At 41.8% G+C, this 576,716-nt stretch overlaps 1 non-coding gene across 1 annotated transcript; it reads right to left on the bottom strand.

Annotated features, from left to right (window-relative positions):
- Positions 1-525,509: 525,509 nt before the first annotated feature.
- LOC126178635 (5S ribosomal RNA) lies at positions 525,510-525,628 on the bottom strand. The gene has a single exon (XR_007536520.1). It is a non-coding gene; the product is annotated as a 5S ribosomal RNA (ribosomal RNA).
- Positions 525,629-576,716: the final 51,088 nt, after the last annotated feature.

Here is a 576,716-nt window from a genome sequence, read left to right as displayed (position 1 = left end):
AGCGCGCAATCCTGCGCAGATCATTCTGCAAATCGATGCCATCTTCTGGCGTTGCACATTCCTTAAAGCCAACCACGTCATCCTCGAATTGTCTTAAGGAGATATTGGCACTTTCTACTACATCTGCTTCTTCTACACCTGAAGATATGCTAGAGATAATTTTCTGAGCATGTGCTTCGATAAGTGCCGATGTGATAAGGAATACCACTCTATCCATGATACGAACCTTGCAGCACTGCACTTACACCAACAGTCATCACTTCGAACATCTGTAAATGGACGTTCAAGCCATATATTTTACCTTCGTTGACCTTCAATGACCTTACTGTTACACAGTACTGGATTGGTCTCGATAGCCGCTATCAGAAAATAAGTAGCAAACTATAGCATCCCATTTAAAAATGCAAGGTTGACCAAAAAAAAAAAAAAAAAAAAAAAAACTGGCCCCCTGTTGTCCCATGCAACTTTTGTACCACAAACCTTTCAACTCCTACCATACTTTCAGAGTTATTCTAGGTGGCAATAGTAAGTGACTCACTCTGTATACTACGAATATTTACAGTAGGAACCATGCGTGTCTATGTTAAACTTATATTTTGCTCATGTTGCTTCAATATTTGTAAAGGCACGGAGTACATGACACTCCGCTTTGACAACCATGTCTATCTTGCGTAACTGGGGACTGACGCTAAGTTTAGTCCCACGGGCGCGGCAAACCTATCGCCACCGCATGGTGGCTAACGTGTTCGCACATTCGCATGTGCATCTGGAATGTCTCGTCAGTCTTCCGGAAGACATCCCTCCTCTACTCACTGAATCACAGGCAATGAAGGTGCTCCCTCAGCTACACCCAGCTAAGTGAAGTTTTCGCATTACTCAAAGCATACGTCGGTGAAACAGCGAGGTTGCACACAGCAACAAACCCCTATCACGGAATTTCACTCGGACGTTTCTCTTCCACAAAATTCCTTACTTCAATGAAACCGTCTAAATGTTCTTTAAGAAAGGCGCAAAACCCCTTAGATTCTACTTAGAATTTTCCTTGAAGAGAATTTGTAGCTCGTTTTTCACAGTCTCATTTCTAGTTCGCCCCGGTCGATCTCGCTATTTGTAATAAAATGGAATATATCTTTAAAATATTTACATAACTGGGTTAGTATTTTAAGTTAAACTTTATATTTTTCCTTAGCGAAATACTCATATTCCTTCCTTGTAACTGGTGACTGAATGGTTAGGTAGGTGTTAAGCCGATTTCGATTTAAGAAATTTCGACTGTAAGAGTTCAGCACTGTTTAAAAATTGGATAATAAGCATTACCTGTTCTACGAAAACAGAATAATCTACAAATAGCTGATAAATAGTTCGCATACATGCTACAATACATGCTAGATGAACTTAAAATGAAGAAGCCTCAGTCGAAGGAGCATTGCGTCTCGACATACTGTTACTATAAAATGGATTGCCACCATCTATGTAACCTGACCTCCGAAATAAATGCGCAACTCAACGTAACAAAGAAATTCCGACCCTACACTGTATTTTCACTTACCTCGTACTCGACAAACGTTGTTGCAGATTTTTCGAAAGCAGCTCGCAGCATACAGCAGCAAAGAAACGTTAAAACCCACGACTGAAAATTCCGTACCATAAAGGGCGATGTCATGAAATATATTTAAGACATTTGTGGCTCGGATCCGCTGCCTGGTGCAAGTCTTTTGAGTAGACGCCGCTTTTGCGACTTGCGCGTCGATAATGATGCAACGATGATATGAACAACATACACAACCAGTCGCGAATACAGAAAATCCCCGACCCGGCCTCAATTTAAACCTCGGCCGCGAGATCGAGAGTCAGCTACGGTAACCACAATACGATGAGGTGGTGACGAAGTGAAACATGCGCGTCCGCACATAATAAACTGAATGAAAAATGGGAATTTGAACTGGTAAGAAATGACTAGCGACTAAATTCAAATGAAACTCTATATTAAATAGAAATGCCAGTAATACTTTAATAATCATCTGATGTTTACAATAGTATTTACATAACATGAGTGTAAGAAATAAAATTAAGCAAGTATTACCTTAGCTTGTTATCAGAGCAGTCCGTACAACAATCCTCTATCGAAACTTCGTTCCTACAAACTCAGTAACACAAAACCGGACTACGCACTTACCTCTATCTCTCAAAAATCCAGAAAAACTGACAAATAATCCCCTTAGCTTCTCCCTCCATAACTGCATCAAAAATATTCCTACTCCAGTTTCATATCACACTTACGAAGAATGTTTCCTGACCATTCTTCAAACTACGTCAGCCACTCATCACTGCTCTACTTCGGATGCGTGTAACCTTGCTAGTGCTTTCAGGCAGACGGGCTGTTGCTACAGCTACACAAAGATATCGTAGCAATAACCATAGCTTTCTCAGCTACATGGTTTTGCTCTGTGTGAGGTATGCAAATAGATATTTAAGTAAGAAACAGAATTTACACAGTGGCTAAAATAATACGCGTAGCTCACATCTTGTGACAGGTAATAATTATTCAAAAAAGCAAAACTACCCAACTTTACTCAAAAGAAAAGCAAGAATTCCTCTACAACATATAATTACTTTCAAACCTAAACATTCGTTCTCCATAGATGTCTAGCAATGTCATTTAGTGGTAAACGGTACACACTGTGAATCTTGTTAGAAAATAATTTTTCTCCTTTTAGATATCATTCATTACACAAGAATTCATTCAAGTACTTAACTTTCGATAAGCTGTTCAGTATTTAGACAAAATATTCACAAATTACAGGAGGTATATTTAAATAGATAACATCAAGTACTTTCCTTACAGATTCTTCGTCAGTTCATTATACACAGCTCAAAAACAACGATTTCCACTTTCTATCACAGATTTGGAATAGCATATAATATGTCATTACACATAAATCATTAGCGACAGTCCGCCTCCATAGCATGCGTTCCCACTTCGCACGCCGGGCGAGGAGGTTCCGCCTGTTCCCGAATCTATCGTAACAGTGCGAGAGTTTCCATGTTTGTCCAACGTCATGTGAGTCGCTGTGATCGTTGCATCGTTGTTAGTCTCTCGGCACCTCGTGTTTGTGATTCCATTTTGACACGGAGTTATCTTGCCGTGATGTCGTCCATGGCTCCCAGGAACATTCCATGCACAAGTACCGTCGAAACGAGCACGCGTCATGTGGAGGCAAGTTCGTTAGAAATTCATGATTGGCTTGTAGATACGATCAACGTCACTTCCGAACAGTTTCACATGGCTTAAATGGATTCTGAATCGCATATGCTGTATGTTAGGTTCGTAGAACAATTCAGGTTGACAGGCTCCTATTGCGGCACGGACAACACATCCCTTTCACTCATCGCGACGGCTATAAAATAGCAAGTTTACTCCGGCGAACGTGGACGTACAATATACGAATGTTAGGATATTTAAAATTCCGCCCGAAATTGATGGCAGTTTTCTCAAGACTGTCCTGCTTCCGTTTGTGTATATACCGGAAGATATGATGGAAACGGTGGTCCAATCAGCATCGTTTACAAGTTTATAGCGGAGTTCGATCCGTGGGCATGATGGTCAAACGGAGCATTCCCTCTCATTTACCGGTGAATGGATACCGGGTACATACAATTTATGCAGGACAAGAAGAGACCTGTTTCATGTGTAATGAGAATTGACACCTCCGTACAAATTGTCCGCGTGGTGTTACGGTAGTAATATCCAATTTTGAACAACTAACTTTAGCGATCTGGCTCCACAAGTGCCAGCCATGTGCGTAAGCAACGTCTCTGAAGGGCAAGCAGAGCCACTGCGTGATGGTCCTAGAGCAGTTTCACCGTTAGTCTCGCGTCGGGACTCGGCCACTGTGGCTTGCGCACTGCTAGCACCTCCACTTCAAAACAAGTGTAGACGGACCCAAGATGGTGAGGAGTCCGATGATTCCTCTTCGCTTCTCCGCTTATAACACTACTGTCCAATACTGCTATACCATAACCTTAAAGTTGGAGTCGGGTCGTGAAATAAAATCTTATTGAAGCAATTATGGTATAAAGCAACAGCGCAGTCTTACCCTCTGAGAGGAATTTTGTTATGTTGACCGTGTTGTACCTAAATGAGGTGGCTTATCGGAATGGAAACTCAGAATTACGTAAATATTTAAACAGTAACAAACAATAATTTGCCTATCCACAGTGTCCAAATGATAATAGCAACGGTCGCCAACCTAATAAGGCATAAGAATGAGTAACATTCTTATTCAAGCAACTAAAAAAAAGTAACTACAATGGGCAATCACAGCCTATACATCGTCACAAGAGAGTGCAATGAACTCTGGAACCTGCATATGTTCACGTTAAAGAAAGAGCTAACAGTAATAAGAGAACATGGCTATTTGCATAATTGTAACAGAAAATGACATACACTTTTGCCTTCAAGGCTTGGTCAACTGAATGGTCTCAATAATATTACTACCAATATTCACTATAGAATCATAAAATAGGCATACCTTTAATATTACTTTTCAAACATTTTCCTATCTGACAAAAAATTGTAAATGTAGTTCACTGCAAAATTATAGACTGATCGTAGGTTAAATCTCTCTCAGCTAAATATCTTTTATTTTGAATGAACATAAATTGAATACACTAACAGATTATTTCTCACTGTCTTTTGGATAAAAAATTACTGTTTTCAAAGATAGTGGTCTTTCTATTAATTGTTACTTATCATGAGCATAAAGGATAAACTGTGGATCCTATTACGCTATTAATATGCACTTTCAATACACAAGAGCAACTCAATATTGCACAGAGTAATTAAAGCTTTCTGTAATTATCTTGGTGCATTTGAACTACTTCAATGGACGGGGACCCTTAATCTTGACCATTGTAGAAGAGCAAACTAAACACTCTTTCATTACATCACTGAAAAAGCACTTAGCAAGCATGAACATATAACTCCCAACCTCTCAACAGTTGCAGTTCTGGACTTTTACTGCATTGAAACACAAAACTGAGATATTTGTAAGATCCTTTCAAAAAATAATATTAAATTTAACACACAATATCGCCATATTAATTTGAATATGCTTTCAATGGAGTACACTCGGTAATCACTTTAGCATGGGAAGGACCCTAAGTGGAAATGTGACAGAGGGATAAAAAATCAAGGTAGGTGTAAGAGTTCAAGTTACCATACATTTGCGCTGAGCTGATCCTCCACTTTACATATTTACAATTCTTGGTTCCTTTCTAGTGATTGTGCAACGTGGTGGCGAATGCATGTTGGAAGGAGGATTTGCAGGTAGAATTGCTGGACTCTGTCATTTCTTGGTGGCGATGATAGATACCAATTTCAGAATAGTACCAGCTCTTTATCTATCCATTCGAGGCATTGGAAAGCGTCAGGAAAAGCCTCTCTCAGAACCAGCACAATATACAACTTTTACATGGGCAGTTCACAGTTTGGTAGCTCGTCCCCGACTGACTCTTTGTTCCACCTTTCTACCCATGCCAACCACATTTGGCGCGCGCTACACAGTTCCGTTCCCGAGGGGAACCACAACAACTTTTACATACAAAATAACTAAGAACCCTATGTGAAAGTCTGGAGTTTACATAACAGCAAACAAACATTTTAAATAAAACAGAACATTTGCATATATTGACATTTCTACAAAAAATTATTTAAACAAAATTCCAAATATACACAGTAAGTTTTGTCTCCCTCCAAATGAGACAAAGAATTTAAATCATAGATACACTACATTGCATAGAATCAAACGATGACATCAAAGTTTTTACAAGGGAAAGAGCGAAAACTTTTGTGCTATTAATGCAATGGAACAATATTTACAATATCTTAATGATAAAAGGTAGAACAGACAAAACAGAAAAATTTGTCATTAGAGCTATGGAGCTCTGGTTTTACACGCTCTACTGAAAAGATATCGATGGAGGAGGCCTCTCCCCTCCCTGAGTCTAGATCGGATAATGACATGTCCGTTGCTATTCAAGAAAGCGTCCAGCACTCCCACCAATCTGACTCTCAAGCCCGAAACCACCTCTTCGGAATCACATGAGGATAAACCTGTTCCGGAGCTTCGTACTGTATCCACGGACTTGCCAGCTGAGTCCCACCCTTCTTCTGCGCCCCTGGAGGGGGAAAGCGTGCCACAAGCCGCTGCTGATGGAACCCCGATCGGTCCAAATGTGCCAGTGGCACATGGGTTAAATATAAAAGACGTACCGTCAGTTTCCGATTCCGCTGATTCCCAGGAGCCGCACCGCCTACCTGTATCCGATTCTGAATTTCCGCAGGATCCCCCCATTTTGTCCCATGCAGCAGTCGTCTTCCTGCACAGCCGCAACAAACTAAGTTTTCAACCGAAGCGCGGGACATCGCGGAAAAAGACAAAAGAGAAGAAGGGTGGAAGAGAGGGATCCACCTGTTTATATTCAGATTCAACCTTTCACTCGACCATGGAATGTTAACGGTCATTTGCAAGTAATCAACTACAGAGTTTTGGTAATCGATAGATGCAGGGCTATAGCTCTCTTACCTTGAATGTGAACAGAATTTGTTCCGAGCTTAGAGTTTCAGCGCTGCGACAATTTACACTGGCATGGACTCTACTAATGTCCGAAGTAGTGGTGGACGGAAATGGCACCATTAATCCTGTAGCGCTGTCCATAAATCCGTAAGAGTGCTAGACGGTGGAGACCTCTTCTGAGCAGCTCATTGTAATGCATCTCAGATATGGCAAACAATGTTCATGTCTGAGCGTACAATAATAAACACATCAATTACGTTGAGACCAGGTACTGAAACAGTTTTGTACCAAGTAAGTTAGCATTTCTTTATTCTTGTTAAATAAATTCTGTGTTAAGACATTGGTAGAGACACCTGTTTCTAATGCAATTGTGCAATGAACTTTTCCCTTCATGGCGTGTATTAAGGTCTTTATTAGGACTTCTATATGACTCTTACACATATTGTGATCCATAGTTAACTCATTTCTGGTGTCAATTCCATCACTGATTATTACAAATTTGGTTTGACTGCCTTTATTGCCACCCCCTCACTCCACCCCATGAAACGACCGTCATTGGAGGAATTAATGAGGTCAGACCTAGGCGAAGCTTGCCTTTTGTAACAATTGATCATCACGAAAGCTTCGAACACGAAACATAGAAAACGCACAATGTAAGATAATTAAACACTCAAATGCAGTCTTGCCATTTGTAACGTACCCTTCCAGTTGTACAGATTTTTCAATGTTGATGTAAATGAGTGAGGAGATTAAATTGAGGAAGTGATGCGTGACTATGGGAACACAATTAAGAATTTTAATGCCAGTAAGGGCTTAGTTTGAAATGAGTCTTTAAAATAATATCGGACTTAATGATAATAAGCGAAGGGAAGTTCTAGCACTGATCTGGTGATCTGCAATTGAAGCTACTGCCATGGCGGCTACTCAGTGGCATCACCATACTAAAACAACAGACTTCAATCACGCTTTCCAACATTTATTGCTGCAAATATACGTTTAGAAAGCAGGTTAGGACAAGGAAATGATTAATGTCTTACGTACTTATCAGTCGTACCTTATTCAATTTGTACGTATTATAAAGTATAAAACAATCAGTGAAACCTCCGTCCGTCTAACGTGCAGAGTCAGGAAGGCCCTTCCTCCCCCCGCCACCCCCGCCACACACAAAAATATCAGTAGCCCATGCTGTGGTTCCAGCAATTCTTCTTTAGACAAAATACAAATGAGAAGATGACGCAGAATACTCTGAAGCTACATATATATCTAATTATGTCATCTTAGGATTTGGAAGCTGTCAATATTTCTCAGAAATTTTTAATTATATTTTCTGATGGGGCTCAGAATCATGCTCCAAAATATACAGCGGTAAGGAAAATACCAGTATGACAAACTGAATTCACATCGTTTTATTATTAAGATTCATTACGAAACACTTTCGCAATCTACCTCGAATAATGGATAGTTTCTGGAGTAGGGTACGAACTACCACAATACAGTACTTTGACGAGAGAATTCGCAATTGGTTCCTGAGATTCTATGGTACCTTCTCTAAGCTGCTCCATAAAAAGTTGATTTTCTAGCCGCTTCAGTTTTGATGACTGTCTCCATCACCGTCGTCAGGGGCAAAGTCTGACCGTCGTGAAAGTAGCGAGGATCCCACTTTTATACCCAGACGACGGCATCTAATTGTCTGGATTACGTCGTTAAGACAACTTGGAAGTGGCACGTATCAAGTTGGTGCCCTCTTGTTCCTAGATTTTTGTATACATTCTGAGTCCAGAGTTACGTGCAGCGCTATCCCACTCATTAGACAAAAATGGCGAGAAGTCTTCCTCTGTGCTTAAGTACATACTTCAGTGCATTGCTAAAGGCATAGCCGGTGTCTTTGCAAGTAGTCTGCTTTCAACCGCTTCCCTGATTACAGTGTCCCAACAGTTCGATGGAGTAGCAAGTGTTGTAGGCCTCCTCAAACAAAATCTGGAGTTCATTTAACAGGATGTATTCATCCACTAATGACACACATCCGAGGGTAGGAACCCCCTATTCTGTTCAGGTATAACGACCCTGGCAGCTTGCAGTTTGGGAATCTCGATACAGAAAAATTTCCAGCTGTCGGTATATACATTATCACCATTTCTGGCAGTCCTAACTGCACATCATCACCTTCGCAGGCAGTTACCATTTCTGCTGCTCCACAGTCTTTGCTGCCATTCCACAGTCCCATCATCGTCTTCGCTGTCAGTCATCACCGTAGCTGTCAGTCCTCACTGCCAGTCATAGTCTTTGTTGCTGGTCTTCGCTATTAGTCATCGCTTTCTAAGCCAGACTTTACCCTCGCCTCTGGTCATCGCTAGTGATTCCCAGCAAACATCTTCGCTGTTACTTTTCATCTCCATCATCCAGTCACAACAATTTTATCGCCGACTCATCACCAAATCTGCTGACAGTATCAGCTCACATTTACGACGTACATGATTATCTACTCGCACCTGTGCTCCATTCCTACCTCCTCTTACTCCTTTACTCCCTACTCGCTGTCCCCTCCTCTTTGCCCACCTTTCCCCGTTACTCAGATGATACCACATGTCTTAACACTCACACACATTACATCTCCAGACTTATGTGACAACTCACATGCAGATGACACCACTTGCAGCTCCAGTGAACCTGCTGGCACCACCAGCACTACCTCCAACACCAAAGCTAGAATTGCACCAGCCAGCAGCGAAATTGCCTCTTATCACTGTTCCATTGCTGTCACTGTGACTCTAGAAGCGGGAACACTAGGCACACATACACTAACATCAACCAATACACACCAACCTCTCATATGTCACAGCAGCGACTGCATCAGCCACATCTCCATCAGACTCTACCCCACCACCTCCAGGTAAGAAAAATAGGAAAAGCCATGGGAAATCCCAACGCACTTGATACCTCACAACTAGGTTTGGGACAGCTTCAAGGAATGCACTTTACTTAACAACAACATTACCATTACAATCTTAAAATTTATTAAAGGAATCAGAATGTTCACCAAAACTTGAACAGGCCTCTGTGCTGGCCAGTCCAATACGGGGAGTTACTGTCGTATAACCACTCCGCCACAGGGCGTGCATTATGAACAGGTGCTCGATCGTGTTGAAAGATGCAGTCGCCATCCCCGAATTGTTCTTCAACAGTGGGAAGAGCAGCACATGAAAACTGGAAGTGCACAGTTCTCAAAAACAAGAAAAGTCACACCAACTGGGCGTGGCTGCAACCAGGTTCATCTTCCAGTTTTATCAACCAAATGAATTACAGTAACAGCCATTAAATGCACTAACTATTTGCAAGCTTAGGTAACCGTTACACAAATGGACAACATTCATCCAAATACAGGAATTGTCACAAACCACACCACTAACTGTTATAACTGGAAGACCATATAGCAATGTATAAACTTTCATAAAAATATCTCTTGAGCAAGAAAATAAACGGTCCATCCAAACAGGTAAACTGGAGACGTATAAAATTTAAGTATGAATGCCCAAAAGTAAATTCCAACCAATCATTAAAAAAAACTTTTAATATATATTAATTGCCCAAATTCACTATATGGTGGAGGTACACTATGTAATCAAAATCATCCCGACATACCCAAAAACATACTTTTTACATGTTAGGTGCATTGTGCTGCCACCTACTGCCAAGTACTCCGCATCAGTAACCTCAGTAGTCTTAGACATTGTGAATGAACAGAACGGAGCGCTCCGCGGAAGTCATGGACTTCGAACGTTGACAGCCGATTGGGTATCACTTGTGTCATGCGTATGTACGCGAGATTTCCATACTCCTAAACATCCATAGGTCCACTGTTTCCGATATGATAGTGAAGTAGAAATGTGAAGGGTCACGTACGGCATAAAAGCGTACAGGCCGACCTCGTCTAGTGACTGACAGAGACCGCTGACAGTAGAAGAGGGTCGTAATGTGTAATAGGCAGACATCTATCCAGACCATCAAACAGGAATTCCAAAATGCTTCAGACCCACTGCAAGTGCTATGACAGTTAGACGGGAGGTGAGAAAACTTGGATATCATGGTCGAGCGTCTGCTCATAAACCACACATCACGCCGGTAGTTACCAAATTACGCCTCACTTGGTGTAAGGAGCGTAAATATTGGACGACTGAACAGTGGAAAAACGTTGGTGGAGTGACGAATCACCGCACACAACGTGGCGATCCGATGGCAGGGTCAGCGTATGGCGAATGCCCAGTGAACGTCATCAGTCAGCGTGTGTAGTGCAAACAGGCGGAGGCCGTGGTGTTGTAGTGTGGTCGTGTTTTTCATGGAGAGGGCCTGCACCCCTTTTTGCTTTGCGTGGCACTATCACAGCATTGGCCTACATTAATGTTTTAAGTACGTTCTTGCTTCCCACTGTTGAAGAGCAATTCGGGGATGGCGACTGCATCTTTCAACACGATCGAGCACCTGTTCATAATGCACGCCCTGTGGCGGAGTGGTTATACGACAGTAACTCCCCGTATTGGACTGGCCAGCACAGAGGCCTTGGCTGAAACCTATAGAACACCTTTCGGATGTTTTGTGACGCCGACTTCGTGCCAGGCCTCACCGTCCGACATCGATACCTCTCCTCATTGCAGTACTCCGTTGAGATTGGGCTGCCACTCCCCAAGAAACTTTCCAGCAGCTGACTGATCGTATGCTTGCGAGATTGCAAGCTGTTATCAAGGCTAAGGATGGGCCAACACCATATTGAACTCCCGCATTACCGATGGTTGGCGCCAAGAACATTTCCAGCCTGGCGTCCGGATACTTTTGATCACATAGTGTACATGCACCTAAAATGTGGACAACAGCAGAAACTTTGATGCAACCCTTAATAAATACAAATTCAAGATAAGCTGGAAGTACAAGCAGTTGAAATGTACTTCCAACTGTTACACACTAGTAGAAACTCTGACACACCCTGTAAAATTTCTAGAGTTGCCCAAAATTCAGAGTAAGTTGAGAGCTACAACGGATGGCGATCATAGCCAGCAAGGAATGAGCAGCCAAATTTCGCAAGTGTAATAGCTATTGACTTGGGATCAAGGTAATGCTCGGCAGTTTATATTGATAAGTAACCGATCTTAAACGTAACACGCCGAGAAGTAGTAAAAAGGGTGCAAAGTTTAAAAGAATAGTTACAGAGATAAAATGAGGAAGAACCTCAGGCTTGGCACACATACCTCAAACACCTGAGCTCAATTCACCACATCGAGCAAACCACTAGTTGCCACTTAATCGGTAAACTTGAACTACCACGACACTGCTAGTTGGGGCGGCAGGCTGCTGGGCAACCCAGACGTCTTGCGAGTATGGAAGCGCCGATGCGCCAAAAAGCAAACATCATTCTGCTCTGGGCACAGGGAACAGGAACGCGTCGTTTGCTGCCCAAGCTACCCTGCCAGTACACATCAAAAGGGGAACAGTAATCTGCGCACATAAGTTTGCACACAAGAATGGCCAATGAGTGAAAGAAAATATGGACTAACGGCACAAGCGGTTACCAATATAGGTTAAATTTAGCGTTCCATAAAATTACCATTATTCAGAAGCGAATATGTTAGCGCCTGCTGATGCAATAACTCAAGCCCACATATGTGGCAAGATTGACTTGCCTCCCACACAGATCATCTTATAATTGATTCCCTTCACGGGACATGACAGGGAATACTGTTACACTTATATACACAATATATGTCCTGGAACGTAAATTATAAATTCCAATTTGCAACACTGACCGATGGATATGCTTTCAGTCACGCGTAGGTGTGTTAATATAATAGGTTCAATTCTGTAAAACATAGACAAGGCCTTACAGTATCAAGTGCTCAAAAATGAGAAAAAAAATTAACTCCACTCAGAAGTGAAGAGCAGTGACTTGCAGGATTACAGGCTCCGTCTTATTGACACGGTCTTATTGACTCCAATCCATTCGGGCTATCGTCGGGGTGCTGTAAACTTTAATCTTGAAGAGTAAACCGGTACGTTGCCGACCAGTTTTCACGCGATGTCCGTAAGTCTTCACACCGCGCGTCACTACCAGACCTTGAGCGAGCCGTCCAGAGGTTCCGCAGACCGATTTAACCTGAACGTGGCTTCTCGAGACCCGGGCGGGACAGCCGGAGTCCCACAAAAGCCACAATTTTCCAGCCACGTGCCCTCCAAACAATTCACTTTCCAGGTCGTGGCAAACCAACAAACAAACACACCGCGACGAATGATTTTAGCTTACACTTACGATCGAATGTCATACCGCAAATAGTAGAGCCACTAAACCTCGGCACTCTACAGTCACTATACTCCCACAGCCTACGCTCAAACGATCGCTGAAAACCAACCGGTACAGATACCCTACTAACTTTGACACCCAGAAACACCCTATCCAGCTCCACAAAGTAGAACCTATAGGGTCCAATTCCATTCCCATCTCCTCAACACATTCTTTCGTCCTGTCATATCCTGATATCCAGTTCCTCAAACTTAAAACACTATCCAAACCCGAGCTTGAAAAACACATACCCCCTCAAAGATTCCATAGTCATCACGTCCTGTGATCCTAATTTTGAAACCCACTTACAACGAAGATTGCCTTCCGTCACCTTTGGTCCCTATTCCTCTCTCCATCAGTTTAGTCCACCATGACTTAGACAACACTAAACCCCCACTGCCCACTGACTCCCACTGCTGTGACCAGGATGGTTGACCATGAGGTTGCATGGGGTACGAGAATAGGAGCTAAATTCCAATCCTAAATGCGAAAAGCCCCTTGAGTTCATTCTCGTCCTACATTCTTCATCCATGCTCTTTATGAAGATCCCTAAACTATAGGTCACCTCTTTCAGAATACAGCCTTAATCTGTCACTGTAAATTCAAAGAAGGACCCCCCCCCGCCCTATTCCAAGCCTACCGCTGCCACAAATGACTCATCTACAATGATCATCTAATTACATACAGCAAAGACCCTCCAACTGAGCCACATTCCAAAGCCACCCACCTGTACCAACACTGTGTCAGCATTCAGTCCCCAGCCATCAGTAACATTTACTCCACTTATTTCTATGAGTGTACAGCAAACGACTTAAGTCGAACCCTCCCATTCTGCCTTATCGCTACACCGCTCCAACCAAACAACTCCCTAGATCCTATCTGTACAGCTGAAGACAACATCCACTTCATTACAGTTGTTCTTCAAGAACCCTGGCTGGCAATGGTGTATCTAATTAAGAATGACACTACGACTTATTCGCCAGAGCACTCCCACTTCCTCTTTTCCTAAATAGACCCCGTCGCCTATTACATTCCCACTCAACCTTGAAATCTCATTCCACCCAACCACATGTTCCAAATATTCCCCTTCTCCACGATTACAAACTCATTTCTCTACCTCATCCTCCATACCCATCCCCCCACCCTCCCCATGATCCAGTCCACCATATAACCATTGCTTTGAGCTAGTCATCAAGCAGAAACGAAAACAGCATCTTTTGAAACACGTCTTCTCTCAGCAGTTTTGGCAAGCAATCCTACCATAGCAGCATCATCGTATTATTTTTCAACACAACTGGGTACCCAGGAGCAGACACTGACTCAGATCACAATATACGAGTGATGAAGAGAACGCTGAAGTTAAAGGCAGTAGCCAGGAAGAATCAATGCGCAAAGAAGTGGGATACGGAAGTACTAAGGAATGACGAGATAGGGTTGAAGTTCTCTAAGGCTATAGATACAGCCATAAGGAATATCTCAGTAGGCAGCACAGTTGAAGAGGAATGGACATCTCTAAAAAGGGCCATCACAGATGTTAAAAGGAGAAACATAGGTACAAACAAGATAACTGCGAAGAAACCATGGGTAACAGAAGTAACATTTCAATTTGTCGATGAATGGAGGAAGTACAATAATGTTCAGGGAAACTCTGGAATACATAAATACAAATCGCTGAAAAATGAAACAAATAGGTAGCAAAATGAAACAAAGACGAAATGGCAGCAGTTAATATGTCAACACATCGACAAAGAATTGATTGTCGGAAGGACAGACTCAGCATACAGGAAAGTCAAAACAACCTTCGGTGACATTAAAAGCAAGGGTAATAACATTAAGGTGGCAACGGGAATTCCACTGTTACGTGGAGAGGAGAGAGCGGATAGGTGGGAAGAATACACTGAAAGTCTCTGTGAGGGGGAAGATTTGTCTGACGTGTTAGAAGAAACTAGAGTCGATTTAGAAGAGCTAGAGGATCCAGTATTAGAATTTAAGAGATCTTTGTAGATTTAAAATCAAATAAGGCAGAAGGCACGGGTAACATTCCATCAGAATTACTACAACAATTGCGGGACGTGGCAACAAAACAGCTAATCACGCTAGTGTGTAGAATGTGTGAGTCTGGCGACATACCATCTGACTTTCGGAAAATCATCATCCACACAATTCCGAAGACGGCAAGAGCTGACAAGTGCGAGAATTACCTCACAATCGGCTTAACAGCTCATGCATTCAACTTGCTTACATGAATAATATACAGAAGAATGGAGAAGAAAATTGAGTAAGCGCTAGATGACGATTAGTTAGGCTTTAGGAAAGGTTAAGGCACGAGAGAGGCAATTCTCACGTTGTGGTTAATAATGGAATCAAGATTACAGGAAAATCAAGACACGTCCATAGGATTTGCCGACCTGAAAAAAGAGCTCGACACTGTAAAATGGTGCAAGACGTTCGAAATTCTGAGGAAAGTAGGGGTAAGCTATAGGAGTGACGGGTCATACACAATATGTACAAGAGCCAAGAGGAAATAATAAGAGGCGACGACAGGAGGCAATGATGGAAATAGAAGGAAGATTCAGGAATGGAATTAAAATTCAAGGTGAAAGGAAATCAGTGATACTATTCGCTGATAACATTGCTATCCTGAGTGAAAGTGAAGAAGAATTACATGTTTTGCAGCACGGAATGGTCAGTCTAATGAGTGCAGTGTAAGGATTGAGATTAAATCGAAGAAAGACGAAGGTAATGAGAGGTAGTAGAAATGAAAACAGCGAGAAACTCAACATCAGGAGTGATGGTCCCAAAGAAGATGAAGTTAAGGAATTCTGCTACCTAGGCAGTTAACTAATCAATGGCGGACGGAGCAAGGAGGGCATCAAATACTGACTAGCAATGGCAAAAAGGCCTTAATTTGAGGAACAAATTTCTGTGAATGTGCGTCTGGAGTACAGCATTGTATGGAAGAGAATCGTAGCATTTGAGATGTGGTGCTACAGACGAATGTTGAATATTAAATGGACTGATGTGGTAAGGAATGAGGAATTTCTGCGCAGAATCGGAGAGGAAAAGAATATGTAGAAAACACTGATAACTAGAAGGGACAGGATGATATGACATCTGCTAAGACATGAGGGAATTACTTCCATGGTACTAGAGGGAGCTGTAGAGGGCAAAAGCTGTAGAGAAAGGCAGAGATTGGAATACATCCAGCAAATGATTGAGGACGTTGGTTGCAAATGCTACTCTGAGATGAAGATGTTGAAGACGTTAGCACAGGAGAGGAATTCGTGCCGGGTCGCATTAAACCAGTCAGAAGACTTACGCAAAAAAAAAAAATTGTTGGGCGTAGCTCTGTTCTGAGCTGGTGGGTGAAGATACATGTCTGAATGTTTCGGTCTCTTTTGCACAGATGGCCCACGTCATCTATCTGATATCCGTTCGACCAACACATCAAGAGAAGATAGCTTCCTGTCCTCCTCTACCTGTTATGTTAAGAGGTATTCTGTTAGAATAGTCGTCAAACCGATGCACTGACTCGCTACTATGTGGTCAAATTACAAATGCATCATCAATATATCAGAAGAATCAGATTGTATGCGCATTGTTGAAACTTCTCCATGAAACTTTTAGTTACGGTTGGTGATAGGAACGTGCCAGTGCTGTTCCATCGGTCATTGTGTAATAGTTTTCGATGTCGAAGAAAGTAATTGGTCGTCAGAGTGAGCCGAAATAACTGCAACACTTCAGGCGGGGAAATGAGCAGCCAATGGTCTTAATGGGTCTTCCACTGCCACTTACAGACAGAGCGACCGCCTTGAGGCTGATCATGACTTCATTCGCACTTGTTCTCTTCCGACTTACGTATCAACAAACGTTTATGAGTTCATCGAATAATGTCTATAGTGGCTGACAATATGTATCAATAATTTACACTGATGGAAAAAATAGCAACTCCGAAGCATAATTAAATAGAGTAATGAAATTTCTAGAATTTAGGTGTTCAAGTAAAGAATTTAAGCGATTGGCATTGCAAGATCACATGTTAATGTAAGCGCAAGCTAAGCCATTGCACATGTGTAGCTCTAGTACATTAATAACCGGTGTAACGGCCATAATGTTGAATTCAAGTAGCACAGCTGCATGCATTGTCTTACGCGAAAGAACTTGCCCCCCTTCTAACAGCCGTGTACCGCAAGTCTCTAGAGGAACAGAAGGTTCCAAATGATTGGAAAAGAGCACAGGTAGTCCCAGTCTTCAAGAAGGGTCGTCGAGCAGATGCGCAAAACTATAGACCTATCTCTCTGACGTCGATCTGTTGTAGAATTTTAGAACATGTCTTTTGCTCGAGTATCATGTCGTTTTTGGAAACTCAGAATCTACTATGTAGGAATCAACATGGATTCCGGAAACAGCGATCGTGTGAAACCCAACTCGCATTATTTGTTCATGAAACCCAGAAAATATTAGATACAGGCTCCCAGGTAGATGCCATTTTCCTTGACTTCCGGAAGGCGTTCGATACAGTTCCGCACTGTCGCCTGATAAACAAAGTAAGAGCCTACGGAATATCAGACCAGCTGTGTGGCTGGATTGAAGAGTTTTTAGCAAACAGAACACAGCATGTTGTTCTCAATGGAGAGACATCTACAGACGTTAAAGTAACCTCTGGCGTGCCACAGGGGAGTGTTATGGGACCATTGCTTTTCACAATATATATAAATGACCTAGTAGATAGTGTCGGAAGTTCCATGCGGCTTTTCGCGGATGATGCTGTAGTATACAGAGAAGTTGCAGCATTAGAAAATTGTAGCGAAATGCAGGAAGATCTGCAGTGGATAGGCACTTGGTGCAGGGAGTGGCAACTGACCCTTAACATAGACAAATGTAATGTATTGCGAATACATAGAAAGAAGGATCCTTTATTGTATGATTATATGATAGCGGAACAAACACTGGTAGCAGTTACTTCTGTAAAATATCTGGGAGTATGCGTGCGGAACGATTTGAAGTGGAATGATCATATAAAATTAATTGTTGGTAAGGCGGGTACCAGGTTGAGATTCATTGGGAGAGTCCTTAGAAAATGTAGTCCATCAACAAAGGAGGTGGCTTACAAAACACTCGTTCGACCTATACTTGAGTATTGCTCATCAGTGTGGGATCCGTACCAGATCGGGTTGACGGAGGAGATAGAGAAGATCCAAAGAAGAGCGGCGCGTTTCGTCACAGGGTTATTTGGTAACCGTGATAGCGTTACGGAGATGTTTAACAAACTCAAGTGGCAGACTCTGCAAGAGAGGCGCTCTGCATCGCGGTGTAGCTTGCTCGCCAGGTTTCGAGAGGGTGCGTTTTGGATGAGGTATCGAATATATTGCTTCCCCCTACTTATACCTCCCGAGGAGATCACGAATGTAAAATTAGAGAGATTAGAGCGCGCACAGAGGCTTTCAGACAGTCGTTCTTCCCGCGAACCATACGCGACTGGAACAGGAAAGGGAGATAATGACAGTGGCACGTAAAGTGCCCTCCGCCACACACCGTTGGGTGGCTTGCGGAGTATAAATGTAGATGTAGATGTAGATGTACAAGCCTACATGTCGACACTTGGGTGTCCGGTAACAACAGATGTATGCGGGCGAGCTTCATCCTGTTTGCAAACACCCCATGGAACGCTGTTCATGAATGGCAGCGCAATGGGTCGAATCACGAGAACGACGTACAAACTCGCAGTGAGAGCGCGTTGGAGAACCACGATGCGGGTCCTCTTGTCATACAAAATCTCATCCCAGGCCACGCGTACGCCTAATGTGTCTTAGCATAGAGACATATTGGTTCCAAGCCCCCAACTGGCCTCCTTCTAACCAACACACGACCGTCACCAGCACCAAGGCAGTAACATCTTTCATCGGGAAACGTAACAGACCTCCACCCAACCCTTTGATGAACTTTTCGCTTGACACTACTGAAGTCGCAGCTGGTGGTGGTTTGGAGTCAGTGGAAAGCACGCTGCAGGGCGTCCGGCTCGGAGAGGTCGTTGGGGTAAACTATTTGTAAGAGTTCACTGTATCACAGTGGTGGCAACAGCAGCTCAAATTGCTGCTGCAGATGCAGTATGATGCACCAGAGCCATACGCCATACACGATTCTCTTCCCTCTCTCTGTAGTGCTATGTAGCCATCCGGAGCTGGGACTTCTTACGACCATACATTCTCATGATCCCCGCTGCCGGCAATCGCGTACAGTGGCTAGATTCCTGCCATGTCTTTCTGCAGTATCGCTGAAGGTTTATGCAGTTTCTCTTAGTCCTGTTACACGTCCTTGTTCAAATTCAGCGAGGTGTTAATAATGGCATCTTTGTTGCCTAAAATACATTCTTGACTAACGTCAACTCACCCAGTCTAATCTCAATGGTAAGTAACACCCACGACCGTTACATAGTGTATTTAAGTCATACATAACTTGCATCCTCATAATGTCGCTACTAGGGGCACTCTTGTACAACTAGCGTGAAATATGAATACACACCATCTTTCAGATGTAGAAACACGCTTAACAACTTTCGTACCCGTTCACAACTCCATCTAAGTACCATTATTTTTTCCCGTCGTTGTAGTAACAATACTTTGCTAGTACGAATGTAGACAGTGAATAGCGTTAACGATCTGTCTCAATCGTGCGCCATCATTGCGGACCTTAGTTAGGTCGTACCACGGGTGGCCTAGGAATTTTGGCCTTGAATTCTTCACAAGTTCATCAGAGAGGCCAGAGTTCTTTAATGATTCAAATGGCTCTAAGCACTATGCGACTTAACATCTGAGGTCATCAGTCCCCTAGAGTTAGAACTAAGTAAACCTAACTAACCCAAGGACATCACACACATTCATGCCCGAGGCAGGATTCGAACCTGCGACCGTAGCAGCCTGGTGGTTCTGGACTGAAGCGCCTAGGACCGTTCGGCCACCACGGCCGGCAGAGTTCTTTAATGCTCCTGAGTAGTGGGGCCAGGAGAATTCTGCCCAAAATCACTCAGCAACTATAAGCACATTTTGATCGGTGTCATATTACAGCTTAGCATGCCATATTGAAGACCAGATGACACTTGGCCAGGAAGGGAAGGTGGGAAGGGGAGTGGTGGGGAAGCGTGAAGCGCGGAGGGAGGGGGGCAGAGGGGAGGTCATCCAATATGCTCCATCCGCCAACCAGCCTCCCCCCCTCCCACAATATTGCTCTCATCCATAAGCAAAGATTAGAGTTCTGTGCACTGCGGTGAAACCACCAGTATGTGGCACACACTGTCTGACTGCCATGTCGTATCGTATCCAAAGAGAAACATTAAAAAAACGTACTCCTGTAATCGAAACGTATAAACACATGGGGGTTATAATTAAACTTAGAGAAGTTTTAAATACATTGCCTGCAATCCACAGAATTTTGTACATTATCAAGAATTTGTCACATTAAATCATGTTCCTCGATTCGTGGTGCGGAATGAGGGGCAGTACTATAGCTGTTGTTTGATCCAGTGTTAGCGAACATCAATCGTACATTGATTTCCTGCTAAAATGCACTATCTTTTTACCATCGTCAGTGGAATACCATACTCCAGCCACACAGAGAAGTAACGAAATTATATTTGAATAGCAGAGTTGTTGTCAGTGTATATTAGAAGATACTCATGTTTCTCTGATATTCATGTAACCGAGATATATGCAATAAATGCAAATGAGATGTGTAAATACATCCAAGGGTGGTTTATTTTCGAACACCCGCACTATATAATTGTGTACATGTCTGTGTTTCCAACAGCGCTAGCCGATACGAGACGGGAACACACTGACTCCAAAATGTTTCGTCCGAACGTAGCTCATTGAATAAAACAATAACAATCATAAAAATGTACCTGGGGGCTGAGGACCTGGCTGTTTAGCTCGAACTACAAATCAGCAACGTCGTCAAAATGTAGCCAGGAAATGAACAATAAGTATTTCCCTAAGCCAGTTAGTATCTATATTTCGAAATAAAATGGCACTTGAGTTCAGACGTGGCTTAATTTGTGAAAAAATAAGTATTATTTAAAATCATGCCCCAACTGATGTCAAACACGGATTTGTCTACTAAGAAAGATTCAAGGTAAGAACCCACATTCATACACGCTCCTCTCCTTTTCTCATGCAGTTGTGTTTCATCCACGGTAGTGAATAGTTCCCTCTCTGTTTTCAAATCCACTGCGCGTATTTGAGTAATAAGGTTCGAAAACATTGTGAAATTATGAAAGAACAGAGAGGAACCTGAAACATTATGTTGTTCCGAAAAGGATAATCTGTTTAAGAAATCAGTGGCAGACCTACCAGTACAGTGAAGCCTATAATATGCAGCATTAATCAGAACAAAGCATACGAAAACGAAGCACGAAGCGATCCTCCTGCAGTTCTATGTGAGAAGGGAAAACGACAGCTACTTAGAGAAGCCAAGAAAAATCCAAAACCGGGTATTCCAGTTCAAATAAACATCGGAAATCCTGTCTCGGCACAGACAATAAGAAATTCCTTTATGAATCTGGGTATGGAAGCTGAACAGCCCACAGAAAATCGTACGTTAATAAAACCAACGAACGAAGGAAGGATACATTGGCAAGAGAACATAAGTCCGATGGGTTTCATTTATGAAAAGAGACTGTGTTTACTAGCAAGAGTCCATCCGAGTTGCATAAGTCAAATGGGCGAGTAACAGCATGGTGTAAAAAGGGCTATAAACTTGAAGGGACAGCCTGTCTGGGGCTGGATAAGGTTTAAATAAGTATCTTAAAAAAAAGCATCTGTCCAGATGCGTCTATAATATGGGTCTTCCTGAGGATTAAATTTACATACAAGGTAATGATTCAAATTGTACTGCTCTAGTTGCAAGGCTATGTCTGTTGTACACTCCGTGCTGCATACCGGCACCACCACAATCGCTAGGTATTAATCTAATAGAGAATTTGTGGACTGTAAATGACATCCAAAGATTGTTCTACTATAAGAATGGCATAAAATTACAATGCAATGAACGGAACCTCGACTGGAATGTGTGCCAATTAGAATGCAAGGGATTATAAAGAATACAGGAGGGAGTACTAAACAGTAACCATAACGTTCTATGTTCATAGCGTCATCCTCAGTACTGCAGGAGAATACTTATTTCGCATCCTAAACTGCCTCTCCTTACACCTGAATGTTTAATTATGTTTATGTAAAGGAAATCTATGTTTCTGTATTGTATTCTTCTTTTCACTGAGTAATATACACGTCCATGTGCCTGCTGTAATTAATTCTGACAATTTTCGGGTACCTATACAACCGTAAGCAAAAGCTCACACATTACATGAATACTTTTTGGAGTATGTGTACTTGCTATGATTGCCAGTCAGAACGTACCGGTCCTGACAGACGACGCACAACACAAGGCAGAGATATTAGTCTCTGAAACTGCAGAACGGTGTGTTTTGCTTTAACACACTCACGAGACGACCAATGACGCTAACGTGTAAATATACTTATCAAAACAAAGGCTGATGTACCACTTCAAACCTAGCTTGACCAGGCTTATAGCTGCAAGAAAAAAAATGCGGCTTGGCGAAAACTACTACTCTAAGCTGGCAAGCAGTTTGACAATATGATTGTATTTAATGATTCAGAAAATGTTGAAGGTAGGGCTATCATAACTATGAGTAGTCACAGTGGGTATTAATAAACCGCTCCAGTGATATTTAGTTCTTTTAGTTTCGTGACACTAAAAACGTGTTTGCAGGTAAACATACACTCCTGGAAATGGAAAAAAGAACACATTGACACCGGTGTGTCAGACCCACCATACTTGCTCCGGACACTGCGAGAGGGCTGTACAAGCAATGATCACACGCACGGCACAGCGGACACACCAGGAACCGCGGTGTTGGCCGTCGAATGGCGCTAGCTGCGCAGCATTTGTGCACCGCCGCCGTCAGTGTCAGCCAGTTTGCCGTGGCATACGGAGCTCCATCGCAGTCTTTAACACTGATAGCATGCCGCAACAGCGTGGACGTGAACCGTATGTGCAGTTGACGGACTTTGAGCGAGGGCGTATAGTGGGCATGCGGGAGGCCGGGTGGACGTACGCCGAATTGCTCAACACGTGGGGCGTGAGGCCTCCACAGTACATCGATGTTGTCGCCAGTGGTCGGCGGAAGGTGCACGTGCCCGTCGACCTGGGACCGGACCGCAGCGACGCACGGATGCACGCCAAGACCGTAGGATCCTACGCAGTGCCGTAGGGGACCGCACCGCCACTTCCCAGCAAATTAGGGACACTGTTGCTCCTGGGGTATCGGCGAGGACCATTCGCAACCGTCTCCATGAAGCTGGGCTACGGTCCCGCACACCGTTAGGCCGTCTTCCGCTCACGCCCCAACATCGTGCAGCCCGCCTCCAGTGGTGTCGCGACAGGCGTGAATGGAGGGACGAATGGAGACGTGTCGTCTTCAGCGATGAGAGTCGCTTCTGCCTTGGTGCCAATGATGGTCGTATGCGTGTTTGGCGCCGTGCAGGTGAGCGCCACAATCAGGACTGCATACGACCGAGGCACACAGGGCCAACACCCGGCATCATGGTGTGGGGAGCGATCTCCTACACTGGCCGTACACCACTGGTGATCCTCGAGGGGACACTGAATAGTGCACGGTACATCCAAACCGTCATCGAACCCATCGTTCTACCATTCCTAGACCGGCAAGGGAACTTGCTGTTCCAACAGGACAATGCACGTCCGCATGTATCCCGTGCCACCCAACGTGCTCTAGAAGGTGTAAGTCAACTACCCTGGCCGGCAAGATCTCCGGATCTGTCCCCCATTGATCATGTTTGGGACTGGATGGAGCGTCGTCTCACGCGGTCTGCACGTCCACCACGAACGCTGGTCCAACTGAGGCGCCAGGTGGAAATGGCATGGCAAGCCGTTCCACAGGACTACATCCAGCATCTCTACGATCGTCTCCATGGGAGAATAGCAGCCTGCATTGCTGCGAAAGGTGGATATACACTGTACTAGTGCCGACATTGTGCATGCTCTGTTGCCTGTGTCTATGTGCCTGTGGTTCTGTCAGTGTGATCATGTGATGTATCTGACCCCAGGAATGTGTCAATAAAGTTTCCCCTTCCTGGGACAATTAATTCACGGTGTTCTTATTTCAATTTCCAGGAGTGTATAAAGAAGACATTTGCGCTCAAAAGCTTGGAAGTTTTTACACAACATTCGTTATCCGTCCGTCCCTTGTTTTAGTTACATGTTCAACTGAAGATGTGGTTTGTAGTGCCACGAAAACCGGTAGTGATCTAAAGTAAAGGACTAAATACAGCTGAAGCCGTTTGTTAATACCGAAGATGAGCATTTAATGATGGTTACTCTTGATGTAAATCACAATACAACCTCAAATCAAAGGCAGTAACAACTCTCCACGAGATCTTCAATCAGAACTATGAGACCAAGGCTCTCAAGAAGGTTTGGAGACTGCATTTCTTATAACCGACTCTTAAACTTACACAAAACGTAGTCGAAAAGACAGACCATATTAGGAATAACATCTCGCATAATTTTATATGGTCGAAGGCTTCACGAAGTTGACAAATCCTATGAATGCCCCTTTATTCCATCATCAAGCAGCACGTCGGAAATTCCAAATTGATCATGCAACTGATCAACTTTTCCATTCTTCTGCGTATTTTTCCTTTAAGTTTTTCTTGTCAGCAGTTTCGATACAAGAACCGAAAGTGCGACAGTTAATCCATTATTATCTTCAGGTTTGTGTGGATGACAGTAAATCCAAAGACACCAGTTTCCACCGTAATTGACTATCGAATCCTCATAGGTGCCGGCAAACGCTCTCTCTGATACTAAGTTGTCTAAATCCTCAATATAACCACCCATTCCTTCATTATATCGGAACGTTCCTCTCCCACATGCAGGTATATGTACTCTTTCCATCCATACATTCATGCACTCTCTCCTCAGAGTGTAACAGCGGCATTCCTCTTGCACTCTTAACGTACAAGTCATGCGTGATACTATTCTTCCATACGCTAAAACTGTCTTTTTGACAGCCATTTCCTTTTTCTGTTTCATCACATTATCACATTTTTTTTTGGCTTCTCTACATTTCCCATTTATTTCATTCCTAACTTATATAGTAATTTTCTGACTATTTTTGTACTTCTTCCTCTCGTCGATCACTTGATGGCTTTGTTCTGTTAACCAAGGTTTAACGGCAGTTACCTTTCTTATATCTACATCCAACTGTCTTACTTTCGTCGTTCCTCTTTTTAGAAATGTCAGTTCGTCTTCAAATGAACTGCAAGCTGTGGTTCAAATGGTTCAAATGGCTCTGAGCACTATGGGACTTAACTTCTGAAGTCATCAGTCTCCTGGAACTTAGAACTACTAAAACCTAACTAACCGAAGGACATCACACATATCCATGCCAGATTCAGGACTCGAACCTGCGACCGTAGCGGTCACGCGGTTCCAGACTGTAGCGTCTAGAACCGCTCGGCCACCCCGGCAGGCCGCAAGCTGTGGGATTCGTTGTCACAGTAGAGAAAGTCGAACACATCTCATAATACCTCAGTACGCTAGTATTCTACTCCTTTCCACATTGATTATTCATGACCGTTCTCTTAAACTTCTCCCCAATCTTCTTTAGAAACTTGCGATCAGAATCTGTATACGCACCAGAGTACAACCTACAAACCTCTATCGCCATCTGTAAGATATTATCCAGCTGCAACCTTTCAGTCACTGCAGACGTTTCCACATATACCTACCTTCTCCTTCTCCTGTAATTTTTAACAGTTTGTTCGCTTTTATTAGCTGCCATTTTTAGCTGCCATTTCTTGCAGAACACATTTAGACTGTCTCCTCTCTTATACTTACTAGCCTACTCTGCCCATATTCTCCCTTAACTTTGTCGTCAGTTCCCTACCCGACTTCAGCTTTCCAATCTCCCATGATTATTAGATCCCAGTTTTTCCTCTTTTTGGTGTTTCACCTATTCTTAGGAGAAACATCTTATACCAGGTGTGGTTTAGGGCTATTTTATTTGGCCGGAATTTAGGGAAATATGGGGTAAAATAGAACTTCAGGTGATAATATTCGTATTTACAACAGGTACCATTCAGTGTATTTTTTTACTCCATGACCGTACCGATTTATGAAACGGGATCTCGCGTAACACTTATTGAATGTAGTCCGTCTAATTTTAGCTTGCTATATTAACTGTGCTATTGCCGTTGTTAAGCGCGAAGAAGGGAAAGTCGTGTTATACCGATAGAATTGGCATGGAAAGTTGATCGATTATACCGTCGTTGAGCCATGCCAGCTTTGCGGCTATCGATATTGTTCAGAGATGCTACCCTTTCGGAGATGGTGAGTGGGTCGCCAGGTGGGGCAGCGGTGAGCGGATCGGCAGGTGGTCGCGAGTGAGCTTTTAGTTGGGAGGGGCAAAGAAGACGGTGCGATCGCCCGAGAAGGGGAGGTAACCCTGTAGGTGAACAGGTGTTTTTGAAAAGCCATGGTACAGACGACAGTTGTAACGGCTGTGTCTTGAGAAGGTCGGCGCAGCCCAGCAATTGGTGTCCCTTAACGGATGACATTTTATTGGGAGATTGTAGTGGCGGCCTGCTTCTCTGATGCTTCTGGACGATTATTTCGCTGGACTGGTAAGGTGACGTGATTCTGTCCATGTGTTTCACTGACCATGCACCTTCAGCCTCCCGTATTCCAAGTGTACCTCACCTGATACCAACTGTTAGCGAGTGATGAGCTATTAAAACCTGTTAGTAATCTATGTGAGGTCGAACTCTAGGCAATTTGTTGCACCATTTTGATCGAACCCTTGTTGCTTGGTGTCTAGTAGCGTCGGAATTCTGCCTTACCATCCCAGCCGTGGGTCTTGTTGTGTATAATGTTTTAAAACCGAGTGTTTAGATTGTTCCAGACAATCTGGTGGATCGTGAATTATATGATGTACCAAGGTGGTGGGTCGGGGTTACACCTTCGGTTTCTCGCTTGTTCCTGATTCTGACGGAATTTAACGTTTCAGACGTGTGTGAAGTACAGAGCGAAAGGAGACATGATGCGTGGGGACGGGACGCGAGAAGGGAAATGCGTTCGTGATGGTCTCCCAGGGTTACAATTTACGGCCATGGGCGCCTCGTACCCATCAACTGGCTTGTGATAAATGGCACACGTAAGTAACGTGGATTCGTTAATGCCAAATGTACTGGCCCTTATCTTCAAAAGTGTTTGCTACTTATAGGAAGGAAATTAAATAAGGCAGTTGTTATACTATATGCCTAGTAGAGCAACAAGAGTCAGGTCACCAATGTTGGATGTCATGTGACAAGAGTAGTCGATTCGAAGTTTCACTAACGTTACGGTAGTCATAATTTTGTGAACAGTGATCAAGAGAGCTACGGAAATGGAAACAACTCAGCTCATTACAACGAGACTGCCACGTCAGAAGAACAAATATAACCACACCATTTATGAAAAAACTGTGTAACATCAGCGTGACCTTATTGTAAAATTGTTATTGTATTGCCATTTAGCCTGAAGAAGTGGTATTCCCTCGAAACATATCTCTAATTAAATAAGTAATACAATAATTAACAAAGTTTGTGACTGGTAGCGGTAATTTACAAAACCTTTACATAATTAAGGTTAATGTTAAGTAAAGAAGATATGTGTAAAAATACAAAACATTTAGATAGGAGCACCCTATTTTAATTCTTGGCTGAAGAGCTCTGACAAAGTTGAGAGAAAGCTTACTGTAATATCCGTGATTGCGATTTTGTGTGTGGAATGTCTGAATTACTGAGACAAAAGAAAAGTGTCCAAAACTTTGAACAGATGATTGTTATATCAAAATGTGGATAATGTCAACTTTTTTGACCACAAATTATGCTCATATATCTAAGGGGTTAGAATTAGAATTAAAAATCTGTGCTTTTATTGCAAAAAATTATACGCCTAATTATACGCCTATTTCATAAGACGATTATTCTGTGGCACTAATGCAGAACTGGTTTCTGGAGTCGAAATATATAGAAGGAAAAAAAAAGAACAAATATTTTACGTCAAGTCACATGATCGCCTTGTAACTAAGGAATTATTTATATGATAAAGGGCAAATACTTTATACCATAATAGATGAAACAATAGATCTGTCTACGGAAAAACATTTGTCTGCCAATATAACATTCTCACTCATTATTAAATTTTCTGAAAAGTTTACAAAAGAACGGAATGCTGATTTTTTTTATGTGATCCATATAACTGACAAAATGGCAAAAGACATCGGACAAAGATCAAAAGATGAATTTACAAATATGAAATACGACTTCTTCGAGTCTTCGGTTACACATCAGATACAGAGCTGTTCGATTCAGCCCTTACTCCAAAAGAAACTTCCATTTCTTGTTGTTGTACGGTGCTCATGCCATTTAATTCACCTTGCCCAGACTACCTAAAAATTTAAAATAAACGTGCATACTTCTATGTGAGTCCGAAGCAGTTTCGAAATTTCCTGAAGATTAATAAACATAAATTACTGTCTGCTATCACATTAAGCTTGTGTCGACTGGATACTATCATTATGACGCCCCAAAATAATTTTGACCAATGCAGTGTTTTGGGAACCCATCAAATACTACTATTCTGTTGTGAACAGTCTTAATAACTCCTTTAAAAATGCGTTATTACTCTTCATAGTTATGTCCTCTCTGAAATCATAATCTGAATACCTTCCCTCAATCAAAATCATCATGGCTTTACATACGGCTGGAGATGGTTCGGAAGATGTTCCAGGTTACTCAATGTCACTTGGTCAGAAAAGAGTACCTGAGCTCTATATCCGATTTAAACAGTATTATAAAACCGGATGTTTCTAGAATGAAATTTTCACTCTACTGCTGAGTGTGCGCTGATATGAAACTTCCTGGCAGATTAAAACTGTGTGCCGGACCGAGACTCGAACTCGGGACCTTTGCCTTTCGCGGGGGGCACTTGCGGGCAAGTGCCCCCCGCGAAAGGCAAAGGTCCCGAGTTCGAGGCTCGGTCCGGCACACAGTTTTAATCAGCCAGGAAGTTTCAAACTGGATGTTGCTAAAACATAATTTCACCTAAATTAAGAACGTATTTATGTTGGACTGGATTCAGAAGCGTACTGGATGGTTAAAAGACAAAAGCACCAGCTGAAGAAATGAACAAATTTTATGCAAGTCGCCAGGAAATATGCGTGGAAATAACATTGTAGTGAAAACAAATGGTTCAAATCGGACGAGAAAGTTATTGATTTATAGAAATACGTAGATCCTACGTTGCATGAAATCCGGAGAAATATGTGAAAGATGTGTTGAGCCATTTTAATTTTTGATGACGAAAAGTAACATCAGGAACCAGTGAGTCAACAGAGACGTCAATCTCATTATAAAGTCAAATATTTTGTTGTTGAATGTGGGAAAGAAATTAAAAAATTACCACACGATATTTATTGGAATAGTGTACTAAGGTATTTCTATACGGCAACCTAAAAGTGGGCATTTAATTTTTACTAGAATTTCCGTCTTCAATTGCTAAGGTAGAAAGATAATTCAGTGTTATCAGCACCTAAAAGCAGACAAAAGAAAAGTTTTAGTAAAGAAACATTTATAGGATGCTAAACTGGGAATATTAGCAAACAATTGTCCAAATTTAGAACCAAATAGTTCCATGCTAAATGCAGCAAAAAGGTGAACGGTTGGAACAAAATTACGTGTTTCTTTGTAGCAATAACATCTTACTGTATTCAGGTTTGTTCCGAAAAGGAATTCAGATGATGGATGTAGGATTATTTGTTGCGGCATCAGTTAATTGACTGCAAAGTTAATGTCTCGTACAGGTTCAAAATACACATCTGTGTTTTTACATGCTACAAAGACCACCGTACTTAAAAAGGAATTTCCGTGCTTTAACATTATGAATAGGTAGGGTTTTCGGATAATTTATTTAGATAAACCCGTCTGAGCAATTTATCACATGGCCCAGTAGCGGTTAAGAGCTATGCGAGCCTCATTAAAGAGTTTTGTGTACTCAACTTTTAATCCAGACACATTGCGAGTCTGCTTAATGTTGTTTCTCTGCCTCCTGTAAAATACCGTCTTGCAACTATGCGTATAACTCCATATATTTTATTTAAATTTTACATGAATAATTTTGAAAATTCAGGTACTTCGATTTCGAACGATTAGGAGTAATAAGTTACGTAAGTGTCTGAAATAGAGTCAGAGAGTCGTATGTGAGGAACCGTTGCAATTTTAACGTATAAAGTTCTGTATGTTTTCAGCGTCTACTTTGTTTTATCCAATTTTAAACAACTACTTAGTTCTTGTACTATTCTTTGATGTACTTTCAATTGTTAAAACAACGTTTCATAAAATTTCACACCGTTTTGTTTCAGGAAAAAGCTGAAACTATATACTTCTGTCCTGCACACGTCAGAGAATGAAACTAGCACTTCTATTTACAAGTTGCGGTGTATATGCAATAGAAAGGAATAATTACACACATGTGTAAAACTGCTCTTTATAAAACGGCTAAGTACTAGCTACGAGACTTTCTAGTTTGTGGCCAGTGCTAAATAGCTACATTTAGAAAACATAAACACATTTCAAAAGATAAAATACATTGTTCACTGAGCTGCTGTGATTTCAGTGACACTGTCTATAAAAATCCCAGTAGTTTAGCATTGGTATTCATCATACCTCAAATCTTCCTGACCGTTTCGAGCAAAAACTATTTAAAAGTGGCTTATTTTGGTTATAAAAATTCAGTAAAAGACGCTTGGGGCAACGTATCTTAACGAAGGAGGAAATTTGGGGCAACATCTCCAAGAATTAAGTTTCAATCTTTTATTCTGATCACTTGCATATATGACCATTTTCGATTGCACCATTTCCACGGAAACACTTAGCACATTCTTTACACCTACAGGAAGAGCAATAAAAACAAAATAATATAAGTATTCTTGCAAGAAATGTAATTTTCATTCGCTCAAGCAAGCTACACATCGCTACGGTTCCCAAACAGTACAGAAAATATCACTGAGTCAAAAGTCAGTTACCTGAAATTGAAAGAGCAAACAAAAAAATGTTCAGATAGTTTCAAATATTCAGCCATTAATATGATGACTATGAGGGTTATAGAAGTAGGTGATAACAAGAAACATGTGAACGACCAACACGCTGATATGAGGATATTATGCACCTCATATCAAATTGTGATTTCACAAAAATTGCTTATTTGTTTCGGATATATACTGTAAGAATTTCTTCCTCCATTACAAAACAGCAGACAGGAAACAGAAATTCTAAATTCTTAATTTAAAGATGAACCTACCTATAAGGAGACTACCGCCCAAATGTTATACAATCGCGTGTACTCACGAATAAGCGGATTCTTTATTAATTCCTCTGGTAAAGAAAGCAAGAATACTGAAAACAAATACATCTCCAAGACCAAACTGAAATTCTCTTTCATTTTCCACTAAGTACATTGCAGACTAGTTCCTATTTATTCTCAGTCTCTTGTGCAGCAAACAATTCTGCGTGATTAGAAAAAAATAGTGTTCACTTCTGTTTACAAAATGGGTAAAAATTGAATCCACGGAACTACCGACAACTATCTGTTCCCTACAGCATATTTTAAGCTCAAACCAGAAGACGTGGTTTGAGGAAAACAAAATCCCTCAATGAATCAGTATGGATTCAAAATAAATTGCTGATGTAAAACACGGCTTGTCTTATTCATAAACCATTTCTCTCAAACAATAATGCCAACAGAACAAGAAAATTTAGCTCTCTTAGAGTTTCGAAAAGCTTTCGGCACTCTATCGTGCACTCGACTTGTAACAGTCAGGATTCGATTATCTGAAGTATTGGTGCTGGTATGTGAGTGGCTCGCAGAATATTTCATTAACAGCAGTACATTAACCAGGATGGAGAATGTTACACTGTGTGTGTCTCACGAAATCACGAGACGACCTCTAATTTCTTAATGTGTTATTTTTTTTGTGTTGCTGCTACTATGGGCTGACAGCTGAAGATCTGTACGAAACACTTCTCCAAGTTATTCTCTTATATAAAAGCCTCTTCATGTCAACATAAGCATTCTAGCATAACTTCAATGGGAACTGCTTAAGATTCTGAAGCAATGGTTTCCATCTACAATTCGTATCCCCTACATTTTCTATCCATTACCAAATTATCGATTCCTTGATGACTCAGGATGTGTCCTATATGCTGTGCTCTTCACTTACCCAAGTTTTACCACAGATTTCATTTATCTCCAGTTAGATTCAGCGTCTCTGTGTTAGTTATTGGATCTATCCGTCAACAGATGTAATTTTCATTCCGTCAAGCAAGCAGCACATCGCTACAGTTCCCAAACAGCACAGAAAATGTCACTGAGTTAAAAGTCAGTTATCTGACATTGAAAGAGCAAACAAAAAACATTTTCAGATAGTTTCAAACATTTAACGATTAATAGCATGGTACCACATTTCAAAATCTTCTGTTCTCTTCTTTTTTGAATTGTTTATCATCCTCATCCTCCAAACAAATACCTTCACTAAACGCTGACAACCCCGCTGTTGAGAGCCCATAAGCAGCACACATTCAGAAAAGACATGCTAATACTTAAATTTACATCTTATGTTAACAAATCTCCCTTTTTAAGAAATTTCTTGCTATACCTGTCATAAATTTATATATTTTGTATATCCGTCATCATTACTATTCTGGTGTATCGTTAACCAAATTCATCTACTACTATTTGTAGGTCACTTTCTAATCTAATTCGCTTATCATCATCCGCTTTAGTTCAACAGTATTCCATTATTCTTATTTCACTGTCGTTGATTATCGTCTTTTAACGTCATTTCAAGACACTACCCATATTGCTGAGCCAGTCTTCCTACACCATTGCCGTAACCAAAACGTTTTTTATTTCTTTTCCCTGAATTTTGATTCCATTTTCAATTATCTTTTAGGTTTTATTTTGTACTTTCTCAAAGTACAGGCTGCATAGCATCGCATCTAGGCCATAACCATCTCTCACACTCATCTCAACGACTGTATTTCTTACGTGTCCTTCGACTTGTAACTGTAATCTGGTACCAGTAAAAGACGTAAGTCACTATTTGCTCCATTTGTTTTGTATATGACACCGCCACAATTCCAAAGATTACATTCCAGACGAGTTTTTCAGTCTTTCTCTAAGACAACAGGTGCTGTAAACGCAGGTTTTCCTTGTTTCCTTGCAAGTTAACAGCGTTCAGTATTACTTCGCTGAACCTGAAAGTATTATCGGTACTGTCAGCTTTTTCATTCTTCTGAAAATAATTCGTGTCAGTATGTACTCAGCACGCCTAATACTTGTCAACACCTGCTCTCTTTGAAGAGTCATTTTTTTCCAGGCCGTTAGAAATATTTCTCCCATCTCATTTGTCTTGCACCCCAGATGGATTAGTTAGTCATGTTTTATTCATTAAAATACATAAAAAATTCTGAGGGAATTTAGTTCAGTGTAGGAGGACTTTTTCGACATCCTTCTTTCATTTTTTGTTATTCTCGTCACAGTATCGTGTCTCCCGATATTATTTAATTACATTTTTTTAACGTTACGTTCATTTCCACATTATAGCCCTCTGATACACTGCTTTCATCTTCGTGCTTTCCCGCCCTTGAATGGGAAGGCTTGCCGACTGCACTCTTGACTTTTATACTTACAGTTGCTTCCCTGAACTCCAAAGACCAGTTTATTTATCCTAAACTTAGCTTCCATCGCTCCCTTCACCATGAACGATCATACAGCTTTAAAATCTTCCTCTAGCCTTTCCTAGGCTGCCATTTTTCATTTTCTGTCAATAGCAGTTCCGTATTCCCATTAACCTGGTACATATTTTTTATTTTTATTTTTATGATTTCTTCTTTCGTTAGTTATTCAATATCTGGATTGTCATCAAGAGATTTCTACTGAGTCTTGTATTTTTGCCTATTAGATCAATTGCATCTCTGAAAGATACTCATTTCTCACTCGTGTTCTATTGTGTTTCATTCCCGAGTTACAAGTTGACTTACCTTCTTCTTCCGCTGTATGTCGAATCTTTAACTACGACTAAATCCTTGATCTGTTTGTATTGCTGTTTTATACCTTTAGACGGTAGTCCTTTCGATGAAGAATTTAGTGGCACTGGAAACTGATTTCGAAAAGAAAACTAACTTACTTGGTTTTTTGCCCTGAATCCATCAGTTACGCGTACAGTGTGCAGTGTATGGAGAAAGAAGTAGATAAATGAATATGTAGGCACATGTCATTTTACGAGGATGACAGATTAATGGTCCACATCAATATCGACAGCCAATGGTGTTTATCTGCAGGTATATTTTGAGTTCGCATGTGAGAACTGAAGTTATCGATGTGAGAAACGTCTATTTTAACCGTATTTCAGTATATACAGGGTATTACGAAACGATACCGTCAAACTTCGAGTGGTTGTAGACGGAGTCTCGAGGAACAAATTGAGGAAAGGAATTCTTGTGCGGAAACTTCATTCAACGACACTAGAGAGAATCAAAGTTATAGGCGACGACGCCTACCGCTAGGCTACCCCTTCGGCAACAAACACGACTTATTTAGCTGATGGAATTAGTCAGTGATCGTGACTGATTGCCACTATCGTCAGTCGAGAAGCAGGAGCTGGTTTCTATGTAGACAGGTCTTGCCTCCTACGAATGATCTAATTGCTGGTGGATGACTGTTTCGGACGCGGGTGTCCATCCGCAGTTTGTTTTCCCCTGTATGACAAAAACAATGGAGATTTCAGAGGATCCCAGGCGAAAAATGAACGGCGTTTGGAAATCCTTATCTGAAATTTCATCCAGCGAGACAACAAGTGATTACATTCATTGGAGAAAAACCCTATCTTCTGTACTGATGATCGTGGTACTGAATAACAAACAAAGTGAGACATACCGCCAGCGATCCATCAGTGTGCACAGTTACGTTTGCTGTCCAAGGGGTTGCCTAATGGTGGGCGCCGACCACTACAATTTGACACTTTGTGGCGTCTTTGGATCACATTTTCGGACATGGGTTCCTATCCTCAGTTTGTTCCTCCAGACACCCTCTACTAAACCTCGAAGTATGTCGTCGTTTGAGGCATTTGTATTAATCGAAGGATCTGTCGTCAGTGTTTACCTCTACAAGTATAACCGTATCTTGCTTGAGTGGTGTAAGGCCAGCCTTTTGCCAGTAGTATTCAACGTAAGAGTATAGCTCCCAGTGATATTGCTTGGCACTGAGGTTTCTCAGTTTTGTTATGGCAGTGTTGTGTGCAGTAAACTCACTCACTCTGTTCTCCACAGTAGGGAAAGACGTTAGTTCCTGGTGTCCGTGGCGTCATCGTCGATCTGCAGCTTTTGCACTGTAGATATCGCATGATTTGTTTGAAGTATCGTTTTGATAGGAGAGTACTACAATTGTGTGCCGGGTCAGTGATGCAAAAGACACATACTCGCTTACTGAATAGAGACCGTTCATGTATACTAAGCCTGATGTGTTTTGTGCAGAACTCAGCGCTGCTGTTAGGTGTTTTAGTTCAGTTTTGTTGCCGTACTTCGTGGTACTTTTCTGTAGACGCTTTCTGATAGACGAAATTGTGAATGGCACTCAGTTTCGATTTTTCTCCATCGTTTCAATTGCTCCGAGATCTTTGGTTTCGCTGTTTTGGAGTGTGTTCACAGTTTGTTGAATATAAAATAGAGAAAAGAGATGCTGTTGTATACAAAGCGACCGAGGCTGGAATTTTGTGGAAGAACCTGGACAATAGACGCTAGGAATTAACAATGAACTTTACGTTGTGGGTCATATACACAATCAACAAGCTCGGAATGAAGTCTGTGTCCTTTGCGTCTGACGCCACATGCTAGTGCTGAGTGCTGCCCACGTTAGTTGTTCCAATATTGTTACATTGTTTTGCTATTATTACGTTGGTGTGGCTTCAGGTCAGTAGCATGCCATGGGTCGCGAATTCTCTCTCTCTATTTCTCTCCCTGTCCTCATTGCTGTAAGTGTCCCTCAGTTCCGTTTTACATTACTGTCGCGTAAAGTTATTACAGATTTTATGCAAGTGTGCTAGTCGGGCTAGATTGTACACTACTGGCCATTAAAATTGCTACACCAAGAAGAAAGGCAGATGATAAACGGGTATTCATTGGACAAATATATTATACCAGAACTGACATGTGATTATATTTTTACGCAATTTGGGTGCATAGATCCTGAGAAATCAGTACCCTGAAGAACCACCTCTGGCCGTAATAACGGCGTTGATACGCCTGGGCATTGAGTCAAACAGAGCTTGGATGGCGTGTACAGGTACAGCTGCCCATGCAGCTTCAACACGATACCACAGTTAATGAAGAGTAGTGACTGTCGTATTGTGACGAGCCAGTTGCTCGGCCACCATTGACCAGACGTTTTCAATTGCTAAGAAATCTTGAGAATGTGCTGGCCAGGGCAGCAGTCGAACATTTTCTGTTTCCAGAAAGGCCCGTACAGGACCTGCAACATGCGGTAGTGCATTATCCTGCTGAAATGTAGGGTTTCGCAGGGATTGACTGAAGGGTAGAGCCACAGGTCGTAACACATCTGAAATGTAACGTCCACTGTTCAAAGTGCCGTCAGTACGAACAAGACGTGAACGAGACGTGTAACCAATGGCACACCCTACCATCACGCCAGGTGATACGACAGTATAGCGATGACGAATGCAGCTTCCAATGTGCGTTCACCGCGATGTCGCCAAACAGGCATGCGACCATCATGATGCTGTAAACAGAAACTGAATTTATCCGGAAAAATGACGTTTTGCCATTCGTGCAGCCAGGTTCGTCGTTGAGTACACCATCGCAGACGTTCCTGTCTGTGATGCAGCGTCAAAGGTAACCACAGCCATGGTCAGCGAGCTGATAGTCGATGCTACTGCAAACGTCGTCGAACTGTTTGCGCAGATGGTTGTTGTCTTGCAAACATCCCCATCTGGGATCGGGACGTAGCTGCGTGATACGTTACAGCCATGCGGATAAGATGCCTGTCATCTCGACTGCTAGTGATACGAGGCCGTTGGGATTCAGCGCGGCGTTCCGTACTACCCTCCTGAACCCTCCGATTCCATATTCTGCTAACAGATATTGGATCTCGACCAACGCGAGCAGCAATGTCGAATTACGATAAACCGCAATCGCGATAGGCTACAATCCGACCTTTATCAGAGTCGGAAACGTGATGGTACGCATTTGTCCTCCTTACACGAGGCATCACAACAACGTTTCACCAGGCAACGCTGTTTGTTTATGAGAAATCGGTTGGAAACATTCCTCATGTCAGCAAGCTGTAGGTGTCGCCACCGGCGCCAACCTTGTGTGAATGCTCTGAAAAGCTAATCATTTGCGTATCACAGCATATTATTGCTGTCTGTTAAATTTCGTGTCCGTAGCACGTCATCTTTGTGGTGTAGCAATTTTAGTGGCCAGTACTGCATTTGCAACTATTTTTGTTAGGACTTGCTCTTCAGGCACCACACACGCAATAAATGTGGAGTATTGGGACCTCAGCGGCACACTCCGTCTTCAGGCCACAAGTGGCCCATCGGGACCATTCGACCGCCGTGTCATCCTCAGATGAGGATGCGGATAGGAGGGCGTGTGGTTAGCACACCGCTCTCGGGACCTCAGCGGCAGTGCCCGTGAAAGTATTACATGCCTGATGCATTCTGATGAAATTTAACTGGATGTGTATTAGCAGTTTGCCACATTCATTGTGAGCAAACAACTGTCTTTTTAATTTGTGAAAAACGCAATCTCAGCGGCTTTCTTTTGCTGGCGGTTGCTAGTGTTGTGTTCATTAAGTTGAAGGTACAAGAAATTTTCTTGCCCCCATAGGACCGCCCCCTAATTCTAACTTAGATGTCGTGAATCACGACTTCTTAGTTGGTTGGTTGTTTTGGGGAAGGAGACCAGACAGCGAGGTCATCGGTCTCATCGGATTAGGGAAGGACGGGGAAGGCAGTCGGCCGTGCCCTTTGAAAGGAACCATCCCGGCATTTGCCTGGAGCGATTTAGGGAAATCACGGAAAACCTAAATCAGGATGGCCGGACGCGGGATTGAACCGTCGTCACGACTCCTTTGTCTAGTTATTAGTTGTAGCGTAAGTGGTATCAATGCAGGTCTAGCGTTGCTAAGCCGGAGTACTTCCAATATATTTATCTCAAGACCAGCTAGTTAAGTTCCTCTGCGTGAGATGTAACTAGTTTGGGCTCATTCTTTGGCGTGTAGAGAGCACAGCGCGTATAACGCTGTACCATTTAGGTGGCGCATAGGACACTAGTAATTGTGTGGTGTTATGTCCCGTGATATTTGGTGATCATAGTTTCATTAACTTCTGTATGTAGCATAAATTGTTATTCTGCCGTAGCTCTCGTCGACGAGAGTAGATTGAATGAAATTGGTATTCACGTGTCCTTGAGTATTATAAGGTAGTAACTTGATATAACAAAAGCCATCTGTTGATACTAGTCAGTAAGTTTGAGTATGTATTATCACATTACTGATGTTAATCTTTTGAGTAAGGGTAGCTTTTGCAGTCAGCTTTAGATATGTTATCTTAAATGAGAATCTGTGGATCTTAGAGAGTGTTTGAATGGTATGGTTCAAATGGCTCTGATCACTATGGGACTTAACTTCTGAGGTCATCAGTCCCCTAGAACACAGAATTACTTAAACCTAACTAACCTAAGGACATCACACAGATCCATGCTCGAGGCAGGATTCGAACCTGCGACCGTAGCAGTCACGCGGTCCGAGACTGTAGAGCCTAGAACCGCTCGGCCACCCCGGCCGGCGTTTTAATGGTATATAATATTCTCAATACTGCAATTATGTAATTTCAAATGCAAAATTCTTCACAATACGTTTGACATGAATTCTGCAATCTTGCGATGTTCATCTTAAATTTTGTGTGTCTTTTATATTTGAAGGCTGATAATGTTCTTATACCGACCGCAGTTACCGGAAGGCGTCGGTGGCCGTTAGTGGAGGATCAGTGATGCTGGACGTCGCCTGACAAGCTGATGAACCCGCAGCCATGACTGAATCGCCGCTGCAGCCACCGAGATCACTGAGGCTGCCGCAAACGACTTTTTTCACTATTCAGTTCACTCTTGTTTGCTACTAAAACCCCAGTCCTTCACTCTCAACCACTAAAAACTTCGTTCAGATAAAAAATCATGGAGTAAGGCAAAAATGATACCTGGCGTTCCCTACGACTCTCTCTTGTTCCTAATCTACATAAACGATTTAGGAGACAACCGTAGCAGCTCCCTTAGGGTATTTGCTCATGATTGTGTCATTTACAGCTTAGTAAAGTCAGCAGAAGATCAAAATCTATTGCAAAATGATTTATATACGGTACTTATCTGGTGCTTAAAGTGACAATTGTCTCTGAGTAAGGAACGGTGTGAGGTCCTAGACATGAGTGACGAAAGAAATCCGTTACATTTCAGTTGCGTCATAAGTCACACAAACTTAAATTCTGTCAGATCAACTAAGTATCTCTCTCCGACCGAACAGGTCTCCAAATTCTCAATGATACTGACCGACCGCCGTGTCATCCTTGGCCTATTGGCGTCACTGCATGAGGATATGGAGGGGTATGTGTTCAGCCCACAGCTCTCCCGGCCGTTGTCAAATTCCGTGACCGGAGACACTACTTCTCAATCAAGTAGCTCTTCAGTTTATTTCACAATAGGTGAGTGTACCCGGCTTGCCAAAGCCCTTAACGTGGGTGATCTGACGGGAACCTTACCACTTTGGTAAGGCCGTTGACCTAACCAAATGCCTAGGAATTACAAATATGAGCAACCTAAATTGCAGTGATTACATAGATAATGTAATAGAGAAGACAAAACAAAGACTTCGTTTTGTGGGGAGGACACTTAGAAGATGCAACATGTCCAGTAAAGAGATTCCTTACGCTACGCTTGTCCGTACTTTCCTGGTGTGTAACTGTGTGGTAAGAAATCCTTAGCTGATGGGACTGACGGAGGATATCGAAGAAGTCCGTTAGAGGGCAGCCCGCTTAGTATTATTGCAAAATAGGGGAGGGAGTGTATCACGGATATGAGGTCCGCCCCTGTAGCTGAGTGGTCAGCGCGATAGAATGTCAAGTCGATGGACCCGGGTCAGATTCCCGGCTGGGTCGGAAATTTTATCCACTCAGGGACTCGTTGTTGTGTTGTCCTAATCATCATCATTTCATCCCCATCGACGCGCAAGTCGCCCAAGTGGCGTCAAAGCGAGAGATTTGCACACGCGAATGGTCTACCCGCCGGGATGTCCTAGCCACACAACGTTTTTTACGGGTATGACAAGGGAGCTGAAGTGGCAGTCATTGAAGTAAGGGCGATATTCGTAGTGGCGAGGTCATGTCACGAGATATCAGTCACCAAATTTCTCTCATAAAATGCTTAAATATTTGGTCCCCAACGAACATATGGAGTAACAATCATCGTATTAAAAGTCAGATAAATTGGAGGCAGTATGGGAATAGTTTACTATCAGTTTTTACCACGTACTGCTCGAGAGCAGAACGGTACAGAAGTAAACTGGAGGTGGTTCGATGAGTCCCCTACCAGATACTTAACTGTGAAATACAGAGTAGTCATGTAGTTACAGATCCAAAAGTTTTCGTCTTGTATTTTAGTTGCTGTTAAGTGAATACTAGGCGCTGACCTCGTTTACTGATAAAATTTGTTTTAGTTACCCTGAGTTTATTTGTCAAACAATCATATGCTCTTTAGAATGTTAGCCATAGGCTTCCCTCTAAGGATTTTGTTAAATTCGTTATCTAATACGTAGAAGTTCTTCAACGTGCTATCATTAGTTGGCATACCCATTTTAATAGAAGATGTGGTCACTTCTTGGGAATCATTTTAATGATTGTGTCATTAATAAAGTGTAATCTCATAAGAAATATATCCCCCCCCCCCCCCCCACAACTTCCAGTCGCTTCAGCTCCTTAGCCTATGCCGTTTCGAAACATGCCTTACCTAGTCTGTTTCAGTTACGTATCAACTGCCTTCAGCAGAAAAGATATCTCCAGAAATTTCTTACAACTGCCACATTAATGTCAGATCCATACGCAATTTTCAACTAACTAATGTGAGTTCGAGTCGTAGTGATTTTCACGACACGTGTTACAACGGAGAATCATTCGAGATTTTACTCTGAAATGGTTTTTTTCCATTCGTTAGATATTATATCGCAGTGTCATCTGATTATCAACTATCTTAGCTCCATGGGAAGATATTTGAGGACATTAGTTAATGTTTATCTCTGTTTCAGCTTTAATCTTTCGTTGTATTTTGAAAATGGTCCACTACCTCGCATTTCGCTATAAGTAGTCGGCTCGTGTTGTTATTCATTTATAAGTCAAGTTTCATTCATAAAAGAATATTTCTACTGCATTAAAAACGGTGACTACTTAAGAACAAGATAATGTTATATTTTAGTGGTGGCTTTCAGGTTATTAACTGGAGACAAGTAGGAGCTTCCTCGCAGAGTGTTGTTGGCGTGCTGGAACGGAGACGCTGGGCAGGTGCAGGAAACTGCCCTCCATGAAAATTTTACCGCTCTGTTAACCCAGATAACATATCGTACTGCTGCGGCCGTGTGGGCGGTACGTAGTATCACTGCTGCAAGGACCACCCTTCAGTAAACCAAGACCTGCGACGAGGGGAACGGAACGACTCCCGCCGGTTGGTGAAATAAATCCGACGCAGAGCGGGGGGCGACGACTGTTCTACCATGGTTTATTCACGGCCAGCTGCTCGTCGCTTGGCTTCCTGCGACCCCTGGGCCAAGCAAGTTTGTCGCATGACCACTGAATTCGTTACAAGTCCGACGTCGTGCAGGACGGCTCACATTTCCTGCGTCACAGTTCTCTCACACACTCGATTGGCCTCTCATGCAACACTTCTCCAGCGGCCAGTAGGCTTTATTCAATGTTTTCTCAAACTTAGCTATGAAGAAAGGCTTCCTTTTCTATTATTCTTTTCGCAGAAAACGAGCGCTATGCTAATTAACAACACTACGATGTATCAGACAATTTCTCGGTGTTAATCACAGAATACGGATGTTGAAACAGTAAGTAACGAAAGTGGACGTTTCGTCCGTGGAGCTTTCGCACGTTACGCGAAATGTTAGATTCCGTGGAAACTGTGGTCAGACTTGTGTTAATTTCCTCACTTAAATTATATTTTTTTCATCTGAAGAGATCTTAACATATCTGCTCGCCAAAAAATTCTTTTTCTGAAAATATGCATCACTATTCATATCAATTAATTTCGTAATATCGATCTTGTACCATGAAATTTAGTAATCAAAATTGTCAACTTAAATAATTAAAAAACGATTTTATAGTAAACATATTATTGTTAGTCGTCAGTCTTCTTGTAAACAAAATTTCTATCTTCGTTTATAATTTTTCTAATTTACTGTCGAATATGAAATCGATTTTTTAAAATAACACGAAGCTACTAATTTTCATATTGTCAAAACATGCAACCTTTGTTAGTAACCATTAAGGCCATAAATCATCGCTTACCTAATTATTTTCAGAAAAGAGGATAGAAATTAAACCAGAAAAACAATATCAGTTGTGGTTAATTTGGACCACATCCTATTCTAGAAGGTTATGAATGCTGTGCTCGTAATAGCACGTCAGATAGCCTCAGAGCTCTTCAGATAACGTTAGAGTTATATCAGATAGCCAAGGAGTGGGTTAGACATCTATTGAGTTTGGTACAAGCTGTTCTCTGATCGATAATGTTCGCTGTGAGCCTCAAGCAAGAAGCCTGGGGTGTATTTGGAAATTGTCAAATTCGTAATAAAAATTTTTGTTAAAGAAAATACAAATAAGAGAAGAAAATGTTTGAAAACACTACAATGTTCCAGCGAATGGTCATTCAAAAGACCCTGGACATAATCTGTTTCATAGGTTACAGAGGAACAAAGGAACCAGCCTTGACACTAAGACCAACTTTGCAAGATCTGTAGTATTTATAGGAAAATATCATGCATTTAATCTTGCCACACAATTTAAGTTTCTCTAAACTCCCCTAAGGTAGTTTATTACAATCTAATATTTGTGTTTCGTAATAAATGGACATACAAGTAAGGCAGCACACTATAACATGTACGCAGTCTAGTTCGACGCCAAAGAGAAGGAAAGATAGGCGTGTTCGCACGTTGTTTGCACAGTTATTATAAACAGTATATTGACAGCTAACATAATGGATTCCATACAGTGTTCAGTTTCACTATAGTTTAAGTCCACGCACCAACCACATTTCCAGCCATTATTCACTAAGGTATAACCACTGCTTACTTTCTCGAAACACTGAACATTAATAAAGTTTCATTTTAGGCCTAACTTCTTCGCTCAGTGCACTGACGAACTGTAACTAAATATCACCTGTACTGCAGACATTTATATGTACAATAGTATATGCTAGTAACATACTTTTTTGTTAAAATATATTCAACGTGAGGAACAAATGAAAATATATATGTCTTAACACGCAACATATTACTTGCTATGTGACAGAAAGCAAGATCATAGAAATATGTAAGGGCAAAAAAGAACAATATTTTGGTTGCTTACTCACGGCAGAGTACTTACCCAAAACACAGCCAGACACGTGATCAGATGCAAAAAGTGAGGATTGAGGTCAAGATGAATATTGCTAACCAAATCTTAAAGGACAGAGCGACAACATACAAGCATAAATACCGTTAGTTATGGTTTACCTGTTTTTGGGATATATTAACACAGATTTCAATATACATTCCATCGCACGAAATACTCCTTAAGTTCGTGTATCAGTCCGTGTGTGTGTGTGTGTGTGTGTGTGTGTGTGTGTGTGTGTGTGTGTGTGTGCGTCAGTGCACGTGCGCACTTGGCTACATAAGTCGGTGCCTAAGAGAGAACAGCATGAACAGGTTTTAGAGTACAAGAGAATTCATTTTTATTTTGAATGAATAATACAATACATACTTAAGGTTCTACAATATTTATTATTTAACTAACAAGCTTCCGTCTGCGTGGGCATCATCAGGTGCAAAGATAAATATTTGTGTCTATTCATTTCATGAAGACAAAGGTATTAAAGTAGGTGCATCCAAGAACAGTTGGATATCAAACATAAGAATGACTAAAGCTTGACCAAAGTTTGAAGTGAAAAGCAGCTTTTCGATAAAAATGTGAAATAATTCTAATTATCTTTTAGAAAATATGTCACTATGAATTAATTAAGTATCTGAAAAATTACAGTTTCTAAGAACTGAAAATAAATTGAGCAACATACGGTACATTTTGGTGATATGTTTGAAGAGCGTGATTGAAAAAGATAATATTGTTTTACAGAAGTATTATATAACAATAGAGATATGTACACAGACTAAAATGGTAAGTGTAACCACTGTGAGTATGCAAAGCATACTGTTGGGCTTGTGAAACCACAGATAGAGAAGTAAAGTAAAATGTGCAGCGTATATGTAGAAGGGGTAAGAGAAAACGGTCTGAGTTCATTTGCAGTGTGTCCAGTAAGCACTGGTTACAAAGTTCCCGTAACTGAGTCCATACTGTATCAAGCTTGGGAAAATTTCCATTGTTTACTATCTTGTATTTTTCAAAACGGATCATCTTCCCTTTGCACACACGGTGTAGAACTTTATGTTTCGGCTTATAACAATGGCGTTCTTTAAGCAAGTAGGCTCACCTTCTCTAAGTCTCCAGTTTGTATTACGTTCCCACAAACTGATGGAAATTGTCTTACTAGACTGGCCTAATTGCCCAACACATAATTTTCCACAACTGTAAGTGATTTTGTACAGCTTACTCTTTTGTGTTTTTCTTCCAGTAGAATACATCCAAAGGTGTTGTAGACACTAAAATGATGTCTGAATTATCCTAGATTCTGAGAGATTGGTTCTAAATACGAACTATGCACAATTTACTGGGATCCTGAGGTGGTATCAGAAGTACAGGGTTAAGAAGACCTGTTGTTTTGGTGTTTGATCTTGTATTGAATCCACAAACGAAAGGGTACAGCTATTGATTGATGATATTTTTAACTGTATTTAATTCACCTTGGAAGCAGGTTTCACTCTTGAGATGGGGCATTAAGCAATTTATAGCTGAATGGAAGGCACTTTCGCGGAGTATAGAGAAATAGTTGGTTTTTCTGTGCCAGTGACTTGGGCTTCTTGTAAATGTTAAAAGCATAATGCAGTCACTGATACCTATTTATAGAGTAAACCCCTCCCCCTAATTCCATGGTGAATTTGATATTGGTGTGACAACATTTGAAATGTTTTAGAAATATTGAAAGTTGTCATGTAGTACAGATTCAAAAGTACAATATATCGTCAACATACATAATTCGATAAGCAAACGTTTGAAAAAATTGGGTAGTCTACCAACGATTCTTTAAAAAAAATTTTAAGTTATTTGAGTTGATCATTTTCCAGTTAGAGGTCTATATGTATCTTACTTCAAGTTACGTATTTGGTTAAGAGAGTGTCAGACAGTTTTGAATTACTGCCATGTCAGCTGAACTTACGAATTTCACTTAATTTATTTTCTTCCTTCAACAACAGTTGTAATGTGATATGTAATTCAGTACGTCAAAGAGTCACACACGTCTTCCACGTTAAATGCGTTTACTTCCCTTTCTATAGAAATAAATCTTCTCTTAGTTTTCTAATATCGAATGATAGTAATTCTCATCTCTGAGAGCCGATTGAGTGACTCTAAATCCATCAAGTTGAAAATTGTTGTTCCCAGAAAATTCAAAGACATACATGTTTATATTTGTGTATGATGGAGGTTTAAAAGCAACGAACGGATTAGATAACAAATATTGTAGAAAATTAATGAAGCTTTATGTGTTTTTCATTCGTAATGTACAAAGGAGCGGTGAAGCAAGCATTAGAACATGTATTCTATCGTGCTGACAAGTTTTGTGTCTCTGTGACGGTGTATTTAGCAGCATCTTTGATAAGATCTGACCAACGATTTTTTTTAATCTCTGATTTTCTCCTGAGCTTTTTTTCCTTACTCTTCGTGACTGTTTCGGTAGTAGTGTTTAGTATTTTCATCGACTTTACTCAGTTTTGGATTAGAGTACCCACAAAAGCATTCACATTTTGTTAAGCGAATAGCTTAAGCTCCACAGAAGTTTGACTAATGATATAATACTTCTGCTGCCGTTCCTGTAAACAGATTGAGAAGTGGTGTAAAACGGAGAGAAATTTACTTACTCACCATAAAAGTTTATAGCAGCTAATTTCATTTTAGTTAATGCGTTATATTGCCGTTATGTTTCGTTATCCTCTTACAACTTGCAAAAGTTCTGTTGTTATTTTCGTAACTCATCAGGCGCTCGTCTGGTCTAATGGCCTTACCAGGTTTTCCTTTCTGTTAATGTTCCAATCTCTCGATGCCTCATTAACTTCCCGCCTCTTTTGGGTAAGTTTGATGTTTTTATGTTCTGTAGTTTTCTATGTTCTGTCTATTGTACTTTTCCTGTGTAATTTATTTTTAATATTTATTCACTATCATGACCTATCATGTTCTATTAATCTCTTCTTTACACATTATTTACGGCCTAAATTTCGTTTGCATACAGTTCCTTGTTATTTTCGTAAAGTTCCAGAATTACATTGCTCAATCGCTTATAACTACATCACAAAGACCATTTTGTTGATGGAGTTGCTCATTACTCCATCAAGAATTCTATAAATTGCTCTGTATATACTGAAGGGCATTTAAGACGTTACCTGCTCCAAGGAACAGGGAAGCGGTAGGGACTGCGATCCATCACAATAAGATTTCAATACAATAAGTACCCTATTTTTCAGAGATCTCCACAAAAGAAATTTGGCACAAATTTTTAAAACAAGTATTCCAATTAACTTCATATAATTTAAACTAAACGCACTGTATTAGCCATAGTGAAAATTAAATAAAAAGATGTTTAAAAGATAAATATTTAGGTTCCCAACTAGGCAATTTCAATTCTCAAAGCAATTTAAAACAAATAGAATAATAAAGTAACGCACTCCAATCGCAGTCTTAAATACTTGGCTACTTGCGAGACTGACAAACAGAGAGGTTCCAAAAGAGATAACGATTCGTACTAAGGGTCTATATAGAGAGGACAGCTAATCAACAAACCAAATAAGTTCGGCTGCGTACAGTTGAGATATTTGTTTGTTACAAGTTACGAAAACCACTAGTGCCAATGGGCCACTTGACTACATTATACAGAAATTAAACTTACACATCCCCCATACACTGGAATACATACAATCCGTCAGACGAACAAGTTAAGGCTCAACAGATTCAGCACGATGCAGCAACACATATGGACTTGAATCCTCTGTGAATATGCGTCCGCAACCAGCAACCAAGTTTAAGCCTTACCTGGCAGAGAAGCTCAGTGGAGTTGGATGACGTTACATAGTAACAACATTCCTCACGGAGCACTACAACCCGATAAACAGGTGTACACAATGTCCACAGTGATGTGTAACGTCTGTACATCCTTCCTCAACAGGCCCAAGACCAAGCAAGAAAGACTTCCCTCTCTCTCCGTATGCCGCTTTGAATTTTCACTTTTTCTCACGTCTCATTGGGCGTCAACAAAGACCATGGAACTCGGTGTAGAAATGCGGTCTTTGTCAGCTCTCATCAGGCGTCTATAGGAGCCGTCGCAAAGCTCATCTCAAATTCATAGTGAAAATAAGAATTAATTGTGTCTAGCAACGCAAAGTTATAGTTTCAGTTGGTGTGTGGTTTATGTGTGGTCCCATTTTAGATTTAGGTAACTGCATCTTTCCAATAATCTCCATCACCTTCACCTTTGGTTTATACTTTCTTAAAGATAACACTAATAATCAGGGCCATTCAGCTCGTCTGCTTTTGTGCTCATTTTCTTAGAGCAGAATGGCAAAGGTGTATACTCTCAATGAAGTCCTGGAAAATTCCTTCTATTCTTTCACCACTTCTTCGGCATTGAGAGTTATAATAAAAAATACACGCATATGGTCAGCTGGCAGCGTGCCTCAGAACGTATCTTCAGTCGTATCGCAGTACTTTCCCGTTATACGGTTTGCTGCTTTGCAGTGTCAATAGCTTATCCCATTTTGTACAGGGTTCAGTTCACCATATCGTTCGTGAAGACGCTGAACGTGTGGTGCCATGACTGTATTTTTGTTTTCATTTTACTAGTATTAGTCTCCAAGCACAGCTGTTCTTTCATTCTTCAGTCATACTGAATATTATTTAGTCAGCAAACTACAGGCAATCTACCTCCAAGCACAACTGTTCTTTCGTTCTTCAGTCATACTGAATATTATTTAGTCAGCAATCTACCAGCAACAAACATCAATCTAATCGTCTGGTAATTATACTAGAGTAAGTCACGTAATAACTTCCTCGGGTGTAATTTAGTACACTTATATAGCATTCCTAAACACAGGTAAAATATGTTTTTAGGTCTGCACTTGTTTGCTGTATGAAAAATATAGCGTGGTGTAGTCTATCTCTTATTCTATATGATACTTTGGTCCATTCGTCATTTCATATATCATCGTTTGTAGTCCTATGTCTACGTGTTAACACTAAACGAAAACTTTTATTCTGCCGGTCGGAGTGGCCGTGCTGTTCTAGACGCTACAGTCAGGAACTGAGCGACCGCATCGGACGCAGGTTCGAATCCTGCCTCGGGCATGGATGTGTGTGATGCCCTTAGGTTAGTTAGGTTTAATTAGTTCTAAGTTCTAGGCGACTGATGACCTCAGAAGTTAAGTCGCATAGTGCTCAGAACCATTTGAACTTTTATTCTGAGTAATTTTGAAACTGAAGTTTCAATCGACATTTTACGTAAATCATGCAATAGTAATTTTACCATTTATGTCTCTGGCATTACGCGTCACTAGATCATATATTTTGTACTCACAAAAAATAAAGAGTTTACAGGCCACTGGGACAGTACTGAAGGAGTCTATTTGTATCAAAAAAATTGTTAAAATGGCTCTGAGCACTATGGGACTTAACTTCTGAGGTCATCAGTCCCTCAGAACTTAGAACTACTTAAAGCTAACAGGTTAGGTTAGGACGTCACACACAGTCATGCCCGAGACCGAATTCGAACCTCCGACCGTAGCGGTCGCGGGGTTCCAGACTGAAGCGACTAGAACCGCTCGGCCACTCCGGCCGGCCTATTTGAGTCCAAGCACAATATAAATTCAACTTCTTTATGAGAAGGAAATGGATTATAAACATAATATTCCAATTGCTGGCTCCTGAACGTTTTTCAATTCTGAATGGACTTGAAATTTCAAGAAGTACACTACATGATCAAAAGTATCCCGACACCTAGCTGAAAAGGACTTACAAGTCATTCAGACTTCAAGTCCATCGGTAATGCTGGAATTCAGTATGGTGTTGGCCCGCCCTTAGCCTTGATGACAGCTTCCATTATTGCAGGCATACGTTCAATCAGTTGCTGGAAGATTTCTTGGGGAATGGCAGCCCATTCTCCACGTAGTGCTGCTCTGAGGAGAGGTATCGATGTCGGTCGGTGAGGCCGGGCACGAAGTAAGCGTTCCAAAACATCCCGAAGGTGTTCTAGAGGTTTCAGGTCAGGACTCTTTGCAGGCCAGTCCATTACAGGGGCCTTATTGTAGTGTAACCACTCCGCCACAGGCCGTGCATTACGAACAGATGCTCGATCGTGTTGAAAGATTTAATCGCCATCCCCGAAATGCTCTTCAACAGTGGGAAGCAAGAAGGTGCTCTAAACATCAGTGTAGGACTGTGTTGTGATAGTGCCACACAAAACAACATGGGGTGCAAGGCCCCTCCATGAAAAACACAACACCGTGACACCACCGCCTCTGAATTTTATTGTTGACACTAAACACGCTGATAGATGACGTTTACCGGGCATTCGCCGTACCCTCATCCTACCGTCGAATCGCCACATTGTGTACCGTGATCCGTCGCTCCACACAACATTTTTCCTTACACCAAGCGAGGCGTCGTTTGTCATTTACCGGCGTGATGTGTGGCTTATGAGGAGTCGCTCGAGCACGAAATCCAAGTTTTCCTACATCCCACCTAACTGTCATAGTACGTTCAGTGGATCCTGATGCAGTTTGGAATACCGGTGTGATGGTCTGGACAGATGTCTGCCTATTACACATTACGACCTCCTCAGATGTTGCCGGTCTCTGTCAGTCGACAGACGAGGTCGGCCTGTACACTTTCGTGCTGTACGTATCCCTCTTCACTTTTCCACTTCACTATCACATCGGTAACAGTGGACCTAGGTATGTTTAGGAGTAAATCTCGCGTACAGACGTGTGACACAAGTGACACGCAATCACCTGACGACGTTCGAAGTCCGTGAGTTCCGCAGAGCGCCCCATTCTGCCCTCACGATGTCTAATGACTACTGAGGTCGCTAATACGGAGTACCTGACAGTCGGTGCCAGCACAGTTCACCTAATGTGAAAAACGTATGTTTTTGGGTGTGTCCGGATACGCTTGATCACATAGTGTGCCATGCAATATCAGATTTACATTTGCCTCAGACACGCGCTGAGGCAATGAAACATAAGAAAAGAACTTCAAAGTTGCTTTTTAGAATGACGCGTGAAATGGCACATAAATTCGGCATTGGCCTACTGATGGAAGAAATAGCTACCCTAAGAGAAAGATAATCCTTTGTTTTTAAAACATTGACACTGTAATTGTTTTTGATGACTGTTTATCATATTCTATTAGTATATGTACAACGTCCACATCCATGTTGAAGGAATCACAGGCCGGCGAAGGAATTTACTTGTAAGGAACGTTTCGTTCTATTACTATTAATGTGACGTGCCTCTTAGTCTGTTAACATTACCAATATTTCTTCGCGTGAATGCGTGGATGAGGAACGAAGGGTCGGGTAGAATTTGGTAGTTGAATAACAATACGTGATATTCCGTTGCTGTAACGGTCCATGTCCACTAGCTTTGGTCATTCTGTTTTTGCTCGTTTGGCGGCTCTACTACGAGTAGCACTATATGTTAGAGGTATGTTGACAGTAAGTAGTGCTGCACCGTTTTCGCCAGTTGGTCATCACGTAATTGGCCTTAACATCATGTCCCGATATCGATTAGTGAAACACACAGAGTGTGTGTGTGTGTGTGTGTGTGTGTGTGTGTGTGTGTGTGAGAGAGAGAGAGAGAGAGAGAGAGAGAGAGAGAGATAGATAGAATTTTCTGTTGTGTGAATGTGAGAATGGTTTACTACTTGTTCGCTACAACAATGAACCGGGTTTTTGGCAAACGCCAGGGATCAGCAGTAATATGCGAAAGTGTGTTTCTGGGAGGACAAATGGACGTTAAGTAATATGCTTATATTTTATTTGCGTACTGGCGGCACGTGGCTGCACAAAAGTCAATAAGTCTTACGACAAATATTGTGAGTAAATGTGGTGCTACAGAAGAATGCTGAAGATTAGATGGGTAGATCACATAACTAATGAGGAAGTATTGAATAGGATTGGGGAGAATAGAAGTTTGTGGCACAACTTGACCAGAAGAAGGGATCGGTTGGTAGGACATGTTCTGAGGCATCAAGGGATCACCAATTTAGTATTGGAGGGTAGCGTGGAGGGTAAAAATCGTAGGGGGAGACCAAGAGATGAGTACACTAAGCAGATTCAGAAGGATGTAGGTTTCAGTAGGTACTGGGAGATGAACAAGCTTGCACAGGATAGAGTAGCATGGAGAGCTGCATCAAACCAGTCTCAGGACTGAAGACCATAACAACAACATTGTGAGGAATCGATGCATAAGCGTAGTCTTCCTTCCGGACTGGTGTTCTTATTTTATGCTTCCTAAAAATAAAGCTGTTGAGTAACATCTGAAACAGAAGATGATATGCGAGGAACTTACACATTGCAGATGAATCAGTTGATGCTTCTCCTCTGCTTTATTGACACTTGTGAGAATATCGTGAGCCAAATAATGTCATTGACTGCCTTTACAAGAGACTATAGGCACTTGTTGTTTATTTAAGGGGGAATCCACAGGTCGCTGACGTGATCTCGTTCTAGATGTAGAGCACAGATTTGCACAGGGTCGGCAGGAACGTCAGCTGAAAGCAGACCACTTATCATTTCTCTATCTAGCGTGGTTCGCGTTGGCGTTTGTGTTTCGAACGACACAGTAACTGGCAGCAACTGACACTTGCGTCGTGACATACCGCCTGTTAGTACACACTCCAGAGCACGTGCTTGCTGTGGGCAAATGTGGGCCCGTAAGCCGCTCAAATTTCACATTACCCGTAGACGTTCAAATACGGTCTCCGCTTTGACTACTACTTTGGTATATAGAGATTCCCACTAGGTCACAAGGGGTGTTCTATGTTATTTTATGATTTTATTGCACCTGATAATGCAGCAAAAAATCCTTCGAAATCGGTCGGGACTATAAATAAAGGACTCACAACTGAAGCGGTCTTTTCTTTTCAGAATACTAAATTTCTGTTTGGGCTCTATAAGGTGAAAGTTTTTCAAAGTTCCGATTAATACTGCTCTTGTTCAGTGTAAGATAAATGCCTATGGTGAATTGGGTGAAATCAGACGGCACAATTTTGTAATGGGCATGTGGCGAGGGCAGAATTTTATTTGACGCAGCGCAGCCAAGGCCACGCAATCGGTCGGACGAGAGGCAGTTTTTGAGTGGACATACAAGCAAGCCAGAATTGTTCATCATGTATGCTACATGTTTGGTTAAACGTGGCTGTTAAGCACGTTACTAAGTAGCAGGAAGTAAAGTACAGTAGATCGCCGCCATAAAAAAATGGCTCTGAGCACTATGCGACTTAACTTCTGAAGTCATCAGTCGCATAGAACTTCCCTACACATGTCACATCACGAAGTGACAAATAGAATACACGTAAACTCGGAGGGTTCTCTCATAATATGTCGCTGGTGTTGATTTTGTCTCAGTTGAAAGGTGGAGACAACGTTAATGGCCGAACGACAAATTTTGTGGTCCCAACGAGATTCGATCAGATGACGGTTAGGGTTCCGAGCATCACCTTAGCCGCTCGACCATCGTTTCTGGCAGGTTAGAAGTTTTGTATAGGTCACACTCTGTGATTGGCTACATGATGGTAATTTTCAAGTACCTTAATGCCACAAATTCCTAGATATATCGATTTATCATTAATTAGCGTACCATTTTCCGGGCCTACTCATGAACGATAGTTACTCTTTCTTTCGGCACATAGTTTTTATGTAAAACTTGGTCCATCGAATGGAGAGAGTTGTCTAGAAGGAAAGATTTTGTGTTAGATTTAAAACTTGCTGAACTACCTGTCAGCTATTTTATGTTGTTATGCAGATGAAAGAAATTTGTTATTGATTACTGAATTTCTTTCTAAGCCACTTACATTTTAATAATGAGTAACAAAGGTCAAATTTTCTTCCGCAAGTGTAGGCATGGACAAAGCTATTATTCTCAAATTGTGTAGGATTACTGTTGGCGTGAAGAGGTACCTGCAAGATGACTCCTCGCGAATGCTACATATTATTCTTACTATTAGCTTTCCTGCCTCCATAATTTTTTTCTAAGCGATCAATTATCCCAGAAAATTATTCGATTAGAATTTATTCGTAGGAAAGGTACAAAATATGTACAAGGCCTTATTGGTAGGGAAGTTACAAATATGTACAGAGGCTGATTCACACCATAACAAGTGTAGCACTCATACAAATAGCTAAAATACCTTAACTTCATTGTTTTAGCAGCTTGGTAGTCTGTTTTACCAAACTCAGGTTTTAAGCAATGTGTACACCCAAAATATTTTATACCTCAGTTACTGATTCCTATATATGTGGTAGATCATTTGTTGGCATGACTCTATCCGCTATACAGATACTTTGGGTAGGTTCATTTTCAGGGAATCACTTCACAATTATGAAAAACGCCATCAACTATTTATTCTGTTGCTTTCTCACTAACGGAATTTATTGCAACACTGGTATCGTCCGCAAGAGCACAAATATTGCTTGATGAATGTGAAGTATAAGATGATACATAGATAAAACGTGTATTAGTAGACACAAAACTGAGTCCTGAAAGGCTTGTATCTTGGTTTATCCCCATTTACTGTGCAGTCGTTAACTGAACTGTTACTTCATCACAACAGTGTAGATCTTTGTCCCCATTAGCTTTATGATGGCAGATGCAGGGGAAACGAACATTCCAAATCAGCGCGGAATGACACAACAGGTTCTCCTCGACTAGCATTTGTCATCATGGTAGGTAGGTTAACTTCTGAAAGATGTGAGCTTCCGAGTTGTTTCTACGGTGCAGAGCGCAGTCAAAGAAGGTCTGAAAGGCGAAGATGGCAGCCCCTGTGACCTGCATCGTGGTCGCCACTCCCTCTCGCTTAGACTAGGAGTAGGGAGTCGGGGATGAGTGGGGGGAAGTGAGAGGGGGAGCAGAGCGCAAAACCCCTCCAAAGGGGCCGCCACCCGCACGCACCTCTCCAACGAGACGCGATTCTCTTTTCAGCTCCTGGAACGGAGCTTTACAGGTGAAAATTACGAAGCTAAAAACCCATCTCTCAGCGGGGCGCGTTTCCGGAGTCCCGTTTCTGTTTATGATACAAGCGGCACAGATCCTGCCGCTGAATGGGATTGGATGAAACCTCCTCGTCCTGGATATTAACTCAAGCCGGAATTTCTGCCGAAATCTCCCTCTTGGCGGTTTTGCGGCACTAAAATCGTTCTTAAAAGCAATTCCGAAACGCGAAAGGAGCAATTTCTACCGAAGGAGACGCTCCTTTTTTCGGTATCACGAACGGGTAATGGAAAGCAAACCGCCCATTCAGTAGGCCACATGCTCGCGCTCTATCTCCTCCCATCATTTAAACGATAGCGGTGGGTGCGGCGGTATCTGAAAGTGAGATTTGAACTGCTTTCGTGATCGCTGTTGGATATTCTCTCTGAACCGGAGAAATGCTGTTAAAAAAGTCGTCTTGCGTAAAAATGAAGAAAATACTTGATTCGCAGTTTTTGGAAGCTGATTCATAGAACTGTCATCGCCCTGGCCAAAGAGCTAAGATCAGAAATTGGGAGATGATATGGAGCTTATAGTGTGAGCATCGTTTAAGATTGAATTGTTCGAAATTACACATCGAAGGGGGTCAAATAGGGGATGAAACGCTTTTAAAATTAAGCCCCTATTAAGGCAATTCTGAAGATACAACTTTGAATATTGGTATTCGATTTCTAAGTCAGAAATAGAAAACAAGTGTTCCACCATTTTTCGATATTCAACCACTATGAGGGTAAAATAATGGGTGAAAACTTTTTGGAAATAAATCGTTATTAAATTCTAACTAAACCCTTTTAAAGCTACGCCTATGAAAATGGTATTTGACTTCTTGGTTAGAATTTAAAAAATACATTTTACAGTGTTTTTGGAAATTCAGTCCCTAAGGGGTTAAAGAAAGGATTAAAATATTTTATTATAAAAGCATTTTTAGACTTAAATCCAAGTATATTGCATTTGGTTTCTTGGTTGGAAAGAAATAGGTTTTTCTGTGTTTTTTGGAAACCCAAGCCCCAAGGAACTGAAATAGGGGTTACAAATTATGAAATTATATCTTCAATTAATACATTTTTACAGCTAAATCTATGAAAATTGGTATTTGTCTTGTAAAGGAATATGCGCGAGGGGATGAAAGTTTCTATGGATATGTCGCTGCAGGGGCTCAGAAGACAGAGTGAAAAGGACCTCTGATTACAGCTACCAGAATCGCTTTTTGGTCATAAGAAAATTCGGAAACAGACCACGTATCTATAGCCTTATATGTTGTTGTTGTTGTCTTCAGTCCTGAGACTGGTTTGATGCAGCTCTCCATGCTACTCTATCCTGTGCAAGCTTCTTCATCTCCCAGTACCTACTGCAACCTACATCCTTCTGAATCTGCTTAGTGTATTCATCTCTTGGTCTCCCTCTGCGATTTTTAGCCTCCACGCTGCCTTCCAATACTAAATTGGTGATCCCTTGATGCCTCAGAACATGTCCTACCAACCGATCCCTTCTTCTGGTCAAGTTGTGCCACAAACTTCTATTCTCCCCAATCCTATTCAATACTTCCTCATTAGTTATGTGATCTACCCATCTAATCTTCAGCATTCTTCTGTAGCACCACATTTCAAAAGCTTCTATTCTCTTCTTGTCCAAACTATTTACCGTCCATGTTTCACTTCCATACATGGCTACACTCCATACAAATACTTTCAGAAATGACTTCCTGACACTTAAATCTATACTCGGTGTTAACAAATTTCTCTTCTTCAGAAACGCTTTCCTTGCCATTGCCAGTCTACATTTAATATCCTCTTTACTTCGACCATCATCAGTTATTTTGCTCCCCAAATAGCAAAACTCCTTTACTACTTTAAGTGTCTCATTTCCTAATCTAATACCCTCAACATCACCCGACTTAATTCGACTACATTCCATTATCCTCGTTTTGCTTTTGTTGATGTTCATCTTATATCCTCCCTTCAAGACACCATCCATTCCGTTCAACTGCTCTTCCAAGTCCTTTGCTGTCTCTGACAGAATTACAATGTCATCGGCGAACCTCAAAGTTTTTATTTCTTCTCCATGGATTTTAATTCCTTCTCCAAATTTTTCTTTTGTTTCCTTTACTGCTTGCTCAATATACAGATTGAATAACATTGGGGAGAGGCTACAACCCTGTCTCACTCCCTTCCCAACCGCTGCTTCCCTCTCATGCCCCTCGACTCTTATAACTGCCATCTGGTTTCTGTACAAATTGTAAATAGCCTTTCGCTCCCTGTATTTTACCCTTGCCACCTTTAGAATGTGGAAGAGAGTATTCCAGTCAACATTGTCAAAAGCTTTCTCTAAGTCTACAAATGCTAGAACCGTAGGTTTGCCTTTCCTTAATCTTTCTTCTAAGATAAGTCGTAAGGTCAGTATTGCCTCACGTGTTCCAGTATTTCTACGGAATCCAAACTGATCTTCCCCGAGGTCGGCTTCTACTAGTTTTTCCATTCGTCTGTAAAGAATTCGTGTTAGTATTTTGCAGCTGTGGCTTATTAAACTGATTGTTCGGTAATTTTCACATCTGTCAACACCTGCTCTCTTTGGGATTGGAATTATTACATTCTTCTTGAAGTCTGAGGGTATTTCGCCTGTTTCATACATCTTGCTCACCAGATGGTAGAGTTTTGTCAGGACTGGCTCTCCCAAGGCCGTCAGTAGATCCAATGGAATGTTGTCTACTCCGGGGGCCTTGTTTCGACTCGGGTCTTTCAGTGCTCTGTCAAACTCTTCACGCAGTATCGTATCTCCCATTTCATCTTCATCTACATCCTCTTCCATTTCCATAATATTGTCCTCAAGTACATCGCCCTTGTATAGACCCTCTATATACTCCTTCCACCTTTCTGCTTTCCCTTCTTTGCTTAGAACTGGGTTTCCATCTGAGCTCTTGATGTTCATACAAGTGGTTCTCTTATCTCCAAAGGTCTCTTTAATTTTCCTGTAGGCAGTATCTATCTTACCCCTAGTGAGATAAGCCTCTACATCCTTACATTTGTCCTCTAGCCATCCCTGCTTAGCCATTCTGCACTTCCTGTCGATCTCATTTTGGAGACGTTTGTATTCCTTTTTGCCTGCTTCATTTACTGCATTTTTATATTTTCTCCTTTCATCAATTAAATTCAATATTTCTTCTGTTACCCAAGGATTTCTACTAACCCTCGTCTTTTTACCTACTTGATCCTCTGCTGCCTTCACTACTTCATCCCTCAAAGCTACCCATTCTTCTTCTACTGCATTTCTTTCCCCCATTCCTGTCAATTGTTCCCATATGCTCTCCCTGAAACTCTGTACAACCTCTGGTTCTTTCAGTTTATCCAGGTCCCATCTCCTTAAATTCCCACCTTTTTGCAGTTTCTTCAGTTTTAATCTACAGGTCATAACCAATAGATTGTGGTCAGAGTCCACATCTGCCCCTGGAAATGTCTTACAATTTAAAACCTGGTTCCTAAATCTCTGTCTTACCATTATATAATCTATCTGATACCTTTTAGTATCTCCAGGGTTCTTCCATGTATACAACATGGCCTTATATAGCATAAAAGAATTAGAACTTGTTGCAATTTGTGAACAACAAAAAAATCTGTTAAGGGTTCTTTGGTTGGTTGGGGGGAGGGGACCAAACAGCGAGGTCATCTGTCCCATCGAATTAGGGAAGGATGGGGAAGGAAATCTGCTGTGCCTTTTTTTAAAGGATATAACCTGGCATTTGCCTGGAGTGATTTAGGAAAATCACGGAAAACCTAAATTAGGATGGCTGGACGCGGGTTCTAACAGTCGTCCTGCGGAATGTGAGTTTACTGTGCTAACCAACGCACCACTTCGGTCGGTCTGTTAAAGGAAAACAATCCCTGCAGCTCACACAGTTACTAAATCGAAGCAGTAATCTAGTAATATAGAAATAGCAATCCTTCCAGCTAAATGAATGATAGAAGGCACTAGCATTCGTTACCAAAGCAGTTCTGCGCTCTGCTCTGCGCCCTGGGTAATCCCAGTCCCATAATGTGTAACCAAACATCATCAACAACTTAAGGCTACAGGACGTTATTCCACAACCGAAAAAAATATAGTACATAAAAGGCGGGAAGTTATATACTGTACAGTAATGGGCTGTGGAGGTAGCATGCAACAAATTATCAGGAAGCACACTACATTCTTGAATAATTATTTTATCAGAATGTCAGCGTAACCTCACTCAGTAAGTAGGAGTAACATTTTCTATGTTCCGTATATAAGAAAAAAATTACATAGCAGATTTCTTATACAAATATTGCATTTAAATTTTGGTTATTTGTAAGAAGAGCCTGTTATGTTTTGTGTGAAAGAATTTGGGCAAGTGACAACATTCTGTTGAACTTAATTACGAATATAGAGAGTGTATTGAACCCAGTAATCGAGAATCTCGACGATTTTTGAGTGTTATCGATATCAATAGCGGCTAGATAATAGTCCCGGGAATTGCAAAACTTTGGAAAACGCTTTAATTTTAAGTTTAAATTTCTTGTGCAATTTCGCAAACCGCTATTTTAATTTTTCACTTATTTCCTTAATTTTGGGGAGTTTTATTAACATTTTATGCTAATTCGCAATTGAAGATGTGTTGACTTCTTCTCCTTTCATCCCCGTTGGCACTACTGGTACGGTTTGACGGAAGACTCCCGTGAATTAAACATAGAACTATTATTGTTATAGAAACGCCTTGTTCTTGGAACGCTTCTGGGGATATTTTATGCGATATAGGCCTTATCACAAACGATAGGATCACAATCCTGCATAAATTACTAGAATTACTTTTCACTGAATCATTGCAGATACTCTACCTGGCGTGGGCGTAGACTGTCAGGTAATGTTTGTGTGCCTGTCGCCTGTAAAAGGCAGAGACATAGTTTTCACAGCGGCTGGGTACTTCATCGTAGCTCAGTCAATAAGAACAAAATGTTTGTAAATTACACATACGAACCTTTCTCGTCAGCCACTCTACTAGTTACTGAAAATCTGATCGAAGTTTCTGTAGTAGTTCCTAAGATTTTTGACAGATTACGAAAGCAATTTAAGTTTGTCATGGCGGAAAATACTTTTTTATATTACGATATTAAACTAACAATTTTCGGTTTCTATCTTTACTTTTACTGTGAAACCTTGCTCCTTGCAAAATCTAATGGTTCCAGGTGAACGGGAAATACCCTACAGGTTTTCATGAGTGAGTTTTTAGGCCGCCAGTCTAGTCGAATTGCTCGGGCAACGGTCATTGATGGTTGGATTGGTCGGTTGGTTGGTCGCGCACTGAGGCACGAGATGACTTGTCCGCCTTGAGCATCGACGCATGTGAGGTCCCCACGTGAGTCCAGTAGGAAGCGCCGTATAGAAAGGGGTAGTGGCTTCGCGGTTCACAAGAGAGCAACAGGAGCGGAACCACGACATCCGGCAGGCCGGGGCGAGCTGCGACGCCGTGCGACGGGAGATCGGCGCGCAAACCTGTGTCCGTTGAAGCGGCTGGCAGCGGACGGTTCGGGAGAGCGTTGGGGTTCTGCGCCAGGTCTTCTCCAGAAATCGCAGTTTATTAGAAGTTAAGTGATTGGAGATATGTTGTTTCATTTACTTGTTAAATTCTACTTGTTTTCTTGGTGAGCTCACCAGCCGCTTGCTTTGGGGTCGCCCCACCATTCTTATCCGTTTGCCCACCCGCGGGCAGGTGGTTATTGTGAATTGGGTGGTCCGTTTTTTACTTGTGGAATTGGGGAGGTTTAGAGCAATCTGCGGTTCGGGTTGTTTAGTAACCCCCCCCCCCCCCCTTGCCATACGTTAATAGCTGCCTCTGTCATGTTTGTCGGATTCGGTGTTAACGAATTTATATAATGAAGATAAGGGCCGAATTCCTGAAATATGTTTTTATCTTGCCTATCATCTTTCGAAGTGCCATATATGTAATGCAGAGCATGTTGTACACTTTACGTAAGTCTGAATTTCATGGGTTTTATTTAAACAGTCATTTGTATAAAGTTTCCACCCTTCCACCATAAGAGCCCTTTTAAAAACAAATTGCACTTTCGATGGCAAATAAGTTCTGATTGTGAGTGTTTGTACTATTTCCATCCCTGTGACGGGGTGCATAGTTAATGTATTTGTGTGAGTTGTTAAAAATTTTAGTTTAAAGTAATCTGGTGTGTTGCAGATTTGCAGCAGTGTAGTTTTTCAGAAGTCGTTGTGAGCGGCCGTGACTACGGCCGTGTTGAAAGGGAGAGGAAGCTTCTCAGCCCGAAGGCACTTACTGTAACAAAAAAAAAAAAAAAAAAAAAAAGAAAGAAATTTATATTCTGTCTCTGAATAATTGTAACTTGATGTTTCGAGGGTGCTTTTCTGCTTATAATTTTAAAACTGTTTTGAAAAAGCTTTAGGAAGAAAATTCACATTTGTTAAATTGTAACCTGGTATTTCAAGGGTGCTTTTCTGCTTATAAATCTTAAATCAGTTTTTGAAAAGGCTTTTATGAATAAAATTTCCATTGGTTGAAATTTAATTGGTTTCCATCAGTTACTTCTTGGCAACTAGTTCCACGCTCACTTAATGTGTTAATGATCTTGATGAATCGCTAGTAAATAAAGTAAATTCTTCAAGAAAAGATTTTGAAAGTAAATTTTCACGCTTCAAAGGGGTCCTAACAGTCAGAGGGGCAAAACGACAATACATTGCACCCATAAAGGTTCCGTTTCTACCGACTGAGGTGTGGACCGGTATTAGAGCGAGAGGTTTATCAGCAAGAATCACAATTCGTCAGGGGCTTTATCGTGACTTAACGAGAGTGCGGCATGTCATTCTCGCCATGGTTGCTATTATTGGTCAGGAAGCCCCGTCTGTAATTTGAATATGGAATTATTGGGCTCAGGAAAGCCATTCTCAACGCCCTGCAGTATCTCAATGGTAACACGTGACTAGCGCCGGAGAGAATAACTTATGGCTTACTAGGTCATGGAGGACTGTATAGTTACACGTCACATACAATGAGTCAGTAAGTGGACACCTTGCCGCAAGACATATATGCACACCGACGTTATGGAAGGCGAACGTGGTGGCGACATCCCTTGATGCAGCAATAAACTGACTTCCGTTGACAATTCAAATGGCTCTGAGCACTGGGACTTAACTGCTGAGGTCATCAGTCCCCTACAACTTAGAAATACTTAAACCTAACTACCCTAAGGACATCATACACATCCATGCCCGAGGCAGCATTCGAACCTGCGACCGTAGCGGTCGCGCAGGTTCCAGACTGTAGCGCCTAGAACCGCTCGGCCACCCCGGCCCCGGCCCGCTGACAGTGAAGCCCCAACGGCAAGAGTGGATACAAGAGCGGCACCACGCCAACGTTTCAGAAGAGGTCCGGTTCTGGGTACGGTATTACGATGGACGCTGCGGGAGGAGCCAAGAAGAACAACTTATGGAGGATTCCATTCGACTACATACGGACTCATGTCCTGGCGTAATGCTACGTGTGGCATTGGGTGCACATTCACCTCTGTTTTCCATCCCGCGTATTTTGTCAGTAGACGTTACATTAGTATTGAGTTAAAGCTGATGGCTGCCCGTCATCTTTGAGATGTCCAAGACATTATCTTCCAATAAGATACAGCGAAACCATATGTTCCGTGTTCTGTCAAAATGGTTCAAATGGCCCTAAGCACTATGGGAGGATAACATCTAAGGTCATCAGTCCCCTAGGCTAACCTAAGGAAATCACACACATCCATGCCCGAGGCAGGATTCGAACCTGCGACCGTAGGAGCAGCGCGGTTCCGGACTGATGTGCCTAGAACCTCTCGGCCACAGCGGCCGGCCGTGTACTGTCTTGACGCACCTCCATGCAGAGACTATTCGATTCCAGACCAGTTTGTTTGCCACATTTCTCGTGCATTAAAATTTTTTGGCCATGGTTTGCCGAGAGACAGGGCTTATCACCACTCTCCTACTACTCAGACTCATAGAGATGAAGTAGCAAGGAATTAAGAAGTCGTTTGTATAATTCAGTCTTAGTTAGTTTCGATCACGTACAAATTCGATTCTGGAAGATGTGAGCTGGACCACAATTTAGTCCTCAGAATCAAGAAACTCTTTGCAGCTACAGTTTGGAGTTGATATCACCTTTTACACTAACTCACTGCTAACAATATTATCCCTAGCAACTCATTATGATGTTAATTATTTATATTCTTAAAGATTTGTGGTTTTAAAAGTTTGGTTTTTGAACCGCGTCATATTTGCATTGAAAAAAAGAATCCCAATTTTCAAAGCTACAAGAAATGTTGTATGATAATGTTGAGTGACGCCGTCTGATATGGAAACAGTTGCCTGTGTTACTATGTAAACCAACTGACGTTCCACAGTAAAGGTACATGGGAATTACGACAAGGATTTCATAACATTTTTTTCTTCAGGGAACGTCTCGTGAGAAGTGAGACAATATGTGAAAATAATATTTTTAGAGACGTAAGTCACAAACATAGTTCATATATTTACTTTCGACAGAGTTACAGGAAGGAGTCGTTTATTTTTAAAATATAATATTATATGTATCTACCATGTGGCTGATATACACTCCTGGAAATGGAAAAAAGAACACATTGACACCGGTGTGTCAGACCCACCATACTTGCTCCGGACACTGCGAAAGGGCTGTACAAGCAATGATCACACGCACGGCACAGCGGACACACCAGGAACCGCGGTGTTGGCCGTCGAATGGCGCTAGCTGCGCAGCATTTGTGCACCGCCGCCGTCAGTGTCAGCCAGTTTGCCGTGGCATACGAAGCTCCATCGCAGTCTTTAACACTGGTAGCATGCCGCGACAGCGTGGACGTGAGCCGTATGTGCAGTTGACGGACTTTGAGCGAGGGCGTATAGTGGGCATGCGGGAGGCCGGGTGGACGTACCGCCGAATTGCTCAACACGTGGGGCGTGAGGTCTCCACAGTACATCGATGTTGTCGCCAGTGGTCGGCGGAAGGTGCACGTGCCCGTCGACCTGGGACCGGACCGCAGCGACGCACGGATGCACGCCAAGACCGTAGGATCCTACGCAGTGCCGTAGGGGACCGCACCGCCACTTCCCAGCAAATTAGGGACACTGTTGCTCCTGGGGTATCGGCGAGGACCATTCGCAACCGTCTCCATGAAGCTGGGCTACGGTCCCGCACACCGTTAGGCCATCTTCCGCTCACGCCCCAACATCGTGCAGCCCGCCTCCAGTGGTGTCGCGACAGGGGTGAATGGAGGGACGAATGGAGACGTGTCGTCTTCAGCGATGAGAGTCGCTTCTGCCTTGGTGCCAATGATGGTCGTATGCGTGTATGGCGCCGTGCAGGTGAGCGCCACAATCAGGACTGCATACGACCGAGGCTCACAGGGCCAACACCCGGCATCATGGTGTGGGGAGCGATCTCCTACACTGGCCGTACACCACTGGTGATCGTCGAGGGGACACTGAGTAGTGCACGGTACATCCAAACCGTCATCGAACCCATCGTTCTACCATTGCTAGACCGGCAAGGGAACTTGCTGTTCCAACAGGACAATGCGCGTCCGCATGTATCCCGTGCCACCCAACGTGCTCTAGAAGGTTTAAGTCAACTACCCTGGCCAGCAAGATCTCCGGATCTGTCCCTCATTGAGCATGTTTGGGACTGGATGAAGCGTCGTCTCACGCGGTCTGCACGTCCAGCACGAACGCTGGTCCAACTGAGGCGCCAGGTGGAAATGGCATGGCAAGCCGTTCCACAGGACTACATCCAGCATCTCTACGATCGTCTCCATGGGAGAATAGCAGCCTGCATTGCTGCGAAAGGTGGATATACACTGTACTAGTGCCGACATTGTGCATGCTCTGTTGCCTGTGTCTATGTGCCTGTGGTTCTGTCAGTGTGATCATGTGATGTATCTGACCCCAGGAATGTGTCAATAAAGTTTCCCCTTCCTGGGACAATGAATTCACGGTGTTCTTATTTCAATTTCCAAGAGTGTATTCCAAACCGGTTGCAAGAAAATTTCGATCAGATTTAGTTATGGACGCAGGAACATGAAAAGTATTTCTGGTGTTTAAAATGTGTTGTACATAACTGGCTGTGTTCATATGGATATACTGGTTATGAAACTTTCTTTAAATATTCAAACAAATAGACTACCAGTTTTCCTGTGTATGAAATTCAGTGTGCCACCTAAACGATCTGCGGACGACATGTAGTTACACGGAGCGACAGTTACGTGATAGGAAACAAGTAATGTTCTTCTTGAAATATTATAAATCCTTTCTGTAGCACCTAAGGAAAAAACTACATAAACTGTTCATAAATCAGTGGAAAGAGTAACGTTTCTTACATTCACCTACCTAAATAAAGGTGAGTTTCACTTTATCATTCAGTAAGGTACAGTGAAACCGCCTTATCTCTACTATTTTAGAAAACAACTTAAAAATAAATTTCAAAATTTGCAGAGTTTTCTGTATCCTGCTACCTTTTAAAACCCATAGCGGATTGTGCGTTACATCGATCGATATTTGTACACTGACAGTAAGATGCTATTTGTGATTTTGAGGGCGGCAGTGTTAGACGACGTTGAGAAAAGTAGACGTGTGGTATCACACGGGGGTACTTCCGTAAGAGCGTGCTAACATGTAACAGGACATAGGGGATGCTCCACTGAACAATATGAGGTAGGGAACTTGGGGTCGGAGAAGTCAACTGAAAGAGGTAATAGGAATACAATCACATTTCTGTGTGTTTTTTAATTTACATTAGTTACAAGAAACTGCAAGTACTATCACTGGCACAATGAAAATACCATTTGTACTGTATCTTACAAAATTTGCTCAAACAGACGGCCATCAACCATATCTCCTATCAGGCCGTCTGAATGGCCCCCTGTACTTGAGGTTGTTGCAAAGATTTCTTCATGATTTGCTGTAGAACGCACCCTTGGCTGTTCATGAGAGGATGTGGATACAAGATGACGGTGCACATTACTGTTTCCGCGGCTTTATGAACAGTTTATGTAGTATTTTGCAAGCAAGACATCAGCGAACAATATTCTGGCGCGCCCTGACACACATCCCTGATGGGTAACGTTTCACAACACAGGCAGCTACAGCTCTGGCAGCTAATTCCATCTCCGTATCGACTGGGGTCTCATACACAAGCGACTACTGATATCCCAGTAGGAACTAATCAAGGCGATTCAGATCAGGTGATCTCTCAGGCCACGGAATGGGACCTCCCCTACCTATCGAGCGACTAGGAAATACAGAACTGAGATGGTTGCAGACATCCATACTAAAGTGAGGCGGTGCACCGTCATCTTGTATTAACATCCTCTCATGAACAACCAAGAGTACGTTCTACAACAACTCAGGAAGAACTCTCTGCAAGAACCTTAAGTACAGGTGGCCATTCAGAAGGCCGGATAGCCGGCCGAAGTGGCCGTGCGGTTAAAGGCGCTGGAGTCTGGAACCGCAAGACCGCTACGGTCGCAGGTTCGAATCCTGCCTCGGGCATGGATGTTTGTGATGTCCTTAGGTTAGTTAGGTTTAACTAGTTCTAAGTTCTAGGGGACTAATGACCTCAGCAGTTGAGTCCCATAGTGCTCAGAGCCATTTGAACCATTTTTTGAGAAGGCCAGATAGGAGATATGGCTCAACTAGACTGTCACCTAGAACTCCAGACCAGATAGTAACAGCAAAACAGACTTAGTGGTGTGAGTCTACTACAGCGTGAAGGTTAAGCTCACCCCACACATGGCCAATCCCGCTGTTCGAATTACCATCACGATCAAATGAAGCCTCGTCAGTAAACAGCACGATTTGGAGGAAATATGGCGGATCAGTCCATTGTTGGAGCGACCACTGATAATAATACGAGATTTGGTGCAAAGTCATTCTCAGGTATTGCATGGAGTCGTTGTGAGTGATATGAGTGTAATTGTTGTTCGTGGAGTAGTTGCCACACGCTAGTACGTGCAGCACCCATTTCACGTGCAATATGACGAGTAATACATTATGTAAAGGGAGACGAAAATCTAATTGTCACGTGGGACTGGAATGCAGTATTGGGGAACGAGTAGAAGAAAAGATTACAGGAGAATATCGGCTCGGTACAAGGACAGAGAGGAGAAAGACTAATTGAGTTGTGCAATAAATTTCAGCTAGTAATTGCGAATACGCTGTCCAAGAATCACAAGAGGAGGAGGTATGATTCGAAAAGTCCAACTAATACAGGAAGATTTGAGTTAGATTACATCATGGTCACACAGAGATTCCCAAATCAGATACAGGATTGTAAGGCGTAGCGAAGAGCAGATATGGACTTCGTGATGAAGAGTAGGCTGAACTTTAAGACATTAGTCAGGAGAAATCAACACGCAAAGAAGTGGGATACTGAAGTACTAAGGGATGACGAGAAATGCTTGAAGTTCTCTAAGGCTACAGATACAGCAGTAAGGAATACCTCATTAGGCAGGACAGTTGAAGAGGAATGAACATCCCTAAAAAGGGCAATCAGAAAAGTGGCAAAGAGTAACATAGGGACAAAGAAGGTAACTGCGAAGAAACAATGGGTAACAGAAAAAATCGATGAAATGAAAGAATGATCCGGGAAACTCAGGAATACAGAAATACAAGTCGCTGAGGAATGAAATAAATAGGACGAGCAGTGAAGCTAAGACTATATGGCTGCATGAAAAATGTGAAGAAACGAAAAAGAAATGATTGTCGGAAGGACAGACTCAGCCTGCAGGAATGTCAAAATAACCTTCGGTGACATTAAAGATAAGGGTGGTAACATAAATAGTGCATCGAGAATTCCCTTGTTAAATTCAGAGGAGAGAGCGGATAGGTGGAAAGGTTACATTCAAGCCTCTATGAGGAAGAAGATTTGTCTGATGTGATATAAGAAGAAACAGGAGTCGATGTAGAAGAGATAGGGGATCCAGTATTACAATCACAATTTAAAAGAGCTTTGGAGGACTTAAGATTAAATAAGACAGAACGGATACATAACATTCCATCATAATTTCTAAAATAATTGGGGGAAGTAGTAACAAAACGACTATTCACGTTGGTGTGTAGAATGTATGAGTCTGGCGACATACCATCTGCCTTCCGGAAAAATATCATCATAAGACTGCAAGAGCTGAGAAGTGCGGGAGCTATTGCACTATCAGCTTAACAGTTTATACATCGAAGTTTCTCACATGAATAATAAACAGAGCAATGGAAAAAAATTGAGGCCCTGCTAGATGACGATCAGTTTGGCTTTAGGAAAGGAAAAGGCAGGAAGAAGGAAATTCTGACTTTGCTATTCATAATGGAAGCAAGACTAAACAACAATCAAGACACGTTCATGTGATACCTCGATCTAAAAAAAGATTTCGACAATGTGAAATTGTGCGAGATATTCGAAATTCAGAGAAAAATAGGGGTAAGCTGTATGGAGAGATTGGTAATATACAATATGTACAAGAACCAAGAGGGAATAATAAGAGTGGACGACCAAGAAAGAAATCATAGATTAAAAATGCTGTAAGACAAGGATGTAGTCATTCGCCCCTACTGTTCAATCTGTACATCGAAGAAGCAGTGATGGAAATAAAAGTAAGCTTCGGGAGTGGAATTAAAGTTAAAGTTGAAAGGATATCAGTGATACGATTCGTTCATTATATTGCTATCCTCAGAAGAAATTTATGATATGCTGAATGGAATGAACAATCTGATGAGTACAGAATATGAACTGACAGTAAATAGAAGAGAGACGAGAAGTAGCAGAAATGAGAACAGTGAGAAACTTAACATCAGGATTCATGGTCACGAAGCAGACGAAGTTAATCAATTCTTCTACCTAGGCGTAAAATAACCAATGGCGGACGGAGCAAGGAGAACATCAAAGGCAGACTAGCAATGGCAAAAAGGGCATCCCTGGCCAAGAGAAGTGTACTAGTATCAAACATAGAACTTAATTTGAAGAAGAAATTTCTAAGATTGTACGTCTTGAGAACAGCATGTATGGTAGTGAAACATGGTCTGTGGGAAAACCGGAACAGAAGAGAATTTAAACATTTAAGATGTGGTGCTACCGACGAATGTTGAAAATTAGGTGGGTAAGGTAAGGAACGAGAAGATTCTGTACAGACTCAAGAGGAAATGAATATGTGGGAAAGACTGATAAGGAGAAGGGACATGATGATAGGACATCTTTAAGACAAAAGGGAATGGTTTCCATGGTACTAGAGGAGGCTGTAGAGTGTAAAGGCTGTACAGCAAGACAAAGCTTGGATTACATCCAGCAAATAACAGAGGACGTAGGTTGCAAATGCTACTCAGAGATGAGGCTGGCACATGAGAGGATTTTGTGGATGGCAGTATCAAACCAGTCAGAAGGCTAGTGACAATATATATATATATATATATATATATATATATATATATATATATATATATATATCAGAAAAATAAAAGACGAATACTTGTAGTGTCATCCGCAGCAACACTTTCCAGTTCCTCCTTTTTAGAATTGGATGTGTGAGTGTTTCGCATGTTGCCAGGTTCCTCGTTTCTCCCTTCCACCGAACTGTGCTTACGCATTATCGATCGAGAGAAAACACTCGTCGTGACGAATGATGCCAGTTAGGAAGTCGTTCCGTCTACACTACTTCAGCATCGAGAGCATTGCAACGTTCTTTCCCATACTTAAGGTGCATGTAGGTGAGTTCTGAGAAACATTACAGGTACTGATCCATCGTGTTGTACTGTTCGTCTCTGAATAGCGGTGAGAAATGAATGGGTTTGTCGTTGATTCACAGCACGTTCTGTCATGTGGCAATGTAAATACGATGCAACAAAACCACCGTATGGACAGGTAAAGTAAACAAAACCAGCATCATGAATTCCTCGTGATTAGGTTCGTCCTCCTTATTTCCTTGCGGGTAATAAAGAATGTACAATTAAATAAACAGCAGAATACGTATAAACTTGTACGCATGTTAGTTGTAAATCAGCTGGAAAGTTAGACAAAGCTGTAGGCAAGATTACTTCCATATCTCCTTCAGCTGGCTTCTCCGACCGCAGGTTCCCTAACTCAAGTAGTTCAGTGGAGCATTTTCTATGTCATGTTACACTTGGCACGCTCTTTTGGAAACACCCTGTATTAGGAGAAGTAACAACTAAATATTGGTTACAAAAAAATAAAAAGAAAGATGCAGCGTGAAGGATTTATCCAAATGGAGCGGGGGTTCGAAGATTTGATAGAAACAGATGATTACGGTTCCCGAAAACAGGCATTGCCTTGCTGAAATGTAAGCTCACGATGGCTGACTTGACAAATGGTTACCGTTTCAGAGAATCAGTATTACTTTGTTGAAATGTAAGCCCATGATGGGGTACAAAAAAAAAAAAAAGCAGAATATCGTCGACTTACCGCTGTCTTGTAAGGCTACAGCGAATGACAACCAAAGTGGTCCTGCTATGAAACGAAAAGGCAGCCCAGACAATGACTCCACATTGTCGGTCGTACAACGGACGACAGTCACGTAGATATCCAACCGCTGTCCAGGGATCTCCAAACACCTCTTCGCTGTTCATCGGGACTCCGTTTAAAGGGAGGAAGACAGTTCTGGATCTGAGCACTATGGGACTTAACATGTCATCAGTCCCTTAGAACTTAGAACTACTTAAACCTAACTAACCTAAGGACATCACACACATCCATGCCCGAGGCAGGATTCGAACCTGCGGCCGTAGCGGTCACGCGGTTTCAGACTGAAGCGCCTAGAACCACACGGCAACACAGGAGGGCCTAAGACAGTTCAGCAACAGTCAATAAGATTGCAGGAAGATGACGTTCTGGAGATGCCCTGTACAGCAGTAGGATACCAACCTCGGTGTAGTCCGCTATATGGCCCGACAACCTTGTGTGATGGTCAGAAGTGACTTTCCTTTTTGTAACCGGACTCCTTTGGCCGTCATCCGCGACACCCTTAGAGCACAGCGGTACGTCGACGATAAATTTATGCCCCGTTTCGTTGCCCTTCATAGGTAGCCATACAAGGCTCCATTTTCAACAAGATAAAGCCTGTCCCCACACGGCGAGAGTTTCTACTGCTTGTCTTCGTGGTTGGCAAAACATACCTTTGCCGGATAGGTCTCGCAGTATCGGAGGTAAACGATTGGAGCATTATGGGTAGGGCCCTCCAACCACCTCGGGTGTTTGACGGTCCAGTCCTGCACGAATTGGACAGATTTAGGCGCGACATTTCTCTGGAGGACATCCACTGACACTACCAGTCACTGCCAAGCCGAGAACGGCTTTCATCCTGTCCAGAGGTGGACCAACATGTTATTTACTTGCTCAATTTGGGGAGCTATTTCTCTAGAACAAATCAACCAGTTTTTTTTTTAAATTATAATCATTTCTTTTGCTGCACATGTGCGTCACGTCTACCAATTTCCGTCCCGTTAGGATGATTCCTTCGAGATGTGTCTTCTTTTTCTTAGAACGTACACTGGAAGTAATCTTTCAAAGGATGACACGAAAACAATAAGACAGTACATCAATCAGAAAACATCAATTATGGAAGATAGCCACTTCATACCTAAGCGGAAGTAAAGACTACCAGGTTCACATAATTTCAAAAGCAGGTTAATCATGTCTGTACCACCAGTAATATACTGTCTTAATCTAACGACCAGGCTGGACAACCATTTCTCCCCCCCAACTCTTTGAAGGCCAAAATAATTCTGCGCTTCCAAGTAACCCTAGAAAAAATCAAGGAGATATGGTTCACCGTTAGTACAGCTAAGGTCATGCGAGCTCCGGAATGCCTTAATCCCATTTTATGGCAGGGCTGTGGGCGGGTGAACGGCGGAACCAATAAAGACAGCCGGGATGTGGCGTGACTTGGGCTGGGGTGAGGGCGTCACGTCTCGCCGCAGGCGGCGCGGCCGGTGGAGGAAACAATAACCTCGCGCCAGTCAGCAGCTGGCAGCCGGCAGGCAGCCGAGCGGCTCGATAACCCGCGTGGGCGGCTGGCGCGGCCGCTAATCCGTCACGGATCCGCCGCACCTGCTGCGCCGGGCCGCGCCGCGGTGTTTACGTGCAAACGTGTTGCCTACGTTACAGGCACACTGCAGAGCCCCATTTCCGCTCAGGTGGCGCACACTCGGTGACGCCCGTTTGTAAAGCCAGCGTCTCGCGCACTGGGTGTTCCCTGAAACGCCTTGCATGGTGCTTCGTAATGAAAGCTATAGGGAACATATGTGGGTTCACAGCGTTGTGATAATCCCAGGGATATGCGTTGCGCAGCTTTGCTAGTCGCCCGCATGTACGTCCACCAGATGGCAGTATGGCTGTTGACAGATTATCTTCTTGTGTATAGCATAAAATATAGATATATGATAGCATAAAATATAGATATATAATTCCATATAATTGGTAATACATTATTAACGACTATTTTTACATTATTATACAAACCAAACAAGAGAAATATAGTAATTTCATCTGTAATTGAAGTATGTTCCTTTGATAAATCTATAGGATAAAATATGTGTGACATTCGTTACACCTGGCTGCTCCTCACAGGTACGGAACCTGAACACTTGCATTCGACGAAATATAGTTATGTGTATGTTTGTAGGGGAAGGCGGGGCAAGATGGGGAAGCTAACTTTAAACCCTTACAAAAGGGACAAAATGAAAAAAGTTCAAATGGGTTTGATTATCATTTGTTTACTTAACCATTGAATTACTATAGAATGCAAAGGAACCTGCAAACGTGTTACGTTTAATTAGAAATATCTCGATTTGAAACATAAACTATCCATCCCCTGTCTTATTCCATATGCGGGGTAAGATGGGGAACTAACACGACTTCATCTCTAAAGCTTAAATATGGACTCGAATAACGAAATCATGTGACGATAAGGTTTCGAAACATGTTTCTGCGAATTGTAGAATCAGCTATTACGTTTTATTTAGGCCTCTTACTTTCACATAGTACACAAGTGTGGACAGCCTCGTCATCATAACTTTCTATCCCTGCACAAGTGCCGTGGGTCCCGCGTCCGCAGCTAATACACCGTATCCAGACTCCTTCGGAGGAGTTATAGCAGTATAAACATTATTCACTCTCTTCCTGGTTGTCATTCGACCTCAGTTTATTATCCCTTGAGCATGAAGGGGTGGTTAAGACGTCAGTAACGTTCGTCACTTTTTCGTTGTCATTATGTTCTCTTGGTGGTATCCCAGGTTTATTAAACGTCTTTGAGAAGGGTTTTCGTTGACATGCAGCACGTTTGGGGACTCCTTTTCGTTTAATTTCTCCAGATAGTTCACTCCTATAAAGAGATTCGGTTAAAGCAACCGGTTTTCCATGCCTGTTAGATGGTTTCCTTGTGGTTTTTTTTATCCACCTTTGGAACAGCTAATACCATTTCAGGGCTGGTAACCTGAAAGTTAGGCGAAACAGAGCCATGATCGTCAGTTGTTAATTGTTCTGGTGTTTTACGTCCTGACAAAATCTCTGGTATTTGGTCTTCCGTTTCTGTAACTTCAGATGTGTGAGCTTTATGAATGTCTGTAGTTGAACAGGGAAGATAATCACTTTCTTGAAACACATTTCTGTTTACAGGCCAAATAGCTGTTTTCGGAAACCCGTTCACTGCTGTGGACATTGTGGCTGAATGAATGACGGCTTTGACGAATAAACTTGACATCTGGTGCAGTGTAACAACTTTTCCAGGATGGGTGCGAAGCCACTATCTTACTTCATCTCCGTAAAATTTACTGCGAGGTTTCATAAATGCCACGTCCAATGGTTTAAAACGGTGTGAGCAGTGTGGTGGCAAACACAGCAAGACAACCCCATTTTCGCGGGCCACATCTATCAGTTCCAAATTCTTGGTGTGCGTTTTGTGGCCGTCCAATATGAGAAGTATTGGTCTTTCCTTTGACGCTCCAGTAAATGCAATAAACTTCTTAAACCAAGTCAAAAATAGTTCTTTCGTCATCCAACCAGTGTCTTTGACTTCTGCCCAGGCACCAGCGGGCAGGCCAGTATCAAACACTTGTTGCATTCGTTTTCGAGGATAAATTAAGATAGGTGGTACGTAGCACCACACCGCTGAAACACAGATTTCTGCAGTCACAGTCTGGCCTCTTTCTGCTGAAGTAACTGCTCCCAACTGCCTGTGCCCTTTCAGAGCAACCACCTTTGTGTGACCTTTTGAATGACTGTTAAACCAGTCTCATCGCAATTGAAAATTCGGTCTCCCGTAAACTTGAATGTGTCTAATTGAGTTTTTAACAAATCGAAAAACCGATCTACAGCAACTCGATTGAACCCCATTGCTCGTGCGATTGATGTGGCCTCTGGTTTTCGTATTGTTAAGGTAGGATTTCGTGCAAGAAACCCATTTAACCAATCTCTTCCAGTAGATTTGGCTGCAGTATTAAATGGATGTTTGATGTTGTTTCGTTCAGCTAGCTGAAAAGCAAGTTCACAAAGTTCTTTAAGTGTTAGGCCAAAATACTGTCCTTCCATCTGTGTTAAGTAGTCTAAGTTCTGCCTCTTGTTCTGGGGTAAACACACCGGTGATTTGTCCTAACCTTTTCAAAACTGTATAGCCAGGATTAGCATGTTTCTATGCCACATGTAGTTCAATCGTTGTCTGTGGCACTTTAACTGTCGAGCAGCCCTGAAAGAACCCATATGACCTTCTATAACAGCATTTACAGCGCCTTCCATTGACTCCAATGACAAATATTGCCTAGACGTTTGTCACCGATACTTGCGAACCATATGAAAAAAAAACCACATGGAAAGTACTATTGAGTCAGATCATTCCTGGCAATCTATATTATATAGTAAATACCATATTTCCAATAGCCAGTTGTTAAAGCATAGCAAGAATACTGACTTTTCACGTTTTGTGTATTTTTATTCACCATATAGCCTAAGGCATACTTTGTAATTAATTAGGAAACGTTGGAATAACGAATACCATTCTATTTACAATTGCATTCAACGTATAATGTACGTGTTCAAAACCCGCAGCGAGGGAAACACATGAGACGATAAGAACGTAATGGTAGGACAAATAGTAGGGGCAAGACGGGGAAGCTCCCCATCTTTCCCCATCTCGTCTTGCCCCCTACCATGCTGTCAGGTTATGTTACGCCTACATAAACACTATTTAGGGAACATTGACTACTGACACAGCAGTTTATTGTTAATAGACGTACTATTCAGTGCTATACACAGTCTGGACAAATGTTCACGAAACACCTGTTTTAGAATCTCGAAAGGTGTAAAACATTGCAAATCAGTATAACAATTGCACGTACCTTGCAAAGCTCACAGAAACCGCCGCGAAACTAAGGTTCAGCAATGTCGACACACTGGGACCTGTGTCTTGATGATGTTGACGTAGCTATTCACAGATGGCAGCACTATAACTGTAGCTTATAGCCCTTCCCCGTCTTACCCCACCTCCTCATCTTGCCCCGCCTTCCCCTACATAGCACTTGTACATTTGACATACCGATGTGTATTACTCTTAATGAAACAACTACAATGCTAAGCGCCTTGTAACACTGATGGATAACATATTGTAAAAATTCAAAGACATAAGATCGGATGATGTCAGCACAGCTCTGTCGAAACCAGTTGCCTAATAAAATTCTTTTTTTAGCGATCTTGGCATTTCGAGTTTTCTTCGATTACTTTATTCTTTCCCACAGTTTTAACCATAAATGTAAGTCAGTTCGACATTCTGCAGCAACAGGAAAAGAAATATTTCCATTCCGAACTATTAATTATGGAGAGTTTTATTTATCAGAAACGATCAGAACGCCGCAAAATTAAAGTTCTACTGCTTTGATCGATACCGCGACACACAGAAGAAACGCTAAGTCTGCTTGAAACTAGGTACAGAAAATACCAGTTAGGTAAACAGCTGAAATGGAGCATGTGGTACGCAGTTACGATTATACACTGATGAGCCAAAGTTTTTCACAACCAGTCAAATAAGAGGTGGACTGATGTTCTGACGATGACCAGGACTGTGGAAAAGACTAAACGTAATCTGAGAAGTAAATTATCGAAGATGGCTAAATGTAATGTAATGGGCCTATACAGCGAAGAACAAGAACTCAATGAAGAAACAAAAAAGAAACAAGGATGATCCGTTGGCTGGAAATATTATGTTCGAACTTACAGTGGGTTGGGCGTTAGTGAAAGGACAAGAGTTGATGTTGGTGTAATGGCGAAGATGTGTTTGAAAATGAGCATAAATTCATACACTCCGAATAATGAAAGAATTACACTACATATTATCGACATACTTTCGGTTGGAACAGCGACAAATAGATAAGAAAAAAGTAGTTGTTTTCGTCTATAGTCGCATTTTTCCTTGCTTTGCCTACTGGCCATCGGTTTCGCTACACAGTACCATCCTCAAGCCGTCCTCTGGTTGGCAGTCGTCATGCTTGCTTCCCAAATAGGTTTTTCAGATACTGCTACTTGAGAAGAAAGCGTGACGACTTCATGATGGCCTGGAAACAGTACTGAAACCGATAGGCAATACGCAAAACAAAGAAGAAAGAGACCTCAGACAAAACAAACAATTTTTAAAAGAATTATACATCTGAAACTAAAATCAAAAGAGAACATTAAAGTCATCGACAGATATGCACCAGAGGAAGTCTGAAAAGCAGACATAATCTAGTTGTACCGTTCTCTGCAGTCTGTGAGGGTAAATGACATAGCCATGAGCGTACCATAATCGTTAAGTATTTTAATGGAAGGGTAGGAAACACGCCTTCAAAAGGGACAGATGGAGAAGATTATAAGAATTCAAATGGAGAATATTTTAGAGACTTCGAAACATTTTATAATGTGAGTATAAGAAATTTATTTTATCTGTATCTAAGAGGACGTAGGTCAATAATTGATTATATTTTCACAAGTTACCAAACCACATCTTTAGTACAAGATACTAGCAACAAAGAGTTACGACCACTACTTGTTGTTGTTGTTGTGGTCTTCAGTCCTGAGACTGGCTTGATGCAGCTCTCCATGCTACTCTATCCTGTGCAAGCTTCTTCATCTCCCAGTATCTACTGCAACCTACATCCTTCTGAATCTGCTTAGTGTATTCATCTCTTGGTCTCCCTCTACGATTTTTACCCTCCACACTGCCCTCCAACGCTAAATTTGTGATCCCTTGATGCCTCAAAACATGTCCTACCAACCGATCCCTTCTTCTAGTCAAGTTGTGCCACAAACTTCTCTTCTCCCCAATCCTATTCAATACCTCCTCATTAGTTACGTGATCTACCCACCTTATCTTCAGCATTCTTCTGTAGCACCACATTTCGAAAGCTTCTATTCTCTTCTTGTCCAAACTAGTTATCGTCCATGTTTCACTTCCATACATGGCTACACTCCATACAAATACTTTCAGAAACGACTTCCTGACACTTAAATCTATACTCGATGTTAACAAATTCCTCTTCTTGAGAAACGCTTTCCTTGCCATTGCCAGTCTACATTTTATATCCTCTCTACTTCGACCATCATCGGTTATTTTACTCCCTAAATAGCAAAACTCCTTTACTACTTTAAGTGTCTCATTTCCTAATGTAATTCCCTCAGCATCACCCGATTTAATTTGACTACATTCCATTATACTCGTTTTGCTTTTGTTGATGTTCATCTTATATCCTCCTTTTAAGACACTGTCCATTCCGTTCAACTGCTCTTCCAAGTCCTTTGCTATCTCTGACAGAATTACAATATCATCGGCGAACCTCAAAGTTTTTACTTCTTCTCTATGAATTTTAATACCAACTCCGAATTTTTCTTTTGTTTCCTTTACTGCTTGCTCAATATACAGATTGAATAACATCGGGGAGAGGCTACAACCCTGTCTTACTCCTTTCCCAACCACTGCTTCCCTTTCATGCCCCTCGACTCTTATAACTGCCATCTGGTTTCTGTACAAACTGTAAATAGCCTTTCGCTCCCTGTATTTTACCCCTGCCACCTTCAGAATTTGAAAGAGAGTATTCCAGTTAACATTGTCAAAAGCTTTCTCTAAGTCTACAAATGCTAGAAACGTAGGTTTGCCTTTTCTTAATCTTTCTTCTAAAATAAGTCGTAAGGTCAGTATTGCCTCACGTGTTCCAACATTTCTACGGAATCCAAACTGATCTTCCCCGAGGTCGGCTTCTACCAGTTTTTCCATTCGTCTGTAAAGAATTCGCGTTAGTATTTTGCAGCTCTGACTTATTAAACTGATAGTTCGGTAATTTTCACATCTGTCAACACCTGCTTTCTTTGGGATTGGAATTATTATATTCTTCTTGAAGTCTGAGGGTATTTCGCCTGTCTCATACATCGTGCTCACCAGATGGTAGAGTTTTGTCATGACTGGCTCTCCCGAGGCCATCAGTAGTTCAAATGGAATGTTGTCTACTCCCGGGGCCTTGTTTCGACTCAGGTCTTGCAGTGCTCTGTCAAACTCTTCACGCAGTATCTTATCTCCCATTTCGTCTTCATCTACATCCTCTTCCATTTCCATAATATTGTCCTCAAGTACATCGCCCTTGTATAAACCCTCTATATACTCCTTCCATCTTTCTGCCTTCCCTTCTTTGCTTAGAACTGGGTTGCCATCTGAGCTCTTGATATTCATACAAGTGGTTCTCTTCTCTCCAAAGGTCTCTTTAATTTTCCTGTAGGCAGTATCTGTCTTACCCCTAGTGAGACAAGCCTCTACATCCTTACATTTGTCCTCTAGCCATCCCTGCTTAGCCATTTTGCACTTCCTGTCGATATCATTTTTGAGACGTTTGTATTCCTTTTTGCCTGCTTCATTTACTGCATTTTTATATTTTCTCCTTCCATCAATTAAATTCAATATTTCTTCTGTTACCCATGGATTTCTATTAGCCCTCGTCTTTTTACCTACTTGATCCTCTGCTGCCTTCACTACTTCATCCCTCAGAGCTACCCATTCTTCTTCTACTGTATTTCTTTCCCCCATTCCTGTCAATTGTTCCCTTATGCTCTCCCTGAAACTCTCTACAACCTCTGGTTCTTTCAGTTTATCCAGGTCCCATCTCCTTAAATTCCCACCTTTTTGCAGTTTCTTCAGTTTCAATCTGCAGTTCATAACCAATAGATTGTGGTCAGAATCCACATCTGCCCCAGGAAATGTCTTACAATTTAAAACCTGGTTCCTAAATCTCTGTCTCACCATTATATAATCTATCTGATACCTTTTAGTATCTCCAGGATTCTTCCAGGTATACAACCTTCTTTTATGATTCTTGAACCAAGTGTTGGCTATGATTAAGTTATGCTCTGTGCAAAATTCTACAAGGCGGCTTCCTCTTTCATTCCTTCCCCCCAATCCATATTCACCTACTATGTTTCCTTCTCTCCCTTTTCCAACTGACGAATTCCAGTCACCCATGACTATTAAATTTTCGTCTCCTTTCACTACCTGAATAATTTCTTTTATCTCGTCATACATTTCATCTATTTCTTCATCATCTGCAGAGGTAGTTGGCATATACACTTGTACTACTGTAGTAGGCATGGGCTTTGTGTCTATCTCGGCCACAATAATGCGTTCACTATGCTGTTTGTAGTAGCTAACCCGCACTCCTATTTTTTTATTCATTATTAAACCTACTCCTGCATTACCCCTATTTGATTTTGTATTTATAACCCTGTAATCACCTGACCAAAAGTCTTGTTCCTCCTGCCACCGAACTTCACTAATTCCCACTATATCTAACTTTAACCTATCCATTTCCCTTTTTAAATTTTCTAACCTACCTGCCCGATTAAGGGATCTGACATTCCACGCTCCGATCCGTAGAACGCCAGTTTTCTTTCTCCTGATAACGACGTCCTCCTGAGTAGTCCCCGCCCGGAGATCCGAATGGGGGACTATTTTACCTCCGGAATATTTTACCCAATAGGACGCCATCATCATTTAATCATACAGTAGAGCTGCATGTCCTCGGGAAAAATTACGGCTGTAGTTTCCCCTTGCTTTCAGCCGTTCGCAGTACCAGCACAGCAAGGCCGTTTTGGTTAATGTTACAAGGCCAGATCAGTCAATCATCCAGACTGTTGCCCCTGCAACTACTGAAAAGGCTGCTGCCCCTCTTCAGGAACCACATGTTTGTCTGGCCTCTCGACAGATACCCCTCCGTTGTGGTTGCACCTACGGTACGGCTATCTGTATCGCTGAGGCACGCAAGCCTCCCCACCAGCGGCAAGGTCCATGGTTCATGGGGGGGGGGGGGGGACCACTACTTGTGGTATGTAAAATAGAAATGCCGCAATACAGTCTTAATTTCAAAACTTATATACCGGCAAAGGAAGTTTTGAATGTTCATAATCTGCAACGTTACAGGATGAGACATTTATACCAACGTAGGATGGATGATGAGCTACAAGATTCAACATTAAACTGAAACATAAATGAAGAATGGAATCAGCTGAATAGACTGTATGGAAGATGAGGAGAAGGTCCCCTGTCTGGAATCAATAACAAGCAATGATGATTAGGAGAAAGGAAGACGCCTATTTCAAAAATCTCAATGTAAGAAATGTACAAGTTCATACTGAATATAAGACTGAAGTGGCATTAGTCAAAAGTGAACCGAGAAGAGTGAATAGGCAGAACTGGAAGACACTACTTACACATTTAGAATGCAAACATCCATGGAACAGAAATAATACATTATGAAATAATAAAAACCATCGTAATGCAGTCTCCTTGCCAGAACTGAGAGATGCAACAGGGTCCCTGAGAAATATAAACCGTCCAGGAGAACACAATGGAACTTAGAAGATCAATAAATATGCGCATGAAAATCTTAAGTTTAGGTTTCTAACATTTATAAATCTCTGCTAAAAGAATGCCATGTACCTAAAAAGGAGACCATAACGACTGCAACAGCTACAGAGCCTAGAAACTGCTGCCGAGTGTGCAGAGTCCTATGTCGAGATACTCTCCGAGAGATCAAGTGCTTTAACAGCAACTTTTCTGTTAGAACAACCGGATGGTTTAACTACAGCATGATCATTTATAGATTATGTTTTCTGTATGAACCAGATAACAGAGATAACATAGAGATCTCCCAACATGTATAGCTTTGCAGGATTACGAAAATACCATCGACCCGGTGGGAAGTTACGGGAAATTTTAGGGTAGTACAGCACTCCTCAACATTTTATAAGGTGAGTTTAGAATTTTTATGAGGATAACAACATCAACATCAAGGTACGCGTGGATCAACCAAGCAGCCAAACTAGGTTGTCCTTCATCGACCACAAGATTTAACATGTATATAAATGAAATTGTTAACAAAGGGCAAAATGAAATGGAACGTACAAGATCTATAGTTTTTTACTCATTGCCTTTTGTAAATGACCAGGTCATACTCGCGGATAAGGAGGTACTTCCTTCTATGAGCAGTATGGTTCTTACATAAAACAGCAAAACAATATACGCTAACCATATTCACCAAAGAAGCTGATGTGATAATGGAGAATAACATACTGGACCAACTGCAGCCACCTTGTGAAGTGTACATTCTTGCTGACATTTTATAGTAATCTTGAAACTCATGTTTAAACGTTGCGACTGGAAGACCATAAATTTACGTGAAGCATTCATCTTTAGATAATGTGGCATTGAGCAGGCACCCTTCAAGAGCGACAGAACTGCAAATTGTGTTACCGTCAGATAGTTACTTTAAACTGACTTTTAAAAACGTTTTTTATCGTATTAATGAATTTTTTATCATATAAATGTGGTACTTTGGCTGCCGTCATTGCTTAGTTGCATTTGATCGCGTGTGTTATTTAAATTGTGAAACATTGAAATATTAATTGAAATGTAATCGGAATTCGTTTTGAATGGAGACAGGTTCTTTGTGAAATAACAGAACATGTTTACCGATAGTGCGCGACCGGAGCACGTTCGTTCAAACTTCTAAATAATCTGCTACCATCTTTTTCACAGCCGTTATTTAGGTATAGTCCCATACTGAATTAACATCTACACGCAAACAGAGGATATATCAGTATTACACAGCTAAAGTTTCGTACTTTATTCGTAAATCTGAATGAAATGGAAATGAAGTCCCATACTTCTTTACAGAGCGTAGGGGAACGATGCGGGAGACTGCACCGCTTTACTAGACAAGCTCCGTCCGTGATGGAGATGAATGATGAAGATGAAGACGACACAACAACACCCAGTTATCTCGAGGCAGGAAAAATCGAACCCGGGACCCCGTGTTTAGGAAGCGAGAACGCTACCGCGAGACCACGAACAGCGGAATAGTCGAGTGTTAAAGATCAGAGAGAGCATTGAAGGATAAATACTGATTATATTTAAAAGGAAACAAGTGATGGGCGCTTAAAAGACAATGGAGTTGAACGTTATTGACCCTCGTTGGCGGCAGTTTTGCAGCACTGTGTCTTTGGCACGCAGTCGCTTGTTGTTATTTGGTATCATCTACATATGCAGTTGTACGCAACGTATTAGCACTCGGTGAAGATAGTGCAATGGAAAAACCTGAAACGCTACATTGGGCTGTAATATCTCTTACGCTTACGATAAAGATACTGAAAAAATGCAAAATAAAACAAAAACTGAAAAGCTACAAAGGTACTTACACACGTTAGGTATGTTTAAGAGGACACCCAGAAAAGACATAGTAACATTTTATAATAGTACGACCGTACATTTTCTGATCTATGGATCCGTTTTATGGACGTTGACGAAGAAACAATTACAGAGAATTGAAGCTGCAGAAATAGAACTTCTAAGACTTTGCCAGGATAAAATTTCATGACAACAATGAGATAAGAGAGGAGCTCCATGTTCTAGGAATATAAGAAAATATCCAACAGTATAGAAATGAATGGCGCGGCCTACAGTGTATGGTTCAAACCCGGATACCACGAACAACTTAAGAGTACGCACCCAACGGTAGCAGCAGAAAAGGAAGACCACGAAGGAGATGCTGCGACTGCCGCGCGGGATTAGCCGAGCGGTCTTAGGCGCTGCAGTCATGGACTATGCGGCCGGTCCCGGAGGAGGTTCAAGTCTTCCCTCGGGCATGGGTGTGTGTGTTTGTCCTTAGGATAATATGGGTTAAGTAGTGTGTAAGCTTAGTGACTGATGACCTTAGCAGTTAAGTCCCATAAGATTTCACACACATTTGAACATTTGATGCTGCGACTCGCTTTTAATTGCTTGATTTCGAAACAGGAAAGCATGTCTAACCCGGAAATGAACGTGATTAGCGCCTTATGACGACTGTCCACCACGAGAATGAATGTCGACCCGTGGCGCTGCGGGTGCATGACGCTCTCAGAACTGTATGTAAGCGGAACAGAGGGAATCATTCCAGCGATGACGTGGGGCCTTGAAAATGAAAATTCACAAAGAACTTTGCTAAGAGCATATTGTTATGGTCCGGCTCCTTGGTTCACATACCTTAGAAACGGCGAGACTGGTCTATTGTTCGCGAGTAACTGGCTTGGTAACTTGTGGAAGTTGGTTAATCGGTTACACCATGATTAGGTGAGAAGATTTTGCACGCCACTCGTTATCCCAAAAGACGGTATATGGAGAGTTGCCCACTCTGTAAAGAAGGATATGCTGTGACCTAAGGGAGATCTGTCGACAAAGCAATAGGCTGCAGCAGGCACATGTGTTTCGGAGCCCACCGTTCAATGCCTAATAACATGGGTCTCCACAGCAGGCGACCAATATCTGTTGATCCTACGATACTGTCAATTACGACTACAGCGGGCGATACTTACAATGTACAAACGGAAACGTAGGGATTGTAGAAAGAAATGGTCAGTTCACTAGAACGGGAATTCGCGTTAAGAATAAAGAAAGTGGTTTGATAAACATCAAGATATGGAGCCAAGCAGTAATACTGCCACCACTGCTGCTATTCTCACTGTTCCAGCACTGTGGTTATAGTTCTTGCAGCTGTGCCTGGTAATACAGCGGTCGCACGATCGAATTCCGGTCGGACCACAGAATTTTCATTCTTCCTTTAACCCAGCCTTCACTTCTCAGCGACGTTAGAAGTCTCCAGGAACGACACGTAACTCGCATTTCACGTTAGATTAGCGTCACGCAAGTCGCCGAAGTGCCAATGACCACAAGAAATTATGAATATTTTCTACAGTTTTAAGATATTCTTCTTCTCTCTTCTTGTCATGCCCTCTTCAGTGCCGTTCTCCTCCATCCTCTGACTCTATTCCTGCTCCTGAATGCAATTCGTCTTCGCAGTCCGGTATTTATTGTAAATTATTCGCTATGGTAGGCCTTCTACGAAGACAGGGATATCGACCCTGAACTGAAGCCAACCAAGCTGGAAAGGCTATCATTTCGGGGTTAGCTTCCTTGAGAGGAGTTGACGACCTGAACAATAGAGCCCCACAAGTTTCGCCGTCATGTCCTCCAGCTTTATCGGAGTTCACAAACCTCTCCGCCTGGCATATAAGGTGCCTTCGACGAGGCGGTACCCTTCGGGAGGTATTTTAAGATATTACTGAATGCAAAGCGAGTTGTTCTCTTGTTATAGCTCAGCAGATTCTTACTATTTGTAAAGTTGTTTACAGGCATTTGCAGACACCCAGTGTAAACTAGCATCTAAAATATACATGCCTCAACATTTAACTTTAACGAATGCAATGGGAAAAAAATTCACTTATGAGAACGACGCGATTGATCATGAGGATGCTTGGTGCCAGAAAGAAAGGTAATTGAACAGTGGAGAGCACAGATTATGAACCACGTGAAAGAAAATTGTCCGTGCCAGCGTATGTATCTGCAGTTTCGATAGTTTGAATACGGAACGTACTTGAATGAGCATTTGTTAGAGCCTATCTGTAGTGACAGTTTGTTGTGCAATTATACTCAGCATCAGTCTGCTGTATGATAACTTACATGGAAACACTGAAAAGCTACATAATACACAATACTAGCAACGGTAGGGAGCAATGGTCTTGCCGCAGTGGTAACACCGGTTCCCATCAGATCACCGATGTTATAGGCTGTCAGGCTGGTCTGGCACTTGGGTGGGTGACCATCCGGTCTGTCGAGCGCTGATGACAAACGGGTTGCACTCAGCAGTTGTGAGGCAACCTAAGGAGCTACTTGATTCAGAAGTAGCGGCTACGGTCTCGTAACCTGACATGCGGCCGGGAGAGCGGTGTGCTGACCACATGCCCCTTAATATCCGCATCCAGCGATGCCCGTGGGCTGAGGATGACACGGCGGCCGGTCTGTACCATTGGGCGTTCCAGAGCCTGCACGGACTTAGTTTAGTAGTTTTAGTAACGCTAATGGATGCGTAAAATATCTTTTTGGTAGTCGTACTGTTAAACAAAACAGAGGTTATAGTATGACCTACTGTAGACCGTGATGTTGCATAAGGATGAGCTTGAGGGCAAAAGAAAAGAAACTTCGGAAAATACAGTAAGAGCGGATTTTCTAATAACTTTCTCATAAAAAATCGGACAATTTCCAGCAAGACTCCATCTAAATGGTCCCGTAGGTATGTGTGTGGATAGTAATAATGATCATGTGTGGCTCAGTGGCGTGGTGCTATTTTCTCCAATGGGCGCCGCTTCGGCGACTTTTGTGGCCTTACCCTACCTCAGTTACCCAATTGCGGAAGAAGGACGTACAGATTAAGGTGTAATCTGAACCACATCTTGTTCTGGGCGATTCCTGACATCGCTGTGAGGCAAATGCTAAATTTAACTGAAAAATCCATGGTCCGACCGAGGGATCCGATCCCACGACTTCTCAGTTACAAAGCAACTGCTTACAACTTTTCTTTTCTTTTCGTTTTAGGAGTGTGGTTCCTGTTTTTGATACGTCTCAGTAGTTCTTTACGGATGTCTCAATACATATTTTAAACTATGGAAATGCAAACATTACTCATTTTTATCTTCATTGCTGAGGGTGGCCAGCACCCTGACCGAAGAGACTGAGCTACCGCGGTAGCTCCCTCCATCTCGCGGCCCGACTTGTTTAATCATCTACAGTTTCTGATGTACGGCATGGCGAGTAACATAATATGTCATGCATATGGCCGTGTTATTGACAGTATTGAATTTTAAACGGTTCAAATGGCTCTGAGCACTATGCGACTTAACTTCTGAGGTCATCAGTCGCCTAGAACTTAGAAGTAATTAAACCTAACTAACCTAAGGACATCACACACTTCCATGCCCGAGGCAGGATTCGAACCTGCGACCGTAGCAGTCCCGCGGTTCCGGACTGAGCGCCTAGAGCCGCGAGACCACCGCGGCCGGCATTGAATTTGAAGCGTGCTTGAGGTTGTCAGACACAGATCGTTAAAAACCGCTCCGTTTGCAAAGCCATTGAACACTAAGGTCAACAATTAACACTGGAATATTAAATATGTACAATCTATACGTTTCTTTCATGATACAAGAGAACAATAGTGTCACGGAGACGAAATGACGTGTTTCCAAGTTAGAGGTGGCGGGGGCTAATATCTAGTACGTGCAATAGCGCCGAAATAATTTATGAATATCCAAGTCCACTTTCGCACTGACTATAACATTGACAAAAAACTGTTTTCAATTAGGATGCCAAAGAAAAGTGAAAAATTTCCCGTACGTAACCGTGATATCGGAAAGGTAATTTCGCTCGATACGTGTACAGACGATTGTAAATACAATGTGTAGCCTACGCCAAAAGCACGCAGGTATATCTACAAAAGTTGCTGCAACATGGAGTGGAAAAGCTCATCGACTAGGAAATTACGACAACATGGTCGACGAGAACCTCGACAGAAGTAACTGGAGGCATTGTAGATTATATTTATCAGGAACTTACCGATGCGATAAAAGGGAAAATATTAAACTGAAGCGTCGTTTTTCCACGTTCATCGTTCAAAATACAGTTCCCTTACCACGATGGAAATTGCGGCAGTTCGTGTGAATTATTTTCACCTTCGCGGAGAGACTGAAACCACTTGCAAGATATACGTCGGAAAAATCAATATATTGGTAGACACTTAGAGGAGTGTACGAACTCGAAACTTTAACAATAGGCCACACAATGACGCTAAACGCCTCTGTTGCAGTGTCTGCCGCTGGAGTTTTCTGATCATCTCCATAACGCTTTCGATCTTGCTAAATGAACTTGTAACGGAACGTGCTGCTCTGCCTTCGATCTTCTCTATTTCCTCCATCAGTTCTGACTGGTACGAATGCTTTGTTGGATTGGACGGCGCCCATATGGAACACCTCCAATTACATAAACACACAGATGGCCGTCCTAAGACAGAGAGACACATAACTCAACATGGTCTTTTTTGGTCTTAAGAAACTCTGGAATGATGTGATTTGATCTAAGAAAGTGACTGTTTAGATTTTATCATATTCTAGTAAACCATTAATCTATACTTGTTAGTTACTGAATTTGCTTATAGGGATTGTTTAGCAGCTACCGTTCGTTTCCTTTTCATCAAAGTAATATAAATAGGCGCAACTGACGATTGATTCTTGTATTAGTGAAAAGAGCTAGTAGTTATTTGCGAGCATGACTCCAGGGATCTTTGAAACCGTATTTGAATATACTTTTCACATCCCCAACCAGTTCTGCAGTACTGTCAACGAAGAGTTTGAAAATGTAATCCAGATAATTAAATTTCCCGTTTCTTCCGCCTTTTATATGTTGATTCTCTGTCGACGTGTTTTCTATGAGATAATATACAGTGTGATCTAAAAGTCTGAAAATTCAGTAATTCACGGAATAATGTAGGTAGAGAGGTAAAAATTTAGAAAAAATGCTTGAAATGACATGGGGTGCTTTAGAAACAAAAAAGTGCACAAATTAACCTCCAGGTGGTGCTTCATATGATATAAAAGCAGCAATTATCATTACAACTGATTTTTGATGAAGATGATGTTCTTTGTAACGTATGTTCAACCTTGTTTAAAAAATGAGATCGATGGGGAGTGCAAAATGGCTAAGGAGGCACGGCTACAGGACAAATGTAAGGATCTAGAGGCTTATCTCATTAGGGGTAAGATAGCTACTGCCTACATGAAAATTACAGAGACCTTTGGTGAAAAGTGTACCACTTTTATGAATATCAAGAGCTCAGATGGAAACCCAGTTCTAAGCAAAGAACGGGAGGCAGAAAGGTGGAAGGAGTATATAGAGGGTCTATACAAGTTCGAGGTACTTGAGGGCAATATTATGGAAATGGAAGAGGATGTAGATGAAGATGAAATGGGAGATATGATACTGCATGGAGAGTTTGAAAGAGTACTGAAAGACCTATGTCGAAACCAGGCCCCGGGAGTAGACAACATTCCATTGGAACTACTAACAGCCTTGGAAGAGCCAGATCTGACAAAACTCTACTATCTGGCGAGAAAAATGTATAAGACAGGCCTAATACATTCAGACTTCGATAAGACTATAATAATTCTAATCCCAAAGAAATCAGGTGTTGACGGATGTGAAAATTACCGAACTGTCAGTTTAAAGTCACATCTGCATAATACAGACACGAATTCTTTACAGACGAATGGAAAAACTGGTAAAAGCAGACCTCGGGGGAGATCAATTTGGATTCCATATAAATGTTGGAACACGTGAGGCAATACTGACCTTACGACTTATCTGACTTATCTTAGAAGAAAGATTAAGAAAGGCAAACTTACGTTTCTAGCGTTTGTAGACTTAGAGAAAGCTTTTGACAATGTTGACTGGATTACTCTCTTTCAAATTCTAAAGGTGGCAGGGGTAAAATACAGGGAGCGAAAAGCTATTTACAATTTGTACAGAAACCAGATGGCAGTTATAAGAGTCAAGGGGCATGAAAGGGAAGCAGTGGTTGGAAAGGGAGTGAGACAGTGTTTTAGCCTCTCCCCGATGTTATTCAATCTGTATAATGAGCAAGCAGTAAAGGAAACAAAAGGAAAATTCGGAGTAGGTATTAAAATCAGTGGAGAAGAAATAAAAACTTTAAGGGTAGCCACTGACATTATAATTCTGTCAGAGACAGCAAAAGACCTGGAAGAACATTTGAACGGAATGGACAGGGTCTTGTAAGGAGGATGTAAGATTAACATCAACAAAAGCAAAACGAGGATAATGGAATGTAGTCGAGTTAACTCGGGTGATGCTGAGGGAATTAGAGTACGGAATGAGACATTTAAAGTAGTAAAGGAATTTTGCTATTTGGGGAGCAAAATAACTGATGATGGTCGAAGTAGAGAGGATATAAAATGTAGACTGGCAATGGCAAGGAAAGCGTTTCTGAAGTAGAGAAATTTGTTAATATCGAGTATAGATTTAAGTGTCAGGAAGCCTTATCTGAGAGTATTTGTATGGTTTGTAGCCATGTATGGATGTGAAACATGGACGATAATTAGTTCGGACGAGAAGAGAATAGAAGCTTTCCAAATGTGGTGCTACAGAAGAATGCTGAAGATTAGATGGGTAGATCACATAACTAACGAGGAGGTATTGAACAGAATTGGAGATAACAGAAGTTTGTGGTACAACTTGACAAGAAAAAGGGATCGGTTGGTAGGACAGTTCTGAGGCATCAAGCGATCACCAATTTAGTATTGGAGGGCTGCGTGGAGGGTAAAAATCGTAGAGGGAGACCAAGAGATGAATAGTCGAAACAAATTCAGAAGGATGTAAGCTGCCGTAGATACTGGGAGATGAAGCAGCTTGCACAGGATAGAGTAGCTGGGAGAGCTGCATCTAACCAGTCTCAAGACTGAAGACCACAACAACAACAACAACAACAACAACAACAACGTCTGCAGTTATTCTTGAACGGTAGCTATAGGCAAGGGACAATGTTGTGAATAGCACTGTACAGCATATCGATAGATATGGTGAGAAGCCGTCTAATATTAACTTTTAGCCTCTCTTAATTAGAGGAAGAAGTTTCTGCGAATGATCCTTGTCACCACAGCATTGTATGGTAGTGAAAGACGGACTGTGGGAAAACCGGAACAGAAGAGATTCGAAACATTTAGCATGTGGTGCTACAGACGACTTCTGAAAGTAGGTGAACCGACAAGGGAAGGAACGGGGAGGTTTTGTGCAGAATCGAAGAGGAAAATAATGTGTGGATGACACTGACAAGGACAAGATGATAAGACATCTGTTAAGAAATCAGGGAATGATTTCAATGGTACTAGATGGAGATATAGAGGGCAAAAAAATGTAGAGGAGACAGAGATCGGAAAACATCCAGCAAATAATTGAGGACGTACTTTGCAAGTGCTACTGTCAGACGGAGGTGTTGGCATGGAAGGGGAATTCGTGGCGAGCCGCATCGAACCAGTCAGAAGACTGATGACTCGGAAAAGAAAAGCTTCCGGGTAAGCCAACAACTAATAATCATACGGACTGACTTCTCGGGATCTGGTGGGCCTAGCATCCCGAAAGTGGTGGCTTTCACACTTCCAGCAATACTGTATGGAGCTCCATCTTGCAAAAGAGTCATATCATCCAGCAGGTGTTTATCCGCCAGGCTAGCGATGATGCTATTCTGCAACATACTGGCGTACCTCTCAGTTGTCTCGCTGACTTTGGAAACCAGCACATCGCATTTCCTCGAAGAAAAAGGATCTAATCACGATTGATGTGATAATTACAAACCACACTGAGACTTGCTCGTCGTACACTTGGGCTTCCATTACCGTTCTAGGATTTTTGGTAGCCCAGTTTCCGAAGTTTTATAGAGAATTGGCATGTGGCGTCACTGCAGGCTAGTGTACAGTGCCATCAGTTGGCCGAATTTAATTTCAATGAAACCCAGATTAATTATAGGTAAGTGTATCACGTTTTACTTCTTTACATATATTATTCCGTGAAATAGCTCATTTTTAAGTGTTAGAGAACTTCAGGGTAACTCTGCAGAAAATATTTACTGCAGTAATAAACTGTGGTTGTATTTCTTCGGTTTTCAAATGGTTCAAATGCCTCTGAGCACTATGGGACTTAACGTCTGAGGCCGTCAGTCCCCTAGAACTTAGAACTTATTAAACCTAACTAACCTGAGGACTTCAGACACATCCATGCCCGAGGGAGGAGTTGTACCTGCGACCGTAGCGGTCGCGCGGTTCCAGACTGTAGCACCTGCTCATCCACCCCGGCCGGCCTACGTTTTTCCTTTTGTTCCTTGACTGTCGATTTGAAATGGGATGATATGCTAAAATTATAGCTGGAATAGATCATAAAATTTCATAATGACATGAAATAAAACAGAATACCACCCATTACGCAGATAAAACCATGAGCCCACCACCCTCCAGATAACACAGGAAAAAAAATGTGAGGACGTTCCTTTTCAGGACGGAGATTTAAAAATTTGTATTCGCCCTGCTCCGTAACATTAATTTATACTTCACCTTAAAATTAATGATATGAGAAAAATTCATAGGCTGAAACATGACAATGAAGGGGAGAATATCTTTCTAATATCACTAGCGTGATTTCAAAGCCCATAACCGGAAGATGGACTTAAAACGTCAATATTATTACGCTGCGTATAGTGGCGTATCCTGTGATGGTTTTATTATTCATTATAGCCGTATAAAGCGGAGCTCACTTGCGCAGACGATTCTATACCACGTGAGACTACACGTTTTGGCAATGTCGGCCCTATGGGAATTATGTGTAATGGCCCAGGTTTCAATATAAAATCACATAAGATTACTACTACTCCTACTTCCTACGCTGTTAGACCTATGGAACTTTTACGTAATTTTAGTGCACTGTCATTTATTTATGAGGGCATCTAATAAGATTTTTAGAATGAATTCACTTTAGCTACAAAGTGACAAGTTACTTGCAATCAGTCCCAGTTTTGTTATGGTATCTAACAAGCTGCTTAAAGAAGGATTTACAACGTGTATAAACGGTGACCTTGTCATCAACCGTAAACTAATCGTAAGGCAATCGATATACGAAGTCATAATGACAAACTGAGCTATGGCCGTTAATTTCGTCTTATCTGATTTGTATTCTTCAGCATCATCAAAGTTTAGTGGCAGTACAGCACATATCGGCTACGAAAGAAGCTATTACGTAACGTAAGACATTCCACCCGAATGTTCTATGTTTCTGAAAATTTTGTAGAAACTCTGAATCGAAAATGTAAAGCAGTTCGAATTTGAATGCTGCGTTTTTTGAATGAAAGTTGAGAAAGCAGAAAAACTAAATTTTTTAATCAGAATAGACAGCGTATGCACAGTAAATTATTTCATTTACTTCAGTGAATTTTATTAAGAAGTAAGAACAGGGCATTTCTACGGACTTTATTGTTTTAATAAGTCCAAAAGAACACCGAACGTTAGTAAGATATCACTAAATTCTTAGCTGTAAAACAGTACAGTTAATTAAGCGCTTTCCTATATCGTTAACGAAACACATGCTCAATGAAATTTCATCACACACAAATAAATAGACACCACAACTTGGATAACAGGAACGTTTGCAGTCAATACAAGTCCTTGAACTTGTTTCACTATGTATTGTTGAAAAAGACACTGTTCTTCACGCTAACTTGTGTATTGACTGATTTGGCTTTCTATCTCCAGACAGCATGGACTTGCTGTGTTGGTACTGCGAATAGGTGAAAGCAAAAGTGAACTACAGCTTAAATTCTTTTTGAGGGCATGCTGTTCCACCCCATGGTTAAATGACGATAGCATCGTTTTAGGAGAAATGTCTGTAGCTAAAGAAGTCCCCATTCGGACTTCTGTACAGGGGAAAAATGAAATCAGCGAATGGCATTGTTTACCCGGAGGCCCCATCCGGGGAAGTTCGGCCGCCAAGTGCTAGTCTTATTTCAGTCGACGCTACATTGGGCTACTTGAGGGCCGCTGATGATGAAATGATGATGAGGAGAACACAACACCCAGCCCATGAGCGCAGAAACTCTTCAGTCCGGCCGGGAATCGAACCTGGGCTCACTTGCACGTAGGCAGGCACGTCACCACCCATGAGGCAGGCGGACTTGGGCAGGGTATACGCACAACGGTGCCATTAGGAGAAACAAAATTGGCATTCTGCTGATCGGAGTATGGAATATTGGATCCCATAACTGGTCAGGTAGATTAGAAAGGCTTAGAAAAGGAAATGCACGAAGTTGAATTTAATAGTGAAGTTGCGTGGCAGAGAACAAGACTTCTGGTCATGTGGTTACAGGCTTGTGCTTCGAAAATCAAACAGATGTAATTCAAAATTATCTCTAGTAATAAAAAGGAGCATAGTGAACGCATATTCGTAGCCAAGACACACACGAAGCCAATACCCGCTACAGCAGTACAAGTTCATATGGCAGGTAGCTCTGAAGGTGACTGAGAGATTGAAAAAATGAATGATGCGATATTATAAATTATTCAGGTAGTTGACGGAGAGAACAATGTTATTGTGATGGGAGCCTAGAACTCGACGGTACGAAAAGGAAGGAAGAGAACAAACACCTAAAGAACTGGACTGAGAAAAAGTGTAAAATGGCTAAGCATGAATCGTTAGAGGACAGATGAGAGGAACGTAAGTTCATAACAAACAAGTTTAGTTAAGGAAAAGATAGATATCGCCCTCAGGAGGATTGGAGAGACATTAGCAGAAAAGAAATGCAGCTGCATGTTATCAAGAGCTGGCCGTGGTGGCCAAGCGGTTAAAGGTGCTACAGTCTGGAACCGCGCGGCCGCTACGGTCGCAGGTTCGAATTCTGCCTCGGGCATGGATGTGTGTGATGTCCTTAGGTTAGTTAGGTTTAAGTAGTTCTAAGTTCTAGGGGACTGATGACCTTAGAAGTTAAGTCCCATAGTGCTCAGAGCCATTTGAACCATTTTTTTGTTATCAAGAGCTCAGATATAAAAGCAGTACTACGCAGAGAAGAAAAAAGTAGAAGGAGTGTATAGAGGGTGTATACAACGGGAATGAACTTGAAGCCTGTATTATAGAAAGGGAAAAATGACGTAGCTGCAGATGAGACAGCAGTTATGATAAAGCCAGAAAAATTCGACAGAACACTGAAACACCTAAGTCGAAACAAGACACCGGGATTAGGTGACATTCATTCAGAACTACTGGTATGTCTGCGAGTGCCAGCCATAACAAAACTATTTCACCTCGCATGCTACGTGTATGAGACAATCGTAATACCTCGAGACTTCTAAAAGAATTAATAATTTTGTTAAAAGGTAAGTGGGGGCCGACAAGTGTGGATATTATCGACTTATTTGATTAATAAGTCATGGTTACAAAATGCTAACACGAATTATTAAAAGAAGAATGCGAAAAATCGTAGAACCCGACTTCGGATGGATCACTTTGGATTCCAGAGGTCTAGTAACACGTAAAGCAATACAGACGGTACGACTTATCATAGAGGATAGGTTAAGAAAAGGCGTTGATATCATTTACAAACGTAGGTATCTTTTACACACAGAGAAGAAGCCTTTGACAATGTAGACTGGAATACACTCTTTGAAATTCTGAAGGTAACAAGAATAAAATATAGGGAGCGAAAGGTTGTATACAACTCGTGGAAAAGCCAGACGGCAATTATTAGAGCAAACAGTAAAGGGAAACAAAGACAAAATGTCGAAGACATTAAAATTCAGTGATAAAAGATAAAAAAATTGAGATTTGCCGATGACATTGTAATTCTGTCAGAGGTACGAGAGGACTTAGAAGAGCAGCTGAACAGAGTGGACAGTGTCTTAAGAGAAGGATAAAACGTGAAAATTGACAACGGAGAAACAAGAGTAATGGTGGGTAGTATAACTAAATCAGGCGATGATGGGGAAATAAGATTAGGATTCGAGACACTGAAGATAGATGACTTTCGTGTTTGGGCAGTAAATTAGCTTATAAGGGCCGGAATAGTGAGGATCTAAAGTGTAGAAATTTGTAGCAAAACTTGACCAATGGAATCAGTTGATGGGACACCCTACACGTCGATGGATAAACTATTTAGTACTGGGGCATTGTGTGTGTATGTTTGGGAGGGGGGGGGGGGAAGGTTGGGCGATTTGTAGAGGAAGCCCAAGAGATAAATCCAGTAAAAAAAGTCAAAAGGATGATGTTTGCTACAGTTATTTGGAGATGAATAGTCATGCACAGAGTAGTGTGGAGAGCTGAATCAAACAAGTCTTTGAACTAAAGCCACAACAATAACTTCAGGTCACACCTGTGTGATCAGTGATAGTGGGATTCGGGTTCAGTTATTTTGTGTCAAGACATCTTGTGTCACTTTGTACAGCTCATATGCTATTTGATGACTACATGAGGAAAAGTGGTTAAGTCCGTTTTATCGATTTTCCACGAGAGAAATTTCAAAATTTGAAACGATTCAATTCTAGTGTTTACTGAAATGCGTTTTTATAATTTATATAGCGCTCTGAAGGACTATTACTTAGTATTCCTTAAATGTATTAAGGAATTTTTAACTTGGGCTCTATACGTTTTTGGGTAAATGCCAATTTTTCAGTTTCCTGGTATAGCCCTCAAATCAGATTGTGAAGCACATAATCTAATATAATACCAATATTGTATATCACTCATTCATATCCTTCATCTATCTTCCACAATACAACTGCATTCAAGTGTGAGTTAAGCCATCCATCATACTGGGTGTTCATGACTAGTTTCAGGAATAATGTTCTTTATTAATTTTCTATTTTCATTTTGAATGAAGTTGAATAAATTATGGTGATTAATAAGTCAACGCCATATAGTAATGTCTTCACTTTTTTATCCTTATTAAATCGCCTTGTATAAGACTTCCAGTAATCATTTGATCTACACTTACAGCACATACAGTAAAAATATAGTTAAAGAAATGTAAGTTCAGTTATTAAGAATAAAACACAGTTTCCTGTACACCAGAGTGTTTATTTTTTACGTTTTGCTTGTAGAAACACATAATACAAAATAGGACTGACATATCTATTCAGTCACTGCCAGAAATGTATGTTTCTAAAGTACTCTTAGGCCTCTGTATCGTAAATCACATTCACTCTCTGTACATCACGACACTTTTATTTGTCAGTGGGTAGCAGTCCTGAAAACATTGGATGTGATCTCCTAGTAGCATGGCATCTCAGTAGCTTCACTATTATAAAACAGGAACTTAAATTTTGATAATGATATGATCTACTTCAATTAAATTATCTGTGATTAAATTCTTTAACAGCTTACCTTCGTAATAGGATCACAGGAACAAAAAATCTCCATCTACAAGTGCTGACACAGCAGAGCCATAGTAACTGATGTCATTCATGGTCCACAGTGAGTGTCGTAATGTGTGATAAACCTTGGATGATGACGTTCTACCTTCATCTCCTTAATAATTCGTGATGGAAGTGGGTCTTTTGGTTGGTATTTTGGTTGCAAGAAATCATTCCACTTATGTATCATTTAGCCATCAGCTTCAGTTACGTCCATGCCGACCTATGGAAGCTTTAGAAGCTCTGTTTTCGTTTTTCGCCTGATTAGGAACACGTCTTTGTCGCCTTCTATGTATGAATATTCTCTAATTGAGAATCTCACATGAATAGATTCAAAACGTCTTGCATGGTGGACAAGGTATTGGATTAACACAAAAGGATGTACTTTTGTTTTGATCCCCAATGAGTCACAGAAGATTTCAAAATTTTTAGCCTATGGATACAGAATTATACTAACGTAATGACGCATCTGCCTAGTAAGCAGGAGACCTGGTTCGAGTCCCGGTCTGACGCAAATTTTCAACTTTCCCAATTGATTTCAATCATTGACCATTCGCATCCAATGTCTGTAATACCTTTGTGCTGTAAAAAAGGAAATTGTTTTAAGTGTAGTTATGTGATCCGGAATAAAATAATTATGTGTCATTTCGATAAAAGAATGTTCCCTATTATATATAGAACATATATCTAACTAACAAACTAACTGAACATAAAATACTACATTACTGTCTCAGAATCAATGTTTGTTAAATAAGTGTTGAGAAATCTGGCGCTTTTACTAGACAGTACAAGTGCTGCTGTATGGGCAGGGAAGATTCCGTTGGCAATCCATACATATCGATTCAGAACTTGTACGCTTTCAGATTGTCCATCGAGATAGTCTTCTAAGATGCAGAATGTGTAAGCTTTCCGGCAATGTTGTTCACAGTGAATCTTGTTTCTTTTAATATTATTTTCAACGTATGATCTTTCCTTTCCACCTGTGGCAAGTGTGAGTCGTGCGTCCAGAGCTTTGAAAGCCAAAGAAAAGTTATCACAAGTATTATATGTATCTCTTCGAAGGAAACCGAACGAGATATTAAATTTTTTATTAAATATTGTGCTATAGGCTTCGTGTGTCTCTTGAATCATTTGAAATATGTTAATAGTTACTTCTTCAGGCAAAAACTATGTCTGTGTTTTATTTATGCAGTAATGGCTGGACCTCCCTTTAAATGACATTATGTGAGTGCAGATATTGAGCTCTGTTCCTGCTGAAAGCTGATGAGCTTGGTTAGACCACTGAAGACATGCTTTCATTTCTTAAGGAATTTCTAATTGTATCTAATCCTCTATTTGAAGTACCATGCAAAGATATATGACCTTCTGAAACAGTCAATTCTGTCATAGCTTTTGGTCTCATTTCTCTTACCTTACAATGAAATGTATAACCACCAAAAGTAGCTGTTGTGTTATCTCTGCGACGACCTCGGCGTGGAAATTTATCAGTAGAGATCACTCCTGGCAGGTGACAACTTTGCCCAATCAAGTTCTTCAGTATCCTGAAATTAGATATGAGTTAAACTTTTCTGCATCAGTTAGCAAATCAGAACAATTCTTCTTACCTTTAGGTAATCTTCTATTTTGTGGCCCAATTCTTAGTTTTTAAAATATTTTCATACTGTCTACCGTAACTCTGTCCTTTACTACGCATACTACTGCTGCTTGATTTGCAATATTCCGTTTGAATTCGAAACAAAGACTGCAACTGGCTACTACACGAAATTCAAATCCACCAACCACAAAGCGAATATTCCAATCTCACGTGTGCTCTGTGTTATCAGAAATTACAAACTTTGACAGTACAAAAGAAATATCAACAATGTAATTGGATTTAGTAGTGCCAACATTGAAAACCAGAAAAAAATTTTCTACAGCTCAGAAATCCAAACCTGCTGGACTTCACTCCATCCATCCGACTTTTGGATGTACTTGACCCATTTCCTCAGTATGTATCATATATTTATCTGGCTCTAAGCCCATTACATTCAACTAACTTGACCCAAGTGAGTTTATATATCACAGACTACACTTTTCTTCTTAATTTTTTTTGAGTAATCAGTCTTCTGAATGGTTTCATGGAGCCCGCAAAGGTTTCCTCTTCATCTCAGAGTAGCACCTGCAACCTACGTTTTAAATTATTTGCTGGATGTATTCCAATTTCCGTCTTCCTCTACAGTTTTTTCCCTCCAAGTCCCTCTTGCACCAAGGAAGTCATTTCCTGATGTCTTAACTAATGTCTTCTCATCCTATCCCTTCCCCTTCTCAGTGGTTTCAACATATTTCTTTGCTCTCCTACTCTGCACAGAACTTCCTCACTCTTTACTAGCAGTCCAGCGAATTTTCAACATGTCAAAGGCTTCGATTTCCGTCTGTTAATGTTTTCCCAAAGTCCATGTTCCACTACCATGCAATACTGTGCTCGAAACTTAAATTCTCAGAAATTTCTTCCTCAAATTAAGGCCTACGTTTGGTACTTTCAGACTTCTCTTGGCCAGGAATACTATTTTTGCTAGTGCTAGTCTGCTTTTGATGTCCTCATTGCTCTATCTGTCATTGGTCATTTAGCTGTCTAGGAAGCGGAATTTTTAGACTTTATCGATTTCGTGACCATCAGTCGTTATGTTGAATGCAATTTTGAAATATGATGACAGGGTTGGAGTCCGTGTCTGTTTTTTGAAAACAAATGTTGATGGTGTTGAGACAGCAACCAGCCACAAATTTATTTTAATTTCCTATTTCCAAAATGTACCATCACCAGTTTCGAATCATTACACGTCATTGTCAGACGGTTTTCATGTGGTGCCTTTCTTTACTGATTAGTTGTCGTGAAATGTCCGCCTGAAGTATCGATTTTCATAGTTTTTTTCCAACTAATGATGTTTGTAGTTTTCACCATATTCTTATCGTTGCACACAAAACTTTGTATCATTGAGCGCTTTAAATTTTCGTCTACTACCGTCTTTCTTCGATTTACTCTCAATCAGTTTTCTGTACTCATTAGATTGTTCATTCCATTCAGCAGATCATATACTTATTCTTCACTTACACCCAGGATAGCATTGTGATCAGCGAACTGTTTTACTGATATCGATTCACCTTGAATATTAATTACACTTCTGAACTTCCTTTTATTTCCATCATTCCTTCTTCGATGTAGGGACTGTGCAGCAGGGGTGAAAAACTACATCCCTGTCTTACACCCTTTTTTCCGTGCGCTTCGTTCTTGTTCGTCCACTCTTATTGATCCCTCTTGGCTGTTGCACATGTTGTCTCCCTGTAGCTTACCCCTATTTTTCTCTGAATTTCGAACATCGTGCACCATTTCACAATGTCAAGCGCTTGTTCCAGGTCGACGTATCTTATTAACGTGTCCTGATATTTATTTAGTCTTGCACCCATTATCAACCGCATCATCAGAATTGCGACTCTCGCTCCTTTATCTTTTCCTAAAGCCAAACTGATCGTCATCTAACACAATCTCAGTTTTCTTTTCCGTTCTTTTGTATATTATTCTTTACTACAACTTGGACGCATGATCTGTTAAACTGATAGTACGGTAATTCTCGCACTTGTCAGCTCTTGCAGTCTTCGGAATTGTGTGGATGATATTTTTTCGAAAGTCTGACGGTATGTCGCCAGACTCGTACATTCTACACACCAACGTGTATAGACGTTTTGTTTCCCCTCCCTTCAATGTTTCTAGAAATTCTGATGGAATGTTATCCATTTCTTTTATATGATCTCAAGTCCCCTAATACTGTCTTAAATTCTAATTCTAATACTCCTGTTTCTTCTTCTGCCACATCAGAAAAATGTTCCCCTTCATAGAGTCGTTCAGTGTACTCTTTCCACCTATGGGTTATTCTTTTTGTATTCAATAGTGTAATTTCCGGTGAAAATTTAATGTTTTCACCCTTGTTTGTAACCTCACCAAAGGTTATTTTGACTTTTCTGTATGCTGAAACTGTACTTCCGACAGTCGTTTCTTTTTCATTTCTTCACATTTTTAATGTAGCCATTTAATCTTAACTTCACTGCACTTCCTTTATATTGCATTCCTCAGCGACTTTCGTTTCTGTGTTCTTGAATTTCCCAGAACATTTCTTGCTTCCTTCTTTCATCGATCAACTGAAGTATTTCTTCCCTTACCCGCGATTACTTCGCAGTTATCTTCTTTTGTACTTATGCCTTTCTTTCCAACATCTGTGATGACCTATTTTAGAGATGTCCATTCGTTTTCAGCTACTCGTTATTTTTATATCTATAACATTATAGCACTCAAGCGTATCTCGTCATTCTTTAGTACTTCCGTATCCCACTTCTTTGCGTTTTGTTTCTTCGTGACAGATCTCTAAAACTTCAACCTACTCTTCAGCACTACTACGTTGTCATCTGTGTCTGTACCTTCTCCTAGATACGATGTACAGTCTAGTATCTGATTTCGGAATCTCTGTCTGATCATGATGTAACCTAACTTCTTCATTCTCTGCCCTACCTTCCTACTCCCGTTTTACCATTCTCTGCTGCTGTTGATATTATTCTACACTCATATGACCAGAAACCCTTGACTCAGCAGAGTGGTGAATAATGCCTATAAATGTAGCTATGAATGGTGTACTTCATGTGCAAGAACCATGTACAGGAAGTGAAACACAGATTACGGTGTACTTGAAAACAACAGGTTTTTAAAATTTCACGAAAAAGTCTTATTATGACTTACAAAATACATTTTTTCTACTGATTGAAACCTGAAGTAAACATATGTATACCTTGAATCTTTGAGAAGAACAAAAAGTAAATGTATGTTTATCTCAAACATTTGGGAAAAAAATAATAATCACAACAACATAATTTAGGATGAAACTATGTGTAATAACAATTCAAAAATCATCAACACCTTCTCCTTACCTATTGCATCGCCGGCACTGAGGAGGATAAGCTGTGATAGCTGGGTGTAAGCGGCAGTGTAGTTACGCTGTACATACATTAAAAAAAGTTTAGCAACACTCAGGTTCCAAGAACTCCTGAAGATAGACGTTGACTGTCGATATTGTATCACAGACATAGTCCCTTTGAGAGATGTCACTAACCCGCCAAAGATGTAAACAGTCATGCATGAGCAGCGCCTATTAGACGGAGGGGATGATCAGTTACATTCATTCCACGAGGAAGGAGGTACACAGCTCGTATTATCTGTAGTTCAACCGTGCTTCAACGGTCAATGCCGTGGTTTAATCGCGTCCGCATTGTTTTTTTGTGCCAGGTAAGGTCTCTCAACAAGGGAAGTGTGCAGGCGTCTCGGAGTGAACCAAAGCGATGTTGTTCGGACATGGAGGAAATATAGACAGTAACAGTCGATGAAATTCCTCGCTCAGATCGCCCAAGAGATGCTGCTGCAGTGGATGACCACTACTTAGGGATTATGGCTCTGAGGAACCCTGACAGCAACGCCAACTTTGTTGAATAATGCTTTTCATGCAGCCACAGGACGTCGTGTTACGACTCAAACTATGCATACTAGGCTGCATGATTCGCAACTTCACTTCCGACGTCCATAGCGAGGTCCGTCTTTGCAACCACGACACCATGCAGCGCGGTACAGATGGGCCCACCAACATGCCGTATGGACCGCTCAGGATTGGCATCACGTTCTTTTCACCCATGAGTGTCGCATATGCATTCAACCAGACAATCATCGGAGACGTGTTTGGAGGCAACCCGGTCTGGCTAAACGCCTTAGACACACTCTCCAGTGAGTGCAGCAAGGTGGAGGTTCAAAACGGTTCAAATGGCTCTGAGCACTACGGGAGTTAACATCTGAGGTCGTCAGTCACCTAGAAGTTAGAACTACTTAAACCTAACTAACCTAAGGATATCACACACATCCATGCCCGAGGCAGCATTCGAACCTGCGACCGTAGCAGTTGTGCGGTTTCAGACTAAACCGCCTAGAACCGCTCGACCTTTGCTGCAGTCGGTGGAGGTTCCCTGATATTTTGTGGTGTCATTATGAGGAGCCGACGCACGCCGCTGGTGGTCATGGAAGGCGCCGTAACGGCTGTACTATACATTAATGCTATCCTTAAACCGATAGTGCAACCATATCGGCAGCATATTAGCGAGCCATTCGTTTTCATGGACGACAATTCGAGCCCCCATCGTACAAATCTTGTGAATGACTTCCTTCAGGATAACGACATCACTCAACTAGAGTGGCTAGCATGTTCTCCAGACATGAACCCTGTCGAATATGCCTGGGATGGACTGAAACGGGCTGCTTACGGACGACGTGACCTACCAACCACTCTGATGGATCTACGCCGATTCGCCGTTGAGGAGTGGGACAATTTGGACCAACAGTGCCTTGATGAACTTTTGGATAGTATATCACTGCGAATGCAGGCATGCATCAATGCTGGAGGACGTGCTGCTGGGGTGTTACAAGTACCGGTGTGTACAGCAATCTGGACCTCCACCTCTGAAGGTTTCGCTGTATGGTGGCACAACATGCAACGTGTAGTTTTCGAAAGCAATAAAAGGGGTGAAATGATGTTTATGTTGATCTCTATTCCTGTTTTCTCTGCAGGTTCCGGAATTCTCAGAACCGAGGTGACGCAAAACTTTTCTTGATGTGTATATATGTATAATACTAATCCACGATGTTACATCAGTTCCTCCAAACGACTATTTTAAATATGAAACTGCTGGATGATAAAATGAATGGTTTTTCATCAAGACGAATGGAATAGCCTTTTCACGTCTCGCGTCTGGTATGTTATTACACTGTGGAGTAGCTATCACTGCGACATAACAGTTTATGAGTGAGAAGACTCACGATAACAACGTACTTTATCGCGAAATGATGGGTGCACGCAGTGGTTTTTTCATGTGCCAATAATGTCGGTGAGGTCAACGTTATTTTTTTATTGTTTTATCTTTCTTTGTGATGTAGTGTGAACACCCTAGAAAGCTGTCGTCAGGAAATTGACGTGAGCAACGCCGTGTTGATGGCAGGTGATGTAATTTCAATAGTTGTTAAACAGGGCACAGTGTGCAAAGGTTTGACAACTTCTTGACTAACGGCGAATCACGCTTTGCAAGTGAGAGAAGGTGACTCCCTCCATATTTTGCTTTAACCACGAGATGTTTAATTAAGATTTCCTGTTTCAGTGCCGACCACATAAAAGCAATCGAATTCATTCCTTTTTGAAGAGTGGTTCTAAAATGATTAATTACTATACCTAGGATGTAGACAGGAGCTGTAACATACGAAGAATAGGGCTGCCATTAAAATAGTCGTATATAATTAGTCGTGTCCGCTCGTATCTGTTATGGTCTGTAGATCGTACGTCTCGTTTGTTTTCTTGCTGGTAGACAGGCGGCGCTTTTCCGGTTTGAAATATTTGAGAGGCGGTTGAGGGGTGCAAGTGACTGTCACCGTGGGACGAGGAGGAAGGAAATTGGTAGGAAGAAACGTGTTTGTCACCCAGTGGCAGTTAGTGGCTTTACCGATTCGCTGTGAGGGAACCGTTGCAAAGGGAACAGATTTGATTATCATTAGCCGATTGCTGTGGTCTGAAAGGGCTCTTTTCTCTTGTCGTCTTGTCGGGCCGTGTTGTGTAACTTAGTATGACGGGGTTAGCGGGCTCTGTTACTGCCCTGACCTGTGTGATTCTTCCCTGAAGTTGAACAAAATTTGTAAACGGTCACTAAACCAAGCAACCATGTTTATAACTCTGATTCTTCCCTGAGTTATGAATTTGTACGTGCGGGGAACTTTCTGTCTGCCGTAGTGTGGCCTGTATTGCGCCTGTCTACCTCTGTTTTCACTTAGTGTCCTGTGCTGGTTTCCTAACGATGTGATGATGGTTTATTTATTGGGTTTTAATAGTGTTTGTCCTAGCAGATGAGGGCTGAGATTATTACTGTCACCATCTGTGTAAGCGGTGGGAATGTGATGGCGGTCACAGGTGATAATGATGCTGTCATGAACATTTATGATTAATGTGCTGTTTTCATAATGTTTTAGATTTCTATGTGGCCAGATCTATTAGCGTAAGAAAATGAAGCGCCTACAGTTGATAGTTGCGGAGACATCACAGTTACAGTAGTCTGCCTAAACCAGTTATTATGAATTAAGTCCAACAAGATGCTTCTTTTTAAGAGATGTTTTTTTAATCACGACAGGCCTGTTTCAGCACTATCTCCAACATCAGGCGATCTGAAAGTTATGGTTTTATTATATACTATTTTCTGGGGCAGACGGTACCCTACTTGTCATATATGAGATTGACAACCATACATTTATGGAATTCTTAACTTACCTATAACAACGTTGGTTAGTCACCTAAGCGTTTTTCTTACGTGGTTTAAAGTTATTTTACGACGTAGCTCTCATAGGCTATATTTGTTGGAAGTTATAGCCTGAATTTTATTTCTTGTGTGTGACAATTTTTTGTTTGACGTGTAACCAACGATGGTTGTCAATCTCATATATGACAAGTAGGCTACCGTCTGCCCTAGAAAATAGTATTTAATAAAACCATTACTTTCATATCGCCTGATGATGGAAATAATGCTGAAACAGGCCTGTCGTGATTAAATAAACATCTCAAAATAGAAGCAGCATTTTGGACTCAATTCATAATGTCTTTACACGACTTATATCGAGCTGCGGGCCCATTGGAAACAAAATTACTGACGCTTACGTCATACAATATAATGGGGAATCTACTGCTTTTTATACACCTGAAAGTGAAAATGGTAGAGCTGATAAAAAGTATTAAAATTAACAAATACTGTATAAGGAAGAAGATCGTTACAAACTACGTCAACACCAAGATCGTTGCTACACCCAAGCTAGTGCCTACCATCATGCACCACGGAGCAAGATTATTGATAAACTAAATCATAAAATGTACCTGAATCAAGATATGTATCTCGCTCATCTTAAGCTTAGTAATAGCATGAACCCACTTATATTTGACTACACAATCAAATTTGTAGATAGAATATCAGATACTGAGAACACACTAGAAACACTGAACGCAATCCGTCAACCTTCTTTCAACACCTACAGATAGAAAAAAAACCAATCAAAATTTTGCATATAAGACCTAAAGGTCACTTACTCAGTATTCTGGAACAGGTGGAAATCTACACACATGCACACAAATATCCACAACAAATACTCAACGAGCAATTAGATGTAAAACATAAACACTACATAGAAAACTTTATTCAAATCATCGATCATGAAAACGGAAAACCAAAGACATAAGTTAAGCCAAACTAATCACACAGACACAGAAAAAAATTAAAAAAATTTTAACTAAGGGAATTCGATAAGTAACTGCTCTGATGTAAACTTATAACATCGTTGGTTAAACGTAAAAAAAAAATTGTCACACACAAATAAATAAAATTCAGGCTATAAGTTCCAGAAAATACAGCGTATGAAAGCTACGTAATAAAATAACTTTAAAAGACGTAAGAAAAACGCTTAGGTGCGCAACCAGCGATGTTTTAGGTAAGTTAAGAATTCCATAAATGTATGGTTGTCTATCTCATGTATGACAAGTAGGCTACCGTCTGCCCTAGAAAATAGTATGTAGTAAAACCATTACTTTCAGATCGCCTGATGATGGCAATAGTGATGAAACAGGCCTGTCGCGATTAAATAAACATCTCAAAAAAAAGAAGCAGCTTTTTGGACTTTACACGACATATATCGAGCTACGGGGCCATTGGAAACAAAATTACACCAGTTACGTTGCCCACTGATGCATCGTAAACATGGCTCATGATCATCCATCAGTCATCAACTAAGGCCGGAAAATGGTGAATTGAAGCACAGAAACTGGTAGCTACACATTAAATAAGATCATAAGGACGGCCGTAGGAATTTTATTTTCTTACAAAAGTGAACGGCCGAGGTCCCCCAGATCGCCAGTCAAAAGTATTGACATATGGAAACTAGGTCTGTTAGTATATCGGGGGCACTGCCAGAGTGGTGTACAACTCTCTGTGTTGACTCCCTTGAATGTTGGAAGGTGACATTCCTTACGTGATTCTTGGAGCGTGGTTGGGTCTGCGGGCCGTCTCGTCTTGGTACCTGACCTTATGTTATCAACAGAATTTCAGCCCGGAAGGGAAGCTCAGACTGTTGTTTAAAATCAATTTAAACTATATTTGTAATTTATTTAAGTTTATATGCTTATTCTTGGTTCTCGCCAGTGTTTAAATTGTACTGTTCTCAAAGTCCTTAGTTTAATCAGTTAATCGAGATTCTAGCACCTTATTCTGGATTGCTAGTTCAACTAGCTGTTTGCTGAAAATTTGTTATAGCACTAATTGACCTATTGTTGTTTCTAGGCATATTTTTGTTTCATGACACGTATTTCATTATCGCCTTGCTGTTGCCTGATGGGATACTTATTGTTTCTGCCGTCAATGCGTGCAATTGGCACTGCATGACAAAGGTGAGCGTACTGCATTTGAGATTCGGCGCTGCCGTTACCCTATGTGAAGCAGCTGTACTCCACGGTGATTGATATTTAAGTTCAGTTCTTTCTTCTCTGGGTCGCTTGCGCCTAAATCTTTCCCGAGTCCTAATATTTTGTCTTTTGACTAGGATTCCTTTTGTATCGTGCCCTTCCTCCATCGAGTCAACCGGCCAATTTGTTGGCTTTTGTGTCGCTTAAATTTGTCATCTCTCTCAAAACATCTCGTTAAATTTTAATTTGTAATCTAAAATCATTCTGTCAGCTTGTTCATTTCCTTTCGTTTAAACTTTTCACCTGTTACTAAATATGTGATAGTCGTTGTTACCTTTTACCTTCAAAAATACTGCTTTAAATTCATGTGGACTGCTTTAAGTCTTGGGTCTGTAATTTAAAACCATTTTGTTAACCTGGTATCATTTTATTATTTCTAATAGATTACTTTGTTGTGTTTCACCATTATTGTCTTATTTAAAAAACGGAATTGTTTAATAAGTGTGAGTCACTTGGCAAATAATGAATGGTGTCATAACTTGGCCCTAGTCTTTCCATGAATTCCTGTTCACTGGCTCGCAGGAGCACACATCAGAACCAGGAACTTCCACACTGCCGAGAGCAGCTATCACAGACGCACAGTTGCAACCAAGAAATCACTAAAGGCAACCATTACACATAAAGGGAAACAGCCCCTGGTGGTAAATTACTACCCAAGTAGTGGCTATAGAGTGGCGGACTACGTGTCAATGGCGTTTAAGCTAAATTTGACTTCTACACTGCAGAGATAAAACAAAGAAATCAGAGGGAGATCAGAGAGATTCTTGCATTCCAGAGCGATCGGTTAGAGAAGCCAAGGTTGCTGTGCCAGGGTAGGGGAATGGGGGGAGGGAGGAGAACTCTTTAGTTTCTTCAAGAATCCCTCTCGAAAGACTATGCCATATTAATACGTTAGAACTTTCTTGCGGGCACAATTACAAGCTTGCCCAACAGCAGATATGTAACGAGTGACAATCGTTGGAATCTTCCTACACGCAATCTAACTACAACGGCAGATGTCGGAACAAGAAGAATAGGGCCAGAGGGCACCATTCCAGAATTTTGTTGATGTCGGAGTGACTGATCATCTGCGAAACGCCGGTGCAAAGAAATAGGTGTCATACAACTGCTGGGAAAAGCAGCGGTCAATTACTAACGCCCGGTCAATTACTAACTATTGACACATAGTCTTCGCCGCTCGAAAGTTTTTCCATGGTGGCTAGAAACCAACTTAGGCAAGAGGGGACGATTTCATTACCGTTCCGCCTTTTTGAAGAAGAAGCAGTGCTTCACAGTTGTAGCGGATTATAATGACAGTCACCATTTAGGAGAAATGATTAATTTTTTCTCATCATATATTAGACTGATCAGTTCAATGTTCAGTAACAATAATTTGTTAACAGTTATAGTATCCAGAACCACCACTCCTGCCGCGTACCTATGGTCAATGCACATTACACAGTATCACGATAAAAAGGGTATTCGAGCAGCATTATTGAAACTACGAAATATTAGAAAACTTTGTGAAATTGTGGCCGGCTGGTGAACATTCATCAATATTATGGACAGGAGCACTTTCCCCTATCATTTATTTTTGAAGATCATTGATTAACATAGCTCTCCAGTGCATTCGAAAATTATCAGAGTTCTATCCATGATGCGTCACAGGTGTCACACGGCATATGAGAGTGCAACACGTTAAATTTAAATGATGTAACAACCGAAGACGTTTCTTCTGGAATATTTTACGGAAGCTCCATCCAAGAGATACTAGGTTTAATAGCTTCTAGTCACGATCGCGAAAGTGGAGGTGCATTTACAAAATAACAGCTCTGCTCGTCACGCAGTTAGTACTTCCTCAAGCGCATTAGCCTGCAGCGAAATACGGACTGAAATGCTAGCCTGCATGAAGTTTGCGCAAAGTATCTCAGAATATGTAATCAAACTAGCTGCCTTCGCAGCAGGAAGTGTTAGTAATTACGGCAGCAACATATCAGAAGGAGAATTCAGGTCACTTCGACTTCCTGGAAGTAGTGGTTTCGATCAGTTGGTAGAAACACCTTCCGTTTCCATATTATCGGATAACGGGGTAACATATGTTGACCCCTACTCCGACCGAGCACGTTTACCAACGTTATCGACCGTATTATAGTATGTCGTGATGGACACGGCTCCGTTGTATTGATATTATTATTCAGAAGGTCTCAATGTTGAGTGAATGACTTGAAGAACTCGTCGGTTAGGTGTGCAAGATTCGGCAGTGTTTGTGAGAAGCTGGATTAACTTTCAAGCCATCCAAGGCCAGATATTTCAAATCGGAGATGCCCATTTCATTTAGGACCGTTAGTATCTACCAATATCTCACTGAAATCGTTTTTATCTCCCTTCTCAGATCCCGATGAATATACCGAGATTTATTGGCGTGGTCAACTTTTTCATGAGTTCACATCTAAATTTTCACAACCATGGGTCTAAGGATAAAGGACAGAAGGCTCGAATCCATTGAATCATGGTAGGCTGCATATGAGGGAACGAAAACAGGAAAGTCATACCAGATTATTCAAAAGCATTCATCAACGGATGCAATGACGTCACGCAAGCCGACGTATTACTTCAGTAGTATCCGCTGGACTGGCGCCCCATGGCATGTGAATCCCATGCTCTGCTGGATATTTATGTCAAATACTCAGTTTATAGCATGGGTGCCTTGAAAAAGCTTGGAGATTCACAACAGGTACTTAGTCTTGACCTCAAAAGACCTAGGCGTACCTGACGAATTGTTTTCCACATTAACATTCTTGTCCAAAATTTGTGACTGTAAGGCGTATATTAGTAGTAGGACAACCAACTAAACCTTACTTTTTAGGAAGGAAAGTAGTTTGTGTCACTCCTAAGAGAGACTGCAGTAGCAACATTGCTGTACCTCTCTATTGCGATACCAATGTATTTAATTATAATAGTTACAGTCGTGTCGTTGTTATCTCGCAGTTTTAAAACTCGAATGATATTTACTGAATATTTTATTGGAACAGAATCTATAAAGAAATTAGGAGCCTCGCCCAGAGATGCAAGGTTTGTAGCATCAGTAAACCACTGCTAAATATTCAGCAAGGGTTGTCGGCATCAGAGATTACTGGATCCCCTACGGGTCATTACCGCGTTCCAGGAAGTATGTGGAGCGTTTCTGTTGGTTGTTCCTGACACACCGACATACTGCTGAGTGATGACAGTCGAAACTTCACACCCTGAACCCTTGTCAGCATCTTGTGTCGCACAACTTAACTTTTAATTTACATTGAGCATACATGTTTTTGATTTAATATATTTTTTGCCTTTATTCTGGTTCCACTGTCATTACCTTTCCATGAAATTATGAAGTATATCTACTAAAACTTATGACCTAAATACCTGATGATGACTCAAATTTTTTTATGAGTCACCCGACAGATTCTAGTCCATAGAGTTACAGCGGGATGATCAATGGGCAGTATGTGGGCTAATGGACACGGCAATGTTTTAGCTGCGCCGGCGGATTTGAATTTCCAGACGGCAGTGTTTATACACTCCAGTGAGCCATGTAGACGACATCAGTGCAGGGACAAGTGCAGCTGCTGTCGAGATTTGGGACCGAGTTTGACTGCACAACCACTGCCAGACTTGCGAGTCCATCGTAGCGCCTGAGGGAGGGGCATCGGATTTGCTTGTGATCAAGCTAGACGAGTCGGCGAATATGATGTGACTCCAACGCGAGTGTCATCTAAATTGCATGATGGGTCTTGTCACCAGTTATTGTGCGCTTAGTAGTTACACTTAAATCCAAGAAAAGTTTCAGACAGTTAACTCATGACAGTTGATGCCGTGGTTTGTTATTATTTAGTATTAGAGATTTCATCCAAGGTTAGTTACTAACACTTAACTCAGAATCTTCATTTTCTGGAAGATTATGGTTTGAAACTTCCTGGCAGATTAAAACTGTGTGACGGACCGAATCTCGAACTGGAGACCTTTGCTCGCAGGCAAGTGCTCTATCAACTGAGCTACGCAAGCACGACTCGCATCCCATCCTCACAGCTTTACTTCCGCCAGTGCCTCGTCTCCTAAGCCAAGACTCCACAATATCCTTTCATTCAGGAGTGCTAGTCTGCATGGTTCGCAGGCGGGCTTCTGCAAAGTTTGGAAGGAAGGAGACGAGGTACTGGTGTAAGTATAGTACTGAGGACGGGCCGTGAGTCGTGCTTGGGTAGCTCAGTTGGTAGAGCAGTTGCCCACGAAAGGCAAAGTTCCCGAGTTCGAGTCTCGGTCCGTCACACAATTGTAATCTACCAGGAAGTTTCATATCAGCGCACACTCCGCTGCAGAGTGAAAATCTCATTTTGGAAACATCGCTTAGGCTGTGGCTAAGCCATGTCTCCACAGTATCCTTTCTTTCAGTAGTGCTGCATGGTTCGCAGGAGAGCTTCTGTAAAGTTTGGAAGGTAGGAGACGAGGTACTGGTGGAAGTATAGTAGTGAGGACGGGTCGTGAGTCGTGCTTGGGTAGCTCAGTTTGTAGAGCACTTGCCCGCGAAAGACAAAGGTCGCGAGTTTGAGTCTCGGTCGGGGACACAGTTTTAATCTGCCAGGAAGTTTCAAATCAGAGCACACTCTGCTGCAGAGTGAAAATCACATTCTGGAGATTATGTCTTGCTGAAAGGAATTTGCATGGATTGTTTTGACTGAGTATGAATCAAGCACTTAAAAATAATACAATAAAATTCATAATTTGAAATTATACTGTTCAACAAGTTTCTGTGAGATAAAACTTTTCTGTTCATTATTTTCAAAGTGTACATTTTTCATCATTTAAACGTCTACAAAAAATTTTTTATACCGTGTAGTCGTTTTTAATAAATATTGTGAAATATAGTGTGCGCAGTTAACCCAGTCCTACCACTCTCAAATCGCTAACTAAGATAAGTGATGCAACTGATAACATGTGGAAGCAGTTGTGTCCAGTGACTGTATTTATTTCTAGTGGTACAGAGTACGACAATCAGTCGCATATTATGCTTATTGCAAAACCAGATTTCAATATATGTATGGTCATCTTTAGCCTGTTAAATGTAAGTTCAGACATGGAAACCACTTACATATACGAACAGTCTGTACAGGACTATTCATGTAAAACGTTCAGTTCACAGTGTGGATATGAGTAATCACAGCGTGAACTCAAGCTTTGACATTAACAGTCCAGCTGGGACTGTGAGTACATATAAGTGGTTTTTATGTTTTGACCTCCATTTACAGCTATGACTATGGCCAGACGCCGACCAAAGTCTGGATTTGCAAGAACCATTATTTGCGACTGATTGCTGTACCCTTTACTATTTGAATTACTTCGTGGACTTCGTTATAGCATCACGTCTGTGATCGCCATTCACTGATTAGTGTATTTCTCCATGTACCGAACGACCAGGTGGAATGCTGAAAAGAAATGAGATATTCTATACAGAATAAAATTTTCGAAGTCTCCTGTTTTTTGTCTGTGCTTGAAACACATTGCTGAGCAATTTACGCTTACCAACAACCGTCAATATTACTGAATCTAAACTGCCTTTATACATAAAGATTAGCAATAGGGAAGTAAATTGGTAATTGCAGTACTACGTTTGATGGTCTCTTACAGTCACTTCCCACCTCAGCATTAATAAATAGGGTGCAAAAACTATGTATCTCGATGTATTTGCGAGCAGAAGAGGAATGTATGTGACTAGCACTGATATAAAGTATAGTCCGATATCCACCATACAGTGCCTTTCGGAATGTGTGTGTGAATCTAGGTGTAAATGTAGAAGTGGTAAAAACTACTCTGGAGTGACGTTGCCCCCTCTAGACCCACCTGAATTTGATAAAGCTAATGGGGTTTAGAGACGGTGTTCAAACTGCCGTCTGATGAATATTGTTCTAGTCGTTGCGAAACATAAGAAACAGTGCTTGTAAGATTAGGCAAAATGGCAGCACAATTGTATTATGTTTCTACAAACTACTTTAACTGGAACAAAAATGATATCGATGAAAGTATAAAGAACTGCTGTGAAAATCGAAAATTCTTTTCATATCTCGACCAAACTTCTTAGTGATCTTATACGGCAGTTTCACAGTGTCTAAATTGTATTAAGCATTACGGTGAACTTCATTACTTTATGAACGAAAAAAAATGATGTGGATAGATTTGACAGAGTCTAGCAAAAAAATTAGGATTGTGTCAGTATATTCGCATTGTGAAGGGGCAGATCAAGATAAGATGGATAGTTCTTATGAGGCACTCAGTGATGTAGTTGTTAGAGTAAAGGACAAGGACAGTGTTCTGCTCATGGGTGATTTTAATGCCAGGATTGGAAATCGAACAGAAGGGTATGAAAAGGTTATGGGTAAATTTGGAGAGGATATGGAGGCCAACAGGAACGGGAAACAACTCTTGGATTTCTGTGCCAGTATGGGCTTAGTAATCACAAACTCCTTTTTTAAACATAAGAACATTCACCAGTATACTTGGGAAGGCAGGGGAACCAGATCTGTCATTGACTATACTGTATAATAACAGACCAGGAATTCAGGAAGGCTGTGAGGGACACACGTGTATTCAGGGGATTCTTTGATGACACTGATCATTATTTAATCTGCAGTGTAATTGGGATTGTGAGGCCGAAAGTGCAGGAGGTCAGGTCCATATGTAGGAGGATAAGAGTGGAGAAACTTCAGGATCAGGAAATCAGGCACAAGTACATAACAGCGATCTCAAAAAGGTACCAGTTAGTTGAATGTAGTCAATTACAGTCATTGGAAAAGGAATGGACAAGGTACAGGGACACAGTACTAGAAGTGGCTAAAGAATGTCTTGGAACAGTAGTGTGTAAAAGTAGGATGAAGCAAACAGCTTGGTGGAATGATACAGTCAAGGCAGCCTGTAAAAGCAAAAAGAAGGCATATCAAAAATGGCTACATACTAGAACCCAGGTCGACAGAGAAAGTTATGTTGAAGAAAGAAACAAAGCCAAACGGATAATTGCAGCATCCAAGAAGAAATCTTGGGAAGACTTTGGAAACAGGTTGGAGACTAGGGGTCAAGCTGCTGGAAAACCATTCTGGAGTGTAATTAGCAGTCTTCGAAAGGGAGGTAAGAAGGAAATGACAAGTATTTTGGACAGGTCAGGAAAACTGCTGGTGAATCCTGTGGATGACTTGGGCAGATGGAGGGAATATTTTGAAGAGTTGCTCAATGTAGGTGAAAATGCGATCAGTAATGTTTCAGATTTCGAGGTAGAATGGGTTAGGAATGATGATGGAAATAGGATCACATTTGAGGAAGTGGAGAAAATGGTCAATAGATTGCAGTGCAATAAAGCGGCTGGGGTGGATGAAATTAAGTCGGAACTCATCAAATACAGTGGAATGTCAGGTCTTAAATGGCTACACAGGATAATTGAAATGGCCTGGGAGTCGGGACAGATTCCATCAGACTGGACAAAAGCAGTAATCACACCAATCTTTAAACATGGAAACAGAAAATATTGTAACAACTACAGAGGTATCTCTTTAATCAGCGTTGTGGGTAAAATCTTCTCAGGTATTGTTGAAAGGAAAGTGCGAGTATTAGTTGAGGACCAATTGGATGAAAATCAGTGTGGGTTTAGGCCTCTTAGAGGTTGTCAGGACCAGATCTTTAGCTTACGGCAAATAATGGAGAAGTGTTATGAGTGGAACAGGGAATTGCATCTATGCTTTATAGATCTAGAAAAGGCATATGACCGGGTTCCTAGGAGGAAGTTATTGTCTGTTCTACAAGATTATGGAATAGAAGGCAAACTTTTGCAAGCAATTAAAGTTCTTTACATGGATAGTCAGGCAGCAGTTAGAGTTGACGGTAAGTTGAGTTCATGGTTCAGAGTAGTTTCAGGGGCAAGACAAGGCTGCAACCTGTCTCCACTGTTGTTCATATTATTTATGGATCATATGGTGAAAACAATAGACTGGCTGGGTGAGATTAAGATATGTGAACACAAAATAAGCAGTCTTGCATATGCGGATGACTTAGTTGTGATGGCAGATTCGATTGAAAGTTTGCAAATTAATATTTCAGAGCTATATCAGAAATGTAAGGACTATGGTATGAAGATTAGCATCTCCAAAACGAAAGTAATGTCAGTGGGAAAGAAATATAAACGGATTGAGTGCCAAATAGGAGGAACAAAGTTAGAACAGGTGGACGGTTTCAAGTACTTAGGATGCATATTCTCACAGGATGGCAACATAGTGAAAGAACTGGAAGCGAGGTGTAGCAAAGCTAATGCAGTGAGCGCTCAGCTACGATCTACTCTCTTCTGCAAGAAGGAAGTCAGTACCAAGACTAAGTTATCTGTGCACCCTTCAATCTTTCGACCAACTTTGTTGTATGGGAGCGAAAGCTGGGTGGATTCAGGTTACCTTATCAACAAGGTTGAGGTTACGGATATGAAAGTAGCTAGGATGATTGCAGGTACTAGTAGATGGGAACAATGGCAGGAGGGTGTCCACAATGAGGAAATCAAAGAAAAACTGGGAATGAACTCTATAGATGTAGCAGTCAGGGCGAACAGGCTTAGATGGTGGGGTCATGTTACACGCATGGGAGAAGTAAGGTTACCCAAGAGACTCATGGATTCAGCAGTAGAGGGTAGGAGGAGTCGGGGCAGACCGAGGAGAAGGTACCTGGATTCGGTTAAGAATGATTTTGAAGTAATAGGTTTCACATCAGAAGAGGCACCAATGTTAGCACTGAATAGGGAATCATGGAGGAATTGTATAAGGGGGGCTGTGCTCCAGACTGAACGCTGAGAGGCATAATCAGTCTTAAATGATGATGATGATTAAATTTCTTGGCAGATCAAGACGAGTGTAGGACCGTTTCCTGTTACAGGAAAATGCTCTACTACTGAAGCACGACTCGTGAGCAGTATTCACAGTTTTACACCGAACAGTGCCTTTCTGTTAGCTTTCTCTACATACATTTTCGTGCATACATTGTTGCGATAGCACTCCTGGTGGAAAGGGTACAGCTGTGAATATTATGAGTCGTTCTTTGATAGCTCGGTCAGTAGAGCATTTTCCCATAACAGACAAAGATTCCACGTTCAATTCCCGTCCGGCAAAGGGTTTCAATCTGCCAGAAAGTATAACATCAGTGCAAACTTTGCTGCATAATGAAAACATTTCTTCTTTTATTTCCGACCATAATTTGCTAATACTAATCTCAGTGGGAAAGAGTAACACTAAATTTTTTTCTTTTGAGTTTGGAGCTGTGCCAGCTACCAAAGCATTAGCTACTCTTTAACTACGAGGATTCGTTGTGTATCGCCTTTACGATTAATGAGATAACGTTTGGCTACTAACATAATCGCGACGCTGTGTCTGATGCCATTAAGAAGAAAATTATGGTTAGTAGCGCTATCTCTTCAGCGCATTGTATGGGCAGTACAGATAATTTTGCTCCAGAATGAGACTACCATAAGTTTACCGTGATGCATCAATACACATTTTCGTCATAGTGTATTATGCTCGTGGTTCTTATGTAACTCAAGTATATTTGAAATACTAGAAACATTACTTGTCAACGACTTATCTCTCAAGCCAGTTTAGTGCAGATACATGTGCTACTACTTACTAACCTGAGCCTTAAACCTCATAAAGCGGAGAACAAGTGTCAAGAAAACATCTTCCGGAAGATGGGAAAGTGTGCTAGCGTTTCCTACCCCAGCCGGGGCTCAGGATCCAGCCGCGTGTTGCACAATAGCGGTAGGGCTACCACCCGTAATATTTCACCGGTTAATCCCTTCTCACTTTTTGCACGCGTGGCCACCCCTTACTCACACTCCGCCGTCGAGCAACGGCAGAAAGGCGCCGGGCGGCATCTGAGCAACACAACGCAACGCGGCGCAGGCGGTCCACCGATACGACTGCAGTGTGTGTGTGTGTGTGTGTGTGTGTACGGGACGGCCTGGCGGTGCGCATGAGGGGTTGTCGCTATCCCAAGGGGCTGAGCAGGCTGCCCGGAACACGTGCGATAAGCTGAGGCGCTGGTGCCGTAAATAATACACGCGCCGCCAGCTAATACGGCGCTGGCTGCTTCGCCTGGTTGCCGCAGCTCAGGGGCGGAAAGAAGGCGGCTCCCAGCGGGCCCGCAGTGCGCACAGCTCTCCATAGGAGCAAAGCCCCACGACGGCTGGGAGATTGGGTGTTGCGCTCAAAATGGCCTTTCTCGCCAGACATCCACTCTGCCTCTGAGAAAGTTATGGTTGTGCATTCGGTGTTCTTGCTTGCAATGCGGGAACTATGTTTTCGCTCTCTGTGAATAATTTTAGTATTCTCATATTAGTATTCTACAAGTAAGGACCTCAAGTAAGGCAGAACGGATGGATAAAACTTGACACGAATTTTTAATACCGTTTGGGGAAGTAGCCACCGAACTATTGAAGTTGGAGTGTAGATTTTCATGAGACTGGCCACGTGCCGTCAGACTTTCGGAAAAATATCATCCATACAATTCCGAAGACAGAAAGAGGTGATAAGTACGAGTGCTATTGAGAAGTTAGCTTAACAGCTCATTAACTGAAATTTCTGATGAGAATTATATCGAAAAGAAAGGAGAAGAGGCTTGAGGGTTCGTCAGCAAACAACCAGCTAGGCTTTAATGAAAAGTAAGGGCACCACAAAGGCCGTTCTGATGTAATTGATAATGTAAGCAGGGTTGAATAAAAATCGAGACGTCGTCATACGATGAGTCGCTCTGGAAAAAGAGTTCGATAATCTGAAATGGTTCAACATTTTCGTAATAGTGACAAGAGGAGTAAGTCACAAGGAAAAGCGGGTAATATACAACATGTACAAGAAACAAGAGGGAACAATAAGCTCGGAAGACGACGAACGAAGTGCTCGTATTAAAAAGGGTGTAAGACGGGGATGCAGTCTCTCGTCCATATTGTTCAATCTATACATCGATGAAGCAGTGACAGGAATAGAACAGATCCCAATTCAAGATGAAACAGCATAAGTGATAAGATTCGCTAATGACACTGTTATTCTTAATGAAAGTGGAGAAGATTTACAATATCTGTTGAATGGAAAGAAAAGTCTAATGAGTACAGAATATGGATTGTGGAGAAACCGGTGAATCACAGAAGTAATGAGAAGTAGCAGAAATGAGGTTAACGAAAAACTTAACATCGAAATTGGTTATAAAGAAGTAGATGAAGCTGGGAGCAAAATAACACAACACGGTGAAGCAAGGAGGAATTAAAAAGCAGACTATCACAATAGAAGTGGGCATATCTAGCCAAGAGAAGTTTACAGCTACCAAACATAGGCCTTGAGAACGAGGTCTTTCGAGCAGCCCTGTTGTATAAGACATTCGTGGCCCACGCCGAGTCGATTCAGGGTAAAACCTCGAGTTGTCGACGATTAACTCCATCGTTAGGAGCAACTAGCTGTCAAACCTGCAGACGTGGTCTCCTGGTACACCCTAAAGACAGCTTCTGATTGGTCGGTAATTACGCCCTGCTGTCGTAGATGGTGTCAACATCTACGCTAGTGACACCACCGCTCTTGCTGTAGGGTAAACATTGTAGCGAATGTCTCTGGCTCTTCTCTGCATCGAGATCCTGTTTCCATGCACCGCTAAGATTATATGTCTAATTACAGAGTTGCTGTATGCATGTTTGTGAGGCTCACGACCAAGTGAATAAAAATTACTAAAAGACTTCTCAAATAGCAAACTGTTACACGTATGAGGTGAAAGTTAAGTTTCACTAGTAAACCACTGAATTTGAAAATGCTACACGGCTAACGGGCTTGGTAATTCACAGCAATCAAAGGTCTGAGTGGTACAAATCATCATTAATTTATACTAAAAATTTCCAGTAATGAAATAAATGCAAAGGTACAACACCGTTGCGGCCAAAATTAACCACAGTAAATTAAAATGGTCCAATGATCTATAAGTCACCAACAGCATGACACACACTTCAGAGTGCGAGCAATAATGAGCATAAAATTTTCCAGTAATGGTCCTTCCATTCGTAGAAGCGATAAGAGCAAAACTACAAGCATCCAGGTTGGCACAGCGAGAGTAAACATAGAAGTGCAAATCCCGTGGATGCCGTACGAGGACGACTGCCCCTGCCCATTCTCCCCTCACAACCCACTGCTGGGCTATTTCAAACTCTGGGCCAGTGATCATCTGTGGAAACTCTAAGTTAAATTCGTGCCACCCATCGGAGGATAACTGAAAGGAGGCACCAAGAACACTGAGATAAAATTAACTGTAGCCGCCATGCGTAAAATTCCCCCACTCATACTCATTCCCGAAGGTCCCCCCCCCCCCCCTCGCAAATGGAAGACGAAAGTGGAAACTCATGAGCCCACTTCACTTTATTTACGTGGACATTAAGGGTTTTGTCCGTGGCATGATTACGAACAAGCAAATGAAAAGGACACAAGACCCTGGAATAGAACAATGCCTTATAAAACGAGGGGATAGTTTCCCTGTGAGTCCATTATGCTGTCGGCCACCAACACAAAAATGTCGGACGAATACCTAATCTCCGACGCTGGCTCGAAAGGGTTATATCCCTTTACTACAGTGTCCCTCCTGACGGCGTTGGGCTAACTTTATTCTTGCTAACCCTATCCCAGTTCTGCTTAATAACGTCAATAGTATTACTCTCGGGAGAAGATCATTAGTGTCCACAAACCAGGCAGTTAATTAATGGGGTAAGTAAACATAATAGCTATCGAATCCGCTTTACAGACCTCATGCTCCGTTGAACTGAAGTTGAAATCAATCAAGGTAAGAAAATCTCCCATTTCGCTTTAACCTTGGCTTTATAAATGATCAAAGAGGTCTTTAAATTCCTATTAATCCTCTCAGAGAAGGAAGGCTGAGAGTAATAGGGAGTGATCGTAATATGCTTAACAGCGTTACTAAAGCAAAACCGCTAGAATTCACTAGAGACAAAGGCCGGTGCAATGCCGCTAATAAGAGCCTTTGGCGCTCCAACTCATGAAGAAATGTTAGTTAAGTGGCGATTCGAAAAGGAAACCATGACGCCTGTGCTCGAAATAAACCAACCAAATCGGGGAAAACCTTCAGCAACTGCCAAAATATTATGATTTCCCGCTGTAGTAGGGGTAAACACCCCCACATAATAAACAAATAATCTATCCATTGGGCTTCGTTCACGTTCAGATTGTAAGATCCCCTTGCTTGAATTTCTGTTAGGCTTACCGATTTGACGCACAAGCTGACTAAATGATAAATATCCTTTTGTAAAGAAGGGTACGTGAGATGGCATCCACCTTAGCAATGGTCTTATAAAGTCCCAGATGGTCATCCAACAATGAACTATGAAAATAATAAAAGACGGAAGACATAAGTTCAATAGGTAAACAAATTTTAGTTTCAGCTAATTCACCGATCTCGCGATGCACTTTTCTAAACAAATAACCGAGAACCCCGCCCACCCCCCAACCAACAGACTCTTCCTAATAGACTCAAACAAGAATGCTCTTCATGTTACTGAGTTACTTCATCAAACATGCTACTAAGCGCATGAGTAACATGACTATCGGAGACTTTAATATGATGGATTCGGAAACCAAAGGCGGATATACGAACGGTCGATCTAGCAATCATACTGGTTTTCTTAGGAGTGCTAAAACTTAAGGCTTGGTTGTCGTTCTCCAAATCAAATTCGCTGTGTTCGAGATAAAATTTAAATTTATCAAGAGCAAATAAGACAATCAGCATCTCACAATCATAAATAGAATATTTCAGCTCAGGACCTACTACAGCTAGAGGCACCTTTCACATGAATCCTCCTGTAAAAGTACAGCGACAACATTGGAAATATCAGTCTGAAGTATAAACCTCTTCCCAAAATCCTGAACAGCCAGTATCGAGGGCTACTAAAGGCAGTTATGATCTCTGACTCTCCATGAAACGAAATTTATCCTCTTATTACGAAGGTTATTAAAGGGTGCAGCAAACTGAGCCAAATTAGGAACAAATTTCCTAAAATAGGTATCAATATCGATGAATCTGGCCACCCCTTTCCTATTCTTCGGGGAAGAAAATTTTCTCACGCGAGACAGAAATCTTCTGTCCAGCGGGAATACATTTTAACGGCTTAAGTGTTAACCCCACAGAACGAAGCCTCAACAAAACCTGCTCAACATGAGAAAGATGTTTGTCTAAGGAGCGACTATAAACAACGATATCATCAAGATAATCATATGTTCAACCACATTTAAGGTACCCAGTACATGATCTAAAAATCGTGAAAGAACAACAGCCTCGGCAACCACGCCAAAGAGTACCCGATTAAATTCATACAGATTCATGTCAGTACAAAATGCAGTAACATGCCTGGACTCCTCACAGCAAGGTACCTGGTAGTAAGCTTGATTCAAATCAAGCACGGTAAAATAGCAACTACCAGAAAACGAAGTGAAACAGTTGTGGAAATCAGGGATGGAACTGACTCCAAAACAATTTTCTCATTAAGAACTCTACTATCGATAACCAGCCTTAATACTCGTCTTGCCCCTTAGGCACCGAAAAAATGGCTAATGCAGACAGAGAAGAAGTTGATGGTCGGATAGCCCCACTCCGCAGTATATCATCATCCTTTTACCTCAATATTCTCATCTTAGGGGTTAAGGACTAGACGCACTAGAATCTCATCGACCAGACGGGCTCTGTATTGAATTTGATTGGTTACACCAATATATTATACGTACATCGGGAAACAAAGACGCTCATTACGACCAGTTTATCATTGAAAATGGTCTGAAACTCTATTCTGTAACTGAATTTTTTTAAAATGTACTTGTGTCTAGAATGATGAGACCAAAACGAAACTTCCTGGCAGATTAAAACTGTGTGCCAGACCGAGACTCGAACTTGGGTTCTTTGCCTTACGCGGTCCGGCACACAGTTTTAATTTGCTAGGAAGTTTCATATCAGCGCACGCTCCACTGCAGAGTGAAAATCTCATTCTGATGGGACGAAAAGGTTTTTTAATCCATGCGTTGCAAAATTTTCTACTGCCCATTGTTCAAAGCAGTATCACGGGCGCTGTGGGACGCTCTCAGACGGAGATGGCCAGCTAACGAAGAAAAGTTGTCGTGCCGTGACACACATTTTCAAAATGATGTATATAGCAGTATGCATGCAAACATATTCGCCAAATAAAGCTGACGAACAACGTGTGCAGGTTGCCGATCCAAAACAGCCAGATTGGCTTTTCTCGCCAAGTTGAACGGCAGAATTGCTCTCCAGGAACAATCTGAGTTAGAGGAAGTGTTGATATATGGTCCTGGAATTACAGACAAAACGTAAGTACCGGAAACACTTTCTTTGGTCACATTTTGGTCGAAATCGGTCAAAATAAAATTAAGGATTTTGAATTCTGAAAATCAAAAATATATATTAACATGTAGTTTTAATGCAAATTGAACTAATAATACACATAAGAGTTGGCCCTAAACTTTAAACCGGTTTTTCTCCAGAGACAGAATGTGACATTTCAACGCATAAGCATTAAGTTCAAATCGGAAAATCAACAAATCAGTACAATACTTCGCGATCTTCAATCACTTGATCAATAGCTAACTCAGAAATTCCACTAAGCAATGACATTTTAGGATTAGGTAATTTAGCAAATGAATCAGAAACTGACCTACCAAATCATTGAGTATCAATATGTCTTCAAACTTGTGACTGCTTACCAGCTGGATTGCTCTTTCCACACTACCCACTTCACTATCCAAGCCCAATAAAGTCATTCAAACAAGCAGTTGCTTAACAGTCTTCTTTTGCTGATCGCTAAGCTGAAGATGGTTCAGATCAGCAAGGCGATTACTCCAACGGAACAAATGCGCCTGAAACCTACGCAACTGCCTTCGGTTGGGTTTATTACCTTCCGAAAACTGAATTTTATGAGACATTTCGTCTATAGCTGCGGGAGCAATAGAAATAGCGGCACCCTGCCCTGCCAATGGTGTCTGGGTAAATTTGAACAGGGTTATTGGATACTGCACATAACCTGGCTGCTAGACACCGTGAAGCCACCTGCAACAGGGGTGTGTCACCCATAACTCATATTCAAGACGCTCGCACTTGATATATAATATGCCCAAACAACCCCTAAGTTCCATGCTCAAATATGGTTCTCTGAAATAAGTGAAAGAGTTTAGTAGAGAATCTTCCAATTCCGAAGGACAAATGGTGCTGCAGGGTTAGACAACTTTCTTGACCTCTCCCCCATTTTTACCTGCTCAGAACGAAACCATACTCTGCTACCACCGAGACCACAAGATATAGGTTCGGATTGGAAAAGAGTCACATGGAAGCGTCGGTCAACATCTCTTGCATCATTTTTCTTTGAATGATCACATTTATTTAGAGTGCACATGATACCACAAATAAAATACAATGATGATAATGAAATGCTTGAGATAGTAGGGCAGAGCGGATTATGTTATGGAAAGGGGCCAAAATAAGTTGCTGTCACTTACACTCAACATACAAACTTTATTCATCAACACACAATATTACAACAAGGATGCAAAAAACACTCAAAACTTTAATCGATCTCCTTTGATTAACTTTAGATGGGCTGAAGGCCACACTCAAAGTCCAAGACACAAGGTCTAAGCAAGAAACTGAAATAAAAGGTTCTTCTGGAGGTTTCACCCAAGAATATTTTCTAAATCTTTAGTCCAAACAGGATGAAGGCTTTACCAGTTTGATTTTAATGGAACCTGGCTGGAGGCCACATATTAAGCAATAAGAAGAGCTTCAATAAAAGGCAGAAGGCCTCACCTTACTACATTTCATGCAGAATTCGGCTGAAGGCCCCACACAAAAGCATAACTATCTTATGCCTTAAGGGCAAGACAAGAACATTAATTGAAGAGATATTGATACTTGGCTGAAGGCCACATGGCCACCAAATAACTAAAACCCAAGCAGGGAAATTACTATGTAACACACAAGGAACGGCGCTCAGAAGTTTCCAAGTGTCGGCCTGAGATTGCAACACGAACTCCCGTTTAGGTGAGACAGGTAGCCTGTCCAACGACTTCTTAATCTGAAGGCAACCCAAACGTCAGACAGCCGACCGACCAATCAACAAAATCAGTTCCGCTCCACGCAACCAGTAAAACGACAACAAGATTTCAATACAACGACACACAGAATATTGGAGACCACAACGACCAACAACTCCTCAGCTGTCGAACTACATGCCGCGCTGGACAGCAACAACACGATTTTAATGGAAACGGTAACAGGGAATAAATTAAGTTAAACTCCACAGGAAGAGGGCTGGAATCTCGGCCGACTTGAATATACACACGTTGTTGTTCCTGGGAATGTCCCAAAAGCGACAACCACGATCAAACGAAGAAATGTAAACAGTTGAGGCTCGACAGTTGGTTAAGTGAGGACTCAACTTTCATGTCCAAGATCGGTGGGCGACGAACTTCGTGGCACCTGCAACAGCACCTCACACTCCAACCGCACGTACACACCACCAGCGGCACCGGCCAGAGTGCACGCGACGAAGACTTCCTTGCTGCTCCATGCCAACCGACCAACTGCCCAGGCCCGGGAACGGTGACAGAACAGAATGTACGTCGACCGATGAGGCGACCAACCAAACGACCAATCAACGGTTGTCCCGCTCCAATCTCCCTCCGTCGGACAGTTCATGCGCGTCGCCAGCAGGCGGCGAACACCGGCTGGCCGCGCCTTACCGGCGCTCCGTCCGCGACTCACTGCTGCCACGTTGCGACTGTACTGCTGGGCCGTCTCCCACTGAAATGACTTCCTTCAGACGGACGACGTCCCGGAGACACTGGCTCGGACCCAACCATGCAGAGGGAACACAACCGACATCTCCGCACAGGAATGAATCGACCCAAATACACGCCGTCGATGAGACGACCGACCGAGCGACCAGCCAACGGTCGTCCCCGGTGGTACTGGCTGTTCGGACCTCACTGGTTCTCCGTTCCCGACTACACTGCTGCTGCATCCCGACCGCCCTCCTCGTCCGTCTCCAGCTGACTGACATGACGACCCGGATATACTATTGGTTTATTCCAGAGATGGTACGGCAGTGCACTTATAAATACGCGCTGCTGCTGCCACTCATGGGCAATTAAGGCAGGAAGTTAGTGACGCCAGTACCGTAATAGATGACAAACAATAAATGGCATGAACACGAGCCATGTACGGCTCAGACAAAATATCTGTTAATATGAGAGACTGTTAAATGAAAATAATCCCTTTTAAATTTAAACAGAGATTGACATGAGTAAATTTTAATTCTTGTTACGCGAAGGAAACACTGCGAGCAACAAATTAAAATATAAATTATAATATAACCTCTATTAGACAATAACTAAGTTAACGTAAAATCTAGCACACCCAAAAAATGGTTCAAAAGGCTCTGAGCACTATGGGATTTAACTGCTGAGGTCATCAGTCCCCTAGAACTTGGAACTACTTAAACCTAACTAACCTAAGGACATCACACACAGCCATGCCCGAGGCAGGATTCTAACCTGCGACCGTAGCGGTCACGCGGTTCCAGACTGTAGCGCCTAGAACCGCCCGGCCATACCGGCCGGCTAAGAAGAGCTGCCAACAAACTACTCATATCCACATAGGTGGGATATAGACTACACAAATACAGATTACATGAACAACAATCCCCACTTTCATAAGCGATCACAGCTATAAGGCCAAGAAAATCCATCATAACGTAAGGCAGCAAATATTACTCCCAAAAATCTACCTGAAGGACGTAGATATTTAATTGCTGGCAAGAGAGCATCAAAGTAAAATAATTGACGTCTCGCCAAACATCAGGTAAACTTTACATAAAAATAGCACAGCCAGGTACTTGCTTGAAACACAGAGAACAAGTAAATTATTAAGCTTATCCCTCCAAGGGGATAGTTAGTCACTAGGTATTACGCGTACAGTGTTTTCTTGAATCACTCCTCAGGTTCGAACACCATCTAGAACCAAATTTCAAAACACACATATTAACAGAAGGAATTCCGCTAAAGATAATTATAAGGTAAAATTATGAGCCTCACACAACGTAGGAAAATGTCAGACTCAGTGAACAGCAAACACGCCATACGGCTCATGGCAAATAAGTAAAACAGGGTAAGGAACTTCATTAAACAGTGAAGCTCAAACAGCAAACTATTATACACATGAGGCGAAAGTAAAGTTTTTCTAGTAATGGAAGTGCTGCACTACTTACGGTCTTGGTAATGCGCAGCAAGTAAAGGTCTCAGTGGTACATTTTATCGCTAACGCAGGGGTAGTCAGCAAGTTACACTCAAAATTTCCACCAATGAAATAAATGCAAAGGTAAATATCTTCAATATTTCGCGGTCCTGTCAGCAAATGTATAAATATTAATTTTAATTTCAATAATCAAGAGCCTCAGTTGCACTGTTTACCTAGAATTTACCTAGGTTTCAGTCGGGATAGCGAACCTTCTTCAGAATAACAGTAACTACCGTTAGTCCATAGTGGACAGTACAGCACTCGTGGCTGCCGCATCGCGGTCGCGAAGTGAGGCCGAGGCAGTTCCAGATAAGTTTTATGGACGATAATTTATGGATTTGTAGTTTTACCTTGACGATGTCCACTATGGACAAATGGTAGTTATCCCGACTGGAACCTAGATAAATTGTAGGTAAACGGTGCAAAAGAGGCCGTTGATTATTAAAATTAAAATGCAACGGTTCAACACGGTTGCTGCCCAGATTAACCACAATAAATTAAAGTTTTCCAATGTACTATAAGGCACCAATAGCAGTGTCAGACATATCAGAGCGAGGAATACTGACCGCAGAATTTTCCAGTAAGTTTCCTTGCATATGCGGAAGCGATGAGGCCAAAACTGCAAGTGTCCCGGGCGGCACAACATGGATAAACAGGGAAGCGCAAATCCACTGAAGGCCACAGCAGGACACCGCTGATACAGCAGTGTGATTGCCACTCCCCTAAAGAGTGACAAGTTGATCTCAACATAAACAGAGCTAATGGCCGAAGGAACCGTTGAGCTCGAAAACACCAAGCGTAATACCCTCACGCTTCACCCATGCTGCCCGTTCTCCCTCACAACCCACTGCCGGCCTATTTCAGACTCTCTGAGCCAGCGATCAGCTATGAAAACAGAAAGTTAAATTCGTGCTGTCTTTCGGACCGATAGTGAAAGAAGAGACCAAGACGACAGAGATAAAATGAACTGGAGACGACGCTGCTCACTCAGCAACTGCAGATATCTCCAGAGCTCTATTTTTAATATGCCGTTGACGTTCTGCATAGCGGCTAGAAACTACGACATACGATTTATCACCAGTTGCATTTTAGCCTCAGCCAAGCCACCCAAATGCAATATTAACAGGGCACACGGAGAGGGGCTTCGTGCTTGACGACGGATATGCCCCGGTTGTTCACAACAGCACTGAATATCACAGCAAAGTGGCACTGTTGGTTGAAGATAGGACGTACAGATGCCTAAAACGGGAACCATCTCTCTCATACAGCATAAAAACGGTTGAGTTCCTGAAGAATTCTAGTGTACCACAGGATGTCATAAAAAATTTTAGAGTGCAAGCTCCTAGACATCATAGGCTGTATGGATTACCTAAAGTCCACAAGGAAGGTATTCCATTGAGGCCAGTTGTCAGCGTTATTGGTTGTCCTACCTACGGCCTGGCCAAATATTTACCTAAATTGATGTGTCCAATAGTTCGCCGCTGTGAACATCACATCAAGAACTCTCAGATGTCAGATGAGGAAATTAACATATTGCAGTTGGCCTAAACGATGTTTTATTTAGTCAGTCTTGATGTGGTCCCACTGTTTACAGACGTAACTGTGGAGAATGCGTTGAAACTGTTAGTAGAGAATTGAGCTCCTGAAACGATGAAGTTGATCCGACGTGTTATGACGACCACCTTCTTTAACTGGGGGAAATTTTATGAAATGAGAGACTGAATGTCTATGGGTTCTCCGTTGTCTCCAGAAATTGTCAACATTTTTGTGGAACGTTTTAAGGGACGTCATTTAAATTCCGCTCACCTTCGTCCATCTTCATTTTATCATTATGTTGACGATACGTTCATGGTCTGACCACTCAACATAGAACCTCTTGAGCACTTCCAGGATCTTATGAACAGAATGCCTCCAAACATCCTGTTCGCCGTCGAGACAAAGTAGGAGAGAAGGCGGGCATTTTTAGATTCTTTGGTACAATGGTTTTCGGATGGATTTCTCGGCCACCATGTCTACCACAAAGTGACGCCCACTTATTTGTATCCTAGGGTTTTCGCCATCAAGTCTACATGCGATTAGCTTTAAATACATTGGTACACAGAGCACCAGGAGAGCTAACATCACTACAATTCCGAAGTTAATCATCTGAAGTACGTGTTTCAAATGGTTCAAAAGGCTCTGAGCACTACGGAACTTAACATCTGAGGTCATCAGTCCCCTAGATCTTAGAACTACCTAAACCTAAATAAACTAAGGACATCACACACAACCATACCCGAGGCATGATTCTAACTTGCGAACGTAGCAGTAGGGCGGTTCCAGACTGAATCGCCTAGAACCGCTCGGCCACATCAGCCGGCGTAAGTGTTTAGAAAAAACGATTAGCGATCAGTGATATGAAAACGTTATCCAAGATAAGGAAATGGGACAATATTAAACTTCCACGTGATGAGCCTCCGACAGCATTCCTTGTCTTCTGCGGCGCAATATGCAGCAAAATAGGCAGAGTTCTGGGAGGACAAGGCATCAGATCTATTTTCCGACCTCCTAAGAGGATGAAGGAGATTTGGTGCCATGTTAAGAACAGTTTCGGCTTCAGGTTTCCTGGAATATACAGTATCGTTTGTGACTGCGAAAGCAGCTACATCGATCAGACCACCCGCACCCGAGCGCTGTGCAGAGCACCAATGGCATATAAAAATTCCAGATCTGGAGAAATCTGCAGTTGCTGAGTACAGCCTCACAAACAAAGATAAAATACTGTTTGAAGAAACAAAAATTTTTGTCCCAGGCTCCCACATATTGGGACTCTAATTAAAAAGGCTGTAGAAATGGTACTGTTCGAGAAATGCTCAGCTATGATTGCGGATATAATCTTAGTGGTGCATGGAAGCGAGTTCTCGATGCTGGGAAGAGCCAGAGATATTTGTTGCAAAGTTTAAACTACGGCGCAAGCGGTGCCACCATAGCGTGGACACTGGCGCCATCTGTGACAGCATGACGTAATAACTGACTAGTCAGAAGCCGTCTTTGGGATATATAAGGTCATCACAGAATCGGTTCTGGCAGTCAGTAGCTCCGACAAAGGCGATGGAGGTAATTGTCGAAAGCTACCCTGAATTGACGCGGAAAGAAGCCCGAGAATGATTTATAAGGCATAGGCCTTAATTTGAGCCAGAAATTTCTGAGAATTTACGTTTTAGAGAGTTACATTATATGACAGTGAATCATGGCCAGTGGGAAAATTGGAAGAGAAGGGAGCTGTAGAGGGCAAAAACAATACGGGAATACACAGACTTAAACACATCCAACGAGTAATTGAGCACATAGGATGCAGTTTCCACTCTGAGATGAACTGATCGAGCAGGAGAGGCCGCAGCCAGTCAGAGCCTGATGATTTATGACCAAAAAAGACAGCGGGGCCAGTGCGCGAGTAGCAGTCGCCCCCCGAGAGCTCCGTACAGATTTCTTTAGTTTGTTTGCAGTTATCCATCCAGAGAGTCGAGAGTCTCGACGGTTTTTTGCCCTTATCGATATCGGCAATGGCGTGATATTACTCGAGGAATTCCAAGATTTTCAAGCATGTATTAATTTTGAGTTTCAAGTTAAAATTTCTATGTGATTTCTCATTCGCTGTTGCATTTATTTATTTTTATTAATCTGGATTTATACTAACATATTTTCCTATCTGGCATTTGGTGAGCCTTTGGCTTCGTCTTCTCTCGTCGCTTTTGCAGTTACTGATATGATTTAACGGAAAACGATACAGACAGCCAAAGGGCTACTGTCGTTACGCAAGTGTGGAATTGTTCTGTGGAAAACTTCAGTGGATATTTTATGGAATATTGGAACTCCTTTCAAACAATGGAAGTCCAGTGGTGCATTAAAGTATGAGTATTACTTTGCTTTGAAACATTACAGATGTAAGTGTCTTAAACACATATAACATTTTAGGAAATGTTTTAAACGGAAGAAGCTGCCGCAGTGTAGAAGTTTGAGGGCCTTACGCCTGTCATCAAAGGACCGTTTTCACAGCGAGAGAATACGTTACTTGATGTTAGCTCAGTAAATTAGCACGAAATACTTCCAAACTGTACACATAGCGCATGTGCTTCAATCGCGTGAACCACTGTTCCTCTTGCTGAAAATCAGATCAAAATCTCTACAGTACATACAGAGGTTTTTGACAGATTATGAATGTGATGTAAGTATGTTATTGATAAAAACTTTTATGTAATGTAATTACAGACTAACAATACTCGGACTGTTTTCCTTTCCTTGTAGTGTAACATGTGAAACTCCATGATTATGAGCTAAAGAGAAGTACCCTGTCGGTTTTGCTGAGTAAGTTTGTGATTATCAGAAAATATCAGTACCTCTTTACTGCACTGACTTAGGACCATAACGTTCTTACACCGGCAAGAGACGGTAGACCCTAGGATGTCATAACAACATGATAACTCTTGATTTTCTGAGAAAAAGAGGTGTTAACGGATAGACAGCAACACAGACGGTCTACGAAGCGACACTATAAGAGTTCCGTTTTTACCGAGATACGGAACACAAAAATAAAAGATCAAATAACTTAAAATTTTGCTGCTTGTCATAACACTCCAGCACTCATGAGGACACTGTGGTATGAAGAAAACACATGATTAAATATGATGGCGGTTTGTGCGTGTAAAAGGCACGAAACTTCGCAGGGTTGTCCTATAGAAGCTGCCACGGCTGTAATTCGTCTTGGCATCGAGTAGAGTTGTGCTTTGATGCTAGAAACTGGTACGTCAGTTCATGCTGTAACACCCAGGTTTCGTCAGTCGTAATGAATAGTCAGTATTTTTCATGACAGGCATGCAGTACTTGCTGCTAAAGTCGACAGTAGAACACTCTCGTCTAGACTAGAGGGAGGTCAAGACAACAGGGATAACGTGCGACGTTACGCTTATTTGTTGAAAGACAAAGTCACGGTGATTCCGAAGGTAGTGTATAGCTACTGGATTAATGTGGCTATTGTTACGAAAATTACTGATTACGCGAGTTGATCGTGTTGTGTACCCAATGACACCGCAAACCTTGTTGCCGAGTGCTGTACCCGTGTGACGATGAGGAATGAAATCCACCATTGCTTGTTTTCTTCGAATCCTGCACAGACTGATACATCCAGCGTGGTGCTGTACAGTGCCGAAAATATGCCCTGAAAAGATGATGCGATGAATGTACCGCGTACAGAATTGTCGGTGGGTGCACCATTGTCCATGTCAAACTCTCTGCTACCGCATCACGGGAAGGTCCGACAACAGTCACAATGTTGACTGTCCATGAGGCCGCCAGACGTTTTCGCAGTGTCCATCTGCATACATGACTTGTTAGAACGAGTCTCTTTCCTAATCCAAAGGGTTGGTGTACGATCCTCCATATCTGGTCAACCCATGTGTGTGTCTTGTCGGATGCTAGATGTGTTACGATGTAGAGATCCCAACTAGCGTTGATTGTTGTCCTCTTGAAGACATACACTGATAAGAGAGAACATTAAGACGCCCTACCTAATAGACGATATGTCCACGTTTGGCACGGATAACAGCGACGACGCGTCGTGGCATGGAAGCAGTGACGACATGGTAGGTCGCTGGAGCGAGATGGCACCACATCTACAGACATAATTCACTTAATTCCCGTGAATTCCGGAGATGGGAGCGATAAGCTCTGCGTTCAGTAACATCCATGATGTGTTCGGTTGGTTCAGATCTGGCGAGATGAGGAGCCAGCACTATCAAGTGGAGTTCGTCACTGTGTTCCTCGAATCACCTCATCACATTTCTGGACTGGTTACATGGCGCATTATCTTGCTGAAAACTTCCACTGCATTGAGGAAACATAATCGTGCTGAACAGGTACTCTGGGTCTGCAACAAGTGTACGATACTTCTTGGCCGTCATGGTTTCTTGCACGAGCTCCACAGGACCTATGGATGTCCACATGAATGTTCCCCAGAGCATAATGGAGCCGCCGCCAGATTGTATAGGCATCAGAGAGTTATTACCATGGAAGACGACGGATTGGCACCATCCCATCCGCATGATGAAGAAGGTATCGGGATTCATCAGACCATGTAACGCTCTGCCACTGTGCCAACGCCCAGTCCCGTTGGTCACGTGCCTAATCCTGTAGTAACTGCCGATGTCGTGGTGTTAACATTGGCTCATGCATCGGTCGTCGGCTGCGGAAGACCATCGCTAAGAGAGTTCGGTCCACTATTTTAGAATTTCAGGAGTACGGCGTTGATCATCTTGAATTATAAATGTGCCCAACTTAATTATAAAATGATACTTATCAAATATGAAGAAACACACTACTTAATGAAGCTTCTTCCTGTGAAATATCCAGCACAATTAGATGTTTGAAATTATTACCTCTAAAACATTAAAGTCCTGTCACTGTTCCTCTGAGTGATGCCTACCTTGAGTCCAGAGTTGGCTTCGACGCCTACGGAGTCCAAGTATTGGAGACAACGGACGAACACTACACCGTGTAGACTCGGCTGTACCTCGAGACGATACACAACTCGGTGCGCCAAAGAAATCTATGTGCCGTAGATCAGTGCTCTGGTATTTGTCGAGGCATCGACCAATCTCTATCCACATACGTGGTGCCCATGGGTTGGCAGCTCCGGCCCCTGGAGGACATCGGCATTGTTCATACTGCCAACTCATACAGCTTTCGTACTGCCAACTCATACAGCTGCTGCGTTACGAGTGTTCTGAGCGCGGCTTGTCAATTGCGGTGCAGTACACTCTGGGGTCGTGACTACCGTCACCACACACTGTTTGTTCACACACTTGTACTCTGTCGAGCATCAGAGTCTGATAGTTCCGCCACAGTTCGTCGCCTGTCCTGTTTTGACAGTCTGCCCAGCCTACGACATCCGACACGTATAATAATGGGTGGCCGCCCACACTCACTACGTCTGGACGTGGTTTCACCTTGGTTTCGCAACGTGCTGAAAGCACTCACCACAGCACTCCTCGAACACCCGACGAGATGTTCGTGCCGAGTCTCTGGGCCGTCATAGTCTACCTTCGGTCAAACTCAGATAGGTCGCACGCTTACCCCACTCCTTACAAAAAAATGGCTCTGACCACTATGGGACTTAACATCTGAGGCCATCAGTCCCATAGAACTTAGAACTAATGAAATCTAACTAACCTAAGGACATCACACACAGCCATGCCCGAGGCAGGATTCGAACCTGCGATCGCAGCGGTCGCGCGGTTCCAGACCGAAGCGCCTAGAACCGCTCGGCCACTCCGGCCGGCCCACTCCTTACAGTGACATCACACACAGCGACACTACATGCGGTGTGCATGTGCCTGATTAGCAGTCAATTCTCGCAGGTGACGCCACTATAGCTTGGACGGGTTTATATCAACGGTAGGTTCAGTGGTCATAATGTCGCTGATGAGTGTAGACTTCACATGCACATGACAGTCGCCGTATCGCGACCAACGTGAGCGACAGTATGAATAGTAGATCGATTTCTCAGTAGGACACGATCCATCCACTGTCGAATTCCGACACTTGCTCCATGAGATTTTTTTCTCCGTGTTCCACAAGGCATAACAAGATCTTCCCACCAACAGCCACACTTAAGACAATTTTTAATAAGAAATCCTCTGCGAATTCTTCCCATTTATGCAGAATGTAGATGTCGTTACCCTTTCGTGTCTCGTAATTTTTATACTGAAATATTATCCCTTGCATAGTCAAAGATGTCTTCTACATTACATCGTGATATTTGTTGGATGTGACCTTCATGATGACGCAGTTTTAATGTTCTAGGCTATTAACAAACACTGTCATTGCAGTACTGACATTACGTCTAATTGCTCAGAAAAGGAAGGTGACTTTAAATGGTAGAAAGGAAGGGGATTGTAAACGGTAGGCAAAATATCTCTCATATGCAGCTTTTGCGTCGTTTCTACATAGGTGTAGAACAATTTCCTTAAGTAGTCCATAGATGAAACTTTTGGACAAGAAGAAAACAGCAGCACTTCAATAACGGTGGCAATGAAACGCTGAAGATTAGGCGCATAGCTCGCATAACAGATGGAGAGGTATTGAATATGAATGGGAAGAACATAAATATACCATACGGCCTTTGTGTGGGTATCAAGAAGTCGTGAAGAGGTGTAGAGGGAGACTAAGGCTTTGTAACGATAGAGCTGTGGAAAGTTTACGTAAATTGTAATTTTCTTCCTTTTGATAATTTTGTAATTTTTAGGTACTTATCTACCTGTTTTTGTTAAATGCAAATTCATTTTCAGGTCTGGGAAACTTACACAGATATCTACTTCTATATGCACGGTGAAATTAATCTTTGAATGCTTGGAGCTTATTGCTTGGGTGCAATTATTAATGTCATTTACCTGTTCTGTGTACAGAAAAATTATATAATTCAGATATCTATTAAAATTTAAAGTTTCTCATTTAAAAGAAGAAATTTGAAGGAGAAAATCCTTATCCAAGTGCTCAATTATAATTTCTACCATGATGTATATAAGGCTGTTTCCCATCGCTAAACATTGTTTATGTTAGTATGCTCGTATATTTTTATTCAAAGTAAAATACGTGAAGCATAAAAGTCATGTGAAGGAGCTCAGTATTTTCAATGATTTCTGCAGTAATGTCTTTTCTCTTGAAGCATATTTGCTTCTGTGTGGTCTCATCATCTGGGATGTTGCTGTATAATTTAGTAACGTCGAGAGAGGGTAAAATTAATTGTTGAGTTATCCATGTGTTATCAGTAACTTCCACAAACATTACTTCTAAAAGAAAGTACCTCAACATTTCGGAAGAGCTTGAAATCTTTGGCAGTAAAAGACAGCATCCCAAACAGGTGCTTAAAGGGCAAGATGATTTCAACCAAAAATTTATTTCGAAATCGTTAAAGAACTTGCTTCCTGATGTTACAGTTCCTAGTGTGGAGTGTCAAAAAAAGAAGTTCAAATATGTGTGAAGTCTTATGGGACTTAACTGCTTAGGCCATCAGTCCCTAAGCTTACACACTACTTAACCTAAAGTATCCTAAGGACAAACACACACACCCATACCCGAGGGAGGACTCGAACCTCCACCGGGACTAGCCGCACAGTCCATGACTGCAGCGTTCTAGACCGCTCGGCTAATCCCTGTTGAGTGTTACTGCGTGTCATTAAGGGCTAGCAAAAGTCAACAGGGCCTAGCGCCACCTACATCTACATCTACACCTATAGACATACTCCGCAAAACCGCCGTATGGTCCGTTGCGGATAATACCCTGTATAACTATTCTACTGGCACACAGGGTGATGGAAAAAAATCTGTCTATTTCGTATGTGTCCTTTTAAGCCATAATGTCTCTAACCTTATCTTCAAGATCCTTCTGCAAAATGTACGCTGACGGCAATAGAATATTCAACAGCCAGTGATACCCATTTTAGTCCCGAACCAGCTCCGTAGCGTTTGCGCGTTGTTCGAATTTACCAGTAACAAATCTAGCAGCCTACTATTGAACTGCTTTGACGTCTTCCCTAAATCCGACCTGGTGCATTGGAAGAGTACTCAATTGCATTGGAAGAGTACTCAATAACATATGCCACCAACGTCCTACATGAGATCTCCGTTACAAATGAGAAAGACTTTCCTAAAATTCTCCCTATAAACCGAAGTCGACCATTCGCTTTACCCACTACAAACCAAACATGTTTATTCCATATTATATTACTTTGCAACGTTACGCTTAGAAATTTAATCGTCTCTACTCTGTCAAACAGCACACTACTAAGGCTGTACTCGAACGTTATGGGTTTTGTTTATCCTATTCAGCAGCGTTAACTAATGTTATTATACATTTTGTGCTCGATGTCATCCATCAGACCAACTAGAAATTTTATCTAAGTCATCTTGTACCTTCCTACAGTCACTCAACGACGACACCTTTCCGTACACCGCAGCATCATGAGTAGACACAAGCAGACTGCTGATAACCCTGACTGCCAGATCATTTATCTATATACAAAGTAACAGCGGTCATATCACACGTGCCTGGGGCGCTCCTGAAGATACCCTCGTCTCTGATGAACAATCACCGTCGAGGACAACATACTGGGTTGTGATGCTTAACAAGTCTTGGAGCCACTCACATACCTCGAAACCTATTCTGTATGCTTGTACCTTCGTCAACAGCTGACAGCGTGGCGTCGTGCCAAATGCTTCACGGAAATCTAGGAATGTTGAATCCTCCTGCTGGGCTTCCTCCATGGTTCACACGACCTCGTACGATAAAAGGGCAAGCTGAATTTCGTACGAGAGGTGCCTCATAAAGCGTGCCGATCTGGGCTTTCCCCTCTCAAAGAAATTTTCAGTTCTTAATCCACGAACTGGGCTCATATTATTCCAGAGTGTGATTCACAGTTCATTAAACTTTGCCCATAAATCTTATGCGTCCATTGTATTGGAAGTAAAAGATGTCAGTTAATTGTATGTAAACGTCGGTTTCCGATGTCGTTGTCACAGTCAATAACTGTCTAGTTAACAATGCGGCCTCCAAACTAGAAGAATCTTATTTACTATGTCAGTTAAAAATGTTGTATACATGGAAGAATCCTGGAGATACTAAAAGGTATCAGATAGATTATATAATGGTGATGATGATGAGCGTTCGGCGTCATTGGCCGGGAGGCCCCTCGCGGGGCAGGTCCGGCCGCCTTGGCGCAGGTCTTATTACATTCGGCGCCACATTGGGCGACCTGCACGCCGGATGGGGATGAAATGATGATGAACACAACACAACACCCAGTCCCTGAGCGGAGAAAATCTCCGACCCAGCCGGGAATCGAACCCGGGCCCGGAGGACGGCAATCCGTCACGCTGACCACTCAGCTACTGGGGCGGACATATAATGGTAAGACAGCGATTTAGGAACCAGATTTTAAATTGTAAGACATTTCCAGGGGCAGATGTGGACTCTGACCACAATCTATTGGTTATGAACTGTAGATTAAAACTGAAGAAGTTGCAAAAAGGTGGGAATTTATGGAGATGGGACCTGGATAAACTGACTAAACCAGAGATTGTACAGAGTTTCAGGGAGAGCATAAGGGAACAATTGACAGGAATGGGGCAAAGAAATACAGTAGAAGACGAATGGGTAGCTCTGAGGAATGAAGTAGTGAAGGCAGCAGAGGATCAAGTAGGTAAAAAGATGAGGGCTAGTAGAAAATGAGATCGACAGGAAGTGCAAAATGGCTAAACAGGGATGGCTAGAGGACAAATGTAAGGATGTAGAGGCTTATCTCACTAGGGGTATGATAGATACAGCCTACAGGAAAATTAAAGAGACCTTTGGAGAAAGGAGAGCTACTTGTATAAATATCAAGAGCTCAGATGGAAACCCAGTTCTAAGCTAAGAGGGGAAAGCAGAAAGGTGGAAGGAGTATATAGAGGGTCTATACAAGGGCGATGTACTTGAGGACAATATTATGGAAATGGAAGAGGATGTAGATGAAGATGAAATGGGAGATATGATACCACGTGAAGAATTTGACAGAGCACTGAAAGACCTGAGTCGAAACAAGGCCCGGGAGTAGTCCACATTTCATCAGAACAACTGACGGCCTTGGGAGAGCCAGTCCTGACAAAACTCTACCATCTGGTGAGAAAGATGTACGAGACAGGCGAAATACCCTCAGACTTCAAGAAGAATATAATAATTCCAATCCCAAAGAAAGCAGGTGTTGACAGATGTGAAAATTACTGAACTATCAGTTTAATAAGCCACAGCTGATAAATACTAATGGAAGAACTGGTAGAAGCCGACCTCGGGGAAGATCAGTTTGGATTCCGTAGAAATGTTGGAACACGTGAGGCAATACTGACCATACGACTTATCTTAGAAGAAAGATTAAGGAAAGGCAAACCTACGTTTCTAGCATTCGTAGACTTAGAGAAAGCTTTTGACAATGTTGACTGGAATACTCTCTTTCAAATTCTAAAGGTGGCAGGGGTAGAATACAGGGAGCCAAAAGCTATTTACAATTCATTCAGAAACCAGATGGCAGTTATAAGAGTCGAGGGGCATGAAAGGGAATCAGAGGTTGGGAAGGGGATGAGACAGGTTTCTACCCTCTCCCCGATGTTATTCAATCTGTATACTGAGCATGCAGTAAAGCAAACAAAAGAAAAATTTGGAATAGGTATTAAAATCCAGGGAGAAGATATAAAAAACTTTGAGGTTCGACGATGACATTGTTATTCTGTCAGAGACAGCAAAGGACTAGGAATAGCAGTGGAACGGAATGGACAGTGTCTTGAAAGGAGGATATAAGATGAACGTCAAAAGAAGTAAACCGAGGATAATGGAATGTAGTCGAATTAAGTCGGGTGATGCTGAGGGAATTAGATTAGGGAATGAGACACTTAAAGTAGTAAAGGAGTTTTGCTATTTAGGGAGCAAAATAACTAACGATGGTCGAAGTAGAGAGGGTATAAAATGTAGAGTGGCAATGGCAAAAAAAGCGTTTCTGAAGAAGAGAAATTTGTTAATATCGAGTATAGATTTAAGTGTCAGGAAGTCGTTTCTGAAAGTATTTGTATGGAGTGTATCCATGTATGGAAGTGAAACATGGACAATAAATAGTTTGGACAAGAAGAGAATAGAAGCTTTCGAAATGTGGTGCTACAGAATAATGTTGAAGATAAGATAGGTAGATCACGTAACTAATGAGGAGGTGTTGAATAGGATTGGGGAGAAGAGACGTTTGTGGCACAACTTGACTAGAAGAAGTGATCGGTTGGTAGGACATGTCCTGAGGCATCAAGGGATCACAAATTTAGCATTGGAGGGCTGCGTGGAGGGTAAAATTCGTAGAGGGAGACCAAGAGATGAATACACTAAGCAGATTCAGAAGGATGTAGGTTGTAGTAGGTACTGGGAGATGAAGGATCTTGCACAGGATAGATTAGCATGAAGAGCTGCATCAAACCAGTCTCAGGACTGAAGACCACAACAACAACAACAACAACATGTCAGTTGATTGTCTAAGTGGGATTCTAACAACTGTCAGTATGCTCTTTCTGACAGAAATACCCTCCTAGACTTGTTGATTATTTTATTGAGCAACAAAAGTCGCAATTGTGACATGGTGGACACCAATCTCTGTCATTATACTGACGCCGTCGATTAGGTCATGGCTAAAATATTTCCATGGCCTATGGGCTGTAGGACTAACTGATCAAGACAATTTTTGAAAATCGTATTCAAAAGAACTTCGCAAGACTGTCTGTCTGTACCTCCTTTACTGAATCCATAGACTTCTCAGTCTGTATTCGGTATGTTAAAGTAGCCCCCAACTGAAATGTGCGTGTGGAACCCTTCGGGTGGACCGGTCGCCTGATGTAAGTCTTTTCAGTTCACGCCACTTCGTTGCCTTGCTGCTGATGGGGGTGAAATGATGATGAAGACAATACAACGCCCAGTCCCTGAGCGGAGAAACTCTCTAATCCGACAGGGAGTGGAACCCAGACACCGCAAGGCATTCTGCCGTTTTCACTAGCCAGCTGAAGGGAGGAGGACAACTCTGACTACTATTGCATGATCTGAGTACTTCCGCGCTCCTGACCTTACACTTTGTGTAAATGACACCAAAACCGTCACAGCGGAACCGAGTGGCCGTTAGAAACATCCAACAATTCTCTTGATTTCGCCTAGACGTGTTATACACGATCAGATGGGTTTCAATCTGTCTTTTCTTTATACGTTCCATGAATCGCAAAATACCTCGGATGTTCTACCTCCGGTTTTAGACACCTCTGTGAGGACGCAGTGCACACAGGGAGAGCGTCGCTATGTGTAAGAACATCCGCTGCACTGAATTGCACAATAAGAACTGTAGAAAAGATTAACTAACATGAAACTACAAGTAATCTGCTCCATCGATCTAAGGTCTTTACACTTCACTATCTTCCCGCTATGAAGTATGCTCTCACTTGTTTTATTAAAATGTTGCTGTATTTTATTTTAATTTATATTCCGTTATTGTTGTAACCAAAATATAAGTTGCGATATGACAAACGGACTGATGTACATGGCATCGGAATTCGTTCAAACTTCTACATTTATTAATTTTAACTACGAGTCATAACAATGTACTCAATTTTAGAATGATTTTTGAACATTTTACTAGATTCTGACCGGTTATAAACTTCCAGGAGACTAACACCTATTTTTAAATGGTTAAATATATATTTTTTTGCTTATTTAGATGCAAGTGATTAATAAAAGTATATGTAAATGAAGTTTCTTTTAATTACTTGCCGCAATTACCTGTGCCCTATGCATGCATCTTTGATGTCTAGGATAGGATCTGCATCATATACATACTGGTTCAAGCATGTATGGGAAATTCGAATCGTGTCACTTTTACAGGTACAAAAATTGGAGTTCTATCGTATTTACATTGTAATATCAGTCTTGTTTTTTATACTCTTGATCTAGTAGATGGTAATGTATTCTTCTTTAACTTCTGCTATGGATTCTGAAGATATATCCTGCATTGACAAAAACCCCGTACTTCTATTGAGAAAACTATGCGATTAGGTCCATTATATAAAAAAGATATTTAAATAATACGAGCGCTCTGTCCAAATGGTCATTTGACGTCAATTTTGCTCAAAATCAGATTTACACAAAATCGAACATAAAAATTATCCTGTTTCGGGAAGAGGTACCGAAATTAAGTGCCTTCAGCGTCATAAAACGTTATAATTACACACTACTGCCAGCAATTCAACTAAAAAGTTAATTAAACGTTACAAATTGGTCTCCAAGGACTTACAGGTCATTTTATGGTACCATAGACAACTACATAAGCGTATTCGGTGCCATTTCTATAAAATCATCTCTTCGAATTTCAGTGCATAATACTTATTTCTAAAATGGAAGTCACTAAACTTGATGACCGCTATCGCAAGGCCTGTACACTAAGTCTTGTTCTTATTGCCTGGAAGCTACACCGAAACAGCTGGTGGACATGCGTTTCCCTGTTTTTTTTGTTTTTTTTTTTTACACATTTCCACTTAAGTTGTTCACGTTAACAATGAAAGTGGATTTTCCTAAACTAATTCCCTTAGACGTAGCCGAATTCATATGATTCATTACTAAATTTCTTGTATGTCTGTGGGTATATAAATTTAATGTTACTGAATAACTAAATTTCATTTTTAGTTCATAGCGGTTTTGCCTGTGCCAATAAGAGAGTAGGACCAGAAAATAAGTTCGGTAAAACTTGCGATTATATCAGATTCAGCTAATATTGTCGCAGCAGAAGCTGAGTAGCACTGTGGTGTAGTGGTTATGATGCTAAACTGTCACAAGGAGGGTCATAAGTTCGAAACTCACCTACACTGTACGATTTAAGTTTCTATATTCGGTTCGAGTACATTCTAGAAGTATCCAAAAATGTCAACTATCATTGTACTGGAGTGTTCTGTAGCTGTATATACACCGTATATATTCTGGCCGCAGGCAGTTCGCTCCGCTCTCTTGTATGTGCAAGTGCTGCATAAACCTTCGTTAACTGAAGTTAGCGTTCGTCCTTCATCTAATTACAACTTCTTTTACGTGACGTTATTCTGGTGGAGACGCAGGATATTGGAACTTGTGATAGCGCACATTATCGACGATGCAGCGGCTCCAATCAAGCCACGGCAGATTCGCCTTTTACTTGGCGAGAAACCAGAGTTCGACCCATATTCAACAAATCGCAGTCTATCGGAGATATAAGAAGAAGAGGACGTTACAATGACAGCAACTGTGTGCCACAACATGACACATGCTTCCGGGTTCTGTGGTGACGATGGCCAAGATCCAAACAAGTGGCTGAAGGTATATGAGCCTATAGCCAAATTTAGCAAATGGGATGACACCGTGTGTTTGGCTAACGTATTTTTCTACTTCGGGAAATGGTATGAGAACAACGAGCAGAAGTACGCAAGCTGGGAAGTATTCCAGGCGGAACTGCGCAAGTATTTCGGCGACACACAACGACACAAGTGCAAGGCTGAAGATAAATCAAAGTGCAGGGCACAGCGTCCAGGAGAAACTATAGCATCCTGCATTAAAGATGTCTTGGAGATGTGTAAAATAGTGGATTCTAGAACGAAGGAGGAAGATAATGTTACACATCTCATGAAGGGTGTAGTCATGACGTCATTCTCAGATGGGACTTTTCGACAGCAGATGACTTCATACAATACTGGCAGTATATCGAGGCAATGCATCAAAAAAGAATTACACGCAAGAAGTTAGAACGGCTTCCGAACGTAGTATCAATGTCTCTGACGGAGGAAGCAACTGATTTCACAAGTGTTCTTCGTCCGATACTGAGAGAGGAAGTTCAGAAGGCACTTGGATTGCACGGCGAGCAAAAAACCGAGATGCTTCAAAAGTTCATAAGGGAGGAATCTCTCGTCCTTCATTTCCCTTTAAAAGGGTGAAAAAGTCGAGACCCAGGCGGAGTTACGTTCCTAAAACGCCGCATGGGGAACTTGTTTGGGCACCAAGAAAGACTGACGTCCGGAGGACCCAGGATAATCAACCAGTATGTGAACAACCGGGACATGTGGTGCGCTACTGTCGAAAAAGGCGGCGGATATTTGAAGACGCCCGCACCAGAAGGCAGCAGACCGATCTTAGTCGACGCCAAGTCCGGGATGACAAAGATGAAGGAAAAGATGTGGGTGGAGGACGACGTAGGTCACCATCGCCACAAGCTAGCCGCTGGAGAGGACGCTCCCCAACACGCCAGTCATGGTCTCCATCGCCGTTTAGAAGCTCCAACCGTTCACGTAGCCGCCGCAACCTGGAAAACTACAGGGTGCAACCTTACTTGGAGGTGAGGCCGCCGAAGAGAAAATTCCTTTGCCATAGGTCACTACAAAAATGATAGAAAACTACGTCGATATCCTTATGGATAGCCGACCAGCCCAAGCTCTTGTGGACTCTGGAGCATCATATTCAGTCATTTCGGAGAAGTACCGTCGCCAGTGCAGAAAACCGTATTCGTCGACAGCAAAACACTTCTACTGAAGGTGGCTAAAGGGAAATATGTAAAACCTACAGGAAGATGTACCACTCTTGTAGGTATAAGTGGCCATACACAGTCCTTAGAATTCATCGTCTTACAAGAGTCTAGTCATGACGTCATTCCCAGATGGGACTTTTCGAAAGCTTCTCATGCAATTATAGATTGTAGTCGCTCGAAGATCATGCTAGACGAGATGAGATACTGTGGACAGGAAGATGCGCAACCGAGTGTGTGGAGACTATGTGTGCTGGACGATCATTCCTGCAATCATCGCTAGAAAGATAAATGTCACGTTTCAGGCCGCGCATCAACCCATGGATCTTGTAGTGGAACGTAAGGGAAGCCTACCAGTGAAGAATAACTTGGTCATCCGAGCCTCTGTCGTCTCGTTTAAGAACGGATTCGGTGAACTGTAGATAGTTAACTGTCGCCGTGAACCGCAAATCCTTCCAAGACGCATGTGCGCAGCAACCGCTGAGCTGTTAACTGAAGAACAGCTGAGCGTCATAGAAACCTCCCGAGTCAGTGGGCGAAATTAACGCTACCACTACGAGACAAGATCTTCTAGATCGACTATCACCAGATCTCACTAAGGAACAACAGAAGAAGCTACTTGCTATTCTTCAAGAGTTCTCTGAATGCTTCAATCCACAGGTAAGAGAAAATTAGACAAATCGACGGTGAAGCATCGTATTGTCACTGCAGACCATCAAACAATAGTTCAGAGAACATACCGTGTGTCAGCAACGAATCGTCGAATAATTCGCGACGAGATAGAGAAAATGATGAAGAATGGCATCATTCAGCCTTCGCAGGGCCCATGGTCGTCACCAGTGATTCGAGTCAGGAAGAAAGATGGCAGTTGGCCCTTTAGTGTTGATTACAGGAAGCTTAATAAAATAACTAAAAAGGACGTTTACCCTCTTATATGAACGGACGATACACTTGATTGTCTGAAGGGGGCTAAGTTTTTCTCACCCCTGGACATGTACTCTGCATACTGGCAGATCGAAGCAGATGAGACTGATCGTGAGAAAACTGCATTGATCACCCCTGAGGGCCTGTATGAGTTTAAGTTAATGCAGTTTGGTTTGTGTGATGTACCAGCAACTTTCGAACGGATGATGGACAATCTTCTAAGTCACCTGAAGTGGACGACGTGTCTATGTTATTTCGATGACATTATAGTGTGCTCAGAGACATTTGATGAACACATAAGAAGACTGAGGGCTTTTCTTGTCTCCAACAAGGCAGATTGAAACTTAATCCAAGAAAATGTCTCTTTGGAGAAAAAGAAATCAAAATACTGGGACACCTTGTGTTTGTTAGTTAGTTAGTTGCATGTTCCATTGATCAATTGCATGGTATGGTAGCCGTTATGATATGGAACGTGTAAAGTGCACAAGAAATGTACATATGAAACAAGATTTTTTAATATATACGTATATATTACAATACAGAGTTAGAGATTAATATTTCTTTTATTTATCCCATTCCTTTAAATGGCACAAAATGTATATACTACATTTATAGGTTTATTTATTCCTATTGAAGATGTCATATATGGTATAGAAGGATTTGTCAAGGAGATATGATTTCAATTTATTTTTGATGCTATTACGGCTGTCTGTCAGATACTTTATTTCATCTGGTAATTTGTCGAAAATTTTTATAGCAGCTTATTTTACCCCTTCCTGTGCTAAAGATAGATTGAGTAAAGGATACTGTAACTCTTTCTTTTTTCTGGTATTACAATCATGAATGTCACTGTTGTTTTTAAACTGGTCCATGTTGTTGAGAACAAATTTCATTAGTGAGTAAATGTACTCTGAGGCTGTTGTAAGAATTCCGATTCTTTTAAAAAGATGCCTACAAGATGTGCGACTATTAACCCCACACAATATTCTAACCACTTCCTTTTGAGCAGTGAATACGTTAGGTCTAATGTTGAAATACCCAAAAATATTCTGTATGACATCAGAGACTAAAAGTATGCAAAGTATTTTGGCTTACTTATTTCTATACCCTCAAAATTGGCAATTATTCTGATTGCAAAAGTTGCTGAACCTAGTCGCTTTAGAAGATCCAAAATATGAATTTTCCAATTAAGATTCTCATCTATATGTACACCCAACAACTCAGTATGCTGTAACCTGTCTACTGACTTCTGTTGATGTGTTTGCAGCAGAAAATTGGATGTAATGTGTTTTTCAAGGTTTAGAGAAAGCCCATCTGCAGGAAACCAATTAATGACTTCTGCAAACACCTTATTTGTATCATTTTCAATAGGAGTTTCTTTTAAAGGATTAATAATGATGCTTGTATCATCAGCAAACAGTGTCAGTTCAGCTACCGGCTCCATATGGGAAGGGAGGTCGTTCACATATATCAAGAACAGAAGGGGATCCATGATTGAACCCTGTGGAACACCTAATGTAATTTCACACCACTTAGATGAAGTGGCAACTTTATTTAAATCACTTGACCCATATGAGGAAACCTTTTGCTTCCTGTTCTGTGGGTATGACTTAAACCACTCATATGCTATTCCATTTATACCATAGAATTTCAATTTCTGTAACGTGTTGTCATGGTTCACACAATCAAATGCTTTGGACAAGTCACAGAAAATTCCTGTTGGTGACATTTTACTATTTAAAGACTCAATTATGTGGACAGTGAAATTGTACATTGCTGTCTCAGTGGAACAGCATTTGTGAAATCTAAACCGTAATTTACTAAGTATCCTATTACTGTTGAGATGGCTAACCACTCTTGAGTACATTATTTTCTAGAAGATTTTTGAAAATGCTGTAAGCAAGGGTAATGGTCGATAATTATTGACTTCAGTGGTGTCTCCTTTTTGGTAGCGAGGCCTCACAATGGCATATTTTAACCTGTCTGGGATAATACCTTCAGTTAGTGATGCATTACATATGTGGCTCAGAACATCAGCTGTAATTGCTCCACATTGTTTTAATATCTTATTGGTGATGATATATAGTCCAACAGAAAATTAGTTTTTCAAATATTTAATAATTTTACTCATTTCACATGAGATTGTTAGGTGAAACTTAATCTGATTAATTTTTTTCAATACGGACTCTTTCATGTTCTGTCAACAGAAGGTGTGCGGTCAGATCCAGAAAAGGTGAGATGTGTAACGGAATTTCAAAAAGTATTAGAGATGTGAGAGGCTTCCTTGGATTATGTTCTTATTACTACAGATTATATACTTATTACTTTTGTATCAAATCTAGGCCACGCCAAGAGTTGTTAAAGGCTGATACCAAATTTATCTCGGGTGTTGCTCAACCAGATTCTTTCGAAGCGCTGCGAGAAGCTCTGACGACTGGCCCTGCACTTGGTCTGTACGATGAGAAAGCACCAACAGAACTACACACTGATGCCAGCGGGTATGGATTGGTGCTGTTCTGATGGAAATTTCTGAAGGAAAAAGAGATGGTTATAGCCTATGCCACTAGGAGACTCCCAAAAGTCGAGAGAACTACTCAACTACAGAAAGAGAATGTCTTGCTGTGATCTTTTCCATGAGCAAATTTCGACAGTCATTCACAGTTGTTACGGACCGTCATTCACTTTGTTGGTTGACAGTTCTTCAGGATCCAACAGGACGACTCGCAACGTCTTCAATAGTATGACATTACGATAGTGTACAAAAGTGGATGAAAACACCAATTTGCCGACTGTCTCTCAAGAAACCTTGTGCAAGACCATCAAGTCTTTAATGAAGATAGTGACTGTCTCGCTGCACTCTAGGATCTCTCTGCTGAGCAGAAGAAGGATGCCAAGATATTTCAAATTATGCTTACCTTAAGTCGGTCAAAAAATGTGAAAGGACAATTTAAGGTAGTTAATAGATTACTTTGCAAGAAAAACTTTCATCCGTTTGGAAAGAGGTGGCTACCAGTGACTCCTAAACACATGGTCTCAGATGTTCTACAGAAATTCCGTGACACACCTGAGGACAGACATTTAGGATTTATTAAGACAGCAAGAGATTTTTCTGTCCAGGTTTATTTAGGAGTGTCCGTCACTATGTGTCGCACTGTCGAGTGTGCCAGAGGAGAAAGGCAGTTCATCAGAAACCACCTGACCGACTCATACCAATTCCACCACATGAAACGCCTTTCCAGCGTGTTGGGATTGACCTCCTCAGACGATTTCCAAAGTCAGCTAGTGGCAATAGATGGATTACTGTTTTCACTGATTATCTGACACACAATGCCATTACAAATGCCGTGAAAAGAGCCGAAGCATCCGAGGTACCCAAATTCATCGTGGAAGACACTTAATTAAAACAAAGTGACCCAAGGTCGTTAGTTACGGATCGAGGGAAATTTTTCAATCGAATCTTGTGACAGAGATAAACCGTCGGTGCAACATTACACATCACATGAAGACTGCCTACCATCCGCAAAGTCACGGGCTAATAAGACCTTGGCCGATATGTTATCAATGCTCGTCAATGTACTACCTTTCGTGACGTTTGCCTACAACACCTCCAAACAAGACACCACAGGATTTACGCCATTTTTCCTGGTGCATGGGCATGAGGCGATGAAGACGATGGATACTGTGTTTCCGTTACATCCTGATGACGTGGAAGACGACTACATCGGTCAGGTGTTAAACAGAGATGAGTAGGCTCGGCAGTTAGCTTGACTCCGCACGCTGCAGGCTCAAGAAAACGATCGCTGAAGGTATAATGCGAGCCACCGCCCTGTTGTCTACCAGCCTGGTGACCTCGTCTGGATCTTCACTCCTGTTGGGAACGTTGGACTCTCGGAGAAGCTCCTCAGGCGCTACTTTGGACCTTATAAGGTAGTAAGACACTTGTCTGGTCTTACTTATGAAGTTGAAGATTTCGACCCCGACGCAAGACGATGAAAGATCAGAGATACGGTCTACGTCCTTCGAATGAAAACCTAAATGGATCGGGGAACCTAGGATAAATTCGAAGCTCCAGCGACAGGCAGCAAGCGGAAAGATGATGAAGAGCGTAGTGGCAACACAAGCTCTAAGGAGATCATTAATCAGTCATCAGGAGCCGGAGTATGCAGGACCGATGACTCATTCCCGCACTAGGACGACGTGACACCGAGACACTGTTTCCTTGAGGAGGGAGCAATGTCGCGCCAGAAGCTGAGTGGTACTGAGGTGCAGTGGGTATGATACTAAATTTTAGCATGGTGGGTCGTGAATTCAAAACACCTAGATTACACGATTTTAATTTCTATATTCGGTTCGATTACATTCTAGAAGTATTCATAAATGTTATGAATCATTGTATTAGAATGCTTTGTAGCTGTATATATATATATATATATATATATAGTACAGGGTGTTTCAAAAATGACCGGTATATTTGAAACGGCAATAAAAACTAAACGAGCAGCGATAGAAATACACCGTTTGTTGCAATATGCTTGGGACAACAGTACATTTTCAGGCAGACAAACTTTCGAAATTACAGTAGTTACAATTTTCAACAACAGATGGCGCTGCGGTCTGGGAAACTCTATAGTACGATATTTTCCACATATCCACCATGCGTAGCAATAGTATGGCGTAGTCTCTGAATGAAATTACCCGAAACCTTTGACAACGTGTCTGGCTGAATGGCTTCACATGCAGATGAGATGTACTGCTTCAGCTGTTCAATTGTTTCTGGAATCTGGCGGTACACCTGGTCTTTCAAGTGTCCCCACAGAAAGAAGTCACAGGGGTTCATGTCTGGCGAATAGGGAGGCCAATCCACGCCGCCTCCTGTATGTTTCGGATAGCCCAAAGCAATCACACGATCATCGAAATATTCATTCAGGAAATTAAAGACGTCGGCCGTGCGATGTGGCCGGGCACCATCTTGCATAAACCACGAGGTGTTCGCAGTGTCGTCTAAGGCAGTTTGTACCGCCACAAATTCACGAAGAATGTCCAGATAGCGTGATGCAGTAATCGTTTCGGATCTGAAAAATGGGCCAATGATTCCTTTGGAAGAAATGGCGGCCCAGACCAGTACTTTTTGAGGATGCAGGGACGATGGGACTGCAACATGGGGCTTTTCAGTTCCCCATATGCGCCAGTTATGTTTATTGACGAAGCCGTCCAGGTAAATATAAGCTTCGTCAGTAAACCAAATGCTGCCCACATGCATATCGCCGTCATCAATCCTGTGCACTATATCGTTAGCGAATGTCTCTCGTGCAGCAATGGTAGTGGCGCTGAGGGGTTGCCGCGTTTGAAGTTTGTATGGATAGAGGTGTAAACTCTGGCGCATGAGACGATACGTGGACGTTGGCGTCATTTGGACCGCAGCTGCAACACGGCGAACGGAAACCCGAGGCCGCTGTTGGATCACCTGCTGCACTAGCTGCGCGTTGCCCTCTGTGGTTGCCGTACGCGGTCGCCCTGCCTTTCCAGCACGTTCATCCGTCACGTTCCCAGTCCGTTGAAATTTTTCAAACAGATCCTTTATTGTATCGCTTTTCGGTCCTTTGGTTACATTAAACCTCCGTTGAAAACTTCGTCTTGTTGCAACAACACTGTGTTCTAGGCGGTGGAATCCAACACCAGAAAAATCCTCTGTTGTAAGGAATAAACCATGTTGTCTACAGCACACTTGCACGTTGTGAACAGCACACGCTTACAGCAGAAAGATGACGTACAGAATGGCGCACCAACAGACTGCGTTGTCTTCTATATCTTTCACATCACTTGCAGCGCCATCTGTTGTTGAAAATTGTAAATACTGTAATTTCGAAAGTTTGTCCGCCTGAAAATGTACTGTTGTCCCAAGCATATTGCAACAAACGGTGTATTTCTATCGCTGCTCGTTTAGTTTTTATTGCCGTTTCAAATACACCGGTCATTTTTTAAACACCCTGTACGTGTTCTGGCTGGAGGCAGTTCGCTCCCCGCTCTTGTTTGTGCAAGTGCTGAAAAACCTTCGTTATGTGAAGCTTGTGTTCGTCATTCATCTAATTACACCTTCTTCTACGTGACAGTATATTGGCATAGAAATATTTCCTACAATACCGACTAAGGTCATCACTTGCGTGCAAGGTGAGTACTACTATTAAAAATACGTCTAACATTCCACTTTTGTTACAGGTTTAGTACATTAAACTGGTTCACTTTGATGGTGGCAGCACTATTTTTGCAGAGGCTAAGATGGTTGCAATGGGTAGACTATCTTGAAGAGCAGCGTCAAACTGTTCATCTGAGTGAAGGCTATAACAACAACACAGCAACATCATCAACAACAACAGTTATTGCTACACCAACTGCTGCTACTACCCTATTTAGATATGTCAGTTTATGAAGGTAACTACTGGAAATCTACCCGTGTACAGAAGCGAAACATTAACGATTAGCAGTTCATACAAGAAGAGCATAGAAGATTTTAGAATATGGCGCTACAAAAGAATGTTGTAAATTTGAATGGTAAGTGGAACAACTAATGAGAAGATAATGACGTGAATTGAGGAAAAAAGAAATTCGCTTGATATCAAGAAGGGATTAATTGATGGGACACATCCTGATGCATCAAGAAAGAAATTTGGTAATGGAAGGAATTGTAGAGATAGAAATTGCTGAGGAAGTCCAAGGATTGAATTTTTAACCAGGTTCAAATTAATGTAGCCCGCTGTTTACTGGCGGCTGGTGCTACAGAAAAATTTGTAAATATGATGTGTAAATCGAATATCTATTGAGGAGATACTGAAGTGAATTGCAGAACAAAGAAACTTAATTGATTAAAAGTAGAGACCAATTAATAAGACACATCAAGACGTATCAAGGAAGCAATTTGAAAACGCAAGGAAGGTAGAGGCTACAAATTGCAGAGGAAGTCCAAGGATGTAGCCCGTTATATACTAGTGTCTAGTGCTACAGAAAAATGTAAATGCGATGGGTAAATTAAATAACTATTGATAAAATAATGTAGTGAATTGGGGAATAAAATAATTTGCTTGATTAAAAGAAAGGATTGATTGACAGAGAACACAATGACCTATCAAAGAATCAATCTGGAAATGGATGGAAGTGTACTGGTTATAAACTGCACAGGTAGTCCAAACTTGAATTTAATAAGCCCGCTGCATGCTGGTTACTTGACAGCTTGATGGCTTCATGTATGTAAACTTCCGCCTGACAATTTCACAATAGCCGCAACTGGCCAGTAATGGAAAACAAACAGTAATTACAGTAGATTTCGGAATTGTTGTCATTTCAGAAGTAAACTACACACTCTGGACGACCTTGCTGCTGATACAGCTGGCACATGCTCTGTTTCTTCTGCGACAGGACCATTACTGTAGGTATTCTGTTTTCAAAGTAAATCAGACGGCAGAAGTGGGTGTAGTGAGACTGACGAATTGTTTAGTTGGGTTTTCCAGTTCTGAAACTTGCATAAGAATGGAGATAAGCCTTTCAAAAACCTTTTCCAGACATGATGTGTTGCAACTATTAGTAAATTCATTATGGGACGCTAAACCCAGACAACAAAAAATGAAAGCCTCGTTCACGTGAAAATGTGATGTTTTTGTTTTCTTCTGACGACGACATTCTCGTTGTTTTCCATGAGTAACAGTCTTTTATCAATAATTTCTTCCCAGAGCCAGTCAAGTAAAGTTGTTTCATAACAGTTTCTTCATGAAACACTGTGGACTTCACAAGTCATCTTTATTCACTGACTGGTTACACCTCAGCATGCTGTATAGGTATTGGCAGCCCCGTGACTGCAGGAATTATGATCCACCGGAGACTGCAGTACTGATAGCGAGAAGCAGTCGACCACTTACGCCAGTAGGTTGGTAGGTGGTCATGCTAATGAAATATTGCATAACCCTCCGGCGGGTGCGCCTACTGTTGTCACACGAGCAGGCGCGCTTTGTAAAACTGAAAATATGGTCATTTGTCAGTAAAAACAAACCTGTTTTAAACAAACTATTATATGTCCTGAAGAAAGCAGTTCATATTCACTGTCTTAAAACATTTATAACAAAAGCTTGTGCTCTTTTAGTTCTTTAAATAACAATGTATCCAATTTTTCTGACATATGTTCACTTTCATAACACTTTTCACACACAATTTCTTTGCGAAGTAATTTGGGCAATGGTCAGAAAAAATAAAAAGTAGCCAATCGCCATCTCCATGTAATTCTTGAAATGGAGTATCAGGCACACATTTTAGCTACAACGTCAACTCCACCTTTTGTCATGTTGTACTAAATTATGTTTGTGTGTTTCTTCATCCACTGTCGCCATGTCATGCACAGCAGACCAAAGTGTGATAGCACAGTTTTTACAAGGAACATATGAAACTAAGGTCTTATCCACCGAAATCCATACATTGCACTTACAATTTCTTTTTTTTTTTTTTTTTTTTTTTTTTTGGAGAAATTCTGGAAGAATTTCACGTCTCTTCTTCGTCATTCTATCAATGCAAGTTTTCTGCAGCAAATATTCATATTGGAGGTAGCTATTGTACCAACTGTAAGCTGTAAGGTTCCAGTCAAAATTTTCTAAAGGCACCATACATCTTTTCACTATGTCCTAGGGGCATTAGATACCCGATATTGTCCTTTGGTTGCATGCCGCAATAAATTTCCATATTACTGAAGTAATATGTTTTTGCATCACAGAGAGATAACATTTTGGTCCCATATTTAACCGACTGGCTGGGTATGTACAAAATCCATCTACTACGGTCTTCGTAGGGGTGAAGCATTTCATCTATCGTGGTGAACTGACAAGGCTGTAAGAACATTGAAAGTTAGCAGTAAAAAGATCCAGTACTGTACGAACTGCAACCATCTTACCAGTTTTTCTTCTGTCATTCCTCGTTCCCTTGTCAACAAACCGCGTACCGCTTAGAAAAAACAGAAACCTATTGTAACTCACTGCCGTCCTAAGCGGTAGCATTCCTGTTCCGTCTGCTGCCCAGAGTTCCAGTACATTAGCATGATGGCATTTCATTCTTCAAAAAAACAAAATATAAAAATTAAAAAAATCCCTAACACAATCATTATTTTGTCACTTTATTACCTCCTTTCGCGAGAATTGATGTGTGTCTCACTGTTTATTTATATAGGTATTTGTATGGTCAATTAATTTCGAAAAAGCCCTAACTTCATCAGTTATACCCATCGCATTTATCTTCGGATCTAGTGGAATTTGCACAATGTTTTTTCTGTTGATTTTTGATGTTTTAGCACACTCGCTTTTACTCCAACGTGAAACTTTGTCTTTTCAATAATGAACCCTTATCAATCTGCTGTCTCTTCGGGATCTTTACCATCATCACCTTCAAGTTCAGATGCATTGCCATGGTCCTATTCAGTGTTTTCATCACTCAAATATACTTTACTTTCCTCCAAATCTGAAAAGTCTGGAGAGACTATAGCATCACTTCGAGGAATTTGCGAACTTCTTCGTCTGATACACCCTTTGAATTGGAACAAAACATCAAATAACTGAAATGAATAAATACACTCAGATGCCTGTGTAACCAAAGTAAAATTTAACATGCATCTATAAAAGCTGAAAAAACAACGAGCAAGTATAGTTAACGTTTTAGCACACTTTCCTCTGGACAGTGGCAGCTGGAACAAGGTCACACCAGCAGGCGCGCGTTGTACTTTTTACAACATATGACACGTCGTTGCTTACAATTCAGAAAACTAACTGAGAAAGCTAACCAAGTGAAATGAAGCAACTTTAACATTGTCGAGAAAACATCGACAATGGTATATATGACAGCAATGGAGCGATAGCTCCAGTTTAAGGCATCGATCAGGCATAAAAACTGCTGCTGTTGTACTTTTTACAACAGCGCGCCTGCTCGAGGGATAATTAAATCCCGACACTAACTCCTCAAGCAAAGCGACCCCAGATAGCTGCTCCGAATCCGAACATATTTTGCACAAGTTGTAAAGAATGTGTCAGATTTAAGTAAAGCTTTAGCTTTGTATTTTGTACTAATTTTGTTATGTAGTGGGGAGTGTTTTACCTTGGTAAACATTTCACTTCCGCCTCTAACCAACTTTGTAATAGAGATTTGTTATATATTCTTACTCCATTTCGAAATGAAAGCATTCAATTTATATGTGTTACAGTCTTCATGTGTTATTACAAAAAATTACTCCAGAAATGTACGGCGTTACACAATGTGGTCATGTAACCAGAAACAAATATTCGAGAAAAAACTTGTCAATAAAGAATTTAATAGCCTGTCTGTCACAATATTATTACACCGAAAATCAGTAAATGAAATCGAGTTAAGCAGAAGTATTATCAAAATCCAGCTACAGGTTAAATACACTTTGAAACAGAAGCTATAAGAAAATAACAAAAGTTCTGCCTCGAAAACTGTAAAAATTATTATTGAATTTGAGCAGCTGTGCTACTAATTGATCGAAATGTCAACTAAGAGTCTGAACATTGCTACTATATATACCACGTACGGTGACAAGCACATTAGTAGCTATAACACAGTAAACCCTGCGAAAAGATAAGTCATTGCTCCTGTACGTGAAACACATACACTGGAGAGCCAAAGAAATTTGTACACCTGCCTAATATCCTGTAGGGCACCCGCGAGCTCGCAGAAGTGCCACCCGCGACATGGCATGGATCCGAATAATGTCAGAAGCTGTGCTGGAGGGAACTGACACCATGAATTCCGTAGAGCGTCCATAAATCCACAAGAGTACGACGGGGTGGAGATCTCTTCTGAACGGCACGTTGCGAGGCATCCCAGATACGCTCAATAATGTTGATGTCTGGGGAGTCTGGCGGCCAGCGGAAGCGTTTAAACACAGAAAAGTGTCCCTGGAGACACTCTGCAGCAACTCTGGACGTGCGGAGTGTCACATTGTCATGCTTTAATTGCTAAAGTCCGTCGCAATCCACAATGGACATGAATGGAAGCATGTGATCAGACAGGATGCTTACGTACACTCTTTGACATACACCTCGACCGGCGACCGGCCGCTGCAGAGGCTAAGACCGCGCCGATCGCGACATGGGACAAATAAACTGGCCAACTCGCTGATTCTCCAGCAATCTGCACAATCTGGCAACACTGTAGACTGCGGCACATCCTGGAGGAAGCCTTAAGAGAAACCATTCGCTGTTTACGCTCGTGGTATAGCGGTACCGTGCGTTATTTCTGTCTACAGTGTCTGTGGATCGAGACTAGCGGGCGCAAAAAAATTTTATAGCCTCTTCCAACTGAATTCTGAAGAAATGAATGTAATGGTAATGCAGATTGAATCTATTTCACTTTCTATCACACCGATAACAAACATTTATCCAGTAACCATTTTGTGGCAGATTTCTTACAGAGTGTCCTCCTCTGGGCTCCGTATGCGGCAAAGCTCCGGGATCCATTTGTTGGCTACCGGCAGCGGCCGTGGCGACAGCAGCGGCGCAGCACTCCCCCGTTCTTTATCGAAAGCACCTGCAACCGCTCATCGCTTGTGATAATTTAAAACGCTTTATTATTATTAAATGTTGCTCTATAGAAGATTTCTACGACTTCCACTCACGCTCGAAAGCAACATAAACCGACACCCTGGTTAGTAGATGGGTACTGTATTAGATTAAAAAATATTCAAATGTGTGTGAAATCTTATGGGACTTAACTGCTAATGTCATCAGTCGCTAAGCTTACTCACTACTTAACCTAAATTATACTAAGGACAAACACACACACCCATGCCCGAGTGAGGACTCGAACCTCCGCTGGGACCGGCCGCACAGTCCATGACTGTGTTACATTAATCGGCAAGAGTTGCGTATGGTCCGAAATTAATTTGACAGACTTAGACGAAATTAAACGACCTCACTACATTCGATGAATTTATAAATGCTTCATACCTCTTTCTTTTCCTTTCAAAGTACATTATTTGTGCAACTTTTGGCCAATATTCGGATGTTTTCGTCAAGCCAGAGTGAGCGCCTGTGGTGTAAAGCTATTACAGTTTTTGTTTCATTCCTTATGGTAAGTCTATGCGATAAACTGTGTGAAAACCTTGCAATGCATGCTCTGTAGCAGTGCAGGAACACTGCACATTTGGAGTTCCACGTATGGACTCAGGAAGTATTTAACGTTGATCAGAAGTGATAGTTAAGGTCATCAGGTTTAAACCAGAAAAAGTTATCGATTTTCAGGTTTCATAGGATGGAAAGGAATTGCTAACGCCGTCGTCAGCAAACGTCTACAGTTAAAGGCTATTGCAAGATTTAAAGAGAGGAACTATATTTATCTACATGGTCACTTCATAAACAACTTCCTGACAGGTTATGCCTATATGACGAACAAAGCTCAGATTCGAATCGTTGAAAGTAGGTTGGAATCATTTCGGAAACTATTTTACAGTGAAGCACCTTGGGATTGCAAATCAGACATTCTTGATATTGACATAATTTACTAAGTCGAAATTGCAAGAAGATTGATGTGTAAAGGCATTCTTTAGATTTAGTAGTTTGCAACTCCATTAGTTAAAATGGAAAATAAAACGATGCGTTCAGTGGCCTTCACCGTGATTTGAACTGCCATTTCACATAGCACCATCATCGCAACGCTTAAGGGAATCGTTCAGCTAACGACACACAGGGGGGGCAACAGCCGGACTATAGTCATTGCGATATTGCCTGAGCCTCAAAACGCAACATTAAACACAAAAACAGGTGTTACTTATGTGAAGAATGCCGTTCTTGGAGTCTAGAAATTAAATATACTTTCTAAGTGTCTCATCTTACAGTGGATTATATCGTATGAGTATTCGACGTGAAAAACGAATTCCAAGTGAATTTAGCGACTTAATGCCGGGCTACACCCGGAAGTAAATGCACTCTCACTGTGTTGACAAATATTTGCTACGACGCTTCCAATTCTCAGCTCTCTTACGAGGCAACTCTTTAGCGAAATGCTTGTCGTGATTGTCCGATACGGTTCTTCAGAGGGGAGACGCGCGCGCACGTTTGGTTTTTATGCAGCGTTCACCCCTAACATTTTCTGACGTCGCCTTGTGGGCTATGTATACATTTTAGGCATTCAATTATCATTAATCCAAAATGAATTAAGTTTCAGCTTCCGGCGTGAAAGAAGGCTGTTGACGCCGACATTATATCATTACAACGCAGGGAAAGCAAAACGGATGATTCAGTGTTTCTCATTCAGCACAAAGCATGTGAGATAATTTTCCGTAACGCTCATAATCATCTCAAAATACAAACGAAGCAAAAATACGTCGAAAGCTCATTTTAATTATGCCACACATATGGACAACGAGGAAATCTGTGACTTGTTTAATGGTTCAAATGGCTCTGAGCTCTATGGGACTTCACACCTGTGGTCATCAGTCCCCTAGAACTTAGAACGACTTAAACCAACTAACCTAAGGACATCACACACATTCATGCCCGAGGCAGGATTCGAACCTGCAACCGTAGCGGTCAAGCGGTTCCCGACTGAAGCGCCTAGAACCGCACGGCCATACCGGCCGGCTGTGACTTTATAAGTTTCCTCCTTGAAATGTGTATGCTCTATTATATACTAAGTAGCCTGATCATGGTTCCCGCGATTTTGTGCTCTTGTTTGGCCCCTAAACGATGAACAGATTCCAAATGCATGTCTCTGCATGAAAGTAGCTGTTCGAACCCTTCCTGAGTTGTTTTTTGTGCATTTGCTTGGAATTGATGATGCAGACCTCTGTGCCCCGCCGCTCGCCCCGTCCCCCCTCCCCATCGAGGGTTAGGTCTCCAAACTAAACCGTCTTTTACCCACTGGCATAATTTATTCAGACAGCATCAGCATAGTGGTATCAAACAAAGCCTTCGTTTAATATCTTGCCTAATGACTGTTGTTTCTTTCTTAATAGTGAACCTTGACAAAGCATTTTAACGTAGTTTATATTTGTGTGTGACAGATAACTGAAAAAAGATATTCTTTTATTTTGTCAGTCTTCCTTTCTCCACTGAGTTGTAAATGGTTCTCTTTATAAAACGCGTAGTAGCGTCACAAGGGCAATTGTCGCAATGGAGTCGCAGTGGAATCGAGAGACTAGGGTGCGTTTGGTTGCACTAATTGAGCATGGCAGCTATTCCTCATCAGAACCTGGAGAAAAGTGTGGAGTACCGGCAATAACAGCTAGACGCTGGTGGAAAGGATACAAGGAAGTGGAAAGGATACAAGGAAAGGGTCTATATAGGACGGAAAAGAGGAAGTGGACGGCTGCGTGTGTTTACCGCAGCAGATGATCAACGTGTTTTGGCGAATATACGTGCTAATCCATTCCTCAGTAGCCGTGCCCTGAAAGAGCTATCTCAGTTTCCCGGCAGCGGAAAGACTGTTACGAGGAGATTGAAAGACGTCGGATTATATTGTCGGAGAGCTGTTATAAAGCAGCAATAAACTGATTATCAGAGAGCTGACCGCATGGCTTTTTCAGCAGAATATATCGACTGACTGGAGTAGAGTAATCTTTTCGGACGATAAAATATTTTATTCCTGTAGCGACGCCCCTGTTCAACTGAGGCACGAAATTTTCTCCATAAAGGTACCAGTTTATGCTATTAGTGACCTTCCATTTGTAGTAGGCACAAAATAATAAATATAAACAGTTCCCTATATCATGATTTTAGTAGTTCATACCTCATCTGATAAATAAATGTGACCTTTGAATTTGTGAATATTTGCATTAACACGCAAATGTTTTTAGCGTTTGGTATACCGCCCACAAGGACAATGCTTCCAGCCATTACATTCTCTCTTCTTAGGCTTCTCTCCACAGTTAATTCTTATACGACTCTGTGATTCGTTTCTATTTCCTTCTACCTTGCTTTGGTTATTTTCCGCTACTTTCAGTACCCTGTGACCTGTAAGCGGACCTTACTTTATTTTTTCAGATCCCATCTTCCACTTCCAAAGAAAAGAGTACTCCACATCATCCCTTTTGCAGTGTGTTTCCATATTTCTATCACTTGTATGTTTACTTCAAAGAATATTATTCGTAAACGTAAATGGTTTGCTATCGCTGTTCTTCGCTTTACTTTTTTTAAGCATCTGTTTCTCTCTCATTCTGGTTCTGAAGTGCAGTACTTTTAATGCCATCAGTTTTTATTGCTGTGTTCATATCTTTATTACTTTTTCTCATTGCCATTACCATTTTTTGTTGTTCTCACATTCCAGTGTTATTCTTTTCTCGATTTTCGGATAATACCTGCAAAATGTTGTTTATTCTGTCTAAATCTGGAACTATTAGGAAATTGTAAACAAATGTGATGCAGCGTATCTTTTCACAATTGAATTTAACTGTTAACATTTCCTGTTCCTTTGCTTGTATTGCTTCTGTAATATATATATATATATATATATATATATATATATATATATATATATATATATATATATATATATATATATGGTGTTAAGGAAAGTGGTATTCCATACTTTGCGAGTCGGTAGTATGGACTAAAAGAAGACAACCTGCATATTGTAGGAGCTACACGCACTTCTTCAGTACAAGAGAAGTGTTTTAAGTAGAACAACAGACGTGTTTCACAGTTGTAAAAGTGAAGAAGTGCTCATTGCTCTTAAGGTATTGATTTCAGACTCTTTTCTCTTGTTTAGTAGATATGTTTGTCTTTCTTCTGTCCATCCTATCAGCTCCCGAAATGTGGATTACTTATTTTTAATGCCCTGTATTCGAAGCAGATATGTAAACAAAGGGCGTCCATACTCATTTACAGACCTTATATTCCTATTTTCTTCCATTTGTATTTGTTATTGAGCTCTAATGTATTCAAAAATTGGTACCAATCAACTAAGTCCAGGCCAGTTTTTTATAAAAGTAAAATTATACCTTCCATTTCGAACCATTCCTTCATCAATGAAGGAATTATTTCTTTATCGGTTCATTTCTTCTGTTTTAACTAGCAGAACATACAAACCTGTAACTGATTTAGCTATTCTTATTTGTTCACTAATAGGCCTGCCCCAATAAATCTATCTATATTTCCTTTTACTAAAATTGTACGATATTCGTATGTTTCTTGGAGGCATGCTGTACTTTTCACTGTTGAATGCCTTGGCTGATTTTTCTTTTAAAGTTAAGCATAAAATAAAATGTACTTTACAGTACTTTACTAACATTACAATCATGAACTATAACATATCCCCCATGGTATACACTCTTTTTCTCCAGGTCACTTCTCGAAACTTAGAATATAATTGCGCAGTAATGTCCACATGTAAAAGTAAAATGTGTTCAACGTTTCGTAAGTGTATTTCCTCACCTACTGGCATGGGTGAATGATAACACATCTGTCAAACAGGAGAGGCGAGGTCTGTATCACCTAATCCCAGGTCGTTCGCGCTCGTTTCTGCCATCCACTTTGACATGGGAAGTGCCTGATGACGGGGATAGGAATCGGAGAGTGAACGTACTGGTGACGTAGTTCGTGGTTCCTGGTGTCTCAACCTAAAGCCGTCCACCGTAGTGTGCTTTCTGTCAGGAAATATCGTCCTCGGAGAGTGGACAGGATGGTTTACTCTTCCTTTGAAATTGTGAGATAGCGGCATCAGCACGTTTCCAAGATAGTACACAGTTGTTCACGAGATTTGTTTCTCGTAAATCTTTTTCTTTATTCCTCCTTTACATTCAATTTTTATATCAGCTGACAACTGCCAGCATTGCCTTGATTAAAAATTATATGACAAAGAAACAAATTGTTTTCATGTTTAATATTCCGTAAGCGCATGCAAATATATGAACTCGGTTACGATTTACCAATTTTATGATCTTAGTCATAACAGGAACGCTGCATACACGAATTGTTCTTGAGCAATGAGCATTACATAAAGATACGTACTTGTAGTGGTGTTTAGTTCTCACTAATATGAAGGGATGATTTATTTCACTAACATTCCTCAATCAGCTGTTTATCTCAACTGCAGGCGTTTACTCCGAGCGCGGGCCTCGTTGACACGAGGTGTGAACAGGCGACGTCAGCGGCCACGGTCTCCTTCAGTAAATGCAACACATTGATCGAACGAGCACTTGTAAAGTCCGTAGAGAATATCTCGCTATAAAACAGATTTCTTTCTTCTATATATCTTTGTCAGTGGAAAGATAGAAATAAGAATTGTATAGTGAAGGCTAGCAATCGTTTTCGAATAAGCGAAACAGATTAGCTTTACAACCAAGCAAGAGAGTCCAACAGTTCGACAGACTGCTGCACTGTATAGAACAACTTACACCCCAACTTATCATTACTAAAGCATAGGAGGACGGCATATTCTGAAAGAAGTCCTACCTGCGTCTTATGACTAACGCCTTAAACTATATTCTGATCCCCGTCCCAGCACCCTCCCCTTGTCAATGTAGGTTTTTGTCAACAGCTATCAGCAAAGGATTTTGCAATGTGGAATTCTCCGAATAATTTATAAACCTGTAGCTTAGACTACACAGCCAATGCAATTGTCGAATTTTTTCACAGTATGGAAATTCATACATTATACCAAAATAATAAACTCATCCAGTTGCTCTGATCAGTTTCCTAAACACAGCAGGTTTGTTCAATAAAAATCAACAGCTCAGATCGAGCGTCTGATAACAGATACCTGATACCCGACGTAGCAAGGTATTCTAGCAATTACATGTGGATAGTAATTCCCGTGCGAATAGGCTGATATTTCTGAAGTACAACGCCTTTGGGCTATCACGAAGTAAATTCGGAGGAATATGGCCAAATTCAGGGCGCTGTGTTGACGGTGCCCACGCTCGATATGATGAGCCTGTTGCTCTTACTGTTAATTTGTTTCTTTCGTTCTGAGGTGTACCACGAAATAAAATTCTCATCCACTAAACGATTTTCGCTTCTATTCGAAAAGCTTCTTGAGTAATCCCGCAGTGAACATTACCTAGAGATGATACTTGTAGTTTTTGAAGTAAAGGCATATGTTTAAGGATAACGAACTGTAGGCGAAGTTAAACCAGATGATACTGAAGGAATTAGGTTATGACATGCGAGAGAGAGACTGGTAGCCATTGTTTGCTATGTGGGAAGCAAGAAACCTGAGAGGCCTTCAGTAGTAAAATGTATGTAAAATTCAATAACAAGAAATGCTTTTTTATGGGGTAAGGATGCTAATATCATATATATCTGACGCTCAGGAAACCTTATCTGAAAGTATACGACATGCTTCCAGCTATTATGTTATGGTAGAGCGTTCTCGTAATCCGAATCACATAAATGGGAATAACAGTCAGAGGGTTATTACTAAATTATAGGCACATGACCACACCACATATCTAAAATTTGGAGAGCAGACTCTCTCGCGATAGATTGGATATCTGGATACTATCATGAAATATTCAGGCTACGAAACCACGTTCTTCATGCTGTCAGCGTGGTCCAGTCTGCAACGTTGTAGACATCATTTGGTAACCCTGTTGCCATAACAATGGTTTGCAGCTGTGGGACTGATTTATCCTGCTAAATTCGCCTGACATTTTCTTGTCATCTGTATGAAATACTGTGAATAATCCCTCTGATGATGTCTTACTGAGTTAGTAATATTTTGTGAATACAAGGTCATTTCATGCAGAATCTATCTCTTGTCTCATCCTTCACACTGTGAGTTATCAGTTATCTACTGCAGCCGCGATTATGCCAATGAGTGAGTTCATGCAGGAATTCCTTGGCATCATAGTTGTAAAGCAGTGACTTTATAAAACGATAGTTGCCTCCGAAAGCAGTGCCAGGTTTGCTGCAAAAGATGTGTCTTATCAATTCCTTTCGGTAAATTTTAAATTAGATGCTACCGGTCACATGTGAGTCCTAGCAAACTGGCAGGAGTTGCCATGATTGTAGACCTCACTAATCTTAAGTCACATCAGAATTATTGATAAAATTAGTGAACAGATTCGAAGCATCTATGAGAGTCACGAATTTTACTTTGTTCATCAACTCGGTCTGAAATAAGAGGGCAAAAATTACAGTGACAATGACCAGGTTTGTTAGTATGCATTATTTGTGGCAGATGTGGAGGTGAAAATGTACGAAAATGCACAACTACACTTTTGCGAACTTGTGTTTTATTTTTGCATCGATATTGTTGTGAACCCACCATCTGCTATCAACGCTTTACATTAGCAACCATTATATCTAATCATTTTGATAGTGCACCTGATAATAGAGATGAGTAGGACACAAGACAGAGCGTAGATAATGTCCGTTTGACGTCAAAAGTGTGTAATATTTTACTTTTTTGAACAGGACAATCATTTGATGTTTAGTTAAAATAAGCTTACGCAGCAAGAGAATTCGCTTTTATTTTTCAATCTGTGGTCTTTTGTCGGTGTGAAGGCCTTCAATTACATCGGCAACTTAGTGCAGCTCCACCGAGGGCTGTCTGGAGTGGGGTGGAGATAGCAATGTGAAAGTGGCGAGCTGTCGAAGGCGATCTTCATATTATTAGTGCAATTGAGACCTCGTATATTCCTGACGACGTTTAGCACCTTTGCGGTCAGTCACCCGATTTCAGACTTCATGTTGAGTAATCCTGCTAAATTGTCATAATATTGTCTTTCTATGTTGATGAGTCATCTGGATAGTCGTCATGTTCAAGTGCCATCTACAACGCAAATTTAATATTACGTTCCTACGAACTAACCTGCAATATGTTTTGTATTTCATATTCAGAACAATCTACATTAACCGTCATCAGAACAATGTCAGGGAGCAGAATGCATCAGTACCTTGGCAGCTACTTGGGGACTTGCTTGAGTCGTGTTCTAAGAAAAGGGTAGTTGCTGGTTCACATTATATTACACCAGCGAGAAGTAGCGAATTTTCCTTTTTCTCTGCAAACTTCCAGAACTAAATTCAGTCAAAGTGCTAAGAAGATATTTGCATTGTGCTAGCTCAACGATCAGCCTATTTTTATAGATTTTTATTTTCAAAGCTATTCTCGTTCTCCATTGCAATAAACTTCATTCATTACTTGCTTGTTCTTGTTACAATTATTATTGTCAATCACACGCAAGAGTTTTCACATCCCTATTTGGTATCGATGCACACGAAGAGTTGCTATGAAAGAAGGGAATAATGAATGTTACGTCATGCAGAGTACACTCATTTACTTCGGCACCTCGTTATCTACGCTTCAGGAGAAGTGAGATGCATGAAGATTTCAATTGGAGGACAGATACGCTGGAACAACTCTGCAACTACTCCTGCTGATTTAACAGTGTTACCAGATAAACTGGTGCTGCGGAATCAAAAATGTAGTACAGACTATGACACAGTAGCATAGAGCTGCTCATTTCGGACCATGACCGTGAATTACTCTTGGGTCACCTGCTGGTTAGAGTGTTGCATCTGTATGGAAGGCTTTGTTTGATGTCTTGTGCTGATGCTGTCTGAATAAATTATGCCAGTAGATAAAAAACGGTTTAGTTAGGAGACCTAACCCTCGAGAGGGTCTGCTTAATGAATTCCAAGCAAATACACAAAAAACAACTCAGGAAGGGTTCGAACAACTACTTTCATGCAGAGACATGCATTTGAAATCTGTTCATCGTTTACGGGCCAAACAAGAAGATAACTTCACGGAAACAATGACCAGGCTACTTACAAGGGAACCTCCCCATCGCACCCCCCGCAGATTTAGTTATAAGTTGGCACAGTGGATAAGCCTTGAAAAACTGAACACAGATCAGTCGAGAAAACAGGAAGACGTTGTGTGGAACTATGAAAAAATAAGCAAAATTTACAAACTGAGTAGTCCATGTGCAACATACCCAACACCAAGGACAACGTGAGCGCAGGAGCGCCGTGGTCCTGTGGTTAGCGTGAGCAGCTGCGGAACGACAGGTCCTTGGTTCAAGTCTTCCCACGAGTGAAATGTTTTCATTCTTTGTTTTCGCAAAGTTATGATCTGTCCGTTCGTTCATTGACGTCTCTGTTCACTGTAATACGTTTAGTGTCTGTGTTTTGCGACCGCACCGCAAAACCGTGCGATTAGTGGACAAAAGGACGTGCCTCTCCAATGGGAACCGAAAACATTTAATCTAAAGGTCATAGGTCAACCGATTCCTCCACAGGAAAACACGTCTGTTATATTCTATTCGACACTGGTGACGGCATGTGCGTCACATGACAGGAATATGTTGTCGACCCACCTAACTTGTACAGTGTCGAATGGGTAAAAAGATTCTTCTATCTTGGCCGATTTAGGTTTTCTTGTGGATGTGATAATCACACCCAAAAAAGTGATGAAAACATAAGAAATTCTCACGTAAACTGCAACAAATGAATGCAACAGTTTCACAGTCGCACAGTTCTCCCTGTGCTCTGTCAAAACATATGTTTTTAACGTTTTCAAATTTTTCCGTTTGTAGACCGTCAAATCCGGCATATGTCCAAGCAAATCTGAACATGTCCTGGAATTTTTGAGAGCGAAGTTGATTATGTGAGTGCCTGAACTTTGATAACTGTCTGAAAATAAAAAATTAAAATTTTTATTCGACTAAAGACTTGAACCATGGACCTCTCACTCGGCAGCTACTCACGCCAACCACAGGACCACAGCGCTCCAAGGCTTGTAGATTCCTGGATTGGTATATGTTGCACATGGACTACACAGTTTGTATATTTTGCTTTTTTTTCGTAGTTCCACACAACTTCTTCCTGTTTTCTCGACTGATCTGTGTTCAGTTTTTCAAAGCCTATCCACTGTGCCAACTTATAACTAAATCTGAGGGGGGTGCGATGGGGAGGTTCCCTTGTTAGTATATAATAGAGTATACACATTTCAAGGAGGAAACGTGTAAGGACACAGACTTCCTCGTTGTCCATATGGGCAGCACGTTTTTCTTCTTAAATCTCAAATGAAATGAATTACATGTGGAATAGAATATTTGTTGACTGCGTCTCTTCTTGCTTCCATCCCTATTAACATATTTATTAAGACTCGTGGTAATCATGACATTATATATGTATGCTGAAAAAGATTGTACGTGGACACATTCGACATGGAGGTGCAAAGTATTTGATATCTTACATTATATTCACTTAAAATAAGCTTTCGATGTATTTTCACTTAGTTTGTATTTTGAGATGATAATGAACGTTACGGATAATTATCTCACATGCTTTGTGCTGAATGAGAAACACTGAATCATCCGTTTTGCTTTCCCTGCGTTGTAATGATATAATGTCGGCGTCAACAGCCTTCTTCCACGACGGAAGCTGAAACTTAATTCATTTTGGATTAATGATAATTGAATGCCTCAAATGTATACATAGCCCACAAGGCGACGTCAGAAACTATCAGGGGAGAACGCCGCATAAAAACCAAACCTGCACGCGCGTCACCCCTCTGAAGAACCGTATCGGACAATCACGACAAGCATTTCGCTAAAGAGTTGCCTCGTAAGAGAGCTGAGAATGGGCAGCGTCGTAGCAAGTATTTGTCAACACAGTGAGAGTGCATTTACTTCCGGGTGTAGCTCGGCATTACGTCGCTAAATTCACTTGGAATTCGTTTTTCACGTCGAATACTCATACGATATAATCCACTGTAAGATGAGACACTTAGAGAGTATACTTAATTTCTGGAGTCCAAGAACGGCATTCTTCACATACGTAACACCTGTTTTTGTGTTTAATGTTGCGTTTTGAGGCTCAGGCAATATCGCAATGACTATAGTCCGGCTGTTGCCGCCAGTGTGTTGTTAGCTCAGCGATTCCCTTATGCGTTGCGATGATGGTGCTATATGAAATGGCAGTTCCAATCTCGGTGAAGGCCCATGAACACAACGTTTTATTTTCCATTTTAACTAATGGAGTTGCAAACTACTAAATCTGAAGAATGCCTTTACACATCAATCTTCTTGCAATTTCGACTTAGTAAATTATGTTAATATCAAGAATATCTGTTTTGCAAATGCCAAGGTGCTTCACTGTAAAATAGTTTCCGAAATGATTCCAACCTACTTTCAACGATTCGAATTTGAGCTTTGTTCGTCATATAGGTCTAACATGTCAGGAGGTTGTTTATGAAGTGACCATGTAGATAAATATAGTTCCTCTCTTTAAATCTTGTAATAGCATTTAACTGTAGACGTTTGCTGACGACGGCGTTAGCAATTCCTTTCCATCCTATGAAACCTGAAAATCGATAACTTTTTCTGGTTTAAACCTGATGACCTTAACTATCACTTCTGATCAACGTTAAATACTTCCTGAGTCCATACGTGGAACTCCAAATGTGCAGTGTTCCTGCACTCCGACAGAGATAATGTATTGCAAGGTTTTCACACAGTTTATCGCATAGACTTACAATAAGGAATGAAACAAAAACTGTAGTAGCTTTACACCACAGACGAAAACATCCGAATATTGGCCAAAAGTTGCACAAATAATGTACTTTGAAAGGAAAAGAAAGAGGTATGAAGCATTTATAAATTCATCGAATGTAGTGAGGTGGTTCAATTTCGTCTAAGTCTGTCAAATTAATTTCGGACCATACGCAACTCTTGCGGATTAATGTAACACAGTCATGGTCTGTGCGGCTGGTCCCGGCGGATGTTCGGGTCCTCTCTCGGGCATGGGAGTGTGTGTGTTTGTCCTTAGGATAATTTAGGTTACGTAGTGTGTAAGCTTAGGGACTGATGACCTTAGCAGCTAAATCCCATAAGATTTCACACACATTTGAATATTTTTGAAGGTAATAAATTTCCCACCTACTAATAATGGCCGGCCGGAGTGGCCGTGCGGTTCTAGGTGCTAGAGTCTGGAACCGAGTGACCGCTATGGTCGCAGTTTCGAATCCTGTCTCGGGCATGGATGTGTATGATATCCTTAGGTTACTTACGTTTAATTAGTTCTAAGTTCTAGGCGACTGATGAACTCAGAAGTTAAGTCGCATAGTGCTCAGAGCCATTTCAACCATTTGAACTAATCAGGGCGACGGTCTTTGTTGCTTTAGAGCGTGAATGGAAAACGTAGAAATCTTCTATCGAGCAACATTGAATAATAATAAAGCGTTTTAAATTATCGAAAGTGATGAGCGGTTGCAGGTGCTTTCGATAAAGAACGGGGGAGTGCTGCGCCGCTGCTGTCGCCACGGCCGCTGCCAGTAGCCAACAAATGGATCCCGGAGCTTTGCCGCATACGGAGCCCAGGGGAGGACACTCTGTAAGAAATCTGCCGCAAACTGGTTACTGGATAAATGTTTGTTATCGGGGTGATAGAAAGTGAAATAGATTCAATCTGCATTACCATTACATTCAGGTCTTCAGCGTTCAGTTGGAGGAGGCTTTAAAATTTTTTTTTGCGCCGGCTAGTTTCGATCCATAGACGTTGTAGATAGAAACAACGCACGGTACCGCTATACCAGACACGTAAACAGCGAATGGTTTCTCTTATATTGGACAAGACTTCCTCCAGGAAGTGCCGCAGTCTACAGTGTTGCCTGATTGTGCAGATTGCCGGACTTTGAGAATCAGCGTGTTGGCGAGTTTATTTGTCCCATATCGCGATCGGCGCGGACTTAGCCTCTGCAGCGGCCGGCCGAGTTTTATGTCAAAGAGTGTACATGTCACCTGTCAGAGTCGGGTCTAGAAGTGTCAGCGTCCCATATCACTCCCACTGCAAACGCCCCACACCATTACACAGCTACCACCAGCTTGAATGGCTCACTGCTGACATGCAGGATCCATAGATTCATGAGGTTGTCTCCATACCCGTTACGTCCATTTGCTTGATATAATTTGAAACGAGACTCCTCGTCCTCCCAGGCAACATGTTTCTAACCATCAACAGTCGAATGTAGGTGTTGACGGGCCGAGGCGAGGCGTAAAGCTTTGTGTCGTGCAGTCATCAACAGTACGCAAGTGGGCCTTCGGCTCCGAAAGCCGTTTTCACGCTGACACTTGTTGATGGCCCAGCACTGAAATTTGAACGAGTCTCTTCAGTCTTCGTTGGTTCCGCTGTTGCAGTATCTTTACCAGGCTGCAGCGATCTCGGAGATTTGGTGTTTTGTCGCAGTCTTGATTCACGGTACACTCGTGAAATGGTCGTACGGGAAAAGCCCCTCTTCATCGCTACCTTCGAGATACTGTCCCATCGCCCGCGGGTCAACAACGACACCACGCTGAAATTCACTTAAATCTTGATAACCTGCCATTTTAGCAGTAGTAACCGATCTAAGATCTGCGCTGGACTCTTGTTGTCTTATATAGGCTTCGTCGACCGGAGCGCCGTATTCTGCCTGTTTACATATTTCTGTACTTGAATACGCATGCGTATAGCACTTTCTTCGTCGCTTCAGTGTATAACACGCAGTTACACTAATAATCAATGTTGTAGATTTTCCGATGTTCGTAGGACACAGGTATCATATCATTTATTGCACCTTCATTTATTACGTAGCCATCGATGCATTCTTTTTGTTTCAGGGTAATTAAGTATTTCATACACATTGTGGCTATAGAAATTCACCCAAAGTTGTTTAAGATTACAACTGCTTTGCATCTATATTAACACTAATTGGGAAATGATGCATTTTTTCATCAAAAATTTGTTTGAAAGTGATCCACGTGAACGACACAATTAAAATTTCAAAAGATGGAAAGTTCACTATTTGGTCCATCAGTGACGAAAGACCTATGAAATACCTTACGCCTTTGGCACATCAAATGGAACAACAGCGTATAGTTTACAGGAAGAATTAGCTACGAAATGTTTCTGCAGAATGTGTAGTGCCCGAAAAGAAATGCGGAAACAAATTTCTTGGAAATTTTGCACAACTTTTCAAATGATACCTACGACATTGTTCGAGGATATCTTGTATCAGATGAGACATAAATTTTATTCCTCAGCAGAAGTGAATCATCAATGTAGGAAAAGGATAGAATTGAATCAGCAGTCATGGCTGAAGGTACTATTGTGTGCCCCTGCACAACATTGAGACTTAAGTATTTTGCATCATATAAGTGGTATTTTCAAAGAACGAATATATAACTGGAAATACTGGGCAAGAACATTAGCAAAGATTATACGAGTAGAGGGTCTCTCCCAGTACTGGCAAAAAACGCTAATTCACGATCAACACTTTCCTAACATCATATCTGGCCACTAGCAGTAAACCAATGATATCATAGCTCTCGGAATCCTGATATAATCGCGTCATTGCCCCATGAAATCCACCCCCACCCCCCCGCCTACTGCCCACCCACACACTGCCACCAGCACCCTAGCTCGTTGAAGTCATCATGCTGGTTGTCGGATGATTGCAAGCCCCCCATCTTTGAGCTTGTGTAATTTGTATGCAGTGCATTTTCCCGCCGCTGTATTCTAGACAAAGTGTGAGTTAATGAAGCCTCTGATTATGATGTCAAGAAAATAACATAACATGTACGACATTTGTAAAATGAATAACGCTGGCGTGAGTGCCATCATTTCTTCGCTGTCTGTACCTATATCTAGGTCTCGTGTGCTCCATGGATGAGACATCTGCATTGAGCAAAAATTAATTTAACCAATTTAACAACTATATTCGTTGTAGACATTTATCAGAGAAAGGTACTCACATCTTTCTACATCAAGACTGGAAACGGTTCGTAATGGAAGAGCGTATGGCTCTAGACGTGAGGAATATTGTTCAATGGATAATTACAAGGCAACAGAATGGGAAGAAGATGCATTATTTGATTGTGTCCACCAACACAGCGGTATGTGTTTGCTGTAGTTGTGTACCCTTTTAAAAAGTCTGTCCACTTTCGCACCACGCAAGAAGTGTTATCAAGGGGAAAAACAGCTACTGCAGTAAGTATTCAGCCATCTATAGTTAAAAATGTTCGTGTAGCGTTATACTTATGGCTTTTGTTACTGTTACAGGACTAGATGAGCTACTACTGGAGAAGGAAATGTTAGTCTTCAAAGCAGCAGCAGCACTGAGCAAGTATGTATAGCAGTCAGGAGGAATATTGTAAAATTTCGGCTATGTATATAAATATACGTGACGAAGAAGTTTTTGTTGTAACCAGTCAATCAATAACAATATACATACTTGCACTTATAAAGATCCTTGCTGATGAACACGTTAATATAGGGCATTTTCACTGATTAATCAAAACTAGACAAAAAGCGCCAGGCTTCTGATGATGTATTAATAATAACAATAACTTGAAATGTGCGGGTCCGAGAGGACGAAATTCACAGCACCCTGTGCGACTACGGTGTTTCTGATTCTGAAGTGCATAATAACCATACAAAGTAATATTCAGTCATAATATGTCATTTCGTCTCAGTAATTGCAGCAGCTGTGACTTCAGCACGCCAGTTCACAGCACACACAAACCACCTAGAATATAAAAGAAGGAAAAGAACTTTGAACCACTCGGTCATAGACATGGATAATTAGCTACAACAGTATTCAAAGATTTATAAGTTCACAATAAGAACCATCCATCGGCATTTAGTAGTTGAATTGGTAGTGCAGGTCAGTGTATTCGTTTTCTTAAAGATCGGAAATAGTATACGTATTTACAGCGATTGATTGATAGTTTATCCACTTGTGAGAGAATGGACCAACAATAAAAGACAACGTAAGTAATAATGCTGATATGGATGAAAAGGAAAGCAGGCAGAGAAAAGCCAACTATGCATAACCAACAACTTTTTTTCCTTTGCAGGCGAAGTGAAGAAACAGCAACAGCAGCCTTCTGATGTGGAAATAATGCTGTTCAGTCAAACCTACCGTTTAAACACCAATGGCTGCATGAGTGTCAGTGTCAGTATGATACCAAATCAGGAGCTCTACCCAGTGGTAGCATTTGGATACTCTAGATTTAGAGATATCGTAGTAATACAGTCTATGGACAATTAGTGTTGAATATGCCATGTGTCAGTACAGATTTCAGACTTGTTCGACAAAACTTTTCTCTCTCTTCCTGTGATACTGGATGATTATTGTACAGTCCCTGCTGGGGACTTCCCGGGACCCGTTAAGATATTTAACTTCCTGACAGGGGTCCCTAAAGTAATCACATGGGGAGGTACACATTGTAAAATTTAGAGCGAGGACATTTTTAAGGATCACCGAGGCTGGTGTAATAGCATACGTTTAAGAGATCCCCTTACCCCTGCATATTGACTCCTAGAAAACAGCTTGCAACAGTCAAACAAGCAGGCTAGAGGACAAATATAAGGCTTATCTCACTAGGGGTAAGATAGATACTGCCTACAGGAAAATTAAAGAGACCTTTGGAGAAAAGAGAACCACTTGTACGAATATCAAGAGCTCAGATGGAAACCCAGTTTTAAGCAAAGAAGGAACACCAGAAAGGTGGAAGGAGTATATAGAGGCGATGTACTTGAGGACAATATTATGGAAATGGAAGAGGATGTAGATGAAGATGAAATGGGAGATACGATACTGTGTGAAGATTTTGACAGAGCACTGAAAGACCTGAGTCAAAACAAGACCCAGGAGTAGACAACATTCCATTAGAACTACTGATGGCCTTGGGAGAGCCAGTCCTGACAAAACTCTATCATCTGGTGAGCAAGATGTATGAGACAGGCGAAATAGCCTCAGACTTCAAGAAGAATATAATAATTCCAATCCCAAAGAAAGCAGGTGTTGACAGATGTGAAAATTACCGAACAATCAGTTTAATAAGCCACAGCTGCAAAATAGTAACGCGAATTCTTTACAGACGAATGGAAAAACTAGTAGAAGCCGACATCGAGGACGATCAGTTGGGATTTCGTAGAAATATTGGAACACGTGAGGCAATACTGACCTTACGACTTATCTTAGAAGAAGGATTAAGGAAAGGCAAACCTACGTTTCTCGCATTTGTGGACTTAGAGAGAGCTTTTGACAATGTTGACTGGAATACTCTCTTTCAAATTCTAAAGGAAGCTGGAGGAAAATACAGGGAGCGAAAGGAAATTTACAATTCATTCAGAATCCAGATTGCAGTTATAAGAGTCGAGGGACATGAAAGGGAAGCAGTGGTTGGGAAGGGGGTGAGACAGGGTTGTAGTCTCCCACTGATGTTATTCAATCTGTATATTGGGCAAGCAGTAAAGGAAACAAAAGAAAAATTCGGAGTAGGTATTAAAATCCATGGAGAAGAAATAAAAACTTTGAAGTTCGCCGATGACATTGTAATTCTGTCAGAGACAGCAAAGGACTTGGAAGAGCAGTTCAACGGAATGGAAAGTGTCTTGAAACAAGGATATAAGATGAACATCAACAAAAGCAAAACGAGGATAATGGAATGCAGTCGAATTAAGTCGGGTGAAGCTGAGGGTATTAGATTAGGAAATGAGAGACTTAAAGTAGTAATGGAGTTTTGCTATTTGGGGAGGAAAATAACTCATAATGGTCGAAGAAGAGAAGATATAAAATATAGACTGGCAATGGCAAGGAAAGCGTTTCTGAAGAAGAGAAATTTGTTAACATCGAGTATAGATTTAAGTGTCAGGAAGTCGTTTCTGAAAGTATTTGTATGGAGTGTAGCCATGTATGGATGTGAAACATGGACGATATATAGTTTGGACAAGAAGAGAATAGAAGCTTTTGAAATGTGGTGCTACAGAAGAATGCTGAAGATTAGATGGGTAGATCATATAACTAATGATGAAGTATTGAATAGAATTAGGGAGAAGAGGAGTATGTGGCACAACTTGAAAAAAAGAAGGGACCGGATGGTAGGACATGTTCTGAGGCATCAAGGGATCACAAATTTAGCATTGGAGGGCAGCGTGGATGGTAAAAATCGTAGAGGGAGACCAAGAGATGAATACACTAAGGAGATTCAGAAGGATGTAGGTTGCAGTAAGTACTGGGAGATGAAGAAGCTTGCACAGGATAGGGTAGCATGGAGAGCTGCATCAAACCAGTCTCACGACTGAAGACCACAACAAAACAACAATAGGAGATTATGGGACTTAAAGGGTTTATATGTTGTTAAAAGAGTAGAATATCATATACTACATTCATTTATTTGGCATACTAAGGTCAGCAGAGGACCAGCTTTGTCACTTCAGCTACAGGAAGTATGTGCTGTGTAATTATCGATGCTATCAATATCTCAATTCAAATATCTGTGGTCACCTATAACTAATGTTTCCCATGATGATTGCTTATAAACAACCAGTATGCACTTCACTGCATCAGTTGAGGTCTAGATGCAATGTCGTACACCACAGCTATAAAAGAAGTTTCATCTGCAGTGAAAGTGAATATTCTTCAGTAGTCCTAAGGAACGGAGTGCTGAGTATCGCACTAACTAACCTGGAGACAAACGATAGAATAGCTAATGTCACTGAGGCAAACAATAAACTGCATCTAGGAAGTGGCTGAGTTGTTGTAGCATCTCTTGACTCCTATGACTTTGATGATTCAAGTGTATATATGAAACGATTTATAAAAGGGTTTGATTTATGTCCAAAGAATAATACATTTACAAGAAAAATAAGAGCAATACAAGAGACAGTGGACTTTAGCTATGGAGGTTCAACAGAGCTGCTACTGTTCTTCTCTGGGGACAGCGGCCATGCATAATATTGTTAAAAGTCACGAGTGAAATCCATCAGTGGACATATTTCCAGTCAATATGATTCATGTTGTGTGTAACATCAAGACAAATGATAGATTAATCCATACCATAATGTATTTTTTCCTAGAGTGGGGCCAGATTATAAAAATGGATGTTCCCAGAAATCCAGTATACCGCCCAGTGACTGTTCACACATTGCACCATCTCGAGCTGAGCACCATGCATCAGAATGGAAGGGTCAATTATTAGAATGAGCTAAGTCCAGTTTTATAAATCTTACAGCACATTAATAATTGTGTTTAAATCTCTTCTTGGTCTTATAGTTATGTAACAATATACCCTTATTTTACAAAATTACAATCCTTGAGAAATATTCTGTAGACATATAACAATATTATAAAATATTTATTCAAATTTGCGTTGTTTTGAGTAAGTGTAACTTACTCACTGAAAGAAGGGGCTTAGTCCATGAATTCATGGTAGCATAAACGTTGGTTATTCCTTCAGTACTTAAAGTACGAATCAAACTATATTTAAAAAGCAGTTATAGATTGCCTGTTGTGACTGTGAGAACTTCAAGTAACAGGAAGGCTGTCATAATATTCTTGTGTTTCTGTCCCACAGAAATTTTTCAAAACCTGAAAATCCACCGATCTCATGAGAGATGGGTAGTTGGTGTGAAAGTGTAAAGTAGAACAGTTTACAATCTGAAACTGTATCATAGTAAAATATCAACAAAATCTGGAGAATATCTTGCATTGCTACCGGTATAAGAAAACTCAGGCAAATCAAATTCTAATCCATTGGATCCTTCAGCTGAATGAGCCGATTTCAGAGCTGCCATCTTCTATGCACCATTAAAAGTCGTCCTGAATTTTACAAGCCTTGCTTGAGGACTGTCTGTGACAGGTACTTTAACTGGATGTGTAGGAAAAGGACACTTCTGCTTGTACAAGGGCATCAGGAAAGCTGTCCATTGTCGAAAAATTCCAGATGTAGCTTCAACAAGATTAAATGATGAAGGCTTTGATCGAGCTTATATTAACACCTCTGTCCAATCTTTGGGAAGTTCTGTATGAGCTTTTTTGTTTATAAGTCCTATGTTCTTATCACATTCTAACTAAAAATGTCCTGAATGAGATTTTCACTCTGCAGCGGAGTGTGCGGTGATATGAAACTTCCTGGCAGATTGAAACTGTGTGTTGGACCGAGACACGAACTCGGGACCTTTGCCTTTCGCGGGCAAGTGCTCTACCATCGGAGCTACCCGAGCATGACTCACGCCCCTTCCTCGCAGCTTTACTTCTGCCAGGCTGTGGCTGAGCCATGTCTCCACAGTATCCTTTCTTGCAGGAGAGCTAGTTCCGCAATGTTAGCAGGAGAGCTTCTGTGAAATTTGGAAGGTAGGAGACGAGGTACTGGCGGAAGTAAAGCTGTGAAGACGGGGCGCGAAACGTGCTTGGGTAGCCCAGACGGTGGAGCACTTCCCCACGAAAGGCAAAGGTCCCGAGTTCGAGTCTCGGTCCAACACACAGTTTTAATCTGCCAGGAAGTTTCATATAAATATCCTCTTTTTCTAAATGTTACTTTTACAGTGACCAATAATTTCTCTGCTGTAACAAAACTGGGCAAAAATCGAATTAATTATTTTTGCCTATTTTGGCCAGAATATGAATCACAAAATATGTCCACTTATTTCACGTCCATCCCAGTGTAATTGTAACAAAATGTATCAATCATTGAGCAGACCTCATCCCTACCACTTTTGGTAACATATTTAGGGAAAAAGAAATATGTACTCTCTGCATTTGATAAACAGTGTATATTGAAGGCATGTATAGAGTACTGCCGTTTATAGTACACAACGTTAATTGTAATGTTAGGCAGAGATTCTTTCCAAAATCTATACATAGGGCTTCTATTTCCAAGGTCTTTCGATTTTCTTCCTTAGACTTTTGCGTCATGCCATTAAATGTGTTCACTTGTAATTTTTAATAATCGTTTAAAGTTTTCACATTCTTCAATTGAGTCTAAATATCTTTTACATCAACTGTTTCAGTGCACATTTGTTTTTCCAGTTCCAGGCATTTCAACTTGTCTGTATAGTCGTCACAAGTACTACACGTATCTGTGCAGGTATATCCAAAGGAAATATTGAAGTTCGTATTAAATATGTATCTATACGTCTGAATATTTATTCACAGATAAGCTTGTGTTTCTTTCCAGCATTCATTGCTCATAAACTACCTTCACCGCCCACAGAATCAGAGTGATGATATATGGATATAAGTCCACGTACTGATATGTTTTCCACACTATCCCAGATATCCAGCAATGATAATGACAGTATGTAGTATGTATGTGTATTTTATATACATTATGAATGATCTGCTGCTGATGTTTCCTGTACACTTAGAAAAAATCCTTGTTTGAACTAATGAGTCGAATATGTAATGAATGCTTAACAAATCTGAAGTTCTGCCTCTATCCCATCCACGTGTAACATAACCACTGGTGCTCTCAAACGAGAGGACTGCAGGACGATGGGTGGAGTTTGGTAAGACAGAGTTTTAGTGAGTATGTGTGTGTGTGTGTGTGTGTGTGTGTGTGTGTGTGTGTGTGTGTGTGTGTGTGTGTGTTATTTCGCACGACTTACAAGCTGCTGTTATATGTGTGTATTTCAGAAATACTTGATAGCATGGAATTTCTGCCTTTGCGACATGTGTTCAGAGGTGGGCTTGCTGCTGAGCCTCGACTTCCACAGGTGGTACCAACAGGAGCAACAGCACCACTACCATTAGTCCCCACATTGATTTGGTCATTGATGTCTATGTTGTCATCATTCATCCCTTCCATAGTTGTAGTATTATGATACGATTGTGAGTAACAACAACATTGCCGCCACTGAAAATGTCCTAGATGCAACTATCGGCGACTGCTTCATCATCAACTCTTCCAGGCTAGTCTGGTTACCATTTGCTGCCTTGTTGTAGCCGCACCACATCCAATCTTGTTAATGAACATTAGGTAAATCATACATCCGTAGTAGACTACTTTGTGGTTGCTGGTGCTTTGAGGGATGACATCGATGGTCACTGCAGGGTACTGAGATCCAGATATGTTCCTTCAAGCATGCTGAGCAGTTTGGAGCCAACTAAAATCATCAACACGTGGTGACATCCGGCCTTTAGGTGCAAGCTGAAACCCTCCCCCTCACCGAAAGAGGGCAGCATCAAAATTTGAAGGAAGGATTGCGTCATATTGCTAGGCATGTCAATTTCAGAGTGTTATAGAGGTTTACTGAGAACACCGTACTGAGGCATTTTTCTAATATTAAGACAAGAGTGGTATCTGATAAGGTGCTCAGCTGTACACTCCATCTTCATGTGTACTCACATGTTTCTGATCCTCTTAATGGGTGGTCCAATTTCACCCCTCTTCTGAGATATACTGATGCTAAGGAAGCATAAAATAATTCCAGAATCTAATTGGAAAAGACGAATTTTTCTTCGCATGATCGCCTGTGCGTTGCAATAGTAATTACCTGAAACGTGCATATTTTAAGAACACATGTGAAACAACTAACCTCTCTGAGCTGTATAATTTCAAAGGCATTTAATTCTCCATCAGAATCCAAAACATGACAAAATTCGAGAGGCAGAACTCTAACTAATTGGTTCATGTTTACAGTTAGGGTATAGATGAGAAATAAAGCAAACCAGGAGTTGTGGAGCGTAAGGTATCTGCACCCTTCTGCTTTTCCAAAGTATTCGGCCAACATCCTAAACGCGCAAGGTTTGTTGTTATTATGTGAATGATTTCATTTTTGTATCTAATGACACCCCTCTTCACTTTCATCTTGAGGTGTGGCGTTATTTTAACAAGATCATCACAAAACGTTAGATTGTTCATTGATTTTGGTCTCCCAGGTCACCAGACCTCACACCTAACTATTTGTATTTGTGTGGTAAGTAAAAGACATAATGTTTGTCCCACTTGTGGCAGCTACTCTTCAACAGGTGAGAAATCTAATTGTCGAAGCTGTCTATTCAATAGTGCTTTTTTTGTTGAGTAAAAATGGAATACCATTTCGGTGTTTCTTGAGCAACACATGGTGTTCGTATTGAGTGTATAGCATAGTATCTGCTTGAACATAAAACTTTGACCCTTATTCTATACAATAAAATACGCAATGTGTTTCTATCTTCCATAGTTTGTCTGCGATAAACAGCTGAAACCTGTTGTTTCTTTTTGATTCACCATGTATTATCTCTTCGATAACGACATTCTGGATGCATGCCATTTGTTTTTATTAGTATGTGCTAAATTACTGTGCTATTCTAATCACCACCCTACAGCATCGTTAGTTACACAAATGGAAGTTTTATGGAAAGTTTCTTTCTCCGGTGAGTTTTACTGAAATATTCACTAGGTCCTCTCTTTGTCTGCTATAACCGAACTCAGGCTGCGTGCTCAAAGCTACTCAGCAGCAGGGAGCTCGACTGTCCATATAGGTCAATGGGGCCTCGCATGGCGACCGGACATTACCTACGCACACGCCCCTTCTCCACTCTTGACTTGCTTCGGCAGATAATCGTAGCTTAAGTGGTCGTTTGTAAGCATATTGCTCAACCTTTGTGCTGTGCCACTTGTTGCTCTTCTTTTATCGAAAAACTGATGTGCTTTTGTGGTTTAATGTTAGTCTTCTGTTGGTAACCACTTTTTCTATGAGAGTACGAGGCGTATCCGTAAAGTTATGTCCGATTAGGCGAGAAATGGAAATCACTGTGAAAATCCGATGGAACTTTGCACAGATGTTTTGGGCAATGTCTTTAATGTACCTGTCGATCGCTTCATGTAGCTCTTTTCAGTTAAGAGTGCAAAGCGATCACGTAGAAATACGTAAAATAACAGTGTCTCCCGCCGAGTATATGATATGGTGAGAGATTTCACCTGAAGCTATGCAGCCCATATAACGTAAATGTCATGCGTTTCTTTCTTCAAGACAATTTTCAACCGCATTCTGCAGGGCCAATGAAGAGTTCCTGCAGCGTTTCGAAGGGAAGTGTTTGATCACCCACAATACAGTCCTTAATTGGCTCCCTCAATTGCTCACCTCTTCTCACATGAACCGCTGGCTACTAAGAAAACATTTTGGCACAAGCAGACCAACCTAGAGAATTGGCGGAAAACACAGTCGGCTGCTTTCTGTGATGAGAGTACTGACGAGGGTACTGGAAAGTTAGTACAACGCCATGACAAATGTCTAAGTCGGAGTGGCGACTATTTAGAGAGGTAGCTGGAAGGTTTGGCTAACTGTTGCGAATAAAATGTTATTGAATATCTGTGTGGTTTTCATTTCGCGACCGATCGGACCTTACTTTCCGAACAGACTCCGTATATGAGAGTATTTGTTTTTTCTAGGAAGAACTCTGATTCTGAGACTATGATATCCACTCTCAATTTGTATACGCGCTTTGATTTCCTTCTCGCCGGCCGATGTGGACGAGCGGTTGTAGGCGCTTCAGTCTGGAATGGATGTGTGTGATGTCCTTAGGTTAGTTAAGTTTACGTAGTTCTAAGTTCTAGGGGACTGATGACCTCAGATGTTAAGCCCCATAGTGCTCAGAGCCATTTGATTTCCTTCTCAGTACACCACAGTGACCACTCGGTGTCTTCATTTTCAGTATTTAAGTAACAGCACCTTCAGTATCAATCACTGACACAATTTCTTTATGTAAATAGGTTGTTATATTAACTTTTTATATGTGGATATAGGGACTTCCTTGTTTTCAGCTACTGTGCCCATTATCCACATGTCATCAGTTTTGTTTCGGGTACTTCTCACTACGTCTGTTATGTTTAATAATGTTGTTACATGTGCTTACTGGGTCTCAATGTTGAGAACCAAGGGGATCCCGTTCAATGGATCTGGTCAGAGTTTTGGCGAAGACCAGTTTCGCAAGCTGTGGGCTGAAGAGCGCTGCTAGTCCCGTATACACCTTTTATGGAGGTACATTTCCCTACCCTTCACTTCCAATACGAATTGGAACCAAAAGAAAGTGATGTGATGAAAGGCATTTAATTCACCACTCATACAATACTGTAATTTTACTAGGTACCTTAAAGTGTGTTTTCACTGCCTGTGTCTTTCAAATTTTTCCAATCCAAGGGGGAAATATTACGCAGGGAACCAAAACTGTGTCTTATTTTCATTTTCATTACATTTCATGATCAGCACGCCGTATATCTGTAACCACTTGTCCTCAGTATGATTGAATGAATGTGGGTGTAATTGCATACGCCTCTGAAAGGAAGGTGAGTAGAACATTCAAAGGAGGATAGTGCCTCCGCTCAGGCGGGTCATTATTTGCGCTAAACAGAGGAGAGGCAGTTTGGATTTTTTACTGCGTGAGTCGATGGTAGAAGACTCGTAAGGCTGGTTTCTGATGAGTACGGCGTGATGCCCCCAAGCTCACTAACAGGGTGATTTTGGTTGGGAGTTAACTAATATTTTTCGAGTTAAGAAGTTTCTGTAATAGTAAACCCATCTAATAGAAGTTTACGTTTTCTCATAAGAAATAATTTCAATCCGTCGAGAGTGTGCAAGAATGGGTGCTGCTCCGGATCCGTTATCGGCCAACCGCGTTCTACGAAGCCGGAATTGATATTCTCGGCTCCCCCTGCGATAAATGTCTTAACACGTGTGGTGATTACTTCTGACTGTACCCATTCCATAGTTCCATTGTGATGTGTGTTCGATTTTTATTTGACTATCTCTTACAGTATCATCGTGAACTCAGAATCTTACAGCGACCACTGTAGAAGAACATTGTGTGTGACATGAAATGGAGATCTTAACTTAAGAAACTGAATCACAAGGACGCTCCAGCTCTAAACCTCTAATTGTGCTGCATGCCGTTTCCATATAACAAGCGGGACTCTGCCTTGGTAAATTCTTCGTTTGCTAGTTGCTCTTTGTGGTTCTCCAGTACCGCAGTTGTTATGACGTACTAACAAGCTCACGTGAATTGTAACGCAAAGTATTCCTGAACAAATGTTATAAGATTTCTTAGACGAGAGTGAGTTCCTGTTTGAGGTTCATTGATAATATTATTCTCATGAAAGTCAAAATCAAACCAACGGTAAACACTGTCGTTCCGGTCCATGTCAAAGGCAGAAGATGATGAGACAGAGCCTTTGAATGGACTGCACAGTTAATTCACTTTTTAGGAACTCATTGGGTATCGTAATGCTGTCATAGAGAAGGAGTAGAAAGCAGAGCTACACCAGAAAATGGTATCGTCATTAAGGTTAAACAAAGTTTCCTGAGTTTTGATATAAATATGGAAGAGCAATAGAAAATACATTGTTCACTTTTCTAGAGCAAACGTATATTTGGAAAGGGCCAGGAGACACAGGTAGATATCAAATAGATTACATCATGCTGACAGAGGGTTCCTGCAATCATATTTCTGATTTCAAAGCACACCTATGAACAGAAATGCACTGAACACATGTAATAATAAGGATATAAGGTACGCCAAAGATTAAGATAATCTTTGGGAAGAGTCAAAGTGTTATAGGGAAGTGGAACATTAAACTACTGAGGAAATCGGAATTTAACGAATCCAAACCCTAACGTCGGAACGCCTTACACTGTAGCATGATACACCATTACAAATCACTCATATCTATTCTTCGACTGTCCAGTGGCATTGCTATTTACAACAACTCATTCGTCGCGTAATACTGACTACTGAAATGTATGGATTCTACATCTATTACACCTACACACCACAAGGCACCAAGGAAGAACCACCTAGGAACATTCACTCTTGTAATTTTAACAATAGTCCACACAGTGATGCAGAACACCTCTCTTGTAGTGTCGGAACTGCAGTTGATTGATCACTTCTAACGTTTTTGTGCTTACTAAATGAACCTGTTAACAGAATGCACTGCTCTTTTTTGGATTTTGTCTATTTCCTGTATCACTCCGATCAGCTACGGATCCCATGCTGACAGGCAAACATTCAAGTATTGGTCGAACGAGTGTCTTGTAAACGCATTTCTGAAATCATGGAACATGGGGTCTACCCGACTGCATGTAACTACTGACTTCTGGGTCTCGTGGACGGACACCATGTTGGTTACTACAGAGCAGATTTTCGGCCCCCAGACGTGTCATAAAACGCGAGCATAAAGCATTCCAAAACTCTACGACTGATCAACGTCAGAGGTATAGATCCACAGTCTGTGTGTCTGTTCGACGAACCTTTTTCTAAACGGGAACGACTTGTCCTTTTTCCCAACCATCAGGAACACTTGACTCCTCCAAAGACCTACGGCACACTCCTGCTAGAAGACGGCAAGTTTTTTCGCATGCGCTATGTAGAATCGTACTGGTATGTAGTCTTCCGTTTGTTCACCGAATTAAGCTGCTTTTGTATTCGATAGCCACTTATATCGATGTCAGCCATTTTGTTGTTCATGCGACGATTTAAAGGGCACACTACAGTGCGGTGTTTCTGAGTGAAACATTTAGGAAAAAGACATACAGAATTTTGGTCTTTACCGTATCGTCCTCTGTCTCAGACCGATATGGTCTCAGAGAGCCTGGGCAGACGGCCGGCCGGTGTGGCCGAGCGGTTCTAGGCGCTTCAGTCTGGATCCACGGGGCCGCAATGGTCGCCGGTTCGAATCCTACCTCGGGCATTGATGTGTGTGTCCTTAGTAGGGTTTAAGTAGTTCTAAGTCCTAGGGGACAGATGACCTCAGATGTTAAGTCCCATAGTGCTCAGGGCAATTTGAACCATTTGTCTGGGCCGATGGCTTATATCCGTTTACAGATTTAACATACGAAAAAAACTTCCCAGGAATTAGTGTGACATAGGTAGAAAGAATTTTGGTTTAGACACGTTGCAGAATTCACACAATGCTCTCTTTCCGCCTGTTTCGGCTTGGTTTAATTTTTATTGTCAGTGAGACTATAGCTACTTATTTGAAGTGAACCTCTCTTTACTTTCATAATGTTTTCTTAACATGGTTGTCGAACCACGGCGGGTCTGTTTCAGACCTCACAATTTTGTTCGGCATATAAAGCTTTATCTAAAGCGTGTTGTACACCGTGCTTCCCGTTCAGTGAATTTGAAGTGAACCTCTCTTTACTTTCATAATGTTTTCTTAACATGGTTGTCGAACCACGGCGGGTCTGTTTCAAACCTCACAACTTTGTTCGGCATATAAAGCTTTATCTAAAGCGTGTTGTACACTGTGCTTCCCGTTCAGTGAATCTGAAATCAGTTCTTTGTCGCTCTAGACAAGGAGGAAGATCTAGCTGCCTTTTTTCGTATATCTATTTACAGATTTACAGTCGTATTCAGTGTTGCAGTGACATTTTTATTTTTTAGTTATCAGGCTTGTGATTGGTTTGATGCCCGATGGGGCCCGCCAGGAATCTTCAGTTATTCGCTGAATGTATTCCAGTCGCTCTCTTCCTCTACGGTTTTTAACCTCCACAGCTCCCTCTGGTACCATGGACGTCACTCCCTCATGTCCTATCATACTGTCCCTTCTCCTTATCGGTGTTTACCACATGCTCCTTTCTTCTCCGATTCTGCGCAGAACCTCCTCATTCCTTACCTTATGAGTCCCCTAATTTTCATCATTCGTCTGTAGCACCATATCTCGAATGCTTCGATTCTCTTCAGTTCGGGTTTTCCCACAGTCCATCTTTCACTACTACTCAATGCTGTACTCCAGAGGTACATTCTCAGAAATTTTTTCCTTAAATTAAGGTTGAAATTTGATATGAGAAGACTTCTCTTGCCCACGAACGCCCTGTTTGCATTGCCAGCCTGCTTTTGATGTCCCCCTTGCTCCATCCCTCATTAGCTATTTTGTTGCGTAGGTAGCAGAATGTATTAACTTCATCTACTTCGTGATCATCAAACCAGATGTTAAGGTTCTCGCTGTTCTCATTCCTACTACTCCTCATTACCTTCGTCTGTCTTCGATTTACTCTCAGTCCATACTGTGTATTCATTAGGCTGTTCATTCTGTTCAGCAGATCATGTATTTCTTCTTCACTTTCATTCAAGATAGCAATGTCACCAACGGACCGTATCATTGATATCCTTTCACCTTGAATTTTATCCATTCCTGAACCTTTCTTTTATTTCCATCATTGCATCCTCGATGTAAAGATTGAACAGTAGGGGCGAAACGCTATAACCTTGTCCTACACCCTTTGTAATAGGAGCACTACGTACTTTGTCGTCCACTCTTATTAATCCCTCTTGGCTGTTGTACACATTGTATATGACCCATCTCCCCCTATACCTTACCCCTCGTTTTTTCAGAATTTCGAACGTTTTGCACCATTTTACACTTTCGAACGCTTTTCCCAGGTCGCCAGATCCAATGAACGAGTCTTGATTTTTCGTTAGTCTTACTTCCATTATTAACTGCAACGTCAGAATTGCATCTATCGCGCCTTTACCTTTCCTAAAGCCAAACTGATCTTCATCTAGCGCATCCTCAATTTTCTTTTCCATTCTTTTCTAAATTACTCTTGTAACCAACGTGGATGAGAGATGTTAAGCTGATTGTTCGATAATTCTCGCACCTGTCAGCTCTTGCCGTCTTCGGAATTGTGTGGATGATGCTTTTCCGAAAGTCACATGATATGACGCAATACTCAAACATTTTACACACCAACGTAATAAGTCAGTTTGTTGCCACTTCCCCCAAAGATTTTAGAAAATCTGATGGGATGTTATCTACCCCTTCTGCCTTATTTGACCTTAAGTCCTCCAAAGCTCTTATCAATTCTGATTCTAATACTGGATCCCCTATTTCTTCTAAATCGACTCCTGTTTCTTCTCCTATCATATCAGACAAATCTTCCCACACATAGAAGCTTTCAATGTATTCTTTTCACCTACCCGCTCTCTCCTCTGCATTTGTGGAATTCCCGTTGCACTCTTAATGTTATCACCCCTGATTTTAATGTCACCGAAAGTTGTTTTGACTTTCGTATGTGCTGCGTCTGTCCTTCCGACTATCATTTGTTTTTCGATATTTTCACATATATCTTGCAGCCATTTCGTCTTAGCTTCCCTCCACTTCCCATTTATTTCATTTCTCGGCGACTTGTATTTCTGTATTCCTGAGTTTCCCGTAACATTTTTGTACATCCTCCTTTCATCCATCAATTGAAATATTTCGTCTGTTACCCATGGTTTCTTCGCAGTTACCTTCTTTGTATGTATATGAAGACTTAACTTATATCAACGCTTGGGGTATTCATTTCATTGTACTTTCATACCTTCTTTGTTCCTATGTTTTCCATTCCAACTTCTGTCATGGCCCTTTTTAGAGATGTCCGTTTCTCCAAAACTATACTGCCTACTGAGCTATTCCTAATTGCTGTACTGTAGCCTTAGAAAACTTCAACCGTATGTCGTCACTCCTGAGTACCCATACTTCAGTATCCCACTTCCTTGCGTATTGATTCTTCCTGACTAATGTCTTAAACTTCAGCCTGTTCTTCATCACTACTACACTGTGATCTGAGTCTATATCTGTTTCTGGGTACACACTACAGTCCAGTGTCTGATTTCGGAATCTCTGTCTGACCATGATATAATCTAACTGAAATCTTCCCGTATGACCCGACCTTTTCCAAGTATACCGCCTCCTCCTGTAATTCGTGAACACAGTATTCGCCATCACTAGCTGAAACTTGTTACACAACTCAATTTGTCTTTCTCCTCTCTCATTCCTTGTCCCAAGGCCATGTTCTACTGTAACTATTGGTTCTACTCCTTCCCCCTACTGCATTCCAGTCCCCCAGACTTCCTATAGCTTACACCTATTTTCCTCTGAATTTCGACATCTTGCACCAACTGACTTTTTCGAAAGCTTTTTTTCGGATCTACAAATCCTTACAACCTCTCCTGAGTTGTCTTTAGTTTTGCTTCCATGATCAACAGCAACGTCAGAAATTCTCTACTGTGAATTTACATTCCCTAAGGCCAAACTGTCATCTAACGCACCCTGAGATTTCTTTTCCATTCCTCTGGATATTATTCTTGTCAGCCACTTGGATGCATCAGCAGTTAAGCAGATTCCACATCTACATCTTCATCTACATTTATGTGCCTGGCAATGGGTTTATCGAGCCACATTCACAATTTTCTATTATTCCAATCTCGTAAAGCGCGCGGAAAGAACGAACATTTATATCTTCCCCTACGAAATCTGATTTCCCTTATTTTAGCATGGGGATCGTTTCTCCCTATGTAGGTCGGTGTCAAGAAATTATTTTCGCATTCCGAGGAGAAAGTTGGTGACTGGAATTTCGTGAGAAGATAACATCGCTACGAGAAACGCCTTTCTTTTGAAGATGTCCAGCCCAAATCCAGAATGATTTCAGAGACACTGCCTCCCTTATTTCGCGATGATACAAAACGTTCGGCCCTTCTTTGAACTTTTTAGATCTACTCCGTCAGTCCTACTTGGTAAGGATCCCACTCCGTGCATCAGTATTCTGAGAGAGGATGGATAAGCGTAGTTTATCTTTCTCCTTAGTACATCTGTTACGTTTTCTGTCACGCCAATAAAACAAAGTTTTTGGTTAGCCTTCCCCACAACATTTTCCAAGTATTACTTCCAATTTAAGTTGTTAGTAATTGTAATTCCTAGGTATTTACTTGAATTTACAGCCTTTAGATTTGACTGATTTATCGTGTAACCGAAGTTTAACGGATTCCTTTTAGCACTCAAGTGGATGACCTCAGACTTTTGGTTTTTTAGGATCAATTGCCAATTTTCGCTCCATTTAGATATCTTCTATGAATTCTTCTGCAACTTCTTTTTGCCTTCTGATGACTTTATTAGTCGATAAACGACTGCGTCATCTTCGAACAACCTAAGACGGCTTCTCAGATTCTCTTCAAAATCGTTTGTATAGATAAGGAAGAGCAAAGGGCCTATAACACTCAATTGGGGAACACCAGAAATTACTTTACTCGATGACTTTTCGTCAGCTATTACGAACTGTGAACCCTCTGACAGGAAGTCACAAATCCTATCACATAACTGAGACGATATTCGATGAACACGCAATTTCACTACGAGCCGCTTGTGTGGGACAGTGTCAAAAGCCTTCCGGAAATCCAGAAATGCGGAATAGATCTGAAATCCCTTGTCAGTAGCACTCAACACTTCATGCGAATAAAGAGATAGTTGTGCTTCAAAAGAAGGATATTTCCTAAACCCATATTAACTATGTGTCAATAGACCGTTACCTTCGAGGTAATTCATAATGTTCGAACACAATATATGTTCCAGAATCCTGCTGCATATCGACGTTAAAGATATGGGCCTGCAATTAAGTAGATTACTTCTACTACCTTTCTCGAATACTGGTGTGACCTGTGTAACTTTCCAGTCTTTGGGTACGGATCTTTCGTCGAGTGAACGGTTGTATATAATTGTTAAGTATGGAGCAAATGCATCAACATACTCTGAAATGAACCCAACTGGTATACAATATGGACCAGAAAACTTGCTTTTATTACGTTATTTGAGTTGCTTCACTGCTCCGAGAATATTTACTTCTACGTTAATCACGTTGTCAGCGGTCCTTGATTTGAATTCTGTAATATTTACTTCGTCAGCTTTTGTGAAGGCATTTCGGAAGGCTGTGTTTAGTAACTCTGCATTCGCAGCACTGTCTTTGATAGTATCGCCACTGCTACCGCGCAGTGCAGGCGCTAATTTTTTATTCCCGCTAACATACTTCACATACGACCAGAATCTCTTAGGGTTTTCTGCCAGGCTTCGAGACAAAGTTTCGTTGTGGAACCTGTTATAAGGATCTCGCATTGAGGTCCGTGCTAAATTTCGACCTTCTTTAAAAGAGCCAGCCGCGCTGGCTGATCGGTTCTAGGTGCCTCAGTCCGGACCCTGCTACGGTCGCAGGGTCGAATCCTGCCTCGGGTATGGATGTGTGTGATGTACGTAGGTGAATTAGGTTTAAGTAGTTTTAAGTCTAGGGGACTGGTGATCTCAGATGTTTAGTCCCATAGTGCTTAGAGCCATTTGAACCAGCTGTAAAAGATAACCAATCTTGGGGATTTTGTGTCTGCTTAAATTTGGCATATTTGTTTCGTTGTTTCTGCAACAATGTTCTTACCCGTTTTGGGTTCCATGGAGGATCAGCTCGGCATGTTTGTTTCGTTATTTGTGCAACAATGTCCTTACCCGATTTGTGTTCCATGGAGGATCAGCTCGGTCGCCTGTTAATTTATTTGGTATACATCTGTTAATTGCTGCCGATACTATTTCTTTGAATTTATGCCACATCTGTTCTACACTTACATTATTAATTTGGAAGGAGTGGAGGTTGTCTCTTAGGAAGGAGTGAATTGAATTTTTTTCTGCATTTTTGAATAGGCATATTTTTCGTTTATTTTTGGAGGATTTGTGGGTTGCAATATTCAGTCTCGCTACGACATCCATGTATTCACTAATCCCTGTATCCGTTTTGATGCTCGTTATTAACTTAGGATTATTTGTTGCTAAGAGATCAAGTGTGATTTCATCACCGCGTACCGTTCGATTGGGCTCATGACCTATCTGCTCGAAATAAGTTTCAGAGAATACGTTTTGATGTTTTATGCGTACCTCCGTAATTAAACAAGTATTTTCGCCTACATATCGAGGGTAAATTAGTGTCACCACCAATTATAATCGTATGAGTCGGGTGCGTGTTTGAAATCAAACTCAAGATTTCTTTGAACCTTTCAGCAACTGTATCATCTGAAATGGGAGGTCGGTAAAAGGATCCAATTATTACTCTATTCCGGTTGCCAACCGTGTTGAGCCTATCCTTTCGGGACGCCGTTCGGCTCTTCGCAATAATTTAGGCTGAGTTTATCTCCGGCTTTAGCCAGCTTTCAGTGCCTATAACGATTTGAGCATCAGTGCTCTCTATTAGCGCTTGGGACAATGGCGCTTTCCCAACACAGCTATGACAATTTATAACTGTTATACCGATGGTTCCTGTATCTACGTTCTTCAGTTTAGCCGCCTCCTGCGTATAGTGGACACCTGACAAATTCAGCGGAACCCGAAACCCAACCACTCTTTGGCGCAAGTCGATGAACCTGAAGCCTACACGGTTGCAGAACCGTCTGAGTCTCTTATTCAGACAATCCACTCGGCTCTGTACCAAAGGCCCACAACCCGCAATCGGTTCTGTCGACTATGCTGCAAATGGTCAGCTCTGCTTTCATCTTGCAAGGAAGACAGGCAGCCTTTACCCCTTGTCTTAATCGCTCGAAACCAGAGAGAATCTCTTCTGATCCAAGTAACACACGTCATTGGCATCGACGTGAGCAACCACCTGCAGCTGGCTGTACCCTGTGATAGTCATAGCATCTGGGAAAACCCGTTCCACATCAGGAATGACTCCACCCGGTATGCACACGGAGTGAACATTGGTTTTCTTTCCCCTTCTTGGCAGCAATATGCCTAAGGGTCCCCACCTACATCGACATCTACGTGATTAGTCCGCTATTTACAATCAGGTGCCTGGTACAGTGGTTCAATTAACTGCCGTCAAGATGTCTCTCTACCGTTTCACTGTCAAAAGACGCGCGGGAAAAACGAGCACTAAAATTTTTATGTGCGAACCATGATTTCTCTTATTTTATCGTGATGATCATTTCTCACTATGTAGGTGGGTGGCAACAGAATGTTTTCGCAACCGGAGTAGAAAACTGGTGATTGAAATTTCATGAGAAGACCCCGTCGCATCGAAAAACGCCTTTGTTCTAAAGATTACCACTGCAACTCACGTATCATGTCTGTGGCACTAATCCCCTACTTTGCGTTAATACAAAACGAACCGCTCTTCTCTGATCTTTTTCGATGTCACTCACCATCTCAATCATTTTGCAATTCGTTTTGGTCATCTGATGACTTTAAAAGACGGCAAATGACGGTACCATCTGCAAATAACCTAAGATGACTGCTCGTATTGTCTCCTATGTCGTTATTATAGGGCAGTAACAATAGAGTACCTATAAAACTTCTTTGGGGAACGTCGGATATTACTTCTGTTTTATTCGATGACTTTCCGTCTGTTACTATGAACTGCGACCTTTGTGACAGGAAATGATGAATCCAGTCACACAACTGAGGCGATATTTCATAGGCACGCAGTTTGGTTAAAAGACGCTTGTGAGGCACGGCGTCAAAATCCTTCTGGAAATCTAAAAATATGTAATCAATTTGACATCCCTTGCCAATAGCAGTTATTACTTCGTGAGTATAAAGAGCTAGTTGTGTTTCACAATAACAATGTTTCCTGAATCCGTGCTGCCTATGTGTCAATAAATTGTTTATTTCGAGGTAGTTCATAATGTTAGTGGTATGGGCCTGTAATTCAGAGGGTTACTCCTATTTCCCTATTTTGTGTATTGGTGTGAATTGAGGAATTTTCCAGTCTTTATTTACGGAACTTTCTGTGAACGAGCGGTTGTATATAATTACTAAATATGGAACTAAATCATCAGCATATTCTGAAAGGAACCTGACCACTATACAGCCTCGACCGGAGACATTGCCTTTATTAATTGATTTAAGCTGCTTTGCTACATCGAGGATATCTACTTCTATGTTTCTCATAATTCACTGTCTGCCAGACTTTGGAATGATCTCCCACTCGACCATGGGTGAGGGGTCAGCCTCAGTGCAGGCCATACCCGAGGTGGCCACAGCAGTGGGCCAAACAAGGGACACGTGGGCCGTGCTTGATGTCTCTCGCATTCCCACATCCGCCCCCCCCCCCCCCCTGCAGTGATGCCCCTAGGCCTCAAGCTGTGATAGAAGCCAACACTGCTTGGAGCTGTGAGTGAAGGGTCACCAACTCAGCTCGCATCTGTACACAGCAACCACAGTGCCTATCCATTTACGAAGCCGCTCTTGTTTGAAACCCTTAAAAACATGTAATAAACGAACCGTGTACTCACCTTACTAACAGCAGGAACACGAGTGGCTCTGTCACTGACGGTCTAACCGACACTGAGCTGTTCTAAGCAAAAGAAACCAAAGGTTGTACGATACGGGGATCAATAGCACGGCGGTTACTGTACGCTACAGTTCTTTTAAACTAAAAGGTTTTTCCTAGTAAGCACTCAAACACACAAGAAATTACAAAAATATACTACTAACTACAAGGGTAACGGAAAAAACGTCGCTTCTGTTTGAAGCTCGTAAAAATATGTAATAAACGAATCGTGCACTCGCCTTATTAGCAGCAGGAACTCGGCGGCTCTGTCACTGTCCCTTCTTGGCAGCCATGTCCCTAATGGGCCTCATAATGCGCCTAACGTTGGAGACCAAGCTGTCTATAATCCCATCCTCCGTGATTGTCCGCAACTTGCGGGCTGAGAGGTTCCCGCTGGAACAGGAGAGGCGACAGCACCTGGCTCAGCGACAGTGTCAGACTCACCTGGAACCTGTTCGGCTCACAAACTGGGGAGACCTTACATGCGGCAGCGTGGGAAGTCTTTCGCGGTCTGCAACGCACCGGGGCGACCTCCCACTCGAGCACAGGTGAGGGGTCAACCTCAGTGCGAGCATCAACTGGGCTGGCCGCCGGTAAGGACCGATCGGAGGACTTGTACGTGCTGGACGTCCGTTGGATCCCCACGGCCGCCCAACAACAGTGGTGCCCATCCACAGCAGCCTGAAGCTATTTAACCGAAGCCGTGACAGCCTGAAGCTAAAAGCGAAGTGTCACCAACTCGACTCATATCCGCACGCAACAATCGCAGTCCCTGTCCACACTAAAGACCGTGGAAAACTAAACTAAGCAGATAAACGGACTACCGGCACGTGCTGCGCCACTCTACTCTAGACGAAAACGCCGGTATTGTGTCTAATAAATTAGATTAATATGCAAAGATTCAAAAACCTAACTACTGAAGCACTCAGGTGAAACTAAATAATTCGCCGCTGATTAGGAACTTGTAATATGTCACAAAATCGGTTTACTTTCCGAAGCATACGAAAACACGAGAATTGTGGCTATTTGATATTAAAGAAACAAGCAGAAACTCAAGAAACTAAGCTATGATATTATAAAATTCGCTTCTGGTTAGGAACTTGTAGAAGTCACAAAACCAGTTACTTCCCTGTTGTTGCTTGTGTCTCAGCCGGCAGCTGTTTCCTGACTGACTGGCTGACAGTTGTCGCACTTACAAACTCTTACAGTTTTTGAAAATGTGTGGATAACATTTTTCCGGAAATCAGATGGTATATTGCCAAACTCGTACATTCTACACACCAATCTGAATAGTAGTTTTGTTACCACTTCCCCCAATTAATTTAGATATTTTGATGGAATGTTATAGATCCCTACTGCCTTACTTGATCTTAAGTTTTTCAATGCTCTTTAAATTCTGATTCTAATACTGGATCCCCTATCTCTTCCAAATCTACTCCTGGTTCTTCCTCTAACACATCAGACAAATCTTATCCCTCACAGAAGCCTTCATTCTACTCTTACTCCTATCCGGCCTCGCATCTGCATTTACCAGTAGAATTGCCATTGCACTCTTAATGTTAATATCCTTACTCTTAATTTCGCTTCCGGCAATCATTTGTTTTTCGATTTCTTCATAGTTTTTATGCGGCCATTTTGTCTTAGCTTCCTTGTACTTCCTGTTTATTTCAATCCCGAATATCTCTGAACACATTTGTGCTTCCTTCGTTCGTAGATCAACTGAAGTGTTTCTTCTGTTACTCATTTTTTTCTTTGGGCTTACCTTCTTTGTATCTATGTTTTTCTTTCCAACTTGAATGATTGCCCTTTTTAGAGATGTTCACTCCTTTTCAACTCACCACATACTGAGTTCTTCCTTAGTGTGGTATTCGTAGTGTTGACAGATATTCAAGTGTGTGTTATCATTCTTAGTAGTTCCGTCTCCCATTTCTTGGCGTATTTATTTTTCTTGACTAACCTCTTCAGCTTCAGCCTACTCTTCATCACTATTATATTGTGATCTGAGTCTATATCTGCACCTGGATATACCTTACAATTGAGCATCTAATTTCGGAAACTCTTTTTGACCATGATGTAATCTAACGGAAATCTTCCTGTATCTCTCGGCATTTTCGAAGTATACCTCATCCTCTTGTGATTCGCTCTTAATGCTGACATTTATTACAGAACTCAATTACTCTTTCTCATGTCTCATTCCTAGTACCAAGCACACGTCCTTCCGTAACTCTTTCATCTGCTCGTTCCCCTACAACCACGTGACAGTCCACTATGACTATTAGATTCTCATCTCCGTCCTCAACATGCTCACATTCTATCTTATCTCTTCATCTTCAGCTTGCGACGTCAGCATTTATAGGTGAACTATCGTAGTCACCTTGCTGTCGATTTTGATTGGAAGAACAGCCTCTGTGCCCTGCCTTCCTATTCATAACGAATCCTACTCCCGCTGTACCATTCCCTGCCACTGTTGATTTTTACCCTACACTCAATGACCAGGAATATTTATATCCTTTCCATTTCACTTCACTGAAATCCACTATATCTAAAGCACAATTTCGTAGTTTTTCAAAGGTGCAAAGATGCGCAGCGTTATTATCGTTTCTCCCTTAATATGATTTTGTTTATGGACTGGTGTTTCCCCTCGAAACCAAAACCATCTTCTTCTTAAGGGCATGTTACTATGTAATTAGTGACATTTTAAAATAATTAAATTTTTGTTCTGACGGTATCCGAAATGAGAGGACTAAGCTATACATCTATATAAACTTTAGATTTCCTTTAAAAAGTAACTGGTGTTTCTTTTTTTAAACATCCTTATTTCTAATGAAAATTGTATGAATAGGCCACCTTTTTCCTTTTTCCAATTGTTTCTGAGAGTTTTTTCCCTTTCTTGGTGCAAGTATATTTTGAATTCGTTTACAGATTCACCGTCATCGTTGACGGCATAGTTAAAATAGGAATATATACGTCACGTGATTGTTCTCGTCTTTGAAGCCGGAAACGTTTTGAAATCGGCGGACATTATCTTCTTGGTGTTAGTTTCAGAAAAGTGTATGAATGGACCAACTATTTATTTTTTCCAGTGATGGTGTGGCAAACAGATCGTTTAAGAGCATGTGTGCTAGATGACGATCAGTTTGCCTTTAGAAAAGGTAAAGGCACCAGAGAGGCAATTATGACGTTGCGGTTGATAATGGGAGCAAGACTAAAGGAAAATAAAGATACGTTCATACGTCGACCTCTAAAAAAGGCGTTCGACAATGTAAAATGTTGCAAGATGTTCGAAATTATGAGAAAAATAGGGTTAAGCTATGTAGAGACTGGTAGGGTCCCGTACGTACCAGAGCCAAGAGGGAATAATAAGAGTGGACGACCAATGCTCAGATTAAAAAGGAATTAAGACTGGGATTGTAACGGCATGAGGTCAAGTGCCGGCATGCCAGTCGGAAACGACAGAGCAGAGGGCGCTGTGACATGACGTCAGCTAGTTGCATGCTGACCGACCCTTCTACAGGACGACAACGCGGCAGCAGCGGCCTCTATGTGAAGAGGACATACGCGCCGTGCCCGACTGGTCGCGGCCCAGTTGAACAGCAGCCTCAAGACTAGCGTCTTGCAGAGAAATGTCAAAGCTCTATTACTTCGCTTGTATTGAGATTATTCGTACAGAAAAACATTGCTTCATTTACGTGTCGCCCTTTGCTTGCGACACGTCTGTCTAACACAAGGTTAAGTATTGTATTGCTCATTTTGTTATAAAACTCATTAATACGATATGCTTCGATTGTTGCCTAGCGATCCCAGAAAGCAGGCTTCCTAGACCCGGTATATTGGACGACGACCATGCAGGATTTAACAGGGATGTAGTCTTCCCCGCTAACATTCAGTCTCTACATCGAAGAAGCAATGATGGAAATAAAAGAAGGTTCAGGATCAGAATTACAATCCAAGGTGAAAGGATATCAATGATACGATTCGTTGATGACATTGCTATCCTGAGTGAAAGTGCAGAAGAATTACGTGATATGCTGAATGGAATGAACACTCTAATGTGTACAGAATATGGACTGACAGTAAATCGAACAAAGACGAACTTAATGGGAAGTAGCAGAAATGAGAACAGCAAGAAACTTAACGGTTGATGGTCACGAGTAGATGAAGTTAAGGAATTCTGGTCCCTAGACACCAAAATAACGAATGGCAGACGAGACAAGGAGGACATAAAAAGCAGACTAGCAATGCAAACAGGGAAATCCTGCCCAAGTGAAGTCTACTAGCATCAAACATAGACCTTAATCTCAGGAGAAACTCTATGAGAATGTACATCTGGAGCACAGCTTTGTATGTTAGTGAAACAAGGACTGTGGGAAAACCGGAACAGAAGAGAATCGAAACGTTTGAGATGTGGTGCTACAGGCGAATGTTGAAAATTAGGTGGGCTGATAAGTTAGGAATGAGGAAGTTCTGTGTAGAATCGGAGAGGAACCGGATATGTGGAAAACACTGACAAGGAGAAGGGATAAGGTGATAGGACATCTGTTAAGACATCATGGTACTAGAGGGAGCTGTAGAGGCTAAAAACTGTGGAGGAAGACAAAGATTGGAATACGTCCAGCAAATAACTGAGGACATAGGTTCAAACTGCTACTCTTCGGATACTATAAAAAAAGCGTTGGAGATCCGTTTAGCCTGCGGAATCAGGGGCTACAGTATAGTGGGGGATGTTGCACAACTACCGCCCATTGAACGCAAGCTGCGAAGACATCAGTTGCTTGCACCAGGCGTTTTAGAGGATATGGTATCTGCACTGAAAGTTAAAAGTGGACACACTGCAGCCTCAGGAAAGCCTACAGTCCTTATGCTGGATGAGATGAGCATAACGCCAATGTTACAATATGATGTTTCATCTAAAGTCTGTGCACCCAACACTTCCTGGAGCTAATGGTTCGTATGAAACACATGCTTACCATTCGCTGGTTTTAATGCTAGGTGGACTAAGTACTCGATGAAAGCCAGTTGTTGGGAACCACTTTGCAGGAAAGTTCATTTCGTTTGTGGGTCTCAAGTCATTCTCGTGAAAATGGTTCAAATGGCTCTGAGCACTATGGGACTCAATATCTGAGGTCATCAGTCCCCTAGAACTTATAACTACTTAAACCGAACTAACCTAAGGACATCACACACATCCATTCCCGAGGCAGGATTCGAACCTGCGACCGTAGCGGTCACGCGGTTTCAGACTGAAGCGCCTAGAACCGCTCGGCTACACCGGCCGACCGATTCTCGTGGAGGCTGTTACGAGGTGTGAAGATATTGCCCTAACGATCAATGTTATTATCTCTGACAATGGGTAGATAAAATCACTCTTATGGCGTGAATGTGGCATTCTAAGTGGCAGGAATCAGCACACAGAAAACTATTGCCAACATGATTATTCTTCAGAACAAAAGCTGCATTTTATGCCCGACATACCACACATTTTGAAGAACTCCGGAAATCATCTTACAAATTAAGATGAGATGTTACATCCAGATGATATCCTACAGGTTAATAAACTTCCAGTTCCGGTCGTTTCGATTCAACCCGTCCTTAAGTTATATTATGCTGACATGAAGAACAACTAAACATTATAGGGACCCGAGGAAAAAAATATTTGACTATCACATTACTAGAAAACGAAATTTGGTCTATCTTACGCATCCCTGAAACAGTGTTTCGGTGAAAATGGAATACGCAGTTAGACAGAAAGCAATTGAGGATTCTGCTACGACCACAGCTAATTTTATTGAAACCATCGTTCGTTGGTTCAGTTTAGTGACGCCAAGAAAGAGAAAAACTGGTATGTGCAATTCAGTAAAGGATAAACACGATGATGTTGTTCAGTACTTGAGGGACGTTATTGTTTCATTAGAAAATACTAAAATAGGCGAAATAGATGCTTGGAAACCAGTCCAGTCGGCAGTCATTCTCGCAACTACGACGGCAATTAATGTTGAAAATTATCTTTTAAATGAGGACGGTTTCCTGTGCTGATTGTCACAAGATGCACTTGGGAATATCTTCAGGATACTTCATAGAACAAATTCTGTCCCTGATGCTGTGTCATTGAAAAGCTCCGTACGTCTTACAGATATTTCACAACATTTCCGCAAGAGTCAGTATGGGAATTATGAGAAAGCAGATGCTCAATTTCTAGCAGATTATCTGAAATATAAGCGTATATCTGATGCAACGGATTGCGCAGACGATGCTGCTACACTTGAAAGCACAGACATCATTCAAGTAGAAGAGATACTGTTCGAGGTAGAGCAGTCTATTATCTGGCTGGGAGAACTGTACAAGTTAGAAGGAGGTACGTCATTTGCAAGCAATGTGAGGGACCACTTTACTCAAGAGGTTCACAATGTGAAGAAATCCGTAGATTAATCGACGTTCAAAACTATTCCCGCAGTGAAAGTTCAGTGTTTGATTCAGAGGCAGTTTTCAGTGTGTTGAATAAGTCAGAAAACATTTTTCGTCAATGAGAAACATCTTCTTGGCTTTCAGTTGTCAGCAAAAGAAATACAGACCGACGCTGTCGCAGCAACAAAGAACTTGAGTCACAATATACCGTCCTGTCGCTCCATAGACAAAATAGTTCACGTGTCCATAACAACAAGGATATGCATTGAAAGGAATGTACTGGGGCGCACTTGTATGTGGCACCAGAATACGATAAGAATATTAATAAATTAAAATGAAACTAGTATACTATAAACGATGAATGTCTCTGATAGGCTCGATAATTCTTATTGCTGACTGTGCTCGACTACAGAGCCAAAGATACTGTACTGCTAGTGTTGGAGTAAGAGAGCGCTTGGCGCACAGTTGTAGGTAGCTGTCTGTGAGGGAAAGACGATGGAGTAGGCAGTTTTTGGCGTGTGATGTGTGAAACGACCAAGAGTTCGATTAATGTAGGTATATCAAATTGTTGAACAGGTGAAACGTCCCTTTATAACAATTATACACGACTGTGCTGATAAACCTCTTACACTATTTGCTTTTCAAACAACTGAAAAAAACTGAACGTACTCAAACATTCACTAAAGTGACACACAATATTTTTAGCGCAACGCAATCTGACTATCAAAGATCCCTGCAAAAGAATGGCCCTGAGTAACATTAAACTATACCTTTCACAAATAACTTACCTCACAAAAATCTTCATTACTCGAACTACTGCAATACAGCGAGCGCCACTACTGCCAGCTAAATAAAAGATTCAAACTACTGAACGCACTAACTACTGATAGGGATAGTTAGCAAATGAAAGATTTTAATAGAGAACAAACACTGTATTTACCTTAATAATCATAATATATATAGCAGTTCAATTTCAAAACTTCCGCCATCTATCTCCCCACATCCACCACTTCTGGCGGCTCACCTCCAACTGCGCAACGCTACGCGCTGTTCACATCCAGCTGCCTTATAATACAATGGCAGACAACAATGCAATCTAGCCACAGACTGCACACAGCACAGCCAGTGATTTTCATACAGAGCGCTACGTAGCGTTGCCATGAAGAAAACATAAACAGCCTACTTACATAGCGGCGAAAATTTTTTGGACACTGTTATATCAATAGCATTTTGTTTCTACACATTTGCAACGCAAATTCTTGACCTGTGAAATATTTTATATGAGACTGTCACTGTAGCGGAAACTGCTGTCGTAAATATTTCCGTAAGAAATTTAAGTGACCACCTGCACGTGCGTCGTCGGCACACAACTGTGTCAGACACCTGGAGAACAAGCCATTAGTGTGAGTGCCTCGTCAGAAGCACAGGTAGAAAAAAAGAAAGGGGAGGCCATTGTCCGTGCTACTTATATTTCCTTGTTGAAAGCATACTGTGGAGCTCGTAATTTATGATATTTACTGAAATGCCTAATGAAACGATGAGAAACATTTCACGGCTATAGTCTTGATAGTTGAGAGAAATGCCATATGGCTTGCTTTATGTATTTATTTACACATTTTGTTTAATATCAAGTTTCTAGCTGCACTGCAGCATTGTTTAAAATAAAATTTTATGAATGTACTAATATAGATATTTTATGCCTACAGATCCAGTAAATAATAACTTTTAAAAAAAATGAAGGAGCACAAAAACACATTTCCCTTCACAGGAATTGCATACGGAATTTTCTTTTCAACTACTTGATCATTTTTTTGGTAGAGTAAGTTTTTGTGATGCATCACTCTAGTGTTAAGATGTGACATAGGTATTAGACATGGCCATTTTAGTGTAATATTTTTTCTGCTTGAGGTATGTCGTGTTTAGATATAAGTTATTTCTGCTGCTGTTTGCCAGGCATAGTGCTACTAAATTTCACTTTGTATTACTCTGTTAAGCTAGTTTTACTATTGATTTATTTTTATTGTTGCTGCACATTGGCTCATATTATTTGTAATGTTGCATTGCTTGGTAATTTAGATTTACTGTAGCTTGCTTTGCGATTTTCCATTATTTTTTCATTGCTGTTTATATTAATTGTTCTATGTGATGCTGCATTGCCTCGTCCCTTAGTTTAGCATCTGAGCTCAGTAGATTTAAGTTAGCTTATGAGGGGGTAGACTATATAAGAAACTATGATGAATTGGACGAAATGCATTAAGAAGCTATAAGAAAATGGTTTGGCAAAAAAAAAGGGTAGTGAACAGTGGAGAAAAACTATTTTGAAAGAGGATGTGAACAGAATACCGCAAGCAGGCTTAGATAGTACTTTTGCGAATAATGATGAACAAAGGGAGATCTCCATGCAAAATATTGCAGTAAAACAAACCCTGTCCTTTCCTTTTGTGTCATCCCTCTATATGTTGTGTACCCTTGTGTATTTGTGTTTTTCCTGTCTTTATGTGTTTAGCTGATGAGAACTATGTTGTAGACATTTTCTAATACTCTGTTATTTACTTTGTAGAGATGTTTAGACATTATTTATACTGTTTTGTTGCTCACATGTGAAGTTGATGTTTCGCAAGTTATTCTGATCTTTTATGTATGTACTCATGTCATAATTCCTGTAACACTGATGTATATGTTTATTTCTATTCTATTGTAAAGCCTATACTACAAATGTTATCTGTATTGTTATGTTCTTTAATGATGTATTTTGTACCTTTGTAATTGTATTCTCATGTTATAATATTGTAATTGACACCAGTTAATCAAATTAAGTAACTTGTAAGCATTCATTTCACTGTACACATTTCTGTTGGTCACAGTAATGCAAAAAATGTGAAAAGTTGTGACTGTTAGTGTTTGCACGTGTGTTAATAATTCAGCAAGGGACTGGATAACAGCATTGCTGGTTTTAAGGACAATTCCAAAAACTTTGTGAGTGCACAAGTGGTGGTTATGGACTTGCTATATTAACTGCAAGACTCTTCAATGGTGATTGTGCACCCGCACAGTCACAACAGATGGCTGCTGGCCATCTCTACCAGGACTACAGTGGGTCTACACCTTTGATGACCCACCAATACCACAATATCTACAAGGACTACAGTGGGTCTGCACCTCTGGTGGCCCACCAATACTCTCTACCAGGACTGCAGTGGGTCTGCTCTGTGATGACCTACCTACCAATATTCGTCAGAACTTCGAATGATTCTGCTGTGGGTTTGCTCCATTGTGGCCCATTACCTGTCAGCATGTCAAGAGTCAGCACTGTCTTTCCGTTGGAAGGACAACACTACTTCTTCAAGACTGCATGGAAATCCACTACTTCTGTGTGCAATTTTTTTTACTAATGAGACTTTGTGAAAAACAAAAACAGTAATTACTATTATGATGAATGATCAGGACTGTCTTTATGGACTGTGAGAAAATTTTAGCTTTTGACCAACATTGTATAAATAAGTGTGTGCACTTGATATCTTTCTTACTGTAATTATGAACAAATTTTTAAAATCTGTATTGGCCACTGCCCAACACTATTTGTAAAATTTTTTGTGGGGATTGTGGGGGCTATGTAAGTAGGCTGTTTAGATTTTTATATTGGTAATGCCACGTAGCGCTCTGTATGAAAATCGCTGGCTGTGCTGTGTGCAGTATGTGGCTAGTTTGCATTGTTGTCTGCCATTGTAGTGTTAGGCAGCGGCAGCTGGATGTGAACAGCGCATAGCGTTGCGCAGTTGGAGGTGAGCCGCCAGCAGTGGTGGATGTGGGGAGAGAGATGGCGGAAGTTTTCAAAGTGAACTGCTATATATCTTATGATTATTAAGGTAAATACAGTGTTTGTTCTCTATTAAAATCTTTCATTTGCTAACTATCCCTATCAGTAGTTAGTGCGTTCAGTAGTTTGAATCTTTTATTTAGCTGGCAGTAGTGGCGCTCGCTGTATTGCAGTAGTACGAGTAATGAAGATTTTTGTGAGGTAAGTTATTTGTGAAAGGTATAGTTTAATGTTACTCAGGGCCATTCTTTTGCAGGGATCTTTGATAGTCAGATTGCGTTGCGCTAAAAACATTGTGTGTCACTTTAAGCACAGTCTTGTATAATTTGTTCTAAGGGGACGTTTCACAGGGAAGCAGAAGTCTTCACGCAACCAAGCTAAACATGGTAAATAATTATGATTTCTGGTTTTGCCAGCGCGTTAGTATCGATGAGTTAGCTGATAATTTGTAACTGTTGAGTAACCCCACAATGTACGTAAACGGGTTTGACAAAAGGGCTTGTTAGAAATATCCTCTTTGTGATGCTTTTAAGATTTATTAACACAGCTTTGTGTAACTTGATGATTTTCATTTATGTTGCATTAATGAAGTTAGATATACTTGCTGTTTAAATCTCCTTGTTTCTGAATGAATTGTGAGTAATGTAGCTTTAATTGTCAGATGTTTTTGATGAGACAAATTTAACTTGTAATATAATTTTGCTAAAGCCCTTAGTGTAAGTAATTCACAATAATCAGTACCGCATTCCAGTCCAGGGCATACAATTTTTAAAGAAGTTGGATTTATTTAAATGTTCTCGTTTATCAGCGAGATGAATTTCATGTGCATTTCAAGTATAATGGCCAGCATTGCATACCGCTGAGCCTGTAGCTGGCATTTACACTGTTTTATGAGAGACCAGAATATATCGCGTTCCACCGTTGCTGCTCTAGAGGTAAGATAATTTAATCTACTTGCTACGTGCACAGGGACCAAAGCTATCAGTTTTGAACAGGGCCAGATGATTCAGTGCCTAAGCGGCTGAATGTAATTTGCAGTGACTGTATTTCGTTATTGGTATTGGGAGTTGCATTGCTCAATCGATTCATGGAATGTTTTGCTAACATTAACACAGAGTAAGCACACCACTTGCAGTTACAACACGCAACACGTCAATTCGAGTTCTCTATCCATTCCACAGATCTGACTTCATTAAAAGTAATGGTAATCTTTCTCTTTCTTTTTATTAAAGAACGTTACAACATACTTTTGAAGAAGTATAATCGTTTTGTTCAGATGACAATAAAATTGCAAAATGAGATTGTAAGTAACTGTAAACGTGATGATACGAGCCAGATTTTATTAGATTGTTGGCAAACAAAATACTTAAAAGTTAACGTAACTGTTATCTGTAACTTTCATTCTGATATTGCAGTGACGCATCTGTCACAAACTTATAGTTCAACAAGTATTATACAATTGTACGTAACTTCAAAATAATGTTAAACGCTTGTTATAGAAATGTTTGATGGCGTTTAAGGAATGTATTAAATATTCCTTTACTCAGAAATGTATTACGGTTTCGTTCCTACTAACACAGAAATGAAAGCGTTTGTATAAGAACTTTGTTGTGATAGAAGGATTACAAATTCCATCCTGTTGGCTGCTTCTGTATGTAGTTGTGGCGTTTAGTGATGGAAAAACCGGACTGCAGTGCATATTTTAGTCACTGCACTATCATTTGCACTTTTATTACCGTAGAAAAGTGATTATAAACTCGTTGTAACGCCAAGGGCCTTTGCTGCACCATGAGAGGGCGCCACCGCTTGGCCCAAAAATGGCGGCCGCCGCTGAGTTGGCGCTACAGGGCTTTATGACAGGTCCAACTCTCCTGACATCTGTTGGTGAATTCCGAATTAAACCAGCTGGTGTAGAAGCCTGTTAATGTTTTTTGACTGTGATAACAGTAATTTCACATATCATGTTCCTCACATACATTGCCTTACTAAGCGGCAGTAAAGTAAAGGGAAACGTGTACAGCTGAAGAGTAACCAAGAAATTATGTTTGTTCAAGGGCACGAATCTCTAATTCCATCAAACTGGAGTCCCAGAACATACTTTGCAAATTTACCAGAATAGTTATCAATCCAAGGAAGCATTTAATAGATCGAGAAGGATGTATTCCACAGACAAGTTGTTCAACTGGTATATTTTGATGTAGAGGTCCTTTATGGTTCTCTTTAGGGATATATCAGCAGTGTGGTGTGAATTGCCTGGTGTTGCTAAGATGAGTTACGACAACATCACGCGGAAAAATATTCCCGACGTGTTCCACTGGTGGCTGTCTCCGAGAAAGAACCTACCATATTATGCAGGTAATATCAGATTACTTGAACACGTAGAAAATTTATTTCTGTACTCCTTCAATGAATTGTAACTTCTGCGGCAAATTTCATTATCCGTTCACACAACCTATACCATGATAATGTTACAAACGTGCAGGGATGATGAAGTCGGTTCAGTGCGTCAATTTGAGGTCAGGGACGCTGATCCGGAAACGGCTGAGTCGAAAGTTATTAGCGAAAGTCCTTCTGATACCTCTGGCTGTGGACCTCTTCTCCTGTCCCTTTGCTCCCCATATTTTGGAAGGAGGTTGTACGGGTCATGAGAGCGAAAAAATGTCCAGTAAATATGGGCTTCAATGTGCATACTTAAGAGCTACGACCACTAGTTCCTATTTGCTACTATGAAATACATCTCTTCCGCTGCATAAGTGATCACAGCTCTTCGTCTATGAATTTTATAGCTCATGTTTACAAGACAAATCTTTTATTGTTTAGGTTCAGACTATATCCTCCGAATATATGGAAAGCCAAGAGCTTGCAGCAGAAGAGGTCCACTATCAGAACTACCAGAAATATTTTCGCTTTTAAGTTTCTTTTGTCAAGTTTCCCGCCAGGGTTCCTTACCACAGACTGGTATTTTTATCCTTCTCCCTCATTCCTTGAAGATTGTAACATCATCACAGAAGTACCCCGTACTAGCATATCATATGCAAAACTAATGAGGTATGAGGTATAAATAACGTTCTTTGACATTAGCATATTCTTAGTGTATCACCTACAGCTTCCTGAAACCAGTCAAATAGGTTTTAAAACGTTTATTAAACGGACTTCAGATAATACAGTAGTTCGAAAACCACATAATTAGAAAAATACGTGCTATGAGTATAAACTTTATCACTTTGTAATGTTAGTTGTCATAATTCGAAAGCAATGGTCAAAATAACGCCACAGTTTAATGTGTTGCTCTCCTAGAATACATTTCGCACCTGTAACCGAGCGGCTAGTGCGGCTGACTACTATGCGGGGGGAGCTCGAATGTTTATTTGGTAGGAATTCTGGTGTTGGGTGCACTGTGCATCATGAGGCCAACTGAGGAGCTACTCGATCGATTAGTAGCGTCTCCTAGGTCAGGATGCCCGACAACGACCGGGACAGCGGTGCGCTGACCACATACCCCTGTTTACCACCGATGACGCTTGCGCAGAGGACGACGACGACGGGCCAGAACACGGAACTTTACTTTACCTCGAATTATGCGCTAAGCACCCTGCTTTACCACCGATGACGCTTGCGCAAAGGACGACGACGACGGGCCAGAACACGGAACTTTACTTTACCTCGAATTATGCGCTAAGCACCCTGCTTTATATTACGGCGATTGGGATGGTTTCTGTCATAGCATTGCTTCTCCCAATAAAACGTTGGCCTCACTCTCTAAACTGTATCCAAAGAACTGTAGGATTAAACGTGGATCCCGTGCTGTTTGTGGCTGTAGCTTTCTAAGTCATTTTCGGGTCGTTTGATGCTTATTCCACTTTCCGTTAATTTGGTAAGCCCTAAGTAACTTATGTATCTAATATCTTCAATGAGCGGTTTTGCATAATCCACTCTTTGTCAGCTCCTGATTTTCTCCTTGTCAACAGTCCCTAGGTAAACTGCTGCTGGATGTGGCACCAGACGTTCTATCGTACATGTTCTTTCCGCTATTAAAGTATTCCACATTTCCACGCCTACTCGTTTTTGGACTTATTTTTTCGTACCCTTAGCATTCACGTATTTTTCTCTTCAACAGCAGCGTATTTATAAAAACACTCCGTGACCAAAAAGTGAAACTCCTACATGAGGAAGAGCAACCGAAATGAAACTTTCCGGCTTGAGACGTTATGTGATGGTATCGCTGTGATTAAAAAATTGCGTCAAGTTTTAAAGTAACTTGGCATGAAGACTCATATCAATATGACGTTTCACGCTCCTCTGGTCAACCTGCACTGTTGTTTAACTCTTTGGTCACGGAGTGTTTTTATAATTACACTGCTGTTGAAGAGAATTAAAAATAAGTTGACGGCCGTTCGCATATATGTACTACAGCGGACAGATACGAGTATCTAGCCTTCCCCGGGAATTCCTGAAAATAATGAGTTTATAGATGCTCGTGGGGTGTGTCGACGAATATCGTCGTGTTGGAAAATAGCAATTAAGTGCTGTCGCATGAGATGTTACACATGAGGGCACAGGGTATCCTTGATGTTCCGTTGCACCTTCGGATTTCCCTTAAGCACTAGCAACCGTCGTATCCAACGGCGGACCACTCTATGACGACACAGGAAGAATGTAACACTTTCCCAGAATGCTGCCATACTCGCCGAAGGAGGTTAAATGGCTAAAATGGCTCTGAGCACCATGGGACTTAACTTCTGAGGTCATCAGCCCCCTAGAACTTAGAACTACGTAAACCTAACTAACCTAAGGACTCCACACACATCCATGCCCGAGGCAGGATTCGAACCTGCAACCGTAGCGGTCTCGCGGTTCCAGACTGTAGCGCCTAGAACCGCTTGGCCACTCCGGCCGGCGCCGACGAAGGTCATCAGTGGTTGCGACTCACCGCTGAAAGCAAAGCGATGCAGTTCAACAGCAGACCATGTTTCTCCATTGCAGCACCACTCCAAACACAGCAGTCTGTGTTGCAGTGTTAACGACAGTCTACGTACGGGACGATGTGCCCTAGTCAGGCTGCTCCTGGTCTCCAACCAATCTTGCGGGATGGCACAGAATGTCCGGAACCGCGCGAATGCTACAGTCGCAGGTTAGAATCCTGCCTCGGGCATGGATGTGTGTGATGTCCTTAAGTTAGTTAGGTTTAAGTAGTTCTAAGTTCTAGGGGACTGTTGACCTGGACTGATGACCTCAGATGTTAAGTCCCATAGTGCTTAGAGCCATTTGAACCAATTTTTTGGAATCTGAACATCGCACGATTCAACCAGCTGGTTAGAGGAAATTAACAATTAGACGCTAATAACACGGTTATACACTAGTACGTGTCATCTCCATGTTCCTTACGTGTTCACTCAACATCTGTGTCATGCCACACCGCTTATATACGAGTACCTTAGCAGACCTAGTAACAACACCAAACACGAAGAAAAGAGAAACAGTGTACTCTGATGGCCGTTCTTCCTGTAGCCGAGGATTGCAACTCCAACGATTTACATGCTCGCCGATGTTTTGTAAAAGAACGGTTTCACTTACATCTGACCCTGTTCTTAAATTTTTTCTCACTTCTTTATGGGAATTCCGATGGTCCATTTTTAACTTACATACATTGCTGTACTCCAGACGTCTACTTCCAGGCTGTTTATCTGCATATCAACATCTGATTCTTTTACTGAACAATGCTTTAATCGCCTCTGTAAGTCTACTTCAGAAAATTTCTTTTTTTTCGGCCACCTTGTGTTATATTGTTTCCTAGATGGAAGAATTTTTTCACTTCTCCCATTACTACGTCGATAACAGTTTTGCTTCGCAGCAAGCTTTCCTCTTTTCTGCTGCTCTCCGTCACCGTCATCTTTACACTTTTTATGTATAATCCATATCTGTACTACGATATTAATTCATTTCAAAAAGTCCTCTAAATATCTCTTCCTTCCATCCAGGAGTATGTTGTGTGAGAACCTTCGCATTTGTCGCTGTTTCCATATTAGCTTTAGACATTTTCTTTTACTTTGTTTATTGCTTCTTCGTCGTACAAGCTAAATAACAGTGATGATAATCTGAAATCCTTCCTCTTCATCTTAACAAGAACTTGTCATCCTTTCACTTCTGCTTTCATCTTTCTTACTTGAATTTTGTAGATGTTCTAGGTTATATGTTTGTTCTCCAAACCCAATATTTTAATGTTTGTAAACAACGCCTTGCACTGTCGAAAGCTTTGTGTATGGTAGGAGATGCAAGGAAGGTATTCCGATCTTTCTTCGAACAGTCGCCTTATATTAAGTGGAACCCCAGCATTTCAGCTCTTGTATCTTTCGCCTTTCTGAAAATAATCAGACCTTTGTCCAGTAGATCTTGAATGTTTCTACGTGTAGTTCTACATATAATATGGTCAGCAATTTAAAAACTTAAGCTGTTAAACTAATCATCTGACACGTTTTGAATTTACTTTCTCGTTCCTTATCTGGTAATTTGTTGATAGTCACTTTCTGAAAATCTGATGTAAGTCAATTATCGCATAGAATCTCTTTAACCAGTTCAAATATCGTTCTAATTCCTACATTTCCCAAGGATCTGAATAATTCTGTACACATGTAATACGCGTGTACTACATTACCGGAAGGCATTTACGAGTACTGTTTGGAAAGTAAGGGTCGATGGGGTGCAAAATGGAAACCACAGCGAAAATCGGGTGAAGCTTTGCGCTGATGTACTGGGGACTGTCTCTAGTATGCCCGTCGACCGCGTCACGTCGCTCTTTTCAGTTCTGAGCGCACAGCGAGCATTTAAGATGCTCAGAATAATAGTGTCTCCCGCCAAGTAAGAGGGCCTTGTGTGAGATTTTGCCTAATGTCATGCAGCCCACATAACATAAATGTCATACTTTTCTTCTGCTCGATAACTCTCGGCCGCACTCTGAAGGGGCAATGAAGATGCTGCTGCAGCGTTTTCAATGGCAAGTGTTTGATCACCCTCAATAGAACCCGTAATTGACTCACCCATCTCTGCTCACATGAACCGCTAGCTATGAAGATAACGTTCTGGCACAGACAACGAGCTGTAGACCACCGTAGGCACTTTTCGGGAAGCACAGGCAGCTTGCTTCTATGGCGCGGGAATTGGAAAGTTGGTACAACCATACTAAAAACGTCTAAATCGGAGCGAAGACTATGTACAGAAGAACTGTTGCAAGTAAAACACTTTTTCATTTTCACAGTGGTTTCTATTTTGCGACCGATCAGACCTTACTTTCCGAATAGGCCTCGTAGAGCTCTGTCGACCACTTGACATTGTATAACCTCTAGCGCCTAAGATCCGACTGCCCTTCACGCAGCCCCGCATTGAAAGCGGCCGCCTCTCAGCTTACTTGCTACACGTCCTCAGTCGAGCACCGTTAAACTGCCCGACGAACATGCAAACAGACCGGACTGTTTTCCTCAAAGTCTCCGGTGAGCGTCATACACCCTGGCGGCTACATGTGCCGCTACCAGTGGCACTAAATCTGTGCTGCCAGTCACATACCTCTAAGCGCTGACCCCTGTATACTCGCGCGACCCGGGTATAAAGATCGTGGCTCGATCGACGAACGCATTCGCACACTGGAGCGTCTCCGTGTACAGGTGTCGACTGGTTCTTTACAACTGAGCAACTCACTGGGAGTCACACCATGGACACCGTGCCGCAGTTCCTCAATACTTAGCTCCAGAGTGGATCACGCTAGCCTGATTGGCATCCACCCGCATACGTAATACAAGAAGAACATGCGCAGCCACGTGCAAGGCAATGCTCTTAATGAGTGCCTCATTCGCAGCACATCGCTGGACGTCACCGCCGACTTCGACTCTAAGCTCCCAATCCTGCAGTACATCAATTACAAGGCCATTCAACTAGACTGTGACGGACACTACGTTGAGACCAGAAACTTACCCGAGCTTCTGTTTCGTTATTAGCATCGAGTCCAGGGATTGTTCTTTCGTTAATATAGTTTAATAGTAGACTATATAAACTTACATTGTTCAGACTGCCTTGGTTTTAATATTTTGTAACGTGCACGTTCACCATGTGGGAAATTTTAGAACCTATTTGTTCTTTCATCACTCTTTCAGCAGTGTCTCTACAGCGTGCTGGCCTTAGATGTATGCCATCCACCTGTCTACCCATTGCTGTAGATTTAAAAGAGGCTTCCGGCGGTACCATGAAGCTTAGGACAGTTGTTTATTGCGCACAGTTAACAAAAAATGGTTCAAATGGCTCTGAGAACTATGGGACTTAACATCAATGGTCATCTGTCCCCTACAACTTAGAACTACTTAAACCTAACTAACCTAAGGACATCACACAACACCCAGTCATCACGAGGCAGAGAAAATCCCTGACCCCGCCGGGAATCGAACCCGGGAACCCGGGCGCACAGTTAACAATACAAAATAAGAGCTTATCAATACGACTGTATCACTCGGATAATATTTTGAACAGTTTTCCGATTGGAGCGTGATTTCAGACTTCGAGACTCACACAGACGCCGTACCAAAACTGGTTCGATCGAAAAATGATTTGAAGTTTTAAGACGTAAGGTACGTTAATCAATAGTGCAACCAGAATACGATTCTGTGCACGGTTTTAATAGAACACATGCCACACCGTCGACAAAAGAGATGTTTAATGCACATGTGAGGCCAAATTATGTGTGCTGTGGCAGCTAGGTTTTTCTTTTAGTAACTGCCAGCCTCCTTCGCATAAGTTCGCTGAAGTGGCTTAGAGTGCGCTATTCATCTAGCGTGCGTGATAGTGGTGTCACGATCGGGGAAATGAGGCATTATCACAGGGAATAGTGGGCTGGGGTCGGTGGTGCTAGGGTGTCAATGTCCTCCTCTCTCAGTGTCAATGGGGTCAAGTGGCGAGGTACACAGACTTTAGGTACCGGGAACTTCGTGTTTGTAGAATAGCTTTCTGAGGCACTTTCTTAGTGCAGAGCTCATTGAATTCTTCCTGGATTGATTAGTTTGCTGTGTGGTAATCTCCTTGCGGATGGGAGCTGATGTGGCAGTGTTATTAAGGCCCCACAGTTGCATGTTTGCCTAGTATGAAGTTTGGCTCGGAGAAACTCACTTCTTGTCTGACACCGTAGATAAAACTTTTGCAAGTATGCGTGGTTCTTCCGACCGTATAAGAGTCTCTTTATCACGTCTGTATCGTTCTCGGTACCTCTGAAAATCGGAGAGGAGCCGAGTTGAGTTGCAAATTTCTCGCTGTTTACGTTTCTTAGTCCATACTCGACAGTACACCTGGAATGATTTTTCCATTCTACCATTTTGTTTTGTGATATCCAACAGTGTGTGTGTGTACTATAATACGTTTACTAAGCTTTAACCATCTCGCTGAGTTGTGTAACTGCGGCAATGTTCAGCTTGAAGTGAGAGCCTGGACTTCGACGTGCTTTAGTCTTTTGCAGCGTCACGGACAGTGCTGCCTTACGAGATTCTTGGACCACAGTGCCTTTGCAGCAGTGAGTTTACCAGTGACGCCGTCAAGCACCATCTTCGCCGAGAAGCTCGCCGCTCGCTATATTACGTAATTGTAATCTATTAACTGCTTCATGTAACTGCTATTTTTCTCATTCTAAGGACCTAAGCGACTAGTTATTCAATGCAAGTCTCCTGCTCCTGGTTTTAACCGTGTAATATGTTTTTAAACAGTGGGAAGCCTAAGATGGAACATGACAATATGAGGAAAATGATAGTTGTTACCATATAGCGGAGGTGCTGAATCGCAGATAGGAACAACAAAAATACTGTCAGAAAGTAAGCTTTCTGGCAAAAATACCTTCGTCCGAAATAGACAACACACACACACACACACACACACACACACACACACTCGAGCAAATGCCACACATGGCCACAGTCTCTGGCTGCAACTCAAGACTGCGAGCAGTGGTGCCTGACGGGAAAAGCAGCTGGGTAATGGGTAAGGCGGAGGCATGCAGGGTAGGCATGGAGGATTGTAAAGCGCTGTTTGTGGGAGCATAAAGGGATGAGGTGGAGAGAGGTTAGGGTAGTTAAGTGAAGTCGCGTGGTAAGACGGACAGCGGTGGAACGGGGTTGAGGAACAAGAGACAAGTAAAAATACTGTGGGTGCGTTGGTGGTATAGAGGACTGTTTAATGCTGGAAAGGGAACAGGGAAGGGGCTACTTTCTGACTGTCTTTTTGTTGTGCCTATTTGAGACTCACATACTCCGCTATATGGTGAGTAGCAATCATCCCTTTCATAACATGTTTTTAAATTGGCCACGTTTATCTTAAATAGTACGGGATGCTACTCCTGTTGCAAACTGCTCGTGCTTTTAATTAGGAGATCCTTTAATGTGGCAGTCACCTCCCTTCCCCCCTCCCCCAACCTTCTCTTTTAATATCGGGTGCTGTAACGGCACTAGCTTGGACACCTCGCACTTAATTCGGCCACAGTTGACTGTATTTTGTATATGCGAAACCTAGAACCAAACACATTGTTTTGTCAGGTCATCACCCATCTGGGTTCTATTTAATGTGTTTGATGTTACCAGTCAAATCTTATAAGTGGGAAAGCGAATAATCTGCATTACGTCGCTTAAACCTTGTGCTTAAGCGATTTATCTCTGCCGAACACTCTGGCCGCGCTTTGTTGACTAGACGGGTCTTGCACTAGGTAAGTTCTTTTTCTTATTTTCTTTTAAGACGGTGGGATGGGGGGGGGGGGGAAGAAAGTGACACCAGAGATACATATTAAATTTCTTTTCCCACTCACTAAATTCTAAGGTTAGGTACGGCGATGGAATTTGTTTCTCGCTGGAAATATAAGAGGCAGCATTTACTCCTGCAACTTCATATTTGTTCCTTTTTTAAACTCTAAAATTCAGACCGTTGCGCCTTAGTTTCATGGTTGTTTAAATGCTGAGACCGTTCAAGGGGAACAGTCCGTAACGTTTTTGTCAAAGTTTGCGGAAAATTGTATTTGACTTATTTGCGCTCTTTGCTGTTCTTTCAAGCTGCGCCCTTTGTTTAAATGTCTGGTTTAAGAGACAATAAGATTAGTTGTACATTTACGCTAGAGATTTCCAGTTTTATGTGCTTGCCTAGAAAGGGTTATAATTTGATAAAAGGCTCTGTTTCATTTTATAACTCTTGCTGGTATCCAAGCTGTTGTTCCCTTAGTGCTTGATATTACAGGTCATAATTCATTTAATTGGTATTTAATGTATCTTCTGCTGATCGCGGAAATTGTTTTTTTAGTGTATGTAGTGTTTTTTAGCATTAAAATTTGTCAAATGGTTGATGATGTGTCCTCAAAATCCCTGGCCCAGTCCTTTTTACGTGTTCAGTGAAGCCGCACTCTGAAAGGTTAGATTTCAGTATTTAAGTGCGGTGTTTATGATTCGGTATAGACGGTAAGATGAATTAAAAACTCTGCTTCAGAGTGTGCGCTGTTGTGAATCTTCCTGGTGGATTAAAACGGAGAGAGGAATTGACCAAATTAAAGCTATGAGGCTGGTTGTGAGTTATGTCTCGTTAGCTCGATAACAGCATTGCCTATCAAAGGCCAGATCTGAGAGTCACGGTTTGGCCCACAATTTTAAACTGACGAGAAGTTTCACAGCTCTACGTGTCGTTTGTTATTGTAAAGAGAGGTGGTGGCAAAACTCCAGAACGCACCGGAGTTATTACCCTGTCCCCCTATTAGATTCAGGACAATTTCATTGTATGGTAAGCTTTTTTACATATAGCTCAACAACAACCCAAAAAATATAGTAAATCACCCCCCAAACTGAAATGGCCAGTGCATATGGTACTTTATTTATTTTGCTCGTCGATGTGATGAAATGATAATCAACACACATACTCAGTCGTGAGAGGAGAAAATTCGCGACGCGTTCGCATCATAATAGAGAGTCTGCAATGCTAACCAGAAGACCGTCAGCTGCTCACAAATGGCTGGTAATTTCCAAAATTAATATGTCACACAGGTTTAAGCCCTGTGCTACAGTGGGGTTGAAATGGGTACATCGGACAGTCTCACAGTGTTATTCAATTTTGTCGTTATGTTAAGGGTAGATCTATACACGACAGAAGATTATTAATGTAATATCTTTTATTACAGTGTATTGAGACATTTGCCTTTATAATGATTACTGGTTTCGTTCAAATTTTGGAAATCTCAAGATCCATTGCTGTAGCGTAGCGGCCCGTCAGTTTTATCTGCTTTGCGTAGCCTCCATAAGTCGTTGCAGGCTGCACACAGAAAATATAACTCACAGGATTCTCAACAACGACAGTGAATCTGAAGATGTTCAAAATCTGAGCCAATTAATAATCATAATGACTAATGCGACTATAGACTGGAATAAAAATGTTAGAATTGTCATTTCTTCTCCATCCCAGAGTCATAAATATTTGTAGACTAAAGCTATAAGAATGTCCTTAAGAATGTCTGAATGTCACTACTGCCAGACATGTGCACGTTACAGCCATATGTTCCGGCTCTAAATCTGTATCGGTGTATAATAAAGTTTTAAAATCGTTAGACGAGAATAAAAAAGTTCAAAGACTTAAAATTGACGTTACCTACTGCTTTTATCAAATGACTCTATGGATGGTGTTTATATTCGTGTATCAATGTGATATTTCTTGCCACACTTTCAGCACTGGAAGGTCTCTTTTTTTGCTCTCCTTAAAATTTGTTTTATTACAAGCGTAAGAACTTAAAAAGTTATAATCGGAATATTATAGTGCAAAAGATCACTTTGTATTTGTCTGAAAGAGTGGTAGCAGTTGACTATGAGAAATTCCAGGTCTGCATTAACAAACGATTGAATCTAACGTGAAAGAACGCGCTATAACACCAACTGCAAACGTTTTTCGTATCATAAATGGAGGATGAGGCACTGTAGTTCTTGTTATGGCTATTACTCTGTAGCTAAATGCATTAAGTTCTTAACAACAGTACCTCGTGCTGTGTGCTCTGCTGAACTTCGCGGTAATCTCCTCTTAAAGCAGCTCAGCGTGATTTAACGATGTGGAGTAAATGGTAGATTTTTAAATTTTCTAGTGTATGCATAGATATTGTGAACGGGGAAGGAATTGTGGGTACAATACACATGAAATATTGGAAGGCTTGGACAAAAGTCCCACGTTAAGTAACTGATATCTCTCTTTAAATGGTCGGTAAATGTAACACGATATCTTAACAAAGACCGTATATAGACAGCTTAAAGGGTTAGCAGAGATCGCTTAGAGCATCCAACATAGTATAAGTGTTTAGGGATAGTACTAAGAAGCGTGTGAGCCTGGTTGATCACATAAATGATTATTATTGACCATTAGACGAAGACCCAATTTTATTGAGGTTCTGAGGAACCGCTGTGCATTTTCCAGGAAAACTGTATGAAAGACGCAAATGGTTCAGTTCCATTGTTCTAACGCTTAGTCCTCACTACGCAGACTTGACAATAGTCATTGAACTAATTCAGATTCACGCTGCCAGAATCGTTATGGGATGGTGTAGATCATATGGAAGTGTAATTTAAATGCACGGGGGCGTAGTTCAAATGAAAACACTATTTTGCAAAGTCAGAGAACGGTCATTAGAGGACGAACGTGCGAATATTCTGCTGGCACTAAAATATGTCTCGCATACATATCGTGCGAATAGGATAACAGAGATTCGGGTATGTATACATTCTTATGTACTACCTGATCGAAAGCGTCCCGACGTCTATTAGTGGCCATTAATACGGGAGGGTTTATCCTCCGCCCTTACATCGGCTTGAACTCTGCTGGAAATATTTCCAGCGAGGAGTCTGAATATTTGTGGAGGAATTCGAGCCCATTCTTCCTCAAGAACTGAAACCAGGGTAGGCAAAGCCGTTGAATACTGCGGTCTGGAGTGAAGCTGACGTTTTAATTCATCCCAGGGTATAGGTTCCGTTCTTGACTCCGGACAGTGCAGTCCATTTCGGGAATGTCATTGTCCACTAACCATTGCCCCACAGATGCTCCTTTGTGACTGGGTCCACTGTAATGCTGATACGGTCATCGACTCCGAACTGTTCAACTGTTGGCAGGACACAATGATGAGATTGTGGTCATATTCCACCCCCATACCGACACACCACCTCATTCTCTGTTGAAACCATACTTGACCGTAGGTTCTCCAGCCATTCGCCAATCCCATACTCTTCCCTCGAATTGTCACCGGGGATAGCTTGATTCGTCACTCTAAATCAATCCTTTCTTGTCATCCACTGTCTTGTAGCGTCACACTACACGTATATCACCTTATGCATCGCTCAGCATCTGTTTTTTTGTAACTGCTCTACGCTCCATTATTGTACTACGTTCGATGTAGCTCCATAAGCACAGTGGCTGTGCTAGTTGGATAGCAGGTAAGACTTTGCCTTTCACGAAACATACCGTCCGCTGACTGTATGTGACATTTTACAGCCACCCTCTGCAACTCTCGACGGTCCCTGTCCAGCATTTCATGAGATCTGCTAAGTCTTGATTTAACTGTGGTTGCTTCTCCACGTTTTCGCTTCACAATCCTATCCTGAAGTCAAAGGAGACACTGTAGGGCTATAAAAACATCGGTGCTTTCACTAGGAGAGCTGTTCACTGAGAGCTGATCTCAGGACGGTAAACGCGAGGCAGATATAAGCAGGACCAGTGAAGTGTTTTGTGGTGTAGGAAGAGAAAGCCACGCTGGCGCTGAGAACCTGAAGTTACACAGTGCAAGTTACATATCCAGGATGTGCCACATCAGAACGTTTGATTTTTATGAGCAATGTCCACAGGATGCATGCAGATTCATGGCTAACGTCCCGAGGGTAATGGGAAGTCAAACTTTGCCGAAAAACGCAGTCTGTTAAGATAATTTCTTAGAAAGTGAAATGCGAACGGAAAAGGTAGGACTTATTTGTAAAGCGTGAGATGCAAACACCCTCCAAGGTGGAACGAACATTTTAACACACATAAAGACAGCTTATTCTGATTATCGTAAATAATTTAGGAATTGGAGTGTGGAGTGCGACTGTGCTTACAGAAATGTACATTGTTTACGGATGTATCGAACAGTTTGCGCTCAAAGATTAGGACAGATCAGGTCAGAAAAGCGTTATGGAGATTGTGGCCATACAATTTAAAGATAAACTTTGTTTGTACATACTCCATAGAAAGGCAGCAGCTAGAGTGAGCATGCAAGGCATATGAAGACTTCAAACAGGATTTCCTTCACAAATAGTGGTTATAAGCAAAGATGGATAAATTTAAAGTGAGATGATAACGATGGAGCATTACACAGAATCGTGGTGGCAGGAACCTACACAGTATTTCCAGGACATCGACGTCAGAAACCAATTCTCAGAAGTACAATATGAGCCAGTAGAATTGATCCGAATAGGCCACATACAGAGGGAAATGAAATTGCTAGAAGGAACGTGCACGTTGCATGAGGACTCCAACAGTTATTTTGCAGGAGTTAGGATGCAATGTCAGTACAGAAGCAAGAAAACCTGTGCACATTTTCCACCAGAAAGTCAGAAACACAACGACCAAAGCTGAAGAGTAAGATACACACCACAGTGAAATAAAAATGGTGGGATAGGAAGAGTGATCAGCGAGAAGAGAGAGACGAAACATAAATTATTTACTCTTGTTTCCTCAGCGTTCGCGCCTCAGATTTCCACTGTTTCATGTTTAAAACATCTAAACAGATCCATTTTTGAATGCTGTTTCATTTTGTAATTTAAACAATATTTATAATCATTAAAAGTAATTTCATTTTATAAATGGAGGCTTCCAAAGACATTGTCACAATCAATAAAATATGTAAAACATGTGAAACTACCAACATTTCAGTCATTTTGAAACTGACCTTTTCTGGGTGTTTTGTTTACAGTAAACAAAAACGAAATAGAAGACTTCACACTATGTTAGTGTGATATGAATATGAAGAATTACCACTACAAAGTATAAACAAGAAAGCTGAGAAATGGGAAGGGAACGAGTAAACAAAAAACATGATGAAGAAGGTCGCTTGCAAAAATGACCATTAGATCAGTAGTGTTACACATTGTCTGTCCGGTGTATTTATGTGGGTCTGTTTAATATTTGATCTATTTCCAATACTTTTCAACATTTTACTGACATTGGAATTATTCATTAGTTTATAAAAAATGTTTTTCAAATTCTTTATCACTATTCTTTCTCACTTATGTATTTAAATCAAGGTATGTTTTAACCATTTACTTAGCTTAAATGCTAATATTCTATGGATTTTGGAAATTGTAATTCAGGTTTTAGACATTGTTATGAATTTCCATAATTATAAATGTATATTTCTTTATTAATTAAGGATGTCAAATATTTCTTTACTCCTTTCGGTGCTAGAGGTAAATCCTTATGTGAATTGTGTAAATCATTTGGATATTCTGAATTGTCTTCTAAAATAAATCAATTTTTATAATCATCCTACGTTTTGAGTACGTTTTCGAGAATACAATTTTCTGCAGCTAACCCCCTGAAACTTTTAAAAGGTAGAAATTGTCTCCTAGCCCACCCATATACACTATTCATATCCAAATATGTTACATGACTTGATAATTTTTCTCTATAATAATTTTTAATATATTTATTATTTTATCTACCATATCTTTTACTGATGAAAAATTCCTCCTCACATTCCTTTTTCAGTAAATAAAATAATTTGTGTAATCATTTAATAAACCTAATTCAATGTTACTCATTGTAAACACAGATTCACAAAATGAACCAAGTGCTGTGAAATATCAAGATGGATCGAGTTTATAACCTTTAACATAATTGACTCTAAAATATTCAAAAATATCCACTAACATTAAACTGTCAGGTTTATTACGTAATCTTGTATATTCTCCCAAATTTTTGATATATGCTTTTTTCCTAACTACTTCTGCATCATTCCAATCTTCATCAGAAATAATGGATTAACTAAGTCTCTAATTAATATTTTCCTTATAAGGTAATTTTATTTCTTTAAATTTTTCTTCAGGGTCCATATATTCATAAGGATAAACACCTTTGTAATCAATAAATCTTATTGTTCACTTTTGAAATATTTTAACATTTATTTAAAATTTTCTTTTTAACATTAGAAAAGAATTTAACAATACATAGGCCATAAATTTATAAGTATCCAGAAATGATACAGTTAATTCATCTTCAACCAGTTTACTAAAATAAATTTCCTTCTGTTCATTGGTTGGAATAGTCAATCTGCCTTTTGCCAGTTCATTAATTAACAAATATGAGAACTGGTTTCTCAGGATCGGGCAGGATAAGGTTGTGATTATGGATGGTGCCGTAATCAGTTACTCTCGGTTGAACAACAAATATGTAAACTTTATTTTAAAAAATTAAAATTTTAAAACAATCTCTTTAAAAAATTGACTGTATAATGGCTGAAGGCGTTATCGTAAAAAATTTCACAATTTTAGGGCAAAGTCCACCAACAATAACCTCAACAACAAACAGCTGAAGGCCCAAATTAGAAGTCAGAAGAACAACTCCAAATAGCACATATTATGATAAATACTTCGTCTGAAAACAAACTGTAACACAGCTGAAGGCCTTACTATAAAGGAAGTGAAATTATTACTCGGCTGAAGGCCATAAACAATTAAAAATAACAAACAGCTGCAGGAATGAATTAGAAGTTGGGAAAAAAATTCCAGATACCTCATTTAAAATAAGTCCCTGGCTTTTAAAACAAGTTTGCTTAAAAAAAACTTACTGTAACACGGCTGAAGGCCTTATCACGAAAGAAGTAAAATTATTGCTCCGCTGAAGGCCACACACAACTTCAAATAACAAATATCCTTAAAAAAAACATCACAATGTGAGGAATCAGGACAAGAAGATCTCAGCAAGTGTTCCAAGGGTCGGCCTTGGACGATAACTCAAACATAAGGTAAGATGAGACAGGCAGCCAAGAGTTGTACTCACGTAACAGGATGGCAACTCAAACTAGGGGCAGCTGAAGCACTGGCCAGCTGACTAACCAATCCGCCTAACGTCCGATCACCGCTACAACGATGGAAAACTATGAGGCAAGGGTGAAGAAACAGACAGCATTACCATTACGTCTTCAGAAAAAGGCTGAAGGAAACACTAGAACCAAGGAAGTCCTCCAAAAAAAAAACGCACAGTACAAGAGGCTGTAGAACAACACGCTGTGTTGGACAGCATCAACACGATGAGGAAAGGTACACTGCTGGTAAACTATGCTAATCTCCAGAGCAGGTAACTGGGATGTTAGCGGCCATTAAGCAGAAGATACCGCTGGTTGTACTTCACTAAAAAGATTAATACTTATTTGAGTCATGAATAAAAAATAGAGAATAATGGTTGCAATATTTAACTGCCTCAAAACACTTCACTCGCTGCCGGCAGGCTCAGCGGCCAAGGAAGCAGAAACCCGCCGCCCAAAGGTGAGATCTTAGAATAGTGGAGGTTGCATTAGCAGTTAACTCTTTACTCAACTTAAACGTCCAAGGTGCAGTGTCCAACGAAGTTGTCGCTCTCGCAGCTAAACATCCTCGATCCAGCAGTGGCAGCACGGCGCCAGCGGCCCCAGCTTGTCCTCGCACTGCGCGGACCTGCTCACTGCTGTACCACAACTGAACTGATCTCCGTTCATAACTCTCCACAAATACAGGACACAGACAGTATTAAAATAACTGTTCATTCAAAACCACAAGATACACATGGCTCCATGAAAACATTTCCACCAACAACTCGCAATACTAAAACCAGTCACTGCCAAGCAAAACGGACGAATTATAAGTCGGCACAAACACACAGAAGCCAGAAGCAGTCGAGAAGACCAAATGCACGTCGTCCGCTGCGACGACCGACCGAACGACCAACCAATGGTCGTCTCCACTCAATTCAGGCACGGTGAAAGATCCCAGTATAAATCGTTGACTGGCAACTTATTGCCATGAGGGCACTTCGTCGGATGGACACACACACACCAGTAAAAGTTACACAACTCGAATATCATCGTCCATTGAACTAAAACTTGATGAAACTGGCCCTTCACGTTTTAGTGCACTCTGGCGACCACATTCTTCTGTTGGGCGGTGCATGTGTGTCGCCACCATTGGGGTGAGTACTTGCTGTCGAACCTCACTTCTGCTCGGTACCAACTCAACTTGCTCGACACACGACGACCCAGAAATACTAAGGGCCGCTCCAAAGATGGTACGACAGTTCGTGCTAGCGATAAGCACTGCTGCTACCATTCATGGGCAAACAAGACGAGCAAATGTAGTAGCGCCAGTGAACACACTAAGAAAACGAGAAGCCACTATCGCTATTACAAGATGCCAAGTTATGAATGGCATCAATGGGAACTGCACACGGCTCAAAATGAACATTACTATTTGTTAAATTATGAATATATCTGGAATAAAAATGGATTTTTATAATTAAGATCACAAACTTCATGAGCACTTCCTCACTATTTTCCTGTTAAATGTCATTGATGATTATTGGCATAAGTTACAAATTTACCTGTGATTAAAGATAATAACTTTTGAATTTAATTTTTTCACCTACTTTAGCCATATTTATTTTTCCTCTCTATGTACTTCACAATCGTTTTCGTGATTGTCTAATTTTTATTGCATAAAAGAGTCTTAAACATTTATCATCAGGGTAAATTTTTCCTTCATTTTAATTTTATAGTGATGCAATTAAACTTCTGAAGTTGTTTCATCGCAGAAGATCGTTACACTGTCCCTCCTTCCAAGCATTGTGTGAATGTCAGTATGGCAGATATTGAGATAACCGATCATGGAACTGGAAAGTAACTATAATCGCTTAGTAGTGGAACGGATTCAGGTCCAGTTGAAATACCTATAAGATTCTATAAAGATTAGGTGAAAGAACTTACTCCCCTTCTAGCAGTAATTTATCATAAATCGCTTGAGCAACAAAAGGTACATAACAACTGCAAAAAAAGGGCAGGTCATTCCTATTTTTGAGAAAGGCTGTAAGACTGATCCACACAATGATAGACCTATATCGTTGAGGTTAATCTGTGGTAGAGTTATGAAATATGTTTTATACTCAAGAATTATGATGTTCTTGGAAAATGAACAGTTCCTCTATAAAAATCAATATCGATTACACAAACAGAGATACTATAAAACTCAGCTCACTCTGTTCTTCCATGAAATCCACAGCGCAGTGGATAATGGCACTAAGGCTGATAACATGTTCCTTGATTTCAGTAAGGCATTTGACAAAAAATACGAGCTTATGGAGTATTGGAACAGACCTGTGATTGGATTCAAGACTTTCTTACAGATAGAACTCAACACATCACGGTCAACAGAACTAAATCGACAGATGTAAAAGTAATATTTGAGTACCGTATGAAAGTGTGATATGACCTTTGCTGTTCACAATATACACTCCTGGAAATTGAAATAAGAACACCGTGAATTCATTGTCCCAGGAAGGGGAAACTTTATTGACACATTCCTGGGGTCAGATACATCACATGATCACACTGACAGAATCACAGGCACATAGACACAGGCAACAGAGCATGCACAATGTCGGCACTAGTACAGTGTATATCCACCTTTCGCAGCAATGCAGGCTGCTATTCTCCCATGGAGACGATCGTAGAGATGCTGGATGTAGTCCTGTGGAACGGCTTGCCATGCCATTTCCACCTGGCGCCTCAGTTAGACCAGCGTTCGTGCTGGACGTGCAGACCGCGTGAGACGACGCTTCATCCAGTCCCAAACATGCTCAATGGGGGACAGATCCGGAGATCTTGCTGGCCAGGGTAGTTGACTTACACCTTCTAGAGCACGTTGGGTGACACAGGATACATGCGGACGTGCATTGTCCTGTTGGAACAGCAAGTTCCCTTGCCGGTCTAGGAATGGTAGAACGATGGGTTCGATGACGGTTTGGATGTACCGTGCACTATTCAGTGTCCCCTCGACGATCACCAGTGGTGTACAGCCAGTGTAGGAGATCGCTCCCCACACCATGATGCCGGGTGTTGGCGCTGTGTGCCTCGGTCGTATGCAGTCCTGATTGTGGCGCTCACCTGCACGGCGCCAAACACGCATACGACCATCATTGGCACCAAGGCAGAAGCGACTCTCATCGCTGAAGACGACACGTCTCCATTCGTCCCTCCATTCACGCCTGTCGCGACACCACTGGAGGCGGGCTGCACGATGTTGGGGCGTGAGCGGAAGACGGCCTAACGGTGTGCGGGACCGTAGCCCAGCTTCATGGAGACGGTTGCGAATGGTCCTCGCCGATACTCCAGGAGCAACAGTGTCCCTAATTTGCTGGGAAGTGGCGGTGCGGTCCCCTACGGCACTGCGTAGGATCCTACGGTCTTGGCGTGCATCCGTGCGTCGCTGCGGTCCGGTCCCAGGTCGACGGGCACGTGCACCTTCAGCCGACCACTGGCGACAACATCGATGTACTGTGGAGACCTCACGCCCCACGTGTTGAGCAATTCGGCGGTACGTCCACCCGGCCTCCCGCATGCCCACTATACGCCGTCGCTCAAAGTCCGTCAACTGCACATACGGTTCACGTCCACGCTGTCGCGGCATGCTACCAGTGTTAAAGACTGCGATGGAGCTCCGTATGCCACGGCAAACTGGCTGACACTGACGGCGGCGGTGCACAAATGCTGCGCAGCTAGCGCCATTCGACGGCCAACACCGCGGTTCCTGGTGTGTCCGCTGCGCCGTGCGTGTGATCATTGCTTGTACAGCCCTCTCGCAGTGTCCGGAGCAAGTATGGTGGGTCTGACACCGGTGTCAATGTGTTCTTTTTTCCATTTCCAGGAGTGTATATAAGGTATCTAGTATAACGCGTCAGCTGCTCTTTAAGGCTATCCACCGATGATGCAGTTGTTTACACCAAAATGGCAACGCCAGAATAGAGTAAGAATTCACAGAACGACCAGCAAAGAATTGATGAATGGTGCAGACTCTGCCTGTTGACCCTGAACGTAAATAAATCTAACACATTGCGCATACATAGGAAAAGAAATCCAATACTGTACAGCTACACTATTGACGACAATCAGATGGAGACTTCACCTGATGTAAAATATCTAGGTGCAACTTACCAGAGTGACCTTAAGTGGCATTGCCATATACAACAGATAGCGGGAAACACAGAAACAAACTCAGATTCATCGGAAAGGACACGAAACTAATCCACGAAGGAAATTGCTTATAAGGCGCTTGTTTGCCCTATTCTTGAGTATTGTTCATCTATCTGGGATCCCTATAACGTAGGACTGATAGAGGAGATAGAGAAGACCCAACAAAGAGCAGTTGCGTCTCGTCATGGGATTGTTTAGGTAGCGAGAGAGCGTTACGGAGATGCAAAACAAACTCCACTGGCAGACATTACAAAAGAGATGATGTGCACCATGTAGAGATTTACTATTCTAATTTCGGAAAGATTGTAATGTCGGAGGAGTCAGACAATATATTACTTCCCCCACATAAATCTTGTGTATTGACCGTGAGGAAAAAATTCGAGAAATTAGAGGTAATACACAGGCTTGCCAACAATCATTCTTCCTATGCACAATTCGTGAGTATGAGAGGGTTGGTGGGATCAGATAGTGGTACCAAAAGGACATTCCGCCACTAACCATTAGGTTGCTTGTGGAGTATGATGTAGATTAATATGTAGATGTAGATAAATCTTTTATCGAACAATTATGAGAATTATGTTTCTCTGCAATTAGAAAAAATGTACACGTTTTTCTTGAATGTCTTTTGTATGGTAAATAGTATATACAATAAATTTTCCACGAAAAACTTAATTAATAATGGAAACATTCATTTGTCTACCCATATTTGTTAAATAGATAGAATAGTTTTAATGAAATTGAAGGGTCTTACATTGACAATGTTATTTACTTGTATTATTCTTTAAAACCTAGAAAATGTCTTAAGCCTTTAAGAAGTTATGGCATGTATCAAGATATCAGAATTCTTGAGGAAAAGCTTCGTTTCTTCTGATTTTATAGATATTTTGTAATTTAACATGATCATATAAAGAAGAATCAATTAAGTCATTCATTTTTCGATTTGTCTGGAAGACAACAAAAGTAAAGTAGGGCATATCCAATTCTGAATAATTACAGTAATTAGTAATATCTAGTTCCTTATTTCTTTTTCCACTTAATTCTGCAGTTTCATTAGTTTGTGGTTCAAAGAAATGAATGAGAATTATCAGATTTGTCAGTTTTAATCATTCTAGTTCAAACGAATATTCCTGTTCATATTTAGCCACAGGAACACGAATTTATATCAATTCTTCAACAGTTTTACCCTCTTATGGAAGTTTACCTTTCATTTCAAGTCGAGCCTGATTATAATCAGTCGACCTAACAACTTGAGCTCAAAGTGAAAATCAGTATTAAATTTCAATCCCAACTAACTTCTTTAAGATATCCACAGAATAATTCTAATGGATAAAGGTGTTCGTTTTATTCTTTTTCTTCATGTTCTTCCATAGTTCATTCATTTGATAGACATCAAGTTAATTGATCAAATAAAATGAAGAAGTAAATGGATGTTCTCTTCTAGACAGAATACTGTTCTCTTGATACCCATAATAACTTCAAATAATTTTGTCACATAATTATTGACTAACCATTTTTGGATTTTCCATTTTACATTGCATAATCTGTACCACTATGACTAATAATTCTAAATTCATTTGAGTTATGAATAATTAGGATGAATAAAATCCATCTCCAGTATTATTATTAATTTCCATGTCTTGGGTTGGATGTTTTAAATTATTCTTTGTTTGTTCATTAGTGGGAAAAGAGTAAAACCGGTCACTTTCAAGTTTGGTTATTTATAAAGAAAAATTTACTAAGACATTTTTAAAATAACTGTAACAGTTGAACCATTATAGTCAATGAAATGGTTATTTTCATTAATTATAGTTATTTCTAAATTCTGAAGAGTTTCAAAAATTCGAATATTTACAGGATAATTTGGTTCATAAGTAATTGCTCTTCCAAATTCATCAGTTGGTTCAAATGAAGAAATAGTACTAGTTTCATTATGCAAGTAATCAGCATGATAACACACATTCCATCAACCACATTAAAATTTAAACTTTTAATTCGAATGGTATTTTCAGTGGATAACTACCAACTGCTTTTTAGTTGGGTTCAATAATTTGATTAAAATAATTCGTCCAAGACTGTTTCATTTATCCAAAAATAATTTAATATCACTTTCAATATAACATTACTTCTCTAAGGTAGACACTAATTTTTCTTAATTACAAAATTTTTCCAGGTTTATCGAACTGTATTAACTGACAGGAATTACTGTTACTTCCTTATCACGATGCTGTTCATTATTTTTAACTGTAAAATACAACATTACAAAAATTGTACAATAAACAACTATTTGAACATTTTTATGAGTCTCGTATATGAAAATTGTTAACCTTTGTTTAAGAAAATGTGTGTTACCACATGAAAAGATGACTCATTTACTAATAATAAAGAAATGATGTATGTAATTGACAAAGACGTTGGGAACCAAAACTAAAGATTCCAGAAAAGAAATCATAAAATAAATATGGTAAATTTTTATAGAATTCTATTTCATATTCGATAAATGGTCTAAGTAATTGCTGAAAAACGACATTAATGATCAGTAATTATATTATAGCATTGGATGGTTTAAATAGAATAATGTAAATCGATAGTACATTTATTCAAAAAGCTTATATCAACCAAAATATCAAGAACTTATGAAATATCAGAAACTTCTGAAAACATTATTTTATTGAAAATAATGATGAAATTATTCTTTTATGTGACTGTGAGGGTAATTCAAATATTATATTTAGTGGTTTCTTCATTGAAAACGAAGATATAGTTAGATAATATTTTAATAAAGGTGGAACTAAAGCAATATACTGTTTTTATTTTGGTGAGGTTTTCTTACTATCAAATAATGGCGAGAGATTACAAAAATATTCATTCAGTTTTTAGCTATATGAATGGATTATCAATCAATATTCCACTACTATCATTTCTGCTGCTTAGTTAAAAAAAAACTGTAACTGTTATTGCTCACTGAGCATCATGTTAAACTGGAAAACAATAATTATCTTTGTCCAGTTTGTAAAACTAAAAAAAGTACACTTGTAGAAATATTTTGTGAATCCTTACACTGAAAATATACCAGTTCCTTAAGGATTTATTTGTGAAGACAGTCTTAATGAATTTCATAAATTGATGAAAAGAAATTTTGAAAGAAGACATTTAATTCCTTTCGGTATTCACGATTTATGACAATCAATCTAGACAAATGGATTCATGTAATTTAAAGAAATTTTAAAAATAATTAACAGTTATTGAAATTTATTAACTGTTACTGATGTTTGCTCAAAATTTTTGGGTTGCTCCAGTTAAAGATAAAACATGTAATAATGTGCATGATACTATATAAAAGAATATTCAAAATACATAGTCCAAGAAATTTACAAACAGATTACAGAAAAGAATTTTACAATAAACAATTTAAATAGATAATGAAACAATATAATATTAATTACTATTCAACTTTCTCTGAATTAAAAACGTCCATCGTTGAAACATCTAATAGAAACTGAAAGAAAAAATGTCTAAAGAAGGTGATATACAACAGGGATATAAATCGATCGATTCAGCTAATAATCTTATGGACAGATATAAAAATGCAATTTGTTCAAAAATGGAAACGATACTGAAAGATTTAAGTAATTATATTGAAAAAGTCTTCAGAACTCCTTGTGTAACAAATTTACCAGTAATTAATCCTAAATACAAAACAGGTTATAAAGGAAGAATAAGTAATTTGAAACAAATCTTTGAGCAAGGATATACTGTTAATTGGTTAACAGAAACACTTGAAATTGACCAAATTTTTCATTCTAATCCCATTAAATAAAAATTAATAGATTTTAACAGAGAATAAGTAAAAGGAAATTTTAGTGAACAACAACAGTTGATTCAGAAGGCTTTCTAGCTGAAACAGATTAAGGAAAGGAAGGTAATTAAGTATACATTAAATGGTTAGAATTCACTAGTTCATACAATAATTCGATTCATTAAAAAAATTGTCATTTGAACCATTTCTCTCATACAAATGGAACTTGTTACTGAAAATTTAAGCATGTTTGATATTCAATATAATAATCTTTCAGATGTTTCTTTTATTATAGACGATAGATTACATTTCAATATTTAAGTAAAGGTTTTATGGATTTTAAACTTTAATTGAGTGATATAGTGTCAAATAGTTGTCATTTTTGTTCTTTAGATGTAATAAAAACCATTATAAATGATAATTTTAAAAGTATAATTATGGAAAAACAAGTTGCATTTTCATTTCGATTTTCTTGAAAAATTGAAACTAATCAAAACATTACATAGAATAATTATATAAATTCAAATTCTACTTTTCAAATTTTAAACAATCTTCTTGCATATAAATGGAAAGTTCAAATAGTGTGATTTGTCCAATGTGTAAACGTGAACAAGGGCTTAATAATGAAATAAAAATAATAAAACAGAATGTATGCTGTAAAATGGGTTGTATTCGTTGTATGAAAAAGAAACAAAACGAATATGTAGAAAATAATTAACAAGATATATAGCAAAAACTTCATAATTGCAATAACCAAAGGTATACTTCTGAACTTTGTACAAAGTAACATAAAGAAATTCAAAATAATCTCACAATAGTACAACAGAGTATTAGAATCATCAAATATATAAGAACAAATATTATCAAAAAGTTTAATGTTTTTGTTGAAACTTTGATTGTGCAATGTGTTGTGTTGTTGTGGTCTTCAGTCCTGAGACTGGTTTGATGCAGCTCTCCATGCTACTCAATCCTGTGCAAGCTTCTTCATCTCCCAGTACCTACTGCAACCTACATCCTTCTGAGTCTGCTTAGTGTATTCATCTCTTGGTCTCCCTCTACGATTTTTACCCTCCACGCTGCCCTCCAATGCTAAATTTGTGATCCCTGGATGCCTCAGAACATGTCCTACCAACCGATCCCTTCTTCTAGTCAAGTTGTGCCACAAACTTCTCTTCTCCCCAATCCTATTCAATGCCTCCTCATTAGTTACGTGATCTACCCACCTTATCTTCAGCATTCTTCTGTAGCACCACATTTCGAAAACTTCTATTCTCTTCTTGCCCAAACTAGTTATCGCCCATGTCTCACTTCCATACGTGGCTACACTCCATACAAATACTTTCAGAAACGACTTCCTGACACCTAAATCTATATTCGATGTTAACAAATTTCTCTTCTTGAGAAACGCTTTCCTTGCCATTGCCAGTCTACATTTTATATCCTCTCTACTTCGACCATCATCGGTTATTTTACTCCCTAAATAGCAAAACTCCTTTACTACTTTAAGTGTCTCATTTCCTAATCTAATTCCCTCAGCATCACCCGACTTAATTTGACTACATTCCATTATCCTCGTTTTACTTTTGTTGATGTTCATCTTATATTCTCCTTTCAAGACTCTGTCCATTCCGTTCAACTGCTCTTCCAAGTCCTTTGCTGTCTCTGACAGAATTACAATGTCATCGGCGAACCTCAAAGTTTTTACTTCTTCTCCATGAATTTTAATACCTACTCCGAATTTTTCTTTTGTTTCCTTTACTGCTTGCTCAATATACAGATTGAATAACATCAGGGAGAGGCCACAACCCTGTCTCACTCCTTTCCCATCCACTGCTTCCCTTTCATGCCCCTCGACTCTTATAACTGCCATCTGGTTTCTGTACAAATTGTAAATAGCCTTTCGCTCCCTGTATTTTACCCCTGCCACCTTCAGAATTTGAAAGAGAGTATTCCAGTCAACATTGTCAAAAGCTTTCTCTAAGTCTACAAATGCTAGAAACGTAGGTTTGCCTTTTCTTAATATTTCTTCCAAGATAAGTCGTAAGGTCAGTATTGCCTCACGTGTTCCAACATTTCTACAGAATCCAAACTGATCTTCCCCGAGGTCGGCTTCTACCAGTTTTTCCATTCGTCTGTAAAGAATTCGCTTTAGTATTTTGCAGCTGTGACTTATTAAACTGATAGTTCGGTAACTTTCACATCTGTCAACACCTGCTTTCTTTGGGATTGGAATTATTATATTCTTCTTAAAGTCTGAGGGTATTTCACCTGTCTCATACATCGTGCTCACCAGATGGTAGAGTTTTCTCATGACTGGCTCTCCTGAGGCCATCAGTAGTTCTAATGGAATGTTGTCTACTCCCGGGGCCTTGTTTTGACTCAGGTCTTTCAGTGCTCTGTCAGACTCTTCACGCAGTATGTTATCTCCCATTTCATCTTCATCTACATCCTCTTCCATTTCCATAATATTGTTCAAAATGGCTCTGAGCACTATGGGACTTAACATCTATGGTCATCAGTCCCCTAGAACTTAGAACTACTTAAACCTAACTAACCTAAGGACAGCACACAACACCCAGCCATCACGAGGCAGAGAAAATCCCTGACCCCGCCGGGAATCGAACCCGGGAACCCGGGCGTGGGAAGCGAGAACGCTACCGCACGACCACGAGACGCGGGCCATAATATTGTCCTCAAGTACATCGCCCTTGTATAAACCCTCTATATACTCCTTCCACCTTTCTGCTTTCCCTTCTTTGCTTAGAACTGGGTTGCCATCTGAGCTCTTGATATTCATACAAGTGGTTCTCTTCTCTCCAAAGGTCTCTTTAATTTTCCTGTAGGCAGTATCTATCTTACCCCTAGTGAGACAAGCCTCTACATCCTTACATTTGTCCTCTAGCCATCCCTGCTTAGCCATTTTGCACTTCCTGTCGATTTCATTTTTGAGACGTTTATATTCCTTTTTGCCTGCTTCATTTACTGCATTTTTATATTTTCTCCTTTCATCAATTAAATTCAATATTTCTTCAGTTACCCAAGGATTTCTATTAGCCCGCGTCTTTTTACCTACTTGATCGTCTGCTGCCTTCACCACTTCATCCCTCAGAGCTACCCATTTTTCTTCTACTGTATTTCTTTCCCCCATTCCTGTCAATTGTTCCCTAATGCTCTCCCTGAAACTCTCTACAACCTCTGGTTCTTTCAATTTATCCAGGTCCCATCTCCTTAAATTCCCACCTTTTTGCAGTTTCTTCAGTTTCAATCTGCAGTTCATAACCAATAGATTGTGGTCAGAATCTACATCTGCCCCAGGAAATGTCTTATAATTTAAAACCTGGTTCCTAAATCTCTGTCTTACCATTATATAATCTATCTGAAACCTGTCAGTATCTCCAGGCTTCTTCCATGTATACAGCCTCCTTTCATGATTCTTGAACCAAGTGTGCAATATATTTGAAAAAATAATATAAAATACCAAATACATTGTAAGAGATTTTTCGAAACCTGTGTTTTATGTAAAATGACAGATAAAACCATCTTTAGAATATGTCTTGAAAGGTTACAATTTAATGTTTTACCCAAATGTTCAAAACAAACCTTAAAATAATCTTCCTTCAGGGAAATGAAATTCGACTGTTAAAATTCAATATTTTAAACTGACAAACCTAAGTGTAAACCTCAAAGCTAACTAAGTTCAGTATTATAATCAATTTTTCAAAGTGATGAGTTAGAAGCTGGATACATGTAGTACTCTTTACCATATGCTGAAGATAGTTCATCGTTACATCATACAATTAGAAACTCTACAAAGCCAGAAATTAAGAACCCATTTTGCATGTCAAGATATTCAAAGAATGATAAGTTTCAGAGAAGCCAATGTAGACCCAACACACAGTAGCTGGTGTATTTGAAGAACATGTGTTACTAATATGAAGAAAACACATTCAAAAGTACGACAGTCATGAAATGTGAAGGAGAGTTCTTGCACGGTATATATCAAGCTGTCAACATGAGAAGTCAGGAAGATAGTGTAGTTCATACTGAGAAAATACATTACACAGTTAATTGGCCCTTAGCTGCTCAATGATGAAGCGTATGCATGTTAGATGAAGGCTATTTCTGTCTGTGTTCAGTCGATGCAAAGTAGCACTATTAGAGTTGATGTGAGTGAAGCATTATGTAGAGGTGAAATGATGAGACTCTGAGAATAGCACACACGGAGGTATGCTGTGCTGTGAGGATGTAGCAGACATGAAGGAAAAGTACAGCAAGAGGATATAGTTGACAGACAAAAACAATACTCCAATTTACGTAGTATTTACTACTTAAACAAGAATATGGTGGATTAATTTTTAATGTGTCTGTATGCACTGTGGACATGACTGACAGCTGAACTTTGAAGGAAGAGCATGACGAAAGAGGAGTTACAATAGATAATAAAAGAGTAAACTTGGCAGGATCTAGGAAGAAACAAGGAGTAGCGTCATAATGGATCATAAACCAAAGATGGGCAGACAATGAAACATTGTGAAATGTCGGACAGTGTAATCATTTTTCAAAGTGATGAGTTAGAAGCTGGATACATGCAGTACTCTTTACCATATGCTGAAGATAGTTCATCGTTACATCATACAATTGGAAACTCTACAATGCCAACAAATAACATATACTGTAAGAGAACATACATTGTAATTTTTAGGTATGAGTTAGGGACCACATTATGCTCATGCTTAGGGTTTCAGGTAAACGATTGCAAAAACTTACAGAATCAGCAGTAAGATAGAAAAATAGTTTATAACATAGAAAGGTAAGACAGAATGAAAAACTTAATTGGTTGGATAATAGATTGCATATAAAGATAAAAGAAGAACGGTAAGGTACTGATGCTGTATAATATGTAGGATGGCTACAGAAGTGTTGAGTTTAGAGATTAGTTATTGCTGCATGCAGGTCATTGAGTATTGTCTACATGGCATCTGTTGAGTTAATCTGGGGTAACCACTACTGCATATAAAGATGAATAACCACTTGAAATTAACCAACCAATGGCATACAAAAGCTTTTAAGCCTCACATAAGACCCTAACTGAAATACAATCATGAATAATGAACTGATATTTTCTTGGTATGTAAAGCTGTAAATTAAAGGATGTGATCGAAAAATTTGAAGTAAGAGAAACGAAGTTCTGAGTCAACTGTCTATGTAAATTTAAATGCACAAAAAAGAGTTTTTAATAGAAGGAAAAGTAGATTTATGAATTGAAAACTGTAACATATATAATCAAAGTTGATAAAAAGTTGAGGTGACAAGGTTTAATAAATTAAAATATTGTATAAAGTAATTAGTAACAACAAATATTTGAAGGAACTGTGAAAGTTCATTTGTAATGTTGTTATAGAAAAATAATAAGAGGAAATATATGCTTGTGTTTTTTTGGAGATTGTAATGTTAATGTACATACTGTTATACTGTTTTAGTTCACATCAGTCACACACTGGTAGAAGGCACGAAAGTGTTGTAGATGGAATGAGGGAGACAGGATGAGAACTAGTAAATTGATGTGATATTTGCCCAGTCCATGTGGCATGAGACACTAGTCCAGCAAGTTGCTCACTTGTGGCCCGTTCACTCAGACAAGGGACGCTACCTCAGCACCATTGACTGAGCTCCTTCTGCAACTGAGGACCGGAGGCAATTACTAATAACTGCCACTTCCTCGCTAAGAATGAATCCCAGCTGGTCGTCTGAGACATAGCAAGAACGCAGGGATGCTCCAGCAGCCTTTTTTACCTACGTAAAATGATAATTTCATGTGGGGCCTACAAACAGAAATTGTTGAAGAACCACTACATGATGCCAGTATGATCAATATACCTGTTTTATACACAATGGACACTAAGACTATCACGTCAACGGGGACAGATGAAAATGTGTGCCCTGACGTATGTAAACGCCTGTAAGCCGCTAAGTTTGTTCATTTCATAGTAATTTCCTTCTAACGAGCTGCATGGTCACCGATTGTATTTGTTCTTTCGGACATGTCCGAAAGAACGGATACCATCTTAGTATATATTAGTTAAGGCTCACCAGCCACTTGACCATCTTCTTCTTCTGTGGGAATGCACAAACAATGCCGGAGCTCTTAGGAATCGGCAACGCGCCGCGCCGCGAGTAATGAGTATAATGGGCGGGGGCACTACGAATGTAGTGTGGGACAATACGTTGAGAATGTGTGTTTCGCGGGAGGCGTGCCAGAGATAAATGCCTGCAATCGCGCTATTATCCGTGTCCTCGGTGGCTCAGATGGATAGAGCGTCTGCCATGTAAGCAGGAGATCCCGGGTTCTAGTTCCGGTCGGGGCACACATTTTCATCTGTCGGCGTTGACGTATGTCAACGCCTGTAAGCAGCTAAGGGTGTTCATTTCATTGGAAGGAATGTTCTTGTCAAGTGAGAGGAGGTCGTAGACCACAGTGGACAGATGAGTACTAATCATAATTCAAGGCGTTGGGCAAGTGAAAAGACACAAACCAATGAATTCCGATGAACCATGTGACACTACCAGTATTGAAACAGTCATCTCGACATTGTGTATTACACAGATATCGGAAATAATGGTGGTTATATATAAGATCTGCACTCAGTCAAGAGAGAGTGTCATCACTTGTACTATGAGCCCTTTCACTGACATTTTCATAAGGTGTGTACAACAAAGATGGTAGGGAGGAACTTTATGATGAGTAAAATCTTTCATATCAAACAGTGCACCTTGGATAGAGCAATGTTAATGTTCCGTGACAAACTATACTTGCCAAAGTGAACTTTGGGCTCTGGAACTAATTCAGAACCTCTAGTACCAAACCCAGTATCTACACTAATATTGTGTGACTAACAAATTTTTTGCGCAAAACCAACGACAATATTTTGTGTGTATATCGTTTCATGAAGAACTTGACGACTTTCCCATAAAATATAACTTTTTTGTATCACAGTTTACAGATGTGTACACGATTTTGATGCACTGTGGCACTGAGTGTGGTTCCCATACACAAGGTCGGATTTTGGGTTATATGTACTTTGGTTTTATGCATGTTTACTTTATTATTCTTTTATTTTTAGCGTACTGTACCTTCGCTGGGAAAAACAGAATCTTTGTATGATCACTTTGTTGTGGATGTCACTGTCCGTCTGTTAAATTAAAACCGATTCTACAAGGAACGAGAAGAGGTGTATGGCTGTAATTAATTCTGACACTCACATCAAAGACTTATTGGCAGTTAGGAGCTACGAGTTTATGTTTTAAGTCAATGCAGCCAGAAGACATGTCTATTTCCCGTTGACGTAGAATCGAAATTAGGCAAGAAGTAATGTTCCCACTACAGTTAAAGGCAAACCCTAAAAATCTTTAATTTGCTATAACATCACACACATTACATTTCTTACCTATATCGTGAAACACAATGCATCATGTCAAACAAGGTAACATGATGCCTGACGTCAGGTTGTATAGCATGCGAAACGCCATCATATCATCTGACTTGGCATTTGTCATGTCGTACAATATGACATAGCCTGTGATGCATGCATTACCACTCTGGGACCCTGCTATACACAAAGCAAGAAAAGTTTTTCATCACCTCGGTTCCGAGAGTTTCGGGACTTGTACGGAAAATTGAAACTGATATGAACATAAACAGCATTTCCGATCTTTTTATTGCTCATGAAAACCACACAGGTTGTTGTACTACCATATAGCGAGACCTTCACAGGTGGTGGTCCACATTGCTGTACACACCAGTACCTCTAATACCTAGTAGCACGTCCTCTTGCATTAATTCAAGCCTGTATTCGTCGTAGCATACTATCCGCATGTTCATCAAGGCGCTGTTGGTCCACATTGTCCCACTTCTCAACGGCGATTTGACGTAGATACCTCAGAGTGGTTGGTGGGTCACGTCGCCCATAAACACCACTTTTCAATCTATCCCAGGATTGTTCGATATGGTTCATTTCTGGCCAACATGCTGGCCTCTCTCCTTGATTGTTTCTAAGGCGTTCATCCTGAGCGGGTTACCTCCAAACATGTCTCCAACGATTGTGTGGTTGAAGGCATATGCAACACTCTTCGGTGAAGAGAACGTGATACCAATCCTGAGCTGTCTATTCGGCATTTTGTTGGGCTCATCTGTGCCGCGCAGCATGATGTTGTGGTTTCAAAGATGGACCGCGCCATGGACGTCGGGGAGTGAAGTTCCGCACCATGCAGCCTGTTGCGCACTGTTTGAGTCGTTACACGACGCTCTGTCACTGCACGAAAAGCATTATTCAACATGGTGGCGTTGCTGTCAGGTTTCCTGCGAGCCATAATCTGTAGGTAGTGATCATCCACTGCAGTAGTAGACCTTGGGCGGCCTGAGCGAGGCATGTCACCGACAGTCCCTGTCTCGCTCTGTATCTCCTCCATCTCCGAATATTTTCACGTTGGTTCATTACGAAATGCCTGGACACTTCCCTTGTTGAGAGCCGTGTACCTCCTCCCCGGTGGAGTGACTGGAACTGATAGGCTGTCGCCGGCCGTCGTGGCCGAGCGGTTCTAGGCGCTTCAGTCCGGAATCGCGCTGCTGCTACGGACGCAGGTTCGAATCCTTCCTCGGGCATGGATGTGTGTGATGTCCTTAGGTTAGGTTTAAGTCCTTCTAAGTCTAGGGGACTGATGACCTCTGATGTCAAGTCCCATAGTGCTTAGAGCCATTTGATTTGATAGGCTGTCGGACCCTCTTTGTCTAATAGGAGCTTCTCATGCATGGTTTCTTAGATCTTTGGGTGGGTTTAGTGACATCTCTGAACTGTCAAAGGGACTATGTCTGTGATACAGTATCCTCAGTCAATGTCTATCTTCAGAAGTTCTGGGAACTGGGGTGACGCAAAACTTTTTTGATGTGTGTAGATGAATTCCCCCCGTCCCCCTACATAAATTGGTGTCTGTCATTACACCTTTTACCGTGCAAGTAACAGCGAGTGGGTGTGGAGGAGAAACTGTCCACTGGGGCAGACATCAATACCCCCTTCCCACCCAACACACACACAGAATTCTAAAAATTGTTTTTACATCCTCCCAGGACCAATCCACTTCCTAAAATTTTACAGCAACATAAATTGGTTTTTAGCTGTTTCAATTATATTCTTCAGCCACATGATACTACAGATTGAGAATCTCCTGAACTTTGGGTACAGGATCAGGGACTTTAGGTTGCATATTGAAAGATACATGTGTTCGAACACATAGCAGCTATGAGAGTACACTGCGCTGTAGAAGTGGAGTTAACCCGTAAAAAAGCACAAATACATCATGAACTTTTGATTCAAATGTGTTGTGTACATAGTTCTGCGTAGTCAGCGCGTACACAACTTTCCCACTAGAGCGCGCCCCCGCTAACCACAACAGCGCAGGCGCAGCGCTCGTCCATCTCCGCAACCCCCCGCTAAGCACAACAGCGCAGGCGCAGCGCTCGTCCATCTCCGCACTATGAGATGGCGCTGTCTTAGAGACGGACCAAATTCTGCTTCCGCCGATCCGCATATTAATATGTAACGCAGCCAATGAGATTGCTGCTAACGTAGAACCTTTTCTCCTCACAGATCACACTCGCGCAGTGATACCTGAACGCTCGAGGTATTATAATGAGTGTACAGACCTCCGATTAGTCAGTCTGCATTAGTCTGCATTAGTCTGCACCAGTCTGCATTAGTCTGCATTAGACTGCACCTGTCTGTACCAGTCTACATTAGTCTGTACCAGTCTATAGTCAAGTTTCAGTCTGCACCTAATAGTATTACCATATTCCTGTACATAGCCATGAAGATTAATGTATAGACTGTTTTGTCAAGTATCACAGATATGAGACAATAAGATTGACGTACCAAGACCAAAGGAACTTCAGATTGTCAATTGTAAATAGCATCCAGAATCAAGTTAAAAATTTGATGGTTTTTATTATCTTAATAAATGTGCATGAAAATTAATCAGGTTCTGTTTAAAGTTGGTCACCGTCAATCTGCTAGTCTAAGCGTGCAAATGGCATTTCTGTCGTCTGACCTAACGGCAGAAGATAGAGACGCCACAATAAGACCACGAGACATATTGCAGACACTTGCCTACTTCATTAGAGCAACAAGTCAAATAATCTGATGGTGTGTGTACGGAAGGTCTCACAGTACGCACACCACAAAATGTCTTTAAAACTGCTAGATAAGTCGAAAAGCTAGTTCCCTTGTTTTAAACCCACCAAACTGCACAGGACCTACGCACCTCATTTTTTGATACAGTAGAAATACTTTTCATTCCTGTTTCCAGCTTTTGGTCTACCATAATTTTGACATTACCTGGCCATAGCTTGGCTACCGATCTAGGTTTTTGTTAAATCGGGTGCCGTCTGATCCGGTATAGGCTTTTTTAATTGTTTTTCGATCCAAGTTGCTTATATCGTGGCAACGATAAAGCTTTAATTACTTGTATTTGTCTATCTTCTTACTAATTTGAAAACGGAATGGCAGGACGTACACTGGGAAGCGGTACGCTTGTACCGTTTCCATGCATTAAATTCAAGTAAGAAGAAATTATACTTCATACATAATTGGAATTTAAACCATCTATCTCGACCAAGGATAACGATTATTCGATAAAATCTTCGTTTTAAAATTATCATTTATCTACTTTACTGAAAATTTTGAACCGACTCGCACACGTTTGAAGTGAAGATGTGCTTCGCTTCAGAAAATTCCCAGAAAAAAGCTTTTCTTGCATGTTTTCGCACGTAAAAGCGGTATAGCGCACTTACAAATTGTGCCATTTGCTGAGCATTAATTTTGGTCCAATTAATTTGTTGAAAGAATTAACAGTTTCGCACAACTCTGTTGGCAGCTCCGGTTCGTCGTTCAAAACTTGCTTAATGTACTGTAACATAGCTAGAGTAAAACACACCTTCGAATGGTTCTGAGGATGGCCGCTGATTGGGGATAACCGAAGACTTTTACTTCATATGCTTAGATTAAACAGAAATCGAGCACCAAGAACTCCCCGTCCTGAAACGAGAATCTGCACGCTGTGTATTCTGCTGTGTATGTTACAGCTCTTCTTCGCTGTAACGATAAAGTTTGTATGGGCCCCTCAGCATACGATTTCTGCTCGTACTTATCCGTTTTTTTCTCTTTTTTTCTTAAATTGGCAACACCTCATTTATAAATCCATTAAATAATCGCGGAAGATAAGCTGCTGATATAGTGATGAAGCATTGTTTTAAAAACAAGCACCGCTATTTTGCTACTCATAAACGTGGGAGTCGCTCGCGATGCACTCAACTATATTGTATGGTACCCTGCTGATGAAAAAGGCGTTGTGGACTCCCTCGCTGCCTGCCGTCCGGAAAATCTGCATGGTCAGAAGTCGCGATGGTCACTTGACGACACTGTTCGTTGCTCCGACGGTAGGGGTTAGCCGGATGGAGGAGGACATGAATATGAGCAGAAGTAGATCCACAACGGCGCGGCTGACTCGGTCTTCTTCACTGCAACGTACTTCTCCTCTGCACCGTTCCAAGGATAGTTGTTAGACTTCCACCGTAAACTTAGCCAGTCGTTTTATTACGAAAGAGTAATTCTAGTATACGAGGTTAATTTAAAGTTTTTCGAATTGAGCGGTGATACAGAAACCTGTTGTGGTTAATGTTAAAAGACAGTCCTAGATTGCACAATGCTCATTATTGGCTGAAAAATGGCTTGTTCCACCCGGGTAGGAGATCATCAGATTTTTTTCTGCTTCAAGCGCCATCAGTCATAGGAGAATTGAATAAGAGACGCTACCCTTGTGATAAACGTCTTTCTTGAGCCAATAAAGGAAAGTATGGAACCTAGGACTGTCTTATATTATTAGTCAAATTATAATTCTAAAGTTTGTTTTAGAATACAGTTATTTACCATAATAAAAGATCTCGTACCGAGATGAATGATTCTGACATTAAGAAGAACTAGAAAACAAGGCCTGATACGTTACTAGCGGTTATGAAATTGTTAAGAATATTTTTCGCTCCAGTGCACCGAGGATCTATTTAGATAGTGATACGCAATATTCGGCTAAGATTGCCTTGAATTGGAAGGAGCAGGAAAGTAAGGATATCACCTCGTTCGCAACAGAATTTTTATTAAATCTGTTAAGGAAAGTAACTTTACCAATTAGGTCAACTGAACCTTGACAAAGTCATCCAATCAGATAACACAATTTACCAACAGTTACTGATAATCCACAAAATAACTTCTTCAAAGGTTTTTTTCTGAAAAGGATTGAGTACTAAATTCAAGAATTCCAAATGATAAGAGAATAGCCTTCACAACAAGCAGACAATAAACATCTTTACAATGTGTTTGACCAAATGCTACAAATAACTCAGGTTTACTAAAAGGAGCTCATTAAAAGGAAAACAAAACAACTGAAGCTGCTTAATATGAATCCACCACATATCGGACAAAGTGGTCTGGACGAACCGCCCGAAATTACGGCAGGCACAATACGCTGCTCACCACACTCCTCTACGGCACATCACACAGTGATTACCTGATGAACAGATAAGTAACGTTTAAGTACACCGAGTAAAACCTAGTCATCAGACTACACGCTGGTTGCGTAGACAAAACAGTTGTGTTAAGTCATTGAAAGATGGTAACGTGATTGGCCAAGGCAACCACCTGGACTTACATCTGACTCTACAGAAGTTTAGCAGCCAACCAAGATGCAGCTGGATATCACACCACGAGGCGGTAACGGTAAATACTTAACCGTCGAGCGGGCCGGTAAACAAAGGTGGAAGAGAGATACGAAAGGTAAGCTGATGAATATCACGTACGTTAAACACAAGTTAGGTTCGGAGGTATAACCCACCAAAATACAAGCAACAAAACTTACCACCGTAAGACGCATAAGCTTGCGGGCTTCAAACAAACAATGAATGCGACTTGACGGTTTAGTGCACAATGTACCAGCCAAAAGAAAGAACGTCACTACTAATGATAATGACACATTGATCTACAATAATTACGTAACCGCAAACAGTCCAAAACCTGAATAATTTAAAACACAAATACAAATCACAGCTCAATGACAATATGATGCTGTTATGTTTTCATACGAACGACACGTTCCTCAGGTCGCCTCACCAGATACAGGAACAGGCAACAACAGGAGGCTGAACCGAGTCCGATATCCGATATAGAACGTCAGAGTTCTCGCGCTCACCGTGGGGAGCAAGATCTGTCTTTACGAATGCCGGGTGGTTTCGGCACCGACGCAACGAACTACACTCCTGGAAATTGAAATAAGAACACCGTGAATTCATTGTCCCATGAAGGGGAAACTTTATTTACACATTCCTGGGGTCAGATACATCACATGATCACACTGACAGAACCACAGGCACATAGACACAGGCAACAGAGCATGCACAATGTCGGCACTAGTACAGTGTATATCCACCTTTCGCAGCAATGCAGGCTGCTATTCTCCCATGGAGACGATCGTAGAGATGCTGGATGTAGTCCTGTGGAACGGCTTGCCATGCCATTTCCACCTGGCGCCTCAGTTGGACCAGCGTTCTTGCTGGACGTGCAGACCGCGTGAGACGACGCTTCATCCAGTCCCAAACATGCTCAATGGGGGACAGATCCGGAAATCTTGCTGGCCAGGGTAGTTGACTTACACCTTCTAGAGCACGTTGGGTGGCACGGGATACATGCGGACGTGCATTGTCCTGTTGGAACAGCAAGTTCCCTTGCCGGTCTAGGAATGGTAGAACGATGGGTTCGATGACGGTTTGGATGTACAGTGCACTATTCAGTGTCCCCTCGACGATCACCAGTGGTGTACGGCCAGTGTAGGAGATCGCTCCCCACACCATGATGCCGGGTGTTGGCCCTGTGTGCCTCGGTCGTATGCAGTCCTGATTGTGGCGCTCACCTGCACGGCGCAAAACACGCATACGACCATCATTGGCACCAAGGCAGAAGCGACTCTCATCGCTGAAGACGACACGTCTCCATTCGTCCCTCCATTCACGCCTGTCGCGACACCACTGGAGGCGGGCTGCACGATGTTGGGGCGTGAGCGGAAGACGGCCTAACGGTGTGCGGGACCGTAGCCCAGCTTCATGGAGACGGTTGCGAATGGTCCTCGCCGATACCCCAGGAGCAACAGTGTCCCTAATTTGCTGGGAAGTGGCGGTGCGGTCCCCTACGGCACTGCGTAGGATCCTACGGTCTTGGCGTGCATCCGTGCGTCGCTGCGGTCCGGTCCCAGGTCGACGGGCACGTGCACCTTCCGCCGACCACTGGCGACAACATCGATGTACTGTGGAGACCTCACGCCCCACGTGTTGAGCAATTCGGCGGTACGTCCACCCGGCCTCCCGCATGCCCACTATACGCCCTCGCTCAAAGTCCGTCAACTGCACATACAGTTCACGTCCACGCTGTCGCGGCATGCTACCAGTGTTACAGACTGCGACGGAGCTCCGTATGCCACGGCAAACTGGCTGACACTGACGGCGGCGGTGCACAAATGCTGCGCAGCTAGCGCCATTCGACGGCCAACACCGCGGTTCCTGGTGTGTCCGCTGTGCCGTGCGTGTGATCATTGCTTGTGCAGCCCTCTCGCAGTGTCCGGAGCAAGTATGGTGGGTCTGACACACCGGTGTCAATGTGTTCTTTTTTCCATTTCCAGGAGTGTACTTCAAAGCGTTTCAAGCATGTTCTACTCATCTCCAGGCGTTTATACAAACAAAATATTATTGCTTAAAAATGCTTTGTGCCAGGAAGGGGCCTCAACAAGGGAAGTGTCCAGGCGCCTTGGAGTGAACCAAATGACTCTGAGCACTATGGGACTTAACATCTGTGGTCATCAGTCCCCTATAACTTAGAACTACTTAAACCTAACTAACCTAAGGACATCACACACATCCATGCCCGAGGCAGGATTCGAACCTGCGACCGTAGCAGTCGCGCGGTTCCGGACTGAGCGCCTAGAACCGCTAGACCACCGCGGCCGGCGGAGTGAACCAATGCGATGTTGTTCGGACATGGAGCTGATGCAAAGAGACAGGAACTATCGATCACATGCCTGGATAGGGCCGCCCAAGGGCTACTACTATAGTGGATGAGCGCTGCCTACGGATTATGGCTCGGAGGAACTCTGACAGTAACGCCACCATGTTGAATAATGCTTTTCATGCAGCCACAGGACGTCGTGATACGACTCAAACTGTGCGCAAGAGTCTGCATGATGCGCAACTTCACTCCCGAAGTCGATGGCGAAGTCCATCTTTGCAACCACGACACCGAACAGCGCGGTACAAATGCGCCCAACAACATGCCGAATGGACCGATCTGGACTGGTATCACGTTCTCTTCACCGATGAGTGTCGCATATGCCTTCAACCACACAATCGTCGGAACCGTGTTTGGAGGTTACCCTGTCGGGCTGAACGCCTTACACATACTGTCCAGCGAGTGCAGCAAGGTGGAGGTGCCCTGCTGTTTTGGGGTGGCGTTATGTGGGGCCGGCGTAAGCCGCTGGCGGTCATGGTAGGCACCGTAACAGCTATACGATATGTGAATTCCTTCCTCCGATCGACAGTGCAACCTTATCGGCAGCATATTCGCGAGGAATTCGTCTTCATGGACGACAATTCTCACCCCATCGTGCACATCTTGTGAACGACTGCCTTCAGGATAACGACATCGTTCGACTAGAGTGGCCAGCATGTTCTCCAGACATGAACCCTATCCAACATGCCTGGGATGGATTGAAAAGGGCTGTTTAAGGACGACGTGACGCACGAACCACTCTGAGGGATAAACGCCGAATTGCCGTTGAGGTGTGGGACAATGTGGACGAACAGTGCCTTGATGAACTTGTGAATAGTATGCCACGACGAATACAGTCATACATCAATGCAGGAGAATGTATTACTGGATATTTGAGTCACCAGTGTGTACAGTGATCTGGACCACCACCTGTGAATGTCTCGCTGTATGGTGGTACAACATGCAATGGGTGGTTTTCATGAGCAATAAAAAGGGCGGAAACGATATTTATGTTGATCTCTATTCGAATTTTGCGTACAGGTTCCGGAACTCTAAGAACTGAGGTGATGCAAAACGTTTTTTGATGTGTGTAAAATATCTTCTACAAAATTAACATAGTTCTTTTGGATATTGTTCGTAACAGGTGTAGCTATTGGGGCGTTGCACGGCTGTAGGGGCAAGGGCTCAGTTGTTTACCAAAACGGCCCCAACAGTCACTCCAGCAGCGTTCAATAATCGAAAAGTCTGATGATAATTTAATTAAACGCATTTTATTTCTATTAATTTAGTTTAAGAATTATTTTTTTTGAGTAACAACTTTTTTCGTGTAAATGTCAGAAGATGCTCAGCACATGCTCCAGACTCGTCGCTGCTGGTTGGCTGCTGGCTGATTTGGGAGAGGGAACCAAACCGCGAGGTCATCGGTCGTTTCAAATAAGCGGAGGATGGGAAAGGAAGTCGGTCGTACCCTTTCAAAGGAACCATTCTGGCATCTGCTTGAAGTGATTTAGGGACATTACCGAAAACCTAAATCAGGATGGTCGGAAGCGGGTTTGAACCGTCGTCCTCCCGAATGACAGTCCATTGTGCTGACCACTGCTCCACCTTCCTAAGTAAACTTGTCACAATATGTTAAATTAAACATAAAAACAAATAAAAATGACTGGTAGCAGAAAACAGAAATAAGTAATAATTTCAGTTTGTTGATTGCTGGATTCTATCCATATATGTTACAATTTTAATGACTGGCACCGAACTGACTTTTGCAAATACTTGATCATCTTGCTAGGTCTTTAACAACAACATGTCTGGAGCCTGTGCGGCTTAATTAATAGTCAGATGTAATATTTTGGATCACATTCGTGTTTATTTGTACGGTAATTGGTTTAAACCAGCGGAAAGGGAGTTATTGCATATTTATCAGATAGATCGTAGTTCCCGTTGAGAGAGTGGGAAGCAAAATTGCACGCGTCTACTGCAGATGGGAAATGTGATGTGTTTTAGGAGAGCAGAAGTATGTCAGGGAGAGGGCCATCACCATTATGGGGAGCGCGCTCCCGGCGGAGTCGTGAGCGACCGCCGCCCCGCCTGCACGATGTGGCCGCCACTCTAGCTAGCCTGGTCTCCCTGACAGCCGTGCGGGGCTTACTCAAGTGGGCTGCGCAGAGAGCAAAGTTTCTCTCTGCTGGAGCCATCTTCCGGGGCGCCGGCGCTCCGTGCGTTCACGGCCCGAAACTGTTACCCCACATCGTTAGATGATGTCCCTCGTGGCTGCGCCCGTGATTCCATTTCTTTCCACTGGTGCTGACCACACAAACACCAGAAAACAATCACACAGTTACTGACAAGATGTAACACACACACACACACACACACACACACACACTCACACACACACACACTCGCGCGCGCCCACACACACAAAACTCAGACTGGAACCTGTTACATAAGCGCATACACACTGCATAGATTTCATATTAAACTTGTACATTTGTCTATTAGTACACTTGTTGGTGGTTGAGGGAGCATTATCAATCTACTTCTTGCCCATTATTTCGAGGTGAAATTTACTTATCTGCAACATACAGCGTGTGACAAGTAGGTTAAAACGATTTCGCAAGACGATCTGTACAAGAATGAAGAGACGATCTCATAGTAAATTTTTGCATCCGGATAGGACTACATATAATTTGCTTCGAAAAGAACCACCCACCCTAACAAGGGCACATCTTCTTCATGCGTACACACTTACCTACGTGTGAATCTTACATTTGGGATCAAAGTTTTTATTTACTTTTCAGTAATACTCAGTTACCAGACGCACGAAAAACAACATGACGATAATCAATAAAATTTTTCTGGCTTTGTGAGCGTATTGTCAATATGTAATACTACCGATGTTTTGGTCACTGTTGCAAGTGATCCTCTTCAGGGTGTTTTTGTTTACTGCTGAAAGCAAAAATTTTGTTTCTTGTACAACTGCAGACGTAACTGTTATCAAATTCTGACAGGCTGTTCAGGATGAAAGGAACGGATGTTAGAAGCTCTTTACTGGTGTTCTTTATTATTTCTTTTGATTGGTGGAAAACAGACGTTTTGATTAGTGTTTACATTACAGCTTGTGATTGGTGAAATGCGCCAGTGGAAAACTAAACTTCAGGTGTGTCGTGCCGTTGTTTTCTTGCTTTCTAGCGCCAGTACTCTACGTAGATGCGACCCCTGCAGTCCCGCACGCATCCGTGTGTGTTGCTTGTCGTGGGCTGTCGTCCAGTAACGCTGTTATCGGTGGCAGCCAATACGTCGGAAGCGGGTACCCGTCTTCTTAGTTCATGTTGGCGGGTCGCTTGGCTATTTCTATTGCCTCACTAATCTCCCTCCTGAAAGTTAGAGGCTGTTTCGCCAGTACGCGAGCTCCACCACTCACCCTGGTGTTCTTCCACAGCTGACTAGGTCTGTTGTCTCAGTCGGACATACCTTTCGTGTTCAGATATCCGGGTGCTGACGGGTCGTCCCGTCCCGCCTACACACACTAATCCACATTCTCACCTGATTTCGAAAACTCCAGCAGCATGTAGTTCTGTTGTTGATAATTCTTCCGGGCTATATGGCCGTGGTCCATGGAATTCTTCTATTCCTAACGTTTCGTCCAATATTACGTTGGACATCTTCAGAGGTATGGCTGGTCCTTCTGAGTCCTGCCGACTGACGAGTCGGGCGTCGGAGAACGGCCTAAACACCGAGGAAAGTGGGCGTGGTCTAGCTTGCACATAGTAGCAGAGAGAAAACTAGTCAAAGATAAAATGTAACTATCGATAATAGTCCGTCATAGATAAAAATCACTTATCGACTCTGTAACGCCACTGTCCATATCACACTTAATTTCAAGGCCTCTTCTTTTCTATTAAAATTATCTTCATGTTTATAAATTTCAACAGCCTCCCTATACAGTCGTGGATAATAGTTCGTGGTAGCACTTAAAACTGTAGTTTCAGAAAACTTAACTACATGGTCACCTGACTGAAGTGCATGTTCCGCAACGGCCGATTCATCTCTTCTCCCCAGTCGGCAAATACTTTTATCCTCCTTTACCCTCTTATTCACACTTCTTTACGTAGTACCAATGTAGACCTTGCCACAATTTTAATAGAAAAGAAGAGCCGATTTCCACAAGTAATAAGCAGTAATCAAAACGTCGAGTTTCCACTAACGAAAAGACATAATAAAAACACCAATAAATAACATCTAACATCCCTTCATCCTTAACAATGTATCAGAATTAGATAACAACCACATCTGCAGTTATATAAGAAACAAAGTTTTCTCATTCCGCAATAAACTAAAGCACCCTGAAGAAGATCACTTGCAACAATGACCGAAACGTATGTAGTTTTACATATTGACCATGCGGACACAATCCCAGAAAAACTTTTTGGCTTTGACAGTGTCGACAGAAGCCTACGTTTCTAAACATGGCGATATTCAAACGTGGAGTTACAGCGTTCATCGCGGTTGATAAGCAGTGTCGCAGTTCAAGAAAAGTTGTTGAAAGGTACGTTTCCACAAACACCCTCAAGAAAACGAAAACACCTACTGTGACTTCGACTTACATTAATGCATATGGTATAATGCGACAGTCATTGAGACGGCTAAGGTTAAGAAACGCTCTCTCATATATGCCCCAGTGAGGTGATCCCGTCCTGTTCATAATCGACATTACGATATTTTCTGCGTGTTCTCGCTAATGAAGAAAAGACAGATATAAAATATAGCCAACCTCGACTCTGCTTTAACCAGGTTGTCGGCAAAAAAATAAATTACCATACAAGTTTTCCCGGGAAATAGTTACAAGCACAAGAAACTTTAGGGAGCCTCTCTTGTGCCCGACTATGATACACTGATGCTCAAATGTTAAAATGTGTGTGAAATCTTATGGGACTTAACTGCTAAGGTCATCAGTCCCTAAGCTTACACACTACTTAACCTAAATTATTCTAAGGACAAACACACACACCCAAGCCCGAGGGAGGACTCGAACCTCAGCTGGGATCAGCCGCACAGTCCATGACTGCAGCGCCCTAGACCGCTCGGCTAATCCTGCGCGGCCATACTCTTAAGTCGTGATGGTTCACTTATCCATTTAAATGGAACGTACTCCCTTGGAAGCAAGACTGAAGGAAAATCAAGACACGTTCATAGGATTGTCGACCTGGAAAAAAAGGTTCCACAATATAAAATGAAGCAAGATACTCGAATTTCGCAGAAAAATAGTGAAAACCCTTAGCGAAAGACATCTAGTATACAGTATATACAAGAACCAAGAGGAATAATGAGAGTGGGAAACGAAGAATAAACTGCTCGGATTAAAAGTGGTACATGATATGGATGTGCTGTTTTGCCCTCACTGTTTGATGTTTGATACATCGAAGAAGAAATCACGGAAATAAAAGGTTCCAGAGTGGAATTAAAATTCAAGGTGAAAGGATATGAATGATAAACTTCGCTGATGCCTTTGCTACCCTCAATGTAAGTGAAGAAGTATTACAGGATATGCTGAATGGAATGAACAGTGTAATGAATACAGGATATGGATAGAGAGTAAATCAAAGAAAGACGAAATAGCAGAAAGTAGAACAGAGAGAAACTTAACATAAGGATTTGTGATCACAAAGTAGATGACGTTAAGTTATTCTGCTACCTAGACTGCAAATTAACCAATGACGGGCTGAGCAGGGAGGACATAAAAAGCAGACTAGCTCAGCCAAAGAAGGCATTCAAGGGCAAAAGAAGTCTTCTAGTTTCAGACACAGGTCTTAATTTGAGGAAGAAATTTCTGAGAATGTACGTTTGGAGCGAAGTATTATATGGTAGAGAGACATGTACTGTGGGAAAACCGGAACAGCAGAGAATCGAAGCATTTGAGATGTGGCGTTACAGAAGAATGTTCTAAATTATGTGGACTATTAAGGTACTGAATGAGGAAGTTCTCGGAACGATCGACGAGGAAAGTAGCATATGGAAGACGCAAGCGAAAAGAAGGGACAGGATAACAGGACACCTGTTAAGACATTACGGAATAACTTCCATGGTACTGGAGGGAGCTGTAGACGGAAAAAAACCTGTAGAGGAAATCAGAGATTAGAATACGCAGAGAAAATTTTTGCGGAGGCAGGTTGCAACTGCTACTGTGAGATGAAGAAGTTGGAACAGGGAAGGAATTCAAGGTGGTGGGTAGCATCAAACCCGTCAGACGACTGACGACTAAAAGGAAAAATCGTCATTGTTGTTTTCACATGTAGTAGGTATCATAAGTCTTCACTGCTCACTCTGTCTCGTAATAGTAACGCAAGAAGTGAAAGCTTCTATCGACTGCTTCAATTCTTTGTTCCTTTCCTTGTCTTAGAATCCTGAATCCTGTTTCCACTGAGTGCAGATTCAAATCTGGTACGGTCCCGAGTTTACAACCAATGCCGAATACGCCGAGGCACTAAGAGCTGAACTTATCAGCTCTGTCAGCAAATAATATTATAAATAATATTATAAAATCCACGAATGTGAAAACCACGTAGTACCTGGACAGTTCACTCTCTTCGTAGGATAAAGCAGGCCGGACAGGATGAAAGATGAGTTTCATGCTCCTAGATTGAGACTTTTCTGTTGAGGGAGGAAGCCCAGACAGAATGATCTTCTGGTCGGGAGACCTTTGTCAGGCAGTCCTACGACCTATCTGCCGTAGCAGGACGCATCTCTCCTCTAAGTGGGGAAATCAACCCTCTCAGGAAACCAAAGAAAAATGTCGGACGTATGCATCCTGTAAGGTTCGAAACACAAACGTGACAGCAAACACACGCCAAGCCAATACACTGGGAATGGCAAACTCACGGCAGTCATGATTATACTTCTTTGGACTTCACCCAAAACTTTGTAGAAGGTGCTCTACATCCTGAATGAGCACGATGGAACAACCGGTGGATTTACAGTGCACACCATCACCCGTAGATATGAAACTTAAGTACCATCGTCTACCGTGCTCTCGATGAAGACGTACCACAAATTTGTAACTGAACTGCACCTGTTGACATTGATAATGCAAGACGCTTTTGCTTTCTGTGTTGTTGTCTTCCCGATCGAACGCACATTATATGATAAACGAGCGAACGTTCCAGTCACCTGAAACTGAAACAGCTACTTACAACTAGCGCACAGATAAAAGTTTAGATTTGCTGAATGAGCTAAACTCCACCGGACGTTTTTCTCATCGTTCATATAGAAGATATAGTTATGAGAAATAAGGTAAAACTTTTTGGAACAGTACTACTATAAACGATCGAAGTTTTACCGAAATTAGCACGTCATTTTTCGACATTACTAACGTTTTATTCGGCAGTACAGTGTTATTCACCGTTTGTGTCAGACACTGATATTCCTATTTACAACACTTACTCCCTTGGAAGCAAGACTCTACAGGTCACACTTCCTTCCCAGGTATAACTGTAGCGTAACGCCCTAATGACTTGTTTGAAAATTCAGAAATATTGGTAAGGTTTCAGTCTTGGTTGTGCACTTCGTTGCAGCTAAAACAGATATACATAAAAATGTGATTATGACTACAACTTGTCGAAATGGGTCAGAACACTTATTTTTCTTACTTCTTGGATTATCGCAGCAGAACTCCTCAAGTGTGGCACAAGAAAACTATTTGATCTGTGTACAAACAAGTTCTTAATCAGCACTCACGTACCAGATCACTGGAAGGATATCTGGATATCATTCATCATTTACAAAACTGGAAATTTACTGGATTCAGCAAATTATAGAGGCACTTCAGTAACAAATATGCTCAATTGTTTGTGTTGAAGAATTCTCCGGGATCTAGGGGAGTCTAACCACAAAGTTCAAGACGTAATTTTCAGCTTGACTTGCACCGAAAATATCTATTTTTTAAGAAAGAAAGCAAATAGAGGAAAGAAAAAATACCAAAAATATAAAGGCGTATGATACTGCACCTACTTCACGTCAATTAGACTTCAGGTAAGGGCTCTCCAAAATTTATGTAAACGTTCTAGCTTCACAAGAATATTTGGCAATAGATTACATCCAGTTTTTCCTGCTAACAAAGGTTTGTGTCAAGTTGATCTGTGTCACATACCAGTTCAAAATTTGTGTACCACACACTCTGTTGCGCCGCAACCTATTCTGCTACATTTACACCAGCTTGGATACAGCGAAAGGACATTATAGAAGGACTATGCGGACACTACCATTTATAAAGCACATAACAAAATGAGTAATGCATTTTTTGTTTCAACCATCAACCTTCTCACTCGACAGGTGTGACCCACAAAGATTTCCTCTTATGTGCTGATTCTAAAGAGTGCAACTATCATACAAAGCTCGTTATCTGTTGCAGACGCTACGAATACCATCTTCCCTTATAAATTTTGCCATCAGTGGCTTCCTGTAGTACCACGCAATTTATCTCCATACAGCTAATCATCCGGTTGCTTCATATAGTTATTGTTTTCCAAATGTATCTGTCCTGAAAAATTTTGTGGAGTTTCGTCATCATGTTACTTTTAGTCCAATGAAGCTTCAGCCCTCTTTTGTAATACTACACCCCCAGTGGTTCGATACACTCGTTTTGAGTTTCTGCTTTCTTCCGACATAGGTCGACTTCAAACCCCTTGAACCACTAACATTATCGACCAGTTTTTGACGATAGATAACACCCACGAAAGTATCTAACTTTCATTGTCAAATGTAGCTTAGGAGCTGTATCATTGGTTGCTATTTCTTCCCTGAAATCAAGCTGCTCACCATTCAATACATCCCAGGTTTTTAATCCACTCTTTTGGTATAATTGACAATTGCACAACATGAGAAGCTTTTGAGCTCATAATGTGACAGTTCTCTACGTATCAGGCTGTGCTATGATAAGGATTGTCAAGGAAGCCCATTGGAATGTCTGCAGCCTCACACAGTCTGCATATTAGCGTGAATAACTGTCTGCTTGTCCCTTCCGCCAAAGACCTTGGAAATTTCAAGGTAATGTTATCTGCTTTGGCAGTCTTGTTTAAAAGGAAGTCAGCTGAAACTGTGTCTCTGTGAATCACGTAATAATGTGCTAGTAGTAGTTTGTGATTGGACACATCAGCAGACGTGTAACAAAATCATTATGGCCTATAGACTGTACAGGTATAATAGTGTAACATATGACGATTAAGCGATTCGTTTGTATAACATCTGATGAATATGCTGCAATAAATTGTAAAACTGATGACTAAATAGCTAAAATAGCGGCTTCTACGTCCTGAATGTTTAACATTTTGTAATTTGAAAACTTATCGGAAGTCGGGTAGCATGTATTACCTCGTCCATAGAGAAAACTAAAGAATTTCTCCAGTATTATATCAATTTTTACTTTATATTTCAAGTGTTCCCATGAATTTTTATTTTAAATTTCATTATGTCAGAGCAAATTAATAACAGTGAGATCAGTTTCTTAAGATTTTGAGACGACTAGGTTGAGATATAAAATCCTGTAGAAAACAGGGAGTGAAGAACTTAGGAAGCTATTAACACTACATTTATAAATAAGATGATTCTGATTACGGAATGCTGACGTATTTCTCCTTTTAAATGTAATGCATATCCATCGTGTTATTATAAATCACTTGACCACTCATTCATATACCAACATTAAGTTAAAAAATGTAACTGTGCATTTCGCTTGGGTTCTACAATATTGGCAGTAGAAGTGTTATTAACTAGCATGAATATTTAATGATCTTATCACCATATTACTAACTTACTGCAAATTACTGGACCCTGTTTAATTCTTGGACACGTAGCTCTTAATTATGAGGAACTGCGGTTTTATTTGTGACCTTAGAATTATGATACGTTTTACAACGTAGATAATTTCTTTTTACCTCGCAAATTTCAATCTTAAAAGTTCTACAGCTTACTAGATTCACTCGTATTTAAAAAAAAAACTACTGTATCTTTTCATTGGTGCTGAGGGTACGGTACTCTAAAGCACGTGTGTTACTGAACATTGTCCTCTACGAAGATTGTCATGTTTATTCACTTGCACTACTTTACTCTATTCGTCTTGTTTGACAAAGAATTATAATTTCATCATTCCCTATGATTTTCTGCTTCAGGAGATTGGCAAAATGGAATTGTGCTGTCCTAGTTAAAAAATAAAAACAACCTCCCACACCTCCAAGGCATCAGCGGACCTTGTGAAAGCTCTGGGAAAATTCAAAGGGAATAGGAGAATTGAGTTATAGAGCAGGCAGCACCGCCTCCGGCAAACAATATTGTCTAGAAAATGTGGTTCACCAGTGTGAGACTCTCTGCCTTTCATAGCCATCCGTAGCGTCTGCCTTTCGCTAGATCCAGCAGGGTTGCAACACATTTATTTCAATTCTGGTGCTGCTGTGACGGTGTAGGTACGAATATTGTTTTAACGCCTTAAATTAACTTTGAGTTTTGGTGATTAATTATTTAATGTCAAGAATTTTAACTGTAGATTTTCGAGATAAGTATAGTATCAAATAGTCTATAGCAAATCATAAGGTAAAGCATACATTTTGATACGTATTATACTCAAGGATATGATTTTACACTTGATATTTATCTGACGTGGAATAAATAAGACCGATGTTGGTATGTTTTACTAGGTGCGGTTCTACTACTTTCTCGATAACATAGAGAGCGTACTCGTATGTTAATGTGGCAGCACCTAATGCTTATGACTTTTAGATATTAATGAGCAGCAACATTCATAGGAAACAAAAACGTTCATCGGGTCCAAAATATTTTCCTATAGACGATGCAAACTAGAAATATTTGTCTGTAGACTTGTAATTTCAGTTGAAACTTCCGGTTGTAGATGTTTTACAACATGTGAGGATGTAAGAAAGTGGTACATAGAAGCAAATTGTTAAACGGCTTTCTAATTCTGCAGGATAAAAAAAGTTCTATAGAACTCACTGTCTAGTAATCTATAGAAAGAGCGCCAAAGGTTATTGGAAGAGCGACAAATAATTTAGAATTGGTTAATAGATTTCACGTACGAAAATCATTTCGCATCGAAAACGAAATAAACTGTTTATAGCTTAATGTACTGTAGAGAACGTTATGTTAAAAATAGAAACATCGAAATATATCTGGCAGGAGACAACGAAAACTACTAGGAAACCAAAGTTCCGAATATTTCTGACAGTTGTTCTACAGTCAACAAGTCTGAATTATCATACATCGACTAGCCGCACTTACAGGTCAGAAACATCGTTATTCTCGATGTTTCAAAATTCGACGCCGTGGAGCTGCGGAAATGAATTTCGATTAACGAACTCATTCCGGAAAGGAAATGGAAAGCCACCAGAACGAGAAATGAAGGAAGGCCGTTTTTTTGGAAAACCGAGGGAGTCCATCAATTGATATTTCTTCGTGAGAAGTGCTTGTGAAGTCAGTTTACTTCATTTCAACACCATTTCTGAGGATGACCTGTGAACAAACGAACACGCTGAATTTGTACTTTGGTTGTGTGAACCTGTAGCTGCAGTTAAGAGGTTAGGTGCCGTGTAAGTATTGACTTTACACAACATAACGACTTAATTTACGAAAATAGTTGTCAGACTCACTTCTATGGGCGACCACATCCGTTTCTGTACCTCACACGAAGATTAAATATTTTGAGCGTTACTATCCCGAACTCTGCCATTAGCACCACGCAGCTAGATTGTTTAAAGATTCTTCTAAGAAAGTAGATGTCGACTACTGAAAATGATGAACATAAATTCAAATTGTTATAAAACGCTGAAAACTGGCATAATACATATAGGTTTAAGATTGTACGTAGGGATCACGTAATTTCAGAAACAATTGCGAATCCATGGAACTCCTGCAGATTATCTACACTATCATTATCGGGAAGTAACCAGACCTGTCTAATATCTAGGAGACAAGGTACTTCAAACTGATTCATTCAGTTTTGCAGCACTGTATGCTGAACGCAAATACATATAAAAATGTAGATTGGGTTTTAACTTGTGGATAAGATACTAAGCTTGTATTCTTTAAAAAAATTCTATATTAGAAGTACAGATCTTTTACATATATCCACTTTCAGTTTGGGGAACTTCTCACAATTTAATATTGAATCAAAGATTTCTTTTACATTCAAAGAAATTTCCAATATGCCCTTCCTTCGACGTACGACGAAGAGCAGTGCTTCGAAATTTGGAGGTAATTACCTCGTGAGGGCTGAAATTAAATTTTCTGGTAGGTGCACACAAAAGGTCCGATTGCATTTCGGCCACGAAACTATTATTTTTAAAGAGATTTACTACTACTTCAAAAGACTATAATAGTGATGACACAAGTTACCAATAATTACATTTTTTTTCAAATACAAACATTAATGCTTGAGACAATTAGATGGAGGTCCCAATATGTCAAACGAATCTATGAACGCTTTCTTCCTCACACAGATGACTCTATCAATATACTTTGTACCATGCTTGTATCGCAGTAAATTTGGAACATATAGGTCACATATGCTTAAATACCTCATGAATATGCCTTCTCTGAGTTGCAGGTAACAGGCCCCTAACGCAAGATGAAATAGAGGCCACTGTCAGTGATCGATTCTTTTTCGATTCGGACGTAGAAAGTGATGCTGGAAGAATCAATTTGGCGCCAGTGAGCATGATTCAGTGAGAAGCCTCCTCACATGGATTTACTGAACGCAATGAAGATTAAAATCACAACGCAAGCCATTATACTGGTAAAAACCGCAACTGAAGATGGTCTATAACATGTAAACGATGTACGCGAACTCGAGTTGAAAATATAATTATCTATCTGCTAGGCCTGAGAGGTACTGCAGGAAGTATTGATCCTCAAAATGTGCCATAAGCCTGGAATTTATTTATTTCTGGGCCCATTCTGAATATTATTTTGTTGCATACAAATGGCAGAATAACAGCAAGTAGAGGGAAGTTCTAAGAACCACGCACATTATACACAAAAGACTTTGATTTGATTGAACTAGAGGCTTTTGTTGGATTGTTACATTTGTCAGGAAGTATGAAGTCAGGCCACGATAATGTTGCATTATTTGATCAACGGTACGGGCAAGAACATGAGTGTGACACTGTTTTTGTTCATCGTATCTTGTCTCCAGTTTATGATTACTACAACAAAGCAGAAGGAAATTTTACAATATACTAGCAGCGGTGAGTGAAACATGGAATCAGTTGGTTTCTGTCAGTAGGCCTTAGTATTCAGCAGGTGGGAACGTCACTATTGACGAAATATCGGACGATGTAGTTTCGAAATATATGTGCCTAGAAGCATAGGAAACACGGCATAAAAATAGTGTGCATGTCTAACTCTGGAGCACATTTTTTGTGCAATGGTTTTGTCTACACAGGTAAGAAATAAAGAGTTGGTGTATTGTCTGTTCCCACAAACGAAGCACTGAAACTTATAATTCCCACCCAGAACTAAAACCGCAATGTTGTGGTTGATAATTGATTTATGTCTGCGGAATTATGTGAAAAAAATGACAGAAAATGGTCTCACTGCGTTAGGTACCTGAAAATGAAACAGCAGTAGCTACCCCCGAATTTAAAAGTAATCAGAAACGTTGAGCAGGAGCAGCACATTTTTGTCTTGAAGGTAACGTAATGATTTGTTCATATGTTCCTAAAAGGAGTAGGAAAGTGGTCTTACTGTCTAAAATACACCATGATGAAGAAGTAAGCAATGGAAAGCTAGATATAATAAATCAATATAACAGAACTACAGGTGAAGTTGACACCCTGTATCTGGTTTGCGCTCAATACTCAGTGTCTAGACGAACAAGGAGATCGCCACTGCTTATGTTTTTTCCCATACTGAACACTGCTACCAAGAAAATGCAGATGTGAAGTATGTCCAAGGCAGGCAGACAGATAAAATAAATATCGGTACAAAAAGTGTGGCATGTTTATTTGTGGGCCACGTATTCGTTTTATATGAAAATTGTTAATAACTTTCTCTCATTTGACGTAATATTGTATTTTTCATAACATTATGGTTTACAAAGAATGTTTGTTGTATTTGTCAACAGTCAGAAAAAAAACTAAATACTGATGTGAAAAGAGGTTATTTTTATTTTTAGTTTGCTCACTAGTTTAGAATGTGGAAATAGTTCATAACCTTTTCTCACTAGGAATTATAATGAATTTTTTCATAATATTAGGTATACAGGTAACATTTCTTGCATTTCACATAGTTTCATTATTTTTATTTGGGGTATAAATACCCCACAGTATAGTAACACAGGCTGAATACACCAGCATAGTTAAGGGATGAAACTTAAAATAAGTATGCATTCATACACTATCAAATGACGGAACATGCACAACTAGCCACGCCGGGTAGCCGCGCTGTGTATCATGGTTTGCGCGGCTCCCTTTTCGGAGGTTCGAGTCCTCCCTCAGGCATGGGTGTGTATGTTGTCCTTATCGTAGGTTAGTTTAAGTTAGATTAAGTAATGTGTAAGCCTAGGGACCGATGACCCCAGCAGTTTGCTCCAATAAGAACATACCACCAATTTCCAAAACATGCACAACTAAAGGAAAAGATGCAATACCACAATTTCGTCTTTTAATGCAATGCATTTTATTTTATTTGAAAACATGTAGAGCAACGAGTTTCCCAAAATTCTCCATCGACCAGAGTAGCTCTACACCTTGTGACATTGACTAGCAGCTCGTGGATTCAGGAGGCGAGGTGATTCGAATCCATCCGCTGGAATATTTGATAATGTCTTTTCCCGAGATTGCGCGTTTTCAATTTAGGCAAATGCTGGTGTTCGTCCCTTACTATAGGCCACAGTCCATTCCTTCCGAATTCCTTTCTTTCCTGACACTTCCCAGTTCCCTTAAAGATGCAGCTCCTGTGCTTAAACCAAAACAGCTGCATCGAAGGCGAGCCAAACGTCTCTTGGGAGACTCCTGGCAGGAGAAAGCCAATTTTACATTGGAGTGTTCTTGTGCATAAGGATGGCTCAGCGATATATCATGTCTTAAAATTTTACTGCAAGGAAGATCTTCAACTGAGAAATGTGTTACTCATAATATACCTGGAAAAGTGAGTCCGATCGTCACATCTCTAACATATTTGGAAATAAACTTCGTATAAAGACAATATATGTAGTATCCCTAGAGGAGTGTATAAGCGTCGAGGACTGTATTACAACATTATCACTGATAAATACGTACTGATTTATGAGGTCGCAATAACAGAGGTCTACTACAAATTAACGCTTGAATCAATCCATAACTGTAGCTCATAATAATCATGTATTCTGTTTTAGTTTGTGAGAAAATTTGGTTGCCATAGTTTCAAGTTTACCTTTGAAATAGTAATTTAAAAGAAGTTCTTGATTGGTCAGTGAAATTGAAAAACACTGGATAAAATTCGAATGGAGGAACTTCTGATGCTTTAATGTGGTGAAGGAATTCAGACGGTTCCAAGTAAATTATAAACTTAAAAGGAATATTGCAGTAGAAGAAAGATAGCTACTGTCAAACGAGATACGAACCTATTTACCATTATAAGGTTTTCAAGTCAACGTTAAGAGTCTTCTGCTAAGCGATAATGAAACTTATATTACAAGCCTGAAGTGTATTTTGTTACCAAAGATGACACATATTATATTTAAATTTTAATTCGTTTGTCAATTAGTGGCAATAAAGTGAAGTTATGAATTGTCTAAATACTTATTCACACATATGGGTATTTTTATATATAAAAATATCCAAAGTTTAACCTGTATTCTCCAAGGATATATATATATATATATATATATATTCCTTGGAAAATATATGCAATTGTACTGCATCCGAGTTAGTGGCATTTTCACATACCTTTGTTAGTAGTGGAGTTTCGTATTCTTAGCGGTATGTTGACGGCAACTATTTCTATTCTTAGTTACATTTTTCTCTTTCCAGCGCACTTAACGCAACGCGAATCACTCATTTATCGACAGGAATTCTCTATGCGGGATTTATTGGACATATTTTACACATATCCTTATGTTCATCAGAAATCTCCAGAAAATTTATACCTCGACATCTTTCATTTCAGATGCATCCACAGGACATTTTGAAAGTCGTCATCACTAAGAGACTTAAGGGAATGGGGGCTGTGTGACCTTAAGCGCAAAACGTTTATTGTGTTCCCACAATCAGCTTGATACGGTTGCGTTATATATATATATATATATATATATATATATATATATATATATATATATATATATATTCAGATCACATAACCTCCATTCCCTTAAGTCTCTTAATGATGACGACTTTCAGAATGTCCTGTGGATGCATCTAAAATGAAAGAAGTCGTGTCAATTTTCTGGAGATTTCTGATGAACATATGTGTAAAATACGTCCAGTAAATCCCGCATAGAGAATTCCTGTCGATAAATGAGTGATTCGCTATGTGTTAAGAGCGCTGGAAAGAGAAAAACGTAACTAAGAATAGAAATAGTTGACGTCAACATACCGCTAAGAATACGAAACTCCAGTACTAACAAAGATATGTGAAAATGCCACTAAATCTGATTCAGCACAATTGCAATTAACTGCAACACATTTTAAATTGACCATAACGTAAATTTTCATTGTGACAGAAAATGGCCCTACATTCAGATGCAATTCTCCACATTAAGCAAGTAAATTGAACAATTAATACAATGGCATTGAACCGGAAGTATCCCAGTAGTTAGGAGCCCCATTGCTCAAGAATAAAATATGGCTTACCTTCAACGTATATAAATAATTTAGTAGGCTTACTAAAATATACGGGACAGAGCATGACTTAAAGCTCACGAAACGTTAAAGGTCCAGGGAGCTCTTTCACGATTGTATATCACATCCCACGTACGAGAACCATTTCTACGGTTAGTCAATTGGAAAGCCATCAAACAGTATCAGGATTATTTGCAAGTGGTCAGTCCAAATATAACGAACAATGAAAAGTTTACCATCAAATTAGTATCTTTTTCCCCTTCGGGGGACAATATTCCTTTGAAAACAAAGCAGTGTCTCGCAATGTGTATTTAATCATCTTTAATACAGGATGCAATTGAAATGTAGGACTTTTAGGTGTCTTTACTCTATCCGTCACGTTTCTATGGTAGTCTTCCTGACTGCAGAGTTCGATATACCTCAACGCACGTTCAGGTATCGGTTGTAGAGTGCCCTTTCGCTTGGCACTCAAGAGTTACTCTAAAAATTACACGAGATCTAGTTTTAATACACGTTAAGATGCGTATTATTAAATCCAAGAATTATTATTATTATTATTATTATTATTATTTTGAGCTCTTCCTCATTACAGAGGCTTATCTCCACCACAACAATATACTTTGAAATTACAATACAAACAATAAACGTTCTTAAACTATATTTTCCAAATATTCCTCCAGGTGTTCGACCTTGTGTGTCCTCTTCCTCTGCGCCCATTCTCCTCATTGTGTGCTGTACATTTTGGAGCCAGATTGTCATAGGTCGTCTTCTTCTTCTCCCCTCCGGTTTCCACTCCAGAATCAATTTTGGTATTCTGGTTTTCTCCATTCGTCGTACATGCCCGTACCGCTGTAATTTCTTCCTATCCATTACGTCATAAATTCTTTCTTTTATTTCCATTCTCCTTATTATTTCGCTGTTCCTTGTCTTTCCTTTCCTGGAGATTGTTCCCGGTCTTCTCCAGAAGTCCATCTCTAGAGCTTGTAATTTTTTAATGTGCTTCAAGTTAATTGGCCAGGTATCCGTTCCATACAGAACCACACTCTCTAATATGGATTTGTATATAATGTTTTTAGTTCTGCTCTTTACATTCCTGCTCCATAAGACTGAGTAAAGCATCCCAATGACCTTCCGTGTGCTACTAACTCTTTTATTGATTTCTGACTCTGATTTTCCCTCGATTTCTAAAATGGATCCCAAATAAAAAAAAAGTGTTTATCTTTTTGATTTTCTTTCCTTCAATGTATGGCTCATGTGAATCATTCGTCAAGATATATCTCACAAAAGTTGTGGAGAGGAATTGACTGTGGCACCACACACCGCAGAGTGGCCTATTGGGAAAAAATAAATAACTAAATAATTAACGATGTTGATTCACATAGGATTCCAACTGTGGACTCACGGTGGATTAAGCTGTTTATATAGGATATCGTGAAAGGACTGTCTCCACATTTATGGAAGGAGGTCACGTGTTATTTGAAGGAAAGGTCGTTCCCGTCACTCTCTCCCTTTCAAGTGTTATAACGAGAAGAGTAAAAATTACTGCCAACAGTGGTGAAACATAAGGATAGAATATCTGACGACAGTAACTGCCGTCGGGCACAAGAACAGAAACTTTAGCTGTGGACGTCGTTTATCGTACTGCTCCATCGCAGACGCATACAGCGGCGCCTGAGAAAGACAACGGACAGGCTGCCAACGCGGGGGAAGAAGAATTGCCTGCAGGAGTAGCGCTGCTGTAGTGAGCACTGCAGTGTTGAAGAGGGAGCGCTGTCTCCACCCGCCCCCCTCCCACATCACTCCTGCTTCACCACAACAACCCGACCCACCCCACACCAGCGGTCTCCCCCCAGACCCCTTTGGAACGTCGCCGTGGGGTCGTCACAGCTTCCTTTTCTTTGCGCCTTCTCCTCCTGCCGTCGGACACAGCAAACTGTCTTTTTCGGGTTTTCTTGAATGTCTGTCCAAGCTTTGAGAGTAAAGCTTGACGTCTGCTGGAAGGAGAGCGGCACTTTACTTTAAAGGATATCAGACAACTGCGTTGGCTCACTATCCGTAATATTATGCTTCTCCTCCATAGTTCCCCTCCATGAAACGGTATAGTATATAGCGCTCCAATACAGGATAATATGTTAGAATACACAAATCGTTGTGTGTAGCAGCTGGAATCAAGTAGCTGAAAAGTTGTATGAACTATCTGCTCTTTAATGTGGAGGGAACTATAATCGATATGCGACCATCCCTTAAAAGTTCACATTTAAGATGGTTCGTACCGTTCCTCAGGGAGAACGCTTATAAATTTTGATTCAGACTTGCAGTCTTATTGAAATAAAATTTACGAGGTTATAACACCCCCGTCCTTCCCGGGATTTGCGAAATTAGAAGTTGACAATGACCTTGAATTATGGATTTTGACCCTCGCCGGGATAAGGCATCCGAATCCAAGCAAATAATAATTATTCCGCGGGAAACAGGAGACATTATAACTTGATCGTTATTGAATGACGATGGGTAAATTAAATAAGGGAAATAATTAGGAAATAAATTTTGCCAGTGAAAATTTTGCCGAAAGAAATGATTAAGTGGTAAAAGCAATTAAAAAATCGGTCGCCAGCTCAACTGATGAGCGACAGTACTGTTAAGTACGTGAATAATTGTGTCAAAAATAAAGTTTACGTGTTTGTAGCGCAGCGGGTGGAACGGGAACTTTTTCGTAGGTGCTGTGTCAGGCTCAGTAGTCATATCAAACAATGTCACAACAATCTAACTACACTTATTTTGTTCATAATTTGTCAGCTAAATGCAATGCTGAGAACACAGATAATTATCTATCGAGATTTTGAATAATGGACTGTCATTCCGTCTTTAAAATTAGGTACTTTGCACAGTTTAATCTACTGATAATGATATATATTGCCAATAATTGATTAACTGTGTTTTGAATGATAATAATTCATTAATTGTGGGACTGTCAGGTAAAATAAGCTTTATAGTTTCATGAAATATCGTTGAATTATCTTCAGTTGAAAATGCATTGAAATATATCTGAATAATCAAATATATTACTTCAGTCTATTATTAAGTTACTACGGTTGGCGTAAGCTTATTAAGTGCAACAATTAACTACGATAACCAGTCTGAAATTTACTCTTCACCGTCTATGCAAATAATTTGATAATTAACATATTTTCTCTTGATAATGGCGTGACACACTCGGTTCAATAAGGTAAGGATTGGAAGGAAACTACTTGGGGCTATTGTCGGGTAGGATGTAACTGCAACACTTCGATTATAATGTGCTTGTTATTAATTGTTCAACTTCAGAGAAAAGCACAGTCACTGGCAAGCCTTCTACAATTTTATCCTACGAAAATTACGTAGATCTTCCTTCGCTGGTTGTCGGTGGATCGACGGAAGTCCAGGGCAGAGACACAATGTGGCATCGGGATTTTACTGTTGCGACTTGGTCCCACAGTGCGCTTCACATTTAAGTCCTCGTTTATCGAGCACTATGCCCATTAATCGATAATAACTTGCCCGGCCATGCTTCCAGATATGCCAACCATTACTTTCCCGTTGTACTTAGATCCACACACTAGCCGTTAGATGTAACACAGCTAGGACTAGCAGCACTTGACTGTACTTCTTACTCAGAGCACGTCGTTACTGCTACTACTACCCGCTGGCGTGCTCGCGCGCCCAGAGGCGCGACAAAACAATCTCTCTGACTTCAACGTTAACTAAATATGCCCTGACTTGCCAGTGTTAAATATTACATAATTTTAACATAGTATTTACAATACATATTTACACTAGACAAAACATCAAACAGCTTCATGTGTTAAGTAAGCGAAGAAATTCATAGCAAGGACTGCGTTGTAGTGACACAAGGTGTTGGTTTTAACTTTGGACAATTAGAAATCTCGAAAAAATCTTATAGATGAATAGCTGTACTAATGAAGAGGACATCTGTCTGTGTTACAACTGGCAACCTCCTAACCATCCTTACTGAGTGGGCGAAGTCAATTTTCAACTGGGAACCCGCAATTTTACTGCATATTCTGATAGTACCCCACTAAATATTTACGTTTACTCAAAACAATTGTTTCTCATTCGTGGTACACGGCGCTGTAAGCGATAAACAGCCAGCGTACCTTTTTGCAATTAAGAACAGACATTTTTTATTCTACATTTCATTTACGACGTAAATGTAACCTTTGCGTTCTAACGGTCAATATTCGAAATTTAAGTTAGTGCTGGAAATTTGATTCTACAGTGTAATATGGTTAGACGTATCGGTTTCTGGCGGGAAACTACGTTCTGCGTGACACAGGAACAACGATGGGGATACAACAGTTTTCTATACACAACAGGCTGTTTGATATCGTTAGTCCCTTGCCATTCACCTTTGGGGTGCTTGATCGTGGTGACTCCCCTTGCCTATCATCATCGGAGTGCTTCATTTCTGCTTGATGGTAACAGAAAACTTACATCCATATCACTCTTCCTGGATCACGATAAATTTAATTCATTCTAAACATTGACGAGACCATTTAGTACTGTATAATGAAATTTCCAACACTAAACTAAGTTTCGAACCTAATTACCAAATGCCACATTTACCTCATAACGCAAGTTATGCCTCTGTTCTTAATTGAGAAAACAGGCACACTTCATATTTATCGGTTACAGCGCCATCTACCACGAATGGGAAACAATGATTTGTAAAAACCGCACGTATTTTTAAAGCGTAGGATCCGAATATGAAAATAAAATTGGGGATCTCGTTTGAAAATACGAAGCTGACTCTCCCCACGCAGTACGGCCAGTTGTAGTACAGTCCCCTTTTCTAATATTAACTTTTCACGTAAAAATTTTTTTTCTGCAATGTGTTCTTTTTAAGATATTTAGTTGTCTCAGGATAAACAACTTGTACGTTAGGCAGAGTTGCACTGCCTGAGATAAAAGTGAAGCACCCAGAAAACCTTTTCAAATGTCAATATAACTTCGTACATGCATACGTCATCGATAGGTATGGAAATGACTTGATTCTCATTTCTCTGTAACAACTAGAATGGCCGCCAGAGTACATTATCAGTATTCGTTTTTAGTGTTGTTGGGAGGCTTGATAAGGTATATAAGCGGCGAGAACAGCGTCATGTGTGGCGTGATCAGTATGAAGCAGACAGCGTTAGCAGCAACTGTTAGTATTTGAAAGGGGGCCTTATTGTAAGTTACCATAGGGACCTCTTTGTTTAGTCACCATGTAGCCTTTGGTCGAATCGCGCTATATCTCGATTTGGAATTCGTTCGCTGTTGAGATACGTGGCAGCGAGACGGGAGGTATAAGTTTTTGTGTTGGCAGAAGCGCCAACACCGTGTTACTAGTGGGAGCCGAAATGCACACGCTATAGCTCACGCAGGCTGGCGTGAGGAGGGAAGATCTATACTGACGTGAGGCCTGGAACATGACAAGGAATTAGAATTCAGAAAGCATACGTAATTAGTTTGATACTTAACTTCAATCCATTAATGATGAACGTCGCTCTTGACGGTACATGATTCACAATATTATCAGTTCAGAATACATTCTTAAAGAATATGGCGCCTTGCTAGGTCGTAGCAAATGACGTAGCTAAAAGATATGCTAACCTGTCATCTCTGCAAATGAGAGCGTATGTAGTCAGTGAACCATCGCTAGCAAATTCGGCTGTACAACTGGAGGCGAGTGCTAGGGAGTCTCTCTAGACTATAGCTGCCGTGTGGCGGTGCTCGGTCTGCAATCACTGATAGTGGCGACACGCGGGTCCGACGTATACTAACGGACCGCGGCCGATTTAAAGGCTACCACCTAGCAAGTGTGGTGTCTGGCGGTGACACCACATAAGTGTCACACTTGTCGACAATGTTCCAGCCGATGATCTGGTGTGTACCAAGCGCATTGTAACCCATTGACATCTGTACTTGCTAACGGAGAACAAGTAATGGACTCCCTGAAACGTTCTGTATCATCCAACACCATTAGCCGGCCCAGGGAATTACAGTCCAATATCTCGACACGCGTTAACACTTCATCACAAACGTCTGCATTTGGAGTGGTGGTATGGATACTGATGAATGGCGATGCATTATGTTTCGTGGTGAAACGTATTTCTGCGTTATCCCTGGTGAGCATCGTGAATGAGTATGGCGGCAACTTGGACAGTGGTCGCCATCCTACAATGTTTTCAAAAGACACAGCGATGCTTCTCCTGGAGACGTGACACGGGAACCATCGTGTATGATTTCAGTTTACGACTGGTAGTGACTGACGGAACCCCAACAGCACAACGGGACGTCGCGTAAATCCTGCGTCCTCCTACGTTTCATATCATGCGACAATGTCTTGGTGTAATTGTTGAACAGGATAATGCTCGTTCGCACATGGCCTATGTGTTTAAAGGATTTCTACGTCATACTCCTGTGGCTAGAATGGTCCCTAGATTTGTCCACGTTAGAATGTGTGTATGTTTCGCCAACTTTGAGTTCAACACCAACGCTGTGTCACTAACCACGACATGAAGGAGAAGTAATAACAGTTGTGCGCGAGTCTACTGCAGGAGCGGCCACAACGGGTTTTACTACACCATCTCCATTAGCACTGGTGCCGGCACCCAGATGGTGTGCAACGTCACACATAACGTGGCTCATACTGCAAAGTTCTTTGTCAATTTGACTCAGTTTTGTAATAATTATAAGAACATTACGTACCCTCTCAAACCGTGAAGTTTCATTTCGCTTCCTTCTGCCCTTTTGTGTGTGCCACGATTTTGAAAGTTAATTTAATATACTAACACTCTTAAAATGATGTTTCTATGTCGAGGTACACAAATACGAAAACGTTTACTTTCGTGCTTAGTGCTATGCTCCTTTCACAAGCATATTACCACTCACTTTTTGATGAACTACTGTCAATTGGAACGATCTCCCGCTACAATTATAGCAATAAGAAACTGTTTATCTGTATGATGAGAATTTTATGACACTTAATATTTTACATACCCTTCGTTGTGGCGGAAATTAGAAATAAGACAACAGTTATTTCCAAACACAGCTTTAGTATGCTTTCCAATCTATTCATCCACCTGATGAAATTAATTTTATGTCAGTCGTGAATACATTACATATCAGTGGTATTACTGTGTTCATCAAAACAGATCAACGACAAGAATGAGCTACGTTACATAGTACAGAAATTATATAGTACTAGTCTTCAGTCCGTCGTCTCAGTCTTTTGTTGGCATCTGTTTCTTCCTATCATATCAGAAACGCTTTGTGCACTCCATAATTTCCGTATATTCATCTTCATGTAGATCGTGGGGCGACACATGGGACTGTGTGTTTATGTAACGGGCATGACTCCTAAATGTACAGCAAATGTAATGAAACTCCTAAATCATTGCTACATATATTCCGCAGTCAGTGACACCATATTTCCCTTTTTCAAGATCTTTCAACGCCAAATCAAGAAGTCATGGATATAATATAAAACCATCAACTTCTTTCGGTAAAAGGTAAAGCATATAATTAAATCATGACCAGTTCTTTGCTGCACGTCCTAATTCACGACCCTACTCCACCATATAAATTCTGAGATTCCATTGTAGTATGTGACACAACTTCATAATCGGTGTCTCAGTAAAGTTGATCCTGACACCTAACAAATACCCTTTTGACAGAAGCAATAATTTGTATCAAGAGAATTCTTTTATTTTGCTACGGTAATGATACAGACTGAAACAATGAGTAAAATTTGTAAGAGGGCCAGGAATTGAACCTTGGTCTCCTTTTTTATACCTATAGTGTGGGGCAAATAAAAGTGTCTCAGAGAAAGAGTTCCAGGTTACAAAGAAACGCAGCAGAGAGAAGGAAATACAGTACTAACTTCATTAGGCTTAAAGTGACCACCATTCATTTCTTGGCGCTTTTGGGCCTGGTCAGCTAGTTGCTGAAGGCGGATCAAAGTTGAACTGCTGGAATTGCTGCAGTCTCATCCGAAATTTTCTGCTGTATTTCTTGAAGACTATGAGGGTTGTTGCGATAGATCTTAGACGTGAAGATTCCCTACAGAAAGTACACACACAAAGAGATCAGTTGACTATGGCCACGGGACTGACCTCTGCTAACTGCTTTGTCAGGCATGAAGACGGTGTAAATATGCTCCAAGGTTCTGCAGGTTGCCGAGCGGTCTAGGGCGCTGCGGTCATGGACTGTGCGTCTGGTCCCGGCGGGGGTTCGAGTCCTCCCTCGGGCATGGGTGCGTGAGTTTGTACTTAGGACAATTTAGGTTAAGTAGTGTGTAAGATTAGGGACTGATGACCTTAGCAGTTAAATCCCATAAGATTTCACAAACATTTTGTTCTGCCGGTTGTATGAGCAGTTACTCCAGCCTGTTGCAAGTAATTTTAGGCCTTTTACTCCTCCGTTAATACTATCACAGATGATTTCAAAATGTTGGCAGTGTAACACGTCGAAGTCAGCATCTCGTGGCAGAAGGTAGGACCAATAATGCGGCTTGCAGACAGTGCATGCAAAACCCCAAACTTTGTTCAAGCGACGGTGTTTCGGGGAAGTTATACAGATTCTCCGCTGCCCAGAACCTGTGATTCTGTGAGTTCATATAATTACTCAGGTGAACCAGACTTCATCAGACATAAAGAACAGATCGATGTCCAATCCATTTATTGTTATCTCAGTTAACAGCCATTCACAAAACTAGATGCGCTGAGAGTCACCTGCTGGTTTTAATGCCTGAACAACAGACACTACGGCCGCATGATCGACGTGATATGCTGGTCCCTTGCGACCACCACCGGGTTGATTTGGAAGGATTCTGAAGCATTTTCTGGTGAACTGCGACCACATTTTCTGGTGTGCGGACACTTTTCGGAATGTTTTTTGATTTGTTCTAAACAGACTCCCTCTGATTGGATTTTCTGTCTAAGCGTTGCATTACACTCTTTGTTGGCACTTTGGCATCATTAAATTTCTCAGCAAACAACTGACCAAACCGTTTCCGTGACTTTGTTATCACGTAACTTTCCACAATCTAACATCCGCTGGTCTAAAGTCTAGTTTACACTGCTACAGTCACACTGAAACAGCCCGCACTACGCTCTGTAACGGTATGGATGATGTGGAGGGCGTAAAAGGTGGTGTGTGCGTCAAGGGGTGTGGTTATATGCATACTTTCACGTTTGTTTGCTTGTTTTGAAAACTAGTGTGACCGGCTGTAGGCGTTAGTCAGCCAGTCAGTCAGGCAGCAGTAGCCGACCGAGACAGACGCAGCAACAGGAAGTAACCGCTTTTGTGCCATTTACAAGTTCCTAACCAGGAGTCAATTTTATTGTATCATCTGTGTGCTTTAATAGTTTAGTTTATTGGTTTTCTGCATGTAAATTTTATATTTAATAGACACAATTATCGCGTTTTCGTTTGCGTCGGAAAGTAAGCCAATTTTGTGACATATTACAAGTTCCTAATCAGGGCAGATTATTTAGTGTCCCCTGAGTGCTTCAGTAGTTAGGTTTCGAAAATCTGCGTATTACTAGACACAGTTCGTGCATTTCCGTCAGGGTCTCGAGTAGAGTTGCGCAGCATGTGCCGATAGTCCGTTTATCTGCATAGTTTAGTTTTCCACGGTCTTTAGTACAGACAGTGGTTGCGATTGTTGCGTACGGATGCGAGCGAAGATGGTGACACTTCGCTCTCAGCTTCAGGCTCTGATGGCATCGGTTACACAGCTTGAGGCTGCAGTGGATGGGCACCGCAGTTGTGGGCCGGCCGTGGGGATCCAACGGACGTCCAGCACGTCAGAGTCCTCCGATCGGTCCTCACAGGCTGCCAACCCAGTTACTGCTCGCAGTGAGGCTGACACTTCACCTGTGGTCGAATGGGAGGTCGCCCCGGGGCGAAGCAAGCGGCGAAAGACTTTCCAGGCGCCCGTACATAAGGTCTCCCCGGTTTGTCTGACAAACAGGTTCCAGGTGCTGTCTGTGGCTGACACTGTCGCTGAACCAGACGCTGTCGCCTGTCCTGTTTCAGAGGAAACCACTCAGCCTGCAATATCCAGGCAATCGCAGAGAGTGTGATTCCAGACATGGAATGGGGTCCTCCCGGATGCCATGAAGGGCACAGGGTGCAGCCAACGGCAGGTGTTTGCTGACGTCGGTACCAATGATATGTGCCACTTTGGATCAGAAGAGATTCTCTCGGGATTCGAGCGGCTAACAGAAGTGGTAAAGGCTGCCAGTGTTGCTTGAAAAATGAAAGCAGAGCTGACCATTTACAACACAGTCGACAGGACCGATTGCGGACCTCTGGTACAGATCCGAGTGGAGGGTCTGAATCAGAGGCTCAGACGGTTCTGCGACCGTGTAGGCTGCAGATTGCTCAACTTGCGCCAAAGGGAGGTTGGGTTTCGGGTTCCGCTGAATAAGTCAGGTGTCCACTACACGCAGGAGGCGGCTACACGGGTAGAATGGGCTGTGTGGCGTGGACTGAGCGTTTTTATAAGTTAGAGGGTCTCGGGAAAATACAAGAAGTGCTTCAGTCACAACGGGTGCAGGCTGAAAAGAGGAAGAACGTGGATACGGGAATTACTGGTGTAACAGATTTAAATTGTCGTAGCTGTGTTGGGACAGTACCAGAGCTCCAAGCGCTAATAGATATCACTGATGCTCAAATCTATATAGGCACTGAAAGCTGGCTAAAGCCGGATATAATCTCAGCCGAAATTTTCACGAAGAACCTAACGGTGTTCCGAAAGGATAGGCTAAACACGGTTGGCGGTGGCTTGTTTGTTGCTGTCAGAAGTAGTTTATCTTGTCGCGAAATTGAAGTAGATACTTCTTGTGAATTAGTTTTGGCAGAGGTCACGAAATTGAAGTGGATACTTCCTATAAGTTAGTATGGGCAGAGGTCATTGTTGGCAACCGGAATAGAATAATACTTGGATCCTTTTACCGACCTCCCAATCCAGATGATACAGAATGAGATTTTCACTCTGCAGCGGAGTGCGCTGCCAGGAAGTTCCAGATGATTCAGTTGCTGAAAGGTTCAATGAAAACCTGGGTTTGATTTCAAACAAATACCCGACTCATACGATAATAGTTGGTGGTGACTTTAATTTACTCTCGATATGTTGACGAAAATACATGTTTAATTCCGGAGGTACGCATAAAATGTCATCCGAAATTGTGCTATACGCATTCTACGATCTTCTTTTTCTCTTAGCAACAAATAATCCTGAGTTAATAACGAGCATCAAAACCGATTCAGGCATTAGTGAACACAGAGTTGTCGTAGCGAGAGTGAATATAGTAATCCCCAAATCTTCAAAAAATAAGCGAAAATTATACCTATTCAAAAAAGCAGATAAAAATTCACTTGACGCCTTCCTAAATTCATTACCAATTAATAATGTAAGTGTAGACTAGATGTGGCTTGAATTAAAAAAAAATATCGCAGCAATTGAGAGATTTATACCAAGTAAATTAACAAACGACGGAGCTGATCCTCCTTGGTACACAAAACGAGTTTGAACAGTGTTTCAGAAACAACGAAAGAAACAGGAAAAATTTGAATGGACGCAAAATCCCCAAGATTGGCGATCATTTACAGAAGCTCGAAATTTAGCTCGTACTTCAATGCGAGATGCCTATAGCAGTTTCCACAACGGAACGTCGCCTCGAAACCTGGCAGAAAATCCAAAGCGATTCTTGTTGTATGTGAAGTATGTTAGCAGCAAGAAACAATCAATGCCTTCTCTGCGCAATAGCAATGGAGATACATCGAAGACAGTGCTTCCAAAGCAGAGTTACTAAACACAGCCTTCCGAAATGCCTTCACAAAAGAAGACGAAGTAAATACTCCAGAATTCCGATCGAGAACAGCTGCCAACATGAGTAACGTAGAAGTAAATATCCTCGGAGTAGTGAAGCAACTTAAATCACATAATAAAAGCAGGCTTCAGGTCCAGACTGTATACCAAATAGGTTGCATTAGGAGTATGCTGATGCATTAGCTCCTTACTTAACAATAACATAAAAATGTTCGCTCTACGAAGGATCCGTACCCAAAGAATGGAAATATGCACAGGTCACTCCTATATTCTAGAAAGGTAGTAGGAGTAGTCTACTAAATTACAGGCCCATATCGGTAACGTCGATATGCAGCAGGATTTTAGAAGATATATGGTGTTCGAACATTATGAATTACCTCGAAGAAAACGGTCTATTGACACACAGTCAACATGGGTTTAGAAAGCATCGTTCCAGTGAAACACAACTAGCTCTTTATTCGCATGAAGTGTTGAGTGCTATTGACAAGGGATTTCAGATCGATTCCGTATTTCTGGATTTCCTGCAGGCTTTTGACACTGTACCACATAAGCGGCTCTTAGTGAAATGGCGTGCTTATGGAATATAGTCTTCGTTATGTGACTGGATTTGTGATTTCCTGTCATAGAGGTCACAGTTCGTAGTAATTGCCGGAAAGTCATCGAGTACAACAGGCGTTCCCCAATGTAGTGTTATAGGCCCTTTGCTGTTCCTTATCCATATAAACGATTTTGGAGACAATCTGAGGAGTTTTCTTCAGTTGTTTGCAGATGACGCTGTCGTTTATCGTCTAATAAAGTCATCAGAAGATCAAAACAAATTGAAAAACGATTTTGAAAAGATATGTGAATGGTGCGAAAAGTGGCAGTTAATCCTAAATAACGAAAAGTGTGATGTCATCCACATGAGCGCTAAAAGGAACTCGTTAAACTTCGGTTACACGATAAATCAGTCTAACCTAAAAGCCGTAAATTCAACTAAATACCTAGGAATTACAATTACGAACAACTTACATTTGAAGGAACACATAGAAAATGTTGTGGGGAAGGCTAACCAAAGACTGCGTTTTATTGGCAGGACACTTAGAAAATGTAACAGACCTACTACACTACGCTTGTCCGCCCTCTTTTAGAATACTGCTGCGCGGTGTGGGATCGTTATCAGATAGGACTGACGGAGTACATCGAAAAAGTTCAAAGAAAGGCAGCACGTTTTGTATTATCACGAAATATTGGTGAGAGTATCACAGAAATGATACAGGATTTGGGCTGGAAATCATTAAAGAAAGGCCTTTTTCGATGCGACGGAATCTTCTCACGAAATTCCAATCGCCAACTTTCTCCTCCGAATGCGAAAATATTTTGTTGACACCGACCTACACAGGGAGGATCAATCACCACGATAAAATAAGGGAAATCAGAGCTCGTACGGAAAGATATAGGTGTTCATTCTTTCCGCGCGCTATACGAGATTGGAATAATAGAGGATTGTGAAAGTGGTTCGATGAACGCTCTGCCGGGCAGTTGAATGTGATTTGCAGAGTATCCATGTAGATGTAGAGTAGGAATCAAGCAAAAGCAAGTTATTTTGACCAGCTATTGGCCAAAATCAGTGTTCATACCCATTTGTCTTAGGCATATTTTTCCACTATTGCTTGCTTTGTCGTAAATATTCCCTTCTGCCCTCGTAAAATGACGCACACGAGAAAGAATCGCAGTGGGCAGACCACCTCCAATTTTCCGCAGCACAATCATAACTTACCAACAAGTTTCCCATCCAGCAGTCAGCATAATTGCACACAAATGCGTTAATACATAGAATTTACTTGATCTTGATACATCTCTCTTGTTAGCCCTAATTTTCAGGGTTCCGTCCATACGCATTTCCTCTTCAAATTTCAGTTGGTCGGAGCCGAAAACAAATTCCTTACTGAGTGATGGGGTAAGTTTGTATATCTCATCTACAAATTTTGGAGCCAATTCCTCAGTTTTCTCTGCATCGTGAAGTTGACACTTTGTTTGAAATTTCATTGTCTTCAGTCTTCCAATTCTGTAGCACTGTTTCAATTTATCCAACCATTCACTTTTTCGCTTGAAATCACTGTGGTCTATGACCCACGCAGTTTTATGTGCATAACATAGCAGATCACAATTATGCACATCATGTTAATTGTATCCAGGAGTCGTGAAACGCGCAAACATCAGATTTTGTAACAAGGGCGCCTTGTTCTTACTTGAATGTCAGCAGTTTTTCGTATGCACTACGTGGTCGTATGAGTGTGAACTTACACGAAATCTGTTCCTTTTTTTTCCTTTTACTATGCTGCGTATGATCTTCCATGTATGTAATTATGTTCACTACCCGCTATTTGTACGACTGTCCTTTACGACGTTTCGCTGGAGACGGTATGTGTCTCTTCCTGACTGACATTGATGAATAACTACATGGCTCGACACCTGTTTCAGTATCACTTTCACTTGTTAAGCAAGTAACGTCATCAGTGTGATCCTCAAGTACACTGTCCGCACAGTCGAGCCTATACGATACGACGCATTCCACTGACTCATTTTGCAGAGACGATAATATTTTGCCTGACACTTATTTCTCACTTTGCAAAATTCTTTGCTTTCCTTTCTGACGAAATGTCATCTTTGTTAACTGTTGCTCTGTTGCTGTAGACATACCGCAGTGTTTGCCTTGTATACCGTTGCCATTACTCTGCTATGTATCAACAACACTATCGCTGTAGCACTGCTGTGAGTTACTGGTCGACAAAACAGTTCAGCTACGCCGTGTAGTCTCATACTGTGCTCACTATTGGATACCTCCAGTCCCGCCCCCTCTTGCCATTAGCGGCCAATACTGTGGTTACACGGTAGATAATGTGCTGGGCGTCACATGTCGTAAACATCACTAGCCTTTTGCGGCCTCACACTAGAGGGGTTCTTTGTGTTTCCTCACACGGTTATCTAACAAGGGAACCTCCCCATCGCACCCCCCTCAGATTTAGTTATAAGTTGGCACAGTGGATAGGCCTTGAAAAATTGAACACAGATCAATCGATAAAACAGGAAGAAGTTGTGTGAGACTATCAAAAAAATAAGTAAAATATAAAAAACTTAGTAGTCCATGCGCAAGATAGGCAACATCAAGGGGGCGTGAGCTCAGGAGCACGGTGGTCCCGTGGTTAGCGTGAGTAGCTGCGAAACGAGAGGTCCTTGGTTCAAGTCTTCCCTTGCGTGAAAAAGTTTATTTTTTTTTATTTTCAGACAATTATTATCTGTCCGTCCGTCCGTCCGATGCGAGGTAACTGCGCCGTAGTATGGGGATGCTACACCTAAACACTTCTTTGGGAGTGATTATCACATCCACACGAAAACCTAAATTGGGCAAGGTGGAAGAATCTTTTTACCCATTCGCCAAGTGTACAAGTTAGGTGGGTCGACAACATATTTCTGTCGTGTGACGCACATGCCGTCACCAGTATCGTATAGAATATATCAGACGTGGAGGAATCGGTTGACCTAAGACCTTGCGATCAAATGTTTTCGGTTCCCATTGGAGAGGCACGTCCTTTCGTCTACTAATCGCACGGTTTTGCGGTGCGGTCGCAAAACACAGACACTAGACATACTACAGTGAACAGAGACGTCAATGAACGAACGGACAGATAATAAATTTTCGAAAATAAAACTTTTACCGAAGGGAAGACTAGAGCCAAGGGCCTCATGTTTCGCAGCTGCTCACGCTAACAACGGGACCACGGTGCTCATTAGCAGATGTTCCCCTTTATGTTGCCTATCTTGCGCATGGATTACTCAGTTTGTATATTTTGCTTATTATTTTCATAGTTCCACACAACTTCTTCCTGTTTTCTCGATTGATCTGTGTTCAGTAGATGTCACAGGTGGGTGTTGCTTATGAGTGGCCCCTCAAAGGTGAAGGCGTCTATTCACCCCACCCCCCCTCCCACCAGGTGGTGAAGCCGTCTCCTCAACGGCTGGATAAGAAGTCGTGTTGTTCCCTTCTCTGTTCGTGCACCTTTCTGTGTGCGAATCAGATGATTTCGCAAAACACAGGAAATATATTCGCAGCTGCGAATACGGGCAACCTCCAGTAGTAGAATTGAATGATTATATGAAAGTTAGTGTTGGACGTGGAGTCTCGTTCTAAAAAAATAAAAAATAAAAAAATAAACAAAATGTGTGAAATGTTATGGGACTTAGCTACAAAGGTCATCAGCCCTAAGCTTACACACTACTTAACCTAAATTATCCTAAGGAAGAACACACACACACACACACCCATGCCCGAGGGAGGACTCGAACCTCCGCCGGGACCAGCAACACAGTCCTAACTGCAGCGCCAAAGTCCGCTCGGCCAATCCCGCGCGGCAGTCTCGTTCTACATTTACAATAAACTGCCTTGACTGTCCCTTGCGAAGACATGGGTCTCTCGCTTTCATACGTTTCCACAGAGTGTTCAAGACCTCTCGCCACTTGTCTCTGGGGAGCTGACCAAACTGAAATTGTAAAATAGTCTGTGTCGAATGCAAGGCACCCGTTGTATGCCCTAGTCATTGCATTAGCAGGATCTGATACTTCACTCTTTTAATTTTCAAATAATCTGAAGGAATATTAAGCTTGTAACATGTATGTGTAGTCACTTTCGCAATAAGTTAATATTGCCTACATCCTAGGCGTTCTCTGCTGTAACCTTATTCGGGCGGATTACTGTTCACTTCTGTTGTGTGTTGGCACAGTAGTTTTAGCAGAGGACGAAGCGTTCCTTTTTCCTGGACCCGGAGCAGAGACGTGTTTCCTTTCTGCTGCAAAGAAATTCCGTCGTCGCACGTCGTCTAGGTTGTCCCGCACTCTGGTGCCTCTACCAGCCGCTCATGGCTCATGTTAAGTAAATTTGATCGTTTGATACGTGCCACGGTAGAATGTCACCAATTAATTGCGAACTCTTGATCTATCCGAGACTGGGAATTCAGTAAGCACTTAAGCTTTGAAACGTGTTCTGCAGACCCGAAGTTCCTCGTCGCTATACCTGCCCTTTAACTACGTGTTTAAACCGTGCTCCCTTATTACTTCTGGAGTGTGTTAAGTTTTAAAGCCTTTTACTTATGAGTATGAACTGCTGAGATTTTCCTTTTGTCCACAATCATTAACTAACTCCACTCATTGTAAAACTTGCCTGCTTGTTGCCTGTTAGCTGTCTTGGCCACCTACAGTGTTTGCCAGCTTTCCTTACATCTGGGTGGTTGTATATTTATTTAATGGTCATTGTAATGTTTCTGGTGATGTGTACCAGTTGGGAGACACATTTACATGGCATGTCTTCCCAGATTATCTTGTATTTTGTGGGACTGGATATTTATTTAAGGGTCATTGTCAATGTTTCTGCTGGTGTGTACCGGTTGGGAGTCGCATTTAAATTGCATCTTCTCCGAACTTCTCTTCTAATTTGGGGAACTGTATATTTATTTATGTGTCATTGTCAATCTTTCTTCAGGTAAGTACCAGCCAAGAGTGACATTTAAATTCTGTGCCTTCCCCGCTTTTCTTGTGTTGTAGGGGATGATATATTTTTTTGGGTCATTGTCAATGTTTCTTTGGGTGTGTACCAGGTGGGAGTCATATTTTACATTGTACGCCTTCCCAGCTTTGCTTGTATTAGGCTTTTAGAATGGTAAGGGCTTTCCAACAGCCAGAATCAACGGCGTGACTTGTTATCCTTCTGTATTTTGGGTTGGCGTTGTCTATATCTTTAAGGTGTTATCCATGCTTGGTAATTTTAGTACATTTACATGGCATGTCTTCCCAGATTATCTTGTATTTTGTGGGTCTGGATATTTATTTAAGGGTCATTGTCAATGTTTCTGCTGGTGTGTACCGGTTGGGAGTCGCATTTAAATTGCATCTCCTCCGAACTTCTCTTCTAATTTGGGGAACTGTATATTTATTTATGTGTCATTGTCAATCTTTCTTCAGGTAAGTACCAGCCAAGAGTGACATTTAAATTCTGTGCCTTCCCCGCTTTTCTTGTGTTGTAGGGGATGATATATTTTTTTGGGTCATTGTCAATGTTTCTTTGGGTGTGTACCAGGTGGGAGTCATATTTTACATTGTACGCCTTCCCAGCTTTGCTTGTATTAGGCTTTTAGAATGGTAAGGGCTTTCCAACAGCCAGAATCAACGGCGTGACTTGTTATCCTTCTATATTTTGGGTTGGCGTTGTCTATATCTTTATGGTGTTATCCATGCTTGGTAATTTTAGTACATTTAGTGGCAGTCATTTGTAATTCATTTTACTGGTAAAACTCAGTTTCTTGAATCCGCTTCCTTATATTTGGCTACCGGTTTCAAGTCTTGTTCTCAATGGTACAAACTGTCAAGGCTTGTTATTAATGAACTGATCCTGTTGAAGTTCTTAAATTATTGTGAGCGCTATTATTCTTTTAAACAATGTTTTTAATTTGTAATCATAATAGTTCTTGTTAAGCAATAAAGTGTACTCCTTGAAACAACAAATGACGAAATATGTGGGTCCACCTTCCATGTGTTTTTCCTTAAAATTATCCCAACACTTATTGTGAGGTGTCAATTTCAGTATTGTATTACGATGTCATTAACACTTTGTCTACAATACTAATTGTTGTTTTTACTCTTCAGGGACTGTCATAAGTAGTTACGTATATTATTCTTCATTGTAGGGAGTGAAACTCGGAAAGATGCTGTCGCAGTTGACACACGTGACGACCCTGCAGGTATAGATGGTGTAATCTGTAATTACAGGTTCGCCTAGGAGGAAAACACAATAACCTGTAAGTTGACAGAAAACGCGTTTCGAAGTGAGAATATTCTTAAAGCCATTGTAATGTCTCTTGCAGCGGTCTCTCCGCGATAGTTTGAGAAATTTTATAAATTATATAACTCAGTAAATATCTCGAAATATCTCTGCTCATCTAAACTTTAATATACGGTGATTATCAATGAAAAGTAGTTTCAAGCCCTATTATTCCGTGGAGCGTGCATTTACTCCATGGTATAGCTTCTCTGCTATCTATATTTTCTCTTATGAAAAGAATGATTCAGATCTTGGCGATTAGCCGTGAAAGAACGAAGATGTATATGTATGTATTGTTGATCTAGTCGCCATCTTGATGAGATTCTGTGTGAGAAGGAATTTAATACATGAACTAAACTAAAGTAAGTGTGTTCGCGTATTATTTAACTGATTATCACTGAGAGTGTCTGCTTACTACGCTGTGTTGCACGGGATCAGTGGGGAACGTCTGATTTACACTGGACGAACCTGCCGTTTTTACGCTCAAGATATCCAGTTTATTACTTTCAATAAATGGGCTAACACGGTCTTACCAGCAGATCTACGGTCTTCCCGATGTGATCACCGAAAGTTAATAATTATTACAAATGTTTTCAGGAGATCGACTGACAATTTTCGTCGCACCGAGACTTCGAAATTGCTTCACTGCCTTATGGAATTTAAGTTAAGCTCAATTTAATCAGGATAGAACAGTATTGAAATGTGTGAATGTGATAAGCCTGCTTTGTGAATGAAAATTCCCTTAATATACGCATGTTTTTTACTATCCTTATCAGTGAAGCTAAATCAGGCCGTGTGAGAGAGGTTTTTAAATTTCAGATTCCACAAAAAAATATTAAACCATATTGTGTCTTTCGGAGGGTTTGCGAGATTCACGCTGTCTGTTATCTTTAAGAAGAACTATTGAATTAACGTTTTCTACATGTGTAATGATTATTTTTAAAATTACACATTTACATGAGCACATAGTGATTATCAATGGTTAACGCTTGAAAACTGACACTTGACTTCTCTTCCTTGTATTATATAGGCACGTTTGGAATCATCTGCCTTAGGGTATCTCTGCGCTCCTAGCATTCTAAACTTTAGTCTGGACACTGATATTCACGCAGCTCTCGTAGACAACCTACACTGCCCGAGTCTCTTGCGGTAAATGTGGACCCTACTTTGACCTGTTAAACGCTAACGAGGAATATATAAATTCGTAGGGTTTTACCATGAGTTTAATAAGCACATAACAGAGACTTTAGTCATTAATTACATATTCTCCCTTACGATTTACAACAGTTTGCCAACTGTAGAAATCACGTGACTTTCAGGCGAAGAACTCATTGAGCCATGTTCAGAGCGTATTATCATCCGCAAAGGAAGTTACTTGAAGGCTGTTCAATAGAGAGCGGAGAAGGTGAAAATCTGAGGGCACAAGATGACAAGAATAACGTGGGTACGGAATGCCTTCCAATCGCAGTTCATGTATAGTATCACTTCGTGCAGTCTTCCTGGTCGCTGTTCTTATATTGCGTCTGCTAGACGTCTCAGTTGTTGACAACAAATGTAAATAGTGATGGTTATACCTGGGGGAAGCTATTCGTAGTAACCCGCACGGTCACTGTTCCATCAGATGCATAAGGTTATCTTTTGTGGATGAACGCAGACCTTTGTTTGAGCTTAACCATTCCCTTATTTTCTTTATGTTAACACAAAGATGCCATTTTCTTTCACCACTACCTATGCAGGGTAGGAATGGTCGGTGTTGCTCACGAGCAAATGATGACGATCAACCAGTGTTGCACATAAGGGCAACAGCTGATTTTTATAATTTTGGCTTCAAGCGTGCGATACCCATATACCTGATTTTTCAACCTTCCCCACTGCATGCAAATGTCCAACGGCGGTGGAGCGATCACAGTTCCTCACATTTGCCAGTTCTCGCGTAAAGTGACATGGATCATTGCGGATTGGTGCGTTTAAACGATTTCCATCAGACCTCAAAGGTCTTGCTGAACGTTAAGAATCACTAATGTCAAAACGATCCAGCTTAAAACGGTAAAACCATTTTCCTACCACGCTTTTCCCAGTGGCATTATCCCTAGACACGGCACAAACGTTTCTGGCTGTGTCCGCTGCATTCACCCCTTACAGAACTCAAACAAAAGAATATGTTGGAAACATTTCGACTTCTCCACTTGGCATTCCATTTCCTAGTGTCCACAGCTCGACTCACTATCCCCAAATTACAAAATGACAATACATAAACTCATGTAGCAACAGTGAACTACAAATGAAAATGACAATCGATAGCAACCGTAATACGAATATGTAAAACAAAAATGCTACTAACTTATGCCTCAACCTAATAGTTTGTGAATCGACAGCGTGCATTCCCGTCCACACCACTTCTTCTGAGATGTAACACTTTTCGGCTGGGTCGGTAACTACATGAATGTTTCGCATTTGAGGAGGTATACGGTACGGTAAAAGAAGAAATTACCGAAATATTATAAAAACTGATTGTAAACAGTGTTCACCGCAGTAAAATATTTATTTACATTTTTTATCGGTTTCGGTCGGAATGTGACCATCTTCAGACCATTTACACCATGATGGTAGCCGGTGACGCTGAAAGTATTCCACGAACGTCAGCTATCGTATGCCACATAATAAAATATTATGCGATTTCTAACAAATTGGCTATAGAGTACTTTATAAATAAATTTTAAGAAAGATTATGCCTTGAACATTGCTGCTACAACTTTTTCCAACTCATCATAACAGCGAGCAGTGTTTAAAGCCACTCTGTTGACTTTGGGGAGGGAAACTGCTCTTAAATGCTGAAGAATTAGTAGTGATCAGCCGCGTGAGGATACATAAGGCAATGGAAGTCTGTGAATTACAGACACATATTTTGTATCCGCAGGGAATATGGCCTGCAGTAAAGAAAAGTGCGTTGCTGACTACAGTTAATATCTGCATACATTTCTGGGAAGAGCGGCGTCAACTATTCGAATTTAGTTTTCGTTGGTTTTTCTGGTTTTCCTTTCTATAGAAAATGTCTTTAGAAGCATTACCTGCGAAAATCAGTATTATCGTTTTTGAATGTTTGTATGGTACACAATTTTTATTTGTAACGAACTCTTCCATCATCCTACCATCCAAACGAAGCAATTTAGAAGAACTTATAAGAAACTACTGATAGCCGTTCCTTTCGTACGTTTCGCATCCAATATGGATTAAAAGAGACGTTATTTTCGTTCTTATTTTACGCGCAAGTCGTATGTTTTGAGGGGGGTAGGTCAGAAATTGTGAAAGCTGAATTAAAGTTGGCATCTTCTCAGCATCTCCATCTTCCCGGACAGCGTCTACAAAGTGGAATTGAGTTTGACGGGAGAAGTCTAGTTATAACTACCGCAATATTTGCGTGAGCTGCACACTTAAGGAGACCGCTGTCGAGCTCCGGGATCTCGCTCATATTCAGCCAAGATTGTGGGGCGGCGTGCGGCGGCGTGAGCGCTTTACTGACGAGAACTTGGCGACGCGGCGGAGAAGACCGCGGGCTTTAGGAAGCCGTCCCTCATTCACGGCAGCTCGGCGTCACAGAACACCCACACTACCTTGCGCCGCGTGGTTGCCAGGGCGACGCCGCCAGTAGCAGAATCGCGCATCTCAGGCCATTTTGCCCCGCGGCGGGGCATCAAACTGAGGGCGTAGTAACGCCCGGAGAGGCCAATACGTCGACAGGATATGACACTTTTATTGCCCCGTATAAGAATCCCCATATCGAGAAGCGGAACGTGTAAAGGAAATGTAGCTTGAAGAATGCGCTATGCGTTTTGTTGTAGTGCTGCCGGTATCACCTTCATGGTCGAAAACCTTTGAAATTGTGCCAGAAATGGGGAACGAGAAGAGACCTGCGCAGAATGCTTGACTAATGTCGTTACAGTAAGAACCACAATGTTGCAGTTACGTACGTAAGTTCATACATAAAAATATGGGTGCCACTTACGATGGTTCAAAGTCCACCTACATCGTATTACTAGCAATGTTCAAGTGTCGGAAGGTGTTTGTGACTCCGTGACCTTCCTCGTGCTCTATGCTATAGTTTACATGGGGCAACGCATTGCGAGAGGTGCAAAAACTTCAGTTACATCGTTTGTTTTGCTTTTAGGGAAATCTCAAGTGTGGGTTGTGGCTTAAGCGTTCTTCAACAGTTCGTTAGGTGCAGTTGTGAAACAGTCGCTAATGACAGTCAGAGGTGTAGCACCTTGAATAGTGCCTATGTAAGTCGGGACGGTAGCGAGCAGACAACTTGATAGTCACAGGTTCAGCACGATTGATATGCTTTTATGGTGCAGCAGTTCAAAATACACTCCTGGAAATTGAAATAAGAACACCGTGAATTCATTGTCCCAGGAAGGGGAAACTTTATTGACACATTCCTGGGGTCAGATACATCACATGATCACACTGACAGAACCACAGACACATAGACACAGGCAACAGAGCATGCACAATGTCGGCACTAGTACAGTGTATATCCACCTTTCGCAGCAATGCAGGCTGCTGTTCTCCCATGGAGACGATCGTAAAGATGCTGTATGTAGTCCTGTGGAACGGCTTGCCATGCCATTTCCACCTGGCGCCTCAGTTGGACCAGCGTTCGTGCTGGACGTGCAGACCGCGTGAGACGACGCTTCATCCAGTCCCAAACATGCTCAATGGGGGACAGATCCGGAGATCTTGCTGGCCAGGGTAGTTAATTACACCTTCTAGAGCACGTTGGGTGGCACGGGATACATGCGGACGTGCATTGTCCTGTTGGAACAGCAAGTTCCCTTGCCGGTCTAGGAATGGTAGAATGATGGGTTCGATGACGGTTTGGATGTACCGTGCACTATTCAGTGTCCCCTCGACGATCACCAGTGGTGTACGGACAGTGTAGGAGATCGCTCCCCACACCATGATGCCGGGTGTTGGCCCTGTGTGCCTCGGTCGTATGCAGTCCTGATTGTGGCGCTCACCTGCACGGCGCCAAACACGCATACGACCATCATTGGCACCAAGGCAGAAGCGACTCTCATCGCTGAAGACGACACGTTTCCATTCGTCCCTCCATTCACGCCTGTCGCGACACCACTGGAGGCGGGCTGCACGATGTTGGGGCGTGAGCGGAAGACGGCCTAACGGTGTGCGGGACCGTAGCCCAGCTTCATGGAGACGGTTGCGAATGGTCCTCGCCGATACCCCAGGAGCAACAGTGTCCCTAATTTGCTGGGAAGTGGCGGTGCGGTCCCCTACGGCACTGCGTAGGATCCTACGGTCTTGGCGTGCATCCGTGCGTCGCTGCGGTCCGGTCCCAGATCGACGGGCACGTGCACCTTCCGCCGACCACTGGCAACAACATCGATGTACTGTGGAGACCTCACGCCCCACGTGTTGAGCAATTCGGCGGTACGTCCACCCGGCCTCCCGCATGCCCACTATACGCCCTCGCTCAAAGTCCGTCAACTGCACATACGGTTCACGTCCACGCTGTCGCGGCATGCTACCAGTGTTAAAGACTGCGATGGAGCTCCGTATGCCACGGCAAACTGGCTGACACTGACGGTGGCGGTGAACAAATGCTGCGCAGCTAGCGCCATTCGACGGCCAACACCGCGGTTCCTGGTGTGTCCGCTGTGCCGTGCGTGTGATCATTGCTTGTACAGCCCTCTCGCAGTGTCCGGAGCAAGTATGGTGGGTCTGACACACCGGTGTCAATGTGTTCTTTTTTCCATTTCCAGGAGTGTAGTAGCGGCCGTCGCCGAAATGTCAGCATCACATGCACTATAAATAATAGGCAGTCAAAACAATACTTTTTGTAAACAGAACTGTATCTTCTGTGAGTATGCACTCTCCTACTGATTAGTTTTGACTTAACCCTCACAATAGTTAAGGTGTAGGGGGGGGGGGGGTTACTTTGCGCCCACATTTTGAAAATATTTTAATCTAGTCTGGTGTAAGTGTTTTAAAATTTTCAGCAAAATTTTACCCAAAAATCTAAGTCGCTGTACTGAATCTAACTTTACGCAACCCTTCCACACAACTTTAAAAGGTATGTTGTGAATGAAAATCAACTACAGTTGACGAAATTTATATTTTTTTTAAAAAAAATTGTTGTGGTGGTCATATATTACTTCTGCACTGGGCGTAAACATTACATAAAGTGCGTTGGTGTTGTTAATATTTCAGGTTCTGTGCCCTGTTTATACATGAATACCTATTAAAGAAGTTCGTCGTTTATACTAGTTAAACACATGTAACCATTTTTGTTTTTTAGATTTTCGTTTTGGTGGACACAAAGTAAAGCCGTATTCCTATAGTTAACATGATGACGTGAGTACAATGTAATATGATAAATGAATATTGTTATGTCTGTTAACTGAGCTAATGGTAGCGTGGAAACTACATCAGTTCAAAGATACTGAATCATACCACCAGGGGAAAACTGTAAAAAGCAGCTAGACAGGTTATGATACTGGGAAAACTGGGAAAATTTCAGGATAACTCAGTAGTTTTAAGACGGAATTATTTTGATATTTTATGTTTCTTTTTTTAATTCCATATTTTAATCAATTTCTCATAAAATTTGTTAAGATATGATTGGTTCAGTCTAACAAAAGGAGGATTACGTGGTTTAATTCTGATATTGGAATTTCCTCGACCAGAAGACAGTACCTTTGCACATATATTGTGGCCTGAAGATTTGCTTTGTAAAGTCTGAACTGAAGCTCGAAGCTCAGCCATCATTATGTTCGGACGCGTGCATTTGAAGCTCTGAATAGATGTTATAATTTTGCGGATTAATGTGCGGAAAGTGAAAGTTTGTGAGTGACAAGAATACACTAGCATCAGATTTTTATACGTAAACTGTGACTTTCGAATATACTAAAATCCGCTTGGCGTATTGTGCAAGGCGGGCCGGACAACTGAACCTTAGAAGAGATCGATCTGTATAATATTAGAGCGAGCATACCGTCGCCGCCAACCTTTTTTACAATCCTTTTTTTGTAACAGATATGTTGAGATACCATAATCTGGCTGGCTGTTACAAGTGACTGTGAGTGCGTGTGAATGAAGAAGCTATAAGTGAAGATTAGCACGTACTGGACGGTGTTTTTGTATCAAACAAGTAACTACATACTGAATTTTTCACTCAAAGACCTTCTCTTGCTTAATAGCTCAGTTAACCTGGTACCAGAAAGCATCTGGTGCAAACTGTAGGGGCGTGTAGTGTGGCTAGTTTACGCTACATCTCTCTCTAGCCGATGGAAATTATGCTTTTGTAACAGATCAGCCATCTGGACTGGTCTACAGAAGAAAAAATTTGCAGCAATGTCAGTGGAAAATTTTCTGTAGGAAGTAGAGCCGATGCAAGGCAGCACGATATGAAGTGATTCTATTATTGCGAGGCTCAATTTTGTCTTTCTCTGTTCCTTATGGCATGTACCTCGAAACACAACATAGCCAGTGTCAGTCATTGATCCTTCTGAAGAAGACGGTTCTAAAGACGTGGATACATAGCTTATTTTGCTGTTTTTCACCTTTTCATAGCAAAGATTGCGTTCTGCAGTTGCTGCCTCCAGTCATAATCAATATTTTAAATTCCTACGCTCAGAATATTCCTAAACTTGGTAATCGGTTGACAATCAGGAGGTGTTTAGATCTGTATGTGCATTCCCGTGCTTGTAGGCTCAGTTACTTCCTCTAGCAGCTTCAATCAAGGATTTAAATAAATGAAACATCGCATCTTCCATCAGTGAAGTTACCCGCTGATCTGGGAATGGAAGCCACCAAATGAGATCAGTGTCTAAGTGAGAATTTGTGTATCATCGGGGGCATAAATGTCTTACTCGGGACAAGCTGTGTTGCATTTGCTAATAAAATTCCCGAAAAGATATCATGGAAGAACAGCTCCGAAAATTACTCCCAAAAGCATGATTATGGTGAAAGACTCGCCTCGGGCGTGTGCTCTGTTATTGTACGGGAAATTAATTTGACGTGCGCTTGTTACAGTGGAGCTACTGCTACGCCCTGCCGTTGCGGTCAGTACTGGTTTACACGTACACTGTTCGCCGCTTTGTGTACCCAGCGACAAGATTTTAATGCATTACGTGGTACGAGAAGGCCAATAAAAAGATTATGCGTAAATTTACGTAGCACAACATATAACGAAACCAGGACCTAAATGAATACACGATATGCGTACAGCCTGAGCTGGAAGATAAAGTCGTGAGCGGTGCAAATAATAGTTACTAGGTGAGGGGTCGTGAGTCTTCTTTTAGTTATAAATATCTGAATATCCATGAAGCTCGTGATCATAATTAATATCTTTTGGAATTTCATTGAAATAACTGGGAAAAGGAAATGGTGAAGAGGCGAAGGGAATACATAGTCATTACTAAACTGCGTGATTATGCGGTTGGTTAATTGTTTCAACCTGCATCACCTTATTAATTCACAAATACCTGTTGCAAATGGCAAGAGGGCTCTATCTTGTAGAAATCGGAACATACAGATTTAGGAATACAATAATATACGGATTATAACTTAATCAGGTGCAACCTAATTAATCAGGTTATAGAAGACAATACGCAACCCACACATGTGACATACACTTGTGACATACACAATGGATGCATCCAGTAATTATTTTAGTGGGCTCTGACTACAGATGGAACTCATGGTAAGACCTAGAGCACATTGTGGAGCAACATGGAGGTATGAATTGCTGTTTCTCGCAATTTCGTTGCTACCATATATATGGTAGAAAAACTGAGGCCCAATTATGGGCAGAAACCTTCCTCATATGTCAGTAACCAATTTTCATATTGCGTCATCTCTATAAGGTGCCACGATTAGTCCTATTGTTGCCAGATTTATCCAAGATGGCGGTGATGACGTCAACCAAGATGGCGGCCGTGACGTCAGCTGATGATGCGAGTACCGTTATCCTCGATGGCAGCTTTTGGCAGGATAGTGCCACTCACCCCTGGTGGGAAGTTTAAATTATGGCAGGAAATTGAGTTATATGCTTCTACAGGCCACCTGGCAGACACCCGCCCCCTCCCCCCTTTCACACTTGTTGCGTGATGGCGCTCTATACTCTTGGAAAATGGGCAGGAATTTACCAGCACAAGAGACTGAGATATCAGTGCTTTTTGAGCTGTCAGTGTGGAAGTTTCATGAGTTCAGTTAGGGAGATATTGGTGCCAGACAGCGGGAGATTTAATAGCTGTATTACATGAACTCATTCAGCTGAGGAGTGCATCCACAGCTCACTGCATGAAGGATGGAGGCAAGCATTAATGGTTGAACATATGAAGAGGAGGAATACGGTCCTGCAAGTAAATGCTTTACATTAAAGACGCATTACACAATGCATGGAAACATCTGTCTCTAAGGGAACTGTCTGTCATTTCTAAAATCTATGTAGAAGTTTCTACTGCCTCTGATCGAGCAGTCCAAAGAACTGAGCTAGTTCGTGAGTTCACTGCTAGAGAGCGCTGTATAGGTCATGTGATTGCGCAGTTTAGTCAATAGGACAGCAGCATCATGATGAAGTCACGTGTTTCTCTCAGCTGCACTTGTGCCCCAGACTTCTCATCCCCCAGCGGTCTGGAAGGGAAAAAATGGCGCGAAAAAAACCCAGCCTGTTCTATGCTGCTGGAGAGAGGAAGGAGTGTACTTTATTTATTTGTCGAACAATTTATTTAGGGACGGATTTCACGCAGTTTATTTATTACGTTGAAATAAAACAGTCACACTGTAGTGCCTGAGTCACAATATACAGTTTACAGAAATGAAAACTATTCATAAATAATGTAGTACACTGATGTGCAGAGACGCTAACAACTCGTAAATTACCGAAATAATCCAGGAAACAGCATACAGACGTGCAAACTACTCGTAGATCACCGAAATATTGAATGTGAATTACTATTTAAATATTCTGACAATGATTAAACACGCGAAAATAATGCAGTGCAATAAACACTCAGTGCACGTAAAAATGCAACATATCAACAACTCGAAAATTCGGAGGAGGAGGAGGAGGAGGAGATTAGTGTTTTACGTCCCGTCGACAGCGAGGTCATTAGAGACGGAGCGCAAGCTCGGGTGGGGGAAGGATGGGGAAGGAATTCGGCCGCGCCCTTTCAAAGGAACCATCCCGGCATTTGCCTGAAGCGATTTAGGGAAATCACGGAATACCTAAATCAGGATGGCCGGAGACGGGATTGAACCGTCGTCCTACCGAATGCGAGTCCAGTTCGAAAATTCGTCCTCCTGGGCAGAAAGCCCAAGTGTACCCCTCTAACACAACTAACCACCAGAGGTGTTTGGAATTGACGGAAAATTAAAAACGGCGGTGTCCTTTCGGGCGCTCGAAAACTTGTGCTACTGAATGGAAATCCCTAGTGCACCCCCTAATATATGCAAACTTCGGATGCTGGAGAGGATGGTTAGGTTAGTGTACATTATTTATTTTGGTTGGGAAACTGACGAAAACATCGATCCTAATTACGTTATTAATCACAAAGATTGGTCCTAATTATACAACTATGTGCATAGCGCAGACCCAGGACGGCATAAAATCGTAATACAGAACTAAAACTGATGATACCATACAACTGGAGTAATCCTGGTGAGAAAAAAATTACACAATATGAACTTGAAACTAGCGACAGAAACACTCAAACTCTAATCTACACCTACAAGGTGGCTGGAATACTGCTGGGGTATAAGGTACTATGGGTACTGTGTCTACTTTTTTTTTCTTTGGCAGGAAATATGTTCACCTGATGAGATGCTGGTGTTGGGCAGAGATGAGATTAAAAAGTATATTACCTGTCAGCAAAAGTATATTACCTGTAAGCACACATCACTGTTTGACATTGGAGTTCACTGCAGATGCCTACTAAGAATCACCCTAAAACATAGCTAACCGAAGCCAATACACACAATCACAGCTGATGGGAAAAATGCATCACAGTTCTAATTACTCTTTCAATTTGTCGTGAAAAAACCAGCACTTGTAATGAACGGGTCATATACAGGGGAAAATGGTCATGCTAAAGACTGCAGAGGAGGTGGTAGTTGAATGGGTGTTCTCCTCGATGTACAATCATAAACTGCCGAAAATCGAGGCCCTCTTCCCTCCCTCCCATCATTCACCTATGCCACGGATGAATGGAGGGAGGGAGGGAGCTACTCCGCCAACAACCTCGCGACACGTGGTGGCTGCTGTCCACCTTAAGACGATGGTCCTTCGCCCATACACAAGCAGGTATTGTCAACTAAACAATAGGAGATAAAAGATTGGCTATCCTGAATGCACTTGTAGCGGTGAGCTGTCTCAGCCTAGACAGGTCCCCAACGCCTCCAATATTCCTCTCGTTTTCGGACGGAGGAACACTTCTGTTTAACGTCACCTAGGACACTCCAGCTGGGATCGGGGTAGAGCTGCGGTCTTGTAGAGAATTCGCCTGCAGTTCTGCGTTGGACTATTTAACATCAGATCCACTCCTATAATAAAAAAGTATTGAAAAGAGGAAAAATCATTCATTACGATAACAAATGTCCTCTATCCATCAATATAGACAAAGTCCATTCTCATTTAGTTTTATGAGCCAAATCGGTATAGTTTTATTCGTTCGACTGCACTCGCATCTCATTATTTTGTGATCTCCAGCAATGTGTACCACCACTAAACACAAATTATCACCAGACACATACTTACCCTGTGTAAAATCAGGAAAAAAAACTTCCACTAACCTAATGTGATAATTACTGATCACTGCAGAATGTCCTCCTTACTTCGAAATTTAAATTGATCATGAGAGTCACTTTGCACGGTGAGTAATTTTTGTTTCTTCTGAGTCACTTTGCACGGTGAGTAATGTTTGTTTCTTCTGAAGTCGGATTAATTACACTCACTAGGTAGGTCAAATGGGAATCTGTGGAGGGAACATGTTGTTCTTTTCGAGGAACTCTATTGAGAAATAACACCTGAAGCTGACTACAGAGGGATTTTATAGCCCAGAACATACGTTTCGCGTATGGACCATGCTATTAAAAACCCGATCCTCGCGACTGTTACCGTCACCATGCATAAAAAGCGGTCTTAAGTCAACAGGTACACACACGAGTCACTGACAGTTTTACTCTTTCTGGTAGAAATGCTGTCAGCGATTTGGTATCAAGTCTATTCATTCTACCACTTACTTGCATTGAATACTGTAGAGACATATTTTGATGATTACAGCCACTGGTGAATTACGATTAGAGGCACTCTCATATCTCGAAATGAGTTGCTTTTTGTCTCTCATGGCGCATTCTTGTCTATCACCCAAACACATGTGGTGACTCTATTAAATACACAGGTATCGGTTCATTAGAGCACGTGGTTCGCGACCAAAGTCGCTTCCACAGACCAGTGTAAAGTTTTATCACCTGTACTGTAGGATGATCGATATCCAACCGTCTATCAATCACACAAGAGGGTTCCTGCTTGGAATTTTGCCTTGCGACAAAAGGGAGAGCTGCGACCCAACCCGATGGGAAAGCGAAGGGTGCGTGGCACAGGGGGAGCTGTGTCGAGGGACTGGACATCTGTCCCTCTCTGTTCGCAGGGCACAGACCAGCAGGTGCTCTGCATGCCGGCGACTTGGTTTGTCGGCGTGGGATCACGGCGCGAGTCGGCAAGGTTGCTTCACCGCGCCCCTGGGTAACTGGGGCGTGTTCCGCCACACCCAGGAGGTGGTGACATCGCCGGGGCTAGGTTAGATGGGTCCACACCGCCGAACGACTGGGGGACCGACCCACCATCTGAGTAGGAGTGGGTCCTTGGCCTTCAGGTGGAAGCTTGGGCTAGTAGGCGGCGAAGGGCGAGGGATGCATCCGCCTCTCCGGAGTGCGGGGTGCACTTGCCCAGGAGCGTCGTGTGAAATCGTCGACGACGCCTTCGACGGGGAGCAGTGCGCTGGCAACGGCGCACTGAACCCGGCAGCTCTGGAGTGCCCTTGACCTAGGGGCGAGGTCGGTGGGCGAGCTGCAGTAGTCCCCCCCCCCCCCCATGGCAGAGGAGCCAGTCCAGGGCAAGAGACGGGCTCCCAACCCCTTTTTTTATCACTCGTTCAATATGGAGACACCAGAGACGAGTGATTCGAGTGCGCTATTGCGAGCTAATTTGTTGCCTGTACCTGATCCTCAGGACGAGTCGGGACAGGCAATCGAGGAAAATGTGCTGCAAAGACACTCAAGGATCACATCGCTCTTGAGCAAAATATTAAAAATGGAAAGATCAATCAGGCCGCACTGACAATAATCAAAAATGAGTTGGCGGCATGGGCCATCGCTAACGCCAAGCTAGAGGGACGAGTAGAAGAGTTAGAAAAGGAAAATCAAAGACTGAGAAAACAACCTACTAAGACCTGGGCGGGAGTGGTCGCACAAGCGCCACCAAAACCACAAACAACAAGGGATACCATGCAAGAGTTACAAAAAAAGCAGACACAACGGTGTTCCCAAAGACCTTGCCCGGTCAAGACACTAGTGTTAGGAAAATACAAGAGTTGCTCACCACCACAATAAACCCAGTAAAAGATAAGATTAAAATTAACAAGGTTAAACCAAGTAGAAATTCAGTTATTGTAGAAGTTGCCTCCGAAGAGGACAGAGCCAAACTATTAAACAATGCTAAATTAAACTCGGTAGTCAAATGCGAGCCACCGAGGAAAAGAAACCCGTTGGTCATCCTCTATGATGTACCAACAATTATGGCGAATGACGAAATACATGAAACTGTAAGGGCACAAAATTTTGAGGAGATGTCAGAGGATGAATTCAAAGAAAATTTTAAACTGAGATTTAAAACAGGGCCTCGGGACCGTGATGTGGTTCACCACGTCGCTGAGATCTCCGCTCAAATGTGGAGGAAATTAACTTCAATGGGCAAACTGTATATAGGCTTTCATGCCATAAATACACGTCATTATCTTGTGGTACCGCGTTGCCACAACTGTGGAAATCTCGACCACGTTCTGAGGCACTGTACCAGGGGGTCGGCCTGCTCAAAATGTGGTGAGGACGGACATGTACGGAAAGATTGTAGGGCTGCAGCAGTCTGCATCCCTTGTAAGAGACGGGGCAAAAAACCTTGTGGCGCCACTGGGCGAAACTGCCCCACCTACAGACTGCTGGAACAGAGACTAATTTCGAGAATAGACTATGGCTGAACAAGCCAAAGCGAACAGGATGCCCAAAAGAAAATCCCCGAGCAAAAGGAGGAGGGATGCCATGAGGGCAAGTGCCTTTAAGTTGTTTTTGAGGTCGCTTACTGACGCCACAATCAATACCAAAGAGGCGAGTACTCAAACGGACTCTACTACAACTGACAGAAGAACTCAAATTGAGCCTCTTACAGTCAAGGCCCCCTCCTCCCAAAGCCGGGAAACAAGGCCGACTAAAGATCAACGGCAATGGCATCCTGTAACAGAGACTGTGGCAATCTCAACGAAGGAGAACAGAAATACAAATGAACCAGTTCAGGACAACAAAATAACTAGCTCTAGTGAACTAGCCACAATAGATCCCGTCGTGAGATCGCCACCCATCGACCCAGTCAGAGTCTATCCAAACCTTGAATTTACGATGCAACTGGCGAGACTAGAGCAGCCGACTACCCTGACAACTGCCTTAAGACACGTGGTCCGGGTGGGACATGAATTTGGTAGGAGAGTCACCTTCTCGGTAATGGAGGCTGTTGACAGAATCCAACTCAAGTCAGTGAATCTCCCCACCGACTTCGGAGCCCTGCGGGACTTACTAAAGAAAGTCTTCGAAAGACGTGGCGAAAAATTCGACTTGAATGACATCTACGAGCAAGCAGTTTTGGCAAATGGACGCATTACATTTGACTGGAACAAGACATGGCCTAACGACAGAATTCACACATATTTTCCATAACAACTAAATGACGATAATCACCATTGGCCAACTTAACGCCCATAACAGTAGACTTGTGATGCAGGAGCTACATAAGGAAGTGGAGGAGAGGAGACTGGATCTGGTCTGTCTGCAACAGCCGTACTCCCTAAATGGAAAATTAGCTTTCACAGCTGCGACCTGGCAAGTTATAAGCCGAGGGGAAGACCCAAGATCGGCAGTAATTATAACCAACCAACTCCGAAGAGCCATAGTTCTAACACAGTTTACAACCAGCCACTGCAACGTCGTGGAGCTGCAGTCTCCATCCGGAATCATTATCTTCATCAACATGTATTTTCAGTACGGTGATGACATTGAGAGACACTTGGCACACCTCACCACAGTCATCACGGCGTTGCGGGGACGGAAAGTAATTATAACTGCAGATATAAATGCTAAATCCCCCCTACGGTACAGCTGCACTAGGGACCCAAACGGAGAGAAGGCAGAAGAGGCCATCATGGCCTTGCAGCTGGTGGTGTCAAACAAGCCTGGCAACCCTCCGTCCTACGTGGCGGGAGGTGGCCAACGCACAAACATTGATGTGACCTTGGCTACGCCTAATGCTGTGCATTTAATCCAGCAGTGGAACGTTGTAGACAACGCCACCACTAGTGACCATAATCTTATCACTTTCAGTATGGGAGACAGGGAGAGCCGCTGGGCCATGGGGTGGGAGGTGCAATTTAACTACAAAAGTTCCAATTGGGAGAAAGTTGCTAGGGAGTGCGACATTTCTGCATTGCCAGAAGGTGACGGACACCTGGACATTGACGTTGACAGTAGAGCTGAGGAACTGATGACGGTAATAACTCAAGCGGTGAAGGCTGACGTACCAACTAGGAGGAAGGCCATGGCGGCCTCTCCGTCACCATGGTCAGCTGAACCACAGGAGATGCGCTGGTCTGTTAGAAGGCTCAGGAGGCACTACCAGCGCAGTGTCGTCTGGCTAGAAAGACAACGATGGCTGCAGCTATACCGGGAACCGAAAGAAAATTTCCATAAACATTTACGTGAAGTAAGATCTAAAAGCTGGGAACACTTCGTCCTGAACCAACTTGCTCTAGACCCTTGGGGAGTTCCCTATAAGCTTGTCCGGGAAAAAATCCGCTCTCAACCGTCAGGCAGGAAACTGCTGAGGTCCTTCTCCAGTCCCTGCTGCCTGATGATACAGCGGATGGAGAGACAAACGAACAACGGCAGCTGCGAGAAACCTACAGCAGCAATGGATATGGCAATGATACGGCAGTCTACCCCTTCTCTGAAGAGGAGGTAGCTGCCCACATAAAATCCCTGAAGAGAGGGAAAGCTCCCAGGCCAGATGGCATTGTGGCGGAGGTGGTGCAATTTCTGGCCCCCCAGATAGTCGCCCCTCTAACTCACTTATACAATGAGTGTCTAAGGCAGCAAAAGTTCCCTCGAATTTGGAAGAGGGCAAATGTAGTAATCATTAAGAAAAGTGCTGACAAAGATCCAGCAGAAACAAAATCCTACAGACCAAACTGCCTGCTTCATCTGCCTGGGAAGGTTCTGGAGAGACTGCTGGCTGACAGACTGGCTGCGCACCGAGTGCTGTGCGGGATGAGCAGCAGGCAGTTCGGCTTCAGGCCTGGGCGATCGGCATCTGATGCAATCGCCCTAGCTGCTGAGGTCTGCGGCTCTACCCCGTACAAGTACGTGGTCGGAATCATGGTGGACATAAGTGGCGCCTTCGACAACCTGTGGTGGCCTTCGCACTTCTCCTGTCTACGGGAGAAGGAGTGCCCAGGGCCGCTATATGGGTATCTGAGGAGCTATTGCGAGGATCGGAAGGTCTGGCTGTCATCCCCCAGCACAAGGGTAAGAAACACAATCACTAAGGGATGTCCCCAGGGCTCCGTACTAGGTCCCCTGTTCTGGGACATCCCCATGGAACCTCTACTAGACAAACTACAGCAAAGTGACGAAGTGCTGGAGGTGATGGCCTACGCCGATGACCTCCTCCTACTGGTCGGCGGCCGAAGCCGAGAAGACATAGAGCCTAAGATAGAGCGAGCAATAGAAATACTTCAACTGTGGTGCCAGAACACCAAGATGAAGATTTCACCAGCTAAGTCCACATACCTTCTTCTAAAGGGACAACTAGTCCGAAATCCAACTGTCAGGATAGAGGGCTCACCAGTTCTCAGGCGACGTGAGACTCGATATCTCGACATCATCATTGAAGAAAGGTGGTCATTTGGCAGGCACATTGAAACCGTAGCACAAAGAGCTTTACAAGTACTCAACAACCTCATCTCCATTGGACACAAACGCTTCCATCTCTCACCACATCTCATCAAACTATATCATAATAGCATACTCACATCCATAGTCGGTTACGGCTCGGGAATCTGGGCACACAGGCTCACGAGGGTGGTACCCGCCATGACAGTGAGAAGAGTGCAAAGAAATATGATTATGAGATCAGTGGGGGCATACAGGACTACACTGGGAGGAGCCCTGTTAGTCATAATGGGACTCTGCCCCTTAGATATCAAAATTCTGGAGCAAGCTGCTTGGTACTGGGCAAAAAAGGGGAACTTAGAGGAAATAGAGGAAATATTGTGAAGCAGGACTGAGAATAAAGTTGAGATTAGGCTAAGAGTGGATCAGCTGTGGCAACTTTCATGGGAATGCGAAGACACAGGGCGCAGAACTTTTGACCTATTACCAGATGTCAGGGAAAGAATGGGAATGTCATATTTTGAACCAACCAGGGGACTGATTCACTTTCTCACTGGACATGGACCCTATTCGACATACTTATGTCGATTCGGGAAAAAGGCGACACCCGCGTGTGACTGTGGTGTTCCGGAGGGTACTACTGACCATGTGGTCTACGAGTGCCCCATTTTCAATGATGTGGCCTCAGTGTTACGAAACCAACTACCCCACAATGACACATACAGACTGCTGAGACATCGCGACACCTTTCAGATTATCAACGAACTGGCTAACGCGGTATCACAGAAAGTCTTAAAGGACTACCTGAGAGAACCAAATTAGCACCTTACAGAGACCCACTCAAATACCGATGAAGTCTAGTACCCTATTTCCAAACCGCCTGGGCGCGGAAAGGCCGACTTCTTCAGTCTAGAATCCGCCACGCCTCGGGATTAAGGGGAGTGGGGTGCAGTTTACACCGATCCAGACAACGCACCCAATTTTGACCTTAGGATAAGTTAGTTGTAGGACCTAGTTTTTATATACTATTCTTAGGAACCTGCAGCGACCAACACCATGGCCTGCCCAGTGTCAGGGGCACGCTCATTGGGGCTAGCTCAATGAGCAAGGCCCTATAGTAGGTTTATATTTTCAGCTGACACATTTGTAACGCTGCAGGCTTTAGTGACTAATCTATAGTTAGTTAGTTTACCACTTAGTACTTAAATAACATACTACTTGCCCATTGTAGTTCCCATATAGTGTTCTTATTAACTAGTTACTAAATCATACTTAGAATAGCTACAATGAAAATGTACAAATGTATAAGTATTTATGGCCCACTAATCACATAAGGTAGTGGGCTGCATTGTATATTTAATAAGCTTTTGAAATAAAGAATTTTTTTAAAAAAACGAGGGTTCCTGTATTGATTTTTCATAAGCAGTTTAATAGATTTTTTATTTATTTTTTTATTTATTTATTTATTTTTCTTTTTTTTTGCATTTGTAACATGTCCACAGAGTGTGCACCGCCATACACTTTGTTTTCTCTACCATAACAGAGACCCGTGTCAGCTGCCGCTAAACCAACGTTAACACTCTTCGATCCTCTGGCTCTCACAGAAAACTGAACGTCTCATGGCATAAACTATACAGCTACCACAACACAGTCTGGTAGAAACAAAACACAGGGGCTATGTATCTCATTGACTAAAATGTGGAAGACATCGCAATATATGGAAACTGGAAGAATCTGTGGTATTGGGTAGTGCTTCCAACAAGTATTCAAGGGTGATTACCTGTACAGTTAATCTCGTCTTCCCATCGATAGAATAGCTGATGATTCGGTGCTCCGTTTCGAAAAGCACTGTTCCTTCATTTTGCAGTCATGTACATGATTACTGTTCCGCTATTAACAATCACTCGTAGGTGCTGTTCAAAACAAGCGTGAGATAGCACAAATAAAAGAGATTCTGTTATCTTATTGGCGAAAAAAATAAAAACCTGTGTACGGTATCGTAGCATATGTAAATAGGACAAGTCTGTAAGAATGAGGAACGCTTCCAAACAACTGTATTAAGGTGATGACCTCTACATTTAATCCATGTACCACAGTGACAAGTAGCAGATATCCAGTGTTCTGTGAAGCTTCCCTCCATCTCAACGGAGTGGTGTCAGTCAATCATTATGCAGTAATCAACAGCATAACCAGTGGATGTTTGGGATTGCAAAGACATCATTGATACGGAGCGATGTATTGCAATACACACCGCAGTTGATAGCGAGATCAATTTCAGCAATTTCATCCAGAAGTCGGAGAGAGCAATATCCACCATATTCTGCATCCTGTTTAGAAACAGAGTGAGCTAACGCTATAGGAGCGTGTTTTGACCTCTCGGTGGAGGTGGGAACATGTTCTCGTTGCTCCACAACCCGTGTACGACGTGTAAAGTCAGCGTCAAATGGAGCCTGCTCCAGCAGCTCGATGACAGTACGAACAATTATGGTCGTATTTCTTGCCGGCGAAATTAGGAAGACTAAACTTCGAAGCAGATCACCGTCCCTCAGAATCCGATTCACTTCTATCACCCAAACATTCTCTCATCGTTATTCTGTACCATACAGCACAGAAAAATTACGAACTATCTGCGTGCCGCCATCGAGCGCATGTAACGACCCTGTTAAATATACAGGTATTGATCCACCGCACAGACCAGTGTAGAGTTGCATCACCTGTACTGTAGGAGGATGACGGTATCCCACAAACTATACAATAAGTCGCAAGAGACGCTCCCTGTGACCCTGTGTCGTTGTTTGAAACATTGCTTTTTCTGCTTTAACGCTTTGTACACTGCTATAAAATTTGTGTTTTCCCACTATGACCTCGAGGTCCGTGTGAGGTTCTAAACTGACATTAACACATTCTGATCCACTGCTTCTTGCAAAAAAACTAGACATTTCACGGTATAAATCACGTTGCTACTGCTGCTCCCATAACACACCACACACTGGATGATTTTAAATGAAAGACAGTTAGAACATAAGGAAACTGGAAGAGTTGTCTGCGTTGTGGAGAGTCTCCAAACTGCTGTCCGAAGGTGGTGACGACCTCTACATTTAAACACATCTACCAATCGAAAGGGTAGTGGATGTCTATGTGACCCGTTTCGACTGATTTCTCATATTTCAATTATGTATGCGATCACTGTTTCGGTGCTAACATTCCCAAGAAGATGTTGCTCCTCAAAATGGTTCAAATGGCTCTGAGCACTATGGGACTGAACATCTATGGTCATCAGTCCCCTAGAACTTAGAACTACTTAAACCTAACTAACCTAAGGACAGCACACAACACCCAGCCATCACGAGGCAGAGAAAATCCCTGACCCCGCCGGGAATCGAACCCGGGAACCCGGGCGTGGGAAGCGAGAACGCTACCGCACGACCACGAGATGCGGGCTGTTGCTCCTCCACCACAACTCTATCTCCACCTCAAACAAGCTATGTCAGTCAATCATTATATGGTAACCAACAGCATACCAGTGGACGGATGGTGTGGAGAAGACACCGTCCATGTACTGTAATAATAAGCATCACAGTTGATAGTGCGAACAATTTTAGCAATTTTACAGTAATTTCAACACTGACCAATGATGCGACAGCGTGTTTCCCAATTTCCGTTTAATCGCTAAACCATCTCTTCTCTACCTTGCGAGTATCATTGCGGATGTGGATAGATGACTTTGCAGTATGTCTATTCATTGTTAATTCACTATCAAAGTATACCAGACAGCGCTCTATGTATTTCTAGCACCAACAGCACAGTGCATAATTTACGATCTAACTCTATGCGGACGGGAGTCACAGAAAACATTATCAAAGTCTTAGGATAAAATTAGAGACTGAAAGATCCCCTATCACTGTCTTTGACCAATCCACTCTGCAGTACTGTTACCGATTTATTCTGCAGCTGATCAGAAATAGACCACTACATTCCACGTCTCGTGAATGAATGGAGGATGCTGAGTCCCTGCCGAATCAAGTGCACAAAATTATTCCCGACGCGCCCATGTCGAGGACGAGTGGGGGGGGGGGGGGGGCGGAGGACTGACACGTGACCGGTAGAAGCACATTACTCAATGTCCCGCCATAATTAAAACTTCCCTCCAGGGGCATGTCAAGGGGCGTAGCACCTTCCGACCATAAGCCGCCATCTAGGATAATGGTACTCAGCTGACGTATGGCCGCCATCTTGGATGACGTCATGTCATGTTACCAATTCTACAGGCCGACATCTTCGATGACGTCATTGCCGCCATCTTGGATATATCTTTCAACAACACACTCTGCACTGGCACCCCCCTCTCTCTATTACTGGGGTGGTGAAATTGGGGCGTACGAAAGTTATCAGTTACGCACGAAAATTCGACTGAAGAGGATGAGTAGGGGTCAAATGAAACTAGAAAGAAAAGATGTTTGCAGTTAACACAGTTGAAATGAACTACCAGCAATGTAGAGGACATCTACAGAAAACAGATATCCATCAGCCGTAAATTTATGGAATAATTTTGTTGTGCTACAAGTCTAGGTGCAGCAAAACTAATTGAGCCATCTAGTCGTTTCTGTTTACTGAAGAAGCCACTACATCAAACTGGTTCCATAGATCTCTTCAGAACAGACGTGGGCACTGCACACCTCTAACGACAACATTGTTACCTCATTTCACTTATATGGGCCCGAAGAGGCACGGAAACTAGTACTGTACTAAAATTACTGCCAAATATATGGCAGTTGGATATCTAATTTCCGCAATTCATCTAGCAGGCGCAATCCCATTCTTCTATTTGTGTAACATGGACTTACAGAAACTAAATGGTTCATATGGTTCTGAGCACTATGGGACTTAAAATCTGTGGTCATCAGTCCCCTAGAACTTAGAACTACTTAAACCTAACCTAACCTAAGGACATCACACACATCCATTCCCGAGGCAGGATTCGAACCTGCGACTGTAGTAGTCGCGCGGTTCCGGACTGAGCGCCTAGAACCGCTAGACCACCGCGGCCGGCTACAGAAACTAGACCACACCTTGTGGCTGATGACCAGAAACTATCAGTGGTACAATGGAAACACCAATTGAATTTAGGCCAGATGTATAATTAAATACAAAGTGTGTAAAATACATCCACAAATAGTAACCTTCGAACTACAGATTGCCGCTGAGGTACCCAGCCTATCGGTCACTTCTCAAAACAAATAATGCTGTGTAAGGAACCTTCAATCACAAGAATTTACACCAAAAATGATGAATGATCACTACTCGCGAATGTTAAGCATAGCCGCACTAAACAGCCGATCTAAACTAACTGAAATAGCAAGTCGACATAGCTTTACAGAACCCTTTGTCGTGATCTAAGAGCAAAAGAAGCCAAGTACTCCATTACTTACCACCTCCGACCATACAATGCACCAGAAGCTTCGTCTCTAGAACGCCTTTATCCCATATAGCTAGTGGGGGAAGGAAGCGGCTCTTGGTCGCCGTATCTCTACATTGCATGACGGTGGAGTGTTCACATTCTGCCACTGAGCAAGGTTTCTGTACCAACCAGAGCAGCTGAAAAGCTAAGTCGGCACTACAGCCGAATGATACTTCATGGCTAAGGAGAAACGTTCTTAAAATTATTCGTAATCTCTCAGTTACACCGCCGCATATGCAAATATTGGTAGGAAAGAAGGTAGGGATGAGCTACATCAACGAATGCATATGCGTTTTTCAAATGGTTCAAATGGCTCTGAGCACTATGGGACTTAACATCTATAAGTCATCAGTCCCCTATCACTTAGAACTACTTAAACCTAACTAACCTAAGGACATCACACAACACCCAGTCATCACGAGGCAGAGAAAATCCCTGACCCCGCCGGGAACCCGGGCGTGGGAATCGAGAACGCTACCGCATGACCACACATGCGTTTTTCCTTACCAGAGGCAGGACGAGTAAAGTTGCTGTGAAGGTAAAAATTTGAGTAACCAGTTGCTGACAGTGAATCCCACCAGGATGGAACTATTCCATTGTTTCATTGTTATTAGTTTTATTCGCTCATTAATCATACAGTTATTTAACTCGATTCTTCGTTTCTCTGATTAACACTAGATCCGCTAGTTTTTTAATTCCCCTAAAACTGCTGTCGGAAAAGTGACCTATCTCTAGTCGATGCATTTACAGTTTGTTCTTAGTCTTTTTGTTTTAAGTGATAAGTAGTTCTTGAACAAATATTAACTTTATTGGTCTTTTATTTTGCTTCTGCTCTAAACATTTACTATGGTCGTGCTAGATACGTACAATTTATTTCAAAATATTGTAATGCGGCAACATAAAAATTGGCTACATTCGTAACATTTGTCCAAATCAGCCTAAATATTCAAATACTTGAAAATTGTTTCTAACATCATCAAGAAACATTGTATTTTTTAAAGAAATTCAGCCAACTCCAGAAGTTTTCAGTGTAAGATAATATTTTCTACCTTTAAACAGTAACAGATAATATACAGTCAATATATTACCGTAATCTGATAAAGATCTATCTTTGATACAAGTAGTCTGAAGGTAAACGTTAGAGTCCGTGTAAGTAAACATGTTCCTTTCAGATACCTGTAACATACGGACCTTGCAGACTAGTTTGTGGCACGAAACATATTTGTATGTTAACGTTTCCCCTACTTGCAAGGTTGTCGTACTTGGCAGTGGTGGTAACTTTCACTGACTTCTGATTATTGAATAACAAGAGCTCTGAACCTGTTTACTGTATAATATTTAGCAAGATCCAATGCGAACTTTAGAAGGAAAGTTTATCTTGTTATTTTGATGTCTGGGGCTCCTCGTAGATTGCCCATACATTGATACCTGCTGCATCCAGCATTATATGAGAAGTATCAGCTGGTTGCCTTCTTCCACCAGGCTTCACTGAGTACTTGCAAGTCATCTGGTCAACATCTACCTCCGTTTCATTGTAGCATGTACTGGATCATGCACTGACTTTACGTTAGTTCCAACTTGTATACAGTTGCAATCTCTGTCGAAAACCATAACTGTCAGCATTTGGACAAATGAATTGAGTGAACCGACATCTACACTTGGACTGTAATTTTTCACTGAAAGAAAATAAGGACCAGAAATGTACGAGAATAATATAGGGACTTGAAATGTAGAAGCTTTGACAGTTTCTGTCAGTGTTTCTCGTATGTTTGACATGAATCTAACTCGCCATTATTTAGTCGCTCCGACTGTTTTGACCTCAAATCGAACCTGTGGAACCTCATGACTTCAGTGAAGAATTTACAGGACATCATAGACTTGTAGCATGGTATTCTCCACTTCTCTGTCGAAAGGAAGTTAACTTCTGTTGCACTGTATTCAATAGTGCCCCTAACACGTAAAACAGCAAGAAATGCATCAAGGTCAAACGATAATGATTATTTTCCACCCCTCTACACTCTACATACCTTTGGTTCAGTGCATTTTTTATGTGTTTCAGAACAGATTCGTCTAAAATCAAACGCCAAAAATCCGAGGGAAATCACTGATAATACACTTTTCCACCTATGGAGAAGTATCACAATACTTTTTCTGTCTCTGCCCTTCAGGCATTCCAATAATGGTAGGAACTACTTCGCACTTGGTTCCACAAGGAGCTTAAGCCTTTGTAAAAACGGTCAAAATACAATGAGAGCGTATTTTATGGGACTTGTGCCACCTTTTAGCATGTGCGTGGCTCAATCTACAGCGTTTGGACGAGAATCGCTATCGTCTCTACCGGTAGTTCGTTCATCATTATTATCTTGCAAAATGATAATTGTAACACCACTGTCAGGAGCTATGGAGGAAGAACAGTCGCTACTATCTTTTTAGAAGCATGACTGCGTGATTGCCTTCTGGATGAGGCTGCAGCAAGCGGTAAGTGAAATGAGAGTTTTTCGTGGAATATCACAGCTGCAACGAAAACTGGGGAAAAATATTTTATCTGTGAATCTTTCTATCGCTCACCTTCTCCACTAATATCTACACGTGGAGATTTATCAGTATCGTCATCACTGTTCTCGGATTTATCCGAGTTCCCTCCTGTACTTTGTTCTGTATCATAATCAAAATTAGTTGAAATAATGTCTCCGTATTCTCCTTCCGTTTCAAAATCTTCAGTATTTATCAATGCTCACAACTGCTCACCTGTGACACCACGCCAGCGAACCGTAGTGCACAGCTATTCTACCAGAACTATTTGTATACTTGTAAGATAGCAGCACTTAACCTTCCAAACCAGCATTTCAGTGACAGAAAACAATAAAGACCAACAATAACGTGTAGCAGTGAGCAGCATCGTGTTTATTCAGTGGGACAAAGTGGGACGTAAATGTTTCATCATTAGGCATTTTTAAAATTTTATTCTCGAAAACTATGCATCTGACGAAGCTGCCTGGTGCTTCAAATTGAAATAGGCTAAGAAATATTGAAAGTCATGAACGCTTATCAGTCTCATAAAACAATTAGAGAGAGGGATTAAAATTTTGCTATGGGATGAAATTATCCCGTCAGCGGGTCCAGTAGTAAGTGATGCAATAATTTATATTCAAATAGGGAAACAGATGTTTGCATATGTCATAAAATTTGTGGAATTATGTCATTCCAACTAATCTGGTATTTAGCTTGTATGTTGTACTATACTCGTAATTTAAGCTGAGTCCCAGCGAGCCTTCGCAGCATTGGGTGGCCCTAGTGCCTAAATTCAAGAAAGAAATGAATTACATAGTGACATGTAAGAAACTGAAATACACCGCAACCGAAGGATGTGAGGTAACAGGCGAGTTGTGGCGCCCTGAAAATATTCCAAGCTCGGAGTTGGCGTGGCTGCGCCGGGGCCTCTCGGCGGGTTACGGCCAAGCAGCAACCGCGTAGTGCCGAACGTTAGCTTAGCCCCTCATGTAGAAATTAATAGTAGCCACTTCAGTCATAATATCTCAAAAGGAAACATATACATTACTATTATTTGCACGACGATTCTGATGATGTAATCAGATTTTCAATATACACTCCTGGAAATTGAAATAAGAACACCGTGAATTCATTGTCCCAGGAAGAGGAAACTTTATTGACACATTCCTTGGGTCAGATACATCACATGATCACACTGACAGAACCACAGGCACATAGACACAAGCAACAGAGCATGCACAATGTCGGCACTAGTACAGTGTATATCCACCTTTCGCAGCAATGCAGGCTGCTATTCTCCCATGGAGACGATCGTTGAGATGCTGGATGTAGTCCTGTGGAACGGCTTGCCATGCCATTTCCACCTGGCGCCTCAGTTGGACCAGCGTTCGTGCTGGACGTGCAGACCGCGTGAGACGACGCTTCATCCAGTCCCAAACATGCTCAATGGGGGACAGATCCGGAGATCTTGCTGGCCAGGGTAGTTGACTTACACCTTCTAGAGCACGTTGGGTGGCACGGGATACATGCGGACGTGCATTGTCCTGTTGGAACAGCAAGTTCCCTTGCCGGTCTAGGAATGGTAGAACGATGGGTTCGATGAGGGTTTGGATGTACCGTGCACTATTCAGTGTCCCCTCGACGATCACCAGTTGTGTACGGCCAGTGTAGGAGATCGCTCCCCACACCATGATGCCGGGTGTAGGCCCTGTGTGCCTCGGTCGTATGCAGTCCTGATTGTGGCGCTCACCTGCACGGCGCCAAACACGCATACGACCATCATTGGCACCAAGGCAGAAGCGACTCTCATCGCTGAAGACGACACGTCTCCATTCGTCCCTCCATTCACGCCTGTCGCGACACCACTGGAGGCGGGCTGCACGATGTTGGGGCGTGAGCGGAAGACGGCCCAACGGTGTGCGGGACCGTAGCCCAGCTTCATGGAGACGTTTGCGATTGGTCCTCGCCGATACCCCAGGAGCAACAGTGTCCCTAATTTGCTGTGAAGTGGCGGTGCGGTCCCCTACGGCACTGCGTAGGATCCTACGGTCTTGGCGTGCATCCGTGCGTTGCTGCGGTCCGGTCCCAGGTCGACGGGCACGTGCACCTTCCGCCGACCACTGGTGACAACATCGATGTACTGTGGAGACCTCACGCCCCACGTGTTGAGCAATTCGGCGGTACGTCCACCCGGCCTCCCACATGCCCACTATACGCCCTCGCTCAAAGTCCGTCAACTGCACATACGGTTCACGTCCACGCTGTCGCGGCATGCTACCAGTGTTAAATACTGCGATGGAGCTCCGTATGCCACGGCAAACTGGCTGACACTGACGGCGGCGGTGCACAAATGCTGCGCAGCTAGCGCCATTCGACGGCCAACACCGCGGTTCCTGGTGTGTCCGCTGTGCCGTGCGTGTGATCATTGCTTGTACAGCCCTGTCGCAGTGTCCGGAGCAAGTATGGTGGGTCTGACACACCGGTGTCAATGTGTTCTTTTTTCCATTTCCAGGAGTGTATTTATTAGTTTAAAGTTTAGTATCTGACTATAAATTATACAAGTAACACCCAGCAACGAATTTCCAAAATATAAATGGTTCATCCGATTTTGTCGATCGCCGTGTCTTTAGGACGCTATTAGTGTAAACCTAAATTGGTATAAATTACAGACATGTAACTTGAATAGTACATGAGTTATTGGACGTCAAAGTGGCTGATTACCATCGATCACATCAGGCCATAAGTACTCCACAGTTACACGAAAAAACGGTAGCAGCATGCATATAAAAATATTTATTCATCTATGTCTTTGTTTATATCCGATATATACTATTCATGAAGAAATTGGTTAAATATTTATTGTGTTTTAGATATCACAGAGACATGAGGATACTGGCCTACTTTTGCTTGCTATTCCTTTGATTTATGTTTATTTAATTTGATTGTGTATTTAATAATGTATCTTAGAGCTTGCTTATGGTCCAGCGGTAGGAATATTTATTTAATTTCAAGTTATTTAAATATAAATCCAGAATTTCGTATTTGTTTAAATACGTTTCTGAGTGTATGTGGGCTTGGAGACATGGAGGGAGCGCTCTAGCCAATCACAGCGCTCGTGAATGGGGAGACTGTATGGAAATGGGAAAAGAGCATCGTTTTGAGAGAAGGACAGGGGAGTTCTGAATAGTACAGCACAGGACACGGCGAATGTCTGGGACTGTACGGCAACGGACGAACAGTCGCGGGAAAGACTTGGATAGTGGAGCAGATTGCGCTTGGTCACTGAAGGTAGAAATATTTCGGAGTGCCGACTTCTGCTCTTGTGTGGTTTCCGTGGCTTCTCTAGCGAAAATGCCGTATGCGTTTAGAAGTGAATATCTCGCGAGCTATCTTGTCGTTCATAACTAATTACGTGCAGTAGGAATTTAATGTTTCCCTGTTATACAACTTGTATTTTATTTAATTGCTGGACCATCTACATCAATAAGTGTTTTGCAGAAATATACCACATTCTCAAAAGTACTTCTACTACCGTACTCATCATTTAAAGTAGTTAAGATAGCACCTGCAGATTTTACTTAACTGCAATCTTTCATCTATAAACGTCTATGTTACGTTCAAAATTCGCAATTGCCGAGTGATGGGAACCTTCGACCATTCAATTCATGTGTCTGTTCATATTGTATACTGTAGACTCAGCAGTATTTGGCATGTAATGCGGCAACTACGTATCCCAGCCCATAGACCACGAAACCAGCGAAAACTTTTAATATTTCAACACTGAGTCAGACGGAACTTCGTTGAGGGCCACACCACCATCAGATCATTTCATTTTTATTAATTCGAAAGCCCACAAGGATTTGGTGTCACTATATATTTCTCTACTTAAATTAAGCACTATCATATTGAAACGCTATTCATAAATACTTGCCAGTCTATAAATCGTAGTTCTCATAAGAGACAGTGCAAAAGTGTCATGATAGTATAGTAATCGACCCTTTAGCTTTAAGTAGCCATGAGGTCTATAGTGTCATCAAAAAGCAGTGTCCTTGCTACTACTACCCACCCTCTCCCTCTCCTTCCTTGTTCCCTTCTTTCACTCCCATCTCTCGTGTTTGGTAGGTCTAGAATGTGCTATTTACGGTTTTCACTGATAAATTTATTTATAAGCATTTATTCACCCAAACTACCCGCCCCACCCAGATCACTTCTTCCTTTCAAGACTAGTGCCATGGTTTACCTGTATTGTAGGAATATTGATAGTATGCGGAAAAAACAGGGTGATGTATATACAGATTGGGTACATGCAGTTATATACACTAATAAAATAAATACTAAAATAAAGTTTATAAATGACAACTACCTGCAGAGCTGTAAAAACGCTGATTACATAAAGCCAAATATAGTTTTGAAATGGTAAACAACTATTCTCAAAGAAATGTTTGATTTTAAATGGGAGCCATCTAACGCCTGCAATTATTTGTGTGCTTTATCTGTGCCTCACTCTCAGTCATTTGAGCTGTGTGCTTTAAAGAATGTGCATCCATAATGTGTTTAACTTGCTATGTAAATATAAACATGTGTACTGTACACAGTTCAACATCTAAAAAGTGTCAGTGGATTATTATGTGTCCAAACATCCCTAGTTACACAGGGTACTTTTCAGTTGCATTATTTGTATTTGTGACAAGCCTACTTTTATTTTGAATCAGACCTTTGAGGATTGCGGTACATACTATCCGCTGGAGCGTCAACATGGCCTGTGTGTGACAGTCATAATGGAACAGGACGTACACCATCAAGAATTTTTGAAGGTATGAAAATGTAGAATTTCCATTTCCTCATTTGTAATGGCAAACATAAGTAATAATTTTACATATACGCTATGTAAATGCATCAAGTTACAGATCAGAAGGTGTCAGTCGTAACTGGTGAAACTGGACATCAGGAATAAATAGTACTGAATGTGATCTTAGCTTTTAAACGTTTCTTCACAGCAAATATAGATCGCTCCACACTTCTCTAGCTTTGAGATATTTCAATCATTTTCGTTCGTCTCTAGTAGCCCGAATTAGATTCATTGGTCAATTACATCTGTTTTTGTTGAAGACTATTCTTAATATTGTGGAGTTCAGCGAGTCTGCGATCTAAGCAACTGCGAGGTCAGTCTGTAAAATACATTAATGTGACTTCTCTTCTCAAACTGTTCTGATTGTTACAGTATGAACTGTACCTTCTAAATAAGAAGGTTTGAATTTGATTGCTATTTCACATTCAAAATTTCCTTCGTAAGCAACAAAAGTATTTTACAATGATAAAAATAATATTTTTATTATGCAGATGCCACAGAGATTTCCACAAACGCTGTTCAGTACTATATTTTCTCTCTTTCACAAATATCATACAGTTTCCTTTATTGTCATTATTCTGAAACATTACAGTTTCCATCAGTCTGAGCTCTTCCACTGATATACTATGTCTTTGTGAGACATGAATTTAACTAATCATTTGCTTGCGAAATGAGCCTATGGTACAAAGTACTTTTGTCATGTTTTGACTGACGCAGTTACCTGTCACCCTAATATATTAAAATTTAATACGTGTAAGATATATATGTTACTTTTTTTGTAAATAGATCAAAGACTGAGGTGATCGTAACGTAGGTTTCATTAAACGTGTCAAGTTTTCAATGTTCACTCGTATATTAATACTAGAAATATCTCAGAGTTTCATTTTCTGTAAAACAGTAACTATCAATAAATTTGTCACGTTGCTTGATTTTCTTTGCACTAAAATGTTCTGTTATTTTATAAACGCAACATTGCATCCAGCCGTTGTTTAGAGTGTCAAACGTAAGTTTTGCGGTAAATGAATTTTTCGACATTGTTACGAACAATAAATGTCCTTATTTAGGAACGACGTAGATTGTGAAAATGGCTAGTTTGTGCTGTGAATTTTAATAAGAAGTGGAATTAAGTAAGCTTTTAAGTAAGCTTGTTGTTAAGTCTGAAAACAGAGATTTAAAATTCTCTTTGATGTACTTGCGCCATATAAAATCACGATTCAGTGTAAATATTTTATACATAGATGGGCGAATCCGTATGCGGCTGCTCACCACAGCCAACAGAAGCATGCGCCCGATACATTTTCTGTTTCTATCTCAAATGCAAATGTCCAGATACAGAAAGACCATCATGAATAACGAATGACAATATAGGAAATACGAAGCTCACGAAAATAGCAGTTCCTTTTATACACGTCAAAATGTATGTTTCGTTTCTGTGAGTTTTCAGTCACGTTTAACGATTCTTGTACAGTGGCGTAGAGAAATACTCCAATGTAGATTATGTTTAATTACGCTATTATTTGATTGTATTACGTTCTTAGTTCTAAGAAAGATTGTTTATTACGTTTGGCTTGCGGTTTCATCTACCTCTAAATCTACATAGGTACTCAGTAAACCACTGTGCGGTACGTGGCGGAGGGTACCCTGTACATCTACAAGTCATTTTCTTTCCTGTTCCACTCGCAAACAGAGTGACGGAAAAACGACTATCTGTATGCCTCCGTATGAACGATAATGTCACTTATCTTATCTCCGTGGTAATTATGTGCAGTTTCTGTTGGAAGCAATAGAATCCTTTGGCAGTCAGCTCCAAATGTTGGTTCTCAAAATTTTCTCAATAGCGTTTCTCGAAAAGAACGCCACATTCCCTTCAGGCAATCTCATTTCAGTTGCCGACGGATCTCAGTAACATTTACGTGTAGTTCAGACTTTCCGGTAATAAATCTAGCAGCCCGCCTTGCTCCGACGTCTTCCTTCAATCCGATCTGGTACGGATCCCAAACACTCGAGCAGTACTCGAGAATAGGTCGCACTAGCGTCCTATATGCGGTCTCCTTTACAGGTGAACCACTCGTTCCTAAATTCTCCCAGTAAATCGAAGTCGATCAAACGTCTTTCCTACCACAGTCCTAACATGATCGTTCTATTTTGTGAAGCAAGACACAAGTAATACCGTACACCAACATTATGGGTTTGTTATTTCTGCCGGCCGCGGTGGTCTAGCGGTTCTAGGCGCTCAGTCCGGAGCCGCGCGACTGCTACGGTCGCAGGTTCGAATCCTGCCTCGGGCATGGATGTGTGTGGTGTCCTCAGGTTAGTTAGGTTTAATTAGTTCTAAGTTCTAGGCGACTGATGACCATAGCTGTTAAGTCCCATAGTGCTCAGAGCCTTGTTATTTCTACTCCTCTGCATTACTTTACATTTTTCCACATTCAGAGCTATATCCCATTCATCACATCAACTGGAAATTTTTTCTGAGTCATCTTGTATCATCCTTCAGTCACTCAACTTTGTTACCTTACCGTACACCACGGCATCATCAGTGAAAACCACTGATTGCTGCCACCCTGTCCCCCAATCATTTTTGTATACAGAGAACAACAGCGATCCCATCACACATTTTGGGGCACTACTGACCATACCCTTTTCTCTGATGAACGCTCACAATCGAGGAAAACACGCTGGGTTCTATTACTTAAGAAGTCTTAGAGCCATTCACATATCAGTGAACTTATTCCGTATGCTAGTACCTTCCTTAATAGCCTGCAATGGGGCAGACGTGTCTAATGCTTTCCGGAATTATGGAATCTGGCTGTGGCCCTTCATCCATAATTCGCAGTATATCATGTGAGAAAAAGGCAAGCTGAGATTCACACGGGCGATGCTTTCTAAAACGAGGCTGTTTCGTGGACATTAGCTTCTCAGTGTCGAGAAAGTTTAATATATTCTACAACAAACCGATGATAGGGATGTTGATTTGTAATTTTGCGGGTCCTTTCTTATGCGCAGGAGTCACCTGCGCTATTTTTCGAGTCACTTGGGACTCCGTGCTGGGCGACAGATACAGGACAAATGCAGGCTAGGTAAGGGCCATTGCCGTAGAGTACTCATTGTAAAACCTAACTGAGAATCCATCTGGACCTGGTGATTTACTTGGTTTCAAATCTTTCAGTTGTTTCTCTACGCAAGGAATGCTTATTGCTTATCACTATGTCGTCCATATGGGAATCTGTCCGATGGTAAAATGACGCTATGTTTACACGAGTCTCCTGTGTGAAAGATTTTTTGAACGTAGAGTTTAGAACTTCGGCTTTCGTTTTGCTGTCTTCAACTGCCACACCAGTCCACTCAAACAAGGATTATTATCGTTTCCTTAGTAACTGTCCCGGTGATGTTGATTTTACAATACATTTTGCAGCACTATGTCGCTGGTCTTTTATATTGGGACTTGGAGTTTCATAATAAGGCGGCAACTGTTTTTCTACGAGTAGCTTCAGATTTCTCTACATTAAGCCAGAGAATTCGCACAGAGAAATATGACCCTAAGTGTCATTTCCGTTAGCTTCCTATTGGCTTCCATAGTACATAACAGCGAATCCTTCGAAACGCAACTGTCGCTCTTGCTACTGATGCGTGTCTATGCTAGAACGTGGAGAGTTCTGGTATCCAGTAGGCCTTCATACGTCCTATGGAGACTATTCCTCATAGAATTATAACAGTAATAAAATTATTATTATTTTTAGTAGTAGTAGTAGCTGCATGTACAACCTAAAGCACAGAGCGGCGGCTTGCGAGACTGAGAAGTCAGACTTGCCCACTTCGACTCTTACGTCTGCAGCTCGTGGTCTCGCTTTCGCGTTCTCGCTTCCCGAGCACGGGGTCCCGGGTTCGATTCCCGGCGGGGTCAGGGATTTTCATCCACCTCCAAATTACAGGGTGTTTGTGTTGTCCTCATTACTTCATCAGAATTAATGAAAGTGGCGAGATTGGACTGAGCACAGGTTGGGAATTTGTACGGGAGCTGATAATCGTGCAGTTCAGCGCCACACAAACCAAACATCATCATCATCACCGACTCTTCTGAAGATTTTAAATCCAGTGACCTTCAGTTCCAAATTGAAGGAGCGTGTTCTTCACGCTTTTTACACACACTTGTCGACGTAAAATCTAGGCTGTTTCCTAACACTCGTTCCAAAATAGAAGTTAATTAGAAGTATGAACAGAAGAAACTTGACATGACTGATTATAACTGTACAATTATGAGTGCATCCTTTGGGTAACTGACGTTGGTGGGTGTAAGAAACAGTTCGTATCGCGTCCGCTCCCGTCTCATTACTTTTGATCTAGTATCGCATTATCAGGACCAACAGTGTAAATTCAGAATCCTATAGCAGAATCCTAGGTGAAGTCTGTGCTGTTTGAACTACTCATCCGTTAAAATGTACCTATATGGAGAAACAAATGATAGCAGTTTCAGAAAATTTGCGTGATTTAGTCAAGAGATTGAGCTTTACGAATTCAGCTGGTCAGCAACGCGTTGGTCCAACTCTGGCTTCTGTTCCAGTAGTCATTCTGCTTGGCATTGAGTGATAGATTTGTTGGACATTATCATGAAGGATATCGGGCTCCGTTAGATCGTCAAAATCACTACCTCGTTGGGGGCACTTTCCACAGTGTTCCAAACATTTTCAAATGGGTTGAGATTGAGATCCGATGACCTCGCTGGCTGAGGTGGGTTTCGGTAAGTGCGAAGACAATCAATAGCAACTCGTGGCCTGTGCGGGCGGCTATTAGCTTGCTAAAAAGTAAGCCATGGAAAATAGGAATAAGGGGCGTGGAATATCGCCGACCTACTCCTGTGCTGTTGTGGTTCTCGTGGGTGGCAACCAAAGGGGTTCTGCTGTGAAATAATATGGTACCCCAGACCATCACTGCTGGTTCTCAGACCTTGTGGCTGGCGATACATCCCACTGCAGTCCTGCGGACACGTCTTCGACCTGGAATCTCGTTGACTGGAGTGGAATTTTCTTACGTGATGAGTCCCAATGACCAGCGGAGACGTACGGAAACGCTTTGTGAAGCGGTGCGTGACTGTCACCAGCCAGACAGCCTGACAACCAAGAACGATGGTCTGGGGTGCCATTTTATTTCACAGCAGGACGGCTTTGGTTGTCATCCGCCGATTACTTTTGAGCGAAATGGTGCCGACCCGCACACGGCGAGAGTTGCTATTACTTGTCTTCTTGCTTCTCAAATCCTACCTTAACCAGAAAGGTCGCCAGAGCTCTCCCCAGTTGATAATGTGTGGAGTATTATAGACTGGGGTTTGGACGCTTTAATGCGTCAGTTGGGCAGAATTGGGCACTGTATCCCTCAGGAGAACATCGGTTAAGTATATTAGTCAATGCCAAAACTAACAAGTGTTTGCAGAAGCGTCAGAGGTGAAATTATGCGTTTTGGTGAAGCTCTTTCTCCTGAAGAAGTCAGCCATTTCTTCGGAAACTGTAAATCACTCGTTTGTCTATACAACAACATAATATCTACCGATTTCCGTCTCATTCGAATAGTTTGTTCGTTCAGTTCAATTCTTTAATATATATGCATGTTTTGTCCTGAAATATCTTTTGTGTCAGGCTATACCCTCTTCACGATGACTCCTCATTTTAGTGCTTGTGTTTCAGTTCACTCGAGCTATCTTCTACCGTACACGTACTGCACACACTCCTTTCTACAGAAATTAGCAATGTTTTAGTCGACAGCGAAATAACTAGGCATCTCCTCACATTCCTGAATTGTCTGCTTACTAATACAACTGTTTGGTAGTGAGCGTTGTTTTTTATTTGCGGGGCACTGTTACTTTTAACAGCGCCTAAGCATTTCTTTAGCGACTGCCCATGAACTGACAGCTTCAGTTCGCGCAGTGTACGTCGATTACCAACACTGGAGACCAAACAGGGGAGAATTTTACTGCTCGAATGAGTAGCTAATAGTTACTGTTGAAGTTCTCAAGTCCGTTAATATGGGGTTGGATGGCGACTAGAGAAGCCATAAAAGAACTGGCGGAAAAGTACTGGAGGCCCTTCCACAGGCTAAATAAATCACGTGTAACAAGGTAGATTAAATTACATCTTTGCATGGTCTTTATCTCGTTAGCGTGATGGAGTTATAGTCATGTGAGACATCGAATTACATGTAGACTGACCTGCGTAATTTCAGTCCATTTTAGATTAAATTTCGTAGACGGTAGTCTGCGGTTGAGGGTGGCCTGTCTTCACACTGGGTGGATGTGACTCACCAAGACTTCTGGGCGTGGGGCACTCTTTCAAAGTAGCTGCCAGAGAAGCAACAGTCTACCTAGCAGCACACAAATAACGGTTTGAATTTTTTGTAGTACGTTTTATAATAGCGATTGTCCTCTTCGACTACCAATCAAGACGTCTGCGCCGTGCGATCTTGCCTTATTAGGATTTTAAAACCCCGCTACCTGCCGTCAAAGTGACGCTTCCTGGCAACAGTTTTCGCGAACTGGTACTTGATGCGGCCCCGCAGGGATTCCTCTTTCTCGTGTTCTGCGGGAGATCTGATCCCGCTGGCAGTATAGGTTGCCTCTAACACTGTGGTAATCGGTTTTCCTCCTTGTATCGCTGAGGCGTGAACTCATGTATCCAGATGTTGTTGCGACAGGCTTACTATCGCGCCGTCATGTTCAGCAGAGCGGAGTAGCACACTGTCCATTATTCTCCCAGGCAGCTAAAGAGCTTCAAGTAGTTTGCTCAGCTGTTCGACCATGGTTTCCCATTTGTCAACGATGAAAGCATGGGCTAGGATTATTCCCTTCTATCAGCTGTAGAAAGAGTTTATTTCCTGTAGGAATCTTCAAGCTCACGTCTGTGTTGTCTTGCGGTGGCATCAGTGTGTGTTTGTGGTGCTAGTCACTTACGCATCACTTGTTGTCAAATGGATCCGTTGGTTTAGCATCGACGCGTGTTTAGTGATTACTGATACTTGATGTGCGTTTTGTGCGTATAAGCCACATGGGGGATTAGTTGTAAATATTTGTCGGTCTCATGTTTTGCACCCGTACGCGTGTGAGTTCCCGACGGGTTTAGACACCACATACAGGGGAATCGGTTTTGGATCACTTTGCTGGTTTTCCTGAGAGATATGCCCTTCTTAATGAGAAATTTACATTTATCATGCGTGTGAAATGTCTGGAGATTTAATCTTCGAACGTTCATTCCAGATTCTTGGAACTGTCGGCTGTACATTGGCACTCAAATTGACATTACGTACCGCATTTCTATAACAGGGACTGCTCCGTTCGCGTACTGAGTTCACTCAACGAAACCTGCACAGTACTAGGCACAATGCAATATACTCCTGGAAGCGGGAATATTTTTGAATTGTCTCTCTCCCTTGTCACATGGCTGGGTAACTTACTCTATCAGCAGACGTTAAGGTTTGTTTCCTGCGACAGCTGTTGGTTGTTAGTTGAGTGGTTTTGTTGTGAACTGGTTAGCGTATGTGTTTCTGGTCAATCATTTATCAAGTGAAACTTCCCGGCAGATTAAAACTGTGTCCTGGACCGAGACGCGAACTCGGGACCTTTGCCTTCACCGGGAAAGTACTCTACCAACTGAACTACCCAAGCACGACTCACGCCACGTCCTCACAGCTTTTATTCCGTCAATACGGTCTCCTACCTTCCAAACTTCACAGAAGCTATCCTGCGAACCTTGCAGAACTAGCACTTCTGGAAGAAAGGAAATTGCTGCGACATGGCTTAGCCACAGCCTGGGGGGATGTTTCTAGAATGAAATTTTCACTCTACAGCGGAGAGTGCGCCGATATGAAACTTCCTGGCAGATTAAAACTGCGTACCGGACCGAGACAGCTGTGAGGAGAATGCGTGAGTCGTGCTTTGGTAGCTCAGTCGGTAGAGCACTTGTTCGCGAATGCCAAAGGTCCCGAGTTCGAGTCTTGGTCTGGCACACAGTTTTAATCTGCCAGGAAGTTTCATATCAGCGCACACTCCGCTGTACAGTGAAAATTTCATTCTAGAATCATTTATCAAGTGTTCGGCATTCGGTTTTGATTCCCTCGTGAGCGGTTCCGCATGACGTATGATCGATGATGAGGCGCACAGGTGTCGTGTATTGTTTCGTAGGTGAAACATGTGAAACGTTAGTTGCTTCTAGTGTGGCTCTCTCTCGCCGTGTATTCGGTGGTCTCGCGGTTCTAGGCGCGCAGTCCGGAACTGCGCGACTGCTACGGTCGCAGGTTCGAATCCTGCCTCGGGCATGGATGTGTGTGATGTCCTTAGGTTTAAGTAGTTGTAAGTTCTAGGGGACAGATGACCACAGCTGTTAAGTCCCATAGTGCTCAGATCCATTTGAACCATTTTATCTCGCTGTGTATTAATCTTGTGTTATAAGATCATTGTGGGATCCATTTGAGATTGCTGTGGAGGTTTGAACGGATACCCTCTTGCAGCTGAGTTGGGAATCCCCTTGTAAAAACAGATATATCATCAATATTCAGTGACACATAATTTATATCCAAATGAAACGCCGCCGGTAAGCAAAAAATGTGTCATGAGGATACTTCCACTGGCAAAAGATTTCAGATTTGTCCTGGATGAGTACTACCATGTTGAGGGTGAGTGAAATAAAAAGACTGGAAAGATAAAGAGTATGTGACACAGTGCTAATGGTGGCGTGGATTGTCTGTGATCTGAAGAGTAGGGAAGATAAAACAGCAAAAGAAAAGGGAAATATAAAGAGTAATTAGAAGTGGAAGAAAATTGCTTACTGCTGGTTTTTACCAATAAAAGTGTTCGATTCGCACGTGCAAATACTGCGGCGCTTTAGTAAATGTGCCCACACGCAAGCTGCTGACACTGCAGTATCCTGTCGCGTAGCGCGATGCTGTTCCTCTCCAATAGCGCACGGTTGAAATTAATGAGCGTGGTTATAGAGTTGTAAAATGGATTCGCAAGTTGAAAATTTTTAACTTTGGAGACGTATCATTCGCTATGAATTTAACTGAGAAGTGGCGGCAACCGAGGCAGCTCGGAACCTTTGCAATGTGTGGTGGTTGACTGCTTTTGGGAAAATACGTCAGAGGGGGATGTTATTGTTTCAAGAATGATCTTTCTAGTTTGAATGATTTCCACATTTATGAAATCTCGAGACAGACACATGTGATGGAAAATTACCATTTAAACGTCGAACTATGACCATTTAAACATCGCTCAACAATTGCATTCCATAGGCAAGTTTCAGAAGCCGGGTAGAAGCACTGCATGCTCTAACTCTAAGCAAAAAAAAAAAAGTCAGAGTGTGTAAGTAGGCTGTTTATGTTTTCTTATTGGCAACGTTACGTAGCGCTCTATATGAATATCACTGGCTGTGCTGTGTGCAGTCTGTGGCTAGTTTGCATTGTTGTCTGCCATTGTAGTTTTGGGCAGTGGCAGCTGGATGTGAACAGCGCGTAGCGTTGCGCAGTTGGAGGTGAGCCGCCAGCAGTGGTGGATGTGGGGAGAGAGATGGCGGAGTTTTGAAATTGAACTGCTATATATATTATGATTATTAAGCTGGCAGTACCGGCGCTCGCTGTATTGCAGTAGGCTCGCTGTATTGCAGTAGTTTGAGTAAGGAAGATTTTAGGGAAATCAAATGCACACACTTATTGATACAATGCTGGTCAAAAGCTAAAATTTTCTCACAGTCCATAAAGATAGTCCTGATGATTCATCATAATAGTAATTACAGTTTTTTTTCAGAAATTCTCATTAGTAAAAGAAATTGCACACAGAAGTAGTGGATTTCCATGCAGTCTTGAAGAAGTAGTGTTGTCCTTCCAACGGAAAGACAGTGCTGACTCTTGACATGCAGACAGGTAATGGGCCACAGCAGAGCAAACCCACAGCAAAGTCAGTCGAGGTTTTGAAGAACATAGGTAGGTAGGTCATCACAGAGCAGACCCACTGTAGTCCTGATAGAGAATATGGTATTGGTGGGCCCAGAGGTGCAGACCTACTGCAGTCCTTGTAGAAATAATGGTACTGGTGAGTCAGCAAAGGTGTAGACCCACTGTAGTCTTTGTAGAGATGGCCAGCAGCCATCTGCTGCGACTGTGCAGGCGCACAACCACCATCGAAGAGTCTTGCAGAGAAGATAGCAAGTCCATAAACCACCACTCGTACACTCACGAAGTTTTTGGAATTGTCCTTAGAACCAGCAATGCTGTTATCCAGTCCCTTGCGGAATTAGTAACACATGTGCAAACACTAACAGTCCCTACTTCTCACATATTGTCCATATACTATGACCAACAGAAACGTGTGCAGTGAAATGTAACTTACAAGTTACTTAATTTGATGAACTGGTGTCAATTACAATTTTATAACATAAGAATACAATTACAAGGTACAAAATACATCATTAAAAACATAACAATACAGATAACATTTGTAGTAATACAGGCTTTACAAAAGAATAGAAATAACATATACATCAGTGTTACAGGAATTATGACCTAAGTAAATACATAAAAGATCAGAATAACTTTTGAAACATCAACTTTACACATGAGCATTAAAACAAAACAGAATAAATAATGTCTCATCACAAGTCATAATATATGTAATTTCAAAACTCCGCCATCTCTCTCCTCACATCCACCACTGCTGGCGGCTCACCTCTAACTGCGCAATGCTACGCGCTGTTCACATCCAGCTGCCGCTACTCAACACTACAATGGCAGACAACAACGCAAACTAGCCACACACTGCACACAGCACAGCCAGTGATTTTCATATAGAGCGCTACGTAACGTTGCCAATAAGAAAACATAAACAGCCTACTTACATAGCCCCCATGCTCCCCAAAAAAAAAATTTTACAAATTGTTTTGGGCAGTGGCCAATAATGATTCGAAAAATTTTTTCATAATTTCAATAACAAAGATATCAAATGCACACACTTATTTATACAATGTTGGTCAAAAGCTAAAATTTTCTCACAGTCCATAAAGACAGTCCAGATTGTTCATCACAGTAAAATTTCAGTGTTCTTTTTTTTTTTCAAAGTCTGAGCAGTAAAAGACAATGCACACGGAAGTAGTGGATTTCCATGCAGTCTTGAAGAAGTAGTGTTGTCCTTCCAACTGAAAGACAGTGCTGACTCCTGACATGCTGACAGGTAATGGGCCACAACAGAGCAAACCCACAGCAGAGTCATTCGACGTTTTGAAGAAGATTGGTAGGTAGGTCATCACAGAGCAGACCCACTGGAGTCCTGGTAGAGAGTATGGTATTGGTGGGCCACCAGAGGTGCAGACCCACTGCAGTCCTTGTAGAAATTGTGGACAGGCCCACTGTAGTCCTGGTAGAGATTGTGGTATTGGTGGGCCACCAGAGGTGCAGACCCACTGTTGTCCTTGTAGAAATAATGGTATTGGTGGGTCATCAGAGATGCAGACCCACTGTAGTCCTTGTAGAGATGGCCAGCAGCCATCTGTTGTGACTGTCCGGGTGCACAATCACCATTGAAGAGTCTTGCAGTTAATATAACAAGTCCATAACCACCACTTGTGCACGCACAAAGTTTTTGGAATTGTCCTTAGAAGTCTTGCAGACAATATAGCAAGTCCATAAACCACCATTCGTCCACTCAAGAAATTTTTTGGAATTGTCCTTAGAACCAGCAATGCTGTTATCCAGTCCCTTGCTGAATTATCAACACACGTGCAAACACTAACAGTCCCAACATCTCACATATTGTGCATTACTATGACCAACAGAAATGTGTCCAGTGAAATGAATGCTTACAAGTTACTTAATTTGATGAACTGGTGTCAATTACAATATTATAACATGAGAATACAATTACAAAGGTACAAAATACATCATTAAAGAACATAACAATACAGATAACATTTGTAGTACAAGCTTTACAAAAGAATCGATATAACATATACATCAGTGTTACAGGAATTATAACATAAGTTCATACATAAAAGATCAGAATAACTTTTGAAACATCAACTTTACACATGAGCATTAAAACAAAACAGAATAAATAATGTCTAAGCATATTTACAAGGTAAATAACATATTATTAATGCCAATTATATTTGAGAAGAACAGTATTCCTCATCGTAGTGAATGTAGCTTAATATTAGAAGAAAAAATTGTATGAAACTACACATAGACAGGAAGAAAACAAATACACAAGGGTACACAAACACATTGTGGGATAACACAAAAGGAAAGGACAGGGTTCGTTTTCAGTGTAACATTTGGTACTGCAGTCCAACCCAAAACTTCATTCCATAGATCTTTCGTCTTATTTCAACCTTTGCTTCCACCAAAAAAATCCTATTCAAGCATGCTTTCTGTATTTATATGTTCACATATCTCTTACCTCATTATTAATTTTCCGTTATCTTACTTCATCATTTATTTCCAAGAAAATCCTACCTAAACCTGTTTTCTGTACTTTTTTCGTATAACTTCTCAATGCATTTCTCCCAATTCATCGCAACTCATTCTCTTATAGTCTACCCCCTCTTAAGCTAACTTAAAGCTACTGAGCTCAGATGCTAAACTAAGGGACGAGGCAATGCAGCAGCATAAAACAATTAACACAAACATCAAGGACAAAAATTGTAAATAGGCAAAGCAATTGCAGTACTACAACTAATATAAGCCACTGTGCAGCAAACAAGAAAAATAAAACAGTAGTAAAACTAGCTTAGAAGAGTAACACAAAGTCATATTCAGTAACACTATGCCTGGCAAACAGCAGTAACTTATACCTAAACATGACATAGCTCAAGCAGAAAAAATATTACAGTAAAAACAACAATGCAGAAAAGGGAAATGTCTATTCACATCTTAATGTCTATGTAATTAAAGTGGTGCACCACAAAAACTAATTCTACAAAAAATTACCAAGTACTTGAAAAGAAAATTATATATGCAGTTACTGTTATCAGTCCCTTCTTAATCACTGGCTGTGCTGTGTGCAGTCTGTGGCTAGTTTGCATTGTTGTCTGCCATTGTAGTGTTGGGCAGCGGCAGCTGGATGTGAACAGCGCGTAGCGTTGCGCAGTTGGAGGTGAGCCGCCAGCAGTGGTGGATGTGGGGAGAGAGATGGCGGAGTTTTGAAATTGAACTGCTATATATATTATGATTATTAAGGTAAATACAGTGTTTGTTCTCTATTAAAATCTTTCATTTGCTAACTATCCCTATCAGTATTTAGTGACTTCCGTAGTTTGAATATTTTATTTAGCTGGCAGTAGTGGCGCTCGCTGTATTGCAGTAGTTCGAGTAATGAAGATTTTTGGTGAGGTAAGTGATTTGTGAAACGTATAGGTTAATGTTAGTCAGGGCCATTCCTTTGTAGGGATTTCTGAAAGTCAGATTGCGTTGCGCTAAATAAATATTGTGTGTCAGTTTAAGCACAGTCGTGTATAATTTTTCCAAAAGGGGACGTTTCAAGTGTTGACTATCGGTGCTTTTTAGCCTGAATGTCATTTCACTCCCTGAGAACTCATAAGAAATAGTGTTACAAATGAAGTGTTGTGTTTCCCTTATGTTAACTTGCAAAGAAAAAATTAATGGCTGAGCTCTAAAGAGAGACACGAGCTCGAGTAAGATTCAGAAGCCGGGGGTAGGAGCACTGCATGCTCTAACTCGAAGCAAAAGAAGTTAGAGTGTTGACTATCACTGCATTTTTGCCTGAATGTCATTTAGCTCCCTGAGAACTCATAAGTAATAGTGTTATTAGTGATGAGTTATGCTTCCCTTATGTTACTTCCAAAGAAAAAATTAATGGCTGACCTCTAACGAGAGATACGAACTCGAGTAAATATTCGGAACATATTATTTCGCATCCAAAGGCTCAAAAAGTATCTTGTGCACTACGAACGACTCCCCAGGTGCGCGTCTAACGCAGCTAAAATTTGCTGTAAAAAACTAAGAAAACCATATGACACAGTTTAAGAAAACCCATCTACAGACATGCAACATGTATTAAGATTATAAGATAATGCACCCCGTAGATATGAGAAACGAAGCAAACCAGTTTGTTTGTTTTAGAGGTCATCCCTCATGGACTTACTCAAATGTTCACCATTTTTGCTCTGTAATGAAAAACCGCCAAGAAAATACCTTTCTGAACGGAAATAGACTTGAAACCGCGTTTGACAACATCATTAACTCCGATTTAGTACTACATTACAGGTGTGGTATCAGTAACCTACCTGAGCAATGTCATATAATTTTAAATAATTTGAGAGAATAGTCTGATGATGATTAATTTCCCTCTGATGTAAAATAATGGAAAACGCTATAGTTTTTGCACCGTAATAACACAAATGAGATACTGATTGTCGTAAAAACCGTATTTCGGAAGCCTATTATAATAAAACATATGGTATCTGTTACACAAACAAGACTATATTGGCATGAATTACCGAGATATTTCTCGGAGTTCCAGATGGTCATAGTTTACTTGTTGACCTGTGTCGCTCTCAAGTAGTATAGGAACCTGGCGGTTCATAAATTAAATAATAAACACAATTAATTGATTTTTGATCGTTCTGCTTGTAGCTCTGTCATAAAACTGATAACAATCTGGCTTTCAGCAAGACTGGAAATTCAAGCCAAAGCAACCTTCGACTCACCGGTGACCTCAATACCTCAGAGCTAACGTAGAGTTACAGTATTCGTCTCTCCTTTATTGCCTCAGTGTTTGTAAGTAAAAGACGAGATTAGTTACAGTTACCAACTGGAATGATTTTCATGGACTCAAAAACATTAATTGATAACTTTTTTCAGACCTTATATGCAAATCACGTATGTTATTCAGTGGAAACGATATAAATAGATCAACTGAAAGTAGCAGCATAATTCTGTGACACCCAGGAAATAACTCATTGTTCACAGAGGTGGCAAACGTATCCTGTATTGTTGCCGAGATTCAGTTATACTACCAAGCAGTGAGTTTCTTGAGTCGGATGCAAAGGGACTAATTTCCTGTCTCAAAGACGTGCCTGCCGACGGCCACAATGCCAACAGTGTATGTCACTCAATCTTACTCACATTTAGAGAAAAGCACATAGTTACTAAAGATACTCAGATGTATCAGCTGCAAACTAAACATCATAGATCAATAACTGTCAAAATTATATGTTTGTATGTCTCACGCATACTGAAAATTATAAGGCTAAGAACAGACGTAATTCACATTCTTGGAGCATCACCAGTGTTTATACTGTCAATGTTATGAGTAGGCAGCACATTTTCTTTACCATTATAGAAGTCAAAAATGTATTTCCTGACATCGCTGTCAATGGTACTCCTCCCAAAACAGGGGAATGAGGTGAAAACAGCACGTCACAGACTGCAACATGTGAACATCCAAATGGAGACTTCATAAGCTAGGAATAACAAAGCTGCAATCAAGAGACGCTACTGTTCAGGAAACCGTAAGTATTGACAGAAAAGTTGGACTCAAGAAGACGTTGGAAATTAAACCAATCACAGTTAGTGAGGCGTCACAGCATTAATATTCTCTCATTGCTGTAGTAGAGGCAAATGTAGAAAGAGGAGAGTTTGTCACAAATTAAATGGCTAGAGAGATTCTAAAGTACTCGTGAAAAAAACCTTCATTCAGTCGGAAAACTCATTTTTCTACTAACTGTCACTAATTACGCACAGATAGTTCAGATTATTTCGTCAGAGTTACACGCAATTATCTAGCGAACGTAGCAGTATAATTTAGCTCCAGTTCCGGAAGTAGGTCGACTACCACGCGGTCTCCCAATACTTTCAGGATGGAACTTTATATATTATTGTTTTTTGGGACGATATTAGTGATTTTTCAAACTTTTTTTTATCACCGTAATAAGACATTTATGGTATTGCTTCCTTTGTCAATGTTTTGTGCTGCCGTTAATTCATGTCAAATACATGTGAATCAGAGTATATCGCCCTTAATTCAAATTAGTAACAGTCGGTGTGTTTCGTAACAGTGGAAGCAGGATTGCAACGAACTTATTGCTTAATTAACTGTAAATATTATACATACGTAGTGACTGTCATTTTAGTTGCATAGTAGTCGGTAATATTGGTTAAGGAATTATCCTCAGATTTTATGTAATTACCATAAGAATGAAATACGTGCCTGCTTTTCGCTAATGAGCCAGATGCTTCATGTATTAAACGGAGCTGACTGACTGGTCTTTCCCGTCGGATGTTAGGAGATTTTGGTTCCATTCTCCGTTTCTACCTGAGACACTGTAGTTGGGCAGGTTGCCGTTGTCCGTCATCAGTGTGCTGTGTGCGTCATCAGTGTGCTTGCTCGCAGAGCAAGCTGAAGTAAGTACAGTGTAATCAGTCGGCTATAAGAACTACCGACGCTAATACATTATCTTTATTTAGGTAAGGAGCCCTAGGGTAAGTGGGCCACCATCAATGTCATTCAAACCAGTTGGATAGCGTAGAACCACCACATTTACTGAGCACCCGTCTCAATCTGATTATTCACTTGTTACTATCATCTACTCGCAACGATTACAAAATAGCTGCAACTGATTCTCTGCGGGAAAAAATTCGAAAAGTGCCTTACGGATGAAAATTTGTAGTTGCAGTACGCATAAGACTGAGATTCAAAGTGACAATAAGCGGTAAACAAGTGCAGAGCCTCTAAGTACCTTCTCGAGTTCTTGCTGTTTCATCTTAATTAATGTCTGGTATTTGAGCACTAGCAGGTTCTTCCGTCCATATGAACAGAAAAAAGAAACACCGTCCAAAGAGGCCCTGCGCCATCAAACACAACATTTCAATGTCCCTTAACACTCGATGAGCTGAAGCAGTATTTTATTTGGACTGAATGTGAATACGAGGGCGACATTAATCTGACTTTCTTGCCCTCTCTTAACGACTTACAGAACGATGTCTGAACTGTTCTGACAGTTGTGTTGACTGTCTCCTGACTTCTGGATGAGTTGTTGTATGTAGCAGTCAGTGTTAAATGGAGATATATGCAAAGATATTACCAGTTGCAAGGCGTATTCTCCTTCGCTTCTCGTCCCGACACCGTAATTTAGTAACATAACTTGATCATTCTAGAAAAAGACTCTTAAAAAAAATCTTTGTGAGCAGTAGTAACGCACGAAAGAACACAACCTGTTGGGCGAAAGAATGGAAAGCTGCATCGTTTATGTAACGTTTATGGTTGGTACTACGATAATAAACTTCTGCCATATTAAATTTCAGAATACAAAATATATTTATTTTCTCACTTAATACAGCAAAAATCGGTATGAGACGAGAGGATATGAATTACAGGCTTCTGAGGAAAACTATTATTTGTGAGCTGCCATGGAGTGCAGAGGAACTCCTCATTTCTTTTTGGTGTGATACGTAAAAATTGGAATCACCCCATCCTAATTTTTCCTATGTTCAAAAGCAAGTGGACAGCAGTTAATATTTTGATAACTAATGAAGTGATACCGCTTCCGCTTGCTCCATCGAATCTGTGAACAGTGTTTCAAGTTGACTACTCGACAAACTTGCGGATAGTGAGGTGTGCACAATGCATCCAGAGACAATATTATGTCTTTCTGTTTACATTGTAGCTGCTGCAACGTCGATCGGTTAGACAACATAAACAAATATGGCACTGCCTATCGCTGCACCCGTCACGTGTCACGATCTCAATAGCGCACTGAGTAGTCTATATTTTCTTTTTTTTAGATTTCATATATTCTTCTGGAATTACTGGGCACAGGCCGAGTATAAATTCATTTAGGAACTTTCCGTCGCATTTAAATACTTGTCATATTTAATTAAGTTTTTATTGAAACTTACTGGAAGATTAAAACTGTGTGCCGGACCCAGACTCGAACTCGGGACCTTTGCCTATTCGCGGGCAAGTGCGCTACCAACTGAGCTACACAAGCACGACTCACGCCCTGTCCTCACAACTTTACTTCTGCCAGTACCTCGTCTCCTACCGTCCAAACTTTATAGAAGCTCTCCAGCGAACCTTGCAGAACTGGCACTCCTGAAAGAAAGGATATAGCGGAGACATGGCTTAGCCAGGCAAAGGTCCCGAGTTTGAGTGTCGATCCGGCACACAGTTTTAATCTGCCAGGAAGTTTCATATCAGCGCACACTCCGCTGTAGAGTGAAAATTTCATTCTAAAGCTTTTATTGTTGCCTGTCTGTTAAACCTTAATCGCATCTGCTTGTACGATGCATAAATACCACCGCCGCACCTCGTCCCCCCCCCCCCCCCCCGCACACACACACACTTACACACACATTGTATCCAATGTGACAGACGATCAATGTAAGTTCGACACAGTGCAAGGACTGTGAGGAGGAGACTGAAACATAACGGACGTCTATTCCGATGACATCCTTAAGGGCAGACGTAGATCAAACTGCATACTGATATTTAAACTTCGATATCTCCTACAACATTACAGTTATAAATTTAAAACTTGACACTATTGTGTAGTACATAATGCAGTTTTTGTTTGATCATGTTCATGGAATTTAATTTTATAAGGATTTGAATTTTTAATTGCCTATGTACATATAATGCACCTTTTCTCATAAACTATTCAAGCATTAAAGCTGAAACTTTATAGTATACTTCTTCATTAAAGGCTATTAAAACGTAGGCAACAGATTTTTGTTTCAGCTCATAGTTACTTTCAAATTAATTTTTCAGTTTTGTGTTACCCGGGACTGCTCTGTTTTTCTCAAATTTCCAGGGATAACTTTCCTCAGAGAAAAAAATAACAAAAAATTGGTGAGCAGGATTATTCAGTAAGCACTTCTTAACAGCTCTGCCAAATTTCAGGATGTTAGCTCTTATAGTTCCTGAGAAAAGGTACATTAAATCTAAAAAAAACTCACTTTACGGGAAATCTCATTTAAAGTTTTTATTTCAATTTTTAATGATATTGCCATACTTCTACGCACTAATGCTGTCCATATCCATAATATTCATCCTCTTCCTTGTCTTGCTGGGGTATTCTCTCTCCCTGTTTCCTTTGCCTAGTCATGTTTTGGATATTTTCCTCTGCGGCCTGGGCTTTGTCAAGTCGCACTTCATCGATGCTTTAGAGTATCTTCAGTGTGAATGCACCTGGATGGAAGCCTAATCTCTGCAGGCACTTAATCCTGCCTGCATTTCCATTGTTGAACACTAGACAGGCATTACACGCAGCTATCTTCACAACATTTGAGGACACAAACACTGTTTTGCGACAACGAATCCAAATAAGGTGATTGTAGCTCTCATTTGAATTTTGTGTTTTCCCATGTACGCATTTTTTCAGCAGTTCAGGATTGGCTAGATATCTGAAATTTGGCTTTGTAACATTTAAAACAGCAAGTGGCAAAGCATGCTTATGGGTGTATGGCTTTCCACTAGCTTCTGCCTGAAGATATTTGCACCACGAAATGTCACAGAGGTAGTGTTGTGGAGTCTGATCTGTGGAAAGTTCGTGAAAGAATACTGCCCACACTGCTTGCTGCATTGTTTTCACACTGTGTACATTGTCCTTGATGGCTTCCCCATAATATATTTGTAATGTGTGAATTTCTTTGTCTGTCAATCTGTTAACACCTCCCAGTGGCTTTCCAATTTTTTACCCTTCATTTCTTTCTTCAATCTGAGAAGTCTGCCACCCATTCGCTTTTGAACATGTCCCACACATTCAAGTTTTTAAAGTTTAACTTGTGAACCATAAGCATTGCGCTCTAAAACAGTCTTAAAAGCACTAGAATCTCCATCACCTAGGTACTTCACATACCTAACTCCATATTGTTCTACTGACCTTTGGAATATTAGTTTCATACCAGCTGCCTCCATCCCACCACTTGACCCCTGGTAATTTTTACAGCAGACTTTCTTGTGTATCTCCTGACACCTTCCTTCTTCACTGCTGTCATAATTCTTTTTGGTGTCACAATCAGAGCAATAGTTGCTCATTACTTGGAAGTCCAAGATATTTCCTGACACTAATGGCAGAGGACACACCATGAAGTGCTGTATGGCCCATTTTCATCCAACACAGGAGTCACACAGATCTGTCTTCACATCACAATTACTTTCTGTCCCTTCACTGTTAACGTCTACAGCTTCCTCCACAGCCGCTTGCATGTTTTCCTTGCACTCAACCTCAAGAGCTCTGAGGAGTGTTTTGTTGTACTCAGTGAATCTAGCCACTGGTGGAGGCATATTCATCAAGCCACAAAACAAATTCGTGCCTTCTCTTCCTACACCCAAGCATCTCATGACATAATACAATCTTTTATTAGCTTCATACGTTTTCCCATGGAGAGCAAAAGTCTAGACTTGGGCATCATATTTGCAGACATCACAGAAAAGATGTATATTACTTACAGTGCCAATTCTGGCATTGTCATCATACAGTCTGAGACCCTTAAAAAAATCACCAAATGCACATAAAACATTAATCATACGAGCAACAATTTCTAAGTCAATTAACCTAAATCCACTGCAAAATTTGTCTTTAGCACTGTACACTGCGTCATTAATTCCTTCACTGATTTTCTTCTTCGACGAACTTCGCGATTTCATAGAAAACTGTTATTCAGACATACGAGGAACATTTACAATATTCTTATTTAAACATTCTGTGCTCCTTACACGTGAAATTCGACACTTTCTTACTCTTTTCAAAACACGGCCACTGTTACGAACCATTTTAAGCAAAAAAAGCTAATAAATTGCCAAACAAACTGTAACACGCACTATTCAAAAACAAATCATGTTAATAACCAAAGGAACAGGCATGTATAATCTTTGTCACAGCCTTCTAAATACGTCTGCTGTTCGTTTCAATTGTGTGACTGAAAAATAACACAAAAATATATTTAGTGTCAAGAAGGAGTGGAGCACAACGCAGATAAAAGGAGACGGGGCAAGCGCAGACGGTCGAAGAAAAATTTTTTAAAAATAGTTCTAGGCAGATTTCGATTACGAAACTTTCAGATGTCATTCTTAAAACATCAACCTAATAGATTATCTAAATAAAAAAATCTAATTTTTTCACTATTTTGCCTTACGTCTGCCCTTAAAACGATGCTTGACTCATTATCAATTTATCGGTTGCATGCTTTTTGTGGAAGTGTCTACTCCTAATAACCAGTCTATCCACCACCATTACAGAGGATTTCTCGAACATATACTACAATTATTACGCTAAGTGCATAATGGTTTAGGTTAAGTCAGGGTGATATGGTGAATCGGGTGAAATGGTGAATTGCTTTAATCCTTTACTGGTTAAACAGATGTCTCTGTATATCTGCATGCCAACAGTCACTGATCATCTGTGCAGTGTGCACGTGTCGAAAACCAACTCCGTTCTAAAAACCGTAAGTACTTCGTACAAAACTATTTTCGATGCAAATAATTTTAAATACTGCATGCATTTGTAGATGTTTCTTCAGGCAGAATGGTCCGCGGGTTAATTTTTGATATATTCTACCACCTTATACTGCTTATATACTACATAACCTAGAAATCGTTGCGTCTACTGTTTTGAACTTCTTGCCGTACTATTCACCATTTCACCCATAGCAAATGGAAGAAATGGTGAACTCGGGCAGGGGTGATACGCTGAAGGACTTTTCTTATGTGTAAAGTGTAAAGCTTTTATTTAGGTACATCCCATCCAGAGGTTTTGACAAATCATGAAATGTTAGCGTTTCCTATCCCATGCGAGAGTTATATTCTGTTTTATCCGACGTCTCAATACAATCGTTAATTTAAAAATTAGTTTTTGTATATTTTTATGAGTACAGTTTGGTTTGTCAGTGATTAAAAAAGTAAATGTTCTAACTACCGCCATTGTTCCAGGCAAAGATGCCTACATTTTACAAAAGACAAAAAGGATCCAGCCGTGCTGACTGGATAGAGGAGCAACTTAACGATGCTGTAAAAGCGGTGCAAAATGGAGTGAGCCTGAGAAAAGCCTCAAAGGAGTTTCACGTTTAATGGTCAACGCTGAAGAGACAATTAGCAAACGGGTGTTTTACGAAAAAAACATTTGGGTGGGCCGCCTGTACCAACACAAGAATGTGAGAAAAGTTGGCAAAATACACTCCTGGAAATTGAAATAAGAACACCGTGAATTCATTGTCCCAGTAAGGGGAAACTTTATTGACACATTCCTGGGGTCAGATACATCACATGATCACACTGACAGAACCACAGGCACATAGACACAGGCAACAGAGCATGCACAATGTCGGCACTAGTACAGTGTATATCCACCTTTCGCAGCAATGCAGGCTGCTATTCTCCCATGGAGACGATCGTAGAGATGCTGGATGTAGTCCTGTGGAACGGCTTGCCATGCCATTTCCACCTGGCGCCTCAGTTGGACCAGCGTTCGTGCTGGACGTGCAGACCGCGTGAGACGACGCTTCATCCAGTCCCAAACATGCTCAATGGGGGACAGATCCGGAGATCTTGCTGGCCAGGGTAGTTGACTTACGCCTTCTAGAGCACGTTGGGTGGCACGGGATACATGCGGACGTGCATTGTCCTGTTGGAACAGCAAGTTCCCTTGCCGGTCTAGGAATGGTAGAACGATGGGTTCGATGACGGTTTGGATGTACCGTGCACTATTCAGTGTTCCCTCGACGATCACCAGCGGTGTACGGCCAGTGTAGGAGATCGCTCCCCACACCATGATGCCGGGTGTTGGCCCTGTGTGCCTCGGTCGTATGCAGTCCTGATTGTGGCGCTCACCTGCACGGCGCCAAACACGCATACGACCATCATTGGCACCAAGGCAGAAGTGACTCTCATCGCTGAAGACGACACGTCTCCATTCGTCCCTCCATTCACGCCTGTCACGACACCACTGGAGGCGGGCTGCACGATGTTGGGGCGTGAGCGGAAGACGGCCTAACGGTGTGCGGGACCGTAGCCCAGCTTCATGGAGACGGTTGCGAATGGTCCTCGCCGATACCCCAGGAGCAACAGTGTCCCTAATTTGCTGTGAAGTGGCGGTGCGGTCCCCTACGGCACTGCGTAGGATCCTACGGTCTTGGCGTGCATCCGTGCGTCGCTGCGGTCCGGTCCCAGGTCTCGGGCACGTGCACCTTCCGCCGACCACTGGCGACAACATCGTTGTACTGTGGAGACCTCACGCCCCACGCGTTGAGCAATTCGGCGGTACGTCCACCCGGCCTCCCGCATGCCCACTATACGCCCTCGCTCAAAGTCCGTCAACTGCACATACGGTTCACGTCCACGCTGTCGCGGCATGCTACCAGTGTTAAAGACTGCGATGGATCTCCGTATGCCACGGCAAACTGGCTGACACTGACGGCGGCGGTGCACAAATGCTGCGCAGCTAGCGCCATTCGACGGCCAACACCGCGGTTACTGGTGTGTCCGCTGTGCCGTGCGTGTGATCATTGCTTGTACAGCCCTCTCGCAGTGTCCGGAGCAAGTATGGTGGGTCTGACATACCGGTGTCAATGTGTTCTTTTGTCCATTTCCAGGAGTGTATATATTAAAATTACGTAACTTCGGATTTGCACCGACAAGGACAGAAGTACGTACCATGGCATATAAACTAGCTGAGAAATATAACCAACATCACATATTTAACCAAGAAGAGGAAATTGCTGGAATGGACTGGCTACATTTATTCTTAAAAAGAAATCCGGAACTGTCAACCCGCAAATCGGAAGGAGTTTCACAAGCACCGTCAAGGGTTTAAGTACTAAAAACATTTCAGACTATTTTTCATTGCTGCAGAATATATTGGTAGAGCATAACGTCCTTGATAAGCCGGGAAATATATTCAACGCAGATGAGTCCGGACTTCAGCTAAATAAAAGACCAGGTTACGTGTTCGCAGCAAAGGGGTCTAAGAGCGTTCCAGCGATAAAATCCGGTGAAAAGGCTGCATCCACATTTGTAATCGCTTGCTGCAATGGAGAGGGCATGCTTTTACCCCCAGCCTGTGTTTTGAAGGTAAGAAATGAAAAGACCGAGTAAAATTCGGTATGCCACCGTGTTCCACGATTTTCGTGTCACAAAAGTCGGCGTACGTAGCAACTGATACTGTTCTTCTGTGGCTAAGGAACCATTTTGGACGCTCAGTCCGGAACCGCGCGACTGCTACGGTCGCAGGTTCGAATCCTGCCTGGGGCTTGGATGTTTGTGATGTCCTTAGGTTCGTTAGGTTTAAGTAGTTCTGAGTTCTAGGGGACTGATGACCTCAGAAGTTAAGTAACATAGTGCTCAGAGCAATTTGAACCATTTTTGAACCATTTTAGAGGAAGCCTCAGGGAACAGTCGTGCTTATTTTGGATGGACAAAGCTCTCATTGCAGCAGCTTGGATACATTAGAGTTTGCTGAAGAAAAAAACATAATTTTGCTCTGTCTACCCAGCCACACCACACACTATCTGCAGCCGCTAGACAGAGCATTTATTAAAGCTCTGAAATCCTATTATTACAATGCTTGCAATTCGTACATTAAAATGAATCCAACTAGAAATATTTCCAGACTAGTGTTCGGACGACTGGTTACAAAGGCATGGGTACAAGCAGCTACGACAGAGAATGCAATATCGGGGTTCAGAAGCACAGGAATCACCCCGTTTAGTCCTGATGTCATCCCCGAATACGCGTTTCTAACATCAGCATCAGATCATCACCAGGAAAACAACGAACGACATGAAAACAGACCTACTTCATCTCGACCAAGTTGTTCGCATTGGCAGGAGATACGTAATTCCTCTGAAGAAGCAACTGCAGACGTAGATAACGATCAGGGACTTGAACACATCAGAAGCAACAGATATGACCTCGACAGATGCAACAGAAGAATCTCAATTAACCCCTGGCAAACTCTTGGACAATATTTCACCGATACCTATCCTAGATAAAGTTGCATCTAAAGTACATACCTTTAACTGAGGTTTTGACTTCTCCAGAAAACGTCGACAACCTGCGAAACAGAAAACGACAAAATGAGTCAGTGAAGAGTAGAGCAAATGCTAAAAAGGGAAGCAAAGGAGAAACCGTAACCAAAGGAAAAACCGAAACCCAAAAGAAAAACTGTAACCAAAGAGACTACCAAAGGAATTTTAAAAAAGAAGCTGCCTAACAATCGAAGAGCGTCTACCACTGACACCGAATCCGACTCGTCGCTGGATATCCAATTGCTAGCCCTTGATGACGACACGGATGATGAAGAGTGTTGTTGTGTAGCGTGTGGTGAACTGTACAGTTGCACTAAAAAGGATGTGGACTGGATCAAATGTATTAGCTGCCAACATTGGCTGCATGAAGACTGTTCAAAATATGAATCTATGTGTGACGTATGTGCAAAAAGCAGGGGAAGTAAGGTCACCATTTCACCCAAAGGGCATTCGCCCATTTGACCCATATACATGGGTGAAATGGTGAAATTGATAAAAATAAGTTTTTTTTTTTTTGCTTTTGTAGTGCTTTAAAGATGATGTAGTACTGTTAATGTGTTACTTACGTATTTTTTGAAAGGAGAGTGTTTTTATTTTGTTTAAATAAACAATTTCTTTTCTTCTACGAGGCCCAAATTTTTTGTTCACCATATCACCCTGATTTACCCTGTGCCCCAACACGCGTTTTCTATATTCGTCTGAATGTGACCGCGTTTGTAGGTCGACAGGGCAATAGCGTTGATACGTCTGCCCACATACATTCTTTATGTGGAACGAACACCATTTTCTTTATCATGTCTTGTCCCTGAAATCTACGCTCAACTGCTCTGCTTTGATGTTTAGGACTGTGGTCCTGTAAATAAATTGTTACCTAGTTATTTCGTCTATTTGTATTTATAAGCGTATTCATAACTGGCACACTGTACTAATATTTTCATTAGCATTTAGTATTTCAGGTCGATAGATGAGAGATCTGGAGTAAACAATCTGATTAGTAACGTGGTTTACCGAATCCATCATCTAATGAGAGTCGTAGCCAGCGGAGACCCACATTAAGACATAAACAATCTGATTAGTAACGTGGTTTACCGAATCCGTCATATAATGAGAGTCGTAACCAGCGGAGACCCACAGTAAGACATATCGACTAAATCAGATATGAGTGATTTGGTATCGAACTGAGATTTATAGGACATCAGACAGTTTTATCTTCGCCGTTGCGGTAGTACGAAATAACAGGCAGCAACTGCACAAGAAAATTTGAGGAATATGATGTAGTAGTAGTTGCGAATTCAGAAAAGAAACATGACCTTACAAAATCGGAAATTCGAAGTCACTTCTAAAAAAAAAGGTTATTAAATCAATTTCGGTGACAAAAAAGACAAAGAGATCAACGTAGATGTAAGAACATTGGGTACTAAAGGTAATCAAGTCGAGTTGTTCATCTGTTTCGAGGATAGTAATACAGTTATACTACATGCTTAACTCATGTGAATAAAACAATGGTAATAAGTAAACAAGAATTTGTGTTCAAGACATTACAGCAATCTAAAATACTAGAGATAATACATAGCTCCAATGCAAAATCAGCCCTATGGTATTAACATCTCTACGAACTCCGAGGAATGAAGTGGAGAACTGGCTGGAAGCAATAATAATTTACATGTAGAGGAAAAAGCACAGAAAAACCTTGACGAAAAGACAAACAAGGCAGATGGAGATAGGAGAATACCAAACGACAAAGTAGGATGCTTGCTTCGACATATTCCAGACTAGGAACTGTATGGGTGAATATTTCAAAAACTATCAAAAACGTTAATGCTATTTGCTCTTTTTATCTGCAGGAAATTGATGTCTGTGGGAAGATACGGCAACTCAAAGATTGACATCATAATGTATTATAGAATATTAATGTAGGACTCTCCGTTGAGGATAACCTCAATATTTCACAGACGCTATACTCACGTAACAGAAGCTGTAGCCCAAAACGCCAACAGGAAAGCGTTCACTTCTCTACCTTTCCCTGTGATACATCGGCCACGGCCAGTACACCAATTAATATCAAAATGGTTTGCCTGTTATGAAAACTTCTCAAAATATCATTTATTTGTCAAACGCAAGGTCAAACAAGTGCAACTATAATACAACTGAGACAGATATTATACCGGGTGTTCTGCATTACAATAACATAAAGCCAGTAATGCATAAAACATTTGTATTTACAATACTATATCGAACAATTTAATGACATCTCAGCTGAACTGTGGCATAGGTAACGGCAGAAAATATTTTATAGTCAGAAAATAAGACTGTGCACCACTTAAAGACAGGATGACCTTCCTCAAAATCCATGAGGTTCGTCGTCTGACAAACAGTCAAGCGTTGCTTTAAAGGGGCTCTTCGGTAAAAAAGTCCATTCAGTTTCACTCTCCTTCTCACAACACTTCCGTTTCCAGGAAACAGTAATCTATCCCATTTGACGGCAACTGAGAAACGGATTGGCACTCTGTTGTCGGACTGACATAAGTCGTCTCCCTCACGGGACTCACAGGGCACCCCACTCCCACTTTCCCCTCCAATAAGGCCTGTCTGGACACAGCAACTCCACCAACACCTAGCAATTCTTTCTCTATGCTCCATCACGCACCATCTATGGATGGGCAGCGTTAGCTTGAGAATGGGCACTGTTACTACAGTTCAATATCACGTGTCAGGCTGTTTCTTTTCATGCATTGTTACTGCACGAAGTTTCTTATTTAAGGATCTCTGGACGTGGGATCTTTTAGCAGAATGATTGTGTTAATTTGCTAATTATTGTATCGGGGACGTTCAGCAAAGGAGAATATCCCTTACTGCTGGAAGATTTTTGTGCATGTATGCAAATTCAGGTGACTCAACTGTCAGAACAGTATAGAAATCATTCCTTAAGTCGTCAGAAGGAGGACTGAAAGATCAACATCGCGTTCAGAATCATATTCAACTGAATTTAAATACTGCTTAAGGTCGTCGAGTGTTAAAGCAATGAAACCTCTATAATACCCCTAAGAGAGTTCTGATAGACGAAAGGACCCACTAGTGCGCAACTATCTGAAATCAAGTAAGATGAAACTGAAAGGATTTGAGAAGGTCTGCATTTCACCCATTTTATTAACCTCCTATTTTTATTTTTGGTCTCAATTTTAGGAGTACTGCAATTAAAAATTCTCATTGATAAGATTCTTCTCGCCTTTTTCGCAAAGCATCAGTAGCAGTTATATCTAATCGTTTCGAGTAGATGATAGTAACAACTAAATGATCAGAATGATATGGATGCTCAGTAAATGTGGTGGTATTACGCTGTCCAACTTGTTTGAATGACATTAGTGGTGGCGCACGTACTCTAGGACAGACTACCTAAGTAAAGATAACGTAGGAATGACGGCAGATTTTGTTGGCAATTACTCTGTTTAAATTTGCTTACTTCAGCTTGCTCTGCGAGCAAGCATACGCAGTCGATTGATGTGCTACTAGGACCACTTGCCCTGATACGCTACCTCATGTTTGCCCCAAGAATAAAACAAAGAATGAAACGAAAAACTATCATCTGAAGGAAATACCACTCAATATGCTCAGTCTAATAGACAAAGGACCTGTCTCAATTGCACCAAGAGGGCACAGAATGAATTCTGTGCCCTCTTGGTGCAATTGAGACAGGTCCTTTGTCTATTAGTGGTAATTACATTAATTCTGTAGAGAATTCCTTAACAAATATTAACGTCTGCTATGCAACTGACATGAGACCGCTACGTATGTTTTTATGTTAAAGTTAGTTAAGTAATGAGCCTACTGCAGTCCTTTTTCCATTGTTGTAAAACATACCGATCGCCAGTAATCTGAATTAGAGGCCCTGCACTCTGATTCATATGTATTTGTTTTCAATTACCGCCATCACAAAACAATGATTAGGGGAAGGATGCCATAAAAGTGTCATTATTTTGATAGGAAGACAAAAGCTCCCAAATTACTAGCATTGTTTCAATAAACAATTGTATATAAAATTCCATCCACAAAATGTTTCGCGATTGAGAGATAATTGCTGGGCCTCTAGGAGTGAAGCTGAATTATCCTACCACGTTCGCTAGATATTTACGTGTAACTTTGGTGAAATACACTGGACAATCCGTGCGTAATTAGTGACAGTCAGTTGGAAAATTGCGTTTCCGACCGCAAGGATTTTATTTTACAATTAAATTACAACGTCTGTTGCAATATGTGTTTCTGAAAACTAGGATCTTTCTACCTTTGTCTCCACCACAGCAGTGAGAGAATGTTCACGTTGTGATGCCATACTAGCTGTTACTAGTTTAACTTTCAACAGTTTTTAGAGCTCACATTTTCTGTCATTGCTTGTGGTTTCCTGCACAGTAGCCTTCCTTGACTGCAGCTTAATTATTAGTAGCTTAAGAAATATCTTTTTGGAATATCAAATTTTGCAATCAACGTCGCGTTCTTTTCTCCTCATTCCCCTCTGTTGCTGTAAGAATGTGTACGCCACCTGGCGATGAATTAAGTTTTTGGCGTGTTTATACATAAACACAAATAACTGTCACTATTATTAATGTATGATGTTTAGTTGCCGGTCTGTACATTTCAGTATTGTTGTAGTCCCTGAATCAACGAGGGCAAGTCAAAAATTATCTACACTTCTGCAATGACGTTTGTTACATTGCGCACTTTGTCTTCTGTCCTCACACATGTCATTGTTATACTGTTGTGGTAATGCTGTGGCAGTTTGACTTATTTCCGCCATTTTTCTTCCTTTTGTTGCAGATATAGCACGGCAGGTCCATTAGAAGTGTGCACCACAGCGGAACAATGGCCGGTGAACCGATTCCTCTGGTTGGAGGATATCAAACGGGCAGACATTCGTCGCAGACTATCATCGCAATATGGGAGAAGTGCACTATCACGTAAAACTGTGTTTTTGTGAATAGAGAAGTTTAAAAGTGGTCGGACAAGCATAACGCATGAAGAGGGAGCAAGACGACTATCAACCTCCACTAAATATGACAACATTCAGCAAGCTTGAGAGATGATTCTGGCGAATAGGCGAATCGCTATCAATGAGGTACGAGTTCGGTTTCCATAAGGTCTGTGCACGGTGGGTACCAAGAACGCTTACCGACGACCATAAGCTCACCCGCGTTATGGTCTGTCAACGCTTACTTACTCGATTCAGTAACGAAGGTGATGTATTTTTGAGGAGAGTTGTCACCGGAGATGACACATGGGTGCACCGCTACGACCCTGAGTCAAAGCGCCAGAGTACGCACTTTAAACACCCTGGATCGCCGACGAGCAAAATATTCAAGATGGTGCCATCCGCAGGAAAAGTTATGTTAACCGTGTTTTGGGACTCACAGGGGCCCATACTAGTAGAGTTCACGGAAAAGTGAACGACTATCAACAGTGCGGGTTATAGTGAACTGTTGGAAAAGAAGCTGAAGCCAGCAATTCGCACCAAACGCCGAGGTTTGCTTTCGAAGAAGGTGTTGTTGTTGCATGACAATGCACGACATTCCTACTGGTGGCGCAACTGAAGATTGTGAATCACCATTCCCAGTTCAAAACTATGCCTGCAGTTTGGGATTTGTCCGCAGCTCGTGGTCGTGCGGTAGCGTTATAGCTTCCCGCGCCCGGGTTCCCGGGTTCGATTCCCAGCGGTGTCAGGGATTTTCTCTGCCTCGTGATGACTGGGTGTTGTGTGGTGTCCCTAGGTTAGTTAGGTTTAAGTAGTTGTAAGTTCTAGGGGACTGATGACCATAGATGTTAAGTCCCATAGTGCTCAGAGCCATTTGAATCATTTGAACCAGCGTGGGATTTGGTACTTCTTATAAACGACAGAGTCGAAATCGCCAGCAAATATGCTGTGTTCATACCGTCCTAGGAAAATGGTGCAATGTAACGGAAGACATCACAGAAAAGGCGAAATACTAAACGTCATTTTGAAAACTGTTTCACAGAGGAAGGTCACACTATAATTCCCATCTTAAATCGTTGCACGGAAGACATAATTACAGATAAAGTGACCATGAGACAGTCGCTCAGCACAGGAACGGCTACAAGACATGACGTGACACCAATACGATTCTATATAGAACATGTAAAAGAACTACTCCCTCTTCATGGAGCTGTTCACCTTAGGTCTCTGAAGTAGGAATGAGTTACTAATGAGTGGAAGAAGAAAAGCACAGATCAGCTCTATTTTCAAGAAAGGCCTATGGTATGTTGTACAAATCTGGAACACGTCTTACGCTAGCGCATTATGAAATTTCCGGATACTGAATATTTACTCTGCATGAATTAAGATTGGTTCCGGAAACATCCACCGTACGAAATCCAGCTCACTCTGTTCGTCCACTAGACCCAGAAAGCAGCAGATACAGGTGGCGTGATCCTTGATTTCCGAAAGGCCTTTGATACTGTTGCGCACTGTCACCTAAGGAGCAAAATAAATGGACAAAGAAAATCGGACTAACTGAGTGGTTGCATTGAAGCGTTTCTAGCAAGCAGGGTACAGTGTATAATTCTTACGACATAGACGTTTTCAGACGTAAAAGTAACCTGAAGGGAGCATTATTGCTCCATTACTTTCGACAATATGTACGATGACCTAGCAGACAACGTCAGCAGATCCGTGAGGCTTTTTGCGGATGATGCTATTTTATTCTGAGAAGCTGAAACGCTAGAAAATACACTGAAGTGCCAAAGAAACTGTTATAGGCCTGCGCATTCAAATACAGACATACACTCCTGGAAATGGAAAAAAGAACACATTGACACCGGTGTGTCAGACCCACCATACTTGCTCCGGACACTGCGAGAGGGCTGTACAAGCAATGATCACACGCACGGCACAGCGGACACACCAGGAACCGCGGTGTTGGCCGTCGAATGGCGCTAGCTGCGCAGCATTTGTACACCGCCGCCGTCAGTGTCAGCCAGTTTACCGTGGCATACGGAGCTCCATCGCAGTCTTTAACACTGGTAGCATGCCGCGACAGCGTGGACGTGAACCGTATGTGCAGTTGACGGACTTTGAGCGAGGGCGTATAGTGGGCATGCGGGAGGCCGGGTGGACGTACCGCCGAATTGCTCAACACGTGGGGCGTGAGGTCTCCACAGTACATCGATGTTGTCGCCAGTGGTCGGCGGAAGGTGCACGTGCCCGTCGACCTGGGACCGGACCGCAGCGACGCACGGATGCACGCCAAGACCGTAGGATCCTACGCAGTGCCGTAGGGGACCGCACCGCCACTTCCCAGCAAATTAGGGACACTGTTGCTCCTGGGGTATCGGCGAGGACCATTCGCAACCGTCTCCATGAAGCTGGGCTACGGTCCCGCACACCGTTAGGCCGTCTTCCGCTCACGCCGCAACATCGTGCAGCCCGCCTCCAGTGGTGTCGCGACAGGCGTGAATGGAGGGACGAATGGAGACGTGTCGTCTTCAGCGATGAGAGTCGCTTCTGCCTTGGTGCCAGTGATGGTCGTATGCGTGTTTGGCGCCGTGCAGGTGAGCGCCACAATCAGGACTGCATACGACCGAGGCACACAGGGCCAACACCCGGCATCATGGTGTGGGGAGCGATCTCCTACACTGGCCGTACACCACTGGTGATCGTCGAGGGGACACTGAATAGTGCACGGTACATCCAAACCGTCATCGAACCCATCGTTCTACCATTCCTAGACCGGCAAGGGAACTTGCTGTTCCAACAGGACAATGCACGTCCGCATGTATCCCGTGCCACCCAACGTGCTCTAGAAGGTGTACGTCAACTACCCTGGCCAGCAAGATCTCCGGATCTGTCCCCCATTGAGCATGTTTGGGACTGGATGAAGCGTCGTCTCACGCGGTCTGCACGTCCAGCACGAACGCTGGTCCAACTGAGGCGCCAGGTGGAAATGGCATGGCAAGCCGTTCCACAGGACTACATCCAGCATCTCTACGATCGTCTCCATGGGAGAATAGCAGCCTGCATTGCTGCGAAAGGTGGATATACACTGTACTAGTGCCGACATTGTGCATGCTCTGTTGCCTGTGTCTATGTGCCTGTGGTTCTGTCAGTGTGATCATGTGATGTATCTGACCACAGGAATGTGCCAATAAAGTTTCCCCTTCCTGGGACAATGAATTCACGGTGTTCTTATTTCAATTTCCAGGAGTGTATATAAACAGGCAGAATATGGTCGGCAATGCCTATCAAGACAACAAGTGTCTGGCGCAGTTGTTAGATCGATTAATGCTGTTACAATGGCAGGTTATCAAGATGTAACTGAGTTTGAACGTCGTGCTATAGTCGACGCACCATCCATGGGATACAGCATCTAAGAGGTAGCGATAAAGTGGGGATTTTCCCGTACGACCGTTTCACGATTGTGCCCCGAATATCAGAATCTTGTGAAACATCAAATCTCGACATCGCTGCGGCAGGAAGAAAAAGAACTACAAGAACGGGATCATCGACGATGGAAGAGAAAGGTCAACGTGACAGAAGTGCAACGCTTCCCGATATTACTGAAGATTGCAATGCTGGGCCTTCAACAAGTGTCAGCCTGCGAGCTATTCAACGAAACATCATCGATATGGGCTTCCGGAGCCGAAAGCCCAATCGTGTACCCTTCATGGCCCACACGCCACAGAGCTTTACGCCTCGCCTGGGCTCGTCATCACCGACATTGGACTGTTGATGACTGGAACCATGATGCTTGGTCGGACGATTCTCGTTTCAAATTGTATCGAGCGGATGGACGTGTATGGATATGGAGACAACCTCATGAATCCATGGACCCTGCATGTCAGCAGGGGACTATTCAAGCTGGTATAGACTCTGTAATGGTGTGGCGCGTGTGCTGTTGTAGTGATATGGGACCCCTGATACGTCTGGATGCGACTCTTACAGGTGACACGTACTTAAGCATCTAGTCTAATCACCTGCATCCATTCAGGTCCATTGTGCATTCCGACCGACTTGGGCAGTTCCAGTAGAACAATGCGACACCACACATATCTAGAATTGCTACAGAGTGGCTGCAGAAACACTCTTCTGAATTTAAACATTTTTCGCTGCCCACCCAACTACTGAGACGTGAACATTATTGGGCGTATCTGGGATGCCTTGCAACGTGCTGTTCAGAAGACATCTCCACCCATCGTACTATTACGGATTTACGGACAGACCTGCAGGTTTCATGGTGTCAATTCCCTCCAACACAGCTTCTGACATTAGTCGAGCCCATGCGATACTTATGCGTGCTCGTGGAGGATCTACACGAAATTAGACAGGTGTACCAGTTTCTTTGGCTCTTCAGTGTAGTAGAAAAAGGCAAGCAGACTTACGGAGGATCGACGCTTGGTGCTGGGGTGGCTATTTGCCCTGAATTTAAACAAATGTTACGTACATATGTAGACAAAATAATCCTTTGTTTCATATCTACACGCAGAATACTGACTTGAAGTAGTTGTTTTCTCAATATAGCTAGGAGTAAGCATACTGAGCGATTTCAAAGGGAACTAGCCCATAACACTAGTCACAGGAGAGGTATGTGGCAGACATATTCATTGGGAGAATCCTCCAAATATGTAGTACATCAAGAAAGGAGGTAGCTTACAAAATCCTCAAGTAATAAAATGGAACAGCAGCAGCCGTTACGTAGCTCTCTACAATATTAAACAACAAAAGAACGACTGCAGGTGTTCCATTTTATTACGTAAGTGAACAGCCGAAGTCCCTTAAGTGATGAACGTACAATCACAAAACAATCGTTCGACAAATACTTGAATATTGCTCGTCAATCTGGTATCTCTATCATATGGTATGGATAGAGAAAATACAAAATATTGAAAGAAGGGTCTCGCAATTCATTACAGGCACTTTAATAAGTCCCATAGCATCGCGGAGATGGTTAGCAAACTCTAGTGGATAGCATCGTGGAGATGGTTAGCAAACTCTAGTGGGTGGCAACCGCTGCAGAAAGGCGCTCTGCATTACGATATGGTTCACTGTTAAATTTCCTATAATAGTGAAGCAACAAATTGCTTCCTCGGACGTATATCTCACGAAATACCATGAAGATAAAATATGAGAGATTAGAACCCACATAGAGGCTTACCAGAAATCTTCCTTCCCGTGAACCATTCGTGACTGAAACGAGAAATGGGAGAACTGGCAATGGTAAACGGAGTACACTTCGCCACTGACCGTAAGGGGCTTTGCGGAGTATAGATGCATATATGGATGTAGAAGAATCATTCTGCGTCGAGACCGGTTAAAAGCTTTCAGCTGAACGAAGGAACAGATAAAGTTTTGACACTCCCGCGAGAAGAAGAAAACAACAAATTAAGCCGTTTCCAGGCTATAATTCAGTGCGAGGCGCGCACAAAGGAACGCAGGCAGGCCATTTATTAGGCGGCATAATTTGCATATTTAAGACTAGACTCGCAGAATTAAATCTTTGCAGGATCTGTCCCTCTTCTCCCTGATTTAAATCGCTTATCCGCTCCCGCCCCTGGTACGGCATTTAGAACAACGCTCTGACGATCCATTGTGAGCGTGAGACACGGTCTTAGCACAGTCGATGGAACAGGACTACAACGTCCCGGGTTGCATTAGAGAACGCAACTTCGTTGGGACCAAGACTCGCCTTGTAGCAGCCGCGCTGAGAGCGTTACACTAATGGACCCGCGAACAGTCGCCAACTCCCAACTTTTCTCACATGGATGCATCACTACAAATGGATTTCTGCTTCTACCCAAATTCATGGGATGTTGGCTGCTACGCTTTTTCACATGTTTATCTTCCATAGTATGGCAACATTATGTCCCTGTTAGAGATACATTCAAGTTGTTTTTCGAGTGATAATGTTTGTTATTACATTGTTGAATGCATTCTTCAAACACAATTTAATGTGGACAGCCCCCATTCCGATGGTAATTTAGAGGTTTATATTATCTGAAAGATGCGTTCAATGCTCCAAATACGAACGTAGCTGAAGTGAAGGCACGCATTGCGCAGCGCAGCTTTTTTAGGTAGATTTAGAGAAAAGGGTCATATACAAAAAGTACAACAACCAAGAGGGAATAATAAGAGTGGACGATCAAGAACGAAGTGCTCGTATTAAGAAGGGTGTAAGACAAGGCTGTAGCCTTTCGCCCCTACTCTTCAATCTGTACATCGAGGAAGCAATGATGGAAATAAAAGAAAGGTTCAGGAGTGGAATTAAAATACAAGGTGAAAGGATATCAATGATACGATTCGCTCATGACGTTGCTATCCTGAGTGAAAGTGAAGAAGAATTAAATGATCTGCTGAACGGAATGAACAGTCTAATGACTACACAGTATGGTTTGAGAGTAAATCGGAGAAGGGCGAAGGTAATGAGAAGTAGTAGAAAAGAGAACAGCGAGAAACTTAACATCAGGATTGATGGTCACGACGTCAATGAAGTTAAGGAATTCTGCTACCTAGGCAGTAAAATAACCAATGACGAACGGAGCAAGGAGGACATCAAAAGCAGACTCGCTATGGCAAAAAAGGCACTTCTGGCCAAGAGAAGTCTACTAACATCAAATACCGGCCTTAATTTGAGGAAGAAATTTCTGAGCATGTACGTCTGGAGTACAGCATTGTATGGTAGTGAAACATGGACTGTGGGGAAACAGGAACAGAAGAGAATCGAAGCATTTGAGATGTGGTGCTATAGACCAATGTTGAAAATTAGGTGGACTGATAAGGTAAGGATTGAGGAGGTTCTACGCAGAATCGGAGAGGAAAGGAATATGTGGAAAACACTGATAAGGAGAAGGGCAGGATGATAGAACATCTGCTACGACATGAGGGAATGCCTTCCATGGTACTAGACGGAGCTGTAGAGGGCAAAAACTGTAGAGGAAGACAGAGATTCGAATACGTCAAGCAAATAATTGAGGACGTAGGTTGCAAGTGCTACTCTGAGATTAAGAGGTTAGCACAGGAAAGGAATTCGTGGCGGGCCGCATCAAACCAGTCAGTAGACTGATGACCACAAAAAAAAAAAAGAGATCGCTCTCCTTTTCATACTGTCAGGTAATTACAAAACCCGATGCCATTGTTACTTTTTCTGTGAGTTTTGGTCTTAGGAACTTATTTTTTCTGTTACATGTGGTACGCCCTTTCCTTTACCCAACAATGTTACAACGATTGAATGCCAAACTTGTGCGGTCACGCATGTTGTACAGTACCGTTAGATTAATGTAAAATACCATAGCCATCGTATTGCGATTCATTCGTATTTTGTAGCCAAACTCATTTACGTTAAGACGCTTACAGCAACTGGTGGTAAAATTATCATTAGTGTCTTTTTTTTGTTTCTATAACGTTTCCCCCCTTCTTCGATAATATTCATTCAAATCAGACATCATTTTAGCAGTGGTTCTGCTTTACAGCGTTTTGAAGCTGGAATTTTAATTATGAATTCCATGCACATCGAAACTGGTTACAGAACATCTTTGTAATATATCATCAAAGACGAATTCGCGACTTCCTAAAGGAGATATACTGGAATATTGAAAGTAGTCGTTTAGCAAGGAGCTTTCAGTTTATAGCAGGAACGCTCTGGGAAGTTATTTGGAATCTTACGAACATAGGTTACGTAGTTCTTGGGGAACAATGCTGGATATATTTGGAGAATCTGTATGCGAAGAACACTGAAACACTTCCACTGCCACCGTCGTATATCTCTCACAGGAATCATGGAAATGAGGTTAGTGCGTGCGCATAGGCAAAGACATTTTATCCTGGCACATTACATGAATGGAGTAGGACATAAGATAGGTGATATTGTTACGAGATATCCTCTACAATGTTAATATAAATACACCGTACGGACAGCTTTACCTTTGGTGAAATTTCTAGTGATTGTGAAACGTAAGTATATGTTTTTGCAATATTTAAGCAGGTCAACTCCTCTAGGTGGTGGCGGTTCCATGGTCACACAAAAGTAGTTACGTACCATCCATGTTTAAGAGCTCTACACTGATAATTGCAGGAAAATAAGATCATTGAGAAGCAACTCAATTATGTGGTTTATCTAAAAATGTGAAACAAACGTTACACCTCTTATTAACCGCAATAGCCATTAATGAGCTAATGAAAGCAGCAACCAAAAATAAACCGCCTATAAAAGAAAAGTTTCAAATATCGCTGAAAGAGCCAATAGCAAACAGAAGGAACGAAATACTAATTAAAACGAGAAAAACCAAAGGAAACCAGTATTCAAAGCAACTATAGACCTCTCATGCCTCGATCTGATATTTATTCATGGAATACGCAGCAAATTAGAAACTCAATAGATGCCGTTGGAGTATTTCTACTTAATTTACCACAGTTCTGAGTACTAAGACAAAATGTTTACATTTAATCTCCTTCTCTGAGAACAATAACGAGTAACTGTGTTTCTTCATTCCTTCCATTCTGGATTAATTCCGCAGAGCCTGAAGTCAAACTTCGCTTTAGAAGCAAACAATTTTCTCTTAAGGCCTCATTGTCTATGTGTCAGCTGATTGTGTAGCATTTGGCCTATAGCGGCTTACTAACAATCACTTACCGTTGCAGAATCATTCAGAAGTAGTCAAAAATATCTCTGATGGAACATGTCACTGAGTCTGACACTATTTTATGTTGACTCCTAAACCGTGGCCATAAAATCATGCCGGTCGTAATAAGCAGCCGACAGTTATGTATTATAGGCTCTGTGTAGCAATACGCTAATGAGATATTTTGCTCTTAACATGTTGCGGTTAATCTTTCTGACATTTGTTTCTGTTGGACTGCGAAGTAAGGACGTAACAGCAACTGTGATCCCGTCATCTATGGTACACTACTGAAACTCACACAAGCCTTGACACACATGTACTGCCTCTGTCTATGAGCAACAAGACATTATTGGCGTATCGGCTTGTGTCGATAATCTGTTACGTCTTTGTACCTAGCAAGCAAAAGTGAACACAAGACCCTTAATCTGTTAATCGTTATTTAATGAAGCTGACTTTTCACGTAACTGATCGACTTTCAAATTACTTTCAAAAACGTTAATGGGCTCTTTTATGTTGCATTAAGTCTCTCTGAATCCTTAATTACTTTAATTACTTACCTACTATATATGACAAAAAGGACGGCGCGACCTTCACGAAAATCATTTTCTGACACTTTAGCTTCATGTAGGTGTGGCTAACTGGAGTGCAGTGTTGGCTGTTTATTGTTTGTTCACTAAGTTGGCGTTAATTACTACTTTTTGTTAGTGGATTTGTAACACCTATTTTTGACCTATTGAGTATCTGTATCGATATTTCTCTGTCAATTTGTAGTATTACCTATGTATAATGTTGTATCTGTCACGGAAATTCTTTGACTATGTATCCATGTTTCAGTGATGTGAACGTTTTGAATGATGTTTAAATTACGTTTGTGGATTTAAATGACTAGCGGAATGACTGTTATGTAAAATACTGTAAATGACTTGGTCCATGTTAGGGAACATAGGGTTGAATATAAAAAATGTGGGGAAGCCCCGCAGCTACGGAAGTAGCCTTGCGTAGTGGCTGGCACACAAGTGTCTACTCGTCCTTTGTTATGGGTAAGGAGCCTGGGCTGAGCAGTGCTGTGGTTAACACGTTGCTAGCAGCAGCGGATCATAGTTGCTCATATTCCTGGAGTTTTGAGGTCTGAAGAGCTTAAGGGCAGTATTTATGGTCCTCGGATGCTGCCTTATCGTGGCGTGGATTTGGCGCTATAAATATAATTCCGACACGAAGAAGATATGTTCGAGGGTGAAGCCAAGAGTATTGCATCGCCGGCAGGTTAACAGCCTCTGCAAATTACCCCTCTAGTACCACCAGCTTTTGACTAAATGGTTTATATTTGGCGCTCTGTAAATGGACCAGGTATATCTGAAATTTGGTTGATTTTCTAAAAATAATTGTGTTGTTGCTAAAAGCTCTATTTTATACCCTCGAGTATCCCAGAGCAAAAACTGGACAGGAATACTGTCGTAGTGAATTTTAATTGCATGTGCCGTGATTTATTATGAGTAATTGGTTGAGCTTGAATTTAGTTTTGTGTTATCATTTGTACAGCCAATTTCACTTTCGTGTAGGTCAAAAGCACATTTGTTATTTAAAGAGTTATAGTTTGTTGTGCTTCATTTAATTAATGGTTAATGGTAACAATACTTAACATTTCGCCGGCCGCGGTGGTCTCGCGGTTAAGGCGCTCAGTCCGGAACCGCGGGACTGCTACGGTCGCAGGTTCGAATTCTGCCTCGGGCATGGATGTGTGTGATGTCCTTAGGATCGTTAGGTTTAAGTAGTTCTAAGTCTAAGGGACTGATGACCTCAGATGTTAAGTCCCATAGTGCTTAGAGCTAATTCATTTCTAGCTTTTCCCTGTTCAGTAGTGCTACTAGTTTGATTTGTGTCGGTAATTGGTTTTATAAACTGTTACATGTAGTTCATCTAAGGTACGTGTTGTTGAGAGGAAATATGTTACTGTTTACTATCTCACTGGCCATCTGTTTATTAGTAGCGCATTTATCTTCAAGATTTGGTTACTGTGTTCTAGTATGTATAGGTATAAAGAAAGAATTTAGCGTGTGTGTCAAGGAAGGTTAGGCTAGCCTTAGCATTGCCTTCTGCTTTATCATTTTGCTTGACACAAGAATGCCTAAGTAGGCTGGCGACCGGTTTTAATATGTAATGTTACAACATACTTTTACGCTGGGAGATCGTCTGTTCCGGACCCACCGTTTCCTGTTGTTTATACCCTGCTTCAGTGTTTCGGAAACGGTTGCAAGTTTGATATTTCTGTTTTCCCCTAGGTTTTCTCACGGTTACAACTTTTAAAAGTTCCTAGCAGAGGTACAACGTTAGAATCGATTGCCCTTTAAGGTGGTCAGTGGTACCATTACAGACTGACTGTGGAAACTAAATCATGGAATCTGATTCTAGCCCAACAGCTGACGAAGTGATTACGTTATTTTTGTACCCACATCGGGAGAAAAAATACTTTTAGCCTGTAAACTGTGCTTGCCTAAAAACATCAACGTTTAGGTGTCAGACTCACAGCCTTAACAACTAGAAACAGCACCTAAGGAGATCACATGTAAATTGTGCTATGTACAGTCTGAAGGAACGGAGAATAAAGGCAGGGTCCAGTCAAGGAAAGCCAAAAAGAAAAATCAATGTCGGGCATCGAGATGTCGATAGCAGAACCAGTAGCAGTAATTTGGTTAGAAGAACACGACAGTGCAGCATTGGAGAGTTCTTAGTATTTGCAGCAATTGGCATCGGTGTGTCAAAAACTAATGGGAACCAATTCAAAGTCGCTTTTTTATTATGAACATGACTTCTTTAGATGACGTCGACTCTAAGTTGTTAGAGAAGCTGACAAATCTATAAATCCCAAGGAAAGCTTAACTTCGAGGACAACATGGCACTGACGTATCACTAATAAGCTCAAATGGCTTCGAGCACTATGGGACTTAACGTCTGAGGCGATTAGTCCCCTCACTAATAAGCATATTCGATTGAAACAACATCTAATTAAGTAAGCAGATACTTTTCATTGAAACTCAGACTGAGGTGTCTACGAGCATTTCACATGCACAAGTCATCACTTTTTAAAAAAATACATTTTGCCAAATTTTCTCTCGTAAATGACTCTTGCTCAAGGATGAGAAATTTAACATGTTGATGTTCATGATGAGAAACGTGTCTCTTATATCAGATACCGTATGATTCTCCTGTATTTCGATTCTCCCGTGATTTAACAGTGGCACCTTAGTAATTATAAAACTAACTGATTAAACTTTTTATATTTGTTAGATGCCAAACTTCTCAAACAAACAAAATTTATTTAGGCAACGATAAAACGATTCATTCACTTGCTCATTTCACTACTCCTACTGTTATGAGTTAACGAGTAATTTTCACTTCCAATAAACCGCCTGTAATGCAACGCTTTAACGTTTGGTGAAGTCACCCTTTTTAGAAGCAGATTAACGATTAGTGAAGTTAACGTTTTGATTAACGTCACCCAGATATGCTGACGAGAAGTGCTGTGGCGTTCCATTAGAGTACGCAACTTGCAGAGCCTGCCTGCATTTGTTTGGCGGTCTGAGGCGTAGGCGGGGCTCGGTCTCACTCTGCCTCGGAGGTTCCCGTGCTGTACCTGACCAGCAGACGGCGCACGCTGAGCAGCAGCGTTGCGGCAAGCTGCTCATACTAGCGCTCTCCACAATAAGTAGTTAGACAAGATACACTTCTTGTGCGGCACTTGAGGAGACGTGGTGATGTCCAAGCGATCGGGCTAGTTACTGGATGAGGGCGGTTGCACGTGAGGGACTGCTGTTGCTAATTTCGTCCACTGCACCATCAACATCAACAGTCCACCGATGACAAAATATTAGTCTAGAGAGAATCCTTGTAGAACACGCGCATAGACTAGCCTGTGTACTACTGCCAATGGCTACTATGCGTACCGGACCAGAGAGACATAGTAATTGTTAGTAAGTGGAGTGTAGGCAGTGTGCAGGGGCTGAAGTCGCTAAGAGCAGGACGTGGTATATGGCGGAAGGCTCCCCGTAATACGTAATACGACTGATTTTGTCCCCGACGCCGCGCGGATTGACCCTCAGAAGTTTACCAATCATGACGACAGAGTTTGTTTTGAAATGTTTTATGAAGTATCTACATCGTACCGCGATTACGCATTTCGCTTCAACCGCGCTCTTACAATTGGATTGCAGTGGGGATTGTGATGTGTTTTGCATAGTTAATACAATAGCACGTAAAGATATCAAAGAGCGACCTGCGATGACTGTAGCCATCATTATATTGTAAGATGAAGGGAGTAACTACGTCACATTTGTTGGCATCAAGGATATAACACTTCATGACAGTGGAACACGGTAGTGATTGAACGTTATTCATTGTGTTGATTCATTTTTCAGCACCCGAAAGTCTGATACGAAACTACTCCAATAGCAGTAATAGCCGATCAACACCTTATCCATAGGACACAGCCGGTATAACTCATTTATTAGGTTGCTCCTCCGTGAATAATAATATCCAGAACAATCTGGAATGTTCCAATTGCCAGTAGAACTTTAACTTTTATGTTATTAGTCAGGTCTCATTTGATTTGAGAGCCGTGAAGGTCTGCCTCTGGCTGTGTTGTTATGGTAGTTGCTCCTCTGCCAGAGTTGTTAAAGGGGTTTCTAAATCACTGTCATAGCGTTTGTATAGGAGAAATTTAAGTAACTTTTATGTTATTAGTAAGGTCTCATTTAATTGAACGCCGTGGCAGTCGGCTCTGGGTATGTTCTCAAGGTTATGGTTCCTCTGCCAGAGTTGTTAAGAGGATTTCTAAATTACAGCAATAGCATTTGTATAGGCATACGTGATGGTACTTTTCTATTACTGCTAGTCACCGCCTTTTGGTTGGTTCTCAAATGTTAATGGATTTTTCACTTAACATTTTCAGATTTTTATTAATGTTTATTCATAGCTCTAACTATTACTTTTGTTTTTACATGCTCCGAATGTAATCTGCAGTAGTCTTTCTCTCCATTTTCTTGTCAATGTGTAACTTCTATTCATTTCTACGTTCAGTGAGAACTGCCTTTGTTGTGTTGCAGATACCACACATGGAGAGTTCCTGTGTTAAATTATCAAGGTTATAAATTCTTAAAGTATTAGTTCGGCACGTGATTAAATCCTTATATATATTTTTAAGTCTCACAGCAATAAACTTACGCATTTTTCATTGTTTTCTTGCAGTGTTGGTTCTAAAAGAAGAAAATTAATTTTTATTTATTTTGCGCTTCCGCTTTCAGATCCTCCTTCTAAACCTTTTAGTAATCATGAATACTTGATTATCTGAAAAGCGTAACAGCTTAAATAAGTGAGAAATCACTAGAGACGTGTTCGCCACTCCGTGTTAGGTCTCTATATAGGGTGTAAGCGGCATAAGTTCAGATATTTCTGTTGATAACTGAGAACATTTTACTGAACACCATTCACAGTGTTTTCTTCTTTTGAAGACTAATAATCATAACTATTTCGGATGGTATGATTTTAGGTTGGGTTGTATCTTCAAGTAATCGTCACACAAACAAGCCACTAGTGTTTATTTTACCATGGGCGTCAGGTCAGCTGTTGAAGTGCGGACACATGGACGCAAAACGGAAGATCAAAACTGAGGGAGAAGTGTACTTCGCAGTGCAGTTAGACCGTGAACAAGACGTAAGATAGTAAATTAGGTGATGTGTTTCCGGGAAGACTGTTATACGCAGAGAAAAAATAACTAGAATACTGAAGTGGGTACACATTAAGGTACCAATTAATGAAACACCTGTACGTATACCACTAACACCAACATTGGCATGCATATCAGTTTTCGTGTAGTCCGAACACGTACATAACTTTGTTTTTTAGCATAATATAAATGTACTTGACTGTAAGGCAATCAAGTCGAATCATCTGAAGAATCTTACCTTTACTTTAATCATTTAGTTCATAGCATATTAAAATATTGTACTATTACGATTGACTATGGACGTCTTATTACCAGTTACGTATTTCGTTTCCTTTATTTATATTTTTGTTTTGTTTCGATTCTCATACGTTCCACTGCAATGACAACAATTTATTTTTAACAGACATTGTTTATCTTCATATACCCTGAGTTATATCTTCCATTGCTTTTACAGACGCCACACTCTCTGTCCCCTTACCTCATCTACCGGTTTATCATTTCCCAACTACTTAACCTGTCGAAGGATGACCGAGAAAGACGAAAACTGGTTCTCAAGAAACCATAAAATATTCTGGAACATCCATACTGTGTATTTCAATTTTTTATTTGTAGTTTAAGTACTTGTGGGAGAAGTCGCAAAATCGTCCATATTCGCCCTCTATCGACCACTGGTTGTTACGTATGGCGCTACCCTTCTCACTCTATTAAGTATCTAGTACTTGTGTGGCGGCATCTGTTGTGGTTGTGGAGGTATCAGTGATTGCAGTTGTCATCCCACCGTGGTAGTCAGCAGGAAACAATCTCTGTTTCATATAAACGTATATTTCAAGGGAAGAAATTCGAGATCATTCTATAATGTTCTCGAAAATCTACGAATGTTTTCAAATGTTTCAGCATATTCTCTAATTTTCTAGAATAAAATTTGTAAAAGGCACGTATGGCACTGATTTACACTCCAGCAAAATCCTCTTAACGGATGACTTATGCAACGCAGTAGAGACAGAGCAACAATTCGTCGAAATAGTGTATACAAGCATTGAGAAGATCTACATAGTCAGAGAACTGTTGTGTGAACGAAGACTTTTAGCAACGAAAACATATAGTTCAACCAGCAATTCAGCCATTGCAAAATATGATACAAGGTGAAGATAAAATAACTAAATTCATTAATACAACGAGAAACCGAGACGAAAGCCCAAACTTCCAAATAGTGTCCCAAAATTCCCTCAATGCCCCCGATAAATACAAAAAAACTTCTAAAGAACTTCACAGAAGCAGAAGTATTACGATACTCATTTCGTGTTTCCGGCCGGATGTCCAAGTTGACCCAATATTTCGACTGTCCATTTAGCCGGCATTTTCAGGTAGAACGTTGCTGCTGCTGAGTCTCGTTGAACAGAGATTCAGCAAACTTCAATGTTTGGCTATAGCCCGGAGCAGAGTATCAAAGTCATGCTGCCAGTAAAGCTTACTAATTCACAACAAGCGGATATTTTAACCGGAAAACGAAAAGGCTAGTCAGTATTTGTACCATGAATTCCACTTATTTCTACCAATTCACCATTCAGCTTTGAAAGACTCCAGTACCCGGACGCATTAGCGCACAATATGATAGGACAAAACTGTCTAATATTGAGGAGTGAATTTAAAAGTGCCGTGCTTTTCGCACTTGCAGCTATAGGTAGCGGGTTCGCCTGCTGGATGACCACCAAATTTAAAATCTACCAGAAAGTAAGACACCAAACGCAGTTCATAAGAATACTCATTGTATAAATGGGATGGGCTACAGAAGAGATGCTTTACCGCACATTTTTCTTCAATCCAGGAAAAAAATCAAATAAAAGACCAAGTGAAGCGGTTCTTTCCAGATAGTCTTATAATATTTAAGGGATTGTATTTAACGGTAAACTGCAATGCAATTTTGAGAAAGAATACCTAATAATTTCCAACAAACTGTTTTTCCCAACAACAGTTAGATGAAAGCATCATTCAAAAATCGAGATGACAGCCCAATATTCTTCTTAAAAGCTCATTTAGGTGAAATGTGAAGCCTAAATTAAAATGGAAGCACAAAATCCTTAAAAACGCCGACCTGGCGAGACGGCCCGATGGATAAAATTCCGGAATGGAATTCGGGAGGAGTGGGCTCAAGCATTTTACGATCATCCCATTTTAGTTTTGCCTAAATCGATTAGTGGAAATTCCTTTGCTTTTATGAGGACACGGGGCACTTCCTTCATGATCCTTGACCTGTCGGAGCTTGTGTTCCATCATTAACAACGTTAACATCGACGGAATATATTGTTCTTCCATTATCCTTCACTTCATCCCCCACTCCACCCCCACCCGTCCCAGACTGCAGAACTAATGCTTGTTTTTGCTCAGCTAAGCAACCCTGTTTGACGTTTGGGATCGCTACACGTGATTTATTATTTGTTATTTTGCTGCTTCGTAAATAAATAATATTGTGGTATAGAGTAAAACTTAGTATTTATAAACTGGATTCAAGTGATATAATAGAAGCCACCCACATTAATGGACAGTGCTGGTTATAATGAAGAGCTCTCTTTAAATTCGCATTGTTGAAATTTAACTTCTTTAAACTCACATATAATTAAATGTAGATGACCAGTGACTATAGTCATGTACTTCCACTCTCTAAACCAGAGCTCGCCAAACGGTTTTGCTCCATGGCCATTAGTGACAGTGCTGCGTGACAACTCCGGCCACATATGTAAGGATGTTATTATTAGTTAGTAACGTCCATAAATCGTCTGTTATGAGCTTCCAATAGACCAGCTACAGCAAGTGTACAATAAATTAGGAGCTGTTTCCCAAGCACTAATCGTTGAAAGTTGGGACTATTCAGAACACTTTGTGTCCACTGTTCTGTTTCAGACTGCATCCACCCTCAGCAACCCCAAATTTATGGCACTGTAATTTCCTAACGGAGTGTTGTTGAGCTGTCTGCGTGCGCGGATGATTTATTGATAAATAACAGTAATTGTAGCTGTATTTAAATGCATTATGCAGTATTGTGGACAATCACAAACTTTCATTAAACATTTAGATTGTCATTTTTCTTGTACTGATTGCGTTGTATTACAAAAAACTTAATAGAGTTAACGTCCCTTTCTGCAAATATGTACCTCAATTGTAAACCACCGTCTCTGTAATGTGCATTCATGAGTTAACGTTGCTACCAAGTCAAAATTTATACCAAAGCAGCTAATCGCTGGTGAGTAATCAGACCTGTAAGACTTAAACAATAAAATATTCCTCCTTTTAAATTCTCTAAAACGGCAGTGGCCAAGCTCCTTTCCCATCTTCCCTGGTATAATCGAATTTACTCATTTAAAGGCCTAACTCTCCAACGTAAACGAAAATTAAGCACATCTTGAAATACTCCTGCTTTGTCAGTATTTGTGTTTGTTACAGAGCAGGAAAACTACACTAATAAAAAATTCATACACCTCATTGACGTTCTTGAATTCGGCTGCTTGTTACTAAGTGCGAGTTATTGTAAAATCCGACTGAGGAATATGGGCAGCATGAATACTTGATTCATGCTGCAGTTTAATGAACTCCGCTCTACATGTTTTTAACAAGTAATTCATTTTAATATGCTAAGTAACAAAATGTGCTTTGTAAAGGCTTGAGGTAGCACCGAATGTATAAATGATTGTCAAATGAAAAGAAGACGAGTGGAAAAATAGTAAGAAAACTGTTTATTATTTCATAAATAAATACACTTATCCCATTAAGAGACAAGCCGGTCAGTGCCTTCATGGAAAATTGTTTTCGATTATCTACGAAAGAACGATTGTACTCAGGTGCGCTCCTCTTCGTCCGACGGAAATCGACAGCTAAGAATATCTCTGCAGGATTACAAAAAAGAAGGAAAGTGCATAGGGAGAGATCGGGACTGTATGGAGGACGTCTAAATATTTCCCAGCGAATCTTCTGCAGTGTAGTCGATACAACCTTGCCAATATCTGGGTTGTTTGGAGCACGCTGCAATAGTTTCGTTGGGAAACCATTAGCCGTCCTCCATAAAGCCCCTCCATGGCTGTCGATTTACTTTGGGCGAATAGGTGAACGCATGGGTACAATCACATTTCGTAGCCAGCCGTAGATGTATTTCCATGAAGACACTAACCATCTTTTTTCACAGTGGTATGAATTTACTAACAGTTATGCCGATTACTTTTGAAAAAGTAAAAGGTTTACTTACTTCTTCAGTATCCAGCTCATTTGATTGCCCTTATAATGACGTGACTGTCATGAGTGTAGTTCAAAATGGTTCAAATGGCTCTGAGCACTATGGGACTTAACATCTATAGTCATCAGTCCCCTAGAACTTAGAACTACTTAAACCTAACTAACCTAAGGACGTCACACAACACCCAGTCATCACGAGGCACAGAAAATCCCTGACCCCGCCGGGAATCGAACACGGGAACCCGGGATGAGTGTAGTGTGCAAACCTACATTGAAGTAATAACATAAATTTGACAAATATTTGTATCATAGGGACGGTAAATAAAGCTTTGATATCGTAAGTATAAATGAAGGTGGCGTTTAGATGTCCTCTGTCCACCAAGTTGTATGCGGTGGAAGCAGACATTTAAAAAGTAGTACATATGAAAGAGCTCAGATTTGTTTGCGACTGGCCACGAACAGCAATTGAGGCGGCAAATAATCAACAAAAGTATGAATCATCTAGGACGTGGTACATGGATAAGACGTACGTTTACAAATCGGTAGTAAGCAGGTAGGTAAGTAGCAACCAGGTGACTTCACGACATGGCTCCGGCGAATGAGATTCGTCGGAAACTAATTCCGCCCGTTAAATGAAAGCAACGAACTGGAAAAAAAGCTTTCTTAGAACGTTTAACAGACCGTATATCTTGGTAGCAATATATAAAACACAAGAAACTTTTTTGTCACCCCGTACAAGGTACAGCCTCTGCAAGGCACGAAACTTAACCGCGCATACAAATTGCAAAAATGTTTTAGCGGCTATCTCATGGTTTATATGGAGAGATCATACCTACAGGACACCATATGGCAGTCACAGCTACCTTGCTTTGCAAAGGACGTTTGTTGCTGTAGCGTTCTGGATGACATTTCTAACATACTGGCACTTGTCTGCTACATCTCCATTCTATCATAGATTTATAATGTTTTGAGGTAGAAACTGGAAAGAACCCATGAAAATATATCCAGAGAAGGGAATCCCTGCAGAATTACGTAGTCAATGATACGAGGTGGTAACGTGAAGTTGTGTGGCTGACTGTCTGGGAGTCTCCGAAGGGTAAGTTCAGCCGCCCAATGGGAAAGGTTTTCCCTATGCTTCACGGGTGCAGGCATCTTTCCTTCGCGGAGATTGGGAGCTGTGTACGTAAGCGTATCTGATAAGTGTATTTGACTGCAATGCCAAGTTGGCGTTGGAGATGATGAGAGAAGGGAGTGCATCAAACCCGGTGCCGCCACATGGCCTACTCCAAACAAAAAAGAACCAAAGTACACGCCGAGCTTAACATCATCCCAGGGACGGATCACCTTCGACACTATCGCATGCTCTGACTTCACGGGATCCTGCGAAGAGGTTTGAAATTTAATCCAGGACATTGACGCAAAGACTGGTGACCACCCTTACTGCTTTCATTAGCACTTGGAAAAAAATTTCGATTTGGACTCAACACATTAGGTCGAAATTAATTAATTCAAGAAGCGAAGAGGTGGTGATCAAGGGAAATGCTCATTTGGGACCACTTCCCTTTTAATCTGAAATGCAATTTCCAGAAAGCCAGAATATTACGACACAATTTATATGTTACTTAGATTTCATTTGAATGCAAATGGAGCATAAAAAAGAAAACTAAAGGAAATAATGTGACTTCACAAACTTCAGGAGCTCAACACAGTTGCCGTTCGTGGAGTTATAACACCTGCTCCGTTCACCGCCACAGCCTACAATGATGGCCAAAAAGTGACCGAAACCGCTTGCCAAAAAAAAAAAAAAAAAAAAAAAAAAAAAAAAAAAAAAAAAAAAAAAAAAAAAAAAAAAAAAAAAAAAACTTGTTTTGCGGTCGAGACTTTTTGTGTTCAGTTCTAAGGTATCTAGAGATATTCTTGTGAAAATAATGCTCATTTTGGAGCACACAAAGTGAAAATTCAGTGAAGCCAGTGTCCCTTTTAAAAATTTAATAATACGTAGATGAAAACCTGCTACTTTTCAAAGGATGGTTACGATTTAAGCAGTATATACCAAAGAAACGTATATGTTTTGGTATTAAAATTTTCGTTCTTTGTGACGTACAAAGTAATTCTATTCTAGATTATATTGTCTGCACTGGTGCCGTCACCGATACAGAGTTCGGAAATGAGGTTAGGGCAAATCAGGCGATGTTGTGAGTTTGATATTATCGTACCTCAACAAAGATTTTTTCCATTTCTTTCCATAACTGGAAGTCGAAGCCCGATTCATAGCTATGGGTCCATGAGTTATTTACCAATCCCATTGGAACTATAAGCAAAAATGGAAATACTGACCACTGATGCCTGACAAACTGAAACAAGGGGAAACACAATTTAAATCCTGTGGAGTACTGTTGCCTCTAAAATGGATGGAAAACAAAGAAATCTGGATGCTTTGACCCTAAATAGTACAATACAAAATGAAACCGACTTGTGTAATGAGCTACAATAAGTCACTGGGTGCTGCTGATAAGAGAGACATGAAGTTAACATCTGTAAAGTACATTCTAAAGGCAATGAAGTGATACAAGAAGGTATTGTTCCATTTGACTTAGTGACTACTGAAAGCAAAAACAGTTTTTGAAAGAAAAAAGAAACAGAAAACGGCATTGGCGAAATGCCATTCGGAAATGCTTCGCCAGTTGCTGGACACATTTCATGGACAAACATGTGAAACTGAGATCCCACAGACATCGAAGCAAGAAACTCATTTCGACTGAAAAATAGAGAATGGCATTATCCAGGATTTCTTAGAGCAATGTAGAAAAATTAGATTACCCCGAGACGCTGCGTAGTATGTGCTGTTAATTCAAAGCGAAAAATGACACGCATGAGATACAAAAAGTGTGCTGTTGCTCTTTGCATGGTGGTAGGACTTGATAAATATAAGGACATGTTAGGTGGTTTCATTAAGTATGTTTCAAGAATAGGAGAGTAGAAAGAATAAAAATGAAAAAGGAGAAACTATTTTTAAAAAAGGGTTTTAACTCAGTCAGCGGCACTCCAAAGCCTGTGTCAAAAATAAAGATAGGAAATCATAAAATTAACACGGACTCAGCGTGATAAACGCAAAGGGAAAATAGCGTGCAGGAAGCAGGTAGAATCTTGCGGTAGAATTTTCGTAAGATATCGAGTTTAGGATATAATTACAAACGAGCTAATAGGCATAACGCAAATTGTGTGGTATCAAAACTTTCCTTGTTTAATTCTGAGTCAGCTACCAGAAACAATTTGCTTTTAACGTGCAGTAAGGCTTATTTATTTATAATTAGAATACCTCAATTATAAATCTGTATATCTTGAACTATATTTGTCCAATGTTAATAAAATTATATTGGGTTATAGGAAAATATGTTGGCATAGTGAATTTCAAGTTACAGAATTTTTCAATAACAAATAGAGAAGTTTTTGTCATGTTTCTGAGGTACTGTTTGCTCAGGTCAGGATAAATACGCTACAAACAGTGAGTTAGTCTTGATGCTCTATTTCGTGGTTATCAGAAATTACTACCACTTTGACCTTATAGTGTGACACTCATTTACTATCGAAGAATGGTTCTAAGCGCGCTGAAACCTATGATTAGCCGAACAGCGTCGGGTTCCCTGTCATAGCGTCCAGCGGTCGTCGACAGTGTGAGCCGCCTGCCGGGCCGGCCGGAGTGGCCGAGCGGTTCTATGCGCTTAAGTCTGGAACCGCGTGACCGCTACGGTAGCAGGTTCGAATTCTGCCTCGGGCATGGATGTGTGTGATGCCCTTAGGTCAGTTGGTTTAAGTAGTTCTAAGGGACTGATGACCTCAGATGTTAAGTCCCATAGTGCTCAGAGCCATTTGAACCGTTTGAACCACCTGCCGGCCAGGGGCACAACACGTTCGGCCTACGAGCCTGGCGGACAGGCAGGACGCTCGGCAATCGCAGCCACGAAAGGGTTGGGTGTTCTCTTTCATCAAAAGAAAAGCATGTCGGTGCTCCACAAAAAATGAAGCTCTAGCATTAGTATTGCAGAATAAGAGCTTCTTAAAACAACTCCGAAAGAGCCCACATCAGATATCGAAGGTACTTCCGTCCATTATATATTTCAGGATGAATCTGGGGCCCAGTGAGACGATTACCGAACTCATGACCACTGTGTCGGATTTCGCTATTTATTACGGTACAAACTGTATAATTAGATAAAACGCTTTACTGAGGTCCACTGAGAATTAGAAAAGAAATTAAACCAATGATAACAGTTCAACATAATAATAAGGGGCTCGTGTATTGGTAGACTGTTGGAGCTTGAATACGAATTTTGATGTCTCAGTTAATGAAAATTCAATATTATATAAGGAACCAATGTTGAAAATTTATATTAGTTTCAGGAAAGTGTCCAGATCGTGAAACCGCCATTAATCTTCCATCTAAGTTGAAACGGATCAGACTGGAGCCAGCCCATCAGTTGTCTTTTAATTAAGGATACTAGCTGCTATTATTATTACTACTACTTAGGGACAGAGAGATTATTTTCTTGTGTCAGTATAATGCTGCTTTTGATACGAAAATGACTCTCACATGATAGTTGAAAAGGTTGCAATTTCACTCCAATAAAGTATTTTCCCTTAATTGCTTGTTTGTGGTATCTGGCTGAGCTGAGGTACAGCCGCCGCAGCAATCTTTTCCTGTATGCGGAAAGGCATGGGGAACAACGTTTACCTGGAGGCCTCCAACAGGCGAGCTGAGCGTAGGTGGTGCTGGTATTATGAAAAGCGCTGCTTTGAAGAATGGAAATGCCATGTCCTGTGAATGTGGACTGTGGATAAGGACTTGCAGGAGTCGTGGGAGAGCACTCATGAACATAATATGCTCGGTATTGGGCTGACCAGTGCATTTTCAATAGACACATGCAGGATACGTTTCTATTTGATTACGATGAGGAATAATTGTGTTTATGGCATAATAAGTTTTAACTTTTGTATCATTCTACTCAGAATTATTCAGTAGAAGAACTGTCCGAAGTTTCGGCCCCTATTTCTGGTGGCCTTCCTCAAAGCTTGTGTTAAACTGACTGCTGAATTAGACTTTAGATCTTATATTGTAGCAGAGGAAGCTGTTTACTTGTTTTTCACCGATTTACAAATCTGCGAAAGAACTGGTACCGAAGCTTCGACATCTAGTGACCCACGCAGAGTCGTATTTTAAGGAGAGACTTTTATAAGGAAAGTAAGTCTTATCTACGGATCTGTTGGAAGTCTCTATTCACGAATGTACCACTGTCAGACACGATAATCAACTTAGAGGAACGTATGGCACCTGACATTTGCCAACTGGTGAGCCGCTGTTTAACGACCGCCTATTTCAGATGGAAATGGGAATTTTTTGAACAGACAGACGGTGCAACTATGGGTTCCCCTCTCTCGCCAATTAAGGCAGTCATCTTCATGGAGTCATCTGAAGAAACAGCTCTCCAAACCTCACCATTAAGCCATAATTGCTAGCTCCGATATGTTGATGATACCTTCGTCATCTGGCTGCATGGAAAGGCATCACTACAGAAGTTCCACCGACATCTCAGTCAGCAGCATAGTAAAATATAATTTACGATGGACATGGAAAAGAATGCGGTGCTGCCTTTCCCCGACGCGGAAGATTACTGAAAGACTGATGGTAAACTTGTCCACAGAGTATACAGAAAAGCCACCAGCACGGGCACGTACCTTCTCGCTTCCTCCTGCCATCATCATACGTAGAAGTCCACCTTTCACACTTTAACCAGGAGGGAGCACAGGATCAGCGATTACAAACACCTGAATGAGGGACTACAGAACCTCAGACCCATATTTATAGCCAATGGTTATGACAAGAATATGATAGATACAACTATGACGACAGATGATGAAAGCAATAGGGAAGACCATAGAACATAGCCCTGTTACCACATGTACTATGGATCACTGAACGTGTGGGCAAAATTCTCCACCGAGCTAGCATCAAGCCAATTTTTCCGAGCAATAACAAAATAAAAATTGTTCTTGGCTCAGTGGAAGATGTGGTCGACAAGCTTAACACCACAGCAGTCAACTTAATAGGTTGCGAATGTCGACTGGCTTCTGTAGGCGAAACGGGGCGGTGGATCAGCACACGAATTGCAGAGCATGAAACCTATATCCGTCTGGGACAACGCACCACGTCAGTGGTGGCCGAACACCAGGATGAGTGCTGTAAAGAAACAATACTTCGTGAAGCCCGTGTACTGGCAAAACAGCCGTGTACATTGGGGAGGAACACTAGAGAGGCGATAGAAATAGCCGAACTACCCACTGACATGCAAAGAGAGGGTGTATGTTTCCGGTGTCTTGACTGCCAGCAGTGACAACGCAACTAGAGGACAGCGGGCGCAAAGCAGCTCACATAGGTGCGCGGGAGATTGCGGTGATCGTAAGTACACAGAGCGCAAGCACGCTGCAGTCTCCACCTGGAACCTGTAAACAGCGCTACGTCACAGTAACCGCACATTTCTAATTAGCCTGTTTCCTCCTATGGCAACAAATAATGTAAACACCAATCAAACACGTCTTCAACCATCAATGACAAGGAATAATATAAAGACCAATGAAGAACGCATAATACCCCCCCCCCCACAGTTAACCTATAAGATTAAGTAAACAGCTTCCACCGCCACTATATAATATCTAAAGTGTCTCTCACTGGGCAGTCAGCTTAGCGCAAGCCCTGAGAAAGGCCACTTGCAATAGTGGCCGAAACGTTGAACAATTTTAAAGACTGACAATGCGGTCAACACCTCAGAAGAATTTAATTGACAGTGACAATGGCCACGGAAGCCTGCTTTTACAATAAGCTCGCTTGGATACTTCACTGTATCACATGTGACGTTGTACTGCTGAGTGACAGAACGTGTTCACAGATTCTGGGCGGTTGTGACGGGTCTGTATAATACCTTGCGGAGGCTGTAGGGAGACAATCGCGTACGCATAATGCCTCGGTAGGTATTTCACCATGTCAGACATGGCGGCGATCCAGTGAGCAGGGGATGCCTCTGGAAAATTTAAGCACGACTTTGTACTGTGCGCTAGACAACAAAGTTCTCTTAGTTATGACATGAAGCGAACGGTACTCTTGGTGGAGGTCAAGCCGTAACGGCCGGCCGGTATGGCCGTGCGGTTCTAGGCGCTTCAGTGTGGAACCGCGTGACCGCTACGGTCGCCGATTCGAATCCTTCCTCGGGCAAGGATGTGTGTGATGTCCTTAGGTTAGTTAGGTTTAACTACTTCTAGGGGACTAATGACCTCAGCAGTTGAGTCCCATAGTGCTCAGAGCCATTTGAACCCATTTTAGTACTCGTCGGCTATGCGGTGATCAGGGCCAGAGATTCAACGGCTGTGCTGGCCGTGCGCAGTACTTGCAGCCCCGATCCCTTCTGAAGCTGCTGCCCATCTTTTTGCCTCTTACCATTGGTAAGCTGTTGCAGTAAATCTAGGCTACATGTTAGTGATGGAGGAAAGCAGGCGGGTTTCCAGTTAAGGCATAGGAGATGTCTTTTAAAACATACTCAGGCAGTCAGTGGTTTAACCATGACTAGTTGTTTGGGTTCCTGTACGTCTTTTCCTAACCTCATCAGAACGACGCAGTGATCGTGCGCGGTGCATAATCGTGTAAGTAATTTACCGGAATGACTTTATGACTTAGATACCAGACTATTTTTTTCTTGCATGATATTGTTGAGTTGTTGACCATATGTTCCGATTTCTACTCCTCTCATGTCTGTAAAATAGATGACAATTACTTTCAGTTTTTTTCATCTGATGTTTCTCCTGTGAAATACTTTGTAATAAACTATGGTCTAAATTACCGACAATCAAATTCATTACTTAGGCATGAACTCCTTTATCTCTGTTATCGCTATTAATTTCACGAGTCTCTTGCCAGGGAGAACCTCTTTTCAATCCATTTGGACAGCTCACAGTTTATCATGCACAAGGACGTACTGAAAGGCATTGCCTCCGAAATTTTTTGGTGAAAATCCTTATGACTTCAAAAAATATGTAACTCAACGTAATCATCCTTCCAATGAAAATACTTGTCCAACGAGGGACCAGTTAGTTTATGCTGTCACTGAAGAATGGTCGACACTATCGATGGCGTCAAACGTCTGTTTGTACTGCTTCATCACTCTCAAAGTGAAGTTCCCGAAGGTGTTGTTTAAGTTTTCGAAACAAATAAAAATCGGATGGGTAAAGTCGGGAGGGTATGGAGGATGATAAATAAAAATGATTCAAATGTCTCTGAGCACTATGGGACTTAACATCTGAGGTCATCAGTTCCCTTGAACTTAGAACTACTTAAACCTAACTAAGCTAAGGACATCACACACATCCATGCCCGAGGCAGGATTTGAATCTGCGACCGTAGCGGTCGCGCGGTTGGTTCAAAATGGTTCAAATGGCTCTGAGCACTATGGGACTTAACATCTATGGTCATCAGTCCCCTAGAACTTAGAACTACTTAAACCTAACTAACCTAAGGACATCACACAACACCCAGCCATCACGAGGCAGAGAAAATCCCTGACCCCGCCGGGAATCGAACCCGGGAACCCGGTCGTGGGAAGCGAGAACGCTACCGCACGACCACGAGATGCGGGCAGGTCGCGCGGTTCCAGACTGAAGCACCTAGAACCACTCGGCCACTCCGGCCGGCGATGATCAATAAAGGTGAACTCAAGCCGTCGAATTGTTGCAGATGTCACAGCGCTCGTGATGGGTCGGGGATGTCATGCTGAAGGGTAGGATGCTCCAAATGTGGATGAACGCACCGAATTCGAAATTCAATGACAGCACGTTGTTTCTTACGCACCAGCATAGTTACGTTACACACAAACCTGTTAAAAGCCGCAATTCGGGGCGCTATAGCAGCAGAGGACTGCCAATATTTAGACGTGAAGAATCAATACGTGAAATGGTATTAACCTATTTTAATTTAAAGTTTAGAGAGTTTCCACATAAAAACATCTGGAGGCATTACTTTTCAGGATACCTTAGTACACCTGAGTAGGAGGGGACGATCTGCGTAACTAGAGGGTCCATTCAATTCAGATCAAAAACACTGTTTACATTTAGCCACGGCCCAGTGGCGTCTTAAAAACTCTAATATGTTTAACCACCATGGGCACAGTACGAATCCGTGCTACTACTACTCTGATGTCCCGTGTCACTTTCATTTTAGATACAACAAAGCACCAACTTTTTGTGGCTTTTAGATGCAAACAGCATTTAAGATCCATATAACAGTAACGTTTTGAAATCACCTTATAAATCTCATCTCTGAATCAATCTGCCAGTAGTAAAGAATATTTGTCTACATGGCTACCCTTCCTTATATCCTCCTCGTGCTCTTGTTTGGAGGAGACGTTTCTTAGGATCATTTGTTTGGACAAGCAAGCAGCTTGATGAAGCTGGTGCCTGTAGAACGGTAAGGTGAGGTAGCTCGAGATGCGAGACGCAGGACCAGTAATGCTTTTCACATATTTATAGGTCATTAAGGCGAGCGCGAACATGCAACGGAGGCGCGTCAGCGCACAAAGCAACTACTACTGTACGCCGGCCGGAGGACGGCTGACGCGCGTGCGCGCTGTGCGCCGCGAGGGGCGGCTACCCGGCGCTCAGTCGCTAGGCAGCGCCCGTGCAGAGCGGACGGACGCAGCGCAACGTCACAGGCGCCAGCAGGCACCGCCGCGCCGCGGGCCACGGGGGAGACGCTCGCCGGCGGCGGCGACACCACGTGAAGGAGAGCGACGTCTCACTGAGTGGCGCTCCGTGAGTACCTTGCGTCCGGCACCTGCTCCGTCGGAGCCCTTTAGGAACACGTTATTACCTCTCAACTCCCCTGCAAAACACTGTCAAACGTTAGCTATATATTCACCTCATGACAGTTTAGGTAGAAAGCCTTTCCATCAATAGATGCATAGTGACAGTAAATATACCATTTCCTATACATATGTTGATAAAACGTCATTATATTTAGACTTATAAATCATCAGTATCGAATACTTATGTTTCATAAATCGCCAAGCCATGCCAAGGTGCAGTAATGACGAATTAGTTGACTAGACACCAACCAATAGAATAATCACCAAAATGTAGAAGCGAAGATTAACTCGATGCATAATCCCTGGTAAATTGATATTATTCACCCTGTTCTATCTTTAATATTGATAGAAGGCTTCGTGAAACTGAAATTTTTGTCTTTGCAGCTATCGAAATGAATCCGCTTGCCTCGTCAGATTAAAATGTAAATGAGATATTTGATTAGTCTCCACGCCTCCTCTAACCACACCCAGGAAGAGAAACAGATCTACGTAGATATTGAGTCCGCTACTGCAGCAGCGTTTCCCTGTAACTTTCGGTCCCTGTGAGGATTCTACTTGACGTCCATGCCTCTACTCTAACGCCACTGATGACTGATATTTCATCTGTGTATTTGCACGTATAAACGTATTCATTTATATCATTTGGTTTTCATTGCTATTTGACCATCATTTTAACTACTCATAAACAGTCATTTAAAATCTAAATAATCGAGGAGAAGTTCAATCTCTCACTTGCGCTTTACAGACTTTCGTTTAGTACTAGATGTCAGAGGTAGGAAAATATACAGCTAATCAAGTATATCTCTCGCTGGAGAATTTCGACGTTGAGAGCGGGAAAAACCTTCTGATGGTACTTTATTCAAACTCCTTTAATAACACATATAACAGATAATAACACAGGCTCATAGTCTTTGAAACATTCGACTCTATATCTGAAAACACCATACTTAATGTTGAAAAAAGAAATGAAATATGTATTTACCCAAGCCAGAATAAGGTTACGAAGTAAAAAGTCAGGCGTCTCCTGGTATGTCTTCAGTAAAACACGTACTTATCTTACATTATACATAGACGACGATGTCGCTGCAAGTGTAATAATTTATCTACGGGATACTATGAAATGAACAATCGTTTCTAACACTGTTGGAAATACCGTATGAAAACCGTAGTTACAAAATAAAACCTTATTCCTTCGGGCGTCATATTCCCCATTCGTACTATAATAACGTCCTACAGAACTGACAGGTTAAGCTTACCAGTTGAGAGAAGACCGGTAAATGTGGCACCGAAATTCTGCCTACGTCGTTGTACTCTTTCAGTTGTACCCAACCGACCTTTATCATCTATGATCAACGATAGCTGAGAAGCGAAACGAAACTACACATGATCTGCACATAAAATGAAAACGAGGTCGTGAGATTCAGGCGCTTATGCAGACATAAGCTGAGTAGTTATGTGCAACTTAGCTAAATGACGACTCGTTACTGAATCAAATATGGAAAAGACATGACTTTCTAATGTTATGCCTTGATTTTATTATGATTATTGCTCTAGGCAATACAAACTCGTTTGAGCTGTAACTATTTAATTGGCCTTGAATTCCTCCCAAGCCCTACTATAACAAGAAATAGTACCTCAATAAATGTTATAATTTGCTATATACTCATATCTGTTAAAGGATTCGTTCCATTTTGGCCGCCGTATTCGTATCCAATAGTGCACTGTACTGTGAGATAAGTTTCGGACTCTAAAACGCCTCTGGATCTTCTAAATAATGATAATACTGTACACTTTGCAGTTCCAGTTCATGAACCGTATCAGCAGGAATGTTGCACTCTTTATTTTGAGATGAAAAACCAAGGTACACGGATGTCAGACTCAGCCCTCTTGGACGATATGGACGCATTGCATGGCTTAGATAAGCGTGTACCACATTCTCTATCCAGATGCCACGAGCAATAGTGGCGCCCAAATACATCTGGTCCCAGTCGAAGCGATTACATTTCAAATACATGTGTTGTAGATAGCACAGAATGTCATACCGAAATAATTTGCTGCTCGTAAGAACAGATTCGCAATTACCTCGCAAATATTTGCGGACACATGTTACTGAAGAACTGTTTCTTATGTTATTGCGTGCTTCCAACCATGTCACGTTTCGCTATTAACTTCTCTACCTTGTTTCCCCCCTCCCCTAACCTTCACTTCTTTTTTTTTTTTTTGTGCATGCGGCAGTCTCCTGACTGGTTTGATTGGACATGTCAAGAATACCCTTCCTCCGCCAAACTCTTCATGTCAGAATAGCACTTGCACACTAACTCATAATTTAACTGGATGTATTCGAATCTTTCTCTTCCTCTACAATTTTTTCCATGTTTCCAACCCTCAAGTGACGTGGAGGTTGTTCCGTAATGTGTTAACATACATCCTAAAGGCCCGTCGCTTCTTCTTGACAGTGTTGACCACATATTCTATTCTATTCATCACCGATGCTGTGTCATCACCTATGCTGTGGAGAACCTCCTCATTCCTCAATATGAGTCAATCTAATTTTCAACGTTATTCTGTAGCACCATAGATCAAACGATTCGATTCCATTCTGATGCGGTTTTCCGCTGTCAATGATTCACTACAGTACAATATTGTTCTCCAAGCGGACATTCTCTGGAATTTCTTTTCAAATAAAGGCGTATATTTGATGCCAGTAAGCCTGGGTTGCCCAACAATACTCTTTCTGCCTGTGCTATTCTGCCTTTCATGTCCTCCTTGCTTGGTGTTTCCAAGTTAGCAGTATTCCTTAATTGTGTCTATTTCATGACGATTAATTTTGATGTTAATTTACTCGCTATCTCAGTTTATGCTACTTCCCATTACTATTGCATTCTCTTGGTTCCATCTTAATTAATATTCTGTACTCATTAAAATCTTCACTCCATTCAACAGGTCCTGTAAGTGTTCTTCACTTTCACTGAGGATAGCAAGGTCATCAGCGAATCTTATCACTGATATCCTCTTACCCTTCATTTTAATGCCACTCCTGAACCTTTATTTTACTTCTAGCATTGCTTCTTCCCGTATAGATTGAACTTTTGTACCGGTTGACTGCGTACCTGTGTTAAATTACGATCGAAGTACTTCGGTTTTGGTCGCATCTCGTTTGTTGTAGGTATTCCATACTACCCTTCTTTTTCTATACCTTACCCCTATTTTTCTCAGAAATCTCGATCATCTTACAACACGTAGTGTAACGCTCTTTTTAGGTCGGCAAATCATATGAGTTTGACTTTTCTGAAATCTCGCTTCCGTTGGCAGGAGCAAATTTAGGTGTGCCTGTCCGGTGCCTTTAGCTTCTCTAAAGCCAAACTGATCATAGATCCTCAATTTTCGCTTCCATTCTTCTGTATGTTATTTTTGTTACCAGGTTGGATGCATGAGCTAAACACATGAAAGTGCGATGTTTCCCACACTTTTCCGCTCTTGCATCTTCGCAGTTGTGTGGACCACATTTTTTTCGAAAGCCTGAAGGCATGTATTCCCCTTATGCATGAATAAACAGTTGAAATTAATTACAGAGCCAGATGCAACAATTTGTCTCTACTTTGATCAACAATACTGTTTACTTTAGCTACAACCCCTACCCTAACGTACGTATTGGTACTTAATGTCGAAGAGCCACTGTCGGTAGTTTCATTCGACAGCAAGTGTTGACTGACCATGAATCTAAAATCGCCACCACATTATATACAGTATTTTCAAATCATAACTATGCATTGTGGTGCTGTGCTAAATGGTCAGATACATCGGCATAACTATCCACCTGATTGCGAATCATGTGTTCATTTTATGTATGGTATCCAGTAAAGTATCTATTGGTCTGAGACCTATTGTGCTGTGCTCAGCACACCGGACTTGTAGTCTAGAGGATGGCAGTTCATATCCCCACCTCGTTTACATTTTTCTTCGTTCTATAGCTTCATTTAAGGCTGATGGTGGTATGGTTTCATTGAACTTCCTTTCCTATCTTCTCTCAAGATGAGCCTCTTAGATCTGACTTTGTCTGATATTTTTGGTGTGTAACAAGTAAGATCAGAACAGCTCTGGAACTCTGCTGTGCTGCCCAGCTGGCGCAGACGATTGCTCAATAAGCACCATTACTAGCTGAGATGATGCTTAAGAGCTGTCCACCCGATAACAGATGATTGTTTGTAAGAAAAAAACTTTCAAACGTAACGTATATTTAGATACATATAATTTTCATTCGAAAACTTTTTCTACGATAAATGTTACATTTTCAAGTCATTAGTTAACTTCGCCTGACCACAATACAGCCTTACAGAACTTTTTGCCCAAGGGACTAAAAACATCCGCTGTCCACACACTTCTCTAAATGTTAACTACTACTACTTTTATCAAATAATCTCTTCTTACTCGCCAAAATTCTTTTACATTTACTCCTGACGCATTCCGATACATAGCATCTTCAGATCTTGATAGATAAACAGTATCTAGTCAACACTGAATATCCTTACAAAATATCCTCCCGTAACCTCAGGGCCGATGTGCCGGCCAGACTGGATGTGATTTTTAGGCTGTTTCCCACATCCGATTACGTGAATACTAGGCTGATACCCATGTCCAGCCCAGTTACACACTTTGCAAACACTTAGAAAACTTCTCGCACTTTCACATATGGATAACACTAGACGCAGACAGATGGTGTACACAGATGTTGTCCCGGGGGGAAGCAATGGCAACAGGAAAGGGAATCCAATCCCTCTCCGCCATTAACGTTCCCAAATCTAGACTGATATGCAGACCCCATGAAGATACCGGACAAGACCAGAAGAAAGAATAAAAAATAGTAATGGCGACTATAATAATTAAAGATTTATACACGTCACAGTAGCGTCAAATAGATATCACGATGGTCATATCAATAAATTCTTTCTAATACCATTTGACTTCGATGTTTCAAAAAACGATTCTGACAGTAAATAAGGGATAGAGATAGTTTCAATAGAAGATTGTGAGAACATAAGGAGAGCAGCGAGTAACGTGATACTGCAGTGATGTTCCTGAATCTCCTGGTGTGATACTGTCATTATGGAGAGAGATCCAATTCGTTATGAGAAACAGTGTCACGTCTCTACTTGCCCAGCTTCAAAGCATATACTACGTCTTTATGTACTGGGTATTTCCGTGAAGATGTTACTAACTTCCAGGGATGGTGGAAAAAGGTAAATATACCAATGTGAGATAAGCCTACTCCGAAAATGACCGAGTCGACAGCTATAAGCAAAAATCGTTCTGGTTCTCTGATGGTGGAATACATGCTTGCTCTACGATTATATGGAAGACAACTTTCAGATATAACCGTATGGATCAACATAAGGAAAACCTGTCTAGTTGACATGGGCACTAAAATGCGTACCTTAAGAGTTATAGGCACTGGTGCTGTAGAAGACATGGGCTTCATAACAGCGAAGATGGACATGTGCTCTAAACTCTCAAGATATGGTTTTCAGAGCCAATTATAACTGGAAATTTTTTCTCGTTTTGGTCCATACTACCATCTCTGAAAGTGGCCTACCCCACAGTATTAGCAATGATAGTACCGGTACATGTATTTCGCTGTCTGAGATATGAGTACGATATTCGCTTGTAACTTCCGACTCGGTTGTTACAGGACTGGTTGTCCTTACCTCAAATTATCTCGTTTACCCTTCTCCGTCATCCATCGCGGAATCAACGTGCCTCTTCTGCAAACAACCAAATACAGTTTTGCATATATGTAATGTACTGTTACGATTTCGACCTATTACAACTACATTCGGAAATATAGTTCTCCTATGTGTAATTCCGATTCTCCATTTTTCCGTCACCGTCTTTGCGTGTACCAAGTTCATAATACGTCTTTAAAATATCCTTCCCATATTTCTCTGTAGATTTCATATTGGACACTGAACAAGTATCTGATGCTTTCATGATGGGTAAAACAAACAGTGGTAAATTTCGAAGCAATTCTTTGTACTTACTTCGTTAATTTAACTCGTCTACGTCCTTGGCAAAGGGTAACAGTAAAGAAGGAGACAGATGAAAGTTTTCTGTGGATTTCATTTCTGTACGTTTGTTGGTTGGTTCGGGAAGGGGGACCAAACAGCGTGGTCATCGGTCTCAACATGTTAGGGAAGATGGGGAAAGAAGTCGACCACGCTCTTTCAAAGAAACAATCCCGGAATTTGTTTGAAGGGATTTAGGGATATCACGAAAAACGTAAATCAGTATGGCGTGAAACGGGACAGAACAGTCGTCCTCACGAATGCAAGTCCAATGAGCTAACCACTACCCAGAACAACCACCTCTGGCCGTAGTAACGGCCTTGATACTCCTGGGCATTGAGTCAAACAGAGCTTGGATGGCGTGTACAGGTAGAGCTGCCCATGCAGCTTCAACACGATACCACAGTTCATCAAGAGTGGCGACTGGCTTATGGTGACCAGCCAGTTGCTCGGCCACCATTGACCAGACGTTTTCAAAAGGTGAGAAATCTGGAGAATGTGCTGGCCAGGGCAGCAGTCGAACATTTTCTGTGTCCAGAGAGGCCCGTACAGGTCCTGCAACTTGCGGTCGTGCATTATCCTGCTGAAATGTAGGGTGTCGCAGGGATCGAATGAAGGGTAGAGCCACGGGTCGTAACACTACTGAAATGTAACGTCCACTATTCAAAGTGCAATCAGTGCGAACAAGAGGTGACCGAGACGTGTAACCAGTGGCACCCCATACTATCACACAGGGCGATACGACAGTATGGCGATGACAAATATACGCTTCCAATGTTCGTTCACCGCGATGTCGCCAAACACGGATGCGGCCATCATGATGTTGTAAACAGAACCTGGATTCATCCGAAAAAATGACGTTTTCCCATTCGTGCACCCAGGTTCGTCGTTGAGTACACCGTCGCAGGCTCTCCTGCCTGTGATGCAGCGTCTAGGGTAACCTCAGCCATGGCCTCCGAGCTGATAGTCCATGCTGCTGCAAACGTCGTCGAACTGTTCGTGCAGACTGTTGTTGTCTTGCAAATGTCCCCATCTGATGACTCAGGGATCGAGACGTGGCTGCACGATCCGTTACAACCATGCGGATAAGATGCCTGTCATCTCGATTGATAGTGATACGAGGCTGTTTGGATCCAGCACGGCGTTCCGCATTACCCTCCTGCACCCACCGATTCTGCTAACAGTCATTGGATCTCGACCAACGCCACCAGCAATGTCGCGATACGATAAACCGCAATCGCGATAGGCTACAATCCGACCATTATCAAAGTCGAAAACGTGATGGTACGCATTTCTCCTCCTTACACGAGGCATCACGACAACGTTTCACCAGGCGACGCTGGTCAACTCCTGTTTGTGTATGAGAAATCGGTTGGAAACTTTCCTCATGTCAGCACGTTGTAGGTGTCGCCACCGGCGCCATTCTTGTGTGAATGCTCTGAAAAGCTAATCATTTGCATATCACAGCACCTTCTTCCTGTCGGTTAAATGTCGCTTCTGTAGCACGTCATCTTCGTGGTGTAGCAATTTTAATAGCCAGTAGTGTGTTACAGTGTTCCCATACCTCGGTCTGCTACCTACCACTGACTAAAAACAAACATATACTGTTTAATGTAAAACCGCACCGCTTGGACAACACCTATCGGGAACTACTGCAAATTTATGTGAATTTTCGATGACGTTTCAATAAGAAGGTATTTCACCCTTTTTATTATTTATGTGTCTTACTGGTTATTAATGTGCTTGACATGTTACTGTGGAATAACGACAGGTGTTTCTAAACCGAATCTCTATTTTGGTGGTCCTACAGATGTAATCTATTTAATACATGTGGTATAGGTTATCGGTTTTGACAACGAAAAGAAACTTAAGTACATCACCTCAGCATAAATCCAACACCCACTCTTACGATTGGTATGCTAGAAATTTGTACTGTCACCGGTTTTTAGTGAAAGCGACGGTAAAAGATGATCTGTCAGTAAGACAGTTAAAATTAATACCAACTCCTGAACGTCAGTATATACGATCAACATGCATTCTATCTGCCAGTGTTCCGTCAGATTCCGCTTTAACGTGAAAGAGAACGGCTGCAGTGCCCTGTTAGAATATTAGGGCACGCTACTATTTCTATGAGACTTTAAACGTATTTCACACAAAATGAAAAGTACAAGATAACACGGGGAAATAATCATAAAAATTTGTGCCACAATGGCAAATAGTATTTATTTTCTTGAAGTGTAGAAAGTTAGCTGCCTATATCGCCGCAGGGGTCTTTTTGTACTAGGAAGCAACAAGAAATGCAACATGTTCCCATTATTTCTTGCTCTGTAACTTACTTTCATCGCTAAAGTAGTGATTCGTAAAGGAAATTTGCGCGTTTGCTCAACATATCTCAATATATCGTTGATCAAAGAAGCTTAGCGACACAGAAAGCCGCCTCGACGTGTCAAAGGAAAATTATTCCTCTGAACCTACTTAAAGCACCGGTTTGACTTTTGATGGAAATAAAATGACAATTGTGATACTAAAGTGCTTGTAGAACACTGATGTAGATTTATGAGGACGGAGTTTTAAGTTTTATACTAAACTGTTAAATCGATTTTACCGTTCCTCATAACATTCCACTTTGAAACTGAAACACTTTCGCATGAATTTGCACCAATTCTGATAACAATTTCTCTATTGTGGTTTTGGCACTTCGTAAATTTTGTAGTGAAGGGACTCAACAGCTTCTTCAATTGATAATCACTGTCCTCACTTATTTTATTGTTCATTAGGAAACAAAAAAATGTATTACAGGAAAGCAGCGAGATGACGTCTTTGACAGCCGACGACACACACACACACACACACACACACACACTCACACACACACACACACACACACACACACACACACACACACACACACACAACCGTAAAAAGCTAGCACTACGACGCAGCAAAAAGTGAAGAACGTCAGAATTTATCGACAGTGAATTTTCCCTGATTTCGTTGGTGACCTATTGCACAATAATGGCTGTAAACGTTTCAGTACTACCTTTTCTTTCGTCGCTTAAGCAATGGAGGTAACATGTCCAATGTAGCCAAAAAAAACCGTTGTTTTCTTTTTTTTGGAAACGGTTAGCAAAAGAGTCACTTCTGTGAGTATCGGCAAAGTGTAACATATAGTGGCAACACTCCTGCTCACTCTTGTTATACACTGCGGCAGCAGCGATCCAAGTGGTCAATGGAAATGGAAATGTCGTGTGGCTAGGGCCTCCCGCGGGTAGACCGTTCGCCTGGTGCAGGTCTTTCGATTTGACGCCACTTCGGCGACCTGCGCGTCGATGGGGATGAAATGATGATGATTAGGACAACACAACACCCAGTCCCTGAGCGGAGAAAATCTCCGACCCAGCCGGGAATCGAACCCGGGCCTTTAGGATTGACAGTCTGTCACGCTGACCACTCAGCTACCGGGGCGGACAAGTGGTCAATAAGCTATACGTTTCAATACAATATCGAGAGACTGCAAATAATATCCTTCTTATTAATTTTTTGCGTAGTTTTTACTCAAAGGAACGTACGTAGTACAATAAAACAGAGAATAACTGAACAGTTACGCTACATTTGTCTTCCTTTTGTTTACAAATGAGCATAGGAGATATGAAGCGCACATTAAAGGAAAATTTATTTACGATTCTCTTGTAACGTGGCGATATTCACTGAAGAATGTCCTTTTCCTTTATGAACAAAAGATGGTTATTAAACAGCAGAAGACCCGACGTTTCGCAGAAAGACGTCGTGTGTCTACCTAGCAACATGAAGTTTTATTCGCTACTCTTCTCGCTAGATCACTGAATGTGGAACACAGTAAACTTATATGGAATGCCATACCTATATTATCTAACATAGCAAATATGCCACAATAACTGTAGCTGAAGAGAAAACGACACAGGTGTGATGATAACTCGAGAGCTGTACAATACCGTTGCCCAATACAGGAGAACCAAGTCTGCTAATGCTGATACATCTGAGACAGAAACGCCTAGAATCTTCAACGCGGTTGTTTTGCGAAGAACAAATAATTACATTTACAAATAAGTTTGTGTATTGGAAAATCGAAAGTAATGTGAGAATATGCGAATCACTATACTCCACAAAAAAATTGTTGTGCGTCTCATGCATCAAATACTGTGTTTGTATTCTGTTGCTTTTAGCGGGGTACGCTGCAGTTCGAAAGTATTTCTTCATGAATAAGTTGCACTGTTTATGTATATTTTATAGTTTTTCCTGTCTCTTCATGCTTTACTGGCGCTAAGAATGCAAAAATATAACAACTATTTCCTTAGTAATGTAGAAGTATGCTAAAAACTAAAATTAATCATACAGCTGGATTTCTCACCGCTAGAGGCGCTAGTGTCGTTCTGACCAGACGATAAAAATTTTCACGGCACTGAATGTCGCGACTGTTTAACATAGGTAGTGGTATCTTTTTGCCTTGGAACATCTAGACAGCTGATTTCTACATAATCAACGTTTCTTCTCCAATTACAATGTGGTACAGACGTTTTCGCATTCCTATAGCCTAGTTTTTGGAGAGGTTCTTACATCAGTTAACAAGTGCTGTTTTTGAGATTCGGAGAAATTGTGGGGAGTACGTGGGATCAGACAATGGGAGCACATAACTTACGATTTACGAAGACGTTACGTATGTAGTGTAATCATTGAAATACCTTAGGTTATCTCTTCTTCACCGACAGCCACAGTCCATTACTTTTCAGTCACATGCGGAAAGGAACTATGTTCCTGGGAAGAAGCGACTTTCTTCGACCAACATCGCTGACAACCGTATCGAAATTTTACTAATAGTTGAATGAAACATTTAGATGAACGGTTGAACATTTGGATGAATTGACTATGAACAAACTATTTGTCTAATTTAAGAGCTGCCATTGATTTCATTAAAAGTATCGCATGTTAAAACGATAGTATCGTAATACGTGAATGGCGGCCCCTTGTGACCATTGCAAAATCTTAAATGGTAGCCCAGGAGAGGCAAAAGCAAGCTCCGACTAGAGCTTAAAAGAATTATCTCAGATTTCAGTATTTATCTAGAAAGAGAATGTTGTCTGTCGATCAGTCTATGGAAAAAGATACCGCAGTTACCCGAAAAAACTATAAAAATTTGAAAAACCTAAATCAGAGTAGATTAGAGAACCATTCTTCATATGTTGATCGTTATTTTTTCTACTTTCCGGCTCACTAGCAATAATTGTAATGGCCATAACACAACTGTTTGTATAAGAAGGACTTTTTGATACTTACGACTCACTCCAGTAAGCAGTTTCTATCATAAAAGAATCATGTGGATCTGAAGTAGGCCGGCCGGTGCGGCCAAGCGGTTAAAGGCGCTACAGTCTGGAACCGCGTGACCGCTACGGTCGCAGGTTCGAATCCTGCCACGGGCATGGATGTGTGTGATGTCCTTAGGTTAGTTAGGTTTAAGTAGTTCTAAGTTCTAGGGGAGTGATGACCTTAGAAGTTAAGTCCCACAGTGCTCAGAGCCATTTGAACCATTTTTGATCTGAAGTATTCAGTCAGCTAATGTAGTCTTCCGAGAGAAATGTCTTATTCCTGTGTTATACAATCTGTAATTTGTTCCGAAAAGCGTTGAGTTCTTGTGTAACACAAATGAAATCTGACTTAAAGAGTGCTGTACACTACCTAGAACATTATTTAAGGCTACCCTCGAAGTAGAAACTTGTTTTCCTTGTGTTGTATTCAATGAAAATGTGCATTTTTTTTTTTGTTTTTTTTTTTGTTTGAAGGAGACCTCCATAATACGGGTAGTGAATAGCCTCCAATGACGTAGTGTAAGAATCTCCAGCTTCATACACAGAGGACTACATCTGACGCGAGAGTTAACCCGCTGCGTTACCAGGATTAATAGGCTCCACGTCAAAAGTATTCTTAAAGCCTGACTAGCTCAGGAGCCAATAAACAATGGAAGTATACGAAGTGAACAAATTTCAGACACAGATAGCGACGATTTTCTAACCGTAAAATTAGCTCGATTCAGCTTTAACACGAGATCTTTAATATGGTTCTACAAAGAGTTTCAAATCTATCCTTAGTACAAGAAATCTGACACCTTCCATGTTATTATTTTTGATCTACACGTATCATCTACGACTGTCTACGGCTACACAGGGCATATTAATCTTTTAATTGATATATGGTTCCTACTTGTGAGAATCAGTCAGCCGACGACCAGCTGGTGTTAGTAAACATAGCGTCGCAAGAGTGGCAGTTATGACGTTTTGGTTCATAACTGAGGCAATACTTAAGAACAATCATAACACCACCAAAGTGTTTGTCGACCTAGATAAAGCGGTGCACGTCGTAAAATGGTGTAACACGTTTGAGATTCCCAGAAAGAACGGCGTAAACTAGAGGATATGCTATGGAATATATAAAATGTGCAAGTATTAACAAGAAGCAAGGGGGAACAATGAGAATGGAATACCAAGAGGCTAGGGCTCGGACTGGAAAGGGCATGAGGTGACTTGAATAAGTCACCTGTTTTACTTTAACTTCAAATCCAGCAAACAATTATGGGAAAAAATAAACTTTTATAAGTAGAATTTAAATTTGAGTTGAAGTAATACCAATGATAACAAGGGGCAAGTTCGTTATCATGAGTTGAACTGAAGAAGCATAATGAAATGTCTGATGAGTAGAGAGTGTGAACTGAAACTAAAGCAAAGAAAGAAGAAAATTATGAGGAATAACAGAATGGAGATTAGTGACAAATTAAATCAAAATTGGGGGTCACAAAGTAGATGAAGTGATGGAATTTTTCACATTAAAAGCATCTGACGGTCGAAGAAAGGCAGACATAAAAAGCAGCAGTCTGTCACATGTAATGTACGTAACGTAGATTTGAGAACCAGTTTTCTGAGAATGCACGTTTGGAGCACTGCATTATATGCAAGTGGATCACTGACTTCATCGACTTCGATTTGCAATACTACTCTGGAACATTCACTGTGTTCGGAAACTTTGAAATGCCTCGAAGAAACTACTGACACATAACTATAACGGATTCAGAAAATATCTTTCTTGCCAAACATCTCGCAGTTTTTTTCTCAGGAAGCAATGAGTCCTATAGACAAGGGATCTAAGGTTCATTCCATATTTTTAGAAATCTGAAAGGTTTGTATCACCAGTCCTCACAAAAGACTTGAAATCGAAAAGCGCGCTTATGGAGTATCGCCTCTGTTGAGCTGCTGGCTTGATGACTTCCCGTCAGAAAGGTCCCAGTTGTCTGCAGCCAGTTATCGTCTATTGAAGGTCAAAATGAATTGTAAAATTATTTAGACAAGATATCTGCATGGCGCGGAAAGTGTAAATTTACCCTAAGCTGACATCATACACAGAAATAAAATAATTTTTACATGATAAAAGACACCAATGTAAAGATTGTCGATTCATCTACATACCTATCGATTATTATTAAGAACCGTTTAAAATGGAATCTTTACTTAGAAATGGTTATAGGGACGGCGAATCAAAGACATCGTTTTGTTGACACGACACTTAGATGATGGAACATATTCAAAAAAGAGGTTGCCTACACTAAGCTTGTCCATCCTTGATTGTTTTTGGCTGGTATGGGATCCGTAGCAGATAGTTTTGACGGAGGACATCAAAAAAGAACAAAGAAGGTCGGCTCTTTTTCAATTATCGCGAAATAGAGGAGTGAGTTTCGCGTACATGATAAGCTACTTGGGGTGGCAATCATTAAAACAAAGATCTTTTCATTGCTGCAGAACCTTTTCATGGAATGTAACTCACAAACTCTCTCCTCCTTGTACTTAGACAGATATGTCGCTCGTAATAAAATAAGAGACATTAGAGAGCGCATTGAATGATTTGGCTGGTCATTTTTACCGCATACTATTCCAGAGTGGAACAGTGGAGAATGAGGTTGAAAGTGATAGCTCGAAATCAAATAATACACTGTGAACTGCAGAACAATAATGCAGATGTGAATGTCGATGGACTATGACAAAGCCGAAAAAGAAGACAATCCAACCTTTTGTGTTTTGATGCTACACATGCATGCTGAATATTTAAGACAAAAAATGAGGAGTTGTTCCGAAAAATTATCGGCGTAAAGCAATATGAGGTAAACACTGACTAGAAGAATTGACAGCATAATTGTAGACATGAGGAGATGGCTTACATGGTTGCCGAAGGAACCATAGAAGGTAAAAGGCGTAGCGGAGAATCAAATAATGGAGAATACTGCGTGTTAATGCTATTCTGAGTTGAAAAGGTTACCACAGTATACTAACTTGTGGCAGTATGCATCAAACCAACCAGAAGAGGTGCAGAGGTCTTAATCGTCAGTGCTCCACCCCCGGTAGCTGAATGGTCAGCGTGACGGATTGTCAGTCCTCTGGGCCCGGGGTTCGATTCGCGGCTGGGGCGGGAAATTTTCTCCACTCAGGGACAGGGTGTTGTGCTGTCCTTATCATCATCCTATCATCCTCATCGACTGCAGGTCACCGAAGTGGCGTCAAATTGAAAGACCGACACCCGGCGAATGGTCTACCCGACGGGGGCCCTAGCCATACGATCAAATAATGAAGTCGTCAGTGAAGAACTATATTTGCCTTCCTAAGGTGAGGTGACGAAAGTCATTGGATAGATATATGCACATATACGGATGACGGTAGTATCGAGTACACAGGATATAAAAGGGCAGTGCACTGGTGGAGACGCCATTTCTACTCAGGTGATTCGTTGAAAAGGTTTCCGACGTGATTGTGGCCGCACGACGGGAATTAACAGACTTTGAACGCAGAATCGTTGATGGACCTAGATGCATGGGATATTCCATTTCGGAAATCTTTAGGTAATTCATTAGGCCAAGATCCACAGTCTCAACAGAGTGCCGAGAGTAAAATCTGCCGAGAATGCAAAGTTTTATGCATTATCTCTCATCACGGATAACGCAGTGGCCGTCGGCATGGTCTGTTCATCTTCAGGCGTTTATACATACATACATACACAGAGAAATGTTACATAAGAATAAACAGTCTTAAACTAGATTAATCTAGAACACTGTTCATTGTTTTCCACTGTAGCTGCTGGTGGGGCCATTGCGGGGGGGGGGGGGGGGAAGGAGCCACACGCTGCCCCCTCCGTCTGCCCATATGCCACACCAGCAGCTACAGTAAAAAACAATGGACAAAGTGTTCTAGATTTATCTAGGTTAAGACTGTTTATTATTAAGTAACATTTCTCTATGTATGTATATGTGTATAAACGCCTGAAGATGAACAGAACATGTTCGAAACGCGTTGCTTTATGTTAGATTAAGCATTAAATGACAAGTGACTAATAGCAGAAACTTGAAATAAATAATTATCCCGCACAGTCACGGTTCACAAACACGGCCATTATGGATGAAAATAAACACGGGGTGTACTATGAATGTATCCGTTAGGAAAGTGCGTCGAAGTGTGGCGTTAGTAGGCTATGGCAGCAGACTACCGTCGTGAGTTCCTTTGCTATCAGCACACGACATCGCCTGCAGCGCTTCTCCTGCTCTCTGACCGTACCTATTTGACCCTAGACGACTGGAAAACTGTGGCCTGGTCACGTCAGTCACGATTCCAGTGTCTAAGAGGTGATATTAGGATTCCAGTGCGACGCAGACCCCACGATGCCATAGACACAAGTTGTCAACAAGGCACTGTGCAAGTTGATCGTGCGTCCATAGTGGTGTGGAGTGTATTTACATGGAGTGCATACGGTCGTCTTGTCCAACTGAACCGGTCATTGGGTGAAAAATATTATTTTCACATACCTGTAGGTCATTTGCAACCAGGACTTCGTATTCCCAAAAAAACGATGGAATTTTGTGGATGATAGTGCGGCATGTCACCGGACCAAAAGTGGTACGCGATTGGTTAGAAGAACGTTCTGGGCAATGAGAGCGAATGCCTTGGCCATCCGCACCACCCGACATGTATCCCATTGAACATTTACGAGACGTAATCTAGAGATACGTCCGTGCTCAAAATCCTGCACCGGCGAAACTTTCGCATTTATGGACGACTATACTTTGTAGAGCCGGCAGGGCTCAATATTTCTGCAGGGGGCTCCCAATAACTTTTTGAGTTCATGCCGCGTCGAGCTGCTGCACTGAGAGCCGGCCGTTGTGGCCGAGCGGCTCTAAGCGCTTCAGTCCGGAACCGCGCTGCTGCTACGATCACAGGTTCGTATCTTGCCTCGGGCATGGATGTGTGTGCTTTCCTTAGGTTAGTTAGGTTTAAGTAGTTCTAAGTCTAGGGGACTGATGACCTCAGATGTTAAGTCCCATAGTGCTCAGAGCCATTTTTTTGCTGCACTGAGCCGGGAAAGGAAGTCCTATTTCGGCACGCCTCACGGCCGATCCATATTCACATCGAGCCACCTATCCTCAGTCTACATCTACATCTACATCTACATCTACATCTACATCCATACTGGGCAAGCAACCTGACGGTGTGTGGCAGAGGGTACCTTGAGTACCTCTATCGGTTCTCCCTTCTATTCCAGTCTCGTATTGTTCGTGGAAAGACGGACTGTCGGTATGCCTCTGTTTGGGCTCACATCTCTCTTTTTATCCTCATGGTATCTTCGCGAGAAATACGTAGGAGGGAGCAATATACTGCTTGACTCCTCGGTGAAGGTATGTACTCGAAACTTCAACAAAAGCCCGTACCGAGCTACTGAGCGTCTCTCCTGCAGAGCCTTCCACTGGAGTTTATCTATCATCTCCGTAACGCTTTCGCGATTAATAAATGATCCTGTAACGAAGCGCGCTGCTCTCCGTTGGATCTTCTCTATCTCTTCTATCAACCCTATCTGGTAAGGATCCCACACTGCTGAGCAGTATTCAAGTAGTGGGCGAAGAAGCGTACTGTAACCTACTTCCTTTGTTTTCGGATAGAATTTCCTTAGGATTCTTCCAATGAATCTCAGTCTGGCATCTGCTTTACGGACGATCAACTGTATATGATTATTCCCTTTTAAATCACTCCTAATGCGTACTCCCAAATAATTTATGAAATTAACTGCTTCCAGTTGCTGACCTGCTATATTGTAGCTAAATGATAAGGGATCTATCTTTCTATGTATTCGCAGCACATTACACTTGTGTACATTGCGATTCAATTGCCATTCCCTGCACCATGCGCCAATTCGCTGTAGATCCTCATGCATTTCAGTACAATTTTCCATTGTTAAAACCTCTCGATATACCACAGCATCATCCACAAAAAGCCTCAGTGAATTTCCGATGTCATCAACGAGGTCATTTATGTATATTGTGAATAGCAACTGTCCTACGACACTCCCCTGCGGCACACCTGAAATCACTTTTACTTCGGAAGACTTCTCTCCATTGATAATGACATGCTGCGTTCTGTTACCATAGGAACTCTTCAATTCAATCACACAATTTGTCTGATAGTCCATACGCTCTTACTTTGTTCATTAAACGACTGTGGGGAACTGTATGGAAAGCCTTGCGGAAGTCAAGAAACACGGCATCTACCTGGGAACCCGTGTCTATGGCCCTCAGAGTCTCTTGGACGAATAGCGCGAGCTGGGTTTCACACGATCGTCTTTTTAGAAACCCATGCTGATTCCTACAGAGTAGATTTCTAGTCTCCAGAAAAGTCATTATACTCGAACATAATTCGTGTTCCAAAATTCTACAACTGATCGACGTTAGAGATATTGGTTTATAGTTCGGCACATCTGTTCGGCGTCCCATATTCGTTCTCTTAGACTCATTGAGACGCATTTGTGCATCTGTGTTGAAGAAGATGCATCCAATGTCCAGCTAGGCCAATCAGATTATATGAATGAGTGGTGTCTGTTGTTTCTGACGTTACCGAAATAACAGACACCACGCATTCGTATAAAGCCTGCTCATTATGTGCAGTTCTGTGAAGAGCTACAGGCGCACACATTACACAGTGTACAGTAGTAGCCAATGACGCTGAGGTCGGAAATGTTGTTGCCACGACCGTGTACACTGAACGGGGTAAGGTTCGGCGGCCGCTAATGCACTTTGCATGTTATCTGCGGCTGCTGCTGCTAGCATCAGCCGCCGTCGTCACGCGGCGCGCAGAGGCACGGATTCTGCGCAAAACATTCTGCAAGTCTGCAAAACAGGGGCACCGAGCCGTGTTACATTTTCACAGCTGAGCGTGCCAACATCAACAATGACTGCTTTGTGGGAAAGACACTATGAGAAGCTCTATGATTTTTTAAAAAATATCTTTCCCTCCTGTCTGTTTGTTTCCTATTCCGTACAGAAAAGATCATAATATTTGACAGTCGCAGACCTTTAGGAAAAATGTCCACTATGTAAGAGTGTTCAAGGAGGAATGGTCAAGATTAAGCACAAGATAGTAATGATCTTTCGAAGGAAGAATGTCTGGTAAACATGGGCTCTACAATGCATACCTTAAGAAATATGAGCAATTCTTCATCTTGGATTCTGTAAAACAAATCATTTCTGCTGTCAGCTCGGTGATTCCATATTTTGAAAGATGGTATGGACCAAAAGAAGAAACGTAAAGTGTTGTGCACATATGGCGACCTTCGCTACTATGAAACACATCTCTTCTACTGAACAAGTGCTAATAGCTCGTAAGGTATGAATTAATGTTCCAAGTTCACTAAACATTTTTGCTTCGAAAGATCGTTCCTATAATATCCTCGATTTACGTTGTTATCTGATATTGTCAAATTACTAGTTTCAGCACACAGATGAGCCATCTTCAAATCAACAAAGGTTATTACTTAATATCTTGTGTACCAGCCATCAGGCATTAAACGTCGTCATAATCTGCTAAGCTGAATTGCTCTTGTTATAAACACACCAAAGTAGGTTATCATGGTTCAATATTGTACAGCGTTACCAATATATGTCTCCAGTGCACATATTGCCACCATTTTATTTAAATTCAAGGTGACTGACAGTGGTAAATATTACATAATATTGTCCACACGTGGACTCGCAGCGCTGCAGGCTCCAGGAAGTAGCTATATTACGGCTGTCAGACAAATAGCTAACATTGTACGTTATGTATCAATGACGACGTACTTAAGTGTGTACCTGACAACAAGAAGGATTCATATCAACAGATTATAATAATGTCTAATGCATGGTGGCTGATATACCCAGATGTATTTAATAATTTTCATTGCTCTGAAGATGGCTCATCAATTATATGAAACTATTGATCAACAAAGGTGTTATAGCGATATAGACCTGGTATTTTTATCAATACATATCTGTTAATACTGACCATTCCACCAGGGACACCTCATATATTCAGACTTTTAATAAAATGTTTCACGTATTCCGAAAGTAGGTTTCTCTGGACAAAACTAGGAGGAAAATGTCTAGAAGAGTATGTCCAAAAACCTGCTGAGGTAAGGGCCCATCTTCCTTCCTCTCTTAGGAATTATTCTAGCTCCTGTTCAAATATATAACACTTTTTTAAACATTGTCTATATATTTATAGTAATCATTGTAGTGTTGTAGAGTCTTGTACCGCAAGGAAGCAAGGGAGAGGATGTTGTTATGGGTGGCCAGTATACTCTGTCTACAACACAGGTGAATATGTGGATTAATACAGTTCTTCATTTACGTGAACCGGAAACTTTACTAAACTTGAATAGAGCTCGTATGTTGTAGGACAAGGTCATCAATAATAGTCCTCTTGCAGACTGTATTAAAGTACAACTCTGGTTGAGGTAATAGAATTCCACTACAGTCACTAATCTGGTCGCTAGGTACCATCGTAGCCTGTGACGAACTAAACACGCTCTGCGAGTGAACTGACAGACGCCAAACTGGAGACAGGACTCGACGATTGAGTGAGTGAGGCCCTCTGGTCAGCGACGACCAGACACATGATGTCGAGATGGCGTTGGCGGTGTTTTGCTTGAGAGTGTGTCTCTGGCCTCTCTCGTGTCAGGTGCAGTTAGTTCAGCACCTACTAATCGATCTTCGCCCTTCATCTTTGCCGACCTGTGTGCTGACGAAAGATTACGCCAGCCCACTTGTGTACTACTTCCTAATATCCTCATAAAAGTATTTCAATCAGCCAATTTTATACGTGCGCTATTGAGAAAGAAGCACTGTGGGAATAAGACGCACATATCTCACATTGGTGAGGAATGAAAATGGCGTGAACAAGTTTTGTAATTCCGGAAAGTCTGATATGAATAGAGACAAAATTTTCCATTTACATAACCCATTATTTCTATTATTTTCAATATTATTTGTTTGAAAACACTGTGTGGGCAATATACAATCATCACCCTTTGGAGTTGTGGTGACTCTGAGAAGCTATGAGATGTAATAGAACGTGACATTCATCGATCTTACAAACGAATCCACATTTTTCTGGGTCTATAGCCTAACTGGTGTAGGTCTAGATGATGTTTCATCCATATTGGCGAGGAGCAGGGATTGGTGTGCGGTAAATGTCAGCCTGAATCCGTAATGCCTGACGCAGGTTCTCCTATAGGTGGCACGTCTACCACATTGTATCTTGCAAAAGTAAGTCACCCTTTGCACTCTACAGCTGCGGACATGGTGAATGGAGGTGACGCAACAGTAAAACTCATCAACATCTGGAGAACGTTGAAGCAAATTTTGTAAGTACGTAACTCATTATACGTATAAAAATATGGTGGGGACGAGAACGGAACTCGTGCAAAAAATATTCGAAAACAACCTGTTGGTATGTCTTTCCTGTATTTAGGTTTAGTTGATTTCGGTATACTAAAGCGCCAAAGTAACATGCGTATTCAAATACAGACATATGTAAACAGGCAGAATATGGTGCTACAATCGCCAACAGCTATATAAGACAACAAGCGTCTGGCGCAGTTGTTAGATCATTTACTGCTGCTGCCATTATCAAGATTTAAGTGAGTTTGAACGTGATGTTATAGTCGGCACACGAGCGGTGGGACACAGAATCTCTGAGGCAGCGAAGAAGTGGGGATTTTCCCGTACGACCATTTCACGAGTGTCCCGTGGATATGAGGAATGCAGTAGAACAGCAGATCTCTCACATCGTTGCAGCTTGAAAAAGATCCTGCAAGAACAGGAATAACAAGACTGGAGAGAATCGTTGAACGTGACAGAAGTGCAGCCCTTCCGCAAATTGCTGCATATTTCAATGCTGGGCCATCAATAAGTGTCAGTGTGTGAACCATTTAACGAAACATTATCGATAAGTGTTTTCGGAGCCTTAGGCCGACTCGTGTACCTTTGATGACTGCACTATACAAAGCTTTGCCCCTGTCCTGGGCCCGTCAAAACCAGCATGACTGGAAGCATGTTCCCTGGTCGGACGAGTCTCGTTTCAAATTGAATCGAGTGGATGTACGCGTACGGGTATGAAGACAACCTCATGAATCCATGGACAGATCAGTGGAGAAATATTGTGTTATATATGCATGTTGCCTAGTAGAAGGAGACTGAAAAGGACACCAAAAGTTTAATAATTCATATCCTATGCTGACACAAAAATTGAAAGCATGGAATACGTTGGACATGTCCAGAAAAGGTTAGGTAAAAGATTGAGAAAATTGAAGAGAAATTTGAACGGATAGAAACTAGCTGATGTGAAGTTCATTAGTTGCTGTGGTTGGTTTACAGACAAAGAAATAAACAGGTTGAAGTATTTTTATAGACAAGCCATAAGAGAAAATAAAAATGTTTTTAAGGCAGTGAAGAAAGCAGTAAAGGCTACCTTCTTTCATAAATTCTCTACATACGGCAAGCCATCTCATGAAGTCTGCCCACCTGGCAATGATTCATGGTGTGGCTACCAGATCGCTGTTACTAAAGGTGAGGCATGCAGCCATTAACATTCTTTGCCATTTGCTATCATGGAAGTTATAAACCCTACATATGAGGATCTTAGTGACACAAAATAATTAGAGAAATGTTTACGTGGTAGGACTCAAAATCCAAATGAAAGTTTCAACAGTTGCATATGGGAACAGATACCAAAGACTGCTCTAGTAGGACTAAATACGTTGAAAATAAGTGTGCTAGATGCTGTTCTACGTTTCAATGACAGTGCAGGGTAAAGGTTTAATGTTATGGAACTGATGGGAGTGTCTGGTGGACTAAATATTCGTAGGGCTGTAATAGCAACTGACAGAAGGAGGCTCTTTGAAGCAGAAAAATCGGTGTTGGAAGCCACCAAAAAAGCAGGAATACGAAGAAGAAATGTAAAAATGAAAAGGGAGGAAGAGCAACACAGAAAACAAGACGAATATGGACATGGAATACGTTAGTGCCATGCAAGTTTAATAGAAAATGCAAATTTTAGCTTTAATTTGAATTTCCCAAAAGTTAAATTACTTCATGTTTTGGTACACTTTGGCTAAAAACTATTGAAGATGTAGACCAGACATTTTGTATACTGTCTTAAAACAGGCTTAACTAAAAAGTAAACTGTTCTGATGACTTAATTTTGAAAATAAAGTGCTTTTCTGAAGAAAAACGCTGAATTCAATTCCAAAATTATTGACAATCATACTTAACATTTTTAGTACTACTATTTATCACAACACATTCTTTTCAATAGTCTGCTTTAAAGATAATAGTGTAAAGAACTTACAGGATAAAAATTAACCTTCTACTTTGTATATTGAGTAATGTGTATCTATGACGTACATAAATAAATAGCTTGGTTTAATTCCCTTGCGACAAATAAATACAATTAAAGAATGCGTGAGAACTGAAGTTCATATATAAAGAATTTCCGAAAAGGTCTCTTACCCAAGATGATAAGCATTACATGATCTCACAAATCTTATACTTTGAGTTATACTGTTTAGAAAACTGACAATTTTTTCCAGGTTTCCCCTGGTGTTAACGGAACAGTCCCCTTCAAGCTGGTGGAGGCTCTGTAACGGTGTGGGGCGTGGCAGTTGGACTGGTATGAGACCCCTGATAGGTCTAGATACGACTCTGACCCGTGACACGCATTTAGGCATCCTGTCTGATTGCCTGCATCCAATTATGTCAATTGTGAATTCCGACGGACTTAGGCAATTCCAGCAGGACAATGCGATACTCCACACTTACAGAATAGCTACAGTGTAGCTTCAGGAACACTCTTCTGAGTTTAAACACTCCCGCTGGCTGTCGGACTCCCCAGATCTGAGCATTATTGAGCGTAGGAAGAAAGGAAGATTGGGTTTAACATGCTGTCGACATCGAAGTGATTAGAGACGGAACACCTGCTCGGATGATGTCAAGCATGGGGAAGGAAATCAGGCGTGAAATTTCGAAAGAACAATCCCATCATTTATTTGAAGCGATTTAGGGGAATCACGGGAAACCTAAATCTGAGTGGCAAGACGAGGATCTGAACCGTCGACCTCCAGAATGAGAGTCCAGTGTCTTAAGCACTGTGTCACGTTGCTCTTTGCTGGCTCCAACTACACATTGCTAAAACGAAATCCAAATAGCTTCAGAAACATGAAGGAAGAGGGAGGGACACCCTGAGTATGTGTCTTTATGTCCGCGTACTGGTTTTCGGACTTTTCGAACCTCTTTGGACTCATCTTCAGATGGGGCATACACAAGTTACATGGCTATTTTGGTAGTGAACTGGATACAAGGTCTGTGAAGTAAGGTAGGAAACACTAGTTAACATAGCATCTTGTTTGTTATATGGCAGATAAGTTGTGTGGGAACACGAATCTTTTCACGCGTTACAGCAGTAAGGCGCTATTGTTAATGTCCGTGTATCAACACCCATTCTGATTTTATATTGGTCACAGAGCTAATTTCTGTTCATTATAAACACCGAGTGTCACCACAAATCAGTCAACACCCATTCTGATTTTATATTGGTCACAGAGCTAATTTCTGTTCATAATAAACAGCGAGTGTCACCACAAATCAGTCAGCAGTTGCTAAGGTGTATAATATATATTTTTTCAGTTGGGTCGGGATACGCCACCTAAGAGGTAGTGGGTAGCAGTTTTTCCAGTTGTCAGGTAGCTGAACCCCGGTGAGTTAGCAAGGAGTGTTTTGGCCGTAAAGATAGCCTCAGCGTTGCAGTGTGAGCTCAGAGCAATTCGTTGATATACATCAGGCTGCATCAGATAGAGGTGCAACAACTCGCCTGGAGGGTGCAGCTTGGCCTCAATTCACCTCGAGTTTGTACTGGTTCAATATATGCGGCCGTCCGTGATGGACATGCATGCGACACGCACATAGCTGGGAGGCAACATGCTCACGCACCACTCAGTAGCGCCATCCGAAGCTTGCGCTGCATGACTGAAGGTCGGCGCTATTGCACTTAGCATACATAGCCAGTGGTGGATAGCGGGAGACTGCAGTGAATTTCACTGACAGGCAGAGAAGAGTTGCCAGTTGGTGGCTTTAGCAGATTAATCCGACACACGTCTGCTGCTCTCTTTCTGCGAACTGGTTCTATACCGACTAACCATGGGATAAATATAAATTTATGTGAGGAGAATAATGCAGAAAAATATCTGATAGGAGCGGCGAGTATAAGCGAATGTCCCACTTGACTTAATTGCATTTTCATGTGTGTTTCACATTGTAGTGGGGCACTAATAAACGTCGTACGAATCGTGTGAGACAATACGCTTTGTCTAGCATGACATGCCTCTTCAGCGTGTTTCTTGTTTCTACAACTAGTGATATTTAACGCAACAAATTTTATAAAGCCCAACAAGAGCTCATCTCGGCAATATTTATGCTTATAACAATGGTTCAAATGGCTCAGAGCACTATGGGACTTAACTTCTGAGGTCATCAGTCCCCTAGAACTTACAACTACTTAAAACTAACTAACCTGTCCGTGGCAGGATTCGAGCCTGCGGCCGTAGCAGTCTCGCGGTTCCGGACTGAAGCGCTTAGAACCGCTCGGCTACCGCGGCCGGCTAGAGATAACGTATTAAGAATCTTCGTTCAGCACAACATCGCTCAATTTTGCTCTGTTGTGTAAGCGACAGTTACAATTCCGGGATTTGGAAAGATGTCTAACTCACCTGCGGTTGTTGTGGCGCCTTTGAAAATACAAGAACCACGCACTGTTGTGGCTGCTAGTAGGGGGACCCTCGGTAATTCTCTCTGCTGAAACGTTATACTGAGGTGATAGAAGTCATGGTGTATCTCCTAATATAGTGTCAGATAACCTTTTTAACGGCGTAGTGCAGCGACTCGGCATGGACTCAACAAGTCGCTGAAAGCCCCTGCGCAAGTATTGAGCCCTGGCGCCTCCGTAGCCGTCCATACCGGCGAGAGTTTTGCCACAGCAGGATTTTGTACACGAAATGACGTCTCGATCATGTCCCATAAATGTTGGATGGAACTCATGCCGGGTGCTCTGGATAACCTAACCATTAGCTCTAACTGTCCAGAATGTTCTTCAAACCAGACGCGAACATTTGTTTGGGAATATGAAGTCCATGAACATCGCCATTTCTTATCAATATCAAGTTCATTTGGACCACAGAACATTGTCCATTCGGTGTGAACACAGCTAACACGATTATGGAGACATCACAAGCTTGCACAGTGCCTTGATGACAACCTGTGTCCATAACTTCGTGGGATCTGCGTCACACTTGAAGCCTAGCATCAGCTCTTAGAAACTGGAAACGGGACTCATCTGACCAGGTCACGGTCTTCCAGTCGTCTAGGGACCAACTCATACCGTCACGAGCTCACTAGAGGCGCTGCACATGATGTAGCTGTGTTACCACAGGCACTTGCGTCGGTCGTCTGCTAGCATATCCCATTAACGCCAAGCTTGGCCGCACTGTCCTAAGGTTCGTCGTGCGTCCCACTTTTATTTCCATGTTTATATCACTAAGTGTAGCTTGTTTGTTGGTGCTGCTGCTCCTGGCCACTGCGTTGTCCGTGGGGTGATGTAATGCTTGAAATGTGATTTCTCGGCACAATCTTGATACTTTGAATCTCGGAAAATTGAATTCCCTCACGATTTACTAACTGGAATGTCCCGTGCGTCTAACTCCAACTATTATTCTGTGTTCAAAGTCTGTTAATTTCCGTCGTCCGGCCACAATCTCGTCGGGAATCTTTTCACATGAATCACCTGAGTACAAATAACAGCTCCATCAATGCACTGCCCTGTTATAACATGCCTACCACAATCTGTATATGTGCTTGCCGCTATCCCAAGATTTCTGTCACCCAGTGTATGTTTCCAGTCTACTTATTTTCGTACTGAAAGGTATTTATTCAGCGCAGGTGAATAAGTTTCCTTTTTCTTAAAAAGATACATCGAGCTGAGTAATTATATTCGTTACGTATTCGCACATTTATTTTTGTACATGAAAAAAGGAAGATGCGAATTGGCAGAGCATTTAGCATTCAACGAGTGCCCATGTTTCAAATGAGTGAACAGACTTTTACTTCGGAGGAGGCTACAGACGTATAACCTGTAACCCATGAGAATCACTATGGTATGGAAAACAGCCTTGAACATGACAATTTCATGAAATTTTCTGATGTACTACATGCTAGAAAGGCCAAAGTTACTCCTCAAAGGTACTACTACTTAATCGGCAACAAATCATACTGAGAGTGGTGGCCCAACTGCAACACACAATATCAAACTGTCTCTTCATATCTCATTCAGCCCGTTTTAGAAACTATGTGTTTATCATTAATTAGTTCAGGCGCCTCTACTTGCAGTCACTTCCACTAGACTGCAGCTAACATTCTACTTTATCATTGCCAAATAAGCTGTTTTCACACGCACGTCGAATATGAGATCTGAAGCTTTAATGTTGCTTTGTTGCAGAACACTGTTTGGAACCAGTTCCGCGGACCAACTTCATCTCCTGCTTCTCCTTATCAGTATCGTTTTCTTTCACCATTCACACGAATAGTCTCTCTAGAGAAGGAGCCCACTCGCAGAATGCACTCTGCCACTGCTCTCAGAATTTTTCAGGCGCTGGTGGAATTATTTGATTATTCTTCACCTCTCCTTTCCTCCTTCCGCAATATCCGACAATGAAAGATATTGTTGTTTCAGATAACTGTTTTTTAGCACTGCGCGACGCGTCGCTTTGCTTCACACGTCTTTTGGTGACCTGTTGGTATATTATTATAAGAACAGGTAAAATGACAGATCTTGCCATGGAGTCATTCGTGCATATCGTTTCTTCATACATAAAGAGACGATAAAAAAAATTCGGATGAAATATTTATGAACGCAAGGCACTGCTAAATTATTTGCGTTCCTGATGTATCAATAGTATTACCTGGATAAATATATATTACTTTTTAAGGCTGACAAAACTAATAATTTTAATAAACTGTCATTTAATAGAAGAAATCACAAATTATTTTACTTCAGCTTTTAAGTACTAACTAGTTCTGTCAAGGAAGGACTCAAAAGTGGACAAGTGTATTTGTGTGAAGTCTTGGAACCAAAACTGCTATTAAAACAAATGTTCCGTGCGTACTTACTGGCTCCTTTATATATCGGCCGTCCTGCTTTCGTTGTTAAGCGACAGCCTACGTCACTTTCCTGAACGCCACTTTTCTGAAAGTCAGTTCAGAGTAATCCCTATGGATGGATGGCTCCATGGAAGGTCTGTGTAGACTCTAACAAGTGATTGACAGGCAACCACTGTACTCAGGCAGCGTTTTACTGCAGCAAGACGCCTTTGCCTCACTGCAACTTTGTTGTACCCGGTTGTTTGTACGTATGTAGTCCGGTCTTCCTGAGATATTGGCTGGCGAACTCATGCCACCGTTGGTACTGGGATTGCTGGTATACAGACGGTCGGCAACTTGTAGCTATATTCTCAGTTTATGAGATTCTTAGGGCGTTTACTTCAATTGCTCCTTATTTTTCGCTGTTGCCTTCATGGCTACTGGTGTGTCGCGCAAATTTCTCAGATAACGGCCACCTTTCCAGTTAGTACTACTCATCACTAACTCTAAACTAATGAAGTATCTTTGTTCATGCAAGTTGTGCAGACGCATATATACTCTTATTTTCGCCACTGCACGTCAGTAATTTTGGCTCTCGTTACACGTCTCAACTCGTCCGACTTCTACTCGAAGTTATTCGTAGTGTAGTGAAGTCTTGAAATTCAAGTAAGATATTATAGTTAGTCGGAACATAATATTCTTGAAACAACGATCACTTATCGCAAACAGTGGAAGTAACGGATTGCCATCAAATTAAAATGCCATCAGTTTTTATCAACGAATATGACACATTAGCTTCACAGATTCTGGGATTTCAAGCGCTGTGATGCACAAGAAAATCATCTGCCTAGATATAGATCACAGATAATTTGGTCATGAGTAACATACGCCATGTATTTTCTTTACAAAGGATTCTATCCCGTTAAATTAACCAACAAACATGTATATATATAACGGTTTGCATAACAATCTATTAGGTCACGATCACTTTCATATATAAAAATTCACATTATCGGTTTCGGCAGGTAGTTGCCACATTAAGATGAGCTTCATCCACCGAAATGTTTCTCAGACACATAAACAGTTATACAGGTTGGTACAAATAAAAATCACGCGGACCATTTGTGGCAGCGTTAACGGCGGAGGAAAAGACCTACACTTACTTCCAACAGGATGGAGCAAATTACCAAAAAGCCAGCCGAACCTTGGAGAAAATCAGCACATCTTCACGCCTGGCAGAGTCGTTAACAGAGGTCAGTTTGCTCGCGGCCCTAGCTGGCCACCCAAGTCACCTGATCTGCCAGCGTGCGATTACTTTTTGTGGGGAGCGTTCAAGTCTAAGATGTATCGCAACAACCATCATAATCTTCAGGAACTGCAGCAGAACATTTCGAATGAGACTGCAGCAATTTCAGTAGTTCAGCTTCGAGTCGTCTTCAGCAACTTGCTGACCAGGGCCCAAAAAATGCGAAAAAATGAATGATGGTCACTTTCAACGTCTGCTATAGTCGGGATAGTACTGCATTTCCTTTCCTCTACTGTGTTCCTTTGCACTCTGGATATCGTTCCTCGGACCAGTTTTATTTGCCGCACCATGTAGGCCTACTTGTGGATTATGAACATAATGAAGTCATTAATCATGTTTCAATGAGTGTATATTATATTGTCACATGAATCTTTTTCATAATGCTACGGTGAGATTTATTGAAACACGTTAGATGACTTCATAATGCTCAAAACTCCCAACTATATTTGTTTATGTATCTATAGAAAGATTTTTAGTAAATTAAACTCATCGGCCAAAACCGGTAATGTGAATATTTTTATGTATCTAAGATGTCGTGAAGTAAGAAATTAGTATACCAATATTTGCAAGTGTTATATATTTGAAACTGTCAAATGTCGGTATTTAAAAAGCATATTTTCAGTAATAAATGCGTTCATATTCAGCGTTGAGACACTGAGGCGAAAATTATTATTTAATAAAGGAGAAAGAAACTCGTAGGACAATAATGACAGGTCTAATGGGCTGATACATGGAATCACAACCCAGATCCCTCATGTAGAAAACTTGTAGGATAATATTAAGAAAGCAGCTAACGATTAGGGAAAAAAACCTTTATAAAATTCCAATATCTGCAATATGATTAAGAGTTTGGGTAACATTTCCGGTGATTTCCTACGCGTACAGGTATTAATATTACCGAAACCGACGTATTCCAAGTGACATTACCAGCAACGTGTGTTGCATTGAGTTCATACCATCTAGGCAACTTCAGACAGAATAAAATGTTCTATCTATTCAGTGGGTGTTCAACTAGAAGGAAGCAACGAATGACACTAAATCCCGTAACGAATAATATGCATAAGTCACCAGATTCGCTGGCCCTCGTTCCAGGTAATAAAGAATTTCCTCACGAGAACACCACTCATCCTTCATGTACTTAAACTTTGTGTTCTGCGTTACGGCAGGTCTTGTCATGGGGGAAGCCTCGTCAGAGAGGTCCACTGCATGAGCGTCTAGGGCAGTAATTCCAGTGGTGGTTTCCCATTGCCTTCCACTGATGATGATGAAATGGTAATGAGGACAACACAACACCCAGTCCCTGAGCGGAGAAAATCCCCGTCCCAGCCGGGAATCGAACCCGGGCCCCTTGACGAGACAGACCACCGCGCTGACCACTCAGCTATCGGAGCGGACATCCTACATGTATTTTTACCTAATGTGACGGATGAGAGAAGCTATGTTTACTTGAAAGATTTTAATGATCGACATATCAATGAACACATATAACATTTTTTCTGGAGTGATAACGAAAGAAAACTCTTAAGGTCTTCTCTGTGTTGAGTGGCGACAGTCTCACGCTACCACTCGAATGGCTTTTTGTCCTATAGCTGTCTGTTGATTTCGATCCCGAATCTCTAACCGCTTTCTGGCACCAAATAAACTTAACGGCAAACATTAATTATGTTTGACACCCTCTACGGTTTATGAGGGAACCAAAATGAAAAAAAAAACTGAAAAAAACGGGGAGACGTATTAAAAAAGAGACTACGATTTGCAATATCGCTGATCACGGAACTGATACGGCTGGATTTTATAACTGCGTGCCCAGAAATGATCGATCATCGGAAATTAACAGGCCGACGCTGACACAAAATGCAAATATTCACCTTTAATCAGCGTATCGCTTCATCGGTCCGTATTCCACAGAAGCGTTATTCTTGGTTTCCGTATTATTAGTAACACTGGTATGCAAATTATGCGTGACGCCAACAGCTTCGGCGGCCGCGCTTGGCACCGCCGAATTATGTATTCATGGCGGCGACGGCTAACTTCGTTTCGCTGCTGACCCCAATGTGTTTACCCTGGGCCGGCAGACGACCGCGCGGGGCAGAACGAGGTAACTCTGTTAACAGAAATTATCTCGGAAACGACAGGAATCGTTGACACTGCTGGTTGGGCTCCTAAAGAGAAACAAGAAGGTTATCATTAAATCAGCTATTTCTAATTTTTAATGTCTTTTTATTTTTGTACACACAGCACATACTGCATCTCACGGATAGATAAAATCACGAGCTTGAATGGCGTTTAGCTTACAGTTATAAAAAGAATCACAGTTCGGTACTTCAGGGAACAACAGGTTTTAATTCACTGTAGTATACCAGTGGAAAAATTCCCTTACCGGGGCGCGAGAAATGTGACTGGAAAGTAGGGTAGCAGCTGCCTCATTCTACCTTCTTCAGCACCTTTAATAATTTTCCTAAATATTTCGGCGTGCGAGCAAATTCGCGCTTTTTTTTTTTTAACTTACAGCTCACCTCAAACTCCGACAAGCTCCCGTAACTGCAGCTCACTCACACTTATTAGTGCATCGTTAAGTCGCTCATACCCATCCAGACCCGGTTGTACTTTCTCACTCGCACAGTTAGGCCAACTCATTATCATTATCTCTCTGCGCTTCTCTGTCACAGTCTCCTACGTCACAGCCAAAGACTCTGCGTTCTGTCCTACTATTACACACTTCTCTCACTGTCACTGTGTTCCACTTGCCTCGCTTACTGATAACATTTCCTTCGCTCTTTCCCACTGCTGCTGTCTCTTCTCACCTCTCACTATCTTTCTTTTCCTTGGTTTCATTGTCATATACTCCGTCTCCCCATTATCACTGAACCTCATCCATTTCCACTCCAACATCCACTTTCTCTTCGTCTCTATTTCTTCCTCCTTCACTATTTCTCCTTCATTCTTTTCTTAGCACTGTTCTGTCAGTGTCAGCTATGTTTCACTGCCTCATTTTTTCTTTCTTTAGCTCACACAGCCACTGTCTCCTTCAGTCTTTCCATAACGCGCTGTCTAGGGCGCCTTATCACGGTTCGCGCGGCTTCCCCGTCGGAGGTTCGAGTCCTCCCTCGGGCATGGGTGTGTGTTGTCCTTAACATAATTTGGTTTAAGTTAGATTAAGTAAAGTGTAAGCCTAGGGGTCACTGACCTCAACAGTTTGGTCCCATAGGAACTTACCACCAAGCAGCACCAAGCAAGCAGACTACCGTCTGCTGTCTTCCTGTATTTGTCATTTTCCGTCTCTTTGCCTCTGCCATTGTGTTCTCTCTCAGCATAAAAAAAGGCGAATGTTTTTGAATGCCAAAATTTTTTGTAAATTTTGTAAGGGTTCTGTGGAAAGCAGTACGAGGCAGATGGTACCCTACTTTCCAGTCAGAATCTCTTACATAAACAGAAACACATTTGTATTTCTTATGCTCCGATAGGAGGATTTTTCCGATGTTTTCCTTGTTTTCCCTGCTACAATTGGACTTGTAACTGGTATGAAAAGAAACGTGTTGGTCAGTAGAGTTGAGATGGTTTACTTACGTGAAACTGAAATAAACCAAGACTAGTTTTACACATCAGACCAGATTTAAGGTGCAAAAGAATTTTCTTCGGCGTCAGTTACTACAACATCGAGTGTCCAGATGCTAACGGAGACAATTTACAGCATATTTTTTCGTGACACGACACTTCATATACTACGTTATCACCTCATAGCGGATTCAACGTGCATATTTTACGTGTACAAGTAGGGCCATTTTGCCCTTCTATATTTCCGAAATATCCAGGGATTTTCGAGATCTGGATCTGACGAATATGTCGTAAAAATTAAACCCTTTTGCTGTTCATAGCCGTCTCGGAATCAGCGGCTGGGTTTTGGTAATAACGAAACAAGTTTCTGCGGTATATCTCAATAATGCATAAAGATTTTTGAAACAGAAGAGATGTCTCTTCTATATAAGGCCTCGAGAATATACCTTTACAGTATGTTTATTTATTATTTAGATTTCGCCTGGTATCTGATTTTACGTGTAGAATTGTAACTTTGAACCTCCGTGTTCTGGAAACGCATAAAGATATCAAGAAAGTTTTCAAGGTTGTTTGAGATCGGGGACTTAGGAACATATCGTAAATGCTTCAGACATTTACTGTGTATAGTGGCCTTGGAATCTTCGGTTGAGTTTTGGTCCACTGGAGGCGGTGAAGATGTAGTAACAAAGACATTTTTGTGAAGTTTTCTGAGGAACTGCCCATGAACACCGTCCATGACGTAATGGTGCCTCTATACGTCCAATCGAGCCCACTGTAGACCACATCAAATGCATAGAGACCCAACCGGTTTCCTCCATTTGCTAAGCAGGAAGAAGTGTGTAGTAGTCATAATTTGATCCTGTACCGTCGGACAGTATCACAAGACTATTCTTCTGGAGGCTATGTAAATAGTCCCTACCCCAAGGGTATCCAGAACACTTGACCTTACCTTTTTATCACCAAAACAATCCCAGGCATGAGCACCGGAAAATCCGCTTCCGCTTTGGAAAACATTAGGGACGCATTCTGTCTCATGCAACGGATTCTACTTACATCATTGTTTGGTTAGGCTGCATAAAGGATTGCTCAGTGGCAGCCACATCTGGAAGTACATAGAAATATGTCTCCGTGTGTGGGGTGGAGAGACGGGGAGAAATATGGGGAGGGGATGACTTCGTATCTTGAACTTTTGTCGCAAATGCACGCACGGATTGTGTGATACCCAACTTGATATGGTAGCTCAAGCGATATACGAGTCAAGCGAGGTTCTGGTTCTTATAGTTTTTCCAGGCTTTAAGGAAACCCTGTTAAAAGTTTCGTATCATCACGCAGTAAAAAATAAAAATCTATCAATAAATGCTAAGTTTGAAATAGGGTAGTAAACAGAACGCAGAGGATCACTGTTAACGGCGCGGCATTATCAAAAAAAAAAAAAAATGGTTCAAATGGCTCTGAGCACTATGGGACTCAACATCTTAGGTCATAAGTCCCCTAGAACTTAGAACTACTTAAACCTAACTAACCTAAGGACATCACACACACCCATGCCCGAGGCAGGATTCGAACCTACGACCGTAGCAGTCCCGCGGTTCCGGACTGCAGCGCCAGAACCGACGGCATTATCAGAAGAGAGATTATAGTTTGGCCAAACTCGATGTACTGTGGCGGGGCTGGTATTCTCATTACACAGTGGATGATCTTTAATTATGTACGTAAAAACAAGCGACATACGGAAAGTCCTGAAAGGAATACAAAATTTGTCTCACAGTATACGCAAACTAATAATCATGGGTCCATCGGTACTTCTATTTATCTGAAAAATCACATGTCAGGTGAATGTTAAAGTAATTAGAACTTGAAATGATCACACTATAAAGAATTCTGCTGGGGATCCTTCGTCTAAAAGAGAAGATACATGAAACTTCCAGTAGCTACACAAGCGAAAGATATTCGTTACCATGAAAATGTAATACTTGGTAGGTATGGGCTCCGGGATTGCCGTTGAGCGAATGTGCATAATATTCTAAACCTATTGTCATGGCAAACGAGGCAGTCTACTGGTCGATTTTCAGATTCTGACACAGACAGCTTGTTCAGTTCATAGCACGAATCCACTGGTAGTTTCAATAACAAAAACTTTCATCAAATTCATTTGCTATACAGTCAAACAAGACATTGGACCAGGAAATTCCGTCTACAGGTTGTCTGTTTCTGTACGCCTCGTAGAGTCTCTTGTGCGCGAAAGCTATGAGCGGCCGTTCTCCAAAACGACTCTATCAGCATCCCCCAGTGCCGTCGAATAAGGCCATAGAATTACAAAAATGTGTAATCATAAAAGCGAGTATCGACAATATTTTCTCCCGAACAACACCTGAGAGTCGTTAAGAAGCGGCTAACGTGAGTGTATTTCGATGTTCATTTCCGCCTCAGAGCGTGCGATAACTTCTGTAGCAGAAATGTGGACGAAGATTCTATTAGGGGGACCGGAAACTAAGGTCGGTTTTCGCAAGATATGGGAACAGTATAATTTTTAACAAGTTTGTATTTTTTATCAGTGATGTGTTCACCCTACTGAACAACCACCCTATTCCGTCTATTGTTCAAATTTTCAGCCTCAGATCGATAAAAAACAATTGAGTTTCGAGCAGAATATCTAGAGAGGTATTTTGGACATCATACAAAGTTTAAAGTTTTTTGCCAATTGGAAAATGTTGTAGCCATCTAAAGAAATGGAAATCCGATGGTGCAATATCGAGGTAGCATGGTGCGTAGGACAATACCTCCTATATCATCTCTTGAATTACTCGATCCAATTGTTGGCAATAAGTGCCTACAATCATAGTTTGTCCAGGTTTCTTCACTTAAAGCAGATCTTGCCCACGAATACTAAATCAAACACACAAAACTGTCTTCTTAAGATGTAAATCTGGCTTAGGTTTATTTCGTGGCTTTTCATTCGAAGAAAAACACTGCCTTTTGTGTCCTGAAGTATCGTAGAGGACCCATTTTTCAGATGCAGTGATGAAGCGATCAAAACAGGTTTCTGTATGATGCCGCTGAAGCAATTAGTTGAGGGATACAAACACCTGCTGTGCTTACTTTACCAATCTACCACAAATGTTCTTGGATGGTCGAGCAAGTTGATTAAGAGTTTCTGACGGTCTCTCAACTGTGTGACACGGAGTGGCTTCCACCTCCGCCCTTAACATGTCATTATTCAAAGTTGTTAATCTTTCTGATAGATACGAGTTCGCAAGATCAAAGTTGTCAGATTTAAACGTAGAAAACCACTTTGGCATTTACGAACGTCTAACACACTTGGATAAACATCGCAAATGTTTTTGGTAGTAACTGTTGTTACTATCCCCGTTAAGCAAACATATAATGTCGGATATATACCTGTTCTGGCATATGGCTATCTATTTCACGACAAAAAACAGAAAAAAGAAAAGTTTATTTATTTATGGATAAACAACATCGTCCAACCTTCAATGGTTTTGCACGACTTTGATGTACACAATAAGCAGGTAATGACAAACGAATATGTACTTTGAAATAAATCTTTTCCCAATTTCCAACTAATCCGCACTACATCTACACGATGGGTTTCGATTTGTTTTTGAATCATTATAATGTGTTAAGGCCAGTAAATTAAGGAGTTATTCGTTACATCATAATAATAATAGGTATGAATTCTAACGACCTGTAGTTTTTCAGTTGCAGTAAAATTTAAATACAGAAAAATATTTGCTTCGTTCTCGAAATTATTGTGATCACAGCGCTACATTAATCTTGTGCTCTAAGATTGATTGTATGCCTGAATTGTTCCCGTTATTCGGATTTGATCAGGCACTGACTTACGTGAAATCTGCCATGTTTATTCATTCACTTCATCTCCTGCTCATCTGGTAAGGCACACATTCGAATTTAGGTGCCGTTTGTGTACGCAAAGGTAAGTGCAATGCATATTGTTCCAACATTCCACTGTTATGAGGAAACGTAGAGCGAAAACGTACGCGAGTGAAACGAAACAACAGCAGGAATAGGAACACACAAAGCCAATTCGGCGGCACGTTTCTCACGAGAGAGAAGGATACATATCACGGTATGTGTGCGCAGAGGGGGAGGAAATAATGTTCCCAACCACGCGTTGGGTGAATGAAAACAGAGTGATAACACGGGCTGCGCACGGCGAGGCCTTTACAGGCGATGCGGGGCCTGTAATTAACGATGCGGTGGTAGTGACTTCAAAGGTAATTTCGGAGCAGCAGATGGAAGTACCGTCATATTACGGCTGCGCTCTTATTATTAACTCCGAGGGGGGCACGGGAATTCAGACTGCGTAGACGAAAGAAACACGGCTGTTTAACTCAACGACCTCACTCTAGCACTTTCAAATTTGTGTGCACATTGCTCCCTGCACTCGTTCTGGTAAATTGAAACCTTTGCCATTAGCACCCACAGCAACAGCTTCCGACGCTGGCTTAGTCTGTATATCAGATACAAATGTGTGGCGGTTTGAAACGTGCCGTTAATCAGGAGATACTAGATGTCCTGTCCGTCCCATCTGCATAATTAAAGAACTGAATGACTATACGTTACGTTAGCGGCCATGACCGATTTGTTATATGTATCGCCGATGCAACGCGACAACTCACTTTCACAATTCGAAGATACTCTTAGATCCTTTGGCGAAATTGTAACAAACCTTCATCAACCCACGAGTCAGCTTCGCCAAGTGTTTGGCTTCAGGGGTACAAAATTTTTCTAATAACCTCTGACGCAAGCCCTAAAAGGTAGTCTGTGAATGGATACCATTTTCTGTTACCTTCGTTATGTACTAAATCCATTGATATTTCCACATGGATTGCTAATACAACAAGAGTTGTTCCCGCATCTAGTCTGATGCGTGTGAAGCTTTTTACGTCCGATTCAATGCTGGAAAATCACGTACGTAAACTTGATATCTGCTAAATGTGAATGCTACCAAATAATTTTAACATATTGTTCTGTGGCTTTCGCTGAATGGGATGTACAAGGAATGCTGGCTAGCAGTAAGTACTGCAACACATTTTTTTCTGAGAGCAGGCATGTTTTGTTCAAGTTTGCTATACGCCATATTATTCCACACTGTTCTGTCTAAAAAATCCTGTTTTTCAATATAACCACCATTCAATACGACAGCCTTACGCCACGTTACTGGTGGTATAATCCCTGACACAGCACTCGTTAAAGCCTGTGCTATGGTAAGTGAGCGGGATTCACATTATGAGAAAGGATTTTCGTATAGATATCGACCGCGTGTACCTGAATGGTGGAAAATCAGACTTACATCCACTCTGTAATAACAATGATCCGTCAAGTAATTTCGAAATGCAATTACACGTCAGTATGGATCAAGAGCAACCCAGAAGATGCTACCAATTTGATAATAATACGGTCGACAGCCTAATTAGGCATTAACTGAGTTTCTTCCCTGTACAAGTTGGTATATTTTCATGCAAAACAACAAGCTGTAACACTGCATAGTATAGTTGAATTTTAAACCAGAAACTCTATTGAATTGATAGTTTCTCGTTCTGTACTGATATGCATGAATACATAACACTTCACTATAATGTAGACTACAAAACTTTATACTGTCTATTAATCTGATTAAAATCGGGCATAGGTTACCCTAGAAACTGCGCTTTCGAGCCACACACAAAATGTCAATTTTGATAAAGATAAAACACTGATAAATTTTGACTTTTATATTGACTTTAACTTTTGCTGGTCAAACCAATTTAGAACACTTCAGAGTTCAACTGAATGAGCGGGGACCCTGAAACTGTTATGATAGCTGTGTTAAAAAAATTAATTACTGAGTTTATTATGCGTTCAATATTTCCAGTATATAAGTTACTACTCTTTTCATCTTATTTACTGCTCATTTAAATGTCGTTAAATCAGTCTCGAAATAATAAACTTCATAACTATATCAATACTAAAGTTATCTTTCAACTTCGTTAGACCTTCGTTATTCATTTACTGGTTCATTAACAAAACGTTTCTTTAAACACCATTCTAACATAGAAAGTTCTCCAAATAATTATTATTAACACAAATTTTAATTTTCATTTCGGGACATTCGGATTGCACAACATTTAGAAAGGACCCTGTCTAGGTTAGTTGTGAGGATAATTAAAAGATGCGAAAGTTCTGGTAAAATTTAGGTTATTATTGCACCAAACAAACACAGTTCACTCTCTGATCCACACGAATACAGTACTAAAAGTTTCAACCTGCTAGTATCGATGCGGCGGTTGGCGGGCGGCGAAATGGCGAGGCACAGAGCATACATACAACCACAGCTATGGCTCTTGATGTATCGGCAATTTAATTCTTCTTAGCGTCGCAATACTTTTCCATTTAGTGCCTATGGAATTTTGCCATTCTGTGTGGGCGTTGGAACAGCATACCCGAGGCTCAGTGAAGCTATGTCTTCCAGGAGAGCCTCCTCGCTCCAGAAGGTGGTGCTCAAACCAATGCCAAACTCCAACAACAACTGAGCCCGTTGTGCCGTGCAGTGCCCGCGTGCATTTTTCCGCGCTCGCCTGCCATCCACATTTTACCGCTCCCTGACAGACCGGGTATTCACCCGAGGTTTTGCATTCTACATATCCTAACACATTGCCTACGTATGGACCAGACGCACAGTTACAATTTTAAACATCTTACAACAGTTTCAACATTTGTTACATTTCAATTCTGCTACAGTATTACTTGAAATTTGACATAAACATTAATATTTACATTACAACAGTTTCAACATTTGTTACATTTCAATTCTGCTACAGTATTACTTGAAATTTGACATAAACATTAATATTTACATTGAAATTTATTTACAGTTTTCTTAACACAATGGCATGAAACAAAAAAAATGAAATCAGAACATCAATTACACAAGTTTATCGTAAAATCAGAAGGAAGGAAGTACTTCTATGTACAATACTACAGAGTCGTTGTTGTTACAGTGGGGAGGGGGGTGGCTGTATGCTAGTAGACGTCGGAAACAACGTTTCCCTGCATGAATAATCTCCCCATCAATCACATACTGCTTCCCGCGGATTGCACCCTTCATTGGTCCAAACAGATGGAAGTCCGAAGGTACGAGATCCAGAGGGTAGGGTGGATAAGGATGAACGGTTTTTTGTGTTACTTTTGATGCGCAGACTTGCTTTATCGTCGAGAAGAAGTGGTTCGTTTGCATTTCTGCGGCGACGAACACGTTGAAGTCATTTGTTCAGTTTCCTGTGGGTAGGGCTACACACTTCAGAGTTGACTGTTGCACCATAACGGAGAACGTCAAACAGAATAAGACCTTCTGAATCCTAGAAGATCGTCGCCACGACATTACCAGCTGAAGGTGCGGCTTTGTACATTCTTTTCGGAGGAGAGCTGGGGTGGCGTCACTCAATGGTGTGCCATGTTCTTCCGAGTTCGAAGTGATGAACCAATGTTTCATCGCCTGTGACGATAATCGTGGAGGCATTGTCACTATCGGTCTCGAAACGCGCAAGAAACCATGCACATCTGGTGTTCTTTTTGGCGAAGAGGAAGCCATCGGGCACAAACCTTTGAGTATCCCTTTAAGTGGACGAGCGAGTCATCAACACCAACAGAGACGTCCGGCTGGTCAGTGAGGTGTTTGATGGTGGTAAATCGATGACCTCGAATGAGAGTGTACGTGTGTTCCAGGAGTCGCAGCTGGAGCGGCCTGCTGGCACGCGGGAGACCGGACAGGTTTGTGCGATGTTGTTGCGATAATTACAGACACCTCGCCCAAAGACTCACCGTGCTTTTGTTCACTTCCAGGTCTCCGTAGGCACCCTGCAACACCCTATGAGTATTTGCGATTGTCTGATGTTTCTCCAAAACTCAAGGCAGAACTCTGATTCAAACGGACCTGCATTACAGCCGCCTATTAGAACCTCAAGAAACTGTAGGGTCTGAAGCGGGAATATTCCACGATGTCGTGAACAAGTTTTACAATTTATTATCTGAAATTTGAAGAGAATAAATATGTGTTGCATTATTTATTGAACGTCCATTGTAACTTTATGTTCAAATTTTAGATTGTAACGTTCGTTAACAAGACTAAAACAAGTGCGCAGTTATGCTATTGAATTTTATATCATGTATGCCAAGTTTAAAGAAAAACTTATCCTAAATATATTCAAAATATGAATCCCAAAAGTATCCATCGAAAATAAGTACACATTCGTTATTGTTCAGTGACTAAGGGGTTGCTAAAAAAATTCTCTAAAAGTGTCTTCCAGACACTTCACCAACAGCATCGCTGCACAATACACAGCTGCACAGCATGGACAGTCATACCGCAATCACGTCTACTGTTAGGCTCTTAGCCTCATTGGCCTTGATGATTACTGTACCCGGGGTCATCCACGTCTCATCAGCAGTAACATAATAGGGTTCCCTACATGATTTCAAACAGTGTTCTTCGGCACCATATTTAGTGATAGACACCACCTGGTAGTATCATTTGGCAAATGATGGACTGGTTGCCTAATCCACTGTAAATTTTAAGATAGCTCACAAAATACATTAACGTTCCATAATCCTTATATGAGCTACACTCCATTCAGGAATACAGGAACAAGGTATTCAAGGAAACTTTTTTCCCTATTTGGTATAGTTACACGGATTTCCTCGCAATGAGCTGCAATAATTTGTGTGGTTTTCATGTCAAACCATTGATCTAACAGCTCAGAAATCTGCTAAAAATTTGTAACTCTTGTTGTTCGTGGCGTCTTCAGCTTTCAGTAACCTCTTACACGGTAGATTGTTAGGGACAGTGCACTAAGGTAGAATTTTTATTACTGTTGATAAGGATCAAACTGATCTGCATTTTGTTGAATAGAAGTTCTGGCAATAACAAAAGCTATACAAGAAACAGCTGAATCATTCTCGGTACTTATTCTATTGTATATTCAGTTCCATTAAATGTATGAGACTATTATAAATTTATATGATGGATATAATAACTGCTGTTCTTTGAACGGATGACCTTCATAATTACTTATTGCATGGTTCCAGGACTTGGGCAAACAAAACTGCCCATTAGAATAAATTTTGAGAACGAAATAATATTTATTTTGTACAAAAAAGTAACGAAACTGAAAACTCATTTTTACATTGCACACCAGAGTTTACAGTTACCATTAGTTACCTCGGTCATAGCAGCAGCGTGGCATGCTTTCTACGTCAGTAGCTCCTATGTCAGCAGAAAAGATTTAGCCAAACATGAGAAACAGCCTCTCGTGGCTGCTGACAGGCTGAAATTCACCTCTTCATTGCATCTCAGCGTTGTCTAGTAGAATAAAGATCCGGATAACTGGATCGTCATTCTACGTGACGCTGACTGCACCTTCAATAAATTCATCAAAAAGGGCAGCTCGATGAAAGTGAAGGCTGCAAGCCCTCAACAGGAAATCAATTTACTAATTAATTAGCATTGGACATATCACAATTTTTCTTTGCTAAAGAAAAAAGAGTAATAATGATGAACACATCACACAACTGGAATTTGCGATTTTGTTCCATTATTGTACGTTAGCGTGTCCGTTACTTTGCCTCAAAATTATTTTTCGAAAAATTTTACTCTCACCCCTTAAATGTTTTCTGTTTGGTCAGGTTTAACGTGAAAAAAAAAGTCCCAACTGGACGACATTAACCCATGTCGACTGAAGCTACAAATTTTAGCATTGTGAATTGAAGATTGCATCAAACAAAATTAAAATATTCCATTTTGGCTTTATTGTATGCGCTTATTATTCTTGGAAATAATTCCTCGTTCTTGCTATCCAGGTACAGTGTACGACGTTCATAAACACAACACAATATATGTTCCGTTTCCCCATCTGCAGCCAGTAGCACATGAAAATCTTGCATTCTTTTAACACACCTCTCAACAGGCATATTAAATCTTTAAAGTCCTTAACTATTGTTTATCGTCTTAATATGTAGTGGCGGTCGTCAAAGTCGGAGGGCATGCTTGAATAAAATTAGTGTCTTAAATCTTCACTGAAGATGACGTATCTTTGCTCTTGATTGATTCGTTTCCGCTAATTTTTAATTAACAATGAAAATGACATTGAATTGTAAGACGTGAATTAACTAATAAAAATCAATAATCAATGGTAATCAGAGTAGTAGTGAACTTACCATACAATGATCCTCCCAGTTTTCCACAAAAAGGTGTAACTTCTTTTAAATTTGTATAATCTCTCTGTCTAAATTTTCTACCATTATGACTTAAGTTTGGACGTGTGCTTCATCATCAAAGAGCGATATGACAGATAACTGTTCTCATAAATACTACACATGATGACTAAACTTCTTTACTATTGCTTCTGAAATCGCCGAATCTGTATTTTTCATATGATTTCAGAACGTTTAAGAATCAGAGATCCAGATGAGAGTAGAGATCCAGATGAGGAACCTTTACAGCTGCACTGTACTGAAACCACAGATTGACATAAACAGTTAAAATGAAAAGTGAGATCTCTCAATGCATTTTTATTTTCAATGGATAGCTCAAGTTGTGACCTTAGAAGAAAAATTTTTCAGCAATCAATTTGTTCTTCCAAATCATCTTGCTTGAAGCATTGGTCCAGGAGGGTATATTTCCTGTTTTCCCAAACTCTCCTCAAAAAATATTACACGGAGCTCTATTAGCTTACGATATCACCTATCATTGTTGGCTTATCTAATTCACTTTCATAAAAGTCTAATGTCTCCTTGATTTCAGACTCATTAAGAAACAAATTCACTGTCTTTTTGCCATTGTGAAAATTAACGACACTCGTACATTTCCAATCTTCTCTCAAATATTGAAGAAATGGTATGTCATTACTACTTGTTACACCATGGTACTTTACATTCAAACACACGTTTTAAAGTAAGTTTGTATATGTTATGATAGCATAAGAAATGCTACAACTCCCTGACCTGTTTGTATTCATGTGAGATGTGCGCCTCATTAAGACAGCCAGTATTTGTGGTAGTTGTGTAGCCATAGATAATTCTTACCCTATCTTCAGTACCCCGATATGTTAATGGATTCAAGACGGGGTTCTCTCGCTCTTTATCAGAACTACTCGGTAATATTGGAACTTCAGTTACGTGTTCATATAATCAAACATAACAATTATTGGAAGTTCTTCGTTCTTTGGGTCCCTGACATTCGATGCTGGCAACAATGTAACATCCCAGTTAACAATAGGAATTGTGGGAATCTTATTACTCTGGGCTGATTTTATTGTTTCAGACCGTTCTCCTCTCTTATTCTGTCTGGTTTTATGAAGAGATGATTTATTAATAGGATATTCAGAATGTGTTTCTGCTGTTGCCTGAAGAATACGAGTATATACACAGAATCTTTTATACCCAGATGCCCATCTATCCAATACATCTGCTAATTTTTCAGTAGTAAAATTTTTGGTGTCTCGTCTTGCTGCATTCTATTCCCAGAAGCTCCTTGTGAAAATGCGGCGTCACCTACGTCAATTTCATTTGAACTTAAAAATTCCTTTATCTGCTCTTCAGATGATGAATAGGGAAATATAGTAAGAGACGTATATGTAAATACTGTGCACTTTTGTTTCTCTTGAATTTTCTCCTTTTTCCAATTTTCCCTTCCTCGCTCTTTTATCTTTATCCGCAAGTATTTCGTCTACTCCTGCCCGCCCTGGCATTTTCTGTCGAAGTAAAAACATCCTTTCTTCTTGCAACTTGCTTGTTTTTGAGCACTGGTCTCAAATAAATTGACCAAGAAATGCTTCACACATAAACTTCTCTTCATGACACAGCCTGACAGTTTTTTGCGACTACTGTCATTTTTATCCATTCCTAACACAGTTTGAAAATTTCTTTTAGACAATGTTGAATAGTTCGTGTCAGAATTCTTTCTTTCTCCGAAAATACTGTGCTCTTCCGAACCGAAAGATCAGCACTGTTACTAACGGTTAATTTTACTAACCGTATGTTATCAAATAAAACTTGCAGCACCTGCCGATTTGATGGTAAATTGTGCACAATTATTTGCTGTTTGATATCTCCTACTAACATCATTCGTTCCTTGGCACTGCACAATTGATGTGACATCTTAGATAGCGGCTGGAAAATGGTGTGACAGATCATTAACAAATAACAAACCACTGCGCTGTACACACACGTACTGATAAAGTGAGGTGACGTCCGCGCGACTTCTCCGAACATTCGCATTCAAGTCGTCCAGGGTTTCAGGGATTCGATTGTAACAAAATTTTGAACAGCCATGTTTTAGTCATTCGGGAAATAGATGACAACCTAGTACCACTGTGTCAAACAGTTTCACAGCTGACAATACTACAGTATACGTAAGATTCTCAACACTCGAAGGTACTTGTTAAATTGTTAATATTTTAGGGGTAATACACGTAAAATAGCTCAGTATTAATCACGATCTGTGATAATATGGAAATCCACACACGAGTGGTACTCAGTTTGAAGAGTCCAAGTACCACATTTAAATTGGAATCCATATCGTGGCGTTTTTTGTAACGTCAGATACAGATAGCATATATTTTACTCACCTCTTAAATCCGAAACGAAGGCTTCTCGTTCCTTTCACTCGGTTCCTCTATCCCCGCCGCCCCTTAAGATAATTTCACCCGTCTCAGCCCTGTCATCAAGGAAAAATACACCGCAGTGGATGGATTCGAGCACGGATTGTCGGCGTGGCATCACACACACCTATCTGTTAGCTACAAATGAGACAATGTGATCAAGATTTATGTATAGCCCATTCACGTTAATTATTCAACATCCAGATACTCAGAAAATAAGATACTTAGAAAATAATAGTTAGACAAATTAAAAGGTTGGTGTAGCGTTACAACTCTTTTCTTGTCAAACGTGCCATACACACATCAGCCAGGTTAAAGCTTCATGTAGCTAACTGAATAAGGCGAATAGCATTTTTTTACGCTCTGATATGCCGACACACTTTCTTCCGTATGAAGAAATGCGTCACACATTGCACGTCACCGTTTCTTCTCTTATTCATCAGAAAGTTTTCCCTAGCACAAGCCCATCAATATGGTTACATATTTTTTTGGATTATTTAATAAACCGAATATCATTTTTGTACACACGAATTATGTTTTTATGCTCTCTGAAACTGCAGACACAATTATTTCTGAAGGAAAGGAGTGCGCCGTACATTTGACACCAACGTTTCTCCTTTTATTTATCTGAATATATTGCCTTCACTCCACACATAGCAAGAATGCCAGCCTTACGTCATAAATGCCATACAATACAACAATAAACTGTCATGGATATACAACTTTTATTCATGTATATTTATTACCTTCATTTATGAACCATCTGGAATCCCATAAACTGGTAGGTATACGACAGCGGTAACTCGTTGGCCGCTGGAATATACCGACGAGTATCTACAAAACGCAGGAAGGGCCTCATCCATCATCCTTTGAAAATGAAACTGCCGATTTCCTTGCCAATCCTTTCCCTTTGTGCACCGTCTCAAACAACTCGTCGTCGACGTGTAGTTTAACTGTAGTATTCTGTTCTTATGTGGTAACCATGGTGACAATTCCTTTCACTTCAACGAAGCTAATGAGACTGTTTTAAAATATCGTGTAACGAGACTATTTCACGAAAGGGAACGATGTTTTAAAAAAAATCGCACGTCGTATACCAACACCAATGCCTCTGTGCTATTTTCCTGTTTCGAGAATGTTGGATACTCTGCGGTCCAAACCGCACTGCCGGTGAAATTTTTTGGTAATTTATTATTGTGTTCGTTTCTGTCTACATATTGCAGACTGCGGCGCTGATGTTAGTAAACATGGATGAAACCGTTTCCTGCAAAGGATATTTTGCACGTGTGTTATTTAACCCTGAAGACTCTAGTTTCATTGTATGAACTGTATTTACTACTGGGATAAGGTTCACACCGGGGGGAGTAATAAATTTGCACAATAGCTGTCTGAGAGCTGATATAAATTCTATACTGAATATTCAAGCAGAACGTAAGGTTTCTCTACAGTATCACCCTACAGGTACAAATCGTTGTCAGTCTGTACCGAGCATTTTAATTAAGACTGATTATTTTAAAAAAATATGCTTTACGGGTTGGTATCATAGAACTAGAGGTCTATTATCTCAACAAGGTTTTACTAGGATACATTACGATTATTATTGATATAATTATTGCAGCTTCCAGTACACCTATCTGACCGTTATTTGTGGATGGAATGCACTTTATAGAATTGTCAGTGTATCACAACTATTTTTTCTTTTCGTAGGTAGATTAGGTATCACCGTGGAAAATTCCTGAACCTCTATTCACGAAGATAGTCTGAACAACATATGTAATCACAGCTAACTTGTCCACCTTTGCCTATCGTTAACAGAAGCGGAGAAACCTAAATATTTCTGAAAATATTAAGTATTTTGGACCAGTGGGCGATGTCTCAGTCGCAGCATTTTGTGGTAACACGGAAAAAGATATAGAGAAAAATGTGATGTCTCAGGTTTTCGCGGAGTGACTGAGTAATGGTTTGTCTTAGGGTGTTCAGCGGAGTTGTTATTTCTATTTTTATGCACAATATTTATAAGAACGATGCAGTCGTTTTGCTCAGATGCTGCGAGATGTGATCTTACAGGTCCCGGCTGCCTGAATTCTAAACGAACTGTGAAGTATTAATGGTGCCTGCAGCTATTGGTAGCCGAAGAATTAAATTTACGAATCATGTTCCGAAGAAACGGATAGCCTTGTCGGTAAACCTGTTTTGTAGTAAAAATAAAGGAAGGAGGAGGAAAAGGCTTAGGAAGTGAGAAGCCAAGAACATCTTTTCTCTCTTGTGCTGGCCTAGTTTCCGGAATGGTCGGCAGATTCTTACAGGCACAGGCAGTCCAGTGTATTTTCAACAAACGTCAAGCCTACTTCATAATATTATAGACTATGTGTGGCATGTCTTGGGGTGGGGGATGGGGGCAGTGGTTGTGGGGGGGGGGGGGGGCAGGGGCAGGCTATTAGAACATCAGACATCAAAGTCAAATATCCAAAGAGGGCTCTCTCAATATCCAAAGGGGGCTTTCTCAAACGTAGTCATGAAACGACGAACGATGAGACCCGTGACATCGTGTAGACGCCAGATTCCTGGGACAGAACAATTATGGAGGCAGTCACAGTAAACTGGGTAAATCAAACGCAGGTTTCAGATTAAGATAGGGGAGGATAGTGTAAAATGTCTCATCGACAATGAGGTCATTAGAGACGAAGCAAAATCTCGGATTAGAGAAGAATAAGGAAAGAAATCTCCCGTGCTATTTTCAATGGAACCATCCCTGCGTTTGCCTTAAGCAATATGGGGAAATCGCAGTAAATCTAAATCTGAGTGGACGGCGTTTAAACAGTCATCCTCCCGAATGCGATTGCACTGTACTAACTACTACACTAACTAATTCGATAACAAGGCTTCCAGTCTGCCCCTCAATTCACTAAGAGCATTTTGGTCATCTCAGCCACTGGAGTTGCAAAACGCTAAGAATTATTCGTTTTAAGGAATGACAATATGGTCTCTGAAAACCACGTTGGAATCAAATGGCGTTTGCGGTATCAAGATTCGTACTAAGCTGTAAATAATACCGTGACAACCACAACTCCATAGTCGAGTTCGAAACGAGGCAGCACAGTCGACAGGCAGCATATTAAGAACAAATGAGAATAGAAATGGAATCACCAACCTGCCGAATACCAAAAAGCACACTTGATACAGAAAACCGTTGAAGGTAAAAGTCCCACTCATTAAAATAAGTATTTGTTTTAATCAGCAACTACTGTACTGTGTATTGGTATCTGTTTCCTTTTGTGATGGCTATGGCATTTTTCTGATGGATTTTCGATCACGTATCTGTAACGTAGAATGCTTTTAAAATTTATTTCATTCCATTCTGTTCGGCTGGTACAGCAACCGTTTTGAATTATTTCAAATTGAAAAACAGTCTGGATTGCGAAGTTATTTAATTTCAATAATGCATTTCATCCTTTTGGTGCATCATCAGATTGTGCAAAATTAATTCGATAGAAAACCCATCCGTCATGGGGTCGTAATGAATGAGAGGTGAACCTTAAGCACAGCAGTAAACACCGCTACAGTAGCACAGCGCAACACACGCTTACAAAATACACCCGTGGTATCTGCTTTGCATGGCACAAACGTCCATTTAGCTCTCACAAAAATATCACAATTTGAAATTAAAATGCTTTTAATTTAGAACTTTTATGCAGGGTGATTCACGAAGACTTCAAAATATTTCAGTACGTTGTTCTACAAGTAAAACTAAAGAAAAAAGCTCATATAAACAATGGTCCGCAAATGTTTAGTTACGGAGTTACGTTTAATAAAAGATTTTGCCTGAAACTTAGAAACTTCGCTAATACCAAACCGTCGCAAAACTATACGAGTTTAAAGTAAACACGATTTCCATTTACCTTGTAGTTATTTATCTGGTGAATCTAATGAAAGTTGTCCCACACGTGTATCTGCAGTAGTTTTCCAGGACATCCAGAGAAGCAAAGACATACTTTCGTAATTTTTTTAATTTGTTAACTACTTGGCCCAATTTGTTTTTTAAATGCCAGACAATTGCACAAAGTTTTCAACAGAGGTTGCACACAATTTAATTTTGGGGAAATGATAGTAATAACGTTAAAAGGACCTGTATGAATGTGTCAGATAATCTGCTTTTATTAATACCATAGCACACATGAATTCATGTTAAACCGGAGAAAAGCTCAGTGTTAAGGAAGTTGTACAGTCTACATACAATTTCACAATACATTCACAATAAATGTTCAAAAATGTCTCCACCGAATTCAATGCATTTAGCTGCACGTGTGTGAACAGATTTTTTTTTCTCGTTTTAGTTTCACAGTGTTCTTAATTTCGTCTATTACATTAATATTGCAAGCAAGTAATGCCTCATGCGTACTGAGTTTATACTCATAAACTATGTCTTTCATCCATCCCCATATACAGAAATCCATTGGTGTTAAATCGGGCGATCTGGGTGGCCACAGACGTGTAGCACCACGACCAATCCATTTCTGGGGAAAATGTTCATTTAAATGTATAGTAACGGCGTTGGTGAAATGTAGAGGTGCGCCATCATGCTGAATATGCATTTGCAATCGAGTAGCAAGTGGAACATCTTCGAGCAAGCGTTGCTTTTCTTCTTGAAGGGACTGTAAGTACGTCTCGCCAGTTAGACGTCCTGGGAAAATGAATGGTCGAATAAAGTGTGTGTTGATTATACCACACCACACATTTACGCTAAATTGCAACTAGGAATTTGGTCACACTGTTGCATGTGGGTTTGCTTCAGACCATTCATGCTCGTTACGTAAATCGTATATACCATCTGAAGTAAACTGTACCTCATCAGTAAATAAAATTTATTTGTGTAACCGCCGTTTAGTATTTAACCAGTAACGTAACTACAGACGAAGGGCAGGGTCTCCCGAATGTAGATGATGCACTTTATTTACGGAAGGAATACAGATTATTGTACTTCAGTGTACGCCACACCTTAGATTTTGAAATGCCTAAAAGTTGAGAGATACGTCGTGTACTGGTACCAGGGCTATGTTGAACAGTATCCATTATATCCTCATCATAGTCTTCACGAATCGAGCACTCGTACTGATTATGAACGCTAGGTAGCGCTAGATAGAGATCCTGCCACCCGTAATATTTGAAATACTCCACTCATAGTTCGCGCATTCGGAATCCTCCGAGTTGGATAACGTACGCGATATTCGTTAACTGTAGCATTACCGTCACCTTTGCCATAAATAAACATCATATCGGCGTATTCCTCTGTCGTATATTTGAAAGGCATCCGTACTTCATAAATAATCTACAAATTACAACAGTCACTATGGGGTTTCACTTAAATATACTGTTGTTATTAGGTTCTTTCATTGAAAAATACAGAAAACAAACTTGATTCCAGGTTAGGAAACGACAGAAACAACTCACTAACGGCTGCCAACAATGACATAAACGATTCTATATTCTTAATGGAAAGTAAACAAATTTATTCGTATAATATTCTTTCCTTCTCTGGTTGTTCTGGAAAACTACTGCAGACACACGTCTTTGACGTGCTTTATTAGGTTCACCAGGCCGATAACAACAAAATAAATGGAAATCGTGCTTTACTTTAACCTCGTACAGTTTTGCGATCGATTCATATTACTGAAGTTGCTATATTTCAGGCAAAATCTTTTATTAACCGTAACTCCGAAACTAAACATTTTTGGACCAATGTTAATATGAACCTTATTCTTTACTTTACTTGTAGACTAATATATAAAATATTGGCATATCTTCGTGAATCACCCTGTCTATATGAATATTTTATATATCTGATATTACTTCCTTTTCAGTTTGTGTTTTTGGAATAGGAAGTTAATTGTGAACTTTGGTATATAAAAGGTGTTCAGAAACAGTCAGTAAAGCTTATAAGGAAATTGCGAGTTAGGCTGCGCAGGGAAAATTCGATATAAAATCTTGAACAAGGCTTGCGAAACAGTAACTGTGTAAGTGTGAAGAGTTTGAAAAATCTGCTACCCAGTTGCAAACAAAGATTTATTAGCCTCTCAACCTGGTTTCCATATTTGTAAAAATATATACTTCAGAAGGAGTGGTCCTTATTTCATCAATAATTCTATCCTGTAATCCCTATTACAATTTTTATGGTATCAACGTTCGATACCACACTTATTAGGGTTTGCAGATATCGACCGCGGACCGTAACAGATATCGCTGGACCCGCGAGTCGTGACTAGCGCCGCAAGCGTCGCTCTGCGGCTTGTCACAAGTATCTAGCGAGCTCTCGTCCACTCTTGCTCGGAACGTCAACTAGGAATGTAGCGTAGCCTTCATCTAAGAAGCTGCTTAGTCAAGAATGGCATAAGTAATGCCTATCTAGATATCTGTTTGTAATTATACGTATGCAGCATATGAAGAAGCCTGTAACACAAGTTAAGTACAATATATATTATTATTTACCCACGATTGCTAATTATTACAGTCGTTGAAGATACAGACTGTGCAGCCATCTCCTTACCGACTTTACTGCCAAACAATCAATATATGTTTCTATTTGGCATTGGCCACCTATCATCATAACAACTGACGACGAGAATGATAACAATTTTGTGTTGACAAGAGACTTTACCTGTCTGGATTTACTAGTGAGCATTCATTCTTAAGTACCATATATGTAATCTTGCTGCCATCTAAAGTCAAGGTTTGGGATAATTCTTGTTTTCTAAATTGTATGTGTGACAAGAGCCGCTCGCCTTCATCTAATCTGATGTAACATCATGTGATGTAACAAGGCCCACTCGTTCTCAAGAAGATAATTTTACTGATATCGAAACCTAGGTCAAGGGCTAATAGACCTTTGTTTGCAACTGGTTGGATGATTTTTCAACGTCTTCAAAATTCGATACGTTGCGCCTCCAGCGGCCAGTCAGAGAAGGTGTCACGAAACGCGTTCTACGTTTGCTTTTGTAAAACCGAACAAGAAAGCGATACAAAAATTTTATATGGAACGGTGGTATGGATCAAACACGAGTCAAAGACCGAGCAGTCTCATGCACTATCGTGAACGCTATGAGAACAACTTACACTAATTGTATCTTGCAGGTCCCTTGAATTTTCGCGCAACGCCCTGATTGGCTTATTTCAGTGCAAATTAACTCCAAAACCGAGCAGCGTATCGCGTTTCCTTCTAAACAGTTATTTTTCAGCACTTTCCACAGTCCATCACGCTTACAAGCATTCCGTACTGTTTCTGACCACACTGTATAACGGTCTTACGAGGAAGAAAGATTGGATTTAACGTCCCGTGGACAACGAGGTCATTAGACCCGAAGCACTAGGACTATATTTCACTTTACTTCAACCGTATGAATATTGAGAACCATTCTGCACCATCGCCGATGTAGTTTATGGATCATCATTTTCGTCGCCAAAAAAAAATCAAATGGCTTTGACCACTACGGGACTTAACATCTGAGGTCATCAGTCCTCTAGAGCTTAGAACTAATTAAACATAACTAACCTAAGGACATCAAACACATCCATGCCCGAGGCAGGATTCGAACCTACGACCGTAGCGGTCTCGTGGTTCCAGACTGAAGCGCCTAGAACCACTCGGCCACACCGGCCGGCTCACCACAAATGCTCGGATTGAGTCAAGGAAGGAGAAGGAATTCGTCTGTTCCCTTGCAAAGGAACCATCCCGGCATTTTCCATGAGCGATTTAGGAAAATCACGGGAAACCTAAATCTTGGAAGGCTGGGCGGTGGTTTGAATAGTCGTCCTCTCGAATACGAGTCCAGTGTATTAACCAATACGCCACCTCCTATAGTATAAAACGATCTCAGTTTACCGAAATGGTTATTCTTTTATAACGAGTGAGGTTGTGTATCGGACCTTCGAGAAAGCAACACCTTCCCTTGAAGATATGCTACACAGGAGGTAATGATGCGCTAGGTTTCAACAAGAGATTCGTCCGACCACGGCAGAAGAGCCCGGAAGATTTTAACAAGATGGATGCAACATTGCGTCCGTGATTGGTTTCATTTTACAAGTTTACTGCTTTCAACTATTCTCATGCTGACCGTTTATTTCCTATGTTACTTTATTTCGGTGATGTAATGGTTTCTGGAAATAGTTCCAGTCGAGTCACTTCTCCATCGCTCCAGAGATGAGCAACAACTAAACCTGTGACGACGTCGACGTCGACGTCGGCGACACATTTATATTCCCTTCCCCTTCCTTGTCGTATCAGGACGCAGCTGGAATTCACTTACACCCAATCTTTAACAGTGACTTAACATAATTAAGCCTAGCATGATACTGGAATTTGAACTGAAACTCTTCTTATTATATACTGTGTTCATCTGCAATCGTTGGAACATTTTTAAGATTTCCGTTTGTTTCATTTGCCTGTTAATATTCGTTTTAATTTATTCTATAACAAAAATGCTGGTGTGAGAACGAAGTTCCTCGCAACGGCAATCTTGTATGAAACATTCCTGGTTTCCTTGTTACAAGAGTTTTGGAGAAAATCTTAACTCTTTGAGGAACACTTCATTACAGTTTCTCCTCACAAAGAGCCAGGAGGTGATCGCCCATAACTTCGGTGTTTCCTAGAACTAACGCGACAAGAAAACTGTAAATGAAACTTACTGGCAGATCAAAACTGTGTGTCGGAACTAGAGTCGAGCTTCCGACATTCACCTTTCGCGGGAAAGTACTTCGCTGACTAAACTACATAAGCTGTCTTCACAGCTTAATTTCCGCCAGTACCTCATCTCCAACTTCCAAACTTTTCAGAAGTTCTCTTGCACTTTACTTCCAATCGGTGCACAATTTGTTGCAAAGGGAAAACACATCATGGAATCCATAGAAGTTTCATAGTGTATTATCCCAACAAATGATTCATTTTTGTTGTTTGACAGTTCTATATTTCATCATATACAAATGGCTAGTGTGTGTTTCACAGTTCCGTTCAATGGACTTATCTTGCTTCAACATCGAGAGCCTATGAAAGGTTTATTGCACGCAGGTACCTCCATAAGACGTTCCGAAGACTGCATTTCAATATGTATATTACTCTGGATATGTAAAATAACGTAGTTACATAAACCTTATATGATTTCCCCCGAATTGAATACATGCCTACAACATTCTGACGGTTCTTGCCGATGTACGAAAGTCTAATAGACAATAGTAAATTTATCTACTCACAAGGAAAGCATTTGAGTTTTAACGAACGTCTGTGTATGAAATTTTACTTGCGCAACCATTTTATACCTGTCAGCACTCCGGTAACTTGCTCCATATGTCACTACAGACATCATTGCAGAAGCCAAACACGGTGCGGATATCTTAGCTATAGATGCAAGTGAGGATGTTCATTAATTTGCTCTAAGCATTATTAAGGGTTACAAAACGCACACTGAATAAAAGCAAATCAATCATACGTCATAACTGCACATTCTACACTGAAGAGCCAATGAAACTGGTACACTTGGATAATATCGTGTATGGCTCCCGCGAATGCCGCAACACGACGTGCCATGGACTTGACTAATGTCTAAAGTAGTGCTGGAACGAACTGACGTGATGAACCCTGTATGGGTGTCAATAAATCCGCAAGAGTGCCAGGGGCTAGAGATCTTTTCTGAACAGCAAGTTGCAAGGTAACCCAGATTGCTCAATAATGTTCTTGTCTGTGGGTTTGGTGGCCAGCGGATGTGTTTAAACTCACAAGGGTGTTCCTGGAGCTGCTCTGTAGCACCTCTGGAAGCGTGGGGTGTCGCATTGTCCTGCTGGAATTGCTCAAGTCTGTTGGAATGCACAATGGACATGAATGGATGCAGTTGATCGGACAGGATGCTTACGTACGCGTGACCTGCCAGAGTCGTTTCTAGACGTGTCAGGGGTCCTACATCGCCCCTACTGCACATGCACCACACTAATACAGAGCCTCCACCAGCTTGAACAGTCCCCTGCTGACCTGCAGGATCCGTGGATTAATGAGATTGTCTTCATACCCATAGAAGCCCATCCACCCTATAAATTTAACACCAGACTCGTCCGACCAGGCAACCTGTTTCCAGTCATCAACAGTCCAATGTCAGTGTTGACGGGCCCAGGCGATGTGAAAAGCTTTGAATCGTTCAGTCATCAAGGATATACAAGTGGGCCTTCGTCCCCGAAAGCCCATAGCGATGATGTTTCGTTAAATGGTTCGCACGCTGACCCTTGTTGATGACCTAGAACTGAAATCTGCAGCAGTTTGCGGAAGGGTGGAACTTTGTCACGCTGAGCGATTATTTCAGTGTCGTTAGTCCCGTTGTTGCAAGATGGTTTTCCGGTCGCAGCTGTGCCGGAGATCTGATGCTTTACCGGATTCCTGATGTTCACGTTACACTTGTTAAATATTCGTACGGGAAAATCCCCACTTCATCGCTACCTTGGAGGTTCTGTTCAAATGTTCAAATGTGTGTGAAATCCGATGGTACTTAACTGCTAAGGTCATCAGTCCCTAAGCTTACACATTACTTAACCTAAATTATCCTAAGGACAAACACACGCACACCCATGCCAGAGGGAGGACTTGAACCTCCGCCGGGACCAACCGCACAGTCCATGACTGCAGCGTCCTAGACCGCTCGGCTAATCCTGCGCGGCGGAGGTTCTGTTTCTCATCGGTGGTGCGCTAACTATTACACCACTTTCAAACTCACTGAAATCATGATAACCTGCCATTGTATCAGCAGTAACCGATCTATCAACTACAGCAGACACTTGTTTTATATAAGTGTTGCAGACCGCGGTGCCGTATTCTGCTTTTTGAAGTTGCCCATACGTTCACCAATATTGTAGCCAGCATTCTGCCAAGCTTAACGAAGCATTGCCCTATATACTTCCGCAGGTAACTGATTGTAAATGACGGAATGTATTTTCATGACAAATAACCTGTCTTGCAAATTTGGTTTCATGTTCCTGTAACGAAGTTCAAGAATGTCTGTGGTTCTCTTGACATATCTCATTGCCTGACAAAATACACGTTCAGAAATCGTGCAAATTCTGTAGTTTTATGTGGAATTATTTTTAAATCTGCCTCTTTACCTCCAAAGGCTGCCAGTAGCGCCTTTTCTCCAGACGATTAATAGTGAACTACTAGTCACTTATTCAGCAAATATGGGTTCAAAACTGACAGAAAAAGGCCTTTGACATGCTCACACTCACATCTATCAAAACACTATGAAGGTACCATTTTTCTTTTTCCCTTGACATACGGCGTCCTAACTTTCCATTTGGTACCTCGCAGCATTTACCGAATTTGTCTGCTAATCGGCCGTCCATTCATATAGAAAAATCGATCATGTACCTGTGGGTTTAACTGGTAACGGATTACTACGTCGAGACAGTGTGTCTTTCCCATTTCGTGGATAGCGTTCTTTTGTAAGAAAGTACACTACTAAACTGACTCTGATCACAGTTGCATAGAAACCCCATTTGGATGTTTTCTTTCGTCTTATGTCCATTGACTTTAGCAACAAATTTTTGGAGTCTCCTTCGTCGTCCTTACCTTTACGTGCGAGGAGCACAGTTATAAGACATGATGTTATCCTAAACTCCTCTTTAAAATTAGTAATAAATACCAAAGACACTGTAACGTTTGTAAAACCTAGATTTCTAGCTACGTCCAGTGCCCATTGCCAAGACCAATAATGAACGGATGAACCGCATTTTTGCACTAAATCATACTTTGTCATTACACGCTACTTGAAGGCATTAAATAGAAGATTACGATTTTCTTTGAAAAGAGTACTGCCTTCTCTTCTCTTTCTCATATATTCCAGTACTTTTTCTATTCCATTTAACCTTTAATCAGTTAACCAGTTAACCAGTTTAATCTTTTCAGGAGTTTCTCATATTTGTTGAAACCTCTGGAACGATAATCATCGCATATGTTCTCAAGTGCGTTGTCATCAAATACCGTAATGAACTTTCGAGTTCAACTCTCTTAGGAGAAGGTTGTAATTCAGTTTCACTGCTTGTCTCGTCTCTTCTCGATCGTGCAGTATTTATATCACTAGCAGTGAGGTATTCGTCATCAACATCATTATCATCGTAAAATTAATAAAAATCTGTCTCCATCGCACAGCCATTTATTAAAAATAAGACCATTTTCGGACTAGTGTATCTTCAGATATTGCTCCATTCGACTGACGATGATGACGCCTGGAACAGCTGTGCAGACCACAGACGTAAAACTGCTGCTGGGGCCAGTACAGCTGTTCCAGACGTCATCAGCGTCAACTCGATGTTGCATTTTCTGAAGATGGACTACTGCTGGAGGCCGAAACATGTCATATTTTTAGTAAATGACTGTGCGATCGAGACTAGTTTTTACTAATTTTACTCAACTGACCAATCTCCCTTTTCCAATTATGTTATCTAAAACTATCGTGATAATTATGAGTTAGTGTTACAACAGCACCTTTTCTAACCGGTGATAATATTTTTGCACTACATAAATACCAGGGATCTTGTCAATATTGAATCCCCACCAATACCATCTTTACGAAGAAGAGTTCGTCGTAACTTCATCTCAACCAATCGCAGTATATTAGCAGTCGTCGACTCATTTTACGCTTCATTACACAAATAACATCATAAAATTCCACCTTACGAACACACTTTGTCATCTATACTGGTCTCGACTGGCGTAGAGGCAGAAAAAGGTCGAATTCGGCATGGTATACTCAGCGCTCTCTAATGGACGACTGGAGGGATTTGCAGATAAACCGGTAACACCTGTGCAGTAAGTGACGTTTAAATGACTCCTCACGGAATTGTGGTGTAACTGTGTTCGTTCGAGCACGAATAGTTTCCTCGTGAATCCAACGTCGAAAACAGTATTCGTTTTTATGGCTCTGAGCACTATGGGACTCAACATCTTAGGTCATAAGTCCCCTAGAACTTAGAACTACTTAAACCTAACTAACCTAAGGACATCACACACACACCCATGCCCGAGGCAGGATTTGAACCTGCGACCGTAGCAGTCCCGCGGTTCCGGGCTGCAGCGCCAGAACCGCTAGACCACCGCGGCCGGCAGTATTCGTTTTTACTGTGAATTAATTTCATACTAATGCCAACCGCACACAGTTTTTGAGCAATTACTACTCGTATTCCTTAGTGAACGTTGTTTTTAAATAGCCCATGCAAGGTTCTTGGGCTGAAACCGAGTGAAAATAATGTAAGAGGGTTGTGGCTGTTTTGGGGGAAGAGAGGAAACAGCGAGGTCAGGGGGAAGGAAGTTGGTCGTGCCCTTTCAAAGGAACCATCCCGGCAGTTGCCTCGAGCGATTTAGGGAAATCACGGAAAACTTAAATCAGGATGGACGCGGGATTGAACCGATATCCTCCCGTAGGTGAGTCCAGTGTGCTAACCACTGCGCCACCTCATTCGGTATAATTTAAGAGTCTCAATTTGTATGAAGCCCTTACCAGTAGATAGCCAATAGGATATTAAAACAGATCTAACTACCTAATTATTTAAAGTGTTATCCTAAGCGACTAGAGGAGAGGGGTGCAGAATTACTTCGATAAGATATGTGGAGCTACTGTATTATTTTATGCTATTTAACATGGACATAGCAAAGGAGAAATGTGGGCTGATTTTCGTTCCACCTTAAAGCAAACCATGATCCATGATCCTATTACTTACTCGTAATCACTACGAAGAAGCGGGTTCCCGTGTATAAAGTAGTTATGTTGATTGAGGTTAGCTTCCATGACAACCAGCGCAAACTGCCCGCAACGAGACTCTGTAGTAACTCATACGGAAACAAGATACACCGTGTGTTTTAAACAGATTTATCGGGCTGCTCACATTAAGCCGTTATCACAGAATTGCTATTGATGTTCTCTGTAATCCACAACAGGGTATATGTTAGCCATCAATTTTTTGCTTAATGCTGTTTCCGAGCGTATCTCTCTATTTTTTATTTTGTTTTTTGTTTTTTAAACGCTGCGCAGTAGTGAAGCAAAATGCGGTCCAGCGGAAATTTATGTGAATGACTGTCAACCTCACATCAGACAGCACACAGTCGCAGTTCTACATGCATCACCATAATATGACCACACAAGCCCCAGAAATTTACCAGTACAGATTCATTCCACGTGACATCGTTCTATCGAATCAAATAGAGTTACAGATATATCGAGCTTCCATTACCCAGTACTTGACAACTGCCAATCCCGTCACATACGGATTATATCCTAACGTTTGCGAGACTCGTATTATCACGGAAGAACCGATCAGAATTGAGCAGTATTTCTCGCTGTAAGAGTTTAACATATTGTGAAACACTCATGCGCAACAGTCTGGTCGTGCAAACTTCGTTGCGTAAAGTCATGCAGGTCGTAGATGTTTCTGGAGATTCTACCCCTCCACGCACGCTAAACCAATGAATAGGTATTAGTTAGTAATGGTTCATGAAGTACTACTTACCGATGAACTAATCGCGTACAATCCAACATGTCAGGCGAGCTTGCACATAATTGATTCGCTAATACGCGCCACTCTTCGAAGAAGGCTGCCGCATACCACGGTTAGTGATTCTGACTTTTTTCTGAAATGTGAAGCTGACCATATGTATGGACGATATATAGACTGCTAAGATATTCGGATGTGACAATTAATGTTCAGATTTATTTAATTTGTGAATTTCGATATCAAATGTCAATCCTAATCGATTTCTAAACAACCTCAAGTTTGACTGTGTTGCGGTTAAACGATTTTAGACTGCAGGAATATGACAACTGCAATAGAGCCTAACGATAACCGTGGCATTCATTTATGAAACCTACATGTTCTCGTTCTTTTTAAAGGATAGATGCCTTGGGAAAAGCATGACATTTGGTGCAGCCCAATACTCGCAATGATGTATCTACTTTAATTAGCGACTTGTGTACCTTGTGAGGTATGATTTTTGGTTATATAGCACTTCTCGTGCAGTAATAGATGAGTAATTTAACTAAAACGAAAAGAAAGAGCAAATAGAGCTGCATGCTGTAAATTCAACTATTACCTGTGAAAAAACATGGGATACGGGCTATCAGTTACGTTCTTCTAATTGACGTTTATACAGAAATAGCAGTAATGTGATGGCAAACGATGGCTACGAATTAATACCGGGGTGCAGCGTTTATACCAAGTCAGTCAACACCAATTCTCTTTCACAAGTTAACAGTGGCTCTAACCGGTATCCGCCACAATTTTACTTGTACTTCAGAGTCTTCCGTCTTTTTCCACAATTTCTACTGCCTTACCGTCTGAGTTGGTGGCACATGTGAGTTACCTGTAAAATTTAATCTCCTTCGTCATCTGTAACTGAAATATGATAGTATTGTCTCCCGACCATAGATCTAGAGACATATGTTCATATGGTTATTATCGACGCTGAGAGGCACGGAGAAAGTTTTACGTAGTTTAAACCTGCTGCGCTGTCAATGGAGTTTAAAAAAAGATGTGAGATATCTGAAATATTCAAACCAAGAAAAGACTTCCCACTAACGACTTTGCATGTTAATTCTGTATTTATTTAATCCCTAATATTGAAACCGCTAAATCAATTTCTTTGTAGAGCACGTCTCTTGCAAATCAATAAGTTAACTTAAGATTAAACTCTCTCCAATGCACCTTAAACAGTAGTAATGGATCTCCATTAGAATTTGCATATGATCCAATCTTTATTTTAACGGAATCAAACCTAATATCTTGAATATTGATTATTATGAGGCGTAGTAAGGAGTGTGAGTAGATATTGAACAGAAAGTAGATAGAGTTAGCAAGACATGGTACGCAGAAATTTGTTGTAAAATTACTCACAGCAAGAAGCGATTGTGTTTTCTACTCTGGCGTCAGAGGATACATTTACTATTGTGTCTGAGGCTTTAGTCCACCTGCAGAATATCGGGAATACTGTAGATATTCTATTCAATTGGAGGGAAATCATGTAAGGTTTGGTGTACATCACTCACAACCTGTAAGTGTGATGTACTAGACTACGACGAAGCCTCCAGCAGTGTACAAAATATGCTCACTGCAACAAATTAATCGTTGCAAAATACAACACCTTCTATACAAAATTGTGTCAGTTAGCCACTTTAAACCAAACTTCAGATATCCGAGTAACACATACTGACGGAAGCAAATCACAACAGCTAGAAGGAGTCGTCCGACATAAACGAAGTGTTTCAACATTTGAAAGACGATATCCATACAAATTTAGTGCCAGTGTGGGCCTAGTAGCGCAAGATGCAAGACAGGTTTGCCTTAAATACACCCTGTAACGGCCGTGAGCTTTAGTTACTTTTGAGACTGTTAGTCAAGAATGTCTTGAAGGCGTCATTATCAATATCTCATTGAGTTTGAATGCGGTCGTGTAATGGGGCTACGAGAAGCTGTATGTTCCTTCTGCTATACTGCAGTAAGACCTAGCAGGAATGTGATCTCCGTACATGACTGCTGGACAGCGAAAGCCAAGAGAATGTACGGTCGCAAGAAGACTGGTCTCCGGACGGCCACGTGGCACTACTCGGAGGGAAGGTTACAGCGCAGCGTACGGGTTTGGCGCATCGTACTGAACCTGCAGCAACAACCTGACCAGCAGTTGACACCGCTGTGACACAACAAACTGTTACAAATCGGTTACTTGAAGGACAGCTGCGGGTCAAACGCCCTCTAGCCTGCGTTCCGTTGACCAAAAACCTCCACTATTTGCGAGCGCACATAGATGGGTAAGGTGGAGAACTCTTGCTTCTAATGATGAAAGCTGGTTCTCACCCGGTGTCAGAGATGACGTGTGTCGGTTAGAAGGAGACAAGTTCAAGGCCTCCAACCAGCCTGTTTGTGGCCCAGACACACCGGACCTACATGTGGAGTTATTGTGTGGGGCATCAGGATCACTCTCGTGCTCATCCTAACCGCCCTGAGATCAAATTTGTACGGCAGTCTGGTGACAGGACCTGTTATGCTCCCATTCATGAACAGCATTCCGGGGGCTGCTTTCCAACGGGATAGCGCCCGCCCCTATACCGCTGTTGTAAACAAACATGCTCTACAGAGAGTCGAAATGTTGTCTTGGCCTGTTCAATCATGAGATATGTCTCCAGTCGAGCACTACGGCACATCATCCACAAACAGCATTAACCGTCCTTGTATTGACCCACAACGTACCACGGGCATGGAACCATCCGGCAACTGACATCCTTCACCTTTACAACAAAATGCGTGCCCGTCTTCTTCTTCCTTGCAACATTCTGGCTGTTACATCGGTCATTAATGGACCAGTATATAAAATTTGCTCTGGCTTATATCGCACTTACATTAACCTATGATCTTGGGACGTTATTCACTTAAATATGTTACCTAGACAACTATATTCACAAAATGCCGTAACTCTACGTTAGTTATCTTTTGATGTTGCGATTCTTTCTCCGTTAGGGTAAATCGAAATACATGGCGAAGAAAAAAACAAAACTCTGGCAATTGTTTCAGAAGAGGATTCGGAAACAAAATTAGCCCTACAATCAAAGGTCAGAATCCGCTGTTGTGGTGCTAAGCCAGTAGAATGACGGCTAACCAGCTACGATCTTGCGGCAGTGTGTGCGTTTAAACTAACGTGCCACAGATAATAGCTGTTATACACGGGCAAGTCGCATTAATGTAAACAACGCCTGTATTCAACGTCAAGTTCCTATAATGAGTTACAGACTGCAGGTAGCAGTACTAGCGATGGAAGGTACACAAAACTTTGGGAGGGGGGAACAGTGCTGTCATATCTGGAAAACGACATCCAAAAGGGCACTATTAGTGTCTTTCGGGACAATGGTGGTAGCATTTTCGAAACGTCTGAGATTGTAAATTGTTCGCATGCAGCCGTGGTTAAAGGATACCTTGCATTATTCAAAACCGGCCCCTAGGCAACTGTGGCGCACCATGTGCCATAAACGACAGTGGTGAAAGGCGACATTGTAAATTTGTACGGGCGAGTAGACGTGGAACTGTGGAGCAACTGAGGCCCAGGTGAACCAAGGGAATACCAATAGAGTCTCCTCAACGGCTGCTCAGCGAACGTTCTCGCGTATGGGTCTCCACACAAGGCGCGTGGTTCATGAGCCCTCGCTGACTGCTGTTAACCGGTGACGAAGGCTGGTATTTGTATGCTAATACCGTAAACTATAGGTCCACTGAGTGGCAACATGTGTCCGTTTCAGATGAATAAGGTTTCTTGCTCCATCGAACAGATAGATATTGGCGTGTATAGTGGTGTATAGTGTGAAACTGTAACGTCCCCTTAGAAAAATTAATGAATGACTGTGCTGATAAACCTCTTACATTATTTTCTTTTATACAGCTTAACAGAACTGAACGTACTCAGACATTTCTCACTTTACTTATTCTGATCATCACTAAATTGGCACACAATATTTTTAGCGCAGTGCAGTCTGATTTTCAATAATCCCTACAAAAGAATGGCCCTGACTAACATTAAACTATACCTTTCACAAATCACTTACCTCACAAAAATCTTCGTTACTCAAGCTACTGCAATACAGCGAGCGCCACTACTGGCAGCTAAATAAAAGATTCAAACTACTGAAGGCACTAACTACTGATAGGCATAGTTTGCAAATGAAAGATTTTGAGGACACTGCTGGCGGCTCACTTCCAACTGCGCAACGCTTCGCGCTGTTCACATCCAGCTGCCCAACACTACAATGGCAGACAACAATGCAAACTAACCACAGACTGCACACAGCACAGCCAGTGATTTTCATACAGAGCGCTACGTGGCGTTACCAATAAGAAAACCTAAACAGCCTACTTACATAGCCCCCATGCTCCCCACAAAAAAATTTTACAAATTGTTTTGGGCACTGGCAATTACATATTTGTTAAATTTTTTTCACAATTACAATAACAAAGAAATCAAATGCACACACTTATTGATACAATGTTGGTCAAAAGCTAAAATTTTCTCACAGTCCATAAGGACAGTGCTGATCGTTCATCACAGTAAAATTGCAGTGTTTTCCTCAAAGTCTGAGCAGTAAAAGAAAATGTACACGGAAGTAGTGGATTTTCATGCATTCTTGAAGAAGTAGTGTTGTCCTTCCAACGGAAAGACAGTGCTGACTCTTGACATGCAGACAGGTAATGGGCCACAACAGAGCAAAACCACCGCAGAGTCAGTCGAAGTTTTGAAGAATATTGGTGGGTAGGTCATCACAGAGCAGGCCCACTGTAGTCCTGGTAGAGATTACGATATTGGTGGGCCAACAAAGGTGCAGACTCACTGCAGTCCTTGTAGAAATAATGGTATTGGTGGGCCATCAAAGATGCGGACCCACTGTAGTCCTTGTAACGGCGGCCAGCAGGAATCTGTTGCGACTGTGCAGGTGCACAATCACCATCCAAGGGTCTTGCGGAGAGTATAGCAAGTCCATAAACCACCACTTGTGCACTCACAAAAGTTTTGGAATTGTCCTTAGACCAGCAATGCTGCTAACCAGTCCCTTGCTGAATTATCAACACACGTGCGAGCACCAACAGTACCTACGTCTCACATATTGTCCATATACTATGACCAACAGAAACGTGTGCAGTGAAACGTAACTTACAAGTTACTTAATTTGATGAACTGGTGTCAATTACAATTTTATAACATAAGAATACAATAACAAAGGTAGAAAATACATCATTAAAGAACATAAGAATACAGATAACATTTGTAGTAAAACAGGCTTCACAAGAGAATAGAAATTAACATGTACACCAGTGTTACGGGAATTATGACATAAGTACATACATAAAAGATCAGAATAAATTTTGAAACATCAACTTCACACATGAGCATTAAAACAAAACAGAATAAATAATGTCTAAACATCTTTACAAAGTAAATAACATATTATCAGAAAAATTCTACAACGTAAATCTTATTAGCTAAACACATAAAGACAGGAAAAACACAACTACATAAGGGTACACAAACACAAAGCGCAATAACACAAGAGGAAAGGGCAGGGTTTGTTTGCAGTGCGACATTTGGTACTGCAGTCCAACCCAAAACTTCTTCTGTAGATCTTTCCTCTTATTACAACATTTGTTTCCACCAAAAAAAAATCTTATCCAAGCATGTTTTCTGTATTCTATTCACATCCTCTTTCAAAAATAGTTTTTCTCCACTGTACACTACTTTTTTGGTCAAACCATTTTCTTATATCTCCTCAATGCATTTCTTCCAATTCATCACAACTCGTTCTCTTATGTAGCCTACCCCATCTTAAGCTAACTTAAATCTACTGAGCTCAGTTGCTAAACTAAGGGACGAGGCAATTCAGCAGCACAAAACAATTTATACAAACAGCAACGAAAAAATGGCAAAATATGCAGATGTGCAAAGCAAGCAGCAGTATATCTAAATTAGCAAAGCAAATGCAATATTACAACTAATATAAGACAATGTGCACCAAACAAGGAAAAAATAAGTAGTAAAACTGGCTTAACACAAGGTAAAATTCAGTAGAAGTATGCCTGGGAAACAGCAGCAAAAAATGCAATAACTTACACATAAACATGATAAAGCGCAAGCAGAAAAAATATTACAGTAAAGATATGAAATGCCTAATACCTATGTCAGATCTTAACACTAGAGTGATGCATCACCTTAACTAAAAATTAATGAATGACTGTGCTGATAAACCTCTTACATTATTTTCTTTTCAAACAGCTGAACAGAACTGAATGTACTCAGACATTTCTCACTTTACTTATTCTGATCATCACTAAATGGACACACAATATTTTTAGCGCAACGCAATCTGACTTTCAGTAATCCCTACAAAAGAATGGCCCTGACTTACATTAAACTATACCTTTCTCAAATCACTTACCCCACAAAAATCTTCATTACTCAAACTACTGCAATACAGCGAGCGCCACTACTTCCAGCTAAATAAAAGATTCAAACTACTGAAGCACTAACTACTGATAAGCATAGTTAGCAAATGAAAGATTTTGATAGAGAAAAACAATGTATTTACCTAAATATTGTTCAAAAGTCGTATTATATATATCAGTTCATGACATCCAGTCTTGCAAATTTACTGTCTCTGTCCAGATCATCCGCTCTCAAAACTCCGCCATCTCACTCCCCACATCCATCACTGCTGGCGGCTCAACTCCAACTGCGCAACGCTACGCGCTGTTCACATCCAGATGCCCAACACTACAATGGCAGACAACAATGCAAACTAGCCACACAGTGCCCACAGCACAGCCAGTGATTTTCATACAGAGCGCTACGTGGCGTTACCAATAAGAAAACCGAAACAGCATACTTACAAAACATGGAGGGATCTTTATGGTCTGAGAATATTTTCGTGGCATTCCCTGGAAGATCTCAGTGTTTTGGTAGGCGCAATAGGTCAACACATGTCCGGTATCTATCCTATGGGACCACGTCCAGCCATATCAATGGCTCGATAGCATTTACCAGCTGGACAATGCAACGTGTCACACACGTCGCAACGTATAAGTCTGGTTCAAAGAGCCCCGGGATAAGTTTACCGAACTCCTATGGCCACCGAAATCTCCGAATTTATACGCAGTCGAGAATAATTTGGACCATCTCGATCGGGCTGTTGCCGTCGTGGATCCTCAAGCGAGACACTAACGAAGGAGGCCACGGCACTCGATTCGTCATTTCTCCACATCCCTGCCAGTACCTTCCAGAACGTTATCACTTGCTGCACGTCTCACAGCAGTCCGCGCTGCAAAAGGTACTTAGGCGTTTGAGTGTTTCTCACGACGTGACTCGACAATGTTATTAAAAGCGCATTTACAGGTTAAACTGTCATAAGTTAGTTGTTTAAGGCAATTAGTGAAGACTACACAAATTTTAATTTCAGATCTATGGCTGCTTTCGTTGTACGCAATTTTCTGTGATTACCACAGGTAAAATGGTTGACTGTTAAATCAACTGCACTAAATTATTTCTTGAAACAATCGACTGCACTACAGATAAATGTCTACAGAAAAGTAACGAACATGTGGACCAGTAAATATTTTTAATAAGGTGATCTCAAAGGCACGTGTGGTTAATTTTACTAACCTACATAATGCGTAAGAAACTTTTATTACAACATGTTTCTTAGTAACTGTAAATTAAGGAACTACTAAAAAACACCCCAAAATATCGCAGGAGCGCCTCTGGCCTGAACTGTACCCTCGGTACGCTATAGGCTGCGTTCCCAAGATCTTGGATTATTTGAGAATGGTCCAACTAGTCGCTATTTTGCCTGTATTACAGTCCTTCAGTAGGCTACTGTGCAGTTCTTACTTCGTGCAGCACAATGAATTCGTGAAGGACATTTCTTTGGTGCCGCTATGGGCAATGATCATTAGCCAGATATCTCACTACAGATGTCTATAGCACGTGGTTCCATATACAATAATCCCTCGGCAACTGCTAGAGATGGATCTGCTACAATTCGTAGAGTTTGTGATGGATGTCTGTGAAGATGGCGCAGGCACTGTCTCCGTTCCTTGCTGGTTAGGATATTCTTACGATCACTGTTCTTCTGCAATGCTACATGGCTGTGACTTGTACACCATTCTTTGCACAAATGTTGGAATGTCCACCTTGAGAAACCAACAAATTGGACAACTTCATTAACTTGTGGCTTTAGGCATGTCAAATGCGATAGCTCATTTCTGCTATTCTGTTACAGCTGCATGTCGAGCAAAAGAACTGAGCCGAGACAGACGAAAAAAATTTAACATTTGTCTTATCAAACATCAATTTTACAAAAAATGCCCGATGTATCTTCCTCAAACTTCACTACAAACTTGGCAACCTTGAACAAGTTGTTTGATCACCACGTTGACAAATCTTGGTGTCTTATGATGGATTGCTGCCTCCACAAAAATTCTTTTGATCAACTCTTCACATGTCCTTACCAACGTTACCTCCATTTTCTCTCCCTAGTTTCGCCGCCGTCTTCTCCTGAGGTATGTTAACCAGCAAATTTGCTCGATTTGAGTCCAACACCAAGTTTTGTTAGGTTTTTCTTCTTTTGTGCAGAGGTCACAGTTGAAATGGAAGACTGCACATTGAACTGAAAATGCACATGGTTAAATTTCAAATTTGCAATTCGATTGAAAAATGTCTGTTGATCCAGCTACCCTCATTTCGACTATGCGGTTTTGCATATCGATTCCGGGAGAGTTCTTTGGTACATTTACCGAGCGCTCGCTGGTTCATTTTATTTATTTGTTCACTTAATTTTTAAATGTCTCTTTAAAGTCGTCTCCATAGAACCATCTCAACAGTGTAAGATATGAATGTATGTTTCGGCAACTAAGAACATGCATTTGGGCCAAGCCGTACCCTTGTGTGAAGTTACATGTTTGTGTAGACTTGTCATGTGACGCCACATAGACGATTTTGGTGTCGTTTATGACGGTACGAAGGTAAAAATAACACAATACTCACACCCCGAGAGGAGAAAATATCCGACCCCGCCGAAAATCGAACCCGGGGCACTTCGGGTAGCAATCTGCCGCAATGACACAGCAGTTACCGAGGCGCCCCGGTCGATTCTGATATCGCTCTGTTATGTTGAGTACCTATTTTTCGCTGGCGATCTACGGAGTGAGTATCTCGGTTACCACTTAGGGCTTGGTGGTGTCACATTACCGTCTCTTTTTTTTCTGGCGGTTGCAATTAGGCATTTGTAAAAGAGTCAATTGTGGTTTAAGAGAAGGAATGCAAGATATTGGTTTTGAAGTTGAGAGTGACTATAATATTAGTTATAAGAGAGCAAGCTATGTAGTTTGAACTGACTTTGACAGCACGTCTTCCTCTTTCCTATGCATTCTGCTCAGTGATCTGGGATGACGTGTTACTACTTCCCTTTTCTTACGGTTTGGCGTATGCACCGGGTGTCTCTCGTAAGTTTTTTTTGTCTATCCTTGTGATTGGAGGTCGTGGGGACTTCGGACGTTCACTTATATAAGAAAATTAAACACCTACAGCCGCCTTACGACGTCATTTATTGTATGGCTACTAGTTTCGGCGCTTTATTGCATCATCCTCAGGCCTCAGCTAATGCAGCAGGGGTTAACACTATCCGTATACACGACGCTTCAATGTCCAACATCTGCAACTGATTTTCGCAGACTACTGGTAACAGCGATTATGTCGCTCCAACCATCAACTATCAACTGACTGGACCCCCCTCAGCATTAGCTAAGGCATGAAGATGGTGGAATGAAGCAAGAAAACTAGTAACCTTACAATAAATGACATCATAAGGGCGGCTCCCCCCGTCGGGTGTTCGAGTCCTCCCTCGGGCATGGGTGTGTGTGTTGTCCTAAGCGTTAGTTAGTTTAAGTTCGATTAAGCAGTGTGTAAGCTTATGGTCCGATGACCTCAGCAATTTGGTCCCATAAGAGCTTATAAAAAATTTCCAAATTACAGCATAAGGACGACTGTAGGCCTCTCGAGAGAGTTGTTAGACGCATATTCTCTGGTGTTTCGGCAGCTATTTCTAATTTCATTGTTTCGGCAGATATTCCTAATTTCGTTTTTGTACTGTGTTGCAAATCGTGACGTCTTTCATGCGAAGCCTTAGTCTCAGCACAAAGCATCGGTTTATTTCCAGTTACAAACAAAAGGATTTTTAAATTAGGAATTTACGTGTCTATTCGACAGAGTTCTCCAAAATTTGTCTAGTCCGATTTTGGTTTCATCGATATACACTCTTGGAAATGGAAAAAAGAACACATTGACACCGGTGTGTCAGACCCACCATATTTGCTCCGGACACTGCGAGAGGGCTGTACAAGCAATGATCACACGCACGGCACAGCGGACACACCAGGAACCGCGGTGTTGGCCGTCGAATGGCGCTAGCTGCGCAGCATTTGTGCACCGCCGCCGTCAGTGTCAGCCAGTTTGCCGTGGCATACGGAGCTCCATCGCAGTCTTTAACACTGGTAGCATGCCGCGACAGCGTGGACGTGAACCGTATGTGCAGTTGAAGGACTTTGAGCGAGGGCGTATAGTGGGCATGCGGGAGGCCGGGTGGACGTACCGCCGAATTGCTCAACACGTGGGGCGTGAGGTCTCCACAGTACATCGATGTTGTCGCCAGTGGCCGGCGGAAGGTGCACGTGTCCGTCGACCTGGGACCGGACCGCAGCGACGCACGGATGCACGCCAAGACCGTAGGATCCTACGCAGTGCCGTAGGGGACCGCACCGCCACTTCCCAGCAAATTAGGGACACTGTTTCTCCTGGGGTATCGGCGAGGACCATTCGCAACCGTCTCCATGAAGCTGGGCTACGGTCCCGCACACCGTTAGACCGTCTTCCGCTCACGCCCCAACATCGTGCAGCCCGCCTCCGGTGGTGTCGCGACAGGCGTGAATGGAGGGACGAATGGAGACGTGTCGTCTTCAGCGATGAGAGTCACTTCTGCCTTGGTGCCAATGATGGTCGTATGCGCGTTTGGCGCCGTGCAGGTGAGCGCCACAATCAGGACTGCATACGACTGAGGCACACAGGGCCAACACCCGGCATCATGGTGTGGTGAGCGATCTCCTACACTGGCCGTACACCACTGGTGATCGTCAAGGGGACACTGAATAGTGCATGGTACATCCAAACCGTCATCGAACCCATCGTTCTACCATTCCTAGACCGGCAAGGGAACTTGCTGTTCCAACAGGACAATGCACGTCCGCATTTATCCCGTGCCACGTGCTCTAGAAGGTGTAAGTCAACTACCCTGGCCAGCAAGATCTCCGGATCTGTCCCCCATTGAGCATGTTTGGGACTGGATGAAGCGTCGTCTCACGCGGTCTGCACGTCCAGCACGAACACTGGTCCAACTGAGGCGCCAGGTGGAAATGGCATGGCAAGCCGTTCCACAGTACTACATCCAGCATCTCTACGATCGTCTCCATGGGAGAATAGCAGCCTGCATTGCTGCGAAAGGTGGATATACACTGTACTAGTGCCGACATTGTGCATGCTTTGTTGCCTGTGTCTATGTGCCTGTGGTTCTGTCAGTGTGATCATGTGATGTATCTGACCCCAGGAATGTGTCAATAAAGTTTCCCCTTCCTGGGACAATGAATTCACGGTGTTCTTATTTCAATTTCCAGGAGTGTATATTAAAAGGGACGGAAAACATGATTAATAAACTGTAGTGTAGCAGCGACTCAGCAGTGCTGGATGCCTAGTGGTAGCATACAGAACAGACCTGGACGGTACTATCGATACTGGAATACTGTTTACTTCCCGTTCTGCTGTCACTATTAACACCTATTAACACATATCGATAAAACAAGTAGTAGACAAGAGTAACCTGTCTGTCGAACAGGCTTATAAAGTGCTGCTTTATCATTTTGTTGTAATGGAAAACAAACCGACGCTTCCTGGCCACACTAGGCGCCGAGTGAAAGGCATGATAAACGCTACCTGTTTGGGTTGACCCCACCTACACAATGAAAAAAACAAATTGTAAATATGCCCCGAAACACCAGAGAGAATGTGCATGCCAGCTCTTAGAAGAGACACCGTGTATAGAGGCACTGTGACTGATGAAGCTTTCTGAAGAATCACGTACTGGAGAAAAGATTAGGCTGAGTTCGATATTCAGCAGTGAATCTTTTGCGTCCAATGTGTAACCCGCAATCGGGTGTTACTTAATCATTGTGTGCAGTACATAATTAGCGATTAATGTTAGTGTGTACTCGTATTATTAACTTTTTCTGCCTTAGTACGATGTCTACGAGTTACAGTTGTATGTTGGGGTCAATTTTATGAAAGTAAGATAAGTCACGCTGCCGAATTACGAGGCTGCTCTTGCCGAGTTCTTATTTTTTTCAGGACTGTAGCATTGGCAGTCCGTATGTAAGTAAGTGTATATTTGATTAATATTGTATTCTCATATCTAAGGATAGTAAAAGAGCGTTAGTAGCCTACAAGGGTTGTATCTAACTCGAGCCGTACCGGAACATCTCTGAAAAACTCATATAGTGTACTGCTGTGCAGTACATATACTCGTGTCTGTCGGATCCTGCTAGAATATAGTCACATTATCAATAAACGTCGATATACATTTCTTCTTTTAACAGGCGCCATTCATGATGTAGATTTCTCGAAACAGACATGAAAGTTTTTAACAGTTGCTGTTATCGGGTTGTGCTTAAAGATATTACATTAGTCCATTAAAGTTGTGGTTCAGCTGTTACCATACTGCAGCTAGAAAATTTTTCTAGGGCGCTGTTGGCTAACCCATACTGTCTACAAGCGAACACGTGTACCTGATCAATGCGTTGGCGAGCTCAGTGTCCACTCTGACGGTCTCTGAAATATTAAGGTCTCCGGCGATGTGACGCTGGCATCAAGCAGCTAACATTCTGAGTGAGAGAGTACCAACAACAGGAAACACCGGCCTTAATGCAGGAGGCCAAACAATCGCATTTACACTCACGGATAATCTTTTTGAAGGATATCCCTGAAATGTTTGAGATACTGAAAATAAAAAATCTCCATGAGATTGTAAGAGTTTTATTGTGCTCTTTTATTCGGTCACTTGCAGCAGAAGAAGATGCCTTCTCATTCTGATATCAGCTGAAGATTGTCTTAACTCGATGTTAGAACCTACCTTTGCATTCGGATATGGATACAAATTACGTCACGGTCTATTGGGACAGTGGTAACTTTCATCAGTAATTAGTAACCATTTCTCCGCATCGCTACATATGGATCCTTCCTGCCTTCTCTCGGTCCTCGCGTTCGGCAAAAACAAAATATCAGACCATTACGAGAGAACTTACTTTTTCATCGGGAGGCCAACCATGTACGGTAAGTAAATCGAATACGAGACCTCAGTAAAATTTTCTGACAGATTCCCTTTGTGTCGGACCCGTCGTCAAGCACGAAACGTTCAGTCTGTAGGAAACTCCCTTTCCGACTGAGCTATTCAGGAACAGCTCACTCCTTGCCCTCCATAATTTCTTTGTGATACTATCTCTCTCTAACAGTCCGCCTCCGTAGCGCAGCGGTAGCGTTACTGCCACCACGCAAGGGGGCCGGGTTCGCTTCCCGGCAGGGGACTGGGTATTGTGTGTCCTTCATCATCATTTTCATCGTGATTGACACGCAAGCAGCCGATGAGGCGTCAACTAAAAAGACTTGCAATACGGCGGCCAAACCCCGAAGGGGATATCCCGTCTAATAAATGCCATACAATGATTTCATTTCTCTCCAACAACTTTGAAATCCCACTCAGTAACTTGCAGTGCTTGTAGTCCTGGTCGTAAGGAACTCACGGAGGCTGGTCTAGCCATAGTCTATGAGTTAGCTCATATTTTCTGCTACACAATTTTTACTGTCTGGTCCACAGTTTTAATCTTCTAAGGAGTCCCCAAATGGAGTGCATTCCGCTGGAGAGTGAAAGATTATTCTCGAAAGACTCCATTAGACAGTGGCAGTAGAATTTCTTTCAAGAGCTACGTAAGCAGGCGAATTATAAATTTTGTAAAGTTGGAGCGAGCTTTGAGAGGCGATCTTGAGTCGTTCTTCGATATCATCGTAGTAAGAGATAACGTTACTTGTTCGAGTGATGTCCTGGAACACAGTGAAAAGGGATTTATCAAAAGAGCTATACCTATAAGTCAAAATAGAGCTTAAGCATTTAATTAAAGAGTTTGTTATGAGTATTAATTAAATACATCTCAGACACTGACATTTTGCACAAGAAAATAGTTTTCTGCTTACATCAAGTTTTGGGAAAACTGATCTCGTATAGAATATCGGAATTTGTAAGTTTTCATAAGCCAAATAAAGGCATAAATATTGATTATAAGAGCAAATGACAACTCGGATATATTAACATTCAAGCTCGGAGGAAAGGAGCAGTATTTGGCCTGGAGTTCATCATTATAAATCAAATTACTTCCTTTTCTAAAAATATTAGCATGTGAATCACGTCGTTTGACTGAGTTGAACACATGGGAACGGATCTAATATGGATTCGTGCTTGGTGTCAATGGCAGTTTAATACTGAGAAACATAAACATTCACAATGAATAAACATAAATTTTATCACTGATGCATACGATTCACAAAAGATGGTGAAAGGGGTGGTAGAAAGGTTTCCATTTGAGGGCGTCGCTACAGCGAACGTGCAACGAGGCGCGACTCTAATGTGAGTACATAAGCACCGATATGTAGAAAAGTGGTTAGTCTGGTATTCGTGTCTATCCTATGTGCGTGCGGCAAATGCGGAAACGTAAGCTACGGCGAAATAATTTCCAAATGCGTCCAAACAGAACTAACGTGCTGTAACTCTTTTTTGCTTGCCGAAGGACAGACACCGGTAGACATCCATGGGAAAATGAAGAATGTGAATGGGGCAGCATGTCTGTTAAAAACTTTTGACAAGGGCTGATTCTCCTTCATGACAAAGCACGTGCCCAAATTTCAAATGTCGTAACGCAGAATTTACACCAACTCAGGGTACAGAATTGGCTGAAAGCTCAGGCGACTGCATTCTATGACAAGGATTTTGGAAAGTTGTTACAAGGATACGACAAATTTCTATGTCCGAGCTCGAAGATGTAGCTAAATGTTGCAAATAAAACATAACTAAAATATTTTAGATTTTCACTGTGGTTCTCATTTCTCGACGAAGAGAAAGCCCTCTTATATGTCCAGAGCGTATTGCACAACAGGCTTTGTGCATACATGCAATACACTTAAAATTCACTCAAATTGACTTTTGTAAATGAGGCTGCTCCACATGATCCAAAAGTATTGGCGAAAGTACCTGTCATGGACGATGTGCGACAACCATAGTAAAGCTGGGAAATATTGTCAACACTGACTGTTCAACGCAAGTAATTTTCAACAGACATCCACCTAGAGGGATAACATCAGTCAAGGATAATTTTTTTTAAGAATGTTAACTTGTCGAGCCATAGTTCGTCGTCAGTTAGCTACAAGGCATCAGATTATTGCAAAACATCCCGATAGTTTCGTTATAATCTACCATGAAGATTTGCTTATGAGATATTTACGTCAAATCTAGACGGTAGAGAATCTATTAAAATAACGCACTTCCTCGCTAACTAAGTTCACATTTTGTTTGTATAACACAGTCAGCCATAACCTCAACATGAAAATGAAGCCTTTAAGCCAGTCGTAATACGACAATAAGGCCTCGAGTAGAGGGCTGATTATGATACTTTAGTAGAACCAGACTGCTATGAAGCTAGGAAATAAGGTGACCCATTCACGTACTAAGTGATTGCAGAGTGAGGTACAATTTTTTAGTGGGAGGACGTAGTAACCCATTGCAGAGAGTTGAATATTGGGCAATGACAACGCCAACGTCACTGTAAGTACTTTTTCCTAAAGGGATGTAAAATGCAATGAGCTCAACAATGGTTGAGCATACATGGTACGAATCAATTTATATTGAAGAACTTGGTGCTCGTTTGTAGCATACTTTAATGCGTACTTTTTTAGAGATTTGAACGTGGTTTTCTTCTGTAAGCTATAGTTCGTTTTCAACTTTTAAAGATCATCAGTTTGGTAATTTATTAAAACCTGGTCAGTAGTTCAACTTAGCTCTTATAATGGATTACAAATAAAGAAAATCAAGTTTCTTTTGTTAATGATATGTGTACTTCCAACATAGTACATGTTACATGCCTAATACAGCAGATTAAAACATTTTACTGAAAGATTAGAGCCTTATTCATTAAAGATGATAATACTAATGAGCCACTGGACTCGCATTCGGGTGGACCACGGTTCCATCACGCGTCCGGCCATCCTGATTTAGGTTTTCCGTCATTTCCCTAAATCACTCCAAGCAAATGCCGGGATGGTTCCTTTTAAAGGGCACGGCCGACTTCCTTCCCTATCCTTCCCTAATCCGACGAGACTGATGGCCTCACTGTCTTGTCTTCTCCCCAAGCAACCCAACCCATACTAATGAGCTGAACAATTTATACCTGATGTAACGTGAAGAAGGGTTTCATATAGTTGAATATTTTCTCTTGTAGATTGTACATTTGATTCTTTCTCATGTCAGACTGTTGTGGTGCCCCAGAAACAAGAAGCCAACTTACTATCCCCCTCTCATCTTTGGAATATAATTGCCTTACGTTCTCAGAAAACCGTCGAGTGTATCGGATATCACAGAAGCCACCCTTGAGAAGTGGAACTGCTGCAGAAATGGCAGGAGGCCCAGGGGCAGTAATAACATTACCAACTGAGACAAGCGCAGATAGAACTTGGAACAACTGCATCATTCCTCTCGTTCTTTTTTTTTTTATCATGTCCTTGTGAGTTCTGATTTCTTCCGAGCGAGCGTGAAACCGTTAATTGCTCCATATTCCTGTTGTTTAGTCACTTTATTTTGTGGTCAGTCCTATTTCTTAAAGGTGTATTGTAGCAGACGAACATCCAATAATAATTTACGCTACATCTTCTCGTAGAAAGTTACAAACTGACAGTAGCCCCAGTTAATGTCTTAATTACCTGGCAAAGATTACCTTCAACGGAGACTTCCATTAATAGCAATTTTTCATTAACCTTATTTGTTAAGTAGAGAATATTCAAGAAATATACATTTTTAAACCTCTCTTTCCTTAGTTACGGTGTGTTCCCCTCAAACTAAAAATGAAATATTTACTTCATGTACTAAACGTATTGTGAAGTAACTGCTTGAAAAATTCATGACACAACGAAATCTTTCTATGGGCTTATCAAATTGCATCGAAATTTTAATATAAATAAGCACAAATTATACGAATTAAGGTATTAAACTAAATACGTCAGTCGTGATAAATCATTGCCCCTTATAAAATTAGAATAAGATTTCCTGTAACTTCATTGAATCGACTGGAACTGCAAATCTGATACCAGAATCGAACATGTTACTCTTTCCCGTAACGAATCCTTTTATATATCTTCACAATCGCATTCCCGGTGCAATCATTGCATGAAAGATAATCAATTAATAGTGTGCGTCAGTTCTGAATTCACTAAGAGGTTTCAGTCAGTAAGGACATTTTATTTGTAAATATGTGAAGTGACTAAAAGGTAGTTGCATAAATTGCGATATAATGTGCGATAATAAAGGATAGATATATAAATGGAATTGTGTTTAATACACGAGGCAGATTTTTCTAGTTGTTTTACCTGTTCGCAATATATTGGAGACCGCTGGTTCCAGAAATATTAGCAGCTGATATCCCTTTATTTGAAATCCAAATCGTTTTCGTGCATGTTATGAATAGTACCGTAATTTCTCTCATGATTCTCTTCTTGCCACAGTGGTAACATCGGTTCCCGTCAGAAGTAAAGCGCTGTCGGGCTTGGCATAAGTGGGTGTCCGTCAGGATCTGCCATCGCTGTTGGCGAGCGGGATGACACAGTACTTGTGAGTTCAATTGAAGAGCTACTTGACTGAGGAGTAGTTGCTCCGGTCACGAAAACTGTCAATTGCCAGATGGGCAGAGTGCCGACCACATGCGCATCCCTATCTGCGTTCACTGCGCCTATCGGTCAAGGATGTGCGGCGGTCGGTCGTTGCCGTTGGGCCATCCGAGGGCTCTTCAGACAGAGAATATCAATAGGCATGAATAGTTTAACAATGTATGTGAACTTAATCTTTAACCCAGATCAATGATTCCATGGCAGTCTCTTGTCCTTGGTGAAGATAGTACACGGTCTCCAGGATAAGTCGTAGCTTTTAGGCATTGCAGTTTGTAGGGACGACGCAGCCTCCACTACCACGAATGGCTCATATATCGCTGATACTGCTCCTGTCGCATCCTCAACAGAACAATGTATGTCTTTCCGAGTCCCGGGGAGATAAAACTGAAGTAGTTATGCCTCCAATCTCAGCTGTAGGCAGTTATTCTCCTCTTATGGTTCACCTGGCAGGTCAATGTCTTGGTGATGTTTATCTTCAGTAACTGCGCTTCAAGACGTGCGTTTTCGAAAGAGGTGGTTCAAATGAGTGGCATGCAGCAGCGGCACGGAAGTTTCTATAGTGCGAATAAGGCAGTTTGGAAGTGGGCAGTGTCTGATAAAAGACCTGCACCATCTGTCAAAACATCTCTGTTAGACTTGGCACATGGCTGATCCGTCAGAAGTCTAAGGTCGACAGACCTTTGGGGACATTCAAGGCGAGCCGCAGAGCTATGTTATGCAGACCTTGGAGAAACTGAACGGTAGTGACTGTAGCCCCAAACAGTTGCCATATACTCTAATATAGGGCGGAAGAATGTCAAGAAAAATGAGCCCCCACTTGGGGTGGGTGTCATTTGGACGTTCAGGAACGGCTAGCATACCCACAGCCTTCCTGTCACCTTCTTGTACAGGTGTCTTCGCGTTGACCCCACATTAAGCGACAGTCGATGGTGACCTCCAGGTATTTATCATTGCTTTCCAGGCTACTGCTGTCCCCTTAACAGTCACTGGCGCTATGGGAGCCGGAAACAGTTTTCAAGCAATAACCAGTGCGTGTGCCTGCAGGCTGTTGAACTTCAGCCTCTGATATTCATTATGTGAGGATATACCACGCTCGTGGAAAGTGGTGTTGCAGATTGACAGTGTCCACATTACATGTTCCATGGGTATAACATCATTTCGTCAGTGTATGGGCGTACTAGACTTAGAAGATTGGGATCCTTGACAAACCTGCTGTGTACAGGGTGTACAACAGTGGACTGAAACTTGAGGTACGATTGCTAGATAATGGTGCTCCATAGAAGTAATGTCAGCGTGGACAAAGAACATGTTGCCATCCAGAATGAACTGACAAGGCAATACATGTGCCTGTGGCACCCCAGTGGTGGTCTCCATCCTCCATAAGGCACAGGAACTCGTAAATAATCTCATGTCCTCAGAGAAAATTGAATTGCCCATCCCTGGGAGCAACTGAAGTGCTGCAATAGAAGCTCCTAGCAAACAGCCTGCTTACAGGTGGCAACAACCTAATAGGATGGTAGCTGCTTGCAATGCAAAATTTCTCCAAAATTTTAGAACGGAAAAGATTTCAGCTTTATTCCGTTGTTGCTGGTACCAGCACTTTTGGAGGACGGTGGAGGAGATTGTAACCAGGTGTTTGGAAGTAGTGGAGGGTATATTTCACAGTGGGTGGAGGCTTCATGAATTTCTGGCATTGAGGTGGCAGAAATAAGGCGCACCTCGTTTGTGTCGATGGCTTCCAGCTGTTTCTCCTCCTCATTTTTTAAGTCGCCAGGTAGACCAGATGCGGCCATTCGACGAGAACGACGTGGTGATGATCTTCTGGTTCATCGATCAGAATCATTTTTGCTTTGCCCCTATCAGCCATGTTACTGACTATTTCTTTGTTCAACTCATAGTGGAGGTAGTGTCACAAGTCGGTTGGACCAATACTGATAGAGGTGCTGGTTGACTGTGACACTGATGCCCCATGGCATCCGATTCCACTGCAGCTTGGTCGACAGTAAATACGCGCACTGACACTGACCAAAGACTCGGTTACTTTCGGTGATTGTCTTCAAGATGTGTGGCAGTAGTTGACAGTGTGGTCTGGGAAATCTGGATGTCGAGGTGGCGTCATGTTTTATGAAGCTTCCCGAGTCCATTCTGTGAGATGGTGGTTGGATGCTTCCATGCCGATATCGTCAGCGTGCAGATGCTGCTGCGAGGCCTTTGCTGACCAGCTCACTATAATTGTGCCACTCTGTGTGACTAACGATCAGACCCCAGTTTGGTGGAAGGACTTCATCGACGTCCAGGTTGAGCAGTATTGCCAGAAGCAGATGCAGTCTGCTTGCTTGACGAAATGCTAAATGACTGTCCTTTAGTGACGGCCTCCTTGAGGAGGTCTAGCAGCTTGTGGGCTCATGGCCGCTAGTATTGATTTGAACCATTGTGTAGAGCAGTGCAGGTCCTCCCATGTAAGTTAGTAAGGCGGGATTTCATTGTCAGATACCTAGCACTGAAGTTTCTCCTGATGAAGAACTTGCTTCAGAGGAGAGGAGAATTTCAATGCCAGCAGGCTTCAGCGGAGTATTCTGTGGGTGTTATGCTGCCACTAAATTGGTAGGACCATATTAACGCCAGTGGTGTCCACTATTCCTTGCAGAGGCGGGTGTTATGTCTAGTGGTGCATATATAAACAGCCACGACCCCCCACCAGCTGTAGGCCTGTTGTAACAGGAGTAACTGGCAGCCTGGACGTGCATTCCTGGCCTCAGGTGGGTCACCATTACCAGACACACACTGGCGGATTCCTCGCCTAGATACTGCCGAAACTGTTTTGTTTTTCAAAGCTTTCGCAATCCCTGCACAGATTGTCGATCCTTATAGACAATGGCCATTGTGGAATTATTGGGACGCCTTGGTAGCACTTATGAGCAGTGGGAGGATCTATCGCAGGTGATCCACAGACGACTAATGCAGCTTGGCCAACATGCTGGTGACGGTGTTGTGCGGGAAAGCTGTGACTAAAGGCTTGACCCGAACCTTCTCCCATGGAGATGGAGTTGTTTGGACACTGACTGACACAGGTAGGAGAGCGGACCATACAAGCTGGTGTATGTGTAGAGTCTGGGGTTGCAGGTGGGACTGAAGGACGTCTTGTGGCGGCACCATCCAGTCAGCAACAGATTTCTGTGAGTGAGATTTCTTTGGTGCATGTTTTCTGGCACTAGCTGTCGTCTGACGACAAGGGCGCACGCTCTTATTACCGATGGCAGATGTCCCGTTGGTGGCTTTGGTGGTCTTTGATGGTTCTGGGTAGAGGCTGCGTAAACAAGACCCACTCCAGGGCGAAAGATGGTGTGTTTCTTTGGGTACTGGACGCTGATCTCTTTCCCCCGCCACTCAGTGTTTAAAATCAATGCAGCCGCAGAAACTGGCGTTGTGTTCTTGGCCACAGCCGACACAAGGGGGCCCCCTCTTCATATCGTCTGCGACTGCAGCCGAGGCTGGCTTAGTTGCTGGCGCATTTTCCACACAGTGGCAGCATGGAGCAGTGCTAGAAGATGTAACCAATGCCATGAGAGATGAAGCATGACGATAGCCTATGCTGGTGCGGAGTACGTTTGTCGTTAAGGGGATGGCGACAATTTCACTGATGTGCCTGACACCTCAAACGCAGGGAGGTGGACCAACATATTTCGTCATTTGTTCCTTCATAGAATACACTTTATTAATTATTATAATCACAACTTAAAAAACTTGTTAAATATAACAAAGCTCACGATAATTTAAAGACCTTAAGCAGGATCAGTTCATTAATATCTAACAATGTATACCATTAAGAAACCAGGAATATACAGTCCCCAACTACGTGTGGCTGCTGGCGGGTTCATCAAACACAGTTTTACCAGTAAAATGAATTACAAATATCTACCACTAAACGTACTAATAATTCCCAAGCATAAATAACAAGTCAAAAAAATAGATAACGCCCATTTAACGTACAGAAAGGACAACAAGTCGCGCCTCTGATTGCGGCAGTTGGAAAGCCTTTCACAGTGTATAAACCTTAATAAAACCTCTTAACCAATAAAGTACACTATCCCCCAAAATACACGCAAAGCTGAGAAGGAACATAGTTTAAATGTGACTCCCAGCTGGTGCACACCACCAGAAACGTTGAGAAAGACCCTTAGATAAATACAAAATCCCCCAAAATACAAGAAAAGCTAGAAGGACATGCAATTTAAATGTGACTCCCAACTAGTACACACCAGCGGGCACATTGACAATAACCCTTAAATAAATATACACTCCCCCAAAATACAAGATAAACGCAAATTCAGCAGCAGGTGGCTATCACGACCAACAGGCAAGCAGCAGTGATGTTATCTAATGACTGTGGATAAAAGGAAAGGCTTATCAGTTCATATTCATAAACAAAAGGCCTTAAAATTTAATACATTCCAGGAGTAGCGATAAGGGTGCAAGGTTTAAAGCAGTATTTAAAGAGCAGCTATGGTGAAGAGGAACTTCAGGCTTGAAGAACACGTTTCAAAGCTTATGTGCTCACTAAATTCACAAACTTGTAGATTAAGAGTTCCCGATTAATCGGCGACAGTCCGCTGTGGCACGTGTCAAACGATCAACTTTACATAACTTGAGAAACATTGCGTCTGGTAGAGGCACCAGATTGTGGGCCAAGATAGACGTCGTGGGACGACGAAAGTGCCTCAGCAGCAGCGGAAAGAACACACACGTATCTGCTCCCGACCCAGGAAACAGGAACGCTCCGTCCGCAGCCAAAACTACTCTGCTAACACACATCAGAAGGAAACAGTAATCTACCCAAATAAGGCTACAGACGAGAATGCCTGAGATGTATGGAATATTAACTTATTGCGGAAGCGATAACATATACATGTTACAAGCTTAACACTCCTTAAAATTACTTGAAGAGTACAAGGCGAAATGTCAGCTATTGCTAATACATTCACTAGGGTACACTCATCTACAAAGGGTTCCTTGCCTTCGACACAGGCTACATTAAAATTTGAATTTCATCATCTCAATTTATAAAGAGAGAATACTTGTTCGCGTGCACAGAATATGGCATGGAACAACAAATTACCATATGTTACACTGACCGATGACCATAGACAAATCACTGGGAGGCACCTTAATATAACAGAGTCAATTCCACATGCCTCCAATCCATACAAGCGGACTTCGAGGTGGCTTAAAATTTAAGCTTGCAGAGTAGGCCGGGAACTTGCCGCCAGGTTGCATGCGACGTCCACTGAACTTACCGCGACTCGTCGCTATCAATCCTTCATCGAGCCAGCAACTCTTGCCTCCGACCGATTTATTCACTGGCGGATTCTCGAGGCCCATATTGAACAGTAGTAGCCCACAAAACCAACAGCATGTCATCCACGTGCCTTCCAACTAACTCGTCATGCTAGGACCCGTCGGAAATCAACCACACGCGCCTATAGCAATGATCGTAGCTTCCGACATATCATCAGGATCGATAACGACAGCCCAAGTAGCAAGTGGCAACAGCGGAGGACCATGCCTGTCAAAATTAGAGCCTCCACGACTCAGTGCCGAATGCCTCGGTTGTGAACGATGTCACGCCCAACGACGAGCACTAAAGGCATCTCGTCGTGCGCTTCTGAGAAGGAAGCCTTGAGACTGAGACCCTTCCTCTGAGTCTGTCATGTGATGCTCGTCTACAAACTCCACAACATGAAGAGGCCTCAGGCATACGTCTGGAGGTCTGGAAGGCCACACGTTCGTCATCCATGTCGATGCAATGTCTACGGAGCGCCGTAGCTTAACCAGTCTACCATAGACTCCTTCCTACAGAAACTGTTCTCCACCTAATGCACAGTAGTTATGTCAAGGATCTCCGAAGTCCGGCTAGCACTCTTTTTCTTGAGTTATTAATCATTCAGTGGGTTCGATGCAGCCAGTCCTGAATTCGCCTGCTGCACTTAAATCTTCATCTCAGAGCAGCACTTGCAACCTCTTTGGTAACGATAAAAAGCTCTACTCACGGAGCATGAAAGTAACCAGTTTCCAGTGCCGAGAATAACGAGCCTCCTCACACAGTGGGAGACGGAGAAAGAAGTTCAATGACGTGGAGACGCAGGCCATACCCATATCTAAGGTCCCCCATATGCTTTCGGGTGTGGTCAACGTTCATTGACAAGGTCTGCAAGGATGAGCAGATGTAGAATACTGCTTAGTGAAAGATGCCGTCCTGAAGTCTTCGGCGAGTTTGAGCGAAACCCTGTAGAACCGTCAGAACACATTTGTCGGTGAAGATTTCTCCATCGACGTATTGTCCGAGTAGCCGATATACGCCCTTGTCATCTTTGTCGAACCTGACGACAAATTGCGCAGATGCGCTTCCGTCGCAGTAGCTTCCTGTTGCATATCTGGACCATGGAACTCTTGAAAGTTCGACCAGTAACGAGATGGAGAGAACTGCCTGTTGTCGTAACGAAGCCACCGTAATTAGGTGTAGGTGCTCGTTTCACCCTCGTCAACCTAGACGAACTTAGGTATTGTTTTCGACCTTGTTTTGTCAGAGTCTACGTGGTAGGCTGATGAGATGCCGCCACATTCTTAGAAATACCGAAATCAGAGTGCGTCGACATCACAGCAAGGACTGCGACGATTGCCGAGTTACGGTAAAGAGGCAGCTGATGTCTCGCTGCTCGACTTGCGCTTGCATCTTGCGCATGCGCACGTGGCACTATCCTCTCAAAACACAGAAAAGGGAAATGAAAACACTAGCAGGGTAGCAGCAGCACCGTCGCGATTAAATCCGAAAAACAGATAGGGGATTCAGAAACAGTGGGCACCACAGTTTTCTCACATTAGCAGGTGTACGTCGTCACGCAATGTCTGTTCCTTCAAACCAGAACTGCCACACGTTAAATGTGTGTACATCAATGCTCTGCAGAGTGAACGAAAAACTGACTTGATCATTTGTCTGATAATACTCCTCTCACACTATCCCTCCCAAAATATTCATTTCACAGTCTAATTTGTCAGAATGTACCACTGCTACTTTTTTTATGTAGAAAGTCAATATAACACGTACCGCCCACCATCAACAGTATTAAAACCTTACTGAATTTAAGAGCGAAAAATACACTCCTGGAAATTGAAATAAGAACACCGTGAATTCATTGTCCCAGGAAGGGGAAACTTTATTGACACATTCCTGGGGTCAGATAAATCACATGATCACACTGACAGAACCACAGGCACATAGACACAGGCAACAGAGCATGCACAATGTCGGCATTAGTACAGTGTATATCCACCTTTCGCAGCAATGCAGGCTGCTATTCTCCCATGGAGACGATCGTAGAGATGCTGGATGTAGTCCTGTGGAACGGCTTGCCATGCCATATCCACCTGGCGCCTCAGTTGGACCAGCGTTCGTGCTGGACGTGCAGACCGCGTGAGACGACGCTTCATCCAGTCCCAAACATGCTCAATGGGGGACAGATCCGGAGATCTTGCTGGCCAGGGTAGTTGACTTACACCTTCTAGAGCACGTTGGGTGGCACGGGATACATGCGTACGTGCATTGTCCTGTTGGAACAGCAAGTTCCCTTGCCGGTCTAGGAATGGTAGAACGATGGGTTCGATGACGGTTTGGATGTACCGTGCACTATTCAGTGTCCCCTCAACGATCACCAGTGGTGTACGGCCAGTGTAGGAGATCGCTCCCCACACCATGATGCCGGGTGTTGGCCCTGTGTGCCTCGGTCGTATGCAGTCCTGATTGCGGCGCCCACCTGATTGCGGCGCTCACCTGCACGGCGCCAAACACGCATACGACCATCATTGGCACCAAGGCAGAAGCGACTCTCATCGCTGAAGACGACACGTCTCCATTCGTCCCTCCATTCACGCCTGTCGCGACACCACTGGAGGCGGGCTGCACGATGTTGGGGCGTGAGCGGAAGACGGCGTAACGGTGTGCGGGACCGTAGCCCAGCTTCATGGAGACGGTTGCGAATGGGCCTCGCCGATACCCCAGGAGCAAAAGTGTCCCTAATTTGCTGGGAAGTGGCGGTGCGGTCCCCTACGGCACTGCGTAGGATCCTACGGTCTTGGCGTGCATCCGTGCGTCGCTGCGGTCCGGTCCCAGGTCGACGGGCACGTGCACCTTCCGCCGACCACTGGCGACAACATCGATGTACTGTGGAGACCACACGCCCCACGTGTTGAGCAATTCGGCGTTACGTCCACCCGGCCTCCCGCATGCCCACTATACGCCCTCGCTCAAAGTCCGTCAACTGCACATACGGTTCACGTCCACGCTGTCGCGGCATGCTACCAGTGTCTTAAAGACTGCGATGGAGCTCCGTATGCCACGGCAAACTGGCTGACACTGACGGCGGCGGTGCACAAATGCTGCGCAGCTAGCGCCATTCGACGGCCAACACCGCGGTTCCTGGTGTGTCCGCTGTGCCGTGCGTGTGATCATTGCTTGTACAGCCCTCTCGCAGTGTCCGGAGCAAGTATGGTGGGTCTGACACACCGGTGTCAATGTGTTCTTTTTTCCATTTCCCGGAGTGTAATTTTATTCCTAAACTTTCATTCTTAAAAGAAAGTTGTATGATATTTAATTGTAGCAGATGTTTTTATTAAACAATTAACTATTGAGTCAAAGTGACATATTTATAGAATGATAAAGCAGTTATCGGTTGGTCGCGAGTATTATATATAACTCCGTCGCAGAAAAAAAATCTATCCACATTGAGGACAGACATTAGTTACGAAACATTGTTTCTTCTCCACCACTCTTTTCCATAGCGACACTGGTTTCACCCACATTGCATCTCCATTAAAAATCGGCGAAATTAAAATGTGTCCACTGTACTTATTGTTTTTAAGTCACATGATGCCTAGACTGCATACTTTTAATCTGACAGAGATTGGTATACTTCAGGGTGCTAATGATTCATATCTTACCACTGTTTCTAATAATAACAACAATAACAATAACGCAGTGAAACCCTTAAAGCAGTGCGGTAGTCATTACGTAGTGCCTGTTGTTATTTCTTTTATTGTTGCGAAGTGAATCAGGATATTTATGGTATATTGGCGAAACTACTTACAAATCACAGAAGACATTTTTATGAGATATTTAAACAAATGTGATGTATACGTGTCAAGTATCCTGCATTAGCGTCATGGTACAAAGTATGTCTGCAGTGGGTGGGCTTTGTGAGGAAGATACTGTTCGAACTTCAGCTTAATAACCTGTAACCTACACCGCACTGTGTCACGAGTAAGTGCTAGTATTTGGAAAAAATGATTGGTAATTATTGTAATCAGTATTACAGTCATACGAAATAGCGATAACAGTAATTATCTTTAAAAAAACTATTTAGCTTCGTGACCGAATACAATGTAGCTTATTTGTTTTTCCATTACATTTAACCATTCACGAAGTAGGCACCCATATGTTGGGAACCATTGCTATAGAGAGAACCGCTTTTAACAAATCTCGACAAACGCCATTTATAATATTTTTCAGCAGGGATATTTTTTTAATCGTACTCAACACCACTCATTCAAAAATTTAAAAAGTTAATGGTGGTCACTCATGTAGAATGATGGGACTGATCAAGGAATACTGAAGTTCATCACCAAAAACCTTTACTGAACGTCACGAATTACAAATTATTTACAGATTATTACCAAATTCTACATTGCTACATTTTCATTCGAGTTCCCTCTCTATTTTATTAAGTTGGGTGTTATATATTCTAAGCATTCAAGTTGAATGGGTGCTTAAGGATATTACATTTTGTAGATACTCAGAACAAGAAGTAACAATGCATTAGCACTTTCATTTTTTTCTTGTAAGGTGACACATGAGCAAGGTTTACACAGAAACATAAACAGCTTACCCAATTTTAAACGTATTTTTAAACTCGTGGAGGAACGTTGAAATGACAGTTAAGGCAATATAACGTAGTTTAATACCATGTACAGATTTAATGCTGTGGGTAATCCAAAACAACACTGAAACACAGTCCTCTTTAAAGTGTAGGCTCGTCGTAATACAGAATACTTTCTGTATAATTAGTATTCTCTTGTAAATTTTTTCAGTAGAACTCTTTACTTTCTTTTGAATCTTTTTCGATAAGACATCAACCCGTTTACGTCATTAGATTTATTTTTGATTACATGATTCAGTGATGGAATTTGTTACATAACTGGTTTGTTGCATGTTGCTACGCGACCTCTACACTATCTGAAAATATCTGCGTTTCCTTAACTGTGACAGGAGAATGGACACGTGTCCCGATTGTAGGAATCAAGTTAAAATTTTCTCTGGTGTGAAACAATGCATGCGAGTCGGCGTCCTGCCGGAAAGGGTTGTTGATTTCGGAACACACGGAGCTTTCCTTGACGTTGTCAGGGGCCGCGAAATTCTAAGAACACTACTGTAAGAAGACTACTCTTGTTTGTCAACAGAACAGAGCGCGCCCTTTGATATCAGGCAGTTGCGCTGAATCCCAGAAGTGTTTGCTAGCGTGACGAATCTGCTCCCCTTGCGTGACACTGAAGTAAGCGACTCCGTCATTCTGTGCGTCCACAGCGTGAGATGTTTTCGTATTCTGGGAGGTCCGGCAGCCACCCACTCTAATTTCTGGTTTATTCAACGTGCAGCGTGGTAGCAATCGCTATGCCAATCTTTATAAATTGAGGAATACACAACGGACGGCTATTCAAGAATTTTAGCAGTTTCTCTCCTGCGAGTTGTGCTGCGAAGAGAGATCGTGGGTTGACAGGCTGAAAATCGTGATGGGATCTTCCCCTCGACGACGTGGTATTCCGGAGAGTGTGATATTAGCAAGGCCGGAGAGCGGTGCATTGGTTCGCATCGTCCGAATTTTTATTGCTGAGACGGTGCTCAGCAGTTTTTTAGGGGTTTACTGTTAAAGTGTCGCAGCAGCGCAGTCCTTTTCCTCAGGCTGACTCACAACTAGCGTGTCCTTTAAATAGCAATTAAATAGCAATTTGTGTTGCTTTGGTATTAATTCAGAGTTGGGATTTAATTTTCAACAATTTCCTTTAAAAGTATCTGTGAGTTGCTCAGACCCGGAAGTTGATCAGCACGTCCGCTAGCAGTGTTCCTTCTTACAAGGTTCAGTTGCTCGTAAGTAACTGGGATATAATCTGGTATGAAAAATCGATCGTTTTTGTGAAGAGTTTTCTCGTTAATTATAAGTTTCATAGCGTTGAATACCCAAGAGGAATGCTCTTCTAGCATTTTGGGGATAGTTAAGATTGCGCAATTTCTACATTCAAGTTAGTTTCTTCTGATTATACTGTTCTTACGACAAATTCTACTTCTTATGATCACCATTGATTTCAGATTATTTTGTGTAGTCTATATCACTGACACAAAACTAGGTGAATTAAAAGTGATCAGCTTAACCTATTTCTCTCAACTCCATGACTTTGAACAGAAAATACTTTTTGTTTGTTTGGTTTTTACCCATCAGTCTTCTGTCTGGTGTGATGCAGACCGACCACGAATTCTTGTCCTGTGTCAGACTTTCTGTCTCTGAGTAGCAGTTGCAACCTACGTCCTTAGTTGTTGTATATCGGGCTTAAACGTTCAGAGTTATGATGGTGCTAAAATTAAAATAAATAAACAAATTTACCTTGACATTGCTTCTTTTTGTGAGTCGTCAGTGGTCTGACTGGTTCGATAAGGCCCGACATGAATTCCTCTCCTGTGTTAACCTCTTCTAGATCTACAGCTACATCTACGTGATTACTCTGCAATTCACAGTTAAGTGCCTGACAGAGGGCTCATCACAGAGGAGCACTTGAAACCAAAGTCCTCAATTTTTTGTTGCATTTATTCCAACCTCTCTCTTTCTTTACAGTTTTACCCTCTACAGCTCCCTCTAGTACCCATGGAAGTTATTAACTAATGTCTTAACAGACGTGCTACCGTCCTGTCCCTTCTCCTTGTCAGTGTTTTCCATATAGTCCTTTCGTCGCCGATACTGAGAGGAACTCCAAATTCCTTACCTTATCAGTACACCTAATTTTCAAAATTCTTCCGTAGCAGCACATATCAAACGCTTCGATTCCTTTCCGTTACGGTTTTCCCACAGTCCATGTTTCAGTACCACACACTGCTGTGCTCCAGATGTAAATTAGCAAAAACTTCATCCTTAAATTAAGCCTGTGTATGATACTAGTACACTTCTCCTGGTCAGAAATGCCCTTTTTTCCAGTGTTACTATGCTTTTGATGTCCTCCTGGCTCCGTCCGCCATGTGCTTTCTTGTTGCTTAGGTAGCAGAATTCCTTAACTTCAACTGCTTCGTGCTTACCAATCCCGATGTTAAGTTTGTCACTGTTCTCCGTTCTGTTACTTCTCATTAGTTTCATCTTTCTTCAATTTACTCTCAATTCAGATTCTGTGATCATTAGAATGATTAAAGTATTCAACAGGTCCTCTAATTCTTCTTCACTTTCACTGGCGATAGCCATGACATCATCAGAACCTCTTTCACCTTGAATTTTAATTGAACTGTTGTACCTTTCCTTTATTTCCGTAATTGCTACTTCGATGACTGCTGGTCGATGTAGGGGCGAAAGGCTACATCTCTGTCGTACACCCTTTTTAATCGGAGCACATCGTCTTTGGTCTTTCACTCTTACTGTTCCTTAGTGGCTCTCGTACATATTGTGTACTACTCTTGTACCCCTACAGCTTATCCCAATTTTTCTCATAATATCGAATATGTTGTACCATTTTAGCTCGTCGAACGCCTTTCTCAGGTCGACAAAACGTATAAAGGTGTCGATTTTTATGTAGTCTTCTTTCCATTATTAACCTAACGTCAGAAATGCCTCTATGGTGCCTTTACCACTCAGTTTTGTTGCCACTTCCCCCAATTTTTACAGAAATCGTCATGGAATATTCTCTATGCCTTCTGCCTAATTCGATCTTAAGCCTTCCAAAGTTCTTTCAAATTCTGATTGTAATACTGATATACTCATCCCACATACCTGCTCCTCCGCATTTAACACTGGAATTCGCATTACGCTCTTAATATTACCGCCTTTGCTGCTAATGTCATCGAATTTCGTTTTGACATTTCTATACGCCCTTCCGACAATGATTTCTTTTTCGATTTCTTCACGTTTTTTAAGCAGCTATTTAGCTGTGGCCTCGCTCTACTTCCTACCTAGTTCGTTCCTAAGTGACTTGTACTCTGTATCCTTTAATTTCGCAGAACATTTTTCTCTCGTCGTTCTACTGGAGTTTTTCATGTGTTATCCGTAGTTTACTCGCATTTACCTTCTCTTTACCTACGGTTTAGTTTCCAACTTTTTGATTGCCGTTTTTAGAGCTATGCATTCATCTCCGGCTAAATTGCATACTGAACTATTCCTTCTGACGGTATCTATAACGCCAGAGAACTTCAAGTGTACCTGATAATTTCGTAGTACTACCGTATCCCATTTCATAGGACATTGATTTCTTAAACTTCGGCCAAGTCTTCATCATATGACCCTGTGAACACCTTACAATCCAGTATCTGAGTACGGAACCTCTGCTTGACCGCGATGAAATCTAACTAAAATCTTCCTGTATCTCCAGGCCTTCTTCAAGTATACCTCCTCCTCTTGTGGTTATTGAACAGGGTATTCCATACAACTGAATAATTTTATGAAGAAGTGAAATGACTCGGAATGTTTTTCTTGTTTTTTACCGATTTCGTGAGTGTGGCAGGCAGATTGCACGACTCCTGTCGAACCTCAGAACGTCTCACAGCAAAACCAATATAAAGAGAGAAAAATGAAGGAGGTAACGTTTTGCAGTACTGAAACACTTCTCTTTCCAGGGTTCAGCACCTCAACGTCTGAAAGTGAGTAAAAGTTTTCCCCAAACTTTAACCTTTCCTGACTTTTTTCAAAATGTCGTAATATTCTGAGTGACTGTTTCATGTTTTATTGTTTTTTATCAGTAACGCAAAAATCATTTTCCGCAGGCAGGTAGATATGCCCACATATTGGAAAATAATGTAGAATTTCTTTAAACACCTCTGAGCATCCAATGCAACTCATAAGCATAAGCAACTTTCGTGAGTCACGAGAATCAGAAAATTATCTGACACTAAGATTTTCAACACCTTCTTTCGTCATATCTTGTTCTAAAGCATTTAAATAGCCTCTTATATTAGATGCAGTTTCATCTTCCCGAAGTTCTAAGCCACGCTCCAGGTATGTGTGGTTAACTACATTGTATGCTTCCTTTAGTGAGTCCTTCAATATCGTATAGTTATATAACAAACCAGTCTGGAGTAAAATACTTCTGTAATAAACGCTTTGAATAAGGAAGGGTTCACCTTGCTGGCTTTATAAAAACTGCAACACAACTAGACTCCTGGAAATTGAAATAAGAACACCGTGAATTCATTGTCCCGGGAAGGGGAAACCTTATTGACACATTCCTGGGGTCAGATACATCACATGATCACACTGACAGAACCACAGGCACATAGACACAGGCAACAGAGCATGCACAATGTCGGCACTAGTACAGTGTATATCCACCTTTCGCAGCAATGCAGGCTGCTATTCTCCCATGGAGACGATCGTAGAGATGCTGGATGTAGTCCTGTGGAACGGCTTGCCATGCCATTTCCACCTGGCGCCTCAGTTGGACCAGCGTTCGTGCTGGACGTGCAGACCGCGTGAGACGACGCTTCATCCAGTCCCAAACATGCTCAATGGGGGACAGATCCGGAGATCTTGCTGGCCAGGGTAGTTGACTTACACCTTCTAGAGCACGTTGGGTGGCACGGGATACATGCGGACGTGCATTGTCCTGTTGGAACAGCAAGTTCCCTTGCCGGTCTAGGAATGGTAGAACGATGGGTTCGATGACGGTTTGGATGTACCGTGCACTATTCAGTGTCCCCTCGACGATCACCAGTGGTGTACGGCCAGTGTAGGAGATCGCTCCCCACACCATGATGCCGGGTGTTGGCCCTGTGTGCCTCGGTCGTATGCAGTCCTGATTGTGGCGCTCACCTGCACGGCGCCAAACACGCATACGACCATCATTGGCACCAAGGCAGAAGCGACTCTCATCGCTGAAGACGACACGTCTCCATTCGTCCCTCCATTCACGCCTGTCGCGACACCACTGGAGGCGGGCTGCACGATGTTGGGGCGTGAGCGGAAGACGGCCTAACGGTGTGCGGGACCGTAGCCCAGCTTCATGGAGACGGTTGCGAATGATCCTCGCCGATACCCCAGGAGCAACAGTGTCCCTAATTTGCTGGGAAGTGGCGGTGCGGTCCCCTACGGCACTGCGTAGGATCCTACGGTCTTGGCGTGCATCCGTGCGTCGCTGCGGTCCGGTCCCAGGTCTACGGGCCCGTGCACCTTCCGCCGACCACTGGCGACAACATCGATGTACTGTGGAGACCTCACGCCCCACGTGTTGAGCAATTCGGCGGTACGTCCACCCGGCCTCCCGCATGCCCACTATACGCCCTCGCTCAAAGTCCGTCAACTGCACATACGGTTCACGTCCACGCTGTCGCGGCATGCTACCAGTGTTAAAGACTGCGATGGAGCTCCGTATGCCACGGCAAACTGGCTGACACTGACGGCGGCGGTGCACAAATGCTGCGCAGCTAGCGCCATTCGACGGCCAACACCGCGGTTCCTGGTGTGTCCGCTGTGCCGTGCGTGTGATCAGTGCTTGTACAGCCCTCTCGCAGTGTCCGGAGCAAGTATGGTGGGTCTGACACAACGGTGTCAATGTGTTCTTTTTTCCATTTCCAGGAGTGTATTTGTGTTTTAATTTAAAATATTGAAAAATCTTTTCCCTTTATTTTGTGCAACTATAATATACATTTATATTATTTCTGAACTCAGAATCTTCAGATGACTTTGACTCTGGAACAATGTACGCACAACCTGAGCAACTGTCAGTGTGAGGGTTTCCGAAGGACAGGTTGAAACATCTGTAGAACAATTTTTTTATACTTTGAAAGAGAGCAGTCCAATAACTCAAGAAACATTGTACTCATCATGCTTCCTTTTAACTCTCGTGGTAAACATGACCGCTTATCTTCGTTTCCAGAGTAACGACGAGATCTGCATTTATTCTTATGTATGCCCTAGTTAAGAAACTGCGTCTGCCTCCCGTCCCTTTCCTGCAGCTTGTGAGCTCATCCACTTCGTTTCTCCTTAGGTAATACACCCTCCATCTTATATCTTTTGGTAATACGCCTGCGTCTATCGCCGTAAACCCCTGGACAAATATGTATGAAATAAATCTAGCCTGGTCAGAAAATTATCTCCGTTTTACAAATCAGATTCACCAGTCACTTTTCTGAATGTTGAGGCCTTCTTCTACTTTTATACTGTATGAGACTGATAGATACCACCGTTTGTTTATATCATCTTTCTTCCCTCTGCATCTCTGAGACAAGTTCACTCTCATGTCTCGCAGTAAGAAATTATCCTTGTTGAACTTTCGTCTTATTCACATACAGGCTGTATCTGCAATGAATGGGGTACTTGAAACCCAAATATCCTGGTACACCTAGGGCTTCAAAAAAATGGTTCAGATGGCTGTGAGCACTATGGGACTTAACATCTGAGGTCGTCAGTCCCCTAGAACTTAGAACTACTTAAACCTAACTAACCGAAGGACATCACACACATCCATGCCGGAGGCAGGATTCGAACCTGCGACCGTAGCAGTCGCGTGGTTCCGGACTGGAGCGCCTAGAACCGCACGGCCACCACGGCCGGCCCTAGGCCTTCGTCTGTTAGTCTAATATGGTCTATAGTCTATATTCGGATATCCATTTGAGCGGTGAGAGTGCAATCATGCACTTCTTATTCTTTAGACGTTGACAACTTTTGCTCGGTCTTCCACTGTTCATCTCCTGGACTGATTCAGAATGTTCTGCATCTTCTGGCATGTGGGTAAGAACGTTCCAATCAGAACGTTCTATAAGAGCTAAATATTATATAGTGATACAGTGACTGAACATAAAAGTGGATTACGGGGACAATATCCGTTGTGGTCTTAGCAAACAGTTCGTATACCTTGTAGGATATTGTGTGACTGCCCGACAATAAACACGTGCAATTGTAAAGGATTTTTTAAGTTTTAAATTTTATGTTCTAAGCTTCAACAATAGAGTATAAAAGTTAGATTAATTGAGTTTTGCGGGGTTTTGAAAAATGGAGTCATGTGGAATTAATTATATTCAGGCACATTTTACAACGGTGAATGTTCAGTTCCGTCGTATTGTCTCGTAGTCATTGCGTGAGGCTTCTATTAAAGAACGATAATCCGTTAAAAAGCATTTTGAAAAAAAGTCTGTTGTTGAGTTTTGTTAAAACAGTCCTCAAATTTTCCCACAAAATAATTGCTAGCCTTCACTTCCATTTCAGTGCAACAAAAGCCGTCATATTTTCGCAGTGTTGTTCTTCTTTGAACTGTTCACAGCTTCCAGAAAATCTTTGTGTAATAACACATGTATCAAATTCATTGATTGGTTGTTTATAGTGAGCATTTTCTTCTTCTTTTTGGGGAAAATAACTTTATCCAATTTTGCACGGCATCATTGGTTGGTCAGTTAGGTGTTGCATTAATAATATGAACGATTTTAACAACAAAACGATGTGAAACGAAACAGTTCCGTCAACGATTACACATATCGAAACGCGGTTTTCGGTAAATGCTAGAGCGTTGGGAGAGGGGGTTGTGACATACGTTTTTGTTTGGTTCATGTTTTTAGCGCTGGTATCAACGTAGATATTGAATAGTGAAGCAAGTATTTTTTTTACGGAACCATGGATTCATATACTTTTTGTAACTGCATTCGATGGCTCTTGAGTAAACAGTTACTGTAGTACAGCGTTTGTTAATGTTGACGTTGAAGCCGGTCGTAAATTATTCAAGAAACGTCCTAGAACGTGAGAGCACGGTGGTCGAAAACGGCAGACACCACCAAGCACGCTCCGCGAACCAGGCTGCGTGGTTTACCGTAAAGTAAGTCTGCGCTGCTGCAATAAAGTTTTATTTGCTTTTGAACCAACTTACGATCTAGATGGAGTTTCATCAACGAATTCTGATTTTGGAAATACAACATAGGCTCGAATAAAGAGTATCACATTTGGCTTAGGAAAACTATTTCCAAAACCTGTACCCTCCAAGATTTACGTGAGCCTAAACAGAGAAATCACTTTCTCATTCTTCAAAAATTAACACGTCTTATACGTTGAAAAAAGCAACTAATGTATTAAATATCTAAATATTAGAAGGCAGATTTGACCCATCTTTTCCTGTACGTGACTGTGTGCTCCTTAGAGATAAAATACATGCTGTCAAACAACTGTCTCTAACCACACTGTTCAAAATTATATCATATGGGACACAGACGTTGAACTAAATATTTAGCTAAAATACTTTTGTGACCACATGTACACCGCAAAATAAATATTCTTCCTAATGAAATATCGTTTCATGCTGCACGTAAGCGCCTAATGTCAATGTTACCAGGTACGTGCAATATACGCAGTCTACTTATTTGACATTGCAATGCAATTTCGTACACACGAAAATGAAATAACCGATTTATAACAATGATTTGGTAACAAGCCAAAAGAGCCTAACGAAAATTTTGTCTTCTAAGAAAATGATTTTATCCCTCATTGAACCATGTGTTCAAACTGTTGACCGTGGAGTGAAAGGCACATTTGCATTCATCGTTTGAAATAACAATGAAAAAATGTAATTACGTTGAAAGATATGATAGAGTATGCACTGACAATTCGGCGAAACAAATCATCTGGCGTGATTCGTGCTCCGTAGTAGACTGCATCTTTGAGTGCTCCTCAAAGAAAAAAATCAAGAGGATTCAAATCGGGGGACCTCGGACCTCGCTGGCCCTTTGACAGCAGAATTTCGCCCTATCCACGTCCAGAAAAGTTTTCATTCTGTATTTACGTTGCGGCACAGGACGAGTAAACTATACAACTGTTGTGTTGCGGCCACGTACACTGTCGAATATCCCGTGGTACCTCTTCGATAAGAGCCCGGCAGGATGTTCGTCAGAAAGTGTCCGTACAAATGTCCATTTAGAATGCCTGAGATGATGTAAGCTCCCACAACGTAATTTCCTATGATGTCACACCATACTTTTACGCTCCACGACAGTTTGTGTAGCACATGACGAAGCCAGTGTGGATATTCGGCCGAGTAGTAGTTCATGGTACGCATATTTACTTAAGGGTGGTTGCTTCATAGGTAAAGAGCACACGTTGGAAAAACGTAGCGCCGTCTGTCAGTTGCAGAGGGGAAAAACGACAAAATTCTGTACGACGTTCGGAACTGCAGTCGTCGAGTGCGTGATGTAGTGACAGATGATGGCAATGGCAATTCTGTCGATACTGGATGCGAATGAAACTCTTCCGGCTGGTTCCACATTCCTTGGTAATATGTCTTGTACCACCATGCGGCTTATTTGGTATCGAAGCCGCAACAGCTTCTTCGTATTCTTTATGAGTTGTAGTCTTCTTTCTTACACTCTTTTTGACGTTCAAGAAGCCTGTCCGCACTAGCGTCTTAATAACTCGTGCAATTGCCTGGCGCGTCGGACGTTGGCGATCCGGATAGGTAGCCCTATGACACTGTACTGTTTTTACGGTACTTCATCTACAGCCTTCGTGTAAAAGTACTGTATGGAACCTCTCATCATTGGTGTACATGTCTGCACGCAACGAATGGTGAACCAGATATGAGCAGCCTGCAGTGCAGACAAGTAAATAGGCAATTACGTTGGCATTTTGACACAGCTTAGACAGAAATCCCTGTTTGGCGGTGTTCGCACTGCTAATGCCGATTCCGGCCACCGTAATCTCAAATTCCAGGACGTTTCTCACAACAACTTTCAACGTAAACGTAAACAAACGCTGTATCACTGTAATTATCATCTCAAGACCTATCGAATACAGTTATAAAAAATATGCGGTTCCGTTTAAAAACATACTTCATACCAATGCTAAAACAATAACAAAAAATCACCTGCCACACGACCCTCTAATATTTGCCGAAAACCGCCGTTCTATTTGTGTAACCGCTGATGGAATAAAGGGTGTGTTACGTCTTACGTGGGTAGCAGTAACGAATACACGATTTTTTCGATACTGCCTCTGTTGTTCATAAGTACCTTGCTATGTTCTTTTGGACAGGCACTGCGGCGACTGCAGCCGTTAGGAGATACATGAAATGTGTTCACAGTTATTAATATGAACAACCATCAGCTGTATAATGGAATGACAACAGTGAAATTTTGTGCCGAACCGGGACTCGAAACTGAATTTCTTCCTTGCTTATTCGAGTGGTCGTCTTACTATTAGGCTATCCAAGCACGTCTCACTGCCAGTTCCAAACTTCCATATGCATTCATCCCTATGTCTATAACCTGAACTCGTATATCAGTGGTGTATTGTCCCATTCAGGGGAGATTTTTTAATTGAAAGTCGCTTGCCTGATGACGACACTGCAGTATCTGTTAATACGCCTGCATGCTTGTTGTCAAATATGTGGAGTCCAGAAATCCTACGTACTCTGTTCGCCAGACAAAAAATTCAAAAAATTCGTATTAATGAATTTTATAACAAAATGAAAAGTTACAATACTTCGCAATTACGCAGATTACGCAAATAAAGGAGGACCTACGAAATAATGAATCTTGTTCAGTATAAACAATTCCAAGTCTGTGCCACACGGAGTGTACAAGAGAAGTAACAAGAGCTGATGCATCCATCCAAGTCGCTAATCTTAAAGCTACTATTCAACTGGGGCGTCACCAATCAGTAGTGGCTCTTATGTCCTCCTCACATAGGGGCCGCTGCTGTCGCGTTATCGTCCTGGAGCGCCGTCGGTCCACCTGTATTATTCATGAGTACTATACAACGTTCCTCTTCACATGCATGCATGCGTGTATGTCCCAACGAACACGCCCTGCGCTTATTACAGCCATTTTAAATACATGGAATCTACTCACATTTGCGAATATGTATGCGAGCGGTCGTCTTACAGTTAGGCTATCCTAGCACGCCTAACGATCAGGCACAACCTTTCATACCGGTTCGAGGTCTTTAATATTTAATGAATGGGTGTATACATAACATTCTCAGTCCAGGGCCCCTTCTGAAATTCCAACTGTCATGTGCTAAGTAAACTGATTGTACTCAAATGTGAGACTTCGCTTTTTCAAATATTATGGAAAGTGATGTCATAACAAAATTGGATGGTAATTATTTAAGTCCTTTTTGTTCTATTTTTTAAAGAACGTCGTATGTTAATCTGTCATGCAAGATTCCCTTTGTGAGTGGTGCAATACATGTAATACCAAGTACAGTACTTACTAAGTTAGAACAATTTTTCTCATTCTGTTAGAAATTCCGTCAACACCATGGGGATATGTGCTTTTTTAGAACTTTTTGTAATTGTATTTGTTTCACTGAAGGGTGTTGGTGATACTTCTACTTGCTTAAAGTTATCTGGAGTGACATATTCTGTTGCTTCTTCAGCTACTACCGTTGATTCCCATTTTGGCTGCATTTAGAAAGTGATTGTAAGAAGTATTCGCATCGTGTCTCTAATTTCGATTTGAGTTCCATCGACTGATTCAACTATATCATTCTGTTAATCAAGGTAAGATCACGGGACGTAATAACCCAGACATTCGTTTATCCTTATCATCGTCGATAAATTTAAAGCCACCAGTAGCAAACCGTCGCAGCTGGCCGCGAACACATTATCACTATCCGTACTTGCACAATACTTAAAAATTGGGTTGCGTGGCTGTACCTAGTACCGTGGCCCAGTCTGCTTCGGCAACAGCCGTGTCTAGCGTTCGCTTTACGATGTAACACCCTGCTCCTCGCCCCTCTGACAGCGGACAGCTCGTGGAGCGACTACTGTAGATGGTACCATCACGGATAAAATACGGGTCGCCCCTATTATGTTATCTTCTTACAAACCTACTTCAATCTGCCCGCGGAGGCCTTACAGGAGACTGATCGAACCGTGTCCTCTGAACAGAGCGGCGGAGGGTAATTCAATCGCGAGCAGAAAGCCGCCGCGGCTACGGGGGTGGAATCTGCATTCCAGCGACTCCTTCATCCGAGAAGCGGCCCTAGCTGGCGGGGGACTCAGCTTGATCGTTCGGGGACGGAAGAAACGTTTCCCAGGCTCAGTGAACCCTGTAATTACGCTGAACGGCCGTAATGCAAATTACACCCCATCAACGAGACGGAGATCGTTGGCGCCCCCACACCGGCGGAGTCGTCTGAAAATCAGGCCTCTATCTCCTCCGCCTACACGAAGGAGAAGCCCGAGTGGTAAGTAGTTTCATAGGAAGTACCCTGTCCCCATAATTGGCAATGGGATTCAACAGTTTTACGCTCCTGTGAAGTTAATGGGTATTACGTCGACGTGAGAACTATCTTCCACCCCACCTCTCGCTCTAAATAACCGAAACACTTTTATGACTAACTCGTAATCAGTATCACCATATAAGATCCGTAACGCATTATTCGAAGAACATGACAATATCATGTATAAAATTGTGGGCGGAAGTTTACCTACAACTCGTGTTGAAACCGGACTGCAGTTATAACATGTAACTGAACTAAACTTCACAAAAAATGGTAGCAAAAGAGCATTTCATCGGATGACCGGTTTCGATAGAGATATGCTGTCATCATCGGATCTTATGGTTTCAGGTTTTTGAAATATATTGTTCATAAGTGTTGCAAGTCGCTTGGCGTTGCATATGAAGTTCCCACATTCATGAAGATAACTACACATTGGCATACCAAGTATAAAAGGGTCATGTACAAACATAAACATACATATGTTGCGCCGAGCCTCTGTCAATTATCTGCTGGTAGAGAACATTGACACTTTTAATACGCACAATATAGTTTTTTTTTATGTTTGCACTTAATACTTGTATATTTTCCACTTCGATGTGTTGTGTTGTTCATGGTGGTGGAAAGCTACTTGCAACAATATGTTGTAAACATTGTAAAGTATAGTTCCACTGATGGCAGTATGGTTCTGCCGATACCGCTTATCCGGTAAGATACTTAGTTTACCGCTCTTGACTTGTCAGTTGTGTTATCAAACACTGCATATCGCACGCAGACCGACAATGTCAGTTTTATATAACATTTACAACACCCTAAGGACATGGAACGTAAGTTGTAGTTGAGAAATAAGTGATTTTAACCCTTTGCTGTTCAGATTGTACACTGAGCAAGAAGTAAAGGGAAATCAACAGAAATTTGGATAGAAAATTAGTATTAAAGAAAAGCAAGTAAAAAGTCTGAGGTTTGCCGATGACATTGCACAGAGTTATTCCAATAGAAAGAACAGAATTCATTTGTTTATTACAAATAAACTATAAAACATAGTAACATAATGCGCATATCACTGGACTGAGGAATGATCAAAGTTCTATGTTCGCACAGACACTGTAACGTACACTCAACATGAGCACCATACGTTGCTCGAGAATCATCAAAACGGTAGTCCATTTCCTTCCACATTCGATTCAACAGGTCACTGTTTATTGAATCGACAGGTCGAACAACTCGAGGGGAGACTCTGTCTTTTATGCACCCCAACAGAAAAAAATTGCAAGGTGTGAGGTCTGGTGACCTGGTAAGTCAAAATCAACGAACAAGATCTTGTTGCCCACCTCTTCCAATCCAACGTTGTGGGATGGTGTTGTTAAGATTGCACTGCACCTCAAAGTGAAAGCGAGGCGGTGCAACGTCTTGCATTAAAATTAAATCACTGGAATCTTCGAGAAGTTAAGGAAACAACCAATTTTGCACAATGTCCTTGTCACAGTTTCCTCTGCAAATAGGAAAGGTCCATAAGTTCTGTGAACAGAAACGGCACACAGCACACTCGGTTTCCGTGCGTCTCTTTCATGTTCGACAGCGATTCTAGGATTTTGTGACCCTCAGATTCGTACTTTATGACGGCTTACTTTAGCCGACAGAAGAAACGTCGATTAGTCCAAAAAGCAGGGTCACTGGAAAAGGGTCCTCTGTGTGATTTAACGAGAATTGCGCTCTCATTGAAATATACGGCCGAAAGAGTCAGCCCACAGGAAATGTGAAACGAGCCCTGCCGTCGCGGACCGTGTGCCACAAAGGGTGCAGATTGACCACGAGATGGGGAAATTCACAGGCGTCTATTGTCCATTGAGGCCTAAGCGCTGTAGTGTGCCAGTAAGTCAGAGTCGAGAACCTACGTCGTAGGGAGACCCAGTAGAATCCGTTTGTGGCTGAGGAGACGTAGCATTGTTAAATATGGCGGATCTAAGATCAGCCATAAAAGGAAAAATTTATGAAAACTATTTATTTATGTAGTAATGCAGGAAATCAAGCTACAGTAATTTTAATCTGCCATCCTCCATAGATTTTGATGGTGATCCAAATAAAACTTGAATATTGATCATATCGACAATAGTTTAGGATTTAATGTTAAAGTGAAATTAACCAGTTTTTTAACAAAGTCCTGAATGATAAAATCTTAACGCTTTGGGTTATGTTAACGATCGACATTTCATATAGAAGCGCATCATTAAAATGACAAACCTTGTAAATATCAACTCTGTAACTTTATTTGTTTAAAAGATATAGTAAATTTAAATTATCAGTATTTTCAGTTAAGCATCAGATTATCATTTCCTCCACACAAAACACGTTGTATGATGACATCAAGACCTACCTTATTGAACCATTACGTAATAGAATATTTGTTGTATCGTTTAGTGCATGATAGTTTCTTTTGTTCTTTATTTATTTATGTGAAAACACATTGGTGCAAGGCTACTGGCCGAGACATTAAGAGTTAAGAAGGAAATTGCATTTGTTTTCTGTAAAAGAATTTAACATTTATTATGTAATTGATTGATTATTTAAATATGTTAAAATGTGAAGTAATGTAGAATAAGCTGTAGCCAATCAGATGGACGGCTTCAGTCGAGCGAATATGTTCGGCGAGCGGGATACGCGGTCGGAGACGAGCAGACGGCAGTTCTGGTCGAGACACCAAAGGGGACAGTTCGGATTGAGATGCGAAAGCGGACATTCGGTCTTTAGCCAGCCAGGAACTGAAACGACTTAGAAAATGACGCGTTGTGTGGTATCGTGGGACTTAGTGGTGAGCAGCCGCGCGCCTGGTATGAACTCTAACTTTCCGCATAGTTAACGAGGTGGAGTATCGAACTTGTATTTCGCAATGAGATTGTGAATGATCGAACTGTGTCAAATGGATATGCACTCGAGTACAACAGCAACTCTAAATACGACCACTTTCGCTATTAGTTTGCTTTCTGAACATACATTATTCTAATAGAATCGCAGCTGTGTAGCCTACATCATTTATGAGTCGTTAATTTAATTACCAATATTATTGTTACAGTCATTACATGTTATGTTAACTTGTTATTTCGCAATCTTGCCATGAGCCGGACAATTTAACCAAGGGTCACAAGTGTGTAATGCGACACGTGCGGTTCTTGAGTCAAGACATTTCGACAAAGAGAAACCCCATGTGAACCCGAACATCTTTGGGGTGTTAGCTCGCATCTGCCACAACATGGGGAACTGAAAAGCAAACTTATCATCTTCTTTTATGGTCGCACAAGACGCAATTGCTACAGTAACTGCAACATATCAGGCTTCGTATGCAGGCGTCCTTTCAGACCACGCCACACCTTTGAGAAATTTAAATTCCTGGCCTGCCGCTGGCCGGGGTGGCCGAGCGGTTCTAGGCGCTACAGTCTGGAACCGAGCGACCGCTATGGTCGCAGGTTCGAATCCTGCCTCTGGCATGGGTGTGTGTGATGTCCTTAGGTTAGTTAGGTTTAACTAGTTCTAAGTTCTAGGGGACTGGTGATCTCAGAAGTTAAGTCCCATAGTGGTCAGAGCCATTTGAACAATTTTTTTGGCCTGCCCGTTTTGTTGACTTCTGAGAAGCGCATCATTAACGTATGTCGGATACGCTCGACATTTTCATCAGGCCGACCAGGGTGCTTTCCTTTGCGTATGTAACTGACTTTCAAGAATTTTGCATGCCAATCATAAATTGCTTTTGCACAGGCGGCTTCTAGGTGAATCGACGGCGGAATGAACAGCAGGATAAACTTTGCTCAGATTCTAACACAAAATGATTTTTCTTTTGGTGTAATCGCCATGTTGCTACAAACAAACAAAAGCGCATCTGAGACAAAACTTTGTACCTTCTCTCTCCAGTGACATGAGCATTGTGTATCTATCTTTTATAGTTTCTTTATACACTACTGGCCAGTAAAATTGTAACACCCCGAAGATGACGTGCACCAGACGCGAAATTTAATCGACACGAAGAGGATGCTCTGATATGCAAATTATTAGCTTTTCAGAGCATTCACACAAGGTTCGCGTCGGTGGCGACACCTACAACGTGTGAAATGAGAAAAGTTTCCAAGCACTTTCTCATACACGAAAAGCAGTTGACCGGCGTTGCCTGGTGAAACGTTGTTGTAATGCCTCGTGTAAGGAGGAGAAATGCGTACCATCACGTTTCCGACTTTGATAAAGGTCGGATTGTAGCCTATCGCGATTGCGGTTTATCGTATCGCGACATTGCTGCCCGCGTTGGCCGAGATCCAAAGACTGTTAGAAGAATATGGAAACGGTGAGTTCAGGCGGGTAATACGGAACGCCTTGCTGTATCCCAACGGCCTGGTATCACTAGCAGTCGAGATGATAGGCATCTTACCCGCATGGCTGTAACGGATCGTGCAGTCACGTCTCGATCCCTGAGTCAGCAGATGGGGACGTTTACAAGAGAACAACCGTCTGCACGAACAGTTCCACGACTTTTGCAGCAGCGTGGACTATCAGCTCGGAGTCCATGGCTGCGGTTACCCTTGACGCTGCATCACAGACAGGAGCGCCAGCGATGGTGTACTCAACGACGAACCTGGGTGCACGAATGGCAAAACGTCATTTTTTTGGATGAATGCATATTATGTTTACAGCATCATGATGGTCGCATCCGTGTTTGGCGACATCGTGGTGAACGCCCATTGGAAGCGTGTATTCGTCATCGCCATACTGGTGTACCACCCAGTGTGATGGTATGGGGTCCCATTGGTTACACGTCTCGGTCACCTCTTGTTCGCATTGACGGCACTTTGAACAGTGTTCGTTACATTTCAGATGTGTTACGACCTGTGGCTCTACCCTTCATTCTACCGCTGAGAGACCCTACATTTAAGCAGGATAACGCACGACCGCATGTTGCAGGTCCTTTACGGGCCTTTCTTGATACAGAAAATGTTCGACTGCTGCCTTGGCCAGCACATTCTCCAGATCACTCACCAACTGAAAACGTCTGGTCTATGTTGCCCAAGCAACTGGCTCGTCAGAATACGATCAGTTGATGAACTGTGGTATCTTGTTGAAGCTGCATGGGCAGCTGTACCTGTACACGCCATCCAAGCTCTGTTTGACTCATTACCCAGGCGTATGAAGGCCGTTATTACGGCCAGAGTTGGTTGTTCTGGGTACTGATTTCTCTGGATGTGTGCACCAAAATTGCGTGAAAATGTAATCACATGTCAGCTTTGATATAATATATTTGTCCAATGAATACCCGTTTATCATCTGCATTTCTTCTTGGTGTAGCAATTTTAATGGCCAGTAGCGTAATAAACAACTGAATCTTTATTTCTGACAAAGATGACAAAGGACTTGGAAACCTGCCTCTGAATAGCTGCCCCGTTAGCACGCCGCTTCCGTCATCGGTGAAGAACGCTGACTCCAGATGGAATCTGCCTAGTAGACTGACGACAAGGGCCGGTTTAGTGGTTTGTAGGCGGTTTCCCCAAATCCGGCTAGATGAATGCCGAGCTAGTAACTACGACTCACTTTGCCTACATGACTGGCAAACATTCAGAAACGTTCACAGACACTCACATGGGATGACATTGAACAGACAGACGAGATACACGGATTCTGTCTGCAGGGGCGAAGGGGTGGCGACAGAAATATTACCTAGCCACCAACGACCAGTAACATTGCCTACAGATCAGCCGGAACTTAATAGCCGTTAAGCCGACCTTTGGCACGACGACAGCGGCGACACGTCGTAGCATGGAAGCAATGAGGCCTTGATACGTCGCTGGAGGGAGTTGAAAACCACACCTGCACACACAAGTCGCCTAAGTTCCGCGAATTACGGGAAGGGGAGTAAAGAGCTCTGACGCCAGTTTAAGTAACATCCGAGGTGTGTTCGATAGGGTTCATATCTGGCGAGCTCGGGGGCAAGCCACAGTGTCCTTCGAACCACTCCATCACACGCCTGGCTTTATGATACGGCATATTATCTTGTTGAAAATTGCCACTGCCATCGGAAAACATGATTGTCATTTAAGGCTGTACATGGTCTGCAACCGCGATACAGCTTGGCCATCATGGTGACCTGCACGAGCTCCGCTGGACCCATGGATGTCCATATGAATCCTCCCCAGAGCATAATAGAGCCGCCGCCAGTTTGCCTCTATCCCGCAGTACAGGTGTCAAGGAGATGCTATCCTGGAAGACGACGAATTCCAGCCCTCCATCGGCGTGATGAAGAACATATCAGGATTCTTCATACCATGCAACGCTCTATCAATGCGCCAACGTCCAGTGCCAGTGGTCACATTCCCATTTCACTGGTAGTTGCTCATGTCATGGTGTAACATTGGCACAAGCAGGGGTCAACGGCTGCGGAGGAGTTTTCGGTGCACTGTGTGTTCAGACACGCTTGTACTGTGCCCTGCATTAGAGTCTGATGTTCGTTCCGCCACAGTTCGCAACCTGACGTTTTTTACCACTCTGCCAAGCGTACGACGTCCGACATCTGTAATGAAATGTGGCTGCTCAACACCACGACGTTTGCACGTGGTTTCACCTTGGTTTCGCCACGTGTTGAAGACACTCCTCATAGCACTCCTCGAACACCCGACAAATCGCACAGTATCCGAAGTCCTTATACTGAGCGTTCCGGCCTTCACAATCGGCCCTCGGTAAAACTCAGATAGATTGCAACCAGCTTGTGTCTGACTAGCTTTAATTCCACGCCATGTGAGGCTACTATCGCCTTGACGGGTTTATATCGATAGTATGTTTTGGTCATGGTGTTCTGGCTGATAAATGTGTAATTAAGTACAGGGCTATTACAAATGATTGAAGCGATTTCATATATTCACTGTAGCTCCATTCATTGACATATGGTCGCGACACACTACAGATACGTAGAAAAACTCATAGAGTTTTGTTCGGCTGAAGCCGCACTTCAGGTTTCTGCCGTCAGAGCACTCCAGAGCGCAGTGAGACAAAATGGCGACAGGAGCCGAGAAAGCGTATGTCGTGCTTGAAATGCACTCACATCAGTCAGTCATAACAGTGCAACGACACTTCAGGACGAAGTTAAACAAAGATCCACCAACTGCTAACTCCATTCGGCGATGGTATGCGCAGTTTAAAGCTTCTGGATGCCTCTGTAAGGGGAAATCAACGGGTCGGCCTGCAGTGAGCGAAGAAACGGTTGAACGCGTGCGGGCAAGTTTCACGCGTAGCCCGCGGAAAATTGGCTCATGCCACAACTGGAGACCGAGAGCGCCGACTTCATCTTTCAACAGGGTGGTGCTCCACCGCACTTTCATCATGATGTTCGGCATTTCTTAAACAGGAGATTGGAAAACCGATGGATCGGTCGTGGTGGAGATCATGATCAGCAATTCATGTCATGGCCTCCACGCTCTCCCGACTTAACCCCATGCGATTTCTTTCTGTGGGGTTATGTGAAAGATTCAGTGTTTAAACCTCCTCTACCAAGAAACGTGCCAGAACTTTGAGCTCATATCAACGATGCTTTCGATCTCATTGATGGGGACATGCTGCGCCGAGTGTGAGAGGAACCTGATTATCGGCTTGATGTCTTCCGAATCACTAAAGGGGCACATATCGAACATATGTGAATGCCTAAAAAAACTTTTTGAGTTTTTGTATGTGTGTGCAAAGCATTTTGAAAATATCTCAAATAATAAAGTTATTGTAGAGCTGTGAAATCGCTTCAATCATTTGTATTAACCCTGTATAATTAACAAGCCGACACCCTTCAAGATACGGGATAATGACAGAAGAATAACATATGAAAGCACTTGGAACATCAGTTGAATGGGATGAATATAACCGTGAAAACAGTTTGCAAGTTGAATATCAACAAAAGCAAAACAAGGTTAATAAAATACGGTCTAAATAAATTGGAGGATGCTGAGGAAATGAGATTACGAAATTACATAGTAACACTAGAATGTTTATTTTGTTATCTGGGCGTCAAATGACTGGCTGGGACCGAAAAAAAGGGTCTATGCATGGCAGACTTGCAACAGAAAGCACTGCTACCGGTTTCATATAGTACTATTTTAGATTCACATCCATAGCCGAGTGGCGTACATGAGGCCAGGGTTAAATATCCATCCTGATCGGAGACTTTACCCTCACGGGGACTGGATCTTGTGTCGCCCTTTTCATTATGGACATGCAAGTCACCGAGGTGGCGTCAATAAAAAGACTTGTGCTAGGGGATCGAACAACCACAGATGTGGTTTCCAAGCCAATTATGCCACACGATCATTTCACGTTAATGCTATTAGAGGGTGTCCTGTGTTGATATATCACTGTAATAACCGAAATGTATCAGCTTTCGCTAAATTTGGGTGTAGTAGCCGTTAATATCAGCAAAGGGAAAGGTCGTTGCTAAGACGATGCCCTGAAATTGTTTGCAATAACTTTGTAGCCTTCTGTTTAAGCCGAGCGTTTCCTCGAAAGAGAAGCGAAGCCGTAGCCGTCACAAACTTTGCTCATATTCTGTAGCGTTAGAAACAAAACAAGCGCCCCCTCCTGTTGAAAACACAGTTAATTACCGCTGTCGTCAGACTACTTCGCGATAAGCAACCAACAGAACAGTCCTACCACACGCAGGTTCAGAATGAAGTTGCAAACCGTGTGATTTCCCAAGGGTATAAAAGAGTCTGTATTTGTAGGAGACTATTATTATTCCTTTCCTTTTTTCTATTTACAATAGTATTGACCAACTAGGATCACGTTAACAACTTCAGTTCCTCTTCTCCCTTTGTTTTTGTTTCCTATTTTTGCAGTATTCCCTCATTTTCTCCCCATGAAGTCTCTTTCTTTCTTCTGTCCATGTTGTTACCGATTTTCATTTCTTCTGCTTTGAAAGCCTTCCAAATTTAGCATTTTATTTTTAAAACGGTTTCGTTTTGCTATTTCTGGTTCTTTGATGTTGTTTCTTTCTAGATCTCTCCTTAATTCTGTAATCCATGCTACTGTCGATTTCTTCTTCCAGAAATATAGGAGTATTTGTATTGTTAGTCTATTTCCATACATTCGGTAGAGGTGTCCCAAAAAGCTTAACCTTCGTTTGGCCATTACTTCAGATATTTTCTCTATACTTCTGTAGTTCCTCATTACTTCTTGTTTTCCAAACATCTGCAGTTTCTATTACACCCATTATTTTTCCAATAATCCTTCTTTCCAGTACCTCTAGTCTGTCCGTCTTATAGTTCAACGTTAGGTATTCAGATCCATATAAACATTCTGGTCGTACCACTGTGGTGTAGTGTTTTAGTTTTGTTTTTCTGGATATACATTTCTTGTTGGAAATATTTTTGGTCAAACCATATGCTTCTTCCATTTTGTGAATTCTTACATCTATTGGAGATTTTTCTAGTCCACTCTGTTGTACAGTCTCTCCAAGATATTTGAATTTATTTACTCGCTCTATTTTACCTATTTGTGTTTCTATGAATTTTGGGGCAATTTTTATATTTGTTATGAATATTGTTTCTTCAGCTGAAAGTTTGAGGCCAGTTCTGTTTGCTATTTTTTTCCCAGAATGTTTATCGGAGTAACTGCTTCTGTCAGGTTGTCTGATAGTATTACAAAATCATCCACAAAAGCCAAGCAGTTTGCCTTGATTCCATTTGTTTTCCTTCTCAGAGTTATTGGTTCAGTTTTGTGGTTTTTTAACTCCAAATTCCAGATCCATACCATTTTTTCTAGAACAAAATTAAAAAGTAAAGGTGATAAACCATTACCTTGTCTAACACCAGTTTTTATTCCAAATGGCTGAGATACTTCTCCCATGTATTTGACTTTAGATATTGCACCTGTTAGTGTTTCACGAATTATATTTGCTAATATTGATTTAACACCAAATTCTCTAATGACCATATCTATCGTTTGTCTGTCTATACAATCAAATGATTTCTTGAAATCAGTAAATGACATTGTAATTGGTTTGCTGGTTAACGTTCTATCGCTAATTATTGGCTTTAAGTTAAAAATTTGTTCTGCACAGGAGCTTCCCTTTCGAAAACCACCCTGATATTGTCCCAGTTGTTTGCCTAAAGTATCTACCACCCTGCTCAGCAGAATGTTTGATAATATTTTGTACGCCATTGGCAGAAGAAACACTCCTCTGTAATTATTGACATTTTGTTTGTCTCCCTTTTTATGTAGCGGGTGGATTATTGCTGTTTTCCATTCAACTGGAATCCTTTCAGTTATCCAAATGTTCTCAAGAAGCAGTTGTAGGTCCTTTATGATTTTTTATTTTGATCACTTCAATAATTCTGTTGTATTGGGGTCTTCACCACTTGCTTTATTGCTGTTCTTCCTTTTGTTCTTTACATTTTCAGCTTAGACTTATACTTCAGAAAGAAAATCCTCATGTATAACTCAAGCTTTGTTAGGCACCATTTTCCACTAAATAATAAACTGGTTTTTTAATGGTTTACTTTCGGCAGAAGCACATATAATAGTTGCAAGTGCCCACAGTGTGATGCCGGATACGTTGGCAAACGGACAGAAGTTCCAACATCAGGTGCAACCAGCCCAGCTGCAGTCAATAATTCAAAGTCAGTTCTGTCGTCTCACCTAGTGCTCAAAAACCATAGTTCACGGGACATTAGGGAAGATCTTGAAATTCTGCACGTAAAAACTATGGACTCGACACTTAATATCTTGGAAGAAATTGGGATTATGAAATCGTAAAATTAATTACACTAACAAGGCACTTATAGGTACAATCTCGTGACAATTTGGCCTTTGCTCTTTAAGCGTGCTACATGAACTCTTGAGTTGCATTACCAGGAATTATGCCCGTTTACTTTAGTTGGAAACAGTTGGTTAGTATGAAATGTATTTACGTGCAACACGACAATTTGTAATTAGTGCCTTGCTGATATATGACACAAGTTAGATTTCACTGCAGCGGATGCTAATTAAATTAGTGGTTTCCTGGACCTGCTATTCGTCGCTGCATTCATTCCAATGCTAATCATCAGAAGACATGAGCTGTCCACTCGCTTATATTACAGGTACACGGTCGCTACCACCGGCACTTCTACTTTGAGTTGTGCTTCGTATGGGTCTGAAGGTTGTGAATGTATGCAGCACTGGTAGCCGCAAACTTCACACAAGGTGTTACTCGGTGTTGGAACACATACCTATAGGCGTACACTGTATATAAACCCTTCTTTGGTCGTTTAACGTTACCGCCTGTAACCATTCTGATACATGTGTGTGGTGCGCCCTTCGGCCGAGACTGGTGAAAGTTTCTTAATGGGGTTTGGTATGTCGGGCCGGTAATATTTTAATTGAGGACCTTTCTCCTTTTATGTAGGTCCTTCTTCACGAGAGGCCCAGGATCGAAGACGATATACCGTTTCATGTCACGTAACAGGAATGCATTATTTCAACAGATTTTAACCTCAGTTTTGTATCACTTATGGACTCAAATTTTAATGTCCGAATTGGGGTTTGTTCTTAGGAATTCTATTGGTTCTGTTTAGCTTTTCTGGTGTTAACGATATGGATAGGTGTTATTATGATTTCCAATTTTCAGTATACACCTAAAGATGGGGCACAGATCCTGAAATGGGTTGTACTTTCCATTTTAGAAATAAATATAAATAATTCTACAACTGATGCTGATTTTATCATTGATAATTTTAGTGTTACCGATTGCGGCCATTAACGGCCATCTTGAGATCAACAGGGCGTTATGTCAAAATTAGAGAATATAAGGTACGATCATGTATCACCAATGGCGTATGTTCTGTCGTACATGTCCTGCATTTACCCTCCTTGGAACTATGTCTTACAGAACGGACACAACTGTTGGTACAGCGGCAGTAAAGAAACTGTATTACGAGAAATAGGACTTAAGAAGCCTACAGATAATGAAATAAATCTATGGTGAAGGTTTAAAATTGGTGCTGAGCCAGGCCTCGAACACGGATACTCAGTTTCTCCTGAACAGTTGCCTTACTCGCTTTTTATTACTGGGATTCGAGCCTGGGATCTCCTGCTTACTTTCTTTGTTTATTTTTTTTCTTGACGACAAAAAATGAGTCGTTATGTGGGGGGGGGGAGGGGGGGCAGGAGGACGAAGTGAACAGTGGTCGCAACCCCCTCATCCACTACAACGAATGCGACGGGAATGGAATTAGTTCATGGTAACGACAAAAATGTGTTTTTTTATTTTTATTGTATTTTAAGTTTTTCGTTATTTCACTTTATTTATTTGATGTATTATTTTAAAATATATCGCCGAGATAAGAGTGGGTCAGCATACCAGGCCGTCACTAGGAGCGGGGGGGGGGGGGGGGGGGAGGATGGGAAAGAGCGGTAGATTGGCCTGCTATGCCAAGGCCAGACTAACACACGAAATAAATTTTGAATTCAGGAAAAAAAATTAATGTTAATATTCACCTGGCAGTGCAGTTCCCCCTGCACACATTCAGGTCGTCATCTTGGGCATGTGGGTACGCTGAATCTTTCCAGAATGATTGTACACGTAGCACGAATGTAGGTCTACTGCTAACCAATTATAGTGGAGATGAAATTACAATTAAATCAGTAGCATTATCTGCTGATAGGCGTTGATACATGTTAACGGGGACAGTTGAAAATGTGTGACCGGACCGGGGTTCGAACCTGGGATCTCCTGCTTACATGGTAGACGCTCTATCCGTCTGAGCCACCAAGGGCACAGAGGATAGAGCGACTGCTGGGACTTATCGCCAGCACGCTCCCCGTGAGACCCACATGCTCAACTTCGCACACTACATTCGTAGTGCCCCTGCCATTGTACCCATTACTCGCAGCAGACAATCCACTGAGTAAGAGTTCAGCCAATTCGTGTGCATCCGCACTGAAGAAGGCCTGAACTCCCTCGGGACAAGGTGGATCGTCTGCTGCCAGTAATGGGTATCGTGGGAGGGGCACTAAGAATGTAGAGCGTGGACTAAGTTGAGAATGTGGGGCTCATCGGGAGCGTGCTGGCAATAAGTCCCTGCAGTCGCACTATCCTCTGTCCCCTCGGTGTCTCAAATGGATAGAGCGTCTGTCATGCAGGCAGGAGATCCCAGGTTCGAGTCCCGGTCGGTGCACACATTTTCAGCTGTCCCCCTTGATATACACTCCTGGAAATGGAAAAAAGAACACATTGACACCGGTGTGTCCGACCCACCATACTTGCTCCGGACACTGCGAGAGGGCTGTACAAGCAATGATCACACGCACGGCACAGCGGACACACCAGGAACCGCGGTGTTGGCCGTCGAATGGCGCTAGCTGCGCAGCATTTGTGCACTGCCGCCGTCAGTGTCAGCCAGTTTGCCGTGCCGTGCCGTGGCATCGCAGTCTTTAACATTGGTAGCATGCCGCGACAGCGTGGACGTGAACCGTATGTGCAGTTGACGGACTTTGAGCGAGGGCGTATAGTGGGCATGCGGGAGGCCGGGTGGACGTACCGCCGAATTGCTCAACACGTGGGGCGTGAGGTCTCCACAGTACATCGATGTTGTCGCCAGTGGTCGGCGGAAGGTGCACTTGCCCGTCGACCTGGGACCGGACCGCAGCGACGCACGGATGCACGCCAAGACCGTAGGATCCTACGCAGTGCCGTAGGGGACCGCACCGCCACTTCCCAGCAAATTAGGGACACTGTTGCTCCTGGGGTATCAGCGAGGACCATTCGCAACCGTCTCCATGAAGCTGGGCTACGGTCCCGCACACCGTTAGGCCGTCTTCCGCTCACGCCCCAACATCGTGCAGCCCGCCTCCAGTGGTGTCGCGACAGGCGTGAATGGAGGGACGAATGGAGACGTGTCGTCTTCAGCGATGAGAGTCGCTTCTGCCTTGGTGCCAATGATGGTCGTATGCGTGTTTGGCGCCGTGCAGGTGAGCGCCACAATCAGGACTGCATACGACCGAGGCACACAGGGCCAACACCCGGCATCATGGTGTGGGGAGCGATCTCCTACACTGGCCGTACACCACTGGTGATCGTCGAGGGGACACTGAATAGTGCACGGTACATCCAAACCGTCATCGAACCCATCGTTCTACCATTCCTAGACCGGCAAGGGAACTTGCTGTTCCAACAGGACAATGCACGTCCGCATGTATCCCGTGCCACCCAACGTGCTCTAGAAGGTGTAAGTCAACTACCCTGGCCAGCAAGATCTCCGGATCTGTCCCCCATTGAGCATGTTTGGGACTGGATGAAGCGTCGTCTCACGCGGTCTGCACGTCCAGCACGAACGCTGGTCCAACTGAGGCGCCAGGTGGAAATGGCATGGCAAGCCGTTCCACAGGACTACATCCAGCATCTCTACGATCGTCTCCATGGGAAAATAGCAGCCTGCATTGCTGCGAAAGGTGGATATACACTGTACTAGTGCCGACATTGTGCGTGCTCTGTTGCCGGTGTCTATGTGCCTGTGGTTCTGTCGGTGTGATCATGTGATGTATCTGACCCCAGGAATGTGTCAATAAAGTTTCCCCTTCCTGGGACAATGAATTCACGGTGTTCTTATTTCAATTTCGAGGAGTGTATATCAACGCCTGTCAACAGCTAATGGTATTGATTTAATTGTAATTTCAGTCTAGAGAGCTGCACGGTCACCAATGGCATCTTTCTTTCGGACTTGTCTGAAGGAATAGATGCCATCTTCACATGGTGGAAATTGTTGATCACACTGCGCAAATAGATGACAACAGTATGACGATACCTGAGGAAATGTTCGAACGTAGAGCTTCCGGCATATGGCACCAAAACTCCAGTGTAGATTGCGGGTGATCACGGAAAAGGTAGGCGATCTCCTGACCTCAGAATCACGTGATAGCGTGGTGTTTAACTGGAGGAAAAAGAGAAGTGTGCTGGAGAAGTAGGAGACTGGGGTGGACCTTTGCTGGCAGGCGGCGGAGATAGCAGACCAATATACATTGTATCAGGAGCCAGACTTTGCGTTTTATAGTGGATGTTAGATGGTTCTTCTCGTTATCCGCGCATAGGCAATATGTACAAAGTGGCGATGCTACCAGACGTATACGGTGTAGTTGTTTGTTGTTGGGAAACTTGCCATTGACAATGTGGTACCAAAACGCCATGACCTCAGTAGGAAAGAAAGTTGCATGGATAATCTTCCGGCCGACTTCTGTGGCCGAGCGGTTCTAGGCGCTTCAGTCAGGAATCGCGCTACCGCTACGGTCGCAGGTTCGAATCCAGCCTCGAGAATGGATGTGTGTGATGTACATAGCTTAGTTAGGTTTAAGTAGTTCTAAGTTCTAGGGGACTGCTGACCTCAGATGGTAAGTCCCATAGTGCTCAGAGCCATTTTTTGATAATCTTCCACACCATCGAACATTGAGCGCCTTGGCAATGGGCTTCCAATGCCTTGCGGGGGGTATGCATCACCAACAACTTATAAAAATCCTTCGCCCTTAGTGGGGTACGCTCTAGGAACTTCACCGTATGTATAACTAAGTTCAACGAAATAAGTGGAATTGTGAGACAGCGCTGGAGCGAAGTGTGTGACGTTGACGGGTGGGCAGATGAGTCTGGCACGAGGATTTCTAAGATGCACTGCATAGCGGATGGTGAAGAATCCCACTGACGCCTCAACATGGTGTGTATGTATAATGCAGTGGCCATGGTCCGAAAATGGACAAGACCAAGATCATCTTTTGTTGGAGGGAGGTTGAGAGTCTCGCACCGGATTTTGAAGATTGCGCCAGACGAAAGAAAGTTCCCAGTGTCCTGTTAAATTTTACGTCCCAGGATCAGTGGTTGAGGGAGTATCTGTAGTGACTACAGACTGTAAAGGAAGTAGTGGTAATCGACGGCTTGTTTTCGCTGGGGTACGGTGGGCTCAGACAGTAAAATCGATTCATAGATAACAGAGCGTTGTCGCAATGGGCAACGGTAATGGTCCCTCATCTTACAATCTCCATCTGATGTTCATAATGTCCGAATTGGTAACGTTGAGGTGACTACCCAACGATTGTCCACAATGCTATGGAATCGAGTATTTGTCTGGGTGAGCGTCCAAGAAGCAGGACGTCGTCCGCTTAGACCCGGCAATGGAATGTGTGATTGCGCAATGTAACTATAAGCCGGGGTAGAAGGGCTTTGATGAGAGTACAAAATAGTGGACATAGGAATCATCCCTGTCTGATCGAGCGTCGGATAGGGATCGGTCTAGCCAATCGTCCGTTTGCGTGGACTAAGGACGTGGAATTGCAAAGTAAGCAGAAAATGGCATCTATGAACGGTGGGGAGCCACGCGATACGTTCCACCAATGAGAGAGGAAAATTGTGGCGGACCCGTTCGAAGGCACTGCTGAAATCTATTGACACCACTGTCGCATGCAGGAGGCGGGACTAGGCCAGCGCAATAAGGTTACCACATTCACCTGTTGCCGTCTGGAGGTTGTCCGTCCACCTCGCGATGTTTGTTCTGTAGATATGCAGGTAACAGTAAACGTAAACGCTGCCCGAAAAAACGTGCATAGATTTTACAATCTGATTTTCTCCATTATATACGGTTTTCTCGAAAGCCTGCGGCTGTGAAATCACTGGTTTTCTTTACAAATAACTATTCTGCTAACAGTCACGATTTTCTTTCATTCATATTTTACGTGATACATGTCGGGAAATGATAACCATTATCACGTGTGTACATCTTTGTACTACACCATTTTTATGTAACGTTTTCGAGCTCTGACGTCCTGCTTTGTTTTGTGGAATTTACTGCAATATATAAGAAACTCACAATTTTTAGTTTGTTATAGATTTTTATATGTAATTGGTGAAGTAATTTGAAAGAAGAGTTTTCTTACGGTCCATCTGTGCAGACTCTCACACATGATAAACATTACCCACAAATTTCAGTGCACAGTACACATCGACAATAACTTACCTAAACAAACAGTTACCTAGATGATTTTAGACGTAGTTGATGAAGATAATGCTACACCACAGTTATGCTTTTGCACAGAAGGTATTTATTGACATGGGTCCGCAGGCGTCAGCTGGTATAGATACGGGGGGAAACATCAGACAACGGTCGACAGCCAACACCTTGAATACGTGGAAGTTGTGCGGAGTACGGGCAGGCACCGCTTCCCTAGTAAAAGTTTTCTTTTACCTTTAAAATTTTACAACTGTAATAACTTGATTTTAAAATAATATGTGAACAGTCGTTACCGCGAGACCGCTACGGTCGCAGGTTCGAATCCTGCCTCGGGCATGGATGTGTGTGATGTCCTTAGGTTAGTTAGGTTTAAGTAGTTCTAAGTTCTAGGGGACTGATGACCTCAGATGTTAAGTCCCATAGTGCTCAGAGCCATTTGAACCATTTGAACAGTCGTTATCATGGTTGGTTCAAATGGCTCTGAGCACTATGGGACTAAACTGCTGTGGTCATAAGTCCCCTACAACCTAGAACTACTTACACCTAACTAACCTAAGGACATCACACACATCCATGCCCGAGGCAGGATTCGAACCTGCGACCGTAGCGGTCGTGCGGTTACAGACTGTAGCGCCTTTAACCGCTCGGCCACTCCTGCCGGCTATTCGTTATCATGAACAGCGAGGTCCTCAATATAGTTTCTTAACGAAACTTCGTAAAGCGTCATTTAACCAAGAGTCTTTTGAATAATAAAGATCAAAGAAAGCTCTCAAATCAATTTACAATAGTTAAAATTCAAAATCCATTTTTAAACAAAGGAAAATATTACAAATTGCATAATGCAAGGTTAAATAAAAGTTACTAACGCCACATGCAATACCAAAATTTGCCCAGATATCACAGGTGATCTATAAAGGCAATAAAATATTCATTACAAAATTTTAACTAAAACAAAAACTTAAATGCAGTAAAATCTGATTACTATAAACGTGCCCTCAAACCCAGTAGCCGCTGCGATGTGCATCTTATCACAAAATATTTTCCTGCCTTTTAACACTTTACACCATAAACCTCATTACATGTGATGCATACGACACTCAACGAATTATGAGAAATAATTGAGCATACATTTCATAATTAACCAGTTATGAACATCTTTTTATTTCAGAATAAATGAAAAAAAACACACATATAACCTCTTAGGCTCTGTGGTTACATCCGTTAAAAACAGAAAGAAAAAATTCATATCTGTTGATTTCGTCGTAGTCATTCGCTGTTGTGCGCCGTGCTGTAATTCAGGATCACATGCGACACGGGAAAGATTTTCCACGCTGTATAAAACGTTAACAGGGCTCAACCAACTTCCACAAATTGCCTACTGGGACTATACGTCAATATGGATGCGGCTCGCAAGTCTTAAAACGGGCGAGGGAGTAGATGCGGTACTACTGAACACTTCGACTATACCGCACCGCACCAGACAGCAGTACTGTGGGGTAAACAAGAGGCAAAACAACAACTGTTGCAAGGCAACCTCAGCCAGGCTGTAAGAAAATATTTGAGGCTTTAAACTCTTGGGAGCGCCACACCAAACCACAGAATAACGTCCCAAGATAAATATTGAAAATAATATCGGCGATTTTGACACGACAAATGGAACCGTAAAACATCTTAAGAAGTAAACTGCAATTAACACGATTCATGAACGCCCGACTGAAAAGCTCCACAGAACATCTTTCCTTTACCACAAACACTTAACTGTACCTCCAAAGTTCGCTCGTGGACACTACCAGAGTGTCAATTTACTCGTTATTAGGGTAACTGTGGATCAATCCACCTTCGATCCAAAACAGTCATTCACCTTAAAGCTGCTAAATTGATGACAATGCCGATATCAACGCTCTGCTCCCAAGCACCGCTCTAACTGGAGACTACAGTACCGCAGCAAAGCACACACCACTCACAAGTCATATATAAGCGCCACCAACGTGCACCTTTTTAGGTTTCTTATGTGCACCTCATACACCAGACTTCCCGTAATTCTTCGTCGGAATCCAATCATTTCTCAGCCATTGAATAACCATATGATGACCGCCATCGGGATTATAACGGCCCTCCACACTAGGGTCTTCGAGCCCAAGGCGTTGCGTCTCCAACCGACTGCTTCCGCGGGGCCCACCGACCAAGCGGCCTTGCCCTCCGACACCGAAGTCGCTCCTCACGCACAGTGCAGAGCTCACTCCCCGCAACCCCTTACTTCCATGTTCTGCCGCCTCGCGGCGAACGGGAAGCCAACTCGCCAAATATATGTGGCTACCAGAGACTCCAATCCGATCTCGATATTGACACAGCGGCCACCACTGAAAAGGCGGTTGATTTCAAAAACAGAAAAAATTTAAAGAGTGAGCCCTACCGGCTCATTTCCCCTAAGGCTATGGATTATAATTTGCTTACCGCTATTTTACAATTGTTCTTATTTCTATGTGTTCATACTTTTATTTAAATACGTTGTCGAAGCATCTGAAGAAAGTAGCCGATTCACTTTCACGTTTTTTGGTTAGCATTTTGTATTCATATTTTCTGTAATGTGTATATATTTCGAGTTCTTCTAACAAATCCATTTTATGCTCTTTATTTATTCGATAGACTACCCACCAGGGTAGCCGAGAGCCTTATTGCGCTGATTCCTGGACTCGGGTAGGCGCGCCGATCCCGGATCGAATCCGCCCGGCGAATTAACGACGAGGGCCGATATGCCGGCCAGCCTAGATGTGGTTTTTAGTCGGTTTTCCACATCCCGCTTGTTGAATACCGGCTAGTGCCCACGTTCCGCCTCAATTACATGACTCGCAGAGATTTGAAAACTATCGCACTATTCCATGGCTTACACTAGAAGCAGATAGCTGGGGTACACTACTTCCGCCCCAGGGGGTTTGGGGTGTCGGCAGGAAGTGCATCCGGCCACCCTCTGCAACTAATACTGGCAAATCAGTAGTAACACGGCCGACCCCGCGTTGAAGCGGGACCGAGGCCGAAAGAAAAAAAGCAATTTACTCGGTAGAGTAGTTCGACATTTTGCTCTACTTTTCCAAATGGCTGTCCTGTATTATGTGTATACATAGCTACTGTTGTGTGTCTGTTGTCTGTGCTCTGTGTACCTGGTGTTGAAATTTTGGCTTGTTTGTCCTAGATAGAGCATGGACATTCCTAGCGTGTTAATTTGCATTTACAGGGTCTGAGTGTGGGTCGAGGTTACGCTTTATGTTATGTGTTAGATTTTTCTGTTGTTTATTTGGTGTAGAACCCCCCTTTACCTTGTGATTTTAAAAATATTTGCGAACTTGATCGATAAGTTGCCACTGTATGGGCACCTTTTTAGGGTTCTTATGTACACCTCATACACCAGACCTACCGTAATTCTTCGTCGGAATCCAATCATTTCTCAGCCCTTGAATAACCACATGATGATCGCCATCGCGAGCACTTTGTGATGACTATGGATTCGTTTTTCTTTTCAGTTTATTGTTTATGGATTTTAGGGTTTTTGCATAATTTTTTGCGTATTTAGATCTAAATTTATCTTTCTTCGTTTCTTTCTCAAGAAGCTTGCTTGATTTATGACTTATAGCGGCTTTTTTATTTGGATTAAATTTTGCAGCGTCTGCTGGATTTTTTGTTGCAACTGTTATCTGTTTCAGTGTATGATTGCTGAGTTTAGACTCTATGTTGCAGTTTAGACCCTTTTGGAGAAATGTATTTTCTCTTCGGTCAAATTTTATATCTGTTTTGTTCACCAATCTGCTGTAAAGTGCGTCTGCGTTTCTGTCAGTTACTACAAAGTTAGATTTGTTGTTTTGTTTGGATGTCAAGTCAGTTTCTTTTCATGTGTATTGCTAAAGGTCAAGTACTCCTTGTCGACTATGTCTTAGATGTGCTTACATATGTTGTCATTTACTGTGTGCTCCACATTAACTGCTGCTTCTATATGCATATTACGTAAACGTCTTTTTAGCAAGTTCTTCTCGTTGGATATCTGTTGTATTTCGGAATTTACAATCGGTAATTAGTAATGTGAGGGGGTGGAAACTGATGATATGTATTCCCTCTGTCGCGTTGGTCACCGTTAGGAAAATGCCGTTCACAAAATCTGGTGGTATGGGGATGGAATGGTTGAACCACTCTCTCGGTCCAACGTAGAAGTATCAGTGCGCTGAACTTCCGATCAAACTCAGTCGAAAGACCGTCGGTGTCAGGGGGCGCCTTTGGCGATCGTATCTACCACACAGACCGCTGTGGCCGCTATCACCAAGAATTCCGTCTCCGTGTAGTCAAGGATGAAAGCTGAAGGATGAAGTTGGAGGACATAGTCGGAAATTGCCGCCACCGGTTCTTCATTGTAAAAAACCTTGGTAATGATCATTGAAGGCTGAGACAATCGCTGCTTGAGATCTGACATGGTTTCCGGTCTGAATGGCAGTCGTGGAGACGAGGAAACGTTGTCGACGACGGAGGTCGGATATGACTTATAGCATGAATGAAGGCTCCTTGTCAGTGACATTTCGATGGCGAGACGTTACCAATACGCCTCGAAGTTTGTTCCATTGAAGGGTCAGAAGTTTAGCTTTGATCGGTTGACGTTTGGAATGGACATCCGACGACACTGGAAGGACATGACGTTCGTTTAAGATGGTGTAATAATAGTGCGTAGTATCCCAGTGACATGCTGCCGCATCTCTACACACATTAGATAAACTCCCTCTTGATAGCCGGCTTCGAACGAGTCACCCACCACAGCAGCGTCGATGGATACAGAGGAAGACGTTGTTCACAGGATGTGTTGTCGACAAAGTGGGTCGCGAAGAAGTGATTTACTGAGCTTTCAGTTACCTTGACTGCACCAAATTGTTTGTGGGGGCCGAATTGTGCTACAGGTGAACGTGTAATGGCCGGAAAAAGCTAGAGGCTACATTTCTGCAGAGGGTGCATTCGCCTGAAGGATTGCAGAAACATAAATGCGTTCGAGTGTGGATGGAATCCCTATAAGGTATCGAAGCAGGATGGTGGCAGAATCTCTGGTAGAGGTGCTGGATTCACCCTCGATGTCTTCACCCGACGACCCTATTTGGTGTCTCTGAAAGAAGAGGTGTGTTGGGACGAATGCGAAGAGACTGTGGTCTCAACCTGCCCATCTGGAACATTAATAGTATTCGATGACTCCAAGGTACCCTTAGCGCAAAGCGTCCTATCTCTGTCATCATCGGCTGACATCGTACTGTGAGTGTTTTCCAGCCGGCCAAGAATCGGATCGTCCTGCAAGGCGAGGTTGCCGGGCCCCGTGACTGACCGATGGCGACGTATGCGTGTTCTTCCGTATCAGATGATGGCAACGAAGTGGGACGCCCCGACTTGTAGGCCGCCGTATGCGCGATAAATGCGTCGAGTGTCCGTGGGATGGAGTCACTCCTTCCGTTTGGGTTGTGGGAGACGGCCGTAGGCAGCCTCCTCGCCTTTATTGGAGGCAATCCTCGTTAGAAGTGAGCGCAATGACATCAGATTGATGGTGGGGCTAGTGCCACCGCATACATCATTCGCAGGATTGTCATGGTAGTCGGGGTGGCTCGTCCGTAGGAGAAAGTCGCGCAACGCATTACTGAACGCAGCCTGAACGTATATGGCCTTGTTCCCGAAAACAGAACATGTGTGTGCTTGACTATCATGCAAACTTATGGCTCCGCTACTGCCAGTAGGAAGATACATGGCTCCGAAGTTCGTTTGCGAACTTGCCAAACACCTTCCACGACAGGCATCGAGTTTGATGACCGTCCGTAGGGTCGGAGGGCCTCAACCACAACGTCCGTGGGGAGTTCGGACGGTGTTGTTCTGACACCAAGACCAGCATGGTCAACGGTGACGGGTCCCATGTTGCCAACAGAGTGGAAGAAGCGTAGCCCGCGGTGGGCCACTAGTAAAACTTTATCACACGCCGCGTCGTCAGTCCTTTTCACATAGTACCACTATGGAAAGATTTATCCCCATGATGTTGTTAGGCGCTATCTTCACTTCATCACGCAGTAATCGTTTGACATCGAGCGGCTTAGGACGGGCGAAATCAGGCCCAAAAGTGTATCGCAATGTCGCTTTGCAGTAGTTGTACTCCATGGCGCACGGCCATGATAAACACACGGCTGTTCCTCGCTGAGGAACACAGTCATATGCCCACACCGCGTTGGCTACCTCAGGCATCCTGACATCTTCACCCTCCAACCAAATGTATCAACTTGTTTCGCGCAAGTAGTGCCTCCATCATTATCCCCTTTCACGTAGCCTTCGCTAAGTCCCTCAGGGATTCGGAAGATAAGGTGCACCCGCACTGAAAAACCCAGCGCCGTCCTCGCTCATGATAGGCGGGTTTCCTTTGTCAGAAATGATGGGGTGATAAAGACAACCGTCGTAGAGAAGCGGATCATCCGGTTTCGAGTCTCGGTAGGGGAAAAATTTTTAACCTTAACCGTTGTTTGTTTCCATGCCTGTAGCTCGCATAAGTTTTGATGTCTTGTGCATGCTGTATATCATCCTTCTTTCCCTTTAGCTTATTGTTATTTTTCTCGGAATTTCTATTATATCGTACAATTTTACACTGCTAAATGCTTTTTTGAGGTCGACTAGTCCTATGAGCGAGTCTGATTTTTAATCAGTCTTCCTTCCATTATCGAACCCAACGCCAGAGTCACCTGTCTGGTGCTTTTGCCTTTCCTGAAGCCAAACTCAACGTCATCTATCAGACTCTCAGTAATTTTTCCATTCTTCTGTGTATTATTCGTGTCAGCAGCTTACATAATGATCTGTCCAGCTGATTATCTGATAGTTCCCGCTCTTATCGGAAATTGCTATCTTCAGAGTTGTGTGGGTGATACTTTTCCAAAATCCAATGGCACGTCGCCAGTCTCATATAGTCCATACACCAACTCGAATAGTCGTTCGGTTGCTACTTTCCCCAATGGTATCTGGAATTCCGATGGAATGATATGTAACCATTATTTTATCTCAGGTCTTCTAGAGTTCTTTTAATTATGACTCTATTACATATCCCATATGTCTTTCACATCGACTCCAGTAACTTCTTCTCTCACTTCCTCGGACAAGTCCTCCCTACCTTCACTGTAGTCGATCCAACTACGCGCTGTTTTGATTTTCTATGAGCTGCGTCAGATTTTCCGACGATCATTTCTATTTCGGTGTCTTCCTATTTTTCCTGTAGGTTTAGATTCCAAGCATTTCCAATTTATTACATTTCTGAAATCTTGTATTTCTGTATTCCTGGATTTCCATTCCTTTAGTATTTCTTCCGTTACCCTTGGTTTCATCGCAGTTCCCCTCCTCGTATCTATGTTTTCCAACTGCTTTGTTTGACCTTTCCACTCTGGTATTCGTCATTGGAATATCCACATCCTTAGCAAACTTCAAACGCGTCTCTTCACTTCTCAGTACTTTAGTATACTATTTTCATTCACACTGATTCCTCTGGATGACTGTCTTCAACTTCATAGTGATGTTATTTACAGTTTACATTTAACACCTAGTGGATAACATTGTACGCTCCATGAAAATGAAGATGGTGTTGTTTGTAAGAATGTTGCAATGCCAAAAGACTGCAGAGAAATGCTGGATGACCTTCAGAAGAATGACGATTGATGCCGGGACCAGAACTTGATCCTGAACGTAAATAAAGGTGTTGCCCATGAACAGGGGAGACAATCCACTAGTTCATGTAATTTACAAGATTTCGTAATTGGCAACACTTCACTGAGAACAGAGTCAGAGTAGCTATCGTAAAGTATATGGGAATGGCCTCCGTGAGCTGCCTATACTGAAATGAGCGCATCGAAAGCCACGAAAGGGGCATTTTGCAATACTTCCCCCCCCCCCCAATCGATTGTAGACTGTTGCTCATCCGTGTGACATCCTTAACAAGTCGACGGAGGAGACAGCGGTGTGTTTAACTATGAAATCGCTTATTTGACAGCACTGTTCTTACGATCAGACACTAGGAATGCGTTCAGGTCGTTCGACTAACTTCTCCTTTTCATCATTCACTTCAAGCTTTGGGCAATATGTTGTTCCGAATCCACATTTTAAGACAATTTTTTTCTGTCTTCCTACGTCTCGTTTAACTGAGGATTCGTACTTGTTCACAGTGACTGGAATTCTCTCGCAATATTCTTGCGCTTCGTCGTTTAAAGTAAATAATTTTAATTTTTCTCGTATATCCTAATTGCGTATGAAATCACTCCTCGTCCACTCTTCGACAGATTATAAAAACTAGACTTCAAGAAAGGTAAAGACACCAGAGGGGCAGTTTTCTCTCAGGGTTTGATAATGGAAATAACATTCGAGAAAAATGAAAAGTTCATAGTGTTCATCCACCTACTAAAAGCGTTATACAATGTAAAATGGTTCAAGAAGTTCGAAATTCTAATTCAAATGGGGGAAAGCTTTATTGAGAGATGGCTAATTTACAATATGTAGAACCAAGAGGCAACAATAACACTGAAAGACAAAGAATGAAGTGCTCACATTGTAAAGAGTGTGAGATTCGTCCCTACTGTTGAGTCCATGCAGCGAAAAACCAATGAAAGGAATAAAGGAAAGATTCAAGAGTGGGATTAAATTTCAAGATGAAAATGTGTCAGTGCTAACAGTTATTGATGAAAACATGACATCGCCGTACTCAGTGAATGTGAAGAAGAATTACATGAACCGTTGTATGGAATGAACAGTCTAATGAGAACCGAATACAGTTTGAGAGGATCCGGATAAAGACAAAGGTAATTCCATTTTTGAGAAATTAGAATACGGAGAAATTTAACAGCAAATTTGGTGATCATGAAGTAGACAAAGTTAAGAAACTCTGGTACCGAGGCAACCAAATAACTCGTAAAGTAATGTACAATAAAGAGATAGAAAGCAGTCTAGCGATGGCAAAAAGGACATTTATGCCAATGAGATGACTACTAGAATCAAACGTAAGCCTTAATTTGGGCCAGAAATTCTCAGAAAGTACTTTGGAGCATAGCATTGTAAGATAGTGAAACATCGACTATAGGAAAACCAAAACGGAAGAGAATCTAAGCATCTGAGATGCGGTGATACAGAAGAATGTTGAAAATTGGGTGGACTGATAGTGTAGGAGAAATGAGAGGTTCAGAATACCACTGAAAAGGAAATTAAACACGATTAAAATTGATGTAACTGCACTGTCAGAGACAAAAAAGAAACTACAAAGCTCTAAAAAATTAGTCGTTATATTATGAATACAGTTGAGTAAGAAGAACTGAACGAGCAAGAGCAGGAGTTGCAGGTATGATCAAAAGAACCAATGGTTGCAGTCATTTATGATCATAAATGAAAGAGCAGTATATTTAAAGATAAAGACAAGGGGGAAGATGATGAATATAACTGGTGTATTTGCGCCAAAGGAGGGAAAAAGAGAAGAAAAGCATGCAACCTACGAATGCATGCAGAAGACGATTAATGGAATATCTGAAACAGAATATTTTATAATTTATGGAGAGTTGGGTGTGAGGATAGAACAATTTAACCATTAAAAGAATAGTTGGGCAACAGGGAGAACATACTAAAAACCGTAATGGAGATCAGTTAAGAGATGTTTCTATTTACAACCACTGAAGGATAACAAATTGTTTTTCCTTATAGAGCTATTCATAAATTTGCGTGGAGTGCAGGGTGTAGTGGACCTATAATAAACTATTTTTTTGCAAATGTGGAAGCTATCCTATAAATGGAAGACATGAGAGTCTACGTAGGGTATCATGTTATTACTAATAATTTTCTGGTAATATCAAAACTAAAAATCCCATTGGATAACTATAAACGCATAATCAAAAAGCAAACACGAGATCACGTCTATAGAATACATTTGATACAAGATCAGGCATTATAAAACGCTTACATGAAGTACTGAAAATTGTCTAAAAATAGAACGGTAATTAAGAGTCGAAGAGAATAGTGATAATAATGCTCATAGCTGCTTATGGATCCTTAGGACAGCGGATAAAGTTGAAACATCCCCTTAGAAAAATTATTGAATTACTGTGCTGGTAAACCCCTTACGTTATTTGATTTTCAAACAGCTGAGCAGAGCTGAACGTACTCAGACATTTTGCTCATTGTTTACTCTGATCAACAATAAACTGAACACACAACATTTTTAGCGCAACTCAATCTGACTTTCAAAAATCCCTACAAAAGAATGGCCCTGACGAATAATAACCTATACCTTTCATGAATCACTTACCTCACAAAAATCTTCGTTACTCGAACTACTGCAATACAGCGTGCGCCAATACTGCCAGCTGAACAAAAGATTCTAACTACTGAAGGCACTAACTACTGATAGGCATAGTTAGCAAATGAAAGATTTTGATAGAGAACAAACAACTGTCTCTGAAGGACACACGTCCAGATCATCCGCTCTCAAAACTCCGCCATCTCTCTCCCCACATCCACCACTGCTGGCAGCTCACCTCCAACTGCGCAACGCTACACGCTGTTAACAGCCAACTGCCCAACACTACAATATCGAATATTCTAACAATGCTAACCAGCCACAGACTGCACACAGCACAGTCAGTGATATTCATACAGAGTGCTACGTGGCGTTACCAACATAAAAACCTAAACAGCCTACTTACATAGCACCCATGCTCCCCACAAAAAATTTTACTAATTGTTTTGCGCAGTGACAAATACAGATTTGAAAGAATTTTTCATAATTACAATAACAAAGATATCAAATGCACACACTTATTGATACAATGTTGGTCAAAAGCTAAAGCTTTCTCACAGTCGACAAAAACTGTCCTGATCATTCATCACAGTATTAATTACAATGTTATGCAAAAAGTCTGAGCAGTAAAAGACAATGCACACAGAAGTGGTGGATTTCCATGCAGTCTCGAAGAAGTAGTGTTGTCCTTCCAACAGAAAAACAGTGCTGACCCTTGACATGCAGACAGGTAGTGGGCCACAACAGAGCAGACCAACTGTGGTCCTTGTAAAGATGGCCAGCAGTCATCTGTTGCGACTGTCAGGGCTATCAAAGGTGCAGACCCACTATAGTCCTTGTAAAGACGGCCAGCAGCCATCTGTTGCGACTGTCAGGATGCACAATCACCGTCGAAGAGTCTTGTACTATATAGCAAGTCCATGAACCACTACTTGTGCACTCACAAAATTTTTTTTGAAATGTCCTTAGAATCAGCAATGCTGTTAACCAAACGTCTCCTCAGAAAAATTATTGAATTACTGTGCTGGTAAACCCCTTACGTTATTTGAATTTCAAACAGCTGAGCAGAAGTGAACGTACTCAGACATTTCGCTCTTTACTTATTCTGATCAACACTAAACTGACATACAATATTTTTAGCCCAACGTAATTTGACTTTAAAAAATCCCTACAAAAGGATGGCCCTGACTAACAACAACCTATAACTTTCATGAATCACTTACCCCACAAAAATCTTCATTACTCGAACTACTGCAATACAGCGTGCGTCAATACTGCCAGCTGAATAAAAGATTCTAACTACTTTCAAATTCCGCCATCTCTCTCCCCACACCCACCACTACTGGCGGATTCAATATATATATATATATATATATATATATATATATATATATATATATATATATATATATATATATACACTCCTGGAAATTGAAATAAGAACACCGTGAATTCATTGTCCCGGGAAGGGGAAACTTTATTGACACATTCCTGGGGTCAGATACATCACATGATCACACTGACAGAACCACAGGCACATAGACACAGGCAACAGAGCATGCACAATGTTGGCACTAGTACAGTGTATATCCACCTTTCGCAGCAATGCAGGCTGCTATTCTCCCATGGAGACGATCGTAGAGATGCTGGATGTAGTCCTGTGGAACGGCTTGCCATGCCATTTCCACCTGGCGCCTCAGTTGGACCAGCGTTCGTGCTGGACGTGCAGACCACATGAGACGACGCTTCATCCAGTCCCAAACATGCTCAATTGGGGACAGATCCGGAGATCTTGTTGGCCAGGGTAGTTGACTTACACCTTCTAGAGCACGTTGGGTGGCACGGGATGCATGCGGACGTGCATTGTCCTGTTGGAATAACAAGTTTCCTTGCCGGTCTAGGAATGGTAGAACGATGGGTTCGATGACTGTTTGGATGTACCATGCACTATTCAGTGTCCCCTCGACGATCACCAGTGGTGTACGGCCAGTGTAGGAGATCGCTCCCCACACCATGATGCCGGGTGTTGGCCCTGTGTGCCTCGGTCGTATGCAGTCCTATTTGTGGCGCTCACCTGCACGGCGCCAAACACGCATACGACCATCATTGGCACCAAGGCAGAAGCGACTCTCATCGCTGAAGACGACACGTCTCCATTCGTCCCTCCATTCACGCCTGTCGCGACACCACTGGAGGCGGGCTGCACGATGTTGGGGCGTGAGCGGAAGACGGCCTAACGGTGTGCGGGACCGTAGCCTAGCTTCATGGAGGCGGTTGCGAATGGTCCTCGCCGATACCCCAGGAGCAACAGTGTCCCTAATTGGCTGGGAAGTGGCGGTGCGGTCCCCTACGGCACTGCGTAGGATCCTACGGTCTTGGCGTGCATGCGTGCATCGCTGCGGACCGGTCCCAGGTCGACGGGCACGTGCACCTTCCGCCGACCACTGGCGACAACATCGATGTACTGTGGAGACCTCACGCCCCACGTGTTGAGCAATTCGGCGGTACGTCCACCCGGCCTCCCGCATGCCCACTATACGCCCTCGCTCAAAGTCCGTCAACTGCACATACGGTTCACGTCCACGCTGTCGCGGCATGCTACCAGTGTTAAAGACTGCGATGGAGCTCCGTATGCCACGGCAAACTGGCTGACACTGATGGCGGCGGTGCACAAATGCTGCGCAGCTAGCGCCATTCGACGGCCAACACCGCGGTTCCTGGTGTGTCCGCTGTGCCGTGCGTGTGATCATTGCTTGTACAGCCCTCTCGCAGTGGGTCTGACACACCGGTGTCAATGTGTTCTTTTTTCCATTTCCAGGAGTATATATATATATATATATATATATATATATATATATATATATATATATATATATATATATTGAATCCGCCAGCAGTGGTGGGTGTGGGGAGAGAGATGGCGGAATTTGAAAGCGGATGATCTGGACGTGTATCCATCAGGGACAGTAAATTTGTAACAGCCAACTGCCCAACACTACAATAGCGAATATTCTAACAATGCTAACCAGCCACAGACTGCACACAGCACAGTCAATGATTTTCATACAGAGCGCTACGTGGCGTTACCAACATAAAAACCTAAACAGCCTATTTACAAAGTGTAAAAACAGAAACAGACCCCCAGTCTGGAACCAAGAACTAGGAGGTATCACAAAATGCAAAAAAATTAATAAAAATAAATAATAAAGGCGTGCCAGAAGCCGGCCGTCGTGGCCGAGCAATTCTAGGCGCTTCAGTCTGGTACCGCACGACCGATACGGTCGTAGGTTCGAATCCTGTCTCGGGTGTGGATGTGTGTGATGTCCTTAGATTATTTAGGTTTAAATAGTTCTAAGTTCAAGGGGACTTATGACCTCAGATGTTAAGTTCCACAATGCTCAGAGCCACTTTTGAGCGTACCACAAACATCTACTGACATAGAAAGAAGACTATATCGAGTATAAGCGACACACAACAAGAGAGACCAGGAAAATGATACAACAAAGCTGGGAACATTTTCTGTGCTTGATGTAAAACATATGAAATTCTGTAGCTTGCTGAAACAACTTAATAAAGATTAAATATTTGTGGTTAAAACTAACCCCATTTCAGAAAATAACTGGCTACTTTATTTCAATATGTGTGAACAGTGAATGAGGAAAATATGGGCACTGCAGTTAGTGAGTGGCATGCTGATCTTATGTCCATGGAAGAACTCAATATTGTGCTAAAAGCATCTTAAAACAGTAGATCCTCAGGGGAAGACAGTCCCAGTGTGGAGTTATTTAAAAATACTTCCGAATCATTTCCCATAAAAGTTCTTAATTTTGTAAATACTTGTTGGAAAACAGCAACGTTCAGATGACTGACGAACAAAGTTTGGTATCCCAGTATTTAAAAATGGAGACTGCAGAGTATAAGTGTAGAGGTGTTAGTCTTCTGAACACTGCATACAAAATACATGCAAAACTAATAGTTAACAGATGAAACGTACTTTTGGAGACGTTTCATATTCAAGAGCAGAATGGATATCGGATGGTAAAATCTATCGTAGATAGTGTTTCCCCAGTCGACCAAATTATTGAAAAACACAAAGAACACAGCCATCAAACATATGTTGCCTGCCTTTGATGACTATGAGAAACATTTTGATAAATTTAACACAGTAATATTCTGGGAAATTTTAGAAACTATTGATATACTCTAAAATCTAATAAGTGTCATTCAATGTATGTATATACACAACAGAATCAAAGTAAAAAGGAATCATCTGTCAGGGAGTAAGACAAATGTGTCCTTTATGACACACATTCTTTAATATGTATACAGATGACTTTGCAGATGATGAAATACTCTCAGCCATCACGGGAGATAAATTACAGGGAGCGGTTTGGTCATTGCACAAGGTGGCAAATGATTATAACATGTCAATATCTAAAGGCAAGACTAAGATAATGGTATTCCATGGTAAGAAGCATTTAAGAACAATAATAATAATTGATGAAAGCAACTAGAGAACATAAATACTTTTAAGTAGGTGAGATGTGAGGCCTCATATATTACACAAAAGATCAAAAACACCAACTGCAAAAATTTCATCAGTTGGAAGGTGCTGTAAATCGTACTCTCCCCAAAAACGTAAGAAAAGAAACACTAGTAAAAGTTTATATTGGGTGGCACTGCCAGTATTAATGTATGGGTCAAAGACTTGAACTCTAACCACCAATCTAAGGAGGAGGATTGAAGCAACACAAATGAGACTCCTAAGACTTCTGGCTGGTTTCAAACTCATAAACCCGAGAAAAAATAGTGAAATAAGTAATGAACTGGTTGCCGAAAGCATACGTTACGAAACAGAGGACTACAGACAGAATTGGCGTGAACAAATTCAAAGGGTGTCAGAAGAACGAATATGTAAATTAATATCCAGACCTACAACTCAATGGAAAAGGAATGTTACGCGCCATAAGAAGAGACGGAAAGATCAGCTGCATTCTATTTGAGATTGGAACAGTTAAGGATGTCTAAAATAAAACTGGATATGTTGATGATGATGATAAGGTAATAAACTAGAAATTGGTCCTTATAATTGGTGAGGAAAGACTATATGGAAAAAGGAGGGACAGAATGAGGGGCATCTGTTAAGACATCAGGGAATAACTTCCAGTGCACTACAGGGAGTCATAGAGGATGGCGAAGACAGAGATTGGCAAATGTCCAACTGCCAATAACTGAAGATGTATGGTGCAAGTGCTACTCTGAGCTGAAGAGGTTGGTACAGAAGATTTCGTGTCATCAAACCAGTCAGAAGACTCAACACTCATAAGACATCTAAGGTTTATTACTGAATATATTCTAACTGTATTAGTGTCTTCTAGGTTCATATAATCTATGCACCCAATGTTGTAAGTTTCCTTTCTCACTCGGTATAAAGACTACATCATCTGCATATAGCGTAATGTTCACATGATAACTTCCTTTGTATGTCTTCAATGATCTTCTGACAACTACATCTTCAGTACATACAAAACAGTGTTAATGACAAGTTACAGCCTTGCCTGCTGCTTTAATTTACTATAATTTCATCTGTTTATGTTGGCTGTATTTCATATCACTTTGGAGCCTCGACTGTTTAGACGGTTATCAGTATTTTATGAAAAATTACTTTGGAAGTGACCGCTGGTACAAGATAAACATACGCAGGTTCTGCCGGGGGAGAGTGCAGCCTTCTCGACGGCGGCGCCGTCGCTGTCACGGCACGTTGCTCTCCTGACGACGTCGTAAATCTGGCCGTAGGAACGCCGGGGGCGTATGCCGGAGCACGCCGCACCTGACGGCCGTTTGTCGAGAACCTATCTCCGTGACTTGTCCGCCCTTGTCCTTTCCCCGTCATCCACAGCCGTCGTCTTGCTACAGAAAACGTGCTAGCACAGTGTTACGACAAAGGAACGATTAGGCAGCCTGTAGGGGTCCTAGGGTGCTACATGGAGCCTCATGCCATTCATAATCTCACAACTGTTACTTATTAGCTCTCATTCGTGTACTTAACGTTCATATAAGGCGCATTTCTTTGTTCATTTCAAGGTCCGTGAAAATCCAATTGTAATGACTCAAAAATGAGAGAAACACGCACGTGGACGTACTTTTACGTCTGTCATGATACGTCACTTATATTCCTGTTTCGAGTATTACTAGAACGATTCGAAATTTGTGTTTTGTCCACTAAAACAGGGTTAAAAAACCTCTTGCACAAAACTAATATACTTGTTACTTCTTTGAGCTTCTTGTTTCACTTTGGATGTAGTCTCCTTTTGGAGATCACATACTAAATTTGCTCAAGATATATTTATTGACACGAATGGGGACATTACCGTTTTTGTTGATGTTCCGAAATGCCAGAAAATCTACAAGTAACAGATATCGTGCGTTGAAGGATAAACTTAGTGCGATCGTGCGTGAGGGGCGTGCGTGTCCTGGTGTACATGTACTAGTGTGTGTGTGTGTGTGTGTGTATGTGTGTGTGTGTGTGTCTTTGTGTTTGTGTGTGCATCAGTAGTTATTCATTACTTATTGCATAGGAATAAAAGAAAAGTTCTAGGGTGGGATTTAAACTCAAGGTAAAAGGATATAGTGATAAGATTCCCTGATAAAATTGGTATCCACAATGAAAGTGAGAAAGGATTAGAGGATGTGTTGAATGCAATGAACAATCAAATGAGTACTGAATATGGATCGAGAGTAAATCGATGAAAGGCGAGGGTAATGAGAAGTAGCAGTAATGAGAACAGCGTGATCAGAATCGGGTATTACGAAGTAAAGGACTTCTGCTATCTAGGCAGCAAAATAACGTTTGATGGACTGAGCAAGGCGGACATCAAAAGAAGATTAGCACTGGCGAAAAGGTCAGTCCTGACCAAGAGAAGTCTACTAATTTCAAACAGAGGTCTCAATCTGAGGGAGAAATTTCTGAGAACTTACGTTTGGAGCACAAATTTGGATGTTAGTGAGACGTGGACTCTAGGAAAACAGGAAGAGGGGAGAATTGAAGCAAATGAGATATGGTGCCACAGAAGAATACTGCAAATTAGGTGGAGTGTTAAGGTAAAGAGGAAGTTCTGCACAGAGTCGGCGGGGAAAGTAATGTATGGAAAACAGTGACAAGAAGAAGAGACAGGATGTTGTTGTGGTCTTCCGTCCAGAGACTGGTCTGATGCAGCTCTCCATGCTACTATACCTGTGCAAGCTTCGTCATCTCCCAGTACTTACTGCAGCTTACATCCTTCTGAATCTGCTTAGTGTATTCATCTCTTGGTCTTCCTCTACGATTTTTACCCTTCAGGCTACCCTCCAGTACTAAATTGGTGATCCCTTGATGCCTCAGAACATGTCCGACCAACCAATCCCTTCTTCTAGTCAAGTTGTGCCACAAACGCCTCCCCAATTCTATTCAATACCTCCTCATTAGCTATGTGACATGCCCATCTAATCTTCAGCATTCTTCTATAGCACCACATTTCGAAAGCTTATATTCTCTTCTTGTCTAAACTATTTATCGTCCATGTTTCACTTCCATACATGGTTACACTCCACACAAATACTTTCAGAAACGACTTCCTGACACTTAAATCTATACTCGATGTTAACAAATTTCTCTTCTTCAGAAACGCTTTCCTTGCCCTTGGCAGTCTACATTTTATATCCTCTCTACTTCGACCATCATCAGTTATTTTGCTCCCCAAACAGAAAAACCCCTTTACTACTTTAAGTGTCTTATTTCCTAATCTAATTCCCTCAGCATCACACGACTTAATTCGTCTACATTCCATTATCCTCGTTTTGCTTTTGTTGATGTTCATCTTATATCCTCCCTTCAAGACACTGTCCATTCCGTTCAACTGCTCTTCCAAGTCCTTTGCTGTCTGTGAGAGAATTACAATGTCATCGGCGAACCTCAAAGTTTTTATTTCTTCTCCATGGATTTTAGTGCCTACTCCGAATTTTTCCTTTCTTTCGTTTACTGCTTGTTCAATATACAGATTGAATAGCATCGGGGAGAGGCTACAACCCTGTCTCACTCCCTTCCCAACCACTGCTTCCCTTTGATGTCCCTCGACCCTTACAACTGCCATCTGCTTTCTGTACAAATTGCAGATAGCCTTTCGATCCCTGTGTTTTACCCCTGCCACCTTCAGAATTTGAAAGAGAGAATTCCAGTCAACATTGTCAAAAGCTTTCTCTAAGTCTTCAAATGCTAGAAACATAGGTTTGTTTTTCCTTAATCTTTCTTTTAAGATAAGTCGTAAGGTCAGTATTGCCTCAGGCGTTCCAACATTTCTAAGGAATCCAAACTGATCTTCCCCGAGGTCGGCTTCTACCAGTTATTCCATTCGTCTGTAAAGAATTCTCGTTAGTATTTTGGAGCTGTGACTTATTAAACTGATAGTTGGGTAATTTTCACATCTGTCAACACCTGATTTCTTTGGGATTGGAATTATTATATTCTTCCTGAAGTCCGAGGGAATTTCACCTGTCTCATACATCTTGCCTATCAGATGGTAGAGTTTTGTCAGGACTGGCTCTCCCAAGGCTGTCAGTAGGACTAATGGAATGACGTGATAGGACATCAATTAAGACATCGGGGAATGACTACTATGGTACTAGTGGGAGCTCTGGAGGGTAAAAGCAGTAGAGGAAGACAGAGACTGGAATATATCCAGAAAATAATTGATGGCGTAGGCTGTAGTTGCTGAGACGAACGATTGGTACGGGAGAGGAACTCGTGGTGGGCCGCATCAAACCATTCAAAATTCAACTGACAAAAAAAAGCAGAAATATTAAATCTTTGTGAAAACATCGCATATAAATCCGTTTCACACACTGACAGTTCTGTGGCAGTTTTTATAATTCCTCCGAAGTTACTAAGTATTTATGGAGAATTATTCTTGCAGCAATGAAATTAATTACAGGTGTGAAAGTACCCTGCGTGTTCCAAGACACAGATCAGTTGACGATGCGAGATGCTTTCCGTTTACGTGAGAAAAAATATTGTATTTATAGGAAGTACCTGTGTTACTTCAAAGACTGATGTTTTCACCTAAAGAACAGTTAAGTTTAATAGCCATTAAGATTATTCTCTGGATTACACATATGGTTTTCGGAAAAGGAATATTAATTAGGATTCCGTAGCCATGTTTTAACTGTGTTGATTTAAATAACCATTTAGTTATTTTGTTTTAGGAAGGTTAAGCCCTGAGAGATCGTGTACGTAACAATATTGTAGGAGAACAATGTAATACACACTGTACAAAGAAAACACAGAGTTAGGAAGTATAATGTGGAAACAACATAGTAACACAGAGGAGTAAGATTGTTTAGACAAATAATGAATTGAACCAATTGGAAATAGATGTAGGACGACCGAGGAACATATTACTCAAGTGAAGATAAACCAGATTGTGAATCTACTCTGTGAAGTAAAGGAAAAGATGAAGGGGAAAAACTATTTAATCAGGTTCTGGTATGCATATAGTATTTGAGTCCAAAATTATAACAAGAACATCTTCTTCGTTGTAATAACCATGTACTAAAGAAACTACGTTTCTACCTATGAACTACTACTAGGTTTTCTACTGCCATTTTTCTTTCTTAATCGTCTTTCCTCTGCGTGTATTATGGTAACAGGCCCAGACATGACAGCTCTGTTCCGGAATGGTAAGGTATTTTATGAGTTCAGAATTCTATACTTTTTAATTATACCATCTCCATGTTTCTTATTTTCTGTTTTCATCTCACCGACAGACATTTGCCAAAGGCGCCGTTTCCAGAGGTGGCTACATTGCCAGTTACCAGAACATTGAGAGAGTTCTGTTATAAGACCTTTGACATATCTAAATCGTTTCAGATTTATAATATAAAAGAGCAAACGACTATTTATTTTAATGCTCTCCCTGACATTGAAGGTCAGACCTGGGGCAAAAAGAAATAATTGAACGCCCGAGAGGATGGCCCCAGAACGGTGCAATATTTTTGCGAATAAAAGAAATAATTAATGAGCTGTGACAGGCAAATTGAAAAATGCATGAAAAACTGGATTAACGTGCTGCTTTTCGTAGCGGGAGAAGGGCTTACAACCACTGCAGTGGATGGTGAAGTTACCGCGAATGTAAGGGCATATTTTATCTTGTTGCGTCACAAGTAATTTTGCTATCATTTCTGTTGTATATATCTGCGTCTAAGTGTGGTTATAATTAAGCTTCCGCAACTCAAGATGCTGCCATGGAAAACGATTGATCGTGGGACAATGAAACTTTGTGGAACCATTTGTAGGGACACACGGAAGAAAAATACCAAAAAAAACCACTGAGAGAAACACGTTTTAATTTCCACATGAGAGAGGGAACCATTTGTTAACTGTGTACAATTTTTACGTTTCAGCGTACAAAAGTTGCTTATTGTGACGACCATCTGTATCCACGACAGCCAGGAACCTCACTATATAGCTCTACCGCTGTCCGAAACATCTCAGGCGGGATGTTCGCTACCTCACTCGCGAAGTTCATCTTCAACTTCGAAAGTTTGTTAGTGTCAGGCTGATAAACCTATCCATCAGGTAACTCGAACTTCCGAATCATGCTCTTCAACCCCGGAGCGGGAAGAAGACCTCTCCATATTCCTTTAATGAGTCGACACTCTCAAAGAGTAACAGGACTATTGCTGTTGTCTTGATAAAACATCTTTATTAGTAAAGCCATGCTAACCGTGTCCAGACGAATTCTGACTGCCTTCAACTGTTATGCACACTGATTCTTGTGTTTCAGCCCTAAGTCGTCGTACCAATGCTGGCATCTAATGGCAAGTTATGACACTAACACTGCCTACAACGTAAATCCTGCTGTGCACAATGTGAACATCATTCTTGTACATTTGGGCACCCACACTTTCTACACAGGCTCAGGCAGCAAAATTTTAATTATAATCACCCTGTACATTGACATCCATTGTTCCGTCGCAACGACATGCGCCGGGACGAAGATTACGAACGTAACTGCACAGGAGGCTGTGAGACGACGTCAGCCAATAGCACGTTGACTAGTACGTCACCTCGACAGGAGCAGCTTCTACAAGAAGAGAATATAAGCACCGCTTCTGCCAGCCGGGGCCGGACAGTAGTAGAGCGGCTCTAGCAGACCCGGAATTTAGAAGAGCCGTCATCCTAACTGTTACACGGATAACTGTGCATTAGATCAGTTGCTTACACAGACATTGTATGTAGCGAAGGACATTGATTATTTGAATGTCACCCATCGCTTGCGACAACATTGTAAACCAAAATTAAGTATTGTCAATCTACTTTATTGCAATATAAACCATTAATGTGATTTTCTTGAATTTTTGTATAGCTATCCGAGAAGGCAGCATCCCTTAGGCATCGTATAAGAGACTAGTGGGCAGGAGCCCACACCCATGTTTTTCAAACCGCAGTGAAGTGCATATTAGAGGGTGGTAAGTACTAGAGTTTCATCCCGTTGAAATCTCTTATGGAGTGCGAACAGTATGACATTTAAAATTTCTCCTTGCGTGCTTTAATTTGTACACATAAATGGCAAAACCCTCATTAACTTATCATCGCCCAGCCCAAACCTCTAAGGACAGAATCTTGAAATTTGGAGAGGGTTCCAAACTGTTTGCTGTTGGTGTCAATTTACAAGGGATTTTCCGAAATTCTACCCATAAGGAGTTTTAAAGGGGACTAAAAAATTTTTAAAATATGCCACTGTTAAGGTAATTTTGATTCCAGAACCACGAAAATTGGTATTTGTGTCTCGGTCAAAAAAACATGTATCAGCATTTTTGGAAATTTAACCCCTGTGGCGGTGAAATACTAGAAAATGTAAATGAAGGTCTTTATTTTCTTAAGAATGTATCATTTTTAAGAAACTAGTAAAGTGTTTTTAAAACTGTATCTCTCAAACTGGTATCTGACTTCTCGGTGTACCGAGCGAGATGGCGCGGTGTTTAGTGCACTGGACTCGCATTCGGGAGGACGACGGTTCGAACCCAGATCCGGTCATCTTGATTTAGGTTTTGCGTGATTTCCATAAATCGCCTGTGGCTAATGCTGCGATGGTGCCCTTGAAAGCGCAGTGCCGACATTCTTCCCCATCTTTCCCTAATCCGATGAGACATGATTTCGCCATTTGGTCCCCTCCCCGAAATCAACATACCAACTTCTTGGTTACAAATGAACTAATAGGCATTCGAACGTTTTCGGAAATTCATCCCGTAAGGGGGTAAATTAGAGGATGAAATAATTTGTGAAAATGTTTCATTGTGAAAGAATTTTTATGGCTAAATCTTTGAAAATCTGTGTTTGACTTCTGAGCTAGAAATTAAAAACAATATGTTTAAATGTTTTCGTAAATTCAACACCTAAGGTGGTGAAACTGAGGCTGAAAACTTTTGAAAAAATATTTAAATCCATTTAAAAAATTAACCTATGAAAATTGGTATTTCATTTCTCAGTAAGAGGCAAGAAAATGTGTTAAGGGATGAACGTTTCTACGGAAATATCTCCACTTGAATGGAAGAGGCATGATGAACAAAGACCTTGGCCTCCAGCTACCACAATCGCTTTTCAGTCAGAAGCACACCTGGGAAAGGCCATGCTTCTATGGCTTTAATTGGCCCGAAAAATTAACAACATAAAAATTTGATTAAAAATGAAAGAAGGGTAAAACAACTCTGTGCAGACCATACAGTTTACGCGAGCGAAGTAGCGGGTGTTAAGGTAGTTACTATGACATTAAACCAAGTTCCTCTATAGGAGGCAGTAAGTGCAATGATAAATATCCATAAATGCTGCCACAATAGTATTACAGTTACAGGAAGCTAACAGAAGTCTCTAACTATTCTATGGCCAGAATGAGGGTTCAACACTGATAACTGAGGCACAGGAAAACAGTGAGAGAACAATTTATTGAGAGAAGCAAAGACGTACGTCACGATTGTATTGCTTCGAAACGACCGAGATAGTAAATGCAGAAAACACTGTTCTGGATTACTATCTCTTCATAGCCAGGTAAACAGTACAGTGACGTTACGTTGCATATTTACAGCTGTATGCTTAACGAATTAATCTCGCATTGTAAGTACTCAGTACCAGCTGATAATTAAACTGAATAACCAGACCGTTAGTTACTAATGAATATATCTTTATTCTCATGTGACACAGTTTATACAGAGTTGACGAACAAACTAACACTTGCCTACCGCTATAGAAAATCTGTATTCGTACACAATTCCACCTCGTATAACATTCCACCATTAGTTATTAACTCATCTAAACATAATAGTGACCTGCATCGCTTGACACTTGTAGAGCTGTCTAAAGTCTACGTCAAATTATTATGCCTTTATTGCAACACCCGTCCTATCATATCCCACACATGCTGATGAGAGGACACATTTGGCTAACGTGTTGAAACCATAGTCGAGTCAGCACCTTGTAGTGTCGATTCTGTAAATCGAGAAGTGTGGTCATGGTCGTAGTCTGGATCTCACATTGTAAGTGTGGCAGTCGAGTGAGTCTGATAGCATTCATAAGGTATCGTGCAGTGTCACAGCAGTATCGGAACAGGCTTGGGGAATGATGAGCGTTAACTACTAAATCAGCTGCGCCGTTGAGGTACTGCTGTACACAGGCAACGAATCCGTGTTGCCGGAGTGACGCGAACCTCCCTTGGACAACGAGGTCATTGCAGACATTGCTCAAGCCTGGATTATTCCAAGGATAGGAGGGATATCTGCCGTGACCTTTCAAAGGATCTATCCTGGCATTTACGGAAATCACTGGGAACCTGTATCTGAATGGCCTAATGGGGACCTGAACCTTAGTCCTCCCGAATGCCAGTGCAATGTGCTAACCACTGCGTCGCCTCGCAACATCATAGGCTCAGTACTGTCTTCCATGCAACCTAGGAACACTGAAGAAAAATATAGTATATAGACGGAACATGCTATCCACACACAACTAGACGAGAAATCATATTCTGTTACGTTATCTACAGTGTTGACCATGCCAGTGGTGCATGTACAAGCTTACTTACCAATGAGTGAATGCGAGGAATGTTAGATGCTAAATATGTTTAAATTGCTAATATTTAGCAACTTAGGGTCGGAAATTTTGTCCATTGTAACAGTGGCAGTGTAATCAAAAACTTTTTTCGCTTGTATACTTTCTCGCAAATTTTATTCACCATCAGCGTGCTTTTTTGTAAATTATATAATGCAGATAATTTCTCGTATCCCCAAAGTGAAAGGTAAGTTACGTAAAATGTATTTTTTCTTGTGGGAAGGCGTGCCATTCCCCAGCACGAATCCGTCCGGTGGTTTAGTGTAGAGGTCTGGTGCGCCTGCCTGCCTGTGGAAGGTTTTGATGGCTGTTTTAGATCTACCTCGGCGAATGAGGGCTTGTTCCACCTCAGTTACACTGTGTCGGCGATGCCTGCCTCCTCGTACGTGTACACCACAATTACTCTACAACGCAAACATTTGGGGTTACACTCGTCTGGTATGAGACCTTCCCGGAGAGGAGAGTGGGGCATTGGGGGCCGAAACTCACAATAACCCTGGGTACGGTGTGGGGCGATGGTGGGGTAGGTGGACTGCTGTGGCATGTTGTGGATTGAGAACCACTGAAGGCTCAGCCGGGACAAAGCCTCCGTCGTTTCTAGGTCCCCGGTTCAAAACTTACACACATACATACGTATATACAACATGACGTGCCCTTAGCGGCCGGCACTGATACGGCGAGAGTAGGGTTGGGTTGAGACGCAAGCCCCAGTGTGCTTTACAGTAGCAGAGAATTAACGCTTCGCCACGAAGAACACCAGATTTGAACCTGTGTGATTTCCGGCTGTGGGGTTACCCGATTGACAGGGTTTGTCAACGGGACACTTGCAAACGTTGACGGCTGAAGAACAGCATAGCGAGTGCGATAGCCAACATCCTACCTGAGAAGTTTAGGGCAATAGTAGGGATATCTCTGATGCGATTTCTTGCTGTCGTGGATAGAGATGGTAATTACAATGAACAGCTTCTGTAACCTGGAACGTAAACATGGTACACAATTAAAATTGTTACTCTCTCATGTGAAAATTAAAATGTGTTTCACTGAATGGTTTATTCGTTATTTCTCTTCCGCATGTCCTTAAAAATGTTTCCTAAAAGTTTCATTGTCCTACGATCACTCGAATTTCTAGCAGGTCCTTTCACGTAGAGAAAGTTTAATTATAACCAGCCTTTATTTTATCAGCTATTTACGGACTGCGGCCCATCACACTATAAGCCATCACTGCAAATTTGAGACTGAATATCCCCTAGGCAGTTAAGTCTAGTCTTAAGTGCTCATCACATTACGAGCAGCTAACCGCGTTTGTTTACTTTGTATACAAATCTGTCCCAGTATCCTGACGACTGAATTTAAATATCAAGCAAATAAAATACTTCGTTTCGAAGTTCGATTCACGCGCTCGGTTAAGAGCTCACTATGTTATAGTAGTAGTAGCAGTAGTAGTAGTAGTAATAGTAGTCGTTGTCGTAACAACGCTGGCGATGATGGTAGCATTAGCAGTACTAATACTAATATTTTGCTTCCTTTTTAAACCGTAGTGTTGTATTTATCTGATGTAAAAACGTACGGCAGACACTGACACTCGGGATATCATCCGAGTAAATTGATCCTGATAAATTCTGACCAGTGGAATCAGCCGAGACTGTCGATCCTCATACAATGTACACAGAAAATAACAATACACTGTAACTTATGGTAAGGTGTATCAAATGCAACAAATAGGAACTCATTCAGTGCTTCTCAAACAGAGCTGTAAAGTGTTTGTGAGTTCTGGTTTCACACACCACAGTAAAGGGATTTCTTTGAGTACACTGGACGCCACAAGGAGACACCAGTCAAATACCGCGTGACATCGGCTCTAGCCGACTTCATTCTCAGAGTCTACAGGTGTCTACACGTACGTCGTATCCTTCTAAAGCCGCTCATTGACGATTAGTTGCTACAGAGCTACCAAACTTCGGGAATGCTGATCGCTAAGTTTCACGTACTTTTTCAAATAGTGACAGGGGTTTCCTATGGTGTTACGACCATGTCATTTAGCGAGCCATTCGAAGTGCTGTACGATGCCTGAATGATGGTGAAATCAGGAACATATGAGTGCAACCCCGTTAACAGGGCTTTCATGAGGTATAGGCTGTGATTTTAGCTTCGATTGCATGAAGAAATCTGATGACAAAACTATTGATCTCAACCTGTATTTATTGGTTGAAAATAGGCGAAAAGTGACAGTAATACACTTAATCACTAATTCCTATTGTCCTTTTAACACATCCACTGATGATGGTGTGCAAAGGCACACTGTGTGTGGCTAACGAACCCTTTCAGACCTGAATTTTATTTTTGGAGGGAGTTAACTTTTACTTTATGTGGTAATTCTCTTAGGCGATTTTTTAATGATTGTAGATGAAAGATCTATACAAAAACATATACCGTTTTCGAAAACATGCTTTGTATACTTGGCTTCATTTTATGCACTAATATATCTAATTACGAAATATTCTGTACTATAATAAACGGTAAAATGATCATTCAATAATTACCGTGCAAATAAATATAACAGTAGTGAACTATACAGTGAAGTTTAGTGAATCAACCACATTCGAGTATTCTGGTGGCCACGAGATGCTGCGTTCTGCTACATTGACTAGTTGATATTTTGATAGTGATGGCCAACTGTTAACAGCACTTGTGCATGATGAAAATGTTGAAAATTCACAAATGTGTACCTCAAGTTTCTATTGGAAATAAATACGTCTGTTGCAGCTATGACACAGTAGAAGTTAATGTACACAATTGCCGGCCGTTGTGGCCGAGCGGTTCTAGGCGCTTCAGTCTGGAACGGCGCGACCGATACGGTCGCAGGTTCGAATCCTGCCTCGGGCATGCCATGTGTGTGAGGTCCTTATGTTAGTTAGGTTTAAGTAGTTCAAAGTTCTAGGGGACTGATGACCTCAGATATTAATTCCCATAGTGCTCAGAGCTATTTGAACCATTTTTTGTACACAATTGCAGCCAGAGGATCGTAAAGGAGGTTTAAAGTATGATGGATTTTTGCCCTGAAAACAAGTAAAATAATTTCTAACCTATCGCAGTGGACAAAAGCACCACAGATGGCGTTATGGAGATAAATACCATTTTTAGCCATGCGTCAGATATTTCTTAATCTGTTGCATGATGCTTCTGAAAGTGATCTGGTACACTTGAAGTAAAGGACTGAATTCAATCTTTAGGATTTATTCACAGTAGTTTTACATGAAGGAAATTTGAGTTGAGTATCAAACAAGTTTCCTAAGTGCAACTGTCCCTTGTGAAATGAAAACTTGACAATAATTTCGTAGACAAAGCGATCAGCATGAGGCGTAAGGGGGGATGTGCCTCTATGTGAACAAAGGAGGTGATTTTGTTAGCTTGCTAGGTTGTGTGTGATTCAACATGCTGTAACAAAGATAAGCGTTTATGAGGGCAAAGAACAAGGTAGAAAGTTGCTATTACTCACTCACAGAAATTCACGATGCTGATAAACTTGTAATTTCCTTAAATGATTTGCACGGGAAGAGAATAGAGCGACAGAGAAATTGATGCTAGTTACAGTTATTGAAGACGCGCGGGATTAGCAGAGCGGTCTTAGGCGCTGCAGCCATGGACTTTGCGGCTGGTCCCGGCGGAGGTTCGAGTCCTCCCTCGGGCATGGGTGTGTGTGTTTGTCCTTAGGATAATTTAGGTTAAGTAGTGTGTAAGCTTAGGGACTGATGACCTTAGCAGTTAAGTCCCATAAGATTTCACACAAATTTGTACATTTTTGATCACACAGTTACTGAAGCAAGAGGACGAACACACTGGTCGACTTAAAACAGGACGGCTTTAAATATTTTGGCTTACGTCACACTGGTATAAATTTGAGCAATGTGGAAAGATTTTTGTTGACTGAATTTTAGATACCAACGCGCCCTGATCATGACATAACTAATTGTATACCAACAAGCAGTTTCACTGCATCTCACTATCATTGCTTCATTGTACAGCTTCTCAGGGTGCCCCACCGCCCGAAAGCATATCCAGCGTGTCGAGGCCGCAGTTTGTCCCGTATTATACCGCCCGCCGTTCGCTCCTCGACAGCCCCGAGATGACGCATCTTTCGGCGCGCATTCCGGTTAATCAGATCCATAGTTTCCTCGCAACACAGTGGTCCCATCGGCTCACAACAAAAGCGTGCCCTTGCTAGTCCGTTTTAACTGACATCACCTAATTACGTGCGGCTACAGAGAGCCAGCTGAAGTCCTCTGCCACTCCTCGTGCTTTGATTATCCCCCCCCCCTCCCCATTCAGGTTTTACCCTGTGCATTCCAAAGGTTCAGCCTCCGTTTCTAAGCTCGTAGAGAGCAGAAAATTCATCTTAGCCCACAACCAAATTAACAGAATGGATTTCATACAAGGTAGTGTGTGTTCATGAAATAGAGGCTGCTGATAGCAAATAAAACACATAAGCCAGGGATCACTTCCTGTAGGCATTGGTCCGAGTGGAATATGAAAAAGATTGCATACAAAAATTATAAAATAACGTACCTAGTAGATAGGATATACTCTGATGAAAGATGTAGTGAAATAGACGTACGTCTTTCACTGTTATTACCTCAGACTAGGATAAAGTCCACGGCCTACTGATCATGTAGATGCAGAGTAAAGTGCAAAACTTTACGTTAATGATATGGTGAAGCAGTAGGCCCTGGCCATGGCACAAACTCACCACCAGATTGTTACGGAACCCCAGTCTGAAGCCACACTAACTATACACTCCGGGCTAAACGACGGATTGAGCAGTCAGTGCACTCGACACATTGTATAATTTGAAAAGTGGCGACATCGTGACTCCTCAGGCAACAGTACGCACGTCCAGTCACCTGCTGTCCATTTCCTATGTTCTATATTAATATGGTATCGCATTTCCTATGTTGGTTAGCTCACTGTAGACCTGTAGCTCACTATGCCGCAGTCAACTGTGGGCTTTTACATGGCACACAACTCCAAATGTCAGTTGCATGTCCATTTCGCAATGGGCGCACGGAATGTAGTTGAGATGCGCCTAGTTTCACTGACTGCAGCAATTCCTGTCAGGTTTGAAAAATATTGTCATTAACAAGGCGTGACGTGTTTACGAGCACTGTTTGCAGCGCTACTAGCAGAACCCTTCACAATTCGACTGCGACGGGACAAACAGCTTGCTGTGGACAATGTACATTCAAGTATTTTCGGAATGGTTAGCTGAATAAATATTAATTGGACGCACACCATTGCTTTCGAGCCCAAGTCATTCTACGATAGTAATCCATGAGCCCTTTTATATCGACAACAAGGACGTAAAAAAGAAACAACCATAAAATAAATGATTCGTATGAAGGTTAAACGTATGAAAATGATCCAGTGGAATAATGAGGTAGTCTTCAATCGACTGGTTAGAATATTAACAAGAAGTTGTGGTGATGAGGACACAAATATGTGTGACCAATGGCCTCAGAATTGCAACGACTTCTCGTTATCTCTGTAAATATTTTTACTTTCGTCATGTTTTCAGTGAGGCATAAGTTGTAGACTCGTCTTACAATAAAATGGTTAAGTAAAGCTCCTTTACAGTTCAGTACAATTATTACGTAATTTGTAACTTGCTTAGCCATATAGTGAGAATGTACTTTCTGTTTTGTGACATGGTCACTAGGCATAGGACGACAGTTGTAAAATTCGTTGTGATGTTTATAAAGTTGTCATTAAAGACATACATATTTTAGAAACATAATGCAAACATTATTTCCTAGTGAGATACGACTGCCGCGCGGGTTTAGCCGAGCGGTCTGGGGCGCTGCAGTCATTGACTGTGTGGCTGGTCCCGGCTGGGGTACGAGTCCTCCCTCGGGCCTGAGTGTGTGTGTTTGTCCTTAGGATCATTTAAGTTAATTAGTGTGTAAGCTTAGGGACTGATGACGTTAGCAATTAAGTCACATAAGATTTCAGACACATATTTTGAGATACGACACAATTAGCAAATTTCGTTATCACCTGCAGAAAGTTAAGAGCAGTTAGCATCCCTTGATTCTTCTCATGCACGACAACGTTGCTTACAGTCTGTAATGCGGTTGAGAACTGAGCTGCCCCATCTTCACCCTCCCCCTTCCGCCCATCCCTTCAAGACCCTGACCGGCCTTGTATGAGGCACGCAGGCGCCGTAGCCGTCGGAGAGAAATGGATTCCTCCCCCTCCCCTCGCACTTCCGGGACATCCACGCTGTCGCCCGCCGGATCGTTTATCTGTGCTCTAGAAGAGTGGAAAAGACGCAGAGTAAAACATCTTTTAGAAATGGAGATAAGACGTTTGCAATGGGCCAGACGAGGGGACAATTGGATTGCTCTACCGGACGTGAGACACTATGTCAAATGACGATATGCTGCTTGCCAAGGGAAATAATGCTTGCAGCTAATGCCTTTTCAGCGGCTGCGCGTGCTCTCCTGCTGAGAGAAGCGTGGGAAAAACGCGCTGAAGCGGAAGGAGGTTATAGCAGCTGAGGACGCGGAGATGACAGATGGACGGGAACACATGATATCCATTCTTGATAGACGACATGGAGGTTGCCCAGTGTAGGAATTCTAGTCACAATAAAGACTGCGTGGATTCTCCGTAATTACAGTGAGAATCTGGAAATTGTCGGTGGTACGAAAATGTTTAACAATCATAGTGAACCTTAATGTTATTACTCATAAAAAGATATGAGCTAGCCAATCGAAAGTATACCCACGCACAGGAACTTAGGTCTTCAGGATGCAAAGACGCCGCCATGAAAGGACAACTATGACTGAGAAGGCAACAGCGGTACTCGCTATTGTGCGTCTGAGCCGGGTATCCAGCGCACGTAGCAGCTAAAAGCACCCATTTTCGGCCGCATATGCGCCGCAAGCCCAAGGTATCTGCGCCAGCCGTCTGCAGCACGCCCGCTTGCTCCCCTCACGCTGCTACGAGACGCCGCTAACCGTCTGCAGAGCACCGTCCTCCGCGCTGATAACAGTCTGAAGACCTTCCGGTAAAATACACTACACCTCTCATTGAAGTCCGCCTACCAGTTCAGTTTGTCTTATAGCAACCATATTTAAACACCCTGGTAGTAGCTCCGAGAATTTTATAACTGATAATGGACACATTATTGCCGCTTACTTTGAAAGATTTGTAAACTTACGAGTAATTGTGGTCCAGAGTCGTAATGATCTTCTAAAAATACGCATTTATGACTAATTACCTTAAACTCTTCCTGTTGGGGCTAATCCTGTTGGGGCTCCTAATAATTTTACTGAGTGTGCTAACGCCGCCCTCGAATGCTATTTTCATTTTTATTTTATATGCAAATGCCACACTCATCTTCCATTTCATGCACAGGTTCAGCCACATTAATGTGACCGCCTCCTACGTTCGACATGAACGTGCCGTAACCGGCTACAAACGGCAGATGGCAGCACTAGAAGTCATGAGTACATAAAGAGTTCCATGGGGATGCAGATAATAGTGGCGCGGTTGTCGTAATGCGGAAGTAGACGATTTATCTCATTTCAAAAAAGGGCGCTCTTGGAATACATTTTACAAATATAATGCACAACTCAGATAGCAAATTTCTTTTCATCTACCTAAAGTTAAGGTGAGTTAGCATCCCCTGATTCTTTCCAACCACAACAACGTTGCTTACAGCCTGTAATGAACCTGTTGACTAAGATTAGACCGCCACCTCCCTCCCCCCCCCCCTCCCCAGGACTCGGACCGGCCATGTATGAGGCACACAGACGACGACGGAGTGTAAGTGGGGAAGAATTAGCGAAATGGCTAAGTTCTTGTCATCTGCGAGGGGTGTCCAGAAAGAAAGTTCCGATCGGTCGCTAAATGGAAACCACAGCGAAAATCAGAAAATTTTGTTTGCAAGAGTTAGATACACTTTCCAGATACTTCTCTACATAGTTTCCTTTCCCACTTAGACAATTATCGGAGCGTTATTCCAAATTTCCAACTCCATCGTCATAGAAGGCAGCCGCTTGCGCTTTCCGATAAATCTCTACGCTGGTCTATAGTACGTAGCCTGCGTCCAAGTGTTGTCTTCGTATCCAGCGTTTCATGTGAACAGACATGATACTTAGGACGAGAAAATTAGGGCTGTGTTGTGAGTAAACGAACACTTCCCATCGAAAAGGCTGCAGGAGCGTCTTCAGTGCTACGGCAGAGTGCGGCTGACAAATGCCATGAAGAAAGAACAGCGTGGCAGTTGTGTTAGGTGGGCTGCATTCATTAAGGCGAAGCCTCTCGGCGGGCCCTCCTACTTGGCGGGAGACATCGTTATTGTGGGCACCTTTGATCGCTCACAGTGCGCTCACAACTGAAAAGAGCATCTTGATGCGATCGACAGTCATACTAGAGACACTACACAACACATCTGTGCAAAGCTTCATCGGGTTTTCACTGTGGTGTCGATCATGCGACCGATCGGAATTTACTTTCTGGACGACTGTCGTATAATCGGCGCCACGGCAACTGTGGTGAATCGCGATCCTAAATTACGAGGACGAATCACGGCTGCGGAGATGTGTACTGGCGAATAAATGTGCAACTGTGGGCCAACTGACCGCCCAGAAGGACCAACGGACTACCAACAGTATCTTCGTCAACAACCGTTCAGCAAAAGCTACTGCTTACGGGCCTCCACAGCACCCGCCTCGTTCGTGCATGCTCCCATGTTGACTGCTGTTCATCGGTGACAAATACTGGAATTAACATGCGAATATCGCAACTGGTCGTTCACTGATTGGCGACAGGTGGCCTTTTCAGACAAATCAAGTTTAATGTTCCATCTGACATATAGACTAGGCGTGTACGGCGTGGAACATCTGAAAGGGAACACTCTGTAACAATCGTCGGAGTGGTCCAGGCCGCAGGAGGGCACTTTACCCTCTGGAGAATATTTTCGCGGAAATCCCTTGATGACCTCGTTATTCTGGAAGGCACAATGGAGTAAGACAATTATGTATATATCGTCAGGGATCATGTCCACCCTTACATGCAGACTGTTTTTTTCTCGACACGATGGCATCTACCAGCAGGACAATGCAACGAGTCACAAAGCTTGCCGTCTACGTATGTAGTTCGAAGAGCACCAGGATGAGCTTAACGCACTCCCCTGGCCACCAAACTCCCCGGATTTAGATCCAGTCTAGAGTCTGTGTTCAATAGTTGCACTTCTATTTATTCGTACACATCTCCACAGCCTTCGTCCAATCCTGCCATCTGTGGACTGTGGTACGCCAGAGTCGGTTTCGGATAGCACCATTTTGCCGTTCTTGGTATACTTTAATCACGGCGATAAGCCATTTCGGAAATGCTCCCACCCTTGGCTCGAAAGCCAATGATGCTGCACTTCTGGACAGCAGATAAAAAGTTTCGTTTCCGTATTACGACAACGACTGCACTTGTTAAAAACCATCTAGATGCCGAGATCGCAGAAAGACAACCGGTTTCAACAGTATTAGTTGTCACATTGATGTATTAAACATTTTTTGTAGTCAAATATGTTCATTTTACGCTTAACCTCATTGGATAAGATGTCAAGTGGATAAAACTCAGCTCATTTTAAACATCTGTTATCGCTAAAATATTTAACAACACACAGCCCCTTATCCAAAAGGCCACGTCCATACACATACACTCCTGAAAATGGAAAAAAGAACACATTGACACCGGTGTGTCAGACCCACCATACTTGCTCCGGACACTGCGAGAGGGCTATACAAGCAATGATCACACGCACGGCACAGCGGACACACCAGGAACCGCGGTGTTGGCCGTCGAATGGCGCTAGCTGCGCAGCATTTGTGCACCGCCGCCGTCAGTGTCAGCCAGTTTGCCGTGGCATACGGAGCTCCATCGCAGTCTTTAACACTGGTAGCATGCCGCGACAGCGTGGACGTGAACCGTATGTGCAGTTGACGGACTTTGAGCGAGGGCGTATAGTGGGCATGCGGGAGGCCGGGTGGACGTACCGCCGAATTGCTCAACACGTGGGGCGTGAGGTCTCCACAGTACATCGATGTTGTCGCCAGTGGTCGGCGGAAGGTGCACGTGCCCGTCGACCTGGGACCGGACCGCAGCGACGCACGGATGCACGCCAAGACCGTAGGATCCTACGCAGTGCCGTAGGGGACCGCACCGCCACTTCCCAGCAAATTAGGGACACTGTTGCTCCTGGGGTATCGGCGAGGACCATTCGCAACCGTCTCCATGAAGCTGGGCTACGGTCCCGCACACCGTTAGGCCGTCTTCCGCTCACGCCCCAACATCGTGCAGCCCGCCTCCAGTGGTGTCGCGACAGGCGTGAATGGAGGGACGAATGGAGACGTGTCGTCTTCAGCGATGAGAGTCGCTTCTGCCTTGGTGCCAATGATGGTCGTATGCGTGATTGGCGCCGTGCAGGTGTGCGCCACAATCAGGACTGCACACGACCGAAGCACACAGGGCCAACACCCGGCATCATGGTGTGGGGAGCGATCTCCTACACTGGCCGTACACCACTGGTGATCGTCGAGGGGACACTGAATAGTGCACGGTACATCCAAACCGTCATCGAACCCATCGTTCTACCATTCCTAGACCGGCAAGGGAACTTGCTGTTCCAACAGGACAATGCACGTCTGCATGTATCCCGTGCCACCCAACGTGCTCTAGAAGGTGTAAGTCAACTACCCTGGCCAGCAAGATCTCCGGATCTGTCCCCCATTGAGCATGTTTGGGACTGGATGAAGCGTCGTCTCACGTGGTCTGCACGTCCAGCAAGAACGCTGGTCCAACTGAGGCGCCAGGTGGAAATGGCATGGCAAGCCGTTCCACAGGACTACATCCAGCATCTCTACGATCGTCTCCATGGGAGAATAGCAGCCTGCATTGCTGCGAAAGGTGGATATACACTGTACTAGTGCCGACATTGTGCATGCTCTGTTGCCTGTGTCTATGTGCCTGTGGTGCTGTCAGTGTGATCATGTGATGTATCTGACCCCAGGAATGTGTCAATAGTTTCCCCTTCCTGGGACAATGAATTAACGGTGTTCTTATTTCAATTTCCAGGAGTGTATTTCTCACAGATGTACATGAAAATGGTCTTTTGGACAGTGTGCTGTGTGTTTTAAGTAATTTAGTGCTGACAAACGTTTACAGTATGTTGAGTTTTATCATCTTGACATCTTATGCATGAGGTTCAGCGTAAAACAAACATCTCTCACTTAAAAAAAAAATTAAATAAAACAATTTGCCATTCAACACTCTCATAACAAGAAAATTCAACGATTGCACTGCTTCCCCGCGATATCCTGAGACGTTTTATGTGTCCTTCACAGCTAGTGATGCCACCTGCTGTTTGTGAGTGGTTATTTCACGTTAATGTCAGACGTTCGCGTCGATCACATTAATGGACAAAGTACCTCCCATTGAGAAGAAGGAAATAATGTGAATAGTATGTAATAATTTCATGGTGGTCCACAGTTCCATCTAGGACATATTTGTATTTAACTAGCGACCCGGCGCAACTTCAGATGGGTAGCATCTACGGCTGGATGACAGGCCCGGCGTAAAAATAATAACTTATATACAAAAATTTTCCTCGTGCATCAGTCTCTCTAATAGTGAAACAGCATGAAAATCCCCAAAATGCTTCCTGAGATTAGCATTCACGTACAGACAGAAAAACGTTGTATAGGACTTTATAATATTTATAGATATACATATTCCACTCGTTGGTCTGTGCGCTCACTTCATACTCTGTTTGACTGATACTCCTTTCAGTCGCTTCCGAACATTGATTTACTGCACAATGCCGTTAACGTGGAAGAACTGAAGAGAAAGTTTTTCGTCGCGGCACTGGTGCTGTAGCAAGAGTTCTCAAGGAGACTGAAGGCACGAGGTCTGTCGCTGAGGGTCATGAAGGGAGGGGACCATCAGTTACCGGAGCGATGGGAGGATGGAGGTCCACGCCTCCTGGGGCTGTTTTTCTTTTTGTCTCGGTCTGCAAAAGGCGAACAGTTTCCGTGGCTCACTGTCAACCCGTGCCAAAAGTCGGATCAGAAAGCGACCTAAACCAAGAAACATTACATAAGTTATTTTGCTGCTGTGAGGTAAATATGGTACATTTACACTCCCTTTGTTAAAAGGCAGCGACGAGATTATCAAAATCTCGATATCTTGTTGAAGCGTCAACTATGGGAGAATTTTCATAGCGTTTTCATTGGTCACATGTTTGTAAAATTAAACAGGTTTTTGGATGAATTTTCATAGCCAAGCTTAGGATGAGGTTCATTAAACTGACCATCGTTAGGTACAGTTTAGCAAAACAGTATTTATTTCCTTGAAAGTAATCAAACTAATTAAGACAAATTAATTACTGATTGGAGGCAAATATAGTGTCTGAATTTCCACGGGGAAAGGAAGAGAGGGAAATGGCCAAATGGGGTATCCAATAGAAGAGCGTGAATTATAGTTCTACAAAAAAAAATATAATTGCATGAAATAAGTTAGGGTTACTAAGAAAAACTTAATTAGTCACTTAAGAGGAAATAGGAATATTTCGCTAACAGCTGCTGCTACATAATTATAGGAAGAGTCCAAAATACGCTTCAAGGCCTAGCGATTTTGCACGTAAACAGCTGCATTGGTGAGGATGGGCACCACTGTTGTGGACTGGCCGTGTGTATCCAACGGACATCCAGCACTTCTTAGTCTACCAACCGGCCCTTACCGGTGACCACCCCAGTTACTGGTAACACTGAGGTGGCCCACTCACCCGTAGTCGAGTGGGAGGTTGCCTAGGGGCGTGGTAGCGTCGAAAGACTTCCCAGGGGCAACCTCTGAGCCTGCAAGGTCTGGGCAGTCACAAATGGTGGAATTGTTGCTAGCTGGGAGCTCCAATGTTAGGCGCACTATGGGGCCCCTTAGGGACTTGGCTGCCAAGGAAGGAGAGAAAGCCAGTGTGCACTCCGTGTGCATACCGGGTGGAGTCATTCCAGACGTTCAAAGGGTCCTTCCGGATGCCTGAAGAGCACAGGATGCGGCCAGTTTCAAATGGTGGCTCACATCGGTACCAACTATATGTGTCACTTTGGATCAGAAGAGATTGTGAGATTAAAGCAGAGATCACCATTTGCTGAATTGTCGACATGACCGTTTCCGGAGCGTTGACACAGAGCAGTGGCGTAAGACTTCCCAGAGGACAGCACGTATGGCCTCCACGATGCAGTCTCTCGCCCCCCCCCCCCCCCAGCCAGATGCAGTCGCTTGTCCTGTTTCAGAGGGAACCTGTGAGCCTTAATGGTCTGGGCAAACACAAAGGGTGGGATTATTGCTAGTTGGGATCTCCAATGTTAGGTGCGTTATGGGGCCCCTTAGTGACATGGCTGCCAAGGACGGAGAGAAAGCCAATGTGCACTCCGTGTGCATACCGGTTGGACTGATTCCAGACGTTCAAAGGGTCCTTCCGGATGCCTGAAGAGCACAGGGTGCAGCCAAAAGCAAGTGGTGGCTCACATCGGCACCAATGATGTTTGTCACTTTGGATAAGAAGAGATTGTCGCTGGTTTCACGCGGGTAACAAAAGTGGTATGGGCTTCCAATATTGCTTACGAGATGAAAGCAGAACTCACCATTTGCAGAAGTGTCGACAGAACCGTTTGCGGACCTTTGATACAGAAACGAGTAGAGGGTCTGGGACAGAGACTCAGATGGTTCTCCGAACATGGAGACTGCATATTCCTCGCCTTGCGATTTTGTGGGCGGTTCTTTAGGTTAGAGGGTCTCGGGGAAATACAAAAAGGGCTCCAGGTTCAGAGGGTGCAAGTCGAAAATAGGAATATGACAAAGGAACCATCGGTATCACAGTTTTAAATCGTCATAACTGTGTTGGGGAAGTACCAGAGCGCAAAGCGCTAATACAAAGCACTGGTGCTCAAATCGTTATAGGTACTGAAACCTGGCTGAAGCTGGAGATAAGTTCAGCCGAAATTTTTGCGAACAACTTCACGGTGTTCCCAAAGGATAGGCTAAACATAGTTGACGGTGCCGTGTTTGTTGCTGTTATGGGTAGTTTATCTTCTCCTGAAACTGAAGTAGACAGTTTCTCAGAGTTAGTATGAGTAGAGGCCATTGTTAGCAACCGGAATAAAATGATAATTCGATCCTTTTACCGACCTTCAGGTGATATAATTGCTGAAAGGTTCAAAGAAAACTTGAATTTAATATCAAATACGTCCCCGACTCGTACAATTATAATTGTATCTTCGTTGATCCGTTATGGATCGTGGGACGACGGCTGGCATGAAGTTCTTGATGCAATAATTTACTAACAGCCGTATGTATTGTAGAATTTTTTTTATTTTATTAACTTCTATGTGCTACCAGTTTCGGCATTACATTGATGCCATCTTCAGGTCATAGTCGTAAAATCGATATACACGGAAGGAGCCATATAACTGGATCCGTGAATGAAATCGTCCTACAACAGCTCTTGGTGGCCAGGCGACAGAGACTGTTGAGCTGTTGTAGGATGATTTGAATCACGGATCCAGTTATATGGCTCCTTCCGTGTAAATGATTTTACGATTATGACGAGTGGGGCCTGAAGATGGCATCAATGCAATGCCGAAACTGGTAGCACATAGAAGGTCATAAAGTAAAATAAATTTCTACTATACATGCGGCTGTTGGTAAATTATTGCATCAAGTATTATAATTGGAGGTGACTTTAATTTAAGTTGGCAAATTATTGCATCAAGAATTATAATTGGAGGTGACTTTAATTTACCCTCGATACGTTGGCGGAAATACATGTTTTATTCCGAAGCTACGCATAAAACTTCATACGAAATTGTGCTAAACGTATTCTCTGAAAATTATTTCGAGTTCATGTGGCTACGCGAATAGTAAACGGTTGTGAAAACACACTTGACCTTTTAACAACAAATAATGCTGAGCTAATAACGAGCATCAAATCGTATACAGGGATTAGTGAACACTGGTTGTTGTACCAAGACTGAATATAGTAACGCCAAAATCTTACAAAAATAAACGAAAAATATACCTATTCATAAAGGCAGACGAACATTTTCTTGATGCCTTCCTGAGAGACAATCTCCACTCCTTCCAAATTAACAATATAAGTGTAGATCAGGTGGGACTTGAATTCAAAGATATAGTGTCGACAGCAAATAGACAGATTTATGCCAAATAAATTAACAAACGACCAACCTGATCCCCTTGGTATACAAAACGAGCCACAACATTGTTGCAAAACATCGAGAAGAATTGCAAACTCAAACGAACGCAAAAGTATCCAATGATGGCAATTTTTACAGGAACTCGAAATTTAGCGGGGACATCAATGCGATATGCTTATAATAATTTCCACAAAGAAGCTTTACCTCAAAACCTGGTAGAAAATCTAAACTGTTTCTGGTCGTTTCTAAAGTATGCTAGCGGCAAGATACAGTCGGTGGCTTCTCTGCGCGACAGTGCTGCGAAAGCAGAGTTACTAAACACAGCCTTCCGAAATTTCTTCACCAAAGAAGGCGAAGTAAATATTTTAGAACTCGAACCAAGTACGGGTGCCAACATGAGTCTATTAGAAGTTGATGTCCTCGGAGTAGTGAGGCATTTTAAATCACTTAATAAGAGCAAGTCTTCTGGTCCAGACTGTATACCAACAAGGTTCGTTTTAGAATATGCTGCGGCAATTTCTCCATACTTAACAATCATATACAATCTCTCGGTTGACGAAAGATCCGTACCCTGAGACTACAAAGTTGTACAGGACTATGGTCCATATAGTACTATATGGACTTCCCAACTATTTGTGATGGTATTTTGTCTTTTTAGTCCGTTTAAGTTCATGACATAGATTTTACAACCTAATGATGGGAGCATTGTCTCTTGAAACGCGTTGTTAAAATATATGTATAAGAATCGCGGTTGAATGCTAACAGTGATAACCAACAAATTTATGACTCTATGAGAAACAAGGATAAGATTCGGGACGAATGGATGAAAGGGAACGGGCAGATGAAAAGGAAATCGAAGAAGAACGGAAATGAAGAAATTAACGAAACAGTGTGGGAACGTTTCGTAAGTTCGCGGGAAAAGAACTTGCCTTTATCTGGACTCATGTAGCAGACAGAGTGTTGGGTTGTTTTGGGGGAAGAGACCAAACAGCGAGGTTATCGGTCTCATCGGATAAGAGAAGGATGGGTAAGGAAGTCGGCCGTGCCATTTCAAAGGAACCGTCCCCACATTTGCCTGGAGCGATTTAGAGAAATCACGGAAAAACTAAATCAGGATGGCCGGAAGCGGGACTGAACCGTCGTCCTCCGGAATGCAAATACATTACAGTGTGCAAATCACAGCGCCAACTGGCTCGGTAATGAAGGGGAGCCAACAGCACCCGGTCTTCGCAGGCGGTCACCCATCCAAATACTAACCGGGCCCGATATTGCTTAACTTCGGTGATCGGACGAGAACCTGTTTATTCAACATGGTATGGCAGTTGGCAGAGTGGGGCTCAAAGTCACGAAAGAGCATGGAATTATGAAGTTTAAGGCATCCACAGGATGGCTGGACAGTTTCAAAGCTAGGCACAACATCTTGTGGAATGAAGTGTGTGGGGAAGTCAAGAATGTGCAGGAAAGTTTAGCATGAGAGTGGAAGACTATACTGTCCAACTTAGTTGTGAATTGGGACCCGAAAGACGCGTTCAGTGCCAATGAAACGGGACTGTTTTATCGCACGGTGCCTTCAAAATCGATAGGATGAAAAGTGCACCAGCGGAAAAATGCCCAAGGAAAGACTCACTGTAGTGCTGTGTGGAAACATGTTAAGTGAAATGGAGAAGCCACTGGTGATTGGAAAGGGACCATAACCACGTTATTTCAAAAACATAGACGTCAGTAAGCCTCCAGTCACAAGGCGAAGCAATAAAAAGGCGTGGATGGTGAGTGGTCTTAAGAAGGAATGGTTTGCCTCTTTCAAAGCAAAAAAGAAAAAAGGAAATCACAAGTTCTCCTTTTCCTAGACAATGCAACCAGTCACCCGAAAGTAACCTTATCAAACGAGAAATTGGCTTGGTTCCTTCCAGGTTCAACCAGCCTCACACTACCCATGGACCAGGGGGCTATTTACGCATTCGAGTGTCAATGTAGGCGATGACTAATGCAATGTGTTGTTCTTGCAGAAGCCGTAAGTGCGTTTGCTCTTGCACGGTCACTTTCTGTCCTGGATGTAGTAAATTGGATTGGCTTGGTAGTAAAGGAAATAAAGTCCGAAACTGTCACCAAGTGCTTTCTACAAAGCGTGGTTTGGGGGTCAATTAGAAGACACTTCTGTGACCATCGATCTTCAAGAACACTGAAAATGCGAAACATTTCATGTAGTGCAGATGATTACATTGGAAGTGACGCCTTTCTGTCAACTCACTCCACTTTCACTTCAATAACAGATTTAATAGAAATCCGCAACACAGAGAATGATGAAGAAAAAACGAAGAAAGAAGGAGCAAAATGATGTCCCTAGAAAAATTAATACGCCTGACGAAGCCATTGCGTGCATAAACGGTATTGTGCAATTTTCAGCAAACGCAAATTCTCCCAACTTGTTGGAACTATTGTATGGTTCCAAAAAAATTGCCTAGAAGAAAACAACGGTGAACAGAAAATGGAAACAACTTTCTCTCTTTGATAAGAGGCGAAAAAAGTGAAATGTAAAGCAAATAAACATGGGAATAATATGTATGTACATACAATAAAAAACGAATTTAAAGTTGGATTTAAATATAGAAATTTCGTGTTATTTATCAATTAGTGTAATAGTCCTGTGTTCTCTTGTCCAATATACAGTATATGAACATCTACAGTGTTGGGTTTAAGGTACGTAAATACGGGTATATGCATAATTAAAAGAAAATACTGCACTTCTGAGCATAATACCTGACAAATTTTACGTAGCTCATTGAGTTTTGTGTAATCCGGACACTTGTCCAATTTCGAAAATTATTTTCGTCCCACGCGATTCAGTTTTGAGCAAGTTTTACTGTACAAGCCCAACGTAATCTGACTGCTGTACACTGACAACATGACTTCCAATAATTAAAACAAAAGAATGGCCCGAATTGCAAGAAATCCTAACAATAATACAAATCTAAAAATATATGTAATTAAAGAAATCTCGAACTACCTCCAACTCTGATAATTGCCTAAACTCATTTCAATCATGAATACCGGTAGTGGAAACCCTCATTCTTTTTTATAAGTCACTTACCTCACAGAAAATCGTAACACGAACTACACCAATTACAGCACGTAGCAACAGCGGCCAGCTAAATAAAAAGATTCTAACTAGTATAGACTTTAACTACGAGGAAGCAGGTGGTTATCAAAAGAATGATTTTGCTGTAGAGTAAACAATGTATTTAGAAAATTTTATCTTATTCATGTTACATCCAGTTCCAAAAATTATATTGTTGTCAATATTTCCACTACCCAAACGTTATCAGCCACAAATCAATACATCCTTTCCCTGCATCTTCTCTTATAAGAGATTTCATCTCACTTTACATTGCCTAACAACACAGTCTCCAGTAAGAAAAAAAAAAACAGGTCCATACACTTCTCTGTCTACTCGTTAACTGATATTCCGCCCACAGAAATTCTTGCCGAGGGTGCAGAGCGCTGTCAGCGATATTAACACAATCTATAGCGCTTCCAACATACAGGCAGGCTACTAACACGTGGAAGGCTTTCCGCAACGTTGAAGGAATAGAAGCACGTTCAGACGATCTGAGAAGGGAAATGATCTTCCAGGAGCACGAATTTACTTGAAAGACTACTGAGCAAATTCTTAGCAGACACTGACACTTTTCCGACTTGCTGTGTTTGTGATTGCCAAATCTTTTGACATCTTTTGTTACCACGTGTAGACAACAGTAGGCTTCGTAAGCTCTTGGCAAATAATAATATATCCGTCGATGACAATGGAACATTATGCACACCATGCTATCAGTCATTGATGGGCCATCGCATTCCTTCTCAAACAGCGTGGATTAAATGGAATTGCAGGAAATACTGTCTCTCGTCACTGACTTGTCCTCCGTAGAAAAGCGACATCTTGCATTATTCCACGGATTTATCAACATCCAAAAATATCACGGAGTAATCCAAACAAAGCAAAAAGGGGCATTCTGTTATTTCCAACAAACCACGGAGGACTTATTCCAGCAGTAGCCAAGTAAAAATTGCTCATTATAACTTCTAACACAAATATTGGGTCAGTAGTAAAAGTTGTTTCACTTGGTGTTCAGTAATGCACACGTATTGACGTGTTTGCAGTTTAAATAATCGTACCTAATCGTAAGTTCGAATTCTTCATACACATCACGGAGCCATGTGCGATATAACGGAAATCATGTACAGCAAGTTAGGTGCCGATTAAGGACTTAATGTTCAATATTTAACTTACAATTTTCGAATTGTAAAGAGTGCTAAACATGGCAATAAACGTGGCATACTGAACACACAGCTATCTAATCAGCAGAGTTACAAGTTTTACTAAAGACGTAATCCTTCTTAGTAACTTTATGTCGCACCTAAAAGAATTTAGAAAATGCCAAGCAATATTCTGGATGAAGGCATTATCGTGATCGCAAAAGATTGTCATAACTTCATATCAATTGAAAGTTCGACATTCCACTCGAACAATGCAGCCAGCCGTTGATTACGCCAAGAAGCACAACCATCTGTATGCCAATGGTTCTGCCGTCCGTTACGAACAACTGACTAGTTCTGCGAATGATATGCGAGTTAATAAAATGTTGTCTTCAAAGCCGTTGTCAAAGTGAACGAAACAAAAAAGCAGGGAAGCTGCCGATCGCTGTGTTAGGGAACGCATCTCATGAGAGTAGGAGCAAGAAATATAGCTACTCATATTTTCAAGCATCCACTCATTAGGCAAATCACAACATAAACGGAAAATTCTCTGCTTTCTCCTAATCCATATACTTTTGACAACAATAGAATACCAGCTGATATTTAAATCTATTGCTTTTAATGCTTTCTGAACAAAACTTAGAAATTAAAAAAAAGAAAAAGAAACGTAAATGTTTCGCGAAGTCATTTGCCTACAATTAAGAAGTAAAACAGCTCAGAGAAACATTTTGCTTATATTTTGATACATATTTGAATGACGCTTGAAGTAATGTACAGAAATGAGGTGCCGATTGAGAATTCAAAGTTCCGTGTTTAATTTATAATTTTCGAATTGTAAAGAGTACTAAAGGATATTTGTATGATGGGTCGTGAAGACCATGCAGTTTGCTTTTGAGTAGCGTTGACATATTTCTGTTATCTATGCCAGAAGGTGTAAAAAAAGTTGCAAAAATTATTCAGTCTCAAGAATTCAAAAGAGAATCTTACAAATATCAGGAAGGAGAATGCGTGCAGTGTAACAAGTAATGTTTGCCTTACAAACTTCGCCGTCATTATGGTTTTTCCTTATTTTTTTCCGTTGATATGCGACAGCTTTTTTATTGCTCATTTGTGAGTATTAAGTAACGATGGGTTTCCACACGTGTTTTGGGACTTTGTACGTTTTTACGTTTTGTTTTATCTCTGTTTGACTTTCGTATATTCCCTGGATGATGCATTTAGACCGAAACAAGTCGGAATAAATACGAAGTTACAATACAGCACTGTGTCAAGCTTTTTATACAGAATTATATTTCTTGACTCTTAAATTTTATTAATTTTAACTTTAATTTTATCCCTTTTGGTTGTAGTTAAGAATATGTCGGTTTTCACTTACAAGCTACATACAATTGCCGTTTCAATTTTAATTACTGCGTTAGGTGCCCAAAATAGTGTACGATGACCTCAGACCGAATAAACAAGAAAGTACTGCCCACTGCATGACATGGAGCACAATGGTCGCACCAGAGTGTTTTGTAGTGGATATCACATACTTTGAGCTGAATGTGTAGTTAGAGACGGTTATGAAGCCAGCAGACATGTTGGGTCACGATGTTTCAATTTGAAACAATGTTTCGTAGTAGAGATTTTAGTGCCTCTGTAATTGGATTAGCATGTCTAGTTAGTAAATTATGTCAGGTCATGATGTGCGTATCTGTGGCGTGATCATAGGGGCGCCGCGCGGGATTAGCCAAGCGGTCTCAGGCGCTGCAGTCTTGGACTGTGCGGCTGGTCCCGGCGGAGGTTCGAGTCCTTCCTCGGGCATGGGTGTGTGCGTTTGTCCTTAGCATAATTTAGGTTAAGTAGTGTGTAAGCTTAGGGACTGATGACTTTAGCAGTTAAGTCCCATAAGATTTCACACGCATCTGAACATTTTTGAACATCATAGGGGCACTATATGAGAAACGTTGTTCATGCAGCATGACTGACAGGTAACACGAAATTGTTTGCAGTTACGAAAAATGCTTGAGTATCCATACTTAAATATTCGTCCTCTCTAATTCATAACAAGTCTTGCATGAACACATAAGCACTTTGGGTAGAGGACAAGGCGATTTCAAGGTGGTTGTGGAAGATGTGATGTAGTAATGAGTCGTTACTATGCGACTATTTAACTATTTCTTGCAGTACTTATTGGCTAAACTAACGATATGTGTTGTTTTCAAAAGTTTTATGTATATAAACTGTATGTATGTATACGTTTGGAAGATAATCATTAACACGTGTAACGCAAAATTTGTAGCGGAGCAACAAATGTGATTTATTTCATTATATTTTATATTATATGTGACTGGTCAAAAAAGGCACTACAATACGCTCTATTTTAATTCGATGAGTCTACTGGTATTAGTATTGGCATTTGTGTAATATCTTTACATTTGTTGTTGTCATTCATTGTCTTGCTGTCGGGGTTAATAAAGGTGCTTAGACGCATCCACATTTTGAAACACTACACGCTCATTGGCTTTGGACGTGTGCTTGCACGTGAGACTAGCTAGCGCACTTGAAATTTTCGTGGTGATGTTGACCTCTTGTTTGACTTTGACTTTACCAGGGATGTGTGGACTGTGGCATTCATCCTGCAAACGTTCATAGAGCATGTATTGCCACCCAATATTTATTATGAAGATCAGGCACTGTTCCTTTTCAAAATATTTATTTCTGTTTCAGTCGAACATTTTATTTTAATACCACTTTTGTATTCACTATTCACTGACAATTATGTACTGTTTTTGTAGCCTCAGTAGGTCAGGCTTGAAGATGCACATGTAAGGGTTCGAAACTGGTCGCCTAATAAATACTACTACTTTTGAGAGAATCATTAATATATGCTATAAGGAATTTAAGTAAAGTTGCTGTTCCATGTTAGTGAAATGTTGAAACTGAAGAAATATAATAATAGTTATTCTTAAGGGAAAGCATAGCGTAGTGGTAGTCTACTTATTGCGTTGTCTTATGCGAGGTGTATTCAGGTTGTTTGTGGACCTGTTTAGTACTTGTGACATCACATAAGTAGGTTTATCTATAGATATGCTTATCTTGCACGGTTAGATCATCAATGATGTTCAACACTTCATAAAAACAAGGATGTAATATATCTTTCGAAATGGATGTGTTTGTATTATCCTCCTCCATAGATCTTGAGTGGAATGGTTCTCAACGAAGTGCGAAAAAAGTAAAAAATAGAAACATAATTTCATTTAGAAATTAATGCCGGATATGTTGACGTATATACATTGAAGTGCAATAACTTTTACAATTGTTGACACAGACCACATTATTATGTTGCAGATCGGCAAATCAGATTTTGTCAGTAACACTCGCCACAAGTGAAGTTACTAATTGTTTTTCCAGAGTTGTTGGCCAGTGGAGTAAAAGAAGTTAACCAACAATAAACCCATTACAGCGTCTCTTAACAAGTATACAACACAGTTTGTCTGTGAACTGAAGAGGGAACAGGCGCGTCCGCACTTCAGCTACGAAGCTACGTCATAAGGAGCAACTACAGGCTTTTCCACAACTTATACCGCCGTTTCCTCATGCGCGACTCCTGAATCACTGGAGAACAATGCGCAGACTCACGCCGAAAGTGCTTATTTTCCATTAAATACTTTAATGCCATACAGAATGAAGGAAGTAGTAACTAGTATAACTAACACATGAAACACACACTAACAGAATACACGCAAATCACAGCACGTTGCACTGCATTGTCGAACTGGAAATTCTTATTTACGTTAGTCATTCTGTACGACACAAGTAATTTACTTCTGGGAAAGGTTTTTTTGTCCCAACACAAGCATTGCCCACTCTTTAGTTTACAATCTATGTTAACTTTTATAGCTGCTGACCACTTATTGAAATATGTGCTCCTGAATAACTCGCATCTTTCTCAGCCAAAGTAACTGAATTTTGAACCTCATTATTTGTAGAAACCAATTCCTGACTTTAATAATTGTTTCGAAAAGAATAAGAATCTGTTATAATTAGTAGATTGTACTCCACATTTGTCGAACATACCTTTCAAGGAAGTTCTTGTATTCACACCAAAAATTATTCATAATACACAATTTTCCATTGGGAAACTTAAGCTTTGGTTGGCCTGATGAATTACACCAAAATAATAATCCTGTACAACATTATGAAAGACTGTAAATCAACTATGACGGTGAAATCAGCATTTCATATAAAGATTTCCTTAGTAGTTTTGGAAGTCCTGTAGCATGTTCCTGCCAAGTTAATTTGCTATCAATTTGTATCCACAAGAATTTACTACTGCCGATTAATTCGGATTTTCCTCACATTTTTGATGTAGGCTGTGTGAAAACCTCTTCAAAGCCTCTGTGTTTTCAAAGTTTAGTGACGCAGAGCTAGCAGCCATTTATTAATGTTCATGAAAGAACATTAAAATACGTTTTACGGGAATTTATGCCACTACAAGGCTACTTTGCATTGTAAAATAACTTCCAGGCTAATACCTAACATAATTAAAACACTGAACGTGTATTCATATGCTGTTAGAAAGTGCAGGAAGCTATGGTTATTAAAACGATGCTTGTAAAGTGTGGGCTATGTTTGACCTAGGAATAATTACATACCGGGTCAATCATTACGTCAAAAGAACTGATGCCATAAAAGCATGCAATGTAGGTCATCCAGAGTTAACTTTAGTGAATGAATCGGGGGCTAACATAGTCATAGACTTATACAGATTCCGTTATTGGTACACAAGAGCTGATGAAAGCTCTGCCTCCAATTGTACGATGAATGCAGGATGACCCTCATGTATCGTGAATGCGGTCGGTGATACATCGCTAATGAGTGGCTATGTCGGGCGAAACGACTATGCGTCCAGAGAAACTTTTCAATGGAGGCAATGTATGCAATGCGATGGACGCCTCCACAGAAATATTCCATCTCTTCTCACTAAATTTCAGCTCACGTTCCCTTCCTATGCACGCAACTCATTCTATTCTGTGTGCATTACCGAGCATGCTATACTTCAAACCTCAAATACATACACTTTAAAGTAAGCCGTTACCAGCTGTTAGGAGAAGAGTTGATGACACCGACGACTCAAAGCTTATAACCAATTTCAAACATTTTTGGTCACTATTTTACTTTGTAAAACATTTAGTAGCAATTTTAATTCATAATAGTTACTAACTCGTATAAGAAATTCTCTGATACAGGAAATTGTAAGGGTCACTATAAAAGAAACAAAGAAAGCAAAGGCTTTTGGAGAGGTAGCGACCGCATGGCTCTTGAGGAACTGACTTTGGTCTACATGCACTACATAAAATCATATCCTATCAGAACTATTTGTGGTATACTGATCTCGAAAGATAAGAGAACTATCATTCAAATCAGTGGTTCCAATAAAAAATCATGGTACTTGTATGGTAGCAGGTTTCTCTCATATGATCGTAGGGATTATCCTACAGATTATATGTCACATTTCTGAAGGTTGTAGACGGACATACCAGACAAAGTTTTACGTTAGAAAAATGTTCGATTCAATAAAAGCTGTTAACCACATTAATAAATGTCATTAAACGTCACGCAAAAATATTTACTTATTTGTTAATACAAGATACACTCACAATGTGAGAAGAGTGAATTCCCATGCCACACATACTCAGGGATACAATCTCCCATGAATAGATGGACTAGTGTCATCGATTCTTGGTAAACACGTGAAACTATTTGATCCTATCGGATCCGCGGTAGCTGATATTCTTGCAGGAATCATTATTCTTGGAGTGGATGGCAACTGAAATTAAGTAGATGATGATAATGATTTCCGCCCATGATTAACCGCAATCTCTCAGTAAAATTTTCTCGCTATTCCAGCCGCCTCAGGTGGTTAAAATCCCACGAGCTTTCGACCGAGCTCTCCCCGGTCATAGTCAAGTGGTAACACTTACTGCTGTGTCGCCGTGGCCGCGTCGTTATTATTGCCGCACTGCTGGCCGTGACGTCACTGGTGCTCTCGTCCTCGCCATATATGGTAATGTTTTCATTCCGCGTCTCTCGCGCCCGTTTTAACATCGCGGTAGCCGGGTCCCAGGCTGTGCTGGGCTGCAAACAACCGTCCTCGTTGATGGTGTTTTCTGAGGATTTTATTTCTATAGCTTCTTTTATGACGTTATCCCAAAATCCCTTCGTCTTCATAACGACAGTGTTTCGTCGAATAGAATTCGGTATCCATTTTCTAAGGCGTGTTCTGCCACGGCTGCCTTTTCTGGATAGCGTAGGCGTGAACACCTCTCGTGTTCCGTCCGGCGTTGCTCCACCGTGCGTACTGTTTGGCCGACCTAGTAACAGCCACACTGACATGGTATGTTGTACACTCGAGGCGTCCTTCACAGGCCTCATGAGCTGACGAATTTTTGCTGTGGGCCTGAACACCGGTGAAATGTTATACCTCTTCAGGAGCCGGCTAATATTTCCCGACACTGTACCACAGATAGGCAAAATCACAAGTTTGTTTCTTTCTTCTTCGGTGGTGTTCTCTCCTCTGTTGGTGTGTTTCTTGGTTGTCACACCGGGTATAGCCTGTGAAACCTGTCCGTGGCTGAACCCGTTTTCTCGGAAGACTTTTCGGAGGTGGCTCAGTTCTAGTGGCAGACTTTCTGCGTCTGAGACGACTATAGCACGATGGACGAGAGTATTCAGAACGCCACGTTTTTGTGGCGGGTGGTGGTGGCTGAGAGGGTGCAGATACCGATCTGTGTGTCTCGGTTTCCTGTAGACACTGTGGCTGAGGTGCCCAATGGTTTTCCGTCGAACGAAGACGTGAAGGAAGGGCATTAAACCATCTGTCTCGACTCCCATCGTAAATTTGATGTGGCCATGAATGCTGTTCAGGTTGAAAGTCGTGAGCTCTATCTTCTTATCTCGTGTTTTCTACTGAAATTCTCGTGCTTGTACTCTTGTTAACTATACTATTATAGAGATCGCCGAAACTTCTTTTTTATTGGTCCTCTGCGCAAAAAATAACTTACTTGGTCTTTCTGCTGCCACTGCTTGATCTGCTGCATTCCATTATTTAACAAAAACATAAAAAACCTATTATTCATGCTGAGTGCAATGCATGTTCCGTATGGCGGCTCCTGCTGTTGCTGCGGCTGCTACTGCTTACTACAACTGCATATAATTCAAGAGAAAGGGTTTGGTCAAATCTAAACACGATAAATGATAACCCAAACAAAAACTATATTCTGAAAGCGATTCTTCCTCATTCAATTAACAAAACACTAGAAGCTCTTTGAACAATCGCTTCGTTTGTAAATCTGCCTCCAGTGGCATTAAAGCAGTATTACAAATTAATCAAACTCTTTAGACAGACTGAAATACTTCTCAATTCAATACATAGTGATACAATTCCCTGACAATTAAAAAAGAAATCAATGACAAAAATCAATACTTAATCTTAAAATGGTTTCCCCTTAAGAATTCAACTCCTATCATTATCAAAATTACCGTCCACTGCTACGTACATACACAAATCATTTTCTTTAAATTAATAAGGGCGCTGCAAATTATAAAAAATATCAACTAAATACCAAATCCTATGTCACTGCTGGCGGGCACGGCAGTACGGCAGCTCGGCGACGTCCCCTCGCCCAACACACGTGCGCACCACAGCAAGCGGGCTCCTACACTGGCCTCAAAACTGCCACTAGTTAATCCGTGAACTGCGAGACGCTACAACAATGTTATAGATTCCAGAGCTTGTGTATGCGCGCTGTAGCCAACCTTTACATCCTAAGAAAGTATTGCCAACTCTCAATGTGTTCTAAAACTCCGATGGAAAGCCATTGGGCACCTCAGCCACAGTGTCTACAGGAAACCGAGACACACAGATCGGTATCTGCACCCTCTCAGCCACCACCATCCGCCACAAAAACGTGGCGTTCTGAATACTCTCGTCCATCGTGCTAAAGTCGTCTCAGACGCTGAAAGTCTGCCACTAGAACTGAGCCACCTCCGAAAAGTATTCCGAGAAAACGGATTCAGCCACGGACAGGTGTCACAGGCTATACCTGGTGTGACAACCAAGAAACACACCAACAGAGTGGAGAACACCACCGAAGAAGAAAGAAACAGACTTGTGATTTTGCCTATCTGTGGTACAGTGTCGGGAAAGATTAGCCGGCTCCTGAAGAGATATAACATTTCATCGGTGTTCAGGCCCACAGCAAAAATTCGTCAGCTCATGAGGCCTGTGAAGGACGCCTCGAGTGTACAAGATACCACGTCAGTGTGGCTGTTACTAGGTCGGCCAAACAGTACCCACGGTGGAGCAACGCCGGACGGAACACGAGAGGTGTTTACGCCTACGCTATCCAGAAAAGTCAGCCGTGGCAGAACACGCCTTAGAAAATGGATACCGAATTCTATTCGACGAAACACTGTCGTTATGAAGACGAAGGGATTTTGGGATAATGTCATAAAAGAAGATATTGAGATAAAATCCTCAGAAAACACCATCAACGAGGACGGTTGTTTGCGGCTCAGCACAGCCTGGGACCCGGCTACCGCAATGTTAAAACGGGCGCGACAGACGCGGAATGAAAACATTACCATATATGGCGAGGACGAGAGCACCAGTTGCGTCACAGCCAGCAGTGCGGCTATAATAACGACGCAGCCACGGCGATACGGCAGTAAGTGTTACCACATGTCTATGACCGGGGAGAGCTCGGTCGAAAGCTCGTGGGATTTTAACCACCTGAGGCGGCTGGAATCCAGAGAAAATTTTATTAATTCATATCGCCCCGAAACCATGCGTTCATATATGCCGTCATCTCTTGGTTGTGAAAAGAAACATTCAAAGTACTTCGCTTATTAAGAGTAAAATGCAAGGAGTTGAATAAATCTCCGCATTTTGTGCTAATTTTGAATCGTGTACTACCTGACTACGTAGATTCGGCTCTACATCTTTCGTACATTAAGCTTCGGGAACAAAACATTGTGGTCTACGTGATGAAAGATCATTTTCCTAGCCGGCCACTATGGCCGAGCGGTTCTAGGCGCTTCAGTCTGGAACCGCGCTGCTGCTACGGTCGCAGGTTGGAATCCTGCCTCGGGCATGGATGTGTGTGATGTCCTTAGGTTAGTTAGATTTAAGTAGTTCTAAGTCTAGGGGACTGATGACCTCAGATGTTAAGTCCCGTAGTGCTTAGAGCCATTTGAACTATTTTTGAACCATTTTTCTTCCACAGATGACCTAGGTCTTAATATTTGTTACTTTCGTTCCATCTACAAAATTAATATATAGTGTGGTAGTGATTTTTACTTGGTAAATATTTGCCTCAGAGATTTATTTTCGTATTGCCTAACTCGAACGGATATCGGAGACACATCATAATTTTTGGCAACAATATACTGTCGTTGTTATCAGTGGCTGTTTGATCTGTAAATCCTTCCGTATACCATGAATCACTCATGTGGTACGCCACAAAATTGTAATGTAAACCTTTTTCGCCCGATAGAGTTATTCGAGCTGCACATCGTAAATTTTTACTGTCTTCTTTTGATGTTGCCATCCGTATATACAGCCTAACACCTTGTATTAAAGTTTTTGTTGCTTATCTACGAACCTGTTTCTTTTTTTTTTTTTTTTAGTTGAATTTATAAGATTGTGTTTTTCTTTACGAGTTTATTACGAGCGCGAAATTGGTGTCATAATATAGTAAGTACCAAGTGAGAGAGGTTTCATTTTGACAATTTTACCACGCAGTGTACATGTCCACGCGTTCTGTTCGCCTGTCGTTCTGACGAAATCAGGAAATTCCCGAAGCAACTCCGTGTGGAAGTGACAAGAATGGCTGTGCCGTCATATTCAGGATATTTGAGTTACAATCAATCAGGCTAACTTTTTCCAGGGAGGTTATCTTTGTTCCACTTACAGGTTTTGTTTCAAACGGCGGGTGTCTCACATATTGCAATTATGTTTTTCAAAATGTAACAGTTTCGTTACCTCCGTTACTTTTAGCACAAAATAGTGTCAGTAAATGGGACATCAAGCATTTGAAACAGAGTTGTAAATGGTACAAAGGTACACTGACGAGTAAAAAGTTGCCCTGATTGACTGTACTAGTGGCTCGATTGGTTTTAATTACGGTAATAAAAAGGAAATATAATACGTTCTATTGATATTCAAGTACAAGTGGTTCAAGTAAATGGTTACACAAACGATAAACAGCTGGATGGCAAAGCCTTATGCTTCGTAATACAGATTACGTTTGATCTTCTAGTTAGGTGCGTATTCTATAACTATTGAAATAATCTAAATTCTCGAGACAAGGGATCAAATCTTGCTCAACGTCTAGAACTGTGTCTGCATCAGTCACGTTCTTTAAAACAATGGATTTCCCCGTGCCACATACAGGTATAGCGGAATTAGAGAAATATGTACCTGGAGCTGCAGTTCCTGGGCAGCGTGCTGAACATACAAAAACTCAAATGCAACGTAACAATTTTAAAATAAATTTTTTATATAGTGCACGATATGTTATTTTCAACTAAATGAGGTTAACTCGAAAAGCCTTAGCGTCGGATTTCGGATTTCCGTCCAGTTTTGTCCTACTGAATACTTAGTCATTTGAAAATGTGCGCAACGCATAATTTTTAGTTCTCTTTTTCGTCATACCCTTTGATTTTACTTGCATTCGTAACAAAAATGTAATCAGGGAACTGAAGATTATGATTTTGAGCAGTTACATCAGGGACCCACTTGTAGTGTAAATAGTTGCGAAAACATTCATGATCTCCTAGGGACAAGTAATCTTGAGCAAATAAGAGGCACTACGACGGATACAAGGATTATTAAACACAAGGTAATTGTTGCGAGACACTCAGGTCTACCAAAAATTGACAAAGATATATGTATAATAAAAGTGGATAAATAGTCGCTTGACGCCTTCTTACAAGACGGTCTCCACCCCTTTCAGACTAAGCGTAGGTCAGACATGACTTAAATAAAAAAAAAATACGGTAATTAAAAGGTGTATACCACATAAAGCAATAAAAGATGGAACTAATCCATAATGGTACACGAATCAGGTCAGTACACTGATGCAGAAGAGAGGAAAAAGGCATTTCGATTTTAAAAGGACGTAAAATCTCCAAGAATGGCGATGTTTTACTGAAGTACGACTTTTAGCGCTGTCTTTAATGCGAGACGCTTTGTCCCGAGATCTGGCAGAAAATTCAAATTTGATTCTGGTTATATGTTGAGTACATCAACGGTAAGATAGAATCGATTCCATCATTGTGCGGTAAGAATGGTAATGTTACCGACCGTCAATAAAGTGAAGCGGAGCTCCTAAGCGCAGTATTCCGAGATTCGTTAACCAAAAAGACAAAGTAAGTATTCCAGAATTCGAATCAAGAACAGCTGTCAACATGATTAAGTCGAAGTGGATGTCTTCCGTGTAGCAAAGCGTGTCAAATCTCTTAATAAATGCAAGTCTTTCGGTCCAGATTGTATACCAACGAAGTTACTTCCAGAGTGTGCCGGTATAATAACCCCATAGCTAGGAGCCAAATGCAGTCGATCGCTTGACGGGAGATCTTTGCCTAAATACTGGAATGTTGCACTGGTCACACAAACACTCAAGAAATGAAATAGGACTAATCAGCTGAAATCTGAGTCAAGGACATCGATTATCAGAAGGAATTTCGAACATGCACTATGCTCAAACACAATTAATTACCTAGAAAGAAAAAGAAACTCCTACTTACACATAGTCGGAAAGCTCACAGATAATATCATTGTCGTGTAACATACACAACTAGCTCTTTATTCTCATAATTTAATGCGTTCAGTCTACAGAGGAGCTCAAATTGATTAAATTTCACCTGATACATCCTAAAAATCAGTGCCTAGTCCCTGAAAACTAAGTAAGCCTAGGCGACATGTGGCATAAATAAAAAAAGCGCGACAGTAATTAAGAGGTGTGCACCTTATAAATCAGTAATAGATGGAACTGAAGAGATTTATGCCCTATAGATCAACGAAAAAAGCACGCAGATTTGAAAACAACACAAAATCTATAAAACTGGTGATGGCGACTGGTGATGTTTTACTGAAGTCAATTTTTTTAGCGCAGGCTTCAGTGCGCAACGCTTTTAATAGTTTGCACTAGAAAACTCCGTTTGGAAAATCTGTAGAAAATTCATAGGGATTCTGATTATCTATAAAATATAAACTACATCAGCGATAAGAGAATCAGTTCCTTCACCGTGCATTACGAATGGTAATTTTACTGATGAAACTGTACATAAGTGGAGTTACTAAACGCAATTTTAGGAAATTCCCTCACAAAAGTAGATTCCAGTATTCGAATCAAGAACAGCCGCGGACACGAGTAACACAAAGTAGAAATACTTGGTGTAGCCAAGCAGTCCTAATCATTTAATAAAGCCTGCCGACTCGATTGTTGCACAGGCCACATCAATACTTTAGAAGCAAAACTGGAGCAACCTGCTCAGTTACAGACCACTATACGTGACGTGGATGTGCAGCAGTATTTTGGAACATATAACATGTTCCAACATTATGAACTGCCGTGAAGAAAAGACATGTACTAACACATAGTCAGAACGGGCAAATAAGTTATCGTACTTTTGAAACGCAACTAGCTCTTTATCCACACAAAATAATGAGTGCTATAGACAGGGGATCCCAAACTGATTAAGTTTATAGATTTACAGAAGCCTTTGGACGCAGTTCATCACAAACGGCTGCTAATGAAACTGAGCGCCTAGTAAGCATTCGCTTAGTTGAGCGGCCGGTTACCTTCTTTCAAAAGGTCATAATTTGTAATAACTGACAGAAAATATTTAGGTAAAACAAAAATGCGGCGTTCCACTGGGAAGGATTAGAGGCCCTTTGTTCTTCTTAATCTGTATAAATGATTTAGGAGACGATATGAACGGCCGTCTTAAATTGATTGCAGATTATTGTAATGGGTTCGCATTCTCTCACCAAACGCCAAACATACTTTTGCCTCGCACAGATCGATAGCAGGCAAAGTCGCTAGCGCTGAGTGTCAGTAGGGTACGGACGGAGCTGTGAGCTACACGTTGTGTCGTACCGGCTGAGTGAGTCCCCACGGCCGTGGGTTGACCCTCAGCAAAACATTACCGATTCATAAAAAACATTTCTGAGGGCATGGGTTTACAGGGCGTCTTGTATTCCCGTTCGCGTCAGCCACGCCTGCCACATTTTAGACTGCAGTGAACATTGTGTATGGAGACCATTGTTACAACGTGTGATGTAATACTAAAAATTCTGACACGTGATGAGATTAACTGAAATTATAAGTGTGAGACGGAAGTAGTGTCTGACTCATATTGTATCGGAACAGAATACACCCATTGTAAAATGTATTGGCTTTGCTTATTGACGAATCCTATATCAGTATGTGAACATCGTTGAGCAACCGGGCCCTGATTAGAAAGGACACTTGAAGGAGTTAAATCAGATTAGCATTTATTTGTTAGATCTCGACCATGTCTAGATTATAGTTATTCTTCTGTATCGGTTAAAAGAATCGACGTCATATTACTCGGCTGTGTTTCATGATGCAATCATTTACGGGATAGTGAAGTTATCAGAAGATCAGAACTAACGGCAAAATTATTGATGCAAGAGATCAGAATGGTGTGAAAAGTGACAAGTGGCCGTAAATATTAAAGGTGTGAACTCATCCATACTTAGAGATTAGAATTAAGAATAACTTAAATTGGAACGATCACATAGATTATGTTGTAGGAAAGCAACTTAATTATCCCCTGTAGAAAATAAGTTTTTATTTAATTCACCAGCAATGCTCAGAGAATGATTGTTAAATATTGTACATATATGTGTCTTAACAGTAACAGAAATATTTTTACTAGAAACTTATTGTATCTCGTTGAACTTGTGGTGCTGACTAGACACTTCCTTCACAACTGAGCATATGGTTTTAATTTTAGCATGTGATTTAGCTATTGTACTTGCGTACCATACACTTTGCATTCCTAATAACGTTTTGAAGAACCTTAAAATACTTTTCGTAATGAGATACTGTAGCTTGATTGTGACTACTACTGTTTGCGTACCATACTCTTTATCTTCCTAATACCGTTTTGAAGAACCTCAAAATACTGTTTGTAATGGGATATTTCAGCTTGATTGTGACTACTTCTAATGCTTTGATATAATCCCCGCTTTGTTCTGCATGATATCCTTATCCCACTAGTACCCCGTTTAGAACGTTCTAATGGAAGCAACTCTCAAAGAGCATGAGAAGTGTGTTAAGGAAAGATTTATACTGCTCGTCTATGTTATCGGCACTACAAATATCCTGCCACTCTTGTTCCTTAACGAGGTTTATATAACTCTCTACTCCCGTTGTTTTAGCTTTCATACACAATTTGTAATTGTACGTGTCATTTGTTTGAGTAGAAAAGCCGTTTAGTGTTAAAATTTGTTCGTCAGGGTCTGGAAGGCCATTCACACTTTTACCAACAGAATGCCCATTTAGTAATGAAGAATGAATAAAAATATTGTTTATGGCTGTGCTACTGTTCCTCTACACCCTAGTTTGAAGAAACACAGTCTGCATCAGATAACCTGAGTTTAGGAGATCTCCCAACATCTTCTGTCTTGCACAATCACACAGAAAATTAATACTGAAATTACCATATATAACTAATTACTGATACTTCCTCTCTAGCTTGAGCAGAAATGATATGGATTCAGAGTTAGGTCTCCTATAAACAACAAGTGGAGGTTTAGTTTCACTAAATTCATCTGCCCTTGCACAACATTCAAATATCTCTTCAGTGCAGTGCCGTGATATGTCTATGGACACACACAAAAGAGTCTTCTTCGCACATGGCCAATGCCCCACTCAGCAAGGTACTCCTTTGAAAAACAGCCAGCTAATCTGTGTCCTGGTAAAGGAATCCTCTGAATTGTCAAATTATTGAATTGGTTCTCCGATATACCGATAATGTCAGAGTCAACATCTATAAACACTTCACTAACTTTATCTCTAATACCTCATCTGAAGATAATTTCTTAGTTAGAGGGACTTCCTTTAAGCAGGTATACCTATCAGCTGAGTTCAGTCTAAATAATATGCAGCTCTAACACAAACTATAATGGGAAATTTTCCATGAGTGATCCCATCACCACCCATTACACTGTCACCTACAAGCTTTGCCAGTCTCCCCTTCCCATACCACTGCAATGCGACCCATTCCCTCTCCCGTCAGTGTCTTCTCTGGTCCAATGTCAACACGCCTGAGAGCCGTATTAAGATGAGGCCGATCATGACGCTGAAACAGTTGCACGAAATGCACATTATTGTCAGCAGTTTGAGTAGCTATCTTTACCAGGTCACCACCTACGTAGTATTCACCGTCTCTATGAAGATTATTTCCTCGTCCACCCACAATCGCTACCTGACTCTCTTTCGTAAAATTCCTACATAACTCCCCTATGCTGTCAGTCACTTGAGCCAAACCTGCACTAGGCTTCACAATGCTACTGACCTGGTACTCACTTCCCAATACGCCCTGAAACTGCTGGCCCACATCTTTACGGTGCAAACTACGTATCAGCTGAACCTTCTGCTTTCTCTTAGACTTTTCTACTGACTTAGGCCTCCTAAATGCTGAGGACTGCTGCATGTTTCCTACACATACAGCTGCAAGAGGCTCCTCACCACCCATTTCTGGCAGTTGGTCAGATCTATGGCATATACGCAAAGTACAATTGTCTGAATACCTCCTGCTCCTAGCTGCCTTCTTGACAACTGCCAGTTCCCCTTCACCCTCGGCAGTATTCACCCTTCATTCTCCTCAACCTCCCCCTCCTCAACCTTCACCCTCCTCAACCTACCTGGTTCCTCCATTACGTATTGTAACTGTGTCTGAAGGGCACGGATATTACTCTCTTGCTCCTGTATCAACTTATTTCTACTACAGATTCTGCATTTCCAGTTGAGGACCTCGCTAGAATGCTCACTGGCTTTCCCACTGCATTTCCTTCAATGAAAATACTTTGAACACATCTCATACCGTAACCCACCACTCTCAAATCTATGTCAATACCCACACTTCTCACCCACGATAAAATTTTACAGTTACTGAAAAAAAGTCTACGTTACATAAGTTCAATTACACCAGTAGAACTATTCGTAGAACTAACAATAGTGGTCTCGAAATTCTCTCTTAACAAAGAAAGCAAAAACTTTTATTGATACTACTAAGCCACAACTAATACCAATACCAACAAAACTTCACACAATTTACTAGCTAAAACCAAAAATTCGAATGTCCAAAGGTTTACTCAACGAAGTTAAAACAGCGAATGAAAATTTTACTCAAATATTTCACTAGAAACAATAACATACGTCAGATAAAAACTACCGCACAATATTTACTAAACGATTTCAACTTACAGAAAACTGTAAAACATACAGGGAGACAACGTTTCCAAAAGTTAGTTCGCCAAAAACAGCACGAGACACCTTTGGAAACTACTAAATTGATTAACTCTATAACAGTGCACAAACCAATTTGTTAAAACATAAGAACCGCTACAGCAGCAACTGCACGCCGTGAAATGGAAACACACTGCTAATATTTGGATGAACGATAGAAAACTACTAAATTTAATATTCGAACACAGTGCTCAAAGAACTTCGAGAGTACTTAGCTTTATAACCACAATAGCTGTAAGCGCACGCCGCGAAATGTAAACACACCACTGAGACGTGACACTTACATGAACAACGTAAGTACAATCCAAAGAACTTAACTTCTACACGGAATCATATAAATCTCCTGGAGAATGCCTTTCCGAGACTGATGGTGCAGCCAGCTGCAGGTGGTGGCACATGTCGGCACTAATGACGTGTGTCGCTTTGGATCTGAGGAAATTCTCTATGGATTCCAGCAGCTATCTGATTTGGTGAAGCCTGCCGGTCTTGCTTACGAGCTGAAGGCAGAGCTCACCATCTGCAGCATCGTTGACAATACCGACTGCGGACCTTTCGTGCTGAGCCGAGTGGAGGGTCTGAATCAGAGGCTCAGACGGTTTTGCGACCGTGTTGGCGGCAGATTCCTTGACTTGGGCCATAGGGAGGTAGGGTTTCGGGTTCCGCTGAATAGGTCAGGAGTTCACAACACTCAGCTGGCGGCTACACGGGTAGCGGAGTCTGTGTGGCGTGGACTGTGCGGTTTTTTAGGTTAGAAGGCCTCAGGGAAGTACGGGGTGGGCTGCAATCTCAAAGGTTGCATGGCAAATACAGGACGTGCTTGGATCAAGGAACAGTCGGAATTGTAGTTGTAAATTGTTGTAGTTGTGCTAGGAAAGTCCCTGAGCTTCAAGCGCTAATAGAAAGCACAGAAGCTGAAATCGTTATAGGTACAGAAAGCTGGCTAAAGCCTGAAATAAGTTCTGTAGAAATTTTTACGAAGTCTCAGACGGTGTTCAGGAAAGATAGATTAGGCAGAATAGGTGGTGGAGCGTTTGCGTCTGTCAGTAGTGGTTTATCTTGTAGTGAAGTCGAAGTAGATACTCCGTGCGAATTGGTATGGGTGGAGGTTATACTTGACAGCCGAACTAAGTTAATAATTGGCTCCTTCTATCGACCCCCAGACTCTAATGATATAGTTGCTGAACAGTTCAGAGAAAATTTGAGTCTCGTAACAAATAAATACCCCACTCATACGGTTATAGTTGGTGGGGACTTCAACCTTCCCTCGATATGTTGGCAATAATACTTGTTCAAAACCGGTGGTAGGCAGAAAACATCTTCCGAGATTGTCCTAAAGGCTTTCTCCGAAAATTATTTCGAGCAGTTAGTCCACGAACCCCGTGCGAATTGTAAATGGTTGCGAAAACACACTTGACCTCTTAGCCACCAACAATCCAGAGCTAATAGAGAGCATCATGACTGATACAGGGATTAGTGATCACAAGGTCGTTGTAGTTAGGCTCAATACCGTTTCTTCCAAATCCACCAGAAACAAACTCAAAATAATTATATTTAAAAAAGCGGATAAAGTGTCACTAGAAGCCCTCCTAAGAGACAATCTCCTTTCCTTCCGAACTGACTATGCAAATGTAGACCAGATGTGGCTCAAATTCAAAGATAAAATAGCAACAGCAGTTGAGAGATTCATACCTCATAAATTGGTAAGAGATGGAACTGATCCCCCATGGTACACAAAACAGGTCCAAACTCTGCTGCAGAAGCAACGGAAAAAGCATGCGCAGTTCAGAAGAACGCGAAATCCCGAGAAGATTGGCTAAAATTTACAGACGCGCGAAATTTGGCACGGACTTCAATGCGAGATTCATTTAATAGCTTCCAAAAAGAAACATTGTCTCGAAATTTGGTAGAAAATCCGAAGAAATTCTCGTCGTATGTAAAGTACGCAAGCGGCAAGACGCAGTCAATACTTTCGCTGCGCAGTGCCGATGGTACTGTTACCGACGACTGTGCCGCTAAAGCGGAGTTATTGAACGCAGTTTTCCGAAATTCCTTCACCAGGGAAGGCGAATGGAATATCCCAGAATTTGAAACACGAACAGCTGCTAGCAACTCAAATCGCTTGATACGGGCAAGTCTTCATGTCCAGATTGTATACCGATTAGGTTCCTTTCAGATTACACTGATACAATAGCTCCTTACTTAGCACTCATATACAACCGCTCGCTCACCGATAGATCTGTACCTACAGATTGGAAAATTGCGCAGGTCGCACCAGTGTTTATGAAGGGTAGTATGAGTAATCCATCGAACTACAGACCTATATCATTGACGTCGGTTTGCAGTAGGGATTTGGAGTATATACTTTGTTCAAACATTATGAATCACCTCGAAGGGAACGATCTATTGATACGTAATCAGCATGGCTTCGGAAAACATCGTTCTTGTGCAACGCAGCTAGTTCTTTATTCACACGACGTAATGGCCGCTATCGACAGGGGATCTCAAGTTGATTCCGTATTTCTAAATTTCCGGAAAGCTTTAGACACCGTTCCTCACAAGCGACTTCTAATCAAGCTGCGGGCCTACGGGGTATCGTCTCAGTTGTGCGACTGGATTCGTGATTTCCTTTCAGGTAGGTCGCAGTTCGTAGTAATAGACGGCAAATCATCGAGTAAAACTGAAGTGATATCAGGTGTTCCCCAGGGAAGCGTCCTGGGACCTCTGCTGCTTCTGATCTATATAAATGACCTGGGTGACAATCTGAGCAGTTCTCTTAGGTTGTTCGCAGATGATGCTGTAATTTACCGTCTAGTAAGGTCATCCGAAGACCAGTATCAGTTGCAACGCGATTTAGAAAGATTGCTGTATGGTGTGACAGGTGGCAGTTGACGCTAAATAACGAAAAGTGCGAGGTGATCCACATGAGTTCCAAAAGAAATTCGTTGGAATTCGATTACTCGATAAATAGTACAATTCTCAAGGCTGTCAATTCAACTAAGTACCTGGCTGTTAAATTACGAACAATTTCAGTCGGAAAGACCACATAGATAATATTGTGGGGAAGGCGAGCCAAAGGTTGCGTTTCATTGGCAGGACACTTAGAAGATGCAACAAATCCACTAAAGAGACAGCTTACACTACACTCGTTCGTCCTCTGTTAGAATATTGCTGCACGGTGTGGGATCCGTACCAGGTGGGATTGACGGAGGACATCGAAAGGGTGCAAAAAAGGTCAGCTCGTTTTGTATTATCGCGTGATAGGGGAGAGAGCGTGGCAGATATGATACGCGAGTTGGGATGGAAGTCATTAAAACAAAGACGTTTTTCGTCGCGGCGAGATCTACACTCCTGGAAATTGAAATAAGAACACCGTGAATTCATTGTCCCAGGAAGGGTAAACTTTATTGACACATTCCTGGGGTCAGATACATCACATGATCACACTGACAGAACCAAAGGGACATAGACACAGGCAACAGAGCATGCACAATGTCGGCACTAGTACAGTGTATATCCACCTTTCGCAGCAATGCAGGCTGCTATTCTCCATGGAGACGATCGTAGAGATGCTGGATGTAGTCCTGTGGAACGGCTTGCCATGCCATTTCCACCTGGCGCCTCAGTTGGACCAGCGTTCGTGCTGGACGTGCAGACCGCGTGAGACGACGCTTCATCCAATCCCAAACATGCTCAATGGGGGACAGATCCGGAGATCTTGCTGGCCAGGGTAGTTGACTTACACCTTCTAGAGCACGTTGGGTGGCACGGGATACATGCGGACGTGCATTGTCCTGTTGGAACAGCAAGTTCCCCTGCCGGTCTAGGAATGGTAGAACGATGGGTTCGATGACGGTTTGGATGTACCGTGCACTATTCAGTGTCCCCTCGACGATCACCAGTGGTGTACGGCCAGTGTAGTAGATCGCTCCCCACACCATGATGCCGGGTGTTGGCCCTGTGTGCCTCGATCGTATGCAGTCCTGATTGTGGCGCTCACCTGCACGGCGCCAAACACGCATACGACCATCATTGGCACCAAGGCAGAAGCGACTCTCATCGCTGAAGACGACACGTCTCCATTCGTCCCTCCATTCACGCCTGTCGCGACACCACTGGAGGCGTGCTGCACGATGTTGGGGCGTGAGCGGAAGACGGCCTAACGGTGTGCGGGACCGTAGCCCAGCTTCATGGAGACGGTTGCGAATGGTCCTCGCCGATACCCTAGGAGCAACAGTGTCCCTGATTTGCTGGGAAGTGGCGGTGCGGTCCCCTACGGCACTGCGTAGGATCCTACGGTCTTGGCGTGCATCCGTGCGTCGCTGCGGTCCGGTCCCAGGTCGACGGGCACGTGCACCTTCCGCCGACCACTGGCGACAACATCGATGTACTGTGGAGACCTCACGCCCCACGTGTTGAGCAATTCGGCGGTACGTCCACCCGGCCTCCCGCACGCCCACTATACGCCCTCGCTCAAAGTCCGTCAACTGCACATACGGTTCACGTCCACGCTGTCGCGGCATGCTACCAGTGTTAAAGACTGCGATGGAGCTCCGTATGCCACGACAAACTGGCTGACACTGACGGCGGCGGTGCACAAATGCTGCGCAGCTAGCGCCATTCGACGGCCAACACCGCGGTTCCTGGTGTGTCCGCTGTGCCGTGCGTGTGATCATTGCTTGTACAGCCCTCTCGCAGTGTCCGGAGCAAGTGTGGTGGGTCTGACACACCGGTGTCAATGTGTTCTTTTTTCCATTTCCAGGAGTGTATTTACGAAATTTCATTCACCAACTTTCTCTTCCGAATGCGAAAATATTTTGTTGAGCCCAACCTACACAGGTAGGAATGATCATCAAAATAAAATAAAAGAAATCAGAGCTCGAACAGAAAGGTTTAGGTGTTCGTTTTTCCCACGCGCTGTTCGGGAGTGGAATGGTAGAGAGATAGTATGATTGTGGTTCGATGAACCCTCTGCGAAGCACTTAAATGTGAATTGCAGAGTGACCATGTAGATGCAGATGTTGATGTCTGAAATACTCTTCTGTGATAGTGATAAGGGGACATTGAGTCAATAATTAAATTACTGAAGACTAAGGACTCTCATGGATGTGACGAATTGCCTAGCGCAATATTAAAGTACTGTACTGCACGTGTTAGTCCTGTACTTATCCATATTTATAACTGTTCCTTTAAGATTGGTCAGTTTTACGAACGATTAAAGTACTGCTCTCTCACGATGTCTAATGACTACTGAGGTCGCTGATATGGAGTACCTGGCAGTAGGTGGCAGCTCAATGCACCTAATAAGAAAAACGTATGTTTTTGAGGGTACCAGGATGCTTTTGATCACATAGTGTACATCGCAAAAGCGTACGGGCCGACCTCGCCTGTTGTCTGACAGAGACCGCCAACAGTTGATGAGGGTTGTAATGTGTAATAGACAGAGGTCTATCCAGACCATCACAAAGGAATTCCAGAATGCATCAGGATCCACTACAAGTACTATGACAGGCGGTTGGTGAGAAAACTTGGATTTCACGGTCGAGAGCTCCTCACAAGCCACACATCACGCCTATAAATGCCAAACAATGCCTTGCTTGGTGTAAGGAGCGTAAATATAGGAAGATTGCTCAGTGGAAAAGCGTTGTGTGTAGTGACGAATCGCGGTTCACAATGTGGCGATCCGATGGCAGAGTGTGGGTATGGTGAATGCCCGGTGAACGTCATCTGCCAGCGTGTGTAGTTCCAACAGTAAAATTCGTAGACGGTGGTATTATGGCGTGGTCGTGTTTTTTCTGGAGGGGGCTTGCACACCTTGTTGTTTTGAGTTGCACTATCACAGCTCAGGCCTACACTGATGTTTTAAGAACCTTCTTTCTTCCCACTGTTGATCAGCAATTCGGGGATGGCGACTGCATCTTTCATCACTATCGAGCACATGCCCACAATGCACAGCTTGTGGCTGAGTGGTTACACGACAATAACATCCCTGTAATAAACTTGCCTGCACAGAGTACTGACATCAATCCTATAGAACACCTTTGGGATGTTTTGGAACGCCGACTTCGTCCAAGACCTCAGCGACCGACAACGATACCTCTCCTCAATGCAGCACTCCGTGGAGAATGGGCTGCTGTTCCCCGAGAAACCTTTCAGCACTTGATTGAGCTTATGCCTGCGAGAGTGGAAGCTGTCATTAAGGCTGAGGATGGGCCAATACCATATTGAATTCAAGCATTACCGATGGAGGGCGCCACGAACTTGTAAGTCATTTTCAGCAAAGTGCCCAGATACTTTTGATCACATAGTATATACTCTCTTTTCTCTGTGATGTACTGGATACATTAAACAAAAGGTTTCTAACCCTAGGCATATTTTTTGATTTAACTAATGCGGTTGATTGTGTTGATCACAAAACATTGCTCCAGAAGTGGGACCATTAGGAATACGGGGCGTAGTTCACAATTTGTTCACTCTTACTCTAACAACAGATAGATAAAGGTCATTATTCACTGTGTTAAGAATGATTGTGATGAGGGATATGAGTGGGGTATAGTCAAATGTGGTGTGTCCCAGAGATCATTGTTGGGCCACTCCTGTTTGTTGTTTATATAAATGAAATGTTCTCTAGTATTACAGGTAGTTCTAAATCATTTCTGTTTGCTGGTGAGACTTGCTTGATAGTAAAGTGATAGTAAAGTGTGTTCAACATTCGCTCTGTTTCAGTAGGGTAGTTCATGAGATAAGTTCATGGCCTGTAGAAAATAAATTAAGGCTAAATCACAGTAACACTCCTTTTTTATAATTTCTAACACACAGTTCAACAAAACCCAATGTTTTAACTTCACAGAATAAGCATATGATTACTGAAACTGTACAGTTCAAATCTCTAGGTGTTCAGATAGTTGTCTGTCGCTGAAAGCCCACGTTCAGGATCTTTTGCAAAGACTTGATCATGCCATTTTTGCTATTCGATCTGTATCTGAAATAATTGATCGTACGACAAGAAAATTAGTCTACTTGCTTATTTTCCTTCGCTTATGACATATAGCCCCCCCCCCCCCCAAGAACCATGGACCATGCCATTGGTGGGTAGGCTTGCAGGCCTCAACGATACAGATAGCCGTACCATAGGTGCAACGACAACGGAGGGGTATCTGTTGAGAGGCCAGACAAACGTGTGGTTCCTGAAGAGTGGCAGCAGCCTTTTCAGTAGTTGCAGGGGAAACAGTCTGGATGATTGACTGACCTGGCTTGGTAACACTAACCAAAACGGCCTTGCTGTGCTGGTACTGCGAACTGTTGAAAGCAAGGGGAACTACAGCGGTAATTTTTCCCGAGGGCATGCAGATTTACTGTATGGTTAACTGGTGATGGCGTCCTCTTGGGTAAAATATTCCGGAGGTAAAATAGTCGCCCATTCGGATCTCCGGGCGGGGACTACTCAGGAGGACGTCGTTATCAGGAGAAAGAAAACTGGCATTTTACGGATCGGAGGGGGAATGTCAGATCCCTAAATCGAGCAGGTAGGTTAGAAAATTTAAAAAGGGACGTGGGTAGGTTAAAGCTAGATATAGTAGGAATTAGTGAAGTTCGCTGGCAGGAGGAACAAGCCTTTTGGTCAGGAGAATACAGGGTTATAAATACAAAATCAAGTAGGGGTAATGCAGGGGTAGGTTTAATAATGAATAAAAAAATAGGAGTGTGTGTAAGCTACTAGAAACAGCATAGTGAACGCATTATTGTGGCCAAAATAGACACGACGCCCACGCCTACTACGGTAGTACAAATTTATATGCCAACTAGCTCTGCAGATGATGAAGAAATTGATGAAATGTATGATGAGATAAAAGAAATATTTCAGGTAGTCAATGGAGACGAAAATTTAATAGTCGTGGGTGACTGGAATTAGGTAGTAGGCAAATGGAGGGAAGGAAACGTAGTAGGTGAATATGGATTGGAGCTAAGAAATGAAAGAGGAAGCCGCCTGATAGAATTTTGCACAGAGCACAACTTAATCATAGCTAAAACTTGGTTCAAGAATCATAAAAGAACATGGTATACATAGAAGAAGCCTGAAGATACTGACAGGTTTCAGATAGATTATATAATGGTAAGACAGACATTTAGGAACCAGGTCTTAAATTGTAAGACATTTTCTGGGGCAGATGTGGACTATTGGTTATGAACTGTAGATTACAACTGAAGAAACTCCAAAAACGGAATTTAAGGAGATGGGACCTGGATAAACTGACTAAACCAGAGGTTGTACAGTGTTTCAGGGAGAGCATAAGAGAGAAATTGACAGGAATGGGGGAAAGAAAACAGTAGAAGAAGAATGGGTAGCTTTGAGAGATGAAGTAGTGAAGGCAGCAGAGGATCCAGTAGGTAAAAAGACGAGAGCTAGTAGAAATCCATAGGTAACAGAAGAAATATTGAATTTAATTGATGACACGAGAAAATATAAAAATGCAGTAAATGAAGCAGGCAAAAAGGAATACAAACGCCTCAAAAATGAGATCGACAGGAAGTGCAAAATGGCTAAGCAGGGATGGCTAGAGTACAAATGTAAGGATGTAGAGACTTATCTCACTAGGGGTAAGATAGATACTGCCTACAGGAAAATTAAAGATACCTTTGGAGAAAAGATAACCACTTATATGAATATCAAGAGCTCAGATGTAAACCCAGTTCTAAGCAAAGAAGCGAAAGCACAAATGTGGAAGGAGTATATAGAGGGTCTATAGAAGGGCAGTGTACTTGAGGACAATACTATGGAAATGGAAGAGGATGTGGATGAAGATGAAATGGGAGGTACTATTCTGCGTGAAGAGTTTGACAGAGCAATGAAAGACCTGAGTCGAAACAAGGCCCCGGGAGTAGACAACATTCCATTAGAACTATTGACGGCCTTGAGTGAGCCAGTCCTGACAAAGCACTACCATCTGGTGAGCAAGATGTATGAGACAGGCGAAATACCCTCAGACTTCAAGAAGAATATAATAATTCCAATCCCAAAGAAAACAGGTGCTGACATATGTGAAAATTACCGAACAATCTGTTTAATAAGTCACGGATGCAAAATACTAACGCGAATTCTTTACAGACGAATGGAAAAACTGGTAGAACCTCGGGGAGGATCAGTTTGGATTCCTTAGAAATGTTGGAACGCCTGAGGCAATACTGACCCTACGACTTATCTTAAAACAAAGATTAAGGAAAGACAAACCTATGTTTCTAGCATTTGAAGACTTAGAGAAAGCTTTTGACAATGTTGACTGGAAAGCTCTCTTTCAAATTCTGAAGGTGGCAGGGGTAAAACACAGGGAGCGAAAGTCTATGTACAATTTGTACAGAAACCAGATGGCACTTATAAGAGTCGAGGGACATGAAAGGGAAGCAGTGGTTGGGAAGCGGGTGAAACAGGGTTGTAGCCTCTCCCCAATGTTATTCAATCTGTATATTGAGCAATTAGTGAAGGAAACGAAAGAAAAGATCGGAGTAGGTATTAAAATCCATGGAGAAGAAATAAAAACTTTGAGGTTTTCCGATGACATTGTAATTCTGTCAGAGACAGCAAAGGACTTGGAAGAGTAGCTGAACGGAATGGACAGTGTCTCGAAAGGAGGGTATAAGATGAACATCAACAAAAGCTAAACGAGGATAATGGAATGTAGTCGAATTAAATCGGGTGATGCTGAGGGAAATAGATTAGGAAATGACACACTTCAAGTAGTACAGGAGTTTTGCTATTTGTGGAGCAAAATAACTGATGATGGTCGAAGTAGAGAGAATATAAAATGTATACTGGCAACGGCAAGGAAAGCGTTTCTGAAGAAAAGAAATTTGTTAACATCGAGTACAGATTTAAGTGTCAGGAACTCGTTTCTGAAAGTATTTGTATGGAGTGTAGCCATGTATGGAAGTGAAACATAGACGATAACTAGTTTGGACAAGAAGAGAATAGAAGCTTTCGAAATGTGGTGCTACCGAAGAATGCTGAAGATTAGGTGGGTAGATCATATGACTAATGAGGAGGTATTGAATAGGATTGGGGAGAAGAGAAATTTATGGCACAACTTGACTAGAAGAAGGGATCGGTTGGTAGGACATGATGTGAGGCATCAAGGGATCACCAACTTAGTATTAGAGGGCAGAATGGAGGGTAAAAATCGTAGAGGGAGACCAAGAGATGAATACACTAACCAGCTTCAGAAGGATGTAGGTTGCAGTAGGTATTGGGAGATAAAGAAGCTTGCACAGGATATAGTAGGATGGAGGGCTGCATCAAACCAGTCTCGGGACTGAAGATCACAACAACAACATGACGTAGAGTATTTTATTTTGGGTAACTCGTCGCATTATAAAATGATGTTTTTGGCTCAGAAACGGTCAGTTTGTGGTTCAAAAAATGGTTCAAATGGCTCTGAGCACTACATCTTAGGTCATAAGTCCCCTAGAACTTAGAACGACTTAAACCTAACTAACCTAAGATCATCACACACACCCATGCCCGAGGCAGGATTCGAAACTGCGACCGTAGCAGTCCCGCGGTTCCGGAGTGCAGCGCCACAACCGCACGGCCACCGCGGCCGGCACAGTTTGTGGAATAAGTGGTGTAAGTTCGCAATCCTCTTATTGACCCCTGTTCACTAGTCTCTGTATTTTGACATTGGCCTTTCATTATATATATTCTTTATTGTCGTTTCTGGTTAACAGTACCACATAATTCGCAAGAATAATCACCTTTCATTCAGTTGATACACGGCAGAAATCCAATCTGCATTTGGACCGCACTTTCTTAACTCTTGTGCTGACAGGTGAGCAGTCTACTGCTGCATTCATTTTCGATAAGCTACCACAAGAATTCGAAAATCTTAGCAGTAATCTGCGCCCATTCTAATCGAGACTGAAGAGTTTCCTCATAGGTCACTCCTTCTATTCTGTTGAGTAGTTCCTTGAAACTTTAAGCTGATTGTTATGTTATATTGTTGACGGCATTTACTTAAACCTATGGCTTGACCTTGTTTAGGTTCATAAACATTTCATTTTATATGTTATTACTTTTATGTTATAATTTCATGCACTGACACGTTTTTGACTTTGGAGATTTGCTCCTCAGTTTGGTCCTACGTAACTAGACGTGTAAATAAATGAAAAAAGCCATGATTTATTGACATAACATTTAGAAGTAGATGTTTTACGGTGATTATTGTTTCCAGTGATTTGTCAACAGCAGTGTTATCTAACTGTAGTGGACCTCCTCGACTGTTTATGCACAGTATTTATTTACGTTTACGTTCGATTACCAGTCCCTGCTGCAATCATATGCTGAACAGCCCGAGATCCCCGTGAATATCTAGTACGTCCACCTTTGGCACGGATAACAGAGACGACACGTCGTGGCATGGAAGCACTGAGGCCTTGGTAGGTCACTGGTGGGAGTTGGTAGCACATTGGCACACACAAGCCAACTAATTCCCGGATGACTTAAATCGGTTCAGATTTGGCGAGTTGGGGGGGGGGGGGGGGCGCCACCTCACTGTGATCCACGAACCACTCCATCACCCTTCTGGCCTTGTGACGTGACGCAGAATCTTGAAAAATACCACTGCCGTCGGGAAACATGATCGTCATGAAGGGATGTACCTGCTCTGCAATCAGTTTAGATGCACCTCGGTCGTCACGGTGCCTTTCACTAGTTTCACTGGCGCAACGGAAGCCCACATAAATTTTCCACAGAGAGTAATGGATCCACCACGTAATGGATCCACCACTATTTGTCTCCGTCCTGCAGTACAAGTGTCAAACAGCTGTTCACGTGAAAGACAGATTCGCGTCCTCCCATCGGCATGATAAGAAACTTATCGGGACTCAACAAACCATGCAACAGTGTGCTACTGTGGCAATGTCCGCAGCCGATGCTCATGTGCCAATTTCAGTCACAGTTGCCGATGTCGTGGAGTTAACATTAGCACAGGTTCGCAGGAGAGCTTCTGTAAAGTTTGGAAGGTAGGAGACGAGGTACTGGCAGAAGTAAAGCTGTGAAGACGGGGCGTGAGTCGTGCTTGGGTAGCTCAGTTGGTAGAGCGCTTTCCAGGGAAAGGCAAAGGTCCCGAGTTCGAGTCTCGGTCCAGCACACAGTTTTAATCTTCCAGGAAGTTTCATTAGCACACGCATTGATCATCGACAGGGGAAGCCCATCTTCAGGATGGTTCGGTGCACTGTGTGATCACAGGCACTTGTACTCTGCCCAGCATGAAAGCCTGATGTTAGTTCCACCACAGCTCGCCGCCTGTCCTACTTTACCAGTCTGCATAGCCTACGACGTCCAGCATGTGTAACGAGGGGTGGTCGCCGAACCCCTCGACGACTCGACGAGGTTTCATCATGGTCTGGCCACTTATTTTCCGAAATCCTCTAGGGCATCACAATCTGCACTCCATCAAACTCAGGTAGATCGTGCTTTCCCCATTCGGCACTGATATTACACACACTGTGAATGTGTCAGAGTAGCAGTCATTCCTCGTCAGTTGACGCCGCGGCTATCGCCTGGACGGGATTATTTCGATAGTTGTTCACTGGTCATAATGTTCTATGGGATGGGTGTAGATTCACCGCTAGTCTTCCTGCATTTGCCTGCAGTATTTTAGACGTCGCAACCTCATAGCAGACTGCATGTCGTCTACCAATAACCTCGAGGAGCCTCCAACAGTACGATTTAGGTATTAATAAGAATTTCGGATGTGATATCGTATCGGAATTATGGAACTGCCCATACTGTCACACACTCCGTAAGACGCGATGTTAAAATCGCTATACTATAAGTGACCCCACCATGGAATCCGAAGACAGAAAACCGCTGTAATAACCTACTGAAAGACTAGTTTTACACAGTCTAATAATAATAATAATAATAATAATAACAATAATAATAAACCCCGTGGAGGCCCGGGAAAAGAATAGGGCTCCGGTATGTTCTGCCAGTCGTAAAAGGCGACGACAAGAACAAACCACTAATAGGGCTAACCCCCCTTTTAGTGTGATTACTTGATTCAGGACAGAACTAAAGAAGCCTCGGAAAAGCGCCGTCGTGGTCGGGGACGACGCTTGAACCCTATGCCCGCCCACGATGGTAACGACACTGCTAGCCAACTGGAAAATTATTTAAATCCAAATAGAGGTGTTTTGCAGGATATGCTTCCTGCAACCACCCTAGAAGGAAAACAAAGACAGAGGATGAGATGGTCATATGAAGTTAATCGACACCTCATGTTCTGTTATTAAAAAGCAACAAACCTAGGAGCCAACACAACTGGATACAGATCACAAGTATACACAACATTTATTACCAGATACCCGGAATAATTTTTTTTTAACAGAACAACGACTAGCTGGTCAGATCCGTGTAATAATAAAAAAATAACAGGAAACCCCAGTCAGAATTAGAAAACATCAACCAACAAGTACAACAAATACTGGAACAAAATAATGTGCAATTAGAAGAAGAAAAAAATACAGTAATGGACTCAAACTTCCCAGAGAAAACAAACAAAGAACAAAACGCGTCAATTAAACAAACAGAGAAAAACGAAATCTTAAGACAGCCACCAGGACAAGCACAAATAGAACATGAAGTGACACACATGTTAGATATAGAAGAAAAATTTCAGTTGACATATATAGAATACAAAGACACAAATACAGACATTAGACCATTCTTGCATAGACCACCAAATAACCCAGAAGTAGAAACAACAATAACAACTATCAACACAATCATATACAACAAAATAAATGAAAATACAACTATGGAAGAGTTACAACTACTGGTTTATGTAGGAGCACTCACTACACTAAAAATACACACTAGGCAGAGATCAGAACCAACCAACACACAGAAGAAACCCACAAAACCAGCATGGCAACACAGGCTACAGATCAGAATAGAAAAACTGTGAAAAGACATCGGACAGCTAACACAATTTATAAGAAATAAAATATCAGACAACAAACGAAAAAGCAAACAAGAAGCAATAGAGCAATTAGATGAAAAGAAGCAGAAATTACAAGCATTGGCCAAACGACTTAGAAGATACAAAAAAAAGTGAAAATAGAAGGAAACAAAACCAAACATTCAACACAAACCAAAAGAAATTTTACCAAACAATAGATAACACACACATAAAAATAGACAATCCACCAAACATAACAGACATGGAACACTTCTGGAGCAACATATGGTCAAACACGGTACAACGTAACAGCCATGCACGATGGATACAAGCAGAAATAGACTCATACAAGATGATACCACAAATGCCTGAAGTGATAATTTTGCAACATGAGGTCACCCATGCAATTAATTCTATGCACAATTGGGAAGCCCCAGGAAATGATAAAACAGCAAATTTCTGGCTAAAGAAGTTCACCTCAACACATTCACATCTAACTAAATTATTTAACAGTTACATTGCAGACCTGTACACATTCCCTGATACACTTACACATGGAATAACCTATCTGAAACCTAAAGATCAAGCAGACACAGCAAACCCAGCTAAATAATGCCCCATAACAAGCCTACCAACAATCTACAATATATAAACTTCAGTCATTACACAGAAATTAATGACACATACAGCACAGAACAAAATTATAAATGAAGAACAAAAAGGCTGCTGCAAAGGAGCACGAGGATGTAAAGAGCAACTGATAATAGATACAGAGGTGACATATCAAGCTAAAACTAAACAAAGGTCGCTACACTACGCATACATTGATTACCAAAAAGCTTTTGATAGTGTACCCCACTCATGGTTACTACAGATATTGGAAACATACAAAGTAGCTCCTAAATTGATACAGTTTCTAAACATAGTAATGAAAAACTGGAAAACCACACTTAATATCCAAACAAATTCAGATAATTTCACATCACAGCCAATACAGATTAAGTATGGAATATATCAAGGAGACTCATTAAGACCTTTCTGGTTCTGTCTTGCTCTGAACCCACTATCCAACATGCTAAATAATACAAATTATGGGTATAATATTACTGGAACATACCCACACAAAATCACACATTTTCTATACATGGATGATCTAAAACTACTGGCAGCAACCAATCAACAACTCAACCAATTACTAAAGATAACAGAAGTATTCAGCAATGATATAAATATGGATTTTGGAACAGACAAATGTAAGAAAAATAGCATAGTCAAGGGAAAACACACTACACAAGAAGATTACATATTGAATAACCACAGTGACTCCATAGAAGCGATGGAAAAAAACGGATGCCTATAAATATCTAGGATACAGTCAAAAAATAGGAATAGATAATACAAATATTAAAGAAGAACTAAAAGAAAAATATGGACAAAGGCTAACAAAAATACTGAAAACAGAATTGACAGCAAGAAACAAGAAAAAAGCTATAAATACTTATGCTATACCAATATTGACCTACCTATTTGGAGTAGTGAAATGGAGTAACTCAGACCTAGAAGCACTCAATACACTTACACGTTCACAATACCACAAATATAGAATAAATCACATACATTCAGCAACAGAAAGATTCACATTAAGCAGAAAGGAAGGAGGAAGAGGATTCATCGACATAAAAAACCTACATTATGGACAGGTAGACAATTTAAGAAAATTCATTCTAGAACGAGCAGAAACTAGCAAAATACACAAAGCAATCACTCATATAAATACATCGGCTACACCACTGCAATTTCATAACCACTTCTACAACACTTTAGATCACATAACATCAACAGATACAAAGAAAGTAAATTGGAAGGGGAAGGCACTACATGGCAAGCACCCGTATCATCTAACACAGCCACATAATGATCAAGACGCATCCAACACATGGCTAAGAAAAAGCAATGTATACAGGGAGACGGAAGGATTCATGATTGCAATACAGGATCAAACAATAAACACCAGATATTACAGCAAACATATTATTAAAGATCCCAATACCACAACAGATAAATGCAGACTTTGCAAACAACAAATAGAAACAGTAGATCGCATCACAAGTGGATGTACAATACTAGCAAATACAGAATACCCCAGAAGACATGACAATGTAGCAAAATAAATACTTCAACAGCTTGCCATAAAACATAAACTAATAAAACAACACGTTCCTACATACAAGTATGCACCACAAAATGTACTGGAGAATGATGAATACAAATTATACTGGAACAGAACCATTATAACAGATAAAACAACACCACATAACAAACCTGACATAAAAAGAAGAAATTTACACAACTAATCGAAATATCCATACCCAATACAACAAATATACAGAAGGAAACAGGAGAAAAAATTGAAAAATACATCCAACTGGCTGAGGAAGTCAAGGACATGTGGCATCAGGATAAAGTTGACATTATACCGATTATACCATCAACTACAGGATTCATACCACACAATATCCACCAGTACATCAATGCAATACAACTACATCCTAACGTATATATACAACTACAGACATCCGTAATTATTGATACGTGTTCAATTACCCGAAAGTTCCTAAATACAATGTAACATATACCATACAGTTAAAAGGAAGTCACGCATGATCAAGGTCCGCGTCACTTTCCATTTTTAACCAGACCTAAGGTCTGAGAAAAATGAAAATAATAATAATAATGCACCGAAGGAAAATACAAGTTTATTAAAGTGAAACACTAATAAAACTAAAATGAAGTTCCACAATATTAAAAACAAATACATAAGACACACTGATATTATTATGAGAAAATTTAACTGCAATAAAGGGAACAATTTGGTGAGTTACATAGTCTCCTAGTTGCACATTCAAATACCAGTACGAATGCGACCCACAGAATTGTTCAGTTATTCCAGTGGTTGATTGAATAATAAATCAAAACGAGATTAAGATTGTAACTGGGATTAGTGATTCTGTGGCAACATCAGCTCCCATTTATTGCTGGTGCTGATTCATAGTATCACCAATCTGCTCTGGCGGAAAATCGGCGTTTCGTGATCACATGTGGAGAACCATAATCTCTCTCGCCAGAACTCGTACACTTTCAGTTCCCATCCACCGTCTTAACGCAAAGTCCTCAACGTGTGAAACCAAAGACCTTTCACCTTCCACAACCTAACCAAGAGTATCTTTCTTCACGTGTCCGTGCTCCCGATTCTGCTGTTTGCGCCATTCCGGCTACAACCGCCAATCGGGATGAAAAGGTTGAACGAAATCAGGCAACCAGTTGCAAAACAGAGGATTATTAGTGCTTGACCTAGGTTTCCATAATTTTAAAATTTCTTCTTCGTAAGGAATGGGCCTCTATCTCTGGCATGATGTACACTTAACATATGCAAATATTGTATCTTGTGACTCCTGTCATAATTTTCTTTTGGGAAGAGCTTCAACGTTTGGGTATTTACCAGTGAGCATTCATTCTTCAGGGTTACTTGCAACAGTGATCGAAACATAGGTAATTTTACCTATTGACAATGCGGTCACAAACCCATAAATATTTTGCTGACGAAGATATTGTTAGAATGATCGAAGCCTAGATCAAGAGCTGATGAATCTTTATTTTGAAATTGGTTTGGCTGTTTTTTTCAACCTCTTCGGATTTACACAGCTGCTAAGCTGCAGCCATATTTAAGACTGAAATCAGGAAAAATGTAACTGTTTTCCACCAATAGCGTGAAAACTGCCTCGTTTGATAAATTCCCACCACAGAAAATCCCCAGGCGGGTGGTAGCAGAGTACATCTTCCTCACAAGTTTGCTCTAGAAGTTCCCGTCTACTGTCAGTAGGCGCTGAGCCATTCAGAGCGTTGTTTACACATTTCAAAATTTGGAGAAGCCGAACTAAAGTGACGGGAATCCCTCAAGGCTAGTTCTCTCACAGCGTAGGCGCAGATATTCGACGTCTTGTGATTTCTCGCCGTAAATTATTAGGTGGCAGCCTGCGCTTGAAACCATCGCGCTCAGCACTCTACAAAATGCCTAAAATGGCTCTGCGCACTATGGGACTTAACTTCTGAGGTCACCAGTCCCCTATAACTTAGAACTAGTTAAACCTAACTAACCTAAGGACATCACACACATCCATGCCCGAGGCAGGATTCGAACCTGCGACCGTAGCAGTCGCGCGGTTCCGGACTGAAGCGCCTAGAACCGCTCGGCCACAACGGCCGGCTCAGCACTCTACAGAGGCGTATTGTGCCGAACACCGCGAACTCTGCCTTAGCTTGATTAGCAGGGGATTTCCGTGAGCCCTCTCAGGTGGCTTCTTCACAAGCATAAGCCGGCACAAGGCCTGTGAATGTCGTGTGGTCTACCCTGGCGTCCCAGAGCGCTGCACGAACAGAGTGCTTCTCACGCATTGTTAGAATCAAACTAAAACCTCGACCGTCATGCACTGCAGTTTCATAAAGTAAGTTCCACAGATTAGAACACATCATGAGTGTTTTAGCATGATGCCAGTCGTGACAATGGACAGACGAATTTAACAAGTATATGGAAGTCGTCAAGCCAGATGGCTTGTAACCTTCCAGTCGTATATGGAAGCGTCGCTATAACACTTCTTTGGAGTGTTTCCGAAATCAAATTTATATTGCTCCGTTGAGTATGCGGTGTTGTCTTCGCTCTGCAAGAATGTCCTGTATGGCATCACAAAAATGGACCGATACTCGGTAAGTTCCTATTGTGTTTACTAAACAACAATCCTTGACCAATAGATAAAATTTTCAAAACGAAACTTTCACTCTGCAGCGGAGCGTACGCTGATAAGAAACTACCTGGCAGATTCAAACTGTGTTTTGGACCGAGAGTCGAACTCGGAACCTTTGTTTATCATGGCCAAGTGCTCTACCGATTGAGCTACCCAAGCACGATTCACGACCCGTCTCCACAGTTAAAATTCCACCAGTACCTCGTCTCCTACCTTCCAAACTTCACAAAAGCTCTACTGTATACCTTACAGAACTAGCACTCCTGGAAGAAAGGATATTGCGGAGGCATGGCTTAGCCACAGCCTGGGGGATGTTTCCAAAATGAATTTTCACTCCACAGCGGGGTGTCCGCTGATATGTTAGAGTGTCGGCCCAGCACACAGTTTCAATCTGCCAGGCCTTTTCAGATAAAATCCTGCATCTGTGTAGGTCATTTCCACGCTTTCTTAAACTGGACGACATGAGAAAATAATGAATTAGTTTTTACAATCTACTGCTGGTCTTAGCTCCAAACTATCTAACAATCAACTGATGGCTTCCGTAAATCGAATCACATGAGGAGGGCCTAAGAATTTCGGAACCTGCACGTGGTCCAGCTTTGCTACAACGGGCTCAGTGATCACACGATTCCAATCACGCAATCGGTATAGCAGCCCATCGCGGCTCCCTCTGTGACTACGGTCTGGCCATTGTTACGTCGGCGAACTACGAAATAGCCGCCGCCGTAGCGCGATGCACGCGCCAGATGAAGTTCTCTTCGCAAAGCCAGTGTCGGCTGCCGGCGATTGCTGCGGTGGGGCGCGCTCGAGGGAGCGGACGGCTGGCTCGCGAGCCTTTGACGGTGCGCGCCTCGCGTAAGGTTGACCCAAACTGCTCGCCCCTCCCACGCCCTCCCCCGCTGCCCTCAGCAGTGGCCACCGGGCCGACTAGCTGCTGTAACAGGCCGCTGCCCGCCATCCTTTCTGCCAATTACGGGCAGCCTTTGAAGCGGGCGTTCGTTATGTCAAATTGATTCCAGTTTAGCGATGGTCCTTTGAGACGCGTCCGGCTACCTTCCAGGTTTCCTGGTCTGCCGCAGGTCGGCGGTAATTGGCCTGTGAAGCGAAAGGGAAAGCTCATTCTTTTAGAGATAGTCTGCTGCAATTTCCTTCTCGCATTCCGTAAGGAGTCTAAAGAAAAGTAACACGGCAGGATGTCTCATTTGTCTTGAGGGTTGCACATAATGCACCCATTAATATGTGCACTATGTTGAACTTTAATAACCTGAAACAGGAATGCCGACAATTCGACGTATGTACTGGGGCCTGCTGGAATGTAATGTCTCCGAATTTTTCTCAACCTAGTCACTGTGGCGACGAACTCATGTCTCCCAACGAGAGACCAGTCTGTGGACACTGTTACTGTAGAATGCTTGACTTCGCTGGCGGATCCACAGCCTCACCTTTGCTTGCAACGCTTCATCAAAGTGAAGTCTTTGAAGGTGTTCTTCATATTGTGGAAATATATGAAAATCGGATGGGACCAAGTCGGGACTGTACAGACTATAGATGATGATCAAGGTATACGTTATCAAAACGCTCGTGTCTGGTTTGGCACTGTCATGCTGAAGGAAAGGGTGCCACAGATGTGGATGGTCTTTTCGAATTCGAAACTCTATTACATCGCCCTCTTTCTCACGCACCGCCGTAGTTACGTTACACACCGCCATGTTATACGCTGCAAATCGTAGCCTTATAGCGGCAGAGGGCTGCAAATATCTAGACATGTACAAAAAAGATGTAGACCGTTAATAAGCTTTGTTGTACTTAAAAACTTTAAGAGTTTTCAATGGAAAGTTCCGAGTCATTACTTTTCACCAAGCCCTCCTAACACTGGTTATGACAAGTACTTTATTGTTGCTTCAGTGGTTGATGGACGGAGCGTCGGATATTGCTGCGTTTCAAATCCGTCGATAGAATGCTTTGTCGTCGAAGTGTTCCATTAGAGGGTTGGCTACTTTGGGCGACGAAGTATTACGTGTAGCAATACAGTCAATTATTGTTATTTGGCTGTAACCTTCACCCTGCAATTATTATTAGTATCGACGACAATTCAGCGCAGTGAGTGTGGGCCTCGCAGTCGAATCTTAACGCATCGAAAGAGATCGCCAAGTTCCAAGCTATGTGAAAGACGAGCCTTGAGAGCTTTTACATCTACATACATACTCCGCAGGCCTCCGTGCGGGAAATCGTGTACAACTGCTAGGTTCTCTCTTTTCTGTACCACTCGTAAGTCATACTGTATCCCCCCAACAGTCACTCAACGACGTCACTTCATATATATATATATATATATATATATATATATATATATATACAAAGAGAGAGACAGAGAGAGAGAGAACGAGTGCTATCGTACATCCCTGTAGCACTGAATCCCTAAAATTTTTTGCAACTTTGTTCCAGGAAGAATACCATTATACTAATGTTATAAAGTATTTCAATACACACAGTCGTTATTGTGTTTAAGTTATTTTCATTTATAGCTTTCTTTTCACCGGTTTTGATCTTCTAAGACATCATCTTCAGATCTTACTTTCTATGAACAGGGATAAAACATAACGCTTCCGTTACAATTGAAATGGACGCTAAAATAACATAGTGAAAAAGCGCAGCTAATATAACCTAGATAGCAGTAAGAGCCGTTCCCGTGGAGTTGGTGCATTTCCAAAACCGTGGAAAACACTGCTGAATATAACGCGGCTGCCAGTAGTTTAACAGTGGAAGCCCCGCCCATTGTCCCTCGCCTAACGTCGTTGGTAGCCAGTGGCAATGAAACTTGATTACAGAACATGTATTAAATGTATAATTGTAAAGAGCTAAGTCCTTGACAAAACAACAAAGGATATTATGATATTGCAAAGAAGAACAAACGTTGTACAAAGCGGCGAAATAGAAAAACATTTAGGACCCAACTGGGAGGACTCATTTAACCATGGTTGCCCTCTGCAAGGCCTACTTGTAAACGAAAACGTGGCAAAGGTCGGTAGGACGGCAGCTTGATAACCCTGGAGACGACATAGTTCCAATAATAATCAAAGATATTATGGATTCCCATTGGTATGAAGAACACCATGGAAACGATCTGGAATCGAAAGATACCGTCATTTTTCAACAACGTAATCATCTGCCGCTACTATAATAAACTTATATAAAGCGTATTTTACGTAAATTAGCTACTTGTATTGTCATTACCTTTGTCCAGATAAATTGGTCTTTGTTTAAATGTCCGAGTACAAGGAAACCTTAGACCTACTGCAAGGATTTCAAGACATGCAGCCACCTTGTACGGATGCCAGATACAGGTATATGTCAAGAATGCGCTATATTCCGTATTGAAGTAAATCTAAGCCGCAAAGAACGATAAAATTAATAACGGTGATGAAGTGGTGTAGTGAAAGCGGCTCTGCATAACTTAAACGTATGACAGTTATTACAAACTAAAATGCTGCAATGTGGAATAATAAAATACGGTGTGTGTTGTTGTGGTCCTCAGTCCTGAGACTGGTTTGATGCAGCTCACCATGCTACTCTATCCTGTGCAAGCTTCTTCATCTCCCAGTACCTACTGCAACCTACATCGTTTTCAATCTGCTTAGCGTATTAATTTCTTGGTCTCCCTCTACAACTTTTACCCTCCACGCTGCCCTCCCATACTAAATTGGTGATCCTTTTATGCCTCAGAACATGTCAAACCAACCGATCCCTTCTTCTAGTCAAGTTGTGCCACAATCTTCTCTTCTCCCCAGTCCTATTCAATACCTCCTCATTAGTTACATGATCTACCCATCTAATCTTCAGCATTTTGCTGTAGCACCACATTTCGAACACTTCTATTCTCTTCTTGTCCAAACTAGTTCTCGTCAATGTTTCACTTCCATGCATAACTACACTGCATACAAATACTTTCAGAAATGACTTCCTGACACTTAAATCTATACTCGATGTTAACAAATTTCTATTCTTCGGAAACGCTTTCCTTGCCATTGCCAGTCTACATTTCATATCTTCTCTACTTCGACCATCATCAGTTATTTTGCTCCCCAAATAGCAAAATTCCTTTCCTACTTTAAGTGTCTTATTTCCTAATCTGATTCCCTCAGCATCACCCGACGTCATTCGACTACATTACATTATCCTCGTTTTGCTTTTGTTGATGTTCTTCTTATATCCTCTTTCAAGACACTATCCATTCCGTTCAACTGCTCTTCTAAGTCCTTTGCTGTCTCTGACAAAGTTAAGATGTCATCGGCGAACCTCAAAGTTTTGATTTCTTCTCCATGGATTTTAATACCTACTCCGAATTTTTCTTTTGTCCTTCACTGCTTGCTCAATATAGAGATTGAATAACATCGGGAAGAGGCTACAACCCTGTCTCATTCCCTTGTCAACCACTGCTTCCCTTTCATGTCCCTCGACTCTGATAAGTGCCATCTGGTTTCTGTACAAATTGTAAATAGCATTTCGCTCCCTGTATTTTATCCTTGCCACCTTCAGAATTTGAAAGAGAGTATTCCAGTCAACATTGTCAAAAGCTTTCTCTAAGTCTACAAATGCTACAAACGTAGGTTTGCCTTTCCTTATTCTCTTTTCTAAGATAAGTCGCAGGCACAGTATTGCTTCATGTGTTCCAATATTTCTACGGACACCAAACTGATCTTCCCCAGTTCTTTTACCAGTTTTCCATTCGTCTGTAAAGAATTCGCCTAAGTATTTTGCATCCGTCACTTATTAAACTGATTGTTCGATAATTTTCACATCTGTCAGCAACTGCTTTCTTTGGGATTGCATTTATTATATTCTTCTTGAAGTCTGAGGGTATTTCGCCTGTTTCATACATCTTGCTCATCAGATGGTAGAGTTTTGTCAGGACTGTCTCTCCCAAGGCCGTCAGTAGTTCTAATGGGATGTTGTCTACTCTTGAGGCCTTGTTTCGACTCAGGTCTTTCAGTGCTCTGTCAAACTCTTCACGCAGTATCGTATCTCCCATTTCATCTTTATCTACATCCTCTTCCATTTCCATAATATTGTCCCCAAGTGCATCACCCTTGTAAAGACCCTCTATATACTCCTTCCACCTTTCAGCTTTCCCTTCTGTGCTTAGAACTGGGTTTCCATCTGAGCTCTTGATATTCATACAAGTGGTTCTCTTTTCTCCCAAGGTCGCTTTAATTTTGCTGTAGGCAGTATCTATCTTATCCCTAGTGAGATAACCCTCTACATCCTTACATTTGTCGTCCAGTCATCCTTGCTTTGCCATTTTACACTTTCTGTCGATCTCATTTTTGAGACGTATGTATTCCTTTTTGCCTGCTTCATTTACTGCATTTTTATATTTTCTCCTTTCGTCAAGTAAATTCAATATTTCTTCTGTTACCCAAGGATTTCTACTAGCCCTCGTCTTTTTACCTACTTGATCCTCTGCTGCCTTCACTACTTCATCCCTCAGAGCTACCCATTCTTCTTCTACTGTATTTCTTTCCCACATTCGTGACAATTGTTCCCTTATGCTCTCTCTGAAACTCTGTACAACCTCTGGCTTAGTCAGTTTATCCAGATCCCATCTCCTTAAATTCCCACCATTTTGCAGTTTATTCAGTTTTAATCTACAGTTCATAACAAATAGATTGTGGTCAGAGTCCATATCTACCAATGGAAATGTCTTACAATTTAAAGCTGGTTCCTAAATCTCTGTCTTTCCATTCTATAATCTGTCTGAAACCTGTCAGTATCTCGGTAATAATACGGTAATATTCGCTAAGTAATCGAGATATCTGACGTACATGCTGTCATGACAGTAAAATATTTAAAATAGTAAGGTAACCAGCAGTACAAGATTCGCACATCTGGTGGCTTTAATGTAACTGAGTTCTGAAAATATCGTGTGAACTGAAATAAGGCACAGAAATTTCTTCGTATTACTTACCCGCCAGGGTAGCCGAGAGCGCTAACGCGCTGCTTCCTGGACTCGGGTAGGCGCGCCGGCCCCGGATCGAATCCGCCCGGCGGATTAACGACGAGGGCAGGTATGCCAGCCAGCCTGGATGTGGTTTTTAGGCGGTTTTCCGCATCTCGCTAGGTGAATACCGGGTTGGTCCCCACGTTCCGCCTCAGTTACACGCTTCGCAGACATTTGAAACACGTTCGCACTATTTCACGATTTACACTAGATGCAGACAGCTGGGGTACACTGATTCCATCCCTGGGGGTACGGGGTGGCGGCAGGAAAGGCCTTCAGCCATCACTACCACTAACCTTTCCAAATCCATTCTAACCACGCCGACCCTGCGATCGCTGCGGGACTATGGCGTAAGCGAAAGAAAGAAAGGATTTCTTCGTATTACTTCAAAACGCTTTGAGCCATTCTTGCATATTAGGATCTGTTTCGTATACTCGGACCTTCGTCAACAGGCTGCAGAGAGGCACTTTACCAAACTCTTTCCGGGAATCTAGGAGTGTGGAATGTGTCTTCAGCTTTCACCCATGGATCGCTTGATACTGTGCGAGAAAAGGGCAAGGTGAGTCTTACATGAGCAATTCTTTCTAAATGCTTGCAAATTTGTGAATGTAGACTTCTCCATCTCAATAAATGTATTATATTCGAATTCATAATATGTTCCTGAAATCGATAGGACATATCTGGATCAGGTAACGAGTCTCTGAGATTCAGGCTCAGACTATTAAGAGACGCAATCGAAATCTGCAGAGTTTTGCCAGTATTTTGTTCACGTCCTTGGCGTTGGTTCAAAGAACAAAACTACATTCTTCACAAAGTCGCTTTCTCGTATTGGTAGGCAATCTATAAATTCAAAAGAGAACTAATCCACACATAGATTAAATCTACTTATCATACATAAAGCAACAAAAAGCATTGGAAATAAATAACAGATAGGCATTGCTCGCAGACTCATGGTACGAAATGGATCTTCGCAGGCGGTATGTTATACTTGAACGATAAGCAGCTAGGTCGCCAATATGCAACTTCACTGGCGCCAGCGAGACTGGAACTTTACATGCAGTGCCGACCACTGAGGTGGGGCATTTTGCTAACAACACAACGCACCAAGTGATTCCTGCTGTTCATAACTTCCCTTATGTTTCACGTGTTATTGTCAGATTATTTTCATTGGTAGTTCCCAATAATTACATTGGAGAGAGACTATTTACACATATGCAAATTTCAATGACGTCTTATTTAACAAATTCTAAGTAATGATGTTACAGTTTTCAGCGCGTATGCTACGTCAGAGCAAAGTACCAGAGAGTAGGATAGCATACGCGGAGCCATGTCAATTAAATAAAGGAAATCTATCTACGGTTCCGTGTGCAAAACGACAAGTATATTTTTCCTTTAATTGCCTACATTTCTTAGTAGTATCTAATGTTGTCAGCTGCCTGGTACAGTGTGAATGATGCTTTGTTTGGGAATAATCGTGGCAGCAATCGTTACACTAATTCTTACGACGTAGGTTTATATTCATGTCTGGTGCTCGTTTTCCTAAGCCAACAGTGCTTCCCATTTTTCCTATATTACACTCTTTTGATATTTCTTTTCTTTCAGACACTGTATCCTCCATACTCCCCTTCTGTGTTCTTGAAAGTCGGAAGGTGGTGCAGAAATATGCAGTTACAAATTGTGCAGGCCAAACAGATTACTTTCTTCCAATATAGGCAGGTTCTCAAACTCTTGTGAGTATCTAAGAATTTGTGCATGAGTCTGTTTCCTATACAGTGCATTTGTAACGTGATTGATTAGGACAGTTTCGACAACTACCTGCCATTTAATAGTCTCAGCCATTCTATGTCATCCGAAACTGATACGAAAATCCGAGGGAGACCTGATGTGAAAATTGGAGCACAAACTTGTGACAGTAATGAACTTTGTGTTACGGATTACGTTCATGACACTAAATAAAACTTTAAATTTCCATAAAATTCTTCGGTATTGTAGACCGTACTACATTGTAAAATCTGTCAACATTTTAGCGAATACTATTTGTGGTCTTAATAATGGTGTGTACAACAACATTACAGAGCTGTGTTCGACATCCGGGTCTGAGAAATCAGCGTGGTATTCAACTGTGTGTACTGCAGTTAGGATCTGTAAAAATCATGTAAGGGGATGGAAGAGCATACTGATATGTCCCTGGGGAATCATACTTTGCGCAGTTCTTCTGTTACTTTGCAAAGCATTAACAATCTGTTATTTATTTACAACAACAATCACAAAGGCCTTTCAAAATGTGGCTAACTGTTTCGACAAGGCAGTAGTCAATCATCAGACTACATGCTCATTCTGAAAGCGTTGGCGAAAGCAAACCACTGCGTTATCCGTATACGTGTCACTAATGTTAACCAACATTACGACAAACTTCATTATGGTCACTAGTTGGAGGAAACCAGCAGCGGCATTTCGATAGGTTCCCGTCACTGTTAATCTCCAGTGACATGTTCTTGAAAAAAATCTGGAATTAAAATTAAAGCACTAGCAGCCCTCGTTCGCAAAGAAGAGTCTTTTCAGCTAGATTTCGGCACTGTGTAAGTAGGCTATGTAAGTAGGCTGTTTATGCTTTCTTATTGGCAACGTAACGTAGCGCTCGGTATGAAAATCACTGGCTGTGCTGTGTGCAGTCTGTAGCTAGTTTGCATTGTTGTCTGCCATTGTAGTGTTGGGCAGCGGCAGGTGGATGTGAACAGCGCGTAGCGTTGCGCAGTTGGAAGTGAGCCGCCAGCAGTGGTGGAAGTGGTAGTCAGGGCCATTCTTTTGCAGGGATTTTTGAAAGTCAGATAGCGTTGCGCTAAAAATATTGTGTGTCAGTTTAAGCACAGTCGTGTACAATTGTTCTAAGGGGACGTTTCAACTGCTGTGAATGTCTCCATCAGAATTAAGTCACTCAAACGGGCGTGTCACGTATAAAACTAAATATCAAGCGATTTAGATTCACAGGTGACATGCCAGTTTGAATGTTTTACGTCTGATGAAGGCACTCATAACAGGGCCGAAACCTAAGACTTCTCTTCTGTGACCGAGAGCTGCTATTGCTTTCATTTTACTTCATAAACGGTCGCTGACCACGCAGACATGTTCAAAAAAATAAAAGAAAGCATCTGGAATTGTTATTGTGGATATCTGACTAACAAGTTGCTGTCCAGTAATATTCCGTACGTCTATGGTGGACGACGTGTCAGGTGACCAGGCTACTTCGCGTTCCGTAAATCAGAGTAACACGTGTGGCTGCACCATTGTCTTCTTGATATGTGGGTTGCTGTGTAACATCAAAGGTTGAAGTCCCTGGGCGTGTAAAATCTTTCTGACTAAAGGCAGACCTCGCCACTAGGTACGAATCGACAATTTATCTAATTTTAACGCTTGTTCATAAAGTCATTCAGTAATCTCTCTGTCTATTCGTTTAGTCGGTTCCGACTCTTCGTGACCCCATGAAGCAAATCATACCACTTTTCCCCGTCTTGCACTTTCTCCCGTAGACCTTCCAGGTTGAAACACATTGCTTCTGTGAGGCCATCGATCCATCTCATCCTCTGACATCTTCTTCTACTTCCTTCAATCTTCCCTAGCAATAATGTTTTTTTTTTTTTTTCCAGCGAGGCATGCCTTCGCATTGTGTCCAAAGTAGGTCAGCTTTTATTTTAACATGAGACCTTCCAGAGAGAAATCTGGTTTTATTTGCTGCAGTATTTCTCTCTTGGTTCTCTTTGCAATCCATGGAACTCTTTGAAGTTCCCTCCAACACCACAATTCGAAGGAGTCAATTCTTCGCCGTTCAGCCTTTCTAATGGGCAGGTCTCACATCCATACATCACAACTGGAAAGACCATAGCCCTCACAATACGGATCTTTGTTGCTAGTGTTATATCTCACGACAATATAACGTTGTCAAGGTTTGACATCGCCTGTCTATGGGGCAACAGGCGTCTCCGAGTTTTATGGCTGCAATCGCCATCAGCAGCGATCCGGGAACCGAGATAACTGAATGTGGTCACTACCTCCATGGTTTCTCCTGCCATTCTGTAACACCGACTGCCATATTGTTTTCACTACAGCAATGTATAACGCTTGTACTGATCACTGCAGAACTGGATGAAATGGGTTTATCTATAGGCATTACTTTTTGCCACTTATATTTATAGCTTTGGCTTCCAAGTGCCGCGTGCAGTCTCAAGCATTCGACTCTCTGAGCATGTGTTGGGATCGAAGCAGACGGCCAATTGTGGATTCAGTATTCCCGTTCTATGCCAGAACTGTGGACGAATGTGTACAGCATGTCCTGTGTAGCTGGATAATTTAGCAATTTTTGAAATGTCCATATATCCCAAGATCAATTACTGCAGTTTCCTACGAACTGTTGTCTGGTGCCTCAATCCCTGAGATTAATCAGTCTTCCGTCTTTGGATTAAATCATTTTCCTTATAACAACACTGGACGTCGATGAGACAAACTTGCTTGAGAGATTTCCATAGCCTGAGCTTAGCGCAATACTTTTCTTTCCTGTCATCCACTAAATAGTGTCTCTTCGATTACGTGTATTACTTACCTCTGCACCAGTTATACCTCTGCACCAGTTATCACTTGTTGCTGAGATACTGCAGTTATCTTCAGAGTTTGGAATCATTGATGCCATTTTATGTTGCCAGTACAAATTTCGCTACGTTGTGTTGCTCAGAGTCAAAGATCGTAGCAAGAAAACAGTGTTAGATAAAATTTCTCGTATCAGATATGTTAGTACTAATACATTTAGATATATACAGCAATGGAAGCTACCTAAATCAAATATACTGTATGCTCTCCGTAACCTGACTGCAGCAGTAATCGCAGTGCGATTCATCACTGTTACAGGTTTTAACCTCCACAGCTCCTTCTAGTACCGTGATATCTTAAGATATGTCCTATCATTCCGTTCCTTCTTATTTTCAGTGTTTTCCATATATTCATTTCATTATCTTATCAGTCCATCTAATTTTCGACGTTGTTCTGTACCAGCACATCACAAACGCTTCGGGACTCTTCTTTTCCAGTTTTCTCGCAGTCCATGGTTCACTACCATAAAATTCCCTGCTCCAAACGTATAATCTCAGAAATTTCTTCTTCAAATTATGGTCTATGTTTGAGACTAGTGGACAATGTTTGCCAGTGATGTTTTGCTTTTTGTGTCATCTTTGCAGCATCCATCATGGGTTATTTTACTGCCTAGGTAGCAGAATTTCTTACCTTCATCTACTTCTTGATCACCAATCCCGGTGTTTAGTTTTTCATTGTCTTCTTTTCTGCTACTTGTCATTACTTTGGTCTTTCTTAGATTTACTATAAGTCCATATATTTTACTCATTAGACTCTTTATTCCATTCAGCACATCCTGCAAATCTTCTTCACTTTCACCAAGGGTAGCAATGTAGTCAGCGAATATTATCATTGATATCCTTTCACCTTGAATTTTAATTCCTCTCTTGAAACTTTCTTTTATTTTCGTCATTGTTTCTTCGTTGTATAGATTGACCAGCTCGGGTGAAATATTACATTCTCTTCTTACGCCCCTTTCAATCGGAGAACTTCGTACTTGGTCTTCCACTCTTACTATTCCCGTTTGGTTCTTGTACATACTGTATTATCAGCCATTCCCTACAGTTTACCACTATTTTTCTGAGAATTTCGAACATTTTGCACCATTTTACATTGTCGAACGCTTTCTACAGGTCTTGATCTTTTTGTATTCTTGCCTCCATTATCAACTTCAACGTTAGACTTGCCTCTCTGGTGCCTTTACCTTTCCTACAGCCAAAATGATCATCATCTAACATAGCCTGCGATCTCTTTCCCATTTTTCTGTATTCTACTTTTTAGCGACTGGGCTGTTAAGCTGATTGTGCGGTAATTCTCGCACTTGTCGGCTCTTGCAATCTTCGGAATTGTGAGAACGATGTTTCTCGAAAGTCAGATGGTATATCGACACTCATAAATTCCACACACCAACGTGAACAGTCGTTTTGCAGCCACTTCCTCCGATGATTTTAGATTTTCTGGTGAAATGTTATCTATTCCTTCTGCCTCTATCCCTTCTACCTTATTTGATATTAAGTTTCCCAAACGTCTGATCTAATACTGGATCCACTATTTCTTCTATATGTCCCCGTCATAGAGAACTTCAATCTATCCACATATCCGCTTTCTCCTCTGCGTTTAACAGTTTAATTCCCATTGCACTCTCAATGTTATCGCCCTTGATTTTAGTTTCAGTGAAGGCTGTTTTGACTTTCCTATACGCTTAATCAGTCCTTCCGACAATTATTTCTTTTTCTATTTCTTCATATTTTTTATGTAGATACGTCGCCTTAGCTTTCCTACACTTCCTATTTATTTCATTCCCAAGTGACTTTATTTTTGTATTCCTGAATTCATTGAACATTTTTGAAGTTCCTTCTTACATCGATCAACTGAAGTATTTTATCTGTTACCCATGGCTTCTTTGCAGTTACCTTCTTGGTACTTATTACCAATTTCTGTCATTGTCCGTTTTAGAAATGACCATTCCTCTTCAACTTAAATGACTACTGAGCTATTCCTTATCGCTTTACCTATGGGCTTCATGTGTAACTCTTCGTTTCTTAACACTTCGTATCCTACTTCTTTGCGGATTCATTCTACATGACTTGTCTGTTAAACTTCGCCCTATTCTTCATCACTACCTATAGAGATCTGAGAGTATAGCTGCTCCTGAGCACGCCTTACAATCTCATATTTTATTTCGGAATCTCCCCATCATCATGATTATCTTTTAGCCATTTACAAATGGGCCTCCTCCTCTTGCTAT

Source organism: Schistocerca cancellata, chromosome 3 (genome assembly GCF_023864275.1).
Source record: "Schistocerca cancellata isolate TAMUIC-IGC-003103 chromosome 3, iqSchCanc2.1, whole genome shotgun sequence".
NCBI classification, from domain to species: domain Eukaryota; kingdom Metazoa; phylum Arthropoda; class Insecta; order Orthoptera; family Acrididae; genus Schistocerca; species Schistocerca cancellata.
The sequence above is the reverse complement of the archived record's forward strand: the minus strand, read 5'-3'. Positions and strand labels throughout refer to the sequence as shown.